A 557,732-nucleotide genomic window follows, 5' to 3' on the forward strand; every position below is an offset into this window, starting at 1 on the left:
AAAGAATGCTCTACGCCAAGAATTTGACATAGTGGGGTTAGAATGAGCATTCTCTCGTTTGATGTAAATGCACCGTAAGATATTACTTATTCCTGCATACATGTAGTTTATTGTTTATATATCTATACTAGCGGTCCGCCCCGGCTTCGCCCGTGGTACATATGAAAAATAGATGTTGGCCGATTCTCAGACTTACCCGATATGCACAGAAAATTTCATGAGAATCGGTCCACCCGTTTCGGAGGAGTATGCAGACTAACATTGTGACGCGAGAATTTTATATATAAGATTTTGGTTTAGCCTCTGAACATAATTTCTTATTTGTTGTATTGCAGAGTCTGGAAAAAGATCGGAATGTATAAAAACTTTAGCAATATTTATTCAGCAAAATTGGCTCAATGCCAAAACATTTGCTACAAGAGACATTGAAAATGTGGCTGTCGGAAAAATGCTGTTTTCTCATTTGAAAATTCTCTCTTAAAATAAACAATGATTTTGACATTGTTTCAGATTTTGGGGGTTCCGGGTGAATTAGTTTGCGATTAAAATAGTATTTTTTTTTTCGCTTCAAATCACAACAAAGAATATGCTACAAATTATAATGCATAGAATATAGTTAAATTATGTAACGTAATTGTAAAAATAATTCGTGTAAGATTGACAATGTAGGTAATTTTATTTACTTACAAAAAAAATTCATTTCCTTCTGCAGTTATTGCAACCAATCACAATTTTTCTTTGTACTTGGATTAAGTTAAATAATAATATTTATAATTAATACCAATACATCTAGATTAGGCTATTAATCATCTCAGTTAGTAACTTAGTTAATTATTTTTCCATAAAATTACTTTCTCGATTAAAAAATATACCTACCTAACTACTCCTATTTTAATTCTAAATCAATTCAAATAATCTTAATTCAATAAATCAAATCTGACATCTATATTAACAAACAATACAATATAAATTACGTAAAGACAAACAGATCACAAAAAATATCTATTGAATTTTATCTACCGTTTGTCATTTCTTATCTCAAATAATTTATTGAGGGGTTTCTGAAATAACTTTTTCTTTTTATATCTTATGATTTATTCTGTCTTGGAGTTCTTGAGTAAGCCTAAGCCCTAATTGCTATTTAAAGACATTTTAGGGGAAATAAACGTTTTATTGTCAGATTTAAATAAAATCAACCTCAATCATTTACATATTTATTCAATTAGACTTCTTCTAGATGCACTTTTGAAACGTCATAACATATTATTTTACCATTAACCACCGATTCGGAAAGCGGTATCTAGTAACTAGGTCATTTAATTAATAAATCAGTATTTCAGTTGCTATAAATAGAAAAAAATATAATAAAAAAGTAGATTATATAAAATAAGCAATACATACATAATACATATTATGTTACAACATATCAAATAACACATTACAAATACTATTCGATCTATAAAACAATTTTTATGTTATTTCATGAAATAGGTACTATGAACAACTTCTTATATAACATTATATATATAAGCAAGATATTGAAATACCTACATATATATTATTGATTACATGCCTCGTCTACAGAATATAATATTTTTAGATAATAATAATCATAGAGTATGTATTTTTTTTTATTCGGCCATAAGCGGCGAATCCACCACGGAACGTATAGCAAAGATTTTTCAAATAATAATTCTGTGCCTCCAGTGAATAAGGGAATAACTCAAAAACAGCACTTTTCAGGAGAGACAAAAAACTGTATATCAATACTAAATCTTTAGTAATTCAAAATTTTAAGCTTCTATGTGTAAGATATGATGTTAGACTATATTTTTACATAGGAACACATATTGTAACAACCCCATAAATATACTTTTTTCGTGTTTTTTTGTAGTTGTGGCCTTATGAACGAGTACTTCATGGAATAACTCAATGTATTCACATAATTTTTTTTTTACTCTTTGCAATATAACGACTTATGCCCTTATGCACTATGTTCATAATCGCACAACACGACTTATATTATTGCCAGTTTTGGTTTTATAGAAATGATGTGACTTATTATGCTTGAAATTTGTGTACTTTATGACTCAATTGAGGCATTTTAGTGGAAAAACTATGCACGTAGCTTGAAAAACGAATGAAATCAACGGGTTTTTTTTCGTTATTAGATAATAAAAACAAAGCAACATTTAGGTATTTATGCATTTAACCCTAGAAGTCCAATCTACGTAAATTTGACGTATGAACTCTTCTATATTTACCATCGAATCGCTGCAAAATCCAGAACCAACTTATTAGCCGTCGAGACCTAGCAGTACATAGTTGGCTCATCCAGGTAAATTCCGCCATTTGGTTGTAAAGAGGATGTTGTGCGTCATTTTGACGTATAATTGGGCTTTTCGTAACTTTTAAGATTGTTTCAAATTTTTATTTTGTGATTTATTTGAATAATTTTTTTCCAAGTCACGTTTCACATGATATCTATAGTATTATACTATAGATTGTGTATAAAATGGGATCCAGACAACTTTTATACTAGGACGAAAAACCTTCAATTTTAGTAAATGACGATTATTGTCCTCCGCTGGATTTGGACTTCAAGCAAGGGGATTGGGTGGCTGAAGATGTTGTCCGGAGTAAAACTGAATATGTTATGGGGTTTTGTTACCCATGTATAATGAAAGTCGTAGATTGTAAAATAAACGTTTAATCGATCTTTCAATAATACAGTACTATGTTGTTAATGCTATACAATGTTTCACCAGTCACCACAATGAGCCTAGTCTGTACAGGTTAGCAGGAGACAATCATTGAGTATTGGTATTAAATACGTATCAACTGCGTATTGCGTCGAATCAATTTAAAATTCGATCAAGTGCGTTCCGTTTCGTAAAATATATAGATAATAAAAGTGGCAACGCCACAATGTCATGGTAGTATACATTGAGGATACAAGCACTATAAAGAGATAAGAGAAGACCGAAAACCATATTCCTGTATGTTCAGTTAATACAGGAAAAGTTATAGGTGGTCAGTGGCGATTTTTTACGGCATGATATAGAATTTTAACAATGTCTATATCATGTAATATCAATACAATGTAGATAAATAAATAAAATACAATGAGCCGCAAAGATTTTATGCAAAATTAAGCACAGATTTGAAGGTGCCTTGGATGCAAATACGACTTGTGGCACGCACTTTGAAGAGACTCTACGTGACAATAGCCCAATTTTTTCAAAATATGTGGTACCAGAGTATCCATAAAATGTTTACGAAAATGCAGGACCAAAGAAGTATCGATATTGCGGATTTTTTTCCTATAAAAAAGGCAAATTACCAAAGCACAGTGGCTAAAACGCTATATGCGGAGAAAACAATATTCATAATTATTGTCAAGCCTGGTTATAAATACTTTTTTTTATGCGACTATTATAGACTATAATATTATTGTCTTGATTATTGTAGTTAGATAATTTAAAAAAAAAAAATTAAAAACGAGTTTTTTTTTTTAAACTTACCCAATTATTTAAGAAGAAAATATAAGTTTAACATTTTTGTTGGCTTTTTTTAGATGATTCAATTATCGTTCTGTATTTATATAAACAAAGAGTATAATATCATTAAATGCACTTAATGTGTTAACTGTATTTTTAATATCTATTGCAAAAAATAGTTAATTTCCATAGAAATATATTAGTATCCCAAGTTAACTGATAAATACCTTTTTTAAAAAATATAAAGATTTGTTGTTGGAGATTTATTGAAAAAAACGATTTAAAAATAATAAGGAATAGGTATGGTGTGTCGTTTCCGTGCAGTATTCAATTAATAGACCAATAGCAACACGGCATTAATGCCAAACTGTCTCATGTCGTCACTTGAACCAATGACACTAAAAGAGTTGTTCCTTTATGCTCATGTTAGAAAAATGACACAAATGCGTTTATACTAAAATAGTGTTAGGACTGATGGAACGAAATGAATTAAGTCTTTATTTAAAAAGTATAACTACACATACGTCTTTGTGTTCGTGGGTACTTTTGACTCGAGACGAATAGTTCCTTTGCGATTGCCTAAAATGATGGATAAGGTAACTTATACCGTTAATCACACCCTACTTATACCGTTTGGGTCATTCGAAAAAATGGGTTAGGACGCAGCTAGAGATATGACCTTTTGATATGTTGTGTATTTTGACGAGCTGAATCCAATGGTGCAATAAAAACCAAAGGGAATAACTCGTCTTACTCCCTTATTCACTGGAGGCACAGAATTATAAGTACGTATTAGCAATTTGAGAAAGAACTAGGTCCTAGGATATCATATGAGTCGCATGGTATTCATAATTCAACACCGGGATGAGATTCTTGACCGATGTACGAACTTTTAAAATTTAAACATAGATTATAGAAAATTAAAAGATAGATAGGTACCTACGTGATTATAGACCAAATCCGAAATTCACAATAAAATGCTATCAGGCCCAAGTAATCCAGTCTGTAGGTATTTATGCTCTACAAAAGGTGGCGTAGAAAATGTTTTGAAACGATATTGTTTAGGTATGAAAGGTTAATAAAAATCCAAGTTTTCGACCTTGACGGACCCAGGCGTTAGCCGCCATCTTGAATTAAAGGTGCTAAAATTAGGTATATTTTAAATAACTTCTCAATTGTTTACTAAATCACAAAAGTGTCTATGAGGGGTTCAAAGAAGACAAAATTACCTACATTTTTTGCATACATGATTATTCTGTAAGTCTTTAAGGTAAAAAGTTACAAGCGACGGAAATAATAATATTTACAGAAATCATATAATTTTAATTTTGTTTAAAAATTGTACAGCTATCATTTTTTAATTCTATTTGATGGCCCGGGCTGGTTAATGGTGGCTTCTTCATTATCGTCGCTGAAATTTTCTGTTTCATTGTCTGTATTTTTAGTTTCCAACCATGAAATTTCGTCGTCATGACCAGAAGAAATCGAAGACGCTGGAGCACGCTTTCTAGTAACTTTGTACAGAGGGGACATGGATAAGGAATCCTTAGTTATCAATAAAAAGTAAATTTAAACTTGCTTCTTTGCCGCCAACAAAGGACGCTGCATGGTATCATGCGTTTAGGACATATCACCAAGTCCAAAAATGGTATGGAATTGAAAAAAATCCAGAAGACTGGGGCTGGAGATATGACACCAATAGGCTCACTCCAATAACAACGACAGAGAAAGCAGCACCTCAGATGCTTTTAAGTGTAATTTCTTGCCACTGTAAAAAAGGATGCATCAAAGCATGAAGTTGCAGAAAAGCTGGATTAAAATGCTCTATTGTTTGTGGATTCTGTAGTGGTCAGCTGTGTGAAAATGCAGTAGAGATTCAGATAGATAACGAAGACTGTGATGACGACGAAATTTCATGGTTGGAAACTAAAAATACAGACAATGAAACAGAAAATTTCAGCGACGATAATGAAGAAGCCACCATTGACCGCCCGGGCCATCAAAAAGAATTAAAAAATGATAGCTGCACAATTTTTAAACAAAATTAAAATTATATGATTTCTGTAAATATTATTATTTCCGTCGCTTGTAACTTTTTACCTTAAAGACTTACAGAATAATCATGTATGCAAAAAATGTAGGTAATTTTGTCTTCTTTGAACCCCTCATAGACATTTTTGTGATTTAGTAAACAATTGAGAAGTTATTTAAAATATACCTAATTTTAGCACCTTTAATTCAAGATGGCGGCTAGCGCCTGGGTCCGTCAAGGTCGAAAACTTGGATTTTTATTAACCTTTCATACCTTAACAATATTGTTTCAAAACATTTTCTACGCCACCTTTTGTAGAGCAGAGGCTTTTACATTTCCCCACAGACTGGACTAAAGGACATCACATACTATTTCTTTTTTTTCATCTCTTTTCATATTAACTTTACCCACGTATTAGCAATTTGAGCACATACTAGGCTATCATGAATCGTATGGAGTTCAGACCGGGATGTCGCTACCTGGCCCATGCAGTAAACGAACATTTAAAATTTAAACGTATCAATAGATACGTGATTTTAAGCCCAATCGGAATTTCATAATATATGTGATATTATAATGCTTGTTTTGTTTAAGCAAGAACCACTATATTCTTTTGTTTCCTTTCTTTTCCTTTCTTCATATTAACTTAGGCCACGTATTAGCAATTTGAGAAAGTACTAGGCTATCATGAGTCGTATGGAGTTCAGACCGGGATGTCGCTACTTGACCTATATGTACTAACATTTGGGAAAGTTTCGCTAAAGGAGTCTTGAACTTTCGTTATTATAGAGTGTTCCGGTGTTCGTAGCAATCTTGATTGTGTTATTAATGTGAAAGTCTGTGTATTATGAAGGGATGAACAATTTTGAGTAAGTTGATTGATAGATAGTCTATCTTTGGATCAATCTAATACCTACATAGTTTAAAATTTAAGTTTGATCTAGATAACATTCTTTGGCGAGAAGTTGACTATCAAACGTCAAGTATTAAATAATATTATCTGCTCTTGATAAATAACAAACAAAAAAAATTTTTAGAATCTTAAAATGTTTGTTTGGCACATCCAATTAAGCTTAGAAATTATGAACTTTCACACACACACACAAACATAATTTTCCGCTCAGCAACACAGCAAGTAAATAAAATAATTATTTCCGTACCTCGTCAAAATTGATAATATAAAGTAATAACTAATAACTCTATTTTCATAATATTACCTTTACTACTACTAGCGTTAGCTTCTATTACGTATTCTGTGCTTTAACAATAATTCGATAAACCGAACTTTTCTTAATAAAGACAATCAAATAGTCAAAAAAATACAACATCAACTACACATTACCAAATATACCCCAAATTGGGAACCACGATTTAGCAAAGTCGGTTAAAAAGAAAGGGCCACAGAAGAACAATGTACGCTAGATCGGCGCCCGCGCAAACATCCTTATTACATAGTTATTGGTCCTTGACATTGGTGGTAGAGACAATTCAAATACTATTAACCTCTTTCTTTATAATTTCCACCTTGTTACTATACACATTCTTTAGAGTGAGTGTGATACAATATGTTCTAATATTATAAAACCAAAGAATGTATTTCATGACTTGTTTAATATTTCAGGAACTACTAATAAATACATTTTGTACTAGATACTATCTAGATAGTCCGTTTGTCAATTATAATGTAAAATGTTGCAAAGATCTGAAAAAAATATTGCTTTTGTGAAGAAAGCTATGTAGGTTCAATTATACAACTACTAGCGGTCCGCCCCGGCTTCGCCCGTGGTACATATGAAAAATAGATGTTGGCCGATTCTCAGACTTACCCGATATGCACAGAAAATTTCATGAGAATCGGTCCACCCTTTTCGGAGGAGTATGCAGACTAACATTGTGACACGAGAATTTTATATATAAGAAGAAGAAGATTAGACTGAAAAATAAAAAAAATCAATAATTTAACTAAGTAGGTAGGTACTAAATACGACAGAGACATTATATTATGATAATTCATATAAATCACTTAAAAACATGTTCTAATTTATCACGAGGAAAGCATATCTAAGAATCAAAAGTTCGACGACATGTATCATCCGCCAACCCGCACTTGGCCAGCGTGGTGGATTATGGCCTGTACCCTCACAGGAGGCCTGTGTCCCAGCAGTGGGAACATAATAATATATGAAGATTTCCCTCAGAAATAAATGTTTGTGAATTTTAAATGTAGATTCTTATGAGAATAGCCCAACAGCTATGAATTACGTATAAATAGTTAAATTACTATTTACGTCAAAACAGAACTACATATAAAATCAATTTGGCAGTTTCACCAACCACTAACTTTCGATTTAAAGGTTTTCTGAGATACCTAAACCTAACTCGAGAATAGAAACAAAGAGCAGTTGTAAACATCTGTGGACTGATTTTATTAAGGGTTAAAGACTTTGCAGATATTTAAAATATATTTAGATTGTTTTTAATGCGAAAGTGCGTGGTTGGATGTTTATTTCTCTATAGGATAAAACTATTCATATTCAGCCGTTCTGGCGTATTTGATAAACATATAAACAGATCGGAAACTAGGTGAAAGAAAAAATTACATAGAAAGAAGCAAATACATATTATGAGATATTTTTTTTTTTAATAAACATTTTTGGGTAGTCATTTCTTATTGTAAATTTTCAATGTAAAATCTAACAAAATAACTTTCTTAACTTTAATTAATAATTCGTTACGACATAATGAAATATCAGCCAATTTGTCACATTAATTTGAAGATTAATATTTACGTTATACAATGAAGCATCTTCATAATTAGCCGAAAAATAATATTCAAAATAAATAACCGTAACCGCTGAACTAATTTTGATAAATTACTTGTCAATCAATTCGCGTCACTTGAGCGTGAGACAGTCGAAAATAAAATAGCGTCAGTTACGTAAACAAAATTACGGTTTGAAATTAATAAAGCTATAAAAAAAAACAAATTGTATCGTACAAAAGTAGTAATTACCACTACCTACATAAATAAAGCAAATAAAAAATAAAAATGAACAGATAAAAAATGCTTCAGTCATTTCTTGGTCATTTCCAACTTAAAATTTATTGGACGGCAACATTGTAAATTGTTTCGTAATTTTCTTTATGGTTTTAATATTTTTTCGTTTTGAAACAATTTTTTCAGCATTATGTTGACTATAATAATCTTGATAATAATATTCGTATTCGTAGTACAATATTGATACCTGATACTGCCTGATACCCTTTGTAACCTAGAAAATATAATAAATAAAAACATTTATTTAAACATCTAGAAATTAATAAAATTAACAGACTTATAAACCGCACACAACCTGTCTAGCCTTACCATTACCGCGCCCTTGCCTCTCCGAAAAAAAAAACACAGGTGTCAAATTTAAGCGCGTAAAATCTAGATTGGCAAACGTCAACGAATAATTGCATTTCTTTATATTGCGCCGCTAAGAAGTCGTGACCAATTCGTTTGTGAGGTTTGAAATGGCATGACTGATATATTAATTTATTCGGTTTGCATTTTATATTACGTTATGTAAAAATAGTCTAGACGCTCGAGCTCGTAATGCTATGAAGACTTATTTTCCATTGGTCGGACGAATTCAATACCAGCAAAATATGTATTTATTTGATTATTTGAAAACGAAAATGTAGGTATGTTTAAGTGCAATGTCTAAACTAATTTTCTGCGTTATGTAGTATCTATAATATTATTGTAAAGTTACAATGATTAATATACAGGGTGTACCAAAAAGTAGTGATGAACGGAAGCTGAGAGGTAGAGGACCTAAAGGGCTATCCGAATCACCCCCATGTATGTTATGCGATTTTTCGTATTTTCGGAGTTATGACGTTTTTTTCAATTTTTCACCTATCGCCGAGTACGATGATATTTTCACTCATGCTGACGTCAATGATTGCGGAAGATGCTTGATTTTTTTTGTGTGCTAAGCTGAAAGATAGGCCAATTCAGTATGGTAACATTTACTATCGTTAGATCTTTGAATGGAATAAAAAAAAGAATTAAATGGCAAGAAAGATAAAATTACCCAGTATGTTCACCACTTCAAGGGCCCGTAAAAAAATAAAATCACGTAAAAAAAGTTTTCCGTTTGACTTTTAAAAACTTGCTCTATCTATCAGATAGCTACCCTGAAAATTTCATTTAATTATTCAGAAGGCTTCAATCGAAAAATTTAAATCTAAATGTGGTAAGTGCAAAAATTGAATTAACTTGATGATCATTAAAACCAATAAATAGGTGTTTAATTACCAGAAATTTTTAAAATAACCCCGCTGTTGCTCAATGCAAGTGCGACATCACCGTAAAAAGTTGTCTTTTGAATGTCTGAATGCCCTTTTATCATTTTTAATGGTTTCTTCTGCTACTATGAATTTCCGGGTTATTTCGTCCAAATTGTGGCAGTCTCTCGTCTTTGTAGTATCCCCAAGGAAAAAAATCAATAGGGTTTATGTCCGGGGACCGTGCAGGCCAGGCTAAAGGGCAAAGATACCCTGAAAGATGGATTGGTCGTTGCAGCCTGCGCATGCGCCGGTGATGCCTGCCTTAAAGCCTGGCCTCCACGGTCCCTCGACCTAAACCTCATTGATTTGTTTCAATGAGAATACTAAAAAGACCTCGGCTACTTGAGAAAATGTCACAATTTGGACGAAATAACCCGGAAATTTATAGTAGCAGAAGAAACCATTAAAAATGATAAAAGGGCATTCAGACATTCAAAAGACAACTTTTTACGGTGATGTCGCACTTGCATTGAGCAACAGCGGGGTTATTTTAAAAATTTCTGGTAATTAAACACCTATTTATTGGTTTTAATGATCATCAAGTTAATTCAATTTTTGCACTTACCACATTTAGATTTAAATTTTTCGATTGAAGCCTTCTGAATAATTAAATGAAATTTTCAGGGTAGCTATCTGATAGATAGAGCAAGTTTTTAAAAGTCAAACGGAAAACTTTTTTTATGTGATTTTATTTTTTTACGGGCCCTTGAAGTGGTGAACATACTGGGTAATTTTATCTTTCTTGCCATTTAATTCTTTTTTTTATTCCATTCAAAGATCTAACGATAGTAAATGTTACCATACTGAATTGGCCTATCTTTCAGCTTAGCACACAAAAAAAATCAAGCATCTTCCGCAATCATTGACGTCAGCATGAGTGAAAATATCATCGTACTCGGCGATAGGTGAAAAATTGAAAAAAACGTCATAACTCCGAAAATACGAAAAATCGCATAACATACATGGGGGTGATTCGGATAGCCCTTTAGGTCCTCTACCTCTCAGCTTCCGTTCATCACTACTTTTTGGTACACCCTGTATAAGTAGCTTATATAAATGTAACTTACACGAAAACTGATACTAATACATGTTAAAAAAAATTAATTAAGAAATACACAGTTTTTGTCTTCAACAAGACCGTTTAATAATTTGTCTTTAGATCCTTTCATATAAAAAATACATACAAAAAACCAAGTCCCTTGTCATCATGAAAAATGGGATAAACTCAATCTGCGCTCTACTAAGACATTTTTTATTCTACCGGGAATCGAAAAACTAACCTAAAACAAAGATAAAAACTATAGCGCATGTTAAATTAACAAATCACTATAAATAAGTGTTTGAAATCATCGGACACTGGTTAAATCTATGAACTGTATTTTATGTTCTACTTTTTGTAACTACAAGGGCGAATATTTAAAACTAAAGATAGGATGGAAGTGAAATATATTATGAAAACTTCACAGCTTACAAATGTATTAACTTAATCTAATCATATCTATGTTTAACATTTCGCCTAAACATAAGTTACACGAGTTTAATAGAGCTAAATAAAAACTTTAAAAGCCTGTAGTTATTCAATATCGAATACACTCTACCACTACATAGTATAGACTTTTGTATATTCTAATAATTGTACATATCTATACTAATATTATAAAGCTGAAGAGTTTGTTTGTTTGTTTGTTTGTTTATTTGTTTGTTTGTTTGTTTGAACGCGCTAATCTCGGGAACTACTGGTCCGATTAGAAAAATTCTTTCGGTGTTAGATAGCCCATTTATCGAGGAAGGTTATAGGCTATACATATATCATCGCGCTACGACCAACAGGGGTGGGGCCACGGGGGTGAAACCGCGCGGAGCAGCTAGTGTAGTTATATAATTGTTTTTTCTACTTTTTTGTATGATAAGACTGTTCTTTCAAGGTTCTTTCTAACTTTCTAAAAGTCCAACATCAATTTGTAACTAGCAACACTGGCTGCCAAAAAAAGTAAGATTGTGAAATTTATGGAAGCCCAGATTATATCAATTAGGGTTATCAAATTGCGGCACAAAAACTGAAATGCCTTGTCCGAAACTACTTTAACCCGTGTCCTTAAAGTGACGTTTGTTATCAATGCAGGATAATATCTGTACAGATTATATTTCTACAGAGACACCTTCAAATGCTAAAATGTTTTTTAAATCGATCGAGTATTTTTGTAGAAATCAATCTTTCCTCTTTATTTATAATTATAATTATTATAAGTATAGATACATATTCGAATAAAGAAGTCCTAAAAACTTAATTACAGTGCGAATAAATCAATTAGAATACAGTCGCTAATTTGACGTATGTCTAGACTATCTTCCTCACGTCCTACTCCAATAGCTTACTTCACAAAATAAATAGGCTATTATGTTCAGAACATGTATTCACCTAACTATTCACATGTTTATGAATGTCTAGTGTTAATGATTTGTCTTTGATCTACACTTCAATAACCCGTCATGTGTGAGTTGATTTTATTACGCCGTAAATCTTGCTTTTATTCTAATATTTGAGTTCAAAGAGGTGCTATATTTTGAAATGATCGTCTACGTACAAATACTGTTCAAGTACTGCTAAGTATTTTTTTTTTTCACTGAATAGTAAAATAAACTCTCTATGGTTTTATATTTCAAAATATCATGACTATTAATAATAACACCTAAAACTACTTGAATATATTTTACAGATACAAGTATTTCTACAACTCATGTGTTATTCTGGAACATAAGCTTAGCTACATCACTGCTAAGGATCATCAAAATCCGTTCAGCTGTTTTGGCGTGAATGACTAACAAACAAACGTTAGAGCTTATAGTACCTATAAGTAGGATACGATTATCCGACTTTACTAAAAAAGTATGTTATTTCTCAAAATAAATCCTCTGTGTGATCACTACTCTATACTAATAAAGTATTTATTTAAGTACCTTCTTGAAATTCTTCCTTTATCGCGAAAGCTCTGACCCGTCCTACATAAAACGATATTTTGCTTAACCGCGACTTTGTATAACTTTTAGATTAATCTCTATGCTGACAAAGGGTTTTTCAATATAATGGAATCTTCATAACGAGTTTTAGAATTATGTGTAAGTTATAGTAATTATTGAAATAATAATAATAAATCCAGAATAATATAAGTTTTCATATGCATGCATGCAGCATTTCATAATAGATATTACTAACTTACCGCCCGCGGCTTCGCCCGCGTTTTCAAAGAAAAACCGGCATAGTTTCCGTGGGATTTCCGAGATTAAACCTATCCTCCATGTTAATCCAAGTTATCCTCTATATGTGTGCTAAATTTCATTGTAATCGGTTCAGTAGTATTTGCGTGAAAGATTAACAACCATACATACACATGCACATACATCCATCCTCACAAACTTTCGCATTTATAATATTAAGTAGGATATAAGCCTTTATTTCACCAATTTATAGTCGATGTTTGTTCCGGTTTCCATTAACGTATTCCGGTAATATTCACTTAAAAATAGTCTTTACAATTTATTTATTAAGCTCATAAATAAAAAGATACCATGGACGAAGTCACGAGCTACAACATGTTTATATGTAATTGTATAAACATCCAAAATATTGTTAAAAATAAGTATTCCGCGTACCGTATGCTTCATAATTCTCAAAGAAAGGGCAATATCCATGTGCGGACAAATAATTTTTTTTGTAAAAACCAATAAACTTACGCTATGCACAATTCAATGCGTCGTTTATATCCTGTTAGTTAGGGGTATAATCCTGTGAGATGCTAAGCGAGGAGATTCTAAATCAGATTTCATTTATTCATTTATTCAGCAAAATAACACATAAAGTTACACATAAAGTTAATATCATAAACTTATTTGAACAATTATACAATAAAAATAGGAGGAACTCCGGTATCTGTGTTAGTAAAAACTGTGCTACAGACACCTGCGCCCACCCCTCAAATTAACTAGAAATGACTATGTTATTTCTAATATTAAAGATTAAAATTAAAATTACAGTATATTAGAATTTCATTACATTGGAGATAAAATTACATTACATTACAATAAACATGAGTGTGTAAGAGAGTATGTATGGGTGTGTGAATGTGTGTATACGTTTGTGTAGAATGTGTGTGTGTGTGTGTGTGTTTTTTTTATGATCTTTACAATAATAGAGCTTCAGTGTCCTCATATGATAGTTTTAATAGATATTTGATTTTAGATGGGGTAGAATAAGCTGAATGTGTAAGGTTTTACTTTATTTGAATATCGTAAGGTGAGTATAAAACTTGTGACACGGACAACAAAGATATATGTGATATAGATTAGGTATACATTACTTATAATTCTTATTACTTGTGTCGCTGTTCCATAATTGTAATTAGGTACTATTTGATGAAGTTGTCGTATTGGAAGTTAAGTGATATTTGACTGGATATTTGAACACGTAATGTATATTCATTGAGCTCTACGTATTTTTGATTTCGTTAGCTTAAAACCGAAGTGCTACAATTTTTATTTTTCATTTTGCCTCCACCTTAGAAACATTTAACTAGCATCGCTTGCAGTACGAAACGAGCTTTTCTTGGTGAAATTTTATTACGTTTAACATGAGCTTTTAAACGCTACTTCACGTACTTAGCATGTAAGCTTCAGCGAAGGCTAATAATATGTCTTTGTACAACGTTTTTAGGGGAAAATAAGGAAATATTTGCAACTTTGTTATTTATTTACATATTTCTTTACTAGCTTTCTTCCCGTGGCTTCGTTGCTCTACATTTGACGGTAAAACTATCTAAAACGATGTCCCACTACAAAATCCTAGGCCCTATTTTTCTTCATATCAATTTTAAGCATCAATAATTGATTTATCCATATATCTATTTACTACAAGTATATAATATTATTTCTATGTTCTTAAATTCATCTAAATTGATTCAGCGGTTTATGGGCGCACGGAAAATACAGGCTAACGGATTTTTTACAACTTTAGTTTTGATAACATTGAAAGATTATTGGCTCCTTTTTTGTCACAAAAAATAACGGAAAGCATGAACGGGTATAATAAAAAATAATAAAAAACCCGAAACAGATGTATTATAATTTAAAAAACTATTTGTTTCCAATACGTTATACGACATACTTTCCCCACTTTGTGTTACCAGATGTCAGTGTTAATTGCGTGAAAATTATTGGTTTTACCCAGTATTGCCAGCTTTTTGTTTTCTAGCAATAAAGAGTTGGATTTGTTAAAATAGAGATAATAAAACGAGGTTGTTATGTTCTCATAAATTGTAAGTGAGTCTCATAAATATAAAATAGTGTTGCTAAAGCATCACATAATGTAAAACATATAATACCTATATTGTTCGTTAATTTTAATATTGCAACAAGTCTTAAAAAAAATTGTATATCTATAATGGATAATAGATAATAAGTAGTAGTTTGAGTTTGAGTTAAAAATAATATTTTTTTATTTATGTTCGCAGGTCTACTTAAAATGAGGCTGAAAAATATGAATTCTTACAATAATAAAATCTTCGAGGCAACAGCCCCGTCCACAGACATGTATATATAAGTAGACAACGCAAGTACCGCGATCTGTATGAAAACCAAGCGTGTCATATTTTTTGTACTGACCTTGACGCGTTATGACGTCACGAGCGCTTTTTAGTGATGTTAATTTCATTTTACGCTAAATCGATTAGGCCGCCACTCGCGCGGCGATTCTAGTATCGTCCTATCCCATCGAAGTAAATCGAAAGAAATCAGATCAAACTAGATCTATGTCTAAGAGGTAGTCAAATAAATGAATCGTAATCGATTACTAAATCGATTCAAGACAGAAAAATGATAATTACCATAGACAGAGGGATGATAAAATAAAGTTATAAACCTTTTAATATTCTAACAAGTAAACTAATGTGTTTTAGCTTTTTCTTACATATGCCCATTGAGTTACCATGTACTACGTACTAGAGAGGCCATCGAAAGAAAGTAATGAAACTGTCAATCAATCAATCTTTATGTCCCGTTGCATCGATCCATTTTCCTTTTATGTTCGGGTTACTTGGAAAACTGAAAAAACAAACATAGTCTAAGCAATAAGGAGTTTTCTTAAAAAACTCCCAAGATGACACTTTAACTAATGGCGTCCATGTCATAATATTTATTTTTAGTACCTTTGTATTAAAATACTTAAAAGTTCTAGGTCAAGTCGTATTAAATGACAAAAAAAATCTATGCCTTTTTTTCTGAAAAATTGCTCCTTCAAATTATCATTTATCTGTTCGATTATAAAATCGATTAGAATCGAGAACTGTTGCATCAAATGAACATCACTAACCACAAAATTGGACAGAAAAATGAGAACAGAAAAATGAGAAGACGCTATTCATTGCTTGTTATCATACGACGCGATCTTTACCGTGCCAAGTAAAAGCCGCAATGTATTCCGAATCATTTCGTATGATTTGGTATCCGTGTTTGTCACGATCGTTTTCCACAGATATTCTTTATTTGATTTTAAAATAAATAGTGCATATTCTGATTAGAAAATTACTTACCGGTGGAAGGAAACATCTCTGCTAACTCGGCCACTCACAGCTGTGGAGTTTCTACAGTTTATAACGGCGTAATTCGGCATTTTACTTTATTCAGCTTCACGTCTTTCCTTGGCGAACTGCAAGCGCGGACTGAGTGTAGGCCAGCGTCAAGTAAGTTTCATAATCGTAGTTTGGACACGGGAAGTACATACACTCGCTTAGTCTATCTTGATATATGTCCGTGGCCCCGTCCGATAAATCTAAGTACATACCAAAATTTTAAATTTCCATAAAAATATAATTAAAAAAGTCGATAAATTTGAAACCTATCGTCATGCAAAAATATGTTTCTCACATGCGCTTCATTTAAAAAGTCGGTAAATATTGTTTTAAAGTAAAGACAATATAAAATAAGGGTGATAGTCCATTGAATAAAAAGTTCTAGAGTGCGTGAGTTAGTAACGTAAGATGTTTCTTCGGAAACATGTCAAGAGTCCCTAGGTAATAAACATACTAAAACCCCGGGCCACTAGGAGGAGCCCCGGAGTGGGGGGAGGGGGAAAATGGGTCCATTTTTTCATTTTTCGCTTAAATCTCAAAAACGGTACATGTTAGAGAAAAACTTTCAAGGAAAAGTTGAAAGGCCATAAAATTATCTACAAGTTGTACCTGAATCATTTTTTCCTATATCCTACCGTTTCTGAGTTATACGCAGTAAAACATGATTTTGGCTCAAACAATTTCCACATCAATCGATCAAAAAATATTTCTTTCTTCCAAAAAACTCAAAAGTGCAACTTGTGACCGGTACTGATAGATTGCTCTTAATTAGGTCTATAATTGGTAAAATAAACACATTCCTCCATGGAAGCCTTTAGGAGGAATCGATTGTCAAAATATTATATTATGGTAGTTTGAGTTACTGAACTTGATCTTTTTATTTTTTTCTTCCAAAAAACTCATAAGTGCAACTTGTGACCGGTACAGATAGATTGCTCATAATTGGGTCTATCATTGATAAAAATACCAGATTCCAACACGGAGGCGTTTACGGGGAATTGAATTTTATTAGGGTAGTTACGATACTTGAACTTTTTATTTTTTTTCTCCAAAAAAACTCAAAAGTGCAACTTGTGACCGATACTGATAGATTGCTCTTAATTAGGTCTATAATTAGTAAAATAAACACATTCCTCCATGGAAGCCTTTAGGAGGAATCGATTTTCAAAATACTATATTAGGGTAGTTTGAGTTACTGAACTTGATCTTTTTATTTTTTTCTTCCAAAAAACTCAAAAGTGCAACTTGTGACTGGTACTGTTAGATTGCTCTTAATTAGGTCTATAATTGGTAAAATAAACACATTCCTCCATGGAAGCCTTTAGGAGGAATCGATTGTCAAAATACTATATTAGGGTAGTTTGAGTTACTGAACTTGATCTTTTTATTTTTTTCTTCCAAAAAACTCAAAAGTGCAACTTGTGACCGGTACAGATAGATTGCTCATAATTAGGTCTATCATTGATAAAAATACTAGATTCCACCATGGAGGCGTTTACGGGGAATTGAATTTTATTAGGGTAGATACGATACTTGAACTTTTTATTTTTTTTCTTCCAAAAAAACTCAAAAGTGCAACTTGTGACCGGTACCGATAGATTGCTCATAATTAGGTCTATCATTGATAAAAAAACCAGATTCCACCATGGAGGCCTTTAGGAGGTATTGAATTTTATTAGGGTAGTTACGATACATGAACTTTTTAACTAACTACCCTAATAAAATTCAATTCCCCGTAAACGCCTCCATGGTGGAATCTGGTATTTTTATCAATGATAGACCTAATTATGAGCAATCTATCTGTACCGGTCACAAGTTGCACTTTTGAGCTTTTTGGAAGAAAAAAAATAAAAAGTTCATGTATCGTAACTACCCTGATAAAATTCAATTCCCCGTAAACGCCTCCGTGGTGGAATCTGGTATTTTTAGCAATGATAGACCTAATTTTGAGCAATCTATCTGTACCGGTCACAAGTTGCACTTTTGAGTTTTTTGGAAGAAAAAAATAAAAAGATCAAATTCAGTAACTCAAACTGCCCTAATATAATATTTTGACAATCGATTCCTCCTAAAGGCTTCCATGGAGGAATGTGTTTATTTTACCAATTATAGAACTAATTAAGAGCAATCTATCAGTACTGGTCACAAGTTGCACATTTGAGTTTTTTGGAAGAAAGAAATATTTTTTGATCGATTGATGTTGAAATTGTTTGAGCCAAAATCATGTTTTACTGCGTATAACTCAGAAACGGTAGGATATAGGAAAAAATGATTCAGGTACAACTTGTAGATAATTTTATGGCCTTTCAATTTTTCCTTGAAAGTTTTTCTCTAACATGTACCGTTTTTGAGATTTAAGCGAAAAATGAAAAAATGGACCCATTTCCCCCCTCCCCCCACTCCGGGGCTCCTCCTAGTGGCCCGGGGTTTTAGTATGTTTATTACCTAGGGACTCTTGACATGTTTCCGAAGAAACATCTTACGTTACTAACTCACGCACTCTAGACCCCCATTGGAGGGACTCATTCAATGGACTATGACTTGTCTTAAGACAGGTGGCAAACCCACCCCATTGTTTTGATATAAAACATTTAAATACCTTTCTTTCTTTCCCACAAAAATCATTCTAGCGGTAACTTCAACTACAATGAAATATACACCTTAAATTAAAGGCATAGAATATAAATTACCTTAACAGTGTAGTACCTCCGAAGTTTTCTAGCATACAATGCAATATAAACCTTAATTTTAAGGCGTAGAGCAGAAATTACCTTAACAGTGAAGTTTCGTGTAAGAAATTAGGAAAAATAATAAGAACTCCGTTACAATTGAGCGCATTCCTTACACCTGTTGTTACAAGGTCATTGTTGTACAAATATTCGCGTTTGACCTCTGAAATTTCTTTATTCAAACAATATAAAACAAAAGAGAGGAGAACAATTAATTACCTACCTATTCGGTTGGTTTTCCTGAAACTTTTTTTCTTTAGTCACAAGTGCGCTTGTGATTCTTCGTCTCTATGTATTGCACGACTCATAATGCTCATTTAATTATGAAATATAAAAAAAAAAATTGGATTTTCCAAATTTTTCAATTAATTATTAATGCCTATAAAGAATCTTGAAGAGTGTATATTCCGTATTGTAGTTAAAACACCTGAACTGATTTCGATGAATTTAGATAGATATCAGACTGCTGAGAATGCAATTTATTTTTTAATTTGGAAAATAATAGGTATGTTTGGAATAAGTTTGGTTAAACGCATTCATTTTCCGGGGACCATACCTAAGTGGAAAGAGCAACGCCGCGGTATTAGGCTAGTTAGTATAATTTGCAATTATGTAGATTAAATAATTGGCTTAGTATCTACTTACTAAATTTCATGGTGTGTCGTCTTTTCTAACTTAAGTACAAAGATACATACAAATTGCATTAGTTTAGACTTTAGAAGAAAAGGTCAAAGGTCGCTCAGAGAAGAGACAGAAGATAGAGATACAATCGGTAAAGAAAGAGATGCAATAGTTTTAGAACAAAAACGTTTCTTATCAAATTCGCTCCAGTTTTTACGCTTCAATCACTACATAGTATAAAACAAAGTCGATTTCCCTGTCCCTATGTCCCTATGTCCCTTTGTACGCTTAAATCTTTGAAACTACGCAACGGATTTTGATGCGGTTTTTTTTAATAGATAGAGTGATTCAAGAGGAAGGTTTATATGTATAATAACATCTAATAAATAGTGGAGAAGTACTGTTATTTTTGAGGTTTCTAATGTGATGTCGTAAAAAATTACATTATTTCCGCTTACATTGCAAACGCAAGCTGAAACCCTACGAGTTTTATCAAAATAATGTACTAAGTATTATACACATTGAAAAGGTCTACAGAAAAGTCCGCGATGGTATATGTCTATCTCTTATGGATAACCCACAATAACTTTTTTTTGCCATTTACTTTTTACGACAAATAATGGTTAATTTTTGAAGCGATTTTAACCAATACAGCATTAATCCATAACCAATAAAATACCTTGAATATATTGTTCATTTAATATAGATCTATGTGGCCCTTTACACCGTATGATTTAAGTGAATATTTTCGAAGATATTACAGATTTAAAAATTGCGGGACGTAGCGTTTGCGGCGGTACCGGCCGGCCGCCCGGCGCGGGTCGCTATGTTTTTATATACAACGTTCACAGTTTTTCTGTAGTGTATTTAGTATCAGCATTGCACCCGTGCGAAGCCGGGGCGGGTCGCTAGTAATTGATAAAACAGTAATCTAATAAAACTGCTTATTTCTAAACTGTAACAACAAGCGTTGGTGGTGTAATGGTCAGCATAGTTGCCTTCCAAGCAGTTGATCCGGGTTCGATTCCCGGCCAACGCACACTTTTGCTTTTTTTATTTTATCGGCATTCTAAACTTTAAACAAATAGTTCACAACGAACCCTTAAAAAAACCTTCGTCGTTCTACTTGATAAAATTTTTTAATATCAACTAGCGGTCCGCCCCGGCTTCGCCCGTGGTACATATTTACGTTTTCTCTACATATTAAGAACCATCGTACTTCAAGGAATATAATAAAAAAAGAATTATCGAAATCGGTTCAGCCGTTCTCAAATCTCAAGTTATGCGCTTACCAACACATTTTGGGATTCGTTTTTATATTATAGATTTAAACTTCAAGCAAAAGTAGGGCTAGTTAACAGTAAAGATGACTTAGCATTATCTTCACAAGAAACAATCTTCATATCATCATGTATTGCGATATGGGAATAACATCGTTCTAACTTCTAATTAACGCACTTACTCACTACTCTGTCCTAGCTAAAAATAAATATAAATGAAAAATATTTTTTATTTATAAAAAATAAAAAATATTTTTGCTACTCTAAATCGTCCATACAAATTAAATAATATGTTTATTCTGAATTATTTGTAACTGTACCTATTATTGTATAACAAATATTCATAATCATCGTAGTTTTAATTTAACTTTTACGGTATTCAATATTTAATTTCTTATTATTATTTCTTACATGTAAATCACTCATCATTATTTTTCTTAAACATTAGGATTTAGGATGCAAATGCAATTTTTATTTTATTTCCTTTTAAAGTTAAGTTGATTGATGTTCATAAATAAAAATCAAGTACAAAATATTACAGATAATATTTATTTATTTCTATCTTTTCAATTATAGAACAAACCTCTGATATAAAAACTATATATTTGCTAATTCAGAAAAAAATATTACTCCGTTAGTCGCACGTATAAACACGTACAACATGCGAACATTTGCTAATTAGGACACCAATAATTAATCAGCTCATATAAGATATCCCAGTGCGTCATCTAACAAAGAAGTGGAAGATATTCTATTTGCTGAAATTTTGTTAAGATTTATGAACTGTGAGTCATTTTCAGGGGATTTTTATTGCAGGAGGAAAGACATGTGCGAAAACAATGTTTGAACAGATGTCTTCAAACTGTAGCTTTGGCAGGTAAATAAATCTGGAAATAAAAAAAAATATCGTAAATTAATTTTGTCAATAATTAAGAATAGAAAGCGAAGCGCTTAGGTTAAGATATACCTAAATAAGTCTATGGCATTTTATTACTAAAGCTTTTCTCTTTTGTCGGTATATTTGGACACAACGTAATGTTTAATTTATACAATCTATACTAATATATGCTAATACTAGATTTCCGCCCGCGGCTTCGCCCGCGTTTTCAAAGGAAAACCCGCATAGTTCCCGTTCCCGTGGGATTTCCGGGATAAAACCTATCCTATGTGTTAATCCAAGTTACCCTCTATATGTGTGCTAAATTTCATTGTAATCGGTTCAGTAGTTTTTACGTGAAAGAGTAACAAACATCCATACATCCATACATCCATACATCCATACATCCAAACAAACTTTCGCCTTTATAATAGTATTAAGATTATGAAGCTGAAGAGTTTGTTTGCTTGTTTGTTTGAACGCGCTTATCTCGGGAACTACTGGTCCGATTTAAAAAATTCTTTCGGTGTTAGATAGCTCATTTATCGAGGAAGGCTATAGGCTATATAACATCTCGCTAAGACCAACAGGACTTGAGCCACGTGGGTGAAACCCCGGGTCGCAGCTAGTATATTATAGTCTAATGCGTAGTCTGTGTATTGTGTAATCAGGTGTAATCCTTAATCCCCGAAAATCGGCTGAATTGATTTCAATTTTACCAGTACCTTTAGTTTATAACCTGTAATAACATCGTATCTTATACAGTCAAAACCAGCGCAACCAACTAGTTACAAAACTCCTTACAATCGTGATATAATTGACACATTCCTCTTTAATATTCTACCAGAGTCCATTATTGTATGTCGGCAAAGTCATAACCGATTCTTACTAGCGATGACATACATTTCAATGGAATACCATAGATTTCATGTTTCGACGCTCCAAATACTTTTTTCTTGTTAATGTGATCGAAGTTTACGTGATGATTTTTTTTATTTGATGACTAACCAGTTTTTAGTAAGTTGTGCGTACATTAGCTGTCCGATTGCACGCATTTTACGGTTGAAGACACACATAGTTACAGAGTTTGCAAAAATAAGCCAATAAAGAAAGAAAACTGAAAAATAAAACTTTACATACCAAAGTATTGTCATATTTTTTTACGTACCTATGTAAAAACTAAAAAGTAAAATAAAATATTTTTATCTGAACCAATTAAAATAGCCTACGCGAATAAATCCACAACCAACAGCCAAACATTATATAATAAACGAAAAAAAATATAAATTTTGATTACAAAGCTTAAAAAAAAACAAATTTTAAAAATGTATACTGTGCCGGTGGTCCACAATTAACTTTCTCGTGAACGAAATAATTTAAATGTTCAAAAAGTGTGCATTCTCACAAATTGTGCTCGCTTCGGGGAGCTTTGAGTAGGGTGTTGTGAGCTTTTAGAATTTTAGGACTTTCTTACTTTAATAAAACTAGAATATTATTTACAATATTATAATATTACCTATACGTATTATTCTTAAAAGATGTTGTTAAACATACCTACGCGTATTGGTATTGCACGCCTCATAAGCGAAGCGTTGAGGTGGGTACTACTGTCACTTCGCGCAAAACATCTGATTTTTCAAACTTAAAATGTCTTTATGTATCATACATTGCACTTGTAAGATAATACATACACACACATATTAAGAAAAAACACTATTTTTAACGTTCATGATATTTTTGATGTCATTTTTGTTATTTAAACTAGTTAAAAAACAGTTTAAAAAAGTTCTGTCTTGGACGTCCGTGTGTCTGTATGTGCGGATCCTTTTTCTTGTTAACACGATAGCGACCGAAATACTTTACTAATCGAGTCTTTTTTTTTCTCTTACGCTTGAGTATGCTCAGGAATAGAACCCTTTCATTTTTCAGGGTCTGATTCGATGTGGTTTAATTGTTATTAAATAAACAAAAATAATAATTAATAAATATTTATTTAAAAAAAAATATGAGGCGTGCACTTTTGGATTTTCCAAATTATTTTTTCAATGCAATTTAATTTTATTGTGTGCAAGCTACGTTATTATTTGTATGCTGCGTTCCATAGTAATTTAAAGCTATAATATAATGATTTAACACAGGTGAACGAAAACAATTATTTTTTTTATTTTTTGTCCAGTTAAAATAGAAACCATAGTCACCATATCTGGGAGGGTAATTTGGCCTGGCACTTTTGACACGCGAACCGAATGTGTGGTCCCTATTCGAGATTTGGGGAAGTGTAACACGTGCTTTTTTGTTTCACGAGATAAAAGTCAAGCAGACAATATGGCGCCTAAACAAAAACGTATTGAGAAGTGCAATAATAATGACAAATAAAAAATACCTGTGATGAATATTAATCATAACTTTGTCAACTTCAAAATATAATGCAAGAAGTCAAAAAATGTTACAGTGTTGGTAATTTATACATCTCTCTTTAACATCTTATAAGTATGTATCATCTCAACCATGTAACAAATTATATTTCTATGTGTGTACAATAAAGAGTATTCATTTCATTTCATTTATACATCAAGAACTAAGAAATATTTATAGACAGATATTATTATGTATCGTGTACCTATCGGTTAGCAATGTAATAGCTTCCTAAATATCAAATCATACTAATTGAAGTGAAACTTCTTTATCGGGGTTGTTTTTCGTTACGCGCCATCTTTTTTTTATCCCTACCACGCGTGATTCGACGTATTTCTGTAAAGTTGGATATAGTAAATTATTTTTTGAAAAATAAAGTCATAAAGAAGTTTCACTTCTTACGTGTGTACACTAGTACACGCACACATTTTTTTTTATTATTATTTATTACCTATAATTAAAACAACAGCAAAAAACTACTTCTTCCTAATATACACTAAATTTGACAAACACATGACGTGTCCTTTAAATCAATGTCTAAAAGAAACCGCTGTAAAATCCTTAAAATTTTTAACACGTTCTATTTAAATGCCCATTCATACAATAAATCATTTATATGCATCCAACATAACAATTCAAACACGCTATTATATACCTTATTACAAACGTAAAAAGCTCAAAATAGCGTCCATTTAAACATAAAATACATACAATAAAGTAGGAAGTAGGAACGTGTAACTCAATACTAAATAAAGTTTCCTATAGATACCGAGAAATTTGTCTATTTGTTTTCTTTTTAAATTGATTTTCGGTGTCATGTGTGGAACTAATATTGATTAATTACTATGGAATGTGGTCATAAGTAGATATGTTATATTGGATTGAAACTTACTACATGACGTGACGGTATTTCCATGACGCGACCTTGTAATTTTACTCTCAACGCGCCTAAAGAAGTTTCACTTCAAGATAAAAGTAAAAAATCACCCGACACTTGTACACAACTAGGTAATATACCTAAAAATAAAAAATAATAAATCGGCGACGATTTTTGTATCTTTGAATCTTGCGAAAGAAGTTTCACTTCTGACACGTGTGCTCGGTAGACACGCTCATTTTTATTTTTATCGATCAACTATTGAGACGGGAAATCATTGTAATTCTCCATAGCAAAGCTCCATGTGATGTTAGTTTGATATTTTTATATAGGTACGCGACGTGAAATTTATGACCTTTAAAATCATGTTTGCTTGTATTTGTTTTATTCATAGACTACAAAGTTTATGGTTTACACTAGTACTCAGTCTAGAAAGTGTTTCTCAAACTTAACAAACACACCCCCATTGTGAATTTTACAGAAAACGGTATAAAATATAGTTAATGAAAGCGGATTAGGATTCCAATTCTTTCTTATACTTATACTGAAATGTTACACTGAAAAAATGGTTGTGTGCCGAGCAATAATAGTACCTATAGCATATTAATCTATAGGAAGTACATGTGTATACTGAATGTAAAGTGTATGTTTCAAATTATTTATAAACTTCCATAAAACAATGTATACACAGAAATAATTAAAGACGCGATATAATCAAATAAATTGAACCTGACTTAAAAGCTCTTCTAAGGTAGTAATTTTGATTGACTTTGGAAAGTTATTCTACTTTTTAAAAGATAATATAAGTTTGAGAACATCTGAACACTAACGAATACAGTATTCCAGTAAATGCAGTAAAAGGATTGCAAACAATGACACAACGTTTAACGTTCGAAGAAAAATGTTATAAAACATACGCGTATGAAACTTAGGAGTTATGAGCAACCTGTTAAGTTCCTGCGTATTTTCAATTCAAAACTAACAAAGTAGTTGTTTTATAAAAATTAAAACAAGCAAATATTTCAGGACTGCGCCGTGTATGATTAGGAGTAAATCGGTTGAGTGATTTTGCGAATGAACAACAAACATATTTAAAAAAAAGTTTAATTCGCATTTCAATAATTTCCTGTGAAGTGCGGGTAAACATATTATTATCTAAAAAAATTTATTTATTTGTTAGAACTTTAAATATAAATGGACAAGATTTTGAATGACTACCAAGTTCTTCTCTTTTAGCGACAGGAATCAATATAACCTTTAATTTGAACTATACACTATTGATTATACAATATACATAACATATTCTTTATTATTTTTACTTTTGGAGCTTTTTTAAAAAACCGATAAAGTATACAAAATAAAAACCGCGAACAATGTCTCGGTAGAAGTGTGAGGAACTATGTTATCGGTTCGGATTTACGCGGGATAGGGGAATCGTAGATAATAATATAGTGATGTGATTTCTTATCGATTTTTTTAAATATTGTGGATATTATCTTGGTTATTTCTTATTGTTGTATTCGTATGTACCTAGAGATTTATTGTTACATAAAAATGTAACTAAAACGTAATTTGTAAAAAAAATATATATGTTTTTAAATTAATGATCGCTAAATAAGTTGCTTAATATAACCAATAACCATGTACTATAATATACCAACTAGCAAAAAATTAATTTTCAGTATGCAAAATTAATAATGGTTTATTTTGTATTGTTATTAATTAATGCAGGACAAGGATCAAATACATAATAGCTTTGATTAAGTATAAAATCTAATCAATTAATTTCGACGTAAACCATTCATATTTATCTATCTGCGTAATATCGTATCTATCTAAAAGATTGACTGATAATAGTGAGATTTCTTTGTAATTGAATTAAATATACGTATGTATGGAAAAATTGGTGCATTCACATAAATTATAGAAATTTCTACCCACTTTAAGATTTAAGGAAATGAAAATTTGTCTTTCAAACACTTCAAAAAAACATTTGAACAGTAAACCGACATTTCAAAGCCAAATTCAAAACCTGATGATTCATATAAATTTTCGCATTTCTATCGAACAATTTCTTTCAATTACTGTTAAAAATTTTGATTTTATCGAAAAAGCACATCACTAGTAAAGTGTAAACGTCACAAGAATGTCCACACTTGTACGTGGGTATCGTTCTAAACACACAACATAACTTGCACCATTAAAAACACCGAGTTCCTATCAATTGCCAGACAGACAATATTTTAAGGTTCCCTGGGAAAATAATTAACTGTGAGAACGTTCTTTGCGAGGAAATATTCAGATATTATGCTGAAACATATATACATTTGAAAATAATAAGATGAAAAAGTAAGAAGATCTTTTATTTATATATTTATCGCTTGCCTCTATGAATATTGAATTGTATTAGATTCAACTATCTAGCTAAGTTTAAATTGTTCAGAGTTCCGCTTTCTGCTTATCACAACACGACGTTTTTCAGAGTTGATAACGCATGTTTAAATGCTCTCAAGCATCAAAAATTAAATAGTTTCCACTCCACAACATTGTTCATCAACTGTTGATCAACAAATGTTTACCATGAATACGAGGCTTCTACTTCTTCTCTTTCTTATATTTTGGCAATCCCCGATCCCAGTGAGGACGGATTCTGCCAATGTCAAGTTTTGGACGGATCATCAGAGAATTTTATCTATCGTAAGACTGATCCCGCATTTGAACTGCTCAATCTCTTCCGTGATTTTTCCTCAGCACAGAGTATCAAGTTGCTACATTATCACCGTAATCATTGAAATAGACGATCAATTTTGATCTGTGCGTACATTATACTTGACACTGGCAGAATCCGTCCCCATTGGGATCGGGAAGGCCATAAACAAAAGAAGATAATTTTATCTATTGTTTATTTTAGGTACTCTGTGCTAAGGAAAATCACGGATGAGATGATTTGCTTTACATTTACTTATAACCTTTTGACAATAACGGCTTGTTTTATAACTATGCAGTGGACAGGTACACTGAATTGCATGTATCATAAGATTGTATTCATTGCCAAATCATAATATGTGATCTACATAAACAATGAAGCACTATATTTGATCTTAATGATATCATTTTATTGTTTTTGATAGCACTTTTGAGAAACACTCACGCATTATTTACTATGAGTATGGTTTTCTCAAAGGTTATCCTTATAGTGACGAAATGTTTTATGTTTTCCTTATATTTCAAGAACCTTTTCATGGTCTATTTTCTATTAGGACAAACTCAACAAATTATTGTTTTGTCAAGTTGTCAAATTCTCAACGATCCTTGAAAAGTCCTTGAAAAAACAAAGTTTGAATTAAATGTGTCCGTTAAAAGTGGGTCAAAATCCAGTTTAAAGAAGTCGGTACTTATATACCCGTAAGTGAAACTAATAAAGACATTTTATAGTCAGATTATAAGGTCATAACTATATTTTCAGAACTCAGAACTTAAATATTAGATCAATTTCGATCTGGCATCTCAAGTGACAATATACTCACAATGTAAACAAAGTCAAACTTTAATATAAACATATAGTTTCATACCGTGTGTTTGTTTAGGCTCATGACAAATGGCTTGCCCGCTGTGTGTGACGTGCAGACAGAATGGAGTTCTTTAGAAAAAGTTCCGTATATTATACTAGCTGTTTCCCGCGATTTCACCCGCTTTGCTCCGCTCCTGTTGGTCTTAGCGTGTTGAATGTTGATATATTATAGCCTATAGTCTTTCTCAATAAATGAGCTATCTAACACCGAAAGAATTTTCAAATCGGACCAGTAGTTCCCGAGATTAGCGCATTCAAACAAACAAACAAACTCTTCAGCTTTATAATATTTAATATGGTATAGATTATGTATAGTCGTAAAATGTATCCTATATGAACCAGATATAGTACAAATTATATATATAATATATGTAATTTATTTCATAAATTTACACATACAATTTGAAATCTATTACATTACATTTTTGGCTATGGATATAGCTAGGGGGCTTTTGAGGGGGCTAGAGAGTGTCATAGACTACTTTTTACCGCGGTGATACACATAGCTAGTAATAAGTACATCGTTTATCTAGTTTATTTACTTATACATACATGCATATTGGCACTATATTAGTTAAAATTGTCGTATCTTTGATCTTAAAATAACTTTCTTTCTTCTGTTGACAAGTCTTTATAATTCAATACAACACTCATTTCATTACAATAGACATTATCATTATTATATAAAACTAGCGGTCCGCCCCGGCTTCGCCCGAAGTAAATATTTACGTTTTCTCTACATAAAAACCATCCTCGTACTTCAAGGAATATAATAAAAAAAGAATTATCGAAATCGGTTCAGCCGTTCTCGAGTTATGCGCTTACCAACACATTTTGCGATTCATTTTTATATATAAGAAGATTTGTCTATTTTAGATCAAATTTACAAGCGTTGGTGGTGTAATGGTCAGCATAGTTGCCTTCCAAGCAGTTGATCCGGGTTCGATTCCCGGCCAACGCATATTTTTTGTACACCCTATTTTTAATATTATCAAGTAACAGATAATTCTCTACATATATTACAAAGTTCCTTGTTATTCTTATTAAGCGGTATTATTTTGTTTGTTTGACGTTGACATACATTCTGGATCAGGAATTAGAAGCAGAACAGTTCTTTCTAAAAATATTCCAATTAGAATCACTTGACATATTATGTCAAATAAGAAACAACATAATATCAAACAAATTGAGGGTAGCATTACAATCATCTGACTTTAAAATTCCATACAAATAACTGTCCGATTTCATGTTTTACACATACACGCACATACTACACAGAATATGTAGTATGTACACATGTTACTGTGTGCATGAAGCATATTGACAAAACAAAATCCAACGTGTTTAACAATCATAAAATAAAATTATTGTGTCATCTCAATTTAAGCGGGATTTGGTGTGAGGGGCGAGGAGTATATTTACATCTCATATGTATAGAAGTGTGAAATAAATAATATTTAGTATTATTTGCTAGATTTACAAGGGCATTATTTAAAAGGAAGTCGAAGCGAAATTGTAAAGCTCCTAGCCAATATTATGCTACTGAAAATGTTATTTTTTCCATAACTATAGTGAAATGTTAATTTATTTATACTGAAGGGATTTAGGTAAAGCTTAGAAATGAATAATTGAAGTAGAGTATTTTTCGGGAAGGTCATAATCAAAAAAGAATAAGAAGAAGAGTATTTTTCTTTAGATACCTTCACTTTGGAATGTGGATAAAGTTCAACTAGAAACTATTTAATAGGCTATTTGACAAGGTTTTGAAAACTGTCTCAAATTATTAAGATACGTTTATAGAGCACACAAAACACATGTTTCTTAATTTTTTGTAGTTATTCATTGAGAAAATGGAAAATAAAAACATGATATTCAAATATGCCGCCAAAACACAATTTTGAAGAATATGGCGTCTCGCGACCATGGTGACGTCACAGCGGCGTAAACATCAACTTGCTCCTAGTACTTATTATTCGTTTTTGTTTTAATTATAGTATAATTAAGTTAATCTGTTTAAAAAACAGAAAATGAGTTCTTATAGGTGGTGTGTAGTTCCTGGATGCAGAAATACAACTATTAAAACCCCTGACGTACTATTTATATGTGCTCCAAAAGATATAAAAATGCGTAGAAAGTGGTTGCAGTTAGCTCGCAGAAATCCAAGTGATACCTATTAGATATTGTATCAATTAAAACAGTTTTTTTTTTGTGAAGTCCACTTCGATGTAAGGTATGGTGTTGAATACCTAGTAGGCAGTTTATTTTATTTGCAATACATAGTATAAATTGTCTCATTACTTACCTGCTTAAGGTAAGATAATGATATACATATAAATTGATGATGACGTGTTTGTATTGATATTGAAAATAATCAATACAAACACGTCAATCCTATAAACTGGATGGCTGAAATGAAAAACAAAGGGCATAACCTAAAAAATGTATACTTCATAATTATTGTGCAATTGTGATTCCTGTTTGTAGGTACATTTAACTAAAAAGGTACCTACCTAATGAATGACGATTGAAATATTAACTTACGTAGCTGTTTTCACATTTCTCAATTCAGGAGCGTAAAAATCTGGGTTGTTTTTAAAGAACATGCCAATAATTATAGCGTCCACTTAAAGGTAGCTTTCTACTGTCTGCTTTTTCGAAATAAGGTTCCATGACAAACAAAAATAACACATAAAGAACAAAACTGATTACAGACACCTTGAATCACAAGAAATAAGTTATACAAGAAACAAAACCAAAAGCGAAATTCAGCAACGACGTGAGTAAACGTTGGAATCACTTGTTATTTACGCCGCTGTGACGTCATGGCAGATGCAGCCAATCATGGATGTTTTCGGTCACGTGGTAATTTTAAAAAATATGATGTTTTTTCTCGACGATTTATAAATAAATAAGTTATTATTTATATCATTTATTAATTTAAATCGCTTCAAAAACCTTATATTTGTATGGATTACACAAAAAAGTAATTTATTTTTTATACTGTCAAATAGCCTATTATCTGTGGTAGAACACACCAAATAAAAATTTACATGAGTTACCGAAGCAACAGATTATGTACCTAATTTTACGTAAGAGTAAAAAGTGTGCGTTGGCCGGGAATCGAACCTGGATCAACTGCTTGGAAGGCAACTATGCTGACCATTACACCACCAACGCTTGCTCACCCAATCTTTAAGTAAGGTTTTATTCTGAAAATTTATATTTACACAGGTGCAAAACTATCAATGTAGAGACAATAGAGAACTCTTCTATTAAACTAGCTACAATTACAGAAGCGAACTTAACAAAAGCTGATAAATTTTAAAAGAATAGAAAAAAAATTCAATGCTATTGAACTAAATATTAAAGTAAGCTTACAAAAATTATATTTTCCTCATTTTGCAAAATATTTCATTGCTGCTCCACTCCTATTATGTAGTTAGTAACATGTTCTTTCTCGATAAATACACTATCCAACACAATAAAAATGTTTCAATTCAAATCAGTAGTTCTTGAGATGAGCTGATTCAATCAAACAAACACTTCAGAATATGAAGTATCGAATTCTCTTATGATAAAAAGGTACCTCATTCCCGTAATACATACTTATCACTCTGACATCCTGATTCGATAAATTGATGATTCAAAAATCATACATCATACTTGACCGAATATAAACGCGGGAAATGCAAAATGTTATATAATTTAAATCTTTAGTTTGGCGAGGAAATAGAACCTAAATTTCGTGCTGGTGTGAAATATACTTTATTTACAATGAGTAAGGTTGATTTTGCATTGGTTTTGTATAACAGGGGTCCCGAATATGGCCCACTTTCGCCAGCCATCCGTTTGAAATGGGAGCGATGATTATTTGTTTAATGCGATTTTCGGCAATAGACATGTTTGATGTACGTGCACTTGTTGTGTTAGGATTCATCTGAAGATAGATGTGAGGATAAATTTCGTAATTACAATTTTGGGTGTAATATACCAAAGAAAACTAATACGATAGCTAAGTTATTGTAGAATTCATAAGAACCGATGAGCGCTCTCATTTATTGGTTATTATATTACAGATTACTTAAGAAATAATATTATTAGGTTCTATTTATAATAATTTGTTTCATAAAATGTCAAATTAATGTAAAAAGTCTGAAAGACTTTTCTTAAAATCATAATAACATATTATTGTAGTGTTAATAAATCAAAACTGTCCTCTTCCAGTTCTCACAGCAAGATTTGCGAATTTGCTATTCTACATTTGGCGCCAATTTTAAGCGCTAAATTCAAAAACAAATAACAATCCTCTTTGGGATCATAATAATTTATTTTTTATAAAAAAAGTTAATTATTTTTTGCCAAAAGAAGTTCTCTCTAACTTAAGTTACCTTAAAAGTTAACATGCTACCGAAAATCAATTACAAATCGCAACCCTGCTGCCTTCAATCAATGAATTTGACATTGACAGGTGACACATCACGGGACCGCTGCCACCTCTGCGGCCAGTTATTGCATATCTGGAGGTCGTGGAATATAGGTCAACTCGACGTTGTGTTCATTATCTGTGCTGTTTTTTTTTAAACTGCGACGTCGCACGTTTTTAATCTGTCTCAGCCTCAGCTGTCAAAAAAGGATTCTGTGGCGGATTTGTCTTGAGAATTTGTGTTTCTGTTGCTTTGTTTCGTTTGTGTTTGTTTAAAAAGTTAAAATGATAAGAACGAGTATGTATCATTCGTTTTTGTTGATGTGCTGCTTATTATTTAAGTATCACGATGGTAATGAGATTTTTCTGGTAGATTTGACGTAAGACAACGCTGTAACTTTATATTTAGCATACTTACTTACATATAAGTAAGAATTTAAAATTAAATTAATACAACGGTTTTTAAATCTTAATTTCAAAAAGTATAAAATCTTTATGTACTTATATTTGTCAATCATTCCTATCCTATCACAATCTATGTGTGTGGTATGATTACATAAAATTTTAACACCGATATTATCCAAACATAGTGTCAATCACGTAATTTAAATACATACATATTTACATAATATTATGATGAGTTATTTGACAGTTAAGTGATTAGAGCTTTACGAGGATACTGGATTCGATTTCCTTGGAAATTGTAAACTGAGAGAAGAAAATTGAAAAATGTTAAGATATTTTCGGATTTTGCATTTTTTAAATACATTATATCGTAAATTCGCGAATTAAATGTAAAAATGTAGAGTATTTAGGTATGCCCACGCCTTCGTCGGTAGGTACCTATTCTATTATAGGTAATAAGGCTACTTTAAACTTATAATGATCCCAAGTAACAGTAGAAACTTAATGATAAAATTAATTTTGCCATGAAGACAGAATTTTAAGAATGCGGAAAGAGCGTTATAAGCAAAATATAGAATTATATTATGGCTACAATTAGTCACCCTACTTTACTCGTACAAAAGAATACAATAATAATCCTATGCACCTGGCTTACGCGTGCCTTTTTAAAACTTTTTATAGAAGCAGTAGAGGTTTTAACAATTTGTTCGTATTTTATTTATTTTTTAATTCTTTATTGTACTTAAAATCGGTTTTATGAAACAACGATAACTTAAATATACTATCATCACAGTAAATCGCGTCCTTATCCGATCTTATAGTACCTATTTTAGAAATCAGTAAATTTTTATTAATTTTTTTTTCTTACTTTCATATTCGCAAAACATAATATACGATATTCGTAAGGTCTGCATCACTAATATGCGTAGAACATATCACAGTTTCAATATTTTAATATGAAAACAACAAATAAAGAATGCCTCAACGAGATACAACAAAAAACAAATATTTACTACATACTTATTACTATTATAACAGTATACACTATACACGAAGTAACTATTCTCTAATCTGTGACTATACTTACACCTTAAATTATAATGCGATTTCAATTTTATTTTCGACTAAACAAATATTTATACCTAAAAAAAATCACTAATTTGACAACCCTATTCAAAGGACAGTTTAATCCGTACACCTGGCATCGCGTGCCCTTTATTTGTAGTTTTGAAGGAAACGCATTCTATAACTTGTTCAATATACATTGCTCGTTTATAACTGCAACATAATGCATAGTACCAGAAACTCCAAGCAAATGCAGCAATGGAAAGCAATGTATTCGTAAAAAACGTTCTAAATAGACAAGGCGTTAGTCTTTTAATGCGTTTAATCCCGCACGCGTTTATTCAGGACATATTATACCTTGTGAGGGTTAAAAATATTTATTTAAGATTACAATGTGGCCTTTAATTGTGTAGTTTTAATTGTGGGGAGTTATGTAGGGTTGTCTCTTTGGTAAAATAGCGGTGTTTTTTAATTGTTCGGAATTTGATATTAATAATAATTAAAAGGGCAATTTTAATCGCAACTTGATATCAAAAGTTGAGTGGTTGTTAGATTTTTAATTGAATACGTTTTTGTTTTTGTTATATTGTGTACATGTACAAAATGTACAAGTTTCTGATGTATAACGTGTCGAAAATTAATAAAGATCAGCCTTATCATTATCAAAATAAAATCAATGAAAACAAAAGTGTGCGTTGGCCGGGAATCGAACCCGGATCAACTGCTTGGAAGGCAACTATGCTGACCATTACACCACCAACGCTTGTTCTTTATAGATAAAATAAATTATTTCTTTATTTATGTGAAACCATTGCATAATATATTAGTACTTTAGTAGGTGGTTCATCAAAATACTCACAAGATAGATAGGTAGAGTCACGGCAAAATACTATTTTATGTGAAAAAAATTTAGTAATCGCTCTAAAGAGCGAACGCTGTCACGACAAATTAATAACCATTGATATTTAGATTTATTCATAACGATCTACTTTAAAATTAAATCCACACTCACTATAAAGCTTATTAGGTTAAAAAAATCCCATTTGAAAACCGTCAAATTTCAAAATAAATCATGCAAATTAATCACAAGTCTGTTGTTACAGGTGTACATATCTGTGTCGAACAAACACGACTGCTTTACGTCCAATACATTAAAATGTATTTATTTTCGCATGTATCGTTATTCATTAGTACAATTTCTCAGTGTTTTGATGAAAAATATTTTCATACTTGTCAGCTTGATTTATGTTCTGAAAGACTGCTTGTGAGGAATGCGCGGGGGTTTTTGGATAAATTTTAAGTCTTGTATAAGGATTTGGATTTTAATTTGTAAGGATTAATTTCACTAATTTGGTAGAGTTAGGAATTAGAAGTATCCGATTCGTCACGGGTATCTATTACATAATGATTCAATATAGCATGCGCTATCCAAATCGAATATCTAATCCAAAATCCTACTAATATTATAAATGCGAAAGTTTGTCAGGATGTGTGTGTATTTGTTACTCTTTGCGCAAATACTATTGAACCGATAACAATGAAATTTAGCACACATATAGAGGGTAACTTGGATTAACGCATAGGATAGGTTTTATCCCGGAAATCCCACGGGAACGGGAACTATGCGGGTTTTTCTTTCGCGGGCGGAAAGCTAGTCCAAAATAAAGCTGGAAAAGCTCCTTCCAATTCGACTGAAAATTAAAGAGCATAATAAAAAAGTATAACATGAAAAATACGGCACCCGTGCTAAATTAATTTTAAGTACATTTTAAATGAATGCAAATAATAATTCTTACATTTTTACGGTATCCTGATATTTTAACTACGTGTTCCGTAGGATTCTCTTTAGAAAACAAACCCATATCCGTGCCATCAAGCGCTTGAATTTTTCATATTCCAATTAAATTTTTTGATACTTATTCCTTTATAAGTTACAGTTACTTCCAATAAAATACTTGAGTAGATTGTACCAAGAAATTTGGATGAAAAAAAAACCGTTTGAGTCAAAATGCCGACGTTACCTGATGTTAATATCTTTCTTTGTTTACAAAATATAAAGTTACTAATTTACGTGTCAAGTGTCAAAGGAAATTCGAGAATGTTTTTGTTCTTTAAGTGCCCGGATTAAGTTTTCTTTATTCTTTGTAAAGATAAGCTGTTTAAATGCCGTGATTACGTTTTTGTTTGAATTGTGTTCATAAGCTTTTTTAAAAGTAGATATTATGTACATTTGATAATGTAAATCTATTACCTAGTCTTTAAAATAGTAGCTGTAGGTATAATAAAAATTGTAGGAGCAGGAAGAAATCGTTTATAATGTGAATAATATTAACGTATTTTATTTTGTGCAGTATAAAAATAAGCTTTAAAATTATGAAAAAGCATCTGTTGGTGTGAATAACCATTAAGAAAAATTATATGAAAAGCAAAAGTGTGCGTTGGCCGGGAATCGAACCCGGATCAACTGCTTGGAAGGCAACTATGCTGACCATTACACCACCAACGCTTGTTTCAGTACTGCTGAAAATGTTTACAATAGAAATACTGTTGTGCAAATACAGTAAATAAATAGTATACATATTATGAAAATTCAGGTAAGTAAATTTGATTTTTTTACAATATTAAACTTTCTCCTAAGCGACTTAACCGATTTTGATTAGCTTTCAATATTTTTATAGTAAGATAGGTACTAACATTACAATCTTATCAATACGTGAATTGATTTAGAGTATATCTATTAGAGATGGATGTTTATGTGTTATGGATATTCATTTTCAACGATCCTATTTATTATCCTGGACCCAGATTATTAAACGTAAAGCCGGGCTAAACAGCTAGTTCGATTTATAATTATTTTAATCAAAATTACAATTACAAGAGCACGCATGATGTCGAATCGTATTAAACACGAAAATTCTTATCAACATTTCTCAGTTTTAACAAGGCATGATATAATCTCGTACATGTTACAAATTGATTCATTCTAATATAACCTATATTAATTTATGAATAAGGATTGTTATCCTGTGAAATATTTTGTACGATTCTTCCATATAAGATGAAGGAGTAGAATGCAGTTCGTGATATCTGATTCCTATTGGACTGTAATCTTAAAGTACAGTCGGAAACATAAGTGTTAAATATTATTATTTAATAATAAAGAATTTTATTTAAACTGTCATTTTATTTCTCCTCTATTGCTTATTATCTTATCGTAATATGAGCTCTATAACGAGAGGTTCAAGATTCAGCTTCCGTAGAAACCAATTATTATAGTAAACATGTCGGGGTAAAACATGTTAGATAAAAAAAAATGGTTGCCTGTAAAGTCGGTTTTACGGGCGAAGATTTTACGTGACAACGTCTTTTTCTCAATCATAGTTGAGTGGGAGAGAGACGCAAGGCATTCGGCGGGCCTCTCTCTCGTTCGGTGACTCATCGTAACGTTACCGAGCGTTACACTTTTTCATAATAGACTACAAGCCCGCATAGGACAAAAATATGGGTCAAATGAACCACCAGGGGACATATCTAGAACGATAGCAGAGCAAAAAATAATAAGATTCATCACTATGCCGTCACTTGTAAGCTGTCCAACTGAGTGCAGATGAGAATTGAAAAGTACAGGTAGACTCGGTAAATTTTGGTCATATATTTTTGTACGGCATTCTTAACCATCGATAGATCCATTAAAAATAATAAGAAACCGCTCAGTGCCGTACAAAAATGGTGGTCCACCAAGTCGGAATTTTTATTTAATTTCCGAGAGTTACCGGGGGTAAATTTGGTCATTTGACCATGTACGGCATCTGTGTCATACTATTGCTATACTGCTTTTAATCCATTATTCCGCAACGCCGTACAAAAATCATGGGGACAAGGGGAAAAAATCGAGAGTTGTAATCCCCTCTCTTTCCCCACTCCAGGGGGTCATTTGACACAACACGAAATAAATTTATTTTTAAAGTATTTTATGCATAGATAATATTTTTTCATGTGCCGTACATTTTCGTTGGTTCAAAGGGGAAAAATCTGAAAAAGAAAAAAATCCATATAACGAAATGTTTGCTTTATATTTTTATAATAAAATATAAATATACATTAATATTAAGAAGCTCGAGGTGGTTAATTATCACCTTGGTAAGTCGGAGTCAGGTGGAATGGACTCCGTTAAATTGATGAACTAATAAAAAAGCTATGAACGAAAAGATGTGAATTATATGCAATCAGTCCATGAATACAGGTAAAGTCACAAGCAAATGCTAGTAATATATACATATTCAAAATGTACAAGTAAAGCGCTTTCAAATGATACCAAACACTGCATATTTATCTTAACTTAATTTTTTTACTCTGTATGTTTTGTCCGCTAGAGGGCGCCACATTAGATTTTGTGAAACCCCATATAGCCTTTAGCTAGCTGGTCGGTGGTTATCCAGTGAACAATTCAGACGCCTCTAATGATATGTCATTTGTCGAATTCTGATAAGTAGTTTAGAAGTTACGAGGGAATAGATGAACATACATACATGACATGTAAACAACCATAACCCTCCTTTTGCTTTGCCGTAGTTGGGTAAAAATATGTTAATGCCGTACTGTATCAAATGGCCATAAAGCACTCTTAAAATTGTAGCTTTCGTCGCTTTCATCAGCCTAAAAGATGTGGTCTGCACAAAAATGTACGGCATCGTTTTTTCCTAATTTATCTATGTTAATACTATTTAAAACAACGGATAAAGTGTAGAAAACTATTATATTTCATTAATATACGATGTTTAAACTTTAACAAAATTTCTGGTTTTGCATTTCTCTATAACTTTTTTTAGAACGGTTTCTTTTGAACGGCAATACTATACAACAATTGAATTTTACAATATCATGTTAAAAAGAAAGTTCCCGTACAGGGTCAAATGACCTTACAGCTCTTTATATCAAGAATTCGATGAAATTAAGATGATTATTGGTATACATTTAAAAGAACAATTATTTTTTGACGGCATTGCTTTTAATAGTACTTTTGAGTGCTAGATAATGTTTTGGAACCGAAGCCGTACTTAGTCAAATGACCCCCTGGAGTGGGGAAAGAGAGGGGATTGCATCTCTCGATTTTTTCCCCTTGTCCCCATGATTTTTGTACGGCGTTGCGGAATAATGGATTAAAAGCAGTATAGCAATAGTATGACACAGATGCCGTACATGGTCAAATGACCAAATTTACCCCCGGTAACTCTCGGAAATTAAATAAAAATTCCGACTTGGTGGACCACCATTTTTGTACGGCACTGAGCGGTTTCTTATTATTTTTAATGGATCTATCGATGGTTAAGAATGCCGTACAAAAATATATGACCAAAATTTACCGAGTCTACCTGTACTTTTCAATTCTCATCTGCACTCAGTTGGACAGCTTACAAGTGCCGGCATAGTGATGAATCTTATTATTTTTTGCTCTGCTATCGTTCTAGATATGTCCCCTGGTGGTTCATTTGACCCATATTTTTGTCCTATGCGGGCTTGTAGTCTATAAGTGACTCCCAGTCGCAACCTAATTTAAGACGTTGTCACGTCAAAATTCAAATTCAAATTACATTTATTTGCAAGAATGTAGTTACAAAAAAAGGTAACTAATCACCATAAGGATAAATAAATGTACTTATTACTAAATGCTAACAAGGAAGTTTCATCTATATGTGAAGGCATTCAGGTGAAAGGTTAAGTTATAAGTAGCATGATTTCAATTATAGATAGGATTTCAATTATAGATAGGTTTTTAAAAGTCTAGCAGTCACTTCTGTTATCAGTCCACAAAACTTTTCAATAGAATAATTGCTACCACAAACAAACAAAGACAGAGAAGCTATTAATTATAATTATAAATGTCTATGCGACTGTACAAAATAAGTTAATATTCATCCGTAAATAGCATGCTTTTCGCTTATCAACCCCATCATATCAATTAACCATCAGAACAATATAAACCCTATTTCCTATGAAATAAAGGCTACATTCCAATAACAGTGAGATCTTGTTAGCAATGATATACTACAACTCCGCCCTACGGTTTATCTTGTACAATGATTGTAAAGGAAATAAATGTCTTTATTATACCTTTGAAGGTTTTATTAATGTGTAAGATGTAGTCTAATCGATTAAACCCTTTAGTTTTTGCTCGGCTAACGGCGCGATAAAATAATTTTTAATTAATCATAATATTATAAACTAGCTGTTGCCCGCAGCTTCGCTTGCGTGGAAAAGATAAATTTTCATGGTATAAGTTTTCATCCCCTATTTTACCCCTTTAGGGGATGAATTTTCTAAAATCCTTTCTTAGGGGACGCCTACGTTATGACATCTACCTGCATGCCAAATTTCAGCCCGATACGTCCAGTGGTTTGGGCTGTGCGTTGATAGATCACTATATCAGTCACCTTTTATATACATACTTTTTTTTATACTTTTTTTTTTCTGTATATAGATTATGAATCCACAGAATGAAACAGTAATTATTTTTATGTCTGTATATTCCGGACCTTAAATTCTACTAATATTATAAATGCGAGGGTAGACATTTGTTATTCTTGCACGTAAAAACTACTGAACCGATTACAATGAAATTTGGTATGCTGAGGATCCAGAATAAGACATCTAGGCTACTTTTTCTCCCGGAACTATGCTGGTTTTTTCATTGAAAACGCGGGCGGAAATCTAGTACATAATACGTGCCAGGAGAATATTAATTTTAGAATTCAGTTTAATATAGAATGTATACCATATTTTTATTGGGAAAAAATATCCTTTGGGTGAACACGTTTTTTAATTAAACTTTGCAATTCGCGTGATTTATTTCAAAATTCAGAAAATTATTAATATTTAATAGGGCTATCTAGGTAAACGCATAAAAATACAATTTAACAAAAAGTATTTATTTAATAATCCTCATCTTCTTCAGACGTGGAAGACACAGTAGAAGACAGCGAATCTGTAGAATTATACGCCCAGGCTTCCACTTGGAAACGATATGTGGACTTGAAGGTCACCAGAGGGATAGCTACCTGTTAATAAATAGATATAATTAAAGTCTATGACACGAATAAAAAAATAAACTAATAACGCTACCAATTCTGCGTAATTCGGAACGTCGCGTCGCGGTCGGTTAAAATAATGTCATGTTAATTGTTAGTAAAAATACCACTTATTAAAATTTTAAAAATTTAAAATATATACTACTAATATATACTATTATTATATTTTAAAAGTTGAACTGTTTACAATTATTACCAGCTCATTTGCTCTGTGCAACCACAGTTGCAAATTGAATTAAGTATTTGGCAGTTCTAGCTGTAATATAATAAGTATAGGTAATTAGATTTATCTAATTACTGTCAAATACTTCATTCAATGATTGTTTCGTCAGTTGAATTGTGATTGAAATTATTTTACTATCAATGAGAAGTTACAAGTTATTTAGCCTTCTTGAAACAATAAGCAATTTTTATCGATGACTACTAAATCATTCTGCAAGGCGTAAACTTTTATATTGAGTTCGATCAACTGCTTGGCTATGTTAAAACTTAAAACTAGCCTGCGCTACTCATTTTCGTTTGAAAAGCTATTACTCGAAATGAAAAAAAAAAATGGTGTAAGTATATGCTACAAGTTAGCCGAATAGAAAAAGAGCATCAATGTAAATTATACAAAAATGTGATTATTAAAAAGAATTAAAACTATTATAATGATAGTATTATTTACCTTAACTTCTGTTGTATCTAACTGCCATACTCTTGGTTGACCGAGACGGTACGGCATCCCGACCTTCACGCAAATTATCATGGTGTCGTGAGCTGCGTTTATCTATGCAATATAAAATTTTATAATATACTAGAAAAATACACGAAAAATAACTTCGCTTATAATTATGAATTTACTTCAATAGGTAAATCAACGAAAGTAATTAAAAAATGCCACAGAAAATAGAATCAATAGTTCATCTTGTAACATAACCAGGTTGAACGTAAATTGTATTCTTTTTTGATAATGTATTATAGGCGACATGATTTTAAAATGTAAAATTGTGCCTTGCTTGCTAAAGTTTTGTTGAGAAATTAAAAAATAGAAATAATATGGATCATGAGGAAGAAATTGAACCCGCGACTTTTTGCACCCTGATAATATGGCAAAAACACACCTTAATAGAGGCGTGACAAAACCGAAAAAGTAGAAGAAATTCGTTTTTTCAAGCGTAAGCGGTAGTACGATTCTCCGGTATGGGTATTAGAGCGATAAGACGGGTTCGTTTTCCGCCTGGTGATCGATTTTTATCCATTATGTATATAAAAATTTCTCTGTTATACAGCATTTGAATGCTACATAGCTAGATATTCTTTATTAATTGTTTTTTTTTAATAACAGAGCAAGCAAGGATTGTTGTTAAATGGTCATTTCTCACCTCAAGATAATAATTCAAATACGTGTACGACGAGGGTTTAACTTGAAACACTTCGTGGTAGAATCTAAACAGATCGTCAGCTGAGTCGCCTCGGTCGTAGCAGCGCAGCCCGCCCATCCACCAGTGGCCGACCCACGTGTGTGCGATCAGGTCGTAGATTGAGGTACGAGGCATTACGTAACCTTGGTAATTAAATTGTTTGGTTGCAGGTTAGGTCTTGGTTTCAGTGCTTCAAGCGAGGCGAACACGAAGACGTAGTTGTTTGTAGATTGAGTGAGTTTGATTTGATTGTTTTAGTGAGGAGACCTTAAGGAGACTAAATACATGCTTTATTTTGTTCTAGTTGACATTATTATATATTATATGTTGTATTTTCTACTTAACTGACGAACAGACGTTGATTGAGGTGCGGGGCATTACATAACCTTGACAATGAAATTGTTTGGGATTGAGGTACGGGGCATTAAAAGATACCAAAGTAAAGTGGCGAACAATTTGACCAAATGTTTCAATTTTTCTAGCGAAGTCGAAGAACACGAAGACGTAGTTGCTAGGACAGCTATAAGGGATTGATTTGCAAAGTATTACGTTATAGGATTTTTTAATAACAGTACCATTAGCAATTTTTTGTACTTTTGGATCATTTCATATTAACAGCTGAATATAAAATGTGCAATTTGCAGCAGAGTCTATTTTAACCGGAACAATAAGAATATGATGAAATTGTATTACGTGCAGAATCTTCTACCTACGTAATATTAATATGATTTAAATTTTAAATTATCTTATGTTCATATCAGACTGTAAAATTTTATTTGTATTTTGTATGTTGTATGTTAATATATTTATCAGTCATTTTGTGAAAAATGAACAAATTTTATCACAAATATTATCAACTTACCAAAAGGATCATCCTTAGCGAAAGCACCGACAGCTTTTCCAGTAATAGCAGCAGTTATCCAGGGCACATATGGGTGTATGAGTGTGTGACGAGGTGGGGGTGGAGGTCGGCGGAGACGGAGAGGATCTGGGCATGGGGATCCACCTGGTGGAATATTAAGATAGAAAAATATACGAGTTTTGAGATCAACACCTTATAATAAAGAAGAATAAAAGCCTTGTTTGAAGGATATAAGATATGCTAGAGAATATACTGGATTTCTTGATATTACCTAGTATCATGTAGGAACACTGATGGTGATGTTTAAAATGGTTGTCTATGTGCAGTTAATTTGTGTTGTGACTTGTGACTGTTCATGAAATAAGATGCAAACCAAAAACAATTTTAAAGTTGTAGTTTTTGTTTCAGTATGGTAATTATTAAAAATAACAAATTCCTAATATATGAATCAGACACAATTATATCCAAATGTAAAATCACATCAAATTTATAAATTTGATGTGATTTATTTAATTTCTATCACAGATTGTAAAATAAATCATCCAAACATTACCATTGAGCCAAGAAGAAGATTTATTCTAAGTCTTCAAAAAAGCACTCTATTACATAGTTACTTACAATACCTTGAGATAAAGCGACAATGGACCAATGACCAGTATGCTCATGAACAAAACTCGGGGATCCAGAATGGAATCCACATCCAGTGGTACACGCCATGCGGTCTTTGCGTATTTGTGTTGAGTTCTGGGAAATTTTGATGGTATAAATACTCACTATATTACTATTTTGAAAGATAGAAAGCCAAATTACTTGAATTATGACAAAATGGAAAAAGCTTAAATTAAATGCTGCACAAAACAATTAAAATTTTCAGGCTTATCCGGTGACTGCGATTTGTCTTAACTAAAAAATTTTTAAGTTAAATAAAAGTGATCGAGATATACTTAAATACATTCTGCAGAAGTGGATATTTAGAATATAACAAATTGAAAACTTCACTCTTTTCATATCATATAAGACAAGAAACACATTCACACAGTCTTCTTCATCGTAAATTGTATTAAAATAAACATATGGCTACATCTTAAAACTGAAGAACTCCACTCAAAAAACCGGTAACTTTAAACATTCTGCATCATTCTTTTACATAAAAGCGACATTCGAATAATGTGGAAGTCTAAATATCATTAAAAATCTGTTAAAAACCTATGAATCAAAGAAACAGATTATGCGAACCCGCATCTATCATAATTCTATAGACGCCTTGACCAATAAAGCTACTCTTGAACCTTTTGCTGTATAGCGAAGTTACCTTGATAGACTTATATTTCACTGTAAGTAAAATATTATTTTAAAACACTACAAAATCTACTACTTTCCGATGAAATAGTATTAACATAGTCTCTTATGATAAAAATGTAACTAGACATTTAAGAATATTATTTCTAACGCTGCTGAAGATAATATCATTAAAAGTCGTGGTCAAACACTTCCCTAGCGACCTTTATATACCTACCTATATATTACTCTATGCTATCGACACATAAACAACTAATGACAAAATGTAATTATACAAAATACTTACAACCGGTTTAAATTGACTATCATACAGATAACATAGTTCCCTGGGCAGCAATCTTAAATTTGTTACTTCTTTTTCTTCTTCAATAAAGTCTCTTGGTACATCTGTAATGAAAATGATCTTTTAACAAACGAAATTTGAAAATACAGCTTCAATTCTAATTTTTTATCTACAAAACTCTACTATTGTATATTATGGCCATTTGGAATTTGGAAATCTTAATTTTCTGAATTGAAACTTCTTTAGGCACGTTGAGAGTATAATTTCAAGGTCGTGGTTCATGGAGTAAGACGACGATTTTTTGTATCTTTTAAGCTTGCCAAATAAGTTTCACTTCTGACTCGGGTGCTCGGCACACACGCTCCTTTTTACACGCTTTATATTAGCTTCACCTGTATGTTTGTAACCTGTGTTTGTAACCGACTTCTTTGGGCGCGATTTTGACCCACTTTAAACGGCCAGATTTCGTTCAAACTTTGTAGATTTATTGAGGACCGATGACAATACACTAATTTGATAAAATTTTCTATTTTTTAGTTCGGCTTTCTATAAAAAGCGTGTTTTTTAGTTTTTTAAACTATTATTATTAATTATGTCAACCCTTACAAATAATTAATAATAATATATGAAGGCTTAAGGATTATGACGATGAATATATAAATAGCAATTTAACAATTTCTAAACGATTACAATCGTATAGGTATAGACTTACCACTTGAAAAGTCAATATGAAGTATCTTTTCAGTGGTTTGCTTGCCGCTCTTGGTCACTATAAAGTTTTTGAAGGGAAGACACACTGGTACCATGTAATCTATAAGCATATTTTTTTGACATAATTTGTGTGTGAGGACAAAAAATGACACATCTTTTCTATACACTATTAATAAACCATACATTAGATACATACATTTTGTAAGTTTTCAGTAATTATTGTAATATGTATAATATACAGTTCGTCTATTGTTATCATTTATATTCCAAGTTTTGCTTTTTAACATCCCTACATATATCGCATCCACACAATCTCTATCATTTTCTAATACATCATTAACTAATCATGCTGACACGATTTAACACACCAAAATGTATACATTCAGAGTGCAGCAAAACATCAGTGATCAGCATCTTTATCATGTTCTTACCCATTTCCAAACTTTCCTCCTTAACTAAACATACTCACACAACTTAACAGGCGTCAGCAACTTCAGCAACCCATAATATTCTTCACTCCAAAATGCTTATACCCCGGGTGCAGTAATACATCAGCAATCGACATCGCTATCATTTTATTACCTTTCCTCCAACAAAAAGTACTTACAAGATTTAACAGGCGTCAACAACTTCAACAACGCTATACTATTCTTCACACCAAAGTGCTTATATTCGGGATGTAGTAATACATCAGCGATCGGCATCAGCAGGACCGCTGGTTCACACTCCTTCCCGGACGCAAGGTCTCGGAGTGAAGTCTTACATTCGAGTTCGTCTCTTTCATAGTCGCCGAAAACTACGTTGCCTCTGTGCGAATGTTTTTGTGATAATGAAAAATGTGTATATGCAGTTTGGAATAAGTATCGAGTTACATAATAATTAAGTACATATTAGATTAAAGTTATTTCAACTTATGGCAAAAAAATTGATCTCCATACTCCAACTTAAATAATTAAGTCTACAATGAAAATTTGCTAGAATTAAAAATGTACATATGTATAAGAATAAATGTCATTATGAGCAAAATTTCATTTTTTTGTACCTTTATAGATATTTTATGAATTATAATAATATGTTATGGATAAAAATGTATACCTATCGTTAAATAAATAAATGTTTGAGTTTAAATTTGTGTTTCATTGAATCCATGTCCTGTTCCCATATTATCATGCAATACATTGTACATAATTTTTCTTACGATCTATGTATTTTATTCTGCATGTTTGTTCGTGTGAACAACCAAAACAGGTGAACTTACAAAGCATATCCATCCGGTATCTGCGCAGCATCCACGGACGTTGACAGAACAAATTGTCGACTAATTAGAACCACTCTCGGTACTCTGAAGTAATGAGGAGTGCCGTTTTTAACTGGAAACAGACTTAATTGTAAGACAATGTAGGTGTGTGTAGTTTTAATTAAGAAATGAGGGTGTCAAACTAAATAATAATACTGGTACTGGTAAATAGAAAAAGGAAAATTCGTCCTGACTAAAACAATGATACCACAATGATACCACATTTTAATTCCTTAAAGTTAAAATATAATTTGTGCAATGCTTTATAAAAATAGGTATTTTTTTAAAGAAAAAATTCGATCACGAAGACGTGGGTTCGAATCCCGCCTTTAAATCCCGAAATTTATTAAATACATTCCTCTTCACTTTTTTATGAGGTAACGTTATAAATATATGCTTTCAGACTACCAAATATTAATAGTTACAACCATGTATTAAAAAAGGAATCAATAAAAATAACTCAATCATTTCTAGCCAAACAAACTGTGCATTTACATCAAACGAGCGAATGCTCATTCTAACCCCACTATGTCAAATTATTAAGCTATTACATAGCTTCTATCGCGGGCCTTGAGTGCGGGGACCGAATCGAGAAATTCCGTAACGAAAAACCTCACGCTCCCCACTCCGACGGGCGGAGGTGTGGCTTGAAAGCATAAATAAATAAATAAATAAATAAATAAATCATTTATTGCATAAAAACATGGTACATACAAAGATATTAAGATGAAAATTAAGGAACATTCATGTTTTTACTATAGTTACATAGCATACAATAATTATTATTAATTCACAAAATGAATGAGAATGATAAGTTAGTTACAATTTAATAAGACGAGTCAGGAGTATTGTCAGTTAAAATTAGTTTTATACATAAATCATAGTCATACAGTCAATCAAATATCAAAATCATTATTTTATATTATTTATACATTTTTCATATTATACAGAAATTCATTTAAGTTGTAAAAACAATTCTCTAACAAGTATTTAATTAATTTATTTTTAAATCCTGGAAGAGGAACCCCTTGCAGGTCTTTTGGAATTTTATTAAATATCTGAATACCTATGTAAGGAACATTTTTTTTGTACAAAGTTAATTTAGGCCTCGGTAAAAACAATTTGTTTGGATATCTTGTTAATTTTCCAATTTCTTTATTAAGTTTAAAATATTGAGGATTTTTTTTTTATGAAAATACAAATTTCTTTGATATATATACATGCAAGAGGCAGGATTCTCAAGTTTTTAAAAAGTTCCCTACAACTCACAGTAGGCCCAACATTACAAATAGCTCTTATGCACTTTTTTTGTAATTTAAATGCTCTGTCAAACTCAACCGAATTGCCCCAAATTATAATACCATATGACAAGACTGATGATACATAGCCGTAGTAGGCCGTTATCGCTGCTTCCCTTGATATCGTCTGTCTTAACCGCCTTATTACATAAACAAATCTATCAAGCTTCGTGCAGACCATATCAATATGCGACTTCCAGTTACAGTGTTTATCATAGATTACCCCAAGAAATTTAGCTGTTTCGACTTCTTGTATTATATGTTCTTTGTATTTTACTGTTAGGTTATGAGTTATTCCATTATACGGGCAGAACTGAATAAAATTTGTTTTTTGTAAATTTACTTGAAGATTATTGGATTGTAACCAATGTATTGTTTTTTGAAGTATATTGTTTATTTCTGTTTCGTATGTATTAACATTGGTACACTGCACAAAAATAGTCGTATCGTCCGCATACAAAACACATGGACAGTCGAGATACATTGGCAGGTCATTGATATACGTCAAAAATAAAAATGGACCTATTATACTGCCTTGAGGCACACCTCGTTCAATGTTTCTGTACTTAGAGCAGTAAGTGCGTTTCAAATTTCCATCAATTTTCGTAATTTCAGTGCATTGTTGTCTATCACTCAGGTACGAATCCATTAAGTCATATGCTTTTCCTCTTATACCATAATTATAAAGTTTATAGAGTAACTTGCTATGATTTACGTTGTCAAATGCCTTAGACATATCAAGCAATAGGGCATTAATGGGTATTTTGTCATTAAGACTGTCCATTATAAGTTTCGTCATATTAAAGCAAGCTAATGTCGTGGAACTACCGTTTCGAAATCCAAATTGCATATTTGAGAGAATTTTGTTTTTTTCAAAAAAGCTGTTTAACCTTTTAATTATAGCCTTTTCAAATATTTTAGCTATGATAGGTATCAGTGTTATGGGTCTATAGTTATTTAGATCTCGGGGATTATCTTTTTTAAACATTGGTTTTACTACCGAGTATTTCAACATAGTAGGATATATACCTGTTTCAAATGAAAGATTTATTAAGAATGAGATTGGATGGCTTATTATTTCAGCACATTTCTTTAAAATACCGGTTCTTAACCCATCATATCCAACGGCGTTTGTATTATTTAGTGACATAATTATCTTAGATATTTCACATGAGTCTGTGGGCGTTAAGTAAATTGAATTCATTATATTATTAGTATTATTGTTAAAAATCTGTTTATGAATATTAATGTCATCTTCTGGCTGTAAATTTATATTATTTATAAAATAATTATTGAATAATTCGCAAATGATATTTGGTTGGTCAGTTGTTAATGTGTTCGTTTCAATGACATTAATATCGTTTTTGTGTTCACACTCATTTATATTCTCTTTTATAAGATTCCACGCAGCTTTGCACTTGTTATTATGATTATGAATATATTTTAAATTATTGATTCGTTTTGAAGTGTGTATGCATTTTCTAAGTAGTTTTGTGTATTTTTTTAACTGTTTGTCATGATTTGATCTATTACTCCGCGATAGCATGTTAATTATGAATAATCTTCTTTTAGTCAGACATGATCTTCTAATTCCTTTAGTAAGCCAGCATTCCCTTTTGGATCTATTCTGTGATTTTATTTTAATAATTGGAAAACATAAGTCGTAAAATAACTTAAAAATACTATGGAATGCATTATATGCCTCATTAACATCTTGAGCATGTTCGTATGTTTCAGTGAATGAAAGCGATGCTACAGCTTGTAGAAATTTTCTAATATTATCTTTATTATAATCTCGTTTGAATTCAAAGAAGGGTATCGCTATCTTTGTCATTTTTGTTTGAAAAGTCAAGCTTTGTCCGGTTTCATGGTCAGAGAGTGAAAGTAAATGTGTTTGAGCATTTGCATTTCTGATATTACTAATTATTAGGTCCAAACAAGAAGATTTCCTTGTGGGAACGTTGATGTGAGATTGCAAGTTATAATTATTAAGTAGACTATTTATTTCACATACTATTTTACTTTGTTTAAGGAGATCTATATTCCAGTCACCGCATAGTACCAGTTTACTGTTATTTTTACTTTTCTTATAGAGAGTATTTAAGATAGAATCTAATTTATTAATAAATATGTAAGGATCGCTATTTGGAGTTCTATATATACAGATAATTACTAATTTTAACCGTTGAATTTCGATCCCACAACATTCAAAGACATCTACCGTAGCTATTTTGTGTAGCCAAGTAATTTCTTTAAATACTATATTATTATAAACTAATATACAAGAGCCACCCCTATTTTTTGTCCTTGAGTATGATGAAGCCATTTTGTAACCTGGAATTTTTAATATACTTTCACAACCTCTTTTTATAAATGTTTCCGTTAGGCAAATTATATCAATATTTACATTATGACGTAAATCAGTTATCGATGCATATATTTCTTCTGCTTTATTAATCGCACCAGCAATATTTTGGTGAAATATTGTAAATTTATGATCGAAAAAGCTTTTCCGTATTATTACTAATTGGCAGGTCTTTATGGTCATTTGATTCTTTCATATCAGTTAAATGTTCAGGTGAAGCACTGTGTACCATATTTTTTTTAATTATTTTAAAGTAGTACGTAATTTTGTTTTTATTATTATCAGTTGTTTTTATTTGATTTGGTTTTATGTGACACGGCTTTCTTAGTTGCATCGCTGTTTTAAAATTTAAGTAAATGTTTTTATAATCTTCGCTGTCTATATTAAAATTGATTATATTTGTCATTTCATGTATATATTCCCTTAAATTTCCGCATTCATTCCCTAATCTAAGAAAGGAGCAATTTTTAAAAAGTTTTACCAGACTCGATATGTGGTTGTTTAATAGAGTCGTGTTCAGGTAATCATTCCTGGATACTTGCAAGACGTAAGTTTTAACGTGATCTAGAATTTTTAAAGCATATCCGAGTTCAGTTAACAGAGCAAATGGATTACGATCATTGGCACCAGCGGCCAAAATGACTATATCATGTTCTTTTATTTCATATATTGTATTAGACATTTTAAGGCTTTCATTTGATAGTGCATAAGGCTTTACAAAAGATACTACGCTATAATTATCATTCCAATGTCCCTCCCTAGATTTTATAATTTTTGTTGATAAACCAATTATTTGTTGGTCCCCAAATATAAAAATTTTTGCTCTTCTATTTGTGTTAGGATAATTATTTTGTTGTGTTATTTTAGAGTTAATTCCTTTTTTTCCATTTTCGTCGTCACCTTTGTTGCTATGGCCTTCCGGTATATTTTTTCTTTCTGACGTTAATATTTGTGTTGAAGTTGTATTGTTATTGTTGTTTTTAATGTTATCTTCGTCTCCGTAACTTAGGGTTTTATTGCACTTACTTTCTGATAATGTTTTAATTGACACTCTTTTAGTATATTTTTTTAGAGAAGTTCTACTTCTTATAGTTTCAGATGAATTTTTAGGTGTATGTGTATTTGTAAAACTGAGTTTGTCAAATAAAGAAATTTTATTTTTATATTTTTCAACTTCTCTTTTAAGTTTTATATTTTCAAGATTTAGGTTTTCTACTTCTGTGTGAGCTGATAGTAGTTGCACACGCAGGTTTTCTATATCAAGTTTCAGGTTTTGTATTAATTCCGACTCCACATTTAGGTTAGGTAAGGATTTTAGACTATCGTCTGATTTGTCACTGAATGATAACATCTCCTCACTATCATACATGTTTTGTAGTGAATTAATATTTTCCAACGACCTGCTTTTGTTCTTTTTTCTGTATGTTATATTTTCAGTATCCATTGTAAGTATGTATTTAAATATTATGTATAAATATCTTTTTATTTTATTGTAATATATACACACATATTTATTATTTGTATTCGTTTTCAGCAAAGTTATAATTATCGAAAGTGCGTGTTGAGTTCAAGAGACTGTAATCTGTTCTTTATAGATAAATATATATATCTTTTCTGTTTGGGTATTAATTTATAATTATATATATTTATTTTTATAATTATTTGATTTTATTTCAATATTTCTTTATGACAACACTTATAATTATTAGTCGAGTCCTTGGTCGAGTCATAGATAATCTGTCTTTCACTTCAGATGTCACTTGTCAGTTGTCACAATTACTTGTCTCAGCGTCAAACGTTAATTTAAATATATAAATTCTTTTTATGAAATTGTTGTAATCTAGTTCTGTATGTGTAAATTTGTGAAAAATATCTTGCGGTATCGAAATTGTATTCCAGTATAAACAAAATAAGTTTGTCAGCGTAACATACACAAAGTTGTTTAAAGTTTATTTAAAGCACCGTTACCTCGTAGTTTAATATTCCGTTTGATCACTTAATTCACTGTAGTTTGTCTTGTCTTCATTTTCACAGTCGTATTTAGACTCAACGATGATGTTTATTAAATATTTTTAACTCGATTCACACTATTACTATTTTTAAAGATTTTTTGAAAATAGATCGAACCTCTTCTGATGAATGACAGTTGACAGAATATAAATATAGCATGCAATAGCTTTACCGCGGCAGTCCCCGAGTGCCACACGTCGTTTTTTTAGTGTAAACAGACGTAGAGCATCCATTCGTTGTTCTTAGCCAGTTCGAAAATATTCTATGCAATGTTCTATATTGAACAACATTGAATACGAGTTTTCGTTCACACTAAAAGACCACGAAAATTTCGTCGTGTTCTCGCTCGAAATGCTCTTGCTCTAGCTCTATGTTCGTTTGATGTAAATGCACCGGAAGATGCAAAAACAGAAAAAAAGAAAGATAACAAATACACTACCGAATATATTATACCCTGACCTACTTGTTAGAAATAAGGATAAGTACATAATTCCTATATTATATTGTCTTCTAATATAGTAATACCATGAATATACTGCAAAGCTCCAAGCCAAGTAAACTGCAGCTCGTCCAAAGGTCCCTCGTCTGCGTCATACGCGGGATCATCGTGGCAGTCAAAGAATTGACTGAAAACCGTTGCTGAAACTTTAGAAAAGGTATTTTTTTATATTCTTTAGTGTCTTCAAATAGTAGTTTAGAGGGACGATAGGAAAACTTCAAATCTATACTAATATTATAAAGCTGAAGAGTTTGTTAGTTTGTTTGAACGCGATAATCTCAGGAACTACTGGTCCGATTTGAAAAATTCTTTCGGTTTTAGATAGCCCATTTATCGAGGAAGCCTATAGGCGGATGAAATCGTGGGGCACAGCTAGTGTGTTATAAAACTTTTATTTCATACGATCTGTAGTCAAACAAAATAACAGAATCAACCCTTAGGGTGACAAATCAACATCGAGCTATGCTGCGCTGTACTGCGCTGTGCTGTGCTGTGTTTCTTAAGCTACGTTTTTTTAACAATTAAACGATGCTGCGCTGTACTGCGCTGTGCTGTGCTGTGTTTCTTAAGCTACGTTTTTTAACCTTCCTATACTCGCGCGTTGGTCTGTGAGACCGACGAAACACATTTTCGTAATTATTTTTATGCAGGTAAATCCTGTGAAGTCGAGTTCCTTGCTAGTTTCCGGATTTGGGGCTAACTTCATTTTAGTGCAGGTCGCGGCGTGGTCGGCAGAAGTTCACGTGTCATAGCATTTGGCGCCAATCGGTCCATGAGACCGATGCGAGTATAGGTGCAAGTTTTTGTGTAAGTATTAATATTATATATTTATATATATTTTGTACATTTATATATTTTTTAAGACTTTGAATACTTTATGAAGTATGTATAGTAAAATATATGTATGAATGTTGCTCTAAATTACATTTTGACCAATTTTTTAGGCCATACTTCATGTCAAAATGAACGATGATCAAATCAGATTGTTGCTGGAAGAATCAAGTTCTGTTTCTGCTATGAAGACGAAAATGACAGTGAGGTGGAAGACAACGTGGAGATACAAGAAGAGACATACGAAACCGAGCAAGACGATGACAATGAAGAGATATCTGAAGTTCCCGTGATTTTTACTTGGGAAAAGATGGACAGACAAGGCTCAAAACTAAGCCAAACATAGATAAATATGTGCTTTGATATGTTTATTATTACTTAGAAGTTTATTTTGTTTTGAAAAAGAAGTTCTGTTTTTAAAGTGAAACTTTTATTACATCGTCTCAAACTTTTTGGTCTGTGTAGCGCATGTCGCGTGTACCCGCGAACCGAGGGTTCTGTACAAATAAGTTTAAAATTATTAAAAAAAAATATATTATGTGATGTAACTAAAAATTTACGGTTTTCGTAATTTTTCCTTTACCTATGCTATAAGACGTTGCTTCGCACCCTGTAGGTTTTGATTCCCTTGCAAGTGTCGAAAATTTGCGGCATAAACGGCTGTATCGTTTGATTGCGTTGGCTTAGAAGTTTGATTTTTTCACAGCTTCAAGGGACTTGAGTAATTAATTGATATTGAAATTTCAGCTTCATACCTCCACGCGTTCCTGAGAAAAAGGGTCTTGACAGACGGACGGACGGACAGACGGACAACAAAGTGATCCTATAAGGGTTCCGTTTTTTCCTTTTGAGGTACGGAACCCTAAAAAAAAACTGCATCAAATCCGTTGCGTAGTTTCAAAGATTTAAGCGTACAAAGGGACATAGGGACATAGGGACAGAGAAAGCGACTTTGTTTTATACTATGTAGTGATAAGCTCGACACAGCGCAGCGTGGCAGAGCTCCATAAAAACATAGCACAGTTCGGCACAGCGCGGCTCAGCACGGCGGGTAGCGCGCCTCGCTCGAGACTGCTGCGTTTTTAAACAGAGCGTAGCCTCACACAGCGCAGCACAGCATGGTTTGTTTGTATCCTCATTAAAATATTAGACGAGCGAGTTGACCAAACACAGCACAGCGCAGTACAGCGCAGCATAGCTCGATGTTGATTTGTCACCCTTAGAATCAACCTGTCACATTTTTGTATTTCAATGTAACATTTATCTTTATTTATTACAAAAATTATGTATTTTCGCAATCCTCTACTCTACAAGAAAGCTTAAATAGTCACTATTACCATAATTACTATCCACTAAAATAAAAGAATTTAATTCTTAGTAGTATACCTACCTATTTTAGTGTTAAATGCAATTTATTAATATTTAATTAAAACATCACGTGATCGATTTTTTTCATGTAAATATTCTATCTATCAATATTTTCTACTAGGCATCACATAACACACTCTTCAAATAATGCCTACAACACAAAATAAGCTACTATGTAGAACTAATTAGTACTTACTCGCAAAGCCTACCACGATCTGAGTCCACATCTTACAATTAGACGGCTTACAGGAATGCACGGTTTGTGTATTGTGTCAATATTTATCTTGCGAATATTTTGTGGACAAACACACTTGTTTTAGTCTTTCGTGTAGATTTTTTTATATCAGTAAGAGAAGTTTGTAATAAAAAGCTGCCATTGCTACTAGCTATTGCACACTGAGAATATTTGATTCCACAAAAAATGTCTTGTTAATGAAAATTATTGGAGAGTACCTAAATTGATAATTAATTATTAGTGATTATAGAATGCATGGAATGTACTAATCCCAAATAAACAACAAGGCAGTAATTTCTAATGAAACAAATGAATAAAAATAATTATATAATTTATTTCTACTGCATGTTTTGCGCGAAGTGACAGTAGTACCCTCCTCAATGCTTCGCTTATGAGGCGTGCAATAATTATATTTATTTCTACTGCAAGATTGTAATTTTCACGTCTTTGAGTAGGTTTCTAGTTTTTTACTTCCTAAGCATAATTGAAAAGACACATAGCGTTTGTTGGCTAAGTAGGGCCTACTTTATCTAAGTAAGTATAGGACTAACAACGTATATTCGAACCACATAGGTATTCAAAGTATTCTTTAAAATATTAAACGAAAAACAACGTATGTAAAATATAAAAGAAATTCTACACATTCTGAATTACATTCATTGTATGTGATATTAAAAGAAAATACTAATTAATATTTTCATGTAACAGATATTAAAACTTTACATTCGTTATATTTCATGTGTATAATTGCTTGTCTATGTCTATTGTTATTCGTTCAATTTTATTTACTCTGTGCTATGAAAATGTGAGCGATTTCCATAGATTAAAAAACAACGATTACTCTATTGTTTTAATAATGAGGCCGGATAATTACGAGCATTCCGATTTACGCTTTAGAGTGGATTGATTTCAGAAATAATATAGTGTAATCAAAACAAATAAGAGTTTATAAAAGCCTTTTATTTCATACATTTGTGTGTATTGTTTAACGTTATACCTAATTTTGTGGTAAAACTAAGGGTAAAACATCTAATGGACCGTCGATATCTAGAACAATGAAGTTAAATTAACATTTTTTTCAATAAGTTTTTCTACTTTTAATATTTTTTATACAATGGGTTAGTAAACCATAACCACACACCCATAGAAGTAATAAAAAATATACCGGCCGAATTGATAACCTCCTTCATTTTTTTGAAGTCGGTTAAAAATAGAAAATGCTATTGAGAATATTATACTTTACTTCATACAACACAACTTAAAATACAAGAAATAACGTATTTGCTTAAATATGTCACAAGAATAATAGATCCCGTTATAAGCAATCAAATAACAGGATGCTAGTTATTGAAGGCAGTTCAAACTGTTTGTATGTTTGCACTCACGTCGTCGATCAAAATATCTTAGGGCGCCAAACTATAGGTGTGGTGGAGTTGATAACTTTGGATATGGCATTTGTATTTTTTTGGAATTTAACAAGTTTTTAATTATATTGAAACTAATATTAAATCGGCAAATATTGGATGTGGTATCACATTACGAATATTTTCCTACAAATACAGGTCAAGTTAACATATAAGAAAATATTGAAACGATTTGTTAGGTATTATTAGCATATGGTATAACCAAGGTTATCATGATATTACTGAGTCATAAACTAAAAATTAAAACTTTTTATTAATGTTAACTAATACCTACTCTATGAAGGAATCTCATTTTAAATATACCACAGATTCGGAAGTCCCCTTCTGCAGAGGAAAATCGGCAAGTAACTCAACTTTTTCTAACCGCCTTCCAAAAAAAAATTCTCAATTCTTCTTCAATCTGTTTTAAAAATATTATTTACTAGTAGTCCGCCCCGGCTTCGCCCGTGGTATATGTTTACATTTTCTCTACATAAAAACCATCCTCGTACTTCAAGGAATATAATATAAAAAGAATTATCGAAATCGGTTGAGCCGTTCTCGAGTTATGCGCTTACCAACACATTTTGCGATTCATTTTTATATATAAGACTAGCGGTCCGCCCCGGCTTCGCCCGTGGTACATATTTACGTTTTCTCTACATAAAAACCATCCTCGTACTTCAAGGAATATAATAAAAAAAGAATTATCGAAATCGGTTCAGCCGTTCTCGAGTTATGCGCTTACCAACACATTTTGCGATTCATTTTTATATATAAGACTAGCGGTCCGCCCCGGCTTCGCCCGTGGTACATAATATTTACGTTTTCTCTACATAAAAACCATCCTCGTACTTCAAGGAATATAATAAAAAAAGAATTATCGAAATCGGTTCAGCCGTTCTCGAGTTATGCGCTTACCAACACATTTTGCGATTCATTTTTATATATAAGAAGAAGATTATTCTTATGACTTACCAATATCAAAAGTCACATCACCTTCTTCCTATACATCGTCACAGAACTCTATTGTGACGCTGTCGGCATAGCAAAGTACGCAAATTACTGCCATCCTCTGGATTTTGCATTACAATGGTTATAATAATATATTTGAGACATGCATTTATGTCACATGGTACTGTATGAATTATGTATTAATGCTTAGCGAATTGAGTATTTGAATTAAATTTTTTTTTGTGATAAATGGAAAGATTATATATTAGTTTTATAACAAAACTGTTTTTATTTTTATTTTTTTTGCAATAATTCAAAAGTTATTTCAAAATAAAAATTAGTCTTTGAATCCAGTACCGAAGACACGCCGACAACTCCTGAAGCGTCACCCGAGCGCGTTGACGTCATAATGTTAGTTTTCACTCATTGCAGTTGATAGAAAATTAAATATAGTTTGAAAAACTAAACAGGATAAAAAGATAAATTCATGAAATTATTGTATTGTTACCGGGTTTTTATAAGTATACAAAATTTAAATTAAATCCGTCAGTTTATAGTGGGTCTAAATCGAATCGAAAGGAGAATTGGTTACATACAAACATATGTTTTAAGCTGATCCTGGCGATCCTTATCAGGATAAATTTATGATATTATTGTATTGTCATCGGACCTTGATAAGTGTTCAAAATTTGAACAAAATCCGTCGGTTTTAAGTGGGTCAAAATCGAGTCGAAACTTCGAAAGGAGTCGGTTACATACTTGTTACATACAAACATGCAGGTGAAGCTAATAAAAGCGTGTTAATAATAAATACAGTGTTTTGATCTATTTAATTTTGTTGTCATTATTAAATTACATATTAATTATATTAATTGTTAATTATATTATTTAAATTTATATTAAAAATGGCGAACCTCAAAAGTTATCGTTTTGTACCATTATGTACGAATACTACAAAGGCAACTCCTGACAAAAATCGGTGATCATAAATATATCAACATCAAGAATATTATTCGTAACTAACTAACTAATTCGGAACCAACTAACAAATCGTATGTAAACGCTATGTACTGCAGTTAATAATAGCTATAACATTATGACGTCACAACTGTGGTGACCAGTCATGGCGCGTTTTTAGTCACGTGATTCTAACTTAAATTTCATCAATTTTTAATTGCTTATAATTAACGGAAAATTTTTTTTTGTAAGTTATTTGCATTAAATATCAATATTATTAATAATAAAGTTTCAAAATACATAAAAAAAATCAATAATTTTTTTTTATTCAAATACTCAATTGGGTTAGGCACTGGTATAGTATTTTAAAATCTACTAGCTTTCCGCCCGCGGCTTCGCCCGCTTTGTCTAAAACCTAATAAATTATATACTAAAACCTTCCTCTTGAATCACTCTATCTATTACAAAAGACCGCATCAAAATCCGTTGCGTAGTTTTTAAGATTTAAGCATACATAGGGACATAGGGAAATAGGGACAGAAAAAGCGACTGTTTTATACTACTATGTAGTGAAGTAGGATAGGATTTCGATAAATCAATGTCGCTTCCCGCGTCAATCTGTGTAATTAGGACAGACTTATTACTTACTTAGATTTTTAAAACTACTAACACAGCGGATTTTTTTGATGCAGTTTTTTTAATTGATAGAGTGATTCAAGACCAAGGTTTTAGTAGATAGGTACATGAAAATGATTGCAGTAAAAGAATTAGCAAATTATAAAGGAACATTCTGCTTTGTTTTTCCAGGGCAAGCTTGTATTATATAAAATAACTAGCGACCCGCCCCGGCTTCGCACGGGTGCAATGCTGATACTAAATACACTACAGAAAAACTTTTAACGTTGTATATGTTATAGTCAAAGTCCGATACACAGTCTCTTCGCGGAAGGACTGGTTTATCCTAGGTTTGGCCAAAGCCATCAGGCAATCCCCGAAATACATTTCAATTTCGCCCTTTGCCTGACGTATTTTTAGTCAAACCCAGGAGCTCCTATCTTTTCAGTCAAACGTCGAAAGTAAATTATTCTGTTTCGGTTTTGGCCTAGTCAATCCTAGAAGCGACTGCAATTCTCGGTCAAACGTTGATCTTAACATGTTTAAACAGGTTCATAATGTCTCTCGCGGACCGCGGTGTTCTATAAAGATTAATTTTTCATTTTAATTACCTAAGAAATTATTAAAACAATTAACATTAATGCCTCACCATGTCAGAAAAATGATTAATTTGTCACTTTAATTAGGTACCTAAGAAATTATTAAAACAATTAACATTAAAGTTAATGCCTCACCATGTCAGAAAAATGATTAATTTTTCATTTTAATTACTTAAGAAATTATTAAAACAATAAACATCAAAATTTTAAAAATGTTATTTTTTTATACTTTATCTTATACAAACTAACCTCCGTATATTCCAAAGCATTTATTTATTTATTTTATACTTTATTGCACATCGTACAAAAGGCGGGCCTAATGCCACACGGCATTCTCTCAAAGCATCTCAAATATAAAAGTGAAAATCACGTAAGCTGACCAATCAGGTGTCAGAACTGGCAGAGTTAAGCAGTTCTTAAGATTTGAAAGCTGCTTAAATGATAAAATGCTTCCAAATATACGAAGATAAGACACTTCATACCTATATCGGAGTTTGACTCGTCAAACCCCGATTTAATAAAATTGTGTTTTGACGTTTGCCTGACCAAATTAGTCTCTCCCAGGTTTGACGAAAATTGTTTAGTCAAAGGCCGAAAATTTACATTTGTTTGGGCTTTGACTAAGGGCGTTTGTCCACTACAAGGAATTTTACGGTCCGGCATTCCGATTTTTTACGGTCCGGTATGGCACGCAATTAATCTAAATATGTACTAGCTTGTGCACTATACGTAATTTTACTGTCCGACATTTTAATTTTCCCTATTCCGGATGGTTTTTTGAGTTTACGAGTCGCTCTAGGTATAATTGTTTTCGAGTGCCCACTTGCTTGGATTTTACTCTTTTTATTGCATATGCCAATTGAAAGCAAGCTCTTGTTTTACTTTCTTTTACCTGGCAATGAGATTTGAGAAGTCAGTATTGTTATTTTATATACATTGACCTATAATTATTATCTAAGTAAGTGTTGGTAAGTTAAAGTTCAAGTGGGAATAGATTTAGCTCCTCGTTACCTACCGATTAAAATAAATAAGTGAAACACGCATTTTAAATCTCTTACGGAACTTTACTTTTTATTATAACGAAGTAATATAATATTTCACCTTCTATATTTTTACTCGTTTCTTGTAAAATGCGATAACAATCATTTATGATAGCATTATGCCGCCATACTTCCTTGAACTGTACCGCACTGATCCGAGTAAAGACGGACAGGTGCACAAGCAATTCATCGGTTTTTTCATGCCACACCGGACCGTAAAAAATCGGAATGCCGGACAGTAAAATTCCTTGTAGTGCACAAGCGCCCTTAGTCATTCAGTCTGACCTGAGGATTGACCAGTCCAACCTAGGAGCGCCGGAGCTTCGGAGTTTGCCTATAACATATATAAAAACATAGCGGCCCGGCCGGCCGGTACCGCTGCAAACGGTACGTCCCGCAATTTTTAAATCTGTAATATCTTCGAAAATATTCACTTAAATCATACGGTGTAATGGGCCATATAGATCTATATTAAATGAACATTGTATTCAAGGTATTTAATTGGTTATGGATTAATGCTGTATTGGTTTAAATCGCTTCGAAAATTAGCCATTATTTGACGTAAAAAGTAAATGACAAAAAAAGTTATTGTGGGTAATCCATAAGAGAATAGACATATGCCATCGCGGACTTTTCTGTAGACCTTTTCAATGTGTACAATACTTAGTACATTATTTTGATAAAACTCGTAGGGTTCAGCCTGCGTTTGCAATGTAAGCGGAAAAAATGTAATTATTTACGACATCACATTAGAAACCTCAAAAATAACAGTACTTCTCCACTATTTAATGGATATTATTATACATATAAACCTTCCTCTTGAATCACTCTATCTATTAAAAAAAACCGCATCAAAATCCGGTGTGTAGTTTCAAAGATTTAAGCGTACAAAGGGACATAGGGACATAGGGAAATAGGGACAGAGAATGCGACTTTGTTTTATACTATGTAGACGTGATTACTCCCTATCAAAAAGTAAAAAATACCAGACTTAGCAGGTATTTCTCGTCAACATTGTATTATAATAATTGTACCTTAATTTTTAAAAGAAAATCTCATTATTATTAGTAAATGCCATCCTCATGAAATTCCATTCCTTGTAAATTAATTTTCCTATATTAAATTTGTAAGAAGATTAATGTAAAGTACATTATACACTACCACAGTACACTACAGTATCAAAAAGTTAAACAATGGATAAATTTCTACCATTTTCTACTATAGCTTTGTCCTGCTCTTGCTCACATGAAACGTCAATCATAAAAACAAGACAGGTTATTGCAAACTAATCCATTGCATAGCGAATGGGTAACATAAGTAAGACCGTTACTGTTTAATTTGACTAAGATTACTGCCAATCATAAAACATTTAAAAGACGAGAATCTATCAATGTAGAGACAGTAAGGGCGGTTACTCACGTAACTGCTGCAATAAGGAGCCAAGGTCTAATTCTAAAATTGCCCCTGCTGCAGGTACCTACGTTGTCACCACCGTAGTTAGGTATCTATAGTGAATAGTCTATACCAGTTGCAGTTGAATAAAAATAAAATACTTATCTTCATTAATATGGAACGTTAATTTAAATTCCATATTTTATTGATTTATAAACAAAACAAAATATAAATAAAGAGAGGAACTATTACTTAAATGTACTTTTTTCTGTATTTCTTTAATCATATCGTCGTCGTGTCTGGGACGTCCACTGCTGGACAAAGGTCTCCCTATTGCTATGGATATAGGTAATATAAAAGATATTACATAATTCTTAGTAACTAAAAAGAAATTATTAATCCATTTCATCTTATTTAAATAAAGATAGGGGTCCATATCACACAGTTATTCAGAACAATTAGCTTTTACATATTTGTGCGTATTTACCATATATTTGAATTATTTAAAACCTTCATATATAAACGGTTTATCAGTGTTTTTGTTTAGTTTTTTACAAAATGTTCCCTTATATTGTGATTTTTGCTGGTGCTCTTTTACTTGGTAAATATATTTTAAAAGTTAATAATATGATACGTTGTAGTATCTATCGGACGTGTAATGTGTTGTATATTTAGTTGTTTAGCCGACATCAAGGTATACCACAGAAGTATACCTATTAAAATATAATTATTGATTTATGGTTTTATAGTGGACTTATATTCGGTAAACGTCCTCGCAGTTCATCATCATCATCATATCCTAAATACCTACGTATTCCAATATGATTTTTTTTTTTCGTAAAATTTAATCAATTTCTTGATACTTCTGGTAGCTTCTGGTTCGAATAGTTGTTGATTTTATACAAACATAAATTAATAAACTATTATACAATTTTTTATTTTATGAATTGATATAGATTTATTTTCATGGTGGGTCGGACCAGGAAAGTATACACAAGTCCCCTGTTTCGGACCAGGAAGGTCGGAAACAGGGGACTTGTGTATAAAAAACAATAAAAATACACATTAAAAAAAACTTTATGAACGATGGCACCCAAGAAGCTTATATCTAATACACTGGAAATTGCACTATGACCATTAACTTGTAAAATTATTTAATGGTCATAGTGCAATCTCCAGTGTATTAGATATAGGTATAAGCTTCTTGATGGCACCCATAAAAGCTTAAATAAGCTGTGGCACAGATGCCAACGTCCGCCTCCATACATTAAATGTTCTTTTTTTTATCTAAAATATTTATGTAAAGAATGACGTCATTATAATATGTAGTTCTATTCTTAATGAGAAATAGTAGCACTATTTCAACACCCCATCTTAAGTCAGGATGGCCGAGCGGTCTAAGGCGCTGCGTTCAGGTCGCAGTCCACTTCTGTGGGCGTGGGTTCGAATCCCACTTCTGACAAAAGTATTTTTGTTTTTTTTTTTCCAAAATAACAATATAATCATTTCCTTTTTATTAAACATATAATTATTTGTAAAACAATTAAAATTATCTTTTTTTTTCTTCGTTGTGATCTCTATTATTGAGATTAACGATGAAAAATATTATAAAGGTTATGCTTGTATGATAAGAGTGTGCTAATCTTATGATCCACTTGGATTGGGACCTTCTTTTTATGTTAGATAGTTCATTAATCGAGTACCTAAAGCATAATTATAACATCACGCTATGCCCAAAAGCAAGCAGGCAGCAGGAGCAGCAATGAAAAATGTAAAAAAATTGCTTTTCAGGGTAGCTGATCGCATTTTAAATCCATTAAAAGTCTATTAGTTAAACACATTTAATTAAATTACAGTATCAGCAGAACTATTCTCATCACAAGGCACCCGGGACGACTGGGAGCGGATAGTAGGGGGTAAGAAGGCCGCAAACGGTTCCGCACCCTACCAGGTGTCGCTACGCACGTGGGGCGTCCGCCATTTTTGCGGCGCGTCTGTCATCACGCCTAAAGTCATTTTGACAGCTGCGCATTGTGTTGACGGGTAGGTTTATAAGCTTAGTATAGCGCCCGGCAAACTTCTTAGCCAAAAAGTAGCGTGGTGGGGGAAGCTTGCGCATATAAAAATGTACTAATAACTAAAACTTGATACGCAAACTTCCCCCACCATGCTACTTTTTGGCCAAGAAGTTTTCCGGCCGCTATATTCATGGAAAACATTTTTAGGAATCGCTCAACATTATTCTGGAAACTTTGACTATTTATGAAATTTAAATAGATATTCTAGCAAGGCATTGGTGCAAATTGTATGTAAATTGTAGGTATATTAAGACAGACTGATGAAAAAATCTATCAATATTATCGTTGTAAATAATTCTCCGACGGAGATAAAAATAAAGCTTAAGTACTCATCCAATTTTTTTTTTGTGAAAATGATTCGCATATTCCTATACCGCAATATACAGAAACAACCAATAGCGAAACTTCATACAAACGCTCGAAATGGCTCACGCACACAAGCAAGGGTGTTTACATGAATACGTGTTTGTATAAACTTTCCCTACTGGTTGTACCTGTATATTGTGCCTCTACCTTACTGCAACTCAAAATTTATTTAAGCAATTATTATTTATCAGTAACTTCACTTATTAATTATCACTTATCAATTTTTTCCAGGCTAAGACCACAATACTTCAAAGCAATAGTTGGCACGAACCAACTCCGAGCAGGAGGTCAATCCTACACCATCCGTAAAGTGGTCAAACACGAAGATTACAATGACGACCTTATTATCAACGACATAGCGATCATTTTCACTGATCAAGAGATATTATTCAATGAAAGAGTGGATGCTGTGGAACTAAATGATGAACCTGTGGAGAAAGGAGAGGATTTACTACTGACTGGATGGGGTACTACTTCAGTAAGTATTTAATAAGGAAATAAATATGTCTATACTTTCAAGTTACAAAAATATTTTTACAGGAATATTAAAAACTCCTAAAAAACAATCAATGCGTTTTTTTACAAAATAGCTTTGTTGTTTGAAATGTTTTTATTTTGCAAGTACTTTTTTGCTTTTATATGTTGTAGGTAATATTGATTCTCTTTTAAGAACAGAAACGTTTAATGTAAAGTTCAATGCAACAAATAGCGGTAAAAAATATCTAAAAAAATTCACGTAAGTTGTAAGTAATTAAATAAACATTTTACCGATTTCAGTACCCAGGCCATCTACCCAACGACCTCATGCAGTTGGACCTAAAAGCAGTATCTTATGAGGACTGCAAGGAAGCCCATCTCAGCATCAACGCAGTGTTTGAAACACAAATCTGCGCTATGACGAAAGCTGGGGAAGGCGCTTGTCATGTAAGAAAAATAATAATTTGTCTCTTTTTTCCCAAATGAACCAGAATTACTAATCTAGATTGAAAAATCATGATTGAAAACGGCTAAAAATGTGTAATAATTACCTACCAAAAATTAATGCTATCGTACTGGATTAAAATTTCGGTTGTATTTTTTTTATTTATTTTATTTTATTTAAAAAAAAAAAATAATGTGTATCTAATAATTACCTACCAAAAATTAATACTATCGTACTGGATTAAAATTTCGGTTGTATTTTACCTGTGTTCTAATATTTCTCTTTATTTATGTTTTATATTTTTTTAAACATATTACATATTACACTAGCATTGTATTGTCTTGTGTTTGTATTATGTTAAATTTAACAAATTTTATACCTTCCTCGAGAACCGACCTTTGATAAAAATAGAAGGAAATTCGGTGTGGTAGTTTTTGAGATAATTCCAAACAGGCAGACGGATAGACTTTGTTGTAATGAATGACTTACTTTTTCTAATATTACAGGGTGACTCTGGCGGTCCTTTAGTAAGAGAAGGTCGGCAAGTTGGTATCGTATCCTGGGGCCTACCGTGTGCCAAGGGAAAACCAGATGTTTATACTAAGGTAACATTTTATTTTGTTTATTATTAACTACATAATTTTTATTTCATCTTAAATAATTAAAGTACTAAATAGTCATAGTAGAAGTAGTAGTAGCTGAAGTAGTATTATATCAACTTTTATACGAAACTAGCGGTCCGCCCCGGCTTCGCCCGTGGTACATATTTACGTTTTCTCTACATAAAAACCATCCTCGTACTTCAAGGAATATAATAAAAAAAGAATTATCGAAATCGGTTCAGCCGTTCTCGAGTTATGCGCTTACCAACACATTTTGCGATTCATTTTTATATATAAGACTAGCGGTCCGCCCCGGCTTCGCCCGTGGTACATATTTATGTTTTCTCTACATAAGAACCATCCCGGTACTTCAAGGAATATAATAAAAAAAGAATTATCGAAATCGGTCCACCCGTTCTCGAGTTATGCGCTTACCAACACATTTTGCGATTCATTTTTATATATAAGACTAGCGGTCCGCCCCGGCTTCGCCCGTGGTACATATTTATGTTTTCTCTACATAAGAACCATCCCGGTACTTCAAGGAATATAATAAAAAAAGAATTATCGAAATCGGTCCACCCGTTCTCGAGTTATGCGCTTACCAACACATTTTGCGATTCATTTTTATATATAAGAAGAAGATAGGAATGATAAATGTTTTCAAAAGATATCACATGGATCACACGAAATTTTTTATTATTTTTTTTTCTCAAGTTACCAAATACTTATAATCGATAATTACTGACTGACTATTAAGTATTAACATGGACTATAGAATATATTATGTATTAAGTAGAAATTAAATTCGCAAAATATGTTCACTAATCACTATGCCTTTATTAATTACCTACTTTATATATCATGTATTTTTATTTTATTTTAACAGGTCGAATCATACATGGATTGGATAGAAAAGACATTATTAGATGATGATGAAGATCATTGGATGTTCGTCCTTCGGAAGAGAAGAGGAAACAGACACTTTTGATTTTGCTCTTAAATACTATCAAGGCTGTTTATATTAAGTATAAAATAATATGTAATTATTTAAACGATATTATAGTATCTAGATATTATATTGTATATTATTATAATTAAAAAAAGAAATTGTAGGTTACTGTAACTCCCCAACAGATGGCGTTAATATGAAAAGTCCTATCGTGTTTTTTGATTGGTGAATATTGAGGAAATGTAAATCTATAGAAAATATTAGGCTCGGGTCAAACACAAGCGGCGCGGGCGCGGGCGTGCCATAAGCGCACCTCTTGAATCTGTTTTGCACCACGTCCTTCTTATACATTTTGTATGAAAGAATTTTGGACAGGCGTCGAGACGGCACGCCACGGTTGTGCCAAGGTTGCGCCAAGGTTGCGCCTTTCCAAAATTATTTCATACAAAATGCCAATAGCGCACCCGATGCACGCCGGCATGCAGCGCGCCCGCGGCGCGCCGCGCCGCTTGTATAATATGTCCCGCGCCTTAGAATTAATGACAACTTAAACATAGAATAAAATATATAAATATTATATAGAAAATAAAATGGATGCTCAGATTAAAAACGTGTTTTATTGAACTACATAAGTACCTATAATAATTGGGGGAAATTATCGAAAAATTTATTTCTGCAATACTTTACAGGTTTGTATTAAATAAGGAAATAAAACAATATTATAATAAAAACTCATATATTATAATTTATTACCAAAATCACACATTACCCTAATATCACAGAGATCAGTGATTATCAGAAAAGCTTGATCATTTTAGATGTTGAAAGAAGGTCTTCGCTTTAGTGTCTTAGTAACAGAGTACAGTTGGCAATGAAATTTATGAATTTATATTATACTATAAAATGGATTACCGAACATGTACATTTTAACCCCATGCATAAAAATAAAACAGCGTAAAAATAGTTCAGTCAATTCTTTCAACTCGCACATTATTAGTAGTTAGTGTAGTATTGATAATTAAATTTCTTTGCTGACTGTACTTCTTGAAAACTTGATTTTTATAACAGTGCTTAATTTCTTATCAAGCTTCAGATAATGATTGATCGTAACCTAAACACATACATTCACAAAATACAAAAGTATTGTAATAATTTGTTTCAGTCTCCATATTTGGCAGCTTCTAAAATACATTAGAATTTTATTGAAAAAAATAATTTCGCTACAACAATTTTTGAGTACCAGATAAACAAACATCTTGACTTTTATTTTTTATCTCTACCCATATTAACCTTAGGATTTACAGTATGGGCACAGTATTACAATATTTCCTAGTATGGGTCTTCAATTATTATTGAAACCAGTTTTTTACATATTTTTTCCCAACAAACTTTGAAATATATTTCTAAGTAACATAACATATTAAAAGCATGCAATCTAACAAGCAATAATACCACAAAAAAATTACTCTCTAATCACAAAAAATGTTTCCAAAAAGGTTTTTTTTTTCAAATTCATAGTAAATTTTATCGAGTTAGATAATTATTTTGATTTTATTGGTATTATTGCCAAGCCTTATTCTAATGTGCGATTCAATAATTTACAAATATAATAAATTGAATCACATTTTGTACAATTATCACAACGGTACTTAAACACTGGAAATAATATTTACTATGCAGTTATTTCAACTTTTAATAAAAAAAACATTTCGCATTTGTTATTGACCTGTCTATATATTATAAATATCATTTTTTCATTTTTTAACTCACGATGTTACAAGGGCATATAAAAACTCAAAAACAATGCTTATTATATAGATATCATGCTATAAGTTTATAGACTTTAGAACATTTAGACATTCTTTGAAATATTAAAAATATTGATATTGCCAATTCTTAGCTTCTTTTATGGAAAAAATTACGCGATATTGATATTTCGGGTTATTTCATTAAAAAGTTATTATTTTTACACACCCATCCACATTATAAAATAACCTATATCCTTAGACTTTTAGACATATAAAAATATAAAATTTTATCAGTTGAGCACTTTGCAAAAACAACTTTATATGTAATAAATTACTTCATTCAATCTTTGGAAGATCCAATCAATCGTTTATACATTTTACATAATATTATATATTTTCCATGAAATATTGTAAAAAGGTTATTGAATTGCAATTCAAATATGTACATAATATGAATCTGGCGGCTAACAAGTGCGAGGGAGATAGCATGCTATTATTCTCCAAAGTGCAAGAGAGATAGAAGAATCTTCAGATTCATTCATTTTTTTATTTTTAGCACATGTTATGGTTTAAAATTGAAATACTATATTTTACATCATTTCCAAAATATATATCGAAACGACCAAAATAACAATCCTCAATCGAATCCAGACATAATCGAAAAATTCTTGAACATTTTCACTTGAAATATAATTGGAAAAATCTAGTTTTTCTGATGAATTTTTATTATTTTCCGAAACAAAATCACTTTCATATTCTCGACTGAAAATACCGAATCGTAATAAATTATCTAAATTATAAATTTCTGCATTTACCTGCTTATGTTTTTGTATAAGTTGTTGTTCGAAATCAAAGTTGTTGATTGTTGTTTCTGTTGTTGTTAGGAAAGTTGGAAATGGAACGGCGTTCTTACTGAAGTTGCCAGTAATAGTGATTTTCTCGAAGTTCACGTTTGTTGAGTTATTTTCTGACCTGAAATAATAGGAAATTTAATGTCAAAATGCGATTTTTTATAAAAGTTTAATATAGCGTAGTGTAAATTGTAACATGACTGAAAAAAAGTAAGTATAGTCCTTAAAAAGAGCTAATAATTTTTATGTTGGAAAAATTACATTTATTTTGTAGTTAGTTAAAGACTTGAATCCTAAATTACTGATTTTGATCAATTGATTATTTTGCTTTAGAGGTACACCATACTAAAGACCTGACAGTCAAAAACAATCTGGATGAAATGTGAAAATACAGTGAAAAGCTATTCAATGAATTCTATAAAATTTAAAGCTATTTCTCAAAATTATTAGTACAAAAGTAATATAAGTATATAATAAACTTACTGTGCAAAACAAGATCGCTTATACAACCCCGCGCAAGCAACCAACCCACAACTCTGCGATCCCACTATGTGACCGCGTCCTATGTTGAATAAGCCGTTGTATGCTACTAAACCGTATGTTAAGTGGTTATATTTTGTATCTGAAAACAATAAAAAATATTTAATTTGATTAATTCATAGATTAATTATTGTTATGGTATGTTATGTAAATAGGTTTAAATTGAATGGCATAAAAAAATAATCGCGGTGATTGGCGCCAATTTAGCTGTCAATAATCGTGTCAATTTCTTTTTTTTCAATTATGTCAAAATTGTGTGACATTTTAAAAATAATACGCGGTTTTGGCGCCAATTTATCTGTCAAGAATCGTGTCAATTTTTTTTCTCAAGTTTTTCAATGAGTGAAGACTTTTTTCTAGCGTCAAGTTAAAACATCTCAAAGTTTGACACTTGATATTTCAATGTAAAAAAGTTAAGGTTTTTTTTTCATTACTACTCGTAACAAAAAAGTTATGAAGTTATGACTTATTAATTGGTTTTCTATTTAAATAGACTTAAGTCACGAAGTGAGAAAAAAAATTAGTTATCAATTGAAATTAACGTTTTTTTTTTTTAAGAAAATCAATTAATTTTTTAATACATATCCTTACCCTCAGTCTTCACATAGAACTGACAGCAGAATTGTCCATGGCACACGCTCTCTGTATACCCGTGGGTACTGCGGTCCAGGTCCAAGGGTCTGATGATGTACTGCCTCCAGTCTTCGGAGACTGTGTTTGAGGGGCTGGTTGTGATTTGAGGGTGGACTGGAATATATAGAAAATAGAGTAAGTGATGTAATAGTTTACGGTGTTTTTACTGCAATTTAAAAGGCGTAACTACCAATGCTTACATAATAATAAATAAATAAATAACAAATACGCCTTTTTAATTTTACAAAACATCTCTATAAAGCAGTAATATCTCCAATCTTATTTGAAGGTGTTTTTATCAGTAGGTAAATAAATATTAGATAATAAATTTTTAGGATTTTAATTCTGGAGATTGTTTTTCATAATTGATAATACATAGTTACATATAAGTATGTATTTGGATATTATTTTTATTCTGTAAAGTCAGTCAGCCAGACATGATTTTTTGAATAAATATCTTTATTGGATGAGGATTATTCAAATATCAAGGAAAACGGGAATATTATGCGTATTGTAACTTTAAATATTAAAACATAAAATACGTACCATTTCCAGCCTTTTCCAGTACGTTGACGATAATGTTGCCATATTTAGTACTCCTCCCAGTATTGCCATGAACACCACTGGTAGAAATTACATTAGCTTTAGTAATATATGCCCAAGATGGCGCAAAGTGTGGTGCTAAAATAAAAATAATATACATATGAATAATATTAGTATTTTTAGCCTGTAAGATATTTTAAAAGAGCAAAATTATTCATAAAATATATGATAGTAACGTCAGTCAAACGACAAAAAATATATATGATCCATTATTAGATATGATTAGATAGAATTAAAATTATATTTTTAGTAGCTATGAAGGCCTTGGAGTTTTTACTACTGTTTTAAAAATATATATTTAAAAATGCTAAAAACTAGAGGAAATTGAAAAACTTTAATCAGTCATCAAGAGTCAACTTACATTTATCTTACTTATCTCTTAAATACATTTTTTACTTAAGCTAGCTAGCTTATAGTTAATAACTATTAATTAATTCTGTGCATAAGCTTATTTTTATATTTTATAGGTAGTTACTATGCAAAAAATCTTTTAAGTTAGCAAAAATAATTTAATTACCAGATAGAAATTGATTCTCATGTCCCCAAACACCCAAAAGCACGTAATTCTTCAATGCCATATCTTTTACATTTTTTACAACGAGATCTTCTTCCATAATAACTTCGAATTTAACGCCAAAATCAGTGGAAAAAGTCGCTGTGTTTGAAAATGTAGTATTGCAATTTGCGTTGTTCAACGGTTTTCTATAACTGTAAAAAAAAAATAATCAAATATATATGTATAGATAATAAATCTGTAGAAGGGTCAATTCTGTACATTGAAAATATTGAAAAAATAAATAGCAGGGGGTGTTACTGGATCGATACCAAACCCAAATATGTGATTAAAAAAATTTTTGTCTGTCTGTATATTCAGGCATCACGTGAAAACTAACGGTTCGATTTCGATGAAACTTGGTATAATTATACCTTATTATCCTGGGCATAAAATGGGATACTTTCTATCCTGGAAAAATACGTAGAAAAAAATTAATCTTAATTTTTCTTAATTTTTCCGCACGGACGGAGTCGCGGGCGGAAGCTAGTCTATACTAATATTATAAAGCTGAAGACTTTGCTTGTTTGAACGCGCTAATCTCAGGAACTACTGGTCCGATTTGAAAAATTCTTTCGGTGTTAGATAGCCCATTCATCGAGGAAGGCTATAGGCTATATTATATCATCACGCTAAGACCAACAGGAGCGGAGCCACGCGGGTGAAACCGCGGAGCGCAGCTAGTATAGGCTAATAGCAAAAAGATTATAAGCTAAGCCGTTAATTAGAAATCTAGCTTTCTAGATAATAAATTGCTCTATAACCTAGTAGATGTCAACTAGATTCTTATAGAAAACTAACTGAACCATGCAACTTTGTCTTTTCTGTAAATTTATATTTTTTAAATATTTTCCATCGATGCTCCGTTTCCAAAGGTAATGACATGATATAAAAGCTAATAGACTATTTCACAGGATTTTTCAATTCGAACTTAGTTACTGAGATAAGTGTAAAAGCAAGTGTTTGTTTGTCTTTCTTTCACGTCGCAACGGAGCGATATTTTGGGCATGATTTTTGTGAAATTTCCTATAGTTATGCTAAGACAAGCAATAATATAGATTATAAATAATAATATACTACATATTATGTTATCTATGAAAATACTTACACAGAGACAACATCACCACGTCTATCAAAAACTAAATTGCTCCTAACCAAATCGTGTCCTTGTTGGCATTTTATTCTCTCATACACGTGCGTCACGACGTACATCCGAGCTGACTGCGCTGCATTTGATACTGTTTTCACTATCTGAAAGATCGATATTTAAATTTGTAACCACGCCCACGACATGTATATTTAATGTTACATGTGAAATATGAAACAGAAAACTCAAACTCAAACAATTATTTTTAAACCAGATTGTAGTATTTTGAATACGATACCTAGTACCGCCTACGTAAAAATGTTTTTTCCAGCGTTTAGGAAAGCAGTTTCTACCAAGATTCATTATGAAGTCGGTTAAAAATACATTTTTGTGTGTTTGATCTTAAAGGTCAGATGTAGGTTATTATGAAAGAAAAAAATAAAGAAATTGCGCGAAAACTTGGGAAATTTCCTGTACCTATATTATATTGTGTTCCTGTATAAAGTCTAACTTGGAATACGTTTCAAAAGATATTAAATCTTATTTCATATAAATTAAGGTTTAAATTAAAATCTCACCTCATCATAATTATTAACACAAGGCCCACATGACTCCAAGTCGGTTTTGGACAAAACTTCCTCTGGTAAAACCAATATGTCTGAACCCTGGAACAAAAAATAAAAATTAATGAGTTTTTAGAAACTATAGCGAAATATTTTTTAAACCGCCTTCAAATTGGCAAATAAATCATCAAATTCAGTTCACCCAGTCGAAAGTTCTGAGGTAACAAACTCACAAAAATGCAGTCAAAAGGCGTGCTTTTTATCATGCCTGTTGATAATAATGTAGAATCTATTTATTATACCCAAAAGAAGGTATCAAAAAAAAAATTTAAAATAAAGATACGTGTTGGTCGCCTATTTTTTATAGCGTTGATCTTTTATATTTATATTCATTGCAAATCATTGCAATAACACATGCACGATATCACTATAAAATATATTTTTATCAATGCACAAGTATTGCGTAATACAAGCGGATAAAACTTTTATATGCAGATAAAAAATATTGAAAATTTTACACAAATCGTTTTTAGCATGCTAATAAATTTTATTTTGTAATAATTGTGAGTTTTTTGTACTATTTCAAGTGTAAATTATATTTAAAAGCTTGGATAAGTAGTCAATAGTAGATATATTTAATCTATACTAATATTATAATACTGAAGAGTTTGTTGGTTTTAATGTTTGTTTGTTTGAACGCGTTAATCTCAGGAACTACTGGTCCGATTTGAAAAATACTTTCGGTGTTAGATAGCCCATTTATCGAGGAAGACTATATTATTATGTATATCATCACGCTAAGACCAACAGGAGCAGATCAGTGCGGGTAAAACCGCGGGGCACAGCTAGTAATTAAATAAGAGCAGATCCTAAATTACCTAGTATCTAAACATTTTTTATCTCTTTTTTATCGTGTTTATTTTCATCGAGAGCACAGAGCTTAGCAAAATTATTATTTTTCGCTAAAAATCGATTGTAGAAACAGATGTAAAATGCATCTGTCCCATACGCTAGGGTTGCCACCCGTTCCTTGTAATAAAATATTATTAAATTTCGCACTTTATACTTTATGACGAAAATAAAGTTTATAAAAATGCGATATTTCACATGGTTCGTAATGTTTCTCTTGCAAAATATGTATGATTTTAAAGGTAAAATAAATACTACCTACTGTCTGTTGTCATACAATAAACTTCTTCAATCTTTAGCCATTTTACAAGCATTTTACCGATATATTATAGTATTATGTACCATATAAATAAATAAAAAATATATCAAACTTACCGATTTAGCTGCTTCATGTATCAATGCCTCATAATGTTTTACATTAAAATGTTTTTTAGAATCCACTATGGCCGCTTTGTAGACATCCTGAAAATTAATTAAATTATTAATAACTTTTTTAACATTAAATTAAAAAATGTTGTGTGGTTTTATGAAACCACGGTAAAAGTGAAACTTAGGCACAAAATTATCGTATTTGTACGATAATTATCGTACGTCACGCTACACAGACCAAAAAGTTTGAGACGATGTAATAAAAGTTTCACTTTAAAAATTAAATACACAAAGGTAAACTAAAAATAGAAACTTATTTCATTCATAATTTAATTTTCAGTAATATATTTTTTGTTACCTATTTGTTACAACGCAACGTTACGGTGTGTTTGTCAATTACCTAGGTATTAGATATCTGTTATTAACAGATAATATTCATTTAATTAGGTTATTAGGATAGGAATGCTATCTATGCATTAGTTATTATATGCAATAATACATTTCGTAACAAAGAAATATGATGTAAACAACATAGCGTGAGATAAGGTCCTTTTGTATCATTATATTATTTGTTATTTCCGCATAAATATATAAGTATCTCCTAACCATTTACTAAATACCTACCTATAAGCAAATAAATTTTCTTAAGTACTTTGTTGGTATAAGAAACTACATAATATTAAACCGATTACGTCACAGGATTACTATCTATCCCGTTTCAATACCTAGGTACAATTCCTTGTTTGACAATGACTTATTACTTACTTATTCTTATATAAATCGTAAAATTATTTTCTATAAATTCGAAAAAAAAAATGTCTGGTTTTATGAAACCACGGTAAAAGTGAAACTTAGGCACAAAATTATCGTATTTGTACGATAATTATCGTACGGTTCGACCGTCACGCGACATGCGCTACACAGACCAAAAAGTTTGAGACGATGTAATAAAAGTTTCACTTTAAAAATTTTTACGTAATAGGTAACCTACTTACATAAATTGCATTATTGCATGAGCAACGACAATCAGATATCAAGATATTTCTTTAAATTCAAACAATCCAAAGACTATAAAAACTTATATATCATTGTAATAGAATAACATGCACATTTAATTAGATTTTAAAATTGACAACAAAAACAAAAAAAATAATGTCACAAAAAATATAGAACAACCGGCTAAAAAATTTAATCATAACAAATGCATTATGAAATTCGTTCGTTGACCCAATCACGCATTTCCCGCGTGACGTATTTTATCTCTGTCTAGCACATTTAAAAGTGTATAGATGTCTCTGTCCTTCGTTGGGGTGTCCCAGGTCCCTTAACCTTATTAGGGACGCTCATGAGATCACGTACGCACTACATTAAAATGACAATCTAAATACAGATCACAGATAATATAATATATACTAGTACCTAGGTACTATAGATAATCTATAGATTAATTCATATTTTAGTACAGTTTACATATCAAACGAAAGAACGAAATATTTGTTTTATATGTTTGTTTATACCTAGGTCCTAGACTATTTGGTTCCGATAATTTTAAGACTGAAGTAAAATGGGTCATGTTTTATTAACAAACCATGCAAGTGACTAATGTTAAAACAAACTGTATTTACAAACAAAAACCATTTTTGCAATGATGGCAAAAGTTATATATGACTAGCTTTCCACCCGCGGCATCGCCCGCGCAGTCAAAGAAAAACCCGCATAGTTCCCGTTCCCGTTGGATTTCCGGGATAAAACCTATTCTATGTCCCGGGGTAAAAAGTAGCTTATGACCTTTCTCGGGTATCAAAATATCTCTATACCAAATTTCATGCAAATTGGTTCAGTAGTTAAGGCGTGATTGAGTAACAGACAGACAGAGTTACGCATTTATAATATTAGTATGGATAGTGGAATAATATGAAAATAATATTATGTTTATTGTTCGCACTTAGCCGGTATCATTATTTATATTAAATTCATACATTTCATCTTTAGAATTTAGATAATTTCTTTGAAGGCAGTTAATTTAAATTATGTAGTTTTAAAGTGAAGTTATATTGAGTTGTTTATGGGACAGATAGGAATAGATCATGACGAATAAAAACAAATGGAAGTCATCATTTAATTTAGTCGAGAGTTAATTTCCTATTCAGATTATCTTGGATTTATACTTTATAGCAAATGCGGTCATAAGTTCTTACCCAACTATACAAAAAGGAGGGTTATTTTTATGCATGATAACAATATGTTCAGCAGTTCTATCAGTTCTATCAAATAAGAGAAAACAAATGGCTACATTTCTTCATACACTGTCAAAAATTTACGTCATGTAATATTACTATCTAAACATCTTTCATACCCTGTGTTCATACCCAATGCCATTTCTTAAATTTTTAGTCTATGACAAATGACGCAAAATGGCGCCCGCCAAAAATTTTGCTCTAACCAAGTTTTAAAAGTTATTCCTTTGCACTTTGCCGAATTACTTGAATTATTATTGCAATATCGTAACACACTCGATATACATAGGGCATATTTGATGAGTTTTATGCTTTTTTGCTTTAAAACAAATAAGACATGAACGTGACCTGTGACCATCGCGTTAAAGCGACTGAGTGCAGTGTGGCCGGTTGACCTATGTTGAGCGGAACATGTGATGTAGGCGGTGTCTCCTCTATACGTAGTTTATTACTACGCTTATTATAAGCTCAATTTAAACTTCTTATAAATACCCACTTTTAGTACTAGATAGTATCACAATAGTAATATATTACCATTATGTGATACCTATTAGTATTATAAAATCTGAGCTATGAGGTACTTACGTAGTTAGGTACGTATTTATTAATGTTATTAATCTGTGCTATTACCTAAATTCAGCCATTACGTAAGCTAAGTATTTAGTACCAAGATACAATAATACTTAGGTTTATTTAGGGCTTGTAGATTACGTATCCTAGATATTATTGACCGGTCAACGATATTTTCATAACAACCTACTGATATTAGAGATAAAACATACTACTGAAAAATAATCTTATAAGTATTAGGTAGGTAACTACTTACGCAGTGAAAAAATATTGTCGTAACTATCTATAATTTAAAAATATCATTGAATACCTATATTATTCTTAAAAATGTTCGTAAACTTTAAAGGAGATAGATAAAGTTATTTTAGACAAATAGGTACAAAAACAAATCTAGAATAAAAAAAAATATATAGTTAGTTAGTAAAATTAAAAAAAAAAATGTTTCACACGCACCATATTTAAAATTTAAATTTTAAAAGTCTCTTTCCTCTAAATATTTTCCTTAATTTAATACCTACGAATTAAACAACAATTTTCGCACCGCGTCAGCTATTCTCAAACTGTCCAAAAAATATTCAAAAAATTTTTTGCACAAATCGAAATGTTTTTTACAAAAAATTAACTTACCCCACTAAAAGCCGCTCCAAAACACAGCGCAAACACAACATACACACAAGAGAACATTTTTACAACAACCGACCGCTCCGGCGTCAGACGCACGTGTGACAACTGACAGCGCATAAAATAAAAGGTAAATACATGACTATGAATACAATAACAATCACTCCATACAAAATGCACTCGATAAATCAGCTTATCACATTATACACTGCTTGTTTTCAACGCGATGTCACCAACACTGTTAGGCTAGCCGCACACACAAAATAATATTGTCAATGCAAGATTGTCAAAAATCTTCATCAATATATGGTCCCCGCACACTACGCAATATTATTGGCAATTTTTCATGGTAAAATCTGACTCAGTCGTTCCGCAGCTAGATTACGTGCGCACGTATAACATAATGAATAGAAAGAAAAAAATCGTTGCATTGATTATTGCATTAATTTTACTATCTAAAAAAAGCAATCAAGAAAGAAACGATGGATTAAGGACTGGATGAGAAAAAAATTAATAATTTAATTTAATTTAATTAATTAAATTAAACAATAATTAAATTAATTATTAATTAATTCATTCAAAATTCAATTGAATTAAATCTTTAATTCTTTCCGAAAATTTGTTCGTATAAGAATTAATTTTCTTCTTTACGTCTTCTCTTCTCTCTTTTCTTATTTGGTTTGATTTAGGTATTTATAAATATCGAGCTTAGATATCGAGCAACTTATCAAGCGCATTATTTTTCGCGATATGATTTGCAGGATGTATTCCATAATTCTGGATAAGTTTCCCATGTTTTAATAAACACTGACAAATAGTGTTTTTCCGTGAGACTGCTATCATCAAAAATATTAACATTATTTTCGCTTTGGATACTGTTTTCGTCCTCCATTTTGAACAAAAAACACGAACGTCCGCCTGCCTTGAAATCTTTTTCTCAACTAAAATATTGCCGTGCGCCCGCACACGTCAATATTATTGTCAATACCCCTGCCTCCCCCCGATATTGACGTGACAAAATCTGAATTTCTGGATAATCCACAATAATATTGAACAATACCGCAATACAGGCCGCACACACACAATAATATTGACAATACGTACTTTATTGTCAATATTATTTTGTGTGTGCGGCTAGCCTTAGTACTAAACCAGCAATGTAATGTAAATATTTATTTGTGTCATTACTGGTCCCTTTTGATTGTGTCTACATGCGCGCGCATGCGTGATACGCCGTGCATCGTTCGTTGACTCATGAGCTAGGATCTTATAAAAGAAAAATGTTTTTGTTAAAAAAATCCTTTATTCATTCAGGATGAATAAGCTTTGATTGTAAAATTTATATTAGTATTCCAGATTGTAAAGTATGTCAGACAAACTTTAATAACAAACATAACTACGTATGTACATTGAAAAACGTAATTTTTTCTTGTTTTGAAATGCACAATATGCATTGTGTTGTACCCTTTATATTTGTGCCTTTATGTTCTGGGTTTATTGTAAGCAGACAGAAAAACAAAACCAGTGTTTTTCAACACATAAGCATAATAAAGGCACAATAATATAAGTCATGTTTCCGTATTTATAAATTTTGGCAAAGACTTGATAAAGTTTCCTTGAATATTATGATTAAGAGGATTATAATAAGTGTGTTTTGGCAAATCATTTGTTATTTTTAAGTGGAGTGCCGGCAGAAGTGAAAACTAGTTCTCTCCATCCGTCTTACGCTTTTTCGATCAGGTCACGTGTATGAGTGTAGTTATACCCATTACAGAAAAAGTGCTCAACGCCGCTAAAGAATTTTTCACTTCAAAAATGTGATTAGCATACAATGCAACATAATATTGCAAAAAAACTTTTCTAGATCGATTTAAAAATATTTCACAATAAGAAAATAAAATGCCCACTAGTCTATGATAAGAAAAAGTAAACAGCCTTTACTTTTTAATCCAACATCCTACTTTATGACAATGTTATCAAAAATTTAAACAAATGAAAATATAATAAAGTCAAATCTAGTGTTGTTTGACCTTTTTGCGACATAAATAGTAATCCAGATTAGTATTATCTTTATTACGAACTAGGTTTCCGCCCGCGGCTTCGCCCGCGCAGTCAAAGAAAAACCCGCATAGTTCCCGTTCCCGTGGGATTTCCGGGATTGCGTCATTTTCCCGGGATAAATGTAGCCTATGTCCTTTCTCGGGTATCAAAATATCTCCATACCAAATTTCATGAAAATTGGTTCAGTAGTTTAGGCGTGATTGAGTAACAGACGGACAGACAGAGTTACTTTCGCATTTATAATATTAGTAAGTACGGATTACAATACCTATAGATAATAAACCGCAATAAATTATTATCTGTTACCTGCTACCACATTTCATTCAGGATTAATTATATTAAAAACACGCTTCTAATGAAAACCTCTTGATAGAAGAAAGAATTTCTCGCCATTCGATAATTTTATGTTAAAATTCCATGCTGTTTTAACAAATGGGAAGTTAATATTTTTGACTTTTATTTACTTTTAATTTCTACACGATTTTCTTACACATAACATAAGTACTTACCTACATATTATACTGCTAGGTATTAGTTTAATCTATACGTAAGTAGGTAACACTGAACGTAGTTTTGAAGATGGTTAAATACAAGAAGAATCATTCAGATCATTTGCCACAAAGCTCTTTTTGTCTAAAAAAAGGAACCAATGGAAAGTAACTTTGAACTCGAATCAATATTGAGACCTAATTAATTTTTATCTTTATTTGCTATTTTATTAGATATACCTACATCACGCGGCATCTGCATGATTGTCTGCATGCTATTGATAGTGACTTTCTCTATAGGTACAATTATGGGTACAATGTATATTTTTGAAAAGCCGGTCAAGCGTGAGTCGGCTTCTGTCTCTTCAAGTCTTCAGACAGAAGAATTAAGAATGATTATGATTTATGCCTATGATTTATACAAAGACGTTGTTCAAAGAAAATAAGAATTTATTGAATTTTTCAAATTAAACTACTAGAGAAGATAGCGTTTCGATTAAAGCTTTGATAAAATATTTCGCGAAGTTAAAGTGGGTAGGTAAATAATAAATATACAATGTAAATCAGATACACTTCTAAAAGTATATTTTTATTATAACGTTTATAAAATACGCTATTACATAATAATAATGTCCATAATAATTTCTTCTAATCCTAGCTTAAAAAGATCAGTAGTCGTAGCAACAAATTTTCATAAAAATCGATATATTGGCCGAACACGATCAATCTTAAAAGATTACTAGCAAGGTCAAGATCACGTTTGAACACGTGAAATGCAAAGAAAAATTGATAGATATGTTATCAAATACTATCTGTAACAAACGTTAAATTTTCATTACACCGGAAATTTGACTGATATATACATTTATTAATGAGTTTCAAATGATTGCTAATAGGATTGAAAGATTGGGGGATAGTTGATACAGTTTGAGAACCGCGTGCTAAAATAAATGAAGCGGAAAAGTAACTTTTTTTAATGATCTGCAGATGAATATTTAGTCAGCATGGTGGATTATGGCCTGTACCCTCATAGGAGGCTCGTTTCCCAGCAGTGGGAACGTATATGGGATTATGATGATTACACCAAAGGCAATGTTATAAATGTGATAGTACCTATCTATGACGCTCTTTCGCTGTACCCAACGAACCGAATTTTGATGAAATTTTGTACAGACTAGCTTTTAAAGCTTATGTTCATTCATTCATTATTTTGACGGTTAGGGGAATAGAGAAGCTAGGTATATGGCTGATCAGCAAAATATATGTTATACGTAATTTTTCAAGAAAGACTTGTTAAAAATAAATACAATGCACTTTTAATGATAAACAAATATCTTTCATGTTTGTGGTTATCGCTAGTGTCACGATTTAAATAAATATAAACATTATTGGCAAGTTAATTCACATAAAAAATGGTTTTATTATAAATAAAAAAGTATTCCATTTTAACTGTTACCTTACCTTGGTTAAAAGAATATGTGCCTAAAATATCTTCAAACTTGACCTAATGGTGTTTGTCAGTATTTCATAACCACGCTAATTTTACATGTACCTACTTTCCATGATAATAAGATACGATCATCATCCTAGTATCTTATGATAAATAATAAAATTAATTTAATAATAATAATCATGAATTTCCTGCGTGCCTCGCGCGTGGTGATTACAATTTCTGATGACCGATAGGATAGGTCACAAATTATTTGCGCGTCGTCCATATTTTTACTTTATCTATCATTTTTAATTGCTATGGAAAAAAGTATAAGGATTATTTTTAAATTTAAGAATTTTCTTTCTCGACGATAATAATTTATTTGGCAGTTACCTATTTTAGTACCTAATTTTTTTATGTTAAATATTGTATTTATATATTATTTTTCTACACTTAATGATATTCAAGGACTGTGCATTAATTAATTATCTGTATATATTGCATATTGATATAAACCAAACCCTACTGCGTTCTGTCGAGCCGTTTTCGATATATTGAATTCAATGGTATTTGTTTTATTTAAAACATTCGTATGTACATCAGCGTTTGTAGAGAAAATTATGACGATTATTTTCTTATTCAGTGTACGTAAATAAATCGTTATCTAGAGAGATCAAGATGTTTTTGTATACGTCACGATAGTTTTATACAAATAAACACATTTTATAATAACATGATGATATATTTTTAATATGGTTTTTTATTATTACAGATATATAAAAAATACAAAATACTATAGGTACCAGATATTATTATATAAATTACTTGAATTAACAGGTACTATCTAGGGAAGCGCGTTCCATCTTAGACCACATCTCAGCTTAACCCCTTGACCACCGAGCGGCCCAATGAGACCGCGACACAATAGATTTTCTATTGTGTCTGTGATTCTGGGGGCTGAGGGAACAACATCAGGCGAGATTGTGGTCAAGCGCTTCCCTATTGCCAATAAAAAAAAAGAAAATACATTATACATACGATTTGTAAAAAAAGAGACATTAGGTATCTATTTATTATTGTAACAAAATTTGTATGTTTCCAGTTTCCCTATGTTATTTTTAAAACTACCTTCGCAACGGATTTTGACGCATTTTTAACAGACTTTAAAATAAATTGGTCCTCGAGGTTTTAGACGAATCGGGCGAAGCCGTGGTCTGAAAACTAGTATAAAAATATTTTCTTCACCACCCCCTGCGACCTCTTTATCTTGAGTTATCTTACGAAAACAATCTTATCAATTATAACTTAGCTAAGCCCTTGTGAAAACACCAATAATCACTTTGTTATTGTTTTTGACGTAATTCTTTAACATAACTATAAATGCGAGAATGTAGTAGAAATTATTATGAAAACAATTTCATTTTGTAAATGTACCTGTTACTGCACTCTTTTTAGAAATCTGAAAAGATTTTATGAAACTATTAAATTAGTTTCATAAGATTGACACCTTTTGACCACAGAGTTAGTCTGTGTATTACATAAATTAATTACATTGCCTACATACAATTGTATACCCTACGACGCAAAAAAAAAAATTCTTACCAAAATTATAGATACAGTACGATTCAAACTTAATGGCGGCTCGGAACATCGTACCTACGATCCGATGCGCAGAAAACAATTTTAGATATCAGCCAATCATACTAACATAAATTTTAATTTAATTAATTTGACTAACAAAATTTAATATGGACCTCTGTTTATGAAATAAATTATTAAGATATTGCATAGCTTTTATCTCAGATTTTGAGCGCGGCGACCGAATGTAAAAATTCCGTAACGAAAAAACCTAACTCTCCCACTTCAACCGGCACAGCGATGCGATGCTATGCAATAGCGCAACCGCGGCAGTCCTCGAGTGACACACGTATTTTTTATTTATTATTTATTTTATTGTATTATCTGTGGTAATGTTTACGTATTTGTCTCTTTCTCGGAGCAATTATCAAGCCTGGAGAAGTAACAATTAATAATTGAACAATATAGCACTAGTTTGGCTTTTTTGGCTTATGGCAAAATGTCATGCGAAAAAAGAGGACAGATATATGTCAGTTCGACAGTTTGAAATGACATGTGCCCATGTCAATTTGTTTCAGTGACCAGTCTGGTCACGGACGCATGGTGATTTTAATTATTATTTTTGAAGTGAAAAACGAGTGTTTTAGTTTAATTTGTTATTTTATGAAAAGACAATTGACTAAAGATAACATGGCTTGTGTTGCTTACGGCTGTAAAAGCCGTAGTAATGTGAAATCGGACGAAGATAGAAATTTGTCATTTCACAGGTTAGTGTTTTGATCAATTTTTTTGTTAATTGTATGATAAATAAGTTAATTTACCTTATTTTCTTAATCATCTATGTTTTATCTAACCGTAATCATTGAAATGAAATCATAATCAGCTTAGTTTTTATAAAAAATGCAAAATATAACTTCCATAGTGTTGTGCAATTATCGATACTTGAGTAGGAACGAAGTACTTCATTGATAATGACTGCTTTAGGTTAGGAGAAAAAAAAGGTATTTAAGTATGGATTTTATTGTTATTTGCAGGTTTCTGGCTTGAGAACAATTAAAAGATGTTTGAGTTAAAGCTATAGCACAGGAAAAATTGGAAGCCTTCAAAACATTCTCGGCCTTGTTCAAATCATTTCGAATCAGACGGGAAGAAAAGTAAAGTGATTTGCAGAGATGCTGTGCCACAAGTTTAAGGTGGCATCTATTTTAAATAATAAATATTGTAATTTGGTAATTAAGTATCGAAATAAAATGTTGTTAAAAAAATAAATGTTTATTTGTTTTATTTGAAGCAATTTATTTTAAACTTGTACCAATTTTTTCCTGTGGGAATGAGTTATTTTCCTGTGGTAAATTGTAGCTTATATGTTATTCTGATGTTTAAACTATATAATTGTAAAGTTCCATAAAAACTCATTCAGTAGTTTTTACGTGAAAGAGTATCAAAATATGTCCATTCTTATATATTTTTGCTTTTATAATATTAGTAGGATACGACTATTGATTTGTAAAAAGATCAACTAGGTGGAAGTCAGATTCGCGCACGAAGGGTTCCGTATAATTCTATGAATGAATCTATGAAAACAGGAAAAAATACGTACCTTTTTACGAAACCATAAAAACAACCTAAACCGAAATAACTACCTAATAATATTTTTTTATAAATACCACTACCATACAATGCAAGGCAGTCAATACGCATCGTAAATGAATAATTCCAAATTAAACGAATCTTAAAATTTGAAATTACCTATCCATAATTCAAAAAAAACGAATCTTAAATTATCTTCAAGCAATTTTATAACTTAATTTTTTTATTTATCGATATTTTAGTATTCGATAAAGTAAAGGCAAGCACTACCTTTTTAGAACAAAAAGTGGCTACATGTGGATTTGAATGCCAAGCAGATAACAGTGTGTTGTCTCTTTCTATCGCATTAATTAGGGTATTGAATAAAAGAGAGCCACTATATAAGAAACGTTCAATTAATTGTTACTTCTCCAGGCTTGTTATTTGCTCCGAGGTCTCTTTTGTCTGCATTAGTTTGACAGATAGCGCTTACCTATTATTTTCTTGTCTTAAATGGCCTTCAATTTCGTATGCAAATATCAAATTATCCTCGCAAATGTCGTACGAATGTTCGTCAAATTAAGAGGCGAGTGACGAAAAACAGCGTAATTGAAATCTGATGCATCTAACTGCACAAAATCAGTTGAAACTTAAAATCTGCGCAGTCAATACCGTAGCAAGCAAAAAGTGTATATATTATCGTATTATTATTCTTTACATTTTACAATAAAACTATCCAAATTCAATAGGGGATAAAAAACTTTTTAATTCAATTCCTTCACTGTAGTTAAAACTCCAGGAACAAATAAAATTTTCAAATATACAACAAATAAAAATCCGTTCAGTTTTCAAAAATTATATTTACACAGATAATTTCAACTAATCTAACATAACTAAATTATTTAATACCAATAAGATTTAGCGGGAACTTTGTCCTCTTTGATGCCCATAGACTCCATTATGTCCATTTCAAATGTACATAGTTTTGGCGCGAAAGTTATCTGAAAGTAAATAAAATAATTAAATAATAATAATATACACGGAAAACTGAAAATAGTAAAGATTTTACGATTACAACTAAAGAATACCGAATAAATATTGTTTTTTTTGCTCATTTTAAGAAAATACTAGTTCTTTTAATTATAAACGTCACGGCGAACCTTGATTCCTATGACAGTTCGTGTTAGTGATGATTTGTATGATGGGTCGTGTCGATACTCTACTATTTTATATAGCCAAAGAAGTGGTTTGCATTCAGCCACGTCGGTAAACATGTTTTTACAAATATTATAAACTGCATTTTTAACCATTGAGATAATATGAATATGGAGACGATACCGCCTACACCACTTATGTTCCACTCAACATACGTCATGTGGCGTAACTGCACTCAGTCGCTTGCTCGCTCATTGGCGCGAACGTCACGCTCATTTTTTATTTGTTTTAAAGTGAAACGCATCAAATATGCCTACGTGTGTGTTACGATATTGCACAAATAATACAAATAATACGGAAAAGTGCAAAGGAATAACTTTTCAATCAGTAAGTAACTAGATAATAATTTTTAAAACTTAGTTAGAACAAAATTTTTGGCGGGCGACATTTTGCGTCATTTGTCATAGATTAAAAATTTAAGATATGACATTGGGCATGAAATAAGTGTTGTTAGTAATATTTGCTGGCGTATATTTTTATAGTATAAAATAATAATTTTACATATTTAGAAAAGCATAGACTGGTTGTTAATTGAAAAAAGGTGAAATCATGAAATATGAAAATCAATTACTTAATCACCAATTTTTTTTTGTTAATTGATTTTAATCAATTTTAATTGATATTGTATAAGCTACTGACTTGAACGTATAATTGAATTATTATTTATTTATCTGCACTAATATTATAAAGAGGAAAAATTTGTTTGTTTGTTTGATTGTAATAAATAGGCTCATAAACTATTGGACCGATTTTGATGAAATTTGGCACAGACAATCTTTAGACCCTGAGAAAAAACATAGGCTACTTTTTATTGCGAAATATGTACCACGGGCGAAGCCGGGGCGGACCGCTAGTTCAGAGATTAATATTTTTTCTATTCAAGGTTTCCATGTCTGGGCCGTGAAGAAAGGGAAAAATGGGTAAAATTTGTCCAAAACAACCGCAGTGAAGAAACCTGGTTACCATCCGATAGAACTTGCGTCTGTTCATTGCATTTTCGCGATGAGGATAAATATACCACAAAAGCGGGAAGGCGTATTCCAAAGAAGTCTGCTGTTCCTTGTATTGATGTTAGTAAGTAATAATAATAAAATTTTACGGATTTGTATAACAAATAAAATATTTTTTTAGCCATCACTAACATTATTATTATTATATTTATTTTAGCCGAAGGTGTGCTACAATAGTACTGGAACAATACAAGCAATTTCTGAGCCGGGAACATGTTCTGAGGATGATGAACTAAATATAAATAAACACAATTTTTACACGGCTTTTATTTTTTTTCTAAAAAAGGTTCAATTTGTAAGGAATGAAACTTCCCATAGCCCTGACTGAACCTCCTCATCCTATATTATATGCCAGATATTGTTAGCCCCGCGTAGTAAAGTCAGTTTATATCTAAAATAAATATTAAGTAAGTACATACAAAGAAAATTTCAAGTCAACGTGCATGTAAGGAGTGGCACCCAATAAAATAGACAGAAAGAAACAAAGTGTCGCCTCTATAGCGGTGAGTCAGTGACATCGCATAATCTATGACTGTCTAGCCGTCATTCGCGCGCCCCGCGCCGCCATCTTGGCGCACAGATTTTGTTCGTGGTGTCTGCTCCATATTCATATTATCTCAATGTTTTTAACTCAAATTTTTATCGTCTATTATGCTGCTGTTGTATTAATTTAAGTTTTTTAGCATAGATTAAGTAGGTAAGCAAAACGAGTTATCCAAAAATTAAAAATGCACCTTATCCTTTTTTCGTTATTTTTAACCCGTTAAACACGTATTCGCTGGTGTATATTTTATCATAAAAATGGATGTCTCCATTTTAATGGTATGGTAAATGTTAAAAATATGTAATGACGTTTCAAAAGTGCTTCTAAGTTCTAGAAGAAGTCTAATTGAATAAAATATAAAAGTTTGAGTTTAAGTTGAGTTTAATTTGTCTGAAAATTTTTAGATAACATAGGTAAATGTATATTTTTCAAGTATAGTTTCACTATTTGGTTTTAAAAATATGCACTCATTCCATTATCGACATATTTTGTTTATCGATACTTTCCGCACTAGTCGATAAATACAAACGATGTAAGTTTTGCAGGACGTCAAAGTAAAGTCAGATTGAAATAATTTCTCGTAAACGTTAAGAATTGTTATAACTCCAACGGAATATCGTTGCAATGGAATAAAGCTACGTAAAAATAAATAAATGCGATTTTTTGACGCCTCCAATTCGTTTCTAATTCAATGGTAACGCCATAACAAGGTTGTATCTTGGGAATAACTGTCAGTGTCATAGGGATCATGTTTCGCCGTGTCGAGTATCTTAATATATATAAATCTCGTGTCACAATGTTTGTCCTCAATGGACTCCTAAACCACTTAACCGATTATGTATAATAAAATTCGCACATGTGCAGTTCGATCCAACTTGAGAGATAGGAATATAGGATAGTTTAAACATACCACGGGCGAAGCCGGGGCGGACCACTAGTAATACTTTGTATTTTTATGTCCAATAACAATTATCTATGGTTTATAATATTTACCTTGGCGGCCTCCGCAGCAACTGTATCCTTGTCTACATTCTCTATGTATAGATCTTTGCTTTTGTAGTCTACGGTTTCTTCCGCTGATTTTGGTATGGGTATTATTCTGCTACTTGATGTTGATACGCGGACCTGTTTAATTATAGTAAGTATAGTTAATTAAAAACAAAAAGAGTAAGAATAAGAAGGAATGTAAAAATTCCAAAATTTAATTATTTTAAAATTTAATTCATGTCTGGATTTTCACTAAACATAACATATATAGTAGAGCCATTTTAATAGGCAACATTTGACAGTTCAACAAAATTCAACAACGTAACCTAGTAACGACAACATAGAATAACATGATATTTCTTTCTGTTAGATCTGCACATTTGCTTAACTTTTTTCAATAACGATTACATATTTATAATAATAATGACCGATACAAGTAATTTTAAGATTTCATTTTACTGATGAACCATTCTACACATAATAAACAATTTCTGAATTGAAGAACTGACGTCGCTACAATTTTGTGTCAATAAACTTTTTTTCTTTTTAAATACCAGAGATGTTACTCTAAAAATCGAGATCTGACATCTAGAATCGAATGCATTGATTACTTGTGAACAAAAATCATCATAAATTAATAAATTCGATTTACAAATGTTTCAAATCCGTATCGATTAATTCACTTTTATCGATGTTTTTAAGCAGGTTACCTCTCTTCGAAGATAAAATTGATAGACGTCAAATGTTGCCTATTAAATTGGCTCGACTATAGTTTTCCACCACAAGTGTCTGTCTGTGATAAACTCAAAAACTACTGCACAATTTTTCAATCCGTTTATAAATATTTGAATTTTTTCACTAAAACTTCAAGAGCAATCTTGGTTATTTAAATAAATGGGTTTTTAACGTTTATTCGCTCAATCTAATAGTACATAAATTAAGAATATTTAATTACAGTAGAACGCTGATTAACGGAACCGCCAATAATCCGAATTGGTCCTTAAGCATTATAAAAAAAATTAAAACTCAAACAATTTTTATTGTTAAAACAAGTCTAAGGCCAGATATATTACATTTAGTTTTTTCCTGTTATATAATTGTATCTAGTATTGTAGAACTGAGTTTGTTAAACTTAAAAAGTTTGTTCTGTGTGTTTCTTTAAGTCTGATTATCCGAATTTTCGATTATCCCAATCGACCCTGGTCCCATTCTACTATAACAAATTGTTTATTTCTTAACACAATATTACCTTATCGCCTTCTTCCGTAAACCTCCATTCAATTTCTGTAGGTTTCAAGCTCTCTGGGTCGACAAGTTTAACTCCTGTGGTGACTAGCAATGGGGCTTCTGACTGTATCACTATGCCTGGGAAGTCTTTGTCTTTGCCCACCTAAAGGAATAAAAATTAATTGATTAAACTGTATAAATTATGCTGTGTGAATCCAAGATCAGCTGAACGGTTTTTAATGATTTTCATAAGTTGAAAGTTGTCTCCGTATAAATTAGGATGATTTAATTAGTTAAATTTAAAAAACTAAAGCAAAGCTAAGGCAATGACCTAGTTACTTATATAATACGACCCGCCCCGGCTTCGCACGGGTGCAATGCTGATACTAAATACACTACAGAAAAACTGTGAACGTTGTATATAAAAACATAGCGGCCCGCTCCGGCTTCGCACGGGTATAAAATAGATAGCCGGGCGGCCGGCCGGTGCCGCCGCAAACGCTACGTCCGGCAATTTTTAAATCTGTAATATCTTCGAAAATATTCACTTAAATCATACGGTGTAAAGGGCCATATAGATCTATATTAAATGAACAATGTATTCAAGGTATTTAATTGGTTAAGGATTAATGCTGTATTGGTTAAAATCGCATCGAAAATTAGCCATTATTTGTCGTAAAAAGTAAATGATAAAAAAAAGTTATTGTGGGTTATCCATAAGAGATAGACATATACCATCGCGGACTTTTCTGTAGACCTTTTCAATGTGTATAATACTTAGTACATTATTTTGATAAAACTCGTAGGGTTCAGCCTGCGTTTGCAATGTAAGCAGAAAAAATGTAATTTTTTACGACATCACATTAGAAACCTCAAAAATAACAGTACTTCTCCACTATTTAATGGATGTTATTATACATATAAACCTTCCTCTTGAATCACTCTATCTATTAAAAAAAACCGCATCAAAATCCGTTGCGTAGTTTCAAAGATTTAAGCATACAAAGGGACATAGGGACATAAGGACAGGGAAAGCAACTTTGTTTTATACTATGTAGTGATATACCATTTTTCAATCAAAAATTCTTCGATGGGCCCTAGAGGGAAAGTACTTGAAATACTTGATATTGCAAATTTTGCTATAACTATCCAGTATCCAGACCGGAACAAACATTCTGTTTTATCTTCAAATTTCGTGTTTCTTTCCTAAGAACTCTTAACTGAGTGAATCAATTTAGATGATACTTTTTTTCAAGCCACGAGTTATTCCTGTTTAAATTTTGTGTAATCCGCACAATATTAAGGCATTTTAGATTAATGTTATAAAATAATCATACTTACAACTCTCAAATGTGTGTTCAGCCCTTCCACAATGACCCAGTTCCTTTCCTGTATCACTTGCGATACAATACCTTGTTTCCCTTTGTCCTTTCCAACCATAATCTCAACTCTGTCGCCCCTGAAAAATATATATTAACATTGTAAGTTTTTTTTTTTTAACGTGATAACGTTTTTAAAATCGTTTTAGTCGGGTGACATGTTCAGAAACTTGTGTCACACCAAAACCTCACGAGTGCGATCGCAGGTATAACGAGAGAGAGACGGACCAATCTCCCGTCTCATCTCGAGCGCTGCCACCAATAACACGTTATCACGTAAACATCTCGATCGTAAACCTACTTTACAAACAACCAAAATTTTTTTTTTAATTTATTCATCATCGCAATCTATCACTTTGTTAGATAAGTATCCAATCTAATAATAAAAATGAACCACCAAATGTTGCTAAGCATGAAATTCGAGAACTACTTGACCAAATTGGTTAAAAAAATTAACATTTTTGTTAATCAGAACAATGTCTGATGTGATAGCTAGTAATTAATGAAATCTTATATTTTTTATCTGTACTTCATGCACATAAAATTCCTCACATAAAGGTCCAGACAAATTGCTGATAATATATTGAATTCTATAACATTCAGAAGCATACATAAATAATTTATAAAAAAACCACAAGATTAAATATGTTGACTATTCGTCATCCTACATACAAAGAATTTATTTTACATATTTTTACTTAAGTAGTTTGAATATACCGCTGTAAAGTGATCAATTAAATAAACAGTAGTAAAATAAGTGTACTTATTACGTACTTGAAGAAACTCCATTCTCCAACAGGCTCAACAAATACTTTCTTCCTCAGTGTTCCGCGCTCATTCTGACGCGCGAATTGTCCTGTCCACGGTCTATTTGTGGTAAAACGGAACTTCTTGCGGGCAACCTGAGCCGCGGTGTACTGCGGATAACCTTTCGGATTTTTCCAATACACCTGAAAATATACATAGAATTTTTAGGTTATGCGTTATAAAACAGACATTAATAATTAAAGTAAGACTGTACCTACCTGTTCAAAGCTCCGTTTCACATAAGATTCGGGAAGATTTGAATATTTCAAAGTCAAATCTCCCACTTTCTTGGACAAGAAATTAAATATTCGCATTGTTTTTGTATTTTCGTACCCACTTTTTCAATCGAATTTACAATTTTCCAATTGTCAAAGTCACAAATCACAATGAGATTCTCATTTGTCACACCGAAAATAATAACCAGATGCGTTCAACAGACCAAGTATTTATTTCAAATTTGTGGATGAAATCTATATTTACTTCAAAATGCTTCTTTAAAATTGTATATTGTTTTAAAACTTCATTCTTACGAACTACATTTGCAAGGCTTTTATATGGTGGCTAAGCTACGAGAGGTACATTATCAAAATAATAATAAGCATTGAAATCTTATTGAATGCTGTCAAACTATTGTCAAATCCATAGACAATACATATTAAACTGTCAAATCAATTAAAATTGACTGAGTGATTAATTACGACATCCAAAATTAATTAAACGAACACACCTGTATGGTATATTTTAGTCAGACTGAAGAAAGTTTAACATTTCATAAGTAAAAACCAATGTAAATTAATGAAAATCAAATCAAAAACGTTGTAAATAGCAAAACAAAATGCAACACTCATAAGTATCCATAGACAACTGACGTAAATCAGCTGTCCAACAAATTTAGTTGTTGTAGGTGGCAGCACAGCATCACGTGAATTTTCATGGCGGTGTTGTAGGGCTAGTCCCGTATCGTCTTGTGATTTCACCAAAAAATTGCTGTTTCGAATATTCAGTGATAAACAGCATTAAATTTTAAATTGCCGGTAAGTAATATGATATTTATTTACCCGTTACAGTGATTGTTAATGTGCTAAGATGCTTTTACGCGGTAGTATTAGTTGTCAAAAACCTAAGTATAGTGGTAGGGTGTATTGGGGTGGTTTGGGGTGTATTCTTGAGTAATACAAGTCTGGCGCCAGGACGTCTGACTGCAAAACGGGCGCCGTAAACCTGAACACGATATTGATTCACCCAAATTTAGGTTGTAACAACTTTACATCATTATGATGGTCATATTCATGAAGGATGGACTAATTATATCGATTTTTCAAGCTATTCGCTGTTTTAATAGTTTATCGCTAGTAAAAGCATCGCTGTGAAGGTTTCAGTGTGTGTTTTTCGTGTAGTTTTTCCAAGGTCAGATAATGAGTGGATATTTAATTTTCAGTGTTCAGGATGAGTGAATATTGGGTTATAAGTGCCCCAGGCGACAAAACCTGCCAACAGACATGGGATACCCTGAATAATGCCACAAAAGCTGGCAACCTCAGTGTCAACTACAAATTCCCAATCCCTGACCTCAAGGTATGTATTTATTTTGACTAATTAGCTTGAAAACTCTTAATTTTTGATGTATCATTTCATAAATGAAATTTGAAACATTATTTCAATATTAAAAGTTAAATAGGTACTAGTTAAAAGAAATCTACAAATAATTTTATATAAACATTCACAGGATTTATTTGATTAGTTACTGTGCTCATAACTCCATACTGTATTTTCCATTTACTAAATACTAATAAATAAAGTGAACACTTCTTATAAGAAGTGAACAAAATTTAATCATCTATAGCTAGAATATTTTTGTCTCTATTATCAATATATTAATAATTGTTCTAATTATATTTGAACTTAATAATATCAGTATGTTTTTAATTACAAGTCAGATAACATGCAACATAAAACACAAGATTTTTATTCTCTTAATCTTGATGGTTTCTTATTTGTACATCTTCAATGTATTATGCTATAATATGTAAACATTTTTTACATTTTTTAAATCTTCAACTTATGGTTTTGGAATCATGATTGTCAAATAATAATAAAAAAAATAGTCTATGGTTGAAAATTTACCATAGCTTTTTCAATTTCAAAAGCAGTAGAAGCCTTTTTTCAGAAACTAATAAATACTAATTTGTAAAATGAAAAAATAAATGGCCGTACTTTGGCAAAGGATCTGGATTCAAAACCCCCCTCATGATCAATTTTTTCTTATCTTTCAATTTATAAGCTTTTTAAATGTCTAAAACATCTTCCTTTTTCTAATTTACTTCAAGTCTTCTCTTCTTTAAGTCTATTTAGCTATAGTACTTACCATAAGTACACATGAATGTAAATAAGGAAATTAATTTTATGTTGTATGTCACTTAAATTATAAACGAATATTGTTACTAAATAGGTGGGGACTTTGGATCAGTTGGTGGGGTTGTCTGATGACCTCGGTAAACTAGACACCTTCGTCGAGGCTGTGACCAGGAAGGTGGCGCAGTATCTCGGAGAGGTGAGTACTATTATATTTTACTAGCTGTGTTCCGCGGTTTTACTCGCGGTGCTCCACTCCTGTTGGTCTTAGCGAGATGATATATATCCTATAGCCTTCCTCAATAAATGGGCTATCTAACACCGAAAGAATTTTTCCAATCTGACCAGTAGTTCCCGAGATTAGCGCGTTAAAACAAATAAACTCTTAAGCTTTATAATATTAGTATAGATTAAGGAAAATGGTAATGCATCTTATGTGTATTTTGGTGAAGAAGAAGCTTGCTTAGTTTTAAATGGAATGTGTGGTATTTATATATCAGCAAGTAATGCAGGAAGGTAGCTTGGTTTTAAACCAAGTTTAAACGAATAAAACATATTTCATCACAATTGCAAATAATATTAACGCAATTTTAATCCATCAGTCCCCGGAATCACAGACACAATAGATAATCTATTGTGTCGCACCCCGATCGGGGCGCTCGGTGGTCAATGGGTTAACGATATTTCTTAAAATTAACAATCTTTATAACATATAAAATTTTTGTACTATTTTTGTCCGATGTATTTTCAATATTCCTACATTTATCAACATTGCATACTTCTTTAATTTATTCAAAATATTTAAAATGTACACCAACAAAATTATTGAGTTCAATGCATGTTCAATGCCCATATTAGTCATTAATCATTATATTATATAGTATTTGAATATGGAATACCTCAATAGCAAAACTTTGGCTATTTGCCAAGATTTAAAATAAAGAAATAGAACAAAACAAAGCTTCTTTGGATCATAATATTTTAAACAATATAAGATTACTTACTCACTTTAGGTATTTGGTCAAATTTTAGTTTTTAGATATAATAGAATACCGAGATAACATACAAAATTTTTCAGTAGGTATTTTTGAAGTGAAACTTCTGTGCGTTGAGAGTAAAATTTCAAGGTCGCGTCATGGCAATATCGTCACGTCATGGAGTAAGGCGACGATTTTGGTATCTTCGAATCTTGCCAAAGAAGTTTCACTTTTGACACGTGTGCTCGGCACACACGCTCTTTTTTTATCTAATTATTCCATATATTTTTTCTCCTATTTAAATAATTTTCGATTTAATGCATTTGTATAGAGAAGCCAGTGTCATTCTTGTGAATAATGATATAATGTGCAAATGTTAATACTTTAAGATGGATTATCAGAGTGAATTTAGAATGCCTTACTTAATTACTTTTTACTGTTATGCTTATTGAGTAACCCCTTATTCAGAGTATTTAAAATGTACTTTTTGTTTAAAAATAAAATCATAGATAGATTCCTGAAAAAAATCTTCTAAGAAATATCTGTTTCATTTCTCACATAAAATTGAAAAAAAATAAACCTATATTATTGTACTCTAACTTAAATACGAAATAAACAATTTCAGGTACTTGAAGACCAACGTGATAAACTTCACGAGAACCTCATGGCAAACAACAGTAAGTCTATTTTTTGATCTTATACAATAACATATTTTTTTTTACATGGCACTAAACAGTATATTAACAGTCATTACGAACATAGATAGTTAAATATAGAGTTGTTTAGTGCCATTTTAAATTAAATTAGGCAGCACAAAGTGCTAACTTGAGAGTGTTTTGCATGTAAACAATTTTTCAATTTTAGAAAGAATTATTATAGCATGTGTGGGAGATTATTTTATAGATCTTAAAGCTATGTATAAAACGGGCAAGTGGCCGGCATGATTGAACTAATAAAAATATCAATGATCATTTAGTAGAAGATGAAAAAAGCACAGGATAGTGCGAAAGATTTTAGCATGTATCGCTCAATTTCGGTGGTCTTTACATTTCTTTTTTATTTTCCTTTATATTTTATTTTTATTAATTTATTTCATATTATTTGCATGTTTATTTTTCTTTTGTGCCGCCCTTATTAAGAGGGCGGTGTTTTATTATCTATTTTTTTGCAATTCCAAATTGCACTGTATATTTGTATTTATGTTTTATTTTTGTTTTTGTACATATGCATATTTTTTATTTACGTACCCTTTACACATTAACATTATCCCATTCAATTCGAATGAATTCGTTTCGCACTAATTTGTACCAAATTCTTTTAAAATGGATTTTTAATGTTCATTAAAAATTCATTAATGATCTTTAGTTGAAGCTAAGAATGCTGAGTGGTCAGTGTAAATATTTTAAGAGGTTCTTATACATGCGACTATTTTGAACCTTGCATCCTTTTGTATGTATTATACTGTACGACGTATAAGATTTGTTGCACCATGTTTAAATGTATGTTCTCTGCTTAAGTTGGTAGTATTTTGAGACTCGAATGCCACTGTTACGATACTGTTTTTTTACATTCATGTTGTTTACACAAAAATTTTCGTTTATCGCATTTTCATTACATCTTAGGCAAGTTGTAAAATATTTTACGATTATATGTGTTTAGGAATGTTTTATAGCGAGAATGCTAGTTCTGTAATTGCATTTCAGTGTCTGAAAAATGGAAAAAAGTATGCGGAAGTGAGTAATTACGTGTATTGTATGTATTCGGATGTAATATGTGAATTTAGAGCTTATTATTTATAAGTTTACTGCTTCTTTCGTTTGATATATAAAATACTATTATTTTAAATTACAAGTTAACAGACGTAGTCGTTTGCTACTTCGGGCTTATAGTTAAAACTATATGCTGGTAACTTGCTTTTAAATAACATTGTTTTATAATTACCTAGAGCGACTTACAGGAGCGAATATTATTTTAATAAACATTGAACTGTTTTTAAGGGCTTGGGTTAACTTATACGGATTTCGTGTAATCTTTATCTGATATTATAATCTTCTGTGTATTATAATCTTTGACATAATATAGAAGATACCGACTGTATGTAAAAATACATAAAATTTATATACTATTCTTCACATCGCAGAGTAGCGCTTAGATAAGAACTGTTCATTTTATCTGTCATAGTTCGTAGGATACTTTATTTTAGTTAGAATGGAAAATCTATGTAATAGTCGATTGTAACACAGTCAGTATTTGTGAAAACGTGTAATTATGCACCAAATTGTCGGTCATGCAATAATTTGTACCACAATTGATCGCAATCACTGCCTCGCAGACATTCATAGCTTAGTCATATCGAGCTTCCATATTGTTCATGCTTCGTGCTTCTTATTTTTATTATTACTTTTTTTTATTTATATTTTTTTATCTCTCTCCTTATTCCTTTACTAACGTCCCGTCAAATAACCGAAGCGTGAAAAGTAGGGAAAGAAAAAAATGTAGGGCACGCGCACAGGGACCACCAGAGTAGATAGCGTCGCGCGACGGTCTAGCGGCGCAAGATAACGATTGACCACGGTCGTATTTTGCAGAATCGGTAACGAACCGAACGCAAGATCGCAATGCGCTCGGGCAGTTTTATAATTTAACTAAAGCGAAAATAAAAGAGGCCGCCCGTCGCACGGCCCGTTTGCATACTATGCCGAACGCAGGCGTCGACTCGTACGGGGACCCGGGCGGGGGTACCCCCCCCACGCCGACGTCGCCGGTCTGCGACTCGGCGTTCTCGGAACAGCACGGCTGCTGGCCGTGTGAACAGCGCGCGCTGACCGACTCGCAGCCGTCCAGCGGCCGCAGCTCGCCGCGCTGGGACGACGACGACGACGACCGGCTGCACCGAGCCCAAGGTCACCCCCCCCTGCCACCCACCCTGCTTGATCGGCATTTGAGGCTTCGCGCGCTTTACATACACAATTTGTAATAGACAAGAAGCTTATATCTAATACACTGGAGATTTCAGTATGGACATTAACTTGTAACAAGAAAATATGACGTTGAATGACGCTTGTATGTTTTTTTATCCCCTTCACACCTAGGTAGGTGTGAAAGGTGACATACAGGCGTCATTCAAGGTCATATTTTCTTGTTACAAGTTAATGTTCATACTGAAATCTCCAGGTAATAGAGTTATGTCACGTGGTACATTCTATAAAGAAAGAACCACAAAATTGTTGACATACATGATACAACCAAATATGGCAATTTGATATAATTTTTAGTGTCACGTGATACAGTCTTTCTATTCAGAAAGAATGCCCTGTCACGTGGTACATTCTGTTTAGAACGAATACCACAAAATTTGGCTGTATATTTATGTAAAGTACAAAATATTGAAACATCAAACGCAATAAATAAAAGTACTGTTGCGAATGTTTATATACTGGGCGAAAGAATAACGTGCAATTTCAAAATTGATTCGTGAGTGATGAAAAGTCTCAAATACCCGTCAATTTTAATAATCCCGCTAGGCAGAGTAGGGCTAGATATGAATTCCATGTCCGCTACACACTGGCGCTGCCTGTACACTATAGGAACTGCGAGGTCGGTGATTGCGAAACTTAATCATTAATGTGTTTCACTAACAACAGGTGGCGCTAGTTACCTTGTTTCGGGAGCGCCATCCTGAATTGGAACGTATAACATTAATAATAACGTCGAATTTAGGGTGACGCTACGTTATAGATCAAGCTATGTTACCCAAATTCACGAGTTTGTATTTTTACGTATTGTAAGCATCTGTCGCTTGGCTAAATTCACGATTATACCTTATTTTTATAAATACAATATGTGTGTACTAAAATTGTGTTTGTTATATTTTATTGCGTTTTTTTCAGAACAATGAAAGTAAATAAATTATAATATATTTATTGTATTTATAAATTATTGAGGTATTGCGTAGTCAATATGTAATACGCTATAATAATGTAATCTATGTAATACCAATAAAATATCCTCCAACAGCTAAGAGTCATTGTTTCGCTTTTATATTGAGTTTGCTTTTATTTTGTGTTTAAATATTATATTAAAAACTCGACTCACGTTAGGTTTCTGACGTGTTTTATAATATTATTTACTGTATCTAGAAATAAACGGTTCTTACAAGCCTTGAAATGTGTTATCCATATGATCGGATGAAAAGGTATTCATCACTACTATATTTATGACATAATAATCTTACACCGGTTTAAATATTATGGTAAGAGTTAAGACGTTAAAAATCGTGCACGTGCACGTTTCTCCTATGATATAATACTCAAGTGTTTTAAGGTTTAAAATCCATTATATATTATATGTCTCACATTATATTAATTTAAACGGTTTGTGTTCATGATTTTGTCTCAATTTCAATTTGTTTTTTAGAGTTGCTCCTTAGTAATTCAGGGACATTCATACGGTTTTTTTTTCATAATGGGAATGAAAACGATCTCAAGCCATTTTCGATATTAATGTTCTTTTACCTTTTTACGCAAATCCTTATTAAGTATTTTTAGGGTAAAACTAGAGTGAATTTCCTTCGCAAATATATTTTTGCGATTTTTTTAAGTGAGTAATTAGGTACGGTATCTTAAGATGTGCAGTCTGTAACTTTTTTAACCAAAGATTTGGAAAGTTGTAGTTGATGAAACCCAAGTTCATTATTTAAACATTCTTATAATTAAGAATTAATTTATTCATTTATAAATGCGATAAATTCATGTATTTCCGAAAAATAGAAAATTCAACTTACGGCATTATCATCAAGGTCTTTAAATTTGCTTATTTCTATGAATACAATTTTAGGGAAAACGATCACGATGTAGGTATACATGTCCGTTATTTAAAATCAATAAGAAGTTTTACTATGTGTTCTGATGTTTTAAATGAAGTACTACATTACACATAATATTATACTATAAATATTATGAAAACACTTTTTTAAGGAACAATATTTTTCAGAAACATAAGTGTAGTTTTGCATGATGCATGGTTTTGCAACCAGCATGAATAATATTATCTCCTCTTGTGTCTTCCTAATATTTGACTTTGGGACCTTAAGTACCTATTTCATTTCTAATTATTTTTCTTGAGTTTCTACATAACTAGTTATGTTCGAAGTAAATAAATATTGAGTATTGAATTTATTATGTATTTATCTATTTATTAAGATTTGTACTGTATTTTTATAGTGGGAAACTAAACAAAATATTTATTCTCCTCTGGGAACAGGGCCACTACTTGATACAATGAAAAAAAATCATACCTACTGCAATAAACAAGTTACTTAATAAATTATATCATTTAATTTTTATTAGCTACCCACCTGAAACTTCTAAGCGTAAAGTTTCACAGAAAAAATAATAATAAGATTACTAGGTACTTCAAAGATTGACCCCTCATTTTCTTTTTAAAAAAGTGTCATTAATATGTTTGATGAATGATTTGCATGATTAGTAGTTTATTTGTCCTGTAGTTGAATGTTATAGGATGTTATTGCATGAATTTGGATGCATTCCGCTTGGTGATCACAATACTGGTTATGTTTTATGCATGATTTTTATTATCTGTTCTTTGTGAAAGCAAAGAGGGAAGATTTACGTTGAAAATATTGCTATGTCATTGTCACATTTGAATTAAATCGCCATCAATATGTGGAACTACACATTATTTCAGCTAATAGTGTTACCATTCAAATACAATATTTTCTGAAGATTAAACAGGAAAAACAAAAAGGCAGCAAGTTCGTCTAGACAATGTTTAGTAGTGTCATTGAAATTAAATATTTACATTTTTAAAATCACAGAAAGATATTCAATGTAATGTATTATGTTGCTTATTTTAGGGTCGAATGTCCTGTATCAAAATAGCAGTCCTATCATTGCATGTTGAGGTTTATGAAACACTTACAAAATTTTGAGGTTATCTTCCCTCTTTGTCTTGCCTTGGTACGATTCCTTGTGAGCATAGCGGAATGCACCCATTGTACCTTAATGAGTACGTACTTCCTTCGTCGTTTTATTGTGTTTCAGTTGGCTTCTATATTATTTTTTTGGTTTGTCCATTTTTGTTTCAGCACTTACCCAAACGAATTAAAATTTTAATTTAAGTTCAAATTTGGCGCGAGTTATGACGTTTTATTGTAAAGATGATAATGGTACAGATTAAAAAGGAATTTTTTTACATATATAAAATTTCTTGTTATTACTGTGATTAAGTTTTGTTATCGGAAAACAATTAATTAATGTACTACCATTATCAGTCGGTTACAATAAAAATATTACAAAGAACTATTTAAATCTGCTCTTTCCATAGACAAACTTTGTTAAGTCTTATCCATTGTATTAGAATCGATGTACTGCCATCTTAGACTGCCATTAATAATAATTTGAAAATGCATTTCTTATTTTGAAATATGTTTTATGTATAAAGTAGTTCCAAAAAGATAAAAGGAGTACATACTTGTATAAATATCCCAATATTATTTATTGTTCTATTTTGCAGAAATTTTAAGCATTCTTCCTTCTTGTATAATAGGCCCATTAAATTTTCTAACCCAAATATTTTTTCTTACTGTCCTATGGAATGAGCAATAATTATTGGTGAATTTAAATGTCAACCGTAATAACGATACAATACATTTATTATAATATTTATTGACTATTGTTCTGCATAAATATATTACTCTGTAAATCAAAACCTTGTTTTCAACTGTCGTATCGTTATTACCCACGATATCGTGTCATGCAGTCGTATGCAAATCGTATAACATAAAATTAATGTTTACAGGCGATCTGCCGACATATTTGACCCGTTTCCAATGGGATATGGCCAAGTATCCGATAAAACAGAGCCTGCGCAACATCGCCGATATTATCAGTAAACAGGTAATTTATTTATATAGTAAATAATGTAATCCCACTTCTTATTGTTAATTTTTTGAAGTGTATTATATTTTTTTCTTTGTTCTTATAGGTCGAAATTTGAATACAAGTCTAGACTAATTTTATTTTTATTATAATTTTCAGGTGGGTCAAATCGACGCGGATCTTAAGGTGAAATCATCCGCATACAACGCTCTTAAGGGAAACTTACAAAATCTGGAGAAGAAACAGACGTTAGTATGGTTTATTGTTTATATTTCAATTTGTTTTAATTATCAGGGTTTTGCGATACGATAGTTGTATGATGTATTCATATGAAAAACATTTAGGTTCTGCAAATGAGAGAAATGTTCAAAATTTTAGATTGTAAGTTAAGTCCTGCATGTTTTGCTATATTATATTTATTCTCATAGAAGAGTGACGCAGAACAGAAATTTATTTTATTTATATAATATAAAAAAGAGATGTAATCTTAGAAAGTGATGGTTCGATTCGAAGAATATTTCTGTGTTCGATAGTCCATTCAGCGAAGAAAGCTTTGCTTTATTTGTATGTTGTTATAAATAGTAGCTACAACCAATAGTGAGTGAACCATCAATGAAAACGTTATAAAATAGGAAATGTTTTTCTTTTAAGACAAAGGTACCTAAGTCGAGTAGTAAAAAATATATAAGCTTTTAATACAAATATATAACATTACAGAGGAAGCCTGCTAACTCGCAACTTGGCCGACCTCGTGAAGAAGGAACACTTCATTTTGGACAGCGAGTACCTGACCACCTTGCTTGTTATTGTGCCTAAGTGAGTTTTTTTACCGATTTAAATCCGGATTTGATGGTAAGATTCCCTGTTTTTAATATATTATTAGTGTCCGACCGAAACTGGTTTCCAGGCCGAAACCGAAACCGAAACCGAATGTTCGGCCGTGGCTTCAGTTTCGGCCGAAACCGAAACCGAAACCGAAACTCACGTGGTCAAGTATGAAATTTCTAAAAATACTGAACTTTGGTGCATTTTACCTATTATTTTGCCTTAATTAGGGCATGAAATGAAAACACAGTATATTAAATCTGTCGTAATAATTTATTTAATATAAAATAAAAAAATAATATTTTTAAAATATTAATAATAACAATTTTAATTTTTATTATTTTTTCAAATTAAATTCTCAGTAAAATCAGTCATCTAAATCAAATCAGTAATTGTTTCTGTTACTTTAAATACTAAGTTTAGGTATTTTGAGATCTTTCTCTTTATTAAAGAGTCTTTAATAACTTTGGATTGGTATTTGTACTTAGAAGAATAATCAGTCTCTTTTAGGTACCTCTTATATAAAAATAATAATTATTAATTACTATTACACCCAGTTCCAATCTCAAAAATTGTTTCCACCAGCGTGGGTCAACCAACGCTTTGACAGCGTCCGTCAAAGCGTTGCCGAGGAAAACGAAGTTAGACGAGCGTGAACGTGTGTGAACTAAGTTCACTGAACTTGTGAAATGAGTTTCGGTTTCGGCAAAAGTTTCGGCCGATTTTGGCCGAAACCGAAACTGTGGCCGAAACTTGATTTTTGGCCGAAACTCGGCCGAAACCGAAAGTTCGGTCGGACACTATATATTATGTTCTAAATTGAGCATATTGAGATATTTTTTGAATTTTTAGAAATTGGTTAGATTTTTTTTTTCAATATTTTTTTATTGTTTATCTCAAAATGTTTCAATTATAATAATTTTAAATGCAATACCGCTTAATTAATTACTTTATCGGACTAAATTCGAATTTAATTTTTAGCGACATATTTTACCTCCTCTCTTATATTCACTTGACTTATAATTAAACTTTACTATAATAACAAATGCTTAATAAAAAAAAAAATAAAAAAAAAAACTATTATGGCAGCGGTGGGATTCGAACCCACGCCTCCGAAGAGACTGGTGCCTTAAACCAGCGCCTTAGACCGCTCGGCCACGCTACCCGTGTGGGATAGCTGTAAAATTCGGGATAGCATTGTTTTCCTACTGTTATTTATTTATTTTAACCAAGAAGCTTATATCTAATACACTGGAGATTTCAGTATGAACATTAACTTGTTCAAGTTCAAGTTAATTACACCTAACTTGGCAAGTTGGTGTGAAAGTGATAAAAAACATACAGGCGTCATTCAAGGTCATATTTTCTTGTTACAAGTTAATGTTCATACTGAAATCTCCAGTGTATAAGATATAAGCTGCTTGATTTTAACGAGCAGAAGAATCGTTGTCATGGAGATAGTGACGTCATAATTACAATAAAAAATTAATTCCTTTTATGCACGGTAGGGGCGCTTTTCAAATTCCCATACAAATGCATTCTATTCTAAAACAGACTTTTCTAACAAATAAAATGAAATGTATTATATTATGCAATTTTACTGTGATAATTAGTTTATTGTGGTAAATGTTCTCGATACATTTTAAATTATCATTAGATTTAATTTAAAATTAACTGAGTATTTGTTAAGTAATAACAATTATGATTGTGATAATATTGCTTAATCTTGTTTTGTACTATTTTAAAATACCAATATTTATGATAATTAATCAAAATAATAATATACCTTCTCGGCCGTCGTTAAATAAGATATCTTAATATATATAAAACTCGTGTCACAATGTTTGTCCTCAATGGACTCCTAAACCACTTAACCGATTATAATAAAATTCGCACACCATGTGCAGTTCAATCTAACTTGAGAGATAGGATAGTTTAAACATGTACCACGGGCGAAGCCGGGGCGAACCACTAGTTATATTAATAAAATAATAATTTGAATACAACAGGTCGATGTTCAACGATTGGAACGCAAACTACGAGAAAATAACAAACATGATTGTTCCCCGCTCGTCTCAGCTGATACACCAGGACAATGATTATGGACTGTTCACCGTCACTTTGTTTAAGAAGGTAATTTATGATTGAAGTGAAACTTCTTTATCGGGGTTGGAAAAAAATTTAGTGTAACATTTTTTCGTTACGCGTGACATTTTTCCGTTACGCGCCATCTTTGATTCGACGTATTTCTGTAAAGTTGCATATAGTAAATTATTTTTTGAAAAATAAGGTCATAAAGAAGTTTCACTTCTTACGTGTGTACACTAGTACACGCACACATTTTTTTTATATTATAATATTATATTGATTCTATTAGTGAAAATGTATTACAATAATAAATGGTATACTCAATTATTTAACTTGAAAATAATTATTATTTCACCAATTTCCACTATAATTTCCATATTCACAGGTGGTAGAAGAATTCAAGCTGCACGCCCGCGAGCGTAAGTTCGTAGTGCGCGAGTTTAGTTACAACGAACAAGATTTAGCCGCTGGCAAGAACGAGATCACTAAACTCGTTACTGATAAGAAGAAGCAGTTTGTGAGTTTGTTTGTTCATTTATTAAATGCTAGGGAAAATCTAAATAAAATATGGTCTATGTTATTTTCTTATAATGTAGCATTGTATTAGTGACAAAAAAATAACATTAAAATCGATCAGGCAGATCGGTAAAATATATTGAATAGGCTCAAGAAGTATTCAATACAAACAAAGAGGCAAATAAATCTTTCTTCTTTATAATATTATTGAAAATTAGCCTCTTTATAATATTCGAAGTTAGTTGGTTAATTATGCATCATCCCTACTAATATTATAAATGCGAAAGTAACTCTGTCTGTCTGTCTGTTACGCTTTCCCGCTTAAACCTCTCAACCGATTTTGAAGAAATTTGGCACAGACAATCTTTAGACCCTGAGAAAGAACAAAGGCTAACTTTTATTGCGAAAAAACACCACGCGGGCGAAGCCGTGGGCGGAAGTTAGTATATTATAATATGTCGGAAACGGTCATTAGTACGACGATAAATGAAACGAAGTGCGAGCTCCGTGAGATGGCAACACCGTCACAATAATTATGTATACCGTTGAAATGATAATTATAAATCCGAGTTGTCTTCTATAAAACGTTCAATCAAATTACCACCTTATATAGTGGGAATAACGATTAAAGTCGCTCAATAATTGTAAACGCTCATTAGTAAAGTCTGTCTACTAAACTTATTAAAGACTTATTTTGTCTATTGAATACGCTTATTATAAAACTCTGCCTAACCGACGCATAGGTAGAGTTATTACTCGGACACTTTATGAATTGACAATGAGTATAAAAAATTAAAGTTAATTATTATAATATCAAGTACGTTTTTCGCTGTCCAGGGTCCGTTGGTGCGATGGTTGAAGGTGAATTTCTCTGAGTGCTTCTGCGCTTGGATACATGTGAAGGCTCTTCGCGTTTTCGTCGAGTCGGTGCTAAGGTTTGTTATTTATTTATTTATTTAAAATATTAATAAAAAATAACATGTAGAAAAATTAAGAAGAAAAAACACGTTGTTTTGTTTATGTTCCCGAGTTAAATATTAATAGAAGCGTTTTTCCCCCGAAGGGTAAAAAACGTATATTTAGGTTTCAGCCGAAAGGCTTGACCCACTGTGAGATAACCCTCTTGAACATCAGCGCCATCTAGTGTATTTAGCCGGAAACCGAGCTGTCATCGAGAGAGGTCGGTATTGGTGGTGGGGAGTCTGCGCCAAGGCAGGGCCAGTCGGCCATCTTGACTTCAGTACCGATGAATCGAAGCGAGGCGAAAGTCGGCAAGATATTTAGTGGTGGGTCAAGCCTTTCGGCTGAAACCTAAATATACGTTTTTTACCCTTCGGGGGAAAAACGCTTCTATTTAGGTGTTCGAGCCTTTAGGCTTGACCCACTGTGAGATGTTTCATATCTGCCGGCGCTGACTCCGCGTACTGTGACTAATGTATGTTATAAGATATTTTCTGTAGGAACTGTTCCTACATCGAGAGAGGATCGGGAAATAAAAGATATAAATTTTCAATAATCAACTTTTAATTACTTACATTAGAAAATATCTAAAATCACAGAATACATAATATGCTTGATTTCTAAATTGTTAGGAACGTGTCCGACACTGCATGATTTGTAGTAGTATTTCTTCTGTTACCCTCTACTTCCTTGAAGTAGTGTTTGAAGAAAGTTGTAGTGCTACGCCAATTACCTTTGCGTAACACTTCGTCAATATCGAGATTTTTATTGACCCAGTTGTCTGTAGCCACGGCCGATCTAAAGCTACCCGGAGAGCTTTTTATTTTAGCATCTTTTAGGACTATCCTTAGCCAGCCCGCTATTACAGATCTCGATGCTGCTTTCACTTTGCCCCGGGTGGTAATGAATAAGTTCGTTAGATTTGGGACCGCTTTCCTGCGCTGCTTTGATTTGGTAACCAGTAATGGTATCCAATAGCAGAGGTCAAAGATATTATTGTCGTTCTTTGATAGACACCAACCGGACTGGCGATAATATGTATTATCCGTTTTTGACCCGAAAGCGGGCCAGAAAACGATTTGATCCCTGGTAATCTGACAGTGATCCGCATCTATGTGAAGCAATGTTAGGTCGTGAACACGACGGCCTGTAGCAAGGAGTAATAGCGTTGCTACATGTTGAGATATTTGAAATAAGCTGGAACCATCGATTTTTGCTTGGGAAATCCAGTTTACGAGGTCAGCTACATTCCAAATACCAGAGGATCGTTTAGGTGGGCTCTTTAGTAGAATTGCCTTAATAGTTTTCTTCACCAGCGGATGGTCGCTAAGAGAAGCCGAATTGCAAGGGTTTGTGAAGGTAGCGACGGTTGACTTATGTACGAGGATGGTTCTCGGGGCTAACTTCTTCACGTTGTAGAGGTAAATTAAGTATCTAGCTAAATCACTGGGAGTCGGTGTTCTTGTTGACACATTATTTTCTAACGTCCAATTTAGCCACGTTCTCCAAGCGATTTGATAGGTTCTTAATGTTGAAGGTCTCCAGGCCGATTGTAACAAGGTGCGTTCCGACTCGCTCCATGTAGCTACCTCGTTGGACCAGCCCGTACTTTCCATACCTCCAAAGACAAGTTTTGAATGTTCCGGGGAGGCAGGTTGGTTCGAAGATCCCACAGATGTCCTTTCAGATTTTGAATTTTGTAAGGAGGGAGTACTGCTCTCTTTTTCACCTCGGCTCTCCAAAACGCTTTCTCCCATCTGGGTACCACTAAGAGGTAAAAGCCTTGGGACCTGTTCAGGTGTTGTAGCACCCGAGGAATTAGTGCTGGAGGTGGAAAGATCCAGGCCAATTTGTACCTCCATGGTCTGCTGAATGCGTCTGTGTATTCGCTTGTCGTGTCTCTGTGGTCTTCGCTGACATATCTCGGTACTACTGCAGAATGTTTGCTTGCAAAAAGGTCGATTTCTGGTTTGCCCATTTTTAGAAAAATTGACTTCTGCGCCGAGAGATCGAGATGCCATTCCTGAAGAGTTTTCAAGCGTGATAAGCTGTCCGCTATGCCGTTGTACCTGCCCGGGAGGTATTTCGGGATTATAGTGATTCTGTGTTGCTGTGCGAGATTTAGAATCTTTGAGGCGATGGTCAGAAGTTTTTGGGATTTCGTACCCCCTTGTCTTCTTATGTAGGAGATTGCCGTTCTGTTGTCGGATTGAAATAAGACTGTTTTCCCCGACGCTTCTTGTAAATTCCTTTGAAGAACTTCGAATAAGGTCCATAATTCTTTTTGATTGCAATGCCAGTGCTTTTGTGAGGTGGTCCAGAACCCTGAGAGTTTGTTGTCGTTTATTGTGGCTCCCCAGCCGACATCTGAGGCATCGGTAGCGATGAAGATTGACGTTGCGGCGATTTGAATATCTGAGGTTTCGCGAAGGTTGTGAAGCCACCAGCACAGTTCTTCTTTTACTTGATCTGGTAATCGTAACATCTTGTATCTTTGTGTGCTTGGGAGTGATTTTGATGCGATCTGGATGTACCTGCAACGGAGTAAACCTAGTGGTATTACATTTGCTGCGAAGTTTAATTTTCCAAGTAACTGCTTAGCACCCATCCAGGACCACTTATTTTCGCGTAGAATTTTAAGAATCGAGTCTGTGATGTTCGAAATCTTTGATAGAGGTAGTATTTTCTTGTTTAGTTTTGTGTCCCATATTATGCCTAAATATTCTATGCGTGTCTTTGGTTTCGGATCAGTCTTATTGGTATTAATGTGCCATCCCAGCTGTTTGAGAAAATCTATGGTCCAGATTGCTTGTTCGGCTAGTCTGTCAGCCTTTTGGTTCATAAGCAAGAAATCGTCCAAGTAGACAATTACCCTGATCCCTTTATCACGCAATAGTGACGCTACCCAGTTAGTAACCTTACTGAAAATTGAAGGAGCGCTAGATAACCCAAAAGGTAAGCAGTTCATATTGTATATTTTCCCATTAAAGGCGAGAGATAAGTATCTCCTGTGTGATTCCTGTACGGGGATGTGGTAATAAGCATTTGAGATGTCAATTTTTACTAAGTAGTCCCCCTGTTGTAGTAGTTGGGAAACTTTTGATAGGCTGATGAGTCTAAATTTGGGAGGATGAACGTAAAGGTTTAGGTGTCGTAAGTTAAAAATCAGTCTGTGAGAACCGTTAGGCTTTTTCCTGAGGAAAATTGGGGATAGGTAGCCACTGTCGTAAGTGTTAAGAGAGATAGCGCCCACGTCTAGTAGTTTCATGATTTGCGTAGACATGCTATCTGAAATTTTAGGTTCGTAAAATTTTATATTGATGCAAGAAAATTTTGTGTGCGGTGGTCTCTGTATGAACGGTATGCGGTAACCACTTATGACACTTAAGATTGTGTCTGGTGCTCCTAACGATTCCCACAGATCTGACTTAAGACTCAATTGGCCCGCGAGAAATACCTCTAAACTAGGGTTTCCTTGTGGATGCCTGAGCTGCCCTTCTGTTGGGACCCGCCGAGCCGAAGTCCTGTTTCGACCGATAGTCGCGAAAATTTCGTGGTGGCTGCTTTCTGCTTTTGTTGCTGGGGTTCTTTGGCTTTCTAGGGCCTGAAGTTTTTCTTCCGGTTTTGTAGCTTGGGCTGGTTTTCTTCGGAAAGAACTTATACGCCCCCTCTTGGTCTTTAATCACTTCGGATAATTTTTCCTCACCGAAGAGGTGAGTGTCCGATGGTGGGATGTCGTGCAGCATCTCGCTAAGGACTTTATTTGTAGGTTTATAGGTCTCTCGCCGCGCTTGAATAACCTCGGCTCTTCTTCCGCAAGTATACTGCAGTAGTCCGTCAGAGATCTTTTTGAAGTTGCCGTCTGAGCTGAGCATATGTTCGTGGATTTCTGCCCTGGTTTTAGGATCCATTTTCTGGCAGGCGTCTTGAAAAGCTTGCCTTTGCAATAATAACCCATACGTTATGGCGCCCAGGGTCAAATCGGCTTTTTCTAACTGACACGTCGAGCTCCAATTAGGCGTTATTGATGCCAAGTGGCTGTTGACTTTTAGGGCCGCGAAGACTGGTGTAGTGTGAAACATTTTTTGAACGTCGGCATACCGAACATTCTTCCAGCCGTCCTCATTCAGCCGTTGGCACCTTCGGCCCTGTTCGGCCAGGTTTGGGTCCGCCTTGGTCAGTTTTGCTTCGGCTTCGGTGGTGCTGGGAGAAAAGTCACAATCGGGGCCAACGGGGGATCCCTTGAGAGCGGCCAATTTTCTCTGAGCCACAGCGATTTGCGATGTTAACAGCGCTTCCTCTGCTGAAACGATCGGTTGAGCACTTGTCGGTAGTTGGTTCTCTTGTGGTAGAGCGTTTAGTGAGGGTGCTCCAAACTCTTCATCCGTAGTAGTGTCTGGTACGGATTCAAAAGACTCGTCTAGGTTTGATGCACCGTAGTCGCTTTTGGATGCAAAATTTGACACTTGAGACGCAACGTGTTCTATGGCCTGAGTTTGTTTGGCGAGCAGATCCATCATCTTTTCTAAGACCGAATGCGTCACCGGGCCTTGATTTGATTCCACAGATCGCTTTGGGGCAGGAGATTCGCGACGAGGCGTTTTAATGCTGTTGGAGCTGTTCGGTGACGTCGATGATCTTTTAAGGGTGTTGGAGGACGCTGCTTCCTCCCTGGCTGTCAGGCGTGACTTTAAGGCCTTAACTGTATCAAGAAAGGTTTCATAATCTGGGTGGACCCTTTCCATTATGTTAAAGGGGGCGTATAAAAGCGCCCTCCCCAGTGGCCATTCCAAGAGCTTCCTCTTTATGAGGCGGTATTTTTTCTCGGACAGAGAAGGGTCGTTCGGTTTGGCGCTATGCTCAACAACTTAGGGCTTAAAGTTACTAATGTTTGTACGCCTAACAGTTCATTTAAATATATAATCAAATCACTGGATCATTTCAGCTTTAATAAGAATAATATTGTAATTATATTATATGGGGATAGTTTAAATATAAATAATAAGGATATTGATGTAGGATTAAAAAAAATGTTAGATATTAGTAGTAAGACTAAATGTAAATTTATGTTGTGTACCTTGCCATACCTACCTGGTTTGACACAAGAACAAAATAGATTAATTCATAATATGAATTTAAAATTGTATAACCTAACAAATCATCATCGTGATGCATTTATTTACTTTGACATTAACTCATGTATTAAATCTTTTACTTTGACAAAGAATACAGTGTATCTGCCATATAGATATAAGCGTGAACTTGCTATGTTAATAGCATATAATATTAACCAGTCTGGTACATGTTCGGTATCAGACCATCGATCTACTATAATTTTATGTAGTAGTAATTTTATACATCAACCTAGATTAAGTGTAGACAGACAATCTAGCCCTAAGCTAGATTTAAACTAGTATATAAGACAACAGCTAAGCAGTCTTTTTCCATTGTGCATCAAAATATTCAAGGCTTGGCTAGCAAATTGTTAGAAATAGAATTGTTTCTGAATGATAACAATATTAAAATATTTTGTGTAACAGAACATTGGCTTAAACAATGTCAGTCGTTAGTAAATATTGAAAATTACAAATTAAAAAGTATATACTTTAGGACACAGGCTATTCACGGAGGTTCTGTTATTTTTGTACATGATAGTGTAAAATGTAAAGAACGAACTGACATTGTTAGTCTTTCTGTAGAACGGACCATTGAACTGTCCTGTGTGGAGCTGGAGCGTTATATTATTGTTTGCGTTTATAGACCCCCTTCCAGTGACTATAATATGTTTGAGACAGTCATGGAAGAAATATTAAAGCGTCTAAGCAGGAGTAAAAAAAAAAGTTATAGTATGTGGTGATTTTAATATTGATTTACTTTTACAAACACAAACGGCTACACGAATTGTTAATTTGTTTCAGTCATTTAATCTATATAAACTTTTTAACGAACCCACACGAATTACACCTACTTCTGCAACTTGTATTGATAATATATACTGTGACTGCATCTGTTTAGAGAAAAATATTCTCAATACATTGACTTCGGATCACTGTGGCCAGAAAGTAGTTTTTGAATGGGATTGCATACCTACATTTAAAAGGATTAATGTTAGGCCTATAACTAAAAAAGGCATTAATAAATTTAGGAATAATATTAATAAAAACCTGCCCCTACTAAATGATCAATCCTATCCTAATAGTCCTTGTGAAATGTTTAAAAATCTTTTTAATTTAGTACATAAAGAATTTGAAAAAATATTTAAAGTTAAATCTTTAAATATTACCAAGGATTTACCATTTAGTAAATGGGCGACAGCTAGTATACATAGGTGCAGGAACATTCTTTATGAATTATATGGTATGAAGCAATATAATAAAGACCCATCTTTTCTTAGTTATGTTAGAAATTACTCAAAAATTTTTAAAAAAGTTTGTTTCACTGCAAAGCGTTTGTATATCAAAGAAAAAATACGCGACTCTGATAATAAAGTTAAAACAGTTTGGTCAATTATTAATGGTGAAATGGGTAAAAGCAAATCAAGTAATACCATAAAACTTGTAAATAATGACAGGGTTATTGACAAAAGTGCTGATGTTGCGCTTGCTTTTGAAGAATTCTTCAGTAGTGTCCCTGCTACTATTACTAATAGTTTAAATTCGTCTTCAGCACTCGCAGAGACCTTTTTGAGGGACCATGTTGCGGAGTGCAGTACATTATTTGAATTACGACACGTAACTGCTAATGATATTGTTACTGCCTTTAAGACGCTTAATCTTAAAAATACTTGTGATCTTTGGGGAATGTCCGTAAATTTAGTTAATAATATAATAGAAAATATTGCGAAAAATTTAGCTTCCATATTTAATAAGTGTTGTGACTATGGTACATTTCCTAATTTACTAAAGCTTAGTAAAGTTATACCTTTATTTAAGAAGGGCGATCAAGAAGACTGTAACAATTATAGACCTATCTCTATTTTACCAACATTAAGTAAGGTATTCGAGAAGTTAATATTAAACCAATTGAGTAGTCATTTTGCAAATAATAATTTACTGCACACCAAACAGTTTGGTTTCACAAAGGGGCGCTCAACCACAGATGCTGGAGTTGCACTTCTAACACATATATATAAGGCATGGGAAAACTCAAAAAATGCTCTAGGGATATTTTGTGACCTCTCCAAGGCATTTGACTGCGTTGAACATTGTACTTTGTTACGTAAACTTAATCACTATGGAATTAAAGGAAAAGCCCAGAACCTCATAGCGTCATACCTGCATGATAGGATACAGACTGTAGTTGTTAATGGAGAACGTTCTAGCGGTGCGTCAATTAACATTGGTGTTCCACAGGGGTCAATTTTAGGTCCCTTCTTGTTCTTGGTATATATCAATGATCTTCCCTATTATTTGCAGGATAGGTGTGAAATAGTTCTGTTTGCAGATGATACCTCATTAATTTTTAATGTGGATAGGCATGACCCAAATGTTGACGAAGTGAACAGTGCTCTTTTACACATATCTGAATGGTTTACTGCCAATAATTTATTATTAAATGCCAAAAAAACCACTTGTGTTGAATTTTTACTTCCTAATGTAAAAAAGTTGAACAGAGATATTACCTTGAACGGGGAGGTATTGCATCCTACTGAGTCTACTGTATTTCTAGGGTTAACATTGGACGAGAAACTACAGTGGGGAGCCCATGTCAACACCGCTGCAGGTAAGCTCAGTTCTGCTGCATATGCAGTCCGAAAAATAAGGCATCTCACCGATGAAGATACGGCCAGATTGGTTTATTTCAGCTACTTTCATAGCATTATGTCCTATGGAATTCTACTGTGGGGCAGGGCTGCAGATATAGAAACTATATTTATCTTACAGAAAAGAGCCATTCGCTCTATATATAATTTACGTGCTCGGGACTCACTAAGAGATCATTTTAAGAATACTGGTATCCTTACTGTACCATCACAGTATATATTTAATAATATTTTGCATGTACACAAAAGCTCTGACTTACACACAAGAGTAGGAGATAGACACGATTATGGCACAAGGAACAAGAATAGAATTGAAATGCCATTTTTCCGATTAGCTAAAGTTAAAAATTCATTTATGGGTCAAGGTATACGCTTATACAATAGAATTCCTCATAATATTAAAGAGTTTAGTAGTACTAAATTTAAAACTTACATAAAAAATGTACTAGTTCAGAGAGCGTACTACAGTATTCAGGAATATATGGACGATAAAGACCCATGGAGGGTTGTCGCGTAAAAACCACAGGACAGTTCTTTGGCATATTATGTAGTTAGGTAACTAGATATAAGTTACATATTATGTAAATTTATTGACATTATTTAAAAGAGCAACTATGGAGTTTCTTGCCGATTCTTCTCCATAGATACTGCTTTCCGAATCGGTGGTAAATGTTAAAATACTATGTAATGACGATTCGAAAGTGCTACTAAATAGTAGTCTCATTGAATAAATGAATGTTTGAGTTTGAGTTTGAGTTTAGTACGCTCTACCCATTTCAGCTGTGGGTATCGCGAACCTTAACTTCGCTTCGATGCGCGACGATATTTTGTCCCCAAACAGGTCTGCGTATGATAAATCCCGGACGCCCCATTGCCTCCAACCTTCCGGATAATGGTTGTCTACTGTTTCGATGATCCTGGAGAAAAATCCCTCTTCGTCTCTTGGGACAGGCCTGAGACAGAGTTCCCCCATAGTTGTAGAGGCCATGGTCTGAAAATACAAGCAAAGAGTCACGTCAGCTGATTTTTGCTTCTTGCATCGTATTTGTAACGTTTGGGTCAGCAAGTAATGTGTTTGATACGACTCAGTTAGGGTTTGATGCGATCAGACGTATCGGCTGATACGCCCTAGTCGCATCACTCGATACGACCCGACGGATGACGTCGATTCGACTAGACGTCTCATCGATGCGTTTGGAAGTCTCGATTGATGCGACCCGGGCGTATGAGCCGATACGACCAACAATGGAAATTATTCCATGGTGACCTAGAAAAACTAGGTTCTTTGATAACTTTGTCGTTCGTTGCGAGACGACAGACGCTTCGTGAGAAGCGAATCGTAGGAAAGGGCTACGAGTGAAAAACATGTGCCGGGGCGACATGTTTGTATCTTACGTGAGTTATTTCCTTATCCAGCTAAGGAAACTCATGTAAACAAAAAAAAAAAAATATTAGCAATATTTGTGTAACTTACATTAATTTTAACTTCGATTTTAAAGAATATTATCTTCCTTTTATCCTGGCGACGACGCTGAGATTCAAAAGCGTACTGAAGTCAAGATGGCCGACTGGCCCTGCCTTGGCGCAGACTCCCCACCACCAATACCGACCTCTCTCGATGACAGCTCGGTTTCCGGCTAAATACACTAGATGGCGCTGATGTTCAAGAGGGTTATCTCACAGTGGGTCAAGCCTAAAGGCTCGAACACCTAAATGAGTAATAATTTTTAGCTTAAATAAGTAGTTTATTGCATTAAAAATTAAAAATTGTTAAAAAAAATGAAGACGCTTGCTTTGTTAAGCAAGTCACTAAAACTTGTATGCGTTCACTTGCGCAAGTTCCGCAAATTTTATTATCAGTGTACCTTTCATATGGCAAACAAAGCAAAGCATGATAATGAAATTCTCGAATATTTCATGAAGTGAGTAAACCTACGATACGATAACGCTAACTTAGTTTGTACGAACACGCGATCAAACATATTATAGAATTCGAAATGGTGTCCTAATTGGCAATCGCACGCCGTAGACACAACACACACATTTGAGTCGTCAAAAGTTTGTGTAGCGACGACAAGCCAATTTACGAGTTATTGAATTTCAAGTGTAGCACTAAGAAAGTTACACGGTAAGGGCGTTTGTCCACTACAAGGAATTTTACGGTCCGGCATTCCGATTTTTTACGGTCCGGTATGGCACGCAATTAATCTAAATACTAGCTTGTGCACTATACGTAATTTTACTGTCCGACATTTTACTTTTCCCTATTCCGGATGGTTTTTTGAGTTTACGAGTCGCTGTAGGTATAATTGTTTTCGAGTGCCCACTTGCTTGGATTTTACTCTTTTTATTGCATATGCCAATTGAAAGCAAGCTATTGTTTTACTTTCTTTTAGCTGGCAATGAGATTTGAGAAGTCGGTATTGTTATTTTATATACATTGACCAAGCATTGACCTATAATTATTATCTAAGTAAGTTCAAGTGGGAATAGCTTTAGCTCCTCGTCACCGATTAAAATAAATAAGTGAAACACGCATTTTAAATCTCTTACGGAACTTTACTTTTTATTATAACGAAGTAATATAATATTTCACCTTCTATATTTTTACTCGTTTCTTGTAAAATGCAAAAACAATCATTTATGATAGCATTATACCGCCATACTTCCTTGAACTGTACCGCACTGATCCGAGTAAAGACGGACAGGTGCACAAGCAATTCATCGGTTTTTTCATGCCACACCGGACCGTAAAAATCGGAATGCCGGACAGTAAAATTCCTTGTAGTGCACAAGCGCCCTAACTCGTATATAAACAGTTTGTGCAATATGTATGAACAGTCACGGGCTTGTCGGGACGCGGGTGGGTCGCATAGGTTGAATATTAATTACATATGAATATGTTTATGTAGTTATTGAAATATAACCTTTGCATAGTTATTTCTTTTTTCATTACACTCGCATATAACAAGCCCCGACATTTGTATTCATGCGAACTAAATTCGTAAGATTGTGCGATCAAAAATATATATGAAACTCGAATTGGTGTCCTAACTGACAATCGCATGCCGTAGTCGTGCGACACATGTTTGTAAATCTAGTCACACGAACTTAATTCGTACGATTTTGCGTATTTTACCAATTTTGATGGGATGGGAATTTTTTACTAGTGTGAACCGAACTATAATTGGTAAAACGTCATAAGTTTATGTCCATTTATATCAATTCGGATACTATTCTTTTGCGTTTCTGCTATTTGTTTCAACGCACTGTACCTTACCCGTTGCAAGCTGGTCCAATTCGCAAAAACATGCTCGACACAACATTCGAATCTTACTGTCTTGGTATTCTGCGGCTAAGTTATTATTCTGCAAAAAATGTTATTTTTTGTAGAAAATGAAATTTTTTTTGCAAGAAATGTTAATTTTTGTAGAAAAAATGTTGTTATTTGTAGATAAATTGTTGTTTTTTGTAGAAAAAATATATTTTTTGTAGCAAAATTGTATTTTTTCGGCTTTTTTTAATCAAATTTTTTTTTTATTATTATTGAACAGATACGGTCTGCCCGTGAACTTCCAAGCGGCCGTGCTTGTGCCGAGCCGCAAGAGCAGCAAGAAGCTGCGCGACGTGCTGCAGCAGCTCTACGCGCACCTCGACCACTCTGCACACCACGCCTCCAACACGCAGGACGTGAGTACACACCCACAGACAGACAGACAGACAGACATACAGACAGACACACATAACACAAGAAGCTGCGCGACGTGCTGCAGCAGCTCTACGCGCACCTCGACCACTCTGCACACCACGCCTCCAACACGCAGGACGTGAGTACACACCCACAGACAGACAGACAGACAGACAGACACACATAACACAAGAAGCTGCGCGACGTGCTGCAGCAGCTCTACGCGCACCTCGACCACTCTGCACACCACGCCTCCAACACGCAGGACGTGAGTACACACGGACATACAGACAGACAGACATAGCACAAGCTTAAGATCATAAAAAAATAAATACACAATCACATACGAAAACTAATTTCAAAACTACCCTCAAATGTGTTTTAACAAAATTCAGACAGACAGACACACATGGCACGAGCTTTTAGATCATAGAACTAGACACACAATCATATACGAAAACAAACATCAAACTACCCTCAAATATGTTTGACAAAATTCAGACAGAAAGACACACGTACCACTAGCTTTTAGATCATAAAACAACTCACGTACAAAATAAAAAGTAAAACTAACCTCGCCCGCGTTTAACTACCCGCGTTTTCAAAGAAAAACCCGCATGATTCCAATTCCTATGGGATTTCCGAGATGAAAAGTAGCCTGTGTCTTATTTCATTTTAATTGGTTCAGTAGTTTTTAGATGAAAGAATAACCGACATCCGTCCATTCTCACAAACTTTTGCATTTATAATATTAGTAGAACTTATATATAAACTAGCGGTCCACCCCAGCTTCGCCCGTGGTACCTACATGTTTAAACTATCCTATCTCTCAAATTGGATCGAAACTGCACATGGTGTGCGAATTTTATTATAATCGGTTAAGTGGTTTAGGAGTCCATTGAGGACAAACATTGTGACACGAGATTTATATATATTAAGATGTGTTGTACATGTTTTGTATTGTTCACAGAATGCTGAATTAGCCGGTCTCGGTTTCGGCCAATCGGAATACTTCCCGTACGTGTTCTATAAGATCAACGTCGACATGATTGAGAAATCCACTTCTTAAGCGGACATAGAATGGCTGTTATAGGTAAATCTATATTTATTTTCAATTATTTTTAGTAATATTTAAAAAAAATTGCCAGTCATAGATTGTAAAACATTTTTTTTTGTTTTTAACACAATTTGAGAGCTAAAAAAGCTTGACTTTATTATTAAGGCCCATTTTTCCTAATCAACATTCATTACTAAAAATATATATTTTTTTTTTAATGTCTCACATTTATTTGTACATGTTTTTTTTTATTCTACAAAGAGTTTAATCATTATTTTTTCCTTTTTTTACAGGTAATGTTACCAAGTTCTGTGCGTCTGACCGCGGTAGCCAGCAATAGTTGCAATATTGCATTGTACAATAATGAAATAATTAATTAATAAACACTATTAGAAAAATATCGGTTTCCCAATAAAAAAAAAATATTCCAATTATATTTTTCTATTAATCGCGCGTTTTGAAGCAGGTTGTTGCTATTTATATTTAAATTTTATTTATAATGTTGCCATTATATGCTATAAAGCTTCAGAAATATAATATAATGAAACGCAACAAATGTTTTTTTTTCAGTATTACGTTGCGTTTTTAGAGTAGATATATATATAACAACTGTTACTAAATTGTAAAATAATGTTCAATGAATTATATTGGTATGATAAATGCAAACTGTACATAAGAACATTCCTCATATAACTTGTGTAGTACATAATAAATATTATTCAAGTTACTGTTTTTTTATTGTTTTATTTGTTCATATAATAATATTATCTCCCAGAAATAAATTAATGACACCAAGCATGAACATAACAGGCGATCTACACAATGGGCAGAGTTGGCCCAACAAAATATCGTCGATGTTTGCCGCCATTTAGGCCCTCTACTGGCCGATTAAGGAAAGCTGGCATCTTCACAGTACTCACACATATGCAATTTTACTATACAGTATGCTCAAAAATAAATGCGACTCTAGTTTAATTATTGTCTGTTATTATTGTAGACTTGAATTGTAAAATGAGTGCGTTGTAGATAAATATAATTATGAAAGCTCTCATAATTTATAATATGTAAAATAACAATTTAAAAGTAACTCAATCGATGAACTTAATTATTTATTCTCATAATCAATTGTAATATTATAGTAATGATAATCATCCAATTATCAAATAATAATTAAATTTCATGTCATATTCAAAATAACGATATAAACAATACAAATAACATGTGCGCTCACTCACAAGAAACAATACAAGCGAAACCCTAGCACGTAAGAGATAAGGCTACATTACAATAAAAGCTGTATTGTTCAGCTATGTATGAAAATTTTAACTTACGGCGTTTACATTTTGTTTACAAAACTTATTAAAATGATTACATAATTAATAATTAACCTAGGTAAAGTTAAAAAATATTCTTATCCGCGTGCCGCGAAGTATCTCGTCGAATATAGTTAGTAGTAGATATACCTAACGTCTTTGTTTAAATTACATCACCCTGTATTTATAAACAAATGCAACATAAAAACAATAATTGTCCCCTTCACCCTCATAAGCTAGTCTGCGCGCGAGAGAGACAGACATACTTTTCATGATGCGTATGCACTATGACGTCTTCACAGACACTACACATGTGCAATGTTTAAATGTGTTGACTTTCCAGCTCTTCTTAATCGGCCAATACATATCGTGATTTACTACTTGCCCCAAGGCTGCCCATTGTGAAGAGGGCCCATGAATGGACATCTAAATTTATCGGTCTGTGTATGCAAGATACTTAGGGCATTAATGGTTTAATGCTCTAAGGCAAGATACTGTATAAATAGCATTCTTATAACCAGTTTCATATATTCTGTTTATCTCTGGAAGTTAAGACTTCCTTTACCCTATATATATTTGTATATGTGTATAATAATAAAAGTATGACATAAAATAGGAGGATATGAATAAGAATGTTCAATAAATTTAGACTTAAAAAATTTAAAGGATGCGGGTTCGAGTCCCGCCTCGTGATCGAATTTTTTCTATTCTTTATAAATTTAAATTTAAAGAAAAATAAAAGTAATTGGGATTTGCCCTTAAAACATAGATTTTTTGAGAGAGTTTTCTACAAATGACAAAAACTGAATATTTTGATATAGCTATAGAAGTAAATCAAACCAAATATTACCACACATGAAACTCTATTTTTAGGGATGTAACTTTGTAAAAATGAAAAGTTACCAAAGTTAAAATTATAGAAGTTTAAAATATAAATTATTTAAGTGACATTATTAACATAGTTCAACCCATAATCGATGATCAATGCACTCAAGTTAATCAGGTAGGCACGCCTTGTCTGATAATAGGACATTTTACACAGTCAAAAAATTGTTTAAGAATGTGAATGTTAGTAAACAATCCAAATAATATGCACTATGCAGCACAGAGTAAGTAAACTATGCAGTTTAACATGTGACTGTAAAATATACTTTTTGCATGTAAAAATTATTAATTAAAGGATCCCTATGTTTTTACATAGTTATCTAAATACATTTCTTCTGTATTGTCACTGAACTAAACGGCTGGACCAATTTTAATGAATTATTTTGTGAATTCGAGATTGGTCTAGATTTACTATTCGAACATGATCAAAAGCTACTAAATATAAATAGGAATGTGTAAAAAAGTGACAACTTTATTCAAAATACTTTAATAAACATTATAAATGCGATACAATAGTGAATAAACCAATTAATACTCATTAATAGCCTCAGTTTATACTTTATACTTCTTACTTCCATTCGTCATCATCGTCAGCTTGATTGTCTGGTTCTAACATTTTGGAAAGCGGCGAGTCTCCTTCCTCATTCATTCTATTGAATAAAGATGTTAATAACTTCTTATTCAAGTGGTCAGTTTGTGTTGTTTCTCGCACAGGCATCTCAGGTATCGCTTCTTGAGTATTTGTTGTTGTTTCCTCCTTTTCCGGCGTGTTTAATTTGACCATTTTTGCTATTTTACTGGATACTAATGATGGATATAATAACAATATAAATCGCTTGTTTGGAGGGTAATATAAAAAACTAAATGAATACAAATTCTTAACACAAATGAGTAATACTGTTAGAACCTCGTTAGAACAATTAAAATTCTACGAACGACAACAAAATAATAAAATCAAATGTTCAATCAGCTTGACTGTTGACGTTTGACAGTTGACAGAAGATTTTTTTAATATTTTTCGGCGCTATGATACTTGGTATTTGATTTTGAATAAAATTAATTTAGCAATACAAAGAGTGGACTGAAACTCAGTACCACCTGCTCCCTGTTTCCTTTTTTATGAATAAACAAGTTTAACTTAATGTTGATGACCATTAATTAACCTTTGAAAATTTATATAGATTTCGTTTTGTGAACGGCTTAATGATCTAAGGTGAACGGTTTATAGTTTCATATGCGGATGGTAGAATAGATTTTCTTCTAAAATGATAATAAGTCTAATTTTAAGTAATATTAATTAACACAAAGAAAATATAAATTGTTAAAAAATACTTATTGAAATACATTCATCTTAATTCCAACTAGTATTTTATAGTATTAATGAGGCATATTTCCCCTTTTTGAAATCTTAATTTAGAGAAGTGGTTGTATACTGTACACTGTATACAGGGGTTCTTGCAAGGCTAATGCTTATGTTTTATGAATCCATATTTTAATACATGTGCGTGTTGCTTATCATATTTTAGTAAAATAATTTATTTAATCAAATATTAATTAATTTATTAAATGAGACACCAAGTTGCCATATCTTAATTGGATAATAAACTGGCAAACCCAAAAACCGAACGTCATCGTTTACCATCCTTCCCACAGAGCAAGTAATATAGTAAGAGACGGCACTCAGTACTTCGATTTCGAGCTCACGCACACATATGCATGTATTACTTAGGTCAAATCTTATATACCAACCTATGAAAAGTTTACGTCAAACATGACCCACATTGCTGCCAACATTTAAAAGTTGTCGTTGCTAGTGATGTCTCTTTATGAGTGCTGGTATCGATAAAACTTCATATCGATATCGATAAAATTATCGATGCTGGGTAACAGCACTACTAATTATTCTCATCCATATTCAAATTAAGGGAAATTAAAAATAAAACACCAACAATGTAGATCAATAAGTTTATTATAATATTTATTATTTAATAACATTTTTATATAATATTAAAACACACTATTATCAGCAAAAATCTTGCAAAAATTGATAATTCCATTTGAATTTTACTGAATATCTTTATTTAGGCATGTAGGACTTAATTCGGCTTAAATATTATGTGAATACAACTAGATTCACATTTTATACTTTTCCTTGAAATATTTTGCGGGATTTCTATTAAATCTCGTTCTAAATTTCGATACCAATATATCGTTGCCGTTCGGATCGCCATATTGGAATTGTATATGAAGAAGCCGTTGTTTTCTTTGGACATAATAATATCTCCTCTCCAATTGATTCTACAGCCAGAACATGACGTATTAGAGACGTTTTCTCATAAATTGTTTTGTAATTATTATGTTTTATCTTCCATATAGAACAGTCATTGGGTACATATTGCAAATATTTTAGTCACAAATCACAATTATCTACACACAAAGATTTTAACATTGTTTACACAATATAAGACTTTTTCTTCTTTTTACACTTTTGGCAGAAATATTACAAATTAAATAGTTCAATGTACTGTACATTAACTGAGTAAATAACAAAATCTACGATATACGAAGAACAAATTTTGTTTAACAACCATCAAAACAATAAAATAAAACGCCATTTTGAATTCAAATTTCAAACAACAAATCAACATCAAGTCGTTGTCTATGCTTAAGTCTTAACCATTGACAAGAAATCGAAGAAAGAAAGAAATAATTTATTATTGTACTAGCTAAAAATTAAAATGTACAAAAATAAGGTTTAAAAAAAAGAAGAAATAATAATAAATAAAACTAAAATATTAAATCTTTTATTATATGATTACATCGGAGAGGCCAACATTAGAAATATTTTTATTTTTTCTAAATGTTGGCAGGCCAGACTTGACCTTAGGTCTTGGAAAAGTACAAAATAATTTGAACTCTATGTCAATTGAATGAAGTTTAAAATTGCTTGATAATGTAAGCCTAACCAAAACGATGTTCTAAGTGTCGACCCACTGATCCTTCCGACCAGCGACATTATCTTGGACTGGTGTTAAATTAATTATTTAGAAAATTTAAAAAGTTAGTAATAGTGCTAATTATTCATTGACATCTATTTTATCGTTATTATCATTTTACAGAACTTTGTAAAATATGTATTACATATCAACATTTTTAGCATCAAGTGCACAGCTCTTACATAACTTTGCTACCTAACCTGCATTTTTTATCATCTGATTTTGTTGTGTGTGATATTCCAGGGCAAAATGTTGGGCCGCTTAGCTCCGGGTGTCTGCACCCAGGTGACCATGGTGGTCAACCATCAGCAGAACCGTAATATGGCCACTTTGAAGTCGATTTCTCTACGTCTCAAGTCGGTAAAGAATATCCAAAAAATTACCCAGTCCATGAAGATGGTGTCGGCTGCCAAGTAAGTTCTTTATTCAAATAAGAAAAATAAAATCTATTCCATTTTCAAATGGAATGTCAAAATCGATTTTTGAAAGTTCGAATGTTTGAAAATTTATCAAATTGTTTTTTAATTTGCAAAATTGCTCAACTACTTTGAAAATACGCGATACTTTAAAATTTATTAAAGGTAATTATTTATGTCATTTTTCCAGGAAAAAATGTTTGGCATACCTTTTTTTAACGAGTTGGTATTTTGCATGAATATGTTAGTAATAACATGCTATAAAATAATTTGCTAAATTGATGATTTTGTTTATATATTATGTCATGAAAATTCCAGGAGTATTCTTTACTTATTAGTATGTAAATAACCAATTAATTAAAGAAAATATCCTTGTATCGAATGATAACCCTGACTAAGAAGTAAGGGAAACTAGGTATATATAATTAAAAATCACACTAACTTTAATCCATGCATAAACTTAAAGGCTTGTCAGGGGCCGTTATGGCCGACCCTAAGGACAAATTTTGCTTTTGCTCATTAACTTACAAATTTTCTTGTTGACTTCTAAGCTTCTAAGACTTAATTTAGTTACTGAACTGATCAATTAATTAATTTATCACATAGAGGAAGCCTTATAACTAAATTGAATAAAAAAAGAGTACAATTTATTGGTTGACCTTTATATGACTTAGATCTTGGTATATAATATAATAGATACACATTTCTATGTGATAACTTTAGTATGTACTTTAGTACTTTAGTATTTAGTATAAAATTAATAGTAAAATAAATGTACACTAATTATAAGTAAATATGAAATATCTAATATAGCTACCGCCTCCTTGGTACAGTGGTTGACGCATGAGCGTAGAACCGAGGGGTCCTGGGTTCGATTCCCGGTGGAGACGAAAAAAAAAAAAAACGTCTCGGTCTGGCAGGACACAGAAGGCTGATCACCTACTTGTCCCTAAAGAAAATCGATCAGTGAAACAGATGTTTAATGCATCTGCCCCTTACCCCACTTGGGGACATAGGACTTCACTTACTTAATATAGCTACATATTATATCACTTAAGGGGCCCATATTCACCAATTTTTGTGTTAAATATAGGTACACCCGTGCTGAGCGCGAGCTAAAAGCCGCCCGCCCATATGGTGAAGGTGCCGTCATGTTCTACGAGCGTGCAGAGGTAAATATATTACAATTTGTTGCAGACTAAAGTGCCGATTTTTCAATGCTTGGATAAAACTTATCCGTCCAATAAAGTATTACACGATAATATTAAAATGTCACGTAAACTGTCAAATACGGACAATTAGAATACGTTTTAAAGTGAAACTTTTATTACATCGTCTCAAACTTTTTGGTCTGTGTAGCGCATGTCGCGTGACGGTCGGCTGCCGAGTAGGTATAAAGCAGTGTTCGGAACCGTTCGAACAGTTTCACTTTTACCGTGGTTTCATAAAACCACACAACATTTTTTAAAATGGTAGTTTTATACATTATTTGACGAATAAATTTTATCCAAGCATTAAATAAAAAAAAGTAAAATAAATTTATCAAAATTCCTTATACAGGCTATTTTTAACGTTATTTGCATATGGAAATCTATATGTTCCTGTGATCTTAGTTCTAAATCCGAACACCCTGTAAACCCTTATATTGTGATTACAGATACTTACCAAACAAACAATTATAGCAGATGAAAAAGGACTTTTATCCCATTGGTATAAACATAATTAGGGTTCTTTTACATTTGCTTTATATTTTTATTTATTGATGTAAATAAATATTACAGGTTGCCCCACCTGAAGACGAGCCCAAGCAATTGTACATTGCTATGACTTCTGACAGAGGTAAATATTAATCAATCAATCAATCGAATCTGCTTTCTGAATTGTAATTGGTAAAACAATGTTATGACAATTCAAAACTGCTTCTGAAAGAAATCTAATTGAATAAATAAATGTTTGAGTTTGAATTCTGTACCAATAGCTATATCACTACATAGTATAAAACAAAGTCGCTTTCTCTGTCCCTATGTCCCTTTGTATGCTTAAATCTTTAAAACTAAACGGATTTTGATGCGGTTTTTTTAATAGATAAAGTGATTCAAGAGGAAGGTTTTAGTATATAATTTATTAGGTTTTAGACAAAGCGGGCGAAGCCGCGGGCGGTAAGCTAGTGATAGTATATATACATGGTTAGTTTTTATCAAATTCGTCATACAAAGTAATGTCGATGTTTCACATATGCCAGGTGTCCCGTGTCGGATAAGATTTTTTTTAAACAGTATATTATTTATTATATTGTACTTTAACATACTATAATTACAAAACACCGCATTGTTCGTAATATTGAAAAAAAAATTGGTTGTCTGTAAAGTCGGTTTACTGACGATAGTTGAACGTGACAACGTCCGATTGTGCTTCTTTGTCGCTCGTTCCGCGCTCTCGCTTGCACTTCAAGCATTACATGGAACGCCTCAGAGCGAGGTAACGCCGCATGAGTCATGTTTTTTTATGCGTGCAGGCGGCTCTATCGAATTATAAGACGTTGTCACGTCAAAAAATCCCAAATATACCTTATACAATTGTTAAGCTATTGCATAGCTTCTATCGCGGGCCTTGAGCGCGGGGACCGAATCGAAAAATTCCGTAACGAAAAAACCTCACGCTCCCCACTCCGACGGGCGCGGAGGTGTGGCTTGAAGGCATAGCATGCAATAGCTTTACCGCGGCAGGCCCCGAGTGACACACGTCTTTTTTACACGCTTTATATTAGCTTCACCTGTATGTTTGTTTGTAACCGACTTCTTTGGGCGCGATTTTGACCCACTTTAAACGGCCAGATTTCGTCCAAACTTTGACAATACACTAATTTGATAAAAATTTTCTATTTTTTAGTTCGGTTTTCTATAAAAAGCGTGTTTTTTAGTTTTTTTAAACTATTATTATTTTATATAATGTAATATATGTGTTTATATAACGTTAATAATTCCCAGGTCTCTGCGGTGCAGTCCACACGGGTGTGTCCAAGGTGATCCGCGGCAAGCTGAGCGAGCCTGGTGCGGAGAACATCAAAGTGATCTGTGTGGGAGATAAGTCGCGCAGCATCCTGCAGAGACTGTACGGGAAGCACATTATTAGTGTGGCTAATGAGGTACGGGAAAATTATTTGATATATTTGTATGAATTTTTGAAGTGAAAACTTCTTTAGCGGCGTTGGGTATAAAATCTTAAACTCGCGTCAGGACACGTGACCTGATCGAAAAAGCGTAAGAGCGTATACGCACTATGCGGGTAGCCGCATTGCGGGTAGCCGTCCGGCTGACCGCAAGCACAATTATGTACGTAATATTCATTTCTATGCGCACTGCGATGCGGCTACCGCAGACCGCACAGTGCGCATAGAAATGAATATTACGTACATAATTGTGATTGCGGTCAGCCGGACGGCTACCCGCATAGTGCGTTTACGCTCTAAGACGGATGGATATCAAACATGCTCAACGTTAATAATCAAGTTTTCACTTCTGCCGGCACTCCCGTAGTGCAACCCGTCTTTTTTCTTTATGGTATTCATTTCAATTTTAAGAAATAAATATTTATTTTTTTCTATAAGTATAACCTATTTATTGTATTTTAAGGTAAGTTTAAATCTTAGATTACAAAATAAAATACAGATGGAGCATGTCAATCTTTCATCGCCCTTGTCAAAGAAAATACGAAATCAAAAACGAATACGTTCCTCCGCTAGTGCTATAGCGATTCTAGTGTCATGCAATACGTCAAAAGGGGTTTGATATTTTAGTAAAAAAATGCTGTCTTGTGATATTAAAACGCTGTAAAACTTGTTCCCGAAAACAAACAAAAAGATAAAACATCGTTTTACAGATTTTCTGTAGATTATTTGGCTTATTTAATTTTGTATACAAATAATAATTTTACAAATACGAAGGAATTCAAAACTTCAACGTATGCTGCCAGTATTTTGAAAATGAATTTGCCATTTTTAGGGGTAAAATGGTTAAAAGATATTCGGGGTAGTGCTGTTGGATTTTTCGATCGTGAATGTGATTATTTGTATAGTGCAATAAAAGTTCATGGTCATTATTAGATTATTTTAAAAAGTATTATACATTTTTTTGTTACTTTTATAAAAAGCGTCGTTTTCGCTTGCGATTTAATTCATGTGAACACATGATGGATATGATGAAAATAAAATGTCCCGCATTCTCGACTAAAAACTACCGCTATTCGCATTCATATGTTTTGAAAAATAAAAACTTTTTTTAATGTAATTTATATAATAAATTTAATGTAATTTATTTAATAAATTTAATGTAATTTATTTAATAAAAATTGAATAAAATTATTTTGTCCATGTATAACTTTAGTAGATAGGTGATAAAATAATTTTTACAATATTATAAAATAATATCAAAAACCCGAATTTATATTAAAATAAAAATTAAAACATGACTGCTAATAATTTATGTAGCCTACGTCACTACCACCACAGCTACCTTCATAATTCAGATGATTGCAATGACACCTCATAAGTCACAACTCAAAATCGATCCAACAGTTTATACTGCAGGGCGTGTCAAAGAAATATTATACATACATACCTACACTCGAAAAACATAACCCTCTTTCTTCCGTAGTCGGGGAAAATTTTCAATATCTGGTAACATAACACCCATACAGAAGCACCGTGTACGTACAGTGCAACGGCGAAATGACAGCACACATAGCTTTATGGAAATGACGATAAATTATTCGGTTTAGTTCGGCAACGCTCCATCTGTCTTTTATTTTGTAATCTAAGGTTTAAATGTAGTGAGTATTCAACGTACTGGCTATGTTTCAAAAAAAAATAAAAAATAAATTATCTAAAAAGATCTGGGTTTAAAATTGTAAGTTTCAAAAACAAAACATAACATTTAAAAAAATTATTGTATTTCAGATCGGTCGCTTGCCCCCTACATTCAAGGATGCAGCGACCATCGCTAACGCTATCTTAACCTCGGGCTATGACTTTGGTTCCGGCAAGATTGTCTATAACAAGTTCAAGTCTGTGGTGTCCTACTCACAGTCTGACCTGCCACTGTTCAGCCTGAAGGCTGTTGAGGTATGTTTTTGATTAAAAATTAAATTTATTATGTATTATATATTATAACTAGGTTTCCGCCCGCGGCTTCGCCCGCGCAGTCAAAGAAAAACGCATTCCCGTGGGATATCCGGGATTGCGTCATTTTCCCGGGATAAAAAGTAGCTTATGTCCTTTCTCGGGTATCAATATATCTCCATACCAAATTTCATGAAAATTGGTTCAGTAGTTTAGGCGTGATTGAGTAACAGACAGACAGACAGAGTTACTTTCGCATTTATAATATTAGTATGGATTATAATAATTATGTAAGTGTCAATAAATCATACTGTTATATTCCACACTAGCTGTGCCCCAAGGTTTTACCCGCATTACTCCGCTCCTGTTGGTCTTAGCGTGATGATATATAGCCTATAACCTTCCTCGATAAATGGGCTATCTAACACCGAAAGAATTTTTCAAATCGGACCAGTACTTCCTGAGATTAGCGCGTTCAAACAAACAAACTCTTCAGCTTTATAATATTAGTATAGATTAAATAATATTAAAATGTGTTTGTTATATTCTGGCAAATTCAAATTAAATATTAATTATTAATGTATTACCTTAATAATTGAGTGTCATAATTATTAATCTAGGTAGATGACTCAATTTTTGAAACTGGCAACTGTTATTGCAATTTCAAAAATAATGGAATTACATTCAAGTTAATTTTTTTTTTCGGTATTGACCGATGTGATAAACCAATCTTACTAAGTTTATAAGAAATATAAAATAGCAATTAAAATGAAACAACAAATATTTTTCCAATTTTTTATTGTCAACAAAAACATATATTATAGTCTCTTATATAACTAATAAACCATACTCAAACTCAAACATTTATTTATTCAATTCTTCTTCTTTTAGAAGCCTTTTCGAATCGTCATTACATATCGGCTTCTAAGGGCCGATTTTTCAATGCTTGTTTAGTGTAGCTGTGTGTAGGGAGATGAAAATAAAGAATGCAGTCAATGGAAATTATATATTCTTCTAAATTACACAAAAATATACTATTTTAATTTATTAACTACAAGACGTGGGTCGGTGGCGCGAGCTATGGGACAACTGGGGGGCGACGCTATGTGAATGTGCGACGCGACCGAAAATCCTGCGTCAGCACAGCACCTACACTTGGATAAAACTTATTCGTCGAATAATGTATAAAACTACCATTTTAAAAAACGTATTCTAATTGCCCGTATTTGACAGTTTACGTGACATTTTAATATTATCGTGTAATACTTTATTGGACGGATAAGTTTTATCCAAGCGTTGAAAAATCGGCCCTTAGAAGCACTTTCGAATCGTCATTACATATTTCTAACATTTACCACCGATTCGGAAAGCAGTAAATACAGCATAAAACCTCTTTTAAATCTATTTTTAAATTTCAGACGGCTCCCAAACTCGCCACCTACGATTCGCTAGACTCTGACGTGATGCAATCCTACATGGAGTTCTCCCTCGCGTCCATGTTGTTCTACGCGATGAAGGAAGGCGCTTGTTCCGAACAATCCTCCCGAATGACGGCCATGGATAATGCTACTAAGAACGCGGGAGAAATGATCGAAAAACTCACCCTGACCTTCAACAGAACCCGCCAAGCTGTCATCACCAGAGAGCTCATCGAAATTATCTCTGGTGCCGCCGCCTTGGACTAAACGAAAAAAAAAATTAAAAAAAAAATTGGCGGGAAACTTTCTGTCAATGTCAAAATTTTTCCTGTCAATGTCAAAATTTGAATTGTTAATCGGAATAAATTATTAAACTTTTCGTCTAATTTGATCCCGTATTTACTGCCGTAGTTAATGCAATGCTGACATTCCCGAACGAAGTCGCTGGATACATGTAATCACACGCAATACATAACTGGCTTCAACATCTTATGTGTGTTTGGTGACGCTCGTTCTATTCCTTGTCGTACACAAAACTTTGTTAGGATTAAGTGGTGGTTAGCAATAAATAAGTATTTAGAAGATTTGCGTTTTATTTTATTCTTTGAATATCCTGTTCATAATGTACAAATAAGCCTTTTCTTACCTATCACAATATACTCCTGAATCGATTCAATGCTACTGAACAAAATTTGATTGAAATTAACGCTTTAGTTGGTTCATACTGAACCAAATTTGATGAAACAAGCAATTATACAAGTTGAGAATGTAAATGTGGCGTACATTACTTTAATGGCGACAGAAAACAAATTACAATTGGAAAATTACGTTAATTATTTTGAGTATTCGCAACGCGTGCGCATATAGCATGCATTTTGTGTTCAATGAAATTATTATAATATAATAACAGCTAATTCATTTAAAAAATGTAGGCAGAAAATAATACTAAGTGGGTACACCAATTTACCATATCTACCTATAAAAAAACTCACGCGTTAGATACGCCTTTCTTTTATGATCCAGTTAAAATTTAAATCCCAACAATAATAATATTATTGACCATACGTCACTAATCTATGGCTGCATTTTATTAGATTCAATAGTTTAAACCACACCTTCGTACAATGCAAGAAAAAGCTAACATTACTAATTATTGTTTTTTCTTGCATTACATTTTATTCATCTTAGACACCATGTTTCAAAGAAACTTTTACAGCATAGAACCTACATAATATGTACAAACGCTATCTAAAATAATCTAATAACATTGTTTGAATGCGGGTTCGATTCCCGAAGACAAAGTCCCGTATCCGTCAAAGCGGCGGAACTACGGTTTTATTCATCCATCGCGGCATTACTTCACAAAAGAAAAAAAAGGCCCAAAAGTGTTTCAAAGGTAAAGCATAATAGCGACAAATTACTACGAGTATAGCCCCCGCCGCTCCGGCCACTGCAGTCGACCGTCAACCAAAGGACCAAAGTATTAAATATTCTGTACCGAGGCTGCCATCTGAGGTGACCATCACCTACGATTTCTTAGTCTATTCAATAAAATTACAAGGAATCCGAAGTATCAAGAGATGTTGTTGATCGCGCACACAGTGGTCGTAAAGCGTGTTGTGAAAAGTGCGCCAATCTTTACATAGATATCTCTACAGAATCTGCGGGCTCACTAACACGGCAGATGCGGTTGAAAACCGCTTCGTTAGTTCGTAGCCAAACTAGTTATTTTTATGTATGAGTACAGTATTTTTGTCACCGAAAACAATGACTAGAAAATCTTTGTAAGCAGTTTTAGGTTTTTCGATACAACCGATCGCTCGTGATGAATACCTACGTCCTTAAAAATGTTAACGACATTGTGACGCTGATATTATCTGAATGGCTAGGTCATAGTTACCTAGGTGGTGGCAGACATTAATTGTCGATAGAATTAGGGTTGGGTAAGATTAAGCCCTTCCGTTCTTCATGAGATTAGTTCATATTATCGTGAAGCTTGACTTACGAAACTATTTTTCGTGATCATTTGGTTGCTTTGTTTGGTGATATGCGTGCATTTGAATAAATTTAGTTCCAATGAGGCATATAATTTGTGTAGCATTACCAGTGTGTTAAAATAAATTGTGTACGTAATCTCTGGTTATAATTAAAAATTAAGTACATTGTAGTTAGTTAGGTTCGTGGATGTCGAAGTTTGTGCACTTTTCATATTTCTGTGTTAAAATACATATTATACTCTAAGTAAAATACCAATTAGACTGTAATATTTCAATTTGAATTGAAATATCTGCTCGGTTGTTTGATATAAATCGTATCTTTCTGATTGTAAGGTCAATCAATATCATTTTTTCGCATTTTGTACTTACATGCTTTATTTTATTGTAGCTGTTCCACCCGGGTAGCATTTTTGTATGTTTTTCAAGGTACCCAAGAAAAGTATTCCAAGAAAACTAGCATAGATATTGCTGTAGGGTGTTCTATCATAGGGAATATTTATAAAATATTAAAGGGTGTAAATGGTACAAAGAAATAAAACACAAAATTCATCATAATTATTTATTCTAACATAATTATCGAATCAATAGCAGTCTTAATTTAAAAATTATTCTAAAACAAGTGATCACGTCACACAACAAATATTTGGATTTATAACGAAATAATATATAAAATTCAATTATATTATAAGTAAAGGTATAGATAATTACTAACACAACATTCGATCTTCAGAAACGGCACACTAACGCACACACGATTAGACAAAGTGAGATGGCATGATTCAACTATCGTGAGCGAAAGAGACAACTGACGTAAAATATGGCCAATTAGCCACAATTCGACGTATCTATACCTTTTTACTTATAATATCATTGATAATATTCGTAATTACTGCCTTGCTATAGCCCTTAGTGCTGTTAAATACATCAAAACCTTAGTCTATTAAAATCGTATGTTTAAAAAATACATATTATAAAAACTAAGTTTGCTAAATGTCAGAGTTTTATAGATATCAACTATATTATGATTGCAACATAGCATATTCTTTTTATTACATTAATATAATGATAATAAAACTATATGATTTTATTTATACCACACAATTTAAAATACGTCGGTCATGTTATAACCCAAGAACCTTTTTTGCATCTATTATTTTTTCTTTGTTTGTCACATTGTAAAAAAAAAATCATTTTTAAATGCTTTCCTTAAAGGACGTGTATTTATGTTTTTTTAACTAGTAGTAAGTTAACATTTTTAGTATGTTAACTTTTTTTTTGTTTTGGCTTAAAAACCAATTTTTAATTTTGACAACGGAACAAAATTTTACAATGCTTGCTTTTATTTATAAAATTAAGAGAAGAGATTTCTCGTGCTTTCTTGAAGAAAAAAAAGCACACACCTTTAAAATCTAATTTTGATAAAAAATCATGTCCTTTGGACATTATAAGCAATAACATTTCCTTTGCATCTATATCAATAGAACAATTATTTTGCTAATTATATTATAATTGTAAGTATTTTAGTCAAAGTAAAATAGATGGTCAAATGTGTATTTAGTAAAACATTATTTTTCGCTTGTAATTCAACTGATAAAAAAAAATGTGTGCGTGTACTAGTGTGCACACGTAAGAAGTGAAACTTCTTAATGACCTTATTTTTCAAAAAAATAATTTACTATATGCAACTTTACAGAAATACGTCGAATCACGCGTGGTACGGATAATAAAAAGATGGCGCGTAACGGAAAAATGGCACGCGTAACGAAAAAATGTTACACTAAATTTTTTCCAACCCCGATAAGGAAGTTTCACTTCAAAAGTGTATCTTTGAAATTATGAAACAAAAAGTATGAGATTTCCATGTCAATTGCATCGCTACTTAAACAGGAATACTAAGAAATCGATGGTACATTTTCATGAATCATGGAATATATGGCTGAAACAATTTGAAATATCTACAAAATGGAAAAAAATGATAGGTATGGAAAAAAAAGACGTGTGTCACTCGGGGACTGCCGCGGTAAAGCTATTGCATGCTATGCCTTCAAGCCACACCTCCGCGCCCGTCCCCGTGGGGAGCGTGAGGTTTTTTCGTTACGAAATATCTCGATTCGGTCCCCGCGCTCAAGGCCTGCGATAGAAGCTATGCAATAGCTTAATTATACAAGTTAAAATTGGAAAAATTCTAGTTTAAAAAAGACACATGCAAACAAGCTAAAATAACGTAAACAATATGAGATGTTTATATGAGTTTAGAAGTTTTATTTTGAAGATATCTTTGGTTTTGCGTTTCAACCATCTATTTTACAAAGCCAAACCATTTTCTCATTCCTTCGCGAACAAGACAAGTTCTAAGTTCCTTAGTAGTATCTTTAAATTAACACATAATTTAAAGTTACATATAATAATATATAGTGAATAGGCAGTAGTACTTCATATAATAGATTACATATAACATTATGAACTATATTTACAAACGCCGCCAGCGACATATACCAGCGTGGATAAACCTGAAATTAAAAAAAAAATGAATAAAATTCGTGTAAAAAATAATAGTTAAAAAAAAAATAAAAAACGCGCTTTTTATAGAAAACCGAACTAAAAAATAGAAAATTTTGTGATCAAATTAGTGTATTGTCATCGGTTCTCAATAAATCTACAAAGTTTGAACGAAATCTGGCCGTTAGTGGGTCAAAATCGCGCCCAAAGAAGTCGGTTACAAACATACAGGTGAAGCTAATATAAAGCGTGTAAAAAGAGCGTGCCCAGCACGTGTCAGAAGTGAAACTTCTTTGGCAAGATTCAAAGATGCCAAAATCGTCGCCTTACTCGATGACGTGACGGAATTGCCATGACGCGACTTTGAAATTTTACTCTCACGCGCCTAAAGATGTTTCACTTATTGTTTAAAAAGTAAATAGGATTTGTTAACTCTATAAAAATTTAGTAGTGCCACAGTCAACAGAATATAAACAGTACGGAAACTTTCTACAAAACGTTGGAAACCGCTCACTTACACAAACATGCACCTCGAGATTAATAAAGTAACAATATCATTGCTTCAATGATTATTAAGTATTTATTTTATCTCAATTACTATGTACACAGTAACAATATCATTGGTTCAACGATACACACTGTCATTATTAAATCTCAGTTACTTTACTGTTAGAACTCTATACTGTGGTTAGTGGCTCTGTATACATATATTGTGCAATATTTCTCTAAAATCTGGTTACTTATACACTTTGACACTAACTACTTACACTACTTATAACTGCTTGAACACTCACATCACTCTCACTCGTGTAGGGCCGCAAGTCTAGCGGGCGATCTCCAAACAGCGGACGAAGTTCGTTTCAGTCTAGATCTGTCTATATTTGGGAATATTTCCCGTAAATCCGGGGTGTGTTCCCGGACGGAGAATAGTTTGTCAATGTGACATACTGGTATGCGGTTTTGGTAAGAGAGGTGACGGTAGCGGGCCTGTAAATAAAGATAAATAAATAAATATTTAAATAAATATTTCGGGACAATTTTCACACACGGCACGATCTGATCCCATACTAAGCTTTCGCTTGTGTTATGGAAACCAGATGGCTGATAAACATACATATATAATTTTAAATAAATACTTATATAGATAATTAACATCCAGACACAGAGCAAACATCTATGTTCATCACACAAATATTTGCCCCGGGTGGGGATCGAACCCACGACCTCTGGCTTGGAAGGCAGGGCCACTACCAACCAAGCCAACCGGCCAGTCAAGATGGAAGTATTATTATTATTTTGTTATACGATAGTATAATGGAATGAATACAGAAAAAAGACGTGTGTCACTCGGGGACTGCCGCGGTAAAGCTATTGCATGCTATGCCTTCAAACCACACCTCCGTGTCCGTCGGAGTGGGGAGCGTGAGGTTTTTTCGTTACGGAATTTCTCGATTCGATCCCCGCGCTCAAGGCCCGCGATAGAAGCTATGCAATAGCTTAAAATATGTTTGGTTGAACATGAAATGCTTATTATGTTTAAAGAATGGGTAGGAATATAAAATGTTGATATAGTATAATATATTGTGTAGCTGAGCGGTAAGGCATCGCTACGGCACGGCGAAAAGCGCGGTTACCCAATCTCGTAAGTTTTTTCGATATTTCTTTTACTTTTCAAGCAAGAATTGTCTGCTCTTTATTGGTCTCAGCGTGATGATAAATGAACCTCGATAAATGAACATTCAAACAGTAAGTTTTAAAATCGGACGCGTGGTTCTTGAGATTAGCGCATTCAAACAAACAAACTCTTCAGTTTTATAATATTACAAGATCTCCCGCGATTTTAAAGAAAAAACCCACATAGGTCCCGTTCCTGTTCGATTTCCAAGATAACAAGTATTCTACTTCTTATACCTACATACAACATTTCATTGTAATCGGTTCAGTAGTATTTGCGGGAAAGAGTAACAAACATCCATCCACAATCACAAACTTTCGCATTTATAATATTAGGATTTTTAGGTAGGATTTTAGGTACAAAAACATTTTTTACACTAACCTTACTAGAAGACCACGTGGGCATTGGTCGTTCCACGGGATCGGCTTCTTCATCAGAGTTGAGGTATTGGAACCCGTCTTCCATATATACTGGTTCTATTGGCGGATACTTGCGCGGCGTTTTCATTGCACTTACTGAAAATTGTTGACAAAATCTTACTTAAAACTTTATTTTTGAAGTGAAAACTTCTTTAGCGGCGTTGAGCACTTTTTCTGTAATGGGTATAAAATCTTAAACTCGCGTCAGGACATGTGACCTGATCGAAAAAGCGTAAGACGGATGGATATCAAACATGCTCAACGTTAATAATCAAGTTTTCACTTCTGCCGGCACTCCCCCAGTGCAACCCGTCTTTTTTATGTAATTATTATACACTAGGTTTCCGCCCGCGGCTTCGCCCACGCAGTCAAAGAAAATCCCGCATAGTTCCCGTTCCCGTGGGATTTCCGGGATTGCGTCATTTTCCCGGGATAAAAAGTAGTCTATGTCCTTTCTCGGGTATCAAAATATCTCCATACCAAATATCATGAAAATTGGTTCAGTAGTTTAGGCGTGATCGAGTAACAGACAGACAGACAGAGTTACTTTCGCATTTAGGGATAGAAATGAATAGGGTTTACCTTGAGTTTCATATTATTCGTTAAATAGCTTATATTTAGTTTCAACTTTCAACTTAGTGAACACATTTTCATATTCAGGCATTTAGTATTAAATATTTAGGGCCGATTTTTCAATGCTTGGATAAAACTTATCCGTCCAATAAAGTGTTACACGATAATATGTATTAAAATGTCACGTAAACTGTCAAATACGGACAATAAGAATACGTTTTTAAAATGGTAGTTTTATACATTATTCGACGAATAAGTTTTATCCAAGCATTGAAAAATCGGCCCTTAGTCGAATTATCCTACTAATAAACGAATATGTTAAGTTAAATTATTCAAAAAATCCTTTCTAAATAACTCCTTACCTTCTTCCATTCTCTGTTTTAACTTCTGTTTCTCAATGAACTCCCTCTGTTTCCTTTCAATTTCCCGCTCCATTAACGCGTACTCCTTTTTCATTCTGCGATTAAAAAATACGACGGATCTTAATATATTAACTTTTATAAATAAAACTTTTACTTGAATACAAGGTGTTCTACAAAATATTTAATCATTTCCAATTATACAAGGTTCATTTTATAACAACTTTGCCACATGGTAAATAATCCGGTCAAGTTAGACATAAAAACAGTTGCCAAATAACAAGGGCCGATTTTTCAATGCTTGGATAAGACTTATCCGTCCAATAAAGTATTACACGATAATATTAAAATGTCACGTAAACTGTCAAATACGGGCAATTAGAATACGTTTTTAAAATGGTAGTTTTATACATTATTCGACGAATAAGTTTTATCCAAGCATTGAAAAATCGGCCCTTAAAATTATATAAAAGAAACATTTTAAATATATATAAACTCACTTGTCAGCCTCCTCCTGCTGCCTCTTCCTCTGCTCCCTCGCCCTCTGCTCCTCCTCCAATCTCTTCTGTCTCACCAACTCCTCCGCCTTCCGCCGCTCCTCCGTTTCTTGCACTTTGCGCGCGAGCTCTTGTTTTTTCTGCAAAAATGGCACATTTGAGATTCAACCGTAATATATACTATTGGCGATGCAAAGATTATCCGCACGCCTCTAGTGGCGAAATTTAGAAGCTGTCTAAGAACGACACTTTGACACTTTGTTTGTTTATTTGCATTTATTTTTTGAGGTTATGTTTAGATTATTCAGATGGATCACGATTATGAAACCTGTTGCTAATAAAAGCAGAAATACGAAATATTGTTGCGTTCCTCAATGTAGTACTTACGGAGATACGGGAATAAATAATAATAATACTCTTTTTTTCCAACCGAAATCACAATTCCACTTCGTAATAATTCTTCACCAAAACGCATTGGTTTTGTGTATCCTGCAGACGCATTAATTACATCGACTATTGACAACATAATTATTGTTTTAAACAACAAAATGCCACATAAATCTTATTTGTATTTAATATTTATGTTTTTCCCTGACGTTAACCGTTACGAAAACTGACAAAGTGTCGTTCTTAGACAGATTCACAATTTTGACACTAGAGGCGCTAGTGAGAATCTTTGCATCGCCAATACTCACATGAATCTCTCAAATGAGCTCTTATTTTATTTTAAATCGAAGCTCGTTGATTGTGAAATATTGTTGGTATTAAAACACATTTTTAAGATTTATGGCTTTATTTCCAGGTGCCATGGCTGTAAATAGGTAGGTGCGAATGTTGTGTTGGTAACCTATTTACACTTTTTTACTTCTAATATCACTAGCTTTTGCCCGCGGCTTCGCTCGCATTAAGAAGTATTAATATAAATTGGGTATAGTTTTATATTTTAACCACCTTGGGGGTAGAATTGTTAAAATTCTTTCTTGGCGGATGCCTTCGTCCAAACAGGTAGACCTGCATGCCAAATTTCAGGCCGATTTGTTCAGTGGTTTGGGCTGTGCGTTAATAGATCACTTTGTCAATCAGTCAGCCACTTAAGAGTTTTATATATGTACTAGCGGTCCGCCCCGGCTTCGCCCGTGGTACATGTTTACGTTTTCTCTACATAAGAACCATACTCGTACTTCAAGGAATATAAAATAAAAAAAGAATTATCGAAATCGGTTCAGCCGTTCTCGAGTTATGCGCTTACCAACACATTTTGCGATTCATTTTTATATATATTATAATCTCTTACCTTTTCTACCTCTTTCAGCTTCTCCAACTTGCCCATATCTACGTGCAACTGTTTCTCTTGTTTCTCTTTCGCAGCAGCGGCCAGTGCCAGTCTTCTATCTCTTTCTGCCGCTTCTCTCGCTGCTGCCGCGGCGGCCATCTTCTCTTCTCTCTTTCTGGAAGGGTAAAAATGTTATATGAATAGGGATTTATCGGGAAGTTAAGTTTCTACTTTTCATTTTCGTCATGACGCAATAAACAATACAAAATACCAAATTCTATAACGCGAATCATGTAAAAAGAACGCTGGATGAAAGTGATGGGGTGTGTTTTGGCATGTATCGAGTTTAGCACGAAAGTTATTTTCTGCTTATTTTAGTTTTGAAGTAGGCTCTCGAGTCGTGGCTTCGCAACTACATATTTGTTATTCTTATACCTACTCATAACACCAAATAGACCAATAAATCGCCAATGCGCAGCTTAACCGTCAGCGTTCTTTTTACATGACGCGACCTATACTCAGTGTTTAACTGCTATTACTGGTTAAGATAAATTTCAAAATTTATTATGTCAATATTAACACCAAATGGTAGCTTAAAATCACATTGACTTGCTTTTTATAACACAAACAATACTCATACAAAACTAAAGGTAAATATTTATTTCTTTGTCGCAGCTAAATAGTCTTAGTCAACAAAAATATTTCGCCTCTAGGCTTTTTATTATACTACGCTACCTAACAGCCAGACAAATGATAAAAACAAACACATTTAACTAGCCGCCTAGACAAGTCATTCAAAGCTTACAAATACATTAAAAATTCATTTTTATAGTTACATTCGAAATTAAATATACTTAAACAGCGAAGATATTATGTAATAATTTGGAAAATCCAAAAGTGCACGCCTCATAATTTTTTTTTAATAAATATTTATTAAATAAATTAAATAAAAATTTTTGTTTATTTAATAACAATTAAACCACATCGAATCAGACCCTGAAAAATGAAAGGGTTGTATTCCTGAGCATACTCAAGCGTAAGAGAAAAAAAAAGACTCGATTAGTAAAGTATTTCGGTCGCTATCGTGTTAACAAGAAAAAGGATCCGCACATACAGACACACGGACGTCCAAGACAGAACTTTTTTAAACTGTTTTTTAACTAGTTTAAATAACAAAAATGACATCAAAAATATCATGAACGTTAAAAATAGTGTTTTTTCTTAATATGTGTGTGTATGTATTATCTTACAAGTGCAATGTATGATACATAAAGACATTTAAAGTTTGAAAAATCAGATGTTTTGCGCGAAGTGACAGTAGTACCCACCTCAACGCTTCGCTTATGAGGCGTGCAAAACTTCTTAGCCAGACACATGTAAAATAAGCTAAAGCATTTAACTACCTGCCTAGACAAATCATTCAACAATACTATCTATACTAATATTATAAAGCTGAAGAGTTTGTTTGAACGCGCTAATCTCAGCAACTACTGGTCCGATTTGAAAAATTCTTTCGGTGTTAGATAGCCCATTTATCAAGGAAGGCTATAGGCTATATATCATCACGCTAAGATCAACAAGAGCGGAGCAATGCGGGTGAAACCGCGGAGCACAGCTAGTTTTTTTATTTTTTTTATTATTGGTCTACAAAACTGGTTACAAATGTTTGTGATTTATTCTATAAATTATGTACTATCATGCAGTTGATTTATAAGGTATCCAATTAAAATTTACAAATTTTAATTGGATACCTTATCTATGTAACAATAATATATATTTCATAGTTAACATATAAAATACACTAACTTCTTTTGCATCTCCCGTTTCGCCTCCAACATGGCCTCCTTTTTCCGTCTCGCGTCCTCCATCTTGTATTCCTCAATTTCCCGCGCTTTGTTAATACCGCTCAGTTTCGATGTCGAAGAATGTGCTTTATTTACACTTGATACCGTGTTTACACGCGGTTTTGACGCTGAAATCGATACCTGTGAAATTAAATATTAATTTTTTTAATATATGCATAATTACTTATTGTGAAGAAAGGCAAGGCATGTCAAAAACTAACACTTGGATAAAAAATGTTTGCGTGTACTAGTGTACACACGTAAGAAGTGAAACTTCTTTATGACCTTATTTTTCAAAAAATAATTTACTACATATATCCAACTTTACAGAATACGTCGAATCACGCGTGGTAGGGATAAAAAAAAAGATGGCGCGTAACGGAAAAATGTTACACAAAATATTTTTTTCAATCGATAAAAAAGTTTCACTTCAAAAAATAGGATGAAAATTCTATAGTGCTTCCAAAAGTCTAGTTTGATATATATAATAGATATTTGTGGAATTTTTATGCAACACCAATGGTGAAATAAAAATTTGGCACATCATAGAACAATTACTATCAAACTTGCACACATTACGCCTTTACATTACATAATTTACTACAGTAATATTTAGTATTTTACTCAAAACAAATTTTAGTAAGTACATTAGTCACACAACACCAAAAAACTGCCTTTTCACATTTTTACCCCTTTCACCCACAAAGCCAGGATTAGTAAGGTTAGTAAGGGCCGATTTTTCAATGCTTGGATAAAACTTATTCGTCGAATAGTGTATAAAAGTACCATTTTAAAAACGTATTCTAATTGCCTGTATTTGACAGTTTACGTGACATTTTAATATTATCGTGTAATACTTTATTGGACGGATAAGTTTTATCCAAGCATTGAAAAATCGGCCCAAAGAATAACTAACATATACCGGTATAGTGGATTTCCCGTTGAATATCATATTGTTCATTTTATTCAAGTTATCGGCTGATAAAATAACTTTGGACACTTTATCCGGGGGCGTTTGTGTGTCTGGCTCTTGTTGTACTTCCTGCTGTAAGAAAAAAATAATTATTTGATTTATTTATTTTGTATGTTTGTCTATCTTTAGTGTTTAAACCGCTGAACGCAAATAGATGTGATTTTACACATTGATTTAAAATCACGCTTCATCAAGTATTGTTCCATAGATTATTTTTATTTATTCATTTATTTGATTTGCCAACAGATGTACATCTTATATAATGACATAATTAGCACAATTAGCATGCATAGAAAGATGTAGATCCAATTACAGGCAAATACAACATGCGTTTTTGAGTTGTATCAAATTATAGCTTCTAATCGTAGTATAAATTCTAATCAAAAAAGTTATAGTTATTAACTAAATTGCATTACATTACAAAGATATTCATGTAGTTTTTTCAGATTTAATTTACGAAAGAATAACATACTATAATCATTTTTTTTATAATTACTTATTACTAATTTATTAATTACTAATTACTTATTACAAATATTTATAATCAGGAAATAAAATTATACTGCATTACTTCAACTAAGTAAAATTTAATTAAATATAAATATATACCTTTTTCATGGCTCGCGTTTTTGTCCTCGTCACTCTGGACGCCATCTCTTCGAATTTTTGTACTTTCTCTTTCACTGCTGAACTAAAATATAATCATATTTATTAATTACTAGGTTTCCGCCCGCGGCTTCGCCCGCGCAGTCAAAGAAAAACCCGCATAGTTCCCGTTCCCGTGGGAATTCCGGGATTGCGTCATTTTCCCGGGATAAAAAGTAGCCTATGTCCTTTCTCGGGTATCAAAATATCTCCATACCAAATTTCATGAAAATTGGTTCAGTAGTTTAGGCGTGATTGAGTAACAGACAGAGTTACTTTCGCATTTATAATATTAGTATGGATTTTCTCTTCTTTAAAAATGTGAATAACTATTACAATTCTTTCAAAGGACGGAATGATTTAAGGAACAGCGATAATATTGTGTTTCCTTGTTTTTTTTTTTAATGTTTTATGGACTTCTCTAAAGTTATGGTGAAATAAAATGCTATTAAAATCACTATCAAATTTCTTGTTTCACTTTTGTCAAGTTATCATCAACGTTGTTTAATTTTTTTTACTTTAAGGGCTGATTTTTCAATCCTTGGTTAAAATTGATTCGTCGAATAAAGTATAAAACTACCATTTTAAAAACGAATTCTAATTGCCCGTATTTGACAGTTTATGCGACATTTTAATATTATCGTGTAATACTTTAGTGGACGGATAAGTTTTAACCAAGCATTGAAAAATCGAATCTAAATGAAGATAATATAATGAATAAATCGCATTTTAAATCCGTCAAGTTTGTAAATTATAAAAATGTTTACGAATAAAATACGTATGATTATAAATATTATACATACGTAGGTTCTTGCACTTTAGGCGCTTGTTTGGACGGCGTTTTCATTTCAACGGATTCATCGTCCGTCAATAGTGAATTGTCATCTGTTAAATTCGTTTTTGACCCTGTAATATTAAAATAAAACATAAAATTAAAATAAATAATAAATAACTAGCGGTCCGCTTCGGCTTCGCCCGTGGTACATATTTCGCAATAAAAGGTAGCCTATGTTCTTTCTCAGGATCTAAAGATTATCTGTGCCAAATTTCATCAAAATCGGTCCAGTAGTTTATGCGTGAAAACCATACATACATACATACATACAAACCTTTCCTCTTTATAATATTAGTATAGATAGTATAGATAAACATAATATTAAAAAACATAAAAAAAAATTAAAACCATGAATTCTTACTGTTATTTGTGACATTGAAACAAAAATACTATTTATAAAAACATATTACCTTTGTCAATGACTACAGTAGAATCCATCACTTTTGGTTTATCCAGAACCACTGTTTGATTGCATGTTTCTAGAACTACTGTTTCATTCATATTTCTCTGTAAATATAAATATTTATTTATACATAAAATAAATTATCACAACAGTTAGATTTTTAGAGGACAATAATTGTAAGAGTCTAATTGTTTATTGTATTGAGAAATAAAAAAATGTGTGCGTGTACTAGTGTACACACGTAAGAAGTGAAACTTCTTTATGACCTTATTTTTCAAAAATAATTTACTATACGCAACTTTACAGAAATACGTCGAATCACGCGTGGTAGGGATAAGAAAAAGATGGCGCGTAACGGTAAAATGTCACGAGTAACGAAAAAATGTTACACCAAATTTTTTTCCAACCTCGATAAAGAAGTGTCACTCCAAAAATGTACAAAATAAAAATATTTTGTTTGCCCCGGCATGGCAAAAAATGTGGGTTCATCACGAAGCGGGATTCGAACCTGCGTCTTTCAACATCAAATTATTGCTCAATTTACAGGTTGCCCAGTAACCTATAGTGTGTTCCTAGGGCAGGCGGAAATTCGTACAATGACCTAACAGGGGTGTCCAACAATACGTGAATGCGTGTCGCTGTGCTTCCTAATCTGCACCTTATACAGACATGTAATAACAAGTTTGTTACCTCTGAACGACCGCGTCGTTCACCCCACCTTGTACCACGAGAACCCGTACGCTGCGTAAACGACATGTAAACGATAAATTAGTGTATGAAGAGCGATAGGTATCGTTTTATTTGATGATAACATAATACTTCGTGTCATTGTACGAATTTCCGCCTGCCCTAGAAACATATTATAGTTAGGGAAACATTGGCTTGTATAAATTGTTTTAGTAGCCTTTTTATATTTATATACTTTTACATGAATATTAATTGTATATTGTAATAAATTGTAATTGTAATTGTATTTAAGTATGTTTAATAAATAAATTTGAAATAAATTTACTAAACTCTAAACATACTCACATTATTTTTCGGACTGACCGATGCATTATACACCCCATTCGGCAAAACGACCGTTAATGTGTCCATAGTTTTAGATATAATTCGCGTTTTTTCCAAATCTTTAGCACTTTCAATCCCATTTTCATCCCCATTTTGAATCCCATTCTCTGTTATATTCCTACTTTCAATTAATACTGTTTTGTCGTTCACTTTGTTAGTTTTAACAATTTTCTGTAGTAACGGTGAAGAATATTCCGGTTGTGATATTCTTTCCTCCTTTATTATGACGGGTTGTTGAATTTCCACTTCGGTTGGTGGTATTTCAACTTGTTGAGGTGGTTCTTCGTCTTTTTTGCTAGAAAATATAATAATTTTGAGTTTTTCTGCTGAGAAAATTTTGTGTTGAATTGTAATTTATTAAACTTAACTTTTCCTGTAGGTTTCTTTTTTTGGAAATTATAATCTGTATTATTCCGTGGTATTTATTGTTTTAGTTGAATTGAGACAATACCTATTATGTGACCTTGAATATCTAATAATTTCAATTCAAATTCTTAATTAGCGATGTTAAAATTAACACAGTTTTAGTATAAATGACAATCAAATGATACAATACTCACTTTTTCTGCAATTTCCTCGTCCGTTTAGGTCGCGGTTTTTCCGCGGGTGATGCTGTAAGGAAATGTTTATGATATAAGTGAAAAAATTTTAATGCAGAAAATAACTTTACAATTTTTATTTCATCTTTTCGCTTGTTGCGCTTGTTACAAAACCAGATAGAAAATAGCATTGCAACTTCATACGAAATATCAACTAGATTATTTGGTTCAATCATTTTGTATTGCAATCAACAAGCACATGCATGCAGTACCTAGCCTGAAGGCCCGCTTCGTCATATCTCTTAAGTCAGTTTGTTACTTATCTTTACACAAGGCACACCAAAACATATTGTTGAGTTAACTGTGAAAATTGTAACATGTCGCAAAAAAGAAAACAAATCAATATCGAAGAAAAATCGCGTATTATTTCAAAGCTAGAGAAAGGATTTCCAAACAAAGACCTGGCAAAAGAATATATAGTGTATCACACTCGACAATTTTAACTGTTTGGAAAGAAAGGGAGAAAATTCAAATCCGGTTGATACAACTATCGGTTTTTACGACTCAATATGAGTAGTCCCTTCGATGTCATTATAACAGATTTTGACTGTAATTTTATATGATCATCTGGTAAGATGGGAAAGTTGTTTCTAATTAAACTTTATAAATTACATATTTTAACGACAAAAAATATAACAAACCAATGCCACTATCTTGCGTACTTCGACTATCTTTATCAGTATCGGTTGAAGTTTCTGGAGCCGCCTAGAAAAAAAAAATCATTTGGAAAAACAGAATAGAGAAAAATACATTAAATACAATTACATAATACACTTTCATTGTAATTAATCATCAAAAGCTGGATTTTTCTCTAGTGTGAAAGGAGCTGTATTTAAGTTAGAAATGGAATTTAACTAATTAACAAAAGTACCAAAATCAACTCAAAACTACTCAATCAATGTTGAAATATATTCTTTTACTGTTAAAAAGCTACTTCTTTATATACATTCGCTTTTTTTTAAACAGTTAATATCCTACTAATATTATAAATGCGAGTTTGTGAGTTTGTTTGAACAAATAAGATTACAATGAAATTTAACCCACATATAGAGGGTAACTTGGATTAACACATAGGATAGGATTTATCCCGGAAATCTCACGGGAACGGGAACTATGCGAGTTTTTCTTTAAAAACGCGGGCGGAAGGCTAGTAAAGGAGGATCTGATAAATTAAATCATAGCCTAAATAGTAACACTACCTTCTTCCCCCTGGTTCGTTTGGGTCTAGCTTCTGCTACTGCAACTGAATCTTCACTCTCCGTTTGTTTGGTCGCTCTGTTGCTCGCACGCGTAGATCTTGTTGATGCTACTGCAAAAATATTTTTATATTAATACTAGCTTACCGCCCGCGGCTGCATCCGCTTTGTCTAAAACCGAATAAATTATATATTCAAACCTTCCTCTTGAATCACTCTATCTATTAAAAAAACCACATCAAAATCCGTTGCATAGTTTTTGCAAAAATGGTTTTCGAATTTTTTAAAGTATGTTTCATCACTCTTATCAATTAAATTTGTTTAGTGGTCCCTAGAATAACTTGTTATTGTTCAAATAAAACCAAATTTAGTATTTTGTGACACTCACTTTCGAAGTTATTACAATTTTCATAAATTCACTATCCGAATTGATAGGTTTGCCATTATGAGGGGGGTGAGGTAGGGGACTGTAGAGGGGTTGAATTGTCGATAAAAATACCTGGAGAATAGCCCCTTCAAATATCGGTATGTCATGTCCGGACACACTGTATATAAATAATAAAACCATACCTGGTGCTGGTTGTGTGTCTGTCTGTTTCTTAGTGCGTGTGGTCCGTCTCCTTGTTGGTTCTTCATTGCTTGTATCATCCACTTTATCCTTCTGCGCTGCTTTACGTTGCTCTATGGACGACATATTCATTAGCTTTTAACCAGACGTGAATAAATAATAATTTAATATATTATTAAAGACAAAGACAAAAAGAGATGAGAGAGAGCTTCTAATTTTTGCATTGAAAAGTATTTTTATTTAAGAACTAGCTTTCCACCCGCGGCATTGCCCGCGCAGTCAAATAAAAACCCAGTTCCCGTTCCCGTGGGATTTCCGGGATAAAACATATCCTATATGTCCTTTCTCGGGTATCAAAATATCTCTATACCAAATTTCATGCAAATTGGTTCAGTAGTTAAGGCGTGATTAAGTAACAGACAGACAGACAGAGTTACTTTCGCATTTATAATATTAGTATGGATTAGTAATTTTTCATTATGAATGATTCTCAAGTTTCTCTAATTACTCTTGTGAACTCAAATAATAGCAAGTTATATTTATATTTTAAAATTGAATTGAACTGTATTTTTGCACTTAATACTTGCGAAAAAGAAAAATTAATACTAAAAGTTCATATTTAGGGCCGATTTTTCAATGCTTGGATAAAACTTATTCGTGGAATAATGTATAAAACAACCATTTTAAAAACGTATTCTAATTGCCCGTATTTGACAGTTTACGTGACATTTTATTATTATCCTGTAATACTTTATTGGACGGATAAGTTTTATCCCAGCATTGAAAAATCGGCCCTTAAAACAGTATTATTTTGTTTATCTAAAGCGAGTCATATCACATATTATGAGGTGGTTTTTAGACAATTAATGAGACATTCATTACATTTAAATACTCCAAGAAGAAAAGTTATTTCTTATAACATTATACTTACTAGGCACAGGCATAGAAGGCGGAGGCATAGCGATATCATCTTTATCCAATTCTTGTTTCACTTCAACATTCAATAGCGATTCCATTTCCATGGGCTCTGGTGCGATTGATACCTTTTCTTCTTTTACTGCAAGTTTATTTAATAAATCTTAATATATAAATCATATTAGTTTTATTTATACTAACTTACCACCCGCGGTTTCACCCGCTTTGTTTAAAACCTAATCACTACATAGTATAAAACAACGTCGTTTTCTCTATTCTATTATATATATAGTCTATTTCCCTATGTCCCTTTGTATGCTTAAATCTTTAAAACTTCGCAACGGGTTTTGATGCGCTTTTTTTTAATACATAGAGTGATTCAAGAGGAAGGTTTTAGTATATAATTTATTATGTTTTAGACAAAGCGGGCGAAGCCGCGGGCGGAAAGCTAGTAAATTATATACTAAAACCTTCCCCTTGAATCACTCTATCTTTTAAAAAAAAACCGCATCAAAATCCGTTGCGTTGATTTTCATGATAAATAATGTATCTATTTTAAATAATAATACAATTTTGGTTTATGTAGATAACTTATTATAAAACGAAAGTATAGTAGAAGAATACCCGTACAATGTACATATTTAAATGTTGTTTAGGTATCCCTTCACTTGCTTAAACCCTTAAAAATGTAAAATAACAATTAATTAATAAAAAAAAAAAACATACCCTGCACAGCAGGTATAATGGGTTCCGCATTTTCTTTGTCATCATCCTTGCGCCGACGGCCTTTCGTCTTCTCTAACGAATTCTCACGACGCAGCTTTTGAGTTAAGTTCACGTTCACCTATAAGTTTAATTAATTAATTATTTATTTATAATAAATAATAATAAATACATAATACAAAGTTCTCTTGCTCAATAAGCAACAATAACGGTCTGTAAATATTCATTTTAATTATATTATACTACTAGATTTCCGCCCGCGGCTTCGACCGCGTTTTCAAAGGAAAACCCGCATAGTTCCCGTTCCCGTGGGATTTCCGGGATAAAACCTATCCTATGTGTTCATCCAAGTTACCCTCTATATGTGTGCTAAATTTCATTGTAATTGGTTCAGTAGTATTTGCGTGAAAGAATAACAAACACACACACACATCCTCACAAACTTTCGCATTTATAATATTACTAGCGGTCCGCCCCGGCTTCGCCCGCGGTACATATTTACGTTTTCTCTACATAAGAACCATCCTCGTACTTCAAGGAATATAATAAAAAAAGAATTATCGAAATCGGTCCACCCGTTCTCGAGTTATGCTTACCAACACATTTTGCGATTCATTTTTATATATAAGATTAGTAGGATTTGTCCTCAAACCAACCGCTATCGTAAAATACTGTGAGTGTGAGAGTAATTAGTTACATTTGATACAAACCTACATACTTTTAATTCAAATCGCCACTACTACTGTTTTTCATAAACATTCACAACTTGTTATGTGAAACCTTATAACTTTATGTAGATAGATAAGTACAATAAATGTTAGTACAGTCAAAACCGTTTATGGCGACATCGTTTAGAACAATTAAATTGGTTAATATTTTCGGAGTATTATATCTGTAGAACGACCGGCTCAGCTGTATTGTAAACAATTTGAATAGGTAACTGTATCCACATCTGGCACGGTATAATAGTCAATGGCTATTATCGTAAAAGTAATCAAAGTTTAGGGTCTTTTGTAATTCTTAGAAACAAAGCACATGCATGCAGTACCTAGCCTGAAGGCCCGCTTCGTCATATCTCTTAAGTCAGTTTGTTACTTATCTTTTCACAAGGCACACCAAAACACATTGTTGAGTTAACTGTGAAAATTGTAACATGTCGCAAAAAAGAAAACAAATCAATATCGAAGAAAAATCGCGTATTATTTCAAAGCTACCTGGCAAAAGAATATATTGTATCACACTCGACAATTTTAACCGTTTGGAAAGAAAGGGAGAAAATTCAAATCCGGTTGTTACAACTATCGGTTTTACGACTCAATATGAGTAGTCCCTTCGATGTCATTATAACAGATTTTGACTGTATATCTAATTACATTAATTCTAAGTACTACAACAACATAATATATTATAATGGATTCTGAAACACATAAATCTGTTGTAAAATCATTGCAATTGTAAACAATTTTCTGTTAGCATGACTTAAATTCCAAAAAATATTGTTATAGTATATTATTTTTAATATCTTATAGTTAATTATTAGAGAAGGTATTAACTATTAATATTAACTCTCTTGCCAAATATTTATTAACTATCATTATAATTATTTAAAAAAAAAAACTACATAATGAGTAATGACACACATAATTACAGTAAAGGAGTATTGTGCTACCAAAATGTTAAAACTAATTTACAACCACATACAATCACTTTTAAAACGGAAAGTACCTCATCAGACACAATCTCCACACTATCATTTAATGTTTTCTGGAAATAAATTTATAATAATTAACCATACAGTATTTTGAGATGAAAAATAATATTTGGAATCATAATAAATATGAATTTACTTTAGAAAGAATGTTTTATTCACAATTTACTATGTCCCTATTTTTTACAACAGCTGTGCCCTGCAGTTTTACCCACATTGCTCCGCTCATGTTGTTCTTAGTGTGATGATATATAGCCTATAGACTTCCTCCATAAATGGGCTATCTAACACCCAAAAATTATTCAAATCAGTAGATTATTCCTGAGATTAGTGCATTCAAACAAACTCTTCAGCTTTATAATATTAGTATAGATAAGAAAGTGAGCATTTATAAATTCTTTTACATTCTTTTATAACAATAAAAACCATCTTACCTGTTTACTAATAATGGTCTGAGCTTTAACAGATGCATTTCTCTTTAGCCGTTTCTCTTGTTCAGGACTCGACATGCCATCTACTTCATGTTTACTGCGTTTTTTGGATCCTCTCTTACTACTAGCGCTTTCGGTAGAACTTCTATCGGAACTGGACTTTGAATTCGCTTTGTTTGTTTTTGGTTCATCTAAAAGTTATTATTTTCTATAGTTTATGTAATGTAACATGTATTTTGTATATTTTGATAAAAAGAAATGTTTAAAAGTATTGTAAGCTTGTAAAATTATAGTAAGGATTTTATTGTCATATTATTGTGATAATAAAAATATACTAATTGGTTGTAACTTAAGGACCATATCTACATTGAAATGTTTATAAATTTACCAACTTAACTTTAATGTTAGTGCAAATAAATAAATGATATATCTGTTTGAATATTCGAGATTAGTTTCCTCGTATTCAAGTTAACTGACATTGTTGAGTCAATTCGAACTACTTTACAATTTTGTTTAGTTCTTATGCTAATGTTTACAAAGTTATAACAAACTCAATATAGCTTTAAAGTTTAATTAATTACATACCTTCGTCCTCGTCGATGCTATTGAGGGTCGTCAAAATGGTTTTATCTTTGACAGATTTCTCTCGCGCTTTGGCCTTCCCATTTTGATACTCCTCTTCGAATTTTTGAAAAGACGCAAATGCTGCCTGGAACGTAATAACTCTTAGAAATATACTATTTCACAACACTGAACACGGATACATATGAATTTAAAACTACTAGAAACAAATTAAAGTATTTTAAAAACGCGGAATTTCGATATAGTCTGCCTCAATTTTATATTACACATAACACTTTTTATGTACCTTAAGATCATCGTTAAAACTCTTGACATAAGCCTTGGGTATTTCAGTGATTTTCGGTAATATCAACTCATTAAAAATGGACATAATTGGAAAAATAACACCACTCTCATAAACGTTTCATAAATTTGTCAAACGCTAAAACACTACACAATCGAAAACCGTTTGAAATTGAATCCAGGATACCAACATTCCGACACAAACAAAATGCAACATGGCGGCCCAATAAAAACGCGTTCAGTTTAGCAAGTTTAGTAAAGACAAGTTGTAAATTAAAGTTAGTTGTCTATGGTCTTAATGAATATGAATAATCTAAAATTGTATTGTTACCTTTTACCTTCTTTTTACTATAGGAAAATATATCACATTACACGGCTAGGATTTTTTATTTCCTGGTTTTGATCACAGATAGCGATTGCATTACGTAGTCTTGGCCGCGCTTTAAAATGACTAAAATTTAAATGTATAATAGAAAAAAAATTCTATTAATATAAAAATGTAGTACTTTATTTTCTTAAATAGCATATTGATCTGATTGATTTAAGGACATCTTAATTTTACGCGTAGGTATTCGGTAAAATCTTTTTCATGCATTTCAGGTACACAAAGTAACTTTGGGTTGCCGATTGACCCGTGCCTTGCCCGTGCCCATCAAACAACCATCAAAGCTTAAGCTTCGCATAAACTCTACAAGATGTCGCTTTTTCAAATATTGCACGACTGTGTATTAATTGAAATCGAAAAATTTATGATCTAATTTACGTTTATTTACCTATCATATAAAATATTATGTATTGTATGAAGAATATTAAATTCAGTTAAGTCAACGTATTTTCTGAATAACCAATCGCCTTTATATCATTTCTCAATATGTATTGTTCTCATTTCTCAATATTATAATATTAAATATGTAATCAATCTTACACACTTCTACAATGAATTGTATCGATAGTATCGTCGATAATAAAATTTGTTATATAAGTTTGTTTGAATTTCAACCATAATGCACACTGGAAATTGTTCAAGTGTTTTATTATTGCGCTTCCAGGACTAGAGCAATCTTGATTTTATGAAAGCTGAAATATACAACATCGGAATTAGATGAAAAAGATTTAGAAATATGGTTCCGTTATACGACATCTTGAGACTTAAGCTTGAAACATATTATGTTTATGATCCAAACACGGTTAGATTATTAGCAATATACCTACTGTAAGCTTTCTTATTTTAGGAGTTTTGAAGGAATGGGTTTGTAATGTTTGATATAGGTACCTATAATAATTTCGTATCATTGTATTAAAATAAATAAAAAATGTTATAACAGCAGAAAAATATAAAAAAAATATATTTGTATTCCATCAATGCCTTATTTAAAAGAAAAATAATTATCACCCGTTTATCATTATACAACTGTTTTGTATTGTATAGTGATTGTGTACTATAAGGGTGTCTTCCGTTATGCACTGCGACCACTGTAAGGTGTGACGTCAATTCAGTATACTGTGAAGCCGTTCCTTTATAGCCAGTTATACTGGTTACGATTTAAAACGGAACGCAATCCAGTATACTGTCAGCCGCATTTTTTGACGCAGCATTCAAATAAGTGTATTAAAGTTTTCTAGAACATAAAAATAAACTGTTTTGGAGTACTGTCCAATTAAAAATATTTTAATTAATATTAATTGTAAATTGAATTTAAAAATATAATAAAAGTAAGTACTTTTTCATAAAAAAGAATAAAAAAGAACTTTCAGCTCGTATTGAACATTTTCAACACAGTCTAATAAAGTTAATTTTTGCAATTCTTCCATTGTTTTATTTATTAATCCAAACTAATTACAGAACTTTAAAATTTTCTGATTATACTGTAGCTTTGTTTATAAGACGTTAGGCACTCGAGTGGTTTTGACTGATCATATTACTTGCTCTGTGGCAAAGAGTATAATGTAGGTCTGTGGACTGATCACGTGATCAAAGTACTGCGAGTACCTTACCTCGAAAACGCCAGTGCTCACAGTAGAATATGGCGGCGATTAATGACGTCATAAATTTCCCTAGGGTACTGCGGCAGTATACTGGCAGTCCATAACGGAACGAATTTTTCTACAGTGATAGCACTGTGCAGTGGTTGCAGTGCATATCGGAAGACACCCTTAACATTTTATTATGCTGTCTATACAATCTCTAATATTGATAATATCCAACAATTACACGACTCGACAAAAAAATTTTCGTTCTTTGTCCTAAAGTTTATACTATTATTTTCCAGTTAGTTATGCACAAAAACGAAAAGAAAATACCTTTTTTCGGTATAAAGTTTGCTTTTGTGATAGTTATAATAATAATACTCATTTTTCAATTTTTTCATAAATTTTAATTGATTTTAATATTTTTAAAAAGACCACGTGGTGAGAGTGGGGTGTTAACGTTTACACTGTGCCGCTAGATGGCACCCGAGTGATAAACAACCATCAGGTGTTATTTACAAGCCCAGAATAACTTAAAATGTCGTCACGAAAGTGCAAATACGATGCTGATGCATTTTGTTTTATATGTGGTCAATTTATTAAAGTTCGAGACGTGAAATATGAACTAAAGACATCTCATGTTCTCTGTGAAGCCTATGAAGCATATTTTGACTGTCCTGTACGGAATCAACATAAGCCATGGGCTCCACATGTTGCTTGTAGTTATTGTAAAAGGTGTTTGGAAGGTAAGGCAAATTACAAATTTTAAGGCCATGGGCTGCAGGATGTCATTAAAAGTACATATGCTGCATGCTCATTTGGATAAATTTAAAAACAATATGGGAGCCTATTCCGAAGAGCAAGGAGAACGTTTCCATCAGGACATCATAAATTTTGAACAACGCTATCAAGGCCAATTCAATGAAAACATGATGGGCGACTATATTTGGGGTTTATTGAGAGAAAGTAGCTATGAACATAAAAGAAAAATTAAAAGTGTGCACTTTTAAGTTATTTTCCCACTTTTCTGTAAGCTAATTTGATAGTAAAACTTAATAAAAATAATAAACATTTTTATTTCAATAGTTTTATTTTCAATCAAAAATTAAAATCCGAGATTTTTAAAAATTTCGTTCAATCAGTCTTCTAAGCACAAAAGCAAAGTTTTTCATGCCATATATTTTTTTCCGTCTAATTACGACCTAAACTACCAAATTTAATGCTTTGAAATCAAAGTCAAATTTCATGGTGACCCGTTGTTATACAGACAATAAATCCCCTGCATGACGTTTGCATGACATAGTAAAAAGTTTGTGATCTATTGCGACACAGTTCCAATTGCCATTGTTCCAGTGAAGTTTGGAACCATAGACAATTTAGTAATGTAAGCGAATCGTGCGAAGTCGCGCCAAAATAAAATGCAATAAAAAAGCTTTATAAAGCAGGGAATCCGTTCAAGGAACCGCGATGTACAGTTAGCGGGAGAATTTAATGTTTACTTGGTACGTACTGTTTTTATTATGTACTTATTTTTTAGGGGTAAATACTTTTTAACGCATTTTTTAAACAAAACAAAGACAGACTCTTTAATTTCTAATAGTTGCGTATAATCACAAGGAAATACTACTTAAATTTTTGTTATTATCACAGGTTATTATACACTGCACTTTCGATTTTATAGCTTTTTGTCGTTGTTATCATTAATTTTTTTTTAAAGTAATTTATAATGATAGCATGTGGATTACACAGGCCCGACTGAGCTTACTTTTTATCAATATAAAATTCTAAAAACAGATTTTTTTAGAATTACATAATATATTAAAATTAACAACATAATATTCATATCATCATGATAATCATAGCTTTAGTATGAACTAAGATAAGAATATCATAGCAATGTTTTCCCAAAAGCATTTTTCTTCATAACAGTACGCCGGCGACATAACGTCGCGTCCTATCGAGCGCCCTCCAATGTTGCCAAAACCACGCAATCTTTACTTTCATGTCCATATTTATACGAAGATATATGCAGAGCTATGAATAATGCAACACGGTACATCAAATTGTGATGGAATATACAAGTGTGGTATATTGGGGATGGTTTATTCTATTTGATAGTAAGTAGTGCTTTTTTGTCTTAACTTTCCTAATTATTAGCTATAACTTTCTTTATCATGCTTTAAGCTTATTAAGCTTTTTTATAATTCTATCTCACCAGTTTTGTTCAGAACTCGTAATAGGATGAAAATTTGATTATTTACGATCTTAATTAACTAATATTGAGAATCTATAGGATTGTACCTATGCTTGTTTCTTTGTTACAGATAATTTCAACAAACACTATAAAGGTCGAAGATTAACTGCGACCCAACAGACGTCATCCTGCCATCTGCATCGTATCGCTAACAGTGCATGTAAGTTCTTCTAATTTACTTTTACAAACTCCTCCACACGTGATCGAAATCGGTCTAGCCGTTCACGCGAGATAATTTTTAGGGCATAGGTACCCTATAAATATTTCAATTTGAGTTCCTATATTTAAAAGTTACTCTCGATAATAATTTGTGTTAGTGTGGCATTACCTTGTATCTAATCTGTGGCATTAGGTACAGACTCAAACTTAATGTAGGTACACAAAAATTATTAATAGTCATTTTTTTTTTAAATTATAACCTATTCGGAATATCGCTTATCTACCGGGAAGAATGACCAAGAACCTCGTTGTTTTTTTTTCTATAATACACTCGAAAAAACAAATTCACAATACGCATAGCAATCAATAATCATAGTCATAGACCTAAAGTGTAGGTAACCTTAATTCCAATAATAACCTACAATTACATTAACTCGTACATAATGTGTGCAATTTGCGATTAAAATTTTATCGTCGCATAAATATTAACTTCGTACTCAAGCCAAAATTGCACGTTCGTAAAATTAATTGCTTGGATCAAAGTGATAGTTATATTTACTTAGAATTCGGTGAGCATCGTAATTTACATAATATAAGAGGCGCAACCCGAATCTCCGACATACTCTTACTGTGCCACGCCAAATAGAATTTTTGGTGGTAATTATATGGAGTTGTTAAAGCATGCACTTTGTAAATAATAAAGAAAATCCATAAGTAAGTAATTATAATAAAAATACGAAAAAAAGGCAAAAGAGTCTAATTTGGAATCTTATTTAGTTTATTTGGGTACCATAGCTTTTTGTGAAAGCTCAATTGAGATAAATACTAGAATTTATCAGGATTTCTAGGTAATGTTAATAATATTGTCCGGTAAAAACTATTTGTTGCTGTGTCTTAATTTGATTTCTTGTGAAAAAGTCTAGTAAAGCAGAATTCTTTTATCTACAATTAGAAATAAGAATTCATAATATTCATTGTCGCTAGACTTTTATTATAATTGTCGTAATAAAATAAATGTTATTTGAATTCGAAGCCGAAATATTTTACACATTAAACCACAGCTACTATACGAAGTATCATACTTCTCCACGTATTTTTGTACTGTTTTAACATTGTTATTTTATTTGTGATAGATAATTAATTTACTTCATCCCGACCGCGACATTACTTTAACCATTATTCCAAAAATTGTTAATCGTTTTACACAAGGATAAATAATGACTCAGAAGTTATAAATACATATCTACTTATTTTCCATTCACATAAAAATTTCTCACAAGGGTGGTTTTAACAGCTCCATTGACGTTGTAGGCTGCGCTGCATTCGCAATGCACTGCACCATTAGATTTACAGCCAGCTGACTCAGCTTCACATACCGTGATATACAAGCGTTGTTTACATATAAATAAAATAAAAACCGTTTATTTTCAACGAAAATGAAGATGAAGTACTGCCAAGTTTTGAGGGTAGTTGCGGACTGTTAGTCAGTGTGAACACTAGTTGGATAAAGTGGAGAATTTGTTTAATGTTGTAATTTTTTTTTCTTTAAGGATGATATTATGAATAGACGAAACAAAAAGGTCTGTTTGGTATTTCACAGTCGCCTTCATACCTGTAAAGCGTAATATTTTATTAGTACATGGATTTTCTTAATATGTATTACTCGTTTATAAATTAATATGAACATTAAAAATAGGTAAATAATATGTATTGTTATTATGGATCGAATAAGTTGCTAGAACCCGTAGGTAACAAATTCAGGGCGCTTATAAATGTTGAAACAAAACAAGAATGAATTCTGGTTTGTGGATACGGCCACCTACTTTGTCACCTTTTCTCAGGATGTACCTAGTTTAGATTTGTGGTATATATTTCCTCATTCTTGCTACTAAAAAAGTTAAATTATCTGCATAGATAATAAATCTAAAACATACCTTTCCAAGACATTCAAGCTTGCGTCTTCTCTTTCATAAATGGCCATTCCCGATCCCAGTGCGGATCGTACATGGTAATACCAACCTTATAACCTGTGTATCACAATAATTTTGAATTTAGACTTTTGACGAATTCTGCCAATGACAAGTTTTGCATAATTGCGTCAATAGTTTATTATCTATGGTAACATAATGCTTTTTAATCTGTGAATTCAGTTCCAAATATAATTCTGTTCCAAACTCAATACGTTAGTGTTCTAAAATCAGTCGTAGCAATAAAATTTCATAAAACTTTACGAGTTAGCCGAGTTGTATATTTGTATCTAAACTATAAAAATGTTCGTAAAATTGTAGTGAGGCGATGCAGTCTGTTGAATTATTTATCTAGTTTATACTTTATATCTAGTGCTTGTTCAAACACGCATGATTTCTAGACATGATAATAAGGTGGTTGACATTATTTTTTATATTATTGTAAAAAGATTCGATTTGTGATACGGCATTATCGTTGAAGTGGATATTAAAGTACGTTAAAAGTATTGCGTTTGAAACTGTAAGTCTGTGCGTAGAAGAATTAATAGATGGTAAGTCCAAGAATATTTTTAAATTTATTTGAAGAGACGGCAGTGCGGCAGTTTTTAAAAATAACTGCACATTAACAATGTTCAAAACATGCTGACAAAATCGGCACAAATTCAGCCGCTGCGCTGATTATTAAAAATAACTTTCCGATAATGTCCTATAATATTTATTTATTTATTTATAAAATACTAGCTACTCGCCCGCGGCTTCGCCCGCTTAGTCTTAAATAATGTTACGTAGTTTTAAAGATTTAAGGGACATAAGGACAGAGAAAGCGACTTTGTTTAGTACTATGTAGTGATTAGGATTAGGATTATTGAATGAGTACGAATACGAAACATACCTCACAGTTTTAAAACAATAGACTTTCAAATTCACTTCGAATTAAAAACTAAAATCATAACCAACTATAATTCGGTAGAAATTCAACCTGACAAGGTTTCCTTCAAATGGTAACGTTTCGACACGTCCGAGCTGAATAAATTACTGGCACAATCGCCTTTGTGAAAATTGAAAAGCTATGTTAGCAGTTTGTCCTGGACGCAGGGTAGTGGCGAATTAGAAATGTATTGGTAGTGTTACGGGAGAAATAAAGTTGGTATAATCTGATTTGGACTGGTTGTTTTTTTACGGTAAAAATAATGTTCGTGTAATCGGCGATGATTTCGATAATAATCGAATTCAATGAAATGTGCGTGCGAATTTTTTTTATGTTTGCATCGGACCTTACATTTGCTATTGAGGTTTTATAATTATTTTACGAGATATATTTTCAGATATTTAATGTAATATTTATTTAAGTCTGTCTTATATCGGATATATTTTGAGCAGGACCCTGATTTTTGAACATGACTGCTATAATTTTGCATTACTAAATTATTGGACGTAATTGAACAGTAAGCTATTCGTATCAGTTAAAAAACTAACAGCATCTTAGAGAACGAATTAATTCATTGTGTTACCAACAATCAAACCCATCCTCCTTAATAATGTAAATGTTAGCTCTTCTATTTAATTAAAAATAGTAGACAAATCTTTAACACTTCAATAAGACGTTTCCACATTATCCAGTCCACATTTATATGACCACTACTGCAAACTTCGTACGCTTTCTTCACCTAAACAGAATTGTTCTCGAAATAATTCCCATCGATCCCGTGCAATATGTTACGTCGCATCTCAATCCCAGTAAATTGGCGACGGTAAGTTGTAGCACGCTCGCTTCCATCGTAGTGTTCATTTGTATTCGTGTGCAGTTTTCTTGTTATCACATATTCGGGTTGTTTTTTTTGGGTTTAATTTCTTGACGCGATGGTGGGTTTACGATAAGACGTAATATAGGTATGAAGAAAAAGTGCAGCTGTCCATTTTTATTTTGGGAAACTATACAGGCAGTATCTAGATCTAAGATATTTGCATACTTTAAACTTGGCTCGATTAAGAACTTCCTTCGGCTTGATCTATTAGGTAATAATTTTAAAATTATCCTTAATTATTTAAAATTACAATGCAAATCGTTGGAGACTAGAACTGCTAATATATTTTACAACCATAGAACTTCTTAAAAGTTTGATCAGGAATTACGTTATCGTCCATGAGCATAATCGCATGGCCATTTCTCAAAAGCGCAAAACGCGGGAAATTAAAAAAAAATATCAACAAAAAGTAGGAGCGGCTGAAATTGCACGGCAAACTATACTGTCTTTTACAGACATGTCCGTAACTCTTTCCATACAGAATAGTCACATAGTATTTCAAGTCAAGTAAATTGGTAGAGGTATATTGTGACACGTTCGGTCAATTCGATGTTCGCTGCCCTCATTTGTATTCGCTTCTAAGTTGTACTGCACTATATGCTTGTAGCACCTACTAATGTTGCTTTATTTATATCAGAGAAGACAAACCAGCTAGCTATTAATTATTTTAATAGGCAACTAACTAGCTAGGCAATACAATTTGAGCTTTTACAGCTAGGAAAATCAGTTTCAAGGGAAGGGATTAAGAAAAAGGGTACACAAGCTGTTAGAAAATAAATAGATACTGTTTCTTTCGATCTGAATAAGTATACCTAATGTTAGTGAACTTAGCAGATCATTTTTAGCAGATCAAAAAGAAAATGTGAGTTCTTATCGCGTGCAGTTGAGTTCTACAGTTCCTGATACTTTTTAGAAATAGTTCTGGCGTTTGTACCTTAAAAAACGACATTTGAAAAAATGATCTGCCAACTTCCCGTAGCAGATCATTTTTAGCAGATAAAAAAAAAATGTGAGTTCTTATCGCGTGCAGTTGAGTTCTACAGTTCCTGATACTTTTTAGAAATACTCTCGTAAAATGAAACACTAGAAAATTTATTTATGTCATATTTCATCACGCCGTAGCACCATGCCGTAGCATCATGCCGCTACGGCATGATGCTACGGCATGAAGCTACGGCATGATGCTACGGCATGATACTACGGCGTGATGCTACGGCATGATGCTACGGCATGGTGCTACGGCGTGATGAAATATGACATAAATAAATTTTCTAGTGTTTCATTTTACGAGAGTATTTCTAAAAAGTATCAGGAACTGTAGAACTCAACTGCACGCGATAAGAACTCACATTTTTTTTTGATCTGCTAAAAATGATCTGCTACGGGAAGTTGGCAGATTATTTTTTCAAATGTCGTTTTTTAAGGTAAAAACGCCAGAACTATTTCTAAAAAGTATCAGGAACTGTAGAACTCAACTGCACGCGATAAGAACTCACATTTTTTTTGATCTGCTAAAAATGATCTGCTACGGGAAGTTGGCAGATCATTTTTTCAAATGTCGTTTTTTAAGGTAAAAACGCCAGAACTATTTCTAAAAAGTATCAGGAACTGTAGAACTCAACTGCACGCGATAAGAACTCACATTTTTTTTTGATCTGCTAAAAATGATCTGCTAAGTTCACTAACATGTATACCTACACGTTTTCTAATTCAAATTTCGAACTAACGACAGTTACGGTTATACTTTTAATGTACTAAACTACAATATAAATAAAACCAAGTGCACATTAATTAATTCTCATACAGATAAGGGAAGCAGAAAATATAACGATAAAGCTTTGTAACCAGAGAGTGTTGACAACGCAGAAGCAGTGACATGCCGGACGTTGTTCTCACTAAATTATTACTGTTTCTACACTGTTTATTTATTCTATTTACCTATATTAGAGCATCCTTTATATACAGAAGAGATTGGAAAATGTTCGGGTATAATTAGATCAGATCGTGCCGTGTGTGAAAATTGTCCTGAAATAATTATTTAATAAATATGAAAAAGTACCTGGTAAAAATAATGGGTTCAGACATTGATGATGATATGTGATGACCTATAATGGATCAGGGATAAAAATTGTAACTCTCTTTTGTTTAGTTCAATATAAGTTGAACACTTTAATTTATTTACACTTAGTGCAGTGTACAAATTGTCATAAATTTACAAATAAGGCCATTATACCATTTTTAAGTACACGTATTATATAAGTAAAGTTTATAGCCAGCTCGTATTTACAGATACGTATATTTCTTACAGAATTAAAACCCCATATAATTCAATCCTTTCAGTAATAAACGCAAAGAAATAGAGTGCATCTAATGGTTTCTGCTCTGAAATGAAATTAACACATGCTATGTTTGCACCTAATGCGGATTAAAGATAGTATTCAGTTAAAAGGCGCTATATCTCGGTACCATGACGTCTTATAGCAGTGTGCGAAAGTGATGGCACTAGGATCTATATAGCGCTGTCATTTTTCCATACTGGAAATACTACTGCTTTAAGACTAGGTATGGAGTAGTTCATACATTTTAAAGTACAGTGCAGTGAAGCAAATGAGATTAGGCGAGTATCTTGTAGTTGTGACACGTACCATTTACAAGGCGTATATGAGTTTTATACGAGAACGGTCCAAGTAAATTGATGTTGTTTTTTCGAATTTTATGTATGCAAATGTGTTGTTATGTTACTGAGGGATAAGATTCTTGATTGATTTTCTAAAACGTAAACGAAGACTCATAAATTGCATGGAAGAGTTATAAAAGAGTAAATGCGGGTAGGTGAACAATATTTTATCGATCATAGACTAGACGTACAGCCATTTCAACGTTATGTATAATTATTATTTATTTTTTATAATCTACCAAATCAGCTACTTTTTGGTTTGGAAGTAACAGTGCTTAATAATTTTATATAGGTGTGTATCGCAACCGGTTGTAGATTTTTGATTATTTAAAGTTAGTTGATGTAGTAAAATGAGTGCGTTTTATATTGAAAATCTAAAATGCAGTTTCATCAAGAGAGGAGGTAACTACCAATCACTATCGTTAATTAATTTTCGTATTTGTTGGACGTTCAAAGAATCTATACTAGGCGATGCAAAAAGATAAACCTGATTCTGCAAGAGTAATTTTTCAACAAACTAGCAATACGAGAAAGTCGCCAAAATGTAGGATATTGCGAAATCTGACATGCGGTGATCTTATTAGATGATATGGCGAACGTAAATGTCTAGATGAAATATAGAGATCTTGTAAAAATATCGAAAATAATTGTATTTTATAGCTTACTGGATAGAGATTTATATCCTTACTTATTTATGTACTTTGTAGGTACATAAATAAAAAAAAAAACAAACAAAAATAGGATATATATACTGTATGGTAAAACAAAAGTAGGCTCTTCTTCTTTTAGAATTGAAAAGGGAAGTTGTTTGACACGTCAATTTGAAAGAGAAAGAAGAGGGAGTAAGAGAGTTGTCTCATCTGTTCTAGAATTGTTTGCGTTGAAGTTGGACCTTAAATACGGCCTTAATACCTTAAATACGGTATATAAGGTCATTTGCTACGTAAATATTACAAGTGTATGGATATTTTTGTTATAGAAATTTGACCTTTTGCTCAAAATTGAATACCACTGCACCCCATATTACGAATGTGTACAACTTAAAACATTTCAGTCATAATAACACGAAAATTACGAGAAACACTGAAATTAATTCCACAAAACGTAAACCCCAAAGGTACGGAGTGGATGGCAAACAGCACGTCTTCTTGGATATAATTAAATTGAATAGCCGAGTGCATTGAGGACGAAATTACCATACTAATACAATTATTTACATTGCTTGATAAAATTTAGCATCTATCGCGTAATGGAAACTTGGTTATGTTTCTAGTGATTCTGTATCTTGGGTGTTGTATATTTTAATGATCATGGTGTATTTATTTCATTTTAATACGAGATAATCTTCACTAGAAATAAAGATTATACATAGATTAAGAGATATTGTACAAGATTAATGAAATGCAACTAAGAATATACCCATAATTAATATTATAAACAATCAAACATAACTTTTAAGGATAGATAATGTGTGTAGTAATATATAGATAGGAAGTGTGTAAGTAGATATTATCTACTCGTGAGAAGAATAAAACAACTTCATTCAACACAAGTACCTACATTAACCGCCCAGATTCTTCACGGATGACTAAAGAAAGCATAACTAATTTTGCATGCATTGCATGGACATTTTTAGATTGAAAATTTTCACTTTTCTAACCAAAAATATTTCGAAGCTTTTATTCGTGAACAAAAACTGGCTGAATATCAACACTGGTAAAACTTACTGGCTAGTATTGCTGAGCCCTTTGACATTTCGTATTTATTTACTCACTAGCTGTGCCCCGTGACTTTACCCGCATTGCTTCGCTCTTATTGGTCTTAGCATGATAACAATATAACCGCCTTCCTTGATAAATGGACTGTAATCCAACAGTGATATCAATTTTGAAATCGGATACGTGGTTCCTGAAATTAGCACGTTCAAGCAAGCAAACAAAAAAACTTTTCAATATAGATATTAATAGATTACAAAGATAGCACAGATAGAAATCAAAACCTACCTAAATCCTGAATTAGTTTAACACGAAGTGTGCAATAGTGGTTTACGTAATTAGTATTCGCAATCATTTCCTACAATCTAAAATTCCTTTTAATTAAAGCAACAAAGGCGTTTGTGTAAGTATACGTGCGATTGATGTGTGAGAGATACGTTTATTACGTATACGTTGCGTAGGAAAGTGTACATATGTTTAGAGCTTTCTTATTTAGTATTCACATAAAAGAACCCGGTATGTTTTTAAAGGCTTAGATGGGACACCATGGGCGAATATTTTCACTTCCATAAAGCTAAATATAGGCTCTATAATGGCTCAACACATTTATATACATGACTAGCTGTGCTTCGCGGTTTCATCGGCATTTCTCCGCTCCTGTTGGTCTTAGCGTGATGATATTTCACGCCTATAGCCTTCCTCGATAAATGGGCTATCTAAAACCGAAAGAATTTTTCAAATCGGACCAGTAGTTCCTGAGATTAGGGCGTTCAAACAAACAATCTCTTCAGCTTTTTAATATTAGTATAGATGACGGGTACATCCAACAGGAGTGGAGCACTGCAGGTAAAATCGCAGGGCACAGGTAGTAATAATATAAGTAAAACTTCTTCATCTTTGTCCATCCATTTAATTAATCTATTTAGGTACACTCCCCAGTATCCATACTAATATTATAAATGCGAAAGTAACTCTGTCTGTCTGTCTGTTACTCAATCACTACTGAACCAATTTGCATGAAATTTGGTATGGAGATATTTTGATACCCGAGAAAGGACATAGGCTACCTTTTATTGCGAAATATGTACCACGGGCGAAGCCGGAGCGGACCTCTAGTATTATATAAGTCTACAGTTACCTATACTATAAATCTGGCTACTATCCCTAATTGTTTAACTACATTACAGATAGGATATAGCTCGTCCAATATTAGATGTATCAAGACATATGATAGCGAGCCGTTGTCGAGATAACAGCGTATATCTCGTTACATACTCAGACAAAGGTACGTTTGTATTCTAAAACAAGCAGTTGAGCTTTGCGTGTGGTACAAGTGTGGGGTATAGCGATTTTGTTATTTGCTTTAATATTATTATGGCATAAATCAAACAAGATCGTGTATATTATCATAAACTTGGTATTTCATAAAAAGCCTAAGACTAGACTATTATATTATAATCGACAGATATTAGTTACATCGTGACGTATGAACCTGACGGAATGTATGTAAAAGCGCTCATAAAATCAATGCTTGTTCTTATTTCTTACAACGTCTGTGGTAGGCCGTTGTATGTAGGTAGTTAATTTCAAATCTATCACTAAAATGAATGCAATCGTACGTAATAAGTAAATGATTTTTTCTATTCTTTCTATTTCTTCGATAATTGCAAAATTACGTAAATATTAGAGAATTACATTGATTAAAATCATGAGGAGTATATAAATACATGAAATCCAAACAGACAGGTGAAAATATCTATAAAATTTTGTATGGGTGTTATATTATTGACCGAAATAAGTTTTTCACTCGAACCAAACCACATTGTATATAGAGCTAGCTTTTCAGCATTCAGATCTATCCGCAAAGGCTTCGATTTACGTAAACCCACTGCATTTACATTCTATTACAGAAAACTTTTAATCTAATTAAGAACACTTCTTCTATTCATTATAAATGTACTTGTTTGGAAGTTTTTGGGAAGTTAATAACCATTTTAAGTTTTAAAGTGAAACTTTTATTACATCGTCTCAAAGTTTTTGGTCTGTGTAGCGCATGTCGCGTACGTATCGCGGCTGCCGAGTAGTTATCTACTCGGCAGCCGACCGTCACGCGATATGCGCTACACAAAGCAGTGTTCGGAACCGTTCGAACAGTTTCACTTTTACCGTGGTTTCATAAAACCACACAACATTTTTTTTAACTTTGAATGAATTTATATATATTTGATAGAAATTACTCACACCAATATCTTACCATTCTTTTTACGATAGTATGATTATTATTATGTTAGTAATGAACTAAGTAGTATTTTTAACTGAAGTATTTTTTTGGGGTTGTTATCTCAAAATTTCGACTGGGTGAACCGATTTTGATGATTCTTTTTTTTATTGAAAGCTAGTCCCTTCCAGTAGGTCCCAATTAAATTTTATCTAGTTCTGAAAATTTAAAAATGGTAAAGTGTTTTTTTTTAAATAATAATTTACCATGTGCAGCGGGTTTGATCTGTATTATTCTTACCTTACCTTGACTACGTATCATAATCTGTTCAGCCATTCTTGAGGTATACAATATACATGTGTAATGTAGATATTATGTAGATATAAATAAAACACCAAATCGTAACTTATTTATATATATTTTCGTATTTGAAAATTCTTGGTACAATTTACAGTTCTGGACTTAATAATAAAACTAAATTAATGATTCGGAAATTTATAAAGAATGTTCAGTAAACTTATAAGCTGTATTGAGATATGAATTATGCCTGTTTTTATTTTTTTTATACAACCTAATTCCCAATGTTTTTAACTCTGATTAAATATTGTATTATAAATGTAGGTAGTAAAAGTTTCACTTTAGTCAATCACATAACAACAATAAAGAACAGGAATATTTAGGTACTAGGTATTTCATTAAAAAAATAAAATTTTCACGCCAAAATAAAACCTATTTTAGGCAATCTATATTTCTACGCAGTAATTCACAGTTAGGTTAGAATTTCGCATCAAATCAATCCATTTTCCAATAAAAACGGGTATATTTCGATCATTTCTGACGTACGAGTAATCGAACGCAACTGTAATTTTCCCTACATAATAACATTTTTATTAAATAGGATTTGAAATTTTATCGCATATAGACATAAGGTTCATATTTCAATACAGCTAGTACCCTTTCACACGTGAAGCGATGGAAGTACGGTTAACAAATTAGGGTTTTATATTTTGGCAGTTATAAAGAGATATATTTAGGACAAGAGTGTACCGTCAGCAACAAAAGCCAATAACAGCTTATTATTATATATAATATATTAAATCAAAGTATGTAGATGCATACTTGGTTAAAATTTTGAATATTCATGGAATGAAAAACTATGTAGTTGACTTTATTGATGTTCGTTGCTGACGCTACTTACAACAGTTTACCCTCAAAGAGCTAACGAGTCGTATTCATTCAAATATTTAGAACAGATTTAGGTGGCATTGCCCTATGTTTTACATCGTACTATTAAGGATATATGATATGGGTTTTTGTCAAAATCATGCTATGCTTTTCATTTTAAAGCACTGAGTCTTCTTTCAACATATCAAAATTATCTTCCGAGCAGTTGTAGGTTAGTCTTTCAAGCAACTTTTAAAGCTCCAAGTATAATTTTAATTTGTTTTTGCTTATTTTAAAGAATCTGAGTTCAATTGTACCTTATTGCAATTTGATATTTAGATGCAAATATTAATATGTTTATAAAAAAATTGTTTTCAATCACACATACTATTTTTTATGTCATTTCTTCCAATATTTATGTCTCTATTTTTAACGGATGATTGTATTTTGACGATTTTCTCTATGACATAATTACGAGACTGTAAACTTAAGCGATATGATTAATAATTAAAGTTAATCGTTGGTAATAAATTTCGTATTTTTCATACATTCGTAATAATAATAATATTCCGTATGAAATTCTTTTTGAAAACAATACTTTAAATATTCGGTGTTTGAAAAAACATGGCAATAATAGTCAGTGTTTTTAAACCTTTTTCTTGACGTTAAAAATAAATAATTTAATGAAAATTGTTTACTTTAGCCCACCAACTTAGAAGCTTTTTCATAGCCTTATACGAGTACCTCATGGTCTCTCGGCCTTGGGCTTTAGAATTTCGATGCCCTTTTATAATTATTTTAATTGGTCATCTGCAAATTACCTTTTTTTTCATAAAATTTATGAAAACACAAACTTAGTAATACATATTTACAACAATTTTTGTTAAATTATTGTTTTGTTCAATACTTATTTTATTTTTAATTTAATTTAAATTACAAAAAAATGAAAGGTTGAAAAACACTGACGACCGAGTTGTCTATGATTAATGAATTCACTAGCTAAATGGACAGAAATCAAACGCCCATTCCTGGAACAGGTAAACAATTATTTACATACATAAGCGACTATATTGCTTTCTTCATTTAGTAGGTATACATTATTTTAATATACATTTCATAATTTTCTAATATAATCGCGTAGACTTGTTGTAATGTTTGGCTTATCGCGTAATTTATCAATATTGCAAATTGACTGTCTCATCATCTTATTAAAAATTTATACAAAATATTATAAACTATATTGGTATCCATCGTTTATTAAAAATAGTACGAAATTATTGTAGGTAATAAGTTAAAGTGAAATAAAACTGGTATTTATTGAAATTCCTATACGTAAGTTAACACAATAAAAATCTCGGTAAAAATCAATATATACCACAGTAAAACAAACATTACAATCATCCTACATAATTTCTAAAATTTAAATAGTTTTCTTCGAGCGCGCTCGACACACACTTTGCTAAATTGACAATATTTAATAGAACATCTCAACGCGACTGTATTTTTCAAACACGTCGCATACGATTTGGCAAATTTTCTAAATTTTCTATACATTTATTGCATATCTATATCTTTTGTGCAATTTATATTATTATAATACTAAGCGTAGCATAAGTGCTTATATTTACATACTAAATAGGTATATAGTACAAAACATTTTTTTTTGTCTAAATATTTTGTTTACTACTTATATTTTAATTAATCGAACTATATTTGGAACAATTTACATTTGAATATAGGATATTTCAAAAACCAGAGCATAATAGTTTGTTGCAATCTGAGTAACCAAGATAAAATATTAATATCGAAATCGGTTGAGTTGCCAGAAAGAAGAAACATTTCTGCATTTCTTCTTTATGGTAACGAGGCACTGGGCATAAAGAAAAAATAGCCACACTGCTCTTTGAAATATCTTATCTGTATTTTAAGAAATTTTAAAGCGTTCGCACAGAATTCCTTCAGCATACGTGCTTCACAACTAGAGCTACAAGGTATTTTGTGCTCACATCCATTATGGGGATCTTATTTAAACAAACAGTTCTCCCAGGCAGAATAAATATAAATACGTACCAACTAATCCTCAAAAACATTCACGGCAAACATACAATGATCTGTCAAATTTAATTGCAGTCAAGTGACAGATTAAAAAGGAATTCTACCGGGGAAAACTTTTTAAAAACTAATCCATTAATCAAACACTGGCCATAAACAATACTAGAGTAGTAAATAAATTATGCATGTACACCAAAGACAGTAGAGTAATTTGAACACAGGTAATAGCTTAAAAATAATGTTAAATTTTAGCTTATAATTTTATTAATTCCAAATAAAGCGCTTTCAGCACAAAGACTATTATGATATATCATAATGCCGCCTTTGGTGTGCAATACTCACCATAAACACACGTATGTTGGAAATTTAAAAACTATATCGAATACAATGAGCTCACATTTTGAATTTGGAATTACACAAATTGACAGTCTGTTCGCGGTATATAAAGTCAATCGTCGCATGTTTTGCAACAGTGCTCTTTGTAGCGTCTCACGGCGCACATGTTCATGGCCCGTACGTTTTCACAGTACCGGGACGTATCTTTGCATACCCCATCTGTTGATTAAATTAATAGCAAAGCTTTTAGAAACCATATAGCTCTTCTGTAGAAAAAATTAAAGTGAAATTAAATTACATGGCATGCATTGCTTCGTGGTTTTAAACTTGGATGGAAAGGAAGGAAGAATGGATTTAAAATATAAGCACATTATTAGGGATCGTAATTGATTGAAAGTATAAATAAAGTTACATAAAAAACACACAAATTGCTAAGTTTATTAATGTTGAACTGAATCATAAAATCTTTACTCATAATTTTGTATGTATTATAAACTAATCACTTCCCTTATCAATTATACACAGATGATTTTCTTACAATGGAACGGAAAATCGTCAATATGAAATCAAAATCACGTATATTAGTCTCTAATTAATAGTATATTTCAAATCACTACTTGGCAATTAATAGAACACATACCATTAATACAATTCGTTACACAGTTCCTGGTAACATCAGGTCTCTTAGAGTTACAGAGGGCCGCGGCTCTCTCCCTCTTAGCTCGTCTTCTTATGTCCGGGAACCGCCATACACATCGTAGCACCCGGTGCTGCCTGCCTTTTTGACCGCAGTCGCCTATACACTGGAAAATATGTTTTGTTAGTTGTCTTTTTAACACGCTTTATCTATACTTCACTACATAGTATAAAACAAAGTCGCTTTCCCTGTCCCTATGTCCCTATGTCCCTATATCCCTATGTCCCTTTGTACGCTTAAATCTTTGAAACTACGCAACGGATTTTGATGCGGTTTTTTTTAATAGATAGAGTGATTCAAGAGGAAGGTTTATATGTATAATAACATCCATTAAATAGTGGAGAAGTACTGTTATTTTTGAGGTTTCTAATGTGATGTCGTAAATAATTACATTTTTTCCGCTTATATTGCAAACGCAGGCTGAACCCTACGAGTTTTATCAAAATAATGTACTAAGTATTGTACACATTGAAAAGGTCTACAGAAAAGTCCGCGATGGTATATGTCTATCTCTTATGGATAACCCACAATAACTTTTTTTTGTCATTTACTTTTTACGACTTTTAACCAATACAGCATTAATTCTTAACCAATTAAATACCTTGAATACATTGTTCATTTAATATAGATCTATATGGCCCTTTACACCGTATGATTTAAGTGAATATTTTCGAAGATATTACAGATTTAAAAATTGCGGGACGTAGCGTTTGCGGCGGTACCGGCCGGCCGCCATTGCACCCGTGCGAAGCCGGGGCGGGTCGCTAGTAATATTATAAAGCTGTAGAGTTTGTTTGTTTGAACGCGCTAATCTCAGGAACTATTGGTCCGTTTGAAAAAAATCTTTCGGTGTTAGATAGCCCATTCATCGAGGAAGGCTATAAGTTATATATCATCACTCTAAGACCAACAGGAGCGGAGCAGTGCGGGTAAAACCACGGCACAGAGCTATAACTTCTATGTTACACCGAATTTTGACCGATTTTATTAAACGGAAACATTTAATTCAAACTTTGTACACTTGTTAAGGATCGGTTACAATGCAATAATTTCATGAGTAATGAGCTTGTTTTGTATGAAAATTATATTATTGGCTATTGCTAAAACTTAATAATTTAAAATAAGCTATAAATTTATAAGGATTAGAAAAAATTCGATCACTAGGCGGGACTCTATCTTAAAATAACCTTATAACTTTTAAACTAAGTATTTATTTGGAGTCTTATAAGCTTTTGTTTCTTTAAACAAAACGTATCCTAACAACAGATAATAACTACAGTCATTTATTATAATCTTACTAATGCGAAAGTCTTTGACTCCAACTAAAGATGAAACGAAATATTATTCTCATTGTAAAGAATTTCGCAACTACATTCGAGCGACGCAAGAATAAAATTGTTCAAATATTTTCATGATTTTATTCGACTTGACAATTCACAACACAATGGTACCGAATTATTCTCAGCATGGTCTGTTCAAAAGGTTAAATTAACATTCAGATATTGTAAGTCAAAGAGTATGAATCAATTGTGACTTTATGTTTCTAGAAATGAACTATTAATTCTGCAGTTGGTTGCCAACTTTTCGCTTTGGTTCATTTCTTTTAATGTTCTTGTTATTGGCAAGATGCGTTTTGTTATTTTGCATTTAATGAATCATTGTTTAAGGTAGTTATGTCGGTTAGTAGACGAAATTTGAAATAAAATAAAGCTTTGATTAACATCACAATAGCAGGAGTTAAAAAAAATTGTTTTTAAAGTATAAATTACGAAAACAACCATTCCAAATTTTCATGGACTAAATAAAACTATAAAATAAATAAATATACCTAATATTTGTATGTGTATATTTTCAACATTCAAAATGAAGACAGTTTATAAGTAAGTACGTTCCGTGTTAAGAAGAACCGCACACTGAAAATAGTTTCAACTTTACGCTTAAAAAGGTTATATTGATAAGGTTAAAAGAAACTATTTAAAGCATTAAACTCTAGCATGCTCACCTGGCCTTAAACTATCAACTTGTAAACTGCTTTCGATCAATAGGCTAAAAATATACTTTATATTGATAGTCTGAAATAACTGAACCTCTAAATAGATTGTATTTGCTCTATTTTCAGTAATGGCCGTCTCGACTCTAAATAATAATAAAATAGCTTTTGTCATTAAGATAATATGTATTACTAGCGGTCCGCCCCGGCTTCGCCCGTGGTACATATGAAAAATAGATGTTGGCCGATTCTCAGACTTACCCGATATGCACAGAAAATTTCATGAGAATCGGTCCACCCGTTTCGGAGGAGTATGCAGACTAACATTGTGACACGAGAATTTTATATATAAGATTATATAGCTTTCTGTTGGTGGAAGAATTTTTGAAATCAGCCCAGATAAATCAGTTTATAGTTATATTACTAGCCATTTGTCCCAGCTTCACTTGGCATCAAAATAAAATAAAATACCTATAGCCTATGTCACTCTAGAACAACGCATATTTCTGACATTTAAAAAATTGGTAGAATAGTTTTTACTTTACCAAGTGCTTACAAACTTATCAATTCTTTAATCTTTACAATATTTTTAAAGATATAAATAACTGTTTATTTGCTTAAATATATAAGTTTGAATAAACTTCAATTCCGAGAGACTAATTGGATAGATGGAAACATTTTCTAAAAATCCGCAAATAGCTTAAAAGTTTGTACGGTGATATTTTAATGTTTTCTATTTTTGTATGTGAATGAAAATACGTTTAGAAGCAAATTTCGTATGTAAAATTTTTATTTTTATACAAATAAGAAATTCTAAGAATATTGTAATTTTAAAAATGCATTATTAAAAAATCCCAATACTCTAGTCTGATAATAATTAATTTAAATTAATAGCATTTTAAAAACAACACACTCGAACCTTTTTATAAATTTTATTTATTTTTGACCACTCATAATTTCAAATGTTTAGAACGTAAAACGCCTAGTTAAAACAAATGCTAGTTTTTCTTTAGATTTCCCAACAGTCATTTTTTCATCAATAAGGCTTAAAAACCTTTTTTAAAACAATAAAATAACTTTGCAAAAACTTCAAGTTAGATCTAAGTTATCGACGCATGTGTCATTGACTTTGTAGAGTAGAATGCAACGAATGTAATGTCCTCTATTTGACATTCAATTTAATGAAACTTTTCTCTATTGTTAGTTTTATCGGCATTGAAATGTGTTTAATGGCTTTAAATTTTAAATGATTTGCTGAAACTTTTTGTATAATATAAAAATGAATCGCAAAATGTGTTGGTAAGCGCATAACTCGAGAACGGCTGAACCGATTTCGTTAATTCTTTTTTTATTATATTCCTTGAAGTACGAGGATGGTTCGGATGGAGAGAAAACGTCCCTCTGCAATGAATGCTTATTTTTTTGTCACAATTACCTTACTCCAGGGGCCCACGATCCAAACGGGTTTGCACTTCTGTTTTTCTTTGCGCGTCTTCTCAGGACGATGTGCGAAGGAACACGCTATTTCTGGTAGTAGAGTTCCGTTCTCGGCTACACATTCTACTCGACGACGTGTTATTGCTAAATAAACATAATAATTGCGATATTAATAATACTTTTAATGGCTAAAAATAATAAAAGATTGGTATTATTTGTTCCTTATGAAATAATTGACATTGTTGAACACAAGTTACTGTTTATTTATGACCTTATCTTGTTAAAAAAGGGGGTTTAATTACATACAATTTTTCACGAGAAAATAACCAAATAGTGTTTTAATGAAGAAAAATTTCAAAGAATAGTAGAAAAAACAATAAGGTCTGTTTTTAAACATAAATATTTTTTCTTTACTTTATAAATATACTTACCAATTCCTGTCGGTAAGCATCTAACAGGCGACCACGGGGTGGTACTCCAATTAGAGCAATTTTTTCCAACACACTCTCGGACTACAGTCGGCTGTGATGCTATCCTCTTGAGACATTCTTCTGTTTCTACTGTTGTTGTGTTGTTGTTCTTCTTGTGCTATGTTAGAAGGATAAAAATTTTGGATAGTTGATATACAATTTATAATTATTGTTTTAAGAAAACTACTTCATACTGTTCCAATAATTTTCGTAACTTTTTTGTTCAGATACGTATAAAATGTAACAACTTACACACTGCCACCAGACTTTGCCTACATTTTTGAACTATTTAGCTTATTAATATTACACCAAACTTTATAAACCTAACCTCTTCATACATAAATAAAGAATGCAAATTATGGATTATGCTGATACTTCACACTAATGGTAACCACCGATATTTGACACCAACTTTATCTCTGGTATTACAAATTAATCTATCACTAAACATCAAAAATACCTGACAAGCAGCCCCTCGGACTTCATGACCGGTCTGACCACACGCAGCATTGCAAGGAGACCAATCTGTAGTCATCCACACATACTCGTGAGCATCTGCTGGAGTAGTTCTAGAAAATAAACCATAATAAGTGTCATTATATTTTGTAGTGGTCGAAAACAAAATCGATGTTTAGAATTCATCTTTACATATCTATTTCCTGCTACTTTCAAATTATGTTTAGAGGCTAAATATAATATGTTTGTTGGATTCATTGCAATTTATGTTGGCTATTTAGTTTTATTTTCATGCAAGTTACGGCCTTGCCTTCATACGAAACCGCTGAATACGCCGTTCGCATGGGAATTGAATGTGGGTCCGATTTACCTGAGTTAGCATCCAAGTTTACGTCTTTATAATTATTAAAATGTATAAATTCATTTTTTAACTCCGGTCTGCATCGTGCAGACATGGGTGTAAAAGTCTCATTTTAGCTATTAAATGTAAATCTGAGTTTTCTTTTGGGGCCTCCGGCTGCGGGAAATGTAATTTTCACTTTCGTCTATCATTAGAATTGCATTTTTTTTATAAATGTATGCTAATACAATACTTACTCTTAAAAATACTTACTTTTCTATCGCTGTCGTGGACTCGACTAAATCTCCAGCGTCTGCTTTAGATTTACCATATCCTTCTTCAATTGTATTCCGATTATAGTCTTCATTCACTATTATTATATCAGAATCATCATCCATTGGGAAAACAATTTGCTTGTTCTCTAGATTAATCACTTCTGATTTAGGCGGTGTCCCATAGTTTTGATACATTATAACCGGATCAACCATTCTTTGTCCTCTCGAATTGCCCAACGTCTGAAAATTCCAGAACATCTGCACATATCAATTATAACTGCCCAATTATATAATGACTTAAATCTAGATTAATGATGGATGAATTTTGAGTCTTATTACTATAAGTAGAAGACACATTTTCAGCTGCAACCCGTGTTATTACGAACCACCGAATGAGTGATGTTCTGTACAGATTTAAAAGTAAACATGCCATAGTTAGTCCTAAAAACCATTGAGCCATGCTCTATTCTGGTAACTCCTCACCTGTATTTGCATTATAAGGTAATGTAGGCACGGCAATAGACGGGAGCCTCCATTTCTATTGGGTGGTAGCATCTGAGATGATATAGCACTCTCCTTAATCCAAAGCGGCGTGCGAAAATTGTTTATGGTTATTGCCAACGTTAAAAGCATACTATAGAATAGGGGAGACTAGTGGATTTATTATTACGCTCTTATTTATAAATCCTGCATTTATGTAAATAAGTTCGTTTCAAAGGATGGTTTTATAAAAATTATTTCTTATTTTCAATGTAATAAGCATACGAAAATGCGTTATTCATATTTTTATAAAGTTTAGTGAATCGAAGGTTACATTGGATCAAAAAATTGTGGTAATTTAGATTTTCCATGAATATAATATATGTCATTCCATGAATATATGTCATATTATGACATATGCCACAGAGGCATAAATTATCAAGACGAATTTTTAGTTAAACCAAAGTTAATTTTGTTGTATGTTTATGTATCGTTTAACAAATCCTTCTAGTTATTTTCACTGTTTAAGGAACAATGTGAACTTAAAGTTTTATCAATAGCTTAAATTAATCCGTTCCTCCACTTTACTATAATAAAATCAATACTAATTAAACTAATTAGTTGGTGCTTCTTCAGTTAATTCTCATTATCTCCTTTGGTAATAAAGACAATCCTATTTTATTGCCCAATACGAGTATCTAAGATATTAAACACTCCTTTTTAATTACAGTAATTAAGGAAGAGAGATAATTATTATGGGAAAAGATTATATGGGATTTTCCCTATTTTTAAATAGAAAAAGAGCCAAAGCACGTTGTGGTTTTAACAGCGTTTTTAATGTTTTAACGCAGTTGTCCTTTTAACCCGATTACGATAAGAGAAGTAAAGGTTTTCAAATACATTAATATTTTTTAGAAGTTACGTATAATATCATTCTTTACAAGTTATAATTATGTTAAGTATTGATCTAGCTGTTTCAAGCATTAATCGAACAAACAGAGGTAGACGAAAATAATACTAGGTTTTGTTTCTTTTATTACCGACTACTGTCTATTGTATTTTCATATTAAGCATTGAGCAAAAATACCTATTTTATTTTTATGTACTCTCCAACTGAACCCTCTCAACCAACTCAACCCAGCAGTGGGACAGCCATGGCTGATTAAAAAAAATGTGTGCGTGTACAATACAAACGTAAGAAGTGAAACTTCTTTATAACCTTATTTTTCAAAAAATAATTTACTATATGCAACTTGACAGAAATACGTCGAATCATGCGTGGTAGGGATAAGAACAAGATGGCGCGTAACGGAAAAATGTCACGCGTAACGAAAAAATGTTACACTAATTTTTTTTCCACCCCCGATAAAGAAGTTTCACTTCAATATATAAAAAAAAAAACTCTCCAACTCATAGTCTTTCCTATTATATTTGTGACGTAAATCAAGTTTTAACTACACGATGACACCAGAATTACATAGTAAAAACAGTATTCAAATTTAGCGAAGTTGAAGTAAACTTTTAGATGACCCATAATGATTAGTTATCTAGTAAGTTCTATCGTTAAAGTGGCAATAAAATTTATAGATGCTTTTATTACGCCTGTAAAGTTATTATTATTAGTCCGGGATACATCGCCCATTTTTGCAAGTGATTACTATCAAGCTAATTTTTCGTGAGTAGCTTTATTTTTTGATTTGACGGTTCTCAAATATTTATTACGCAATTTGTAGGACAATATGTCTGTTGAATTATATAAGTATTAAATAAGTGAACATAAAAAAATCAGCTGGTTACTAATCATTTATGATGACTTCGTTATCGATACACATTGGAAAGGGGGACTCTTTGATCAAACCATAGATTTTGTAGGACAAATATTTTTTCGAATAATTTAGATAATTATCTTGAGATTGAACAAAAAAAAAAACATTCAGTTAGTAATTAATATTTGAGAACCATCAAATCAAAATATTTTATCCTTGTTTCCTCTAGTAGCTACCACAATCGAGAGTTTCATACATGAAATTATTGGGCATCTCATCAAAATAAAGCTACTCACGAAAAATTAGCTTGATAGTAATCACTTGCAAAAATGGGCGATGTATCCCGGACTATATTGAATGTTATTGTACACTTGGGTGAGGAAGGACTTAAAGTTTGTTTTATTGTGCAGAAGTTTAATATTTGGGCTTTTTAAATTATGGGAGCTAGATTGGGTATTTTCTACTCAGTTAAGTTTGAGGATTTTAAATTATGCAGCTATTTTGATGGTTTTCTGTTGATTTAATTGGAATAGGTGTGGATGTTATTGCATATAGGTATATAGACGATTACTCAATATTTGTATGTAAATGGAATAATGGGATATTCAAATTTTAAGCATTTAATCTAGTACCTAGGTTGTTGGGTCGCAAAAATAAATGTTGAAGCGACTGTTTTAATTAACAATATTTTTATGAATATTGTCATCAATTTAACTTGGTACCATTTTATCCAGTATGTGTCTGTTTTGAGGGGCTTTTTGTGTTATAATGAGTTAAATAAGTAATGAATCACACAAAAGCTTCTTTAACACGACAAAGTCGTGGGAGTAAGCTTGTTGTTCCTCGGCCTTTGAAAATGTTTGTGTTCCTACTCTAATTGGAAATTAAATATTGTTTTTCGTTGCCATGGCAACAATAGAAATCGAATTATTAAACACATATTAAACAACTTTCTTAAGATTTGTTCGTTTGTTCCTTTTGTTCCGGTAAAGGTGTTTACGTGAATACCGTGTTTTGTATTTTTGATAAGAAAATCGCAATTAATTTATGGAATTAATGACCTAGAATATTTGAATGAGCCCGTATTTCATTAAATTGTCATCTATATTTTAATGATCCATTAGGTGATAAATATATTTATATTTAATATGTAAAATATTGTACTTATTGAAAGAACATTGTGTATAACAAATTCTATAAATACTAGATACAAGAATAAACTTTAATATTTTTTATACGGTAAAAGGCATTAACACAAAAACGCGAAACTTGTATCTTTGGTTGTTTATTAATCAAAAAGAGCTGGTCCGATTTTGATGAAATTTTTCATATACAACTAGACTTTTATGGCAATAATTTAAAGTATAATAATTACCTCATTCTCATCATAGATGTCTCTCGCTTGCGAGTTGAAGCTGGGTGCAGGTTTTGTACTCGTGGTCCCACTGCCGTATAAAGCGTCGCGGACTTTGTCCACTTTACCTGGTAAATGTGTTTTAAATGTATTTATTTATGTATGAGAAGACAATAAAAAAAATATAATAATATTTTGTGTTTTAAAATGTTCAGTTCGTTTGTCTGCTACAAAATATTAACGTTGGAGTTCAACATTTTGACACAATACTTACAGCACTCTCCAAATTATTTTTTTTTATTTTAATGAATGAATTTCTCATTTTCATGAATAAACTATTTACTATAGGTATGCTGTTATAACCTCTGTTCAGATTATACCTAATAAGTAGTTAATTCTAATATCTTTAGTAGTCAAGGTGATTATTTCAAAAGCTTCTTTTTTAATGTCTGTAATAGTTTTCTTTTTATTAAAATAATTTTGCTTTATATAATTAAACGTAAATTTAACAGTTTATTACCTTTCTGTTTACCCTTATAGTTCTTTTTCTGGTCACCAGGTCTCTGCTCGTGGGACTGATCATCCGATCTGCCTCCAATCATTGCTCTGTATCTGCCATCGGCTCTGTAAGAAAATAATTTATCTTTAAATAGGTATTCTACTGCTAAAACGCGGTTCACGAAGAATGTCTATTTACTTTGCTGGCCAAGTCAAAACACGATATAATTTATTGATAGTTTAGATTTGACTAGCTTTCCGCCCGCGGCTTCGCCCGCGTTTTCAAAGAAAAACCCGCATAGTTCCTGTTCCCGTGGGATTTCTCGGATAAAACCTAGCCTATGTAATTCATTAAGATTTTGCGTTAAATAATAAAAAACCGCCGATCCATCTTCAAATTGTCAGAACTAGACCTGTAGTGTTGTGTACAATTTAAATGACACGGGAGACACCTTTCTAATATAAAATGGAATCATCAAAATCGATTCACGCAGTCGAAAGTTCTGAGTCAACAATAAAATTAAGAGGAATTGAAAGTCAATTCAAAAAAGAACGTTAGAGAAAGGTTAGAGACTTTATATTTTTAGAACAAAACATTTATAACAATATAGTTTATTATTAACGCGCTGCAGAACAAAGCTGAATTTCCATGACATTTTCTAAGCCCTAGCGTGCTGTTTTCTCAGTTGCTTGTATAATAAAATTTTATAGCGGCCATCTTCCTTGATCGGTCACTTCTACACAACAGATTTTAATGCTTTAGTTGCTTCATATTTTAGTTAAATGGTTTTGTGAATTTGGTATTGCTGTGTTCGTTTAGAAGACTGTTATTGGTTAATAGAGTTATAGATAAGAGGAAAATAATCGAAGTTTATTCAATGAATAGCTAGAAAATTAGAAATGGTTCTTGTTTTACAGGAATTGAGGTCAACTTATATTTTACGGTATTTTTAGTCTATTAAAAAAATATTTAGAAATATATGTCATATATTACAATATATGTACAGATTACCTATGTATATAACCAACATTTTTCTTTCATTGCAGTTTCACTTACCGATCCTGTAACGGCGAAGACGGTTCATCCAAAGCCTTGTGTCTCTCGATCTCTTCACTAGATGGAAACTCTCCAGGTCTCGGCTTCACCAGCAAGGTCAGATTGGCGCTCGACCTTCCAGCCACGCAGGTATAGACGCCATGGTCACGTAGGGATAAAGATGTTATGCGGAGTGCTCCCTAGGGAATAATTAGGGATAAAGTTGATCAATTGTTATTAATATTTATTTATTTATTCATACTTTATTGCTGTGACATAACTTAAATAGGAACTTAATCTAATTATAAATTACAACAAATGGCGGTCTTATCGCTAAATAGCGATTTATTCCAGACAATCAGACGTACGGAAGGAAGTTAGTTTGAGGAGAGGAATAGGGCAGAGCATAAATATAATAACTAATAAGTAAATATTGTTTAATTATAGAGGACTTCGGTTAAGTAGAAGAATAAATTTATAGATAGGCTTCTTCGGATGTTTTAGTATGACGAAGTTTCGTATTTTTTTATCATCATTATGATACGCTACATGGAGTTCCGTGGAAAATACACATATATAATATGATCGCTACCAAAAAATAAATATTGATAATTTTTAATACTCGTATTTTCAGAGAAATAGAAACATTATTTATCTTACGCCGCGAAATGTGTTTATGTCAAGAAATCGTTTTCTATTTATATTAAGACACATGGTCATTTTCTCAGAACAAATCCAGGACGATCTTTTATACTGTAATAGAAATTCATTTGTGCGGAGTACAGAAAACTCTACATTTATTACTGTAGTAAGTTAATTAAGAAAATGCTCGTCTAGATATTAGCTATATTAATAACACGTAAAAGCAATTAAGGACCTAATTATGATCCCTTAGAGACACCTGCGCGCTCATCGCTAATATAAAAAGTAGCGTTAAGATATTTAATAATGTAAGTATTCTGTACAACCGTAAAAGAGTACTTGATAAATATTTTCCACTTGCTTTATTTTGAAATATTATACAAATCCTCGGAGCACTGTCGTAAAGTGGAGTCTACTTGTTCGAATGCTTTGTTTATTTATGAGATGAACAACTGCGTCCTGCTGTTTACTTTAAGGCAATAGTTGGCGAAAACAGAGAAACTAATTGTGTGAGTTGAATAAATTTAAATTCCGAAGTTTGCAATTTAATAAGGAAATTGTGTTGAATTAAAAATTTACTGCTCCTGGAGTGGAAACAGACTTAACAACTTGTAATGACTGTCTGTACCGAATTGTTCTATAGAGATTGGGTTACTAAAATATTTGCGACTGAAATAACTTTATAAATTGTCTCCAATTTGAATAATAACGAAGTTGCAGGTACAGAATTGAGACTGTTCTTTAGTTTAAAGGTTAAACGAAACGCTTTGAATAAACCGATTTGTATTCAAAAATTAACTTGCATGTTTTAATGTTAAGATGAATGTGATTACACAATACAAATCGTGTAAGTTATTCTATTTTACAGACAAATAATCAGCTAATGCTGAAACCTTACCTTTTTTGATATTTTATATTTCTTCGACTTAGAAATTATCTGACTATCCTTTGCCCATTGGATTTTCGTTCTATTGTACCCTTTCACTGGACATTTTATCTTCACTTGTGTGCCATAGAATATTGTTGCAGACCCGCCAACTTTTACAGTTACCTGTATAAATATTTTTTTCGGCTTTATTGAAATATTCTTATGAATATAATACACGTTGATTTCTATCAATAATATAAATACAATTCGACGTTTAAAATTTTACCTAAAAATAATTTAAATCAAAATGCGAAAAAAATGTTCTGGTAAACAAGTACATCGGTAAAATATTATCAATTTTCATTTTAGAAAACAAATTTCAATTTAGCTTTCGTTTAACAATATCAATTTAGGTTTCGCTTAACAGTCTCGAAATATTAAGTGTATCGAATACCTTTTTCTTCTTAGGATCATGTTGTATATACGATGAATTAGCCAGTGATATTTCTGGTGCAGACGTATCCAATAGACATGGTCTGCTGTTACAAGACTTGGTAGACGCTGGTCGTGGTGAATTGCATTGCGATGGCGGCCGTTCCACCACGTGGGATTGGGCCATCACTTGTTTACATATCACCTGTTGAGAATTAGGTATATTAGACTTGATGGATTAATCTTTATACGTACTTGAATAAAATAAAAATATGTGAAAGTATACGTGGTGAAAGTTATGTAAAGAATAACAATACAATGTAACATGTAATAAATAAGTTCCTGAAAAATAACATTATGATTATATTTTTTGATTAAGGCTATTAAAGCAGTTCTATATTTGAGGCGGTTTTTTTATATATTCTATGGAATAAGAAGGATTTAGTGGTTTTGGTGAAAGTTTGAAAATTTTCAACAACTCTAGACACCGAAACAAGATGCGTAGAACCAAATTCTATTCGCAGGTGTTTTCCAGGTCAATAAATTTAAATAGAATTCATTCCGTTAGCAAAAATACTGTCTTGAGTAGCCAATTAAGCCAAAGAGTCAATATTATTGATTCATTCTTGAACTAATAATTTTGGAAAATAGTAATAAGAACTTCGATTAACGAATGCATGCAGTCGTAGTAAATTTTTTCACCATAAATTTTATGAATTTGTGTTTTTGCATAAACAATATGTAAACACTACAAAGTTTAGTCGTGTACCTATATTTTATTCAGCATCTTTTAAAATTTTGATTTCTGGTATATTTGAAGTTTCTCATACTCAATTCGCAATTTTGTTTGAATATTTTTTATTAAAAAAACACTTTGAAACCACTCTATACATGACGTTATGTTTTATCGTCTGTTAATATCTACCAGGATCACATAACAATCAAGAAGTAGTACAGTGAAACCTGGTTAAGTGAGACTTCAAGGGACCTGCAATGTCATTTCACTTATAGAGGTATTCCACTTACCCAGTGTCTCAGATATACAGGTATAAATAAATATCTGTCTCATTTACAGAGGGTTCCATTATTAGAGGTGAGAATACAGGTTATTTCAGTTATACAGGTGCGATCATTAAATAAAATATGTATATGGTAGGGTACAATAAGAATGAGTAAATAAACAATGTTATCTCAGTTACAGAGGTTTATGCATATAAAATTTACTCGCTGTCTCAGTTATAGAGGTAACTATGATGATAAATCGAAAGAACAAATCCCAGATATAGAGGTTTACCTCGTCCCACTAACAGAAGTAATTCAGTGCCAAAGTGTTGGGACCTCAGCATGAGTTCCAGTTATGGAGGTTTCTCACTTATCCAGGTCCCACTTAACCAAGTTTCACTGTATTACAATACATGAGTACAATGTGGGGGTCTTCAAGCGAAGAGTGAATCGGTACCTACTAGGGAAGCGCGTACCATCTTAGACCGCATCTTAGCTTTCCATCAGGTTAGATTGTGGTCAAGCGCTTCCCTATCTAGAATAAAAAAAAAGACGTGTTTCACTCGGGGACTGCCGCGGTAAAGCTATTGCATGCTATGCCTTCAAGCCACACCTCCGCGCCCGTCGGAGTGGAGAGCGTGAGGTTTTTTTCGTTACGGAATTTCTGGATTCGGTCCCCGCGCTCAAGGCCTGCGATAGAATCTATGCAATAGCTTAAAAGAATAGTAATGAGAATCATACCTCTCTCTGCTTCACACCACCGCCACAAGTCTTAGAGCACTTGGACCAGTCCCCCGAGTGCCACCTCACGGGACAGTCGAGCACGTTGCAGTACTGCCGGTCCGGCGGGGGCGGCTGGGGGCACATGCTGTTTGGTACCACCACTGTGTTCGTACCTCCGCGTGTTACCTGCGGGATAATTGATAAGATCAACTTTATGGTTATCTGTAAGTGACTGTTATTGAAGTCTATACTTATAAAGCTGAAGAGTTTGTTTGAACGCGCTAATCTCAGGAATAACTGGTCCGATTTGAAAATTATTTCGGTGTTAGATAGCCCAATTATCGAGGGAGGCTGTAGGCTATATATCATCGGGCTAAGACCAACAGGAGCGGAAGCACGCGGGTTAAACAGCGGGGCGCAGCTAGTAGATTACATAGATACTAGCGGTCCGCCCCGGCTTCGCCCGTGGTACATATGAAAAATAAATGTTGGCCGATTCTCAGACTTACCCGATATGCACAGAAAATTTCATGAGAATCGGTCCACCCGTTTCGGAGGAGTATGCAGACTAACATTGTGACACGAGAATTTTATATATAAGATTAAGATGTTAATAAGCTCAAATGTAAAGTAAAATCTTGGACAAAAGTAGCAGAAAATTTGTAGGAAATCGTTATTAATTGATTTATAAATGTTTCCTTAGTATCCGGTACCTGGTTTATAGTAACTTTTATTTCATGTTTAAGTTATAATTTATCTACATCACAAGTTTCAATTAAACAAGTTCATATTCAATAGATTTGAATTTTGAAATGAAAGAGCTTATAAATAACAGTAGACTAAAAATATATGCAGTTAAGTCTATAATATTCTCGTACTGTTTCAATTCAAATTTCTATTCAATAAAAATAAATGAATAAAATATCTAAATACAGATTTGTAAAGATTCGAAATAGCTCGGCAATATAAACTAAATTTGATCTTTATTCCGAAAATGTTAAGTTTCATAATATATCTTGCTATAGTATACTTCATTGATAAATGTTGGTATAGAATTTCTAGGTCAGCATTTATAAATCAAGTTAGCTTTGGAATAGAATTTCAATTCCAAGTTGTCGAAATGTGGTACACGTTGGAATGATCACATTTCTACAAATTCAATTTATTTTTGTATTTTCTTTGTATTAAATAACAGATTTGGAATATGTTTCTTTTATGCATTTGCTTTCATATGCATTTCTTTTCTTTTTGAATAATTATAAACATTGAAAAGTCTATTAATATTATCGTTATAAGTAGGGCAATGGTTTTTTATTCTCTTCAGTAAAAGCAAGTTTTTAAATCGTTGGTAAATTATATTAAAATATTGTACGATTAATTTCAATCTTGCGTTTATAATTTTGAGTAAAGAACGATAGATAATTAAAAGGCTGGCATACATTTTCATTAAAATTTGTTAGAACCATGGTGCATAAGAGCCTATTTTTTCTATAATTTTACTTAAAGTCTATCAAAACAAACCTCATGTATGCACGTGACTTCTCTTGTTTGTATTCCAATACCACAGGACTTTGTGCATTGCGAGAATTCAGTGTAGTTCCATCTGTTGAATAAAATTTATGGATTATTTTATGTTTTAAATCTTCTTAGCTCTTAATAGGGCACGGGATCATTGTTTTTTACGAGAGAGATTCTAGGTGCAATTACTACCACGGAGAATAATACAAAAAAGGGTTTTCTTACGAAAATGGTGTTTTCTAAATTGTTTTGCAAATTAAATTAAGCGTATTTATGTAAAGAAATGGGTGATAAAAGTCAACGTTTTAAAAAAAATTTGTTGTTATATTCCAGCAGTGAATATTTTTAGAAAGCGAACGAATGTAAAGGTGAAAAATAAAAACTCCGTAGACGAGGTTCTAATTTCGCTCCACGCGTAATTAATGCAATATTTCGCACGGCAAAATTTTAAAGGAATGAGAATTATAACAGTGCTGCCAACATACTGGTGTTATTCAGTGTTATTTGAACGCAGCGTAATGTGGCATGAACGTGTTAAAGTATTTTTAGTCTCTCGCTTTTAGCGTTGATAATAAAAACAAAGTATGCACTCCTCTGTACTGAGCGGTGTTGATATAAAAGGAAATTCCTTTATGGCTTGTTGCTCAAAGGTTTTTTGGTTTGGTTGTTACGTGTGTTTTTAGTTTGTTGCTGTTCACAAATTTATTTTATATAGTAGCTTTACGGCCGCGTCTTCGCTCACTTTTTCTAAAACCTAACAAATTATAAGTATACTAAAGCCTTCCGCGAGAACCACGCCATCCATTGGTGAAAACAAAATGAATGCGATGATGCGATGCGGTATTTTTTTGAGTTTATTATGAACAAACACACATACAGACACGGCGGACAACTTTGTTTTATAAAATGAACTAGGTAATTTCTAATTTAAAAAGAAGAACGTCTCAAATATCTTTGTCAAGAAAATAATTTAATTTTTCGACAAGTTACAAGGTTGAGTTGAAATATTTAAGATAAATCGAATATAACAGCCGGATATTAAACATCCGAAGGAAATAATATGCGGCGGGGTGAAATTATATTTTCTTTTTACGATACAACATAAAAGCACAGATAATATAATACAGATAATACATAAAAGGGAAGACTTTCGGCTTTAATAACGTCGGTTGATGGAACCTTGTTGTCTATAAAGTTTTAAATTGATATTTAATTTATTATGAAACTAATTATTCCGTTTTTGTTCTTGAATTTTGGTTTTAATTTGTCTGTATATTGATGAGTTTATTACAGTGGTTGTGAGTTTCAGATTAGCCTAGAAATTTGTCTTTGGATACAGTATTAACCGACTGAAATAAAGGGGGAGATTCTATGTGCATCTGTTTGTATTTTTGAAGTGAAACTTTTTACGGCTTAAAATTTCAAGGTCGCATCATGGCGATACCGTCACGTCATGATGTAAGGCGACGATTTTGGTACCTTTGAATCTTGCCAAAAAAGTTTCACTTCTGACTTCTTTTACATTAATGTGACGCGTGCGAACATTTCTTTGAATTTCAATAAATTATTTCAAGAAATTTTCCAATTTATTCATAAGTAGATATTTATTGAAGTGCTTTATAAGTAATTGGAATATTAAAGAGCAATATTTAATATTGTAAGTCACTATATTTAATTAATTTAATGGAGTGGTATTTTCCATTTCTATTGGATACTTTTCTTTTAATAGTGTGTTTAATCGTAATTGAATTTTGTCTTTAAAGGTAAATTAATGTTTTTAAGTTCAGTCGAATGTATTTGGCAGCACCGCTTATATACACTTTCAGCCGTACAAATAAAAACTTGCTTATTCAAACCTTATGCAATGCATAGATATGATAAGAATAAATAAAGAATAAGGATGTCATAATTTCTTACAAATAAATTTGGAATAACATCGATGTAACTATGTTCACGCTATGCAATAGGCGCGAAGCGGCAACGTCGCAATTCATTCACAAAATTATGAAAAACATTGAAATTGTCTACGGTTAAGCCTTGGTGCTGTCATTCGCTGACGCTCGTTTGACTTCGTCGAATTTGTTGTGAAGTTTCATCATACGATGTTCTGTTTATTTATTTTTTAAATATTTATTGGAAATAATTTAAATATATCATTAAATATGCAAGCAAATGATAGATAACGCTATCCAATATCTGGAGAACAGAAGATAAACCCACCTTGAGATAGAGAGTTGCCAAATAACTGGTACTCAAAACATACAACTCCAGGCGGCAGGCTTAGAAGATTTATATTTTCAACGAAAGTGTATATTATTGTGATAAGTTTAGAAATAAGTTTTATGTATGTATGGTTTGGCGCATGTTGTAAATAAATAAATCATTATAAATATCAAAAGGGTTTTTCATAATTTCGTATATTTTGACATTTCATACAAAATTTTCCATTTCAATAGGTACGTAATGAAATTATTAATTTGCTCAACTTTTTCTACTTCTCGTATTACTCTTATTGCTATTATCTCAAATTTAGATTGAAAATTGCTTCTAAAACTTATACAGCCGTACAAATAAACGAGTTATAACATTTTATGCAAAGAATAAACTAAGAACAAGGAAAAATCATACAAATAAACACGAAATAAATGTAACCTAGTATAACTTCGTAATAAGTATTCATACTAATGCTATTCCGTCCTTATTACGGCTACCACCCTAGTATAAGTCTGACATAACCGAGTTATAACATATCTTTTAATACATTGTGCTGTGTTTTACAAGTTTTAGAAGCAATTTTCAATCTAAATTTGAGATAATAGCAATGAGAGTAATACGAGAAGTAGAAAAAGTTGAGCAAATTAATAATTTCATTACGTACCTATTGAAATGGAAAATTTTGTATGAAATGTCAAAATATACGAAATTATGAAAAACCCTTTTGATATTTATAATGATTTATTTATTTACAACATGCGCCAAACCATACATACATAAAACTTATTTCTAAACTTATCACAATAATATACACTTTATTTCGTTGAAAATATAAATCTTCTAAGCCTGGAGTTGTATGTTTTGAGTACCAGTTATTTGGCAACTCTCTATCTCAAGGTGGGTTTATCTTCTGTTCTCCGGATATTGGATAGGATTCTCTTTCATTTGCTTGCATATTTAATGATATATTTAAATTATTTCCAATAAATATTTAAAAAATAAATAAACAGAACATCGTATGATGAAACTTCACAACAAATTCGACGAAGTCAAACGAGCGTCAGCAAAATGACAGCACCAAGGCTTAACCGTAGACAATTTCAATGTTTTTCATAATTTTGTGAATGAATTGCGACGTTGCCGCTTTGCGCCTATTGCATAGCGTGAGCATAGTTACATCGACGTTATTCCATATTTATTTGTAAGAAATTATGACATCCTTATTCTTTATTTATTCTTATCATATCTATGCATTGCATAAGGTTTGAATAAGCAAGTTTTTATTTGTACGGCTGGTAAAACACAGCACAATGTACTAAAAGATATGTTACAACTCGGTTATGTCAGACTTATACTAGGGTGGTAGCCGTAATAAGGACGGAATAGCATTAGTATGAATACTTATTACGAAGTTATACTAGGTTACATTTATTTCGTGTTTATTTGTATGATTTTTCCTTATTCTTAGTTTATTCTTTGCACAAAATGTTATAACTCGTTTATTTGTACGGCTGTTTAAGTTTTCCAAACGTAGTGTTATAAGTAAAATCTAGTGTATTTATCAATCATCCAGGTGATGTATGTGTCACAGCCAATTAGTTAATTCAGCCGTTTAATTAAAAGCCTAGGCTTTTTATTAAAATTTTTATTAAATTACTTTAAAATTTACAAGATACAGTTAGATATAGTCAAGGTAGTTAATTAAACGCGGTTTAATCTATAGCCTAGACTTTCAATGAAACGGCTGATGTGAACTAACCTGGGAGGACAGGGATGGTCGTTGCATGTTCTGACTCTGTTCTCTGGTTTAGTGAGTGGATCGCACATGTAGGGTGACGCGTTCTTACCGTCTTCGTCTCTAACACATTGGATTATTAGTTCCTGTAACAAATGGTTATGTTAGATTATCCTGCTTCCTACTGTTATATTATAAATGCGAAAGTATGTGAGTATGGATGTATGTGTGTATGTTTGTTACTCTTAAACGCAAATACTAAGGTTGGGTCGCCTAAGATCAGATGTGACATAAGATCGGATGCATGGAATAACTTGCAAACTAGGTAATATTCTCTACTACTGCCAACACTACTAGATCCGCCATTTTGTTCTGCCCCTCTCTTCACTTTGCGGCCGGCCAGGCAAACTTCTTTGTCAAATTTTTTGAGGAATTTCCTGACCCAATCATTGATGCTCAATGTATGGACGTAAGTCCAGATGTTTTCCTAATGTGAACTTTATTATTAAACGCATAGAAGTGAAGATACTACATAGTCCGATCTTCGGCCGAACTGTTATTTTCTTCACTATGGTAAGTCGAAAAAAGTCTACTTTTTAGGCTTTTAATTTGCTTAGATAGATAGCATCTACGCAAACCAAAAAATTAGGGGTTAAACAATATTTTTTTGTCATCAATTTACAGTTGACCGCAACAGAAAAACGACATCGAATCATGAGAAATAAAATAAAAAATGCAGTACGTATAAAATTTTCGGCAAATGCGTCCGATCTAAGCCGACCCAACTATACTGAACCGACTACAATGAAATAAGTTAAATAAGTTAATTATTACAAAACAAGCGTTAACTAAAAGTCAGTAGAACTAAGTACAAGTGCGTAAGATTCATCAGTGAGTCCAATCTTTCAAGACATCCATTTTAAATTAATGAAACTACCCTTTAAAGTTTAAGGCAATAAAAAATAAAAACCTTGAGTCGCCACTTATAAAGAGATATAAATAGATCTCATTGTCTACCAGTCGTATGTAAAATAGCGTTTTAAAGGTAAATTCACCTCCAGGATTGACATTTACGTATCGCAGTTGAATATTTTATCTGTGCCCGTCGAAGCAAAGACATATTGATTTCCTTGTGGATTTCCTGATGTTGGTAATTTGACCTTTTTACTAGTTACAAATGTAAAAAGGTCGAATTACGTGTTAAGGGGATGTGAACGTTTAATCACTTTAAATGTTTTTTTTAACAAGTCGATTGAATTAGGAATTATAATTAAAAACGGCATAAAACATATTTCGATTGTTAGTTCTCAAGATAAAAAAATAAATAGATACCTAGGTATTTATCGACAATACGATAAATATTATAATTTATAAACTTAATATATAGCTATGTAATTTAAAATACATAAAGATTTCAATCTATTGAATATAGCTCACAATATAATGCTCCCTGTAAATCAGAAGCTCATATTATTCCCGTAACAATTTGATCGTCCAAATTAAATAATTAACAACAAATTTTAATAACTGAATGAATGAATTATCTGGTATATTCATTTATGTTTTTATTTATTTATAACTAGCAGTCCGCCCCAGCTTCGCCCGTGGTAGGTACATATTTACGTTTTCTCTACGTAATAACCATCCTCGTACTTCAAGGAATATAATAAAAAAAAAATTAACAAAATCGGTTCAGCCGTTCTCAAGTTATGCGCTTACCAACACATTTTGGGATTCATTTTTATATTATAAGATGTTATTGTTGAGTCTTCCTTTCTTTCTTTCAAACGCAAGAATTTTTCAAGAATAAGCCAATAAATACCTGAACACCACTTAAACAAGACGCGCTGCAGCTTGTGTATCCCTTCTCCTTCCAGGAATAGGATTTCCCGGGCGAACCCGGCGCCACTCTGATGTTACTCGATGTACCAAATATTAGAGACCTGTTGGAAAGACATATCTAATTATGTATAATGAACAGTCATTACTTTAGAAATAAGGTTTTTAACGGATTTTTAGCGCGATTTATTCTTTATATTATTATCTCACAAATCCATGCCATTACATATTTTATGTTATTTTATACTTTGTTTTTTTTTTTAGATATACAGAATAAAAATAGTAAGTTGTAATGATAAGATCTGCCATATTGGCTATTTTTCAAAATGATAAGATATTTATAATAAATAATCATTAATCATTATACGATATGTCTAGAAGCTATTTATATTTTAAAACTCTGGTATTAAAAACGAGAAATACTAATAATAAATGCACGCATATATAAGTTACTATTCTAACCTCAGAATATAAGCGTTATAAATATAACGATACTATAATTGAAAAACAAAAGAAGTAGGAATGTATAGATAATTAGATTTAAGCCGTATTATGTGTTATCGCTATAAAGTCGATATCGAATTTACCGCAATCTTATCTTAAAACGCATGACAGAATTAGTTTATGTTTAGCTCCAGATTCGACGTGAAAATGTCGCTCGACGTAAATATAAGTGAACCAGATGAATTCAACTGCATGGAACTGCATAGTGCTATCAAAAATGTTGCTGATGCCATGGATGTTAAGGAATTCAGTTATCATGTGGATTACTTGAATGGCAGTGGTTATATAGCTAATGTGTTTCGAGTAATTATAACAGAAAATGGCAGTGATAAGCGTGTCAGTGTTATAGTGAAAACACTTGTTAACACGGCGAGGAAGGAATTGTTTCGTGAATTACATAACCGAGAAGTGGAAGCGTATATTAATGTGATAGAAACGTTTAGAGAATTGCAAAAGGATATAATCGATGCGAAACGGCTTGTATTACCCGTTTGTATTTATTCCAGTACAGAAAAAGGGAATGAAGTTCTTATATTTGAAGATTTACTAGTGTCAGGATATGAAGTGAATGATACATTGGATAAAAACAATAAACTAGAATATTCACATGTTGAATTAATATTTTCTAATTTAGCTAAATTCCACGCTTTGTCACATGTTTTTGAGAAAAACAGGAGCGAGTTGTATAATGATATAACAAAGAACTTCCATGATTTACTATTTCAAGATAGCTTCTTAAACAAAAGCAAACTTAGAAATTATTTTCCCGAGTCTTTTGACATTTCTCTTAACGTTATTAATGATTTGGATGTTAAGAAGAAATTAGAAACAATTAAACCAAAGCTGTTACCGCTCTTCCGTATGTATGTTGAGCCAAGGAAAATGAACGTATTTTGCCATGGAGATTTTTGGATAAATAACATACTGTTTAAACGAAAGGTTCGTTAAATTTTAATATTCTAATTTTTCGTAAAACAAGCCAGCTGGAACTGCTAAACACTTATGTTAACGTGTACTATTGAAGAATTTTTGTCTTCTCTATATATTTTTGACTCTATATTGGTAAAATTATACAGTAATACATTGCACTAAACAGTGATTGTAACTAAAAATTGCCTCTAAAAAGACTTAAAAGTTAGCGACTCTCTTTTTAAGTTTGTAAAAACCTGTAGCTAATAGACAAGATGCAGCCTTCCGTTTAAAGTTCACATAGGTTTTTACTTTTGGAACTTTGTTTAGTCTGGATAAACCAGTGAAAATTTAGAGTAAAATTTACACTTGCTTGAATTTACTTTATTGAATGAATTTTTTGTTCCAGGGCGAGACAACCGAACTATGCTTTTTGGATTTCCAAACAATGAGATTTACCAATCCAGTCACCGATTTAATTTACTTCATATACTTATGTACAGATGCCCAATTCAGATCTGAATATTTTGATAAACTCATCGATGTTTACTATGACAGTTTTGAATCTTTCTTATCTCTCTATAATATAGAGGCGAATCTTATATATACAAGAGAAGAATTAGTTAAAGATGTAGAAGAAACAATGGTATTAGGTTTATTAATTGCATTAGTTGAATTGAGAGTCGTAGCCGTTCCCCAGGAAGGTGTTGCAAAGGAAAGTCAAACTGACTCAGATCAAGATCTCTCGAAGATAACGCAAGAAGATAATATCATGTTTATAGCAAGAATTAACGATGTTGTCACTGAATCTATAGGGAATGGTGTTCTTGATAAGCTTTTGAATGTAGCAGCAGCGATAGAATGAATAAAATATATTGGTCTGGAATTTATTTTATTTAAATTTATGAAATATCTAGTTAGTAAGACTAGTAGAAGACTAGTAAGACTAGATAGAAAGTTTAGATAATTCATGCTGCTTACTCTATTTGATAGAGTAAGCAGCATGAATTATCTAAACTTTTTAGTTACAATACCAACTGATAACTGACTGTTCTATTGATTAGTACAAAAAACTCTATTTGATAGAGAGATCTTGATCTGAGTCAAACTGACTCAGATCAAGATCTCTCGAAGATAACGCAAGAAGATAATATCATGTTTATAGCAAGAATTAACGATGTTGTCACTGAATCTATAGGGAATGGTGTTCTTGATAAGCTTTTGAATGTAGCAGCAGCGATAGAATGAATAAAATATATTGGTCTGGAATTTATTTTATTTAAATTTATGAAATATCTAGTTAGTAAGACTAGTAGAAGACTAGTAAGACTAGATAGAAAGTTTAGATAATTCATGCTGCTTACTCTATCAAATAGAGTAAGCAGCATGAATTATCTAAACTTTTTAGTTACAATACCAACTGATAACTGACTGTTCTATTGATTAGTACAAAAAAATGATATTTTATTATACTATATCCTGTTTACGAAACAATTCATATTATTCAATTACACAATTTATTGCAATTATAAACAGTGTAAATCTATCCTTCTCCTTTTCTGGTAATGAAATGATACAAATCTATGTCTGGTTCACAATTATGAAAAAAAATGTATATCTTATCATATTAGTACCTGTCTCCTCCATAAGACGGTGCACTGGAATCACCGAACGAAGTTCCATACGCCATCGAACAAGGCTCCATCACACATCTTTGAGTTTCTTCAGTGGGTTTAGGTCCCATGCACTTACTATCTGGTAGTTTAGCTATCGTTCTACTGAATTCTAGAAAGATCTTGCAATGCACTTCCTTTTTCCTCCAACCTTCACCGCATGTGACGCTACAAGGCCCCCAATCGTCATCTTTGATGTAGCTATAATGATACAGTTTGTTAGGAACGTGAATATTCTCTTGAAATGGATTGGTTGAAACATCAAGCTTGTATGAATAAAATTTTTGTTTTGCTACTGTAATAAAACGGGGCGTGATATGTAAGTACTCGTTTATGTTGATTTAAAATGACTAACATCTACTTCCATCTCTTTTATATCTTCGATGACTTAAATATCATTTGTTACTTGTATTAAAACGAATTATTTTTAGTTTCAAACTTGATGTTTAAAATATATTTAGTAAAAATACTATTGAATCGAAATGTTAGCTATTATCATTCACACGTTAACGCATGCAAGGTGTTGGGATTAACATACGTTTACAAATCTACCAATCAGATTTGGCTGGCATATGTAGAAGTATGTGCACCGATGTATGTCTGTATGTATAAACAATTGAACCTGCAAAACTTGAAATGTTAAGAGAAAAAATATCTAATCTAATCAAACATTGTGAAGAAAACTTTTCGTAAAACTTAGCCGTGTCAGTGTCGGTGCCAAATGTTTAGTATCTCGGAGTATTGGAAAAGTGTTTCGAAGCTAAAACAAAAAAAAGATAAACTTTAAGATGGTGTAGTATGTGCAAGGAATTACAAACTTTATTGTGCAGTGCATAGAGTAGAATAAAAGGAAAATCGTACAGTTGAAAGCAATGGTCCGTGATAGAATGAAGGGTCCTTGTAAAAATCGAAGATTAAGTACACGCGAAACTGACCAGTATAACAGAGGGAATAAAACGGAATTAGGTCGAGTTTTCTGTGTTAAGTGTTTTGGATTGTTAGTTACATTTCGTAGAACAATATATTAGATTGGATCTGATATTCTTAATAAAAATGTGAATTATTTCAGTTCAGAAATCGATTTTAACAAGCATATACTTTTCGTGGTTAATGTTGAAATCGATTAATGAAGCAGTTAAGCTAATATTAAAAGAAATCTAACAGCCATTGGAGTCGTGTAAAATGAGAGGGGGTAATGTCATTCCTTGTAAAAATGTGATGTAGTTCTGAATCGAAAAGTGAAATCGTCAAATACTGGAGCTGAAGGTACAATACCTTACATACAACCAGCCACACGCAAAGAATATTTTGAAATTGCTGAAAACAATAACAAAATACTCTAAGCTATCGCAGAAACACTGACAAACACTTCATAGGATTTAAAACATGCCATTTTGCTGTGATATTATTGTAATTGAAGGAATTTTGAGCGACCAAATTTTCTGTTCCAATTCCGTTCTGTTTTGACTACGTTATTATATTTACTACATGAATGTCTTTGGACGGAAACAAAACATTTCATTTTGGTTCAGTAGGTATGTACTTATTAAATTATATTTATAGACTCACTAGCGGTCCGCCCCGGCTTCGCCCGTGGTACATATGAAAAATAGATGTTGGCCGATTCTCAGACTTACCCGATATGCACAGAAAATTTCATGAGAATCGGTCCACCCGTTTCGGAGGAGTATGCAGACTAACATTGTGACACGAGAATTTTATATATAAGATAATAATATTAAGATGTTAATAGTAAAATTTATTTTATGCTAGAAAGTCCGCGGTTTCACTTAAAAACTACAGGGATAAAAGTAGCATAAAACAATCTACAATCTCTTTGCCTTTCAGCCAAATCAGCTCAGCAGTTGTTAGTGTGAAACAGCAACAAACTATGAACCATCTTTTAATTAAAATTGAATTCTGCGAAATACAGAAATCGGTTCATATTGCTTCATATTATATTGAAAAATACTTTTGTAACATTTCCCGAAAGAAGGAATTTTAATAAAATTTCATTAAGAGAGTCAAGACAAAACGCAAATATCTTCCTTTTAGCATCTCATCAAAATAGCATGTTATAGTCTGTCCACTATAAGAATTGCTTTTTGACAGCTCGACGGGTGATATCAGAAGTGATGTTCAAAAGATTATCGATTGTTGTACCATTTCAATTATAAATTCAAAATATTATCATAAATCGAATCAGGTACGTAAAAAATAATTACAACGTAAACGTACTAATAAGATATGTAATAATAAGACCACATATCTATGCATTGTATGTTAAAACTAAACTAAACTAATATTTTATTATTTATTGGTTTCTATCTTACAATTTGGTTGTCTTTACGTTTAAATTATATAACATAATAGAAGAGTTTTTCTGTATCGGATATATTTTATAGAGTATTTCTATCGATTATTTTAATCTATCGACCCATCATTGAATAATTCTGTGTAGGCATCACTAAGTTTTTTTTTTTTTTTTTTTTTTATGTTAGGATTAGGCAAGCATTTGACCATCGCTTCGCCTGATGGAAAGCGACAAGCGTGGTCTAGGATGGAGCATGTTTGCCTAATAAGTGTCTATTCACATTTCTCTTGAATAAATCCAGATTGTAGTTTCTGGGAAAAACGGAAGCCGGAAGATTGTTCCACTCCTTACTAGTACGCATAAGAAAAGAAGAAGCGAATCGCTTAGTGCGTATGGGTGGGATGTCGATGACATAAGGGTGGAGACCGGCCCGGCGTCGAGTCCCTCGATGATAAAAAGGAGAAGCTGGCAACAGGTTATGCAGTTCTTCAGCACATTCGCCGTGAAAGATTCTGTAAAAAACCGCCAAACTGGCTACGTTCCGACGATGTTCCAGACTATGCAGTTTGCATGTGGTTAAGGATTCATTTGCAATGAGTCTAATCGCTCGTTTTTCGATGGAGTCCAAAGCGTTGAGTTGATATTTAGCTGCACCTGCCCAAAGATGAGAGCAGTACTCCACACCGGAGCGAACCTGGGCTTTGTAAAGGTTTAAGAGCTGTTCCGGTGTGAAGAACTCCCTCACCTTAGAAAGTATTCCGAGCTTCTTAGCTGCAACTTGTACTTTGGACTCAATGAAGCTCTTGAAATTCAGGCTAGAAGAGAGTGTTAGGCCTAGAAGCTCCAGCTCATTGGATAAATTTAAGGACACATCCTGAAAACTGGGTGTTAGACCGAAACCAGTGCGCTTAGCTGTAAACAGACAAGCCTGTGTTTTTGAAGAGTTGAACCCGACTAAATTAGCTTCACCCCATTTAGAGACCGCTTTTAAAGTAAGATTCAACCGCTCAACCATAGCCTCTCTTTGCTCCACCAACACTTTATTGCCTGTCTGCGCTCCGGACGTATAACTGTCTACAACTGTGCTGTCATCCGCATACGCGTATATATTAGGACCTAACAAGTCGTTTATGTGAAGCAAAAACAAAGTTGCAGACAGAACCGACCCTTGTGGAACACCGGCGTTTAGTGGTAATTGATCCGACGAACAACCATCGATCACCACCCGAATAGAACGCTCATCCAAAAAGTCAGATATCCATTTGCACAGACCTGGACAAATCCCAAATGCTGGAAGCTTGTTGATAAGACCGCTGTGCCAGACCCTGTCAAATGCTTTGGAGATGTCGAGAGAAACCGCAACCGCTTCCCCAAGCTTCTCAACAGCAGATCCAAACATGTGGGTAAGGTGAACAAGAAGGTCCCCAGTAGACCTATGACGACGAAATCCGTATTGATGATCGCTGAGGAGATCGTTACCTTCCAGGTACCTCAGAAGCCTGTTATTTAGAATACGCTCCATTACCTTACACATTATGGAGGTGACAGAGATCGGCCGGTAGTTTCCCGGGTCACTGCGACTTCCTTTTTTCGGGATTGGTTGGACATTGGCTATTTTCCAAGACATAGGAACTTTACCAGTTTCGTACGATAGGCGGTACAGTCGTGTTAAGATCGGTGATAATTCAGGAGCACAATTCTTAAGCACCAGAGCAGGAATACCGTCTGGTCCACTTGCCTTATTCACATCTAGACTCCGGAGACATTTAATGACCTCTTTTTGAGTGATACGGAATTCAGGCATGCTTAAACCACAGTGAGGTAGAGAAGGAGGTACCTTATTGCCATCGTCCAGACGCGAATTGTTTGCAAAGAGATTTGCGAAGAGATCAGCTTTTTCTCTCGCACTATGGGCAAGTGCACCGTCAGGTTTTAAAAGTGGTGGTAGAGATGTTTTGCAGAAATTGGCTTCTACCGCTTTTGCTAGGGACCAAAAGGCTTTAGACCCAGAGGGGTAGGAAATAAGCTTGTCCCCAATTTGACTGATTCTATTAAGGCGAGTCCTTTTGAGCGTTAGTTTGAAGGACTTAGCGGCTTTGTTGAAGTTTCTCTTTTTTGTTGATATATCAGGATCTTTGCGTGCTCTAGCATCGGCCCAGGCTCGATATGCTTGGTGTTTAAGATATTCAGCTCGTCTACAATCGGCATTATACCATGGCTGTTCTTTGCCACCGGAAGATACGTCTGAGAATGGAATAAAATATTCCATAGCCTGCCGTATAACGTCTTCAATAGCACTAGCACAGTTCGTCGGATCATTAGATGAGAAACATATTCGCCGCCAAGGGTAAGAAGCGAAAAAATGACGCATTTCGTCCCAATCTGCTAAGGAATAACGCCAGATACGCCTAGTTTTCACAGTACTGGGTTCCGGTGGGGAATAGGTAGTTATAGCTTTTACAAGGCAGTGGTCTGAAGAGCCTAAAGGTGATGAAACACAGGTCGAATATCTTTCTGGGTCTGTGGTTAGCAAGAGATCCAGACAATTAGCCGTATGACCGTCAACGTCAGGTATCCGAGTTGCCTCTTTGACAAGTTGTGTAAGACCCAGAGACAGAGCGAGATTGTGAACTTCTTTGCCTGCGTGGTCGGTTTTCAAGTAGGGAAATAGCCAGTCCTGATGACTGGCATTAAAATCCCCTAAAAGAACTAATTGAGCAGATGGAAATTTCTGCTGAACTGAGTCAGCGGTCTGGCTAAGATATTGGAAGAGTCGGGTTGTGCCTTGATCAGGAGTGTGGGAGCGATAGACAACGGCGTATATTATTTTGTCAACACCGATATCAGCGAGAAGCCAAAGAACTGAGAAATCCTTATTGTCAAGGTGGCGAAGACGTTTATAACAGATCTTGTCAGAAATGTAGACACAGACACCGGCTTTTGCGTGAAAATTATGTTCAAGGACATACCCTGGATAATCAAGGTATGCCGTATCGGAAGGTGGTTTAATCTGCGTTTCAGTAAGAAACAGTAAATGTGGTCTTTCAGTCTCAAGGTGGTGGTGGACAGGGTTGAGATTTGAGTGCAATCCACGAATGTTAGTGTGGTGCACTTTAAACGGGAGGAAGTGCAACCGCTGTATAAACTTTCTTTTTCTTTTGGACCTTTTCATATTTTTAAATTTAGTGTGAAGTGTGAATAGACAGGGTAATTGGAAGTTGGTCGAGATTTAGTGAGTCGGTAGGTCGAAGCAAACATCAGAAGTATGCTGATGGGGGACTAGCTTGGAGACTGCGGGGACGCCCGTACCCCCCCAGTTATCGCCATCGGGTCCTCCCGTCCGGTCGCCAACCGGCACGATGGAGCAAAACTGGGATTTTTCGAAAGCGGCGGGGCAGCCTTTCGCAGGTGGCTCTCCTACTACTTGGGCCCCCTACAACTAACGGTCAGCCAGCGGTCAACCGTGCTACGGATCCCGCTACCCTCCAAAGCTAGGCACCCGGCACACTAATAATGCCACTTCATAAAACCGTAACTCACTAAACAACTAACCAGACCCAACCCCCGAAGTGGGCGGGACCTGTCCATGAAGTACGATAATTATTTGTATGACATTTTAACATAGACAATACAATTAAACATAGGCGTGAAGCTGTCAAAAAGCAAATAATATAATGGACAGAGTATAGTTTACTTATACTAAGGAGTCTCATTTTATTAAAAATACTTTAGCATATTATTCATGCATTATTATGGCCTTGAAGTATTATCTGCTTCCATATTAAACCTTGTTAAGACAGTAAATATCCCGTAAAATATGAGGCGCATAAATATTTTTCATTTCAGTAAATCGAGATGATAAAATTGAATACTTAATGTTAAACAACTTATGATTAAAACATGAAATACTGAAATGTGATAGCTGGATTAAATATGTTTGTAAAGAACTGTTAAATAGCCTTTATTAACACTCGTAATAAATTATTTGAATACGATATTAATGCACATGTTTGGCTGAAATGTGTTTCTACTTAATGGCAGTTCGTTTTTAATACTTGTATACTCTGTGATTTGCATGTTTCGGAAATATTTTGTTTGAAATTATGAAGTCTATTTTTGTGTAATAAGACATAGATATTAAATTAGTTAAATACCAGTGCAGTTTATATTTGTTAAAAACATAACAAGATTTGTACTAAAATCATTGAATCTATACTAAGATTATAAAGCTGAAGAGCTGTGGTAATCCTGTGTGAAGAGTTTGTTTGTTTGAACGCGCTAATCTCAGGAACTACTGGTCCGATTTGAAAAATTATTTCGGCGTTAGATAGCCCATTTATCGAGGAAGGCTATAGGCTATATATGATCACGCTAAGACCAACAGGAGCGGAGAAATGCGGGTGAAACCGCGCGGCACAGATAGTTGGTAAATAAATTGTATATGAAAATGCTCATCTACTGAAACAAGATATATTTTGTAATTTATGCATCGTATTGAATTCTATCTTATGGAACACTGTCTCCACAAAGCAAGGTCATTTTTTAAAGTATTCAGTTATAATTTCAATTAATCTACATTTCACATTAGGTAGGGTAGGTTTAAAACAGCACAATAGTGATTTTTTCGTCCTAATAAAGGTTTTTCACTCCACACGGTAACTCTGAAGACATTGTATTTTTTGTAATTTTAATATTGTCTGTATAAATCACAAGATTATAATATTAAGACTAGGGCTTTTTTCTTCTTTATCTATCCGTTCAAATAAGCCTGTTATTTATACGGAGAGAAGGATTTTTTAAACAATAAAATATTCTCCTATTCCTATTTATCAAGTGTGAATATTTCGTTGCAACTTTTTTCAGCTCATAACATGAAAACATAAAATAAATATATTAAATCATCTTGCATCATATAAATAGTAGAAGGAAAATATAAAATTTCAAAATAGTAAAAGTTTTACACACTTTGCTATCTTTAAGAACCTAATAAAACATAAACCTATATTTAAAACATAAATCCCGCAACCCTCAAAAAGCTATAATATCCTCAGCTATAAGTTTATACAATGTCTTCAGTGTTACTATAGCAACGAATAACAAAATGCTTACGTGGCTTCGACCGGCACGTCTGGATCTCCGATGAGCTGTTCAGCTTTGGCTTGCGGCGGCGGGTACGGCTGGATGAGCGGCTGTGTGTGGTACACCACGCCTGGGAGCAGGTCTTCTATGTCGTCCTAGAAGGGATATTAATTTGGTGATTATGTTTAGGTTCGATGGTCAATTCTTTTTGACGTGACAACGTCTTATAATTCGATAGAGCCGGCTGCACGCACGAAAAAACATGACTCATGCGGCGTTACCTCGCTCTGAGGCGATCCATGTAAGGCTTGAAGTGCAAGCGAGTGCGTGGAATGAGCGACAGAGAAGCACAATCGGACGTGGTAACGTTCAACTATCGTCAGTAAACCGACTTTACAGACAACCAATTTTTTTTTCGTAGCTTACAAATATGACTAGTTTGTAAAGATGCTAGGGTTCCAGTGGCAGTTGCTTGCGATTTTTTGCAAACAAATTATCACATTTGTTGTACTTGAATGTTTGGTGTGAAATAATGAGCTGTAGAAGTGTGTATAACAAACTGTAGAAATTAGTGTAGAAAGACGTAATGTGTTTTAAATTTACATCTTGTTAGGAAAATACTTTTTAGAAGTTCCACGCTGATACGTGTTGTTTTTCCTTGTCTCTATTAATATATTAAATCACTTAACAAGTCTTGAACTTCTATCTATACGTGAAGCTTCATTCTTCCGGAATGACACAGGAAATTTATTTATTACATATTTCTCATTTTTCAGTATCATTACACATTCGTATAGAGAAGTTTTAGTTATTATTACTACTACAAAAAGTAGTAGAGATTGTCTTATCTAAAAATGAACGCCCCTCCACTAAACTTAATTGTTTCAATGTGTGAGGACAAATAATTATTGAACCACTTTATATGTGTGCGCGCGTCGATTCTACTGCAAACTTTGACACTCGCGCACTGATTTGTCAACTAATCGGGCGATCAGTTCAGGTGCCTAGCATTGTATGGCGGGGAGAGCGCGCTATAATGTACGGAATGACAAGTCCGTTCTGTCGTGCATCGCGTCATTTATGCACTAGTTGGCCAACTGGTCCTGTCGTTCGGGCATGGACGGGACTGGAGGACTGAACGACCAATGAGGCAGACCAATTTGTGTGTATTGCGTCCATAGAAATCTAAATAACAAGACACTAGAAGTCGTAAGCGCGCGTGACCTTGTCGCCACTCAGGTGACTTTCACATCACCAGTGTGTTCGTTACAGTTCATTTGCTATGGAGACGTATGTGTGTAAACATGGTGTGTTTCAGCATTTCCCATTGCGGAAATTCTTCCACAAGTTGTAATTATACTAATAAAGGAATAATATTTCATCGGTAAATATTTTTTTTTAGAAATAATGCCGTTTTTCCTTAAAATTATAGAATACTAGCGGTCCGCCCCGGCTTCGCCCGAGGTACATAATATTTACGTTTTCTCTACATAAGAACCATCCTCGTACTTCAAGGAATATAATAAAAAAAGAATTATCGAAATCGGTTCAGCCGTTCTCGAGTTATGCGCTTACCAACACATTTTGCGATTCATTTTTATATATAAGATTTACAAGTATTACGAGTGTCACCATAGTAATCGAAATAACAATGAATGACACAGTTTCAACCTTATTGGAGCAAAAAGAAACAAAACGTCTCATATACTTAGGGATGTTATTCTAAAATAAACCGTAAATTCGTGCGTTAGGATACATATTAAAAAGCTTAATTTAATATTTAAGTTAGTTTTCACTAAAATCAAGTTGTCCAATAAAAGGCATAGTTTACTTGTGTGTATTGTTTAGCTATCGGTTTAAATGTGTTGATTTTGGCGACAGCGGTTTTCATAGGAATTATGACATTATAGCACTTCTATGTGTCTTGTTATTTAGATTTCTATGATTGCGTCTATACACGTACTTTGAATGTGAGCGTAAACACAGTGGAGGGGCGTTCATTTTTAGATTAGACAATCTCTAACTACGCAGGACTATTCTATTATATTAAAAATAGAAATAAAAATAGACAGCGTTTTATTTTTATTACTTTAATCATTTAACGACCATCATACCTCAGGATCTTCCGCTTCCCTATAAGCAGGACAGCTGATCCCCGTAGAACAAGCCCGGGATATCTCCGGACGTGTGTTCGGATCGCACACCCCTCCACCCGGTGTGCATTCTACACCTCTAACTTGAATGCCTTCGCCACAGGATACTGAGCACTATGAGATGGTAATAAAGGTTAGTTTTCCATGAGCATTGTCAATTTTGATTGTGGTTAAATTTAATATAGATATATCTCTCTCTCAGATATATCTGTTTTTATTTCAAACTAGCGGTCCGCCCCGGCTTCGCCCGTGGTACATGTTTACGTTTTCTCTACATAAAAACCATCCTCGTACTTCAAGGAATATAATAAAAAAAGAATTATCGAAATCGGTTCAGCCGTTCTCGAGTTATGCGCTTACCAACACATTTTGCGATTCATTTTTATATATAAGAGAAGAAGAAGAAGATATAGAATTTCTTTAGCTTGTAATAATACATCAAACGAGCGAATGCTCATTCTATCCCCACTATGTAAAATTATTTTAGTGTAAACAAGCGTAGAGCATTCATTCGTTGTTTTTAGTGCGTTTGAAAAGATTCTATGCAATGAATACTGAACAAAACTGAATACGAATTTTCGTTTACACTTAACGGTCACGAAAGAATGCTCTCGCTCTAGTTCTATGTTCGTTTGATGTAAATGCACCCTTAAACTCAATCATTTATTTATTCAATTAGACTTCTTTTAGAAGCACTTTCGAATCGTCATTACATATTTTTAACAATTACCACAGTTGAGTTAGAAAAACGTTTCTTCCTACTAGTGTTATATTCTTGAATTTCAATACACAGTAGGTAACAATCTAATAGTATAGTGATTAACGTTATTGTATTTTCTTCAACCACAAATAAAGCAAGAAAACATTTATGATTCTTAATTGTATTAAAAATCCGCTCTAATTTTGCTGTACACGCGAAAAAGCAATTGAATAAAATGAACGCTAGTTAGAAATATCATAGAAATTGCGTTCAGCATCTTGCAATCTATTGTATTTATTTACCAGAGTAATACAGATAATATGATAGCGTTTCGTTTTTAAGTACGGAGAAGGCAAATAGGATAGAAATGAAATAAATTATTCCACTTAAAATCAAAACTCAAACCTTTTGTACTGATTTTAAAATAGCCTACTAAGAAAAACACTTTTCAAAGAAATGCTGACCTATTGAACGGTTAACAATAAAAACTTTTAGCGTCTTGAAAATAATTACTTGAAAGAAATGCAGGCGCTATTGTTAAGTTTGCACAAAGACGCTTCTAGAATTACAACAACTTAGACGCTTTCAACAATACTTGTTGAAATATACATATGAAAGTTTTATTACTTGCACTTGCAAGCTGTACTGCCTTTGTTCTATGCGACTCTGAACTTAGGCAGCATTGGAAAAGCAATTGTAATAAAATTGCATAGATTTTAGTTTGCTTTGACAAGAACAGCAATTGTCCGCGACGGTTGGATACCTCCAAATAATTGTTGTAAACTTATTAGACCGGGAGATACTGACACAAAATTTCGAGTCATTTGTAACAGGATGGCGGTTCTACAGGGTTCTTAGTACGCAATGACAAAAAGAAAAATGATGGTGTGAACGCTGGTACCGGTGGGTTAGTCGCGTGGGCGTTAGTCGAACTCGTCGGAAAATAGCGAAAGTCAAACGATTTGTAACAGTATGGCACTTATTTTTCCGGTAAGTTTGAGGATCAACGAATATTAATACAAAATTTCAAAGATCTAGGTGTTGGAAATCTTCACTTATATAAATTAATAATAAATTTATTTTTCAAGTATGACAGCACTTTTTCCCCCTACTAGAAGTATGGCAAATATAATAATGGTCACATTTTATCAAATACTCTCCAAAAAGCCAAATGCAATACTGATACAAAAAGATAGGCGAAATAAAAAAAATTTGCAGATTTTCGGCGGTATGGCGACCATTTGGAATCGTCCGAAAAGTATGGCATGGCGATTTTCGTAAATGGCTGCACGACGATGGTTACCTGTGCAAAAGTTAGCTTGGTACAAATGGTTGAATAATTGTTTTTTTTAAATCAACACATTCGCGTCGGTATGGCGGGCTGTAAGTCATACCGGAAAAGTATGGCATGACACTACCGCCTACTTCTTTTTTATGGGCTATCGGTAAATTCTAAAATTTTTGTGTTACAAATCGTTTGACTTTCGCTATTTTTCCGACGAGTTCGCCTAACGCCCACGCGACTAACCCACCGGTACCAGCGTTCAGACCATCATTTTTCTTTTTGTCATTGCGTACTAAGACCCCTGTAGAACCGCCATCCTGTTACAAATGACTCGAAATTTTGTGTCAGTATCTCCCGGTCTATATCGGTTGTCTCAGGTTTGAGTTCACAACAAGATGTCTAGACTCAAGAATATAATATCTTTGTCTGATAATCCTTTTAACCGTTTTTCATATATGCAAAATGATCATCTACCGTTATTTTGTTTGCTTATTCATCCACTATTTGTAGTAATACAGGTAAATGTAAAAATATTCGTAGATGGAAGATCTGATAGGCAGTTTTACGTCCTTGTAAAGCATGAATCATTGTCCATCTATAGTTCATAGTCAAGTTCAGTAGTATAATATATATTATATATGTATATGATCAAAGTTTTACAAAACACCTACAATCGTGTTTTCTGTGTGATCAATACTTACATAAAACATGCCTTCTCGGTTCTCCTTCTATTAACCCCATAAAGTACAACACATACCTACTTTCTACTGCTGTCATATAATACCAGTTTTTTGCTTCTGTGACATTACCCATAAGGCTATAAAGAAATATTGAAATACTAGATTTCCGCCCGCGGCTTCGCCCGCGTTTTTAAAGGAAAACCCGCATAGTTCCCGTTTCCGTGGGATTTCCGGGATAAAACCTATCCTATGTGTTAATCCAAGTTACCCTCTATATGTGTGCTAAATTTCATTGTAATCGGTTCAGTAGTTTTTACGTGAAAGAGTAACAAACATCCATACATCCATACTTACAAACTTTCGCCTTTATAATATGTAGTACTAGATTTCCGCCCGCGGCTTCGCCCGCAATTTCAAAGGAAAACCCGCATAGTTCCCGTTCCTGTGGGATTTCCGGGATAAAACCTATCCTATGTGTTAATCCAAGTTACCCTCTATATGTGTGCTAAATTTCATTGTAATCGGTTCAGTAGTTTTTACGTGAAAGAGTAACAAACATCCATACATCCATACATCCATACATCCATACATCCATACAAACTTTCGCCTTTATAATAGTATTAAGATTAAGATTACTCAATATAATCTTACCCCAGACCATGGACCGGCCATCCAACTCGGACATTCCTGTTCATTACATGCTTGTGTGGACCTGGGAGCTGGAGAGACGCAGCCCGGCTCTGAACTCGATTCTGCAAACATTTAAACATTATATAAAAATAGCTTTTCACCCGCATGGTCAAAGGAAATCCCCATGGGAATGAAATGTTTCACCGCGGTTTAAGTAGCGTCTCTAGGCTGCGTACTCGAGCCATAAAAATCAAACCATAAAATCACTAAGAGCTAGCGCGCACAAGCAACGTTTGTCTTTTGTATGGGGAGTTGCGTCGCTACGTGCGCGCACTTTCATACTAGCCCATAGGTGGGAGAGACAAAATAGTTGCGGAGACAAAGTTGCTCTTGCGCGCTAGCTCTAACATTACGACATGAATCAACAAGAAACATACAAATACACTTCTGAATTTATACTACTAGCTGTTCTGCTAAAGTGTTATATAATCTGTGATATTAATAAAGAAGTTAGGATATAAATAACGATATCCATAGAAATAAATGCTAAATGTAACGACGTACTTTTCTGACTGAATTAAACATTTTTGATGTTTATGAAAATGTTGTAAATATGTTTTTTGTTAGTTAGAAGTGGTAACTAATGTTTTAAACTGTGCCAACGATGAACCGAAGCGTGAATGTTAAAAGTAAATTTATGAATGAGTACGAAGCCAGTAATTTACAAATTTAGTTTAGTTATTTGATACGGGAAATGTTTTACAACATTGCTTTAATTTATACCGCTTTTCAGGCAGCCAAAATACCTGGTGGGTATTTTCTTGTTAATGATAAACTGTTTAATTAATATACATTCCTATAATAAAAATAAAACATTCAAAATAGAAGGGAGGTAGTTTTATGGGCGCTTTCTGATTAGCCTATCTGTCAAGTGTCAGTTAACAACATAATTGCATGAACAAATGTCTAAAAACTATCAAAGACATTCAGCAAATCATAAAATTTGTTTCGAATTTAATTGGTCTTTCAATTCCCTAAGAGTAATTTTTGAAAATAAATACTGATTACTCCCCTGACTCTCTCACTTACACTGGATATTGGTGAAGCCATTAACTAAGAGAAGAAAACTGACAGCTGTATTATTTTAACTAAGAGAAAAAGAAGAAGTTAGTTCTCTCAGACTTTATTATTTTTATACTTGCGTTAACTAAACCATACCTGGATCATAAGTATCAGTCCGTGTAACGTTAGCCGATCTAGCGCAGAGCACTCGCCGGGTTCGAACCCCGCCCCCACAGGTCACGCTGCAAGTCGACCATTCACCAACGTACCACCTGTTATAAAACATAGGTTATTTAGTTTATATTATTAAAAATAATACAGATTCGATTATCGTCTTATGATTATTTTTTCTATTTTATTATTTATCATTACGCGTAACAATGTCTATAAATATGAAAGTTGAAACGTAACGTTACTATGTTATGATGTATCAGAAAAATAATAGCTATACCTACCTATGCTACAACTAAATTCGTACATAAATATTTAGTAAAGGATTCTCATTATGTATAAAGTAAGGTAATATACATAGAAAGGGATTTTTAATATGCATAGAGGCAAATTAACAATTTAGCTATTTTATTTGTATTATATTTTGATGTTTTTTTTGTAGTGACTAAGAATGCTCGTAAAATTTAAATGAAAGCATTTCAGTTCAATAATTTTTAACTAAATTACAACCTTTATTCAACTTTATGTTTTATGATTTCAGATCAAGTAAACTTACTTAAAAGGACACGGGTGCATGTTACACCGTACTACAGAAGACGATGGCTTGCTGGAACCATCACACAGCTGTTCTGGCGCATCCAACCCTGTTAGCCTGTCTCGACATACTGCTAGAGACATTTTGTAACCTGTGTAAAGAAAAAAAAATTAAGTTAAAAAAAGAGCGTGTGTGCCAAGCTCACGTGTCAGTAGTGAAACTTTGGCAAGATTCCAAGATACCAAAATCGTCGCCGTACTGTATGACGTGACAGTATTGCTATGACGCGACCTTGAAGGTTATATTTTCGTGTGTATGTATGACTTTGGCGCGCCCAACAGCCCAAACGGCTGGACCGACTTTGACTTGTGAGGTGTCATTGTAAACATCAGAATTGTAGTAGTGATATCCATACTAATATTATGAATGCGAAAGTAACTCGGTCTGTCTGTCTGTTACTCAATCACGCCTTAACTACTGAACCAATTTGCATGAAATTTGGTATAGAGATTATTTGATACCCGAGAAAGGACATAGGATAGGTTTTATCCCGGAAATCCTACGGGAACGGGTTTTTCTTTGAAAACGCGGGCGAAGCCGCGGGCGGAAAGCTAGTAGGCTATATAAATAAGCAGTCAGGTTTTTAAATTCGTTATAAGTTGTTGAACTAACCTGAATTTCTTCTATTTATATACATTTCTTTTATCAAGCTTATAATTCAAAAGATTAACCGTGAATATTATCATGTTGTGTAAATTTTGTTTCTCAGCATATACATATATGGTAACCCTTGCATATATATTTAATGTAATATTAGAGAAGGCAATGCCGCAGATAACACAGATAACAGTGGTGGTAATTACTAATCAGCAAAACTTAATATTAGGTACTAGTAGTGCCGCACGGTTTTACCCCCAGATAAAATCAAGTATTACTATAGCTCATGTGTTATACTGATGACTGTAAAGTTTCAAATCTGTCTAGTAGTTTTTTTTGTGAAAGATTGATAAGCATACATACATCTATCCTCACAAACTTTCGCATTTTTAATATTAGTAGGATGAGTGTGCTTAAGGTGTTTGCTCTTTTTTTTTTAAAGATTAGGATAAATAAAAAGACGTGTGTCACTCGGGGACTGCCGCGGTAAAGCTATTGCATGCTATGCCTTCAAGCCACACCTCCGCGCCCCGTGGGGAGCGTGAGGTTTTTTCGTTACGGAATTTCTGGATTCGGTCCCCGCGCTCAAGGCCTGCGATAGAAGCTATGCAACAGCTTAAAATACACTATCTCTTGTAAATTATATTATCACACCGAACAAAACGCCAAGTTATAGAAGACCTTTCATACGAAGTTTGGTATGAATTTAGTACCCAAGTATAAGATCACGTTTTTACTCAATTTTATCTATATAACTTTCTCTAGTTAAAATACAACAAAATTACTATAATATAAACCTCTTTAAAACAGACTAAATTATTCCAGATAGTTAAGTTTCACTACAAGAGAGAATGAAAACCTGCAGTGTTTAAACAGCTATTAGGAGGAGCTCTTGGAAACAAAATTACTGTACGAAGAATATACTGCACTGGAATGTTGAAATAAAAATAAATTATTATTTTTAATTTCTAGACCTCGTGTTTATGGAGTTTAAGATAATAATATATCTCTAACACTTAAGCGCGTCACACACGGTGAAGATACTACATATAATATTTTATCTTAAGATACGGTAATATTTATATTATAGTATCTTAAGGTATCCGGTATCAGCTTTCTGACCATCATTTTTCTTTTTGTCATTGCGTACTAAGACCCCTGTAGAAACGCCATCCTGTTACAAATGACCCACAAAATTTCGGGTCAGTTGTAACAGACACACAATATATTCATAATACGCTATAATATACTGATAGATAATTAAGATGTAGAAATTAATTCTTTTGGATAATAGGAACATTGAAGAAGAATAATTAATGTTTTCCGATATAAAGATAAGTCTGCTAGCAATAGTGAATTTATAATCAGTGTTAAACAATTTATTTAATAATTGCTACGTCCAGTTCAAATTTGCAGTTGCCACTTCCAGTTAATTTACATCTATGATAATGGACGAATAACTAGAAAAAGGTAAGTCTAAAAGATAAGTTTCAGAAAATAAAGTTATCATTCATAAAAGTTTAAACTACCTGGGAATAATTTATTCTTTTAAATTTTAGATTGTATTAATAAATATAGTATTTATATTTTATATTTTCCTGCTATTAATCCGATAATATTAAACGATTATTTTAAGGCTGTTTTTGCATTTTACTATCTCATAAAATATTGAACGCATACTATATACTGAACGTCGGGACAATAGTGAATACATACCGTTAAAAAATATCTAAATCTATACTAATCTATACTTCTATACTAATATTATAAAGCTGAAGAGTTTGTTTGAACGCGCTCATCTCAGGAACTACTGGTCCGATTTGAAAAATTCTTTCGGGGTTAGATAGCTCATTTATCGAGGAAGGCTATGTATATCATCACGCTAAGACCAACAGGAGGGGAGCAATGCGGGTGGAACCGCGGAGCGCAGCTAGTAACTACCATAAACAACAACAAAATCGAGATTCCAACAGAATTCTAACCCTCCTCAATAGTTAATGAAGCGTCACAGCCATGACGAATGAGGTCTGGTCAAAACAGCTTCGCGTTTTATAGCACTGATTAATGTTTCTAAGAAATTAATTTATGGCTTTACTAAGATACTATTGTGGTAACCGGTTTAAATTCTATTCGATCTAATTTCCGGGTGAGGAAACAATATTGGTTGTAATATTTCTATGATTGATTTGTTAGTTTGGTTATAAATAGACATGCATAAAAGCAATAGGTACTTCCGTAGTAATTTACAGATTTACTGACTGCTATTATGACTGCGGAAAAATCGCTGTTTCAAAGTTTCTAAACATAAATTCTAATACATACACATAAAAGAGATTCGCGTATAATAGATATATAATCGCTATTGTTGTAATAGTTGTTACTATATGTTCGTTTATATGTTAATCAATACAGCTAGATATACATGTATTTAAAATTTCGCATACGAATAGTTCATACAATTACAGATAGGTATCTATACATATCACAGTTTATCTGGCAAAGATAGAGTTTAGTCTAATACAATGATACTAGGCCAATATTTTTACAATCCCAAAGCAATTACATTACATACAAATATTGGATTCGTTCATCAAAATATGTTTCATCGGATACCGGAATCCATCAGCGAAATTAGTCAAAACCACGCCAACCGATTCTTATCCCCGCATTCATCTTTCACGGCATTTCCTAATTAGAAATGCGAATTTTGTGAGCATTTTGGTGTAGATTTTCGACTTTTGTCGTGTTCTCGATTTAAAATCGCATTAGGTTATGCTATCACGCCTTGCCGTAAAAGATATAACATCAAAGTATATTAAAAGTAAGTATTTGTATTCATTTCACTTTTTAATATCAATATGAACAGGAAAGATTATAATAAAATTATTATTGATGAATGTGATAATAAGATATACATAGGTAAGTATTTCATAATGAACTTTTGTTATAAAAGTCTCAATAGCAGAAATAACGAAACAGAAATTAAAATCGCTGTCGTTCTGTCAATACTATAAAAATGTCTTTGCGACTTTACAGTCGCGCGTCAGTCGCAAGTCGGTCCAGAACGCAATATTTCAAGAAACTGTTGCGTAACGGGGACAAAAGGAAATTTCCCAACTGATTTATCAACACAGCCATGGAGGAAGCGAATAAATAACGATCCTCTCACAATTAACAATGCTATTCGCAATTTAAATTACAATAATCTAATTAAATTTTAAAACCCTTTTTGCAATTGTTTGCTTTCACCTGATTGTATAAATGTTATCATGTTATTTCTTTGTATTTGTGTATTTATAATAATATTCCTATATGAATATTTATTTTAAAAATATATGAAATTACGTGTGTAAGCTATTATATTTATTAATTTTAACGCAGATTTTCGCTACATACTTATACAGATACAGATACAGATTACATTTATACATTTTTGAAGTGAAAACTTCTTTAGCGGCGTTGAGCACTTTTTCTGTAATGGGTATAAAATCTTAAACTCGCGTCAGGACACGTGACCTGATCGAAAAAGCGTAAGACGGATACCATTCCAAAATATCAAACATGCTCAACGTTAATAATCAAGTTTTCACTTCTGCCGGCACTCCCGGAGTGCAACCAGTCTTTTTAATTGGTATAGTATAATTGTTATAGATAATTGCAAAATAAACTAATATTATTAACTTTCATTATATAAATATGAAAATTAAAACAATATCAATAGTTTTAAAAATAGGTTACATGATTACATGTGACAGTATTTGGCCAAGTACGTCACGTTTCGACGAATTTTTTTGGATCTTAGACATAACGGATTTCCCTTTCCTTTTACAACTGAAGCAATTTTGATGTAAACAATGTCTAAAGCTCTATGTCTCGAACCTTCGATTCTCTGATAGAGGTACTTACCTTAATCACTAAACCTCTAATATACATTATCCATATATAATTCAGGACGATGCCTGAATAAACAGTAAGCAAACTATAATAAACAGTAAAGCTATCGTACGCTCCCATTATGCTATAATGATATTGATTATATCTTGCTTATCTCTATTGTGTTAGTAAATTACTGCTAATGCTTTGTATAGTCTAAATTATAATTAATGTCAAATATGAAAGAGTGTTATTAATAATTTAATTAAAACAAAGATACGTGTTCGATACGTATTATGTACGATAAGTGTTCTCTTGTATCCGATATTTTGAATAGAGTAAATTTTAATTTATTTTGCACTGTTGAAATTGAAAAAAAGTTTGTTTATTTTATGCTTACAGTATGTATTCGAAGATAATAAAATAAATATTTGTTTTACTGTACGCTGCAGTTTACTTTAAAACTTAAGAGTCGTAAAGTCGTGTGCCTGTTCTCTATAATATCATTTATGAGTTAAATCAAACTATTCTATATAGTTCTAAACTATCATAATATAATAAAAAACATCAAGTGCTACGAAATTTTAAACTCACTCACTGACCAACTCATTCACTCAGTGATCAACCTACCTCCACCACACGTAGCAGAACACAGCGACCCAGGTGTAGACAGCCAGTGATATCTCGGTCGGGAACAGGAGGAACCATCGCCGCCGCACACGCCACACTCGTCGACCCGACGTGTTGAGCCCACTCGGAGATCGCAACCCACTCGCTGTAAGAATACGTAAATCTCACTCACAGAGCAAAAAGTAAATAATTATCACTTATTGGCCATAAACCAACTCACTGTAAAACACACTTAGTCAACAATTGAAATTGTTTTTCAATGTGGGCTGGGTAAACATAGTTTTAATTAACCTAATGATTCCAATATATGTACATTGATTTTTATTATGTCACACAAAACAAATTAAACAAGTAAAATGGGAAGCTACAAATTCACAGAGACTGGATAAATAAATAACGAATTCGAATTTGTGTTAAATTGGCTATTTCCTTATGTAAAATGTATTATGTATGTGTAAAATGTTTGCTTATAGCAAAAAGACCAAATCCTTCCAAAATCATGTGTGTTTTTATGTGGTATAATTTTAAAATAATCTTGTTAATGTATATTTTTATCCATTTAAAAACCTCGACACACCCTTACGTAACAATGTGTTCATTAGTGCTACACTGCTACGGCGTAGCGAGTGCTCACCGCTGCTACGGATTTTATAATAGCTGGCAACTGTAGAGTGTAGATTTTAACGGGTATCAATGTTACCCTGTTTCGCTTTGATTATACATCCATATATTTAGTGTCTGTGAATTTCATTCCTGGAATTTTTAATTTCTAAAAATTTGCATAAAATAAGCTGCGCTCCGCGGTTTCACTCGCGTGGCTCCGCTTCTGTTGGTCGTAGCGTGATGATATATAGCTTATAGCCTTTCACGATAAATGGGCTATCCAAAACCAAAGAATTTTTCAAATCGGACCAGTAGTTCTTGAGAGCGCGTTAAAACAAACAAACAAACTCTTCAACTTTATAATATTAGTATAGATGTGTCGTAAATGTTAAACAATGAACTAAAAGTAGTTTATTAATGTAAATTAAGTATAAAACTCTCTATACTTATAAATTCGTTTTTATCAACTTTTATAATTAATTGTGAATTGCCTTGAATACCTATGTCAAGAGCGAAGGTCAAAACTTGGTCAAAACCCTTCACTTCCGAGGTTTGATATGAACTTGAACGATACTTAAGTATATTAACAAAATCCACTTCGAAATAAATTTACAATTTACAATAATTTATAATGCTTGGAAATATTATTTCGAGTTTAAATGTAAAATGATAAATATAGAAAAAAATACAAGAATCCGATCCGATAAACTTTCCTATCACGTCTTGTCGCTAAACAAACTCGAAGGTTATTAACAAAGTAACAAAATTATCGGGATCCTCGCAAAACCATAAAACTTTTAAAAGTTCCCTCAAAAATCTACAGGATCGTACAAAAATCTAACTTGCCACTTAAACGTTAAATGTACTCCAAAGGTCGTATTTTCTACGTGACGTCATTATTCGTAGGTAAAAAGGTTTTACTAGACGGTAACTTTGGCATTCACCCTGTATAACTTTTTCAAAGAAAAATATGATACATTTCAAACTTTACCTTTCGTAATTATTCAAGTTTCGATGGACATCATAAATTCACTGAGAATCTCTTAAAGTTTGGTTTTATGTCTGATGGTTTTATGAATTCTATAGTTATGATTTGAACAAGAAAGTACAGTTTTAAAAGTGGAACGTTCGAGTTAAAAAAAAGGACGTTCTTAATTTGACTGTATTTTTTTTCTTTACCTCGGACTCTTGCCTCATTTAAGTTTATGGCAATTTAGTTTATTGTTATAGAAGGAATATTAATTATTGAAAAATAATTATTTAAAATTAATAACCAGCTTAAAATATCTTCTTATATATAAAATTCTCGTGTCACAATGTTAGTCTGCATACTCCTCCGAAACGGGTGGACCGATTCTCATGAAATTTTCTGTGCATATCGGGTAAGTCTGAGAATCGGCCAACATCTATTTTTCATATGTACCACGGGCGAAGCCAGGGCGGACCGCTAGTTTAATATAAAAATATAAGAACTAAATTAATGAACTTATAACGTCAGTAGATTCCTTATTCAAGTTGGATAATATTCTAAACGATTATCATATTATGAAGTAAACGTAAGTTGCCCAATATAAGTTCTTAACTACTCACATATACTATTAAAGTAACTGTTATTGCTTTAATTATTGCAACTACACCGGTTTAAATGGATAAAATTATATTGTATTAATACACAGACGTAACAGTCGATTATAAATAAATTGTTATATTAACATTATTAATTTAATGTGATTTAATTTACAACTTTTAAATGTTAACTAATAAGAGATACTTTATATTTCTATTAAAAAAATCAAACAAAATTTTATTTATTTGTTGGAAGGCCAAGCCTAGGAATGATACCATACACAAGATGAACAGTTAAAAAGTCGGCAAGAATTAAATCTGTCCGTTTATAGTTAGTCAAAATCGAGTAGAGTCAGTTACATCCAAATTACAGGTAAAAATAAAACAAGCGTCTGTTAAAAAGGGCTTGAATTAATATTTTCATGTAACAAATATACACACGTGTTTAAACACACTTTAAACTCACTAATAAAGACATAAAACAATAATAAATACATAATGTTCCCACCACATTAGAATAATATAAAAGATAGTGGCACCAATGGCTTCAAACAACAATGATAAAGCCTTTTCAGACGGTTGTGCGGCTGAACAAAAAAAGATGGGAATTGAAACCTTGTGTCACAATGTCGGATGCGACATGACGTCATCAGGGAATGGGAACGCGAAATAATAAGGCCCGCTCGTGGTACAAAATGAAGGTTCGAGCGGAAAAATATTTTAATTACAAAATTGTTAATGCTGGTATGATTGATACTATAATAATTTTTATATACAGGGTATCGATACACTTCGAATCTACGAAAGAGGTTTCTTTATTAAGTAGGATTAGGTATAGGAATAGCTTAAAGGTTTGTTACAAATTATTAAATGTCTCAATTTATTATATTTAAAAGATCTTGTAGGAATTTTTATATTTTTTCAGAGTCAGTATGACGACGTTTATGATTTTATTTTTGTGAATTAAATAATCTCATTGATTATTTCATCAATACTATAACTCGCACATTTGATTACATTGCTACAGGTATATTGCGATTTAAGATACGTTTTACTATAAAAACAGCAATGTATTAAATCTCAATCTTTTATGTCTTAAACCGTAGTTATTCCACGCTTTGTCAGTCTATGGTTGCTCCCGTTTCTAAAATTAAAATATGCATTCATTTGTTGTTTTATTTACTAAATTATAGTTCACTTTGTACGTTTTATTGTAAACTGAGTAACGTGTGTTTGATGTACAATTAGTGTTTTATAGCAATTGGTTTCATATATTTAGGTTACTAGAATAACATGCGTTTCTGTTGCTTTTGAAGCTTAGTTACCTATTAGTAATTACTGCTAACTTTATTTGTAATATTAATTTATTATCATCGCAATGTAATTAAGCTAGTACCTTATATAGAAATTATAAAAAAAAATCTTATAACAACGAACTTAATGAGCAAGATTTCATTTTTTTTAGTTTCTGAAATAAGTATATCGTAACACAAATATTTGAATTCATATTAAGTATATAAAGAGGAAGGATTTAAAAAGTATTTTACCATTTGATAGCTAAATGTATTTCTACTATTCCTAGATAGTATTACCTACAATTAACAATATACTTCCCTAGATATCGATAGACTGTCTGTTAAACTCAACATCAGTCGAATAAAGAGCGTAGGTAAATAAGAGAACAATACAAATATATTGAAGCCATTATTGTCAAAAATTTTTAACACAAAGCCGACATGAAATAGACAAAAACGAAGCCAGTGCTTATAAAATTGCACTCAAAACATTTTAATATTTTTTTGGATTGATCCCGTATTGTGTACGTTTTAGTTTTGATTCGTATTGTCTTGAATTTTATATTTATTGGCTTAAAGGATTTGATGTTGGTATAACATATTTTAGCATGACAGCGTATTAACATCAGATTGATATATTAGGTAGATAATTGAAGCCTCTATTTAAATTTAAAAGTATCGTAATATTATAAACGTGCAAAAGAATTGATATTTTTACAATATAGCCACAGGTGAAATCATTGAGCTATTTATTACGGTGAAACTGTGCTTATACTTTGCTACAAGCAGTTTAGGCTTTTTTAAATAAATTATAAGCAGTACTTAAAAAAAGGAAGCAATCACAATGCCGTTAAAGTGTCAGTGATATTACATCATGGAAAACGAACCGAATTCAAAATGGAAAATTCACGAAATTAAATTATTTTTTCTTGATTTCTTATTAAGCAAGAATTCGCAAACTGTCTTGAACAGTGCAAAGTTGGTAATTATAATCAAATTTACCTCGTGTTGTTCTCTATGCAAATTATTTTAAACTGGAGTGTTGCCAAACTAAATTACCCACGGGGAATTTTTTAATTTTCCCCGACTTTTGAACTAACTCTGAATTATAAGAGATAGTAACTATTAAAGAGCTAAGTTTCTTAGCACAACTGTTATATGGTGAGAGAATCCAGTCAGGATGTTTTAATTATTCGCTGAGAATGAGTTTTAAAAATTACAGATTTTTCCGTGCATAAAGTTAAAATGTTTGTTTCATCGCATGTAAAATAATATCTTCTTTTTAAGGGACATGCTTTGAATGTGTGTTTAGTTAAAATAAAACTATAAAAATAATGTGTAAAATAATGTCTCTCCTTAATCAAAGATTTTAGTAAGTTATATTAAATTTAGAAAAATTGTTTTTTGAAGTAAAAACTTCTTTAGCGGCGTTGAGCACTTTTTCTGTAATGGGTATAAAATCTTAAACTCGCGTCAGGACACGTGACCTGATCGAAAAAGCGTAAGACGGATACCATTCCAAAATATCAAACATGCTGAACGTTAATAATCAAGTTTTCACTTCTGCCGGCACTCCCCCAGTGCAACCCGTCTTTTTCTTTATAAACACCTTAAGACTAAAAAACAAACATAATTCTTTCAACAGTCGGAACCTACTCTTTATGATCCACTGAAATAATGTTCAGTCTTGAAAACCCCAACCAAGGTATCTAAGTATTTTCCTTTTATTTTTAGTCTTATTCAACCACATACTAAATCTCACACCCTATTCCAATACCTTTTATCATTTGTCGAACGAAATAGTCGTAAATGTCCTAACTATTACATGAATTGCCCATTATTTAAGGGATGGCCAACAGAGAAACTTACTTAAATAATATAAAATTCATGAGATTCGTCCGTGGTGAAAGAAAACTGTCTACGTGGTTTATTTATTATTATTTTTGAGGTGAGTGAATTAGGTTATTTATTTTATAAAGCAAAGTAAAGTACGAGGAGACGTAGTTCTAAAATGTAACTAACAACCTTTCAGTGTCAATTTGACTCTGATAATAAATTCATAGTAAGTAAAATAGACCTACCTGTGGTATATTTTATGCTTAGAAAATTATTTGAATGAAACAATGAGGAAAAAATATTTCTTTAATAGGTTACCAAGGTATATATTAATTACCAAGGTAGGGTTTTACGAGCATTTTACAATACACTCCTCTAGACTAGAAATCGAACCTACAACCTCGATTTGAACTCCAACTACTGCGCCAATGTGGTAATTAATACATTTACCATAATATACCGAGAACACTTCAAAGACTTTAATTAAAATTACAATAATAAAATTACAATAAACTCTCCAAATTGTTAAACAACAACAAAGTATTAAATAATACCGCTCCATAGTCAATTGTGTGCTCGTCAAAATATTCAAATCTCTCTCAATTATAAGCAATTTTCAATCAAGAATAATGAATGGCAACCATGCTAGCCATTTGTATTGTTGAGAGCACTCCAGTTCGATATTTGAGCGGAATCATTACTGTTTTTGACGATTCTAAAGTGACACACGGTTTGTAGAATGGTTAGCAATATTAAATAATTATTGGATATTTGTGTGGAGTTTGTCGATTTGATTTGTTTGTAATATTGATTTGTTTAATTTGTTAGGTATTATGAGACTATATTTATACAACAAGAATCAACAGAGAACAAGAATCACATCGCAACAAGAATCGAAATGTAAGTAGGTAGTAGAAGTATGTAAGTATGTATATGAGCATGATTGTGTCACGTTCCTGGTAAATAATCGATTGGTGCGTAAATATTTATATTTATTGTTTGAATATTACATTTTATAACGATATTTTCTATCAAAATCGAATCTAAAAAGTCTTTATTCACTTTATTACAAACATGATAAGCATTATATTCCTCAACTTACGCAACATAAAACAGAAACTAAAGCGTAATAACTCGTCTTTCAATAAAAACTAATTGGACATGCTCTGCGTTTGCACAAATGACATTCAAAGTAATTCACCTGATTATTAACTCAGATTCACTTCAAAGAAGTCTCCAGTAAACACTCCCATTGACTGTTCGCTGTTCTAAGAAGCTGTGTGTATAGAAATTACTGTAAAGATCGCGCTATCAAAGGAATGAAAGCAAGATGATATTGCGAATAGAATTCAAAGTATGTATTTATTGAAAACGAGGATTAATTCTCCGTCATGATTTACATTTCTTGCATTAGCAATGGTCGCGTTTTTGTTTATATTAAATGTTTCTGTAAATGATAACCCACTTTTTGTGAGTCATTTCAAACGCGGTGCGAGCATGTTACTTATTATATTATGTATAAGCATAGGTATAAGTAAGTTTCAAGAGTAATATACCCACATAAATAAATGAAAATTCCGAACATTTATTTCAACTAGACTTTATTTACAAGCGCTTTTGTATCTACAAAATACGGAAAAATAACAATTTATCTACATTTTAAAATAACATAGACATTAGACAATAGACATCTTATAAAGTTATAACTGAATGGACCATATTTTAATACCTATAAAACATCAGTGTTATAATTTTATTCAAATTTCTATATAATACTGCTCAAGGAGGCATCATTTTGTAGGTATGTTTCTTTCTTCTATCGTTGTTTTCCCATTACAATGCAGATTTTCCAAATGCTTCATCGCGATACGTGCAGCGGAACGCAGGTGAGTCGTTACAAGAAAGTGATTTTCTATGGGCGTGTTGTTTTCCAAAAAAATCTATAAACGGTTGAAATAAAAGAGTAATTTTGGACGCTCTTTCGATTGTAGTACTTAATTTTATTTTTGAGTGATGAGTTAACTAGCCATTTAATTTAAGTAAAGAGTAAGCAATAACAATATTCTATTTTTTTAATATGTTGCGTGTTCACTTTTTACATTAAAGTAGGTATTTATTTGAATTATTTTAACAATAGTAATTTGTCACATAAATAACTAAACGATTAATAAGAGTAATCCTCTTACATTGGCAAAGAGGCCAGTAACTTTTATTCCCAGGTCAAATGACATAAATTTATTTGCAGTCTGCGTTTCAAATATATTTTATTTAAAACGAATTTACGTTACACAAACAAAGCATAAAACTATTCAAATGAAGGCGTACAACAACTCGAAAGATCTCAACTTTAGATCTCTTTAAGTTTTCTAACAAAAGTGATCGGACCCGTGTCAAAGGTAAATCTTTATTCGCTTTTGTTTTCCTTTACTAAACCCTGACATAACTTTTAAGATAATACAAGGGATTTTGAACATTTCATTCTATGTGATGTGTATATTATGTCATGTGATGTAGGCTAAAACATGTGGAAGTTTATATAAGAACTAGATACACATAATAATAACGTGTAATAATGAAAAACCTATACCTAAACCTATATCTTGTACTTAACTATACTGTGTTGCTGCTGATATGCGGTCGTGACGATAAATCCTATCCCTATTATGAATGATTATTGGATACAAAGTCTGAACTCTGAAACTGCGAGTATTGTTTAATTATTTTTGAATTTATTCCGTTGGTTCATTTATAAACCCATTTCGGTTTTTAGTAAATGATAAACGAGTAAAACAAATACGTTTTTAATACCTTTTACAGTCCGTATTTTATGCGACAAGGATTTTTTGTGAAAAGTTACATCAGAATTGGCTTTAACAACTATTTTTAGCATTAAATCTGTGTAAAACAGACCACATAGATAAATATTATTCTTTTCATTAAGAATATTTACTGAAAAATTCCACGCTCATCATTAAAAAGAAAATATGCGTAGGCGTGATCAATTTTATATGAACATAACGGGTTTGATAAAATATTCAAGGGCCATATCGGAAGTTATTCGAGAGGGTTGCGATGTTTATTTCCCGGGTGCTGGTAAACACTGCGTTTTGTCGTAAACAAGGGTAATTTTAGTGTATGGGCGTGTCCCAAATATTCCTAGCTCTTGAGGCGTAGTGTGGATTTAACGATTGCTATGTTGTGGTTATACGTTTGTTAAACTTGATGTGGTTTGTGATCTTGGGTGGAAGGTTTTTAGGTTGGATTCGCTTGTGTTCTTTCTTCTATGTATTGAAAAAAAATGGTTGTCTGTAAAGTCGGTTTACTGACGATAGTTGAACGTGACAACGGCCGATTGTGCTTCTTTATCGCTCGTTCCGCGCTCTCGCTTGCACTTCAAGCCTTACATGGAACGCCTCAGAGCGAGGTAACGCCGCATGAGTCAGGCTCTATCGAATTATAAGACGTTGTCACGTCAAAAATATTTCGATAATTTAACAGATATGGATACCGTAGAACCAAACGTGACACCATGATTCCAATATATTGGAAATTATTCAATATGGCTTATAACGCTGAATGTTAAAAATATAAGAATAATTGCCATAGAGAACAGCTTGCATTAATTCACAGCCTATTGCAAGAATTGAAATAGGTAATGGGATGACGAGGTAACGCAATCAGCACGCGAACGAAACCACGGTTGTTTCCAAATGTGGTTTTGCTTATTTTTAAAAATAGGTTAATATTTTCTTATCGATTTCATCCATATCTCTGAAACTTGGTTCATTAAAGAATTACACTCTATAGGTATTTTAATATATAATATTAACATAATACATATATAGGCTGGTTTCCATCATATCAAAATTTCCAATACCATGTTTTACCAACACAAGATTTTTTATTCATATTCCTTCATAGCGATTACCCATAGGCTCCACCTCGCTACATACCTGACATCTTCCATCAATGCACATATCCAAGCTCCCTGGTCTGCAGCGTGTCCCATCAGACACCCTGGGTGCCAGTACAGCCACCACGACGCGGTCTTCATCATCCAAGGTCACGGTCTGGAGATAAGAGAATATTAATAATAAATTCGCGTAAGTAATGATAGAATTAAACGTAAGACCTAATACGTGTTAAAACCGTTATGTTTTTAAGTAATATCTAATACTGTTACTGAAATATTAACATGAAAGTGAACAGATATAGAATAACGTAGAGAATTATGAAAGCACAATTAAAAAGCAAATTAAAAAGCTTAATATTTATCAGTGATATGTAGTACTATATAATGTTTCGTTCAATTAGGCCTGAGGCTTTTGATATTTAAAATATAAGCTTTATATAAATTACAAATGTTATGTCTTTTTATAATATAAACGAACGTTGTTTTTAATACGAATAAGTAATACCTATATTAATCAGAAACGTTACTAAGAATTACATTAAGATATTAAAGTTCATAGAAAAACTTGAAAGTAATTTATGAAATTTCATCTACAAAATTACATTAACCATCATAAAAAAAATTAAAGTACGGACTGTATGAAAAGGTTTTAAATATAAATTTCATTTTTAAATATCTGTTCAATGGAACCCAGCCAAGGCAGTTATAATCATGATTATTTATATTAAAATTTACCAGAGATGTACTACCTCGTTACTTCGAAATTTCTAGAAAGGGAATTTCGTTAAAATGTAAGAATAAATATTTGAATAGAAAGCGTCTCGTTAAGAAAGGTGCTTGTCTCGAATTTTATCTAATTAACTGAAACATAATCGAGTCAGATGTTGTCGTTTCATTTTTAACCTTGTTTGTGTCAATTAAGGTTCTTGTTTGCGTGACAAATTTATTGGTTATATACGAATTCTGCGACTTCTTGGCGTATGGCAAACTATTAGCTGTTTATTTGGATTTTGAAATTAGTGTTGGAAATGCTTAATAATTTACAACGATAATTTTAATGTTTAACAAACATAATTAATAGGAGCCTCACGCAAGGACAATTTTGTTTAATTTATAAATAGTAAGCGTTACGTAAATTGTGTCTATTCTGTATCTTAAAATACACATTAATTAATGTCGTATACACACCGATGCCTAGATAATTAAAACACCATTTAAATGAAGGATAGGCAATTTCAGAGCATTTGTGACGAAGTCGGTCATGAACGCTGCAATGCTGTTATTTGCCTGGTCAAAATAGCCATTTGAAATAACGGAAAACGCAGTAAAGACAAATTTTGGTTCATCATTAGAAACAAAATTTCAAATTCATCATCTATGCATATATTCCTATGGTGGAGTTAAAACACAACCCGCTACGAAATTTCTTGGATAGGATATTATAACACTTTTTAATTTACAAGTTATTTTTACGATATAATTATAATTTATTTCCAAAGAGAAGAATATAGATTATTTGCTTACCGGTTCAGGCTTCAAGCCAGAATGCTGCGGTGTGCCCCTGCACGTCAAAGCACACGGTTCTGCGTCATCTCTATGAGCTCGCCAGTGAAACAACTCGCCACCATATGGAGTGCTGTCGTGGGCACTGCACTGCTGTTCTCTCCAGATGTCCTCCTCAAGGAGGGATACGTTTGCGCGACAAGGCTGTGAAAGAATATAGAAGTATAGGACAAGGCTGTAAAATAAGTTAGGTATGATTTGGAAAGTAGGTGAGAAAAATAATTGTTGTTTATAATAATATGATGATTAGTTTAATTTCGAAAGTTTGTTAAGCTATTGCATAGCTTCTATCGCGGGCCTTGAGTGCGGGGACTGAATCCAGAAATTCCGTAACGAAAAAACCTCACGCTCCCCACTCCGACGGGCACGGAGGTGTGGCTTGAAGGCATAGCATGCCTTCACCGTTTTACCGCCGCAGTCCCCGAGTGCCACACGTCTTTTTTTTGGGTTAATCAAATGAAATAATATTGACTGTATAGATTTGACAAGTGTTTTAATTTTATCTGAGTGCAGTACAAAGTCTGTTTTGCAGATGAGGTTTAAACAAACTCATCTGCTAAATTATTAAGTAAGATAATACGTATATATAAGACTTTTCTTCAATATGTTTTATTTCCAATGCGATAAATTGATACTGACCGCTTTGTGAAAACAGAAGAATTAGAGAGAGAGCCAGGATATATAAATAATATCATAGTATATTTAAACAATATCCATCTCATTCCATTCAACAATCTCAAAGGCTTAATGTTGGTTGGTTAACTAATAGATTAAACCAGTAACACTTACTCGGCTTACGAATAAAACCCCGGTCTACTGAATTACATCAGGGATTAACTGGATCAAAACGCTTTGAAATCGAGAACCTGCTTTTTGGTCGTGTCAAACTGTGCCACATATTATGGAGTTCGAAGTTCCTGATTATGATGTAGATATGAAATAGATTTTTGTCAGTTTCACTCTCTTGGGGTTTACTATTTGTAAGTTAAGGCTATATAAAGGGCAGTATTGAAAAAAGGGTAAGTATCAGAAATATTACTAGTAGAAATGATGACATTTTTAATGATGTGAAAAATTTGCGAATTTCTAAAATAAAGTCATTCACAATTATGAGAAAGATAAAATACATAATATAATTTAATAAACACGAAGCTTCATATCTTAATAAATAAATAAGAGCAGTCACAATTCCGTCTGAATTCATTCTTCCGCGATGGGAGTAGCTACGTCACATTCGTCACAGTAAAGAGTATTGTTCAAAGTCCATTTGCATAGAGAAATCCAGAAATAAAATAGCGTAGCTCGTTGAAGAAACAAAGCATGCGCCAATCAGATTTAAAAGCGTCAGCAGTCAATAAAGTGGGGGCAAATAACATTTCTTATTGTCATTCATTCGGCGTTGGAGCCTCCCCGACCCCACTTCTCCCAAAAAGCAGGGGCTATATGACGCTGTTTTTTTGGTTATTTTATTAAATATTTAGGATATGTTTTGTTGAAAGTGTATTTTAAGGCGAACTGGTGTTGTATGGTTACGGGAATGCGCGTAAATAGCTGAACCGATTTTCCTATTTATTTATTTGTTGTATTTGTTCATAAAAGGATCCTGTGAAAGAAAAACTTATGATATATGCAACTAATGTAATAATAAGAAAATACGGAACTCTACAACTATTTAAAAACATAGCCCTAGATTTTTCTTGATTTAAAACATGAATATTTTATTCATCTTCAATAATATAATAATTATGCACATAATTATAATAATAAAGTATCGCCATATAGCCCTAGCTAAATAGCCTTCATCGTGCCTCACTAGGGAATTCTCACCGATTAAACTCAAAAGTAGCATATACTTTTTGTACTTTAAGAGCTTTATGCTGCGATTTGGCTTATTTTAATAACTGGCTCCTCGTTTTAATATTACACTCGGACTTTCTGGAATATTTTCAAGGACTATTTAATGTTAAATGACTCGACTTACATTACATGCAGTGAAGAGTATATTTTCAGAAAATATTATAATATTATTACATTGCTTCGTAACGCGCAAGAATAGAGTTTCTTTATGGTTCTTTTCTCATAGATAATGCAAATTAATATCAACTATACAGGGTGTCCCAAAAAGTAGTGATGAACGGAAGCTGGGAGGTAGAGGACCTAGAGGGCTATCCGAATCACCCCCATGTATGTTATGCGATTTTTCGTATTTTCGGAGTTATGACGTTTTTTTCGATTTTTCACCTATCGCCGAGTACGATGATATTTTCAGTCATGGTGACGTCAATTATTGCGGAAGATGTTTGATTTTTTTTGTGTGCTAAGCTGAAAGATAGGCCAATTCAGTATGGTAACATTAACTATCGTTAGATCTTTGAATGGAATAAAAAAAAGAATTAAATGCCAAGAAAGATAAAATTACCCAGTATGTTCACCACTTCAAGGGTCCGTAAAAAAATAAAATCACATAAAAAAAGTTTTCCATTTGGCTTTTAAAAACTTGCTCTATCTATCAGGTAGCTACCCTGAAAATTTCATTTTATTATTCAGAAGGCTTCAATCGAAAAATTGAAATCAAAATGTGGTAAGTGCAAAAATTGAATTAACATGATGATTAATAAAAACAATTTAAAACCAATAACAAGGTGTTTAATTACCAGAAATTTTTAAATGACCTCGCTGTTGCTCAGTGCAAGTGCGACATCACCGTAAAAAGTTATCTTTTAAATGTCTGAATACCCTTTTATCATTTTTAATGCTTTCTTCTGCTACTACGAATTTCCGGGTTATTTCTTCCAAATTGTGGCAGTCTCTCGTCTTTGTAGTATCCCCACGGAAAAAATCAATAGGGTTTATGTCCGGGGACCGTGGAGGCCAGGCTAAAGGGCAAAGATACCCTGAAAGATGGATTGGTCGTTGCAGCCTGCGCATGCGCCGGTGACGCCTGCCTTAAAGCCTGGCCTCCACGGTCCCTCGACCTAAACCCCATTGATTTGTTTCAATGGGGATACTAAAAAGACCTCGGCTACTTGAGAGAATGCCACAATTTGGACGAAATAACCCGGAAATTCATAGTAGCAGAAGAAACCATTAAAAATTATAAAAGGGCATTCCGACATTTAAAAGACAACTTTTTACGGTGATGTCGCACTTGCATTGAGCAACAGCGGCGTTATTTTAAAAATTTCTGGTAATTAAACACCTATTTATTGCTTTTAATTTGGTCTTAATGATCATCATGTTAATAAAATTTTTACACTTACCACATTTAGATTTCAATTTTTCGATTGAAGCCTTCTGAATAATAAAATGAAATTTTTAGGGTAGCTACCTGATAGATAGAGCAAGTTTTTAAAAGCCAAATGGAAAACTTTTTTTATGTGATTTAATTTTTTTATGGGCCCTTGAAGTTGTGAACATACTGAGTAATTTTATCTTTCTTGGCATTTAATTCTTTTTTTTATTCCATTCGAAGATCTAACGATAGTAAATGTTACCATACTGAATTGGCCTATCTTTCAGCTTAGCACACAAAAAAAATCAAGCATCTAGCGCAATAATTCACGTCACCATAAATAAAAATCTCATCGTACTCAACGATAGATGAAAAATTGAAAAAAATGTCATATCTCCGAAAATACGAAAAATCGCATAACATACATGGGGGTTATTCGGATAGCCCTCTAGGTCCTCTACCTCCCAGATTCCGTTCATCACTACTTTTTGGGACACCCTGTATAACTATACTAACATTAGCTGCCTTCAAAGCAGAGGTCGTGGGTTCGATTGTTTGCTCTGTGTCAGGGTTGTAATTATCTATATAAGTATTATTTAAAATTATATATGTATGTTTATCAGCCATCTGGTTTTCATAACACAAGCGAAAGCTTAGTATGGGATCAGATCGTGCCATGTATGAAAATTGTCCTGTCCTGAAATATTAGCTGAACCACGCAACTGTATCTGCTCAAAAAATTACAACTGTGCCCATTTTTACCGCGTTTTTCAAAGATATTGTATTGGATATGATATTGCCTATATAGCCTGTAATTTGCCAGCTTTAATAGCCAAACTAAAATCAATACAATGAACGAAAACTACGACACAGAGAATAATGGACCAATAGCGAAGTTGGCCACTTCAGGAATAATTTAATGTAAACTTCTAGTGCATAGGAAAATAGGCTTTGCTTCGTATAATTAGATGGCCTATTATAGCCCGCTCTAATAATTCAAATGAGAGTTATACTGTGTGATGAAAGTTTTTAACGTAGGTAGGCATAATATTTGCGCGTTTGTAGATTGAATTATGTATTTTATTGCATGTGTTAACGAGCAACAAATAACTTTAAAGTGTTTTCAATGACCCGAATGTAAAAGTTAATTGTAATGATTTCAGGATTCAATTTCTTTTTCTACATATTTTGGCCAATCCAGAATTCATAAAAAGTACTTGCGACCTAATTAAGCTCATTTTTGATGTCACAATGAAAAAAATAAATGAGTGAAATGACGAAAACAACTGAAGATAATAGTATCTGATAATAAAACACCGATTTATATAAGGAATCATTATTATTAATAGACATAAAAATATATAGACAGGTCAGAGGTAAAAATAATATAGTGTATAAAAATATTAAGCAACTAATAAATTTCTAATTGCAACCAAAGGTAATGAATCATGAATTTTATGAGAGCACTAACTTTTGTGCTTCAGCGAAACCAGACGTTAATAAATTTAGAAATATCGTGCCAATGTTTCTAATTAATATTGGCTTTGTTATTGGAGAGGATAAAGTATTTATAAGGACAATTTTTATTATTATTAACATTACTTTTAATAATGGATCATGAAGAACTTGATACTGTAGATTCGCGACTGTAGCCTTTGAAACCAGCCAAGGTTAATGTTTATGAATTTGTCATACAAACTTTATTAAGCTTTCTATGTAAATTATAGAGAAGAAGAATTATTTTTTTGATTTGAGTCGTGGGTGGCCTAGCGCTTAGTCTACGCTACGACAAAGCAAACGCGCTTTCAGTTCACCTTACGAATTTTTATGCTTTCTTTTCTTCTTCTACTAGCTGTGTCACGTGTATGCACTTGCACATGAATACGGGCAGAATCAATTATTTATATGGCTCATAATATTCTATCTGACCAGTACTATTTTCGTGAAACCGAGACAAGCATCCATGTCACGAACTTTCGCGTTAAAAATGTATTTGTAAGTGTTCTATGTATTATTTTCTTATTTAAATCCTTAATATGTAAAGCTTTTTATCCTGTTTCATTGTATCTCACCTGCATATTACATATCTTGTACCGCACGGGCTCCCCCCTACAGCCTACGGGGGAGGAACACGTCCGCAGCTGCCGAGACACTCCACCATCACAGGTCCTGGAGCAGAGTGACCATTCGCTCCATTGCGACCAGCCTGCTCGATCCTGGAAGGTTATAGGGAGTGAGTATGATGAAGGAGTTACTAGCATTCTAGTCAAAGGAAATTTACTTGGGATTGACATGTTTCATTGCGAAGAGTAGCCTATGATATTCGTTCCTTCTAATTATCTCCACAATAATACTACGAACATCGATCCGTTGCGATGTTAAAGAAGGACAAACAAACATACTTTCGCATTTTGAAGTCTTGTAGTTTGAGGTCTATTCTATAGTGCAAATGTTTAAAGTAACCATTTGGAAAGAAAGATGATTTAAACATTTTTAAAACTTGGGAGAGGCATACACATAATATATTGTATAATCCAATGCAGATTTTCCCTTTTGCGTTGAAGACTATTATATAATTTTCCATAAAAAAGAGACCTAAATAGCCTTATATAGGTGTAGGTAACAGCTCCATTTCTCTGTCATATTTGCCAGTTTATGAATACAAAAATTAAAATATGAATAAGCTGTTATTATAATTTCAGAACTTTTAATCACCAGCTAAATACTTTCCCAAATCGTTACCAAAACAATAAACAATAGAACGAAATATAACAAGAGCTTTCCGCTTACAAAATGTTGTACTTCACTCACCTAGATAAAATTATCTACATTGTCTGAAATCTGGGCTAATCTAGCGTTACTCAGGAGTTGGCTGGCTCCCAAAAGATACTGTTTATTATAAAATAACTTGTGAAAGAGCTTTAATTATGTAATGATTTTGATTTCCCTGATTATCCAAGTGTATTGGGTGTTTTGGGTTAAAGTACTGGTGTTTTTAAGTACTATCCAGACAATGCTCAATTAGTGTATTGAGAAGCTTCATTTATCTTTTTTATCCAATTTTTATTATATATTTTGATACTAGAGTTAATGTGCTTTCTATTTAGCATGTCATATCATTGCTGAAACATTTTTAGGTATACATTGTAGAACTCATTCATGGTTAACATATCTTTGGCAAGAAATTCTAATCAACATGTGTTGCTATAAATATATGACCATCACTATAAGCACTTTAATGGTACGCTTACTATAGCGGCCTTTTAAATACATTATTGAAAATGGTCACTATGTGAAATTATTAGGGACTAGCTGTTGCCCGCGACTTCGTCCGCGATTCGGTCGTTTTTCGTCATTCGTCGTTTAAAAAAAATACGTGACACTTTATTTTTGAATGTTCTTAATTGTCTCTTATAAAATTTAACTACATTAAAATTGAATACTCTGATAAGAAAATCTTAAAATCATCGAAAATCATAGACATCGAATATCTGAGGAAAACATGAATGAATGTGATTTAAATTCTACATTTCTTAGTAATTAAAATAATAATCTAAATTAAATGTAGATTAACAGTTTGAGCGCACCATTATAGAATATGTACCTAAGTAATAAATTACGTTAGTTTACATAGTAACTTTACTAAAAACACGATGACTTTCTTTCGCGCTCGGTACCACAAACTAAACATGTTTGTGGTACGTGGCCCGCGTCACTTTACCCCCCACGAGTTCCCCTCCGTTGCTATGCGAAAATACATTCGTCGCCATACTGTAGGAAAAATTGTAATACTGCGGCCTGGGCGTTATAACACGCTCAGGGAATTCCTGAGTGCTGATAGACTTCCGTCTATCGGAATTTATACCAATTTTATATTAATATCACCATCTTGAGGAAAAGCTTCTAATGTCGATTTAAAACGCATATATACGGATTAACCTGATGAATTAACATGTTCTAAAATTGTGAAATGAGTTCAGTTTTAAATTCGAGAAATATTGATTTCTTGTATTCGATTATTCGTCGTAGTCGAAAACAAAATATATTTAAAGAAACTTAGGTTGGCCTTCAGGCAAAAGGGATCCTATCAAATGATAAACTTGACCTTGTATCTTAAAAGTAAGAATGAAAGGAGCATCTGATAATTGTTGAGCACCAAAGGATCATTTAAAACGCAATACTATAAGAGCTAATATTGTCTAAGAACTGTTTAGATTGCACATGTTCCTCTAAAACTTAAAAGTAGTGATTTCAAAGGTTCCGGCGTATCTTCAAACGAAAGCCGACTCCTTACTCCACTTTAAAGCATTACAAAAAGAACATACTACGTTAATATCGCCTATACAGAAGATGATCTGTAATCAATTGTGAGGTTATAAGCAAACCCACTTTTATATTATTTTGTCGGACCACACCACCGAATTTGTAGATTGATCTTCTATGTTTACCTCTAAGTCATTAAGACTAAGTATGTCGAAATCTGTCTGCAATAAGACGGGCCTCTCGCTATTCGTCCGTTTAAAGAGACCAATAGTTTCAATTCTTAATCTTTCATTAAACAAACTTATTAATCGTTCTTGTCTCAAATAATGGTAATATTCGCGTCCCTACTCTAGTCATTGCTTATGCTCATGTTCATCTTCGAGAGATCGAATAATATTATGGTGCACCCTATTATTTGTCAAACGGTCTTCATATTGAGTAAAAGTTTCAGAATTCTCGAGATAAAATATGACGATCGTGATCAGCTGTGAGACGTAATTCCCTCTCAGTGAGGGTTTCGGTCTCACGGGATAGTACAATATGCCATTTGCGATCAGCTGTGAGACGTTATATATACCCTCAGTAAAGGTTTCGGTCTCACAGGATAGTACATGCCGTTCGCGGTCAGCTGTGAGCCGCAATTCTCGTTGTGAAGCGGTTTCAGGTTCGGCATAACACATGTTGTTTTCGGTCAATAGTAAGCCTCTTATCTCTAACGATCCTTGAGAACTCTTATTTCTCATTTTCTTAACTTTGCTCGAATTTCGATATATAAAGATTTTTTAGGTGGCACTGATGCGGGTGAATAAAAATTAAAACGGACTAAGAGTGTTATAATCTCAATCATCATCATCAATACATATAATAAAATTGTGGAAAAGTGATGTCTGTACAATTAAAATATGTAGAAAAAAATTAGCAGGTGTTATTATTATCGAGAAATCGAGAGAAACCATTTTTTTCTCTTAAAAGCTCCCCCCCCTCCCACTTCCCGAACTCCGATTGACCGTAATTTATTTTTCCTTACATTTTTATCATATCCTTTTCTAATGGGTTTCATCCTACTGCGATTTTTTTTTGTTTCAAAAATTATCTACCCTGGTGTATAGGTAAATTTTCCACATAAAATGTCCTTTAAATTATGTCGTATTATATTTTTAACCCCCGACGCAAAAAGACTGGTGTTATGTGTTTGACCGCTATGTATTTCTGTGTGTGTGTGTGTGTCTGTCTATGGCACCGTAGCTGGCTAACAGGTAAACCGAATTAGATGCGGTTTTTTTTGTTAGGCAGAATATTTTCCGACGCTGGTTCTTAGATAAAGTGTATCAAAATTGGTTCATCCACTTATTATACCTACATAGGGGTAAAAGTGGGAATGAAAAAAATGAAAGTTATAATTTATTTTTAAAGATCGTCGGGAAGTGTATGAAATTATTTATTCCTTTTTCTATACACTTTTCTTCGTCTAAACGGTTTAGTTACGTGCTCTCTCTCTCTTCAGCCTTTAGTTACGTGCGTGAGACAGGAAAGATCTAATTTGGATTTGTTTCTGGATTTGATAAAAACTGAGTATCGATTAAGCTGATCAGTGGCTACTGGCTACACCATAGATTATTAAAAACATCCGTTTAAGAAAGGAAGGAAATAGAATTTGCTCCTCTCCCCCCCCCTGGTTCCTAAAAAATAATATGACATAATTTAAAAGAAATTTTACGTAGAATTAGTTAGGCATTACTTTTTTGATTTTCGATATTATATACTAATCATAATTTTTAATTACAATATGTAGTAGCTATTTGGTATAGGTTAGGTATTTCATTTCTTGATTTTCTTTAATAATTTGGTACGTAAGTTTTTTAGCTCAGTTTAGTAAGAAATTTTAATAACAATTCTTTTAATTATTTATGGTAGTACAACAGTACAGTATGGTTGTACGTATTTACTCAATAATTGTATGTTAAGTAGTAATTCAGCATGGGCGTAGCCACGGTGGGGCTGGGTGGGGCGCTTACCCTGGCTTTGATCTGGTAGGTACTAATTGTGAAGGGGAGTGGGCGTGGGCGTGGGATTGGGACTGAACGTGGCATATGGCGTGGGAGTGCGAGTGGGCGCGGGAGTGGGAGCATGAAAATAAAAATGATTTTTTATTGTTGCCCCACCCTGAGCCCATGGTCATAGGTCCCATAGTCACTATTCCACGCGAACGAAGTCGCGGGGACAGCTAGTAGACAAATATAATCAGAAAGCTTTGAACTCCTAAGCTCAACCATAAAAGATAGACATTTATGATGTCGGGAGATATTTTTTATATAATATGGAGAACATTTCTTTCATACTTGATTTCTGTGTAGCTTTAACCATTAAGATACACGCATTAAGAACGCACACGCGACGAAAGCTTAAAAATGGAGTTGCTGCTCTGCTCACGAATATGAAAAATAATTGTACCAAGTTTCGTTTAAATCCGTCGAGTAGTTTTTGTTTCTATAACGGTTATACAGACAGACAGACGGACAAACATTTTTGACGTCGATGTCGATCTCTAATCACCTCGTGATAGTTATTTAGGAAATATATTTCATGTGCAGAATTGACCTCTACAGATTTAATATAAGTAGGTATACATATATTTAGATTCCAATTTCCATGTAACGTTAAATTCGACTATATAATAACTAACAGACAACGCAGGTTACTCTCGTTTCCGTAAGTTGAGGCGGCTACATATTCGGTCCTAATAACATGACTTTTTGTGAACGAAACGACAGCGCGGTTTAATTCGATGGCAACACCATCAGAAAAAAGGAAATATTTTTAACGTTGAAAAAATATTATGATTTACACTATTAATACTATTTTAACATTAACACAAAATATAAGACTGTGAGTGTGTAAAAATAAATCCAGCTAGTTTCACATCACACTTATGTTTATAATTAGGTATACGACATGAAAATATATTAATTACCAAGCAATAATCATACAGATAAATACTGAACAAAAGTATTAACAGTCAAAGTATATTTTTACTAACAACATGTAAATGATGAAGGAATAATAATTATCAACGAACTAACCTTTTTGTATTAGAGTCCCGCCTCGTGATCGAATTATTAAAACACGAAGATTTTTAAAAATGTAACCAATGAACACAATCAATTTTAGATTAACTGTAATGGTGTCTAGTTTGACTTAAAATAATATACATCTACCCTCACTTTTAAAAATGTAGTATATTCACACGAATTATATAAGCGCACCTTATAGGGAAGGGAAGATTTATTATGGGTTAAAGAGTTAAATAAATAAATAACATAATTATATTTAAATTATTAATTTTTAACATTGTGTTCAGTAGTGTTAACATGTAAATTGATTTGATTTTTACGAAATCTCATAGATGGCGCTGAATCAAATTTGTCTTTATAGTACTAAGATTCATTAAACAGTTTCTCTGCCCAAATTACGTAAATGACGTAGTTTTTATAGTGTAAAGCTAGATAATAGCATGGCTTACTCAAAAACAACATTTAAACATGAGTCTTTAGATTGTACGCTGTCGTAGTACACGGAATACGTAAGAAAAGTAAAGGTTCACAGCTCCTCCCCCGGAGGTGATAGCATGATAATATGTTTAAAAAAACCTCACATGACCTGTTAGTAATATTCATGCAAAATTTGAAGTCAATCTATGCAGTACTTTTCGAGATTAGCTCGGACAAACATACAGACAAACAGACAAACAGACAAACAGACAAACAGACAAACAGACAAAAATTCTAAAAACTATATTTTTGGCTTCTATATCGATTATAGATCATGGATTATGTATTCTTTTAAAAAAATATTCAATGTACAGTTTTGACTTTCCTACGATTTTATTATATGTATAGATCACCGCAAGTGCGTTAAAAGTTGTTTTATATATACTAATATTATAAAGAGGTAATAGTTGTTTTGATGTGAACAGAGGTCATAATAATTGGACTTTAGAAGATTTTAATAGAGCCTATCATATTGAGTAGATACATACTTGATTAGAAATAAGGTTGGTGTGAACATTTGAGACTCAATTAAGTCAAATAGGAAAGCTATTTCTATTGCTATTCATAGCTTTGCAAGATTTTCGTCAATTTCGTGTAAAAAGTAACAATATCATTTGTATCAATTTTAATCGAATCCTACGCCTGTATTTTCTGGAAAAATATAGCAACTTTATTTCCTTAATATGAACTAAGCATCAAAATTTCAGATATTTATATTTTGAACGATGTAAGATTTTTGTCACGTATTCGTTTTGCATGTTACTGACCAGAATAACAATTATTCTTACAAAATAAACTGTATTGTAAAGCATTTACAGCTTTATTGTTTTGTGTTAAGGTAACTTTTGGTTTGGAAACAAGTTGGGATATTATGTAGATGTGTAATGTATGGGCTGAAATATGGTTCAGGGATAGCATCTATTTATCGCCATTTAAGCGACTTTCTTGGGGCGAAATTATAATAGGTTTTCGTACATATTTTATTTTTATAATCCAGTTTATTGTAACATATTTCATATTAGTTTGTATGTTCCTAGTTGAGGCGATCGTCGTGTCTAATTTGTTTTTGTATTTATGTATTGTTTCGAAATAAACGATTTTTATTTTTAATTTTTTTATTTTTTATTTCATATTAATAGTGGACAATCGTTTTTAGCGCAGTAATAATTGTCTTGGAATCTATACTAATATTATAAAGCTGAAAAGTTTATTTGTTTGTACGCTCAGGAACTACTGGTCCAATTTGAAAAATTGTTTCAGTGTTACATAGCCCATTTATCGAGGAAGTCTATAGGCTATATATCATCACGCTAAGACAAACAGGAGCGGAGCCACGCGGGTGAAACCGCGGGGCGCAGCTAGTATTGCATAGAAGAGTGTCTGTATTTATTTGTATGCAGATTAAAAATGGTAATATACTATTGAAATTGTATCAACTTTGCTTATCAGAGATATTCTTCCTCTCTTACCGTTATCTTATTATCCGTCGAAGATGTTTCTAAAGTATATATTTAAATGAATTTTCCACGATCATTCAGCTTGACGTCTCAAAGTGATGTACGGAACAAAACAGTAATTTATAAGCCAGATTTATCTCAAACGTTACGGAATCTAAAACGCTTGATGCAATTTACATAAGCACACGGAGAATGGAAAAATCGAGAGAAATTAACTTCCAGTGTTGTGACTGATGTTTGGTTTGTATCGATTGAGTATGGTAAAATGTATCGTATTGTGGTTGTGTTGAGTTCAAATTTGTTTGTATTCAAATACATGGATTTGAGAATGTAGATACTATTTGGAATCGATTGTATTGGGTTCAACTACATTCAGTAATGTATAGTAATTGTGACGCAAATATGATTTTTATAAATTTTACAAGAACATTATAACATTTTTCATTATACTTTATTCGTACATATATTATATTAACATTCTGTGACACAAATAGACTTGAATATATTTTTATATTAATTTGGCGAGGACAGCATTTTCAAAAAGGAATAAGCGGAGTAAAGCAATGTAGATTTAACAAGTTTTTAATTAATTTCTATTAAAAAAAACTCATGCGGATTATACTTTAACATAACATGTCCAGTATGTTTCAATTACTTACAAAAATGTATCTGTAGAACTTTATCGACATTTTTACGTTTTTATCGATATTACATTTATCGACCCATAAACAACACTATCACTCGAGGGGAATGTTCAGTCTGATGTTATCCAATTACTGTGCTTTTCATTTTGCTTTATTATTTTTAAATGTCGTCTTTTCCGACTTTTGACTCGGAACTGTTGACTTGTTTTGTCATTCAGTTATTTAATCTTGTTGATGTTGTTTTGTTGGATTTTGTGTATTACAACATATTTTTAAATATTTACATAGCTTAGATAGGTATAACTTGTAGAAATTTATGAGAAACAACAGCAGATCTTATCAATTGTGTTCCACGATCTTACGTCTGTATGAATACGATTTACAATATTAAAGAAATTGGCTAAATTGGACTTCTTCCAGTGTTTTGAAGCGAGGCTAATTCTGCTCTTGATGTCAGGGACTCAGCGAATACAGTAGCCACAACTGTAGCTAAGAATTCCAAATAAAGATAGTTATGAATATAGAAACAATTATACTTTCTAAATAAATAAGTTGAATTAAATTTGATTGTTACTTATATTATTCAAATTTGTGTGTTTCCAAGCAGACAGTATTATACAAACTAATTTTTCACCAGCACCTGAGCGCTGTTACAGTAAAATATATTACAGTACCTTACAAATACAATGTAATTAGAATTTAAAACTCTTTAAACGGGCAATTAGTTGCACACTCCACAGAACTCAGTCAAAAACTGGGCGCTACGTTTCCGTCACTTAACCTCCTTGCTATTTCTATACAATGTACCTACATAACTACATATATTTTTGTACATTTCTACAGTAAAAATAGTAAACAATGTGTTTTACAGAAACTATGTTAGAATGCTTTCAATTTATTACCGAAAGGGGCATGTACACAATTTTATCACCTACCTTAATTACCGTGGTACATATTTACGTTCTCCGGGATAAAATATAGGCCAATACGGATTCGGAAGAATCCCTCTAAGTAATGGTAAAAGAAATTTTGAAATCGGTCCAGTAGTTTTTGAGCCTATTCAAAATACAAAGGTTTCCTCTTTATAATATTAGTATAGATGAAAAGGACAAAATCATAAATATACGACTCTACATTCCGTAGCACGTATTGCAATAAACTTATTCGGAAAATCTGCATTGCAATTCAAAAACAAAGTTATTTTTACGATCGAGATTCGGAGGGACTCTAAATACATACTATAATATAACCCATTGAGTAGTAATCCAAAGATATTTCTATGGTTACCGCAAGCTCATCGCGGTTTATAGGTTCATTATATTTATGATATTATTATAGTGTAGATGTAACAAAACATTTCATTATTGTCAAAAGGATAACAGCTAAATAGATAATTATTATAATCACGTTCTAAATGTTGTATTTTATACTTATAAAACAAAGCTTACAACTTAAGTTTGTATTTCTAAAGAAAATTTACTTTTCTTGTGACTATTTAGAACAATCGAATGAAGCTTTGAGTTTAGCTATCTCTAGTTGAGATAAGTACATAACTATATCTTTAAGATTCCTAAAAACACAATTTAAATCGGTTTTTCCATTTTAGACGTATTAAGGGTAACACACACAGTAAACTTGTAAACTGTACCAAAAATGAAACCATAAAAGTACATAAAGTTATATTAAATCATAGTTCCAGCATTCCCGTTAAAATTCTATCCACTGAATAAATTTTCACAGTCGAAAATCTCGGAGAAAGCGTTCCAAATACATTCATTTTTACATTTTTAAGTTCAACAAAAGCGGGCAACAATATAATGAATAGGTTGTAATTTTTGTTTGTGTATTTTTACTGTCGCCACGTTATGTTGGGTACGAGCACAGATGATAAAATACTGAAGGTACCTACGTACGTGGTTATGTCTTTGGTTCCAAATGCTTTCATATTTTTTACTGTTATGGCAACTCTTACAGGATATGAATACGATTTTTCTAACACGTAGGTGTAATAAATTATTACTAATTGGTATTGAATCTGTATTTTTGATTAAAGATTTAGAATTAAAAGGATCGATATGAGATTGTAGCTTTTGCAATTAGTTGAATTTTATTACCTTATTTTGGTTTTAGTGGCAATTATCAGGATATTATTATTGTTAAATTATTTTGTTCATCGGGAGCTTTTTGTTGAATTTTAGTATAATCTATACTAATATTATAAAGCTGAAAAGTTTGTTTGTTTGAACGCGATAATCTCAGGAACTACTAGTCCGATTTGAAAAATTCTTTCAGTGTTAGATAGCCCATTTATCGAGGAAGGCTATAAGATATATATCATGACGCTAAGACCAACAAGAGCGGAGTAATACTGGTAAAACCGCGGGGCACAGCTAGTTATAAATATAAACCCATTAACAAGAGCATAACAATAATTTTAATAAACCTTTTAAGAGCACAATACACAACGTTTTCTCTATATATATGTTTCCAGGCTTTTAAAAAATATGTTTCCTGAAATTTCCATATCATACTGCTTTCTGTTTGATGCGACACTCAAAGGTGTAATGGCGTCCTAATTAATATTTAATTAGAGCATTTAATTTGTAAGCTCGCTTCACATCATTCCATTGAAATTATGTAAGAGTACTTTTTAAAATATATAATAAGTTTTAAAATAGAAGAACTTGTTATCCGTCTCTAAATATGCAATAATATTAATAAACTAATCTGCTGTTTTCTTTTGAAGTTTATAAAATTCTGATTAATAAACATTAAATTTGTAAACTAATATGACATCGTTTTCTTCTCTTTGAATACTTAGTTTTCGAGAGTATACTTTTTATATCTTTTATTACTAAAGCAGCCCGTGGCTTCACTTGTTTAGCCGGGTAAACACTAAACAGTCTTTATCCTATTATAGAGTTTAAATTTAATGTTTGTATTCAATAGTAATAAAAATTCCTAAAACTTTCACATTTATACTATCTACGAATAAATAATTGATTCATGGCGCTTATATTATTTGCAGTATTAATAGAGAAATAGTATTAATTAACCAGTATAAACCTAAATTTGACCGCCTCCTTGGTACAGTGACCGTGAGCGTAAAACCAAGGGGTCCTGGGTTCGATTCCCGGTGGAGACGAATAAATAAAAATGTCTCGGTCTGGCAGGACACAGAAGGCTCACCTACTTGTCTCTAAACAAAATTGATCAGTGAAACAGATGGATGCATAATGCATCTGCCCCTTACCCCACTTGGGGACACGGAACTTCACTTTACTTTTTCATAAACCTAAATACAATAAATAATCTATACAAAATTAAACACTACTATAAATACACAAAAGAAAACCTTATTACCGTATTGACCATAAACGGCCGACGCAACATGTAACCGATTTCAGCCTGTACAAAAACTTCACCATTCCTCATATTTGTCCTACATTCCTTAACAACTGCTTTTATTTCCGCTAAAATGTATTGTTTCGAAGCTGAATGTTATTTTTATAAAAATTCTTATGAACGACGTTGCTTTACCGAGGATGAATAAGTCTTAAGGCGGGATCTTGTTTCTCTTTCGTTGTTTAATCATGGATGTAGAGACAAGATTTTTACTGTTTTATATTTTATATTATATTATTAATGTTGTCTCTTGTAAATAAGATGAAAATATAAGATAATGTGAGATATTTAGGTCGAATGTAGATATAATATTTATGAAAGATACAATTTTTTGTCTTGTTGTTGTGTTGATCTTTAATTTTCATGAAATTTGTATAATATAATCATTTTCTAATGTTTACGTTTTTGGATATGTAGAGTATGTAGTAGACATGTATGTAACTGTACTATATGCTGATAACGATGTGTGTTTATCTGTCTCTTTACGATAAACTCAAAAACTACTATACCGATTTAAATTCTGTTCTCCACTATCCATTCATCAGTGTATAATTTGCTAAGTATTAGTCAATGCGGGCAAACCCGCGGGCGGATCGCTAGTTAATTATAAAGCAAGTCATCCCTAAATGTAACGTCACAGTAAGTACCGAATGAAGATAAACAAGCCTCCACATTATCGCGACGCGCCAACCGGGGGTAAAAATAGACTGCGCTTAGTTTGAATTTACAATCAGTGTAGCCGGCAAAGGGTTTGTTGTGGTGCTGGTTATAAGCTGATAGCGGTTTTAAAGAGTCTATATATATTCGTATAAATGGTGTGTAGTAAATGCTTGGAAATCATACTTGTTAAAGATAAATCGTTTGAGTTCTAGTAATCCAGTGAATAGGGCCTATACCATGATATGTTCCGGAGAAGCTTTTAATCGTCTCTTGTTAATGAATAATATTATAAAGAAATGTCGAAGTATTTTTTTAGACAACCAGATTATCCCAACAGGCAACAAGCAAAAACGTTTGTTAAGCTGCCTTTGCTACTATTATAATATTTAATTTTGTTCCCCACTTAAATTTCGAGTAAGTACTCAAACTGCTGTCGCTTATGCCTTACACAGTCCCTCACAAACTCAAGTTACAGTGACATATGCAAATTTCAACGCCCATGCGCTACCGAGTTTAATTTATCAACCTCCCACTGTTTTTATTTGTTTAACGGCTTCAAATAGCACTTAATCAAGTCAAAGTTCAACAGGAATAAGTGATCAACGTATGTAAGTAATTTTGAAAGACTTTGACGTTGGGTTAATCTTAATATATATAAATCTCGTGTCACAATGTTTGTCCTCAATGGACTCCTAAGCCACTTAACCGATTATAATAAAATTCACACACCATGTGCAGTTCGATCCAACTTGAGAGATAGGATAGTTTAAACATGTAGGTACCACGGGCGAAGCCGGGGCGGACCGCTAGTAATAATATAGTAGCTCTAAGAGATGGTACAATGGTTTTGAGAGAAACATTTAGTAGTGAAAGTGATACAAATAAAGTCAAATCAAATGTTTTGAAGAACGATGTATAAAATTAAATTAAAGAGGAATAGAAAATAAAAACAACAAAAACAAATAAAAATAAAACGTTTATTTTGCCAAATAAATTATATCAAATATAACGACGAAACCGGCGGCTGTATTTCCTCAAGGGTAGGTTATTATGGCTTGAACCCTTATAGGAGGCTCGTGTCCTTGCAGTGGGAACGTATATGGGCTGATGATGATGTTGATGAACGGTACCTGCGCGTTAAAATGGCTTGAACCCTCGTAGGCTCCTGTATCGTTCAATAACATGCAACTGTATTTATATGCAATTATCTAGTAATTAAAATTATTCCGAACGTAACATAACCTTGCCAATCCCTTTTCTAATATTATAAATAAAAAAGTAGGTACCGTATGTTTGTTTGTCTTCCTTTCACGCCGGAGCGATTTTATAATATGATTTTTTTATCAGAGACAGTTAGTAGGGTAGAGATTGTAAAGATATATTTTTTACCGAGATGAAATATCGTATTCCCATAGCAAGTGTAATGGGAGTTGGGCGAGTAGAGGCAATCACGATAGTGTAGAGGGCCTAAATGTCTATGATCAGCCGTTATTATAGATGTTTATTCATAATCCCCGTAGTGGCGGCAAACATCGACGATCATTTGTTGGCCCAACACTCGATTGTGAAGAGCATAAAGCCGCTTTATTATAACAAATACTCACTTTTCCATGGTGTGTGGTGTTGTCGTGGTATGTGTCAGCCAATTCGGGGTCCTCAGTAGATATGTCGTGGCCATGTCGGTGTGCGCAGCGACCGGGTATCTGGAAGAGAATAGTTAGTTAGAGAGGTCGTTTAGGGGGTGTTATTTAAATGATTGATGAGGTTAAACACCGTGACCGATTTTACGATAAAATATAGGAACGTCACGGTTCATTTACATCAAACGAACATAGAGCTAGAGTTAGTGAAAGAGCATTCTTTCATGTTCTTTTAGTGTAAACGAAAACTCGTATTCAGTATTGTTCAGTGTTAGAACATTGCATAGAATCTTTTCGAACGCACTAAGAACAACGGAAGATTGCTCTACGCCTGTTTACCGTAAAAAAATTAACATAGTGGGGTTAGAATGAGCATTCGCTCGTTTGATGTAAATGCACCGCCACATAAATGCTATAAGTCATTAAAAATTAAAAAAAATATGAGTGTTAATTTTATTCTGTAGACTTAATTAATTTTAAAAAGCTTTTCATTTATGTGCTCAATGTTAAAAGCCATTCATTAATTTAAAAAACAGAGTATACTTTTTAATAATAAGACATTCTAAAAGGTCACATTTTGTTATTGTACAACGTAATAATACAAATAATTCATTTTGCACTTAATGTGGAAAATATACTTTCAAATAAATAGGTATGTTCAATTTTCAACACTTTAAATAGATCGATGCGAAATCTATTGATGAGAAATATCTGTAGTAAACCAAGTACAGGTATAAATAAACATAGTCCTTACAATATCGAGTAAACATTTAGCTAGCCACAAATAGCGGAGCCTAATGTACCCTATATAATGTACGAAAATTCATTGGTTCGGATAATGTTCTGTCCGCGGCCACTCTGAGTTCACTGATAAGATGATAAATTTGTTAGAAGTAAAGTAGCTTGGGTACTTAAAATTATCCTATAATTATTATATGGTAATTTTGTTAAGCTAATCATTTATTAAATTAAATTCTATTTAATCTGTGAGTAATATTTTTGTAAACTTCTGAGAAAATATAAGCCATTCTTACCCCAAATAAAGTAAATTAAATCCCAGAATTTAGTCATATTTTAGATATCTTTGGCATCATTGATCAGACGTATGACCTTACAATATCCCTGATATTATATGAATGTGTAAAAACGAAGGACGTATTTTTACTTTATTTTTAGAGTTGATTTTAAGAATATTTAATACAAATTTCTAATCAAAATCTTTGCAAACATCAGTAGTATGAGGTTATTAAAGTAGTAACGTATTAAAAGTTGTTAGCTCTAGGAAATTTAACTAGCCATGTAATATTAATGAACCAGTGCTTTCTGAGAACTTTCGTATGAGTGGACTTGCGGTACCCGATGTGGTTTCCTTAAGACGGGTCAGACTTCTATATAATATAGGCATATAGGTCTGGTAGATATAACGTTGGTTAGTAATAGTTATGTATAATGTATCTCCCTGGTACAGTGGTTAAGAGAAGAATCAGTTCTAGGGGTCCTAGGTTCGATACCCGGTGCAGATCACTTACTTGTCCTTAAAGAAAATCGAGCAGTGAAACACATGTATAGGTACATAATACATCTGTACCTACCGGTAATTTAAATGATTATGATTTTGTGTGTAATGTTTAACTGAAATGTGTGTAATAATGTACTGAACCGATTTTAAAAGAGATAAAGTACCTAATATTATTCGTGAGTGATATAATAGGCTATAGGTATTTTTGTTTTTATCCCGGGCGGGGTCGTGATGAGTAGATTGCTGTTTTTAAAAAGTTAAATATTAAATTACATACGTTGGTAAGTTATTAGTACGTGTATCCCCGTTTATCACCGTTCCCGCAAGAATTTCGGGAAATCCTTTCTTAGCGGATGCCTACGTCCTAACATCTGCCTGCATGCCAAATTTCAGCCCGATACGTCCAGTGGTTTGGGCTGTGCGTTGATAGATCTCTATATCAGTCACCTTTGAGTTTTATATACATTAATATATATATTAATACATTAATATATAGATTCACTAATTTTCTCTTTCAGTTCCGTTTACTGGAATATAATGAAGATTTAAATGAAAACTTGCCTTAGCATGGTTAGTTTAAACCACATTTAGTTCAGTATAAAAATCATAATTTATTATATCATTTATATTCAATAAATGACCCAGAACTATTTTTAAATGACCTGGAAAAATGTATCCCAGTTGACAAACTGGAAATCAACTCAAAAGCTTGTGCATTAATCAAACGAAACTGTATTTATCCAAACTTTTTCAGTAAATATTGAATTATCGAATTTGCATTTTCAGCCGTATTAAAAACGTATAATCACTTAAATTTCAATATTTGCGAAGAGCTCTCGATTACATACAGCTGTTCGTGAATACCTACAGATGTTCAAAAGCTGTTTTTTACCTTTCAAAGTAGCATTAAAATTTATTTATTATTAATACCCATGTTTCTCTTTCAGCTCGCTTGTTTATTCTGTGTTAATTAATGAATATAATCAGCTGCTAATGCATTTTTTAATTACATTTTCTTTATAATTTTGTATCATTTTAACTACTGTTTTCACTTGATTATTATAGATTATAGCAAATATTCTTTGACGTGACAACGTCTTATGTGTATAATTCGATAGAGCCGCCTGAACGCACGAAAAAACATGACTCATGCGGCGCTACCTCGCTCTGAGGCGTTCCAGACTTGAAGTGCAAGCGAGAGCGCGGAACGAGCGACAAAGAAGCACAATCGGACTTTGTCACGTTCAACTACCGTCAGTAAACCGACTTTACAGACAACCAATTTTTTTCAAGTACCTACAAAAGATATTAAGAGAGAGTATTTAGATTTGTATAAAGATTTGAAACGTTTTGTATCTTTTGACTTATTTTAGCGAACCTTGTACAGTGCCACAAACTTATCTGACCCGGTGGCAAAAACTGGAACTACGTGCCGCCATTTTGAAATGTCACATTTTCACCATTGAGATAATATTAATAATGGAGTAGACACCACGAACAAAATCTGTGCGCCAAGATGGCGGCGCGGGGCGCGCGAATGACGGCTAGACAGTCATAGATTATGCGATGTCACTGACTCACCGCTATAGAGGCGACACTTTGTTTCTTTCTGTCTATTTTATTGGGTGCCACTCCTTACATGCACGTTGACTTGAAATTTTCTTTGTACTTACTTAATATTTATTTTAGATATAAACTGACTTTACTACGCGGGGCTAACAATATCTGGCATATAATATAGGATGAGGAGGTTCAATCAGGGCTATGGGAAGTTTCATTCCTTACAAATTGAGCCTTTTTTAGAAAAAAAATAAAAGCCGTGTAAAAATTGTGTTTATTTATATTTAGTTCATCATCCTCAGAACATGTTCCCGGCTCAGAAATTGCTTGTATTGTTCCAGTACTATTGTAGCACACCTTCGGCTAAAATAAATATAATAATAATAATGTTAGTGATGGCTAAAATAATATTTTATTTGTTATACAAATCCGTAAAATTTTATTATTATTACTAACATCAATACAAGGAACAGCAGACTTCTTTAGAATACGCCTTCCCGCTTTTGTGGTATATTTATCCTCATCGCGAAAATGCAATGAACAGACGTAAGTTCTATCGGATGGTAACCAGGTTTCTTCACTGCGGTTGTTTTGGACAAATTTTACCCATTTTTCCCTTTCTTCACGGCCCAGACATGGAAACCTTGAATAGAAAAAATATTAATCTCTGAACTAGCGGTCCGCCCCGGCTTCGCCCGTGGTTCATATTTCGCAATAAAAAGTAGCCTATGTTTTTTCTCAGGGTCTAAAGATTGTCTGTGCCAAATTTCATCAAAATCGGTCCAATAGTTTATGAGCCTATTTATTACAATCAAACAAACAAACAAAGTTTTCCTCTTTATAATATTAGTGCAGATAAATAAATAATAATTCAATTATACGTTCAAGTCAGTAGCTTATACAATATCAATTAAAATTGATTAAAATCAATTAACAAAAAAAAAAATTGGTGATTAAGTAAGTAATTGATTTTCATATTTCATGATTTCACCTTTTTTCAATTAACAACCAGTCTATGCTTTTCTAAATATGTAAAATTATTATTTTATACTATAAAAATATACGCCAGCAAATATTACTAACAACACTTATTTCATGCCCAATGTCATATCTTAAATTTTTAATCTATGACAAATGACGCAAAATGTCGCCCGCCAAAAATTTTGTTCTAACCATTGAGATAATATTAATAATGGAGCAGACACCACGAACAAAATCTGTGCGCCAAGATGGCGGCGCGGGCCGCGCGAATGACGGCTAGACAGTCATAGATTATGCGATGTCACTGACTCACCGCTATAGAGGCGACACTTTGTTTCTTTCTGTCTATTTTATTGGGTGCCACTCCTTACATGCACGTTGACTTGAAATTTTCTTTGTACTTACTTAATATTTATTTCAGATATAAACTGACTTTACTACGCGGGGCTAACAATATCTGGCATATAATATAGGATGAGGAGGTTCAATATGGGCTATGGGAAGTTTCATTCCTTACAAATTGAGCCTTTTTTAGAAAAAAAATAAAAGCCGTGTAAAAATTGTGTTTATTTATATTTAGTTAATCATCCTCAGAACATGTTCCCGGCTCAGAAATTGCTTGTATTGTTCCAGTACTATTGTAGCACACCTTCGGCTAAAATAAATATAATAATAATAATGTTAGTGATGGCTAAAATAATATTTTATTTGTTATACAAATCCGTAAAATTTTATTATTATTACTAACATCAATACAAGGAACAGCAGACTTCTTTAGAATACGCCTTCCCGCTTTTGTGATATATTTATCCTCATCGCGAAAATGCAATGAACAGATGCTAGTTCTATCGGATGGTAACCAGGTTTCTTCACTGCGATTGTTTTGGACAAATTTTACCCATTTTTCCCTTTCTTCACGACCCAGACATGGAAACCTTGAATAGAAAAAATATTAATCTCTGAACTAGCGGTCCGCCCCGGCTTCGCCCGTGGTACATATTTCGCAATAAAAAGTAGCCTATGTTTTTTCTCAGGGTCTAAAGATTGTCTGTGCCAATTTCATCAAAATCGGTCCAATAGTTTATGAGCCTATTTATTACAATCAAACAAACAAACAAAATTTTTCCTCTTTATAATATTAGTGCAGATAAATAAATAATAATTCAATTATACGTTCAAGTCATTAGCTTATACAATATCAATTAAAATTGATTAAAATCAATTAACAAAAAAAAAATTGGTGATTAAGTAATTGATTTTCATATTTCATGATTTCACCTTTTTTAAATTAACAACCAGTCTATGCTTTTCTAAATATGTAAAATTATTATTTTATACTATAAAAATATACGCCAGCAAATATTACTTACAACACTTATTTCATGCCCAATGTCATATCTTAAATTTTTAATCTATGACAAATGACGCAAAATGTCGCCCGCCAAAAATTTTGTTCTAACTAAGTTTTAAAAATTATTATCTAATTACTTACTGATTGAAAAGTTATTCCTTTGCACTTTTCCGTATTATTTGTGCAATATCGTAACACACACGTAGGCATATTTGATGCGTTTCACTTTAAAACAAATAAAAAATGAGCGTGACGTTCGCGCCAATGAGCGAGCAAGCGACTGAGTGCAGTTACGCCACATGACGTATGTTGAGTGGAACATAAGTGGTGTAGGCGGTATCGACTCCATATTAATATTATCTCAATGATTTTCACAGACTTTTCATACGAAATATTTTGTTTATATAAAAGAAAGCGACATCAGTGACACCTGTCACCGGGTCAGATAAGTTTGTGGCACTATATTATTAATGTCGTGATTTTTTTTTTCTTTATTATCTTACTTCTCTAATCCCGGCTCAACTTAACGTTGCCATGGAAACACTATTAGCATAGCAACCGTTGTTATATCAATAATACCTAAATTCGTATTTTCAACTCTGCCAAATAAGGAAGAGCAAAAATGGTGATTCTTCTAGTAAAAAGAGGTGATGAAAACCAGTTTCTATATGAAACGAATGTAAATAATCAAGTTGATGATGTGGTTAAGGATATAGTTGCTATATTCAATGGAAGACTTAAAGTGAGCAGGATTTGCTATGAATTTGAAGAACTGTGGACGCACGGGACGTTTCTGCCAACTGAAATGCAAGGCTTGACTGATGAACAAGTAAGAAGAACGTAATAATACATGTACATATTTAGCTTTAAAAGATTCTGATGAATTGAGAACCTCCTCCTTTATTGAAGTCGGAAAAAAACTAAACAAACAATGCACACATCACATTTTCAACTAACTACTTAATAATTATCTATTTGTCCTAAATTCCTGTGCTTAAAACCTGTTGTCATAATATTATTTATATTGTTTAAAGTTTACTTTCATCCTATATTCCTTTAACCTTTCAAAACTAGTCTTATCTCTATTTTTTAACTGCTGAATTAACACGTTGTAGCAAAGCTGTAGAAAACAACTCTGTTTATAGCACAATTAGAAGGGAACGACCCATACCATCTGGCGCAGAATACATGCTCTCTGAGCCAGGCTGGTTATTAATAGTTATATTGCTTGTATACCTACTTCAATGAGCCTATATTTTAGTGACTGACCAGTGTACTACTTCGCTGGATGTCCAGTAATAATGGATCGATTTAAATTCGTAATAGAAGTTTCATTTATTTACCACAGTATTTAGGTGCATACATATTTGTATCAGACTTTTACGCTCTGTAGGACCAAATTTGTTAAAAGGCATCTCCTAATTTTCATACTATAAAAGGCATGGTGCAAAATTCCAAGTTTTATTATCGATAAATAATGAATTGCTTACTCTTTGCGAATCTGGTTTTAACATAGTTTTCTTTTTATATATTTAGATAAAAGAATTGAAACTGGAAGATCCTTGGGCAAAGCGTTGTGCTCCACAAGGTTATATAGAAGCGAAAGACGACATGGGTCGTCGATGTGGTCTCGCGCCTCCACCGAACCTTCAAGAGGTGCTGAAAAAGGCTGCCGAGTTTGCTAAGGAGACCATTAGTAAAAAGCATGTGAGTAAAGTTAAGATAAAATTTTTGAACATGTAATAATTTATACATAATATAAACTTAATATATAGCAAGCGTTTTCTTTTTTTTTTAACTAAAGACAAATAAAAAAACAATAGTCATTTCAAATACGTATTTGGTGTTTTAAAATCTACAAATTTTACTTACTACATTGTATAAAACAAAGTCCCTTTCTACCCTCTGTGATAATCTTTAAAATTACGCAACAGATTTTAGTAGCTTTTTCTAAAATAGATAGTGTTTTCGAAGAAGGCTTTAGTATATAATTTGTTAAGTTATAGACCAAGGATCGAAGCCGCGGAATGCTAGTTGCAAATAGCCTAATCAATAGTTTATACATATTAGGTATAAACCTACAACATTTTTCCTTATACAGGTGGATCTAAGAAAATGTATGACTCAAAAGAACGTAGCACGAGCGCTAGAAGAACTGCGTGGTGCTACTAAAATTGTCTTCCCTGCTGGTCTTCCGCCACATGATCCTGTGCGAATGGAACTGGATAATGTAGAGGATCTGACTGGAACCCAGGCGGCGAATGAAGTGATAGATCCAGCTAGGGCTTGTCTCTGGGCGTGCGGAAAGAAGTTGATCAGTGGGAATAAGCTGTGTGATCATTTGGGTAAGGATTTTTAAGCTATTGCATAGCTTCTATCGCGGGCCTTGAGTGTGGGGACCGAATCCAGAAATTTAGTAACGAAAAACCTCACGCTCCCTACTCCGACGCGCGCGGACGTGTGGCTTGAAGGCATAGCATGCAATAGCTTTACCGCGGCAGTCCCCGAGTGCCACACGTCTTTTTTGTAAATTTTATTGACAAATATGGCTCGATTTATACTGTCTTACCATAAAAAACTTTAGACAGGGTTTAACTTTAAGCACGAGTTCTCTTTAATCTGGTTTCATCGTATTTCACATAGACAACTAGATCCCTGGTTTAAAGTTAGACTGTGTTTAAATTGTTTTGTGTTTAAATATTATTGCAAATACTTGTAGTGCAGAAATCATCATTGTTTAATTTTTCATATCGTTTTTGTAACATTTTTTTTATCTGGCCCGGTTTAGTAAGTTACCTAGTTTGCTCATATTTGTATTATGTTTATTCTGTGTTCTTGTCATTTGTGAGAATATATTTTTGAAGTGAAACTTCTTTAGACGCGTTCAGAGTAAAATTACAAGGTCGCGTCATGGCAATACCGTCAAGTCATGGAGTAAGGCGAAGATTTTGGTACCTTTGAATCTTGCTAGAGAAGTTTCACTTCTGACACGTGTGCTTGGCATACCCGCTCTTTTTTAACATCAGCAACATCTTACAGGTAAGAACGATAAAACTAAAGTGACAGTGAAGCTATGCAGTTCTTCTGAAGGCGCTCCAGGCAGAGAGCCGGTTTTAACAGAAGATGAAAGAAAACAGCTGATGCTGCAAGCGTACAGGAAACAGGAGGAGTGGAAGAAGCTGGAGCAAGACGAAGATGATAGCTACCTGGACTCCAAGTGGGCTGATGGTCAGAACTTGAAGAGGCAGTTCCATGGATTGAATAATATTTCGTGGAAACCTGTTGCGAAGTAGATTCTATTCTGGTCGTATAGAGAAATGTCTTAAAAGTTAGAACGTGTGTGTATTTTCAATTTATTTCTATAGATAAAGATCTTTAATGTATCTGTGTTGTAAGTAGATAGATGAAATATTGAGATTCGTCTTTATTCATACTAAAGTAGTTATAGTTATCGTAAAACCCGGTTTTAGTTTATTTTTTCGTTATCATTGAATTAAATATTATATTCAATGGATTTGTTGAGTTTTATTTATTTCCCGATGAAAATTTACCTTTACTAAGGGCCGATTTTTCAATCGCGAGATAAATAGTCTAATAACTACCCCTCGAATAGATTTATTCAATTATTTATCTAACTCATAACGGCTCGCCTATTTTTCAATCGTGATTTATTTGATGAATAACTATCTGACCAAATATTTCCATATTGGCAGCTCTGCTCTCGGAGTGGCGAAACAAAAATATTAAATTAGGTTAGAGCGGGATAGAGTCAACTCTTGCAATTTGTCAACAACCGTCATTATGACTCACGTCAGGAGTGCATTTTAGTTTGTCTTGTATTGCTCTTGTCTTCTATGATTGTTGATTGTTGTTTTGATTCGAGTAAAGAGTTTGGTTAAATTTGTGTTTCAATTTATATATTTTACGATAGAAACGACATACTTAAAGGCAGCGTTCGGCAAATTTTCAATGGCATGGTCATCAGTACTATCAAAAATATCAATTTCAATATGATTTTAATTGATAATAATTATATAGAAAGAGGTTTCATTGTTGATAATTCTACGCTCTATGTTATGACATACGAAAATATCCCAAATTTGACGCGTCAGTTGTCAACTCAACCGCCTAACCGTCGAATAGCGCGCTATCTGGCCGTTGGAGCGGCAAATAGATTTATTCCTCAAATAACGTAGTTATTCGATAGATAAGTCCTATTCGTCTATTGAAAAATTGAATATTTTGTTAACTGAAGAATAAAGTCTATCTAGCTGTTTATCTGGGCATTGAAAAATCGGCCCTTAATTCCTTAAAACATTCCTATAATTTGGAATATTTAGGGCCGATTTTTCAATTCTTGGTTAAAATTTATCCGTCCAATAAATAAAGTATTACACGAACATATTAAAATGTAACCTGTAAACTGTCAAATACGGGCAAGTAGAATACATTTTTGAAATGGTAGTTAATACGTTATTCGAAGAATAAGTTTTAACCAAGCATTGTAAAATCGGCCCTTATACAACAAATATCATTTAAGAGCCAGCGCGCACGAGCAACTTTGTCTCCGCAACTATTTTGTCTCTCCCATCAATTTGTATGGGGAGTTGCGTCGCTACGTGCGCGCACTTTCATACTAGCCCATGGGTGGGAGAGACAAAATAGTTGCGGAGACAAAAAAGTTGCGGAGACAAAGTTGCTCGTGCGCGCACTGTCTAAATGTCAAAAATTCTATAAGGAAAATAAGTAAGTAGGTACCCGTAGTAGATGAGCTTTTAATTTAAGCTTCCTCAAGCAATACTAAGTACTGAGAGACCCTTTTAAATATAATATTGCCTCTTCCCAGAACTCAGAATCCTAGCAAATATAAACAAAGAACTTCACACTATAATTTTGTCGTCTAATATCTTTTCATATTGCACATTTATTATTTACTGAATAGCCCGGGAATGAATTACAATGTTACAACGATAAATTGTCGCCATTTTCACAATTTTAGGCGAAACTGCGGCATTATGTTAAAATTACAGGTGTTTTGTGAACTCGGTATGAACACAGCACATTTGAATTCTAAATTATAATGTAACTATGAATTTTGTACAGCACGATACTGGGAGATAATATTCCTTGTTTCGATTGTGTTTGTTCTGAGAATTTTGTACGGGAAACTACGGGAAGAAACAATCGAATAGTCGTGGTTTTTGCAACTCATAATGGCTATAAATATGCTGTATACTTGAAGCGTTTTTGAATATTAATTTGAAATACCGGTTGTATATATTTCCGATTTGATTTGTGATATTAACAGAGGAAAATAGAAGGAGAAAAAATGCATAACATTCGTCATTATCTTAGAGTGAAGAACACATCGTGGGCTCAATTTTTGATAAATTTTTGAGATTTGACACTCAAGTAACTGTAAATTATCAGAACAATTTTATTAGGTTTTTACTAAATTAACAGTTTTTAAGCGGATTTCGGTTGGTTTAATACTATAAATTGATATAATACAAACATAAAAGACATCTCTTTTTTATCAGAAACGCAAATTTAGCGCTTCTGCCTTTATAGACATGATACAAAGTATATGAGTAACGTTGGGTTAATAATATAATGAATAAATCGAGTTTTAAATCTTTATTTTTTAAGTATGTGTATGATAAATCTAAATGCAAGTTGATATAAACAGATTTGCACATCAATTATTATACGCGACATGTATGAAGTGTTGCGCGATTTAATCAAAACGTTTACCGGTCACAGACGTGATAAATTCAATTTAATTTCTACTGAAAACAAGCGGTTTATTCAATCATAATAAATTAGATTCGTATTTAATACTGAATATTTTGTAGAGGCTGCGTTTTGATTGGCAAATATAAGTTTTAACTGGTTTATAATGCGGGTTATTTTTGGTTACTTATAGGTTGGAATCATGGATCATAATAATGTTATATAAATATGTATGTAACTGTTTGGTTTGGGTACATTGTGTCACTCAAAGTTTATTTATGCCCTTTTGACGTCATAATTAATGAAGGATTTTCAGCTATTTTATTGTAACTACCTAACACACACATATTTATATTTATAAATAGCTGCCCTGACAGACTTAGATTTGCCCTATTGTCCCCTTTTCCTGTTTTCGCTCCGTCAGAACTCTCCTTGTGTCTTAACGTTAAAAAAATTAACGAATTGGTCGAGCCGTTCTTAAGTTTTGCTCTTAGTTACACATTTGGCGATTCATTTTATTATGTTATAGGTACCTAGAAGATAACTAATTTACATCTATTATTATTAATAGTATCACCATTTAAATGACTAAAGTTAAATTTTACATTATACAAACTTTTATTCCATAACACAAAATAAATTCAAATTCATAATTTTGTCGATAAACACGTACCATTATTTTACTCCCGCGCTTGCAAAATTCTCTATATATATTTTAATTTTAATGATAATTAATATTTATGTGTAATGCACTGCACCGTACACAATGAAATTACCAATTAACCCAGTTTTAACATTAATAATATTTTCATAAGCGACAAATTCACTTCATCATTATCGCAAAGCAATAGATTTCTAGATGTGATATAAAATATGCTATTATACTTAAAAGAGAGCAGATTTAGTTTTTTTTTGTTAGACTCAAAAACTACGAGCAACATTATTTTACTTTTAGAAAGGTACATTTTTTCAGAAATTTAAACGATACAAGAATTATTATACTAGCAGTGCTGGGCTTTCGAAAGAGCTACCGCGACCGAACCCGCGTGCCATATCAAGTAAGTATTTCTGTAGCTTTTGTATTATTCTGATGACCTATATTCCTGTAAAATTTCACCCAAACCCGTCCAGTAGACCGCGATAATATTAATAATATGATAATATACAGTTTACTATTCTTTTATTTTATCTAAAACTTCGGCTGTTCTAGAAATTTCTACATCCACAATTATATGACGTTTTCGTAATTACAATGCTCATTAGTGCTGATCCGTTCCGGGATCAGGGTGTATCCGGGTGTACCTGGGTACCCGGTTGCGGTTGATTACAGGTAATAACCGGTAATCCGGTGATTGATGTACCGGTTTATTAAATTTGGTGGATTTTTTGCGGTATTTTTTACAAATTTTTGAGATGTTACTTGCTTGTGTGTAACATCTGGATTAAATATGACTTCAATTACCTAGTGAACTCATGAATACTAAAGCTACTAATATTATAAATGCGAAAGTTTGTGTGAGGCTGGATGTATATATTGTGTATGCGTATGTTTGTTACTCTTTCACGCAAATACTACTGAAGCGATTACAATGAAATTTACCACATATATAGAGGGTAACTTAGATTAACACATAGGATAAGTTTTATTCTGGAAATGAAAAATGGAAACCAAGGGAACGGGAACTATGCGGGTTTTCTTTGAAAATGCGGGCGAAGCCGCGTGTGGAAAGCTAGTTTAACATAATCAAAGTAATGTAAATCGTATGTATGTGTAATTCGATCACATTATGTTTTTACGCCGCCCGATATCTCATATCGAACAATCAAAGTAATGGAATAGAGAGCACTTTTTTTTTTCGCAACAAAAGAGTTTGATAGTTAATGTTTTTATTAATTTCTTTTAACTATATTGTATATCTCTATTTCCCTACGCTTAAATCTTTAAAACTACGCAACGGATTCGAAGCCGCGAGCGGAATGTTACTAAGGAGAAATTGTTTATCATCTAATTTAAAATAAAATGTACCAACCATGTTAAGATGGATTTTAGCGAAGCCGCGAGCGGAAATCTACTATTCTTTATCATCAAACCTTAAATGAAATGTACCAACCATGTTAAGATTCTTGGCAAGATAGTATTAGGAACATAAATGGTTGAAAGCATTATATCCAAGAGCTTTAGGCTTGGAAACGCAACTATTTAGAGTTGGCACTTCGCCCGGTAACACTGCACTTTGTCCGTTTATTGAATAACATAAAAAGTAAAAAGGTAAGTTATGACCCAGTTAGGTTTTAAGTCAAGAGAGTATGCCGCAGAGAGAAATTATTGTTCAAGCAAGTTATTATTATAGAAATTGCCTATGATGAAGTAAAGATAGCCATCATTGGTTTATACATCTGCCTACGATTTACCTGTTTCAAAAAAGAGCCTACAAATCGCTAAAAGGTCAGTAACTTATCAACAATGCCCTAATATTGCGATTGCTTATGTGGTAATCAACTTACTCCAAGTGAATCGTCTACTGTTTTGCTTTAGGTTAGGCTTTTATTATAGGATAAAAAATATGTAATGATTAAGTTTACTTGTAAAGGCTAATAATTGTCGTCACTTCGTGTCGGCTTTTAATGTCACAAAATAAATTTCACACAAAACTTTTGCGATATAAAAAAAAGGTTTCAGTATGAAAATTTTATTCCAACCAATCCGGGGTTAAATTAATTTAAGAAGCATATAACTTTACAAATTAACTAACCAGCAAATATCTCATTATCATACTAAACGCGTTTCATACAACTGAAATTGAATAAAGCAGGTGGACCGCAAATTTGGCTCAACGAATAATTATATTTCACTAAGTAGTCACACGACTGTGAACGTGCCAACTCGTTGTGTGTGCTTTCACGGGATAGTTACTGGCGACAGCTGGATTAGGAAAGTTATCTTCCTTTGTTGGTAGCGTGTGTGAAGTTTAGGTTTTAGAATGTCTTCGTAGATTTGGATACAGTGGTGGTTTATCTTAACGAGGTTTAAAATTAGATGTAGAAATATATTTAATAATATTTAGAATAATGAATAAAACTAATAGAATGCATATTATGTATCTGATGTATACTATTAAAGTCTTCAATTTCTAAATGTATAATACTCGCGTATTAGAAATTACATTTAGAATCACACACTATAAAATACTAATATTATGCTTTTTAATATTTAATCTACTGCTGAAAATATAAGTAATTATAATAATGCTCATGAAAACTATATCACATATATTCCTTCTCAATCACTATAATTCCAAAACTTCATTCCAGTCGAAAAAAATATAGAACGCTCCCCGTCCACTCAAGATAGCCTGAAACTATCAGTACTTAGTTCAAACGAGGCACAATCTCAGTTATTACCCTCACGTGCAGTTTGCTGACAGGAGATTTTTCCTTTCCAAGATATTGATAATTTACTCTTGGCTTCACCAATCCAGACAATCGAGTAAGAGTAATGGAGTCGATTGAAGAGGAAATTCCATCAAGTGAATTAGATACATTAAAAGTTCCGCTGGTTGAGTCATTTTGTACTTGCGTTCGCGTGAGAGTACCAAAAAGAACTTGTTTATTTGATATGTTTCTTTGGAGTGATATACTCATGATCTTCGGTTAATTTTTGGCACTTATAAAATTTGTTAAAATATTTCAGGATGAGTTTTATATAGGTTCTACGCTGAAAGAGTATGGAACTATTGTGAAATAATTTGAGTGGTTTTTATCATGGAATTTAAGGAGGATGTTCTTCGTATGTTGTGTTGTTTTTTTAAAGTCCCTTGTCGCTTTGAAGAGCTTGATGAAAATTGGTTTTACCAGCTAAAGTGACTTTAGAAATGGCATATCTATATAAATATCAAATTAAATGTTTTTTATTAGTTAGTTAATATTTAAACGTAGTTTACTATCAATCATATCATAACATATTATTTCAAAGTGACGCTCTTACACAGATAACGTATTAAGATAAATACGTGTAACATGGAATTCACATAAAAAATAACTTCCTAAAACATCAATCAATCTATTCGTCCATAATTTAAAACCTCAATACATTACCCATTATGCCCTTTCAGGTCGAATGATAATGTATTTTTATGTTACATCAATATTCATAGATGTCAAATTTATGACGTCACATTACTCGTCAGCCATCTTGGTTTTAGGTGATGAATAAACCTCGTAATTTTCTTCGTGTAGGTGTGGCTTGACTTTGATTAATTTGATATCTTTGGTTCCATGTGTATTTATTTTACTGTCTTATGAAAATGTATGTTATAATAACGATCTGTCTTGTATTAAAAGTAGTCCGAATAAATATAATTTAAATAGGTCATTTATTTTACACAAGTAGAGAAATAATATAAACTCGAGTAGTTCTAGCAAAGAGTAATAAATTTATTCCTAATAAACGAGTAATCTTAATGACATTATTTTTATGAGAAAGAAACAGAAAATTAATACGAAGCAAGATAAAATTTCTTCGAATACATTAGTATCGATGAAGTTAATTCTAGAACATTCTAAGAGCTTCTGAGAATAATGGATGAGTTCTTGATTAGATGCTAGAAAAAATATTAAGATATATATTTAAAAATATTAAATTCTAATTCTAAATTCTTTGCTGGCTAAACCAAGGGGTTTCTAATTATAATTCTTCGCTGGCTAGGTTAGGATTTGTTGAGTCCTATATTTATATTAAATATTAAATGCCATATGAAACTATATTTGATAATTTACAGTTAAATACGTACATAAAAAAGGAAACTTAAAGAATATGTACAACGTAAGTATTTAATACCTAATTGAATTTATTACATGAACTACCATATTCTTTATCTATACCGTATCATAACCATATTATGTGATTAAGTTGGTACCATGTGGTTTCATTTAATAATCAATCAACAACAAAATAAGTAAATAAAATAATTTAATACTTGTTCTATAATATTCATACACAATTCCCAGTAATATTTCTCTCAAATAAAAGGATATTTCTACCAAAATAAAGAATAATAGTCACACTATTTCACAAGTGGCGTAAGCTCGTAGCAATTGTAGCGCGCGTAGCACTTACCGAACTACTTGCTACGAGTTAATGTAGACTGATCTGTTGTACGTAGCACTTTTAAGTGCTTACAGTCGAAAGGGGTATTCATAGGAAAAACGTACAAAATAACTGTTATAGCTGCTTTCGTACTTTCTAGAAAAATATTGATAATTGATGGATGTTTTTTTGCGTTAGCCTAGGCTTCTTAATGTTTTCAATCTTCAATATTTTTCAATGAATTATAATATGTTGTCTACATATATAATAAAGTTTCATCACTCTAGGTTTTAAGAAATTAAAAAAAACCAATCAAACATACTTAAACCTTAAACCGAACGACCATAATTATTTACCACGACCAACCAAAAATAACTTCAAAATGTGTATAAAATTGATCAATTTTCGTGGTGTCAGGAAAAAATATTAAAAGCCAGTTTTGTGTTCACAAAAATATAATTCGCAAACTATTGCTGATGCATTGCGGTCAGAAATGATTGCTATTCGTTATATAAAGTTATTTATTTCAACTGGCCGATAAAATATTTAGAGCAAACATCAATTGACAATGATGAAATAGAAAAACACGACCCACCATAAAATATAAAGGCTTAAAAAATGAATGCTTAAAATAACCCGGTCAATTTCAAAGGCGATTAAAATGGAGCGTAAGCCCGCCTAACTTATGAAAACATTTTTACAATTTCAGAGCTTTTTGCTTGATAAACATAAATAGCTTGAGAATGGCCAAATGTATAGTACTGGGGTTTATTCAACCCGGTCAGATGAGACAAAAGGTTTTTGCGGTGGATGGAGTTTTATAGAATTTGACAACTGCGTGGTTCGAGTGATTGTAACTGCAGTATTTCGATTCTTTAGTTGTTTAAATATTTTGTTGAAATTATGTGAAATTATTCAATATACACAAGTGACGATTTTAAATTAGTTCGTGTTGTATGCATCTATTAAGAAATATTCTTTGCTATGATATGATGGAATGAGTCAAATGTAAGAAAATAAAAATATGATATATCTCTTACTACCTCTTTTTATTGTGCATTTCGTAAAAAAAATTTAATAATGACTGAAATCAAATGCAAATAATCTAATTTAAAACAATATATTTAAAGTCATTGCGTTTGTGAAAACCGATCTATTTCTTAAAAATACTTAACGAATACTAAAAATTTCAAAGAACTATCACAGTGTCAAAGCAAAAATCTTTTGATAAAGCCAACAATAGAGATGATATGTTCAAGAATCAGTGTGAAATGAAAAGATTCCAGCCACCAGAGATATAATATCAGTTAAATGTAATTTATTACATACAATATGCCGTTAAAGACGTATATCTTTTGTGTGGACTTAACAAAGATTTCAAATCAGACGAACATAAAACGGCACAAAAGCAAGACAATAAAATGTAATCTTGCTGTGATTGAGCGTAGCGTTGTTGTGATAAAATATGTTCGTATGTATTATATGTCAAAAATAACAAATAATTCTAGAAATAGAAGGTTTAAATAAATTATTAAAAGGTAAATACAATCTTGGGTGCAATGAATAAAGACAGGCAAAAAACGAAAAAATTAAGTGACTCTGTCTGCACTTTGATATTCTAAATAGGTATGTAGTTGACACCGACCAATAAAAGGGACTGTGCCAATCTCTTATTCAGAACTTTGTTTATTAAATGTAAAGTCTGTTAAATTGGCAACAATTAACAACAGCCCGTCTCATATGAATTGCATTTATCATGATTCATGACCAACAAATCTATATAACAAAAATTCCTTTGTTGGTGAAAGCAAAATTGACAAGGGCTGAACCGATTTCGTTAATTCTTTTATTATATACTAGCGGTCCGCCCCGGCTTCACCCGTGGTACGTGTTTACGTTTTCTCTACATAAGAACCATCCTCGTACTTCAAGGAATATAATAAAAAAAGAATTATCGAAATCGGTTCAGCCGTTCTCGAGTTATGCGCTTACCAACACATTTTGCGATTCATTTTTATATATATAAGATATATTCTCGAGGTTTTCGCTTACCAACATACATTTTGCTATTCATTTTATTATATAGATGTGATACTGACATGAATTTAAACACGATAATACAATGCGAATAATGCGAGGTGATAAACATTGGTAATAAAACACGGCCACTCAATCGCTTGCGGCGTCATTTCATCAAATCGCCACACATTTGAGAGTTCCCAAGGGCTTGTTCCAAGATCCTATTATAAGTTTGTAAGACGGTATGGATATGCCGTTAAAATATTTAATACCGTCAGATTATAATCTATGTATACTGCATATGGCATATATTATACTATGGGAAATTACATAATATTATAAGTATTGTTGCCTTTAATAGATTCGAGTTTTTTGTTGTTGCTGTTGTTATACCGTTTTCTTTTTAAATTAGTTATTAATTTTTACCTAGCATACATATTGGTTTTATGATTCGTAAGATACCTACTGCTTACAATATAATGCCCTGTTTTTCGGTAGATTACATTTTTAAATTATTTCACGAAAACCACTGAAAGGATTTTGATGATACTTTACAGTGATATAGCTTATTTACCAGACTAACATAAATTATATAAAAATACTTGGGTACTTTCGCCTGCAAGTTAGTTCACGTATTAAAATTCGAAGCACAGCTAGTATCAAAATTCTTATGATAATCGTTATATACAGTCAACAATTTTCAAATTATTCAGTACACAAGTGTATGAAAATAATTATTGTATATTAATATTGACGAATAACGTTATTGTAATTAATTAACGATAAACGATTGTTCAATTTATTAAACAAAGGTTCTGAATATAATAATTATTTAATCGGCGTCAAATGTATTCACAGCAATTAAATTATGAAGGTAAAGTTTCATGAATGGAAAATATAATTATATATTACTAGCTTACTGCCCGCAGCTTCGTCCACTTTGTCTAAAACCTTCAGTATGTAGAGTGATAGTAGAGTGATTCAAGAGTATGATATATATCTAAAATTATATTTTAGTATATATCATACTCTTGAATCACTCTATCTATTTAAAAAAACTACATTAAAATCCGTTGCGTAGTTTTAAAGATTTAAGCATACGAAGACAGAGAAAGCGTCTTTTTTTTATACTACGTAGTGACTAAAAGTGAAAAGAATAAGTACCTAAATGATAACATATTTGTAGTGATGAATCTTAGGATAACTAACATACACTGCTGTATAATTAGCAACGCAATACAAAAAAAATCATAACTAAAAAGTTAAATTTTAAACTGTTAACTACAGATACATTTTACAGAACCAAGCATCCTAAAAACTTTATTGACAATATTTTTAGGTTATATCCTCTGAAAGTTAGATACGACAAAACTACACGGTTTGTATCGAATATTCCATACAAGGAATAAATAGTGAAAAATCAAAAGCATAAAAATACAACGCAATAAAACACTGATACTCCGTATCCCAATTTCAGTGAATCGGCCGTTTGGGTGTTAAGGACGGCGTTATGCCAAATTGAGTCATAAATAAATATTAATATGATCTAAGATCGTTTACGAGAATTTAGGTTTGGTATTCGCGACTTTATTACCGAGTTAGTAGTTTATGGTATCAAAGCGAGTTTACTTTTATATACGGAATATTAAAGTAAACGTGATTTGAATAATCCTACTAATATTAAAAATGCGAAAGTTTGTGATGATGGATGTATGACTATGTGAGTGTTTGTTACTCTTTCACGCAAATACTACGGAAGCGATTACAATGAAATTAAGCACACATATAGAGGGGTAACTTGGATTAATAAATAGAATAGGTTTTATCCCGGAAAACCCACGGGAACGGGATCTATGCGGGTTTTTCTTTGAAAAGGTAAGTAGTTAAGTCCATCTTTTGAATATAATATAACCTACGTACTTATGCAGTTTTGATAAATTACTACTTTTTAAGTTTTTAAACTGTGTGTGTGTTTAAAAACTACTTAAAAAGATTATGCTCATTCTTCCTTTTGACAGTATAAAAAAACTAATCTCGAATCTATTTATTGAAATTAACGTACAAAGATTTTGTTATGTAAAACTACCCTTTCCGTGTTTTTAATTGTTGCAATATGACGATAAAACAACGCTATTTCAATAAGTACAGTTAAATAAACGCTCAAGTTTATTGTATTAGCTAATTTTATTTAAACCCCAGTTTCGTAAACTCTTACAATAAAGTGCAACTGAAACTGCATTTACATTACGAATAGACAGCAATCCCGGTAACAGTCGGGAAATTTATAAAAACGCCCAAGTCCTTCTTAAATCAATTAATCCTTCGCAACTGAACGACACGCTTCTTACAAAGTTCCTAAGAGCCGTTCAAACTATCTACAGCTTCAGCTTATGAACTCGTAATACTATTTTCTATGGCGGTATTGTTTCGTCGTACAAAGGACTACTGTATTGTTGGTATAGCGTGTAATTTTTGTATGGGAAATTCGAATCAAATTTTCAGCGTTCAATAGGAGTATGGAATGTTTTTTTATTGAAATACAGGATCGATGTACAATTGTTATATGTTTTCTATGCAGGGGTCATTCTATTGTTGAATTTGAACTATTTTTCTTTGTATTTTAAAACGAGCTCTCCTTGTTTTAATTTTTATAGAGCACAAAATTCATCTTCTTAAATAGTATCTTGACTGGCAGCATAATACTGTGATTTTATTTCACTCTCTATTAATAGTAATAAAAAAAAAATGATTTACAGAATTGATATTTCCAACCAAATAAAAAAAAAATGCAAATAGTTATCACATTCCTACATACCACCGTCCCTGAACGTTTACCGTAATATGATGGGGTCAAGGAATCCCTGGACATCGCAATATCCTTTGCGCGTTGTAAATAACGAGTTCCGTAAATATTACATGGACACGAGGCAATCTACTTCGAACATTATATTAAGTGTTATTGCTTTTCGGTCGGTATGATTATGGGATATGGGTGGGTCAAGGGATGTCAAACTAATTTTAACTTGAATGTAGATGTGGTCGGGTTAATAATTTGAACGATGTTTGGTGCGAACTGTTGAAATATATTTTTGTTATAATGCATGAAAAATACATAACAGTACATAGGTAGTAGTAACATCTTATAATATACTAGCGGTGACATGTTTAAACTATCCTATCTCTCAAGTTGGATCGAACTGCACATGGTGTGCGAATTTTATTATAATCGGTTAAGTGGTTTAGGAGTCCATTGAGGACAAACATTGTGACACGAGATTTATATACATATTTATAAGATTAGGAAAAAAGTGCTAAGATCTGTAGGGCTGAAATTTGGATAAGCTATTGCTTATCTTATGATTAAAATTAAGAAAAATGAATACGATATGATAGGTAATTTTAATCAGCAATTGTTTAAATTTTAAAAAGATCTGTAGGTATGTGATGAATATAACATAATATGGGATATAATTAACAATTACCAACAATGTAATGTTTGGTATACTGAAAAATAAAAATCTCAAAGATCTTTTAAAAACATTCGAATGTATTTAGAAAATTCTTTTTTGTGGTCTATTTTAGCGTCACTTATTTTAGCCACGCGGATTATTGGTTACAGTCTAGCTATGTGTACTGACAAAACGAAAAATTGTCAGTTGAACCACAGGCCAGAAACGCAGTAATCTCGTGCTTCAGTCTATATAAATATTTACCCAACTCCGAAAACTGCGACTGAATTTTTCCCATTTTCACTTCTCACTTCGTAAACGATATGCCGCGCTAACTTTTAATTAACATCCGAACCGTATTTCCCTAAAAAATCCTCTTTTCATCGAATAAAACAACTACTGGTTAGAAGTCAGATGCAATACCTGTATGGATTGAACTTACTTCTGTTTAAATTGGGTTTTAAGTAATCATGTATCTTTTTTGTGATTTGTTGGAGCTCTATTACATGGTATAGGTATTGGAATATTTGTGGATACATTGAAGAATAGATAATTCAGATACAAACATCTGTTTTAAATATAAATATATTCAGGCCCGGATTCAGTATGATTAGTTTCTAAAATGTGAAATGAAATAAGCAATATTTACTATCACTTCTAAGTCTCGATAAATGCTATATAGTTTTTAGTTTCCATATAAATTATACTACTAAAACATCAACAGCAAGAAACTGTTATGCCTATTACAGTATAATTTTTGTTTCTGCTTTATTAGGGAAGGTTTGGAAGGATGAGTCGAATTTTGCAAATAATAAGTTTTCTATACACGTTATATGACCTTTTTATCCCTGTTAATAAGTATTAAAACTTTCCTTTTTTGGTTGAAAGCTCCGTTATAAAGTAGCAACACACACAAACCCACACAACCTCAAGCCGTTTAATTCATCAGTCACTTAAAACTGAAATTCTGACACAAAAGCAGTAAATAACTTGTCAACGTGATCAAAGACGTTATTCGCGGAGCAAATTAAAACATGAACAGAAGTAGCGATACAAAGGCTTTGGTAAAAGGCTGTAAGATTGAAAAGTAAATCAATGTTTAGTGAATTTTGTTTATAGAATAACATCTTTTTTCGCTTGACGATTGCTTGATTGTTCTCTTTGTTTCTTTCTCTGTGTCGTGTTCTGTGAGATTTCATCAATCAAATGAGGTTTTATATTTTTTATAGTATGCTAGATTACGAATATATCGATAACAGTTTATTTATTCCTATACCATACTGCGTTACATGTTTCATCTGTGTAGGGATTAGCTTATAGTAAAGGTAATTCAACATTGATTTATTTGAAAAGAATTAGAAAATGAAATTGCGTGTGTATATTCATATTTATCATATTCATGTATATTATTTTATCGACCAGTTAAGTTATAATATGACAATGAAGAATGTTACTAGGTATGCCAAATCCCTTGAAATTGTGTCTCAGTAAAGCCTGTATGTATACAAATACAATAGTTTTTGTCGTAGTCAAAAATACCAAGTAGTTTTGATTTTATACGCATTCAAAGTTTCGAAAAATATCGAGTCCCGCTAATAGTCACGTGACCGCTTGTGACGTCACGTCACAACGCACCGCCGCGGCCGCGCAGTCGGCAGCGCTGTAGTAGGTGTTATAGCTTGCGCAGTATTTTGATGGGTTTTCATCCGCGAATTTCGTTAATAGTCCAATAATAGTAATTACTAATTATTATTCGTTTAATAAAATAACAGTCATGCCAAAGTTTCATCTTTATTTAATGGTTTCTCAAAATCTATTCTATACATATAATAAATCTGTAGAAGGGTCAATTCTGTACATTGAAAATATTGAAAAAAATAAATAGCAGGGGGTGTTACTGGATCGATACCAAACCCAAATATGTGATTAAAAAAATTTTTGTCTGTCTGTCTGTCTGTCTGTCTGTATGTGAAGACATCACGTGAAAACTAACGGTTCGATTTCGATGAAACTTGGTATAATTATACCTTATTATCCTGGGCGTAAAATAGGATACTTTTTATCCTGGAAAAATACGTAGAAAAAAAACAATCTTAATTTTTCAGTTTTATCCATAGACGTTGTTCTGTAGAACCGCGAACACACGTTGGGTATTATTATAGGCATAGCCGTATTTGGGTCCAATAGATATTTATAAGATGTTATTGTCAGAGTTACTCAAAATGGAGAAATAAACCATCCACGCGAAGACCGACATCCGCGCGGACGGAGTCGCGGGCGGAAGCTAGTATTCTATACGATTGCGTTTTTGCACTGCTGATCTCTGAGGTTTATCTTGATTTTCCTGACATATTTTGAATTTGTGTGGAACTATACCCTGTTTTTGTTTAATTCTTCTCCCGACCAACTTATATTTTAGTACCTATAGTTCTCCATATCATTCTCAACTTAAAACAAGAAAAATTCTTACTAGCCATCTACCTATACTTAGCCCATACGAGCAGAGCAGAAGCACAATCTAGTATAGATTAAAACTTGTATAGAAAACAAAGGATAACGCAAAACAGCTGCAATGTTCTCAAAATATTATAATATGTAGTACTATGTAAGAACACGGAAAATTCGCATAAGTATACGAAAAATCGCTAGCGGACTGAGTGAGCCAGATTGAGCGTGTTGTGGTGTGACGTCACACCATCACCGGGCGTTTACAACTTGTTTTACTTCTAAATCGGAAACTAATTGACGTATCGAAGTAATTTTTTCACTAGTATTATTTATTTTTGACAGAGAATATGGATTGCTAATAATCAAAATTAGTGAACATTCTCCATTACAAATAATAAAATTTACCCATCACTTTCACAATCTTACGAACGGAATCAGATTGATAATTTTTATTATTTACTTACTATCTTTTCTCAATTGTACAAATACATTTTTCTTTGAAAATCTCAAAAAATTCGCCTCCAATCAAAGAGCATTCGTGAATTTTCATTTATCCATACCTACTATATTCTTTGATCGTTTTTCCTCTCGCAATCAAAAATCTGTTCGTTTTCACAATGCTTTTGAAAACTTTTGTACTTTTCTGTAAGGAGCGTGAATTCTTTAGCTGCGGTATGAATACTGCATTTCAATTGCAACCCAAATACTGTAGGATTTGGGTTTATTTTAATTTGAATAATTCATGAATATTACAGGTTAGAGATTAAAATATGGTACGCTTATGTAGCTAAAAGTTCGTAGCTACTTTGAATTAAATTATTGTTAATTTCCTATTTTCGTTTCATTTTTGCAATAATGCATAGATAGGTTCAAATTCCAAAATAATTCATAATTTGGGTTCATCGAAGTAGTAATATTTATGAAGTTTAATATACGTATTACATGAAATTGTGAGGGAAGACTATTGAGCAGTAGCTGTATAAATAAAAAGTATACGTTCATTAATAAATTATACAATCATATCGGAGTTCCTTTAATTATAGTAATTGTTCGTATTCATTACTGAATTATTGGTTGTTAATAATGTTCCCTTACAATTGAAACCAACAGATGAAAAACCGTGATAATTGTGCTATTTCGAGAATAGTTCAATTGAAATTATTTAATTACGAATTAATTTATCAAGAAACAATTAACATGGAATATATTAAAAGGAAAGCGTTATCGAATGCTATATGCACGTTTGGAAATTGATTAATTACGAATATATGACTTATTTATTTCATAGTTTTGTCGCTGTTTGACTGACCTGTTGGCTTAGTTGCTAGTGGCCCTGCCTTCCAAGCCAGAGGTCGTGGGTTCGATTCCCACCCAGGGTAAATATTTGTGTGATAAACATAGAGGTTTACTCTCTATCTGGGTGTTAATTATCCATATAATTATTTATTTAAATTATACATGTATGTTTATCAGCCATCTGGTTTCCATATAAAACATGCGAAAGCTTAGTATGGGATCAGATCGTGCCGTGTGTGTGAAAATTGTCCTGTTCTGAAATATATTATCTTTATTGAACCGATCCAAGACCAATCAGTGTCATAGATTATAGAATTTTAAATTAAATAGAAACAATACAAACGGTAATTTACAATAGCAGATTATGGATGCTTCATTTTAGTATAAAGCGAACAGCGCCAGGTTTTCACAGCAAAATTGTAACTTTAACAAGTCACACAACCGCATAAATTCTATATTAAACCATAATCATCTTTAACATACATATTTCCTATTCCCGTAATACGACGAAATGAATTCAAATCCCGAAATTACTACAAACGATGACAAAGTAAATTTCTCTCGAAATTGACGTATTTTGATTAGAACCATACTTAGATCCTCGAAGGACCTCCGTCAAGTTGACGAATATCTGACGGTTATAAGGAACCTTGTTAATCACGGGTCTGACGAGTCTGTTCAATTTTGTTACATAGTCATGTTTTCGTAACAAATGGTGATGATAATTGACATTCGATTTGGGAAAGTTGATTTGTTGTGATGTTGTTTTTAATGGTCTATTGGAAATGGGACACTGATGTTGTTTTTAATGATTTTATATAAAAATGATATCAAATAAGTACATGAATAGTTTTATTGAAAACTAGCGGTCCGCCCCGGCTTCGCCCGTGGTACATATTTACGTTTTCTCCACATAAAAACTATCCTCGTACTTCAAGGAATATAATAAAAAAAGTATTATCGAAATCGGTTAGGCCGTTCTTGAGTTATGCGCTTACCAACACATTTTGCGATTCATCATCACTACATAGTATAAAACAAAGTCGCTTTCCCTGTCCCTATGTCCCTTTGTACGCTTAAATCTTTGAAACTACGCAACGGATTTTGATGCGGTTTTTTTTAATAGATAGAGTGATTCAAGAGGAAGGTTTATCACTACATAGTATAAAACAAAGTCGCTTTCCCTGTCCCTATGTCCCTTTGTACGCTTAAATCTTTGAAACTACGCAACGGATTTTGATGCGGTTTTTTTTAATAGATAGAGTGATTCAAGAGGAAGGTTTATATGTATAATAACATCCATTAAATAGTGGAGAAGTACTGTTATTTTTGAGGTTTCTAATGTGATGTCGTAAAAAATTACATTTTTTTGAAAACGCAGGCTGAACCCTACGAGTTTTATCAAAATAATGTACTAAGTATTATACACATTGAAAAGGTCTACAGAAAAGTCCGCGATGGTATATGTCTATCTCTTATGGCTGACCCACAATAACTTTTTTTTGTCATTTACTTTTTACGACAAATAATGGCTAATTTTCGATGCGATTTTAACCAATACAGCATTAATCCTTAACCAATTAAATACCTTGAATACATTGTTCATTTAATATAGATCTATATGGCCCTTTACACCGTATGATTTAAGTGAATATTTTCGAAGATATTACAGATTTAAAAATTGCGGGACGTAGCGTTTGCGGCGGTACCGGCCGGCCACCCGGCTATATCTATTTTATACCCGTGCGAAGCCGAAGCGGGCCGCTATGTTTTTATATACAACGTTCACAGTTTTTCTGTAGTGTATTTAGTATCAGCATTGCACCCGTGCGAAGCCGGGGCGGGTCGCTAGTTTTTATATATAAGAAGATTAAAGATTGTAAATAGCTGTGTATTTGTATTTAGTTAATTTAGTGGTGCAATATTTTGCTCATTTTATATCGTGGTTAATTACTGTTGACGAAAATTAAACAATATGATGTTGAGGGGTTGTTGAAGTTTTAAAAATGTTAAGGTATAATAAATTATCTATGACGAGTATAATATTAATATCTATTTAACTTTAGGCACGTTGGGAGTAAAATTTCAAGGTCGCGTCATGGCAATACCGTCATGTCATGGAATTAGGCGATGATTTTAGTATTTTTCAATCTTGCTAAAGAAGTTTCACTTCTGACACGTGTGCTCGCCACACACGCTCTTTTTAATGGAAAATTAATTGTCTCTACAAAGTCTTTATCTCTATAATAAGATAGATCATACTAGCATTATATTAATTTACAATTAGCATAGAACGTAAAGTTAGGAACACAAGAGAATTCTCGAAATACTAATAACACTTGGCGGTACATTCTGAGTTAAGAGCACTTTAACAGTTGCATGTTAATTTCCGTATTCTGAGTTGGATTAAGATATAATAAATACGCAGTAATAATTTATTATGCAGAAGGAAGAAATTTTTTCCCCTTGTCTCCATGATTTTTGTACGGCGTTGCGGAATAATGGATTAAAAGCAGTATTGAAATAGTATGACACAGATGCCGTAAAAAATCCGCATCAAGTCCATTGCGTAGTTTTAAAGATTAAAACATACAAAGGGACATAGGGACAGAGAAAGCTACTTTGTTTTATACTATGAAGTGATTGACTACATAAATAAACTTTTCATTCGTTTTTTTTAAACATTTGAAATCTTAACGACATTGTGATTATATACCAGCTCATTACCCACGGCTTGATCACTCGCGTGCTTTTCATTTTGAACGTGTGCTTTTTTTTAACTATTATTTTTACTTTTTTTTTACTTACTTTAAAATTTATTACTATCACAACAAATTAATTTAATAAATAATAAACTTACAATTATCGTAAGAACCACCGCCAAAAAGATGAGACCCCGCAACATTTTGTCAAAATGTGTCCTCTGATGTCATATTACTGAGTTACGTCATTGTCCTGAAACAAAAGAAAAATAAATTAAACTTCCTGTGATCAAAATATTATCATTATTATTAATATCCAGTTTTTTTAAGTGAACCTTCTTTAGATGCGTTGAGAGTAAAATTTCAAGGTCATGGCAATACAGTCAAGTCATGGAGTAAGGCAACAATTTTGGTATCTTTGAATCTTGCTAAAGAAGTTTCACTTCTGACACGTGTGCTTGGCACTCACGCTCTATTTCTTCAGAAGCTTTCCTTACCGAGAACTGAATCCACAACCTCTCAGTTATAACATTACTTATAACCAATATACCAATGGGATTCAATGTCTTAATTATAAAATAACAGAGAAAGTATAATTTCCTTTTTCCTAATGTAATTAAGAGTTTAATGAACTGGATAATTAAAAGTATTTTAAACTGTTTTCAAACAAAAATCTACTTTATAATCTGAACAAGGCTTCTTTTATAAGCTTTTGTATTATATTGTATGTGCTATAAAGGACTATATTCATATGATTATAGTTTTTTCTAAGGCTTCTCTATCTACATATTTTAATGTTACTTATATAATATTATTATACTAGCCCGCGGCTTCGCCCGCTCTGTCTAAATCCTAATAAATTATTTATACTTCCTCTTTAATCACTCTGTCTATTAAAAAAACCGCATCAAAATCCGTTGCGTAGTTTTAAAAATACACTTTATACAACAAAATATCTTATTTATGAAGTGTGTTAGTTTCAAAGAGGTAGGTAGCTTCAAAGAGGGGGGTTACAGGGGAACGTTGTCGGTCGAATATTATGTGTTTAGATTATATTATTTAAAAAATATTAATGCTATGAACTAATTTACATAGTTAAATTTAATCATCGATATCTTCGTTAATAGCAGCTCGTTCCAGTTGGATAATAAATTCATAGAAAAAAATAAAATTTCTTAAAAATTATTCGAAAAAAAAGAGTCATCAACAATAAATCGAACATATCACCGAACAGAGTCACAGTTAACATTTTGATTCGAGGCCGTCTATCAAAAATTTCTAAATAAAATTCCATACACACGATGTTCGAACGTGACAGAAGCGAGAAACAATATGAAACGCTTCGATATGTAAAGCAAATAACATGTTCTCGACTGATTTATTGTCGCCCCTTGTTTAGTTTTACCATTTGGAAAACGTGTTCTAACGGTTTTTAGAATTTCGAATTTGCCTCTCGGACTATGGAGTTGGCTTTTTTGTGGGAGATTTTTAAAGGAATTCCTGAACCTGTGGGCTCTAGTTTTCCAATTATATTTAACGAATAATCCAAAATTAGTATAATAAATTGTATGGTAATTAAAGCAGTAGAAAAAATAGTTGCTATAATAGTTTTTTTTTTTTTTCATATGAAAGAAGGCAAACGAGCATGTGGATCGCCTGATGGTAAGCAATTCCACAGCCCATAGGCATCTACAGACGTGTCCGAGGATGTGTTGCCGACTTTTTAAGGTGGAGGTATATTCTCTTTTTAAATGCCTGTATTAATTATTGTAAAATAGCCCTGAAAATCTAAAAAATCTTCAATTAGGTAATTTTTATGTTTTTTTTTCTTGAGGGCGATTAAAAATAGTGTTATTTAATATATAATATTAATTAAGTATTCAATAGAAATATTATAATAATAATTCACGAATTTTTTTTTGGTGTTTGCAACTATGTATAGTAGGTACGAAAATTAATACACTCATAGCAAGAGAGAGTATATCTATTGCCTATTAAAATCAATGTCTATGACTAACACGGCCTTCGGAATATTGATGTACTATTCTGGGCTCAATAAAAACTTCTTCGAAAGCAGATACACAGTGTAAAGACATATAGCATTTCGTCACGCGATACAATCACGCTACGTTTGCCATTTACAGGCGTAATTTTCATGTATGAACGACTAGTTTCAGCCCGTAGCTTTGTTCGCATAAACATTTGTAATCTAGATTTCATAGTAATCTACATTTGACAAAAATCTACTGATATTATATATAGCTAGCGAGAGTAGCTCTATAAATAAATAAATATAAATAGATATTTCAGGACAATTTTCACACACGGCACGATCTGATCCCATACTAAGCTTTCGCTTGTATTATGGAAACCAGATGGCTGATATACATACATATATAATTTTAAATAAATACTTATATAGATTATCAACACCCGGACACAGAGCAAACATCTATGTTCATCACACAAATGTTTGCCCCGGGTGGGAATCTAACCCACGACCTCTGGCTTGGAAGCCCTGCCTTCCCCTGCCTTCGGCACTACCAAGCCAACCGGTCAAATAATTTAAATGTAGAAATAGAAAATAGCGTGTAATAAAACAAGTGTCAATTTTCATTCGTCTGTTAAAATGTGTTATTATTCAAAACTAGCTGTGCCCTTCGGTTTTACCCGCATTGCTCCGCTCTTGCTGGTCTTAGCGTAATGATATATAGCCTATAGCGTGTTGATAAATGGACTATCTAACACCGAAATAATTTTTCAAATCGAACCAATAGTTCCTGAGATTAGCGCGTTTAAACAAACAGACAAACTCTTCAGATTTATAATATTAGTATAGATTAATTGATGAGGGAAAAATTGTTTACAAACGCTCAGGCCTTGGTGTGTTGAGAAATACTCGTATAAAACCAGAAATAAGAAAACATTAGACCCGCCATTGTATTCGTCGTACAAAGCAGATTTACTGAATGTATTTTTCATCACGAGACGTGCTGTGAAATTCAGGTGAGAGTCGTCAGAATGTAACTCGAATAAGTTAATTTAAAATAATATGTAGGTATACATATTCTGACAATTCAACGGTGTTTCTATATGTATAAATTTTTGTATGTAAATAAAAAATAAATAAATAAAAATAAAAAATAAAAAAGCCTTTTATTTCCTTAATAAAATATGTTTTACATTTCAAGTGTTCTTAATGTTAGTTGATTTTTACAATGACAAAATTAAAGTAAATTATTCTAAGTTAAACAGCTAATAAATATGTTTCAGATTTCAAGTGTTATAAATAAATTTTTGTATGTAGGTATAAATAAATAAATGATTGAGATTGATATTTCAGTAAATAATACACTCAATTTTGGGTACATGTTAAATTGGTGGTATAGGTTAGGTTCCTAATAAAAGGGCTAAGGGCCTATTCCTAATAGAAGGCAATTCTTCCTTAAAGATTCCAACAAATATATTGAGAATCGTCTCTTTATGTAACTTCCATTACACTGAAATAGATCACCTGATAACTCATTAAGAAAATAAACTAGTAACAAATACGTTTTCCCTTAACTCCCGAGGGACGTTTGCTAATTAGAAGGGAAATTAGAAATGAACCTTTCTAAGTATTTGTTACGCAATTATTTCTTTAACAATGAATAACTGATGTAACCCATTTAGTTATAATTGACGTATGCTAATGATTAGGAAAGATTAATAATGATTCAGTTAAATATTATATGCTAAAATAAAAAATTTGAATTTTAAAAGCTAATTTTCGTATGTAGAGACATATAATGAGAAAGTGGAAAAGTTTGAATTAGCCTATGTCTGAAAGAAAAATGCGTCATTGAAATTACATTCAGCTTACGAAAGTTATGTAAGATTGAAACTATTGAAAATTGTACATTTTCCTGTTTTTTGTTAGAAAATAAAACATCATTCTACCACATTTTGAAGTGAAAAATTTAGTGTAACTTTTTTTCGTTACGCGTGACATTTTTCCGTTACGCGCCATCTTTTTCTTATCCCTGCCACGCGTGATTCGACGTATTTCTGTAAATGTGCATACATATTATAGTAAATTATTTTTTGAAAAATAAGGTCATAAAGAAGTTTCACTTCTTACGTGTGTTAGTACACGCTTTTTGAAGTGAAACTTCTTTATCGGGGTTGGAAAAAAATTTAGTGTAACATTTTTTCGTTACGCGTGACATTTTTCCGTTACGCGCCATCTTTTTCTTATCTCTACCACGCGTTATTCGACGTATTTCTGTAAAGTTGCATATAGTAAATTATTTTTTGAAAAATAAGGTCATAAAGAATTTTCACTTCTTACGTGTGTACACTAGTACACGCACACATTTTTTTTGTTTTTTATTAAACTACATGGTCTAAGATTAAATTGATAAAACGACCTTCACCAATCTGGTTAATAAATGAAAACTATGTTATATTATATTAAATAGATTACAAGTTGGTTCATAACAAAATTCAGTACAGTTATGATTGACTAGCTGTGCCCCGCTCAGCCTTCTTCGATAAATGGGCTATCTAACAATGAATTCGTCAAATCGGACCAGTAGTTCCTGAGATTAGCGCGTTCAAACAAACAAACAACCTCTTCAGCTTTTTGATATTAGCACAGATTTCTATGTCATGTCGTTTAGATTGTAGTGCATTTATCTATGACTAGCGGTCCGCCCCGGCTTCGCCCGTGGTACATGTTTACGTTTTCTCTACATAAAAACCATCCACGTACTTCAAGGAATATAATAAAAAAAGAATTATCGAAATCGGTTCAGCCGTTCTCGAGTTATGCGCTTACCAACACATTTTGCGATTCATTTTTATATATAAGAAGATAATACATAGGTATCACAAAATGGGAACAAACAAGTGTCAATCTAGATATCAGTAATAACCGGTATATAGTTATAATGGCAGATTTATGTTAATTTCGAGTGAGCTATTAAGCTAAGCTTATCAGGTGTTCAGTTACTAACTTGTTGATAACGTTTGTGGTAGTGATAAGGGAGTGATAATACTTATAGGGCTAGATTTATGCTTCGTGTGATTGCATCAGATTTCGCATATATTTCTATCCTTCTTTTCACTACTTGCCTATGTTCTTTTCGCGAAAAAAGTAATTTAAATTCTACTTCAGGATACCATCTATATAAATATCAAACTTCGTTTAAATATCTAAAACTTGGTTTGGATTTGGTATGGAAACGTAATTTCATTCATTTGTTTTGATTCTTTTACTCATTGTAATTTAGGATGTTCATCACATGTTTTTCTCATTGACAGGATCGAACCTACACCTTCTAACGGTAATCACAACGTTAATAACAGCTCTACCCATTGTACCAATGAGATCGCCAATAGGTATATCATACAGAACTGTATAATATTTTGCTTAAAATACCCCACAATATATTATTTTTATATAATTTTATATTTTACACGGGTGTAATTTTTTCTGTAAGATCTCCAAATAAATAAATAAATTATACAATGCAGAACATAATATCGTAAACTTAAATTTATATTACCACATGTGATTGTTAACAAAAATGTCCGTCTTGTATGTAAATAAGCTCGCTCAATCCGTTAAACAATTTCACGTGTGCAAATTTCATTTTCAATTTTTTTCACTGTTCACTGAAAAAAAAGACGAACAAAATAAATTATTTGCAAAAGAACAAAAAACAACGAAATTGGACCGCGCCACGAAACTCTTTGTGTAACGAACGAAATAATTAAACGAGCTGAGAATAAAGAAAAATAAAATTGAAACTTTTACATTTTACAGCGATACCTATAATGGGAGGCCGGTTTCGTATGGGATAGACAGGGACGCAAATAGTGATTGATCTTTTGGGAGAAAAAGAAAAAAATATTTTTAGGTTATTGAGGATAAAGGTTCACGAAAATTAATAAAAAAATTTAATGTTAAGGTTAAACAAATTAATTACTATGTACTGTCCTACGCCGCATGTCTATGTGTGCGCAAAACTTAAAAGCTGCTGAACCGATTTTCATTCTGTTTTCACCAATACATAGCTTAATTTTCGAGGGACGTTTCAGTTTTTATCAGTATTCAGTTTATTATCTATTTTCATTTTCAACACAAGCGAAGAAAAACTACTTCATAAAAAAGGTAAAATATCAAAATGTTATTCCTTTCGCACTATGAAAGTCCCATTTATGTGAAACACCCCGATCCGTTTCGATAGCAGATTGGAGATTTTAAATTCATTAGTTTAATTACTCTTCTTTCTTTTAACACAGATTTACATTTACATTTTAACGAGTGTTAAACAATACTTTTAATTAATATCAATATTAATTTTCTTTGTACTTTGATGTACTGAAAATGGTACATAGTTTTTTTTTTTATTTACAAGGAAAATTTTAATGAACATGTTTAACAGGAAATTGATGTTATAGTTAGTAGCTCATATTCATAAAGATTTCAATATTGGACGATAAATTACAGTGACGTTGTTTAATATAGGAGCTTATTAAATTAACAAATAAATTCATTTGGTCTCACAAATAAAAACGAAAAGGAAAATCTAAACACTTCAATTTAGGTTCAGATAAATTATGACATTATATTATGTTGACCTAATATGAAAAAAAAATAATAAAAATAGTTTAAAAAAAATATTAGACAAGGCTTCAGTTAGCTTATAAATTTCTTCCTATGCTACTTTGGAAATTATAAATATCTAATTTATTGTTATTTTAAATACACAATCATGCATTAAAACAGTAATTTATTGTAAAAACGACCGGACCATAAAACTAAACATTAAAACGCAACCGCATAATTCGAAACCATTGATGTTTATATGGTAATACCATTCCTATAACGTCACTACAACACATTAACAATATCAATCACAGCTACTCGATAACAGATGGCGCTGCACTTTGGCGCGAAGCCAGATGTTCAATTGGCCGCTTATCTATGGACAACGCGTTTGAATTGTTTATGGGTGTACAGCCTAATTTTAGGCTAAATTAAAAAGAGTGTGTGTGCCGAGCTCACGTGTCAGAAGTGAAACTTCTTTGGCAACATTCAAACCAATCTACGACGTGACGGTTTTCCATGACGCGACCTTGAAATTTTACTCTCAACGCGCCTAAAGAAGTTTTACATCAAAAAGTTTATTATTTTAGGTTATGGTTAGTTAAAAGAGCTTTTGTTTACAAACTCTAGGTTTTTATGACTTCACTTGGCCACTTATCTCTAGACTATATTATTATTTTACAGTATCTGTATATATAAGTTATACAGGGTGTCCCACTATTGGTATACTAAGCGCGAAGAGACTTGTAGTCCTGCATACACTGATCACGTAAAAAATACTTAAACAACAAAATTACGTCAAAAATTTTTTGCTAAATTTTTCCTGAAAATCCATGTTTTCTTCTCTAGCTTCGCGCAGCCGGCATATACCGCTTCGCTAATGTGAGCATTTTGTCTATGAAAACATAATCTTAAACGATAGCTCACGTGTGGGTGGCAAAGTTGGGCGGGTTGCTTGTTTTGGGTGTACACATAGAGTTTTAAGAAACAAAGAAAAATTCATCTATTTGAAAAAAATGGGTCTGCAATTTTATAAGTATTTTTTACGTACTCAGCGTTTGCAAAACTATAACCTCCTCTGAGCTTAGTATACCAACAGTGGGACACCCCTGTATAAAAAGGTGTTGTCATGAGTTGTTATTTGAAATGAAACGAATAGAGCGAACTCAGTCGTACATTTTCTAATATTTTTCTATGAATTAATTTTGATGTTTATTGTTGATGGTCATTAGTTCATAAATATTTGTCGCTGCACAGCCTAATTTTACATTTCATTAAAAAAGTACAATATTTTTTATTTAATTATTAAAATATTTATATAATTGGGGTTTTGCAATACACGTTCGTGTACCTTGTCTTTATGAATCAACTAGCTTCCGCCCACGACTTTGTACGTGCATCCTATTATTATAAAATCCTTTCTTAGCGGATGGATACGTCCTAACATCTACCTGCATGCCAAATTTCAGCCCGATACGTCCAGTGGTTTGGGCTGTGCGTTGATAGATCACTATATCAGTCACCTTTGAGTTTTATATATATATAGATTTTTTAATCACAAGTAACGGAATAATATAATGGATTAAACGGAGATTATCGAGGTGGAATTAATATTTAACTATTTTGTTATGCATACTGTATGTACCTAGATTTAGAAAATACAATTTTCAGAATTGTGTAATGTACTGTTTCCCTTAATGAATAACAGTAATATGTCCAAAACTATCGATGTTAAATCATGTGTTATCAAATGATCGACTTGGCAAACTCAAATTATAACTTTCAAAATTATACAATCCTCAAAAATAATATGACGCCATTAAAGACATAACAAATAAGAAATCAGTTCAATTTTACTAAAAGCTAACACCAGCTACAAATATTTAACGTGAAAATTGCAAAATTCCATATTCACGCAAACCCTTTATTATGATATAAACAAAATACGTATGAAACGACATAACCGCGGTAGTTTATTATGAATCCGTGACTTGGCAATCGCTGACAAGAAATTGGGTCGAGTACTTGCGTATGGGGAGAGCGGTGTTTAAGCACTTTCATGCTTATTTTTACAGAACCAAAAAGTAATAATAATATACGACATTTTTTGCTATATTTTAGTAGAAAGGCCATAGTCTCTTATAGTCTTTAATACCGGTCCATTAGCATCCTATTCCATAGCCCAGTTCATTTTGTTTCCTCATCTTACAATTATAGTCCTACATCTGCCGCGGACTGCCCAGGGCTGTATCTCTATGCAGGCAGGCTGCGGCTGGTGTCCTACAACACATTAAAGTTCTCTAAAGGGCCTATGCGTGTCCCCACGTAAGTCTTCCAAAGGACCGGGTACCTTCTCTATGATGGTATCCGAGTATTATGGAATTGATATACGATAGGTATATTTTATAAATTTTGGTGTGTTGTATTCTAATACTGAACAACATTGAATACGAGATTTCATTTACAATAAAAGATCGCGAAATAATGCTCTTGCTCTAGCTCTTGCTCTATGTTCGTTTTATAGCATTCAAATGCTTTTTAAATGAGAAATTTTTGAAGAATACATTCGCCTTACCGGTATGAAAGACGTGGCTTCAAATCCCGTCTTGTGATTGAATTTTATCTATTCCTTAAAAATTTCACATTTCTAAAATATAGTTTACTAGCTTCCCACGTGCAGCTTCGCCGGCTTTGTAGAAAACTTAACAAATTATATACTAAAACCTTCCTCTTGAATCACTCTATCTATTAAAAAAAATTCGTTGCATAGTTTTAAAGATGTAAGCATACATAGGAACGAAGTACGAACACAGCGATAACGACTTTGTTTTATACTATGTAGTGATTAGTGATTCTGTATCTAAATTAAATTGTAAAACTGACATGATTAAAAAGAGCAACTATGGAGTTTCTTGCCGATTCTTTTCCGTAAATACTGCTTTCCGAATCGGTGTTAAATGTTAAAAATATGTAATGACGTTTCAAAAGTGCGTCTAGAAGAAGTCTTTGAATAAATAAATGTTTGAAATGAAATGAAATGAAAAATACTTTATTGCACACTTAATACAGGATTATAAACTAACTGTTTGAGTTTGAGTTTGAGTTTGAATCTGCTGTATCTTACCATGATGTCTTATATCAGTAGATATTATTTCGAGAGTGGGAAAGTGATGGCGCTAGCTGACCTATCTCTGTCCTTTTTCCACATTGGAATTAATTTTGCTTTAAGATATCGTGGTTATTCTAGGTTGTCTAAACTTGTAACTTGTCTAATATGGAAGATAAAAACCCATGGAGGGTTGTCGCGTAAAAACCACAGGACAGTTCTTTGGCATATTATGATAATATATATGTACAGTTACTTACATATTTTGTAAAATTAAAATTGTAATACTGAAATGATTTAAAAGAGCAACTATGGAGTTTCTTGCCGATTCTTCTCCGTAGATACTGCTTTCCGAATCGGTGGTAAATGTTAAAAATATGTAATGACGTTTCAATAGTGCTTCTAGAAGAAGTGTTGTAGGGCGATAGACCCAGTGATGGGCTGCGTGGCTAGTGTTGGAGGGATTTGTTATAAAATTAAACTAAAATTGACACTAATTAATTTATTACTAAAATCACTGTTCTACTTGTTTGTTACAAAACACTGTTATACTTTTACTTGCTAATGTTTTACTGTTTACGATACCTAGTATTTGCTGACTAGGCTGTTCGGTGGTCATTGCACCGAACAAGTGTAATTGAATAAATAAATGTTTGAGTTTGAGTTTGAGTTTTAATCTTCTGTATCTTACCATGATGTCTTATATCAGTATTATTTCCAGTGTCAGAAAGTGATGGCGCTAGCTGACCTATCTCTGTCCTTTTTCCACATCCAATGGTAACACTATTTACTTAATTAATACGAGGTTGAAAGGTGAAACAATTGCAAAATAAAACACTACACGAGCTTACACTAGCTAGGGAATAGCTAGAATATTTTCCTATTGTTTTCAATGCGTAGGAGGCTTGTTAATGTTGAAGTTTCATTATAGTAAACAGATTTTAACGAGGTAACTAATAAATACAATTTTTTTAAATTCTAAGAGCGTTATTCTGAGATGAAAAGCAGTACCATAACCAAAGCATGCTTTTATAAAGTATTACTCACTAGCTTTCCGCTCGCGGCTTCGCCCGCTTTGTCTAAAACATAATAAATTATATAATAAAACCTTCCTCTTGAATCACTCTATCTATTAAAAAAACCGCATCAAAATCCGTTGCGTAGTTTTAAAGATTTAAGCATACATAGGGACATAGGGACACAGAAAGCGACTTTGTTTTATACTATGTATTGATTTACCATGTTTATAATATTCTTATGGGGGTAAGTAACACGGCTTGCGGCAGTGTTGATATATTTTTATTGGATTCTTTTAACTAACTATATTTCTTTATGTGTTATAAATAAATTAGTATAACTTGTACAATTTAATTAAAACAAACGCTATCGCTTATGCCATAATCCCAAAAATAAGTAGTCAGACGAACTCTGATTCTTCATCAATCATATATTCTACCTCATTATTTGCTCGCCGCCATCTTCCTTACCCAAATTGACGGCAACCGGGCCCCTTTATGTGTGACTAAAGATTTGTGGATGTTGCTTAGTGGCTATAAAAATCAAAGGATTTTTACATAACTAACTTCGTAAAAAACTGTTTTAAAGGCGTCTAATAATAGATATAAATGATACAGTTGGATAAAAATTAAGAAAAAATTTGCGAAAGACTGAAATAAAATCCGCTTTGAAATTATGCAAGGATTTTTTGTTGGCTACAAACTAGTGAAAAAAAGATGTACTAAAAATTATGAAGCATTTTTTGTATACCAAATTTTTTTCGGAAACAGTTATTAAATATCGATATGAATAATAATATAATTTGATAGCTAAAAATTAATGAACAAAATGATGAACGAAAAACTGGAATTAAAAATCGGCATTTAGGTATTTTTATTACAAAACATCTCTCACTCTATGATGACTTCATTCAACTTAAGTTAAAATCCATCAAGTCGTTTGTACAGTACACAAAGTGCCAAATCTATACTAATATTATAAAGCTGAAGAGTTTGTTTGTATGAACACGCTTATCTCAGAACGACTGGTCCGATTTGAAAAATTCTTTCGGTATTAGATAGGCCATTTATCGAGGTAGGCTATAGGCTATATATCATTACGCAAAGACCATCAGATGAAAACGCAGGGCGCAGCTAGTAAACTATACACAGACAAACAATATTATGTACACGTAATATAACCCATATCTCGTGAATTTAATAACAAATTGAATAACCCTTCTATTAGCTTTTAACACTTATATTATAGTTTCCATATAAATCAATATTCCACAAGGGAACTGTCTTTGTTAGCGGTAATGTAGCAAACGCCGCGGCTTTGCGGCTTGAGGTTTTTCCGTTCATATAGAAAGTAGCTTTGTGCCCGCGGAGTCGCTCGTTAATAATTTCAGTTTCATATGATTTACAGATTTTCAGTTTTATGAATTACTAGCGGTCCGCCCCGGCTTCGCCCGTGGTACCTACATATTTCGCAATAAAAGGTAGGCTATGTTCTTTCTCAGGGCAAATGATGAAATTTCAAATTTCATCAAAATGGGTTGAGAGGTTTAAGCGGAAAAGCGTAACGGATAGACAGACAGAGTTACTTTCGCATTTATAATATTAGTAGGGATTATTTAGCATAATTAGTCCTTTTAATAAAAAAGTGTGTGCGAAAATTAATATAATAAATAACATTTAACTTATATTTATTATTTTATTTACTCTCTTTTATCTTTATTTTCATTGCCACCCGTGTACCCATTTAATATTAATTTTTATCCTTTACCTTGGGCAGCCTGGAAGAGATCGCTGATAAGCGATAAGGTTGCCTTATGTGCTGTGAATGTTTCCTTTTCTTTTAATATTATAGATTGAAAAATTTGTAATGGTACATAAAACTGTTAAATAAATAAATATTTCAAGGTGTCCTGGAGAAAATTCAAGAGTGATATACATAACAATTACTGGACAATCACAATGACTATCATGAATCTAAATACAAATACGTCGCACAACTGCTAAAAATAACCGCTCCTTAACTTGTGTTTTACATTAATTCATTTTTCATTAAAAATTAGTTAGCTACAAGTATAAAATAAATATGTTAGATATTATTTAGACAGACTTACTTTGATCGTAACCTAACTTCTAAATAACAGCACCTTTAGACCGTAAAAGCTTTATACAAAAGTCGTGCCATAGAAGATGCCTTTATTCAAATTGGCTAAAAATCAAGTGTTACCCGTTACCCTTTGTCACTTTAACCAAAGGGCTCAGGTCACGTCGTGAGACGCTATTGTAAAGCCCATTGTTTGAAAGTCGGTTAACAAGAGCTATTGTAAGATAAATTACTAGATTGATTTAATTATTTTGAAATTGTCCACGATTAATGGTCTTGCTTGACGGGTGATTTGGGAGATGTGTATCGCTTTTGTTTATTTTTGGAGTTCATTTTTCAGTACTAATATAATTTAAGACTGTAAAAGAGCAACTACGGAGTTTCTTGCTAGTTCTTCTCGGTAGAAACTGCTTTCCGAATCGGTGGTAAGTGGTAAAACTATGTTATGACAAAAGTGCTTCTAGAAGAAGTGTAATTGAATGAATAAATGTTTTAGCTGTCATTTCTAAGCTTGACTTTATAGCGATTCTTTTCTTGCATGATTGTTGATTTAAAGGAGAAATTAATATTGTGTGAAAAGTTGGTGAATGATCCATGGTGTTATCGCTATGCATAGGCTGTAAAAATAATGTACCTAGTTAGCAAAATAATTAAAAGGTATTTCGGTTCATCCTACTACTATCATAAATGCAATAGTTTTTTTGAGAATGGATGGATGTTTGTCACTCTTTCACTCAAATACTGCTGAACCGATTACAGTGAAATTTGCTACCTAGGTAGGTAGCTGAAGACTCCGAATAAGACAAAGGCTTTTTATCCCGGAAATCCAATAGCAACGGGAACTATGCGGTTTTTAAAAAAAAACGCGGGCAAAGCAGTATAGTGTCGATCTCGCAGATAACTAGTTAAATCATCCATTTCATTAATTAACTAAGCATAACGACGTACTTTAATATGTCCATTTGTGTCACTGATATGGCACGAAGCTTGATCCTCAACTCCTTCAAACTATATCAATATAACCGTATAAGTTTAAACTCTTTACAACATATGATTTGGCAGGACTAAGGACTTGACTCGTTTGGCAGTCGCCCGGGTGCGCTCGGCCAAGTAAGTTTTAACGACTGTTATACAGATCTATGCTATTGGTTCAAATTGAGGGATTGCCTTGTTTGTGGATTTTTGTTTGAGGTTGTAGGGGATGTTGATTGATGTAGAGTTAAGAGTATATATTTTTATGCCATGGACTTGACTGAAATGAACATTGTATCTTGTGTATGTTAATCAAAGTGTACTTACATTAAAGAATAGAATATAATCATTTGAAACTTAAAAGCTTCGACATATAGTATGGAAAGGAAAAATTAACGAAACTGATTACTTATGTATAGTATTATATTATCTATGATACATTTTTAAAACTTATACCAATCCCCTTTTGTAGCCGTTGGAATACATTAAATAAAACTAAATTGCCCGACTCATTACATACGCATAATAAGTTTAATTGAGTTATTATTTAATCATTGACTCTAATTATTTCTTATTTATCCTTAAATACGTGATACATAAAATACTTAGGAATTAAATATAAACGAACTCTGTCGCTGAATAAGCACTACATGTTGACATCTATACGATCTATTCAAATGGAAAATATGTAAATTTTACTATCCCATATTTACGTAGGCCTTGCTCTAAAACACCACAATAAAATACGAAATTTGTTGACCTAATTAAATAGGTACGTTTTTTATTTAATTAAGAACATGTCGAATACAAACAAAACATAAGTATAACATAAATAAACGTTTAAATGTGAGGAGAAATTTGTGCGGAGGCGTTGAGACGGTATCGGCCCAAGAATCTACCAATTACGTGGGGAATAACGAGCCATAGAGCTAAGGGAGTATAGAGCGGCCCTTATTGAGAGATAAGTATACGATATATGCAACGGTTTATAGTAAGTGTGTATTGAATAGTAACATAAGAACGAAACGATTAACATATTTTCAGCGGTCTTTAACTAGTGGGTATGAATAGCAATAAAAAAGCTTAGATAGCTAAAAAACAAAGATTAAAGAGGAAAAAACAACTATAAAGATATAATTTTTTAAGCATTTGAATGTCATAAACCAAAATATCAAATTCAACTATAAAGATAGTTTTCTGCTATTTTGTTTAACGTATTCAATAAAAACTCCAACTTAATGTTTCTATATCATAATAATTAAAATCATATTAGTACAATATTTCAATCAATTAGTATTCCTTATACATACAGGCAGTAAACATTCCACTATAAATGAACTATAAATAGTAGTGTCCGACCGAAACTGGTTTCTAGGCCGAAACCGAAACCGAAACCGAATGTTCGGCCGTGGCTTCAGTTTCGGCCGAAACCGAAACCGAAACCGAAACTCACGTGGTCAAGTATGAAATTTCTAAAAATACTGAACTTTGGTGCATTTTACCTATTATTTTGCCTTAATTAGGGCATGAAATGAAAACACAGTATATTAAATTTGTTTAAAAAAATTTTTAAACAAATTTAATATACTGTGTTAATCATTTATTTAAAAAAATAATATTTTTAAAATATTAATAATAACAATTTTAATTTTTATTATTTTTTCAAATTAAGTTCTCAGTAAAATCAGTCATCTAAATCAACTCAGTAATTGTTACTGTTACTTTAAATACTAAGTTTTGGAATTTTGAGATCTTTCTCTTTATTTAAGAGTCTTTAATACTTTGGATTGGTATTTGTACTTAGAAGAATAATAAGTCTCTTTTAGGTACCTCTTATATAAAAATAATAATTATTAACTATTACACCCAGTTCCACTGTGCAGTTCCAATCTCAACATAGATAATCAAAAATTGTTTCCACCAGCGTAGGTCAACCAACGCTTTGACAGCGTCCGTCAAAGCGTAGGCGAGCGTGAACGTGTGTGAACTAAGTTCATTGAACTTGCAAAATAAGTTTCGGTTTCGGCAAAAGTTTCGGCCGATTTTGGCCGAAACCGAAACTGCAGCCGAAACTTGATTTTTGGCCGAAACTCGGCCGAAACCGAAACCGAAACCGAAAGTTCGGTCGGACACTAATAAATAGTAAGTAATCAATTGTTATGCTACTTCTATACTTTCGTAGCTCTACAGTCCATACATCAAACACACATACAATCAAAGCGACTAATTAAAATAGATGAGCCATTTACATACTTACAGTGATTTAGTGCGCCCTTTTGTATAACTAAAACTCATATATAACTGTATCCATGTTTCTTTCCTAGAAGCGGTATCGGTAAAAGTTTAAAGGTTTAAGAAAAATATACTTAGAGCGTTCAATCATTTTAAATTATTTAGTAATTGCTCCCTTAGTGCATTTTTTGGTACTTAGGTCCGGGTTCGATGCCTGGGGGGACTCAAAAATTCGCATGGTAAATAAATGAAAGATGGTTCAGAATTGTTTGTGTTTTTCATCCATCATTCTGGCATCAGTCTCAGCCGGATCAAACTGATGGACTGAACTGACGCCAGGTTGAGCGTGTAACCTATGAATTATTGTTTCAAATCAATACAAAACAACATAATTTTTTTTATGTTTTCAATCAAATATAATTAATTTGACAGAAAAAATAAATTAAATGTATTATTATTTATTTCATAAGTACATATAAAATGTAGATACGGGAATCATGCTCCAATTTAGTGCCACAGATAAAAAAGGAATAATTAAAATCCTTCATTTAAAAATAAAAAAGCAACAGATAACAAATAATATGTGGTGATATAATTGACAGCTCAATGATTGAGTCATGTGTTATACTAACTAGACCCTTTGTTAACATAATTATATTTTGTAAACAACGTATTGGTACGTTGCTTTTTATATTGTAAGGAATGATCTGTCAAATTATATTAATCTAGTTCTAGCCCGTGAATTTTTATTTGTAAATTATTGATACATGAAAATAAAAAAATCGTAATTTTTAAGTTTTGATACCGAAAATCGTGTAAAAATCAGCCCTGGCGTTACAGAGATAAACCAGAACGTAGTATCAAAAGTTAATAAATTTATTTATTTATGTTCTAAATCGATCCTTCAACCTAAATATCGATTTCATAAATAGCTCTTTTTAACGAGATAGTTCGAATTAAGTCGAGATATTTCTTAACGCAGGCAAAAAATACACATAAAACCTTTGGACCGTATGAAAAAAGCAAAAAATGTCCATGTAAACAGAAGAAACCGCAAACAACAGATACAATACCGAATATATTAAAATAAATTGAAACAGTAATACTAATCATAATATTTTCTCTTAACGATTTGGAATACATCACTGTAAGAGTTAACGAGAAAGGTTTACATTTTAAAGAACTCCTGTTGGACAAGTTGCGAATATTGAATTCGTTTTTATGTTTCTGTTTGTTCTTTTGTGTCGTGTGTATGATTTTTTTTGAAGATTTTTAATTTTCATCAAATGTAAAATTTGTATTTATAATTTAAACAGCTACGAGTAGAATAGAAATACCTACATGTCACTAAATATTCGCTGTCTGTCTCCATGTATGATGTATGTATCTTTTAAACTGCTTAACGGATTTTGATGCGATTGTTCTAATAGATAAAGTGTTTCTCGAGGAAGGCTTTAGCATATAATTAGTTAAAAACAAAGGGAGAAAGCTAGTAGTAGTAAAATCATAAGAAAGTAGTTAAGTACCTACCTACAATAAAACTATGTCTGTATAACTGTCTGTCTATGATGCAATGAATGAGGTAATCTATTAATGAATGAATGAGGTAATATAAATCTATTGTTGATAAAATATATACAACCAATGATAACATATTACGTATGCTAGCTTATCCATTTTTATATAAGCCTAAATATACCTATATGAGCGGTTTATTGTCAATCCTTTAAACCGATCGTATCTATAAATAAATAACGGTACAACTTCGTATCTAACAACTGACAACACATTATGATTAATCGCTAAGTATAATATCTACTTATTTTAGGCAGCAATTTCTATTATAATCGAAAGTATATCGTTAAAAATGAGATAAAATATCTGCTTCTATATGTAAGCAATTAAATTTATTGTAAAACGTACGTCCCATTGATCGAATTCCTTAGCGAAACAGGACCAATGTGGACCCGCCTTCTTAATGTTCGAATATAACCTATAATATTATATTTCAACTTTCATCCAGACATCCATACATTCAATAGTAACAATCATCAATCTTCACAAACTTCCCTGCTTATAAAAAAAGCGTGTGTGCTTGGCGCACGTGTCAGAAGTGCAACTTCTTTGGGAAGATTCAAAGATGCCAAAATCGTCGCCTTACTACATGACGTGACGGTATTGCCATGACGTGACCTTGAAGTTATACTCTCAACGCGCCTAAAGAAGTTTCAGTTCAATAGTACTAGTATTTACTTTAATATTGAGTTAATATGCCGCCATAAAGTATATACAGTAAATGCACAAAAAAAGGTAATGCACAACTATATATTTCTTTAATAAATAGAAAATACTTCACGATCACGCAAGACGAACAATAGCAAAATAGGTTTGAAACAGATGGTCGAGAAACGAAATGTTCCTATCGCGTGATACACGAACTTATATACAATTGTTCTGTGAACTTTTATATAATATATGATTGGATATAGGTTCGATTGTTAAGGTTTATTGGTGGCTAAGCGTGCAACTGTGAAAGAAATCGTAAACCAGAACGTCCAAGAATGTTTGATGACATGTGACATTTGCCTGCACTTGGCCAGCGTAGTCGATTTTATTGTGACTTTTTCCTGCACTTGGCTAACGAGGTGGATTATAAGATATCTGTCCACAGTTTGCCAGTGTGACATGTGTCATTTGCCCCCACTTGGCCAGCTTGGTGGATTATGAGTTATCTGCCCACACTTGGCCAGCGTGGTGGATTACGTGACATCTGCCCCCACTTGGCCAGCATGGTGGATTATGTGTCATCTGCCCATACTTGGCCAGCGTAGTTGTCGTCTGCCCGCACTTGGCTAGCGTGGTGGATTACGTGACATCTGCCCCCACTTGGCCAGCGTGGTGGATGATGGCCTCATAGGAGGCTCGTGTCCCAACAGAGGGAACGTATATAGGCTGATGAAAATGATGAAGTGTGTAAATAATGTTTCGTTTAAAATTCCAAACATTAAAGTTAAGTGAAAAGTCTAATCGTAAGGTGCATTATAATTATTATTAACGTCCTTAAAATTGTAATGTTCGAGCAACAACAGTTTCAAGGATGCACATCTCTTTCATTACGTACGGTTTATTGTGAAAATAATAAACTTAACAATTTTCCAGTTTATATGATTATACCTACCTTCTTCATATAAGTATCTATGACCTTAATATCATCTCATTAAATAAAGTAAATTCATTTCAACTCACAGATAAAAACAAAATCGCAAAAATGAAAGTCATATATTAAACACAAGTGTTAATGCAGGAATAATTTCCACCGTATAATTTTGCCATCATCGAATCTTCACACGTTCAACAAGCAATTTATATTTTTTTAACACCAATATGTTAGCACCCGCTGAGAGAGTTAAAAACCATATAATTTTACACGTCATTAACACGCCACTCTTTTTCTTATTCAAATGAGCTTACGGTCTATTTTTGTGTAAACAATTAAGTACCTGTCAGAGGCTATAGAATTTTACTCGTCAAAAACATGCATGGAATTATCTATTTTATGGCTCAATCTTTAAGGTGCATTATTCCATAAATGAAATACCACGATGCGCCACCCGCTGCGTCGTTTAATTTCTGTCGAGTCCTGTATGGAATTGTTTTTGATATTAAAACCTCTTTGTAATACCGCTTAAGGATGCAGAGCAATGAGTTGGTTCGTAATTTTTAATAACCTCTGACCTTAAAAGGAGATTATATCCTATAATTATACGTCGAAGTACTAGTAGTGTTATGATTTATACCTTAAATTAAATACGAGTAGATATAGGCATAACTTAAGCTTTTTGGGAATTTTTATTTAAAACTAATAAATTTCATCCACTATTTTATACTCTTACCGTTGGAATTTATGAAAGCCTCTCTTAGTAGATGCCTAAATCCACAAAGAAAGGATTTTTTGCAAACCAAATTTCACCCCGATCGTTGCAGTAGTTTGATAGATTAGTCAGTCATGAAAAATACTAAAAAAAAAACACCTCTGTATGATCTCCCTTTTCGAAGAATCCAGAAATGAAAACATACGACCAGAATGATTTATAACTTAGTTTTGCAAACATAACACAGCGGTACCGTACTCCATATAAAAGTAGCCATACAACCCTAGCAAGTAAAGCCGTATCCAGCATCTAGTCGCACATAAAAGCCATACTCTATGTAGTAGCAAATAAACACGATATAAAATGCAAAACATCGCGATTCAAAAGCGAAGCTAATATTTTGCGAGGTCACTCAACGTGGGCCTGAATGGGGTTTTTCGGTATTTCCCAGTTTCGTAAACATTTGCTGTACGCCCCAGTTATTATGCGTCTGTTTGACGATTTTTCAATTTTAAATACTAGTGTTTTTAGTTAAACTGACCTATTTGGTTTGGTAGGTAAGCGGCGATTTTATTTTGTTAAGTTACGTAAGTAATTACCAAGTGTTATAGACTTGGCTGATGGCTCTTTGCTCTATCTTTGAAAAAGTTGTATGCCTATTTATTTATTTATTTATGGAACACACAACAATAAATACACATTACATTATAATATAAGAAGACAATATTATCTAATTAATTGTATCTAATGTATTTATCAATTATAGGTGTACACAACATTCTCATTAATAACACTTATACAATTAAACATAACAATGCCTATGAAAAAAATCCAAACGAATCTATATTTTTAAAGGATATTTGGTACCAAATATTAGACAATACGACACACACACGTTTATAAATATGTTTTAAAAGGATTTTAAGCTATTGCATAGTCCCCGAGTGCCACACGTCTTTTTTCATTTTTCATTTTCATTTTCATTTTCATAACTATGTACCTACTGGGACCAAATTTTAATTGTATTTTAAGAAAATATTTGTATCATTATACTTGACTTTTAAATCTATTCTGAAAATGCACTCACCTAAAATTCTCATTAAATCCTATACATTTAATCTAACCTTAAAATTGGCTTATTTTACGACCTTCATTAAAACATAATTGCGTGTAAATTAAATTAATTTAGTTCATTATCATATAAAAGCCGTACACGCATAATCTATACCATCAAATCACTGACATTGTTGTATGTCAGTAATTCGAACGATTGTCGTACTATAGTATTATTGGATTTTGTCACGTTTGCGAAATAAAACGCTCGGTGGTTGTCAAAGTGTTTTATTTTTTATATTTATATTTTTATGCAATCTACTGATATTAACGACAGTTAAGATAAATGTCTTTTTAATAACCCAAATAACTTAAAATCTATATTTTAAGGGCCGATTTTTTAATCCCCAAGGATTAAAAAATCGGCCCTTAAAAAAACGGGTAAGTTTTATTTGGATAAAACTTACCCGTTCGATAAAGTATTACACGATAATATTAAAATGTCACGTAAACTGTCAAATACGGGCAATTAGAATACGTTTTTAAAATGGTAGTTTTATACGTTATTCGACGAATAAATTTTAACCAAGGATTGAAAAATCGGCCCTAAATGTAATAGTCTTGATTTTAATACATTTGTTCGGTAAGGTTAGGTTTTTAGCTATTTAGAGATAAATGTATCTTTTGCTCTATGTCTCTATATCGTCAAATTTAGTTATTAAGATGTAGTTAGGTATATTTTTACATTAAATTATACAATTTCATTATTATTGTGCAGAATCCTAGTACCTCATTGTAATTGTAATAAAACATAATATGTGGTACCTGTTCCAGAAATTTATCTAAACATATAAATTTATAAAGAATAGAAAAAATTCGATCACGAGGCGGGACGTATCCTTTCGCGCCATTCCGGGGCGGATGCCTGACCAATTCAGCAACTCGTGACCCGCCAGAGCAGTCGAATTTATTCTATTCTTTCAGTTTTATGTGTCTAAGAGACACACCGCGCTAATTATCTAAACATCCCAACATTTCAATACGATGGAATTGTTAACACACTATTACTATAAAAAATCTATACATAACGACATGCTACTGTTAGTTTTCAAATAAAAAGTCACACTTTGAGAACCATTACAAATAACAAACGTAATTAAAATCATAACAATACACATGACAAAATTCAGTATCCGCTAGCCATACGAGCGAACTCAACGACATAATGATTTTTTATATGTGCATTTTATTAATTATCTGTGGTGTTGAATCTTCAAAATCTGTTAAAGGTTTGTATTGTTTTTAATTGTTTTATCTGTAATTTGTTTGGAAAACAAGTCTTTGGAAGGCAATTTGTATGAGAGTGTAATATGATACTTTCTGCAGTGTATGCATGCATGCCTATCACTTAGTCGGAAGTATGTTGTTATGTAACAAGACTATTTTATGTTATGTTAATATCATAATGATTATATTAAACATAAACCCATTTGTGAATTTCCATACTTTATTGTATACTAGCTTTCCGCCTGCGGCTTCGCCCGCGTTTTCCGCATAGTTCCCGTTCCCGTGGGATTTCCTGGATAAAACCTAGCCTATGTTGCTCAGTGAAGATGCAGCTTTCTAATGGTGTAAGAATTTTTGAAATCGGTCCAGTAGTTTATGCGTGAAAACCATACATACATACATACATAATTATAAACCTTTCCTCTTTATAATATTAGTATAGAAGTATAGAAAAGCGCTTTTAAACAATTTCGTCTCTATACCTATGCTACGTAACTTTTTATGGTTAGCTTTAAACCAAGATATTTAAACTTTTACAAGTGTTAATAAAACGTCTAAAGTTATATCATAAAGTGAAACTTCTTTAGGCCCGTGGAGAGTAAAATTTCAAGGTCGCGTCATGGCAATACCGTCATGTTATGGAGTAAGGTGACGATTTTGGTATCTTTGAATCTTGCCAAAGTTTTACTTCTGACACGTGAGCTCGGCACCGGCACACTGCACGCTCTTTGTTTTATTTCAATCAATTTATTGTAAAAAAGCGTCAGGATTTATTGCCACCAGTGAACTATCTTGCAAAAAGAAAATGGCTAACAACATTCACTTATATCTAGACAAATTCCGTGCACAAACAACAACACACGTATAATTCAACAACACGAAAAACTACTAACAATCCTAAATAAATAAGGATATATTTGCTGGCGACAAATATATTTTAGTCACTGTCGTTGGACAATATTTACCCCTCAGTGTCGAGTGCTTATCAATTTTGGAAAGCATATAGGAGCTAAATTGCAAAATGTTTGAGATATTTTAGTATGAAATTTGTTCTAGCTTTTTGTTAGTTTATAGAGTATCATGAATGTGCAGAATTATGATACATTTTTAACCTCATAAAATGAGTACTTTTATGTGTGTCAGAATCACATGTTGCGTTATGTGTGTGTCAGTGTCATCTACTACTACTTCTACCGAAAAATTCATCATCTTTCTTTTCATAGAATTCAAAATAAACAGTATTTAGAAATAGCGAATTAGTAGTTCGATTGAGTCATAACCAAATTATGTCACTGTTCACATGATGTTTATGAATGGCAACATTAACCAACATTTTTGTTGATAAACAGATGTTACGCAAACAATAATTAGTTTTATTTTATTTATTTTCAGGACTCTATTGCCAAGACCCAGATACGAAAAAACTATATCCGGTAAACGCAACATGGCCTTCAGAATCGTTTTGTGGAAACTACACGTGCAAATTAAGAAAAATAAATCATACACAAACAGAATACATGCCTATAAAGAAAATAAATATAACAGATGATATCATAAGTGAGCTCAATGATATGAGTACAAGTCCTAGTCAAAAGAACTTTGTAAAAACGACTTTGCATGAAGACAAACGACCAATTTTTCAACCAAATTCTATTCAAAATAAAAACGATATCAAAGGAACTTCTAGAGCAGATGATAATGATGATAGATACCTAACTGAAGAGGAAATAAAAACTATCACAGACATACTACATACAGTAAAGAAAAGTGATTTAGAAGCTATAGTAGAAATATACAACTTGGCACAGGATATTTATAAAGATTCTGATGGAGGTACATCCGAAAAAAATAATCAAAAGAGCACTGAAGCAAATAAAGAAGTCGAGTCACATAAAAATAGTGATTATAAGTCATATTTTTATAAGCCTCTTCATCAAATTCACATGGACGAAAATTCAACTGGCAAGACAAAAAAAGTCACGCTACCACTTCCAACTGCAAATTATCGGCAACCGTTCACATATTTCACTCCACCCTTCACTGACAAAGATTTTGGAAAACTACCATATTATTATCCAATGTCACATTTTCATAGAACTGCATCAAATGCATATAGCAGACCATACACCACACCTGTGGTACCAACAACGCGATCCTGTACTAGAAAACCACCATCTAAATTGCTACAATTACCATGGTATGATCGGACAATAATTCGACCGTATGTAAAACCACAACGCCTGGCCTCTCCACGACCAATGCTGCTACCGTATCCATTCTCATACGTTCATAATTATAACTATAACACGTATCCTCCCAGTTATTACTATCACAATTACCCCTGGGCACAATTAAACGGTTACAATAAAAAAGGTTACTACCCATACTTTGGTTATGTAGCTAAAACACCCATAGTAGATATTGACCCTGAAAATAAAAAAGACAAAGAAAGCGTGGAAGATACAAAAGATATCAAATCAGAAGATGATTTACCGGAATGGCAGACTGAACCGTTATCTGCTAATGTATTAGAAGAAGTAAAAGCTAATGTGTTACAAAAATCTAAATTAATCAAACCATCGGGAAAGACTGTGAAGTTAGAGAGAGTTGGGAAAGTGATCAAAATTGATGAACTGACGAGAGAAAAGAGACATGTGATAACTGATACAACAGACAATGAAGAGTATGAAGCTTATCTTGCTAGTACGATGTAAGTAAGTTTGTATTCATTGTATTTAATAGCATTTATAACACACTATTATATTATTCATAATGAATTGGATAATAATCATGATTAAAAAGTGTTAATGCAATAATTATAATTGGTTCTATAATAATTTATAGATAGAGCAGTGGTGGCTCAGTGGTGAGACCTCGGACTTCGAATCGATAAGTCCGGGGTTCGAGACCGGGCGAGCGCGCAGGAAATAAATTGATTTTTCAATTTATCTGCGCATGTTGTAACATCACCACTGCTCGAACGGTGAAGGAAAACATCGTGAGGAAACCGACATGTCGAAGAATCAAAAGTTCGACGATATGTGTCATCCGCCAACCCGCACTTGGCCAGCGTGGTGGATTATGGCCTGTACCCTCATAGGAGGCCCGTGTCCCAGCAGTGGGAACATATATGGGCTGATGATGATGAATAATTTATACACAAAGTTGAAATTTAAAATAAATGGTATATCTAAATAATGTAATTATGTATCTATATAAACATGTTTTTAGAATGAACAATCACTTCAAGCATATAAAAGTTTAAAATCTGTTTAAATCCTTGAGTAAATTACAAAGAATATACCCCATATTATGACAAGCTCACAAAACGTTGGTTTGATCATTAGGGAATTATCTCAGTGAACTCAAGAGATCGCATTCTTTCAACTTTTTATAATGTGTTCCTTTTTTAATGCGACAAAGATGAACCCAGTTAAGGGTAGAAACATCTGTCAAGACAAAAGGTTGGATTCCGATCTTTTTTGCTGCTAATTTGTCACCTTTTTTAGGGAACCGAGTGATTCATTTTGGGGTTGTTTGGTTTTGACGTTTGAAAGGTGTAAATAATTACGTGTTTGTATTGAATTAGGAATTATAAATGAATGTAATAAACTTTGTAATGGTGAAATTAAATACATATTTGGATTCTTTGAGAGTGATTTCAGTGTATTATGAAAACGATTCAATCTATTCTTATTTTAAATTGTGTATTCTTACAACTTTAATGTAGGAGTTTTTGTACTATCTTTTAATAAATTTTCTGATAAATCCCGACCATGATTCACATGGACAAATAAACAGTTTATTTACCAGGCCAAAACACAATAATACTTCATAATTTTTACAAAATACAGCACAAACGCCATAATGTACTGTTGCATTAATGATTTTATTTCACCCAGCGGCGTAACTTTGTGCGACATTCACCAAAAAAGTTCCTTCGTTAAACTAGAAAAATCCTGTTGAAATTTAGATAGTTATTTGTCCGAAAAACTTTTAATTAATATGACGCGGTTTTTAACTTTGTCTCGTTAGTTACAAACAAGTTTTGCACATTAAGAAAATTTCAAATGTGGAGGAAGTTCTGGCTCTTTGAAGCCCATATTATTTTGCGTAAGCAAATTTTAAACGCAAATAGCTATAGCAGTATTTTTATAATTTTTAACTTAGTTTTTTTTTTAAATAGAAACTCATATTAGCTTCAATTTTTTGTTATTATAATTTTTAGATTACGAGATTGATATTTATTTTTTCTATTTTGAAGTATAATTATTATGTGTTCTATACTTAATATTATAAAGCTGAAGAGTTTGTTTGTTTGAACGTGCTAATCTCAGGATTATAATGGTCCGTTTTGAAAAATTATTTCAGTGTTAGATAGCCCATTTATCGAGGAAGGCTATTATAATATCATCACGCTAAGACCAACAGAAGCGGAGCAAAGCGGGTAAAACCGCGGGGCAAAGCTAGTAAATAATAATAGGTGAAATTGGTTGCATAATAATCTATCGTAATCTTATCCAAAGATAATAATTTCTACGATAGACACTTTAACATAAGAACGTGCTTAATATTCATGAATCATCTTTCTTGATTTGCTACAAAATTATCATACTAGAATTTGCATATACGCTGAATTATATTTCTCTTCAACATGTACATATTATTACTTGATTCATAAAATATGCAATTATTGCTTAAAAATGTAAAGTAGTAACTCGACTTAAATTAGTAACAAGTTGTTTTAATGATCACTATTTTGTTCTTTATAAAATAAACTATCTGTTGCCCGCAGCTACCATCTAGTACCATGTACCAGTATCATCTACCAGCATGTACCATCTTAGACCGCATCTAGCTTTCCATCAGGCGAGATTGTGGTCAAGCGCTTCCCTATCTAGAGTAAAAAAAAAAAAAAAGCTTCGCCTGCATGGAAAAGATATAAATTTTCACGGTACAAACTTTCATCCTATTCTATTTTACACCCTGGGGGGTAAAATTGATCAAAATCCTTTCTTAGCGGATGCCTATGTCCTAACATCTACCTGCTCGCCAAAATTCAGCCCGATCCGTTCAGTGGTTTGGGCTGTGCGTTGATAGATCACTATAGTCAGTCAGACAACCTTTGAATTTTATATATTTAGATAATATCCTTTTAAACTATATTTTACGATAGATATTTAAAATGTTTACTCCGATGTAAGTAAAGCTAACAATGCATAGTGGCTCTAAAAGCGATTAAATTTGCTTAATATTTGGATAAAATTTTCGCTTAGCGCCTTGCCTTTTAATTAAAGCGAAACAGCGCTTTACATCGGAGACAAAGTTTAAACGAAATGAGGGTAATCGTTTAATTTCTGGTTTATATACAATTTCTCTGCTGTTTATGTATCTAGTAATTAGGGAATATTCCTATTTACTATTTAAAAGTTACCAAAAATTTTGCGACTGATAATTTGTAACACTTTTGTTTATAATTGGAAATCTATTTATTATTTTATTAAAGTTGTTCTTATAGAGGCTCCTGTTATTCCTTTATTTTGTAAAAAACTTTTGTGAATAAATTGAGTAAAAAAAACTATAAAATAGTCCTTATTATTGTAAGAATAATAAAAAAATCGTTATTATCACATATTTTTGACCTATGAAAATTTGAACGCATTTAATATCTACCTATAGTGGGTCAGTATTTTGTGAAGTCCATAACTATATAGAAAACGTTTTGTACAAATATACCTACAAGAACATATAGACTACAGGCCCATGTTGTAAAAGTTATGTGTCATTTGAACCACCAAGTGACCTATCTAGAACGATATAGCATAAAATAATAATATTCAGCACTATGCCGTCACTTGTAAGCTGTCCACCTGAGTGCAGATGAGAATTCGAAAGTAGAGGTAGAGATTTTTCCCCTTTTTAATAGCACAACCACAGACTAATAATAATATACTACGTATACAAGCACAACCTTTTCAATCAATAAAATAAATTGTATCAATACTAAATATACACGTTTCATTTTACAGATGTCAACCAAGTACTGAACCAGGATTCTTCCGAGTCGGCAATCTTTCTGCACCGTTTCCTGCCTGTTGCCCCCAAAAAATCTGACAGTGACTAAAGTAATATAAAGTCGATATTTTTAGACTGGCAACATTTTTGCTATGAAGATCTGTAATTATTTTAAATGTGAAGAGAATTTTATGCTGTGGTGATAGCATAATTTTAATTTAGCCTTTTTTTGTGAATAACTTTAAATTTAAATTATGTTTATTTGCAAGAATGTAGTTACAAATAACAGATCTTTTGATTACAATATTATGTGGCGAAATTTAATCTCAGTCGTAATTTATTGCTTAACATTTTGTTAAAATTAATTAATTTAAGTATGAACATCGATCATTGACAGTTTCATTGAACAATTATATCAATGAATACCTATTTTTACTATGAATTCCTATTTATATTAATTCCTATAATTTTAAAATACTTCTGTTACAAATTGTATGAAAATTATATTATCTACGATCATTTGATTGTTATGGAACAATTTTCGTTCAAACTTTTTAATCAGCTTACTTAGTTTTATCGAATTTACCTTCTAATTATTTTTGAGTAAGATTTTAAAATAGCTCGTTAAAAATAAGGCTAGGTTGTGAAAAATCATTAAGTTTTAAATTTTTATTTTTATTTATTGTATTCTATGTTATGATGGCTACACAATCACTACATAGTATAAAACAAAGTCGCTTTCCCTGTCCCTATGTCCCTATGTCCCTTTGTACGCTTAAATCTTTGAAACTACGCAACGGATTTTGATGCGGTTTTTTTTAATAGATAGAGTGATTCAAGAGGAAGGTTTATATGTATAATAACATCCATTAAATAGTGGAGAAGTACTGTTATTTTTGAGGTTTCTAATGTGATGTCGTAAAAAATTACATTTTTTCCGCTTACATTGCAAACGCAGGCTGAACCCTACGAGTTTTATCAAAATAATGTACTAAGTATTATACACATTGAAAAGGTCTACAGAAAAGTCCGCGATGGTATATGTCTATCTCTTATGGATAACCCACAATAACTTTTTTTTGTCATTTACTTTTTACGACAAATAATGGCTAATTTTCGATGCGATTTTAACCAATACAGCAATAATCCTTAACCAATTAAATACCTTGAATACATTGTTCATTTAATATAGATCTATATGGCCCTTTACACCGTATGATTTAAGTGAATATTTTCGAAGATATTACAGATTTAAAAATTGCGGGACGTAGCGTTTGCGGCCGCGGCGGTACCGGCCGGCCGGGCCGCTATGTTTTTATATACAACGTTCACAGTTTTACCGTAGTGTTTTTAGTATCAGCATTGCACCCGTGCGAAGCCGGGGCGGGTCGCTAGTAATATATATGTCTAAATGAATTGATAAATACGGCAATTATTAATATGTAGTCTAAATAAAGGTTTATTTTGCGAATAAAATTGAACAGGTTAGGTTAGGAACCTTTACAGAGGCGGGAAGTGTCATGGGAGGTAAAACCGCGTAAAACTGCGCCAAACCACGGTAATTGAAAGTAACTGCGTGGAATGGAAAGTGAAATTCCGCTGAAGCGAGGTTTTAGACTTTCTTTACTATAAGCTAGGTAAATCTTGTGATTTGGTTGAGGATTTGATAGATTAATTGCAATATTTGAAAGTGTATGAAGAAAATTGTATATCTCGAAGGTTAAAAAAATTAACGTTTAATTTTTTAAATAATTTTATTTATTACTTATAATATCTCTAGTTTCGTTGTGTCTTATCGCAGTTACGCATATTTTAATAAATTCGAGTAGTACCTATCCGAATATTACTTAGATGGATAACTGAATATGTAATTGTAGTTAAACTATGGGTTATGTTAAACTGTAAGTGCATGCCATTCAAATTTTGACTTTGAAACAGTGTATAGTAGATTGATTTTTGTATGATCAATGATCATGTCTTGTAATATTACAAATTATTAAACAGAATGCGTTGCCATGGAAACCAGGAAGGTAAATTTTACATCAAGCGGATATACAGTGTGTACTTCAATATCTATACATAATATAATAAATCTGTAGAAGGGTCAATTCTGTACACTGAAAATATTGAAAAAATAAATAGCAGGGGGTGTTACTGGATCTGAATATGTGATTAAAAAAATTTTTGTCTGTCTGTCTGTCTGTCTGTCTGTATGTGAAGACATCACGTGAAAACTAACGGTTCGATTTCGATGAAACTTGGTATAATTATACCTTATTATCCTGGGCGTAAAATAGGATACTTTTTATCCTGGAAAAATACGTAGAAAAAAAACAATCTTAATTTTTCAGTTTTATCCATAGACGTTGTTCTGTAGAACCGCGAACACACGTTGGGTATTATTATAGTCCTAGCCGTATTTGGGTCCAATAGATATTTATAAGATGTTATTGTCAGAGTTACTCAAAATGGAGAAATAAACCATCCACGCGAAGACCCACATCCGCGCGGACGGAGTCGCGGGCGGAAGCTAGTTGTAAATAATTTTATAAGCTCAAGTGAAGTTATGCCTTATAATAATAAAGTATTTAATATTGACTTTAGTTATTCACATGTTGAGAATGAATGATTTATGTTTGTATGAGTATGTAAATAATTAGATAAATGTTGAATAAAGTTTTATTTTCAAAATGTTTGTTTTCAATCTCTCCCTTACCTTTGTACGTTTATCTACCATATAACAGATTCTTGTTAATTTATAGAAAATACGTGCTCTATAAAGAGCATAATAATTATTTCCTATGTTATTATTAAGACTTGTGTTTCTGTAATTATGCAGACTATGAATTTGTCTGGTATTTGCACAAAAAATGCAATGTACCTAATGTATCTATTTGAAATGATATGAATTTGATGTTTTCTGTCTAGGCCCTTTTATACTTCCAATATGAAAAAAAGATAAAAACAAAACTTAATTTTGGACTTTTAATTGTTTGATATCAACTTGTGGCAAACACTTCTCTCAATAGAAATAATAAGCGTCAATTAATTGAAGGCGCATAGTTGCAGTGTGGCTCGCCACAAACCAACGTGGTCTGATCTCAATATATCAAGCAGCTCCAGTGCTTTATTGTATTATAAACACTGATTGTATAGAGTAAAAGAATATATAAGAAGACTAGATTTCCGCCCGCGGCTTCGCCCGCGTTTTCAAAGGAAAACCCGCATAGTTCCCGTTCCCGTGGGATTTCCGCTATAAAACCTATCCTATGTGTTAATCCAAGTTACCCTCTTTATGTGTGCTAAATTTCATTGTAATCGGTTCAGTAGTTTTTACGTGAAAGAGTAACAAACATCCATACATCCATACATCCATACATCCATACTTACAAACTTTCGCCTTTATAATAGTATTAAGATAAAGGTTGATATGGGAAGAAAGGAGAGGTTAAAATAAAGGTACTTTTTAATATTAAAAGGTGCTTCATTCATTCAACAAAGGGATAAACGAATTTATGCAAAAAACAGGAAAAAGCAAATAAACATGAGCGCAAGAAAAGGGTTTCTTTATAATATTATCGTGTGATGTCGTATCAGTACTTTAACAGCAAGAGAACCAGGAACTATAATAAAAAGAGAGCACATATTTATCAGTATAGCGAATAAGTATCTACCTACACGTTCATTCCAATAATTAATTTTACAATAAAAATAGTACTAAGATAAAACATACATTGATTCAAAAGTGAAATCTTTCTTTTCAATGTAAAAGTACACGCTTCTGGATATCTTAAAGCGAATTCCAAGCAATGTTTAAGTTTAAGTTAAGCGAAAATAAATTTTCAACCAACATGTGTAAAAGCAAAAGTTTAAAACTTTTCGCGTTGAGAATAATTCCCTCCAAGCTGTCTAAACACGCTTCACCAATGTTAAACATTGTAAAACAAAAACAAGATTTTTGTCTGTCTCATTAAAAATACATTATAATTAGAACATACGTTTCGACATTCCGAAACTGGGAGTAAATTTATAATCAAAGGGGTTAATAAAAACGAACCTTTGTTAAAAATACATTAGTCAATCTTGAGGCCTCCAATTAAGCCCCGGCTTATGTGAGATAACCCTAATTCAAAATTGAACACAAAAATGTCAAGCGCCTCACAAAAAGGTTTACGTGGGTTCCGTGTGTTGTTTTAATTAGATTAAGTCTGGTAAAAAGTGAGTATGCTTATGGAAAGGATTTGAATACAATAATTGTTATGCAAATATAATAAGAAGAATATGTTAAAAGAATATGCAAACAATATTACCTATTTTTATTGGAAAGGCAAATAAATTAAATCCATATTATTTTATACGGCATTGTATACGACATTTTATACGAAACGTTTTTTCAATTTTTTTTTTATTGTAATTGTCAATTATTTTCATCAAAACATGCTTACCAAAAAATATTAAATCCTGTATAGGAAAGCATAACTGAATAAACAAATGTTTAACATTATAGAAGCTATCCAGAGCTTTCACTCGCGCAGTACACCTGGGTGTAAAGAATAAAAAAGACGTGTGTCACTCGGGGACTGCCGCGGTAAAGCTATTGCATGCTATGCCTTCAAACCACACCTCCGTGTCCGTCGGAGTGGGGAGCGTGAGGTTTTTCGTTACTAAATTTCTGGATTCGGTCCCCGCGCTCAAGGCCCGCGATAGAAGCTATGCAATAGCTTAAAAACCCTAATGCTTAACCAGGATATAATTTAAACTTTTGTCAAAGTACATTTTGCGTGATTATTTTTTGTGAATCCATACCAACTGACGAAATACATACTTTTACTTTATTCATACTTTCAATACCTGTAGATTGTTATAAAATTTAAACATTCCAATAAAACCTACGGAACCCTAAAAACATGTCCCAATAAATCAGATAGGGTGTGAGGCGCCCTCACATGCGGCAAAGATATGCGGTTTGACAATCCCTTTTTGTGCATTTTTTGTTTTCCAATAATTTATGTTGTGTGATAAAAATGAATTGAAATGTTGAATTATTGTGGTAGATTGAGGTTATTAATATTGGTATTGATTTATAAAGCTGAAGAGTTTGTTTGTTTGAACGCGCTAATCTCAGGAACTACTATCTAGTCCGATTTAAAAAATTATTTCGGTGTTAGATAGCCCATTAACCGTGGAATGCTATAGGTTATATATCATCACGCTAAGGCTCACAGGAGCGGAGCACTGCGGGTAAAACCACGGAGCACAGCTAGTTAAACTATAAAAGTAGGACATGGAATGACATAAATGATTTGGTGGGTATCTATTTTGAATTCTTGTCTTAGTGCATAATGTTGAAAATTAGCAGCCTTTTTAATATTGAATATTGAAGCTTCCCAAGAAACTCAGTACTAATGAAGACCCAAAATAAAATTAAAACTCCTGAATACACTTAATAGACGAAATAAAAATATTTACGCACGAGCAGGAATCGATCAAGAAGAAATTATCTTTGACATCTTTGAACACCTATAAAGCGTACATAAAATTTTAACACAAATAAAAATCCATTTAAAGAACACAACAAATCGTACAATAAAGACCTAACCAATGGAGCGAAAGACATAATGGAACAATTTCTTTTAAAAACCACCACTGCTTAGTTCACTTAAAAAGTCATTTTGTTCAACTTGTACCCGTGAATTATTGTGGGTGGAAACGAGATAGGAATACACGGAGATTACAAGTGTAACAAGGACGGGCGATAATATTTAAATTAAGTCCTCCCTTAATGTAGGACATTATTTTTTTATCGGTTAAGATATGTCGCCTTTGCGTAGAATTGTGGGTCCCGTACGCATAATGTTTTAGTAATTTGGTAGGGATTTTTGAGACAACGGTTTACCTTGATCGTTGTTTTAATTTATGTGGTTATGGTTAGGGAGCCAGGTGCAAATTTGGTTAACTATTTCCTCTCAAGAGATAATTCGTCAGACGCATGAGAGTATAGTATTATAAAGCCTCGTGAACGTCAGCTGGCGCTCGGTTGGGGGGGTGAGCGGTTGTAGCCTCCCACGCACATAGGAAAAAAAAATACATTCATTCATTCATTTCCTCTCAGCTAAAAATTTGTCAAATTGTCGCAACCCTTCCTCTTTTGCCGATTTCCGTCCTATCTCCATTTTACCATTTCTGTCCAAAGTCCTCGAAAAGTTAGTACATCACCAATTAAACACCTTTCTCAATAAAAATAACTTGCTGAATCCTCTCCAGTCCGGTTTTCGTCCAGGTCATGGTACGACTACTGCTCTCACTAAAGTCACTGATGACATTAGACTTGGCATGGACAACAAGCAGCTCACATTGCTTACGTTGCTGGATTTTAGTAACGCTTTCAGCTCTGTTGATTTCGATGTCCTTGTGAGTCTGCTTCGTTCCCTTAACATATCTCCAACTAGTATTGATTGGTTTCATAGTTATTTATATGGACGTCAGCAAAGGATTCACAGTGATGACGTATCCTCGTCATGGTGTGATATTCGAGCTGGAGTCCCTCAAGGTGGCGTTTTGTCTCCACTCCTTTTCGCCATTTTCATCAATTCTATCTCAAAATCCTTAACTTCTCTCTACCACATGTATGCCGACGACGTTCAAATCTATACCCAGTCAACCCTAGCTGAGTTGCCGAATGCCATCCTGTTATTTTATATCGACAATATCACTCATATACGAACTATTTAGTAGCGACATGTAGCAAGATGTGTGTTAGGTTTAGATATGTTCGGTTTTTAAAATTTAGTTCTTGTTCTTGTCTATCGATCAAGCGTTTTATTTTATTAGAGGTTATGGGCCCAGATTTTTTAGTTGAAAATGACGACGAATTATCTTGTTAGTGTGCCTAAATTGAAAGGACGTGAAAACTACAGCGAATGGGCTTTTGCGGCTGAGAATTTTCTGGTGCTGGAGGGATTGTCTGATTGCATCAAGTCGGAGACTGTACCAGCAGAAATAGGAGCAGCAGGTGACGCGAAAACCAGAGCTAAGCTGATCATGACAATAGATTCGTCGCTTTATGTGCATATAAAAAGTGTACAAACGACACATGAGCTGTGGAAGAAATTGAAGAACCTATTTGATGACTCAGGATTCACGAGAAGAATCAGTTTGCTGAGGAGTTTGATTTCAATACGACTCGAAAATAGTGCTTCAATGACTTCGTACGTGACACAAATCATTGAAACAAGCCAAAAATTAAGCGGTACGGGCTTTAATATCAATGATGAGTGGGTCGCATCGCTTTTGTTAGCGGGATTAACAGAAAAATATTCCCCTATGATAATGGCGATTGAGCATTGCGGCATACCATTGACATCAGACGCCATTAAAACAAAATTATTGGACATGGAAGAAAGTGGAAATGGCAAAGACAGTAGCGCTTCCAATTCCAGTGGAGCATTTGCGAGTTATAAGATGAAACGGAATGTTGGTAACACATCCAAACAATGAATAATGATCTGAGTTCAGTCCTTCAGTGGAGTAACCAATTCGGTTTGAAAGTTAATCCATCAAAAACGCAGGTCATCATTGTTGGTAGCCCATCGGTAATCGCGAAGGTTGACTGGGCTTCGCTTCCTCCGGTCAGTTTATGCGGTACTCTAATACCCTACAGTAAACAAGTCAAAGATCTTGGCATATACATCGATCAAACACTATCCTGGGATGTTCAATTGAATAATGTAAGTAGGAAATTGTTTGCTTCCGCAGGTGCTTTGCGGCGTCTACGGAATCTTCTGCCCATTCCAACAAAGTTAGCGCTTGCTCATTCCCTTCTTCTATCCCACCTCGACTACGCCGATGTCTCCTACCTTGACCTTTCTGAAGCCCAGTTGGATAGGCTTGAGAGACTCCAAAACTTCTGCATCCGATTTATATTTGGGTTAAGAAAATATGATCACGTTTCCGAATACCGAAAGAAGCTGCAATGGCTCCCTATCCGACTGCGGCGTAACTCCCATGTCCTTCATCTCCTGTACTGTGTGTTGTTTGATCCAAAAGCTCCAAGCTATCTTCGAGAGAAATTCAAATATGTAAACTCATTGCGCTCCTCCACTAATCTCTTGCTTTTTATGCCGGCCCATAATACTAAGTTCTTCCACAACTCATTTGCTGTTCGTGCAGTTCAATTGTGGAATTCTCTTCCCATAAATGTCAGACGAGCCCAAAACTTAAATTCTTTTAAAATTTTAGTAAAACATCATTTCATGTCTCTTTCTTAGTTCTAATTTAGCTGTCTCGTTAGTTATATAATTTTGTTACTTAAATTACTTAAACTAGATGTGTCCAGCTTATATTTATACCTATTCTATATGTACGTATAATTATGACATATACAGTATACCTATATTATAAATATATTAAACTATGTAATTATTTTATTCGATGTACTTTATCATGATATTTATTTATTTTTTATGAATTTTTTATTATATATATATATATTTATAATATATATTATATATATATTGTTTATATTTATATATATATTTTATTTTTTATTTATATATGTTTAGATAGTGTATTTAAATATAACGTATTATGTGTCTTAATAGAATATTTTATTTAGTTTTCCTTTTTCGCATTGCCTTGTTTTTGCTCACCCACTTTTTGCTTTTGTGTTCTTCCTATATTTTAAGGGTTGCCTGGCAGAGATCGCTGCCTAGCGATAAGGCCGCCTTTTGCTTGCTTTATATTATGTGTTGTGTGCTTTTGCATTTGTATTTATTTATAAGCAATAAAGAATTTTCATTTCATTCATTTCATTTCATTTCATTTCATTTCATTTCATTTCAATTGTAGCTAACCCAATATCTCAACTAAAAAAAATAGTCAGCTGGTTACAACATGGTGTATTATACGTCAGCTGGTGTCTCGAACATGAAAGTTAAATTTAAAGAAAAATTTATTTTCCGTTATTTCCTCTCAAACAAAAATTTACCTGATGATAGCTTATATGTAACTGTGGATAAATATATATATGTCAGCTGGCTGTATCTTGGTGGAAAAACCGTCAGCTGATACGGGAGGCTACAACCGCTCTTCCCCCCAACCGAGCTCCAGCTGACGTTCACGAGGCTTCATAATACTATACTTTGATGCATTTTACTAATTACCGCTTGAGAGGAACTTGGTCATAAAATCTGCTGCTGGCTCCCGGACCATTATCTGTTTTTGAAGCGATTTATTAGTTGTTATTTAAAAGTAACAAATTTGTAGTGTGGTAAATGGATATTATTTAAGTTGTTTAGGTATATTTATAAATAATTAAAAATGTATGTAATTTTGATTGTAATTTGAAAACTGTCGAGTTGTAACCTTCCTAAATACTATAGTAAAGGTTACAAATAAAAAAAATAGTTTAAACTATGAGTTGATAACAAAAACTTTCTTTAGTTTAAGGGGATTATTCTATATTCATGAATATATCTTTCTTCTTATATATAAAATTCTCGTGTCACAATGTTAGTCTGCATACTCCTCCGAAACGGGTGGACCGATTCTCATGAAATTTTCTGTGCATATCGGGTAAGTCTGAGAATCGGCCAACATCTATTTTTCATATGTACCACGGGCGAAGCCGGGGCGGGCCGCTAGTTATTAATATAATATTGGCATAACCCTAAAAGCCTATTAAATAAACTTATACGTTCTACTCTTAATAAAATACGATTGAATAAAGTTTCTAAGTCTCATTAGAGCCTTAATAAAATACTTATTTCTTTATAAAAGGATTGAAAAAGTTTAAAAGCTTTTCAATGTTTTAATCACAGCTTTCATTATGAAAATGTCCACGTACTTTTATAAATTATATTGAAATAAAAATTGTTATTTTTAAATGTGCGTAGGTTTGCGGTAGGATTAATGAAGGCATTTTAATTGACAATGTTGGTTGTATCTTTGAATAATATGGTAACGTCGTAGTCCGTTCAATTCCAAACAAGGCAAGTAATTTTTGCGTGTTAAAAAGTGTCTTACGACTTACTTTTAAGTGAGAACGGAGAATAGAAAGAAGTAGCCTTTGTGCTTAACTGCTTATCCAGTCTACAATATTATATTATATCTTTATGAAATTCATACGAATCCAATCAGCAACATACTTGCAATATACTTGAAATTTTCGCGATTATAATAGGTATTAAGTATGACAATGCAATGTCCACTGCAGACTTCGCAATATGTGTGGAAGCAAGTGAGAGTCGTTATAATAAACTAGCTGTGCCCGCGGTTTTACCTGCCTTGATCCTCTCCAATTGGTCTTAGCGTGACGATATGTCAATACATACCGAGGAAGGCTGTAACTACAATTAGTTACAGCCTTCCTCGATAAATGGAATATCTAACAGTGAAATATTTTTTTTCAAATCGGACCTGTGGTTTTTGTAATTACCACGTTCAAGCAAAAAACTCTTCAGATTTATAATATTAGTATAGATTCCAATTTCAATCCTTTGACGATCTTAATTATAATTATTTCCCAACATATATCGGCTATACAGTCGAGGGTAAAACAGAGTTTATCTTTGAAGCAGATTAAAACTGTAGGGTGTTTTGTTTATTTTTCACCTTTGATAACAACGGTTCAGAGTGCTTTTAGGGGTCCGTAATTAAATAACTTTTCGAGTGATACGTTTCGTTTATGTATGTGTTGTATGGAGATGGATTGTATGTCATATAAAAAGTAAATCAAATGTAGAATATACTGAAAATTGTGTGATGAAAAATACCAGTATTATTTTGACCCTGGTACTTTTTAAGTAAGCATTTGTTTTTTTTAAAGAGCATGTGTGCCGAGCACACGTGTCAGAAGTAAAACTTTCTTTGGAAAGATTCAAAGATATCAAAATCGTTGCCTTACTCCATGACGTAACGACATTGCCATGACGCAACCTTGAAATTTGACTCTCAATGCGTCTAAAGAATTTTCACTTAAAAAATTGCAATTCAAAAAGTATTATAATTTTTTATTTTCAGTTTTTTTAAACTTATTATTCACATAGGTAGGTATGAAGGTGTTTTATTGCTAAGTAAATGTTAGTCAAAATTAGTTGAACCGTCAAAGCGAAACACAAACTGCCACACATATTCGTGTATTGGTAAATTAATATTTAATTCAAATAACAACAGAACCCACTATTTAACACTTCACTTATAATATAGTATTTTACAAACAAATCCGATACGATTGTCCTTCTAAGAAGGAAACAGGTGTCATACTCTCGGGACCACCGAAAAGGGGTTTTGTTTGAACCAAGGTTTGAACATGTCCGTAATATTTGTATGCCAAGGAAGTACGTTGAGGTATTTAATTTTTTTAGCTTTTTTTGCTTTTGGTTACTATGATATTATGTTGTATAATGACGAGCTTATTTTTTTAAATTATCTTATTTATTGTGATATATATATACAGCTGATGCATTTCTATAAAAGACAAAGAGAAGTTTAAAAAATAAACACATTTCACATATTATCTTAATATATATATAAATCTCGTGTCACAATGTTTGTCCTCAATGGACTCCTAAACCACTTAACCGATTATAATAAAATTCGCACACCATGTGCAGTTTGATCCAACTTGAGAGATAGGTAGTTTAAAGGTACCACGGCCACGGGCGAAGCCGGGGCGGACCGCTAGATGTTTTATATTTTAAAGACGTCAAGTTTATGGAATTTCTGTGTTATTAGTGACATAAATATTATGTGCAATAGATTGCCACATTATTTTTAATAAACTTAACATAAAAATTATCTATATTATTACAATAATTTCAGTCAAGCGGAGTCTAGGCGAGCAGCTCATAAATGAAAATACCAAGATACTCGAAACACAACACATTCTTTAAAATCTACGATGTCTCTCTTTTATCAGAAATATGTCTCAATAACACATAGAAAGTGTTTCTAACTTAACATTCCGATTTCGTATGATTCATCATATAAAAATTCAGATAAGTTATGACAATATGGAATACGTAAGAGCTTCTATCTCCTTAATGGTTTGGGAATGAGATTGTTTTTAAGTTTAATGTAATATTATATCGAGATGAGTAAATATTATGGGTAAAAATAGGTGAAGGGCTTTCTCGATGACTTCACATTTTTATTACAGAGTCTTATTATCAGTTAACTATAAGTTTTAAAAAAATATCACGAACTAGTATTTGTAGTTACATTTTCCGTAAAAAACGAGCATTTTAATGATTTTATCTTAGTTATAGTTTCTTGTCTTCTCCATAGATACTGCTTTCCGAATCGGTGGTAAATGTTAAAAATAATATGTAATGACGAATAAATAAATGTTTGAGTTTGAGTTCGAGTTTAGCTCCGCCCGACTTCGAATGTGTTGAGCCTGAAAAAAATATAGCCTATATACATATATATATATATATATATATATATATATATTATAATATGTAGATTGTAGATCTCACAAAAAAAAAAATCAAATCTTTTCATTGCATTATGTTAGATATGTTACCGCCTTTAACTTTAAATTGCTTGGATTAATTCGAATGTAGGTATATGGTTTTAATTTGCATAAGTACGATAAATTAATTAAATAACGAACTCTAAAATACCTTCAGAATAAAATAACCATTTTAATTAAATTTAATCACCCTGTATATAAATCTTTTCGAACGATCTACTAATATAGTACCAATAAATTAGTGCTAAGATACAAGCGGGCCGATTTATTAACATTGGAACACTGTAAATCTAACTAATGTTTATTCAAAAGGAGCTAATTGCACTCGTTTAAGTTATATTGAATCTTATAATTACCAGGCGTTTGCATTGGTTCTGGGTGGTTTATACAGGGTGTTTTTTATGAATTTTTAATATTTTTTTGAACATTTATTTTGAAGAAGTGAATCAAGAAAGTGTTTATAGCTATATTTTTTATAGTTACTTACTGTAATGCTGTATGAGTATGAATAAATAAATATATAAATAAGTGTATTTCCGTACACCGTTAACGAGAACGAACGAACATAGAGCTAGAAATAGAGAAAGAGCATTATTTCGTGTTCTAATACCGATCAATACTGATGTTGTTCGACATTAGGTACATAGAATCTTTTCGAACGCACTGAACAGCCAAATAATGCTCAAGAATGCTCTACGCCTTTACACTATAATAATTTGATATAGTGGGGTTAGAATGAGCATTTGCTCGTTTGTTTGTAAATGCACTGTAATACTAACAGACCTAGTAGTATAATTAGTTAGTTCCCACCTGGATTCGAACCCAGGACCTAACCTTACCTACTACCATATTTAATGCTTATGCTTTAACCACTATACCATGGAGGCGTAAATTAATTACAATTAATCGAGTTACGAAGAGTCACTTTAAATTTAATTGTTACCATGGAAATATTATAGTGTCGGATGCAAGGTATCGTAGTTAAAATTAAATAAATTATCAAGCATATTTTACAAGTAAATGACATAAAATCCAGAGCAGATAACATAAACCAAATTTTATCTTATACTACCGGTCCACCCGGGCTTCGTCCGTGGTACATGTTTACTTTTACTTCATGCGAACCATCCTCGTAATTCAAGGAATATTATAAAAATAATTAACGAAATCGGTTCAGCCGTTCTCGAGTTATGCACTTACCAACACATTTTGCGATTCATTTTTATACTACAGATAAGCTTATACAACATAATATATTATATTTTAATATATTAATTAAAGCTTAGAAACTCATTAAAATCACACACATCAAAATTCAAAGCGACTAATTACCGTATAAAATTTGAGCAACTCAATACCTTACCTGAAGAATAAAGCTCCAAAATTCTTTCATACGAGCGAGTTAAAAATAATTCTCCATAATAGTAGTGGTATAGAGGGAAATGTAAGTGACCTGAAAACACGCTGCCACGAAACGCGCAAAGGAGTACCGTGGTCATTAGTAGGTTACTGTGGGGCTACGAAACATGAGGTTTGATTGTGAAAGTCTATCTGCATTACCTGCAGTATATATTTCTACAGTTTAGATCGGTGAAGAAAATAATTTGATTGTATCCGCGGTATCGTTTGTAAAAAGTACTAAGAATCTGACATAAGCTACGGTCCTTTAGTCTTTTTTATCACATAAAGGAGCTAATGAGATATTTTAATCGTTTAAACTGAAAACTGCTTGACGTAACATACAGATCAGTCGGTTATTCACTACGCACTGGCAAATAGGGAGGCTAAAAAAAAGGAAAGCTGAAATGCTTTTTAATATAATTTTTTAAGCAATTCTATACAATTTCACAAACTGTATTTGTATTTTATATCTATATCTAATATAATATAGGCGTTGGATAATGTATAAAAATAATAGTACTTATATTGTTTCTGATTCAAGATTATAATATATTATTATAATTATATCACATAGTTTTATTTTAGTTTTACATAGAGATCCTATACGTCAGAATAAATTCTAAACCTATGTCCGCTGTAAGTTAGTTTCATGGCCACACATGTTTCCCCATTACACACCAAGGTTGTTCGCGATTTTTCTTTTGAACAAGGTGCTTTCAGTCCGTAAAATCTTGTGTCACTATTTCTTGTCCATTTAAACATTTTGTTGTGGAATTTCTGCCAGTTTATATTGTTTTAGTTTGTTTATGAACTTTAAAGTCGTGTTTTTAAGCTTTTTTCTGCTACTTTCTTTTGATATTTATTACGTAGTGTGTACTACCACTTTGTTTATAAATACTGAGTGACCGTTTCACAGCTTCTGGATTGTTCTATCTTTGCTGTGGGTTAAATGATGGCTAAGGATGAAAATAAAAGTGTTAAACTGGCTATTAGTCGCTTTGTTAAGTAGAATATGGCCCTTAGTAGTATATCAGGAGGATCAATTCTAGATGGAATAAAAATAGAGAGCAATATTACGAAAACTTATTTTTTTTAATAACATAAATTTCCGTCTGTAAAATGATATCCCTCAGATAATAATTCATCAAGGAAAACGATAGGACTGTTAGGGTATACGGTTTACTTCTCCACCATTGTATTGTTTAAAAACATTAGAAATACAAAGTACAAAGAAACTTCCAAAGACAACTTTAAACATTCTATTTTGGCTTAGACAGTATCAAAATACACAAGAAAATAGAGCTGAATCTAGAAATAGAACTTTAGTACACAAACTTTACATTATTGTTTGCAATCACCGCCTAAAACGTAGATAAATCTACCAGCTTAATCGGTTTTAATGTTTGGAATTTAAGTATTATTCTCTTAATACTAGGAACTCAATGCTCTCTATATTGAATTAAAATTATCGAATTATAAGCGGATAAGATAAATCTATACTAATATTATAAAGCTGAAGAGTTTGTTTGTATGAACGCGCTAGTCTCAAGAACTACTGGTCCGATTTAAAAAATTCTTTCGGTGTTAGATAGCCCATTTATCGAGGAAGGATATATATAAGTATATATCATCTTACTATCATATTATACGCTAAGACTAACAGAAGCGGAGTGACGCGGGTGAAACTGCGCAGCGCAGCTTGTAACGTCATAAGAGTGGGTATAAAGCCTAATTACAATTATTCTATTAGATGCAACGTGCAAAAAATAAAATATATATCGAGGATACAATTTTCAATTTTCTACTAAAACTAAAAAAATATATATATGTATCACAATAACCTTAACTACTTAAATACGCCCTTAAATCAACGAGAAGACATTATAGATTAAAATGGAAGATGAAAAAGCTGAAATATCGTTATAATTTTTAATCTTTCTAGTATTATGTTTGTCTGGGAGCACTTAACATTAGAATTTTAAATATTGGACTCTGTAATTTCCTTGGGGAGCCAACTTTAATTATTCTAGTCTGGTTCAAGCATAGAATAAACAAGATGCTTTTGTTCAGTGGTTAGTTCAATAATTTTTTACTTAAATTTTAAATGATTTTTAGCGAAGTATTTTTACGAGTGTTATTTTGAGTATGTTTATTCTTTTTAACCCCTGTTGTAAACGAGGTTTCTATGTGCAGAGAATTTGTGTTTTTATTTTTAGCATTGTAGCTCTACATTTTAGCAATCGATTTAAATACCTACACTTATTTTAATTCAATATATTGTTAGGACATGGTTTATCACTAGGTTTGGTGGAAATTGAAGTATCAAGTCAGGTTGCATTGGAACCAGTGCTAGAATTACAGGCAAGATTAAATCACACCAAATCAAAATTTATTTCTTTGTTCATATATCGTAAAACAAATGGAGGGCGATCCAATTGCATTCACGAATCAATACCTATTTATTTTTATACAGACGAGCTGTTTGTTAGACTTATCTTCTGTACATCTACGTAATCTGCATTTCGCACTTCAAAATCACACCTTAACTTTTACATGTCACTGACCCTTCCACATTTACGTCACAAGATTCAAAATGGCCGCCATTGAAGTCTCCGGCGACTCAGTTTCTTGACTCTCGTAAAATATTCAACTACCCGTTAACCAGACTGCTTAAAGTCTGTTTATAAAATCATTACTACTCGCATTTGAGATCAGCCAATAAGAGTTTATTATTGAAGTATCTCCTTTAGGTAAGTTAATTGAGCGATTAGTATAAATAATAAAGCTTATTTTTGTAGTAAAATTTTATTATAATTTTCATAAATATGACATTATAAGAGCCTTTCAAATAGTAAATTGTTCGAATATAATGTGTTAATCTTAAAAGTAGGCACTTGAAAACTGTACAATTGTAGGTAAGTATATTTTATAATGGCCGTTGTACAAAATTCTTTAATTCATACAAAATTACTAAATACAATTTCATTTCGATTTTTGGCAAAATCTACTTACTGCTAGAAACTTAAATGAATCCATAGGAAACATAAGGCGTAAGTTTTTACCGAAGCGAAATTAATAAATTACGAGAATATATTTGCAGGTGGAAAGAAGTTCAAATAAAATTTTCTTAAATAACATCTGGTCAGTCCAATTTTCATACTCCGTAAAATTTTACGGTGACGTCATAAAAACTGTAACCTACAGTTCTCGATGCAGATTTTCCGATTTCACTTACTTCAAGTTGGGAAAACCGCTGAAGATCTGTAAACAAAAGAATTGAAACTTTAATAAAATATTATTTTATAGATATTTTTATATGAAATAGTGGTAATTTTACATAGTATGGAATATTACTGTACAAAGGTAGGTTGTATATTTTAATTTGCAGTTTACAATAGAGTTTTTTTTTTTTATCAAAAGCCATCAAAGCAATTCAATAAACTTTATCGCCAAAAGATCAATATATTCTTTAGAATAAATAGTGGAGTTCGAATATATAATATTATCACAAAAATTGAATTTACCTCATGAAATATAAAAATATATTCTTTAATCGCTCTACATTCACGTTTGACATGCTAGTATTAATAATTTATAAATTATTGGGCTTAAGCTTACCTACTTACATTATATACATTTTTCTTAAGTCTGAAAATAATGAGTCTGAAAATACATAGACTATTCAAGAGTATCATGCTTGATGCCCATTAAAAAATAACGTACATAATTTCTTAAATAATGTACATATTAAACCACCTTGCATCCAATATTAGATTATCCTTTATTATATTATTGACTACAAGTTGTTGTAAGCTGATAGATAAGCTTATTTGATCTTCTGTTTAGCCTATTTCGCAGAAGCTGTGAGACTAGCCATAAATATTACATAATAATCGTGATAATAAGAATATTATAACAATAATTCTACCACAGTTTATGTGAGAGGACCCCTTGTCTCTGCCAATCCAGCTCATTAGCATAGACCCTCGATCGGATATAATTTATAGTTGCCTTAACGAAATTAGTTATACAAATTACTTATTTATTAAAATCGGCAGCCCGCCCGCCGTTTTATTTAGCATTTAATTGGGTAGGAATGTATTGATTTTTGTATTTTTATGTTTAGAAAAGATTTGTTAATATTGTCATAATATATTTTTTTACGAAACAACAAATAACTTTGGACTTGTAGTTGATTTTGTAAGTCAGCCTGTGTGCTAATCGAGGCAGTCTATTTCTGTAGATATTCAATTCATTCTAGATCCGATTTTGTATGAAACAGAAATAAACATCAACCCACATATTATATCCTCAGAAACATTCATTGTTAAACTATTTGCTTTAGCATAGTTTTATTTTTATTAATACTACACTACTCACAATATAAAAATGAATCGCAAAATGTGTTGGTAAGCGCATAACTCGAAAACGGCTGAACCGATCTCGTTAATTCTTATTGGTATTGTCATGACGCGACCTTGAAATTTTACTCTCAACGCGCCTAAAGAAGTTTTACTACAAAAATCATATTGTATTACGTGCAGTTAGACGTCAACAATTCGAAGACTTGACCACAATTAGCGGCACAAACAAATGTTTTCCCCACAAGTGGCGCTATAAACGACGTTTCTGGTCTCTTAATGCCATCCGCACCCAAATAAATACTTTCCAAGCCGTAAGGACCACATTACAAATTAAACAGGCCGCGTATCACACCGGATACGGGGAATTGAATTTGCGAAGAAATGTAGTGGCTGTGAGTAGAAACTAGAAGTTAAGGAGATTGTTTATGGTGAGACCGTTGTATACAGTGTTTGAATAAGTTTCTTTAAATAAAAGCTTAGTTATTAAGTTCAATGCAATTTAATACACTTATTAATTGTTTATAAATTATAATATGCTTTGTTGCATAAATAATGTCAGCTTTTGTAGAAAATTATCATTCTTAGAATTATTCATTAGAAGTTGTACAAAATTTATGATTGAATCGAAATTTAAACCTTAGGAGGTTACTTATATTTAACTATAAAATATAAAATACAATAATACCTAATCTTTATTCAGTATAATTCGGTGTATTACGAGGCTGTGTCCAGAAAATATGTCCCTTTATTAATTTTGGTGAATATTTTTTCTCGAGTGCGTTGTCAAAATCACCAGACCCACATTTAAAGGGACCTATTAACAGTACCTTAGCCATATAATAAAATGTATGTTTTTATAATAAATTACTAGATCTGTTAATATTGTTACTTATTAAAAATAAAAATAGACGAAACTATGCGAGAGTTGATATGTCTGAAATTCGGAATATAACTAGTTAGAAAATATTTTGTGAGTAATGAGTATTAGACCGGACTCTCAGTGGAGTTTCGTTTGCAAAAATAGCGGACCTAAATCTGACTTCTGATATATATTGTATAGATCCCAGACATCCTATAGACAGATGTTGCCAACCAGTTTTGTGGTCCCCCTCTCCCCACAACGGTAATTAAATATGGCATACAAAGAAAAAAATAAAAATTTCCAAAACATGCCGCGTGGGGTATCAAATGAAAGAGCTTATTGAGTAGATCACGAATATATAGCATACTATAACATTTCTTACACTTTCTCTAAGATTTTTTAGAAAATTTACGAAAATGGTCCATTTTTGAGTTAACTTTAAACCACTATAGATTGAAAACTCATGAATATATTTTTTAAATTATTATTTTAAATAATTAACAATAGGCCATTGTTTACAATTCAATAGTTCGTACAGTGAAATAGTTGCATGGGGGAGTGGGGGGAGCATTCAAAGATGGCGAGTATATTTTCAAGTTTAGAAGAGGCTGATGAAGTTAAGAGGCTGATTCAAGAATGTTCTGCCATATTTTTCATTCTGTCAAACACAACGACAGTGCAGAGATAATTATTCTAAGCCCTGACACCGATATTTTTGTATTAGGCCGTTATTTCTGGCATAAACTTGAAAATATACTCGCCATCTTTGAATGCTTCCCCCACTCCCCCATGCAACTATTTCACTGTACAAACTATTGAATCGTCAACAATGGACTATTGTAAATTATTTAAAATAATAATTTAAAAAATATATTCATGAGTTTTCAATCTATAGTGGTTTAAAGTTAACTCAAAAATGGACCATTTTCGTAAATTTTCTAAAAAATCTTAGAGAAAGTGTAAGAAATGTTATAGTATGCTATATATTCGTGATCTACTCAATAAGCTCTTTCATTTGATACCCCACGCGGCATGTTTTGGAAATGTTTATTTTTTTCTTTGTATGCCATATTTAATTACCGGGGTGCAGGGAAGGGGACCACAAAACTGGTTGGCAACATCTGTTTATAGGATGTCTGGGATCTATACAATATATATCAGAAGTCAGATTTAGGTCCGCTATTTATGCAAACGAACATCTCCTTGGAGCCTGCTCTATATAGATATTTTAATATATCATTAGGACCTTCATGGTCCTTAATAAGGTTTTGAAATGAAGTTATTTATACTCAGTCATAGTTATTATACGTTTATTATATTATGTTAAAAGTAGATACATAATATAAGTATATACATCAGTATTGGAATAGGTATATTATGTTCAACCCTTTAAAATCAAATCTTACAAAGAAAAGAAACAACATTTCACAGCAACCTTTAAAAATCCAATTCTACTAATCTGAATGTATCTACCAATAAATAAGCAGAAAAACGTAAATAAATTTACCCTTACCAACCTGTCACGAAGTTGGCCGAACTCAGCCGAGTGACAAATACTAGGGTCAAACAGTTGACAGCTAGCGGCGGGAAAAAAGAAAGATGGCGGTTCAAAATGGCCGCTTAGGACGTGCGCAGCATGACTCTTGCTCTGTGTTTAATGCCCGACACTATGTTATGGTCGTTAGCTAAATTTATATACTTTATTGCTGAAAAGATTTGTTTTCTGTCGTGTTGATTGCGAAAAAATCGATTGGTTTCCATTTTTGGAGCTTTTATAGTTATAGCAAACAATAAAAATTTGAATAAAATAACGATTATAATAAAATATTTCCTTATACAGTTTATAGGGTATATTATTTGGTCAATAAAATCAATAATTTGGTAATAATTTCACAAAATGTTTTGCTACAAAGTCCGACATCTTCAAAATAAGCTAGTTTCATATAAATAGAAACTTAACTTCGCAACCTTAATCTTTCCCGACCTATAATTCCTATACGAAATCAGTTTTATTTGTACTACAAGAAATATAGAGAATATTTCGCTCCAATGGCCCTCAATGTCCTCACAGAACAATTTAATACGAACGTTTCATTGTTTATTTTTACGTCTCGAAACTTTCTTAATAAGACCCTCAGATGTGGCACACATCTATTCGTCATGATTTATTTTCGAGGTCAATGAATTTGGGGAAATAATTTCATTTTTCCACTCTATTTAGTTTCAGCTCCCGAGATTTTATTCTGTTGGTAACAAATTATAGGGCTGTATTTTTCAAACCTATTTCATTCCTCAATTAATATCTTAAAGCGTTTTCTGGCACCATTTCTTTCAAAATCAAAAAGCTTTATATAAAAATACATAATAAAAGTGTTGACATGAACTACACCAGTATTCTAGACTCTACAATGATATCTCTATTACCATATTTATATCCTTATGCATATACTTACTTTTTGTGCCCATTTTTATTTGGTATTTATTTTGCAAGAAATGTGGAAGATTTACAGATGTCATATACATAATTAATTGTTAAGCACAAATCGCCAATTTATTGGCATGCAAAAATTAACAATAGAATCTTAGATTGAGGATTGGTCTCCGCGCGCGCGCTACGACTAGATACCGCCGGCGTACTTGAGAAATGCGGCAACTAATAGTACGCCGAATTCGGCGTACCCAAGCCAGTCGTGTCACAAGCATTGTGTGGAGAGGGTGAACCGATATTGATTTTGTTGATTTTGAACAAAATCTGAAGTAAAATGCCTATTTGTGTCATAAAACTATTTAAAAATAATACAACAAAAAATAAGAAGACACTGGGATGACGTACCATCACTATGTATCATATTATTCGAAATTTCTCCTTTACTTCGAAAATTTTTTCTACGAAAATACGACGCCATTCAGTGTTGCCGTACTGCATATCCAAAAAAATACACGTTGTTAAGGAAATCTTTTAGCAATAATTTGAACTTTTTTTTTCAATACTATTACTAACACATGTATAAAAAGGATTATAACGATAATTTATTTCTGTTTTACCATATTTAACTGACTCATATAATATGTTATTTTTTTTATTTCCGCTTTTTTACTTTTAAACAACCTTTGTGACTATATTATAGTAGCGTCGCAAGTGGATTTGAGTCGCATGTTCATGGATTCGATTCCCGGCTTGAAAAATATTTTTCAAACTTCTTTCCAAGATGCCAGATTTCCCATTTATGAGGTAAAATTTATGTAGCTGGCAGCCCAATTCTTCACACACACTAGCGTCTTTACAAATTGCCTAACACACACTACAGAAATGAGTTGCCGCACTCACAGAGCTATTGTTTTTAGGTGGGGCGGTATCTAGTCGTAGCGCGCGCGCGGAGACCAATCCTTAATCTAAGAATAGAATGTCAATGCCATTAAATATCATTTTTACAATTAGGTATACGTCAATTAATACCAAATTAATTATAAAATATTTCATCCTTAGATTTCATTAAACAATTACAATAGAAATATTCAAATGTTTAACCACAGTTTAACTAGAAATAATTGCTTTACCAATCATCACAAATGACTTTAAATTTCGATATACACTGACATCGGTTCTATTCTCTGTGGACTCCATTTAACACAATTGTCTATGGCCAATGTAATCCGGGCTATTCCAATTTCATTTGACAGGCACTTGAGTTTAGTTTAGCACATATTATATAGGGTTTAGTTACTCTGTGCTATTTAACTGCGGCTTAAAGAAACGATTTGAAATAACGGCTGTTCGCAGCCTCTCGCTTGCACATTTGTGATAGTCCATTTGTTATCTCGCTCATGAGAAATATACTTTTTCTAATGGCCAGATTATGAGATTAATACTTGAACTTCTGATGATGAGATGTCCTTTAATACTCCCTATTATAGGACATCTCTTTCTTATTTAGGCATAAGAATAGGAAAGGCTGTTAGTGCAGTATAAAAACTTGAATCAGTTCATAATAACTTTTTATAAAAAGCTTAATTTTTATGGCAAACAACTTACGAAAAAACAAAATTGATGTTATCCTATTTTGTAACGTTGGTAAATTTCTCAAATTCAATTCAAATTATATTTATTTGCAAGAATGTAGTTACAAATTACAGATGTTTTGATTACAATATTATGTGACTAATACATTCTACCTATGTATTGGGTGTGCAAATATTAAAATAGAAAGCTTATAATTAGTCTAATTATTTAAGTACATATTTAAATTTACACACAATTCAAAATTACACGAACACACTACAATTTACACGATTATATCACACATTATATCTTGTTCATTTATACATAAATTTGCGTTAAAAGAAGTATGCCAAAGAGATCAACTAAGAATAAATTTCCAATTTTATGATAGCGTAATACCTATCTAGGACCATTCAGCAATCCATTGGCATAGCGTTAGAGCCGTCGCGTTCACAATAATTATATTCAACAATGCACCTTCCCGATGTTTATTCCAACCAATAACTTGCACAGACAATGCTCCAGAACAATTAAGTCAATAACTCAAATCGTCGATTCATTGCTTTGTATGAGGTAGCCATTTATCACGCAAACCGTGTAAAGTGCTGAACTAATATTGTAACGTGAATTGTGCTAAATTTTAAAGGTAAACGCCAGTTTATGAGGTGGTAGAGATGATATTATAAGATCTTGCTCTATTGATTGAAGGAATGCTCTAAAGCTATGATATATAAAAAAGCTAGATACGTTACCCGCTCTCTATTTTGGCAAGAAAAAACTCAGCTAAGTGCCCGAGTTTCACTTAGTCACGCACCATTCAGCGTCGTGGCTGGACGTTCTTTTTATATTTTAATCGGCAGTTGTTATTACGAAGTACATGAGTGAGACATGCATTATGTCTCGTGCGTGAGAGTGAAAGAGAGAACAACTGTATTGGTGAAAATGTGTTATAGGTACCTATGTATTAATTGCGCTGTTTTTTAGTGCAATGATGTTGGCGTATGCCGCGTCTACTAGTATAATAGAGTCATTGCTCTAAAGATTGTATTTTTGATATGTAATGGGTTACATTTAATGATAATTTTATGAAGAGAGCTATTTCTTGCTGCTATATCTTTTCATTATTCTGCTGTGAATTCACTCTATGCTATTTTTTCATATTATGTTAGGACATTAACTAAAATCAATCGGAATTCAGAATCCGGGATCTTCTATGTATATCAAAAACATGTTCAAAGGATACTTTGTAATGTACTGATCTTATAAACAATCAGTTTAATAATATGATATTAATTTTTACGTGCATGTTAAAACAATAGCTAACAGTTTATTCTAAGATATTTATTCTAAGACAGTTTATTCTAAGATATTTATTAAGTATCATTCATCTATATTATATTCATTTATACGCTGTTCTTAGTTAGACAAAAATATTATATTATTTCAGTCCTAAAATAACGTCTACGTTAGGCGCCAAATTCCAAGAATTCTGTTTCTGAATTCTTCTACCAAATATCAAGGAATATCATTAAACACAGTGACAGCGTTATCTAATTACGAAATTAATTCATTTATTCCATCGATAATTAGTATTCGGGGTTCGTTTGTAACATCTGGGGGCGTTTATTAATGTTATCCCGGAATCCGGGGGTCTTGGGCAAAATTCCGAATGCTGAAGGTACAATCCAATTTGTCGTATACCCTGGTTAATAGGATATTTGGTAATGACGGGAATTCTTGTTGGTGGATATTGTTTGATTTTCACTTTGATTTTAGTCTCGTGGTTTAGCAGTTTTTGTATGTGGTCGATCGATCAGGTTTACTCAATACTAGCTGTGCTCCGCGGTTTTACCCACATTGCTCCACTCCTGTTGGTCTTATCGTGATGATATATAGCCTATATAGCCTATAGCCGTCCTCGATAAATGGGCTTTCTAACACCGAAAGAATTTTTCAAATCGGACCAGTAGTTCCTGAGATTAGCGCGTTCAAACAAATAAACAAACAAACAAACTCTTCAGATTTATTATATTAGTATAGATTAGAACCAATTTTATTGATGTAAAAGTGTTGTAGGTGTAAAAGTAAATTGGGTTGATTATTCTAACAGTTTTAGAGATCAAACTAAAATTAAGCTTCTTGGTGACGGGAAAATTAGGGTCAGTAGGCTTTTAGATAAATCAAGAATTGAATAGAGAAATAATTTCTATTCGAGGCTTAATTCACAAAACATAGTTAAATTCAAATTCAAATTACTTCGCGTTTCAAATCAAATCTTGATAAGACAAACGAACATGTTACGCCGTTGACATTACAATATTTTTATGTTAAAATGTTCATAAAACGATAAAATTTTAAAAAGTTTTTATCACAGTAATAATAAAAAAACAGCCCCATAAAATAAAATAACAATCGCAAGTGAAAAGTATAATAAAATAGGGTTCAGAATAGCTTTTAAAATAGCATAAATATTTACTTTTTACTGAAATTTGGGGGTGATTTAGTTACTTATTCGTAAGGGTCTATAAAAACCATATTTTCACAAGTAAATATCAACATAATTAAGCGTAGAAATATGCATTAATTTCGATGGAACGATTTCTAAACTCAAAGTTTATTTAAGCGTTCTTATATTTGAAGAAGTCACCTACACGTTATATTGAAGAATGCAATTACTATTTACTAATTTTTATTATCTGTCCCATTTATAAAGTATTGTATTTTTTATTTGTCTATGAATAATACAAGTAATTTAATTTCGCAAATTATCAATCAAAAGCTTTAACAATAAATCTAAGTTTGAATTAAATAAAATAAAAAATTACGTCTACTTTATTCAGTACAAGCTTTCCGCCTAATAAAATACAATATACTAAAACCTTCTTCGATAAACACTCTACCTATAAAAAACCGCATCAAAATCCGTTGCGTAGTTTTAAAGATTCAAGCATACATAGACGGACAGATAGCGACAGCGATTTGCTTTAAAATATGTAGTACTTAATTAAACTGAAATTTTATATAATTATATTACTTTGAGCAATCAATTTTATAAAATCGCACGCCACTATAACTGTTTTACAATACATTTCATTAATTTATTTGAATCGGTCATATTGTTCACTAATTCAAGGACTTTTTAATTGATTTGGGTTAATGTGGTGGAGTGTGCAAATAATCATATTGTTAATATGGTCGTAATTCGGTTTAAATTAATTAGTTTACAAATAATACATTTGCTATAATTGTTCAATATATTATAACGGTGCATGTACATCAAACGAGCGAATGCTCATTCGAACCACACTATGTCAAATTCTTTTAGTGTAATAAATGTAATTCTTTCGTTGTTCTTTTTTTAGTGTAAACAGGCGTAGAGCATTCTTTCTTAGTGTGATCGAAAAGATCCTATGCTATGTTCTAATAATGAAAAACAATGAATAAGAATTTTCGTTTACACTAAAAGATCACGAAAGAATGCTCTTGCTCTCTATCTATAAATTATAAAATTTAGAGTATTTTTGACCAATACTTAAAAGTGTTTTACGGATTTTTGTGAAATGTTTTGTGTATTGTGTATCGGATTTTTGTGAATTGTTTCACAAGCTGAGCTCCGCGGTTTTATCCGCATTGCTCCGCTCCTATTGGTCTTAGCGTGATTATGTATAATAGCCTATAGCCTTACTCGATAAATGGACTATCTAACAGTTAAATAATTTTTCAAATCGGACCTTGGGTTCTTGATATTAGCGCGTTAAAGCAAACAAACAAACTCTTCAGCTTTATAATATTAGTTTATAATTAGCAAAACAAAATTGGCTACATCAGCTATTTGCGAGCGCATGAAAGGGCAATAGTGAGCCGCCCGCGCCGTGTTGACAATAGTTAGCAGTCGTCATAGCCGAAATCGGCAAGGAGTGATTATTATTAGTTTATATTTAAAACTCAATACATCCGCGTGTTTTTATTATGATTATTGTAGATATTTTGTACAAAAAGAAAGTACACTAGAACTACATCTTAAAATCGATTCAAGAATGTATCGGTTCATAAATTGAACTGAAGTATTTCAATGCGCTTTCGCAAAACGATGAATAAGCGATAATATAATAAACAGTTTGAACGAATTCTCTAACATTGAAGAGCATTAACTACTTAAACTGAATCTTGAAACTTAAGCACGTTTTTGACACCGCTTCGCTCACTTAACCTGAATGCTTAGGAAAATTATAGCGACCTCAATGAAAATATATTTATTTTATGTGAATAATAATTTATAATGGCTTCCGGCGATGAGTGTGACGGTAACATTGGTAAGATTTCTTTAATTATTGGCACTTTTATTAACCAAAAATAAAACATCTAACCTAATATTATAAAACTGAAGAGGTTGTTTGTTTGCTTGAACGCGCTAATCTCAGGAACCACTGGTCCGATTTGAAAATTATTTCACTGTTAGATAGTCCATTTATCGAGGAGGATAAGACCAATAGATGCTTCTATTGGTCTTATCCTCCTCGATAAATGGTTTTACCCGCAGTGATGTGCTCATCACTGCGGGTAAAACCGCGGGGCACAGCTAGTAACTAAAATAAAATTTAATATATTGTATGAACCTAAGTAAAAACGTTAATAGATAAGTGATGATTTGGTCTCCTAGGTCCTAATATTTTAGTTAAATACCTTCTATTGAATATTGAAGCACAGTGTAGGTACTGAAATACATTTATTATTATCAAACAACCATGATTATTCCAACTTCTGGCAATGCCAGAAGTTGCATGTAGGCGTCTATGCCAGACTGGCATAGACGCTTACACGCTAGAATCTAAAATAAACTAGTAAAATATAAAAAAAGAATATTAATAATTGTACTTCATAAAATTATATTTATAATATAAAAAGTAGCTTACGCATATCTCCAATAATAACATAATATATTAGGCCTTCAAAGCGTAAAACAAAAAGTTACCTAGTAAGCGGCTTAAAGCTTGTTAAAACTTAAACTTATATAAGGTTTATTTACTCAATAAATTATTATTCCGGGGAAGGTCGAGCCCATCTGGACCTTATTAATGAGTGAAAAGTTTCAATTGTTTTATTATGTTGTTCCTCTAGTACCTACGTGATTGATTTTATATTTATTTACATCCTGGAGTGGTTACCATCTTATTGCAGTAGGTATGGAATTCATTTCACAGTCACTTTTATATAAAATATTACTGCCTTAAAACTAAGGGGGCTGTTTCTTATCTATATACTATAATATTTTAAAACTGAAGAGTTTGTTCGTTTGTGTTTTTGAACACGCTAATCTTAGGAACTACTGGTCCGATTTGAAATTTTTTACGGTGTTAGACATTCAATTTATCGAGGAAGGGTATTGGCAATATATCATAACGTTAAGACCAACAGAAGCGGAGCCACGTGGGTGAAACCATGGAGCACAGCTAGTAAAATATGAAAAAAAAAACACATGAACAAAAAAAAAATATGTTTTATAAAAGTCAGTAAAATTAACTACAACTCTTCCATTAACAAAATCACAAAATTCTTCATCGATTTATAGATATTTGACGCAATACAGAATATCCCTAGATTTTGTTGATGTGTGTATTTATCATAGCAATACGTGGCAATACGTAGAGAAAATATTCTTAATTCCACACGAGCGACGAGAACAACACAATACGTATTTAATGTATAAATAAGTAAGATTGATAGACTCCAGTTATATTTAAACAAAAGAGCTTCCAAATTTTGACAATGTATTAATTAAAAGAAAAATTGTTGAAGATTAACGAATTTCTCGTATAGAAATGTTTAGGAAATGTAAATTATGCATATAACAATGGGGAGAATAAAAAAGTATTTAATTTAAAACATTAACACATTCTGTAGGATGTTTATCTATATTATTTCACGTTTTTTCGGTTTATATATTAACTAGCATTCCACCCGCGGCTCCAACCGCGTTTTAAAAGAAAAACTCGCATAGTTCCCGTTCCCGTGGGATTTTCAGGATAAAACCTATCCTATGTGTTAATCCAAGTTATTCTCTATATGTGTGCTAAATTCCATTGTAATCGGTTCAGTGGTATTTGCGTGAAAGAGTGACAAACATGCAGATACATACGTCCCTAAACTTTCGTATTTATAATATTAGTAGGATAGGATAGCATTATCTGTATAAATGTACATACAGTATTTATTAATTAAGTCCTTTTGTTAATTGTTTTCAATAAAATCGTAAAAGGAAAAACAAAAACGCTTAAGAAAGGGAAGAAAAGCAAATGCAATCCAGGTTAATTATGTAGATTAGTTTTTATTCGCTGATTCTAAAGAAATTTTTGTTGAGGTGAAATAACTTTATAAAAGACTAGATTTCCGCCCGCGGCTTCGCCCGCGTTTTCAAAGGAAAACCCGCATAGTTCCCGTTCCCGTGGGATTTCCGGGATAAAACCTATCCTATGTGTTAATCCAAGTTACCCTCTATATGTGTGCTAAATTTCATTGTAATCGGTTCAGTAGTTTTTACGTGAAAGAGTAACAAACATCCATACATCCATACATCTATACATCCTTACAAACTTTCGCCTTTATAATAGTATTAAGATTAAGATTAAGATTAAGATAATTAATTTTCTTCATTTAAAAGTAGTGGTAATCGTAAACTAGGTTAATGTCATGCAGAGTTAATGAATGTCTTGGTTGTATGTGCTGTCATGTCCCCCAATATGATAAAAAACAATTATTCTTTATCCATTTTATAAAATTTAAACTAAATCACCATCATCATCATCAGCCCATATACGCTCCTATACTGCTGGGACACGGGCCTCCTATGAGGGTAACGTCATAAAAAAAGAATTAAACTTATATATATGAAATTTTACAAACAAAGCCTCTAAATATTCATAGACCCCGAGTGCATTCGAATATGTGAAAGAAAATTATTTGGGAAGATAATGTTAATCACACAAAGACCTAATTCAAAAATCCATCAATCGAAAACCAATCTTAAACCCCCAAACCTAAGTGATATATTCCCTTGCAGATTCTATTACAATTAAGTCATAAGAGAAACGCACTCGGTAATGAGCTGATGAATAAAGTACTTTAACTAATAGAAAATAAAGTTTATTTTGGCTCAACATGCACCTAGGTCATAATGTCAAGACGAAGGCATGTGGGTCGCATACTGAACTAAGCCAAGTATTTAATTACTTATGCACTATCCGTTTTAATAGAGAAGATATTATATGAAAATGGTTGGGACATAAAAAAATCGCATAAGTAGGTACCTACTATGTATACAATATATATATATATATATATATATATATATATATATAATAATATATGTATACAAATATCCTACTAATATTATAAATGCGAAAGTTTGTGAGGATGTGTGTGTGTGTGTTTCTTACTCTTTCACGCAAATTCTACTGAACCGATTACAATGAAATTTAGCACACATATAGAGGGTAACTTGGATTAACACATAGGATAGATTTTATCCCGGAAATCCCACGGGAACGGGAACTATGCGGGTTTTCCTTTTAAAACGCTAGCGAAGCCGCAGTCTCAAATCTAGTTGAGTATAGTTTTAATAGTTTACTCAGAATTTTAATTTAAACAGCTATCTACGGTCTATCTTAGGTAATAGGTACATCGGTATTTTCTTTTGTTAGCAAGTCCTAGTCTTAAGTCCTGTGACTGATTTCATCTTATAATTCTTCAAAGATTCCGATTGTAAATTATTTCTTCCATCTGTTAAAATATTTCAAATGATATTTGTTGAATGATGATATTTTGTTCTTTTATTTTTACATTAACTTGGACAGTATAAAGAAAAAAGAGATTATAATTTTATAAAATGTCCTGTCTTCCGTATGTAAGTATTGCTACAGAATTATTATAATTGCTATATAATTATGTCGAAATTGCTACAGATAACTTAAACTTTAATTTTCCCACCTAAAAGTCATGTAAAACAATAAATGCGTGTGGTCCACATTATGCAACTTTTGTTATCAAGTAATTCCGCATAGCTTATCTTAATACGTTTGTAAGGATTTTTATTTCAAATTATCTTGAGACTTGACTTAAGCTAAATCCTCGGGATACATTTTATCATATATTGTAATGTCTGTAATCTCATTAAAAACGTTTTAAATTTCTTAGGATGTTTTCTTCTATTTGCATATAAGTAGGATACAATGTTAGAATACAACTGAAGAATATTATAGGTGATTTGTTAAAATAAGGGCTATATTATGCCGGATTAGACAAATTGTTAGGTTTTCCGCTCATGGCTTTGACCACAATTCACTACATCAAGTTTTGTTATTATGACTTGCAAAATCGTACTTAAATAAATAAATAAATTCTTTATTTGACAACACAAAATATACATGTACATTTGCAATTATGGGATAACTTACTGGACTATCGAATACTGCTCCCTGATTCCAAATGTCAGCATACAAACATTTATTAAAAATTGTTGAGCGGATCAAGACTGAAAACAGTAACAAAGAGAGTTGATTTTATACTTAACTAGCTTACCGCCCGCGGCTTCGCCAGCTTTGTCTAAAACCTAATAAATTATAATATACTAAAACCTTCCTCTTGAATCACTCTATCTATTAAAAACCGCATCAAAATCCGTTGCGTAGTTTTAAAGATTTAAGCATACATAGGGACATAGGGACGGAGAAAGCCACTTTGTTTTATACTATGAAGTGATATTTCTGTGAAGGATTGTCGAAGCTTATGTACAGGAACTAGCAGTCTTAACAATTTACAGTACTTATTTATTCGCATTTCGCATTGATTAAGAACACCAAAATATAATCTGTCACTTAAAATACGGGAATAATAATCCTATCCTATCCTACTAAAATTTTAATATTATAAATGCGAAAGTTTGTGAGGATGTGTGTGTGTGATTGTTACTCTTTCACGCAAATTCTACTGAACCGATTACAATGAAATTTAGCACACATATAGAGGGTAACTTGGATTAACACATAGACTTTATCCCGGAAGTCCCCCAGGAACGGGAACTATGCGGGTTTTCCTTTGAAAACGCGTGCGAAGCCGCGGGCAGAAATCTAGTATACATTAATAATAACGTGTCTATCTAAGTAAATAAATATATCATAATTCAGCCATCCCCGTTAACAATTTAACTCTCTACATGTTCTTGTAATAGCAAAAAAAATAACAAAGCGTGTTTATCACGGGAGTTCAATAAACAATTCTTTCAGCAAACAATAACAGGAAAATTAATTTTTTCCAGTAATCGCTTGGCCCTGTGTTTGACACGGAATTTATTATTCCACAGAAACAGTACAACGTTGTTCACAACGGATTTTCTATTGGCTTCGAAATTTCTATGAACAGTTTTAAATTTCGAATCGGCGTTCCCCGCGCTTTCTAATGCTTTTTTTTCATGTTTTTTTTTAACAAATCGATGGAAACTTATTCATGACTTTTGTAATTACCTAGTAAGACTAATTAATTTCCAAATCCCTGATCGTAATAAAATATGTGAAATTATATGGGATATAAAATATAATGAATAAATAGTTTATACAAACTAAAGTTACAATTAAGTAACTGCGTAATTAAAATTGACGGATCATATTCCGATGCAAGAAGTATTTCTTCAATTTGTAAACAGAAAGTTAAAATATATTATTTAAAAGAAGCTCAATACAGACAAAGCCGTAGTATAAACCACTACACGTCTTGTTACTTAGCGAGCAACCATACATGTAATGGTTATGACTTATGGCTATTTGCGGGGGGTTTAAGGCCATTCCACTTGATGGACATAATAAAATGTCCACATGCGTCAATCGTCCTTAACGTTATACATTAGGGACTGCTGCTTTTCTATATTATGTACTTTATAAGACGCTCCTTGTAGTATATGCATCTGTTTCTAATGACCCATGAAGATATAGGTACGAAGAACTTATAGAGTTCATGTGAAATAGATCGTCTTTTGTTATTTTTTTTTTCAGTTAATATCCTACTATTATTAAGATCGAGCGCCATTTTTGTTATGCTGCTGCATTATTAACACCACACCCCACCACACTACTGCCACACTGTGTCACCCGTAACATATATTTTTTAATGTATCTTAAACCTTCCCTGGACGAAATATTTCAAAACTAAAACGAGCTAAATCGGCCCAGCCGTTCTCGAGTTACAGCAAGAATAACAAACAGCAATTGATTTTTATATATATAGAGAAGAGATCTTCTGTAAATTGTATTTGCATCTCTGACTGTTCATCTCACTTCATTATCTTTATATACATTTCTCTTGCAAGAATCACCACATCACCACACCATATGCTAGAAACCAAAGTACCTATCCATACTAATATTATAAATGCGAAAGTAACTCTGTCTGTCTGTTACTCAATCACGCCTTAACTACTGAACCAATTTGGATGAAATTTGGTATAGAGATATTTTGATACCCGAGAAAGGACATAGGCCACTTTTTATTGCGAAATATATTATGTACAATAATATCAAGTAGTAGTTAATAATAATAATCAAATCTTTTTTATTTCTTACTAGCTTTCCGCCTGCGGCTTCGCCCGCGTTTTCAAAAAAAAACCCGCATAGTTCCCGTTCCCGTGGGATTTCCGGGATAAAACCTAGCCTATGTCACTCAGAAATGATGTAGCTTTCCAACAGTGAAAGAATTTTTCAAATCTGCCAAGTAGTTTCGGAGCCTATTCAATTCATACAAACAAACAAACAAACAAAAAATCAAACCTTTCCTCTTTATAATATTTGTATAGACTTCCGTTTTTGAAGTCGGTTGTTTTTAATGCAGTTATTTTTATTTATTACTTTTTAGTGTATTTTTCAACACGAATCAAACGAGCCCAAACTCGATAAAGTTGAGTCAATATATTACTGAGTTCCTATGGCCACCTTCCGATTCCATCATCAAATCAGCTTCATGTCATGATAATGTTTCATCGCTATCAAATTTACATACGTAGGTATACAAAATTTCAGCTCAATCGGTTACCGGGAAGTGAATCAAAGTTACTTGCTACATAACAATTTAGTCATCGAGTACAGACAAAAATGCTCATAAAATAAAAACTACTGGGCCTATCCGGAAAAAAAAATAATGGGACCAATTCGACACCATCCCGCATCGAACAAAAAAAGAATCACGTAAATCGGTTCAGAAACCTCGGAGTAATCGGTGTACATACATAAAAAAAAAAATATACCGGCCGAATTGATAACCGCATAAAATCGCATGGAGAGCTTAATTTTCATTAAAGGCTTTATTCGCACGGAAAGCTAAATTTTCACAAAAAAGCTCTAATCGCACGGAGAGCTTAATTTTCACAAAAAACTCTCATCGCATGGAGAGCTTAATTTTCATTAAAGGCTCTAATCGCTCGGAGCTTAATTTTCACAAAAAGCTCATATCGCACGGAAAGCTTAATTTGCACAAAAAGCTATAATCGCACGGAGAGCTTAATTTTCACAAAAAGCTCTAATCCCATGGAGAGCTTAATTTTCACAAAAAGCTCTATTCGCACGGAAAGCTTAATTTTCACAAAAAAGCTCTAATCGCACGGAAAGCTTATTTTCACAAAAAGCTCTAATTGCACGGAGAGCTTAATTTTCACAACAAGCTCTAATCGCATGGAGAGCTTAATTTTCACAAAAAACTCATCGCACGGAGAGCTTAATTTGCACAAAAAGCTCTCATCGCACGGAGAGCTTAATTTTTACAAAAAACTAATCGCACGGAAAGCTTAATTTTCACAAAAAACTAATCGCACGGAAAGCTTAATTTTCACAAAAAGCTCTAATCGCAAGGAGAGCTTAATTTTCACAAAAAGCTCTAAACGCATGGAGAGCTTAATTTTCACAAAAAGCTCTATTCGCACGGAAAGATAAATTTTCACAAAAAAGCTCTAATCGCACGGAAAACTTAATTTTCACAAAAAGCTCTAATCGCACGGAGAGTTTAATTTTCACAAAAACTCTAATTGCACGGAGAGCTTAATTTTCACAAAAAGCTCTAATCGCATGGAGAGCTTAATTTTCGCGAAAAGCTCTAATCGCACGGAGTCTTAATTTTCAAAAAAGCTATAATCGCAAGGAGAGCTTAATTTTGATTAAAAGCTCTAATCGAACGGAAAGCTTAATGTTCACAAAAAGCTCTAATCGCACGGAGAGCTTAATTTTCACAAAAAGCTCTAATCGCACAGAAAGCTTAATTTTCATAAAAAGCTCTAATCGCACGGAAAGCTTAATATTCACTAAAAACTAATCGCATGGAGAGCTTAATTTTCATTAAAGGCTCTAATCGCTCGGATCTTAATTTTCACAAAAAGCTCTAATCGCAAGTAGAGCTTTATTTTCACAAAAAGCTCTAATCGCATGGAGAGCTTAATTTTCACAAAAAGCCCATATCGCACGGAAAGCTTAATTTGCACAAAAAGCTATAATCGCACGGAGAGCTTAATTTTCACAAAAATTTCTAATCCCATGGAGAGCTTAATTTTCACAAAAAGCTCTATTCGCACGGAAAGCTTAATTTTCACAAAAAAGCTCTAATCGCACGGAGAGCTTAATTTTCACAAAAAGCTCTAATCGCACGGAGAGCTTAATTTTCGCGAAAAGCTCTAATCGCACAGAAAGATTAATTTTCATAAAAAGCTCTAATCGTACGGAAAGCTTAATATTCACTTAAAACTAATCGCATGGAGAGCTTAATTTTCATTAAAGGCTCTAATCGCTCGGAGCTTAATTTTCACAAAAAGCTCTAATCGCACGTAGAGCTTAATTTTCACAAAAAGCTCTAATCGCATGGAGAGCTTAATTTTCACATAAAGCTCTAATCGCACGGAGAGTTTAATTTTCACAAAAAGCTCTAATTGCACGGAGAGCTTCATTTTCACAAAAAGCTCTAATCGCATGGAGAGCTTAATTTTCGCGAAAAGCTCTAATCGCATGGAGAGCTTAATTTTCACAAAAAACTCATCGCACGGAGAGCTTAATTTGCACAAAAAGCTCTCATCGCACGGAGAGCTTAATTTATACAAAAAACTAATCGCACGGAAAGCTTAATTTTCACAAAAAACTAATCGCACGGAGAGCTTAATTTGTACAAAAAGCTCTAATCGCATGGAGAGCTTAATTTTCACAAAAAACTCATCGCACGGAGAGCTTAATTTGCACAAAAAGCTCTCATCGCACGGAGAGCTTAATTTTTACAAAAAACTAATCGCACGGAAAGCTTATTTTCACAAAAAGCTCTAATTGCACGGAGAGCTTAATTTTCACAAAAAGCTCTAATCGCATGGAAAGCTTAATTTTCACAAAAAACTCATCGCACGGAGAGCTTAATTTGCACAAAAAGCTCTCATCGCACGGAGAGCTTAATTTTTACAAAAAACTAATCGCACGGAAAGCTTAATTTTCACAAAAAACTAATCGCACGGAAAGCTTAATTTTCACAAAAAGCTCTAATCGCAAGGAGAGCTTAATTTTCACAAAAAGCTCTAAACGCATGGAGAGCTTAATTTTCACAAAAAGCTCTATTCGCACGGAAAGATAAATTTTCACCAAAAAGCTCTAATCGCACGGAGAACTTAATTTTCACAAAAAGCTCTAATCGCACGGAGAGTTTAATTTTCACAAAAAGCTCTAATTGCACGGAGAGCTTAATTTTCACAAAAAGCTCTAATCGCATGGAGAGCTTAATTTTCGCGAAAAGCTCTAATCGCACGGAGTCTTAATTTTCAAAAAAGCTATAATCGCACGGAGAGCTTAATTTTGATTAAAAGCTCTAATCGAATGGAAAGCTTAATGTTCACAAAAAGCTCTAATCGCACGGAGAGCTTAATTTTCACAAAAATCTCTAATCGCACGGAGAGCTTAATTTTCACAAGAAGCTCTAATCACACGGAGAGCTTAATTTTCATAAAAAGCTCTAATCGCACGGAAAGCTTAATATTCTCTAATAAAAATAACTACGTTAAAAACAACCGACTTCAAAAACGGAAAAGTAAGAAATAAAAATGATTTGATGACATTATTATTTACTACATATTATTTATTTATGTGCTATTTATTAAAAAGGTTTGATGTCGGTGCACGGGCTTAATACTAAGTGCTTTATGTTCGGCACCAACTTCAAACCTATTTAATAAATAGCACATCCATACTAATATTATAAATGCGAAAGTAACTCTGTCTGTCTGTCTGTTACTCAATCACGCCTTAACTACTGAACCAATTTGCATGAAATTTGGTATAGAGATATTTTGATACCCGAGAAAGGACATAGGCCACTTTTTATTGCGAAATATGTACCACGGGCGAAGCCGGGGCGGACCGCTAGTTTGTCATATAATATTTAGCAAACTGGCCGGCAATGGTGCTCTTAGCAGCTGTTACCATGGTAACATCACTGCAAGTAACATCTGCAAATTGCATACCATAGTTACCAATTTCTAAAGATAACTGAAACCTGCTGAAAATATCTGAGATTAGATCTGTACCAAGAGAAAATTGAAATAGAGCCTAACATTTTTAAAGGCGAAAAATTCTAATCAAACTTAACTTTGAATAGAGTAAAGTGTAAACTTATCCTTAACAAATTCCCTCCTTTTTAAATTCTTACGGTCTTACAAATAAATGTTACCCATTCGCTTTGCAATGTTATTGCAATAACCTGTCTTGTTTTTATGATTGACGTTTCATGTGAGCAAGAGCAGGACACAGCTATGGTAGAAAATGGTAGAAATTTATCCATTGTTTTACTTTTTATTAGTAAGGCCGTTATATTGTAGCTATCTAGATATTCGTGGACGCATAAAATTAAATCAATCAATTGACAACCCACAATAAAGTTATTTTTATTCCTCTTTATCATCACAAACGGACTAAGTTTATAACTAAGTTATAAATTAAGATGAATTTGTTATAGTTTGATCATGTGTATTGTGTAAATTTACGACACTAATCGCTTCTTTCAAATTTTAGTCTGTTTTACGAATTCCAGGACGCATAAAATTGAATCAAATTACAAAAACTTTATGATAACAAACGGACGGAGTTTCAAACTAAATTAAATAGGTATTAAGACATATTTTGTTATAGTTTGATCATACTAACAACCCACTCTTAGTTATATTGACGTAGGACTAAAGGAATAACCCTATAAATATACTTTAATATTACTATATTCTAGTACCTACATTTTCTCGACAAAGCGTCCTAAGCCTCCATTAATTTAATAAGGTCTAGATCAAATAACTGACGTCATAACCCCTAAAGTTATAACATAAGAGCGGCTCACACAGATTATTGGTAAAAATACTTGCGCTAAGATTGTGTGAAGTACGGTCGGAATATTAGGATGATTTTTTTCGTTTAGATGTCGAATTAACCTCATCTTTAAATATGGATCTAATATTTTCATATAAAACTTTGATGGAAATGGAGTGGTGCACAATTATTTATCTTTATTGTATTAAAAACAATTTGTGTTTAATGTTGGTTTATAAATGAAGTATAAAAATTACACGACACATACTGTTATTCACTAAGAAAACAACAGGGTACAGGATTTGATGGCTCTGTTCAGCAACTAACATAAATCTAAAAAAAACAAAAATCAAAATAACGAATGAAATATTGTTAGACGGTTTATCCCGCATTCATATAGGTACACATGCGAACGCTCTAGCCGTAAGGATATAGCTTCAAATTACGATGCCACCACGACATTATACGATAATGCCAAGATCACACTAACGTGTGCTGCATTACATTCACACATACTTTTTTTAACAAAAAAATGTAAGCGGTCACCTCTGGCAGATGTGAAACACCATAATATAATATACTACTGCATATAGACTATGTATCATCATATAGCGTGACGACGCGTCGCCTCTGCATGCGTCGCCACGCCAAAAATCGGTATTACGTACTCCTATAGATGTGTCATATCTAAAATTGTAAATGAAATAATAAAAAATATATTATTTTAATTCTTTTGTCATTGGTCCAATGTTGAAAAAATCACATTTATTATTTTCGTTCATTGAGTGCTTATTCTGCTAACCGTACCCGCTGGGCCAAGCAATCAGGCCGCGGATATAAAGGGATGGCGCGATCCTCGTAAACTGTCCCGTGCTCAGATTATACGAGATTTGTACTGAAAATGTTTCTCTTTTTTATTTATTTATCGCGTCAAGAGATTGCGCACGTCATTGCTTTGTTTTGATTCGGGATCATATCATTAACTTTTATGTGTGGTGAATAATCAAAAGCAGCTTTAATATAAAAAAAACTTGTAGTGCTTATTTCGTTTCATATATCGCTTGAAGCGCTCATATCCATTAGCATTGGTTATGAAAATGAATGGGAAATTTTGAGTTGGTTTGGTTAATTGAAGTGATGTATGTATGATTCTATAGATTCCTAGCTATGCCCGGTTGTTTTACCCGCAGTGCTCCGCTCCTGTTGGTCTTAGCGATGATATACTTACAGCCTATACGCCTTCCTCGATAAATGGGCTATCTAACACCGAAATAATTTTTCAAATCGGACCAGTCCTGAGATTAGCGCGTTCAAACAAACAAACTCTTCAGCTTTATTATATTTAAGTTAGATGATGTTGAAGATGAATATTAATTATTATAAGTATTTTGTTTGATGATATACACCCTAAATAATTACGAAGCCTTGCATTAAATGAACAATATGAAAACAACTCAGTATTTTTATTCGCAGAAATTGATACTTACATTGATTATAATATTATTACAATAGTGAATAGACCATTCATTGTTTCCACGGTGATATGATATGCTGATAATATAATAGTTAAAATTACTTATAGATTATATTAAAATGTACTGATATCAAAATACGAAATAAGCTCAATTTAAAAGGTATTTTATCAGGATAAGATTTAATAAAAAAATATTGAGAATTTGAAGTAATAATTCATGATACTAATTACAAGATAATATCTTTGATAATGTGACGGTCAAAAGCATGGTAAGAATATAATTCATTGGTGCTTTATTTACTAGTACAAGTTACAAGTTAAAGCGTTTTACGTTATCTATACTTTTTTATAATATTATAAAGCTGAAGAGTTTGTTTGTTTGAACGCGCTAATCTCAGGAACTACTGGTGCTAGATAGCCCATTTAACGAGGAAGGCTATCATCACGCTAAGACTAACAGGAGCAGAGCACTGCGGGTAAAACCACGGTGCACAGATTTTTATTATAACATGTATTAAAATTTAAATTTAAATTATGTATTAATGAAAGTTTCTTTATTATGTTAAATTTAAGGGACCGATTACTATTAATTATTTCACTATAATGAAGTGATTATGAAAAATAACATGACTTTAAAAGCGACACTGCGAATCGATGCTTTGTAGCAACTATTGAAGCATGTACTTTTATTTCGTTTTGATTATGTATAAAGAAATATTTTATAGCAATAATCTATACATATAATAAATCTGTAGAAGGGTCATTTCTGTACATTGAAAATATTGAAAAAATAAATAGCAGGGGGTGTTACTGGATCGATACCAAACCCAAATATGTGATTAAAAAAATTTTTGTCTGTCTGTCTGTCTGTCTGTCTGTCTGTATGTGAAGACATCACGTGAAAACTACCGGTTCGATTTCGATGGAACTTGGTATAATTATACCTTATTATCCTGGGCGTAAAATAGGATACTTTTTATCCTGGAAAAATACGTAGAAAAAAAATTAATCTTAATTTTTCAGTTTTATCCATAGACGTTGTTCTGTAGAACCGCGAACACGTTGCGTATTAGGTATAGGCCTAGCCGTATTTGGGTCCAATAGATATTTATAAGATGTCATTGTCAGAGTTTACTCAAAATGGAGAAATAAACCATCCACGCGAAGACCGACATCCGCGCGGACGGAGTCGCGGGCGGAAGCTAGTTCTAGAATATAAAATGTAAAAAATATAGGTAGGTATATATTACTATGATAGGAATTGCGCCGTGCGTAAAAGCTATATAACTATAAGAAGTTAATCAAGCAAAATTATTAAATAAATAATATATCTATATGTTATCAAAAATAATACGAAAATGCAATACTTATCATGTTCAAATAATAAAATATAATGACCTTAGAAGTGGCCTTAAGTCCAAAACGGAAAATGTCATCTAAATTCGATGCGAAATTGACAATGCCAAGCCCTTCATACCAGGGTTGCCATCTACAAGATATAAATAATAATATTTCCTTGATCTATATTATTTTGTTCTCAAAGTCTCAAAGGACCTGTAAGCTATCAATGCAGGAAGTTTGATTTACTAAATAATGTTATTATATTACAGTGCATTTACATCAAAACGCGCGAATGCTCAATTGCTCATTCTAACCTCACTGTGACAAATTATTTTAGTGTAAACAGGCGTAGAGCATTCTTTCAATGTGTTTATGCATTCGAAAAGATTCTATGCAAATTTCTAATACTGAACAACAGTGAATACGAGTTTTCGTTTACACTGATCACAAAAGAACGCTCTTGCTCTAACTATAGAGATATTTGTTCGTTTGATGTAAATGCACCGTTAGATGTATACAACCATCATTTTTATTTATTTATTTATTTATATTACATTAAAAGATAAAATAATTAACAATACTTCAGTTTGACAAAAGAACACAGTTTCAAATCTAACGATTTTCAATATTAAAAGTTTTTCTATATTTCAAAGTTGACAACCCTACGCCTCCCTTCAACCTAATTAATATTTCCGCATTATTCTCATTACCGTAAAGTATAAGGAAGATGGACATCCAATTTATTGATTTAAATACCGAGCTCCGATATTTCTATCAATAGCAAGGGAAAATACAATTATCATTGTTACGAAGAAGTTAGAAATGTGACTTTGTTTCTTTTGATATAGAGTCCAATATATTTTGCATTATCGAGTCTTCCGGAAAATGATGTAAGAAGATTTGAAGCGTATGTCCATCATAAATTTTGCTTTAAATAGGTACTGAATAAATAATTTATAATCTTTATGTACGTAGATATTATAGAATAAAAAAAACAAATGCCTGTTTCTGCAAAAGCCCTTATTTTCTCTAATTGGTCGAAGATTACTAATATGTTGATGATCTTCTTCAGTCTTTGCATTAATATAGTTCATCAAAATTATAGTTAGCAGTTTGATAAATTAATTATAAAATGACTTATACAGTGATTAAACAATAAACATGTTTTTCAATGTTAATATTATGATTTTTTTAAATTTTCTCACTTATTTAAATAAACCTTTTCAAATCAAATTAGATACTCGGTACCTACCTATTTAATAATTTTCTTTTTTTATTTTATGAGAAAAATAAAAATACCTAATTAAAAAATGTCCGCTAGTCACTCAAGGATTAGACCACATTTAAGTATAATTTACAATCTGTTTAAGAATCCGAACACGTTACTAAACAAACTAGTATTTAGGGTGTATTTCAAATTTAAATTATTTATTATCATCTCTTGTTAACTATCGGAGAAACGTGTTTTTCATTTTTGTCTTTATTTATAAGGATTAGGGTATCTAGTGTTATTTGTTTAGAATATTTATGGTTTCGATGCAAGGTGCAGTTTTTGTGAGATTGTTTTATTAAATAAAACAGCCTTTGATATCAAAATAAATTCGATATCTTCTTATTCGTAAAAAATAGTTTTGATATTTATTAGTAACTAGTGGTCCGCCCCGGCTTCGCCCGTGGTACATATTTAGTACCCTATGTCCTTCTCCTGGCTCTGAACTACCTTCCTGCCAATTTTCAGCTAAATCGGTTCAGCCGTTCTTGAGTTATAAGTGGAGTAACTAACACGACTTTCCTTTATATATATAGATAATTATTTTAATCCACATAAATATGAAATAATAAAGTTATTTTAACAACTAAATTGTTGTTCATAGCACAATTATTTATTATTTATATATTATTATAACGTTCACTCAAATCAGCCAAAAATAAGCCTCATACTTTATTCAAATAAATAACCGTGATCCAATACAATTATGACAATCCAAATAAAGATCGCTAGTTAGGTCACGTTCGCCAAGTTGTCTCAACAAACAAAAAGAAAAGGAATAAGCAATAAAATGCTGACGCTCCCTCAATCAAGACATTTCTGCTAACGGTACTCGAATTATTAGCTAAGGGAACGTTTATTTAAGAACCGTCACCCTTAAGCTACCTTTCTGTTAACTCAGAAAAAACAAGAGAAACAGAATGTAAACAACGTACCTTACAGACAATACAATGTATCTGTCTCTTTCACACAGTCCACATTGAATATGATAGAAAGAGACCGATATAAAACAAGGTGTGCGCTGTTACGTAATAAAAATACCGCTTGTCATAAAGAAAAATATAGCGATATTGTGGCCGGTAATTTTTTATCTGCAACGAATTTCTTGATCTGCTGAGTCCATTTATTTGTAAAACAAATAGCTTTTACTGTGATTTTAACGGAGGATTTCCGTTATTTTCCAAACCGTTTCGTTGTTTCTTATTTTGTAAATTTGTCACGGTTTTGTAGAATTATTTTAGAAAACTCGATTTTTCTCGAATAATAACTGGATAAGAGTAATATTTTTTGTTTCCAATACTGAGAAATAACACTTTGATTTAGTTATGAAACGAATATTCGATACATTTGCATCATGTGTTATTACAGAATTTTGGTGTAGTATGATTATGGACTGAATTTGTGTTACTCTAATACAAACAGATAGATGCAGGTCCATGCATAAGCATGAAGCAGAGATTCAATAATATATGAATTGGTTGAGAGAAAATTATTATTGTTTATAGAGAAAAGTTTTTAAGGAGAGAAAATATTCGAAGTAATCGTCCCAAAGGATAACTTAAATAATATAGTTTAACAAAACCTAAAAGCACGCTTAAACATATAAAATTATTTTATCGTCACCGATTTTTGGACGTGTAAGTGTAGTTTAAGAGTCGGTTACATACAAACATTCTGAAGATTGTATAAGCGTGTTTAAAAAAAATAGTCAAAAAACTTTGAATAAACACAGCAGCTAGTTAAACATAATGATGGAGTAAAAAGCTTGGAGTCAGCTCCACATTAATAGAGCATAATGGGTATAAAACACCGTTTACTATCGCAGTAATGTAAGTATGGCCGTGATTACATTCAACCGAAATTACTGCCGCTCTTCCGGTCATCATTTGGTGGTACAAGGTATGAGAAACTAGAGATATCATATGTTATACGTTTTCGAATTTATATCGTCTTCTCGATGGAACATCTGTTAAGCAGGCTACTCACACACCTGTCGCAGGGGCAATACCGGTTGCAAGGCAGCAATTAAATATACACATTACAATCAAGCCCCCCTAGTCAAGTGGCTTTTTGTTAGCGTAGCGTTCAATAGAATAGACTACGAATGTATGAGATTGACGTACGCTGTAGATAAACGTATCTACAGGTTACGTCAATCTCATACATTCGTAGTCTATTCTATTGAACGCTACGCTAACAGAAAGCCACTTGACTGGGGGGAAGGAGCCAATTAAGGGTGAAATTCCAATATTGCCCTTGCAGCAGTACGTGAGTAGCCGGCTTTAAAAAAATAAAATAAAAAATGACATGACACAATGAATATATAGCTGCTTATCAATTAAATATGTTATTATAATATATTGTTTCGTGTTTGTTTCCTTTTATTATTCCGTCTACAACCCTATCTTATTTTACAGATACCAAAAAGACAGATGCAGTACATTATATTCTATCACTATATTTATTTCACCATTGAATTACTAGAACAACTAGCAACAGAAAAATAATATAAAATCGCTTCCGCCTATACCTTATTCGGTATAATTTGATACCTCTTAGTAGATTGAATGTTATTACCGCGATTCCACCGCACCTCGAGCATTTACCTACTGGCTGAAAGGGTGTTAGTAGTTACCGACTTTACAGAAAAATTCCAGAATCTTCTCGATATTTCTAGAAATACAGCGCTTAAGCGCTGACATTTTTCGTGTTATTTCCTTGTTGCGGTAAGCGACGAAATTTTCCGTGTTGTTTGTCAATAAACAGCTTTTATTTTATTTGTATTAAAGCAACTTTTGTACTACTGCTATGAGTATTAATGTTGAACATGTAAGAAATATTTTTTATTTACTCGTGTCATTAACATAAACGACGTCAAATAATTATAAATTAATTAGGTAGGTACTGTTGAAAATAACAACTTAACTATTCTTACTTCATAGTATTTAATCACATAACAATAAAAGATTAAATTGTAATTTGATTATCAATTTTTGCACGCCTCATAAGCGAAGCGTTGAGGTGGGTACTACTGTCGCTTCGCGCAAAACATCTGATTTTTCAAACTTAAAATGTCTTTATGTATCATACATTGCACTTGTAAGATAATACATACACACACATATTAAGAAAAAACACTATTTTTAACATTCATGATATTTTTGATGTCATTTTTGTTATTTAAACTAGTTAAAAAACAGTTTAAAAAAGTTCTGTCTTGGACGTCCGTGTGTCTGTATGTGCGGAGGATTTTCTTGTTAACACGATAGCGACCGAAATACTTTACTAATCGAGTCTTTTTTTTTCTCTTACGCTTGAGTATGCTCAGGAATAGAACCCTTTCATTTTTCAGGGTCTGATTCGATGTGGTTTAATTGTTATTAAGGTTGATGTTCCGACCGTCCCTCCATACATTTTTGATTACCTCTAAACACTTAACACAGACACTATTTCTTTAAAACTAATCATTTTATCACTTCTCTATAATGAAATGTGTGCGCGTTCGACCTTTTTAATCAATAATTTACAATATTTACTTAGAAAAACAACAGTAAAATACCGGAAAAATTTGACACTTCTACAGTAGTGTGCGTGACTTTTGCCAAGCGAAACACGACATAAAGCACGACATCTAGCGCATAGACTATATACTTATTACAGATCTAGCGCGTCGATGTCTAAACGAAAGGCGATGTTTAGACATTGACGCGCTAGATGTCGTGCATTCGCGTTCGTTATCTTATGCATAATGAGCATAATTCTAATAAATCAAAGTTCTGTGTAAAAATTGAGTAATTTCATTTCCAATCGTTCAAAGAAAATAACAATAAAATAAAATAAAACTAATGACCTTAGAAACTATGTTTTTTTTTATTTATTACTCATTATTGTTCGTCCGTCGTAGGTCTGTAAACTGTATTGTACACTGAAGGTAAATGGTACTGTAGGTACTTTAGTTCGGCGTCGTCGCTCGTCGGCTTGATATAAAATTACATTCTTGATTTCATTGACACCCGCTATGATTTGCGCGCGGAATTTCTTGTGTTGTGAATTTATTTTTGTATGCTATGCATTTTAATTGATTCAAATTGCAATGTTTCTCTAGTATGCATTTGAGACTATATTGTAAATTGTAATAATTGATCGTGGGTATAGTAATTAATTATTCTAATAACGCAATTAGTAATATATGTATTTTCGGTGGGATTCAAAACAAAAAATTGGCCCGTGATTTTTATGAAATTTCACCACATTGCAAATCACATCAATCATAGTTCATACACATGTATGACGAAAGTGATTAGTATTGTGGCTAACATTGACTCATCAGTTCATCACTGAAACCAGTGATAAATCAGTACCTATATCATATTGTGTTTGAATATTTTTAAACAATGATATAAGTATACAATTATTATAAATCGGTAAACTATCAAAGTAATCACAAACTTGCAAACATTGGTAAAATGTCCAGTAGTTTATGAGCCTATTCATTACAATCAAACAAACAAACAAAGTTTTCCTCTTTATAATATTAGTGTAGACAAACACTATGAATACGATCACGAATGCAAATTCGGGGATTTTCTAATTATTGCTAAATAATAATTGAATTCGTTTTGAAATACTCTATAATTTTTAGTGTATAAATAGACATTTATAATGTGGTGCTCATTTTTTTTGTACTGCTAACGCTATTGTAGGTACCTATTTTCGTTGTTTTATTTCAAGTGAACACGGCCATACAATTTTGTCACGAGCCGCCTATGATTGTAGGTACTTTTGTTAGGCTCCTTCGTCGTCCGCGTCGGCTCGAAAGTTCTTGATTTCATTGTCACGCGCTATGATTTGCGCGCGGATTTTCTTGTGTTGTGAATTTATTTTTGTATTATTATTATTTTTTATTTTTTTTTTTATTTTATTGATTCAAATAAAATATTTCACTAGTATGCATTTGAGACTATATTGTATTATGTATAATTTATCGTAGGTATAGTTATTCTTATAACGCAGTTATATTTTCGGTGGGACAATTTGACCCGTGATTTTTCTGAAATATCACCACGTTGCAAATCACATCAATCATACACACGTATGACGAAAGTATAGTGGCTATAATTGACTCATCAGTTCATCACTGAAACCAGTGATAAATCAGTACATATATCATATTTTATTGTGTTTGAATATTTTTTAAACAACGATATATACAATATTATTATAAATCGGTAAACTACCAAAGTACTTCCGAATTTTCAGACAGACAAACAAGTAGTTTGAACACGCAGTTTTCTCATACTAGTAGCAAAAATCAAAACCATAATATTATGTTTCCCTACTATATTTTACTAAAAGTCGAGTGCGTCGAAATCGTAAATAATAATATGTTTTTCACCTTCCTGGTTATTTTCCCATAGTAAATAGTGTTTTAGGTTTGTTGTTGTAGGTAGGAATAATAATAATTATTCTTACATGTTGGTTATGAAATGTATATTGAAATAATTTACTTTTACAAATCATTAGTGATATGAGTTTTGAGTGAAAATGCTTGGATCAGCATAATATTATATGGTACTTCAAATACATGTTTTGATAAAAAAAAACAATAGTGTAATAAAATAAAACTGCGTTTTATTGTAATCAATGTTGACAATTTTAAATTCCAAAATTATTGATCAATAAAATAGTTTACACCAACAAATATAACTTTTATTTTTATAACAATCGTTCATAATATAAACCGTAGCAGGTGGCGTTTTGAAGTTCTGTCTACTCATACAGAAAAATGGAAAACTTGTTTTTTTTGTAAACAATTTATTACTCATGTTGTTTGGCAACTCGAAGCGTGGTCGTCCGTCGTAGGTACTTTTGTTCGGCGTCGCGTCGTCGTCCGCGTCGGCTTGATATAAAACATTCTTGATTTCATTGACACGCGCTATGATTTGCGCGCGGAATTTCTTGTGTTGTGAATTTATTTTTGTATGCTATGCATTTTAATTGAATCAAATTGCAATATTTCTCTAGTATGCATTTGAGACTATATTGTAATAATTGATCGTGGGTAGGTATAGTAATTAATTATTCTAATAACGCAATTATATTTTCGGTGGGATTCAAAACAAAAAATTGGCCCGTGATTTTTATGAAATTTCACCACATTGCAAATTATATATTATACAATTACAATTACAATTATTATAAATCGGTAAACTATCAAAGTAATTACAAACTTGCAAAATATGCTTTTCCGAATTTTCAGACAGACACACAATTTTATTAGTTTGTTTTAGCAAAGTAGGTACCTATACCTATACGCTTACGTCGCGCGTCGCGTCGTCGAAAACGGTGCGCCCAGAAACAAACATACCTAATTCAGTTACAATCCTTTTTTTGTTCCGTAATTTATTGTATTTATTCTAATACGATTTTTTTTATTCGTCGGCCAGTTCTACTAGGTATAAAAAGATAAAATTGAAATATAATTATTGTAGCGACAGCCATATTATGTTACTATGTTTTCGTAAATATGTTTTTCACCTTCCTGGTTATTTTCACATAATCTTATCTTATATATAAAAATGAATCGCAAAATGTGTTGGTAAGCGCATAACTCGAGAACGGCTGAACCGATTTCGATCATTCTTTTTTTATTATATTCCTTGAAGTACGAGGATGGTTTTTATGTAGAGAAAACGTAAATATTATGTACCACGGGCGAAGCCGGGGCGGACCGCTAGTCTTATATATAAAAATGAATCGCAAAATGTGTTGGTAAGCGCATAACTCGAGAACGGCTGAACCGATTTCGATAATTCTTTTTTTATTATATTCCTTGAAGTACGAGGATGGTTTTTATGTAGAGAAAACGTAAACATGTACCACGGGCGAAGCCGGGGCGGACCGCTAGTATATATATATAAATGAATCGCAAAATGTGTTGGTAAGCGCATAACTCGAGAACGGCTGAACCGATTTCGATAATTCTTTTTTTATTATATTCCTTGAAGTACGAGGATGGTTCTTATGTAGAGAAAACGTAAACATGTACCACGGGCGAAGCCGGGGCGGACCGCTAGTCTTATATATAAAAATGAATCGCAAAATGTGTTGGTAAGCGCATAACTCGAGAACGGCTGAACCGATTTCGATAATTCTTTTTTTATTATATCCCTTGAAGTACGAGGATGGTTCTTATAGCTAGAGAGCTAGTTAGTTTAGTTTTAGTGCAGTGGCAGTGTAAATGTTGTTGTTGAGGTTATGTAAATTTAACACTTTAGTTAACTACCAAGATATAAAGAAATGAGGATAGGACACAATAACTATTGGTTGAGGTATTTATAAACTCATAATATACTTTTAAAAAAATCACGTTTTAATAAATTTCTAGAATTAAATTAGAACAGCTGATTCAAAATAGCCTAAAAAATCTTAATAATAATAATTACGCTTCACAGCAAGAAGAAATGTACCATATGTACCCGCACAAAGTCGATATTGTGTTGCCTACCGTTCGACTCAATGGCTAGGGTTGTAACTACCTTTAATAATTATTACCAAACTAATAAACCGAGTGATGCGAAATAACCATAATTCTTTTAGAGTTTGATAAAATGATCAGGCAGGTATTTTCTTTAATCCTCTGAATTCTCGGTTACTAAATTGTATCGTTGAAATTATTCTTAATCGCGTAAATTTAATAAATAATCATATGGAAAACACTTTTCATTTGTTTTTTTACTTTCACGCCCAACTACTATACAATAATTACGTTGTTTCGGTATTTTGACGAGAAAACGCAGGAAACATCCGTTGTATCATTTTAGATAGATTGTATATTTTGTATCTGTAGAATTGAAATCAAAGCTATGTATATGTTGTCTCCATTCTTTTCTTATCGGATTGTTGATCCCAATGCGAATGCGTCACTTAAATTTTATAAAAGACAATTAAGAACATCAAAAATAAAGTGATACGTAAATATTTCACAGTGCAATATATTATGTAATTAATAATAATTATATATTTATGAAAAAATAATTACATCAGATTTAATAATAGCAATTGTTTTGAATGTACATAATATGAATAAATGATTACATCATAATAGTAATAATCACAATTGTTTTATTTCCCATTTGTTGCAACCCTAGCATATTTTCATGTAGCAGCAGAAGTACCTACACTGGCGGCGCGGCGGCATCGTGCGACATCAAAGGCATTGCCTTACTAGGTAAGTTTATAATGACTCATTTCTTTTATTATATGTATAATTTACGTTTTACTTTTACAGAATCCGATTCAATGGATTATGAAGACGAGTCACACAACGCCATACGATAGTGATGATGAATGAACATTTCAATAAATGCATGCGTGTTTTTTTATGTTGTTTTGTAATTGTTAATTGTTTCTTAAATAAAGAAATAAACTAAATATTTAAATGATGATTTGTTATTTGCAACACAACTTTATATTTGAGATTCTTTAGTTCTTTACAAATGTATATTTAGTTTTGTATCATCAAATTTATAAATTTTATTCCATAGTTTTCAAAATTAAATGTAAATGACCATAAAAACATTAATAAAGTAAATCATTGATGTAAGGTCAGGGAACGTAATACATATATACATCTGACCATGTAGAAGCTAAGTCTTGTTGACTGCTGAAGTCTGTAAAGTTTTGTTGTCTGCTGAAGTCTGTACGCAATGAAAATGTCTGCCGTTTCGAAAATAAGTTTTTAAGACCCTAATAAATAAAATATATGAATGGCAGATCTGGTCAAATACTTTCAAAATTGTATTTTTTTCAGCACTTTCATAAGTGTCTGCCAGAATGTTATCCGCGTGATAATGGTCTGCCATTGTTATTTTCCGATAGTAATAATAATCTATTTTCAAATATCAAAATGGCAGACGTGGTCAAATCAAAAGGTTTCAAAGTTCGCCAAAAATTTCCACCTGTCTTACCTAAGCGCGCGCCCCGTCCACCACTCTGGGCTTAGTGACTCCTCATCTCATGTATAGTAGGTATAGGGGAATCAACACACAAAAATCCAGGTCTGGTCAAATACATACAGGTAGCTTTGCGCTAGCTCTCTAGCTATTACTTCTTATGGAGAGAAAACGTAAACATGTACCACGGGCGAAGCCGGGGCGGACCGCTAGTAAATAATAAAATAATAAATAGTGTATTAGATTTGTTATTGTATCTTGTATACCTACGAATAATTATTCTTACGTCTTGTTGGGAAATGTTCAAATACCTACCTATTGAAATAATTTACTGTTACAAATCATTAGTGTTATTAGTTTTGAGTGAATAGGCATGGATCAGAAATTCAGAATATAATATGCTACTAACTACTCAAATACATACATGTTTACACAACAAACACCACTGACCTCTATAACTATAAGTTATAGAGGTCAGTGACCGTCAGTGACAAACACTATGGATACCTACGCTCGCGAATGCAAATTCGGTGATTTACTAATTATTGATACCTAGTCATTGAATTCGTTTTGAAATAGCCTGTACTTTGTAATTTTTAGTGTTATAGACATTTATAAAATGTGGTGCTCATTTTTTTGTAATAAATCATCCCGAACGCTATTGTATTTTCGTTGTTTTATTTCAAGTGAACACCTATACAATTTTGTCACGAGCCGCCTCTGGCCTCTGGGTGAAATAAACAAGTCAAATGATTTTTGTTCTAATTGTATTTTGGTAGTAGTTTGTTTAGAATTTACATTACCATTGTTTAATTTTTATTTTGTATTTGCAGTAAAATAAAAAGATGAAAAACTTCATTAGGTATATTGTACGACACCTCACTCTGAATCGCGCTAGCGAAATTTTTTCGTTACAGAGCACATATACAACTTTCGGACAATCTTCATTGAGGCCGGCCGGCAAATCGAGTATGTCGAGAAACTTCACTTATTCGATGGAGGTATTCTACCTTCCTTCCTCTACAGTTGTGGGACCCCGACGTGCATTGAACACGCAGCTTTCTGATACTAGTAGCTAAAATCAAAACCACAGATATGTCTGTGATCAAAACCATAATAATATTTTTACCTATTATTTTACTAAAAGTCGAGTGCATCGAAATCGTAAATATGTTTTTCACCTTCCTGGTTTTTTTTCCATAGTAAATAGTGTTTTTGATTTGTTGTTGTATGAATAATTATTCTTACTTGTTGGTTATGAAATGTATTTTGAAATAATTTACTTTTACAAATCATTAGTGATATTAGTTTTGAGTGAAAGTGCTTGGATCAGCATAATATCATATTTGCTACTTCAAATACATGTTTTGATAAAAAAAAAAACAATAGTGTAATGTAGGTAATAAAATAAAACTGCGTTTTATTGTAGGTAATCAATTTTGACATTATTTATTTCCCAAAATTACAATAAAATAGTTTACGCCAACAAATATAACTTTTATTTTTATAACAATCCTACTTCCTACTAATGCGAAAGTTCATACATGTTTCAAAAGAAAAACTTTTACTTTTACTATTATTTCAATTTATCCGGTTTAATTAAGACTTAATATTGATACATATGATCATTATAAATACAAATAGGAATTAACAATATAACGAATACGTGGCACAACTAAAATTTTACCGATACCACCCGTGGTCATTCTCCTTTGTGGGTCATTTGTAACAGGATGGCGGTTCTACAGCGAAAAAAGAAAAATGATGGTCAGAACGCTGATACCGGATACCTTAAGATACTGTAATATAAAATATTACTAGATTAGATAAAATATGGTATAAGTAAAATATGGTATAGGTAGTATCTTCACCGTGTGTGACGCGCTTTACATTCACGCCATCTAGAGTTAAATCTTTATCATTTTTGTATACGTCTGTGTGTGTAAACGACCCTGTATGTAATGACAGATGTTAAAACGCATAATTTTACCGAATTGGGTGGATTTTAAGGCAATGATATAACATATTTCAATAAAATATAATATTCAGTAACCGCCATGACTATTCCTAGGTTTGATGACTATTCCAATTACGCAAAAACTCAAATAAACTAGAAATGTAGAATTCAGCGCCATCTAGCGGGATATTGGCTGGGAACAGATCGTTGCAATCACCTTAAATAAACAAAAATAATAATTAATAAATAATTATTAAAAAAAAAATTATGAGGCGTGCACTTTTGGATTTTCCAAACTATTTGTTAGAATATAAATTATGATTTTAGTGGTGAAATAACACACTAAATTATATTATCCATTGTCTGCTACGCTGGAATCGCTAGACGCTAGAATCAAAATGGTAGAATTTTAATAAAAATAATCTCAGTTTATCCACGTTAATCTTCAATTTGTATTTCATTAGATGAGAAATAAATCAAATTGTCAAGCAAATAAAGTCTATTTTTGATTATACTCGAGACGCAATAAACCAATGCTTCGAATACTCGAAGACACAGCAATATTGATATCAGGTGGAATTAAATAACTTGCGGCCGACGGATATTGAAAATACCATTAAAATATTGAACTTTTATATAATACCCAACCAACAAATCGTTGCTCTATAGAAGGGATAAGAACGTTTCAGAGGTGCTAACTGGTAGTTCTATAAGGGTGATAAGAACGTTGTATAAACCCCAAAGTGGCGCATTTATAAAGCCATTTGATGGTATTGTGTTGCTGTAGCAGCAACTCAGATGCCAACTGGACCTATAGAAGAGTACACTTATAGAATCGCGATGCTGTTATAGAGCGAAGTAGTGATATAAAAGGAACCGCGATGCTGTTACAGCGCGAAGTTGTGTTTTAAGAGTAACCGCAAATCTTTTGTAGCACGAAGTTGCGATGTACAAGTCACTGCGACGCTATAATTATAATACAAAATGGTAAATCGTGTACCAATTGATAATACGAGTAAATGACTATAGGAACCATCATCGTAGTGTCGAGTATTAATTTTTGTTACACTGTTAATTATGTTAGATACATAAACTGACTTGTGAATGAAATTTTACTGATAGATTATATGCATAATTACGCTGTTTTTTTCATGCCCCCCTCGAATTATTCAGTTTTAAGTAATTAAAAAACTAATTTTACACCAAATTGCTTTATAGGATGCCAAATAGCAACTCCGTGGCTATTATACGTCCGCAAACGAACGTAGTTTTGACAACTGTCATGCCTTATACTGGATTAAATTAGTAGGGTTCCCTGATGTAAATAGAAAACCCATAACATGTTTTATTTTGTATTTTCTAGTGTAAATTCCGATTTTTAGATTCCGATCCCGAAGTGTCAAGCAAAACACTAGTGTCTGAATGGTCTGCTTCTGAATTATCACAAACCACATGATGGCTGTTAACTTGGTTTTGTTCATAGGATGTAACAGATTCTACGGAATCATTGTCCGTATTCGAAGCCTCACCTTGAATTTGTCTGGTGTCAATCGTTACTGAAGCTGCGATTTTTTTTAAATTCATTCAATCCATGATTATTAAATAGAACCCTTCAATTATTTACGAGACGGTGCTGACAATATGGCAGGTTTTTGTTGTTTTAAAGTGAAAGAAACTCTCTTATAGGCCGTATATCTCTCGTAAGTGTCGCATTTTACTACATTAATACGCCGTTTTTGTTACATAACAGAGTTATTAACTCTTTTATACAGTAAATCAGTCCTATAACTCTGACCACTCAGTTATTAAACCACTGCGTTATAATGGGCAGAAAAACACTAATATAATTCAATTAGGTTACAAAGAAGTGATATAAAACTCGGATATATCACCTAATTGCTCTATTATGGAGTTTCAGCAACCATGAATATTCACAGTGCTATAATAGTAATAAGGAAAACCATTACAACACTAAATTGTCCTATTGTAGATTTTTTTACGCCTCTATAGGCATGGGACTATAAAGGTTACCCTAGAATCGTTTATTGCACTAATTTGCTGTAAAAAAGAGACCACCAGCGCTGTTATGTGATAATATCGTCCTGTTATTGCTGTACCAAAATCTGGATAAGAGCTGCTCTATAAACGCCGTATAAAATAGTGATATAAACGTTTACATCACCTTGTTATGGGAAAAATTTGCCTTGTATGATTATAGAGCAAAATCATCTCATTAAACGCTATTATACAACAAGCTTGTCACCGCGACACTGTTATACGTCATTTAAAAAGCTTTTTAGTGATGTAAGTTATTGTTATAGGACATCTTTGCTGGTTGGGTATTGTTCGATATTATCAATTTCCTCTTGTTCGAAGGATAAATATGGTAATTGCAAAGTTTTTTTAAGCTATTGCATAGCTTCTATCGCGGGCCTTGAGCGCGGGGACCGAATCCAGAAATTCCGTAACGAAAAAACCTCACGCTCCCCACTCCGACGGGCACGGAGGTGTGACTTAAAGGCATAGCATGCAATAGCTTTACCGCGGTAGTCCCCGAGTGCCACACGTCTTTTTTTAATTGTTTACTCTGACTCTTCTGTAAATTCTGTAATATAAACAGATTTTATTACCTAAGAAAAAACTGACGCGTTCGAAACAATAATAATTAAAGTTAACCCACTAAGGGCTGATTTTTCAATCCTTGGTTAAAACTTATTCGTCGAATAATGTATAAAACTACCATTTTAAAAACGTATTCTAATTGCCCGTATTTGACAGTTTACGTGACTTTTTAATATTATCGTGTAATACTTTATTGGACGGATAAGTTTTATCCAAGCATTGAAAAATCGGCCCATATATGTGCATATTATCTTCCTAGAATGCTATCAATATGAATAGGGCTTAAATAATTCTAGTTCTAGCAATATCTATAACCAGAACTTCCTTGTGTATAAAATTAATTCATAAAGCACTTACAAACCATATTTGACCACAAAGTTTGCCCTATTTCTGTTTTCATTGCACGGACACAGGTCTCCTATGAGGGTTTAGGCAATAATTCACTTCAATCGAAATACAGGTTGGCAGATGTCTCATGTCGTCAAACTTTTTGGTGATTGGATGTGTTAGTTTTCTCTAGATGTTTTCAAATATTATGTTTTCCTTCACCGATTGAAATTGGGAGGATAGTGTGAAGTAATATTTAATTTTTATCTGACTGCGGCAGGAGGGTTATGTTTTTCGATTGTATATATCTTATATATAAATTTCTCGTGTCACAATGTTAGTCTGCATACTCCTCCGAAACGGGTGGACCGATTCTCATGAAATTTTCTGTGCATATCGGGTAAGTCTGAGAATCGGCCAACATCTATTTTTCATATGTACCACGGGCGAAGCCGGGGCGATCCGCTAGTTATGTATATTATTAGTAGCGTCGGAGTTTTGCAGTGAAATTTCTTTAGGCATGTTAAAATTTCAAGGTCTCGTCATGGCAATACCGTCACCTCATGGAGTAAGGCAAGGTATCTTTGAATTTTGTCAAAGAAGTTTCACTTCTGAATCATAAAAACATCTTTTAGTCCATTTAATAACTGATTGAAATCGCATCAAATCTCACAATAAATTACTTAAGCATAATTGAACAGATCGGATGTAATTAATTAAATAAAATATTTAAATCGAGATAGATATCACACATACAGTTCTACTATGTGTTTAAAACACCCACTGATTGTGCCGGCCATTGATAAATGCAACTGATACCGTAGGGCGGAAAGTAGTAGGAGCTAAGCTAAAGTTAAAAGCTTAGCCAAGTTAGCTAAGCTAAGCTAAGCTAACTGGATATATATTAAAAACAAAATATTTAAAAAAGGATTTATAAGTGAGCTGAATTCATGTTCATAGTATTTAAGTAAAAGTGACTCTTCCACAGAAGAAAAATCATTGTGAGAAGGGATAGCTTATAAATTTTTGAAAAGAGTTTATTTTTTAAAATCATCAAATTCTTGGCTAAAGTGATACTTGCATAGTATAGAATTGTTATAATATTCAGGTATATATCTTGTATCAACGGACGGATAAATGTCTCTTGTAACACAGGACATTTCCTAGCATAGGAGACATTGTTCAAATATTGCAATTAATTGTACCTACAGCTACGGTTTATGTTTTACTTATATGTAAGTTATCCTATAATTGCATGTACATGTATATTTTTGTTGTCAAATAAAGAATTTATTATTATTATTAATTATGTGTTTACCAATAATATCAATAATATACATAATGTATATGTATAATGTATGTGTAAAATTAAGTGCGTCTTAAAATATCAGCCTTTGTGTAATCTCTGTTTCAAAAACTGAAAGTTATTCTTAATCATACTATTATTAAAACCAGATTATTCCTGTCCTTAAACGATTTTAGCCTGCAGATCTAATTCGTTGAGCATATTTTTTATGTACTTAGTTTAGGCTAACTCTACTGGACTTTATACAAAGTTCAAGCAATAATACATTCTGCAACAATATTTTTAGGTGATATTGCAGAATATATTATTGCAACACAATAAATATCACTTTAAATAATTAGTACATCTTTAATCTTTAACCAGTATAGCATAGCCTCGCTCCCACTGGGTACGTAGCCTTATCGCGTGAGGAAGATAGCATCACTCCCACACAATCTGATAAGCGATGCAAAGGCCTCGTAAGCTAATCAATCCTATACTATGCACGAAGATTCTTTGTTAGTTTAACTTTAGAATGTAGTTTACATTTGTATCGATTTTAGTATGAAATAGGTAATAAGTTGAATTAATTAAACTGTTAATTTTGTTTAAATTGTTAATTTATTTGCTTTCATGTATCATTAGTTTGATATTGGACTGCCAACATGTAAAATTGTATCAATATTGGCGATGATATACCTACTAACGACAGAGCACGAATTGAATGAATTCTAAAATATTGTATTGTTTGTTAAGGACTACTTATCTTCTTCTTCTTATATATAAAAATGAATCGCAAAATGTGTTGGTAAGCGCATAACTCGAGAACGGCTGAACCGATTTCGATAATTCTTTTTTTATTATATTCCTTGAAGTACGAGGATGGTTTTTATGTAGAGAAAACGTAAACATGTACCACGGGCGAAGCCGGGGCGGACCGCTAGTTAAATATAAATATACATATTAGATAATTGAAAATAAACTGCATTTGATGTAGTAGGACACAGCAAGCTAATATCCTTCACTAGCTTTCCGCCCGCGGCTTCGCCCACTAAAACATAATAAATTATATACTAAAACCTTCCTCTTGAATCACTCTATCTAATAAACCGCATCAAAATCCGTTGCGTAGGTTTAAAGATTTACACATACATAGGGACATAGGGACAGAGAAAGCGAATTTGTTTTATACTATGTAGTTATATTATAGCGTTTAGCGTTTGAAGCGATATGATTGGTTCTTTACAAACACATCCCTCGCTGCGCATCTTCGCACATCTCTGGTGGAAAAGCACCTTTATCAAACGCATACTTATGTGCTATACAATATTATACATGTTTGGAAACCCGCCTATCTCATAATAACCTAATGGACGTCGTTCTTTTTCTTCTTTTATCAAGTTTATTCCAAATGAATGACAAATGAAGGAAAATTCATGCAAAAGCTTATCGAAAACAATAATTCATTAAACTAAATCCAAGTAGGGAAACTCAATCCATCATGGCAGACATTCTTTATCTTTTTACTCAGGAATTATGAGGTAACGACAAATTTTAGGTCATGAACTTTATAGATTACACGAAAATGTACTCTTTTCTGGCTATTAATAAGGACGTTTATTGATTAATATACATTTTGTAATTAAATATGGAGTTAGGATTAAAATATTATAATGTAAAGAAGATTAACAAATAGAATACAAACAAGTTGTATAAAATATCATAGAATATAAAGTCAATAATGTGTGAAAATAAAGTGCAACTAAAAAAATATATGTATTTTTATTTTCCTTATGACTTTCGTCACGAAAACTATAGTAAGGAAAAAGGCAGCTCTTACATTCTTTTTCTCATAATTTTAATTCGAGTATCTTTATATAATTACCACCAAAGCCTTACTTCAAAATATTAACCAAATTATATTCTTGACCTGATATCTCGGTTTTATGAAATAACGCGAAATGAAAGACATTCCTTTCGTGGATTTAAAACTTTAAAATCCAAACTTTACATAACACTAGATTCTTTGCGATTTCCACCGCGGAGGCATTCATAAATTTCACTACAATTTTCTTAATATAGTTCGCCATCCATCCCCCGTACTATGATCTCATAGCAGTATTCCAATGTGAAAAAATTACAGTGCTAAATCACTTTTCGTCCATCAAATCATCATCACCCCATAATTAATATTCCCACTGCAATACTGGCCTCCTATGAGGCCTTGTTGACGCTGGCCAAGTGCGGATTGGCGGATGTCACATATCGTCGAATTTTGGATTTTTCGATATGTCGGTTTCTTCACGATGTTTTCCTTCACCGTTCGAGCAGTGGTGATGTTAAAACATGCGCAGATAAATTGAATAATCAATTTATTAATTACTAGCTGTGCCCCGTGGTTTTACCCGCATTGCTCTGGTCCTGTTGGTCTTAGGGTGATGATATAAAGCCTATAGCGTTCCTCGATAAATGGACTATCTAACACCGAAAGAATTTTTCAAATCGGACCAATAGTTCCTGAGATTAGCGCGTTAAAACGAACAAACTCTTCAGCTTTATAATATTAGTATAGATTTCCTGTACGCCGATGTCCTCACCACTGAGCCACCACTGCTTCTAAAATACACTGGAAATAATACTGCTTTAAAACGTGGTACGGGGGCAGGTCAGCTAGGCTAGGCTATCCTGATTGCACTAAATCTAACTGTAGCTGCATTTCTAGACGTTATTTTGAAACGGCTTTTGGCACGAATCTCTATAATATATTTACTTTTGTCTAAGGTCTGTTACATTATGTCTTTTCTGGTGAAATATGAAATCATTTTTCTTGGACTGCAAGCCTTTTGTTATTGTTAAGCAAGATAGCTATTTAACAACTACAAGTTCTTATTTCACTTGTAATAATCTAAAACGATATAAGACGAAGTAGAGTTCTTAAAGTTTAACGATATATAACAGCTTGTTATAAAGGTTTTGGACACTTCAAATGATAATAATATGTACTATATACCTACATAACAATTTAAGCTGCCGCTGCATTTTTTTCTTGTGTCGATAAAACGGACTGTATCTATGTGTTTTTCGGTAACCTTTTCTTACCAATTAGATTTTCATTCCCATTGACTATTTACCTGTAACAATGAAAAATATTATGAATTATTTTTGGTTAAACTATACACATTTTCTTTATTGGAAAATCATTGTAATCTAAAAATATATCCTAATGTAAGGTAATTGCATTATTACGAAGAAAGAAGAAACACCAAGTTTATTTTCTTCATTTAATTTGACGAATTAATTTTATGTTTTCAAATAAAAACTAAAAGCAAACAAATTCACTGAAAACCCATAAAGCTACACACGGTTGTATTTAGCGTCATAAATTTATGGAAATCGAACCGATGACCCATAAATACCGAAGCAACCAACTATGCGATATGCATATATGTATTTATACATACGGCATGCGATGTTTGTACAACTGTTATTGCATTCCGTGGTATAATTATATACTAGTTGCGACTTGTGACTATCACTGCTATGTATGACTGAGCGGTTGGCTTGGTTGGTAGTGGCCCTAACTTCCAAGCCAGAGGTCGTGGATTCGATTCCCACCTGGGGCAAATATTTGTGTGATGAACATAGATGTTTGCTCTGTGTCTGGGTGTTAATTATCTATATAAGTATTTATTTAAAATTATATATATGTATGTTTATCAGCCATTTGGTTTCCATAATACAAGCGAAAGCTTAGTATGGGATCAGATCGTGCCGTGTGTGAAAATTGTTATTTTAACGTATATTTAGTTGTATGTGCCTTATAATAAAATATAATTAATAGATGAATTTTTCATAATGCCCGCGCTTTAGTACAGCGCACGAACTTATTAGGGTGAAATAGAAGCATATTCTTGAAGTCTGATCAGTTATTTCGATCGTCTGTAATAACAAGATAGAAATTAGAAACAGAGACATTGAACTCTTTGCGTGGATATTATTTAAAAAATCCGCTTTTGAACATGGTCCATGACATAAACAAAACATTGACAGTTGCGCAAACTATTTCAATCATAAATTTTCATCCTCTCCTTCACTTTAGTTGAAAAATTCATTTTTATATATGTACCTAATAGAAGATTATACCTAATCACCACTCTTTAATAAAAATCGTAAAGAGCTTTCGCTCTACAATTGCCCAAAAATATCATTAGCACATAAATAATTGTTCCAAACCACAGTTCCAAACTAAAACATCCTGTTCACTACAGGTGTTTTTTTTTAATAAAGAACAAATCGAATCACTTCTCGTAATAATTTTAATTAAAATAAAACAGGAAAATGCATTTCTAAATTATGTGACAAAGGAAAGAGGAAGCAATATTAATTATATTTAGGCCATTATTTTTCTTTGATATCAATTCATATCTTTATTGTATAACACAATTACTATTGTTTATAACAGAAATTTAAGCATAATGTTTCAAAAAAGCTTAACGCGGACATTATTCAAAAACTCGAAGATTTATGTCTCTATAAATTTATTATATGATTAATATAACAATAATTTCACATAATTCAATTATATTCAATAAATATTCAATATCAAATACAATTTAAAAATATAAAAACCAAAATGGCGCTAAAACTGCAAACTGCTCTAATATAACCCGGCAAAAATAAACAGCACCTAAGCTTACCATATTATACTAGCATGCGGAGTTCACCGCAAATATTTTCATTATAACACGTACACGCAACGCTCTAAACGAAATTACTTTATGGGCTGAAAGTAATTTTGTAAACTCATTTTTATATTTTAAGAGAGCAAGTCACTTTACTGTAAGGGGAAAAATCCTTTATTATATTATAGCTTTTATATGCAATTTGTTGTGAATCTTGCCTTCATATTTGTTGTTTGAGAGGTATTTGTGTAGCTGATTATAGTTCTAAAACTAATGCCGTGGGTAAGTATAGTAACACAATTAAAAGTGGTATATTATAATGTTGTTCCGCAATGTGTGTTTAATTTATTATCTGCCATTACAATTTCAATAGTTTGGACTTTAGTTTATAAGCAGTTAATTAAGAATGTGTATAATTGGTAGGAAAGAAAGCTCTATTACTAGAGCTTATTTTCATTGTAAACATTATCATTATAAAAATTTCATTGTGAGCGCATGGACGTATAAAAAAAGACGGACGGTATATCGCCTAAACATTGAGTGAAGCCTAGTAATGGCGGCGAAACATCCATGTGTGTGTGCCATGTTGCCATGGCAACAGCTGTGTTGATGACAATGGCGGCTGTATTTTTTTCTATAAATTTTGCCGTAATAATTTTGTCATTAAAACATAAAAGAAATAACTTGCTTCCCTGTGGAATGTAATCCCTTGTGTTTTGTTATTTAAAATTGTACTGTTGCGACACCATTTAACCACGCAAGACGGCATTTTAAATATTTTTTGTGAAACAGTGACGCAGTTAATCAGTCGGTAGTTCACGACGTAATGGCGGCCGACTAGCTTACTATGGTGAGAGTGTGTGCGTGTTTATTGTCTTTACACGATCGCTAGCTTACTATGGTGGCTTCACGTTGTTTGTTCGTAATACGGCGTCCGTCTTTTTTTATACGTCCATGTGTGAGCGGTTCAGTAGTATTTGCGTGTAGTTTATCTACTTACGTAAACTCTAAAAAAATCATAATAATAAATCGCCTCTACTATTTATACTTGTCATATTAATAATTACATATATCTTTATCTAAATGTTATGACTGACCGGTTGGCTTGGTTGGTAGTGGCCGCCTTCCAAGCTAGAGGTCGTGGGTTCGATTTCCACCCGGGGCAAATATTTGTGTGATGAACGTGATGTTGAAGATGTTTGCTCTGTGTCTGGGTGTTAATTATCTATATAAGTATGTATTTAAAATTATATATCTTCTTATATATAAAAATGAATCGCAAAATGTGTTGGTAAGCGCATAACTCGAGAACGGCTGAACCGATTTCGATAATTCTTTTTTTATTATATTTCTTGAAGTACGAGGATGGTTCTTATGTAGAGAAAACGTAAACATGTGCCACGGGCGAAGCCGGGGCGGACCGCTCCTGGTTCTGGTTTCCATAACACAAGCGAAAGCTTATATAGCTTATATACATATAGTATGGGATCAGATCGTGCCGTGTGAAAATTGTCCTTAAATATTTATGTAGTTCGTTACCATTAATTATGACGATAAATATCTTCGAGACACTTGAAAAAACTCCAAGTAGGCTAAACTGCTAAGCCAATCCTACAGAAATGGCTTGTTGAACTCGCTCCAAGAACTGTACAGTTATTCCGTTATTTATTCCGGACCTTTATTTATTTGGGACTTGTTTACGATCTGGGACGATCTCTATAATTTTTTGGTACATTTATATATACATGTTGTTTCTAGCTTGAGGAAAATGTAGCGGAAGTCTGGTGGAATAATTTTGTAAGAAACTTTTGGTGCTCTATAGTGAGGTTTTTTTTACACGCTTTATATTAGCTTCACCTGTATGTTTGTATGTTTGTAACCGACTTCTTTGGGCGCGATTTTGACCCACTTTAAACGGCCAGATTTCGTTCAAACTTTGTAGATTTATTGAGGACCGATGACAATACAGTAATTTGATACAATTTTCTATTTTTTAGTTCGGTTTTCTATAAAATGCGTGTTTTTTTAGTTTTTTTAAACTATTATTATTTCGTATTTGTTTGAAATGGAACAATAATTCTATTACGTACTTAAGCAGTTAAATTCTGATTGATTTATGTAATGAATAATGATTTATCCAGCCCTTCTACTTTTAAATCATATTGACCAGTAAGTAATAAAAATTATGAAGGTTAAAAAAAATATAAAATAAAAATTCTGAGTAATGTATAATGAGGATGTGTTATTTCTTCGGTATTTTAGATTATTATTCAAGACAATAATACAACAATTCGTACCAGTTATGTTGTCTACCTTAATGATCAAAAAAAGGTGATAGAATTTACGATGGACGTAAGTGAAAAGAATATTTAACATATATTATAACAGAGTAGCTTTTTACGTATATCCGAATTCCGAGTAGAAGTTGTTCCAATATCGGAATAAAATGAACGTTTTAGGTGATGCGAATATGTTTTTTTTTAATAAAAGATTGTTCGTTTATCGAGAAATAGATAAATTAATAAATCTAATGCTTGCTGTAAGAGATGTCTAACGAAAGAGTTTGATTATAGGCATATTTATACATATACCAAATATTAAAAAGCGTAAAGTATGTTTATTCAACGCAAAGAAAATCCCGTGCAATACAAACCTTCATAAGCATATTTCACAACCTTAAACTTACAAGGAAGTGATAAAATAAGCTGGAATTCACATTACACTCCGAACGATGGGCTAACGAACTTTTCGGTTGCAAACGGGCGTTTGAAATGCTACGTTTATTTTAATTCGAAATAAAGACTTGAAAAGACCTTGCTTCGTAGTATAGTTTCATAGAAAATTAATCAATGAGAGTGTATTTACTACCTAGTGTGTAGTGTGAAGGTTGTATAATATTTGAGAAGTATTTATTAATAATTGTTATAACCAAGAATAACAAATGAAGTACATAACAAACCTTGACAGATAATTTATAGTATTTCAATATATCAAACAGTGCAATTGATCGTTAAAAATAGATTCATATTATGTGAAATAGTCAAAAGACGGATGAACTCAGACTGAAAATGTACAATATTCCTTCGAAAGCGATTTGTATAAATTAATGCATTTATTTCACATATTTTCACATTCATATAAAACGCGTGCAAACCGCTCGACTGCAACAACTGATTTAACGAGACCTCGATATTTGTAAATGAGCTAAGCTGTGGAACGTCAAATGTTTGCTATCGATAGAAAGAATGTTTGTATGTTTGTTCACTTATCAAACGCGTAACACTAACGCTTTATATATTGTACTTACTTTTTTCCCAGTTATTATTTTTATAATTCCCTAGGATTTACTTTTATATGTTTATTAGGTAGTAGGTAGTAACAGAAGAAATCCTGTTAAAAATGAATAATTTATTAATTAGTGCTGTAGACCGAATTTCAACTCAAATGAGATTGATCAACTGCACAAGAGTGTCGGAAAGATTATAATATTAGGAATCTCATAGTACCGGTAGTGATACACACGTGGCATGATAATTATGATCGTCGCAATTCGTATAAACTAGTGAAAAAGAAGTAACTTCCTTCTTTTTTTTTTTTTTTTACTCTAGATAGGGAAGCGCTTGACCGCAATCTCGCCTGATGGAAAGCTAAGATGCGGTCTAAGATGGTACGCGCTTCCCTAGTAGGTACCGGTTCACTCTTCGCTTGAAGACCCCCTTCTCTATTATAAATGCGTAAGTTTGAAAAAATGTTACTCTCAAATTTTTATGATACTTGTCAGTGATATAGCTTACATTATACATACCTACCAGAATAAGACATGAGTGACAAAAATATTATTTCTGCCCCCTGGTAAGTCCGCAGGGCACAGCTTGTATAAAAAAATTGGCCTCATTTAATACATATCAGCAGTCACATTAACGTTAAACAAGTCCAGACATCTGCATCACAATCCGCAGAACATGAGTTATCAAATAACGAAGCAAATACCCCAAATCCCAAGTAAACAGGGCCGGTACAATTTACATAAAAAGACAAACATTGTATTGGAAAGAACAAAGGAACGACATCAATGAAAATAAGCTGAATATTTTTGCGATAATATTGGATGCCGTGTCTTGATATTTGTATTATGATTGGTGGATTGACGAAAGATTGTACATTCCTTTGGTCTGTAAATTTTTTCTGAAAGAGAACAAAGCGTTTTGATTATTATATGAATTATATATATTGAATCCTGCTACATATAGGTTAATGCAAGATACAGCTTCATTTAACACAAGTTTAAACTTTTAAATCTTCTTACGGGTCCATATACAAAACTTATCGTTTAATATCAGTAACATAAAAGCATTCTCCTTCAATACTTAGTAATAACACAAAAAATCCTTTTACAAAGCCGGTTTAACGAATTAAGCGCACTCATAAATAAAACCCAACAAATCCAACGCGGCCAAATAGAATGGGTCGTTTACCCTTGCTATAATAAACTCATAAAACTAGCGCCAAGATTACCTCTCTATTTGGCTAGCTTATCTTTGCCCGCAAACTGCCAAAGATTAAACAAGAGACCCATTACGTCACTTTGTTTGCTGACCCGTTTTATGTTACCTCAGTGAGTGCTTATTGTGGCTTTTATTAAAGATATTTACGATGTGATTGTGCGCAAAAATGTGTTGTTTAATGTTAGAAACTAAAATGCTGCAGTTTATTACGCTATTACTGGACTAATCAGGCGTAACGTGCTGCTAAAATAACGTTTAAAATAGTTACAATTTTATATAGTAAGGATTTTATTTCGTAAAATTCACTAGGGAGTTCCCTTTCGTTTACGTTTGGGAAACTTGAAATTATCGAATAAAGTTAGCCAGTTTCATTTACTAATTTTATACTTTAATCTCAATTCTTGCCTACTTATTGATAAGTTTCTAATAAGTTTACATTTTCCATAATTATCTATAAAAATCTTGTAGTTACAATATTTAAAATGGTGTATCTACAATAATAATCTATGACTGAGAGACATTCCGTCGCCGTGTCAAATTAAACAAATCCCGGAGTTATGACAATATTTGTGTTTGTGGAGACGAACCACTGAACTATAGTTAGATATTCATTTTGTTTATTGTAAAATGAATTGAATTATGCGAAATCGATGTTGTTGTGAGTGCTAAAATAATACCTACCTATACATAGACATAAGTAGGAAAACGAAAATATAAATAAACTGGTTTTCCACCCGTGACTTCGCTCGCTTTGTAGAAAAGTTAACAAATTTTATTCTTATAATATAGAACCATCCTATCTACTAAAACAAACATCAAAATCTGTTGCGTAATTTTTAAAATAGTTACGACACACAGATGGTGGAAATTGACTTTGTTTTATACGATTTTAGTTATGACTAGCTGTTACCCGCGACTTCGTCCGCGATTAGGTCGTTTTTCGTCATTCGTCGTTTAAAAAAAATACGTGACACTTTATTTTTGAATGTTCTTAATTATTGTCTCTTATAAAATTTAACTACTTACATTAAAATTGAACACTCTGATTAGAAAATCTTAAAATCTGAAGAAAACATGAATGAATGTGATTTAAATTCTACATTACTTAGTATCAAAATATAATAATCTAAATTAAATGTAGATTAACAGTTTGAGCACACCATTATAGAATATGTACTTAAGTATTAAATTACGTTAGTTAACATAGTAACTTTACTAAAAACACGATGACTTTCTTTCGCGCTCGGTACCACAAACTAAGCATGTTTGTGGTAAGTGGCCCGCGTGACGCGTCACTTGACCCCCCGCGAGTTCCCCTCCGTTGCTATGCGAAAATACATTCGTTGCTCTATTTTAGGAAAAATTTGTAATACTGTGGCCTGGGCGTTATAACACGTCCAGGGAGTTCCTGAGTGCCGATATCACCATCTTGAGGAAAAGCTTCTAATGTCGATTTAAAACTGCATACATACGAATTAACCTGTTCTAAAATTGTGAAATGAGTTCAGTTTTAAATTTGAGAAATATTGATTTCTTGTAATCCACTATTCGTTGTAGTCGAATACAAAATATAGGGTAAAAGTGGGATAGATGCCGCACCGGGATAGATGCCTCATTTTCAAAAAACCTCACTTCCCAGAGTCGTGACTACGAATTAATGATTTAAATAGGAGCTCCTATCACCCCGTACCTCGGGTACGCATGAGCTGTTGTTTGGTGAAGACGTGTTTCGCTAGTGCGTGTTGTAATATCCGCGGCGAACTTCACGAACACGTTAAAATTTAAAAAGGTTGATATTTGCCTTTGCATAACTTTATAAGCATTTCACTATATTTCTTATTATGTCTATACACTGGTTCATTAATTACAAATCTAAGTGAAAATAGTGGCTCTTTTGTTTTTATTCAATAAAAAAAATACTGGGGCAGCTATCCTTATCAAAAAGTATAGTTGCCCCTTTTTTTTCGAGGGATAGATGCCCTTAGGGGCCTCTAAGGGCATCTATCCCTCAATACATATCTATACCACTCTGCAGGCATCTATCCTCAAAAAAGGTGTTCTACAAAAATTTTTATTACACATTATCTATAAATGATAGGATAAAAAATATATATAGTAATTCAAAACAGATAATTAACCTAGCTATATTCATACAAAGTGTTCGTATAAGATTCATGTTTTTAAAATTGAGGCTATTTCAAAAAGTGGGGCATCTATCCCACTTTTACCCTATTTAAACAAACTTAGGTTGGCCTACAGGCAAAAGGGATCCTATCAAATGGTAAACTTGACCTTGTATCTTAAAAGTAAGCATGAACGGACCTTCTGATAATTATTGAGCACCAAAGGATCATTTGAAACGCGCTACTATAAGAGCGAATATTGTCTAATAACAGTTTACATTGCACAGTATGTTCCTCTAAAAGTAGTGATTTCAAAGGTTCCGGTGTATCTTCAAATGAAAGCCGACTCCTTACTACACTTTAAAGCATTACAAAAAGAACATACTACGCCTTTACAGAAGATGATCTGTAATCAATTATGAGGTTATAAGCAAACCCACTTTTATATTTGTCAGACCACACCACCGAATTCGTAGATTGTTTACCTCAAGTCATTAAGACTATGACGAAATCTGTCTGCAGTAAGACGGACCTCTCGCTATTCGTCCGTTTCCAGAGACCGAATAGTTTCAATTCTTAATCTTTCATTAAACAAACTTATTAATCGTTCTTGTCTCATATAATTGTAATATTCGCGTCCATACTCTAGTCATTGCTTAAACTCATGTTCATCTTCAAGAGATCGAATAATATTATGATGCACCCTATCATTTGTCAAACGGTCTTCATATTGAGTAAAGTTTCAGATTCTCGAGATAAAATATGACTGTCGTGATCAGTAGTGAGACGTAATTTCCTCTCAGTGAGGGTTTCGGTCTCACGGGATAGTACAATATGCCGTTTGCGATCAGCTGTGAGACGTCATACCCTCTCAGTGAAGGTTTCGGTCTCACGGGATAGTAGGGGAGACCGGATTTGGTTGTCTCACGGGTTGGTTGTCACAGCGGTCTTAACACAAAACTGAACTATCGAATAAGTCTGTTGAACAGCGTGGCAAGAGCGATACAGTGACAACGCTGTCCCCACTTCGCGTCAGACCGCCCCGATCTGCCGTGAGGGCCTCACACGTGTTTATTGTTTTCGCACAGATTTTTTATGATATGAGGACCGAATATGCTCCTCATAACATCACTTTTTGTGAACGAAACGACAGCGCGGTTTAATTTAATGCCAACACCATTAGAAAAAAGGATTCTTATTAATTGTGAAAAAATATCATGATTTACACTATTAGCACTCTTTTAACATAAAATATAAGTCTGTGAGTGTGTAAAAATAAATCCAGCTAATTACACATCAAACTTATGTTTATAATTAGGTATACGACATGAAAATATATTAATTACCAAGCAATAATAATACAGATAAGCAGTGGTGGCTCAGTGGTGAGACCTCGGACTTCGAATCGATAAGTCCGGGGTTCGAGACCAGGCGAGCGCGCAGGAAATAAATTGATTTTTCAATTTATCTGCGCATGTTGTAACATCACCACTGCTCGAACGGTGAAGGAAAACATCGTGAGGAAACCGACATGTCGAAGAATTAAAAAGTTCGATGACATGTGTCATCTGCCAACACGCACTTGGCCAGCGTGGTGGATTAAGGCCTGTACCCTCATAGGAGGCCCGTGTCCCAGCTGCAGCAGTGGGAACGTATATGGGCTGATGATGATGAATAATACAATATAAATACTGAACATAAGTAGGTATAATATATATTAAGTAGTATTAGTTAAAATATACTTTGACTGTTAGTCAAAGTTTATTTTTACTAACAACATGTAAATGAAGAAGAAATAATAATTACCAACGAACTAACATTTTCTATAATACTTAACACGGCACATTTTTCAAATTATCTTGCTCAACCCTGCTCAAAAATTTGAGGGTTTTGTTGGAACTTTAATATGTCAAAACTATGATATAGGTATCTAAACTACGATACAACTTGCTTGCGGAAATGCTCATTACAATTGTGAATCTAAAGAATAACTAACAACATACTATTCAATTTTATTGAGCTGATGAATATCTTTTGCCTGGAAGAAATCACCGTCGCCTAATAAATATACTGTGTTTTCTTATAAAACCGTTACATAATTTATTTTATCTACTTAAATAATGAAAATGATATTATATTTATAAAATATAAAACATATTATGTAAAATGATTAAAAATAAATAAATGAAGCGACTACGATTCAAAGAAAACATCTTTTTCAGTTTTAAAATGCTCTTAGCAATCCTGGATCATGAACTGTATATACTATATCTACTGTTCTCTGATCCCAGTACGGTCGGTACCTCGATAGCCATAACGATAAATATTATAATCAGATAACCGCAAAGTCAAAATAAAAACATTACTTGTACAGTTGTGAGTGCAAAATTTACGTTTCATTTGGAATAACATTTTTTTCGGTACTAAAACGTAGTCGTTTGATATGTGGTTGGCTGCCCCTCCTCTCCTTCCTGAAAAATATCCTCCAAAATTTCCCGAGATACTTCCAATGATTGAACCATTGGACGTTGGACATTAACTTCAGTCAAAAATTGACGAAGCGGATGATTACTAATTTCCACTTAATCCTCGCTGCTACTATCTTTACCATCAAATCATCAATTTTCAAGTGGTGTTGTAAAAATATCAGCAGAAATCGTCTTCCAAAGGCGATATAATTTTATGAGCATTGAATCTGTAAATAACAAAATCAAAAGTTAACTGTAAATCTATAAAAAAAGGTACTTACAAATAAAATTTCATCAAAAACTACTGTTCCCAATGCACCTCAAAATAATAAAAGAATTCATCATTTTATTATTTCATTCTAAAAGTGTAATAAAATACCTACCAACAAAAAACATGAATTGCTATCATTATAAAAAATAAATACCTATAAGTAACAACTTACTTTTTGTGGGAACGCATGATGGTGAAAATTCACAAAACACGAAGATTGCATTTGATATTTTTGGTTTTATGGCATTCAATTGCTTTATAAATATCACTACATAGTATAAAAAAGTCGCTTTCTCTGTCCCTATGTCCCTTTGTATGCTTAAATCTTTAAAACTTCGCAACGGATTTTGATGCGGTTTTTTTAATAGATAGACTGATTCAAGAGGAAGGTTTTAGTATATTATAATTTATTAGGTTTTAGACAAAGCGGACGAACCCGCGGGCGGTAAGCTAGTAAATTTATAAAATACGAAGATTTTTAAAATTGTAACTAATGAACGCAATCAATATTAGATTAATTAATGGTGTCTAGTAAACATCTACCCTCACTTTAAAAAAATGTAGTATATTTATTATTTACACGAAATATACCTTATAGGGAAGGGAAGATATGGGCTAAAGAGTTAAATAAATAACATAATTATATTTAAATTATTAATTTCCAACTGTGTATTCAGTAGTGTTAACATCTAAATTGATTTGATTTTTACGAAATCTCATAGATGGCGCTGTTACAAAATTAACATTATACAACTTACATTCTTTAAACTATGTTTCTCTTCCCAAGTTACTTAAATGGCATAATTTTTATAGTGTCAATCTAGATATTGTCAAACAACATTTATATATGCGTCATTTGATTATTAATTTCCAATAGTTAACGTGTTTTTGATTTTTCTAACACTTCATAGATGGCGCTGTTTCAAATTTGTCTTTATACTGCTAAGATTCATTTAACTGTTTCTCTGCCCAAATTACGTAAATGACATAGTTTTTATTTTGTAAAGCTAGATAATAGCATGACTTACTCGAAACCAACATTTAAACATGAGTCTTTAGATTGTACGCTGTCGTAGTACACGGAATATGTAAGAAAAATAAAGGCTCACAGCTCCTCCCCCGAAGGTGATATCATGATAATATGTTTAAACTATCCTCACCCGACCTCTTAGGAATATTCATGCAAAATTTTAAGTAAATCTATGCAGTACTTTTCGAGATTAGCTCGGTCAAACATACAGACAAACAGACAAACAGACAAACAGACAAACAGACAAACAGACAAACAGACAAAAATTCTAAAAACTATATTTTTGGCTTCTATATCGATTATAGATCATGGATTATGTATTCTTTTAAAAAAATATTCAATGTACAGTTTTGACTTTCCTACGATTTTATTATATGTATAGATAATAATAATAATTTTCACAGTTTATACTTTGATTTAATTTAATTTTAGTAGCGTAAGAGTATTATTTATAGGTGTAAACAATGTGTTACAAAATCAGCTTATAATAAAGGTTTCGCTCAGTTATAATTATTGCAAATAAGCTCATCTATATGTAATTAGTTGTTCGAAGTTATGGTATTCTGTATGCAAAAATCTCTAATATAAAACAGTAGTACAAGGAGTGAAGTAAGTACATAACCATTTATTTAATTGAAATTGAATTGCGTTATAGTATTGCATTAAAAAAAACAATTCAATTTTAATGTGTATGTTATTAATCATGCATATGCGAAGATATGGTCAATTGAAACACATATACAAACAAAAGAAACCAAAGAATAAAATCTAAAAGTCAAATAAATGTTCAGTGAATTATTTATAAGGATCCATGAATTGTGACCGGCGATTACCTGAAAGATTTGTGGTGTAACTTCACTAGAACTGCCTCTTTGAGGAAATCTGACGTTAATAACTTCGTGGATATTTATGGAGGCGATTCTGATGGTAACATATTCTATTTGAAATGTGGTGCGAGTAATTTTCGTTTGTGTTTGTTAGCCAATTATATTATCGAAAGGTTTAATTTAAAGATATAATTTTAAACATTCTAATTAATTTATTTATTCAACAGCATGAGTGTGTGTTTACAAAAGGTTTAGAACTTTCCTTGTATGTTAAAAAATTACGTGTGTTAGGGAATTTACCTCTTCTTTATTTTTAGATTTATTTATTTATTTATTTTATTTATTTTATTTAAAAAACATCACATGTCATTACAGATATTGCTTGCTGATTATAATACAGTGTTTAAAGAGGTGGTTTGTAAGGAGATGGAGAAAGGATTTATTTATTTCAGAACCGGTACATAAAAGCATATCTTCTTATATATAAAAATGAATCGCAAAATGTGTTGGTAAGCGCATAACTCGAGAACGGCTGAACCGATTTCGATAATTCTTTTTTTATTATATTCCTTGAAGTACGAGGATGGTTCTTATGTAGAGCAAACGTAAACATGTACCACGGGCGAAGCCGGGGCGGACCGCTAGTTATCAATAATTGTGAGAATGAGACTACTGAAAGGCGGGCGGCTGGATATTAAAACTAAATTTTAGTTTCAGCATTATGGAGCTACGTAGGCGCTAAAATATTAAAATAATTGACTAATTCTACAAGATAGTAGATATATTATGTATATATACCTAACTAATAGTGTATTAATATTTTATCACGCAACTATCAATGATGGTACTCATTTCACAGAAACTTAATTTAAGGCATATATTTTAAGGTAACTTGTAGGTAGCTAAAGGTACATATTAATAGTGTAGCTTAATTATGAGTTTTACTTGTGATAAAAAAGCAGATTATTCTCTATTATTCTACCTTTAACATAGAGCTAGCTTGTATGGTGTTTAGCAAGTCAGGATTAGTGCACTAACAAACTCTATATAATCTTGCCAAATAAACACACGTTGGACGAAAACAATTATTTCTTTCTCTTATACTTAAACGGGAAAAACTTATCTCATATAATTACACGAAGCGATGGAGCACATGTAATAAGCGAAGGCATTAACTATAAATGTAACACTCCACAGTATTACATTACTCAATTATGTCACACGCTTTCCCTAATTAGTACAAGATGTAACAGATAGTTGCGTAAAATATATTAAGGGCTTTTCTATAGGGTCTCTACAGAGCGAGGCAATTGCTGAGCGAAGCAGCTTGGTGTATGTAGACCCGCTTTATTATTTACTAGCTGTGCCTCGCGGTTTTAGCCGCGTTGCTCCGCTCTTGTTGATCTTAGCGTGATGATATAAAGCCTATAGCCTTCCTTGATAAATGGGCTATCTTACACCGAAAGAATTTTTCAAATCGGACTAGTAGTTCTTAAGATTAGCGCGTTCAAACAAACAAACAAACTCTTCAACTTTATAATATTAGTATAGATACTTAAATAGACGACCAACTTTATAAATTCTTTTACCAGAAGAAATTTACGTGATTCCTGGGTTGTAGAGGCTGGTATTTTGGATTTATTATCATATTCAGCTTATTTATATGCACATATTTCATTTGTTCGATCGTTATATACATTGAAGGTTCTGGAAAAGATGCAAATATTTATTTATTTATTCATAATATTGAATTAATTATATTCTCTAGTTAATATATCGGGCATTAATATCATTATTTATTATACAGTTTTCCCCTATTGTGTATCAAATCTAGCTTTGCATGCTTTGCAATACAAAGCTCAGTATTCAGTATTTAACTCGCAGGAATTTAACTCCGAACGCCTAATCGAGATCTAACAACACCAATCTACAATACTGCAAATTAAGTAAATTGTTCTAGTTTTAACACTTTGTGGGAACATTTGAGGAAAGGCATTACAAGACAGGATGAATAGGAACTATTAGTATCGATTAAGAAATTATACCTATAACTATCTATAGGACAATGAAATTTAAACTAAATAAATAAAAAGAGCGTGTGTGAAGAGCACATGTGTCAGAAGTGAAACTTCTTTGGCAAGATTCAAAGATATCAAAATCGTCGCTTTACTCCATGACGTGACGGACGTGTTCAACGCGCCTAAAAAAGTTTCACTTCAAACATGAAAAAAATAATGTTAAGTTTAAGTGTAATAATATAATGAAATGTCTTACCTACTATAAAACAGAATTTAAACTACACTTGTGTCAGTTAGTAACATACTACTTAAGTAAATATTAGCTCTATATTCTTTGAAATGTATTTATCTATGAAATTGAAATTTTCCTAGAGTATACATACGTCTGACCACCTTTTCAATTATTGAGGTTTTTCTCTTCTCTTTCTAAGTACTTTAAAAATTATATAAAAATAATAGAAAAAAATATAATCATCTTCGTAATTCAGTGTAAGGTCGTTATCCTGAATGGGGAACGGAGAATTCCCGTAATAGCCGGTAATAATGTGAAAATCCGGCGTAATACCTGCAAATGACTGTAACACGGGGGGGTAGTTAGAGAAACATATTTTTTTAATATTTAAGAATGAGTTGAGTAATTTGTGTGGCCTATATTATTTTGTGTTACTTATAATATTTTATTAAATTTTTGTAAAAGTTGTCCTTGAATTTAAATCTAAGTATAAAATGCAATTGAATTCATTGCAATCATTTTACCAATAATGCCAGAAGAAATAAGCCATAAAATATAAAGAAATCAAACCACGTTACGGGTAACCATATGTTTTACTGGGGATATCATTTAATTAATAAATGTATGTAGGTATAAGTTAGCGAAAGCATAAATATTATCTAAATTTTATTTCATTTCATCCAATAGCCTTTCTTCGATTTTCCTCGCGGACAAGACTAATTAAAAACTACATATTTCAAGCATAAACTACATCATCAGTGTCATCGAAATCAGTTCAGCAGTTTTACCGTGATTGAGTAACAAACTCGCAAATTATCGCATTTATAATATAGATATTTAATTTCCGTTTTCGTTTCCAAATTCCACATAAAATGTATGTCAAGAAAAGCCAAATAATTGTAGATAGGTACGTAAGACAAGAAGCCATGTTAGTTTAACAGAGCAAACCTCTTCAACGCGTAAGTATCCACTAAACACGGATTTTTATGGTACAATACTTTTGTGTGATTGCACAAGATCATGTTTATGTAACGTGGTAAATGAAGTAAATTTTTGCTTTGGTTCAATAGCTTTTTAAATACGCTTTTTATAATATCACTTATTTTCCGAGGTAAGGCTAGTATAGTAGATAAAAAGTAGGCAATATGATTGTGGGTAATGCTTATAATATCAAAAATCAGTCTAGAAATTTTTTTATATAGCGTTTGCATAAAAGTGCAACAAATCTTCTTCATAAACTTATTTACATAATTAGTAGGATTTACTACATGCAACTATGTATTGTAAACCCATTTAAGTGTAGTAACATAACACACACGAACACACACGCACACATACACATACATACTCAAAATATAATAGCAATTTACAACTTTTATAAAAAAGCCACTCTCTCTCACCATTGAAATATCGCCCTCAAGCATAGAATATATCAACTACTACCTCAAGGTCCAACTTATTATCTACGAATAAAATAATTTCTTATCAATTTATCCCGTCACATCCCAATCCCTTGTTACAAAGGTCTTACCTATTATAATCCGGTCACAATTCAAACTCCAAGATACTATTGGAGAATTCTACGAAAACACGTAATAAAATTAATGTCTAACTCGGGAAATTAAGCCAAGGTCCCCGAACGATCGTGTTTGCTATGTCTGAGACAAATCAATTGAAATCAAACTTATTTGCGAAGCTTGGACAACAAAGATATGATATTACTTAAACAATTTATTTTTACAGAATATAATTTTAATAATGTAGAGAACATACATTACATACTCTTGTATATTGTTATTGAACCGACTCTATCCCTTTGAAAATATATTAACATGTAAAAGAATTATATACATACTTATATTTTAAATCTTTGGGGTCTATGTGAATGGACCCTAAGATGTAAAATAAATTTAACGAAATTTGGACATTTAGACAGAGAAATGGTATTTCAAATTCAAATCTAATCTCAAGAATTTAATTCATCAACTTCTTCAAGAAGTGCTTTGTTATCGTACTACGTAGAGACTGGCACCCTAATCTTTTCTGTCAAAATTATGAAAAACTGTTTTCTAAATCTGTCCCGAAAATTGTGAAATCAAGATTTTGCCTCCTCTAGTATTGGAATCATCATCAAACCCATCTCCTAAAGAAAACTCTCGTTTATTTTTCCCAAATCAAAAATATTACTCAACTCTTGTATTTATAGATCGACATAACGAACTATTACAACAATTACAGGCTATTATTAAACACTCCCACGTTACGTAAACTCCATAGTGAAGCTAGTAGCTAACTTTTAGGTGCAAACTTGTGTTTCCAATTACCTTATACATGCTTAAGTAGCTAACAACTTACATAATTATAGATGACAATCGAGTTACTATAGTTTTAGTTGAGTTAGCTTCTGCAGACTCGGAAGTCAGGCGGTAAGTGGCTTTTTGCTCTGTGCTGTATTAATTTTAGAGGCAAGTAATAGTGAATAGAAACAGAAAATGTTAACAAAAATTACTAATAGTCTACATAAACTAGTAGAAATATAATGTAATCCGACTTATATGAATATAAATCGAATTTATATCATATTTCTTATTATTACGATATGTATTTTTAACGAGGCGTTGATTTATTTTATAGATCATACACTTCTCTTAACTGAAGAAGAAATAGAACGTTCCTAATCCAATTCAGCAACATCCGTGAAGGGAAAAGAATAATAATGCAAACACACACACATAAAAAACGTTGTAAATATACTTTTAGAAAATATAATAATATATATATATATCGTAATATTTAATCATACTCCTTTACCTTAAAGTCAATTAAAGCTAATAATATACATATTATTTAGAATTTAAACCGTTTCCAAAATTTGACATCACTCCTGGCTGTATGATCGAAAACCTTTGCCTTACAATCTATACTTATAATAAATCTGTAGAGAGGCCAATTCTGTACATGAAATATATTAAAAAAAAAAACTATGAAGGGGTGATAAGGGATCGCTACTGATGCCAAAAATGCAATCAGTAAAATTTTTGTCTGTCTGTCTGTCTGTCTGTCTGTCTGTCTGTCTGTATATTCGTTATAGAAACAAAAACTACCCGACGGATTTTAACCAAATTTGGCACAATTATTCTTCATACTCCTGGGCAGGTTATAGTAAAAGAATCATGTAAATCGGTGTAGAAACACCAAAGTTATACATGAAATACGCTATAAGTCATCGCGCGTGAATACAGAATCATGCCATAAGGATTATTTTTGTGTATCAGTTGCCGCGTTCGACGCGCTTCGCGGCGGGAGCTATAAAAAGGCGGCGGGTCTGCACCCGTTTCGCGTTGTCATGGCATCACGTGTGAACGGCTGAACCGATTTCGATAATTCTTTTCTATTATATTCCTTGAAGTACGAGGATGGTTTTTATGTAGAGAAAACGTAAATATGTACCACGGGCGAAGCCGGGGCGGACCGCTAGTTTAAAATAAATTCTACGGAATTTGGACCCACAGCATTATACATAATATAATATAATATACGATAAATTTAAAAAGTACGTCTTATATAAACGTGATATATGGTCACCATATAATAGAGCGCAGTTGGCGTTTCGCGCGGATTTTGACAGATAAGGGATTTACCAAAACCTATGACTGATGTCCCTTGTTTAAGCTGATTGGTCCATTTTATAAGAGAGAGCGTAAATATTATAAAATACATTTATTTATTACACTGATAGCATGTAATTAATTCTTTGGAATATATCAGCATAGCTCTCAAAATATGGTTTTGGATTACGTTATATGCTATATACGCTGTGGCCACTGTTATATTGAAAAAGTTGTATTAATAGATAAAATAATATTGTTAAAATATAAAAATATATGGGTATATCTATTAATGCAATTTGCCTATCGCTATAAAAATAGTATAATTGAAGAAGCATCCGAAATTAACAACAATATTTAAATTTTAAGTTTTCTACGAAAAACGAGAGAATGAGAGAAAATATTCGTTACTTTTATAACAATATATTTACAATTTAAAACAGATCATTTTCGATCAAAATCATATTATATGAGACTTTCGGTTTTCTCTCCCTCTTATAACTTGTACCACACAAAAACACGTCAGCTTAGGGTATTTCAAGGGAAGCTCACGTCTAAGACACGAAAGTGACTCCATATTACCGGATTTAACACGTCCGAACGAAATTATAGCGTACCTTTGTTTTCTAAGCCTTTTTAAAAACATTATTATAACTCAAATTACGTGAGATAGTATCATGTTTGGATTATCTTGGGAAATTAGTTGAGCATTTTTCGTGATGAAAAATGAAATTTATATTTTATTGCAAAATTGCATAAATTATGTAATATTAAATTTTCGTAATATTACGAAAATATACTTTGGATATTTTGGTATTTGATGCAGTGATGCGTGCGCATGAACATTTTTTATTATTCATTTTTTTGAAGTGAAAACTTCTTTAGCGGCGTTGGGTATAAAATCTTAAACTCGCGTCAGGACACGTGGCCTGATCGAAAAAGCGTAAGACGGATGTTTTTTTTTTGCCCTTATAATTTAATGCGTAAGACGGATACCATTCCAAAATATCAAACATGCTGAACGTTAATAATCAAGTTTTCACTTCTGCCGGCACTACCGGAGTGCAACCCGTCTTTTTTTTAAACTCTATAGAGAGTGCGGTCCGTGGTAGAGCTATAAAGTTGTTATTGAACAGCATTTCTGTACACTAAAGACCGTTGTTCTTGTGATATTTTGCGTTAACCAGCTGCACTAAACGTAGAGATTTTAAGGGAATTGATAGAGATAAACAGACTCCTATCATCTATAATTCTATAGGTTACGTAATATAGTTTCTAGTAACTGTATCGAATGCAAACCCGTTCATATTGTCTATGTAATTATTGCCAAAACTTCGTTTTTTTTTCTTTTACATTATTTTCTTTTCCTTACTTGCGTGACTATTTCAAACTCAAACAAACTCAAACATTCATTTATTCAATTAGACTACTATTTAGTAGCACTTTCGAATCGTCATTACATAAGTATTTTTAACATTTACCACCGATTCGGAAAGCAGTATCTACGGAGAAGAATCGGCAAGAAACTCCATAGTTGCTCTTTTAAATCATGTCAATATTACATAATATGTAACTTAGGGTAAAAGTGGGATAGATGCCGCACTAGGATAGATGCCCCATTTTCAAAAAACGTCACTTCCCAGAGTCCTGACTACGAATTAATGATTTAAATAGGAGCTCCTATCACCCCGCACCTCGTGTACGCATGAGCTGTTGTTTGGTGAAGACGTGTTTCGCTAGTGCGTGTTATAATATCGGCGGCGAACTTCACGAACACGTTAAAATTTAAAAAGGTTGATATTTGCCTTTGCATAACTTTATAAGTATTAATAAATTTCACTATATTTCTTATTATGTCTATACACTGGTTCATTAAGTACAAATCTAAGTGAAAATAGTGGCTCTTTTGTTTTTATTTAATAAAAAAACTACTGGGGCAGCTATCCTTATCAAAAAGGATAGTTGCCCCTTTTTTTTCGAGGGATAGATGCCCTTAGGGGCATCTAAGGGCATCTATCCCTCAATACATATGTACATGTTAGTATCGATAATCACAGGTACTGTTTATATTTTTACCTGATTGCGTCAGAGGTTTTCTCTATGTTAACCGATTTTACTCGTTTAATTTGCTTTTTTTTTTGTTATGTTTACTTACTTATTAATGATCTGCCCTTATACTGATTGTAGGAGAACCACGCCACGAAAATACAAAAGAAAAGAAGGAGTGCGAGCGCAAGTATATTCTTGGACAACAGAACAACTATGTGAACTTGACATTTGCTGGTTTATCATATTAATTTTATTAGATTTCGCGTTTATAGAGTATGTCAGGCATCTATCCCACTCTGCAGGCATCTATCCTCCTTAGTATTTTCATGGTGGGGCAACTATCCAACTAGGTAGGCATCTATCCTCAAAAAAGGTGTTCTACAAAAATATTTATTACACATTATCTATAAATGATAGGATTAAAAATATATATAGTAATTCAAAACAGATAATTAACCTAGCTATATTCATACAAAGTGTTCGTATAAGATTCATGTTTTTTAAATTATGAGGCTATTTCAAAAAGCGGGGCATCTATCCCACTTTTACCCTATATCTAACTACATAATAATATATCATAATTTATTTATTTATTTATTATTATTATTATAATTAAAACGGTATTGCACCAATTACATTAATTATAAAAAATTACATAAATTATATTACAAAAAATAAAATAAAATGAAATCAAATTACAAATTACATATAAAAAGAAAAACAATAAATTAATATATAATGAATTAATACAATGAGTGGTTTCTGTTCCCAACACCAGCAATAAATATGATAAATTGATTGCTAGTATTGAAAACAAAAACCATTCAAAAACTTTTCAGAAAAGCTCAAGCACGCCGACAACAACGAGCCCCATCCATCCGCGAACAGATCGCATTCGGGGTTGTTATTGAGGAGAGCATTGAGCGCAGTGAGAGCGCGTGGAATTGGTGATAAGGCTCGGGCTGTAGTGTGAGCCGGCGGTATAGCAAAGAGCACATGCTTGCGCGCTCGACAGTAATTATCAGGCACAAATAATTTACACACCTCATCACTCAAATCAATAGCGTCAATTTTGCCACGCAGAATCTTGCAGACAAAGGCTAATTGATTGTATTTCCTACGTGTCTCCAATGAGTTGTACCCAAGACAGCCTAGCAAAAACATTGTCGGATATAAATAGGGATAGTACCCAAATTGATGCTTGAACAGGAACCGAAGGAAAGCCTTTTGGATTTTTTCGAGCATCAGGGTATATTTTCCCTCGTGTGTGTTCCATACACAAGAACTAGCCTCCAACTTGCTGCGGACCAGGGCTCCATATACAAGCCCTATGGCGCGTCCTGTTCGATAATATGCCAAAGAACTGTCCTGTGGTTTTTACGCGATAACCCTCCATGGGTCTTTATCGTCTATATATTCCTGAATACTGTAGTACGCTCTCTGAACTAGTACATTTTTTATATAAGTTTTAAATTTAGAACTACTATACTCTTTAATATTGTGAGGAATTCTATTATATAAGCGTATACCTTGACCCATAAATGAATTTTTAACTTTAGCTAATCGGAAAAATGGCATTTCAATTCTATTCCTGTTCCTTGTGCCATAATCGTGTCTATCTCCTACTCTTGTGTGCAAGTCGGAGCTTTTGTGTACATGCAAAATATTATTAAATATATACTGTGATGGTACAGTAAGGATACCAGTATTCTTAAAATGATCTCTTAGTGAGTCCCGAGCACGTAAATTATATATAGCAGCAGCCTTGCCCCACAGTAGAATTCCATAGGACATAATGCTATGAAAGTAGCTGAAATAAACCAATCTAGCTGTATCTTCATCGGTGAGATGCCTTATTTTTCGGACTGCATATGCAGCTGAACTGAGCTTACCTGCAGCGGTGTTGACATGGGCTCCCCACTGTAGTTTCTCGTCCAATGTTAACCCTAGAAATACAGTAGACTCAGTAGGATGCAATACCTCCCCGTTCAAGGTAATATCTCTGTTCAACTTTTTTACATTAGGAAGTAAAAATTCAACACAAGTGGTTTTTTTGGCATTTAATAATAAATTATTGGCAGTAAACCATTTAGATATGTGTAAAAGAGCACTGTTCACTTCGTCAACATTTGGGTCATGCCTATCCACATTAAAAATTAATGAGGTATCATCTGCAAACAGAACTATTTCACACCTATCCTGCAAATAAAAGGGAAGATCATTGATATATACCAAGAACAAGAAGGGACCTAAAATTGACCCCTGTGGAACACCAATGTTAATTGACGCACCGCTAGAACGTTCTCCATTAACAACTACAGTCTGTATCCTATCATGCAGGTATGACGCTATGAGGTTCTGGGCTTTTCCTTTAATTCCATAGTGATTAAGTTTACGTAACAAAGTACAATGTTCAACGCAGTCAAATGCCTTGGAGAGGTCACAAAATATCCCCAGAGCATTTTTTGAGTTTTCCCATGCTTTATATATATGTGTTAGAAGTGCAACTCCAGCATCTGTGGTTGAGCGCCCCTTTGTGAAACCAAACTGTTTGGTGTGCAGTAAATTATTAGATGCAAAATGACTACTCAATTGGTTTAAAATTAACTTCTCGAATACCTTACTTAATGTTGGTAAAATAGAGATAGGTCTATAATTGTTACAGTCTTCTTGATCGCCCTTCTTAAATAGAGGTACAACTTTACTAAGCTTTAGTAAATTAGGAAATGTACCATAGTCACAACACTTATTAAATATGAAAGCTAAATTTTTCGCAATATTTTCTATTATATTATTAACTAGATTTACGGACATTCCCCAAAGATCACAAGTATTTTTTAGATTAAGCGTCTTAAAGGCAGTAACAATATCACTAGCAGTTACGTGTCGTAATTCAAATATTGTACTACACCCCGCAACATGGTCCCTCAAAAAGGTTTCTGCAAGTGCTGAAGACGAATTTAAACTATTAGTAATAGTAGCAGGGACACTACTGAAGAATTCTTCAAAAGCAAGAGCAACATCAGCACTTTTGTCAATAACCCTGTCATTATTTACAAGTTTTATGGTATTACTTGATTTGCTTTTACCCATTTCACCATTAATAATTGACCAAACTGTTTTAACTTTATTATCAGAGTCGCGTATTTTTTCTTTGATATATAAACGCTTTGCAGTAAAACAAACTTTTTTAAAATTTTTTGAGTAATTTCTAACATAACTAAGAAAAGATGGGTCTTTATTATATTGCTTCATACCATATAATTCATAAAGAATGTTCCTGCACCTATGTATACTAGCTGTCGCCCATTTACTAAATGGTAAATCCTTGGTAATATTTAAAGATTTAACTTTAAATATTTTTTCAAATTCATTATGTACTAAATTAAAAAGATTATTAAACATTTCACAAGGACTATTAGGAAAGGATTGATCATTTAGTACGGGCAGGTTTTTATTAATATTATTCCTAAATTTATTAATGCCTTTTTTAGTTATAGGCCTAACATTAATCCTTTTAAATGTAGGTATGCAATCCCATTCAAAAACTACTTTCTGGCTATTACATATTACATGGCAGAAGTTCATGCGGTTAACTCTCTGTTGTCATAATTCCCCAAAGAACGATTCTCTTTCATTGTATAGTACAAACTTCTAATGACTTTGTTCTTAGTGACTTCTGTAGGATTCTATATAGGTATGTGATTTATATAAATTATTTACACACAGAAATGGCGAAATAAATCAAATGTTTGTTCGCATGTATGTATAATTCCCAAATAATAATATTTTAATTGAGAACAGTTATGATTTCATAAATATTATAAAAGTGATTGAATTATGAATTCTGAAAGATTATATTAGATTTAATTCGAAAGATACCTTGCTAAAGTCTAGTTCCTAATGCAAACTATTAACTGTCTCTCTTACGAATTTTATCCAATTCCAGACTTTCCCAAAACAAACTATTTTAAACATACCTACATAATAGTCTACAACCTTCCTATTTATAAAACTCATAAAAGAAGTATAAGTAGAGGAAAAGCCCGTTAAAAGATATTACAATTTCGCGCGATTAAAGACTCATTATACCGGCATTCCTGTAATTAGAGGGATGAGAGGCTAAATACCTCACTCGAGTGTGTCTGAGTGACATCGGGGGAGCTGTGCAAATGTTTACAATTACCTCAATAGTTTGTAGTTTGATATTTTGTTATTGTATGTGCGTATTCTGAGTTTAGAAACACTATTTATCAACATAATTATTGTATCATTTTGTTCTTATTCTTTATTACTAGCTGTGCCCCGCGGTTTCACCCGCATTGCTCCGCTCTTGTTGGTCTTAGGGTGATAATATAGAGACTATAACCTTCCTCGATAAATGGGCTATCTAACACCGAAAGAATTTTTCAAATCGGACCAGTAGTTCCTAAGATTAGCGCGTTCAAACAAATAAACTCTTAAGCTTTAAAATATTAGTATAGATGTGAAATAAAGTGTATTAAATAACTAAATACTCTATAAATAGGTATGTATTATGTTTTAATAATAAAATAAATTTATTTATTTTATTATTATATAAGATATATAGATATAAGATATCGTAAACCATATTATGTGCAAGAATTAAAATTATAACGAACAATTTTGCTACAAAAGTGCATTCAAATTCAGTATTCTAGTTGTAGGTCGATGAACCTGTACATTGAAAAATGTAAAATTATCAAAGACACATTAAATTTTTAATTACAAGAAATGCTCATTTATCCGTAATTAATTGAAACTCATTGACAACATACACTTTCACTCTAAATGACCACATAGTAAGTCTATCCTCTTTGATCCCTCTGGATAAATATAACCCAATATATATGTTAACTTATTCAGAATTTTATTAGACGTTATGTTCCCGCGACTACCGAAATCATGGCGCCTTAGTAAATATTTAAAGAGAGTTTGTATAGCTATAACACAATATGTAGATATTCTGTTTCTTGTTACTTGTCACAATCGAACAGACTTTTTGGTTTATTTCTAAAAAAATGAAAATGAAAATTCAAAAAGGTTAGGTTAGGTAATTAGGTTACGTCCCCCCCATCAGTTCCAAGCCTTGTCGTGGCCGGGGGGGCTCAGTAGCTCGGAGTACACTGTGTACTCTGGGTGAAGCTAATTGGACGCGGAGGGGCTGAACGGCCGGTCTGTCGTCTGACGACTCGATTGGCTCGACGGCCAGGGATCCATATAGCTGGCTGGCTGGCTTGAAGGCCGGCTGGCCGGGCTGGCTGGAACCGGCTGGTCACACCGGCTGCCTCGCAGGCTGGCTGAAACCGGCTGCTCCACCGGTTGGCTGGCCGGCTGCCTTGGGCGGCGGCTGGCTGGCTTGCTGTCACCGGCTGGTTGTCCGGCTGGCTGGCTGGCTGGCTGGATGGCCGGCTAGCTAGCTAGGGTCCTCCGGGGGGCCAGGTTTGGCTCAGGTGCCGTTGCGGTACGGCGATGGATGGCGGCCAGCGGTCGCGGCCTGGCGATTTGGCTGGGAAAAAATGAGGTTGGAAGGTCGATCGGGGCTCGTTTGGGACTCGTTCCGACTGACTGGCAGGGGGCCGCGCTTTTGCGGCGGCGGATGGCGGCCAGAGGCCGCGCGTGTTGTGTTGACTACCAACAAAGCAGGGGGCGGGATCCCGACACGTCACTTTGGTGACATGCGGTGACTCCTGTAGGTGGGTGTGGGGCGGCGGCTGTCCTGCGACAGCCGTCTGCCAACTCGTAATCCGGTCCGTGGGGCCGGACCGAGGGCCGCCATCTCTGGTGTGAGGTGGGGGCTGCGAGGGAAACCTCTATAAAAGTGCGCCGGAGGGTCCTTCGACGCGTGAAACACGTTTCGTAGGGCCTTTCGGCGCGCGCCCTCCGGCCGGTCGGTGCTGGGGTCGGGGGTTTGGGGAACGCCGATGATGGAACGGGGAACAATCCATCGTCGGCGAGTGGGTGGCGTGAGCTCGTGTTCCAGCTTGCGCCGCCTCGTGGTGGGTAATTTGGTGGAGGGCCTGGAAAGAGGCAATTCGCGGAGGGCCTGGAAACGGGCAACTGCTGGGCGGGACATGCGGAAGATTGCGATAGTGTCCCCGCATCCCGTCTAAAGCAGCGCGTTGGTACACAGTGGGGTTTTAGTCGGTAGGAATCCGACATAACCCACGGCTCCTTCCCCGGGAGCCGTGGGTATCTTAGGTAAGATTTCCCCACTTAAAAAAAAAAAAAAAAAAAAAAAAAAAAAAAAAAAAAAAAAAAAAAAAAGGTAATTAGGTTACGTCAGCTAACCTTTCTACCTATTAAATTAACTCAACAATAACTTTCCTAAAAATCAATTTCAAACTTAAAATTTCCTTGTCCCGTAACATAAGCCGTTGTTTGCAAAGTTATTAAGACAAGGTAAAAATACAGCCATTTAGCCGGCCATCGATCATGGAGTGTCGCGTCTAGCTGACAGGCTTAAGAGAAATGGGTGAAATTAACAACACTTGTTTCGTAAACTTTCGACCCTTATTAATTTGACTTTTGAGAATTTCATTTAGCGTTGGTCGTGTAAGCTTGCATGTTGAATTTGTAGAGCAAAAATGCTTTTTGTAGGATTAGAGATTCGTTTAATTGTAAGTCTTATTTGAGATAGAAATGAGTCTATTAAGATAAATAGCATAGAGCAAATATACGAGTAGAAGACATGATACATCCATGGGTATTCTAAAGACTTTAAATTAGTTTTAAGCTGCTGATTACTTCTACTTTAATATTTAAAGATTTAAAGCATTATTAATTTCGTGGTTTCAGATTAACTTCCGTCGTCGATCTTTGGTATGAAATTAGATGAAATGAATTGAGATTAAAAACGTAAAGTTAAATAAAGACCATTAAAAAATAAATGCATTTAATTTTAAACTAACGTTTCACAGCCCTAGAGTTACCTGCAAGGTGCATTAAAATAGTAACAACAGGTTCACAGAACTAGTGATTGTCACGGCGAGCAATAGAAAATAGTTGGGATATCCTCGCAAGCCCAATAAGTCTTCTCTAAACAAACAATGCTAAGTCCCCTTCAATAGGGCTGTCACTGCTTTTAATTAACTGGTTTTTTGTATAGGTTTTTCTTATAACTTCATATTATTAAGTACGTATTTTTGTAAGGGTAGATTCATGAGACTTTTCTTCAAAGACAAAATATATGTTCAATATAAATAAAGCAATTTTGCAGTTTAATGTGTCTATATTATCTACAAATTATTGCTAATATTAGAAATCCTTATCTAACAACGTCCACCGGTCGATTATGAAACCACCGATCCAATTTTGACATTTGATACAAAAATAAACCTTGAGAAAGGACACAATATTCTACTTTTATCACAAAATAAACTGGAAGGAATTTAAATAAGCCATGAAAATATACATGGTGTACTGCTGTAGCACGATATCGTAGCATTAACGTAGCGTGATGCATAATCATACAATCGTCATACAAAATTGACAAATACTACAAGAATATGACGCAGTTTACCAAAGCTACTAACAGTTGACATCTACCTTCTACAAAGCAAATGTAAAGACGAAGAGTAGGCCTACGCCATGCAAGCCGACGTATTTATATCTCGTCTTTGACAGCCCTACCACTCCCGTTAGTGGTTACCGTGGAAGTTTGTAATAGTGTTTGACAAAGCTTACTTCATCCCTAGACACTGCAGCTAAACACACAGCTAAATGAAAACTTGCCAAATTAGTTGACTGTACTGGCTAATTCTAAACATTGTAGGACTTTACGGGATCTTATTAGTTTTAGCATTTGTTGTTGTTGAAAAGAGTACATTTTTAGAATAACATTATGTACGTACACGCTACGGTCTACCCACCAGGTATACCTGCTGACGATAGCACTGTTGTGGAGAGATACGCATCCAGCGCGCGAGCCAGTGCTGAAAAAAAATACCTGCGCAGGTCAACTTATTATAGACTAGCGGTCCACCCCGGCTTCGCCCGTGGTACATATTTCGCAATAAAAGGTAGCCTATGTTCTTTCTCAGGGTCTAAAGATTATCTGTGCCAAATTTCATCAAAATCGGTCCAGTAGTTTATGCGTGAAAACCATACATACATACATACATACAAACCTTTCCTCTTTATAATATTAGTATAGATAGGCTCAGAAAACTGCACAGGTCTATTCCTACCCATGTTCCGGTCTACCTGTGGAAGTATAGGTGAACCTGTCAGGTGTAATAACACATAATACGATAACACTATTTCTAAATTGCGCTATTGATATATATATTATAGACAGCATAACTTCTTGCATCAACCCTGAATTAAAGACCAGACAAGGCCAGTTTAAACTGGTTAATACCAACTATTATTAATTATTATTAGTCGTTTTAATACGGGTGGGGTGTTATGCTACCCACTATACTAATATCATCTAAAACGTTTCAATTCATTGGTAGATAAACTAGCAAAAACATTATTAGGATCTATAATGATTGTTTAAGTTAAACAGTCTATTCACTCAATAGATATTACATAAAATAAGTAGGAATGTATTTCATTCAGAACAAACCCCATAAACAGACAAGGAAATAAATTTATCTCCAGAATTTCCGATTTTAGTAACCTTTATAAATAAATCTCTTTCTTCCATCAAAGTTTGTTACAGATTGTTTATAATCCCGTCCAATCAATTGAAAACAAAGAATAGGCGAAAATGTTTTCACAATACTCCATTCGTTTCTTATTCAGGATATGAACCCCGATCTACGACAAAACCGATCAAATGCTAATCTCTTGGGACGTGAGATGAAAGCTGATATTTTAATCAATAGATAGAACATAGAATGCATGGAAACGACAAGCGCTTTAATATTTTATTGTTTTGGTACATTGCGTATGAATTATGAAATATAGAAGTGGTGATATTTTGTTTAAAAACCTTGATTAAATTGAATAAATTGATTAATGTGCTATAACTACGACGTATACGCAATAAAATTGTAAGTAATAGAAAAATAAAAATTCGACATGAAATATAAGTAGAACTATTTAATCTAAAATTTCAAAGTTAACCGATATTATGGACGACAAATTTTTCACCTCACATTTTCACCTTTGACCTTATAAATGAAATCTAATATTCACATCTAGAATTAATATCGATAGCTAAAATAGAACTGTTAGTAAGATAAAACCCAGAAATACTTTCTGAGAAAGGACTTTATATCATTTAGGTACACAGATTTTCGATAAAAAATGTTTTACATTAAAAATTATTTCCAAAATAAAGTTTCAAATCTTTTCAAATAGAAATTGACATCGACATTCAAAGGTTGTGACCTCCATAATGTAAATTATAATAAGACAAAGTGAATAGATATTATAGTGAGAAAACAAGTCTATATTATGACCAGACCGCCCGCTAATGTTTTGATGAATAAAATAGTTAATTTAATTATCTTCATAATTACATGTTTATTTTATGTTTCACTGCAGGATATAATTGGTGGTTGTAATGTTTATTAGAAGTTTTGCGTTGGCGACTTTTCATTGGAATTTTACGCTTTAGATGTTTATTGTTTACAAGGCGAAGGAAAATAATTATGAGGAAAATATATTTTTGCGACGATTTGTTAAACTTATATATTAATACTAGCTTTCCGCCCACGGCTTCACCCGCGTGTTCAAAGAAAATCGGTTCAGTATTATTTGCGTGAAAGAGTAACAAACATACATACATCCATCCTCACAAACTTTCGCATTTATATTATTAGTAGGAAAATAGGATAGGATGTTATTCATAATTCATAATCGAGAAGGGACACCTAAAAACAATCTTTCAAATTTTTCAAGCAATTGAGATCGTATGAAAAAGTTTTTCAAGCCAAGTCAATATTATAGTTTTCCGAAACAAAACAAGTGGATTTATCTGTTTTCAAAGATTCTTTTCCCCTGTGTGTCTATGTTTGGGTAAATCAGTAATGCTTAAATATTTATCGGTATTGTCCCGGGGGAAGCCGGCGTCTTAGAGATGTGTTCCTTCAATCATTTGTTTTATTTACAATGTCTAGAATAAATGGTTATAAAAATACTGTTTTATTACATATCTATAGAACGTAAGTAAAAAATGTGACAGTATCAAAATCATTAGTTAAAAAGTATGTTTCATAAATTTTAAAATAACACATTGTGTGATAACAAATTAATGAGAATTCTACGATTAATTTTAACAGATAAATGCAACTGCATATTGCACATTATTTTGTTATGTTATCGTATTACATTACTACCTCTAACTAGAAAGATAGCTCTTGATATTGTTATAAGAAATCGTAGACAACCTTATATCGAGTTAAAAGGACAAAGAAAAATGTATCAAGTAAATTCTCATCTATTACCAAATTATCCAACTAAAACAAACAACACAAAGATGACTAATTAAAAAAACAAGCATAAAACAATTTAAACAATTAATCTTGATTTATTCACCAAACAACCGCATCGACCAATCACAATCGAGGATCACCCGCTGCGATTGACCAATAAAACCACAGCATTCGTTCTAACTATGTAATCGTAAATTTGTTATCGGTTCAAATTATACGCTCTTTGACCTGGATTTTACTATTTTATGTTATTTTGGTAACAATTGAAATCACGAATATTTTATTAATTAAAATTGTTATTTTATTGCGTAGACAAAGTAATATGAAACATGTTTTTTTTAATGTATTTCACCTCCGTGGTAATCATTGTAAAATTATAATATGTACCCTTACTATTGTATACAAGACCACTTATAGTTTGAGATGTAATATTACCGACTTGTTTAACATTTTTCAAATAGCAGTAATGTAAGTTACCAACTCAATGAAGAAGACGAAACTCTACTACTAACAGTTGGTAACAATTTACAATCCACGATCTCGGAAACTACAACGACGAGCCTTTGGTAATATTTTCGTACTTGTGAAATAAATATATAAAAAAACGAAGGTCTTTAACGTAAAGGGTAAATCTCATACACGTACATTTTCTTTTCATTCATAAATCGACTGAATCTGAAGTCTAAAAGTGAAATCGCGGGCAAAAAGCTAGTCTATCATTTACCATGTGAAAGTAATAAATTTCCGTTTCGTGTCGAAAATTCTTGTCAGCAAAATGTGTTTTTAAATAAAAAATATCAACATTTATGAAACAATAAATTATTTATCGTTATAAAAAGGTCGATTCCGTCATGGTAGCTAATAACTTAATATATTTTGAAATATAACCTCAGCCCGCGGCTTTCTACACATTAATCATACATATTTATGTATGATATGCAAACACATTGATTAACATCGTAAAGTATTAGTGAACGAGTTAAAATTGAATTTATGATGTTTTTATGTTTGGAAATTAAAGACAAGGAAATTATGAATAAATCATGTCATAAATCACCTACCAACTCACCTACGCTATCTACTTTTAATTTGTAATGATTAGCGTAAAATCAGAAACCAGAAACATATTTAAGTATACTATACCATGTTAAATACAAAAAGTTAGAATATACCTATCATCATCATCATCAGCCCTTTTATGTTCCCACTGCTGGGACACGGGCCTCCTATGAGGGTACAGGCCATCATCCACCACGCTGGCCAAGTGCGGGCAGATGTCACATGTGGTCGAACTTTTGATTCTTCGACATGTAGGCTTCCTCACGATGTTTTCCTTCACCGTTCACGACAAATATAACTATATTGCATAATTATAGGATTTTTATTTATTTCACACTTTAATACAGTACACAGAGGAAACTTTACCTACTACTTACAAAAAGAAAGAATACAACTTATTTAGACATAGACATAGATACACATTTGGCGATCTTATCAATTATAAGTGATCTCTTCCAGGCATCAGTTTAGTTTTGTAAAATGGGCCCCACTTACATTGAATTTCCAACTATACAATCTTGCAATGTACTACTTCATAATAATAATTATCAAGTATTGGGATCAATGTACTAGGTACTGAATAATTATAGTAAACAAATATATTTTCAATCAACGATAAACACCAAATCAATAGTTACCTACGCGAAAATTGATTTTCATCAAGCATTATCATATACTAGCTGCTCCCCGCGTTTTCACCCGCGTAGCTCCACTCCTGTCGGTCTTAGCGATGTTATATAGCCTATAGCCTTCCTCGATAAATGAGCTATCTAACACCGAAAGAATTTTTCAAATCAGACCAGTAGTTCCTGAGATTAGCGCGTTCAAATAAACAAATTCTTCAGCTTTATAATATTATATATGTATTAGTATAGATTTTGTAAATACAGATTACATAGGAATTTCCATTAAATTGTTCCATTAAAACAAGCAATCAAATTATTTCTTAGAAAATGTAATATGAAAAAGGAAACGGCGTCATTTTATCAAATGAAGATTTCTTAGATTTAGTAAGAGGCATAATCATCTTATTTTCTATTGAAGACTTTAATAGGTAATACAAACAAAATTACTTAAAGGGTATCGAGTTTCTTAGCATAATGTGAGCTGTTGAAGCGTGATAAGGTAACAGACAGACAGTCATTTATAAATGAGGAAAATTAAAGATTTTCCATGAAAACTGAAATTATACGACTCTACCTAATTTAATTATTCAGTCTTATTTTGAAAATATCAACAGGAAATTGTTTTAAAAAGCAATAATGATCTTTAAAATACCAATAATAAATTGTAATGAATATTTTTGAACTAAGTTAAGTTTACGATATAAGCCGGAATTTACCAAACATAACTATTTTGATTATAACTTTGAATTTATCATACCAGTAAAGTATTGAAGCTATCCTACTAATATTATAAATGCGAAAGTTTGTGAGGATGTGTGCGTGTGTTTTGTTACTCTTTCGCGCAAATTTTAACGAATCAATTACAATGAAATGCACACAACTTAGATTAACACATAGGATAGGTTTTATCCCGGAAATCCCACGGGAACGGGAACTATGCGGGTGTTCTTTTGAAAACGCAGGTAAAGCCGCGGTTGGAAATCTAGTATTATATATAGACGACATAACATCAGGCAAAAATAACATAAGCATATTTTAAAGAACCCATATTCTTCTAATACAAAACTAACCACTGCGCCTGTAAGGTCGTTAAACTAAGTTTTAATTAAGCCGATATTGTAAAAGGACAAAGGGATATTGATTAAAGTTCGTATAGTGAGCCTTTTAGAACCCTCTACGTATTATTAGTAGAACTATTATACTAGTAATAGAAAATATGTAACCATGGGAATGAACGCTTTTTAGTTATGAGTTGATTTTTAAATGTTTTTCAGCCTACATTTTAACACTGTATGGAATACGGCTTCTCATAGAGTTTAGGCTTACGTTGTAACATATGTACGGTGCGTTGGAAAATTTTATTGTTTTTCGTTTCCTTATTATTTTCTTTACAGAGTTTTAAGCAGAAGCAATATAGACAATTTTCAGATATATTAAAAAAATTGCGCGGTTGGTTCAGTTTTTAATACTCGATAGAAACTGAACATTGCATTTTATGTAGTGTTGATATTAATAAACCGTGAAGATCTTACGCATGAGTCTAATTAAAAGGTAATCCTATCCTACTAATATTATAAATGCGAAAGTTTGTGAGGATGTGTGTGTGTTTGATACTCTTTCACGCAAATACTACTGAACCGATTACAATGAAATTTAGCACACATATAAAGAGTAACTTGGATTGACACATAGGGTAGGTTTTATCCCGGAAATCCCACGGGAACTATGCGGGTTATTCTTTGAAATCGCGTGCGATGCCGCGGGCGGAAAGCTAGTTTTTTATATAAGTAAAACCTTGTAAATCTTTATGAAACGTTTTTAATAGTAATCTCGAAGAGTAATCTTTTATTTTGACTCTACATTAAGATTTACGAAAGTTTCATTATGCCAAGCATTTTCTTTCCTAAGTATTTGATTAACCATAGACCATATAAAGCCTAAGTCCAATTAGATATTTAAACAATTTGTCAACAAGTCTGATCAATCGTGGCCCAAAGGAATCGAGTAATTAACTTAGTGAGCCCCTCGAGATATAGATAATAGAGCAATGTGTTACTGCGACTAATAGGTGTGAAGATGGTGTGAAGTGATCTGGAACATTCTTTGTTTTACTGGTATCTGCAAACCTGAGAATAATATTATTAAAGAAAAGCTTTCCGCCCGCGCTTTCAAACCTCCCTTGATGCTCTATTCTTCGATGAAAACAGAATGAAAACGGGTACAACAGTTTTTTAGGTTAAAGGCGAAAAGACAGACAGATAGACTCGGCGACAAACTTCATAATAATAATAATATATGACGAAGATTTTATTGAAAACAAAATATACATACGGGACGATTGTGAACAATTATTACCAATTACAAAAAAAAAACAAATAAATTTAAATAAATTAGCTGAATTTGGAGTAACGTTAGATTACAATGTGAGTAAGCACAAAAGCTTACGTTTATTTTATTAAAGCTCTTGTTTTATATTTATAACATACTAGAGGTCCGCCCCGGCTTCGCCCGTGGTACATATTTCGCAATAAAAGGTAGCCTATGTCCTTTCTCGGGTATCAAAATATCTCCATACCAAATTTCATGCAAATTGGTTCAGTGGTTTAGGCGTGATTGAGTAACAGACAGACAGACAGAGTTACTTTCGCATTTATAATATTAGTATGGATTAGCTATCTTTCCTTGTGCGACCTTCACTTTATCACGATTTGGCAATTCATCATTTTCAATCCGCGTATATATTTAAAAATTAAAATAATATGTAACTTTTTAACTCGTACCTAGTATTTTCTTTTTTCCCTCTTTTTATGGAAATCCCACTTTATTGAAATGACACTCATAAACGATTTTTGTTTGCCAGTCAAATCTTACCACAGTAGTTATTGCTTACCAACATGCAATCCTACTGATATTTAACCCCTCAACAGAGAAAAATCTTCCCCTCCATTTATATAAAACTAGAGGTCCGCCCCGGCTTCGCCCGTGGTACATATAAAGGTAGCCTATGTCCTTTCTCGGGTATCAAAATATCTACATACCAAATTTCATGCAAATTGGTTCAGTAGTTTAGGCGTGATTGAGTAACAGACAAACAGACAGAGTTACTTTCGCATTTATAATATTAGTATGGATTCCATACCCATACTACATAAAACATCGTTTATTTAAACACGTATCTCCCGGGCTGACGCAAACATGCGTAGGGGATAGCTACAAAATCACGTCACTTTATGTCCAAACTTTTACAATTAGACGTATTTCGTCTAGTGAAATAAATTAGGGACTTTTGAAAGCAATTTAATTGGTTTTTAGATAAATAAAAGCCTTGATTTCGTAAAAATAACATAAACTAATTTGATTTCCTTATTAATTAAAAAACTTGATTTTTGTACAATATTCCCAACTTTAGAATTTCAGGTTTACATTGTGCGTTGATGTAATGATATTATAGCTTTTGTTTACTAACATGAGAGCGTAAAATATGTAGGTAAGTAAAAACATGTTTCGAAGATATTTATTATAAAATTTCGGGTTCATGTATCGTTTATAAATTCGAGTGGGTACATTATTACGTAAATATATTATATGTACTTTACAATCAAACTAGTTCATAACAAACATTCAATAGATTTTACGATCGAGGACAAAAAACCACGCGTAAAAAACAGATAATCATAAACAATTGGTAACGAATACAGATTTTACTATCTATAAATTATTTGTCGGCTGCCTACTCCAATTTCACGGAAGCTTATAAAACCTCACCGAAAAATATGGCCTTAATAAAAAAATATGACACCGCGTCTGCGCTCAATCAAATTATAATAATTAATCGACGTCTAAATAATTCGTGTATCGATATAATCGACTATCAATCAACCGAATCGTTCCGATATCGAATTTAAATCGATTAATTTGCATAAAGTGCGCGTTAAAATTTTATTTGGATTTTTTGAATATTTTATCGTACAGGTGGTTTAGATGAATGCACACATTGACAATTTCGTAACGTATTTGCATGTGTGCGTTTAGTGTAAACTGTAATGCAATATTGTAGTATGTAGGATGTTATCTATGTGTGTGTGTGTAATGCGTCTATATGTGTGGGTGTAATGAAACCCGTTAAGCTAGGCACTTTAAAACTTTAAGAGCTTTGTCGCTTGTGTTATTCGATAGTTTTCTAATACAGTTGACGTTGCACTAATTACATAATAGGTCAATAGTCTATCTCTAGTGACTAGCGTTAAAACTATTTACTCACTAACTTTTTATAAAAGGTTAATGAATGTAATAACATTATAAATAAGAGCTTTTATGTGGTGGTTGCCTTTTTGCTCTCACCGTAAGAAATGGTATACCATTTATACTAATAGACACTAATTCCGAATTTAACAAATTCATTTGCGATTCTGGTTGAATTTTTGAGGTTTCTTGGCTACATATTTTGCTCAGGGTATATTATTTTCTGCGTAGATGCCCTCTTTGAGTGGAATTCAATCTATAATTTTTTAAACACATTTTGAAACTATAATAATTACATTTCTTAGTCTCGTATTATAATATTTATCAATTGTCTTACTACAAAGTTTACATAGCTTCGTCCTAATGTATGAAGTAGCGGGGAGTATTTATACAAGCCCTTTGTCGTAAATATGAACCGTAATAAATTCAAAACGTCCGCCACTAAACTATTTAACATTTCTATGTTTCTATAATGTTGTCTATTTAAAATAAAACGGATTATTATGTAAATACATAACCTACATATGTTAACCGCTTCGGCAATTATCGTTCAAATGCTAATTTAATGTTAGTGGGAAAACAAAAATTGTGAATCCGATATATCAAAATGTCGAGCTACCGTCTCGCTTATGTTTATAGAAGTGGAAAGGGAGGGCGATAGTTTGGTCAATACTCAATATGCGCGGTTTTGAAACGTCCCCTAAAAATAATTACATACAATGCGACGACTCAGTCGCTACTTTTATATAAGCAAGGTAAGAACGTTATAAATTTAAAACATATTTAAAAACCCTTCGTATCTACATATAGGTAAAATATACGATCGAGTGTGAATAAAAATAAAATGATAAATATATACATAGGTATATACCTATTTACATCTACCTCACATAGTCTTTAAGCACGTTTTTCATAGAATACAATGAATAGTTTCCATGTTACTGGTAAACCAAATGCCAAATATTTTTGGTTAGTCTCTACCTCTGATCAAAATCTGAACCTGTCAATTCTACCCAAGTCACAAACACAGTGCACTTTATAAAGAAAGCAATCACACAATAGTGTGTACCAGTATAATATTTAAATACGTTGTCAATCAGCTCAAATTATCTATCCACATTTATAAATCGTAGATAAACAATCTAAACAGCATAAAATTATATTTATTACAGAATTTTCTCCAACACTTTCGAATGACCATTTCCTCGTAAAACCTATTAATATAACTCTTTTATAATGCAAATAACGGAATAAAGATTCAAAATTAATTTCACCAGTTAACCCGTAACCTTTGGATTATCTTCGTTTTTATAAATCCAGTTTTTTATTGATTTTAAAAACCAACATTTTGTAAACACTTTCTTATATATATTATATTGTGTCGATTTTTCTTCATAAACTTAAGCTTTTTATGTAGTCATAGTGAAGTATTGAGCTAGATTTCATAGAGTATCTAATGATTATTTATGTATTTGTCACTTAATAACTCAATAACCGATCTATGGATTTGGAATATACTTACGACCTAGGTGTTTAGTCAAATAAGTATGAACTTTTTAAGTGATTAATACTCATAAAACCAAAATATACACGCTATAAAATATAATTTCTTATTATGTCGACTCTTACATGCATTGTATTGAAAAGAAACATACATTTGATAAATCTTTATTATAAAATGAAAACAATATTGTATCAACCAAGTATTTAACATATATTTTCCAAACATATTATAGATATACTAGCGGCCCGCCCCGGCTTCACCCGTGGTACATATGAAAAATAGATGTTGGCCGATTCTCAGACTTACCCGATATGCACAGAAAATTTCATGAGAATCGGTCCACCCGTTTCGGAGGAGTATGCAGACTAACATTGTGACACGAGAATTTTATATATAAGATTATTTACATAGATGATGGTTTCAAATTCAATATTGAAATCAAGTTCCTACGATTGAGATTTTAATAAAGTTTAATTTTAATTTAATAAATTAGGTGCTGGAAATTTCTTTTTCCTCTTTTAAAAATGTTATTAGATATTTATCACGTTTCTGTGAAGGTGTACTCTGAACAAAAAATAAAAACTCTTCAGTCCGGTTTCCGCCCACACGACGATTATATAAAAAATACTTTAATAAAATAAAGAATTCGTTGAGTTTAATATTACATTCTTCTTTGAAATAAAAATTTTACTAATTTTTATTTGAATAAATAAATTGTTTTATATTTATAACTACATCACTTGCGAACTTACGCTTGTTACCTTTTACCGTGGTTGCCTAGAAGAGATAACTAATAAGTGATAAGGCAGCCAAATAAGTAGTACTCTGCTCTTATATGTATTAGTTCTAAGGTTGTTTATACAACTTTATTAGAGTGTATAAACAACCTTAGAACTAATACATATAAATAAATAAATCACGCAAAACCATCTAAACGAATTTGCATTTTTATTCACACTTCATTTACAGAATTACACTACTGTAAACTAAGTTACACACAGTTAATTTTTAATTAAAACTTTACACTTCGCATGTGTAACTTCCCTTCAAATGCGAGAATAATAAAAAACAAACACAAATAACTCTGCAACAAAAAAAACAATTGGAATGAAAAATAAACATGTCCACTGAACTTGGGATGAAAGTAGAGACATACAGCAAGTGAAATTGGATTTTAACTATTTTATTTATACTATGTACCTATTTGTTTATCATCTTGACACTACATACACATAAAAAGCTTTCAAAAAAAGCTTCGCTTTCTCTCTATGTAAATCTTTAAATCTACGCAAATGAATAACCGCATCATTTTTAATATATAGAGTGAGTGATTCTATAATTTATTGTGTTGTAGGTATACAAAGCACGCGAAGCTGTGGATGGTAAGCTAGTATGTAATAATAATATAGAGAAAAGGTTTTTGGATTTTTTGTTTGTCATTGGTAGATACAAGCAACAACAACTTAACGATTCTTGAAAAACATTTTCTTCAGTAAACAGATTTATCATTTGGAGTAGCATATGACTTTCTACACAACGTATATATCTGTCAACTGTGCTTTCTATTTCCTTTTAAGGGCCGATTTTTCAATGCTTGGTTAAAACTTATCCGTCCTATAAAGTATTACACGATAATATTAAAATGTAACGTAAACTGTCAAATACGGGCAATCAGTATACGTTTTTAAAATGGTAGTTTTATACATTATTTGACGAATACGTTTTATCCAAGCATTGAAAAATCGGCCCTAAATCATACAAGGCAGAATAAATAACATACTATTAGACGAATATGCAAAAAAATAATATTATGCTCTGTTGCGCATTAAATCTACTACGCAATAAGTTAATATTATATAGCTGAAGAGTTTGTTCGTTTGTTTTTTTTTTTTTGTTAGTTGGAACGTGCTTATCTCAGGAACAACTGGTCTTATTTGAAAAATTATTTCGGTGTTAGATAGCCCATTTATCGAGGAAGGCTATAGGCTATATATCATCACGCTAAGACCAACAGGAGCGGAACATTACGGGTAAAACCGCAGGTCACAGCTATTTGAATATATAACGCCGACAAAGTCGCATACCTACGGTCTAAGCTAGTTAATTAAGTTTATGACCAAAAAGAACAATGTCTAATGACTGTAATACCTTTAAAAACATTATGAAGTCGAAAGAGCTTTGTTTAACACAAGTTTTCATTTCAAAAGATAAACTTCACTATCTTATCTTTACATTTTAAATGACCGTCGTAGATTCGAAGGTTTGTTAGCGAGAACATTCATTTACATTATTTTTATAGATTTGTTACATTGTGTGGTGGCGATTCTTGTAGTTTTATCAATAAAATGTTTATATATTTATTACGGTGCATTTAGACCAAGCGAACACAGAGCTAGAGCAAGAGTCGACGCGGTGCTGGTCTCCACCCCTATGTCATCGACATTCCACCTACCTATACGCACTAAGCGTTACGCTTCTTCCTTTCTCGTGCGTACCAGTAGGGAATGGAACAATCTTCCGGCCTGCGTGTTTCCTGATAATTACAATCTGGACTTATTCAAAAGAAAAGTGAATAGGCATCTATTAGGTCAGCATGCTCCATCCTAGACCATGCTTATCGCTTTCCATCAGGCGAAGCGATGGTCAAATGCTTGCCTAATCTCTAATAAAAAAAAAAAAAAAAAAAAAAAAGAGCATTTTTTCGTGATCTTTTAGTGTAAACGAAAACTCGTATTCAGTGTTGTTCAGTATAAGAACATTGCATAGAATCTTTTCGAACACACTAACAATAATGAAAGAATGCTCTACGCCTGTTTACACTAAAATAATTTGACCTATTCGGGTTAGTATGTGCAGCATTCGCTTGTTTGAGTTAAACGGACCGTTCGAAGAACTGACTTCAATACAATAATTATAATATATGAAAGGTTTGAGGTAAGATAAATAATAAATAAATATAGGCAATATTACTGAGTAAAACTGTAGAATTCATTTCTTCGAAGCAAAGAAAGAACGAAACAGCAATCAAATATTATAATTAAATAAGTACATTTTTAAACTCACACAAACCAAGACAAGACGCTTACAAAGTTATGGAAACATCTTTTTTGTATCTTCGTTAAAATTTAATCAACCTTTAATATCTTGAAACTATCCTAAACTCATATAACCAAAGTTTTTCTACAATTTCATTGTATACGCTTTATTTTTCATTACTATAAAATTCTGGAAATTTCCCCGACATACAAAGGAATATTAAAATAAGATGAGGCACTTTTAATCTCGCAAGTTCAAAGTTTCGGGTTTAATGTATCCATCTTGCGTCACTTAAAAAGATTAGACTGAAGTCCTTATATGAAGCTATACTATAATAAGGGCTGATTTTTCAATCCTTGGTTAATACATATTCGTCGAATAACGTATGACACTACCATTTCAAAAATGTATTCTTTGCCCGTCTTTGACAGTTTACGGGTGACATTTTAATATTATCGTGTAATACTTTATTGGGCGGAAAAGTTTTATCCGTGGATTGAAAAATCGGCCCTAAATTAATTAAATTATTCCTATTGTCAACTATTAACTATTCTTTTATCTCTATATCTCTAAAATCTGTTAAATTGCTACTAAATATAGGTAGAAATAACTTGAAAATAAGGCTCCTAAATGTTACAATTCAATTTTAATTTCGGCAAGATTACCCTTCGTAAAGAGATATGAATTTATTCAAATTGCTAACACTAAATTATTCTTAGGGATGTTTATAAAGTTAGTAAAATATAAATATCTTGCTTCGTAGCAAGTTGCTTGTGTCTTGCTTGTGTAGCAAGAAAAACCTAAATTCCTAATTTTAAGTGCTTTTGAATTGTAAACTTAAAATAAAAAAAAGCTAATTAAAATAAAACTAAGCATTAAAAATAAAACTAAGGACGATATCCTTTCATAGCTTTTATATCTTTCAATAGCCATGCCTATTATCAGACCACAGCCTATACAAGTCACACAGCGTAGTAAAAGTCATTTCTTATCTACAAAGTCACGGCCTGTCTCAATATTGGACAAAGGATCCCGAGACGTTTCCACTAAAATATTTTAACTTTTACGACTAGCTATTTGACCGCAGGTTTACTTGCCGTTTAATTTTTTTTTCTCGTTAATGGCTGTTTTAACTCGCTTTTATTTGGTAGAGCTATAACTTAATATTATGAAACATATTTTAATTGCTAACTAAATATGAAATATTTAAGTAGCTTAATTTGGCAACATTTATTATACTTAAGTAGATCATATTGGAAATTAAGGATTTTAAACGCGATTTATTCATTGTATTATTATCCCGACGCACACCTTTTGGGATAATAATATAATGAATGAATCGCGTTTAAAATCCGATAAAATCCTTAATTTCTAAATGTATAATAGTCGCGTAAAATCAAACAAGTAGATCATATTTTGCTAATACAATAATACGGTATCGAGCTGATCATGAAGATCGAAGATTAAAATTAAACTCTAGAGGCCTATTAATAAACACATCGAATATTATAATTGTATAACACAACTTTATAATATTTAGGACCGATTTTTCAATGCTTGGATAAAACTTATCCGTCCAATAAAGTATTACACGATAATATTAAAATGTCACGTAAACTGTCAAATACGGACAATTAGAATACGTTTTTAAAATGGTAGTTTTATACATTATTCGACAAATAAGTTTTATCCAAGCATTGAAAAATCGGCCCTTAATCTATTAGATTCCTCCGGGAGACACGATGTAATAACTGAAAACAGGTGACTGAGATAGGTGTAGAGCTGTACAGAAAACATAATTTCTGTTTCTTAAATTTATTATTTTTAACTAATGAATGAAGTCTAGCTACAACTGGAGAGTCTCGTTGAAGTTAAACATATATAAAATATATTGAAATTACCTGATTGTGCGAATAGTAAAAGACGTTCGTAGCGTAAAATTTGGCACTATCCTACTACTATTATAAAGGCGAAAGTTTGTAAGTATGGATGTAAGGATGTTTGTTACTCTTTCATGCAAATACTTCTGAACCGATTACAATGAATTTTAGCACACATATAGACGGTAACTTGGATTAACACATAGGATAGGTTTTATTCCGGATATCCCACGGGAACTATGCGGGTTTCCCTTTGAAAACGCGGGCGAAGCCGCGGGCGGAAATCTAGTATATTATATATTTTTATGTCTATTATATTTATGTTTGGTATATTATGTACAATAAAGAATAAATAAATAAATAAATAAATAAATATTTATTGGTTATTTCTATTACATCTAATATGCATATAAATTAAAGTGTTTAATTACAAATTTGTTAGCGATACAGATTACATTCTTTTCAAAAAATTGTTACAAAAGCTTCAGTAGCAATTGAGCTTTTTCACAGAAATATTTTCTAATATTTAAGGCATTTATCTCATCAACCGATTTATTGTTTACTTGTTAAAGTGGAAAATATCTAAGTTTCATGGTTTCTTTGTATTTAATCATAATCAAGAACAATAGGTCAATCAAATTCCTTTCCTAGTTGCTAAGCAAAATTTGATTTGGAACTGTATCACCATTTTTTTGAAAAGTTAAGTTTATGTTATTTTTAATCTGGTAGATAAAAATATACGATCTGATAACTATATTTATTTATGTTTTATTGTAAATACATACAAGTACATACAAACTTAGACAATAATTTAATACAATAATTACACACAGGCACATATGTATTATGTACGAAAGGCGGCCTTATTGCTTAGTAGCAATCTCTTCCAGGCAAACAATGTATGCAGTAAATACTCATTACAGAAATCCAATAAACATCAAGCTAAATAACAACGTGAAGGGGAAACAATTTTTTCAATTCGTACATGGAAATTTTTGTATCGCAAAAGGGAAGTTGGCGTATTTTCAACTCGCGAAACTTTTGCAATAAATGTCCGTTGATGTGGAGCGTCTGTTACGTCATCAGTGACAGCGATATATTTTTGTCTTTATATTGTGTTTTATGTTTATTTTTTACATTTGTGAAAACTAGACTGCTAAAAACTACCTACATAGTATAAAAAGAGCGTGTGTGAGGAGCACAAGTGTCAGAGGTGAAACTTCTTTGGCAAGTTTCAAAGAATTTTGAATCTTGAATCGTCGCCTTACTCCATGACGTGACGGTATTGCTATTAAGCGACCTTGACATTTTATTCTTAACGCACCTAAAAAAGACCCTGTCGCTGTCTATCCGTCCTTATTTATGCTTAAATTTTTAAGACTAAGCAACAGATTTTGATGAGGCTTTTATTAATAGATACTTGAGGAAGGTTTTAGTATATAATTTGTGAAATTTTCTCCAAAGCGAGCGAAGCCACGCGCGGTGACATAGTTATATCTACATATTACAAATGCGAAAGTATATATATGTTTGTTCGATTTCACGTCTCAATTTTAGTAATTTTACTTTACAAATAAAAATGGGAAACTAATGGGTAAAAAATTTATTCAACTTGCTACATTATTACATAAATATATAAGCTTATTTTCTCGCTATCGCCATGGCCCCACATTATTTTCACATCAGCCTACGAGCGATGATCAACACGCTTTGAAGAATGGCCTTTATTTGTATTTCGGGATAAAATAAACGCTTCATGGCGGTTATTTTTTGAGTGAAAAGAGCAAAACTAATAGGGTAAGTCCGGGGTAGTTGGCCATAGTTTTTTCTAAGCTCTATCAGAAATGAAATACTCTTGTTTTTGTGATTGTTTTTATTTATTCTTAAACTTTAAAGATTCAACTATGTTATTCTAAACATAAAAGTAATAATTTCTAATCTGATCACCTTATTAATTTAAGTTTTTTAAAAATCACAATTGGCCATCTCTCCCGAGGTGTCCGGGCGTGATGGCCATGGCACTAGAGGTAAGATGGCCATAACTCAATTATAGGCTTTCGATTACTTTTTAGTCCCATTTTGTAGTTTTAAGTGATCGTTTTAACAAGCACGTGTCCCGGACGACTGTTTAGCTGTAATCCAGATTCATCCATATTAAAGAGGCAGTTAGGAGATAATATCTCACTGTCTTGGATAAGGACGCATTCAAGTAGTTGAAATTATGCATTTACTTCTTATTTAACTGTTTGGCTAATTCGTAAACTATTTATCTCACGTCATCCATCGTTAAAGCAAGGCCTTTAGCTTGCATTGTTTTGATAGAAGTAACAAATTTATTTTCGTTTTCTTATCCAAATGAAGTAGGTCCCATTGGTCCTTTCTTGACATTATTTTTGAAGTGAAACTTCTTAAAGCACGTTGAGAGTAAAATTTCAAGGTCGCATCACGATAATACCGTCATGTAATAGAGTAAGGCGATGATTTTGGTATCTTTGAATCTTGCCAAAGAAGTTTCACTCGTGACACGTGTGCTCGGCTCACACGCTCTTTTTATTTTTATTCTTCATTCTAATGTTTTTCTAGGTATTTGGTACTGGAGCCCTGCCGCGCGTGCGGATAAGCTTCATTAGAGCATTAATAGCTTTTTTACGATTCTTCCGACCTCTCACAACCACTGCCTTTCTCTTGTATTTACTAGGCATCTAAAACAAATATAAAAATAAATCAATTATTTGTACAAATGATGTTTTGTCACTATGGCCATCATATACCGACTAGAATTGGCCATCTGTCCTTATATTCCGGAAGAGATGGCCACATCAAAAACTAAAACAAGTAATGACATGAAACAAATAATTTTGAGGTTAAAACGTAACACTGTTCGTATACTTTACAACAAATACAAATATCACCATTATTTTAAGAAACAAACACCACAGTTGTGAAAAACAGTTGACATCTAAAAAATATTCATGTTATTCGAATAAAAAAACAAAGGATTTACTTACTTTTTCTTTGTTTTTCGCTTAAGAGCCCCTTGTACTGAAAGTTTAGGCATTTTAGGCACTGAGATGGCTCGCGCCCGCGTTGCGCAGGAGCCGGCGCGGCATGAACTCCGGTGACCTATGAAGGCGGGCGATTATGCCACAGTATAAATAAATCAGTAGTTCGATTTTATTTGCTATCGTAGGAATGTTGTTGATAAATAAATTTACTACTTATCCTATACCATTAAACGAGCAATATTTGCATATTTATATATTTGTTTGTATATATACAGTGTGGAAATTTTCGATGTGCCCTGAATGGAAAGTACTTGAAATACTAGGGATAGCAAATTTTTCTGAAAGGAAACATTCCTTTTTCAAATTTTATTTTATTATTCAAATCGATAGAAACAATATAAAAGATAATTTATTGTTAATTTCTCGTAAAAATTTTTTGGTCTATTTTATACATACATTTAAAGTTTAAAATGAAACTCTCGTTCTGGATACATTAATTTATTTTCTTCTGAAAATATTGGTAATAATAATTAAAAGTAAAACAAATAAAAAAGGCAAAATAATAATTGAATATAAGTATGTAATAAGTAAGTTAGTGTATTCAACCAACTTAAAAAAGTGTGACTATTTTACAACAATTTGAATAATAATCAATTAATGATTTGTATTATTGTATACAATATCGAAGCTTTTTAAGAAATGTATTTGTCATTCTCATTGAATACAGATCAACCAACATCATAATAGTCTTTCTACTAGTACTTCAAAACTTTGCCGCTATTCCTATTCAATAACCCATAAAAAAGAGGATCTCAGGCAAGGTAATTTTTAAAACATAATTTTAAATCACTACATAGTATAAAACAAAGTCGCTTTCACTGTCCCTATGTCCCTTTGTACGCTTAAATCTTTGAAACTACGCAACGGATTTTGATGCGGTTTTAATAGTTCTTTCGATTCCCGGTCGAAGAAAATGAATTTTTGAAAATCTTTGAATGCAGTTCTATTTCTTTTTAAAAATAAAGGATATTTGCTATCTCCAGTATTTCTAGTACTTTCACCCAGGGCCCATCGAAAATTTCCACACTGTATTTACAAACAAATATATTAATATGCAAATATTGTTCGTTTAATAGTATAGAATAAGAAGTTAATTTATATTTACAACAATAATCCTAGGATAACTAACAAAATCAAACTACTGATTTATTTATACCGTGACATGCTCGCCGTTTTACTCGCCGCTCGGTTCTAATACGCGAGCGGCGACTGCAACGTGGTCGGGAGCAAAACTAGCACAGGTCCTCCTTCGATGACGTCCGGCTGGACTCTGGCGGCACTGACGTGGTGCGCGCGAGTCGCATTTTACGTATTATATTTTATATAGAAAAAAATAAGGGCTAAATTAAAAATCTATCCAAAAATTTCCCTGTAAAACCTGATTAGTAAATGAAATGTCAAATTTTCATAAACATAGCGTTCCCCTAATTCTCATAAAACTGATTATGCTTTTAAAATCGATGTTACTTCTGATTTTTTTTTGATCGAGTCAAATGTTTAATATTGTGTTTTTATCCAAAAAAGTCACTAGATCAAACGTTTATCTGTGCTATATATTTTTTTAGGATTTTAAATATGATGATTTCTATCCAAAAACCATGATTTAGAAACATACATTTCGGAGCAGGGCCCCTTAATTTTTTGGCGTACGTTTGCCCTCACACACTACGCGCAGCGAACTATGCGTTAAATAGTGACATCTTGTGAATGAATCCCTGAAATATTTCGATAGGCCATCTCTCCTGTATGGCCATCTACCCCGGAATTACCCTAATATTGGTGTATTTAATGAATAAGGTGGATAAAGGGCTACAATAAGTAACATAAATAGGTTTTGTTGGTTATTTCAACATAAATGGTTTCATATTCAAATTCCATTCTAACCTAAATAATTAGAATACTGGCCGTTTCATTAGATTTAAAACTTCTCGAGCTCAACCTTTATAAAAGTAGATACAATTCGTTACTTACTGTGAATTTATATATAAAGATTATAGAGTACAGACACACAAAATGATTATGATATGTAGAATAATATTATACTGTTATATACAATAATTAATATATATTATAATATTATACTACCAGAATGTAAGTAACTACCATAATTAATACATTACAATTCCAATGAATTTCACCATCTCTCCCTAACCAAACATTTAACCCTACCTAATAATAACCGACTTAATTATTTCCTCTTTAATAACATTTCATAAATCATACAGAAAAATCTTAAATCGTATATAATTTAAGAGTTTCCATACTATATGGTAATGCAACAATACCATTGAGTTTTAGCATGCAACTTTGCATGAAAAGAAAAAATAATAATGTATGGCTAATTGTAAAATACACGCTCGTAAATTAAAATATTTCTTGGATATTAACATTTTTCAAATGCTATAATATTTCAAACGCTGTATGAAATATGCTGTTAGTCAATCATGCAAATAACTGGACTGAAAAACCAATACGTATAGTGTGATAACAATTTTGAAACTTGTTTTCATAGGTAAGTAATAGAGATTGGGCTATACATTATTATATTTAGCTTCCATAGTATTTCTTGTTATTACAATGACAAATAAATTGGTGTAACAAAAGATATGAAGAATATGATATGACTGACCGGTTGGCTTGGTTGGCCAGTGGCCAGTGGCACTGCCTTCCAAGCCAGAGGTCGTGGGTTCGATTCCCACCCGTTGCAAATATTTGTGTGATGAACATAGATGTTTGCTCTGTGTCTGGGTGTAAATTATCTATATAAGTATTTATTTAAAAATTATGTATATATGTATGTTTATCAGCCATCTGGTTTCCATAACACAAGCGAAAGCTTAGTATGGGATCAGATTGTGCCGTGCGTGAAAATTGTACTGAAATATTTATTTTATTTATTTATATGTATGTAGGTATAAAGAAGAATATGTATATAGGATTTAGATAATATATTTTGCGAGTAATTTTACTATTTAGATAGGTATGCAAAATTTTTCAGCTCACAACTAAACATTATTTCGCAATCACAAGTATTAAATATAGAAATTTCTGTAAAATTAGGAGCATAACACAAATAAAAGCTATTAATTGTTCATTTATACATAACAAAATTGGTTTTATTTTCGTTTGTTTTATTCCACAGAGTATCTAGCCAAGGATCTTATTTCCCAGTCAACAAAAGCAACTTCTTATCGTAAAAAAGTAAAAACCAATAACTTACTAGAAACTAGAGTGACGAGCTCACAAAATCTGAATTTATGAAGAAAACTTTTCCAATAACCGGTAATCGAAGATGATCGTATGTAGGTCAAATGCCGACCATTGGATGCCTGTGGCTTTGTTCCAAAGATATTATAGCAATAACAATCTTCACGCACGCAGCGTTTTCCATTTGGAATTCTAGACCTTTCTAGAACAATTTCCTTGCCCTATTTAAACAATTGAAGTTTTATTTTCATAGCGTTTGTTGTTTTTATTAATTAAACTAACTATAAGTAAACGTCGTTCTGTTACTTTCTCATAATCAAATTCAAATAGTCCATAAAAAACTGTCCTGTAAAATCCTGAATTACCATATCAAAAAGGTTGAATATAACCGTAAAATTCCGTAGTCAGCACATCACTATACATCATGTCGATATTATAACATCAATCACAATCCCTAATCCAGTGAAATAAAAACTACATTTCTCTATCACATATCAATGCTTTGTTCCTACAATCAATTTATCGACAAGCTTTTTCTATCGCCATCAAACACGTAGCGTATCAACCCTTATAAAATAAAGGACTCACGCGTTCCAAAACGTCCTAAGTGAATAAAAGGTAATCAAAATAGAACCATATTCAATTGTCATAGAGGCACAAATACCCTACGTGATAGAATAAATTTAAGTCGGGATTTTATTAAGAAAATTAAGGATATCTAAAGAGTCTTGAAAGGTGCGCTCGGCCTATTGATTTTCACTTCTCACAATTTTATTGCATGCCTACGTTTTTCAACTCGAGTACAGTTTAAGCATCATTTAGTGAGCTAAGCATACCGTCCATTGCATGATTTGAATTTTGCCACTTATGGCCTGTGGATAAGGTTCATTTTGGTGTACAGTTCTGCTGATAAATAAACGTATTGTTGAGCGGAACGTGATTTTGTTGAGATAGAAGCGAAAAGGTTTTCTGAAGAAGAGGTATGATCTTGATATCCTATGAGGATCTTCATTTTAATGTTCCAGCTGTGAAAATTTTGCGTGGATAACAAAAAATAGCCACTTTGGTTTATAGAATGGAAAATCCAATAGATACATATGGGAGTAAACTAAATTTTCTCGTATTTTCCTACACTTTCTGAAATTTTATGTATTGTATCAATCTCTCTCAGCGATATTGTAAGACTTACTTCTTACTCTTCCACTATTTAACTTCCATTTTATAGTTATTATTGTCATTTCTCTAAAATTTAAAAAATACCTATAGCTAAATTCTAAAAACAATCACATTTTATTAACAAAACATGTAATATATTTAAAGCTAACTTGCACGTTTGCAACATTGTAATTAAATCTATAGAGTGCACTCGTTTCAAGGGGTTGGATTACATCATGCCACGCAGCTTCTTTTCAGCAACAATGTATGGAAAATATAAAAAAAAAATGTTTTTAACGAGATACTAGAGACATCATAGGGGTAAAGTTCATTGAGATTAAGATTCAGACGGGGATGCGAGCTCATAATAGAAAATATGCCGTAGAAAATTGTTGGCTGTATTCTGGAATTTTTTTATGTGTTCTAAAAAAACAAATTTCAATTGCCTGCTCTAACTTTTTCTATATTCTATTATTCTTCTTACCAATGTCTAACATGACCAGAGTCTTTCTGATTTTTTTAACAAAAATACAAAAACAATCATTAGACTTTTCCTTCTATAAAATCAATATCCATAACAACTTTATATTGTTATGGACACTTATGGGTGTTGATTTTTTGAACAAGATTGATATAGACAGTATAATTTATTAAATTCTCATAAAGCTCTTTAAAAGTAACTTCTAATATGAAACCTACACATTTCCGCAATTTAAAACACTAAAACATTTCGCTAACATGTCAGCTATTATAATATCTGTGGCTCGGGCAAGGTCAATAGCACTACAATTAAAACTGCCCCTTAAACTATAATGGTACGATTTTAGCTTTTAACATTAACTTGTTTGAGCGTATTTTATTCTACAACTACGCTGAAAGCTATACTAATAAGTTATAGACTACAGGCTCATGTTGAAAAAATTACGGCATCTGTGTCATACTATTTCTATACTGATTTTAATCCATTATTCCGCAACGCCGTACAAAAATCATGCTTACTAGTGACGGCATAGTGCTGAATCTTATTATTTTATGCTCTTATATCGTTCTAGATAGGTCACCTGGTGGTTCAAATGACCCATAAATTTTTCAACATGGGCCTGTAGTCTATTAGGAAGTATGTCCGTTTTCATGTCACAATTTGATCAGTCGTATAACATACATTTTGGACATTATTTGCTTCATCTGTATGTTTGTATGTAACCGAGTTCTTTGGACTCGATTTAGACTTTTAAAGGACAGATTTCATTCAAATTATCAAGGATCGAGACATTACAATAATTTCACGAGTTTATTCAATTAAACCGTGTTTTTTTAACTATTTATATGTATTTATTATTATTCACTTGGTACTATTTCTTTAGGTAAATGAATCTATGCAATACATATTTAACTAGTTTCAGCTCTCGTATGTGCTTGTTTGAAACTAACATAAAGATGACTTCCGATATTAATTGCTATCCCTTTGAATCAAGTTAAACAAACGCACATCTTTATAATTACTACTCTGTATCAATAACTCTAGAAATAACAATCTTATTAACGCTCAAATAGGGTTGAAATTTCCTTAACTATTATTGTATACCTACTTAAACCATAACGCGGAAATTCATAACAATCCCTGAAGTGTAGTAAAATGTGAACTATGTCAAAAGCGCGGGTTGACGAATCTTTAATTCAAAGGTAAGGATGATATTATAATATTATTTATGGCTATATATTACCCGTGGCGCTGCGTGGTATTAGATTATCGAAGTTGTTAAATTTGAAGGTGCGTAGATTTTATGAAGTGAAACTTCTTTAGACGCGTTGAGAGTAAAATTTAAAGGTCGTGTCATGGCAATACCGTCACGTCATGGAGTAAGGCGACGATTTTGGTTTTGGATCTTGCCAAAGAAGTTTCACTTCTGACACGTGTACTCGGCGAACACTCTTTTTATAAAGAAATATAGAAAGAAGTTGCTTGGCTTTTTAACAAAGAAATACCTATATCATTCCTATTCCTATGCTGTAATCCCCTGGAGTAAAAGTCAAGCAAATAAATGTCAATACATTAGGATATATTTTATGGGGTCCCTTGTCCTAGTAGGAAATGCGAAGGTTGCATTTCTCTCTTCATTGATAGATTTTCTTTAGGGAAAGGTGATCTCTCACCACAAGTGTAAAAAGCTATATTTTGTTCCCGCTTTACTATTTCGTTATTTTCATTTTTAGCTCTATATTTTTAAAATATTAGAAATTGTAAAAGGTACATTTTGCCAGCACTACAAACAAATATAGGTACCTAACATAATAGTACCCAATTACTCCGGCTTTGCTTACCTTAACAGGGATAAAAAGGAGCCGCTACTTATCCAGTCTATCATCTAGGTATCTGTCAGACTACAGTGATGCCAAAAGTGGTTTTGACTGACGATGAGATTTGATTGTACCATATAATTTTTTTATGCATTTTTTGTGAACCTTAACTATATATCTACCTATAGGATGCTTATCATAATCTATACTTAATATTATAAAGAGGAAAGGTTTGTATGTATGTATGTATGTATGGTTTTCACGCATAAACTACTGGACCGATTTCAAAAATTCTTTCACCATTAGAAAGCAGCATCTTCACTGAGCAACATAGGCTATATTGCATTTTCAAAAAAATTGGAGATCCTTACCAAAAAATGCAATAATGTAACCCAAGGTGTAAAAAATTTCTTAATAAAAATTCTGTCATCGCGTGAGCTGCGGAATCTATTCCTTGAAGTACAAGGATGGTTCTTATGAAAAAAAAACGTAAACATGTAGGTACCACGGGCGAAGCCGGGGCGGACCGCTAGTATATTTATAATCGTAAGTGTCGATATAATCGATACTTTCACAATCGCCCGGCTTTGCTTACCTAAGCAGGGATAAAAATGGAGTCTACTAATCCAGATTATTAACTATATGTCATAATAATACTATAGATTAATCCTACTGATGCGAATTAAATTAGAAATGATATATTATTAACCGCTAAGCTTTTGGAAACTGAATCAAAATAATTATTCGCTTGTGTCAGTCTACATTTAATTGTTAATGAAGCAATTCATTAAAATACTATTAAGGTTAGATATGATTGGATAACGAACATACATATAAAACTGCATAATAATATCTGTGATAATATATTCTGATATATCACGCTAAAACTGCTGAACCATTTTCATGAAATTTGCATACACATAGATGTTACCTTGGATTAACAAAAAGGATAGTTTTTATCCCGAAAATCCCACGGGAAAGGGTACTATGCGGATTTTCCTTTGACTACGCGGACGAAGCTGCGGGCGAAAAGCTTGTAACAAATAATTATTTATATATATATTTTAACAACGTAGAAATAAGTGAAGACGGTTTATCATTTAACAATAAATAAATTCATTAATATACAAGAAATATGAAGAAGGAACACTCCAAAAGTTTGAAAAGCAAGATTGTTTAAAGTGCTTTACAAACAAGCACAAACCTTCGCATTTATCAGTATTACAAGCTTTTTATTAACTTGCAATGTATGTATGTTCGGGTGAAATCTAGCAACTCAATTCAGAAGTACAAATTAAAACTCTTTAAACTCAAATCTTGCAACTCAATTTTTGAGCACATGTCCTTATACGATTGAGCTGAAATATTGTATACACATTGAGTTTGAATGCCGATGCCTACTTAACCGTGTGACGTCATTCTAAATCCAAGATGGCGGACCAATTATTTTTATTGCACTCCTGTGATAAAGTTATCGAATAATACAGTTTGCTAAGAATAAATCAAAGTATTATGTGATGTTGTTCCAAACCAATGGAAATAATACAATATGAAACTAAGATAAAAGCTTATTTTTAAAAGGTTTTTCCTTAAATTGATTTTATATTTCAATTGCAATAAATATTTAGTAGCGGAATAAAGTTCGCAAATTGCTTTGCGTCCCGCACAAGGATTGAAACTAGTCATACATAAAACATTTACCTATCTACCCTTCTTCAAATATTTATATGGTTGAATATTATTTTTTCCACCAAATTATGGTATTTGAGATGATTTATACCTATATTGACATAGTTTTATACATAAACTACTGTTCTATAATACGTATTTTTTTCACAATATGAACCATTTATCCTGACTTCTTAATACATAATATTCTAAGAAATAATACAGACGAAGCAATATTTACAACCCTTGTTTTTGTTTTAGAATTATTAGCGCTCGGCGCTCTAACTACTAACTGTTTTACTTGTTTTATAAGTCTTACTAATTTTGGTATATTGGCTTCAGATAATACATACATAGTTTATAATATTTGTTTTCATATAAGAATCTTTCGAGATTTATTCAATTTATAGTAAAAACCGTTACAAATTCGATTTGGTAGTTTTGAAATTTATCACGTTTAAACAAACACATTGTTGGACTTGTTTCATAATATTATGTAGATATTTGACAATAAAATATTTAATTATCGCCATAATAACGACTCATAAAAACCATACTATTAGCCTTCTAGAATTAATTATATAACTGTGTCGACGTCCAAACTATTTGTTTATAGAACTGAAACCATAAAGTTTTTGTTTATGATTTTAATTAGCTATCCAACAGATTAAAACTTTTTAGTCGTTTTATGAATGAAATTTTGTAATCATAATATGTGTAGATATAACTATGATAATGGTGTAGAATGTTGATGATGTTTATTTTTAGTGTTCCGTACCCAAAGGGTAAAACGGGACCCTATTACTTAACCTCCTAAAAAAATATTAAGGGGGTCCCCATAGTACGGAATCCTTCGTGCGCGAGTCCGACTCGCACTTGGCCGGTTTATTGTTATTATGGTCAAGAAATTTCGTGTACCTAATAAGTTATTAATTGTCTCTATGTTATAAGATAGAAGTGTAAATTACAATAAAAGAGAAATTATGTATTCACACCTACACAAGGTATGTTTGTTGATCATTTTCGAACGAAGGGCTTCACTGATTAAAAAGAAATTTAGCATACCGGTAGACTAAAAATGTAAACATATTTTCTTTGATTACCTTGATTTTACACGATTCTTTTGAAGGCCCTTTTGACCATCACTACATAGTACCTACAATACTTTCTCTGTCCCTTTGTATGCTTAAATCTTTAAAACTACGCGTGACAGCAACGCAAAAGATTTCGATGCGGATTTTTTAATAGTGATTTGAGATGAAGGCATTAGTACCTATATAATTAATTATTTGGTTTTAGACACAGCGGACGAAGCCGGGCGGTAAGCTAGTTAATTCTAAAACATAAAACATACCAGTGTACATTAATAATATAATACTATCCTAAGATAAAAACATCTAAACAAACCTTACAAGTTATTCAATATTGTAACATGAAAAAGAAATGAGAAGGCAATTTGTATTTTATCCGTTTGGGAAAAACACTCCCTGTGATATACTTGAGAATCATTGGAGCGAATCTACTGTATCCATGAATATATTTTTGTTTTTACGTTAATATAGTATTATAGATTGTTTGTTATTCTATCCTATTAGTGTTATAAATGAATGTTTTTAAGGATGTTAGTCTTTTACGAAAGAACTACTGGACGGATTTAGATGATACTTTGTAGTAATATAGTATTATAATCTATACTTACATTTATAAGTTATTTTTAATATTATAAAGCTGAAGACTTTGTTTGTTTGAACGCGCTAATTTCAGGAACTACTGGTCCGGTTTGAAAAATTATTTCGCTGTTAGATAGCCCATTTATCGAGGAAAGCTATAGGCTATATATATCATCACGCTAAGACCAACAGGAGCGGAACAATGTGGGTAAAACCGCGGGGCACAGCTAGTAATAATATGTAAAATTCCATAAATGCCTACGTGAGTTACGCAGTTTAAATCACGATTTGACTGGCTTATTATTATTGGGGTATTTTGTAAAATGAGTGTACCGTATCTTAATTATAATTCTTGCCCTTTGATATAAGTTAAAATGTGTTAATAATCCTATGAACAAGTTTTATTTATAGATTTCTAATGATATGGTATTATGATTAGAAATGGGAATCACGTTATTTTGTTTAAGTATTTATGTGGTGAAGGTATGAGTTTAATTTTGTTTCGCTCGTATGAACTACGTACGTAATTAGTCAAATGATTAAGAAGACATTCTATTTTTAGGCTCTACGTGATCGGTTGAAAAGTTTAGAGCTATAGAAGGTGTGAACGTATTTTGAATGAATAATGTTTTTAATTGAAAAAGAAAAACTTTAGTATAGACCAACAAAGAAAAATTGTCACAAGTACAAAAAAAATGTGTGCGTGTACTAGTGTACACACGTAAGAAGTGAAACTTCTTTTTAACCTTATTTTTCAAAAAAATAATTTATTATATGCAACTTTACAGAAGTACGTCGAATCAAAGATGGCGCGTAACGGAAAAATGTCACGCGTAACGGAAAAATGTTACACTAAATTTTTTTTCCAACCCCGATAAAGAAGTTTCACTTCAATAACCGAAGCATTAAAAAGTGATACATTTATTTTCAACCGTATTTCACGTTTGTAAATAAAAACTATTGTTAAAAACCAGTACGCAAACCTTCTCAAAACAGAAAATGAACATGAAAATCACGGTGACGCGTATCCCACGGCACAATCTAAGGAAAGTGAATTTTGATATTTACTCTAGCAAAAACGCCGAACCGTACCTACCCTTTACATGATGACTAAGTTATTTTTCTGTAGCGCTCTAGTTGTAGCGGGAAATAGTTTTTAGTTTTTACAAAATTTATGTTACTAACATTTTACTTTTAATTTGACTTTGTTACAACTGTGGTGTTAAATAAACTTTTATTATTTTTTCTTGTGTGTGTTTTTTTAAGGCATGAATACAATTTTATTATAGTAATATGATATAATAACCTATCATATCAGATTGAAATAAGATATGAACTAGTCTTTGAAATCTCCTTAAAAAAATGTATTTATATCTTCATTGTAGAGCCTCAAATGTTTTAATTAATGACCAATGAAAAACTTAGTAAATAATAATTTATTACGTATATTTTACCTTTTACACCCAGAAATACATTAGAAAAGTAAAAAGTACAGGACCAAAGTCTTAATATTCAGAAATACACAAGAAATGTATACGAAATATAAAATGTGCAGAAATTATACGGTAAGTAAGTATAGGGCCAGAATTCAGAAATAAACTTCAAAGCGTTTTAAACGGATATATTTAAACCAAAAATCGCTACAAGCTCGGCCGCTATAAACGCACTTTAGTAAACAAGCGGTCGATTAAAGTACAATTGGGGTAAAAACCTCAAAGGGATCCCTTTGGCGCCAAATGACACGAAATTACATGTTATAATGGACTCCGTATGCTATTTAAGAATTGATTAACAGTTTATTATTTATTAATGGACGCTGCTTTTCATTAATGCGATATTTTATAATTTATATGAAAATGGTTTTCTTTATTTATTTCAGTGGTACTGTTTTAATTAAAAGCTGTTAGTAGTTTTTTAACCATCGAGAGTACAAAAATATAATATATCAGGTTTCATTTTTTCATTCATATACATATTATATATTATTGTATACGCGCATGCATATAATGGATGGTCTTTTACACACTGATAAATCCTTACTAAAATCTTTTACAAATAATAAATATTAAATAAATAAATAAATAAATAAATAAAACACATTTATTGTCAGAATCACATAAAGATACACATATACTTACAACACATAGAACTTACCAACATGTATTTAGTTCCGAGGTCCGGTACAGTCGAGTGGTTAACACGTCACGGCAGAAGTGAAACCTTGGCAAGTTACAACTTGACTAAGGCGTCCTTTCTGCAGCGGGATGTTAAAGACTTCCTTCGCCGATGCTACATTATATTGAACAGAAACTGTACTACTAAATAGAAGTAAATAGATGTTTTATATTATTGTAGTTTTGATGAAGCTGAAGAGTTTGTTTGCTTGCTTAAACGCACTCATCTTAAGAACCAAGAGTTCAAATTGATTAATTATTTCACTGTTAGATAGTCCATTTATCGAGGATAGCTATAGTCTTGTATATATATCATCACATTAATACAAATAGGAGCGGAGCAATGCAGGTAAAGCCAAAGGGCACAGCTAGTAATAATACTTAAACGTAATATTAAACTCACAGATTAAACTTATTACTCAATTATCAAAGCCATTTAAAACCGTGTTGTCTCGATCAAACTGAAGTACTTAGTTTTTTTAGATTTAAAAATTAAATATTAACGAAAGTTATAATCTTTTCTCTTCAGAAACCTGTAGAACATTCTAGAATGATTTCTTATATGCAGGATTTGTTATGTGTTGTGTTCTTAAGAATAAGTTTATGTCCACAGTTTTAGATATTATTAAAATGAATGATATATTTTCTATATTACCTTCGGATCTGCTGTCTTTAAATCCACACCTGAAATAAAAGATAATAATTAAATTTACTTTTATTTTCACACAATTATTTTACGACATAGTTTCAGTGTCAAAAGCTTATTGTCGACAGTGCATTTACATCAAACGAGCGAATGTTCATTCTAACCCCAGTATGTCAAATTATATTAGTGTAAACAGGCGTATAGCATTCTTATGTTGTTCAGTGTTCTTAGTGCGTTCGTAATTATAGCAATGTTTTAATCTGAACAACACTGAATACGAGTTTTCGTTTACACTAAAAGATCACGAAATAACGCTCTTGCTCTAGCTAGAGCAAGAGCATAGAGCATAGAACTCTAGCTCTTTGTTCGCTCTACCAAACGAACATAGAGCTAGAGCTCTGTTCGTTTGATGTAAATGCATAAAAGTTTCATCGATTTGTGACAGAATTGCTCTAGCTAGAGCAAGAACATAGAGCGAACATAGCACTCTAGCTCTATGTTTGCTCTATCAAACGACATAGAGCTCTGTTCGTTTGATATAAATGCACTGAAATGTCATCGATTTGAAACATAAATATCGACTAAAATACTGTTTCTGGTTGATTTAAAGTATTTCTATTTCGTAAACGGCAATTTCACAAAATTGGAGGCCGAGCCACACCGGATATTGTTTCAAGAGGTATTGCTGAACGATAAAGCCCTTCCGTTTTTAAATTGGAATGCACTTTTGAGGTTATTTTTTTAAACGATTTTTTTATTTGCAAATCATCGTTGTTGTAAAATCTTTTGAATTATGTTTTTTTATTTTATTTTACTTAGCTTTTTTTACTGACAAGTCAGAGTTCGTGGATTCGATTCCCACCCAGGGCAAATATTTGTGCGACGAAAGCTTAGTATGATCAGATCGTGCCGTGAGTGAAAAATGTTCTGAAATATTTATTTATATTTACTTATTGCTAAAATAAATCTGTTTCAGGCATTCTGATGGCAAGGAAATGCAATATTAAAAAAATAGAGCTGATACCTACTTCAAATAAGAGAGCTTCTTATATAATGTTTTCTTCACATACAAACCCTCCAGACAGATACATATACACACAAATAAAAGTTATAAATTATAATCCTAATTTACTTAATAAACATTAAAATTATCGATCGTACAAACATTGTACGAAAACTGATCCACCAAGTATCATTCCTAATTTCATACCTTGCACACAAAGATAATCCTAAAAGCTAATATCGCATTAGAACTAATTTCCCGTAAACCACTTCAAACTTTCATATTAGCTCCTGAGATCATACGGTGTGAAAGCGAGTTTCCAAATTGAAATTTAGCCAAACACAATTCAATATCGTTAAAACTACTATTAATTTTAAAGTTCCATATTGATCCTAAGTTCTTAAGGTCCATTATTAAAGTTTTACTTCTTTAGAACTGAAACGGCCATTATTAATCGCTACCGATTCCTACGACTTGAACCACATGCTGGAAGTTTGAAATTAAACCTTGAATGCGGTGGGACAAAGTTTATTTTTGAAAAATTTGCTATTGAAACCTCAAATTTAAGTTTTCCTTGCAAGTGCAGGTTTGAGTTATAGCAAATATGTAAATTATAGGTACCGATTGAAATAGATACTTTCCAAAGATTTTTAGATATTTCTTAGTCTGTTCATAATAATATGTTTTTAGTAGAGTTAGGGCCGATTTTTCAATACTTGGATAAAACTTATCCGTCCAATAAAGTATTACACGATAATATTAAAATGTCACGTAAACTGTCAAATGCGGGCAATTAGAATACGTTTTTAAAATGGTAGTTTTATACATTATTCGACGAATATCTAAGTTTTATCCAAGCATTGAAAAATCGGCCCTTAGTGGTTTAATATAACTATCAATAGTTGCTACAGTTCACAATCTTACAAGCGTGATACCTACTCAGAAAAAACATTGACATTTTTATATCATGCCATTTATAAACCCTATTTGTGTTAATTACTTTAAGCAAAACGTATTCATTATTATTGACAAGATCTACGTGAAAGCGTCAAATTCTTAAATTCATCAAATTCTTCTCCATAGATACCGCTTTCCGAATCGGTGGTAAATGTTAAAAATATGTAATGACGATTTAATAGTGCTTCTAGAAGAAGTCTAATTGAATAAATACATGTTTGAGTTTGAAATATACCATACAATCAAAAAATCTTTAATACGCCCATACCTATATGTATAGCGGGATTAACTACGGGATCTTTTAAACAGTCTTCCATTTATGATTAAGCAATCGATGCAGTAGCTATAACAAGTCAAAAACAGCAGTCAGCTTTACGGGCTGTGTCATTTACTATTTTACGACATCATTAAACACTATTTATAGTTAATTAGGAGTTAAACTTCGCGGCTAAACCGCGATTCGGAAGGTTTGAAGTTAGGTGATAAAAAATTTAATGTCTCACTTCGAAATTATTGTTTAGTCATTATTGTACAGTTAACTTTAATGATATTTTAAAATCCTTGTTAACGTTTTTACTAGCAACTTTGGTTGTTTATAGAAGTATAAAACCATAACCAGTGTAGTATGAGCTCTATGGTGTATGGAAATCCATACGTAGTAATGATCAAGCAGTAGCTACAACATTATTTCTTTATCTAATCATTATAACAGGCTTTTTCTAAGTAACACTTATATTTATATTACTTTTGTAACAATTATTCAGCAAAATAAACGCTATTTTGTATTTAATGAGGCAGAAACGATTTATAAAACCAATACCCAGTTTATTTATTTAGAGTGTAATAATATATTTAAAAGGTCATTTTTTATGGTACACATGTATCCCTTATATTCACGATTTCGTTATTTTAACATAAATCGCAATAACAAGTAAACAAGCACGAAATTTAGACCATTTTCACTACTGGCTGAAAATGTCCCTAACAGCCAGTTAAAGTGTCAAATTGCACTTTTGACGTAAATTTTCATATTTTATTTCTAGTTTAACAAACAGAGAATGCAAAAAAATATAAACATAAAATACTACATTGTTATACTATTCAACATGCACACAATAAACTACAATGTACTCTAACATGGAATATGAGAAGCTCAACCCACTCAGTCGACGTCAGACGCAGCTAAGCAGCTGTCAAACCAACTCAGAATGTGATGAGATCCTAAATATTAAACTTTACACGCCTGTAATGTTCACTACATATTTATGAAGGATTTTTCTTGGGTTGTCATATTTTTTTAACTTTGTATGTGAAATCAAGCGGGTTTCCCACAGATTTTTCTACAGTTGTTCTTAGTTTCTTTTTTTTCCTTTTATATTCCAGTTATGGCGATTCAAAATTACTTCTAGAAGAAGTCTTATTGAATAAATAAATGTTTGAGTTTTATTAATATTGTATGTTTTTAATTTTTTCAGATAATCATCTATCGACTATTAAAAAACATCAGAATATTTCATAAATTTTGACTGTTACAATATTAATATTTCACGAAATTTTTCACATAAAATCTGTATAAAATATTAGAAAATTCATCAAATACCAGACCAAACCTGTATTATAACGAGATAGAGCAACAAAAAATATAACAATATTGATTTCATATTATGAGACTATAAATTTACAATATCCATATGTAAATGATAGTCAGTACACTAACTGTCTAATTTACACCCTATAATCATGTCTTTGACTTACTAACTACGCATTACCATCAATTATAAACCAATATAGTCCGATTAAACCAATCAAATCTGAACCTTACAATTAAATAATAAAGTCTACTATTAAATAAATTGGTACACAATTGCCTATTTCACCTTCACAAAGCCTAAAGTTAAAGCTCATAAAATTTACCATATCTGTACATGCGATCTACAGCTGTAGTATTGTTAAGGATTCTCGTCCAAAATGGTGTTTAATTCAAGAATTCTTTTAACTGAAACAGGTCTCCAATTAGGCGCGAAACTGTAACTGAAATGACGATGGAAAAAAACAAAAGCCAGTGAACGAGTCTGATTTGCAGTAATGGGTTTCGTGACGTGCGTAAAAACATTTACTTTTTCGAAATACGTGTAGATTTGTAGAAGCGATGTAGAGTCTTTTTATATGTAAATTACCTGAAATACACTTTTAATAATAATGGTTTGATGCATGTAATGTATGTATCACTTATATATAATAAATAATCAATAAATATTTCAGGAAAATTTTCACACACGGCACAATCTGATCCCATACTAAGCTTTCGCTTGTGTTATGGAAACCATCTGGTTTCCATAACACAAGCGAAAGCCATCTGGCTGATAAACATACATATTATATAATTTTTAATATAGATAATTAACACCCAGACACAGAGCAAATATCTATGTTCATTACACAAATATTTGCCCCGGGTGGGAATCGAACCCACGACCTCTGTCTTGGAAGGCAGGGCCACTACCAACCAAGCCAACCGGTCAGTCATATACCAAGATAAATATTATGTTCAACGTACTGGTTCTAATTAAAGTCTGATTGGTGTTTTGTATGTAGAAAATGCGATTTTGATCTGTTAATTAAATTAAATTTATAAGATAATACTTTACGAAATACACATTTTGTTTTTACAATCTATTGTATACGAAAATAAGAAACAGTTTTAACTTTCACTCTTAAAACACATAGTATAAATAAACCATTTCAATACTAATTAAACTGCTGGAGCGTCATTTAAAATCAAGTCAAGTCGCAATCTAACAGTGATTTATGAAAATTAATTTAACAAAAAAGGGAATTCCGAAAGTATTAGCCGAGCTTGTGACAAAGGCGAAATAATGAAATTACTTGAAAATTAAAGTGATTCAATCACGCTTGGAATTTGAATTGGCAACTGCGATCATGTTGGAGCCCTTGGATGGTAATAACAAGATGTTTTACGTCGAAAATTTATAGAGGACCCGTTTAAATTAATTTTGTAACAAACAAGGGTTTATTTTATAATAGAGTCGCAAAGTTAATGTGTGAGTACATGTTGTGACACATGTTAAAATTTTAATCAAATTTTCGGAAAAATATTATTATAAGTTTAAGCAAATTAAAAAAAAAGTTCAAATTGCTAAATTTACCCACCAATAATGTGCGAGGATGTGTAGCGAGGAATATATTTGCAAAAACCGCTACCGCTTCATAGTTTGAAGTTTGAGGTGATACTATCTATCGGTTAATTAAGTTTGTAAAATTTGTCTCTATCGGAATAAGTTTCCATACACAATGATTAGCAATTTATTATTAGATGGTGAAATCGGACACAAAACAGACGTTTCGACCGCACGGAGATTCATGTTTTTTTCTTCATAAACTACCAATTTGATTTTTTTTTATTTATCGATTTATTTAATTAAAGAGTTTGTTTAGCGATGTTTGGGAACCGAAACACGATTGACAAAATTTGCCTCGATAGAAAAACGTTGTGAAGTTGCCTAAAAATTAAACGGACAATCAATTTTATTTGGACAATAGTGAAGTAATATCAATGAAACTTTACCCACGTGGGCACCATTAAATTCTTGAGAGACGTATGGGAGTAGATTTTTCAATTAAAATATCAGTAATTAAAAAAAAAATATTTTTTAAATTATGAGCAAAAAATTGCGCGTGGGTTTGGTCGCTTCCACCGTTCTGCCTCCAGTCAGTTCTGCATCAAAGTGTAGTGAGTGTAGTCAGTCGACGCCAAAGCAAGAGGTGCACAAACACGATTGTATTTCACGTTAATAAATATACTCAGTACATCATAAACATTTTTTAAATCTTATGTAAAAGTCTTAATTACAGAAAGCATTATATAGACCATTAAATACAGATTCTAAAAAGCAAAAGTAGCAAAGTCCACTTAATTAAACAAAATTTAATAACACATATTCCATTCAATAATAACGGAATATTAAAATAAAGGGTCGCGTACTAATGAAAGGGTATTTTCTGCGTACATAATAAATTCACTTTATCGTGGCTTCGATTAATAAAATATTACGGGCTTTGGCCTATATTCGCTATTATTAGTTTAACAAGGGATTAACGCTGATGAAGTTAAATTTTAAACTAAGTTTATGTGCTTACCGTTTCGGAATATATGAGGTGTTTTTTGATGTGAATTTTATTGACTTTGTCAGGCTTGAGGTAAGGATAGACGGTATTGTTTACAAATATAAGTATGTTAAATTAATAGTTTTTCATTTAAGTTTATATGATTATAAATACTGTAGTTTTAAGTGGTTATAGGCAGAGTTAAAGAACTAAGTTTGCAAAGAGTGTTATAGAGTTTTATAAAAACTAATAAATAATTATCTATTATTTAGTCATCCATTTTTTGTAATGTTCAATTTAATATGTTTAACGCGGTTTGACGTACAAATATCTTCTATTAACAGTTATTATAGAGACAAATCAAAAATTCCGCAAAAATTATCCCCAAAATATCAAATTTCTACGTCCATAGCGCATTGCCTATCAGTCAATCATCTCGCTATTTTGTATTCATAGACTAGTGACCCGCCCCGACCTCTTTCAGGTAATTACGTGCTTTTATCCCCATTTCAACATGAATTACCAAAAATTATACTTCACGAAATAATGAACCATTTAGTTAATAAATAAGTAGTCAGCTTATATTCTTCTTAAAATAATATAAAACCAACTCAATGTTGCAAAATCGGCGCACATTTTAGTAAAAATAATGAAATATTTTTATCACAGTACAAACCGGGCGAAGCTGGGTAATAAGTATCTTATAGATTTTATATTCTTACCCAAAATGAAACCATTGCGACCTCCATAAACGCAAACCCATTAAACCGAAGAGGGTTATAAAAACCTATAAATCAAAATATTCATTACATCGTCTAGCAAACATGAAAGGTATTTATTATTCACAGTATGAATTTGCAGTGCCTCATTTTATCCTGAATACTTATAACTGGAGGAATTTCTGTGAGGCTCCATTTGAAATATGATGTTAATCCTCGTTTTATCCTTTCAACATTTTGGGGTTAAAAAGTATTACAGCGCGAGCTGGGCCGGACTCGAGTGCGGTAAGGCCCCAGTTTTTGAAGTGAAACTTCTCTAGGCACGTTGAGAGTAAAATTTCGAGGTCACGTCATGCTAATACCGTCACGTGACACGTCATTGAGTAAGGCGACGATTTTGGTATCTCTTCTGACGCGTGTGCTCTGCACACACGCTCTTTTTTCAATAAGGAAACTACGAAGGTATTCCTAATGATTGACTTTGAGATATTAAGAATAAATACAGATAACAACTAATATAGCTTAAATAAAAATACCTATTATTTTCAGATGATACGAAAATAATGATATAGGAAAACGTAATACTTATTTTGGGCAAATATTTTCCTTATTCCTTATTGTAAACAAATCATTTCACAATTTTACCGTCATCCATCTGTATTTGCACCTGCTTTTACGACAGATGTTAGAAATGACAGGTAATTAATAAATGTAATTTAAATGTAAAGCGTATTAAGAAAAGTAATAAATATTAAGGAGGATTACACAATGTAAACAGTAATTATTTCTTCTTACGTACGTCTATTCATCCTTGTATTAATTTATTATCCACATAGCTGAAAGTAAAATAGTGCCAAAAATATATGCGAGGTTTGTAGTAACCAATGAATGAGCTTTACTACACTAGCCTATCTTCTGTAAAACCTTAACATTGCAAATTACATTTGAGAACGTAGGGCCCCAAATCTACACAAGATAGAGGCCCCGCCAGCTCCCTTCCTCGAAATGTAATAAAATAGAATTTTCAAACCCTTCGTAGTTATTAACTGGAATTCTTACTCAGAACATCGTGGCCACCGCGATTGTCCCTGGACTTAAAATTAATTCTCAAATACATTATTTTCAAGGGATTCGCGAAATTGTCTGGAACCAAAAAGGATTTATATAAGCTTGATAACAGCCGATTTTCATTTATCTGTGGCACTTTTATAGACTTGGCTCATGCGATTGATTCTAATAAGGTTAGTTTGTCGTACCCGTTTTGGATTGGAACATTGGACTATTTTCAACTTGCATTCCAAGAACGATCGATGCGCTGCAGGGTATTTATAACAACAAAAGATAGGTGTAAATATATTATTAATAAACAAAAAATTAGAAATGTGTCTGATATGGAAAATGGTACTGAAAATGAACATACTCACTTAACTTAAATCAATATCTTTTGCGTCAATAATAATAACATTTGTAAGGAATTATGTCAGTAAGGAAGTCTAAACAAATAGCGCGTTAACAAACTAAGTAAAATCCCTTGAAAAATTTCATAGCAACCTTCTAGAACCTTCCCATGTTGGACCAAACCCCTTGACGATATTAAACACTCGTTTTAGCATAATACTGTATCTAAATTATTATCTTTCGGCCTAATGTACCGTGCCCGGATCTCGACTTAGCATAAAGTTATTGAATATATTTTTATCTCCCTAATTCAATGTTCGGTAGAGAATTAACTGCTTGGGCCTAGGTTAATTTTAATATAAATTATAAGGTTAACGTATTAAAATGTATCACTACATAAAAATCAAAAGTCGCTTTCTCTGTCCCTATGTCCCTTATATTATATGCTTAAATCTTTAAAACTACGCAACGGATTTTGATGCGTTTTTTTTTAATAGATAGAGTGATTCAAGAGGAAGGGTTAGTATATAATTTATTATGTTTTAGACAAAGCGGGCGAAGCCGCGGGCGGAAAGCTAGTTATATTATAAAATATCAAAAGATAGAGCTCGTAGTGCCTTGATATGTATACTAGCTGTACATTGTGGCTTCCCGTTTTTCATTGTTTTTCTGCTCCTATTTGTCATAGCGTGATGTTATAACCTATATAATTATAGCCTTCCTCGATATCATGTTTTCTCCAATGCAAAAATAACTTACCAATTCGTACCATTAGCGCATTCAAACATTTTGCATTCATGTTAAATTTTGTGACAGTTCTAATTATTATTAAATGGTAGTCATGAAAAGCTATCTGTGTGACCAAGCTTTAAGTGGTCAGGATAACGAAATTATATGAAAATCTTTATAGAAAACTTTTGTAAATTCAGTATTTTTTGAATATTTTTACGAAATTGGACAGGAACTATTCTAGTGTAGTTTAGTGTTGACATTTTATTGCATACAACCTTAAAGAGAACGTAAAGCTGTCCTTTCTACACTTGGTTCGAATAAATAAAGGCACCATTTTATAAAAAGAAAGATTAAAATACATTTATTTGTACTGATAACATATGACTACAGTTATTATAACAAGAAAATAAATAAAATTAACTAATTTATCAGCTTCTGTCTAAGGATCAAATCTCTACTCGATAGGTACCTGAATATAAATTAAGCTATGTTATAATCTAATATATAAGTCCGGTTTTCCTTCCTGACGCTAAAACTCCAGAACGCACGAACCGATTTTCACGGTTTTGCATTCGTTGGAAAGGTCTCGGGCTCCGTGAGGTTTATAGCAAAGAAAAGGTGTCTCTGGTAGCGAAACGGAGTTCGCCGGGGTTGCTAGTGTAGAAAAATTTTTACCTGTGGGGAGAGTTTGGTTGCAATCTGTGCATCTGTTGAAGTGTGATTAAGTAACAAACTAATTGATTAAAATTTTATCATGTATGGATAACATAGATCGCTCAGTTCACATCATCATCAGCCCGTATACATTCCATCTGCTAAGATATGGGCCTCCTATGAGTCATAGTTTCTCCTCTACAGCTTAATTATTACTTCAAAAAGAGAGGACCTGTTCCACCGCGTATTTTTAATGTATGTATAGGTACTTATGTTCATTTCCCGCCAACTATAGACCGATTTTTTATTAAACGAATCAAATCATTGGTAGGTATTAAGCATTTTTAATGGAATCTCTTTTATTGCGTAAATGACTAGTAATAAATCAACACCAAACAAATATAATATATTTCTGCGAATAGCACCTTTAATGGGACATTTATTTTTTAATCAGCCAATATTTTGTTCACCACAGACTATATTTTAACGAAATATTCGTAATAAATTCATAGTGGACCGCCCTGAATTTTAATGATAACATTAATTTTATCAAAGAAACATCATTTAAACATGTTAATATCGTATGAATTTTTATTGACTCGATGACTAAAATTGTTTGGCCAATTCGAGCTGCTTTTTGTTAATAAATTAGACCTTATGGGCAATAAAATAGAGTTTATTATCCATTTAATTCTATTTATGATTCGCAAATTAATTTAATAGCCGGGAGTTGATGAAATCGAAACGTTATCTTTGATATTGCTTGAAGAATCAGTGTTAAATGATGTTAATTCATGCAAATTTCTATCGATAATGGAATTTAATTTACTTTTAAATCTTTCTTCAGAAATAATAAATAAGCTTCATACGGGTTAAATTATTATTTTTAAGTACCTAATGTATCATGTATACCGACGTTTATTTTAGATTCACTTACAAAAAAAGCGATAAGAATTTAATTTATTTGTTATTCAATAAACAATAGTACTCTACGCGTATTTTAAACAAAATTTATGTATTTTTAGAATAAACTGTATCTAGTTTTAAACTCAGAAGTCAAATATACCTACGCATACATCGACAAACTCTCAAATAAAAAAAACTGAAGCCACAAGAAGATGCGGAGCTTTTGGCTAAGAACATAATGTTTAAATAAAAAGTGTGTATGAATGTGTGAAATAATGATCATAATTTGAATTCGCAATTAACTTCATTCACACATAATAATGATTGGCTATTAAATGAAGAATTACCTCCAATTATAATACGAGTTTTAAGCCAAATTGGACATTTTCAATTTATATTTCAATGACGAAATAGCGTTGTGAATTATTATTATTTTATTTCTTCTACAGATACTAATATTGTGGAAGCTGGAATTTTTCAAATTGGACCAGTAGTTCCTGAGATTAGCGCGTTCAAACAAACAAACAAACAATTAAACTCTTAAGCTTTATAAAATTAGTTTAGATTATTTAATTATAATAATGCCTGCGATAACATAATATTATGAGATACTTTAAATTTTAAACTCTATCTACTTCTTATTAATAAAACATCGTTATTTTAATACACTGTCCGTTGTCATATAACTTAACTTTTCTACCTAAAATATATCAATTAACATGTACAACATAAATATGTACACTTTAATTACAACAAAACAAACATACAAACAGCCTACGGACATTTACACATTAAAACAAAATCAGAATATACGACTGTGATTATCTCATTGCAATATTTATTACACGTATACTTGATGCATTGTTAATTATTATTTCTAGAAGGTTCGGAATTTCATTTGCTAGAGGCAACGACGTCATAAAGGCTATATCGTACATAATGTTAAATTGATATGTTTTGTTGGCATGATTCGGCATTTATAAGGGCGTTTTCTATAAAATATATTATTTTATATAATATACTTATAAAATAATTAAGCATGGAATAAATAATTATTCGTTTATTGTGGTGATTTTAGATTAAGCAACGATAAGACATTATAAATAATTTGTTAACATTGTCGTAAGTTCAACAAATAAACATTAGAAATTTAGAATAACAAAATGGTGCTCTTGTTCATATACCTAATTTTTTTTGAAGATATTGTTCCAAAGCTTTATTATAAACAAGCCTATATTATCATTTACGAATATCGAATAATTAAGTTTTCTTAAAGAGTTGGTGAAAGAATGTTCACTATCAGCCTAGTAGTTCAAAAGCTTAATTGCTACAATAAAACAACTCATCTCTTTATAATATTAGCCATTTATAAGCCTAATAGTGCAAAACCTTATTGGGTACAAAAACCTTATCTTTATAATATTTGTAGCTATACTTATAATCCTCATAAAATGACTACCGTGAAACCGTTCAAAACATCTACAAACTCGAGACTTTCAAACAAATGAAAAGCAATATAAGATATAGCGAATCGGACATCGATTTCAGCTTGTTACAGTTTCGGTGGCAAGTGTCCAACTCAGACAAGTGAGTGCTGAGTCGCCGCTCCTAAGTGCAGCTAAATGGAACCATCTAGACGTTCAGATTTTCACTGTGTATAATTTTTATGAGGTTGAGTTTGTCGTAAGATTTGCGTGTGCCGATTTTGTTGTTGGGAGTTTGTAGGAATCTGTATTGATATTTAACGTCTTATTTAAAGGGTGTTATTAAGTATGATTTTATAAATCATGTTACCGTACGAAATCCCCATCGATACTATGTAACATAGACTATTTTTTTTCCAGGTCAATCCGAGCAACGCCGGAACAAGCGGCTAGTAGCTGACGTACCAAGTGCATGGCCATTGGAATAATGATCTTATCAGTTCAATAATAAGATGTTGTATTTAAAAAACTACCGAGATTAATAGAATATGAAAAAAAAACTGTTTAATGTTTGTCCTTTAATCTATCGTTACATGATATTATAATGTAAACCATAGCCTTCCTAAATATCCAATACAAAGCAAGAAAGAAATCAAATAGAACCAGTAGTTCCAGAGATTATCGTTATCAAACAAATAGTTTGAATTGTCAATAAAATAACATACAAAATATGTATTCCGTAACGCCTTTTCCAATTGATTTCTAAACGAACAATCGCGTCACATTACTATGTAGTATATGCTAATGTTATTTTGTTTGTTTAATTGTTTCTGCTCACGCGACGGACTGCTCAATTATCATTTCACTGACTGAACAAATCGTTTTGTACGAGCGTGTAGATATTTGTTTTGATACCAATAGTTAATATGATAAAGTTTCATGTCCCGTTTCGGCAGATACATTTTTTTTGTATAAAATTTTTTAACTAACGTAAAAAAAATCTATGACACTTAAACATATAGTTAAATATACGAAAGGACACGAATTAAACACTAGAATGCTGTTATCATAAATACATTCATAAAATTAATGATATTATAATAATAAGATCACGATAAAAAGCTACTAAGAAGTATCTGTAAATAATTAAATCAGAGAAGATATATCTATACATAATAAAAATCAATAATCGAAGACCTATAAAAATGTCACTCAAAAAGTAGAAACAATTTTCAAACTCGCTTCATAACTAATCTTAAAATACAAATTAATCACACACAATTCTTGTATCCCACACACTCATTAGAATGACAGACGGTATTCCTCAATTGTAAATTAGTTTGGAGACAGTTATCGCTAATCCAATACAAACATTTGATTGCTGTAGAATTTAATTAACCGACTTTAAACAATAGACACACTATTGCCATAGTATAAAGAGAATAAGTAAGTTATTACGGTTAGAAAATCAAACGAAGGTACATCGCGTTTGTATGAGCGCTTGGCTGCACCCCCCGTTCATGTACTTTACGTACTTCATGTACTGTACGCAAGCTTGACGCAAGCACACAACGCCGCTCGGTTCCTTCTCATGGACCGTTCTCTTGAGGGCCGCGCCATTACTATGAGCGGTCGGTGTTTGTTTATACAATTATTTAAAATATTAACGTGACAAGTGACAACCCTGCATGCACCTCGCGAGTTTACGTACCGTGCGCTCCTAAACGCCGGGAGTCGGCCTACTTGTTCTCTATATACTATGGTAATGCATACACTCCTTGTGGTATGTGGAATACCTTTGCTTAGCTTCTTAATCCGTAATTAATTAGCTTTCGTCTCTGTCGCTCACGAATGATTTTGTGTAAGAGGGAATGCGACAAAGCGGATAAAGAGTGCTTATGGAGTCTTCTTCTTATGAGTAGGATTTCAAAGACACATTTATTAAGTACCTACCTATAGAGATTTTTAATAACTAACGCTTGATTAGTTCAGACAAAAATCAAGTAAAAATATAGCTAAAGTATTTCAAGAAAAATGTAGCTTTCCACTGATGAAAAATGTTGTGTGGTTTTATGAAACCACGGTAAAAGTGAAACTGTTCGAACAGTTCCGAACACTGCTTTGTGTAGCGCATGTCGCGTGACGGTCGACTGCCAAGTAGGTATACCTACTCGGCAGCCAACCGTCACGCGACATGCGCTACACAGACCAAAAAGTTTGAGACGATGTAATAAAAGTTTCACTTTAATAAAACCCAAAATCGGTTCAGTAGTTCCAAAGATGAGCAAAAAGCACAAAAAGCTTTACCTACCCTTCATGATATCAGTATAGTAAAAAGTTTATTAAGTAATAATATGAAAACGAATTTACTATGAACACAATTTGATATAAATTTCTTAATATTGCACCTTTGCAGAAGGTTTACTGCGTTTTATTAATTTTCAAGCTTATAACACAAAATAGAGCTCTCTCTTCTATTTATAAGCTTATTAGCACTCTATTTTGTTCTAATCATAACATTTCAGTTATTATATTATTAAATAGTTGTCATATTAAACAATAATAGGGAATTAATAGTGATTTAGTATTAATAATACTGAGATAGAAGTCTAAAATGGGTTAAGGCTACTTCTTAACGCGTTAAATCATCTCATTCCCATAGAAATATCATTTTTGAGAAATAATTATGAAAACTGTTAGTAGATAAACAGACACTTTTTTAATATAATTTATTATACTATGGAAACTATAAATAAACGTACAACAAATACTATGCACCTACCTGAGATTACTATTGTTTATAACAACCATATCACACAACATTATTTGCAAAACTCATCAAAATACAAGCAGAAATAAACCTTATTGTAAGGCATTTCCCAATTTTCACAATTTACGATTAGTCCGGGATCCATCGCCCATTTTTGCAAGTGATTACTATCAAGCTAATTTTTCGTGAGTAGCTTTATTTTGATGAGATGCCCAATAATTTCATGTACGAAACTCTCGATTGTGGTAGCTAACAGAGGAAACAAGGATAAAATATTTTGATTTGATGGTTCTCAAATATTAATTTCTAACTGAATGTATTTTTTTTGTTCAATCTCAAGATAATTATCTAAATTATTCGAAAAAATATTTGTCCTACAAAATCTATGGTTTGATCAAAGAGTCCCCCTTTCCAATGTGTATCGATAACGAAGTCATCATAAATGATTACTAACCAGCAGATTTTTTTATTTTCACTTATTTAATACCTATATAATTCAACAGACATATTGTCCTACAAATTGCGTAATAAATATTTTAGAACCGTCAAATCAAAAATTTTTATCCTTGTTACCTCTGTAAGCTACCACAATCGAGAGTTTCGTACATGAAATTATTGGGCATCTCATCAAAATAAAGCTACTCACGAAAAATTAGCTTGATAGTAATCACTTGCAAAAATGGGCGATGGATCCCGGACTAGATACATTGCCCTTCTAATGGCGCCATCTAGTCTAGCCATATGAATCGTTCGATACTGATACAATCAATGGATTAGGAAGGGTTCGGACATTCTTTAACCAGCCAAAAAAGATCTTGCCTTCATATAGCTGAGCTAAAATAACATAAACGAAGCAAAGCAGTCATTATCGATCTATGTAAAGGTACACAGATTACATAAAAGAACTTATTGTGTATTTTTTGAAGTTATAGCACGGAATACTTAATAGTAGCTAACGCTAGTTATGGATATTTTATATAAACTAAACTCAATAGATTAAAACAATGATGACTGACCGGTTGGCTTGGTTGGTAGTGGCCCTGCCTTCCAAGCCAGAGGTCGTGGGTTCGATTCCCACCCGGGGCAAATATTTTGTTATAGATGTTTGCTCTGTATCTGGGTGTTACATAATATCTATATCAGTATTTATTTAAAATTATATATTATGTATGTTTATCAGCCATCTGGTTTCCATAACACAAGTGAAAGCTTAGTATGGGATCAGATCGTGCCGTGTGTGAAAATTGTCCTGAAAAAAAAAAATAAAGACATAGAGAATAATTTGTTTAAATAAAACTGGATTGTGACCACTCTTTGTATTTGCTCATAAATACAATACAATACAAAATTCTTTATTTAACAGACACATATAGAAGTTCACAAATTAAAAGTTAAAAGTTTGAACAAATGTTCTCGCAGATATAAAATCATAACGAACTTCTAGAATACGGAAACGTAATAAAGCAATAAGAATTTTAATACACAAATAACGCGTATTATCAAACATATTGTAAACACAAACAACAAAGAACACGAAATTTAATCAATTCCAATTAATCTCGCTGAATATTTAATAAACCGTTCGACATTAATTGTTGTTTGCGTGATTTTACTTTTCATTCACTAATTTTATAAGTTTATGGGGTTGTCTGTCATAAACGGCTAAATCACACAACCGATTTGGATAAAATTTGGTACAGATATAGTTTGAATTGATTTGATTTGACAAATAAATGATTTTATTTGAGTTGAGTCCTGAGAAACCACATAGGTTAGATTTTATATCGGAAATCGCATGCGGGTTTTTCTTTGACAAATGACAACGCAGGCAAAGCCGCGGGCGGAAAGCTAAGATGATAAATTTAAATTATAAACAAACAATCAATTTACTTTATAATATTAGTGTATACAAGGGCATTATTAAAATGCAACAAAAACGAGATGTAGAGTCGTTAAAAATAAGTACCTAATTATAAAAGTGTTTGATTACAACTTGTAATGTTTTCGAGCAAAAATCTATCTTGAACTTTTAAACTGTTTTTCATAAATAAGCAATTTTGATTCTTATTCTTATTCTATAAGCATTATTCGTAAATACAGTAAAAAGAAGCTTTAAGCTACTGAGATTTAATTAAAATTATTTTCAAAGAATCGAAAAAACAACATTTATAATATAACCAATATAACCAAATATTATAATATCACCAATCACTACACTAAAGTGCTTTAATTCATTATTTCTCCCAAAACCGTATGTACGCTTTATCCCTACTTCAACCAAAATGAAGGTATTTTTAATATCAACAAAGTTTTTATTTCATCCCGGAAAGTTCTCAAGATCAATCGGTGAGCCCCTAAATTTGCTTCCGAGGCGAGGTTATGTACTCTTATAATTTTTTAATATTTTCCTCGAAGTACTCCTTACCGTATATTTTATTACCGTAATATCTATACTAATATTATTAAGCTAAAGCTGAAGAGTTTGTTTGTTTGAACGCGCTAATCTCGGGAACTACTGGTCCAAATTGAAAATTTCTTTCGGTGTTAGATAGCCCATTTATCGAGGAAGGTCATCTCGCTAAGACCAACAGGAGCGGAGCACTGCGGGTAAAACCGCGGAGCGCAGCTAGTAATAAATAAAGTAGCATAAACGGTGGCGTTGCTTGGTAGTTAGAAAAACCGGTACCGGTTAGTGATGAGGGTGTTTTGGCAGGACAAAGTTAGATAATATAATTAGTGATATCATAAATGAATGAATTATCATCATCTGCGCTTCGACTTCCACCTAATTTCAACTCTTATTTGATTATCCACAATCCGCATGCATGCATATACAAAAATGCGTGCTTTCTTTCATCATTGTCATAGTCCGATGGAAGACCGCCACGACCAGAGAGATCACGCCCAGGACCAAAAGCAACACACGGTACACTCTCCAAAGCACAGGAGCGTTCCATCACTGCCAACTTCCTAACAGCATACTATTGAGATTTCGAATCACAATTCAAAACTTCGGCCAGAGATTCTTTCCGTGGTAAATGTTTACCCCAAGAAGCGCTATACTACTATGCATTTCAATTAAAAATAGGAGAGACAAGAGACTTATTATTTGTAAAATACAAGTTCATTATCAATCAGAGTTTATATCTCTTACATAAAATTAATATACCTATGAACCTTCTCTTCTGGAATAAAAACTACTTACCTTTGGAATAGCTGTGCCCGGACGACTGTTTCATTATTTATTTACTTTGTTATGTTATTCTCATGTAATAAGCTTTAAGTCTTTAAATGAAAATAAATCATTCTTTAAACCTAACCTTATTGCTTAACTTAAATAAGCAATTGATTTGAATTAACAGCCATGACGAACATATACAGGTGCTAGACTCTCCTATTCTTAGTTAAATCATGAGGTAAAAATATACCTATTATACATATATGTAATTTAAAAGTTAGAAGTTACTTAAATATTTTAAATGCTTCCACCAAACCTAGGTCACTAAACTTCAGCCATTAACATAGAAATATCATAGTTTTCATAGTGCGAAGTTTCTCAAAATATTATTGTTCCTTTCCTTATAAAAGCAAAACTTATTGTTTTATTACCGAACTTTAGGAACGAAATACGTACCCGCTGCATAATTACTTAAATACAATTATTAACTAAAACTGTTTACTTAGTTCCTTGATATGTCCAATAAATAAATTAAGAACTCTACATATACAAAAAGTATCTACTAATTATAAATAATGAATAAATTTCTTTATTTCAGAAGAATTAACAGTCCCATAATTTACAAGTTATGTATATTATAATTATAATACGAAAAAACAATGAACAGAAATAGCCATTAATTAAATTACAACTAGCTTTCGCCCGCGGCTACACCCGCGTTGTGTTTTGATAAAAGGTAGCCTATGTTCTTTCACAGGGTCTAAAGATTGTCCGTGCCAAATTTCTTCAAAATCTGTTGAGAGGTTTAAGTCTGAAAGCGTAACAGACAGACAGACACAGTTACTTTCCCATTTATTATATTAAATAATTGAAATCCAAGCTTTATATGGATAAACGTTAAAGTTACTTTCGCATTTATAATATTAGTATGGACTAATATTATAAATGCGAAAGTAACTCTGTCTGTCTGTCTGTTACTCAATCACGCCTAAACTACTGAACCAATTTGCATGTAATTTGGTATGGAGATATTTTGATACCCGAGAAAGGACATAGGCTACCTTATATTGCGAAATATGTACCACGGGCGAAGCCGGGGCGGACCTCTAGTATAAAATATTAGTAATCACTAATCATTATGTCAGCCAACTAATGTAGAGACATTTTGTAGAGCTTTTTTATCTTTTATAAAATGAAGTATACTTGCTTTATGTGTTAAATGCATAATGCCTGTATAGAATATCTGATAAACTTACCCTTTGAAAGTCTGAAAAGCTCTTAGTCTCAATAGCATACCTAAGTCGCTTGGATAATTTAATAACGCCTGATTTCCTTATCCTACATCAAAGATCCTTAATATATAGCTTAGATTGGCAAGTCCATTAGAAGGTAAAATAGGTCACAAGCCAGATGTTTAGTTAAAAGTATTTAGGTCTAGATTTCACGCTGCCTAGGCACTTTCCTTCAATGAGTTTAAATTACAGCTTGAAGCGAATTTACCGTCATTAAAGTGGGAATTAGAATATGTTGCGGGAATTTTTAATTAAGCGTAAATTTGGTTTTATTTTGTTAACGCAGTAAACGTAGGTTTAATTAAAAATAATAAAATGAATATGTAGAGCCATAATACAAAAGTTTAGTTACAGAAATACAATTAATTATTTTATTTTTACTATACTTAACTTTGCGCCTTGAAAATTTCAGCCTTTGCTACTAAATTTTATTAAAAAGAATGAGCGGAATAACTTAACTATTACTTAATAAACTATTCTCAAATATTTATTACCTAAAAAATTTTTGTCAACCAATATTTTAACAACACCAAATTTAAAATCGCTCTATTTTCTAAAAGCAATATTTTAAACAAATTTTCATTTGGCTCTATTTTTAAATTAAGTTCTCCAACTCACCTTGCGTCTCCAATCACACACAAAAAAACCGTCAATCACAACACACACAACACAACACAGAACGTAAACTTAACTATTACGTACGCGGCGTACAGATACCACAAACACGTTCGTGCGGCACGACAGTACAACACTGAATGCCGTTTGCGCATGAACCTTACCTACCAAAGGACGTACGTCGCAATGCGTTAAAACATTTAAAAGTAGCCTTACGCGCACGTTGCCTTCACTTGCCGAATTAATTTGTTTTTCGCACTCGTAAACCTTAATTGATTCACACAATAATGTTTTTGAGTATGGAGAGTTTGTGTCACGTATTTTTTCGGTTTGATAAGTTTAATTGTGCTGGTGCTTTTCATGATGAATAAGACTCTACAATTTTTTTTAGAATAGGGATTTTAATAGAGTTTTTATGGTGCTTAAAATTAATTAAGAATGCATTTAGCGTTATTTTCTTTTGCTGATAGTTTTATTCGTGAAAATAAAACGATTTATTGATATTTAAAAGACACATAATGTTTATGTGTTGTTGTAAAGTTTGTGTCACGTATTTTTTTGGGTTTTGATAAATTTCACGGTCTGTTTGTTATATTTAGAGCTTTTCACTACTGACGAACTCTACAATAATTGTTGTTTAGATAGATAGGATGGGGAATATTATAAGTGGAGCTTTTTGTGTTATTAAATGTAAATGTTATTGCGAAAAATGTTCTTACACTTTGATCTTTGGCTGATCGTTTTATTCGTGAAAAAAAAATGTTTTATTACTTTTCCAAAAAAGCACATATTCAATACTAGGTTTCCGCCCGCGGCTTCGCCCGCGCAGTCAAAGAAAAACCCGCATAGTTCCCGTTCCCGTGGAATTTCCGGGATTGCGTCATTTTCCCGGGATAAAAAGTAGCCTATGTTCTTTCTCGGGTATCAAAATATCTCCATACCAAATTTCATGAAAATTGGTTCAGTAGTTTAGGCGTGATTGAGTAACAGACAGACAGACAGAGTTACTTTCGCATTTATAATATTAGTATGGATTTAAAGCCTTTATTATGTAATCTATAATATTATAAACATGAGTTTAATAATAAATAGAGCTCTCTCCAAACCCGCGTTAAATCTTTACACTTAACTCTACCTTTTCTTTTTACTCCTATTAGGGCCGATTTTTCAATGCTTGGATAAAACTTATTCGTCGAATAATGTATAAAACTACCATTTTAAAAACGTATTCTAATTGCCCGTATTTGACAGTTTACGTGACATTTTAATATTATCGTGTTTAAATACTTTATTGGACGGATAAGTTTTATCCAAGCATTGAAAAATCGGCTCTTAATAATATTGTTATTGAATAATTTCTGCAGAATAGGTACTTTTCATTATGAATCGTGTCATTTGTATATTTTAATTACCAAATTATAATACACTAGCCGTTGCGTCCGGGTGGACCTGGAATAAAAAAAATATTTACGTATAATCATTCAGGTGGTAAAATAATTTATAAATCCATGTTTATTTTGAAAATTCAGTTTCAAAGTCTCTATCTCTACCGAGGCTTATAATTTACTACCTTTCCGCCCGCGGCTTCGCCCGCGTTTTCAGAGAAAACCCCGCATAGTTCCCTTTCCCGTGGGATTTCCGGGATAAAACCTATCCTATCTCTCAAGTTGGATCCAACTGCACATGGTGTGCGAATTTTATTATAATCGGTTAAGTGGTTTAGGAGTCCATTGAGGACAAACATTGTGACACGAGATTTTTATATATTAAGATTAGTTTACGACCAGGCAACCTACACATACGTTTACTCATGTTACTATAAAAATTAGTATAGTAGTTTTGAAGGATATTTTGTACAAACAAACAAAACATTTCCCTACATTATAAGAGCATGCATTTATATGAGCGATACAAAAATACGTGCATTGATTGGATATAAAATTGAGCTACAGCTATTCATATCCAAAGATTTAAATGCAACAACCATTAATGTATATAGGTATATGTATAAATATTCAAGGACACTACAATACTACGTTTCTACTAGAAACTTGACAAACGTATTTCAATTCTATTGTACCGGTATATATCGCATCACTACATAGTATAAAACAAAGTCGCTTCTATCCCTATGTCCCTATGTATGCTTAAATATTTAAAGCTACGAAACGGATTTTGATGCGGTTTTTTTTTAATAGATTGAGTGATTCAAGAGAAAGGTTTTTGTTTATAATTTATTAGGTTTTAAAGAAAGCGGGCAAAACCGCGGGCGGAAAGCTACTTTATATATAAAATACAATTTTCATTTTTAAAAATGCAGTTTTATTAACTGCTTCGTTAACTGCATAACATTCATAATATTTTCTTAGGTGCAAATATATTATTACATAATCAATATAACTATAATCATACTCTTACCTTGGGCAGTCTGGAAGAGATCGCTAGTAAGCGATAAGGCCGCCTTTGTACCTACCATATTAATCCTCTTTGTATAATTGTAAATATTACTTGGTGTGGTATATTAAATTGTTAAATAAATAAATAAAAATAGATACCATAATGTTTTCTCGATCTGAATCCGCCCGGGTCGTCTAGGTTCAAAAGTAGCAAATATATCTTACGTCTCTCAGGAATAATACAGCTTTCTAAGAAGTAAGAATTTTCTAAATCAGTTAAGTAGTTTTTTATCGATTACAAATTTACGGAAATTAATCTTTTCTCTTTATTAGTATAGGTAGAGATGAAGAGCGGTTTTGTTATTTCATAGTTTTATGTGTCTCTATTTTGTAAATAACTATAGCAATTTGAAGTGAAACTTCTTTAGGCGCATTGAGAGTAAAATTTCAAGGTCGCGTCATGGCAATACCGTCACGTCATAAAGTAAGGCGACGATTTTGGTATCCTTGAATCTAAAGAAGTTTCACTTCTGACACGTGTGCTCGGCACACACGCTCTTTTTTAATTATAAGACTTTCAATTGGATTATTTATTTTAATTGATTCAAGTTCATCACTAACAAGCAAATCAAATCATTACTGTATGTTATATACTTATTTATTATTACATATATTACTATACTAGCTTTCCGCCTGCGGCTTCGCCCGCGTTTTCAAAAAAAAACCCGCATAGTTCCCGTTCCCGTGGGATTTCCGGGATAAAACCTAGCCTATGTCACTCAGAAATGATGTAGCTTTCCAACAGTGAAAGAATTTTTCAAATCTGCCAAGTAGTTTCGGAGCCTATTCAATTCATACAAACAAACAAACAAACAAAAAATCAAACCTTTCCTCTTTATAATATTTGTATAGATGTATAGATGTATAGATATGGAATGAAGATGATTTTATAAACGGACCATGTCGCAGGCCATAACATTGCATAAACGATAATAAAATGCGTTGTTTACGCGATAAAAGAGTAAAATATTCAATCGGGGTCGAGTCTTTTGCAATAAATAATTGATAAACACTTAATATGTACTTGAAGTGTAAATCTCTTGATTATGAAGTGTGAATCGATGCATATTTTAATTAAAATGTAAATATACTAGTTAGAAGACCTGGTAGGTGTTGTAGTTAATGATCCTTCTTATTGCGAATGCGTGTATGAGTTTGGTTTCTAAACAAACAAACAAAAATACTTTATTGTGCACCAATAAATAAAAATTACAAAAGTAAATATATAAAATAAATGTGTGAATGTGTTTCTATGTCCGGAAAAGTTAATTATATTTGTAGTTGCATTATTACAAAGTATGAACGATGTTAGGTCTTAATGTCAGTATAATTTGCTGTATGTAGTTTTAAAAATACAATCAGGGAAACAACATTTTAAAAACTATTCCAATTTAAGTTAAAAAAATAAGTTATTTAATTTTAAATGTGTACTCATAGTTAATCATCTTATTATTTGGTTTTTAATCACCTTTTTGAATTAATAAATATTTTACAGACATATTTCTTTTGAATCGTGGTGTATATAACGTAAATATACGCTATGTATTAGGAATATCAGTGTTTCTTATAGAACGTTGTTTAATTTATTATAGTGAAAATCTTGTTCTAGGAAATATCTTTATTAAAAGATACCCTTATAATAAACTTTGCATACTTAAAGGCTTATTGTGCTCCATTTTATTAATATTTGCATCTATTCGGGGACAATGCCAGACTTCCTTGAAAGTCTGTCTTGAGTCTAGACGGTCTATGAGTCACGCTTATCAATTACAGTTTTATCTATACAAATCTATAGTAATACTAGCGGTCCGCCCCGGCTTCACCCGTGGTACATATGAAAAATAGATGTTGGCCGATTCTCAGACTTACCCGATATGCACAGAAAATTTCATGAGAATCGGTCCACCCGTTTCGGAGGAGTATGCAGACTAACATTGTGACACGAGAATTTTATATATAAGATTATAAAGCTGAAGAGTTTTTTTGTTTGTTTGAACGCACTAATCTCAGGAACTACTGGTCCGATTGCATCCGTCCGATAAATTTTACGGTGTTAGTTAGCCCATTAATCATCACGCTAAGACCATGAGGAGCTGAGCACTGCGGGTAAAACCGCGGGGCGCAGCATCGTCATAACATTATGTAGCAGTTGTTACATAATGTTATGACGATGTTTATGTTCAGTGATAATAGACACACAAAAAATAAAATTTTTTTGCACTGTGGTAGAATCAGCGCCTCGAAATCTATAAGTTTTGGAACGAAGTTCCTTATCGCGCGTTATGAAAGGGGGCTAGATGGAAAAAATTCTTACGAAAAGTTGTCACGACACTTTTTGCTAGAGTTGTAAGCCGTGTAGCGTGTGCGTGGTTCTCTGTTCTTCGTTCGTACTTCGTTCTCTGTACTTCGTTCCATCCGGATGTCCCTTGACATCGCTCAAGTGTTTTTTTTAATAAATGCTTATCAATTGTAGTGTATTTTATCAATATAAATTGACAAATTGTTACATAATATTATGATTTTGTATATGTTCATGAAATGCACACATACGTACGGTACGCAAATGTTTTTGCACTGTGGTAGAAATGGCGCCTGAGAATGTACTAACGACGTTTAAGGATTTTAAAATAAAACCAGCAAAGAAATACAAATAATTTATTTATTAACAATTAATAATCTATCTATATGTATAAAACTCAAAGGTGACTGATATAGTGATCTATCAACGCACAGCCCAAACCACTGGACGTATCGGGCTGAAATTTGGCATGCAGGTAGATGTTAGGACGTAGGCATCCGCTAAGAAAGGATTCTCGAAATTCTTGCGGGAACGGGGAAAAACGGGGATGCACGTACAAAGTCGTGGGCGGAAGCTAGTACATAATAATAGTGTAATCTGTGTTCGCAATTTGCAGTAAAATCTGCATTTATTAGGTAAGTAGGTACGTAATATGTACTCCATGACAGTTTTATTAATATTCTGACTGCGTACTATATAAAGCTGTAATTCTTTAGCATAGTAATAAAACGATCATCAGATCTACTCCAATAAAACGAGCGATTTCAAAAGATACACGCATTTTCCAACAAAGTCGTAATTCAAGCTTTTACCATATATGTACCTATAGATTCCTAAAAGCCACAATAACACGTCTTGTAGGCATAAAGGGAACAAATCAAGGCAAGACTGCCATAAGGCGACAAACATCTTTATAAGCCTTCACTCAGCTTCACGGGGCCAATTTAATTTACATAAAATAAACCTCTGGTAAAGTGACGTTCCCACACTGCTTAGGTTTACCCACTGTGCTATGGAATAACTATTTATTTATTTAACACTATTGTACAATGAACCAGGTACATAAAATAACAATTTAAAATAAACAAAAGCACAAAGGGCGGCCTTATCACTATGCAGTGATTACGTTATTTATGACGTAGATGCGTATTTATTTTCTTGTTTTACAGAATAAGGATATACTTAGCTAAACTTCAGTCTACACATGTTACAGTTAAAAGTATATGTTACAGTGATAAGACATTTTCGATACAACGCGTTTTGCCTAATTAGAACTAATTTTAACTAAATGCCTTTGTTATCCATATTTATACATTTACATTTGTTATACTTTACATATTGTAGTTTTACACAATGAAGAAATAATTAAAATTCAACATACAAAGAAGTGTTATAGTTAAAACACATTTTCGTTACTTCGCCTTTTCCATAGTAAGAACTATATGTATCTAAATGTCGTTGAAAAAACTAGTTCTAATTAAGAAAAACACGATTTAACAGAAAAGATCTTTTAACGGTAACATAATATAATATACTAGCGGTCCGCCCCGGCTTGTGGCTTGTGGCTTATGGCCCGTGGTAAATATTTCGCAATAAAAGGTAGCCTATGTTCTTTCTCATGGTCTAAAGATTATCTGTGCCAAATTTCATCAAAATCGGTCCAGTAGTTTATGCGTGAAAACCATACATACATACAAACCTTTCATCTTTATAATATTAGTATAGATATAATGGAAACGTAAAAAGAAATACAAATCAGATGAAAACAGAAAAAAAATGTGTTAATAGTTGTGGAAAAAGTGTCGTTTGACAAGAATCTTCAAGTGCTGACAGTTTAAGCCTTCCTAATGTTAATAGAAAGTTCGTAGAACCTCAAAGCTTGTGCGAAGGAAGAATTTTCGCTCGTGTACCGTGTTTTTCGAAGAATCTGGAATCATAAGATAATGTTATTAAGAGCTATGAGGTTATTGTAATAGTCTAAAAAAGCTAGAAAGAAAATCACAGTCATGTGCATGTGACATGTCCTATTTTAAGATAATTCACCTCTATAACACAAAAATCTGATTTTACATTATGCTATTTAAAATCATATTTGTATTACTCATCAGAGTATCACTTCCCTGAAAATTTTATGGCAATAATGAACTATATACTAATATTATAAATGCGAAAGTTTGTGAGGATGGATGATATGTCTATGTGTATGTATGTTTGTTACTCTTTCACGCAAATACTACTGAACCGATTACAATGAAATTTAGCAGAAATATAGAGCGTAACTTGGATTAATACATAGGATAGGTTTTATCCCGGAAATCCCACGGTAACGGGAACTATGCGGGTTTTTTCTTTGAAAACGCGGTCGAAGCAGCGGGCGGAAAGCTAGTATTATATATTTCAATGATCACTACAGAATACAATAAATATCATTGTATTATTACCTCTTAATGGAATTAAATTTAGTTCAGAAGAAATTTAATCTACTCTCTCTAGTTACCTATTCAAGCATTTTTAATTTAATTAATTTTACGAAACATTAAACAAAAACTGCTTTTACAAATATTTTAGATATTTGTTAAAGAGAAACGTGGCTTTATGAAAAATGATATCAAATTAGAGCCTTGACATTATCATCTGTAACTTTTTTATTTATTACATTTTTAATATTACGCCTCGGTTCACATATTTCTAATATCAGATAAGTACTAAACTTATAATATGATCATAAGATACAGGAAAATAACAAATAAAGCATGTTGGATAATATATTTATTGTATGGAGCTCTATTGTTGTTTATTACCAGCTAATATTAGCACAGTATAAATATTATTATATTAGCTTAACCGGTACTTTAGTAATATTCCTATATTTAGATACTTATATATTTTAACTCTTACAAGAATCCTATCATACTATACTATACTATAATGCGAAAGTTTGTGAAGATGGATGTATGTTTGTTACTCTTTCACCCAAATACTACTGAACCGATTACAATGAAATTTAGCACACATATAGAGGGTGACTTGGATTAACACGAAGGATAGGTTTCATCCCGGAAATCCCATGGGAACGGGAACTATGCGGGTTTTTCTTTGAAAACGCGGACGAAGCCGCGGGCTGAGAGCTTGTACAAAATATATTAAACTGATATAATATTTGGCAAATGAGTATTTTGTGAAATCCAAATATTTATTATTTCCGACTTCATTCCAAATATTATGTCCACTGGACCCTAAATATTAAAAAATAATGTCACTAAGAATAATGTAACATTCCCAAAAGAAAAAATGATTAAAGTATAAAATGTTGAAGTTTAGGAATAATTTATAAAAATTACTAATTTTACTTCTAGACTTGTTTTGAAACTGTTTTTATACATATAAATTGACTTATTTAAGACATTGAATAAAGAACGATACCGTAAATAAGCATTATAGCCTTTATTACATAGTAGCCGATTTTGGAAACTTTGTCAATCTTATAAAAAACAAAAACATAAACTAATCACTACATAGTATAAAAGAAAGTCACTTTCTCTGTCCCTATGTATGCTTAAATCTTTAAAACTACGCAACGGATTTTGATGCGGTTTTTTTAATAGATAGAGTGATTCAAGGAAGGAAGGTTTTAGTATATTTTAATTTATTATGTTTTAGACAAAGCGGGCGAAGCCGCGGGCGGAAAGCTAGTAGATAGATAATACAGATAACGATTTGTTAATGAATGACATTACTATTTTTCCATACCACAGATAACACAATATGTACCACAGACTATCAAACTACATATACTCACTATACAATAATAGCGTGTGTGCTGAGCACACGTGTCAAGATTTGGCAAGATTCAAAGATACTCGCGCCTATACAAGTTTCTCTTCAAAAATGTTACCTACAACATTTCGAAACGCGCAGTGTGTAAACATTTAAATGTTGTGTATTATGACTATATTTTACCGCCTCGTCTTTTACGCTGACAGACTGACAGACATGTCGTTATTTCAAATTATTGGTGCATAGGTTAATGGGTGAACCAGTTGAATAGACGTTCGGAAACGTTTAACTGGTTTTTGAACGGATTTCAATCGGTTTGTTAGTAATTTCTTTAACTTATATTAATTGTAGAAATACGGTACGGTAACTTGCGTGTGTTCTTGTTTTGGGTTAGAATATATTATCTATTTGTCAATTTACAATACTGCTAATATAGATCTGGTATCTGGGCACATTTTATCATAATTAAGCATATTTCACCTAATTAATAGTACCTACGATACGAGTATTCCTATTATTCATACACATATTCATTACAGTATTCAAAACAATACTTGTATTGTAGTAAAATTAATATGGCCTCAAAAAATAATGTTCCCTCTATCAGTAAATTAAAATGAGGTTAATAAATAAATAAATAAATATTTCAGGACAATTTTCACACACGGCACGATCTGATCCCATACTAAGCTTTCGCTTGTGTTATGGAAACCAGATGGCTGATAAACATACATATATAATTTTAAATAAATACTTATATATAGATATTATTATGTAACACCCAGACACAGAGCAAACATCTATGTTCATCACACAAATATTTGCCCCGGGTGGGAATCGAACCCACGACCTGTGGCTTGGAAGGCAGGGCCACTACCAACCAAGCCAACCGGTCAGTCAAATAAATAATAATAATAACTTGTAACCAAAAGGCGAATCGGATTTAAATTATAAATGTAACCTACATAATATATGTCTATTTACTTCCTTTCATTTCTAATTTCCCATTCGTCTATCACTCGCTTCTCATTAAGTAATCCATAAATAAATCATCCAATTAAAGATTTCCATCCAAATTGCTAATATACAGAAACTGGAGTATTTCCGGATTGTTATAATTAATATAATTAACTATAAATCTCTTTGAATTAATAATTTTGTTCATGATTTTGATGCTCAAGCTAAATTGTATCAAGACATCTCTTATTGTATGGTTTTTGACTAAAAATAATAATCAGAGAGTCAATAAATTGAAACAAAGTATTATTAAAAAAACATGATTACCCAAGCCTCATGATCAAATCCTACTTAATAATATTATTAATGCGAAAGTTTGTGAGTATGGATGGATGGATGTTTGTTACTCTTTCATGTAAATACTACTGAACCGATTACAATTAAAATTTGGTAGGTATGTAGGTAGCTGAAGACCCAGAATAAGACATAGGCTACTTTTATACCGGAAATCCCATAGGAACGGGAACTATGCGGATTTTTCTTTGAAAACGCGGGCGAAGCAGCGGGCGGAAATATACTGTTGAATAAAATAAATTTAATACAAAATAAGGACACCCTGTATTATCATTTTAATAGTATCGTATCATTAGGTACAACTGCAGAACAATTTAATACGGTAATCGATACCATGTCCTTTAACTGCCTATAAACTTTTACAGCTTTTATGAAAGTTATCTGTGTTATATACAGGGTGTTCAAATTGTTATTTGGAAGTAGAATTATTCAACAATTTTGATTATGATGAGTGCAAAACGTAAAAGAGATTTTGTCTAAAATAAAATTACCTTTTCTTTTCTAAAAGATTTTTACTTTTGTACTTACTTACATCTTATTTCATTTTCTGGTTTTGGATAAAAAAATAATTTTAATATCTATTTATTATAGTAATAAAAGCAAATATTAATAGAAGACCGCCAAAAATAGTTTTGCAACAGATTCCTATTTAACTAATTATTTTAAATCAATTACTAATATCTTTATAATCACCCTGTATAAGGCCAAGAGGACACAGTGACCATAAAATAGTCCAGTAATGAAATTGGATCGGTCAGGTTTTTCATCTTACCATCTCTCTGTCGGCCCGACGCTGGTGTGGTTTAATGTATAAGCGGCCAGCGATTACGATTAAAAATGTTAATTAATATTTTACTCGGTCTATAATTATATTTAATTTAATTATCGTTAAAGAATATTTTGTTTGTATATATAATTCCTGTGATTTTTAACTGACTTGTTAAAGAAGAAGGTACGTTTTTGCTGTTTTCACCGATTATTCCGTCAACTGTTGAGCGATTACGAATTAATAAATGTATTTCATTGTTATGGATATTCAACATAAAAAACGAAAACAAAAACTGAGCACAGCAAAAAAGTGCTTTTGAAACATACGCTAAAAGTTAACATTTTGAAAAATATATAATTTTGGTATTAAGCATCGATTTCGTAGTATCTCTCTATTACATTCCCCAAAAACATTTTATTCCCATTAATATACCTTCAAACTACTCATAAAATGTATACAACAATAAAAGGTATTCAAAACACTCATAAAATAAACCGCTATTTCCTACAGTTTGCACCACACCCCAAAAGTGGCCCTAGCGGCCGGCGCTAGGGTACTTTACTTAAAATTTAACTCAATTTTAACATAAATATTTACATATTGATGCGTTTTATGGCCATGCGTCGCTGAGATTTGAGAAACGGGATCACGAATCAAGTTCATTGAATTTATTTTTTTATAAACGAAACCCATTAGATAGACATGAATGACATTTATTTTGTGTATAGAATAACTATATAATATAATATAGGAAGTTGAAATTTTATTGAAGTTTTTTTTACTATGACTGTGGTATTGAACTTAGCTTGCATACACATAAAAATATAACTACCTTATAATAAAAATATAATTTAAAATACATATTAACAAATAATAATTGATAATAACTACATATTTGGATAATTATAAAACAATCGCAAAAAATAAGTACCTAGGTGTATGTAAACCATGCATTTAATTGTGACACAAAATATGCATTTTTTAAATAAATAAAACATCATCTCCAACGAAAATTTTGTAGAATACATAATATGGTTTCACAAACACCTGGTTTTTGAAAATCAACATCTTTATAGAGTCAGTATTGTTTTTTTTTCTTTGCAATACAAAGTTATACTTCTACCACTAAATAACGAAGCAGTTGACACGTCCTTGTATTAAAAATGGAAACCGCAGAATTCAAAAGTACAATCGAGGATTGAGGTCTAAGCGCACTTGAGGATCATCCGCTTGATATTTCGATAAAGGATACTTGCGCACTGTTGTTTGGAATTTTTATTTATTTGTATACAAAATTGATTTAAGTTGGAACTAGAAAAATGTATAGCTTGGGGAAAGGTTTTTAAAGGTAAGGATGATGAAATGATTTTATGACAGTATGATGAATATGTATAATGTATATGGATGTACAAATTGCTGAGAACTCAGTATTTTTAGTATTGTTTGTTAATTTTCTAAACTAAATGATTTTTTCATAATCTTCAACACATATTATATGATTGTAAGATTGCACTTTGCATATTGTTCACATCTGTTTACCAGTAATCCAAGTGAACTAATAAATTACAGAATGGAGCAACATCTTCTATACGTTCTACTCGTATTTTTCTGAACAAATAAATGTTCGCAACACTTTAATTCAAATACTATCCAACCGATTTAAAATTTATTTAATAGTTACATCTAAGAATACAAGTTTGTATTCATATATCTTTTATCTACAGTAAGTACATGTATGCCACAATTTTAATATACTTCTATGTTTAAAATAGAAAGGATCACCACAGTGCGCACACGCCCTACGGTTTTTTGAGAGGCCACTTGACACGGCATTTGTGATTGTCTCGTACTGCGAAACTCGGATAGTAAGATTATTCGGATACGGATTGTAGCCGTGCTGTTTCATAACCTTGTATAGTATATATTTGTGGTTTTATGAAATACAGTCGTGTAGTTTTACTTTAATAAATAAAATATGGTGCTCATTGCATATATTATTTTATGGAAACAGCATTACAATCGCTATACGCATATGTATATAATAAACTGTTTTCTGATAAATCATAATCAAAATTACACTTCTTCATATAAAGTTTTACTTGTAGTGGCTACCTTTTATTGTATATCTTTTTATAAGCTTAGTTGCTTCATTCGTATCATCTATGGAGATAAGTATCCTTATTTTTAACCTATCGCATTATATTTTTAATCTATTCATTTACGATTATTCTAATATGTTTTCCGTTACGACGTTAAAGACGACCAAACACATACACTTAAACTTGAAAATAACAAGTACCGTTAGCAAAAAAATCTTAAAAACAGGATAGTACAAAACGCTTAAACAATATCCAAATGTCAATTAATGAAGAACCGAGTTAGGAAAACGTAATCAAACTGTCCTAAAACTCATCTAGATTAATAAAAGCAAGTCTGACGTAAACTTGTTAACTTGTCTAATTACTGAAAGGGAATTAGTTCCTAGTATTAATGTATCGATTTAGCCCTTAAAGACGTTTAAGATTAGAATAAAGTTATTAATGAATTCGTGGATATTCCTCGCATACAATAAAAATCGTTTCCGCTTTTTTAGGTTAAGTATTTTATCATAAATTGTTGCGAGAATATGATGATGAAAATTAAATAGTAAAACCTACGATGATGGATATTGACTTATGACTTTATAGGACATAAATTCTCTATGCATTTTTATATCATCATCATCATCATTACCAGCCTTTGTTTGTCCAGTGCTGGACGAAGGCCTCTTCTAATGCACGCCACTGAGCCCGGTCGACGGCCCTCTACCGCCAATTGTGGCCAGCAACCCTGCGGACGTCGTCACTCATATATGTATATGCATTTTTTTATGTATGCTGTCATATCTGTATGGACCATACAATATACAGACGAATGAACAGAATACCTCTGTTCGTCTGCTTTATTATAAATAAATGTTTATTATTAAGTCAAGGTAGATTTGTATTTTCTTTCCATTGTATAAGTAATTTTTTAAGTGTTCATTAATAAAGGGAAACTGAATATTCACGTACATGAACGTATGATTCGAATTATAATATAATCTTAACAAAAATATATAGCCATTTTTATGATAATCATAATTATTATTATAATCCGATTACTCAATAAATTTCAAATACGTCCTCGGTACAAGATAATAATACGTTGCAAACGCTTCCCAACACGATTCCCATATAAGATATTTTGACACTCCATAAAGGAGGTTCTAATGAAAAGGGATAATAAAAAGGATATAATAGAATATGAATATTTAAACAGCAAGTACTTTCTATTGTGGAGTGACGCGAACGCCGCGACCGCGTAATCCGTGCCACGTTTCATTCTTTAACTTTTTACGTACAAAATTAATTCCCTCTTCAATGTACGGTCAGCATAAAAATGTAATAAGTAATTTAATTAGCAATAATTAGTTTGATTTTATTAGAGTCATAGTTCATCAGTGGTTACTTGTTGATAATTTCTGGAAATCATTGAAAATAAAATTTAGTTTTAATTGATAACAATTGATAACAATATTTTAGTTAAAGTTCTCTTGAAAAGTAACAGTACAAATTGTGAAGGTAAATGACCTCTATTTTATATAAATAATACAGTACCGACTTGAAAATGTTTATACATATTTGAATTAAAGAAATTCACTCTATGTGATAACTGATTACAAATTAGGATTATACCTATCATAATACGCCTTTATATATAATAGAAATAGTAATAGAAACCTTTCTACTGAGATTTTTTAACTACAAAATATACATTAGGTATACACTACTAAACTCAGCTTGTTAACAAAATATTATTTTTTTATGTAATCAATGATCGAAAAATAAAATTACCATTTTTGCTGACCGTACATTGTGTAGGATTAAAGCGGATAGCTTTAATTGTTCGGAACACTGACAGGAGCAGGCTTAGCCGAAAAAATGTACTATGATCGTCTCTATAGAAGAACGGGGAAGGAAATTGTTATATTTTATTTTATATTTTCATAATAACAGCTTAGCAGATAAATTAGTATTATAATATGTTCATTTTAAAATGTATTTGTTGCACAATTGAATATAAATCGCATTTTTAAGCTGTAATGTTTTTAGTTTATACATACAACTGATAAAATCGAATACAACAAAACTAAAACATAATATAAAGGTTCTTAATTAAATTACAAAATAAATCACAGCTGTTGTTTATGCATATTACTAATAAACAACAGTAGTCACTAATTGCTTTGAATGTTTCTTAAATTAAAATTGTATAAATAGTATCAATTCTTAAAATATAATTAATTATCCCGTATATTATATTACTAGCTTTCCGCCCGCGGCTCCACCCGCGTTTTCAAAGAAAAACCCGCATAGCTCCCGTTCCCTTGGGATTTCCGGGATAAAACCTATCCTATGTGTTAATCCAATTTACCTTCTATATGTGTGCCAAATTTCATTGTAATCGGTTCTGTAGTATTTGCGTGAAAGAGTAACAAATACACACACATCCTCACAAACTTTCGCATTTATAATATTAGTAGGAGTAGGATAGGAAGGATATATACAAGTTATCACAATGATACAAAACCTATTTAAAATAGTCTCATTAGAGTCAAACCTTGATCGATCAACCCGTAATTTCCTTATTAATTTTTAATAAAGAATCAATTTAACCGAAAATTTCACGATAAATGACCGTTATTATCTTAATTGAACCTTACCTTCGAAATCACATTATCTTATAATATTGTAATCGGCTAAGGTAATCGGTTAAAAATCGTTGGAGAAAATTTTCTTCGACATTAGATCTTATTCATATTGACAAAGAATTTAATTTGGATTGTAGAGCTGCGTTGGATAATACAAAAACGTAAATAATTTCTTAGATAATTAATAATTAAAGGAAAGGTATCCTGATTCCTGTTCTATTTCATAGAAATACATTAAAGAAAAAAAACTGCAAACATTTTTTTTTCTATTTTATTCCATAGACAAATTAAAAAAGCAACATTGTCAGTCTTTTTGGTAGTTCATAGTTCGATTTAAGTCTTTCATCAATCCAAAACTGAACTTTTTAAACTAACAATTTATAAGTATATCGATAATACCTCTATACTCTATAAATATCATAATCCAATGTGTACACACAAGCATGATATTTCCCATACTTGAGCGTATTGAGGCCAAATATTTACAATAAGAAGATAATCGGATTATTTCATCATATTTAAAATTTTAAGCTCATTACCTTCAAATTAAATTTTATGGGTTATTGCACGCCTCATAAGCGAAGCGTTGAGGTGGGTACTACTGTCGCTTCGCGCAAAACATCTGATTTTTCAAACTTAAAATGTCTTTATGTATCATACATTGCACTTGTAAGATAATACATACACACACATATTAAGAAAAAACACTATTTTTAACGTTCATGATATTTTTGATGTCATTTTTGTTATTTAAACTAGTTAAAAAAACAGTTTAAAAAAGTTCTGTCTTGGACGTCCGTGTGTCTGTATGTGCGGATCCTTTTTCTTGTTAACACGATAGCGACCGAAATACTTTACTAATCGAATCTTTTTTTTTCTCTTACGCTTGAGTATGCTCAGGAATAGAACCCTTTCATTTTTCAGGGTCTGATTCGATGTGGTTTAATTGTTATTAAATAAACAAAAAAAAACTCGGCTGTTTTTTTTTTTTTTTTTTTTTTGAAGTGAATTTTTATATTTTTATTGAAATTGATTCCAGAAGATTACTGGGAACTTTAAAAATTCATTTTGTTACTTTTATTAGTAGGTACGATCCTTATAAGTATTTTAGTGTATTCAACCAACTTAAAAAAGTGTGACTATTTTACAACAATTTGAATATGAATTGTATTATTGTATACAATATCGAAGCTTTTTAAGAAATGTATAAAATACTTTTTTAAGAATTATTATCATACATAATATTATGTTACCGGCAATATATTAAAACCGGCATTGTATGCAATTCTTAGTAAATGTATGTTATTCCGAGAAACAGTCGGAATGAAATAAATTAAATTCGTCACATTACCTACTTATATCTTTAAATCTGAACTTTTCCTAAGTAGCAAACACATTTGCAAATGTGGGTGGTTTTTGGGGTAGCTATTAACCAATATGAGGTCAAAACTAAAATCCAAGATGGCGCCGACGAAAATTTGAAATCTTTTCGTCATGGGTGTCATTTTCATGGTTTTTGGGGTAGCTATTAACGAATATGAGGTCAAAACTATAATCCAAGATGGCGCTGATGAAAATTTGACTTTTTTTCGTGATGGGTGTCATTTTCATGGTTTTTGGGGTAGCTATTAACGAATATGAGGTCAAAACTAAAATCCAAGATGGCGCCGACAAAAAATTTACATCTTTTCGTCATGGGTGTCATTTTCATGGTTTTTGGGGTAGCTATTAAACAATATGAGGTCAAAATTAAAATTCAAGATGGCGCCGACGAAAATTTTACACATTTTCGTCATGGGTGTCATTTTTATGGTTATTGGGGTAGCTATTAACCAATATGAGGTCAAAACTAAAATCCAAGATGGCGCCGACGAAAATTTTACATATTTTCGTCATGGGTGTCATTTTCATGGTTATTGGGGTATCTATTAACCAATATGAGGTCAAAACTAAAATTCAATATGGCGCCGACGAAAATTTTACATCTTTTTTCTCTTACGCTTGAGTATGCTCAGGAATAGAACCCTTTCATTTTTCAGGGTCTGATTCGATGTGGTTTAATTGTTATTAAATAAACAAAAATAATAATTAATAAATAATTATTAAAAAAAAATTATGAGGCGTGCACTTTTGGATTTTCCAAACTATTTAATATTTTGTGTCTGATTTAGTTTTTATGTGGGTGTATCTATTTTAATCCATATTCGAACCGCATAAATATATTGACATGTCAACTGAAATAGACGTTCAAAGAACATTTTCATTTTGCTGACTTATTTATTTTTGGAGTCGATTCCATTACAAATGAATGACTTTGACTACGATTTTATAGACTGAGTACTTACCTGCAGTAAAATTATGATTGATAAACCATTTTTTTTTTCTGTTGAAAACATATTATTTAATGTTATAAATTATTTTGATAACATAAAATAATAGCTCTGGTCATACAAAAAGGCTTTATTTTTAAATAATGTACTCATATTATGTACCCGGCTACTCGTGGGTTCATCGACTATTACAATATACAGACACGGATAAAGCTCGTTATTTATCCATAGGTCCTACATATTATAAATGACTGACCAGTTGTCTTAGTTGGTAGTGGCCCTGCCAATTGCCATCCAAGCCAGAGGTCGTGGGTTCGATTCCCACACGGGGCAAATATATTTTGTGTGATGAACATAGATGTTTGCTCGGTGTCTGGGTGTTAATTATCTATATTAGTATTTATTTAAAATTATATATTTATCAGCCATCTGGTTTCCATAACACAAGCGAAAGCTTAGTATGGGATCAGATCGTGCCGTGTGTGAAAATTGTCCTGATATTATAAATGCAAAAATAGTTTCTTATCAATTTTTTTCGAATCATATTGGTATAAATTATTATTATATATTTATTCTCTATCTGAAGTCACATATTATTGCTCTTTATACGATGCGCATTGACACAGAAAAACTAATATTTTTGTACAGGCGTTCTTTTCTATAAAAGGTAGAGACTTGGGTAGAGATGGCTTTTAACCATAAGGCGACTATTTGTACACTATTTGTATTTTTATTTCTTTTGTGTACAGTCAATAATAAAGAAAATCATTAATTTCTTTATTTCTGCCGCATGGATGAAAAGTATTTGATTTAATTATTCATTCAAAGGTTCAGCTTCGTTAATCTTTAATAACAATCTCTCTATCAAAGGCTACCTACAGTCAAAAATTTTTATTACAATTAAAAAATAAAAACAAAGTTCCAAAAACAGCAAGCACATTTCTAAATAAATGATCTGATGAGCACATTTCTGAATAATGATCGCGACCGAAAATACAGATTAATCGATACAAAATGTCATTACCGAAATAGTGTTGGTAAAAATAAGAGCTCTATTCCGCATCTGCACTACCTGTCTTACGTGAGAACTGTCACCTGACGCGACCTATATTTTATTTATGAGTTCAGATCCAACCCTGGGTGTAGGGATGTGCGGTGCGACGATAAATTTTAAATTATTGTTGGAAAGGGGCATGTTTTAATAAATTTCAACATAAATTCTTTTCAGACTAGCTTCGCGTGACATAAAAGTATAAAAAAGAACTTGATAAATTTATCCTATATATATTTGAACTTAATTAATTTCATTAACATCGAAACAACTGATTTTAGGTTAAAATTACAATCATGCATAAATCCTCGCACACTTTCATATCTTATTATTTCTAAGAGGATATTATATAAAACACTGTTTACAAATAAAGTTGAAAAAATCCTAACGATTTTATATACCTAATATACCTAGACAAAATATCCATAAGAATATGGTCTATATTCTATACAATATAAATTTGCTAAACTACTTATACTCAAATCGAATTAAATTTTTAATCGTTTTATCGATAACTTTACCACATCACTAGCAAACACCTCTTAATGCTGAAGCGAGAACAACATAACTCCGCCTCTGCCATTATTATATATGCATCACTAGATCTCAAGACGGACTGAAACTTAAAACTTGATAACTGAAGAAATATTCACAATAAAACTATTTGCACTATTGTGAATTGTCTGTTTCATTTGTTTTGCTTTTATTCATATGTATTTTGTAGGCTTTATTCAGACAAATGTTGAGAATATTAACTACTGAATATATTATAGTAGGTAACTATTTCTTTTTTATTTATTGTTTGGTACCACAAATCTGATCATAAATACCTATATACCTAAGTTGGTCACCTATTTGTTTGATACAGGGATATAATAATTAATAGCTTAGCCTTAAATTATAAAGAATTTACCTTATGCTGCTCGACTTGCACTGACTTTAAAAACAAGCAAAGCCGTAGGCGTTTATAACCTATTTAACTAGTCTTCAGCCCATGATATTATTATCTAGAAGAATTGTGATACAATGAGCAAACTAAGACCTCATATTTATAGAAAGGTCACTGTGACTGGATATCTAGAGCATTGTATGTCCTTGGAATTAATTTATCCAATCAATATATTGTAATATAAACTATGTAAATAGAAATTATAATATCTTGTGTTCCCTTACGGGTATGCCGTACAAAATATATACATATCCGTAATCCGATGCCTTTTACATCTGTTCCAATAATTTAGGTAGTTATTTTGCAAATTTGCTCCGTAACGGAATATGCTGTAAAAAGTATGCCGTAAAAGGTTAGGTATTTTATAAACTGCATCATAATATCTGTATTATAAGAAAAAAAACAAGAGGCCGGGTTAAATATTAGTTTGAATGTAGTAAGAATGTACTGCGATTCTACATAGCTACCTAATTGATGTAGGTAGTTGATAACAAATCGCAGCAAGTCAACGACAATTAGCAAAGTGAAGGTAGTTGGGTCGAACGTCGTATAAACAACGTCCGAACCCCTAGGCACGATTCGTACGAATGCGCCACGAGTCAAAGGAACGCGGCATTTTATAGTATTCGACAGCTAGCATGTTTTGACAGGGAATAGTGACAACTATTCATCCACTAAAATATGAAATCAAAAGTTACGTACAGTATAGTAACTTACGTACTTAAGTCTTTACTCACATCTTAGCTGAACAGCAGGCGAGATTACAATTTAAAAAAATTAAACAAGATAACAGCTCTAATAAGTAGAGCATACATTTAACGTAAACGTTATATTTAATCTTTTTATTTATAAATTAATAAATATTTTATCGACATTTTTTACACACTGCACGATTTGATCCCATACCTTAGATAATATGATCCTATACAGATTTTTCGCTTATGTTAAAATAAAATAAATAAAATAAAGCTTTTATTAATTCCTTTACTTATATCTAATTACAAATTTTGTTGTAAGTGTGGTTAGTATTAACATTATTCTTATTTCTCTATAACAATTCTATTTTTTAAATATTAAATTAAGTGTTAGTTAATTAGTCTTTCTAATTGTAATAGTATGTAATTCTTATATATAAAAATGAATCGCAAAATGTGTTGGTAAGCGCATAACTCGAGAACGGCTGAACCGATTTCGATAATTCTTTTTTTATTATATTCCTTGAAGTACGATGATGGTTTTTATGTAGAGAAAACGTAAATATGTACCACGGGCGAAGCCGGGGCGGACCGCTAGTTAAATATAATAAGGACCGCTTTTTGCGGTAAAAGCCTCCTCCAATTTCTTCCACTCATCCCTGTTCTTAGCTAATCTAGTCCAAAGGGCACCTGCATGATTTTTGATATCGTCACTCCATCGTGTGATTGGTCTTCCCCTCTTACGCTTTTTATAAAAAGGTGTCCAATTTATTACCGAATGTGACCATCTGTCATCTCTCAATCTGCACAGTTGACCTGCCCATTTCCACTTCAATTTACATACATATCTTACTGCATCTTGAGCTTTCGTTCTTTTTCTTATATCACTATTTCGTATTCTATCCTTAAGTTTAATATTCAAAAAGCTTCGTTCCATGCCTCGTTGGCAGATGCTAATTCTGTTTAAATGCTTTTTTGCAAGGGGCCATGTTTGACATGCATTATGACATACTTTGCTTATGTTATGGAAACCAAATTACTGATAAACATCAAACATTTCAATAAATACGTATATAGATAATTAACATCCAGACACAGAAACGTCGATGTTCATCAGACAAATATTAAAATATTTGCCCTTGGTGGGAATCGAACCCACGGCCTCTGCCTTCGAAGGCTGGGTCGTTATGGTCGTTACCAACTAAGTCAACCGGTCAGTTCTATAAAGTATCGTTTAAATATCACTAATCAACAATATCAATTCTTCCGAAAATCCTGCCCACACTATCATAGCATCAATTTATCGATTTTGCTCGAATGTTAAAATAGGCCCGGATGAATGACCGACGCTCTGCAGGTAATGAATTATAAAGAGACTCTGTTCTGGTGTAATTAAGAGGCCATGCAGGAAGGGAATACGAAACGAACTGAATTAAATATGCCTGCGAATGAGACAAGCCTTGTTTTGTTACACGCATGCGTAATTTTGGTTTTTTAATCTTCATTTGAATTTACATGTCTGTATAAAAGGTTTGTTTTATTTTTGGGATATATGTTTTTTTTCTATAATTGGCAAACAGGACCCTATTACTGAGACTTCACATTCTGTCTGTCTGTTCGTCTGTAACAAGGTTGTATCTCGTAAACTATGATTATAAGACCAATTTTTTATAGAAATGATGTATTTTTGTTGTTTCTAAATATTTTTAGTAGTTGCTCTTTTCCTTATTTGTACGGAACTCTTAGTGTAGTCGAATTCGCACTTGTCCTGAAAAAAAATGATATAAAATATAAATATATTTAAATATATCTAACATCCAAATCCGATCTCAATGTAACCGACCGAAACTTAATCCAGTCATAACTGTAACTTAGCATTTGTGTACCAACCCGCACTTGGCCTGTGTGATGGATTGATGACTTAACCCTCATAATCTAAATGGCCCTGTTGTTATATAATGGTTGATGATGATGATGATGCAGTAGGTAAACTAAAGTATTTAATACCAGTCAAAGATAAATAACTGATAGCAAATAGCCGTTTATGAATCACTTTCTGATAAATATTAAACCCACTGCACAATCCTCAATCATTTATTGATCAATTAAAATTTATTTGAATAATTATAAAATCCTGAAATTTCTAAAATTATCAAAATTATATTCAAGTTGTTATGGCTTATGTTATAAATGCAAATATGCTTCCTCGTTCATGTTATAAATGTAAAAGTAACTGTGTAAAAGTATTATATTTAAAAAAAAAGACGGGTTGCACTCCGGGAGTGCCGGCAGAAGTGAAAACTTGATTATTAACGTTCAGCATGTTTGATATTTTGGAATGGTATCCGTCTTACGCATGGAATATAAGGGCTAAAAAAAAAACCATCCGTCTTACGCTTTTTCGATCAGGCCACGTGTCCTGACGCGAGTTTAAGATTTTATACCCAACGCCGCTAAAGAAGTTTTCACTTCAAAAAAACAACCAGTTGTAAATAACCAAATCTAAAATTTTATATTGGGTGGGGTTGGGAAAACGAAGAATATGAAGAATAAGGTATAGGTTCAAGATTATTCGTAGTTATTAATATACTGACCATACTGACCTTTAATATAGAGCAATCTTATGTTGTCCTTCGACTTTCGAGTGTGCTGTGTGAGTGATAATATCGTAATACTGTTTCTGTTTCGATTCACATTATTGTTGATATTAAAATATATTTTAGTTATATCAATTCATTGTTTCTATTATAATTATCATCCAAATATAAATTAATATTATAAAGAAAAATATTTTATTGTTTTTATGTTTGATACGATTTTACCCAAAAACTACTCGACCGATTTTATATATTTAAGATAATGCAGACTAAATTTATGTTTAATTACACCAGAATTTCATAACAAATACTATTTTAATCCCTTTAAGGAAGTCTCCACTTCACTGCTATTTTATGAAACTTAAAATTGTCAAGCGCATTTATTAAGGCGCTTTTCACCATCCGATATTATATCGTGTCGTATCGGGTTATGCAGATTAAAGATTTGCATCTACGACAAACTATAATAACAAATACTTACCCGTTATAATTAGCTCTACATTTCAATAATTTCATGTTGGCAGATAGAAATCGCTGCCTTTTGTTTTATAGACTTATGCTCTTTTGGTAGTGTTTTTTTTTATTTTGGTGATAAAAGATACCTATTTATTTTCTTACTTACATAGCACATTAACTACCTGAATATTGCCATCTACTAAAATGTCGTGATGTAAATACTTATTATTAACGTTTGCAATAAATTGCCATTAAAATCTAAGAGCGTATACGCACTATGCGGGTAACCGCATTGCGGGTAGCCGTCCGGCTGACCGCAAGCACAATTATGTACGTAATATTCATTTCTATGCGCACTGTGCGGTCTGCGGTAGCCGCATCGCAGTGCGCATAGAAATGAATATTACGTACATAATTGTGCTTGCGGTCAGCCGGACGGCTACCCGCAATGCGGGTACCCGCATAGTGCGTATACGCTCTAACACAAATATGTAAATAAATATCGTATCGTACACAATAATATTCCCAAAGATGGAACAATTCACTACTCCAATGATATTGTGATTTTACAAAAGAGGGTTGAACAATAGCATTGATATTTCTAGATCCACTTAGAAATATTGAAATATTGATGGAATTTGTAAAATGGAAATTCTCGCTCATTAAACCGTTTTCCATTATGATTGCTTTACGTCGAGATGGAGTTAAAAATATGAACGTAAAATGTACGTTCAGGATTTACGAATTGCAAATTACCACAGATTATAAAAATAAAGAATTCAATTATGCTCTTAGAAGCCTTTCTATGAACTGATATTTATTTTAAATGTGTTGTAAATTATGCCGATTCATGATAATTGCAGTTATGATTGTCTTATCACGCTAAAACTGCGATAATATATTTTATAAACAAGATGTTATTTTATGAATGTATACGCGAGTATATGGCAAGGAATTCAAAAATAAAATAATATTAAAAAATGTTGTGTGGTTTTATGAAACCACGGTAAAAGTGAAACTTAGGCACAAAATTATCGTATTTGTACGATAGTTATCGTACGGTTCCGAACACTGCTTTATACCTACTCGGCAGCCGACCGTCACGTGACATGCGCTACACAGACCAAAAAGTTTGAGACGATGTAATAAAAGTTTCATTTTAAAATGTGTTTATTGCTCTTCATAAATCGAATACACAAGCATTACACATTTCTTACATATAAAATTATTACATACATCAGACGCATAGGCTGCGTTTCTGCTATTGCAGTTCAATATTTGATAGCATACGCTGTATATAAGACACTATTTACAATAATTATAACAATTAAATACTAATTTTACAGATTTAAAAGGCACTACATAATTATATAAATGTTCGATACCTTGTGATTTAGAATGAATAAAACAACACACGAATCTCATGTAACGTCTTTATTCCCAAACAATAAAACTACGAACCATACTTCCATAGTTAACATCACTTAGCAAAAAGCCAAGTCACCCGAACTCCAACTTACGTAATTAATCATTCAGCAGCTACTGACGTTACATCAAAACGTCGCACGTGATAAGTTGCTTCGTGCAAACCGAGCCTTATTCGATGGCACAGACTATAGATTACATCGATGCCAGAGACTATAGATCTGAAAATACACACGTATTTTATGATTTTATATTACTGATTATATCACGACTCGACAAAAAAATTTTCGTTCTTTGTCCTAAAGTTTATACTATTATTTTCCAGTTAGTTATGTACAAAAACGAAAAGAACATACCTTTTTTCGGTATAAAGTTTGCTTTTGTGATAGTTATAATAATAATACTCGTTTTTCAATTTTTTCGTAAATTTTAATTGATTTTAATATTTTTAAAAAGACCGCGCGGTGAGAGTGGGGTATTAAAGTTTACACTGTGCCGCTAGATGGCACCCGAGTGATAAACAACCATCAGGTGTTATTTACAAGCCCAGAATAACTTAAAATGTCGTCACGAAAGTGCAAATACGATGCTGATGCATTTTGTTTTATATGTGGTCAATTTATTAAAGTTCGAGACGTGAAATACGAACTAAAGACATCTCACGTTCTCTGTGAAGCCTATGAAGCATATTTTGACTGTCCTGTACGGAATCAAGATAAGCCATGGGCTCCACATGTTGCTTGTAGTTATTGTAAAAGGTGTTTGGAAGGTAAGCAATTTTTATTTAATTAAGCGATGAATCCAAAATAATAGACATATTAATTTTTATTTTTATATTTTTAGGTTGGTATCGAGGTGGGAAAAGGTCTATGAAATTTGCAATACCAAGGATTTGGCGAGAACCAAAAGACCATATTACTGACTGCTACTTTTGTATGGTGAATCCGAGTAAAAGACGTAGAGGTAAAAATGCAAAACCTATTGAATATCCTGACCTCGAATCTTCTTCTGCTCCAATTGCTCACGACCCGACACGACCAGTACCTGAGCCACCAAAAAAATTATCGCAGAAAAGCTCATCTTTTAGTTCTTATAAAAGTAATTCCGATAAGGAGTTTTTGCCTACACCTGAACAACCAAAACACTATCTCATTACTTCAGAAGATTTTAACGATCTAATTAGAGATTTAAATTTGCCAAAAAATAAAGTAGAGCTTCTAGGCTCTCGGTTAAAACAGTGGAATTTGCTTGATGATGTTAAGATCACGGATCAGCGGACTAGGCATGAAATGTTTGCAACGTTTTTCACGAAGGAAGATGGACTTTGTTTTTGTAATGACATTAAAGGTATGTTTGAAGCAATTGGCATACCCTGTGTCCCTAGCGAATGGCGTTTATTCATTGACAGCTCTACAAAGAGTTTAAAAGCAGTTCTATTGCACAACGGAAATAAATTTCCGTCTCTTCCAATTGCTCACTCAGTACATCTTAAAGAAAATTATGAAAGTGTCAAAATTTTGCTTGAATCTGTAAAGTATCGTGAGTATAACTGGGAGCTGATTGGAGATTTTAAAATGGTGGGATTTTTAATGGGGCTACAGGGTGGATATACTAAGTATCCGTGTTATTTGTGCTTGTGGGATAGCAGAGCGGATTCTAAACACTATATTCAACGGTCATGGCCTGTAAGAACAGAATTGTGTGTCGGAAAACAGAGCGTCAAATTTGAGCCGATTGTTGAAGCGGAAAAACTGTTAATGCCGCCTTTGCATATTAAGTTAGGGTTGATGAAACAATTTGTTAAAAAACTGGATGAAACTTCAGAAGCTTTTGGATACTTAAAAAAATTTTTTCCAAAGTTATCGGAAGCAAAGGTTAAAGCTGGGGTTTTTGTTGGTCCGCAAATAAGACAGATTTTCGCCGATGAAAAATTTCCAACGTTGCTGAATCGTACTCAAAAAGCAAGTTGGAACAGTTTTAAAGCAGTAGTTTCTGGATTTTTAGGAAATAATAAAGCTGAAAACTACGAAAAGTTGGTTGAGGATATGCTTACAAATTTTAAGGCCATGGGCTGCAGGATGTCATTAAAAGTACATATGCTGCATGCTCATTTGGATAAATTTAAAAACAATATGGGAGCCTATTCCGAAGAGCAAGGAGAACGTTTCCATCAGGACATCATGAATTTTGAACAACGCTATCAAGGCCAATACAATGAAAACATGATGGGCGACTATATTTGGGGTTTATTGAGAGAAAGTAGCTATGAACATAAAAGAAAAAGTAGAAGTGTGCACTTTTAAGTTATTTTCCACTTTTCTGTAAGCTAATTTGATAGTGAAACTTAATAAAAATAATAAACATTTTTATTTCAATAGTTTTATTTTCAATCAAAAATTAAAATCCGAGATTTTTAAAAATTTCGTTCAATCAGTCTTCTAAGCACAAAAGCAAAGTTTTTCATGCCATATATTTTTTTTCCGTCTAATTACGACCTAAACTACCGAAATTTAATGCTTTGCAACCAAGTCAAATTTCATGGTGACCCGTTGTTATGTATGTATGTATATTATAGTATGTATGGGAGTGGTTATTAGCCTGTTTAAAAAACTAAATTTTTGATGCCATAAATTTGTTATTTTAAGTTTGATTTTAAGAGAAACGGGATATGAAACCGTAAAAAAGGATAAGTTGCTTGAAAACCGAGTGTATTATTTAATTCCACAGACCACAGATTACATATTCGATGCCAGAGTCTATAGAATACTGAATATAGTATGCGAATGAATAGTAACAAATTAAAAAGGGGGGTGAATTTTAGATGCCACAGACAATAGATTCTCACTCTACACTCGATGTCAGAGACTATAGAATTGTGGTCATGACACAGGCTTCATAAGTAAGCAGTTGTTTTCATAATATAATATATAACAATAATAATTCTTATTCTATGAATATCTTTATAAAAAATATAATTAATTACCAAGTGGGCATTATGAAAACAAAACGTGAGTGTCAACATTAGCACAGGCAATTTATTTTGAATCACGCGAACGAAATGCCGGTGCCCTCGCAATCTTTAGTGTGAAAGCAGAATCTGATCTAAGGAAGCCGCGAGTTCTTGCATTAATTTGCACAGAGTAGATGTACAACAGAGGCTGAAATAGATTTATTTTTATTTTTATTATTTCGTGTTAGAGAAATGGGCGATTTGTTCGACTTATGATGTTGAATTTAATATTACATTATTTAATATTTTGTTCAACAACATTACGGTTAAAGACATTTATTTCTCAAGAGATTAAATTTAAACACTTATAGAGAAGTTATTTATTACAATCATGTTATCTCGCTTAGCGTAAAAAAAAATACGGCTAAATTTGTTCATTAAAGACTTCAAAAGTAAATTATATTATTATGGCATAACAAATAGATACTAAAATGATTTGAATCAATCGTATAGATACCCTATTACAAGTATACAAAATTCCCAAACATACCAGAACTTTCAAAACACGCTGTAATTGGTGAATACTCCTTTAGATACAATTATTTTAACGAGGATTCTCCCAATTAATGCGACGCCTTTCATACATCCGATATTCCAATGGAAATACCCATTCATTTATATTTCAAGAGGTGCACGCTCATATGGATTTGTCTATTCAATTGTCGATTCTAACCCTTTGTTGTTGCGGTTAAACTTTTTCATTTGTTCGCGTTCGTACATTGTTGCAACTTGAATATGCTGCTCTATCTGTACTATATAAATTTGCTTTTTATACATAAATTCCCAAAAATATAAAAAGACGTGTGGCACTCGGGGACAGCCTTACCTTAAAGGCCGGCAACACACTCGCCATACACCTGGTATTGTGGGTGCAAGTGGGCGACGATGTTCACTTAACATCAGGTGACCCGTCTGCTCGTTTGCCTGCTATTAACATTTAAAAAAAAAACTGCCGCGGTAAAGCTATTGCATGCCTTAGCAGCATGCCTTCAAGCCACACCTCCGTGTCCGTCGGAGTGGGAAGCGTGAGGTTTTTTCGTTACGGAATTTCTGGATTCGGTCCCCGTGCTCAAGGCCTGCGATAGAAGCTATGCAATAGCTTAAAAATATACAAATCTATGTTTTAGGGACGTGAAGTTTTGACGTTGTGTCATACCATATTATATTTGCTTAACTTGTTTGTATCTACAATCTACATGTAAGCGTTTAATGTGGTAGCCAAAGAATAGCGTAGTTTCAACAAAATTTTGACCGCAAAGATGATTTATTTCAATAGCCATAACGACATAAACACGCCCTTTTTAAAAGTATTTAAATACGACCAAAAAACACAATATATTATTCCTGTAACTATTTGTTGCTATGTCAATTTTACTGTGGTAATTCTGGTATAACTTCAGCTTACAGACAAACAATGCATGCAAATCGTATAACCTTTAAGGCAAGGATACTTCAAGCTAACTATTCGGACGAAGCCGATATTTGTCAAAGGAAAGTGTTAGCGAAAGCCAGGAATAGTCAAATACTTGATTATATTCATTGCGAACCAATTCCAAATATCTGCCATATATTTATGGATGTGACGTGCTTTGATTTAGAATTGTATAGGCCTGTATGGAAGCTTTTGTGGAAATTATATTCGATAAATTGGCCTTTTCAATTTAATTATTAGTGGCGTTATTTTCGTAGCACCTGCGTAGCGCGTTTAGCAATTGTCGTAAATTTGGTTACTTGGGCGATATCGTTATTGGTTTTAGCTCTTTTTCTTCTTACATTTTTTGTATATATTTTTATACAAATGTCTTCGCTATCTAAATGTAGTAGCAACTATATTTTAGTGAAAATATGATCAATTTCAAAAATTTATTGTAATACATAACTTTAAGGACTACAAAGAATCCTGCATTTTCTTTAAAATGAATACTCTCGAAGACAGACGTACTCTTTCAGATATTATGTTTCTTTATGATCTCCTAATAAGAATAAGATCCTAAGATCGCTAGGTGGCGCTAAAGGCACTAGTTGACTTTTATCTTAGCTCCGTAAAAAACTATATTTAAAAATATTTTAACTGTATATACGCAAGTAAATAGTGTGTCTGAATACGTACCAACATACAGCCAACTGATGAAGAATAAATAAACACCACCTCATAAAGCAGTTGCAAGATCAAAACTTCGATCAGCTGTTCAACCGCTTCACTACAGAACTCGGTGCAAACTCAATAATCCATCAAGAAAACTACGAATTTACAAATAACTGTGAGTAATACCAATATAATTGCTATTGTAAACCACAAAGAAACAGAAATCTTACAATAAGAAAGGAAAATAATTTTTTATATTGGTAAAGTACCGACGGTAAACATTCAAACGATCTAACGATCTTCGTGACATATTGTAAACAAACTGCATTACCGACGACACCAATATTCTAATTAATTTACCGACCTAACAAGGCTATCTTTGAAAGCGCCATCTAGGTAACTAGACAAGAATTACTGTATAATCGATCAAGGTCAAACAAATACAAGGAACAGTGTATGACCGATAGAGGGCGGTAAATTAAATTAATTCATTAAAATGTCAGACTCTGAAACCATAAGCGTTTTATTGAATTCCTTGCGCTTGCAAATACAACAAGATATAAATACTAGTCTAAAACAAGCAGAGGATAATATAACAAAAACAATCAACGCAAACTTAGACACCAAGCTTGAAAACTTAGTCCAAAATATAGATAAGATACAGAAAAAACAAGAGGAGCATGAAAAGTTGATAGAAAATATTGATAGAAAATTAAGACAAAACAATCTCATATTTTTTGGAATATCAGAAGAAGAAAAAAGCTATTCGGAACTGGAAGACATATTGCTACAAATTATAAACTTTAAGTTAGAGTTGGATTGCGAAAAGCGTGATTTTCAGTTTGTTGGGAGAATAGGAAGGAAAAATACAAAGGCGAGACCCATCCGATTAACACTTACGACTTATGGGAAAAAACTAGCAATCCTACAGCGCCGATCAGCCCTAAACGGATCAGGTTCTTATATAAAAGAGGATTTTTCACGTAAAGTTTTAGAAGCTCGAAAGGAATTAATACCCCAATTAAAAGAACAAAGAGAGAAGGGTAATAAAGCCATTTTAAAATACGATCGCTTGATCGTAAAAGAAAGTTCGAACTCTAACCAGAAACGAGCCCTCTCTGCTAGCCCTCCAGAACACTCAAACTCCAACTCTACACTAACAGGGACGGTCGACCGCAATCAAACAAAAAAGAAATCTAAATTTACACTTTCACCAAGCACCGTTCTAAACAAAAATAAAACTACTACGAACATAAGATCGACACCCTCCACATCCATGTCATCTTACATAAAGCGGACCCCACAACCAAGAAAAAGCCCAGTACTTAATCAAAGCAGCCTAGAATAGCAACTAATCGAAACGCCAAATACCACCGCGAATACCATCGAGCGACTCAATTATACACAAAACAATAACAATAACAAAAACCAACTTATAATAAAAAAAGATAAAACTCTCCCAACCCGGCCGGTCCCCGTGGGAGATAATGACCACAACCCTCCAAATAAATACATACAGATAGAGAAAAAAATTAATAAACGTTTAACACAACTTAAAATAGCAACTTATAACGTCAATGTCGACATACGATCGCTTACTGGAACTAGAAGAAGCAATAAAGGAAATAAATTACGATATAATAGGTATTTCAGAAGTGAGGCGACTTGGAAATAAAATAGAAGAATACGATAACCTTATACTCTGCCACATAGGACGCACACCCGGTAAATACGGAGTAGGCTTCATTATAAAAAAGCTACATAAAAACAACATAGAGAGTTTCATTGGATTAACAGATCGTGTAGCAACTTTAAACTTAAATTTTCAAGGATTCAAGCTATCCATAATACAAGTTTACGCACCGACTGACAACGCTACCGAGGAAGAGATAGAGGAATTTTACCAAACCATTGACAGGGCAATACCAGCAACATATAGTACTTTTATATTAATGGGTGACTTTAACGCGAAAGTCGGTGCTCGCCAAGAAGGAGAATATCACACAGTGCAGAAACATGGTTATGGTGTAAGAAACGACAGAGGGCAGAGACTCGTGGACTATGCTCGTGAACATAATCTAACCATCATCAACACGTGTTTCAAGAAAAACCATAATCGGAGATGGACTTGGCGATCTCCGAATGGGCAACACAAAAACGAGATCGACTATATTCTATCCAACCAAAGGAAATATTTTCAAAATTTTGAAGTCATGAACATTAACTATCCGTCAGACCATAGGCTAATAAGAGCATCAGTTAATATTTCTAAACAAATGAAAAGCAGAGCCAATTTCACAAACAAGTCTGTAACCCAACTAACGAACAAAGAAGAAATAACCAGATATAATGAAAACCTAGAGAAAATGCTACTCTACCCAACTACAAACTGGCAGAATACCTCAGTACAAAACTATTACGACAAGATAAAAGACGCTATCATCCAGAGCTTGAAAAAAGTTAGAAAAGATAGAAGAGAATCTCATAAACAACACAGAATACTAACAGATCGCACAGCTTTTTTACTAAAAAGAAGAAAAGACTTACAAAGAACAAAAAATAAAACTAGATCAATGAAAAACAAACTCTCGGCTCTCTACAAAATAACAAATAAATACATAAAAAGGGACTACGCCACACATAGACAAAATACAATAGAAAAGCACTTAAAACACACAGGAAGTACAAAGAAGGCATTTAAGGATCTCAAAACAAGCATGACTTGGATAGAAGGACTTGAGAAACTAGATAGAACTGTGTACAAACGAACTGACATTATAAATGTAGCCACAGACTTCTACAGGAAACTATACAGCGATAATAAACAAAATACAATATCAAGATCCACCAATGTAACTGAAAGTAATGTGAAGCCAATCTATGAAATGGAAGTCATCGAAGCAATAAAAAGTTTGAAATTAGAAAAAAGCCCTGGTTCCGATAACATCACAAATGAATTACTCAAAATATCACACAATATACTAGCAGTACCATTAACAAAGCTATTTAACCTAATTTTACAAACTTCTGAAACACCCTCTCAATGGTCAGAATCAAATATCGTTCTTCTTTACAAAAAAGGCGACCCTAAGGATATTGGTAACTATAGACCAATAAGCTTGTTACCTAGCCTCTACAAACTCTTTTCATCCATTATTAATAAAAGAATCAGTACTACACTGGAATTAAAACAGCCGACAGTACAAGCTGGTTTCAGGAAAGGATTCTCTACAGCTGACCATATCCACACAATTGAACTAATAATAGAAAAGTACCAAGAACAACAAAGGCCACTATACATAGCTTTTATTGACTACCGCAAGGCATTTGATATGGTAACACACACAAGTATATGGGAAAGCTTAAAACAGCAAGGAGTAGAAGACGTATATATAAAGGTCATCCAAAGCATATATACTAATAACAAGGGTAGAATAAAGCTAGAAACTCTCGGACCTAGCTTTCCTATAAAGAGAGGCGTCAGACAGGGCGACCCGCTATCTCCAAAAATATTTATAGCCATCCTGGAAGAGATCATCAGCAAGTTAGACTGGAGCAGGTCGGGATTATACATAAAGGGTGACTATCTGAATCACTTAAGATTTGCAGACGACATAGTATTGTTTTCCGAAACTGGCTCTCAGCTACAGCGCATGATCGAATCAATGCATCTAGCTAGTATTAAAGTGGGATTGGAGATGAATCTTACCAAGACCATGATAATGACAAACAGCAGGAGAAGACCAATAACAATAAATGAAATGCCACTGGACTATACCGATAAATACATATACCTAGGGAAGAGAATAAGTTTTGATAGGAAAAACAACGAATCGGAAGTTGAGAGAAGAGTACAACAGACTTGGAATAAATATTGGAGCATGAAAGAAATTTTTAAAAGTAACCTTCCTACATTCTTAAAAACGAAAGTTATGAACTCAAGCCTTCTACCATGTTTGACGTACGGATGCCAGACCTGGAAGTTCACCTCGAACCTAAAAAAGAAAGTCACAACATGTCAACGAGGACTAGAGCGAAGTATGCTTAATATAAAGAAAATAGACAAAGTACGACATACAAAAATAAGGTCAATAACCAAAGCCACCAACGCCTTAAACTATGCACAAAAACTCAAGTGGAAATGGGCTGGACATGTTGCGAGGCTTGAGGACGAGAGATGGACCACGAAAGTAACTTTTTGGAAAGGCCCGATAGGTAAAAGGAATAGAGGAAGACCAGTGACTCGTTGGGAAGACGAGATCATACGGACTGCCGGTCCAAACTGGAAAATGATTGCACAAGATAGAGAAACTTGGGCATCTTTGGAGGAGGCCTTTACCCAATATGGGGTTTCTACAAGCACAATGAAAATATAAGTGTATAAATATGTACATATTTATGTAACTACATAACTATAATTATAATACATAATTACATAATTATTTAACATAAAGTAAAAATTGTATTTAAATAACAAATGAACGGCTATACTTACTACATAATATAATACAACAAAACTTACCTTTTTAAATGTAACTAAGAACTAAATGTAACTAGGTATATCATAGATTAAAAAAAATGTTTTGAATAATTGAAACTTGTAAAAATGCTTAAGTAGAAAATAAAAGGCTTTTTATTTTATTTTATTTTTATTATGATCTCCTAAACAACAAACTAGACTGCCCCCAATTAACAGAAAATATATATTTTAACACCCCTCTAACTCGAACACGTAATACTCCTTTATTCTTTATACCACGTTCAAAAAACCAATATATGAAGAACTCACTCTTTAATCGCCTGCCTTCGATATACAATCAAAAATTTTCTACTCTTGACATGTTTAACAGCCCTCGCAATCGTTTTAAAACCAATGTAATTAAAATATTATCTAACGTACCTAACACATTTTAATCATGCACACACACACATATATACACACAAACACACCCAAACGCACGCACGCACTCACCCACACACACTACTCACCACTCTTTAATAAGTTACTGTTTTAAATATTGTAATTGATAATAATTGTAAAACTCGTAATTGGCGTATTGTATCATAGATATAAGTAGAGTAAGTCAAACTGTAAGCTGTGTAGTTTTCAAAATAAATAAATAAATAAATAAATAAATAAATAAATAAATACAACCTTTTACCATCGGAAACCATTCCTATCAAATGTAATAATGATCAGTTGATATTTGAGGTCTCCCATGAAACAACTAGGTAACTAGTATTATTAGTAACGATACAAAAATAGTATAATTTTAATAATTAACACTAACTACTTTCATAAGGACCAAAAGTATTAATATCAAATGCAGATAATAATCACCCAGAGACACCGCTCTCTATAATTAGCTTACTCTGTACCAGCTTTTACATTTTAAAGTGAATAGGTAGGAACGCTTTGTGTTGTAAAACGAGGTTTCGTTGTGAATGAACTTGCCGCAATGTTTTATATTACATTATTTATGCAATTCACTCGATCATAATATATCTAAGCTTTTCAGTTCTTTTTAATGTTTTGGAACGTTTGAAACACGGGAGCGTTAATTTATTAGTGTCTAAAGTTGGCAGTTTCTTCATGTGTAACTGTTAATTTTTATAATTTTTATGTGAATTATAAAAAAATAAAAAAAAAAACGTGTGGCACTCGGGGACTGCCGCGGTAAAGCTATTGCATGCTATGCCTTCAAGCCACACCTCCGCGCCCGTCCCCGTGGGGAGCGTGAGGTTTTTCGTTACTAAATTTCTGGATTCGGTCCCCGCGCTCAAGGCCCGCGATAGAAGCTATGCAATACCTTAAAATGTCTATAAGATTGTTATATAGCGGTTGTTAGTTATTATTGATTGTTATTTCTTATTTTCATATTACATTTAATACTTTTATGTTAATATGATTCCACGATTCCATTATCATTTCAATGATAAGAATAAATAAATAAATTCCCAATATAAACATTCAATGAGATGTTTAGGCAGAAAAATATTCCATACAATTTTTAAAAAAGTCCGTACTTCAAATATAAACGAGAGAATAAATGTTTCTATGTTTCTGTTTGTACTTTTTACACGTGAACTGGATGTGGGAGCATTTAGAAAAGGAAAAACTATTCAGATTGAAAGAAGGTTACTGGCTCTAAAAGTAGCTATAACAACAGTATGAAGTAGTTGCACTAATCTATACTAATATTAATACTAGCTGAGAAGTTTGTGTGTTTGTTTGAACGCGCTAATCTCAGAAAATACTGGACCGATTTGAAAAATTATTTCGGTGTTAGATAGACCATTTATAGTGTAAGGCTATAGGCTCTATATCATCACGCTAAGACCAACATTAGTGGAGCACTGCGGGTAAAACCGCAGGGCACGGCTAGTAAGCTATATAAATAAACAATAAATTTCCGATACTTCATACATAAAATTACGTATCTATTATAACAGGATAATTTTATGCAAGTTATATGCGTTCTCACGTGATATGTTACGCCGTATATTCAAAGTTAATTAGTTAGGGCTGATTATAATAATATGTAGCCATGGTACGAGTAATTATTGTGTAGCACGTCTACGGCTACGCACCGCGATGCTACGGTGGCTACGAACACTCATTATTTATACGAAATTGTTAACAAGGAAGGTGTTGTTTTAATAACGTGTTAATTAATAATATAGCTAAATGTATGTTAATACATCAATTGAAACGGTTAAGTAAAATATCTTGATCGTCATTTCCAAGAATAAAAAGTTCGAAGATAGAATAAGATTGCGTCCTTGCTGTGGTAAAAAACATGGGGTATGATGACGATAAGTAAACATGTTGATCTTTATAATATATAGTTTCATATGGCTAGCTGATTTTTTTATGACACAGTAAGAAAAGGCAAGTTTTCCACCTGATGTTAACGCGCCGTCCATATTATTAACTAGCTTTGCCCCGCGGTTTTATCTGCATTGCTCCGCTCCTATTGGTCTTAGCGTCATAATATATAGCCTTCCTTGACAAATGGGCTATCTAACGTTCCTGAGATTACCGTGTTCAAGCAAACGCCAACAAACTTTTTAGCTTTATACTATTTGTATAGATTGCGATTTGATTAACTTAAGCTTATTTTTCGTTGCACTTGTGTCATTAAAAACGGCTTATAAATTAATCCATTACCTTTTCAATTATGGATGTGTATTAATAATTATTATGAGTAAGAGCTATGCATAAAATATAACGTTTAAAATAGGTGCTTTTAATTTATTATAATACCATTAACCGAACGTGAATATATAATTAAATTTAGCAACGACTTATAAAAAGTTTAAGGATTTATAGAAAATATTCTAAAATTAATGTAAGAAAAGTTCTTATATCGATTACTTTTTATTAGCTGACGCTCGTGTAGTTAATGCCAATATATTTATACCGAAAATTCCTAATTAAGACTGTGAACTATCTATCCATAAAGGTCACTTTATTATAGACGAAGCTTTTTCAGATAGCCTAAACAAAAAACAGTCAAACAAATACTATGAAAATATATATTTTGACATGTCAGGTAGAAAAATAAATAGATTTGTTGAAATTTCGCGAGCTTTCGGCGTTGAGAGTAAAGTTTCAAGGTCGCGTCATGGCAATACCGTCACGTCATGAAGTAAGGCGACGATTTTGGTATATTTGAATATTACGAAAGAAGTTTCACTTCTGACACGTGTGCTCGACACACACGTTCCTTTTGATATTCTTGAATATTATTATAATACATTTATAGATCACCTTGGCAGGGGTCAATTTAAATTATGCCTTATCGATAAACTTGAACCTGATTGTCCTGAATAATTAATCACTTATCGTACTAAACTTAAATAGCCGATAACTCTGGCCAGTACTATCGAGAATTATTTAATACCCTACGTGACGGACGGTCGACGTCGATTTTGATAGAGATGTGAAGTTTGATATCGATAAATTTAATATAAAATTATTTTTTACCAAATATCAAGTCAGGAATGAAAATAAACAATTTATGCTAATTGTAAAAATGTAGAACACTCTATTATTAGATGTGAATATTTACTTGAGGATTTATAAAACAAATAAGGTATTCTTATAAGGCGTCTAGAACTGACTTTTATATCCAGTAATTGAAATTGTTTTGTATTATAATGCTGCATAAAATTATGGCATATGTGTATTAAAAAACGTGTTCAATTTAAAAATATGAAGTAGAAATTGTAAAGTTTTTCGAAGCAATGTATACGACGATATTATGATTTCATCATTTATATTTTTTTCTCTAAATAAATCACTAGTGTTGTTCCACTTTATCGATATGTCGTGGTCATATCGTAGATTTGATCATTTCATGATATGAGTGGCCATTTCACGAAATGGTCGCATATCGTGAAATGGCCAATTTAGTTTGGCCACATCATGATGTGGTTTGGGCAGATCAATGATAAGAAATCGTTTCACGATATGGCCAATTAACGCACGGTTTTTTCATGAAATGATCAAAATTATTTGATCATATCGTAAAATAGTTACATTAATCGTTGGTAGAGGCGCTGCAAGCTCTGTGTTTATGTGATAAGATGGCGGCCGCTGGCGAAAATTAAATTATTCGCAGTTAAAAACTTCATAATTCGTTTAATAACAATATTATGAAGAAAGTCATAGCAAAGAATTTACGACGAAGAGGTACGAGTACTATGGAAAATGTGGATATCTTATATGTATTTAAGAAAAAATGCGACTTAAATAAAATAATTTAAGAAACTACTACTATATTATTATAATTGTTTGTTTTTTAAAAAGCGATCCGCTTCTGGCACTCGCCGGCCGCTGCCGCGGCACGCTCGCTTTGCTCGCTCGGCTCGTGCGTTGTTTATCAAAGTCTAACCTAACCTAACCTAACTGTTTTCTATTGCAAAAACGATTCGCTTCTGGCATTCGCCGGCCGCTGCCGCGGCACTAACTTTAATGACATTAAACAAGTTTTTAGAATATAGTTATTCTGATTTTTTTTTAATATTTTATGGACTCTTTATATTTTATACGATCTGGCCAAATGTGGATGACCAAATCGTGAAACGTTGACGATTTAACGATCTGATCAAACTATGTTGGCCATTTCACGATATGCGACCATTTCGTGAAATGGCCACTCATATCATGAAATGATCAAATCTACGATATGACCACGACAGATATACCATCTCAAGTATTGTTCATAAAGTTTGGCTTGAATAACAGAGGCGAGTCAGCATTATGACGTCATCACTCTACTCAATTCAACCACAGAATATATAATGTGATATTCTAATGTTCCATACACTTTTGTTATACAGAATTTATTATTAGCCAATTCATTTTATGAAAATCTTATTCGTATAATTTGTTAGTTAGTTTCATTTAGTATTTAATCTAAGTAGATTATTGTTTTCAGTTTAGCATATTTGAAAAGAAAAATGGCAGAAGAAATTAATAAATCCAAATTCGAACACCTAAATAGTCGTCATTCATAATGCCCGTAAAACTCTAACTGAAACTCACAAGTTATTTATACCGTGTATACTGACTAAAACATGTATATTATAAAAAACATAATAACAAATTCTTGTACTTTTGGAATTTATTATGCACCACCTGCACCGTCCACCATCCTCAGAATTGTTCCTTGTCGTTTGGCTTGTCTGGCAGAGATCATGTCAGCAATAAGGCCGCGCTCTGTATGTAATTTTGTAAAATTAAAAATATATTATTAAGTTGTTTTTAAATTGTTTCCTATATGGTGTACACTGTACAATTAAGAATTTTTCATTACTTCATTCATTCATATATTTTCTATAGTAATACATGTTTACCCAAACACCAAGAATACATTATTTACCCGCTACTGCCAAACCGTTACATACATCACGGTGATAAACCACAAACAACATAAACATGCCACTCCACAATTACTGTAAAGACAAACAAATTGAATAAAGCAAATCTCCTCGAATCGAATCGCAACCAATAGATAATATACTTGAGTATCGGTTTATACAGTCGCTTTGAGCTTACGAATATTATGTTACGGCCATTTGCAATCAAACAGACATGATACACTATTGCTAATAGTTTTGATTAATATAAGGAATTCAGTTACACTAATCTCAATTTGGAATCTGTTCCATTTGTATGTGGATTGTGTTTGTTAGAGGCTATTTATAACCCTCGACGCAAAAAGATTTGCGTCGAGGTTATGTTGACCGCTATGTGTGTGTGTCTGTCTGTGGCACTGTAGCTCGCAAACGCGTTATCCGAGTTGCATGGAAGGAATAAGTTCACTTTTCTTAAAATTGTGATTGCAGGTTGGGGTAAGCCTTTAAACGATGGAAATAATATTATGACGGACATTTTTTCTATTTTTCCTTACTTGATCTTCTTGTTATATCTAGAGGAATCGAATCTTGGTTCTTTTAAATGTAGAGCTAAACAATAAACCAAAGTTACAATCGATATATTCACATAATTTATACTATTTATTCCAAAAGTGAATAAATTTTACTTTTTAAATTTAATTTAATGGTAACAATTCACAAATTAACAAACACAAGGAATTTAAAACTAGACGATCCTCAAAACACCGCGTTTCCCTTCATCACCTGCAACAAAGGCATAGCAACGAAATAACAACATAATTTATTCATTCGCTACATTGTCTCAGCTAATTGCCTCACCTTACTACGACACGGAGCTCTCGAGATTATTAATAAATAAATAAGACGAGCTTTTAGAATATTTGAGTTTCATCAATACTAACTGGTGAAGGGAATATGCATGTTAGAAACAAAATGGAAGACTGACAAGTTTGTTTTCTTATAGAAATAAAGAATAATGCAATTTTACTTGAAATAAGTTCAATAAGCGTTCTTTTCTGATATATTTAGTCGTAATTTTAAGCCTAGACATGGTTGCGAAATAATATTGCTAAATTTAACAATATTCAAAGCCCTTAATAAGGAAGAGGTGAAGAACATAATAAATAGAAAATAATTATATTGAAATGTGTATTTTAGTAAATTATATAAAAAATTCCACTTACGAAGAAAGCTACTTAAGAAAACAGCTAACACAATACATCATAAAATTACAAACCATTACATATTGAATTAGCCTCGTAATTATACATTCTTAGGTAATGTTTAATATGTAACATTACAGTGCGCACAATAAACCAATTTAACGATGTTAATATGGCTGATGTTCGAATATGAAAAGATAATGCCCAATTAATGGAGCGTTCGTTAAGGACGCTGTCACAAATCTGCGTTACTCAAATTTAGGTATCTAACGACGTAACTTTGTTCGCGGCAATATCACGCTCACGTAAACATAGCGCATTCCATTTTATAGACCATCTTCATACTTGATATTATTTTTAATTTTTGATATTATGTATTTTTATTGAAATTGATTCCAGAAGATTACTAGGAACTTTAAAAATTCATTTTGTTACTTTTATTAGTAGGTACGATCCTAATAAGTATGTTTGTATATTCAAACAACTTAAAAAAGTGTGACTATTTTACATCATTATTTCATTGAATAATAATCTATGAATTGTATACAATATCAAAGCTTTTTAAGAAATGTAGAATTATTATCATACATAATTATGATGTTACCGGCACTGTATTAAATCCGGCATTGTATACAATTCTTAGTAAATGTATGTTATTCCGAAAAATAGTCGGAATGAAATAAATTATAGGTATTCGTCACATAACACATTACCTAGGATACTCATCTGAACTTTTCCTACGTAGCAAACACATTTGCAAGTGTGGGTAGTTTTTGGGGTAGCTATTAACCAATATGAGGTCAAAACTAAAATCCAAGATGGACGCCGACGACGTCGCCGACGAAAATTTTACATCTTTTCGTCATGGGTGTCATTTTCAAGGTTTTGGAGTAGCTCTTAACAAATATGAGGTCAAAACTAAAATCCAAGATGGCGCCGACGAAAATTTGACTTTTTTCGTGATGGGTGTCATTTTCATGGTTTTTGGGGTAGCTATTAACGAATATGAGGTTAAAACCAAAATCCAAGATGGCGCCGACGAAAATTTGACTTTTTTCGTGATGGGTGTCATTTTCATGGTTTTTGGGGTAGCTATTAACGAATATGAGGTTAAAACCAAAATCCAAGATGGCGCCGACGAAAATTTGACATCTTTTCGTCATAGGTGTAATTTTCTTAATAATAAAGAAGTAAACTAAAATAAAATAACAGATTTTCGTCGGCGCCATCTTGGATTTTATTTTTGACCTCATATTGGTTAATAGCTACCCCAAAAACCATGAAAATGACACCCATGACGAAAAGATGTCAAATTTTCACCGGCGCCATCTTGGATTTTAGTTCTGACCTCATATTGCGTAATATCCACCCCAAAAATCATGAAAATGACACCCATCACGGAAAGATGTAAAATTTTCGTCGGCGCCATCTTGGATTTTATTTTTGACCTCATATTGGTTAATAGCTACCCCAAAAACCATGAAAATGACACCCATGACGAAAAGATGTAAAATTTTCGTCGGCGCCATCTTGGATTTTAGTTTTGACCTCATATTAGTTAATAGCTACCCCAAAAACCATGAAAATGACACCCATGACGAAAAGATGTTAAATTTTCACCGGCGCCATCTTGGATTTTAGTTCTGACCTCATATTGCGTAATATCCACCCCAAAAACCATGAAAATGACACCCATCACGGAAAGATGTAAAATTTTCGTCGGCGCCATCTTGGATTTTATTTTTGACCTCATATTGGTTAATAGCTACCCCAAAAACCATGAAAATGACACCCATGACGAAAAGATGTAAAATTTTCGTCGGCGCCATCTTGGATTTTAGTTTTGACCTCATATTAGTTAATAGCTACCCCAAAAACCATGAAAATGACACCCATGATGAAAAGATGTAAAATTTTCGTCGGCGCCATCTTGGATTTTATTTTTGACCTCATATTGGTTAATAGCTACCCCAAAAACCATGAAAATGACACCCATGACGAAAAGATGTAAAATTTTCGTCGGCGCCATCTTGGATTTTAGTTTTGACCTCATATTAGTTAATAGCTACCCCAAAAACCATGAAAATGACACCCATGATGAAAAGATGTAAAATTTTCGTCGGCGCCATCTTGGATTTTATTTTTGACCTCATATTGGTTAATAGCTACCCCAAAAACCATGAAAATGACACCCATGACGAAAAGATGGCAAATTTTCGTCGGCGCCATTTTGGATTTAAGTTTTGTCAAATTGCTTTACCCCACCAATCCGTTCAACAACCCATAAAAAAAGAGGATCTCAGTCAACATAATTTTTAAAACATAATTTTAAATTACAAATAACTGGAATATGAAACTTATACAGTTTACTCTTATAAAGTATCAAATATTTCAAATCACGAAAACGACAGTATACGCACAATAATCTTTTTCTAATTCGTTTTTATTTTTGGGACGAGGAGCGATACACCCGTCCTTCCAAGAGCGCTTCTGAGCGCGGTCTGACGACCCGCGAGAGCAAAATGTATGAAGAAATCGACAAGTATTTTTAATTTAGCTTATAATTGAATTAAAATTTTGATTTAGATACAAAAAAATTATCACAATCTATAAAGGACTATATATCCCTCAATAATTTATAGGTAAGAAGATAGATTAGGCTTTTAATTTTCTTAAAAGTGTACCGGTTTAGACCCCATTTTTTTGCATTTTATGCGATCATTGTGCTGGGAAAATCGTATTTCAGTGACAATTTTGTATGACGTCGTACAATTTTTATAAGATGATCGTAGAACTGAATATATTATCTTTAAATTAAGATATTACTTTGTTCTCACGTGTAAGTGCTTTGAGTTAAAAATGTACCGTAAAATAGCGGTTTTTGTTAAAAAACTGTTATAGCACCCTTAAGCCGATTAAGTATCGCGTTTAACTGCGCCCCATTTTCACCTAAACAAATATGAAAAACACGAACGTTCTCGGAAAATGTTAGTAGCATTTCCTTGTTACATTTTACGCTACCAAATTTTGTATCAGGCTTTATTTTCCCCATAAAGCTCTGCATAATATTATTATCAACATTGTAAGCGATTGAAATTTTAAAATTTTTAGCGAGGTTGCTATCGAATTTTCTAGATTAAAAATGGAAATAAAAAGGTATGGAGATAACAACTTTGCGAACACTATACTACTCTGTATATTAAACATACATATTTAAAATCTAGATATTTTAAAAATTATTGCACTTTAATTATGACGAATTTAAAGAAAACCCATCTTTAATTTGTTACGATTACAAACTACTACTAGCTACTCCTAAGCTCTAACCAAACAGTGATAATATAGTCCTAATCCAATTTAATTCGAATCTAACGAACAATAAATCCATTCAGCCCTTCTTGAGTTGGTGTAACTCACAATTTGCTTTAATAAATATAGAAGATAATATGATAACAACGCTATATTTTCACTTCATTCGAGCAAGAAAGTACACCACTAGAGACAAGTAGTCCCAAGTTTAATCAATACACTTCGTTCAATTTTTCTTGAACATATTTTAACATCATCTGCTGTTCCATATAAAAATGTCAACGTCGTATTATATCTATAATTATTTAGACCTAATTTAGCAGAGACGGTCACGGGAAAACCCGCCTTAAGTCAAAGGAAAATGGCTTATATCTTCGTAACAAAATTGAGCCGACTGTCGGCAATAAATTTCATACAAAGTCGTTGTACGCAAGCGTACTTCCGTAGAATAAATAATATAGATGTGACAACTTGGTTTGATTAATTGCCTTTATAATATAGAATAGAGGTTTTTCTTTGCCACTTAGGTAGCACCTAAGATTCACGAAGCCTTTTATCGTATTGTACGTAATGTTGGGTCTTTTTAAGACCCTTATTTTTATGTCTTCTTACCATATAGAGTTAAGTAGATATCCCATTAAACGAACAATAGTGGGTATTGTTTATATTTACAAAAAATCGTACATAAATATCGTATACACGTTGAGACAATAAATCTAATACGAAATCTGCGAATTGCAACTGGTATATGAAAATAGAGCTTGCATTGCAAACTGCTCAAACACACCGCTTCGGCATTCGACCGCGTGACCGGTACTACGCTCCCTCCGACACGCAACCTGCGTATTAAGGCAGATTTTTTCGAAGCTTCCATTCGCAGCTGCCACTCCCTGTATCGATAGTATTTAAGATCTATGTTAATCCCTCTACCAGGACACAGACACGTCGTTATAATTTGTAACAAACAAACAAAAAACTATTAACTTAAATTATACCACATCTGTTCAAATAATCTATGTCCATCGGCTCCATGCGGGCGGCGGTTTCGCTTGAACAAGACATTTTGCGGCGTTTAATGCACAAGTTTGTGCTCTACACAATTGTATTGGTTATGTACTTTGCTAACTTTTAGCTTGCTATTACTGACATAGTAATAGGCTATACGGAAATTGCTGTGCGATATGATAGTGCCTGGTTATTGAGAAAATTTTAACGAAGTAAAGTCTTTCATTTAAGTATTTATTTTTTGTAAATCGTACTTCACGGTTATCGTGGAAATTTAACCATTTATACTACTTACTTACTTATACTTTTCACACAAGAGCTTATATACGAGCATTTAAGAATAATAATTAAGAATAGTATGAAAAATAAGCTTTTTCATAAGCGTATGTGAATACGAGTATGGTTCAGTGGGTGTAAAAGCTTCTTGTTATTTTTTACCGGTTTTGGGTTAACACAGGAATAGGTAATCCCAAAAAGTATATATAAATAAATAGATTAATTATGTAATCTTTAGCAACAAAATAATAATCAGAGCACAGATGAAACATGGTTTGGAAATTTGAAATCCTGAATGTATTCGCACAAAGAATGTTAACAAAAACAAAGACAATTCTCTTATTTTGTATACGATTCGTTCTGATAATATAATGTTTATTAGAATGATAATAATATGTCGCATGTAATTTCTTCGAAAACATGTCCATTTCGATACCTAAGTTACAAACCTTTTTAGAAGATTCTCTTTTAGTTATTGAAACACGAAAATATCATTAGTTAACGTTTTAATGCAATAACGTAAAATTTTAAATATAAACATACCTTACTAACGATATTGAATTTTATCTTTTCCTTATAAAATTCTAGCACATAACCTACTTTTAAGGCATATTCCAGAGTAAAAGCACGTTCGAAAATCGTCAATCAGAGACCGACCTAATTACTCGGCGTACGATGAAAAACAACTTCACCGATAACCTATCTATTGGGGATTACAAATAATTTTATAACACACGATATTATTTATTTTATAAACATTCTACTAGAGTAATGAGGAACGTGTTTGTTTTCTTTTTTATATCACAAAAAGCTCTAATATATAATTATTTCGCCAATAAAAGCTGGCTGCTATGGATTTTGTTATTTTCTCTGGTCTACTAGGATAGAGCCGCAAGGAAGGGATTTTGAGTAGGTTTGTGAGTTTATTGTAATGCTCCGCGGTTTTACCCGCAGTTCTCCGCTCTTGTTGGTCTTAGCGAGATGATATATAGCCTTAAAGCCTTCCTCGATAAATGGACTATCTAACACCGAAAAAATTTTTAAAATCGGACCAGTAGTTCCCGAGATAAGCGCGTTCAAACAAACAAACAAATCAAACAACAAACTCTTTAGCTTTATAATATTGGTATAGATGTAAATCAATGTACATCTTTCAATCAGTTTAATGAAATCGTGAAAGACACATCACACAAATAATTTTCCAATAGTTTACATTTCAATGCATTGTAAATTGTAAATATTCCAATTAATAATTATTATCATATTTGTGTTTGCATTGCTCTGATTTGCTAAGTGCTAAATTTTAATAATATCGTTAAGATGTTTAATTTTTTAAATATGTAAAAAGAAATGTTTTAACGAAACATCGATTCCTTTTTTTCCAGCCCAAATAGAACGATATTTTATCGTATCCTGTAAACAAGATCGTGTAATCTTAGGAGAATTGCCTGCGGAGGAAAAATAAATTAGCAGCGACCATTCATAGGTTGTCTCTGCTTAGTAATCACTTATGTTATTGCTACGCTCGCTTACTTAAGTACGGTATACTACCAAATACGTTTCAAAATGTATTTTTATTTATTTTAGTGTACATAAAATAACTATATAACTAATATATGTATGTGTAACTTACTATCAAATATAGTAATGTTGTGCAATACGCAAAAATGTGTACCTAGTTATGTCAATAATCAATTTTCATGTTCAAATTAGAAATCCGAAATAGAAAAATAATTTATTACTCTATACCAGCGTTTGGATTATTTTTAGGTGTTATTAGATATTTCTACTTTAAAGAATTAAATTGATCGAGTTTTTACCACGATCTGTTAACAAGGACGAAACAATAATTTAAAACCTAAAGTTGCGATATTCTATAGTCTATACTCTTTACTATTCGAATGAAATAAAGAGAAATATTTCACCCTTTTTTTATTATACATAGCAAGTCTCTTCAACTGTGGCATTGAATGTTTATTACTTTATTTAACCCTCCAATAAGCTCTTTATTCAAAGCCAAATTAAAACTCAGTTTAAAATTACGTTATTTCAAATCAGTCTCCGTACAGCCAATTAGCTGAATCTGATTGGTCTATGTGTCAATGTCTTGCACTTAGAATATAAACAGTTCAAACGAAATCGAACTCTAAATTAAAACACTAGGGTTGATTTTCATTTGGCAAGCTGAGAAGAACTCATTAAAACGCGGCACACGCAGAATTAGTCAGGCTCGATCGATAGTTTTGCAAACATTTTTATGAAACTGTAGTTATAACATTGTATTGGAGTTTTAATTAATGATGAATCATTTGTGTTTATGTATACAAAGTTGTAATGTAATGAATGTTTGTTTTAAGAGATGAAGTGACTGAATTTAAATATTGTGATCATGTTACACTTACGTAAAGACTACTTCAAATCTTATGACTAGCGTGAAAATTACCAAAATAAAACATGTGAAATGTATTTACTGTAAAATATATACTTTTAGGCTATAGCCTTACTTCCTCAGTAGAGAAGTAGGTACCATTTTAACTGACTATAAAAATGAATAAATTTTGCAATCCAAATTCGACTCTATATAAATAAATAAATATTTCAGGACAATTTTCACACACGGCACGATCTGATCTCATACTAAGCTTTCGCTTGTGTTATGGAAACCAGATGGCTGATAAATATGTACATTTAATATTAAATAAATACTTATATATAGATAATTAATACCCAGACACAGAGCAAACATTTATGTTCATCCCACAAATATTTGCCCCGGATGGGAATCGAACCCAATACTAGTGGCTTGGAAGGCAGGGACTACCAACCAAGCCAACCAACCGGCCAGTCATATAAATATTAAGTATTAAGTAGGTCCAATAAAATGTAAACTAGAATAGATGCGTATGTTTTTGTTTAATCCAAAATTCGTAACCCGTAATTGGCCGGACAAGCCGCCACGGTAAGGTAAAGTTTTCACCTGATATCGACAGGCAGGGTTAGTACTACTAAAGCTTTGGACTCACTTCTTATAACTATAAAATGTAATGTATTAAACTTTTTTCTTATTTTAACAATATCGTAACGTTCATTTGTAGAGACTAATTAATAAAATTATACTATTTCGTTACTTACTTAGAATTAACTTTACATTTAATAAGATAATTCTTTTGTCTAGATTCTGCCCTATTTGTTTAAAATCATTTACTTATATATGGTATTTTAGTAGAATACTGTTTTTAACCTGTGTCTGTTTATCCCAATGATTAATTATTACCAGAAAATGCTTTTACCGATTTGATGGTATTTTCATAAGAATAGTAAACGTGAAACTATATACCATAATATCATCACTACATAGTATAAAACAAAGTCGCTTTCCCTGTCCCTATGTCCCTATGTCCCTATGTCCCTTTGTACGCTTAAATCTTTGAAACTACGCAACGGATTTTGATGCGGTTTTTTTTAATAGATAGAGTGATTCAAGAGGAAGGTTTATATGTATAATAAGATCCATTAAGTAGTGGAGAAGTACTGTTATTTTTGAGGTTTCTAATGTGATGTCGTAAAAAATTACATTTATTCCGCTTACATTGCAAACGCAGGCTGAACCCTACGAGTTTTATCAAAATAATGTACTAAGTATTATACACATTGAAAAGGTCTACAGAAAAGTCCGCGATGGACTATGTCTATCTCTTATGGATAACCCACAATACCTTTTTTTTGTCATTTACTTTTTACGACAAATAATGGCTAATTTTCGAAGCGATTTTAACCAATACAGCATTAATCCTTAAGCAATTAAATACCATGGATACATTGTTCATTTAATATAGATCTATATGGCCCTTTACACCGTATGATTTAAGTGAATATTTTCGAAGATATTACAGATTTAAAAATTGCAGGACGTAGCGTTTGCGGCCGCCCGGCTATGTATTTTATACCCGTGCGAATTGCGATGCCGGAGCGGGCCGCTATATTTTTATTCCTATACAACGTTCACAATTTTTCTGTAGTGTATTTAGTATCAGCATTGCACCCGTGCGAAGCCGGGGCGGGTCGCTAGTTCTAAACTAAATGAATAATGCGCTAGTAACCAAATATTCCAAAATGCCTCAAGTTCAAAGCCTTAGTAGCGTAAATCGATCCCGAATAGGAAATTTCTGGCGGAAGCGGGTTGACGGGCCGTTGCTTTATTATTTATGCTGAGCTGATCTCGCCCATAAATTATAACAATTTATCTATTTACACTAGATATTTGACGGTACCTTTGGTATTTGCTTTGTGCGCTGATTTATTGCGGGTAGTATTAAACTATTGTGACGACGGTTTAGGGTAATTTTTATAAGACAATTTTTATTTAATCGATAATGATATTGACATAGAGAAATTATAAATAATTTTCTTAGTGAATTAATATTTTAAATTATTCTGTCACAAATGAATGGATTAAACATAGTGAAGCTGAAAAGCTTATTTGTTTAAACGCACTAATCTCAGGAACTACTGGACCGATTTCAATCATTTTTTCACCGTTAGATCGGACAACTAATATTACATTTATCACACTTCATATTCATATAATTACTGCTTTATTATTATTTTTTATAGCAAGTGTATCAAAAAATCAATAATAAATTATTCACTCACATATAAACAGGAAAAAATAGCTCACTTATCTTGTTAAATTAGATCACAATAATACGTTTATAACAATTTAAAAAGCCATTTTTACCAATCCAATTGCAAATAAAGAATCAATTAATCAAATCTATTTACACACTCCTTGATTCTTTTAATTAACCTTTTGAAACATTTTATCGAATGTACTCATAGACGGGTTACTTATAAAAAATAGAATCAACCTTTTTGAAATAACCGAAGGGTAATATCGTTAAAGGGTGCTTCATTGACCTGTTTATCTAGGTCATCAAGTACCCTTTAATGAATGTTATATTTTCTTGAAATTTTCATTACATTCTCTTTTATTTAACGCACTCGTGCGTTCTTGGAAGAAGAACTAATCGTTGGAATCTGGGAAATAGATTTATGTATCAACTAGATTTCCACCCGCGGTTTCGCCTACATAGTATAAAATTATGTGCTAAAACCTTTGTCGAGAACCACGCTATCCATTGGTGAAAACAGAATGAAAATCGCCGCAGCAGTTTTTGATTAAAGTCTTATTTTACCCTTGGGTTACGGAACCCTAATAAAATGGTATCTAAAAAAAATAACGTATTCCCCACAGTTTTCTTCGTCAAACTGCGGCAGTTAAACAACTTCTGACCAGCCAGAACTCAAGAACTTTTTCAAGACGTTAACAAAGGCGCAGAACAGTGACCAAAGCTTTCGAAGCTTCTAGAAGCTTCTGGAAGTTTCTAGAAGTTTCTCGAAGATTCGAACAAAACCATACACGTCCCTTTACCAACAATCAAACTTCGCATACAAGTTTAATGAATGCATTTACGGCAGGGGCTAGTTAGCTCGACCGATGATGCAATTAGGCCACCTAATTACGTATTGTTGTTTGTCGTTTTCAATGGAACTGGATTGAATTATTTCTTTGATTAAGATGTAGATTTTCTATGTGACTTACTTACTATGTGATTATGAGCTCGTTTATGTAAATATATGATTTTAAATAGATTCATAGGATATTGTTTGTAGAAGTTTTATGCGTAATTTGGTGTAGTCATGCGAAAGTTTGTGAGGATGGTTGTATCAAGAGTAACAAACATACACGTATACGTATGTTTGTTACTCTTTTACGCAAATACTACTGAACTGATTACAATGAAATTTAGCACACATATGGAGCGTAACTTGGATTAACACATAGGATAGGTTTTATCCCAGAAATTCCACCGGAACACGAACTATGCGGATTTTTCTTTGAAAACGCGGGCGAAGCCGGGGGCGGAAAGCTAGTGTCTAATAATACTTTTTAAGAGGCAATTTATAGACACTTCTATCCTTAAATTAATGAACATAATAAACAGTCTATACTCTATAATATTCAAATATTCATACTACAATACAAAACAAAGGAAAAAACCCGACAGATTTGAATATGTTCTGTATTAAAATTTTCAACGAATTCACCCAAATAAATCTGTTATGCCTATGCATCGCTGAATACCGTTATTACAATTACTTCTAATATTCTTTTATCTACAATTTTATTCAAATTTAACAATAGACTATAATACTACAAATAGTTATTTTAGTAACCTTTAAAAAATATGATATTCGCTTTCAATATAATCAATTTATTATCTACTAGCTAACCCCGTGGTTTTACTCGCATTGCTCCGCTCCTTTAGTTCATAGCGTGTAATATATAGCCTACAGACTTCCTTAATAAATGGGCTATCTAACACTGAAAGAATTTTTCAAATCGGACCAGTAGTTCCTGAGATTAGCGCCTTCAAGCAAACAAACAAACTCTTCGGCTTTATAATACTAGAATAATATAATATTTCAGTTTCTCTGTTTTTTTTCCAAGAAATTTAGAAAGTACATGTGCGACTTATTACACCGTCCCGCATTGTTTCACTACACGTTACGTTAATTATTTTAATATATTATAAAAATAAAAATAAAAATAAAATAAAATAAAAAAGCCTTTATTTCTCTATTCACAATATAATCTTACATGCTAAACAATAAGGTAACATTAACTTATTTTAATATATTTACACTATAGTTGGACTTATAAATATAAAATGAGTTATACAATAATAGATTTAGTGATTGTAATATATATTAATATAATCATTAGAGAACCCCTTTAAGTAAGGGTGAAGGCCTCCTCCACACTGTTCCAGTGGTCTCTATTTTGCGCTTGTGCCATCCATTTTTCGCCAGTTATTTTTGTTATGTCGTCCGCCCAGCGATATAGGGGTCTGCCGTGCTTTCTCTTGCCTTTCGGATAGCCAGAATGAAGGACGACCGTTGGACTATACGCCTTACATCTTGGCCTGGTCCGAAAGGCAATATATTATAATCACTTGTAAACATGTCACTATTACTATTAGCTACACACAATTTATATAACAATATTATTAGACACATCAATCGCGTTTTATAAACTACTCTGTAATTCCCTTAAATTCGTCAAAGCAAATTTTCAATTAACAAAACGCCTAATCCCTATTATCATCAGTTTACGTATTCCATCACTTTAATGTCAAATTGGCAGTCACGAAGTCTATGTCTTTCTAAACCACTAGGATGGGGTTAATTAACGAGAGAGATAGTCTTATCTGAATTACGTAAGTTTGAGAGGGAGGTTACAAGATAGGATGTCAATCGGAGCCTCGATAGTGCAATCCTGTAAATCCTGTAATTGTTGCAATATTTCAAATTGGCATTCAATTAATTGGGCTTGAATTTATCGTCTTGGTTGTCCTTATTTCTTGATAGAGTTTGACAAAATCAAACAAATAAACAATCCGGTATTTATAATATTTTTATAAATGTAAAAATAAATTAAAATAATGTTATTTTAATTTTGGTGTTTTCATTGCCTCTTTCTTTAGTTTATAACTAGCTGTTGCCCGCGACTTCGTCCGCGATTCGGTCGTTTTTCGTCATTCGTCGTTTAAAAAAAATACGTGACACTTTATTTTTGAATGTTCTTAATTGTCTCTTATAAAATTTAACTACATTAAAATTGAATACTCTGATAAGAAAATCTTAAAATCATCGAAAATCATAGACATCGAATATCTGAGGAAAACATGAATGAATGTGATTTAAATTCTACATTTCTTAGTAATTAAAATAATAATCTAAATTAAATGTAGATTAACAGTTTGAGCGCACCATTATAGAATATGTACCTAAGTAATAAATTACGTTAGTTTACATAGTAACTTTACTAAAAACACGATGACTTTCTTTCGCGCTTGGTACCACAAACTAAACATGTTTGTGGTACGTGGCCCGCGTCACTTTACCCCCCACGAGTTCCCCTCCGTTGCTATGCGAAAATACATTCGTCGCCCTACTGTAGGAAAAATTGTAATACTGCGGCCTGGGCGTTATAACACGCTCAGGGAATTCCTGAGTGCTGATAGACTTCCGTTTCCGTTCCGTTCCAGCCTTTTAAGACGTCCACTGCAGGACATAGGCCTCCCCCAAAGATTTCCATAACGACCGATCACCAGCGGCCTGACTCCAGCGGCTCCCCGCCACTTTGATCAGGTCGTCTGTCCACCTCGTTGAAGGCCGTCCCACACTGCGACGTCCTGTACGTGGTCGCCATTCGAGAACCTTTTTGCCCCAACGGCCATCGGTTCTGCGGGCTATATGCCCGGCCCAACGCCACTTCAACGTACTAATACGGTGGGCTATGTCGGTGACTTTAGTTCTTTTGCGGATCTCCTCATTTCTGATTCGATCACGCAAAGAAACCCCGAGCATAGCCCTTTCCATAGCTCGTTGAGCGACGCGGAGCTTGTGCACAATACCCGCGGTTAGGGACCACGTCTCAGATCCGTATGTCAACACTGGTAACACACACTGCTCGAAGACTTTCGTCTTCAGGCACTGAGGGATTTTGGACGAAAAGATGTTGCGTAGTTTCCCGAACGCTGCCCAGCCGAGTCGGATTCGACGATTGACCTCTTTCCCGAAATTGGACTTACCTAATTGGACGGTTTGTCCCAGGTAAACGTATTCGTCAACAATTTCGAGAATAGAGTTTCCAACTGATACCGGAGTGGGCACAACATGGACATTTGACATGATTTTCGTCTTGTCCATGTTCATGCTAAGGCCCACTTGTTGTGAAACTCTGTAGAGGTCACCGAGCATTGTATTGAGGTCTTCCAGGGATTCTGCCATGACCACGATATCATCCGCAAATCGAAGGTGAGTGATGTACTCGCCATTAACATTGATGCCAAATCCTTGCCAATCCAGGAGCTTGAAGACGTCTTCCAAAGCAGCGGTAAACAGTTTCGGAGAAATTACATCTCCTTGTCTGACCCCGCGCTGCAGAGGAATTGCCTTTGTGCAATGCTCCTGAACCCGGACTGACATAGTGGCGTTTTCATACAAGCTTCTCAACACTTCGATATACCGATAGTCAATGCGGCAACGCTGAAGAGACCTCAATACGGCCCAAGTCTCGATCGAATCAAAGGCTTTTTCATAGTCCACAAACGCCAAGCATAATGGCAGATTATACTCCTCCGTCTTCTGTATAATCTGCCGCAGCGTATGAATGTGGTCCATGGTGCTAAAGCCTCTTCGGAAACCGGCTTGTTCGGGAGGCTGGAAGTCATCAAGCCTGCGTTCGAGACGATTCGTGATGACTCTCGAGAACAGCTTATAAACATGGCTCAGCAGTGATATTGGCCTGTAGTTCTTCAACAGGGTTTTGTCTCCCTTTTTGAAGAAGAGGACAACCATACTGCTGCTCCACGCTTTTGGCGCAGTGCCCTCGAGTAAGGTGGAAGTGAATAACCTCTGTAGCATTCTGAGGATTGGTTTGCCACCCGCTCTCAGTAGCTCAGAGGTGATTCCATCCTCACCCGGCGCCTTGTTGTTCTTAAGCTGTTTGAGAGCCATCCTAATCTCGTACAGGCTGATGTCCGGGATATCTTCGGTGTAATGTCGGGTTAGTCGGGCTCTAGGATCTTTCGCCGGACTTGCAACAGGCTTAGCAACGGAGGTGTAAAGATGTCCATAAAACTTCTCAACCTCTCCTAGTAGCTCTGGTTGAGACGACACCACTTTACCACTATCCGTCTTCAGCTTAGTCAGCCGGCTTTGCCCAATAGATTCATCTCTTGCGAACACTTTTGTGCCTTTATTCCGCTGTATCGCCTCTTCAATATTTTTCGTATTGAAGAGGCGGATGTCGTGTCGCAAGGACTTTGTAATCCGTCTATTGAGCTGCCTATATGACTTCGCATCATCGGAAGTATGTAGTAGCAAGGAGCGTCGTTCTTCCAGGAGCTTGAGGGTATGGGCGGAAAGTTTTTGGGACCTATTTCGACGGGGTGTCTTGCAGTGATGCAACCCTACCGTACGAATCGTTTCGATAAGCCTGTTGTTCAGATCGTCCACAGATACGTCATCGCCTAGGCAAGCAAAGCGATTTTGGAGCTCGAGTTGAAAGCTTTCGGGGTTCTGGATTTGGGTGCGGAACGGTCGAAGAGTTGACCTCATCAAGCGAGACCTTTCCAGTTTCACATTTATATTCAATGTGCCTCTTACCATTCGGTGATCACTACCGGTTTTTATCCTATTAATCACAGAAACATCATTGAATATATGTCTCCTTGTTGTCATGATGAAGTCAATCTCATTCCTCGTTTTACCGTCAGGGCTTATCCAGGTCCACTTTCTGTGCGGAGATTTCTGGAAGAAGGAATTCATCATGAAGAGTCCTTCCTTCTCCAAAAATTCAGCGAGCCTCTGGCCCCTCGGGTTGCGCTGCCCAAATCCAAATTGCCCCACTCTCAACTCGTCATCGCCTCTCTTGCCCAGTTTCGCGTTGAAATCCCCCATCACAACATTGAAATGTGTTTTCGAGGTGTGTAAGGCTCTACTGATGTCCTCATACATTACCTCCACATCTTCATCTGAGTGTGCCGAGGTCGGCGCGTAGACCTGGATGACCTTCAAAGAATATCTATCAGATATTTTGAGGACCAGGTACGCTACCCTGCTCGACACACTTTCGATGGCTATGATGTTGTTAATGAGGGGTCTGCGAACGATAAACCCTATTCCACCTTGGGACTGTTGGTCGCCCTCCCGGTAGAAGAATAAATTACCGGATGTCAACGTTATCGTGTCCTCCCCCTGTCTTCGGACTTCTGATAACCCTATGACATCCCAGCGTAACTTACTCAATTCTTCTTCCAGCTCAACAATCTTTTCGTCCGTCCTCAACGTGCGTGCGTTGTATGTTACCAGGGCCAGGGGTCGTCGGGAGTGGTAGCCGGATCGCTTCCGGTGATTCTTAGCACCCCTTGCCCCGCCGTTACCATGGCCGCTACCGTAGCCAGGAATAGCGGAGCTGCCGGGTACTAGGGGCCTGGTTGTTGTTGCACTATTCATTGTATTTTTATGTGTATCTATTTGGGGGGAAAGAATGCCAATACTCGCCACGCTTGGCAGGCGGGTTGGCGAGCGCAGTTGATGGTGGGGGAGATCATGCATAACGCTGCTGCCCGTTTGCATGTAGTTAACCCTTAGTCGCCTCTTACGACACCCACGGGTAGAGATGGGGTAGTGCTATTCTAGGCCGGCACCACACGGCACAACTCTTTCCGACTTTCTTTTCTTTAAGACTTCCGTCTATCGGCATTTATACCAATTTTATATTAATATCACCATCTTGAGGAAAAGCTTCTAATGTCGATTTAAAACGCATATATACGGATTAACCTGATGAATTAACATGTTCTAAAATTGTGAAATGAGTTCAGTTTTAAATTCGAGAAATATTGATTTCTTGTATTCGATTATTCGTCGTAGTCGAATACAAAATATATTTAAAGAAACTTAGGTTGGCCTTCAGGCAAAAGGGATCCTATCAAATGATAAACTTGACCTTGTATCTTGAAAGTAAGAATGAAAGGAGCATCTAATAATTGTTGAGCACCAAAGGATCATTTAAAACGCAATACTATAAGAGCTAATATTGTCTAAGAACTGTTTAGATTGCACATGTTCCTCTAAAACTTAAAAGTAGTGATTTCAAAGGTTCCGTCGTATCTTCAAACGAAAGCCGACTCCTTACTCCACTTTAAAGCATTACAAAAAGAACATACTACGTTAATATCGCCTATACAGAAGATGATCTGTAATCAATTGTGAGGTTATAAGCAAACCCACTTTTATATTATTTTGTCGGACCACACCACCGAATTTGTAGATTGATCTTCTATGTTTACCTCTAAGTCATTAAGACTATGTCGAAATCTGTCTGCAATAAGACGGGCCTCTCGCTATTCGTCCGTTTAAAGAGACCAATAGTTTCAATTCTTAATCTTTCATTAAACAAACTTATTAATCGTTCTTGTCTCAAATAATGGTAATATTCGCGTCCCTACTCTAGTCATTGCTTATGCTCATGTTCATCTTCGAGAGATCGAATAATATTATGGTGCACCCTATTATTTGTCAAACGGTCTTCATATTGAGTAAAAGTTTCAGAATTCTCGAGATAAAATATGACGATCGTGATCAGCTGTGAGACGTAATTCCCTCTCAGTGAGGGTTTCATTCTCACGGGATAGTACAATATGCCATTTGCGATCAGCTGTGAGACGTTATATATACCCTCAGTGAAGGTTTCGGTCTCACAGGATAGTACATGCCGTTCGCGGTCAGCTGTGAGCCGCAATTCTCGTTGTGAAGCGGTTTCAGGTTCGGCATAACACATGTTGTTTTCGGTCAATAGTAAGCCTCTTATCTCTAACGATCCTTGAGAACTTTTATTTCTCATTTTCTTAACTTTGCTCGAATTTCGATATATAAAGATTTTTTAGGTGGCACTGATGCGGGTGAATAAAAATTAAAACGGACTAAGAGTGTTATAATCTCAATCATCATCATCAAAACATATAATAAAATTGTGGAAAAGTGATGTCTGTACAATTAAAATATGTAGAAAAAAATTAGCAGGTGTTATTATTATCGAGAAATCGAGAGAAACCATTTTTTTCTCTTAAAAGCCCCTCCCACTTCCCGAACTCCGATTGACCGTAATTTATTTTTCCTTACATTTTTATCATATCCTTTTCTAATGGGTTTCACCCTACTGCGATTTTTTTTTGTTTCAAAAATTATCTACCCTGGTGTATAGGTAAATTTTCCACATAAAATGTCCTTTAAATTATGTCGTATTATATTTTTAACCCCCGACGCAAAAAGACTGGTGTTATGTGTTTGACCGCTATGTATTTCTGTGTGTGTGTGTGTCTGTCTATGGCACCGTAGCTGGCTAACAGGTAAACCGAATTAGATGCGGTTTTTTTTGTTAGGCAGAATATTTTCCGACGCTGGTTCTTAGATAAAGTGTATCAAAATTGGTTCATCCACTTATTATACCTACATAGGGGTAAAAGTGGGAATGAAAAAAATGAAAGTTATAATTTATTTTTAAAGATCGTCGGGAAGTTTATGAAATTATTTATTCCTTTTTCTATACACTTTTCTTCGTCTAAACGGTTTAGTTACGTGCTCTCTCTCTCTTCAGCCTTTAGTTACGTGCGTGAGACAGGAAAGATCTAATTTGGATTTGTTTCTGGATTTGATAAAAACTGAGTATCGATTAAGCTGATCAGTGGCTACTGGCTACACCATAGATTATTAAAAACATCCGTTTAAGAAAGGAAGGAAATAGAATTTGCTCCTCTCCCCCCCCCCCTGGTTCCTAAAAAATAATATGACATAATTTAAAAGAAATTTTACGTAGAATTAGTTAGGCATTTCTTTTTTGATTTTCGATATTATATACTAATCATAATTTTTAATTACAATATGTAGTAACTATTTGGTATAGGTTAGGCATTTCATTTCTTGATTTTCTTTAATAATTTGGTACGTAAGTTTTTTAGCTCAGTTTAGTAAGAAATTTTAATAACAATTCTTTTAATTATTTATGGTAGTACAACAGTACAGTATGGTAGTACGTATTTACTCAATAATTGTATGTTAAGTAGTAATTCAGCATGGGCGTAGCCACGGTGGGGCTGGGTGGGGCGCTTACCCTGGCTTTGATCTGGTAGATACTAATTGTGAAGGGGAGTGGGCGTGGGCGTGGGATTGGGACTGAACGTGGCATATGGCGTGGGAGTGCGAGTGGGCGCGGGAGTGGGAGCATGAAAATAAAAATGATTTTTTATTGTTACCCCACCCTGAGCCCATGGTCATAAGGTCCCATAGTCACTATTCCACGCGAACGAAGTCGCGGGGACAGCTAGTAGACAAATATAATCAGAAAGCTTTGAACTCCTAAGCTCAACCATAAAAGATAGACATTTATGATGTCGGGAGATATTTTTTATATAATATGGAGAACATTTCTTTCATACTTGATTTCTGTGTAGCTTTAACCATTAAGATACACGCATTAAGAACGCACACGCGACGAAAGCTTAAAAATGGAGTTGCTGCTCTGCTCACGAATATGAAAAATAATTGTACCAAGTTTCGTTTAAATCCGTCGAGTAGTTTTTGTTTCTATAACGGTTATACAGACAGACAGACGGACAAACATTTTTGACGTCGATGTCGATCTCTAATCACCTCGTGATAGTTATTTAGGAAATATATTTCATGTGCAGAATTGACCTCTACAGATTTAATATAAGTAGGTATACATATGTTTAGATTCCAATTTCCATGTAACGTTAAATTCGACTATATAATAACTAACAGACAACGCAGGTTACTCTCGTTTCCGTAAGTTGAGGCGGCTACATATTCGGTCCTAATAACATGACTTTTTGTGAACGAAACGACAGCGCGGTTTAATTCGATGGCAACACCATCAGAAAAAAGGAAATATTTTTAACTTTGAAAAAATATTATGATTTACACTATTAATACTATTTTAACATTAACACAAAATATAAGACTGTGAGTGTGTAAAAATAAATCCAGCTAGTTTCACATCACACTTATGTTTATAATTAGGTATACGACATGAAAATATATTAATTACCAAGCAATAATCATACAGATAAATACTGAACAAAAGTATTAACAGTCAAAGTATATTTTTACTAACAACATGTAAATGATGAAGGAATAATAATTATCAACGAACTAACCTTTTTGTATTAGAGTCCCGCCTCGTGATCGAATTATTAAAACACGAAGATTTTTAAAAATGTAACCAATGAACACAATCAATATTAGATTAACTGTAATGGTGTCTCGTTTGACTTAAAATAATATACATCTACCCTCACTTTTAAAAATGTAGTATATTCACACGAATTATATAAGCGCACCTTATAGGGAAGGGAAGATTTATTATGGGTTAAAGAGTTAAATAAATAAATAACATAATTATATTTAAATTATTAATTTTTAACATTGTGTTCAGTAGTGTTAACATGTAAATTGATTTGATTTTTACGAAATCTCATAGATGGCGCTGTTTCAAATTTGTCTTTATAGTACTAAGATTCATTAAACAGTTTCTCTGCCCAAATTACGTAAATGACGTAGTTTTTATAGTGTAAAGCTAGATAATAGCATGGCTTACTCAAAAACAACATTTAAACATGAGTCTTTAGATTGTACGCTGTCGTAGTTCACGGAATACGTAAGAAAAGTAAAGGTTCACAGCTCCTCTCCCGGAGGTGATAGCATGATAATATGTTTAAAAAAACCTCACACGACCTGTTAGTAATATTCATGCAAAATTTGAAGTCAATCTATGCAGTACTTTTCGAGATTAGCTCGGACAAACATACAGACAAACAGACAAACAGACAAACAGACAAACAGACAAAAATTCTAAAAACTATATTTTTGGCTTCTATATCGATTATAGATCATGGATTATGTATTCTTTTAAAAAAATATTCAATGTACAGTTTTGACTTTCCTACGATTTTATTATATGTATAGATTCCTATTAATTCAAACTTTTCAAACAATTCTTTACAATTATAGATTTTTATTATGTTTAAAAAAGAATATGTTATGGAATCTGATATTAGAAAACCAAAAAAGATAGATTTTCATACTTCGGTAATATTCTCAACAGCGAAATTTAAAAAACACAGCGCGTGTCTAAATACGAATTGACGTCTACATAAGATAGATAAAGCAGAAACAACATACAATCCAACTGTAAAACATAATATTCACTTTCAAATCAATCTCAACTAAGTGCGGTGGTTCGTCTGGTGTTTTAACGTAAAAAATATTCCTTTTGAGTTTTCTCTGAGGAAATGTCAAGAGAGGGTCTGTGAGGAAAATAAAACGGGTAATATTAGCATAGTATAAAGAAAGGAGTATGTTATCTTCGAACAAAGGTACATCGCGCCGTTTGTATGTAGCGCATGGCCGCGCCCCCCGTTAATATACACACGCACGCACACAACGCCGCTCGGTTCCTACTCATTAGGGTTGTTGAGGATTCCTCTTCCGCTTCCTCATAATGAGGAAGTTCCGCAATATTTTGGGTTCCTCTACCGTTACCGCATCCTCAAAAATGAAAATAAAAAAATCCTCTTCCGCTATCGCTTCCTCAAAATTTAGAGGAAATTTATGAGGATGCTGATCCGATCGGGCTGCGAATTTACAAAGCCTATTTAAACTATGTATTTGAGTTACGAGTCGGACTCTACTAACGAACAAGAGTAGAGTCTTACCGCCATATTTATATCTGCGCCTAACACTTATCTCTAAACATAATAATATAACATTTTCTCTCATACTCAGAAGAAACATATTTTACCAAATAATATTTGTCAAAAGTGATTTTAAATTAAAAAACAAACAAGTTGTTTATGCTTACATAATAATATCTAAGTACCAGTTAGTTTTTTTTTGTGGAAATCGCCTAATGTCGCTTCTGGCACTGATATAGATTAGGTTTTTTCGAGTAATATGCATAAACAAAAGCTCATCTGAGTCCGGCTCGTGACTCAAATAGTATAGTACTTACAGACTTCGTAAATTCGCGATTGGGTGAGCTAACCTCCCCTAACCTTAAACATCAATATGTAGAGACAGGAGAATGGCTTTTGTTTTAATTTTAAAAGTTTTTGTTTTTTAATTTTGATTATAATTTCCTATCATCCTCATCCTCATCCGCTTCCTCATCCGCATCCTCTTCCTCAAAAAAATATCCTCTTCCTCATCCGCATCCTCTAAATTTGTGTGTGAAAATTCCTCTTCCTCCTCCTCTTCCTCATAATCACTTCCTCAACAACCCAACTACTCATGGACCGGTCTCGTGAGGGCCGCGCCATTGCTGTGAGCGGTCGGTGTTTGTTTATACAATTACTAGCTTACCGCCCGCGGCTTCGCCCGCTTTGTCTAAAACCTAATAAATTATATACTAAAACTTTCCTCTTGAATCACTCTATCTATTAAAAAAAACCGCATCAAAATCCGTTGCGTGGTTTTAAAGATTTAAGCATATAAAGGGACATAGGGACAGAGAAAGCGACTTTGTTTTCTAATATGCTATGTAGTGATTAAAAGTATTAATGTGACAAGTAACAACCCTGCGCCTCGAGAGTTTAGGTACCGTGCGCTCCATAACACTGGGAGTTGGCCTACTTCTTTCTTTTTACTATGATATTAGTGAGCTTTGTACAGCTCGCCTGTTCTGTTACATTATGCGTCATTGAAATGTTCTCGAGTAAAAATGCCCGCAGGTATGAATGAAATAAAATATATTTGTAAGAGACTTGCTCACAGCATTGTCTACGTTTGACTTACGTTTTGACCCTTGTGTATTTTTACTATTGGAAATACAGTGAAGCTTTCTAAGGAAGTTACTATCCCTCTGGGTGGTCTGTTTTCGTATTAGATTTCAAATTGTGATGCTGTTTAGGTTTGGAATAACTTGAAAATATCGATTGTTTAAAAGAATATTACGTCTTATTCGGTTGTTTCCGTTTGCATAAATTGTCTGGTGTATCTTTGAGATTATTTTAGAACATTTATCAAGGATATTTTCCTATATTTTGTAACTCCTGTAACTTTTTGTAACGAAATCGGTAAAATGTGTTATATTCATACTAGTTACTGATTAATGGTCAACACTTAGGTAGGAAAGGCTTATATTAATGCGATAACTGAATATAATAATGTATCAGAATATATTAAATTTAAACCTAGATTTAATTAGTAGCACGAGCACGGATTATGCGAGGTGATCGATTTATAACTAACTGCATAATTACAGATAATTAATATAACGAGATGAATCCTTTTGTATTTTCCTGGAACAAAAAGATTTTTATAAAACATAAAGATATTCCATTACACTTACTTTTAATACAGACACTATTCCCAGAATCACGTTGAGATAAAATATAAAACACTGAACAAAAACTAATTGTTTCCATACCTGTCATTATATTCCGCCATTTTGTAGCGACAAGATGGCAGTTGACAGTGCCGCAAAATTCAACAAATGAAACGATTCAATATTTATTTAATAAATATTCTAGACGGCGGCAATCAGACAGCCCGGGGCGACCGCGACGCGCCCGCGAACAAGGAAAATGTAGATGTGTTTAGTCTATTTTCAGTTCTACTAATATTATAAATGTGAAAGTATCTATCAGTATGTAACCTGTCTATCACTTTTTTATGCCACTGAAACGGAACCTTAAATATTTTATAAATTAAATTTGTGTAGAATTTTGTGCTATGAGTTGACCTAGGAAAAGGACATACTCGTAGGAAGCTCGTAGGCTATAATATATAAGTGACTTTTGTGACATGTATCTATCACAAAAACACAACTCTAAATGAATTTATGAAATAGAAAATTTCCTCTATATTTACACCTTTTCTCTATATTTCGTAAAAACAGCATTTGCATAATTATACATATTATATTCTGAATTTAACCTGTAACTTTTACCTATGTGTATTATTAATAGCTACATCAGTTTAATGACACCAAATAATACTTTCATAAGTTATTCTTTTAGAAAATACTAAAAGTGTAACTGCCACATCTTAGAATTCCTATCTCCGCAACAAATTGACAATCTTCCATATTAAAGCGCGTATATTTATCACATACCGTATCCTATAAATGTTTTTCGCTCCGGGGCAAGGGACTCAGTCAAATTAGTACAGAGCAGAGCGCTCGACGAATCAACCGTTAGCTTTTGAAGTCTCCCTTCGTACGGGCCTTTTGCCAAATTTGCACGAAGCGTATTTTTATATCTCTCTGCATTAAGTTGCTCTTTATGTAAATAGTTTGGAGATTGCGCATTTTGTAGTCTTTAGGATGTGTTTTTTTGCTTACGACTATGGATTTGTCTGATTTTTCCTGCTGTGTAATGTCTTTGGTTTACAGTGGACTTATTCTATCGTGGCTACCCAGGTTTCCCATTGTATTATGTATTGTTAATTTTTTTTTACGCCATAATATTATTATTGTTACATCCATACTATTAATATTATAAATGCGAAAGTAACTCTGTCTGTCTGTCTGTTACTCAATCACGCCTTAACTACTGAACCAATTTGCATGAAATTTGGTATAGAGATATTTTGATACCCGAGAAAGGACATAGGATAGGTTTTATCCCGGAAATCCTACGGGAACGGGTTTTTCTTTGAAAACGCGGGCGAAGCCGCGGGCGGAAAGCTAGTATTATATAAACTTCAATATTGTAATTTAAACGCAAAACAATACTTTATTTGCATTAGCTTTCCATCTTCTAAATTATGTTTTGACTTTAAATTTACATAATAATCGAATGTGTATCATAGTTTCAACATTAATAATGCATTATTTATTTTGAAAAGAAGTCATCCAGAACAACAATTTCTATTTCAATAGACAACAACAAAACTAGGACAACAACAACGTCAAGGACGAACGTCAAAGCTGAACAAATAAGGAACAGAAGATTGTCAAAGACATGATGATACTTCAGAACTCCCATACACCGAGGTTATACAACTTTGCCAGTAATAAGTAGAACTGAATAAATGGATGGCTAACCCAATTGTGAAGATAAAATTCCCGACGTACTCCCAATAAGTAAAGCCGATGACAAATGTTCAACCATATCTCAGAACAAGCAAAGTATAACTCCTCGTTCGGAAACTTAACGAATGAAACGAATATGTGTAAGAATTTTTAGCAATTTGTTAGCGCGGAAGAGTTGAGTATAAGAGCCTAGCTGTTTAGAAATTTCATTTTTTCATAAAAGTTTAAATTATTACGCTAAAATTTAAATATAATAAAGGTACTACCTACATTTTAAGCTCTCAATGAAAAGTCCCGAGACTGATGTATAACTTATGAAGAAATGCTCTTTACAAGTTTACAGCATGATAGTATGCACACCTATAAGATTTAGCTTTTTTATCAGCCTTATTAACAATTATTAATAATATGCAATTGAAAATAGCGTTATTACTAGCATTATTACGCAATAGTAACGTTAAGTTTACGAAAAATCTTACATGCGAGACGATTTTTAACATCTTGAAGAAAAGAGAATCTAATAAGATTTATGCTACCATCTCCTAGCCTACATGTTGAAGCTTCAAAACCCAATGGGCGGACTTGTTTCGACCCGAGAGAGTCGGATGTTTTCTGATAAATGCGACTTTATGCTCCGTTTCCAACACATTTCTTAGGTAGCGGCATTTCAGGCAATTTCGTTGATACATTGCTTTAACATTTTTATTACTTTACATAACTCTACCTAATGACTGTTTGGTAAGATTGTCTGTTATATATTATGGATGTGTTGTTTGTGAATTGTTTTATAGAGAGCAAATGTATCATTGGGAAAGTGATAATATTAAATGAGAAATCTATTTGCATATTTAGATTTTACACCGAGTTGATTGATTTTTTTTGTGGAATGAACTGAATATCATATTATAGCATACTTTCAGCAAGTACCAATTATATTTTTGGTTGAATAGACTATATTGAGTGTTAAGTAATAAATATCGCTGAACTCAATAATTTATTCACTCAATAATTTCGCTAATTATCTAAAAGATAGGAAACAGTACGTACAGTTAGGAAATTATAAATCATATATGTATTACACGAGATCGGGTATAAGTCAAGGCTCGAATTTAGGGCCAACCCAGTTTTTAATTTTAGTAAACGATTTGCCAAATGTAGTCAGCACCGCTAGATGTCTGATGTTTGCTGATGACCTCAAGTTATACTTGACAGTTAATAACTTTACTGATCACCAAATGCTTCAAAATGATATAAATTCTGTTGCCCGGTGGGGTGTAGAAAATAGTTTGCTTTTTAACACTGAAAAGTGCAAAATGATGACCTTTTCGCGCTCCCTAGTGCAACAAAACTTCAATTATAAACTAAATAATTTAAATTTACAGCGTGTTTCAAATATTAAAGATCTAGGTGTCACCTTTACAACTCGCTTAGATTTTAAAGAGCATATAATAAACTTGTGTAACAAATCCCTAAAAACGCTTGGATTTATAATCCGTACTAGTCATAATTTTGATAATATAAAATGTGCCATCTCTCTTTATATCGCATATGTACGAAGCAGCCTCGAGTATAATTGTACTATATGGGACCCCTACGAACATAAATATATTTTAATGCTCGAAAAAGTCCAAAAAAAATTTTGCAGATTTATTTATAAAAAGATGTACGGATACTATCCATACCTTTATCCCTCCTTATTTGTTTACGGCATGACAGGCTTTATGTCACTGGAGTCACGACGCAAATATTATATGTTAATACATATGTACCAACTGTTACACGGGGGCGTGGACAACCCAGACGCTCTAGAGCAGATCTGTCTAAACGTCCCGCCTAAGATCATGTACAGCGTGGCGGGTCCTCAGGACGTGGGCCTGCGACGCCTTCGCGATTTGTTCACCGTCCAGTCGGGAGGGCGAACGAAGAGTGGTGGGAATGCTCCCCTTATACGAGGAATAAAGCTGCTCAATGACATGCTAGCTCACAGCGATGAAAGCGATATATTTTGTATAAGTTTTTATAAATTTAAAAATATAATATTGTTATTCCTTAGTTATAAAATATGATGTAATTTTAGTAAGTAACTGCCTTGTAATGTTTTGGGTATACATACCTGTAAATTACTTGTGTTGAAAAATAAATAAATAAATAAATAATAAATAAATAAATAATATAATTTACTACATACTCTGGCAAAATTTAATAACTAGGTACATTCCACAGGGTTTTATCAAGATTAAAAATACGTATTTAACCAAGTATTGTGACACTTAAAATTGAAGCAAAAATCCAGAATATCGGTCGCAAATAAACATTTTATCTATGCCACAACGTTTCAGCCTATAAAACGTCGCACACGTGTGTTTTTCTATATTGATGCGTCAATCTGCAATCCTGCTTTATCCATTGTTTGTATACAATTGTGGCAAACAGAACAGACTGTGAGTTTTCCGTAATACATCCCACTATTATATATTTTATCTTAGTAAATTAGTAAATATAATACTTTTATAAAATGTACCCTTATAGCCCTTCACTGCCAAAGTATCCTACTAATATTATAAATGCGAAAGTTTGTGAGGATGGATGTTTATTACTTTTTCACGCAAATACTACTGAACCGATTACAATGAAATTTGATATGTAGGTAGCAGAAGACCCAGAATAAGACATAAGCTACTTTTAATCCCGAAAATCCCACAGGATCGGGAACTAAGCAGGTTTTTCTTTTAAAACGCGGGTAAAGCCGCGGTCGGAAATCTAGTGCATTAATATTTCAAATCATTCTGTCAAAGTTGTTAACTCCTTCACAAGTAGTATAAATAAGAGGAAAAGCAATTTAAACCCTGCCTACTAAACCACACGTTCTTTCAGCGCATTTCTAGTTAGACCTTTCATCCGATAAAGGAAAATGTAAACCACATTTTAGGAAGCCATTCAGCTTCCACGTGTTAGTTTCTATAAAACAAAAACACGTAATCAAAACTACATACGTTTTCACGATAAACGTATTTCGCAATCGCCTTTGTGATCGCACTTGCACTGTTTTGTTCCGCATTTTGTTTTTGCGAGAGAATTCAATCGCACGGTGCCCTCTTTAACCGGTTTTCCGTGAATTTTTAACCTGTTCCGTCCGGTTTTTAGGGTTCCGTACCGAAAAGGTAAAACGGGACCCTATTACTGAGACTTCGTTGTCTGTCTGTCTGTCTGTCTCCAGGTTGTATCTCATAAGCCGAAGATAGCTAGAAAGCTGAAATTATAAAAATATATATTAAGGACCCACCCATAGTACGGAACCCTTCGTGCGCGAGTCCGACTCGCACTTGGCCGGTTTTTCCTGTCACGTAATGCGGGCTGGCTTAATGAATTCCTGACCAACAAAGAGGTCATCCCGGCTCTTTATAATGTGAATTTTTGAAGATATACACGCAAGGTCTCGTACGTGTAGGAACGTTTTGTGTTTCTTCGCTGATTCTTATTATTGTCTGTAAAGTATGTAAAAGTTTTACTTACCTTGTAAAATGTATGTGCATTTACAAGAGTCTACAAAATAAGGCTAATATCGTCCGAGTCATTTTTTTTAATAATTAAGAAATTATCGTATTAAATAAATCAAAAAGTCTTATGATTTGAACAATCAACATTTATTCTTAGTTATGACCTTAAATGTTGAAAAAAATTGTACCCGGTGACCGTGCAAATGCCTACGGAACGTCGTAGCTCGTAGCTTCGTAGCATAAATCTACGCACACCTAATAATATTATTATAAGTGTCGATCAGTCATATTAAAATGATTGATAACTAATTTGAACAAGAATTTTTTTAATATGTACATGAGTACATGTTCATATTTCTAAAGCAATATAACTTTATAGTAAAAGTCGGCACTTTTTTCTGTATGAAAAAAAAAATATTTCTTGTAACTATTGTTAACTAGGTAATCTATCCAACATATGAAAGCTTTAGATATAAGGTATATAAATTGAATATTATTCATATAGGTATTGCTAACACCTACAAGTGTGTAAGTATATATTATTATTTTCTCAAAAAAAATCATCACGTTTAAAGATCGTAAGAACTTACTGCTCGTGTAAAGTTTTAGAACATTTACAAGCTTTACCAACTTTACATGTTCAACTTTAAATGTGAATGAATGAATATTGTGCATATAATCTAACCATAGATAAAAAATGAATGCACAATTTTGTTCGAATTTGAATCTCCTTCAAGCAATTTAAAGCATTTAAAATGTAAGTGAATTTAACCAATCTTAACCACGGTCCCGGTCGCTGTAAAATGTTAGATCTGGATTAATATCATAAATAAACCATATTTAACTCGCTTAAGTTTTCGTTGGATCAATGCGTTCATAACGAGACTATGGAATCTTTAGTGCAATATCGCTAAATAGAATGCACTTTACAGAGAAGCGGACTGATCAGTCCAAGTTTGGTTCAGACGCGTTCTGCATACTAGTGTGGAATATTGATGACTGGCGGTTATTCTGAAAACGATGTTATTATTGTGCGATATAATGATTATGTTGCTTTGTTTTTTGTTTTTCTTTGACTTAGTGTGAGAAGAGGAGATTACTATAACATACTTTTCGACTAATTAAAAGTGCATTCTTTACAAATACCCCAAACTCATGTTTACAAAACTAACGAAATAACGACCATGATTGAAATGGTAGTTCATTTCAATCATGGTCGTTATTTCGTATCGTAAAAAAGACCTTAAAGTTTGCGATGTTTTTAATAATAATAACAATATGTATTTGGAAAGTTCTAATAATTCTCGTACCTAAACCGTAAATGATTTTTCAGACAAAACTATGAAATAGTGTGTCTTATTCACATACAAACAGACGAAATAACAACTGCAAATCTTTTACTATACAGTTATATTAAAAATAATATAATATCGTTCAGAATAAACCCCCGTCTATGTTTGCACAATGCACAGATTTCACTATTCTCTATTGAATTTTAACTATAGAGGTGCGCGCTGGAGCCGGCCCAGGCACTGATTTACAGCCAGCAAAAATGTTAGACTACATGTGTTTTTCATACTCGTTGTTTGACCTGGGTTTACTTTATGATGATATTTTTTTCAGCTAAAATTTTTTCCTAAACAGGATAGTGTTCCACATAATACTTACTTCATTTTAAAACATGTCTAATTTCATTCTAATGTGTTCTTAATCTTAAGGTTTTAATAAATAATAATAATATGACAGAAAGTAGAATCTAAAAACTATAAAAAAAATTATTACCTTGATAAAAAGTCATTGGTTACCTATTAGTAGATTTGTTTAGTAAGCAATTTAATTCCTTAATGAGTTTTGAAGACTCCCATAATTCTAGGGGTTTGGCATTAGTCATAAGGTGATTCATTTCTTGAAATCGCTAATGGAAGGTTCCCAGAAGGGAAATATAGGCAATAATTAAAGTGTTTTTCTACTAATTTAACTGGTGAGTCAGCGAAAAATAAGACGAGTTCTCTCACAGAAATATCGTTTTAGCATAATCGTAGACCCAGCCTAACGCGAATAATAATTTATACTATATTATATATATATTTTTAATATCTATACTAATATTATAAAGAGGAAAGGTTTGTATGTATGTATGTATGGTTTTCACGCATAAACTACTGGACCGATTTTGATGAAATTTGGCACAGATAATCTTTAGACCCTGAGAAAGAACATAGAAAGAACATACCCTTTTATTGCGAAATATGTACCACAGGCGAAGCCGGGGCGGACCGCTAGTTATATTATAAAGCTGAATAGTTTGTTTGTTTGAACGCGCTAAGCTCACTACTAGTCCAATTTGAAAAATTATTTCAGTGTTATATAATCCATTTATAAAGGATATAGGATATATCATCACGCTAAGACCAACAGAAGCAAAGCGATGCGGGCAAAACCGCGGGGCACAGTTACATAAACATGTTGAAAATACAAGCTAAACTCGAAACCAAATGTAATTAGCAATTAAGTATTTCGGTCGGGTTTAGTTGAAAATTTACGCGGTCTTGTCACTTGGCTATTCGGTTCGTAACTCGATTATTTACGTCCGAAACGAGTTGGATTTAATCGATATAAATATCGTTATCCAATTGTACGTTAACTAGCCTGAGGCCGTTTGTCCGTCATTCAAATGTAATTCGATTACAATCTGTGTAAACATTCGGCAATTTGTTAACAATTTTGATGTGTTTTAAAGCTTATATCTTGTTTGTAAGCTATTTTAGTTCGTATGAGTTCAATCTGTAATTTTAAATACTTAAATATTAAAATTGTGTAGCTATAATCATTCACTATTTACTTAATTTTGTCATTGTTTTAGAATATTAGTTTGTATATTGTAATTGAAACATGTATGATTTGTAATTGCATTCTAGCAAATAAATATAATTTGAATTTGAACCATTCTTGCAGATGTTTAACTTATATTCATGTTCATGTTCAATCTTATTAAAAACATAGGTATCTTGTTCTCCCGTTTAAAATAACAACAATACGTTTACTAGGTCTAACATTAACCAATCTTGAAATAATTACGTGTACATAATATGCATTCGATCCTTTTACACTGATCGTTATTCTTAAGAGGAAAGTTTTAATCAGCTGTTCCCAGACTGAGGCATTTTTATTAGTTTCCACTGAGGAGCAAACAACACAACTTTTCTTTCTATCGTTAATTTATCAAACATTTGTATCAAGTCAAGTGTGAAAAGACTTAAATTATTTTATAACTAGCGCCATGAATTTTACTTTATATTCGATTTAATCCCTTATTTTACTGTAAATTATTTTTAAAAACAAAACATAATATTATATACACACTTTCATAGTTTATACCAAGCAATTTTTTGCAAGTTTGCGCACTTGCAAAATTAACGCATTTGCAAAATTGTTTATAAACTCTCAAACTCAAACATTTATTTATTCAATTAGACTTCTTTTAGAAGCACTTTAGAATCGTCATAAGTGATGACATATTTTTTATATTTACCACCGATTCGGAAAGCAGTATCTACGGAGAAGAACCGGCAAGAAACTCCATAGTTGCTCTTTTAAAATCATGTCAATATAACTAATTACATAATACATATATCATAATATGCCAATATCTTTTGCCTGTTACATTATAACTACAAAAGCAATGTCCCAAAAACCCGCTACGAACTTCTATATTTCAATATACCTCGCAAAACTGAATCAAAATTGAACAATATTCTCCGAACGACATTGACAATCAATTAGTGTCACTTGTTCCATGGAAGTTAATAAGGTAACATAATAACTCTTGCTAACTATTCGTAGGTAATCTGTAGTCTTGATGGTGTGTCAATATGTCATACAGAAGCAAATTGCTGTCTGTATCAGGTTCGATGTTACCTATACTGTAAGTTATTCGAAGCACGTGTATCTATGAGACCAATGATCTTATATGTACGAGTAACTAGCGGTCCGCCCCGGCTTCGCCCGTGATACATGTTTTCGTTTTCTCTCCATAAGGATCATCCTCGTACTTCAAGGAATATTATAAAAAAGAATGAACGTAATCAGATCAGCTGTTTTCGAGATTTGCGCTAGCAACATATTTGGAAAATTATTTTTATTAGGTATATAGATAATTAACATTGTTAAAAATTAAAATTAAAATAAAATGGCATGATTATGAGCGCTAATAATAATCTAACTACACCCTTTACATAAAATATCATTATAATACCCACCCAATAATAAATGTATCGAAGCATTATCTGAATGTCTGTAAAGCTATATTCATGTAATAGTTAACCCTTAAATTGATGGAAATGTTTTTTTAGATTAGCAACAAAATTTCGATCTTATACTATACATACTTTGTTTGTACAATTAGGTACTAAGCTTTATAAGTAATTCGATCAGCAATATAAATATTTATTTAAGAGATATAGGGAGCCTACTCCCACTGGAAGCTTATACCAATCGTGTCATGTTATGATATCATATTTATTTAATTGAGTGATCCAGATACAGAAATAGATTAGATGCCTTTGAAATCAAAACATAATAAACTATTTTTACTTAATCCATGTGAGTTTTATTTTGGAGGAAGGAGAGAATTGTAGGTGCAGAGAACGGGTGGTTAGCTAGAAATTTTATAATTATGTACTTGTTAATATAATAATTGTTATAGCATATAATAATTATTTTATCTTAAAACAAACACAACTTATTTGTATTAAGGTGCATTTAGATCAACAAACATAGAGCTAGAGCAAGAGCATTCTTCGTGATCTTTTAGTGTAAACGAAAACTAATATTCTGTGTTGTTCAGTATTAAACATTGCATTACGCCTGTTTACACTAAAATAATTTGACATATAGGGGTTAATGGGATGTTAGAGGGACATTTGGGTCTAAATGCACCGTAAGATACAAAATAATTGTAACTATATAATTTACTAGCTGTTGCCCGCGACTTCGTCCGCGATTCGGTCGTTTTTCGTCATTCGTCGTTTAAAAAAAATACGTGACACTTTATTTTTGAATGTTCTTAATTGTCTCTTATAAAATTTAACTACATTAAAATTGAATACTCTGATAAGAAAATCTTAAAATCATCGAAAATCATAGACATCGAATATCTGAGGAAAACATGAATGAATGTGATTTAAATTCTACATTTCTTAGTAATTAAAATAATAATCTAAATTAAATGTAGATTAACAGTTTGAGCGCACCATTATAGAATATGTAGCTAAGTAATAAATTACGTTAGTTTACATAGTAACTTTACTAAAAACACGATGACTTTCTTTCGCGCTCGGTACCACAAACTAAGCATGTTTGTGGTACGTGGCCCGCGTCACTTTACCCCCCACGAGTTCCCCTCCGTTGCTATGCGAAAATACATTCGTCGCCCTACTGTAGGAAAAATTGTAATACTGTGGCCTGGGCGTTATAACACGCTCAGGGAATTCCTGAGTGCTGATAGACTTCCGTCTATCGGCATTTATACCAATTTTATATTAATATCACCATCTTGAGGAAAAGCTTCTAATGTCGATTTAAAACGCATATATACGGATTAACCTGATGAATTAACATGTTCTAAAATTGTGAAATGAGTTCAGTTTTAAATTCGAGAAATATTGATTTCTTGTATTCGATTATTCGTCGTAGTCGAATACAAAATATATTTAAAGAAACTTAGGTTGGCCTTCAGGCAAAAGGGATCCTATCAAATGATAAACTTGACCTTGTATCTTAAAAGTAAGAATGAAAGGAGCATCTGATAATTGTTGAGCACCAAAGGATCATTTAAAACGCAATACTATGAGCTAATATTGTCTAAGAACTGTTTAGATTGCACATGTTCCTCTAAAACTTAAAAGTAGTGATTTCAAAGGTTCCGGTGTATCTTCAAACGAAAGCCGACTCCTTACTCCACTTTAAAGCATTACAAAAAGAACATACTACGTTAATATCGCCTATACAGAAGATGATCTGTAGGTAATCAATTGTGAGGTTATAAGCAAACCCACTTTTATATTTGTCGGACCACACCACCGAATTTGTAGATTGATCTTCTATGTTTACCTCTAAGTCATTAAGACTATGTCGAAATCTGTCTGCAGTAAGACGGGCCTCTCGCTATTCGTCCGTTTCAAGAGACCAATAGTTTCAATTCTTAATCTTTCATTAAACAAACTTATTAATCGTTCTTGTCTCAAATAATGGTAATATTCGCGTCCCTACTCTAGTCATTGCTTATGCTCATGTTCATCTTCGAGAGATCGAATAATATTATGGTGCACCATATTATTTGTCAAACGGTCTTCATATTGAGTAAAAGTTTCAGATTCTCGAGATAAAATATGACGATCGTGATCAGCTGTGAGACGTAATTCCCTCTCAGTGAGGGTTTCGGTCTCACGGGATAGTACAATATGCCATTTGCGATCAGCTGTGAGACGTTATACCCTCTCAGTGAAGGTTTCGGTCTCACAGGATAGTACATGCCGTTCGCGGTCAGCTGTGAGCCGCAATTCTCGTTGTGAAGCGGTTTCAGGTTCGGCATAACACATGTTGTTTTCGGTCAATAGTAAGCCTCTTATCTCTAACGATCCTTGAGAACTCTTATTTCTCATTTTCTTAACTTTGCTCGAATTTCGATATAAAGATTTTTTAGGTGGCACTGATGCGGGTGAATAAAAATTAAGTTAAAGCCTGATTCCCACGACATGTTTGCTTCACAAATCCGACCGCGCCACACCACACCACATGCCATGGGAATCGGCGCGCTTGTCGCTCGCCAGTGCTTGCCATACGCACACATGCCGTGGGAACGCTCAGTTCAAATCGCGACGGATGGCGACAAGCGCTTGTCGTCTGCCAATGCTTGTGAAGCAATACATATAATAAAATTGTGGAAAAGTGATGTCTGTACAATTAAAATATGTAGAAAAAAATTAGCAGGTGTTATTATTATCGAGAAATCGAGAGAAACCATTTTTTTCTCTTAAAAGCTCCCCCCCCCCTCCCACTTCCCGAACTCCGATTGACCGTAATTTATTTTTCCTTACATTTTTATCATATCCTTTTCTAATGGGTTTCATCCTACTGCGATTTTTTTTTGTTTCAAAAATTATCTACCCTGGTGTATAGGTAAATTTTCCACATAAAATGTCCTTTAAATTATGTCGTATTATATTTTTAACCCCCGACGCAAAAAGACTGGTGTTATGTGTTTGACCGCTATGTATTTCTGTGTGTGTGTGTGTGTGTGTCTGTCTATGGCACCGTAGCTGGCTAACAGGTAAACCGAATTAGATGCGGTTTTTTTTGTTAGGCAGAATATTTTCCGACGCTGGTTCTTAGATAAAGTGTATCAAAATTGGTTCATCCACTTATTATACCTACATATAAAAAGTGGGAATGAAAAAAATGAAAGTTATAATTTATTTTTAAAGATCGTCGGGAAGTTTATGAAATTATTTATTCCTTTTTCTATACACTTTTCTTCGTCTAAACGGTTTAGTTACGTGCTCTCTCTCTCTTCAGCCTTTAGTTACGTGCGTGAGACAGGAAAGATCTAATTTGGATTTGTTGCTGTATTTGATTAAGCTGATCAGTGGCTACACCATAGATTATTAAAAACATCCGTTTAAGAAAGGAAGGAAATAGAATTTGCTCCTCTCCCCCCCCTGGTTCCTAAAAAATAATATGACATAATTTAAAAGAAATTTTACGTAGAATTAGTTAGGCATTTCTTTTTTGATTTTCGATATTATATACTAATCATAATTTTTAATTACATTATGTAGTAACTATTTGGTATAGGTTAGGCATTTCATTTCTTGATTTTCTTTAATAATTTGGTACGTAAGTTTTTTAGCTCAGTTTAGTAAGAAATTTTAATAACAATTCTTTTAATTATTTATGGTAAAGTCCGGTCGCGGAGCAGGAAGAATTTCGTACATTAACCTGTTATTACCTGTCACTGTCACTCCCTTGTAAAAATAATGTGTCTTGCTCGCACAGGTGCAATGACCGCCGTCCTTAGGGATTGTAAACCTTTAACCTGAGAGCGTAAGGTTTGTGTTTGATTGATTGGTGTCAGGTGTTCAATTATGATTTTGTGAATTCAAAATTTATAAGAATAAACCTCAAACTCTTTATGTCCAATCAAAATCCGCCTAAGTCGAAATCGCGTGTTAGAATAACGTATTTCTGTAATATTGTACCTACATAGTAAATTATTTTTTGAAAAATAAGGTCATAAAAAAGTTTCACTTCTTATGTGTGTACACGCACACTTTTTTTTATATAATATATTGTTGTTATTGAAAAAGTTAAAATGTAACTAACTAATAAGTATTGTAAATGAATAGAGGACATTTATTTAATAAATTAGTAAAAAACATTTTCTCCTCCAAATATTTCATGTAAACTGCACTTCATTCAAAAATGTTTATGACCACTGTCAGTAGGTAAAGAGGTCATTGTACGAAATTCTTTCTGCTTCGTGACCGGACTTTAGTACGTATTTACTCAATAATTGTATCTTAAGTAGTAATTCAGCATGGGCGTAGCCACGGTGGGGCTGGGTGGGGCGCTTACCTTGGCTTTGATCTCGTAGGTACTAATTGTGAAGGGGAGTGGGCGTGGGCGTGGGATTGGGACTGAACGTGGCATATGGCGTGGGAGTGCGAGTGGGCGCGGGAGTGGGAGCATGAAAATAAAAATGATTTTTTATTGTTGCCCCACCCTGAGCCCATGGTCATAGGTCCCATAGTCACTATTCCACGCGAAAGAAGTCGCGGGGACAGCTAGTAGACAAATATAATCAGGAAGCTTTGAACTCCTAAGCTCAACCATAAAAGATAGACATTTATGATGTCGGGAGATATTTTTTATATAATATGGAGAACATTTCTTTCATACTTGATTTCTGTGTAGCTTTAACCATTAAGATACACGCATTAAGAACGCACACGCGACGAAAGCTTAAAAATGGAGTTGCTGCTCTGCTCACGAATATGAAAAATAATAGTTATTTAGGAAATATATTTCATGTGCAGAATTGACCTCTACAGATTTAATATAAGTAGGTATACATATATTTAGATTCCAATTTCCATGTAACGTTAAATTCGACTATACAATAACTAACAGACAACGCAGGTTACTCTCGTTTCCGTAAGTTGAGGCGGCTACATATTCGGTCCTAATAACATGAATTTTTGTGAACGAAACGACAGCGCGGTTTAATTCGATGGCAACACCATCAGAAAAAAGGAAATATTTTTAACTTTGAAAAAATATTATGATTTACACTATTATTAATACTATTTTAACATTAACACAAAATATAAGACTGTGAGTGTGTAAAAATAAATCCAGCTAGTTTCACATCACACTTATGTTTATAATTAGGTATACGACATGAAAATATATTAATTACCAAGCAATAATCATACAGATAAATACTGAACAAAAGTATTAACAGTCAAAGTATATTATTACTAACAACATGTAAATGATGAAGGAATAATAATTATCAACGAACTAACCTTTTTGTATTAGAGTCCCGCCTCGTGATCGAATTATTAAAACACGAAGATTTTTAAAAATGTAACCAATGAACACAATCAATATTAGATTAACTGTAATGGTGTCAAGTTTGACTTAAAATAATATACATCTACCCTCACTTTTAAAAATGTAGTATATTCACACGAATTATAAGCGCACCTTATAGGGAAGGGAAGATTTATTATGGGTTAAAGAGTTAAATAAATAAATAACATAATTATATTTAAATTATTAATTTTTAACATTGTGTTCAGTAGTGTTAACATGTAAATTGATTTGATTTTTACGAAATCTCATAGATGGCGCTGAATCAAATTTGTCTTTATAGTACTAAGATTCATTAAACAGTTTCTCTGCCCAAATTACGTAAATGACGTAGTTTTTATAGTGTAAAGCTAGATAATAGCATGGCTTACTCAAAAACAACATTTAAACATGAGTCTTTAGATTGTACGCTGTCGTAGTACACGGAATACGTAAGAAAAGTAAAGGTTCACAGCTCCTCCCCCGGAGGTGATAGCATGATAATATGTTTAAAAAAACCTCACTCGACCTGTTAGTAATATTCATGCAAAATTTGAAGTCAATCTATGCAGTACTTTTCGAGATTAGCTCGGACAAACATACAGACAAACAGACAAACAGACAAACAGACAAACAGACAAAAATTCTAAAAACTATATTTTTGGCTTCTATATCGATTATAGATCATGGAATATGTATTCTTTTAAAAAAATATTCAATGTACAGTTTTGACTTTCCTACGATTTTATTATATGTATAGATTGATAGTACAATCATTTTAATCATTATGTGGTTTAGGATAAGAAAAGCTTAAAAAATGTACATACTAAAGTTACAATCATACCTCTGTAAATTATCACATAAGTATTAATATTACTGGTATATTCTATAAATCATAATTATGTGTTATAAACCTATATATAACTATAAATCAATTCCATTGCACACACAATAATATTGATTTACAAGCCCAGAAAACAATTACGTTTGTTCAATAACTTCAATAGGAAAAACAATCTTGGAACCGTTTTAAAAATCTTCACACGAGCGCTTTCAAACATACAAAGAGTTATTTTCCCTTTGTTTTTCTCAATATACGCTAAAATAAAGCGACTGAACGTAATTTTCCCGCTAAATAGAGAGTAACGGTTCATAACACTTCAGGAACCTTTGGAAATATGAAGAAATAGGATTTCGCATACTAAATGTAGGACAAGTACAGTTTGTTATGAATATTGCAAACTAATGTTAAGAACGGGTAATATAGTGACGATGCGAGCCATATTTTTCGGATATCTTACCTTGCCAACTAATTGCGTACTAAAAATAATATGATTGTATAATATGTGGTATGCATAATAATTATGTCATGTGGTTTTGAATCGACAAAAAAGAAGGATGAGCTTTTCAATTCGACTGTCTTTTTTGGGTTTGTAACGTTAAAACGTTCGCCTAGGTGACTGATTTTGATTATTCTTTTTTGTGTTTTGGAAATTTTCTCTAGTTTTGAACATTTGAAAGCGGTTTAGTTTTTGTTAAAAAATAATTATACCCACCACAAGATTTAGCAACTTACCTTCTTCTTTTTACGTTTACGTGATATTATAAGATATCAAAATGTCCGTGTTTATGTGCATGTGTGTAATTACAAAAAAAAAAAACGAATGCAACGAATTGTGAGTCTACTATGTATATATTAAGTATATCAGGAACTATAGTTATTATTTCTTAAAAACTTCCTGCTGTAAAATATTTCATTAAACAGAAGCAAAATTCACTAAACTTACAGAGTAAAAACCTGGTAGTAAATAAAATAGCGACATACATGCTTGCTGTATTGTTCACAGTAAAATAATTACTCCGTAAAATGAAAACCAAGACTCAAACAACGTCTTAGCCCGCGAGCAAAGTCGTTACTTTGCTAAACTATTATTACAATTCCATTCATATAGTAACTTGTTTCATATCGTACTTTATGTGTTTATATAGTCGAAATTATTAAAGATATTATTACTTTATAGCTACCTCATCTTAATATATAATATATATAAATCTCGTGTCACAATGTTTGTCCTCAATGGACTCCTAAACCACTTAACCGATTATAATAAAATTCGCACACCATGTGCAGTTCGATCCAACTTGAGAGATAGGATAGTTTAAACATGTAGGTACCACGGGCGAAGCCGGGGCGGACCACTAGTAATTGTATATAAATACAAATAATACATTGATTTGAATGCTCTTGTGGGCCTTCTTCACAATGGGCAGCGTTGGACGAGCAGAGACAATCACGATAGTGTAGAGTGCCTATGTCTATGATCGGCCGTCAACGTAGATGTTATTCATAAGCGTCGTAATGGCGGCAACCATAGATCAGCCAACTAACAAACAACAAATTGTTGGACCAACGCTACACAATGTGAACAGGGCCCATTAAAGTTTTTCTTACAGTAATGGTGATTTTAATATATCGTCAATGATATACAGTGTAGATGCAAGAGATACAATACATTAAAAACATAGGGAACCTCATTAAGTGTTAGAATTGAATCTTGTAATTTTTATTTATAGAGATAGAGAAAAATAAGGAACACTAACACGTAGCTGAAGGAATTAATGGTACAGACGAGAGCAAATAAAGCCTGTCATGTACATCTGTAATTGGCGTATATTTGGGCGAAATTATCTTCAAAGAAATACCTAGCCAATTCGTGCAAACGATAACACGTACATACGTGAGTAATGAGTGAGAAAATAATAAATCTTATTGCCACGTCACACCGAACGAATATTGATGAGTTGTACCGACAGCAAAAACGATAAATCAAGGTTTAGTAAGCGTTTATTTTTATTACCTTGCGTTTGGTTTTGGGCGGATTTTGTGCATGTAATCTATTATTAGTGGAACCCAACCCTGCTTTAGTGTAGTAATTACAGTAAGATATAAAACATACTGTGAGTTATCTGGGACTGTAATGGAATCTTGAAAAAAAAACTGAAAATATTAATTATGCGTAGAGCTCACTCAACAAAATAAGTTATATTAAACATAATTTACAATTTAGTATCAAAATTTTTATTTTTATCGTACTGTATGAAATATATAGGATCCATGTGAAATGTATAGCTATGCACTCAACTTAGACAAAACGAAAGTTGAATCGAAATTCCATATTTTGGAAAGACCTCTTCGGAACGTCTACTCAACTAGCAAATCCTAATATTATAAAGCACACACAAACATATACAAATGTCCTTTTTTACATTTATACAATTAATTTAAATCTAAATCTATATAAAAAATATTTAATCAACGAGCATAAAATTAAAACAGCTTTTTATGTGCACCATACATGATATAACGTAGATTTTTGCGACCCTGATTAGTGTGTCACCGTGACACACGGCTCACCTGATCCGTACGAATTTGAGAGTTCCGTGTGTATAACCACAGATTATATTATAATACTATACCAGGCAATTATAAAATAAAAAGGTGAAGATAGGTTACCAACACAACATTCGATCATCAAAAACACTAACGCACACACGGATTAGACGTTAAAGTGATTTGGGATCATGTACGTATCGGGAGCGAAAAAGTTGTTTAAATTGAACTAAATTGTGGCTACTTAGTCACATTTCAAGGTACCATTTTGAGAGCGCTAATAACCTATCTAGTATCTACCCATTTTAAGTGAGAATATAATTGATTAAGGAATTACTTAACGGAAATCTGTAGTCTCTGTGTAATTCTAATCTGTATTTAAGGAAGGCGAAGGTGTTGTTATTTTGTAGAAATAAATGACATTGAAAATTGAATTATTTGCATATGCGTAAAGGTTTAATTTAGATAAAAAATTGTATTTTTGCTTTATTTTAATAAAAAAAAGCCAATTCATCGCTTATTTATTTATTTACTACGGTTAATAGAAACATTCAGGGTATCTACAACTACATAGTAATTACTAATTATTAAGATTTATGTCTTTCTGTTCTTATCTGCGAAATTGATGCCCTCTGTTGGACATGCGTGAGGCAGGCGCATTTCATATATGTTTCACCGATCGATTTTCCTTATGGGCAATGTAAGCTATCTATTCATATATTGTTGTTACAATCTCATACTAAATTCTCATATTACTGCGATAGTTTATTTTGTTTTGTTAAATTATATTACATGCTGCCCCCCTAGTCAAGTGGCTTTCTGTTAGCGTAGCGTTCAATAGAATAGACTACGAATGTATGAGATTGACGTAAGCTGTAGATAAACGTATCTATACTCTATAGCTTACGTCAATCTCATACATTCGTAGTCTATTCTATAGAACGCAACGCTAACAGAAAGCCACTTGACTAGGAGGGCTGGTCAATTGCGCTACGTAGGTTCTTCAAGATTCCTAGTACTGCCTCGTAAACTAGCTAGCCACCCGCAGCATTGCTCGTAATCAAAAGTTATTTCCGTGGGATCTATATCCCAACGCGGTAAAACCTTATGTCACTCTCTAGTCTCCCTAACTATGTCGAGATAGTAAAATTATGTCATCTAATCACTCTGTTGCAACGTGTTGTGAAAGAAAGGCAAACAAAGACACTTTCGCATTTACTATACGAGTATAAAAAAGATTTTTAAAGCAATATGGCGATAACTTATTTATTTATTTTATTTATTTATTTGTCTTTGGGAAACAAACAATACAGTGTTTCTTAAAATTAAAAAATTAAATACTATACATATATCAGCAAAGTTTCCACTGAAATTTACATTCTTAAAATATAAAAACACATTCAGTCACAAACAGTAAACATTAACAATATAAGTTCGTCAAATAACAATTTTATTTTGCCAATTTTAATCCCCCGTTAAACCGACACGGTCAGCTATCAATAAATATTTCCTAAAATGAAATGAACTAGAAACGTTAATTATTAACAGCTGCAAAATGGAACCGTGCGAAATAAGCGGCTTAACAAACTTTGTAATTTTAATGATATTATCGAATATTAACAGTAATATGAATATTTGTAGTGATAACTTCTATGTTGGTATATGTTATAGTCAAATCCCGCAACACAATCTCTTCACGGAAGGACTGGTTTATCTTAGGTTTGGCAAAAGCCATCGGGCAATCCACGAAATACATTTTAATTTCGCCCATTGACTGAAGTACTTTTATTTTTTAGTAAAAGGCCGAAATATTACATTTATTTGGGCTTTGATAAAATATGTCAGACCTGAGGATTGACAAGTCCAACCTACGAGTGCCCGAGCTTCGGGGTTTGACTATAACATACGTAAAGCTTGATTTCAAACTAATATTTGATTTCGGGAACTGTGTATATTCAACGTTATAAGCGTGTTGTTATTTCTAGGTTAGGGATTAATTAACTTGATTGTGAATAGCAAATAGTAATGTATAGATAGTATCCTATATGTAATTTCCTTTAGTGGATATTCTATCTATGATATATATTTGTCAGTAAATTCGTAGATTCTGGTCCTGATGAAATTTATTAAGAAATAAGCACCTTTCTGTCTATTGAGGGTGCAAAAATATATCTTTACTTTGTCGCTATGTTCATTGAAGTAGAAAAGGCAAGTTAACAATATACACACGCAAGGCAAGTTAAACATAATAGATATCCAAAAATGTTTATTAAGTAATAAAAAATATTAAATATTATTCAGTATTCAGCTAAATTCTGGCCTGAAACAACATGTTTGCTACGAACCTTACAAACAAGCTGAAACTAAAAACTGTAAAAAAATTCACTGTAAATTTAGAATTCTCTAATCTACAAACAAAAAACAACTGAACCAACAGAGTGATTAAAAAAGGGTAACTTATTTAATCGTTAACGTAAACAAATTATGAATTAGCATAGACACAACTCGAGAGTGAAGCGAAGAAACAAAGCCCCAAAGAAATTAAATCTCGATTTGAATAAGAACAGCGGGGCTTACGGAGTTTGAGCAATAAATTAATTTAGCATTGAATGGAATACCATTGTGCTTTCACCGGTTCGCCAATCGATTTTCGAATTATTCGAAATTCGAATCGCACGAAATTTTGGCGGGAATTTTAATTAAACGTCAAAGTTTGTCTTTGAACAATATGTCATACGTTATTTGGTCGTTCTTTTTTCATTTTTATAACTTTACAGGCAGACACGATTCGACAATATGTTTGTTTTTAAAATAAATTGAGATGAAAATAAACATGCTACGAATTGATTAAATAAATTTAGAAAAGATGTTATCAGTGCGTTTTCAACAAAAAAAAAACATATCAAAACTAAAAGAATGGCAAAGTCACTGATTTGACAGAATTTTCACTCATATAAACTTATTTTATGTATCATTGTCGAATGGAGTTGATAAAATCTGAGTAGAGCTTCTACAAAAAATTCAAATAAAACGTGGACGAAGAAACAGTCCGCCAGTCATTAATTAAATTGTCTATTGTGCAGACTCAGTACTATTGTAACCAAAGACATTACAAGAAACCTTCATCCTTGGCCTTTGTTTCGAAATCTTGCTTATTTTAAGATAATACTTGCAAATATTGACTTCGACTGAATAAAATCAAGACTATTCCACGTTGGAAATCAGACGAAATATTATCTTGTCCGAACAACCACGCCTCGGAAATAAAATGGTTACGTGAAACAGACACATAAAAATGTCTGCCCCAATTCGCGTAAAACCAGATATTTTATTAGAAATACTAAATAAAGCTATTTATCCATTGCTATTGTGGTGCTCTTAAATGGTTCCTTACGTAGAAAGACGGGATGACAGTTGTAGTCCATGTAAGGTTGTATTCAGACTTGTCGAAAGGTACAGATAGCAAAAAAAACAACAACTTATAACTATTCGTTTAAGGCATTTGGAACGCGTGTTGGAATGGAATGAAAAGAGTCTACAGTTAATATAAGCTCCTTTGTTCGAATAATTTTTATATTCCAAATTTAAACATAAAAAAAAAAACATTTTTCTTCTTTATTATTCTACGTTGATTGATAAAGATAGATTATGTTAATTTAAATACCTTTATACATTAAGACAAAAAATGAAAACTGAATTTACAAACAGTCAGTTTGTATTTGCATAAATTTTCTCGATAATGTTAATAAACCATTTTTAATTAATTATTTACTCCCTTGTCACTGCAGTAACAACTTAAAGAACAACTTTTCAAAGCCATAATGATATTTATAGTTTATTATTACTCAATAAAACTGATAACTAAAATAAAAACGCGACCATAATAAATGTACCACTATTAAAATTGATTGCAGCGAAATTCCCTATCATCCCAATAGAATCGGGGTCAATAGTCATTATTTTCACAATAAATCATTTCTGCAGACCGTACACAGTATAGAAAAGTGCATTCAGCGGAGATATAGGACCGCTCAATAAGCGTATGCCAGCGAAATCATAATACTGGCGGAGGCGACTGCGGAGTTCACAAGTTATAAGCTGAAGCGATTTTATCATTTTAGCAAACTTTAATAAGTTCTTATAATGAAGCTTGTTTTAAAAGCAGAAGCATTTGTAGGTGTATTTGTATATTTGTAGTGTATAGTATAGTAGGTGTAAAATAAATGTTATGTACTGATAAAATTATGACAAGTATTTAAAACGATCGTTTGCAATGACTTTTATTGCACGATGCAGTGTTTCAATAAAAGTTGCAGTTTTTTTTTACGTTAATGTTGTAAATGTGATCTATTATTTATTTATAGAACCTATATATCCTTTAATAGTTTCCTTATAAGAGTCTTCTTTTTATTTATGATTAAATAGATCATTTCCTATAATAGTCTCCTTGTTAGAGCATGGATTTACAATTTTTAGTGCCATATACACATATCGAAGCTATGGTTTATACTTAACGTAAATTTAAAAAGAGTAACTAATCAGATATTCAGATATTGGATAATAAAAGTGTTTGCATCACTATTCAAACTCAAACTCAAACATTCATTTATTCAATTAGACTTCTTCTTGAAGCCCTTTTGAATCGACATTACATATTTTTAACATTTACCACCGATTCGAGAAGCATAGTATCTATTATTAAGAGCTTCACCTTAATTTGCTTAAATTAATTCGTATAATCTCATCACTTGACGTCCATAAGCTGAGCGATTCCCGACCAATATAATGCGCAAGGATGCTATTTGCATTGGAACGATCACCTCCACTCAATACATATATGTTTGGAAACTTAGCCCATTACGCTTATAGAACTGGTGAATGAAACCGCCTTTTATGTCCGTCTATCAGTTCAAAGATAACTCAAATGGCTATAAAGGAAGATTTAGAAACCTATACTTTCTTATAAGCTTTCTAGCTATAAGACATCGTTAAAAATAAAAAATAAAAACTATAAAACATGATTTCAATCGAGTTTTTGGCCAAGAGCTTCACTTGTCAATAATAAAAATTAGATGATTTTATTTATGTAATTATTGTATTGTCACCGATCATTGATAAGTGTAGTAAGTTTGAATTAAATCTGCCCCTGTATAGTGGGGCAAAATAGAGTCGGTTGGCTACATACAAACACACACGTGAAGCTTATATTATATCGTATTAAAAATAGTGGCAGGTTAACGCATATAATATTTTTACTTGGAAATAGGATATCTACGAAATTACAGACAAATACGTGTTTGTAAGGAAACAAACATTACCTACAATTTCATATCTTTGTAAATATAAAACTAGTAGGAATCAAATGCTTGTCTGTTGACAACAATTGCTGGTAAATTAGTTGCTGGAAGCCCTACTATTAATAGGTTTAAAAACTACGAAGGACTGTACTTAGAGTTTATTTTATCTTAAAAGAATCCATACTAATATTATAATTTATGCGAAAGTAACTCTGTCTGTCTGTCTGTTACTCAATCACGCCTAAACTACTGAACCAATTTGCATGAAATTTGGTATGGAGATATTTTGATACCCGAGAAAGGAGATAGGCTACCAAAAAAATAAAATATTAACTACTTTTTTATTCGTATTTTCATTGTGTATTGAAATTCTGTATAGAAATATGTTTAGAAATTTATTTTATATTATGTCAGGTACACTCAACCTTTCAATTTTCTACATTTTTGCTTAGTAATTGATTTTGTTTTAACCGAAACTGGATATCCTCTTAGCTATTTCGACGTGCCTTTTAGTGATGTGCAAATATTAACTCTTGTCGATACTCAAATAATTGTATTAATAGTGTAGCGCGTAGTGTAAATATGAAAAAACGTAATAAACTTTGATAAAAACACGTATATCGCTGGATTATAAGGGTATAATTTTTCATAGACCACATTATCACATAGGTTGCAAATATATAAGGATCATGATGTTAATAAGATCTGAACTTTTGATACTATAGGTATCGATATTATATATTATACTAAAATATGTTAATTAGAACTGATACTAACATCGAAATATTATATATTATATTATATTATATATTACTAGCGGTCCGCCCCGGCTTCGCCCGTGGTACATATGAAAAATAGATGTTGGCCGATTCTCAGACTTACCCGATATGCACAGAAAATTTCATGAGAATCGGTCCACCCGTTTCGGAGGAGTATGCAGACTAACATTGTGACACGAGAATTTTATATATATGATATTGAAAGAATAATGTTTTCATTATAGCTAGTTCCAATTTACGTGTCATCACAAAAGAAACCTTATTCATAGTATTGGATATTATAAATTTGAAACTTACAAGTTGTTTTTATTGACGTTTTTGGTTCCCTTAAAATAACTGAGACAAAACTTTAGAGAGTTAAAGTGTCTATATTTCTTTTATCACAAATAAAACCTTTCCTTTCACTGGAAGGCATTTCTGAAAATAAATATGTTATTTCACATTAAAATTTAAAACTTTTAAATATTTTTATCGATATTGCGTAGCTGCACATCACTAGCCGAGAGTATTAACTCAACTTGAAGCCACAGCGATGAAGGATAGCGTTGACTACTCCATTTGCATAATTTCATCTTTTTTGTTTTTCCATTTTGTTGAAACTTTTAAAAATTCCCCGTTAAATTTATCATTCATTTTAAAACCGCTGTCTTTTTTACAATATATTAAGAGCGGAATATTATAGGAATTTAAATGCGTATGGCTCCATATTTATTTTTATACGCATATATTTTTTAAAGCTATAAAAAATAACTTTTACGCCGATGTTAAATAAACGAAACGTAAAATCCGATTATTTTAATAATTGATATAAATTACAATATTTTATATAAAAATGCATGTCACCATATTATTTTATATTATTGTAAAGCTCCGTTTCCATTGCTCATATATTTTTAAGTTTATAAACTGAAAGAGAGATGAGGGATTATTATTATCGATACGGTACTATTTTTTTTTCTTTTTATTTTTAAATCCGAGTTCGATTTTCTAGAATATGTATGTTTTTTTTTAACATAAATGTATATATTAATATTGAAGAGTCACTCAAAATTTCCTCCGATTTTTTGTCATGAAAGGCATTAGAAATCATAATATGATAAAAAAGGTGATTGTTCATGGAAACTTAAAATATTGTATTCCATTTAAAAGAGTGAAAATCTTAATAAATGTTGCATACAAGCTAATGAAAGCGCGTATAAAAATAAAAATTCACCTTTGTATTTGTCTGTACTATAAAAAGAGTTCTCACACGAGAAATACAAGAACAACTCCGACTATATTCCTTAAAACACAAAGTTGCTTTTCAATTTCAAACATTCGAACACAGGTACATTATAAATTCTAAGCTAGAACATACTTTCTTATAAATCTGAAACTTAGCGCACTGAATACAAAACCCGTGATGTGATTGAAGAATTGAGTTTAAATACATTTGTTATTCTCTTGCACGTGTGTTTTCCCAGTGAGAATTGCAAGTTTTGAATACTAGTTGGTGCCCGCGACTTTATGTGTTTTTACGCCAAAGTTTAAGTGGATTCCTGACTTCATATTTATGCATGTTTCTCTTAGTACCAATCATTCTAACTTGTATGTTTAAAATAAATTTTTTATTGTCCTATTTAAACACACTGATCTTAAAACTTAATGATTAAACTTACTCTCGTTTTAAACGTACTAACCTAATCTTCTTTGACTAAGAAACCAATACAATCAAATATGCATTTTTAAAATGAATATAACTTACAAGGGCAGATTATTATAAAATTTTGAAACAAAAATATTTTGTAGACGGCAGCGCACTCACCCGCGTGAATAACAATCAAATTTTCAATTTTACACGACAAACATTAAATCTATTGATATGTGGTTTCAATATATTATGAGGTATCTATCTTCAAAACTATATCAATACACAAGCTTTTTACACACAATAAAATGACAATATTGCTAGGCAAGTTCGTTCACGTATCAATTTGTACACAATTGTAAGCTCTAGAAAGTTCCACGAAGTTTTATTTCGAAAATTTTTAAATTAAGTTTCTATGCTGGGAATAATACAATGATACCAACATGGATACAATAAATATCATGGATTTTTATAGAGAGATTATTTTTGCACGCTTTTGTTCGCTAATTCATATTGTATCACTGTTTAATCTAAAAGCTGTATAACTAAATACATATATACTTCTGTATAAACTAAAATATTTATTCATTTGCACGTATTTGACGTAGCCTGTAGGAAAAATCGCTAATAATATGGATAAGACTGTCTGTTAAGTAGCTTATTAATAAATATCTGTGCCCCGCGTTTTTACCCGCAGTGCTCCGATCCTATTGGTCTTAGCGTAATTATATTATATAATTATAGCCTTCCTTCGAGCCATCCAGCCTTCCTGCCAGCCTTTCTCGATAAATGGACTATCTAACACCGAAATAATTTTTCAAATAGGACCAGCACTTCCTGAGATTAGTGCGTTCAAACAAACAAACAGTTCAGCTTTATAATATTAGTATAGCTAAGTTTAAATAAAATAATGTTACGGATCACGGAACTCTTATGTAAATAATAAAGGATATTGTAATTATGGTTACTGTATTGGAAAGTAAAAGAGTATTTCTATTTTCTTAGAACATAACGTGAAGCCTTTAAATATTGAAATCAATGAAATGCGGTGGTAACAAGTGAGCGTTTGTGAAATAATTCAAATGGCATGAAAGCACAAGTTTTGTATAACAAGGTGGAGGAGTGCTTCCCGGCCAACTGTAGCGATCGGTAACGAAGCTAACTGGAATAGGGTTGCCATTTGCGAGTTTAAATTGTTTATTTCACAAAGGGGCTATTCCTTACTTTAAAAATTGTCAAAATTCCCCTTCCAAAAATTAAAGACGGTTTTAGTTTAGAGAAGTTAGAGTTATGCATACAGTATATACTACTTAAATTATTGATTAAGTACATTTGAATCTTTTAATATTAATTTAAAGTAAAATATATTAGTCAGAAAATACCCAGAAGAAAAGACGATATAATGTGCGTAATATTTTTAATTAAAAAAGAAGGAGGTTCTCAATTTGCTTTTTGGGTTTGCTACAGTTGAATTGATTTTCATGATTTTAAACTAGGGAATCTAGCCTCCAAGCTGAAGCCTACACTAGCCAATTTGAAGGCGGTATTAATTGTTTTTTGTTGAAATAGATATCGTTAAAATTTTATATTCACGGCATACATCGTATTTTTAAATTAACTTCAGCATTGAAATACAACAATACAAGATTAATTCACTGTTGTAAAGTAAAAATGTACAACAATATATCAGTGGCAGCCCTGAGTCATTAGCGGTTGAAAGCTTCCGATAGTTCAGGCTAATGACATTCTACAAGAAATACTTTTCACTGTTTCACCCTTTCCGTGCGTTACAGTTAAAAATGTGTATTTTTTTAAGAAAAAATAGTATATCTTCTGCTTGAAATATACGTTAATACAAGGCGTTCGAAAGACGTTTATAGGTAAGTATATAAGGTTAATGAACCTGATTTAATTAATGTCTAAAGATATACATATAAAAAAAGGTATGCGTGTACTAGAGTACACACGTAAGAAGTGAAACTTCTTTATGACCTTAAAAATGTCACGAGTATGGCGTAACGCAAAAATGTCACGCGTATGGCGTAAGGCGCGGGTCAAACACAAGCGGCGCGGGCGCGGGCGTGCCATAAGCGCACCTCTTGAATCTGTTTTGCACCACGTCCTTCTTATACATTTTGTATGAAAGAATTTTGGAAAGGCGACGAGGCGGCACGCCACGGTTGCGCCGCGGGCGTACCGCAGGCGCGCTTCCCCCATCGCATCCAAATAGAGGTCAATTCACGGGCATACACAATCAAAAACAAATCGGGTGGTAGGAGACGGTAGCCTGTCAGTCAAAAATGTGTTCTCTCTGTGTGGAATTATATAGAGCTGCTATTACATACCCTTCTTCGTTTTGTTTTTAAAGGTGAATTGAATTAATCGATGAAATTATTTACACAGGTGATGGCAGTAGGGAAAGTGAAAATTAAGAAGAGCATAATGAAAGTTCCCATGTATTTACAATGTCAGAAATAAAGATAATCCTGATTTTGATTGTGTTTTTTATTTATTTGTAATTGTAATAATATTGTGGAATGATCAGTACTGTAAATACTTTTGAACTGAGATTTTAATGATAAGATTTATATGGTTTAAATGTAAACCTGTGTTTGAAAACCATATTTTATCTATACTAATATTATAAAGAGGAAAGGTTTGTATGTATGTATGTATGTATGTATGTATGGTTTTCACGCATAAACTAGGTACTGGACCGATTTTGATGAAATTTGGCACAGATAATCTTTAGACCCTGAGAAAGAACATAGGCTACCTTTTATTGCGAAATATGTACCACGGGCGAAGCCGGGGCGGACCGCTAGTACAATATAAATTTTGTGTTATTTTAACCTTCTTTTCTTCCATCATTACACCAGTACTACTTTAAAATTACTTTAAAAGTACTATAAAATTTTCCAAGTAAATTCCAACATTTCCAACAAAGATATATTTGCAATCGTGGGGTTATCCTCGCTATTTACTTACAAGGAATTATCAAAACAAAATCGTTACTTTCAAATTAATGTTAATCTCTTTTAGCACAAAAAACATAATTTTACTAAATTATGCATGAAGAAAATGCATTTAACCACTCTATATAAATATCATTTTCGGACGCCAACAGCGCGCCCGATGCGCGCCGACAGCGCGCCCGAGGCGCGCCGGCAGCGCGCCGCGCCGCTTGTATAATATGTCCCGCGCCTAACGCAAAAATGTCACGCGTACGGCGTAACGCAAAAATGTCACGCGTACGGCGTAACGCAAAAATGTTACACTAAATTTTTGTCCAACCCCGATAAAGAAGTTTCACTTCAAAAATATTCAATAACAATGCGATTAATTTTTTGTTTGATTCAGAATATAAATTGAACTGTTTAATGTGTCGCAGTTCTGAAAATATTGCATTGAATTAGAAATATTATATTAGAGAGCCTATTTGCTTATTTGATATCAATTAATTTGACGACTGACGTCTATAATTATTATGATGAAAATGAAAACCATAATCTCTTAAAATATATTAATATTATTAATAATAATTGGTCAAGGCCAAGAAAGAAGGGTATACATTAACGAAAGACTCACAAGGGATAGAAGACTGTTGTTTCGTGAAGCGCGTAAATCAGCCATTACCCACTCATTCAAATATTGCTGGATCAAAAACGGAACTATTTATTTTCGAAAATATACTGGGAGCCCTGCAATTCCAATTCAATCCTATGATGACCTCCATCGGATCTGCCCTCCCAAGTCAGACTAAAAATATAAATTTGAATAATAAGATAATTAAAAGTAAAAATTTATTATTTACAGTTTTACTAGATCTAAATTTTTATTGTTTTTTATTGTATAGATACTTTTGTCTCAATATTTATAATGCCGATGAAGATATAAATCGGAGCTTGTTTACTGTACTGAGCTTTTGTTGGTTGATTATTGAATCTGTTCTAAGCTTAAAATTTTACACTTTATTTACACTTCCTTGGTTATGTGAATATGCTATATTTGTTGTTGTTATTTGTACACTGTTGCTTGTCAAGCCCTGTATTAGTTTTAATTGTTTCGTGGTGTTTATGGGTTTTAAATGGTTAGTGGTCTTGAATCTGTCTCTGTTTGCATCACACTTTGGAACTATCTCATTCTTAGTTTTTTATTGTCTCTCTATGGTTTGCTGGAACTTTATTCTCTTTTCAAATTCATCTAACTATAAAAAACATAATAATGATTGACTTACGAGTTATACAGGACATAGATAGTTCCAATAATAAAATATGTCAAATTAAAGATTCACCAGAATTCTGCACAGATATTCTTTCTCATTCTGACCTCAATGTTATTGCAACCAACATAAGAAGTCTTAATAAGAATTTTGACAGCTTTTTAATAACTATGGCTCGTACCAAAATTGAATTTGACGTTATAATTCTAACCGAGTGCTGGCTGACTCCTCATTCTATCATCAACCAAATGTATAACTACAACTCGTTCCACACGTCAAAGCATAGTAATAGAGCCAGCGGAATAGTGATCTACGTAAAAAATAATTTAACAGCAATAGCAAAGGAACTCGAAATTACCGATTGTGTAAACCTATACATTGAAATAGCTGATTTCTTTTCAATCCTTGCGGTTTACAGATCACCCTCTTTAAATCCAAACCTTTTCCTTCAATCTTTATCTCAAACCTTACGTTATCAAAAAAACTTTCCTTGTCACATCTTCACCGGAGACATAAATATAGATATACTCCCCACATCACAAACACAAGATACTTCTTCTGAATATCTTTGTATCATGGCTGAACTAGGTTATGAAAGTGATATCAACGTCCCCACTCACAATAAAACATGTCTCGACCATATATTCACTAAAACTCAACTCGATAAAATTCCAATAGTTTGTAAATCAGATGTAACCGACCACGATCTTGTTATGCTGGGGATTAGTAACAGTAAACATAAAATCTCGAACTCGAAACGCATTCATAAAAAAATAAATATAGACGCAGTGAAGCAGGATCTTCTTCTGGTGGATTGGAGTCAGGTCCTTAATTGCAATTCAGCATCAGTTGCAGCCGAAACTTTCATGACGAATATTACCGACATCATAGGAAAACACTCTAGTATGAACATAATCAGCCGTTCTAAAAACACTCTAAAGCCTTGGATGACTCCAGGTTTAATCCGATGTGGTAGGCACAAAGACAAATTACATTCCGAATTGCGAAAGGACCCTGAAAACCCGATAAAAAAGCGAATTTTCTCACGCTACAGAAACTTTTACATCTCTCTCTTGCGACGTCTCAAAGATGAATTCGACAGCAAAACACTTTCTGAAAATAAAAATAACCCCCGACCTTACTGGGAAGCCATAAAACGCATAGCACATTTAAATAGCTCAAAAACTTGTTCCTCTGGCCTTTTAAATATCAAGACCGATCCTCTTGAATCGGTAAACATTTGCAACAATTATTTCTCAAATATCGGTCAAAATCTTGCTACGTCAAAGTTAAATCAATTGAATACCACAGAAGAATCTCTTGCTTCAAACTTCATTCCATCGAATTCTCCGGTTGACTCGTTCTTTTTGAATCCTACGGACGAAAAAGAAGTCCTGGACATCATTAATGGTCTTTGTAGAAATAGCGCACCAGGATACGACAATATAAATAATGATTTTATACAAAAGATAGCGAGCTGCATATTGTTACCCTTGACATCAATCATTAATCTCAGCATGTCATCAGGTGTTTTCCCGGAGGTATGGAAATCTTCGATTATTACCCCGATACATAAATCTGGTCCCGCTTCTGAACCCAGTAATTTTAGACCAATCTCTCTACTTCCCAGTTTTTCCAAAATTTTGGAAAGATGCGTAAACAAAAGATTGGTCTCTTTTCTGGAATCACATAACCTCCTAGCTGGGCATCAGTATGGCTTCCGGAAAGGAAAGTCTACTGAAAATGCCGTCTCTGAGTTAGTGAACACAATAAGCTCTTCCCTAGACAGCGGGCAGGTATGTGTCGGAGTATTTCTTGATCTCAGTAAGGCCTTCGACACCGTTTCAGTTCCAATCTTGATTAGGAAATTAGAAGGTGTCGGTATAAGAGGATGTGCACTGGATTGGTTCAGAAGCTACCTTCAGGGAAGAACGCAGCGTGTGAGAATTAACTCGTACGTTAGTTTGCCAGATCGCGTCACGTTTGGTGTTCCCCAAGGAAGCATTCTCGGACCGATCCTCTTTCTAATATATTTAAACGATCTCATTTCTCTCCCTCCTACCGATGCAAATATTATATGTTATGCAGATGATACTGCGATTTTATTTCATGGCCCGAGCTGGGCTGAAGTTTTTCATAAAAGCCAAAAAGGTATGTCCCAAATTATGTTGTGGCTTAATAATAATCTCCTCTCCCTCAATGCTACCAAGACGAAATTTCTATGCTTTCATAAAACCAGGGCATCAGCTCCTAAATCTCTCCCAAAGTTTTTCATTCACATGTGCGGTAAATCTACTCACCACGATAGCATTGGCAGCAGCTGTAATTGTGATCAAATTACCAGGTCAGATTCTATAAAATACCTTGGTGTTATACTGGACGAAAAACTCACCTTTAATGAGCATATTAACGCTATGTCAACTCGAACAAGACACCTGATATATGTAATGAAAACTCTCAGAACCAAAGTTGATAAGCACCAACTTATGACCATATATAAGGTATTATGCCAATCATTAATAACCTACTGCATTTCTGTATGGGGAGCTGCCTCAGCCTCGGTTATTATCAAACTAGAGAGAGCTCACCGTTCCATTTTAAAAGTTATGCTGCGAAAGCCCCCATTCTATCCCACAGTGTCTCTCTACAGGGATGCTAATGTCTTAAATGTTAGAGGACTTTATATTTTACATGCAATCATCTCAATGCACAAAAAACTCTTAAAATCTAATTTTTACACAAATAATTCGAAACGGCTATTAAGAGCTCCAACCCCATTGACCAAATGTTTCTTTTCCAAACGTTTTCAAAATTTTATGTTCCCATTCTTGTATAACAAATTCAGTAAACTTATTAACTTCCGGCAATACACATTACTCAATATTAAATCTAAATTGATAAGCATTCTAGTGTCCAAAGACTATAAGCAGACAGAACAGATCCTAAGAATACTTTAACTGTACAATTGTATAAATAAGCATATAACTTTTATTATTATTACTATGTATTACTTTAAGTGCCCATACCGTACTGATGTTCAAAGTTGCATTGTACTATACGTGTTGGACCCTATGTGAACCTCCATTTTTATTGTATAATCGTTTTATGGCCCCGCGAGACAGGCTTTGCCTAGTGCGGGGTCCGCTGTCATAATCTGTATATACTTTAATAACCTTCTTTTGGCAAATAAATATAATTTTATTTTATTTTTTTTATTATATAAAAAACTGGCTTTCTTTTAAACTTATCATCATATAAATAAAAGTAAACGCCATATTATAAAACAAATGTTATTTACAATTCCTGGAATGATAAATAAACAATTTTATTTACAAAAATATCATTCAGTTAAATATGAACTGTGTAACACATTACTTGTTTACAAATACATGAATTGAAAATGTACTTTTAAAATATCATTAAAATTTTACTAATATTATTATTTATTAGTGGTGAAAATGCAATTAACTATGAATAATATGTAATAATGAGAATGCTAATATTAATTTGTGTAATATTGGAAAAGCTGTTTGGAGGTAAGTTTAAATATATTTTTGACCGTCTACTTGTCTGACCATCAAGTTACATTGTTACTTTTTTTATTACTACTAGCGGTCCGCCCCGGCTTCGCCTGTGGTACTTGTATACTTTTTCTCTCCATAAGAACCATCTTCGTACTTCAAGGAATATTATAAATATAAATAATAATAATAGTTTAAAAAAAACTAAAAAACACGCTTTTCATAGAAAACCGAACTAAAAAATAGAAAATTTTATCAAATTAGTGTATTGTCATCGGTCCTCAATAAATCTACAAAGTTTGAACGAAATCTGGCCGTTTAAAGTGGGTCAAAATCGCGCCCAAAGAAGTCGGTTACAAACAAACAAACATACAGGTGAAGCTAATAAAAAGCGTGTAAAAAGAATTAACGAAATCGGTTCAGCCGTTCTCGAGTTTTGCGATACATACATAGCGATTCATTTTTATTATACCTACATACATATATTTCGTTGGCAGGATCATAGTTACAATTACATTTTTTCTCATACGTTCACCATTATTATACGGTCTTCTTTAAAGAGATTTAATATGTTAATCTTCCTTATAATGATTGAATTGGTCGGATAAGAATAAATCCTCTAAGTGTAACTCATATTATTTTACAGACAGCATTACCACACAGAATGTAACTTCAAACAGTAAACTAAAAGCGACTTGCGGTATCGATAATTCACCAATATCAATCGTGTATGAGGGATACGCTAAAATAGAGACATACCCGTGGCTCGGCACATTGTATTATCCGTTAAGTATGGTTTTCATTAATCTATACAAATTACTAATATCATAGAGAACTAGTGATCGTCTGTTTCAACTTTTAGGCAACCTGATCTCACGAACTTTGAATGAACTGTGAATTTCTGAGAAAATCGGTCATCATTTATCCTGATACCATTATTAGATAGACCTTAGATGCTATGAATAGATAAATACTCTACATTTTGTTCGTGTAAGCATATATTATTGTATATAGCATAGTACCATATAATATTATATTATTGTACTTATTTATTTATTTATTTATGGTCAGCCAACAGTTATTACATCAGTACAAGCATACAAAAAAAGATTACAAAATAACTTACATAAATGTAATAACTACTTAAAGGCTAACACCACATACATATTATGATAATAACTACAACGATTAATTCGAAAAAAATAAGTTAAAAAGAAAACAGTGACTTAGGTATATGATCATAATATTATAGTGATCTCTTAATTTTGATATGATAAATTGATATAAATTGAATTTATACGATAAATATTGATTAATGTAATCAATATTTCATTCGCCGCTATTTCGATAACTATAATATTAAATTAATATTAACGCGTAACTAAATTCAAGTATTCAATTAATCTAAGTTATTAATTATAAACATATTCTAAAGAGAACTAATATTACGCTCGTCTAATCTATCCTAACAATACTTGTACCTTTGGGAAAATTAATGAGGTAATTTCTCTTTAAACTAGGTTATAGTAAATATTTACGGATAAGTAATTTATATGTTTTATAAATATAGTATTTGTTTATGTTTTATAAGTAGAGGGTCTACTTGTTTTCATTTATTTGGATAATGCACGATTTGGATTAAAAGATTACCACTAAACAATAGGCAAAAGAGCATGCGACACTGAAAAATAACGGATGCAATTTGTAAAAAATCGTTTAAACTTATCTATGTATAGTCTATACAATACAATTTTGACATAAAATAAATTTTATCACTCCATAGTATAAAACAAAGTCGCTTTCTCTGTCCCAAGGGACATACCCTTTGTATGCTTAAATCTTTAAAACTACATAACGGATTTTGATGCATTTTTTTAATAGATAGAGTGATTCAAGAGAAAGGTTTTAGCACAGACTAATAATAATATACTACGTATACAAGTTTTAGTATATAATTTATTAGGTTTTAGACAAAGCGAGCGAAGCCGCGGGCGGTAAGCTAGTCATATAATAATATGGAAAATTTGCCCTATCTAAAATCGTTTGAAACTATGTTTTACTAAAATCCCTGTTACAACTATGGATTCATGGATGACTAATGAATGGCTGGTAAACTAAGTCATAACGAATGCGATGATAAACGAATCCATACTATAGTCTGTCCACTATCTCGACGGGTGATACCAGAAGTGATGTTCAAAAGATTATCGATTGTGATACCATTTCAATTATAAATTAAAAATATTATCATAAATCGAATCAGGTACGTAAATACTAACTACAACGTAAACGTACTAATAAGATATGTAATAATAAGACCACATATCTATGCAGTGTATGTTAAAACTAAACTAAACTAATATTTTATTATTTATTGGTTTCTATCTTACAATTTGGTTGTCTTTACGTTTAAATTATATAACATAATAGAAGAGTTATTCTGCATCGGATATATTTTACAGAGTATTTCTATCGATTATTATAATCTATCGACCCATCATTGAATAATTCTGTGTAGACATCACTAAGTGGGCGGGACCTGTCCATGAAGAACGATAATTATTTGTATGACATTTTAACATAGACAATACAATCCTTCATAGGCGTGAAGCTGTCAAAAAGCAAATAATATAATGGACAGAGTATAATATTATAAATGCGAAAGTAACTCTGTCTGTCTGTCTGTTACTCAATCACGCCTAAACTACTGAACCAATTTGCATGAAATTTGGTATGGAGATATTTTGATACCCGAGAACTATTGTGCTACCTTTTATTGCGAAATATGTACCACGGGCAAAGCCGGGGCGGACCTCTAGTTGAAAATAAATAACTTCGTGGATCATAATTCAAAACAAATGCAAACATCCTCAATCAACACAAGTGACAAATTGATGACAATTGCTGTGTTAAATGTTATAAACTATGTTTTCTTATAGTTTATTAATAAATTCGGCATCGTGAATCCAATCAACAATTTTAAACTTAAACTTATACTACATACCTACCTACAAATGATACAGGCATTCATTATCCACTACAATAAGTATTATTACACATTCTTACGTATAATAACTGCTGTAGTGGCTAAAAATTAAGAAATGATTAGTTCCTGCAAAAGATGAGTATACTTATTCAAAACGATTGCTTCTACTTTATAATCATGCCCTTACAACACCTATCTATAAAAAAACATATCTAACAATCTCTTCATTCGCATAGGATATCAACTTTTTAAATCATAACCCTATTATAAAAGCCTATATAACTAAGTTGTACGAAAAATAGCCCAATCAACACCTACACAAACACTTTTGAAGCGTCAATTCGCAGGTGACAAATGGCTGACGACGTCGGTGGTGCTTGTGTCAAAACAAATTGCGATCGGCGACGCGTTGGACGTCGACAAAGTGCCCAAGATCGATTTCAGGTGTTGTCTTCAGTAATTTGAACTTGTTTTGCATGTATTGTTAGTGCGTAACTGTAGTGTTTAATGCTGTGGGAATAAGAATCGTTTTTCCTAAGAACTGTAATTGTAGCTTTTACTCTCTTACGAAATGATTCAAAATTTTCAACTTACTAATCCTCTTATTATTAGCTATTATTAAAAATTAAACTCGTAACGCAGGTACTCTACGTTTTAAATTTTTATGAGAGTGATATACTGTTTAATTAGTACCAGCACAATCTATGTTAATGGATACAACATTATTTGTTTAATTATTTATCACGTAATTAATTACAAAAGGCCGGCCACACATCATGAAATCTGATCAGAAAAAAGATCGTGTGCAACAGTGCAACCGAGTTTAAACTGACCTTAACAAAACAGAAAAAGTTGTTGTTTTTGAAAAGGAGAATAAAATTCAAAAGAGTAAAGTTAGGAAAAAAAAAACTCGCTTTTAAAATTAATTCTCCAATTTTACCAGGTCCAAATCGAGAGTTGTCATTGGTACGAACTGTAGTGGACCAGCTGTTCGCGTAAAGGATTATTCCTTCCATCCAGACTACCCTAAAACCACCCTCAGTGCTATAGCCTTGATACAATTGGAAAATGATCCACTCATGATAGGTATAGTCAATAATTTATTTCACTGTTTGTTTTCCGATTATTTTCCTTAATTTTCTGTTGTGAAATATAATTTTTATACATAACATTTTCTTTATTCAGATGGGTAGGTATAATAAATAATCTATTTCTCTGTTTATGTGTTGTGTTTTGCCATTATTTTCTCGATTTTCTTATGTGAATGTTATTTTTTAAGAAAATGTATTTATTGTGTCGTATAAAAATAAAAGGGACCTTTATTCTTCTAACTTCTAGGAAGGCTTGACGAACATCACTATGTCTTATTACCACTTATATACCTACAATACAATATAATATAAATTGTATAGTCAGAAGACACGTGTAGAGAACATTTTTATTATGTTTTCTATCACTTTAAAGTGAGTTGTAACTTTGTCGTGTTTCAATTTACTTCTACTTCTTTGATCTTAGGGTGCTTATAAGTTTGTTGCGTTGCTGTGATGAAATTAATCAAACTTGTGAGTTAAGAGAACAATATTCTATACTTTTATATTTATATTATTTTACCTAAAAGTTTTCAATCACTTAACTTGTACAGTTAATTAAGTAAAAAAAACCTCTTTATGTGATAAAAGCGATGTTCTTCGATTCTCTGACCTACAAAATATCAAAGAAAATTTCATGAGAATCGGCCCAGCCATTTTGGAGTAGTTTTAACTTCAAATACCTCATCACGAGATTTTGATGTACTTATTAGATTCATTATATAATTAGTTGCAGTTCCTAAAGCTTACTAAAACACAACCGCGTTGCGCGCGAAAACTTTCCAATTTATATTCCACGAAACGAATAATTAACCAGCCGTGGTGCATATGAAAATCGCTGAAATAGAGTGTAAAGCCGACAATATTAATGTACATAATATGGTGTTTAATGCAAATTATGCGTTTAATTCGCAGGATTTCGGCCAATATGCGCACCGCCCACTGCATTAAATAATGCACAGTTCTACAGCATGACACTTTCAAATGGTAATTTCGCACCTAATTTTGTATACGGCACTATCGTGTAATATATCATGGGAGGGAGCTTTGTGAAGCCTTTGCTTGATCATATTTACCATAGTTTGCAAAGTTTGCAGTTTGCACCCTATACTGGGTACTAATGGATCAGAAATCTAGAAACTTCTTTATGGTCTACGAACATTTGAAATTGAATCTCTTTTACGCTTAATAGAACTTCGATATATACCTTTAAATTCAAAATATGAAAACTTAAAACATAATGTAACAGTAGGTACATGACTCAGTAAATAATTTATTAATATATTTTTTCATTGTCTAGATTGTCATATATCCACTATACGGTTACAAAAAATGGCGTATGTCGACTATCAGACATGCAAGGAATTTTATCGACGAACTGAGGTAATATTTATGAAGTTATATTTATTAGTACCGAACTTTTTGGAGACCTATTTGTAAAATTTAAAACGTTAACACATTAGACAGACCGTAACTATTAAAGAAAATTAAGCTTTTGTTTTTAGCCCACAATTGTGGAATAATAAATAGGTCTAGAAAGAGCATCAATATTGGAAATAAAATACTATTAAATTATCATTGTTACATTTACCATAAAGCTCATAACGTCATTGTACACAAACAGCTTTAATATTGCCTATATACATTGTACATAACAAGTTAGTACAGATAGCGCAAAAATAGCAATATTTTAGCGTTATTATATAAAATAGCGACATACTTTATCTCCTGATGCATGGTACACAGGAGACATCATTTATTCTACTCTTTCTTTCATATTCATAAAATGTAGAATTTTACTGAAACATATTTCCATTTTAAACCAGATGGGTTTATGAATGGATTATGAATTTACACCAAATGCTTTTAAAAGAAATGACCCGAGGACGTGTGTGGATTTAACCTTACTCACGATGTAATGTCAAAAAACCTCTCCGTTTGAGTTTTATTTGGGTAACAAACGAGACAATAATTCCTTATAAAGTGTAGCTGTTATATTGTTTATTTATGACTTGTGGTTTTTGTATTGAAATCCTACTAATAATAATAATTATCTGACTTCAAAAAAAGGAGGAGGTACTCAGTTCGGCCGGTATATTTTTTATAATTAAAATTTTTTTTTTTTTTGGTATAATTTATATTTATTACAAAATTATCCCTATTTTGTAAGTATTGAACAGCATTCAATGTTGCAAGAAGACAGTTCTTGCATTTAACTTAATTTGTAAGAAAGTAAATTAGACTTAAGAAGAAATGGGAATTCCTTTTCGAAGGTAATTGACCAGATGCTTCACAGGAAAACAATTCGATATATTATGTTACCAAAGATAAAATGGGGACAAACGTGTGAAACGCAATTGAATCCTAAAATGTTTTTGAACAAATATCTTTAAGTAAAGACAGTGCAGCAGTGGCTCAGTGGCGAGGACCTCGGACTTCAAATCGACAAATCGGGGGTTCGAAACCAGGCGAGTGTGCAGGAAATAAATTTTCAAATTTATCTGCGCATGTTTATTATAATTAATATCATGACTGCTTCAGCGGTGAAGGAAAACATCTTGAGGAAACCGGCCGCGGCATGTCGAAGAATCGATGTTCGACGACGTGTGATAACCAACTGGCACTTGCCCAGCGTGGTGGATTACGGCCTGATCCCTTCGGGAGGCCCGTGTCTCAGCAGTGGGAACATAATGGGCTGATGATGATGATGATGATGATATAATTAAGAAACATCACACTCATCACAGATAATATAATACTATACTAGTAACATATACATTTCATCGTCTCCTTTTACATCATTAAATTGTACACAATATTGTAGCAATGTATCAAATGATAAACAACAAGTTTGTTGTTTGCTTCCTAATTGTTTGTCATGGTCGGCATTTGTGATTTACTACTACTATAGATCATCATACGAAAACGAACTTGAAACTTGTCTCGTAATTGAGCATATAATATCTATACATTGTTATAAGACTCTCCTAATTAATATACTTAGTTAAATACGCTTTCCTGAATCAAAGTTACATGAAGTACTAAGTACCTTATAGTTTAATTGTAAATCAATACGGTGACAATTTTTAGTAATAAAAGCATATGACATTATACAAAAAGGACATTTCAATTATTGAGCCATCTTTTAACGGCCTTTTTAACGCGCTAAATATAGCTATTGAACGCGCTTTTATTGTTATTAGCTATGGCTTCATCTGTATGTTTGTAAGTTGTAACCGACTCCTTTAGACTCGATTTTGCTCCTCTTCAAACGGATATATTATTATTTAACTAAAACTATGTACACTTATCAAGGACCGGTGACAATACAATAATTTCATGAGTTTACCTTATTTAAGCGTGTTTTTACTGTATTTATATTATTTTCACTTTCACAGTTGGACATTGAGTCAATATGGCCTCCATACGTTATCTGTGCCAAAGCTTTGGCGGGAAAAAGTTGTGTGTGGCGTAGCGGCACTGTTTTGACGCTACGGCAGGATAATAGGTGGAGTCTGGTATGTTTTAAAATTCTGAATTACATATGTATTTAAAACGATGACTATTTTTAAATAAGTTATATTTACATTAAGAAAGTCTGTATAGCGATAGGTAAAAACATAGATTAAAAAGAACGTCATTCCTTTGTAAATTTATATTGCTTATGTAGAGCTTTTTATTTATTATAATATAAAATATTAATTACCTACGTATCAAACGTATTCGATATTCATAAGTTCTAACTTAGAAAGAGTGATTATAAATAACAAACATAACATAACCAACACAATTTCAAAGCAAGTAATAACACAGGCATATAAAGTACAGAAATTCAAGGCTTCTATTAATACGGGTAATGTACGAACAATTTATAATTATTAATACATATAATATAACTAACTATATAACATAAATATAATTTATTGGTACAGTACCCGTACAAATAGTCACATCCGAAATTCAAATAGGTGCTACTTTTTCACAAGAATAATTTTAAATCACAGTTCACACGAAAAATGACTATATTAAAACGAAATCTTCACAGGTAGGTGTTGGAGTAGCTGGTCCAGGCTGCAATGCACCAGCTCGCTTCATAGAATACAACCAATACAGACCCTGGGTGAGGAACAGCGTCCTCAGGATCGGCAGACCGACTGTCACCAGGATTGATGATAACCAGATTATAATGCGGCGTAGTTAGTTTATTAATTTAACTTTTCTGAAAAATTTAACATAGAAAAAGCTGCAATATACTTACTTAAACGACAGTATAAATTTTTGGGCGGCCTTATTAGGTACCTACCTATATATTGATAGAGTTAGAACAGATTACTACATACCTAGTATAAAACAAAGTCGCTTTCCATTGTATATCTGTCTGTCCATATTAATGTTTAGATCTTTAAAACTACGCAGCGATCTATATGCGCTGTTTTCATAGAAATATAAATTCAAGAGGAAGCTTTTAAAATATAATGTATTAAGTTTTATGAAAAGCGAGCGAAACCACGGGCTGAAAGCTAGGAAAATGACAAAAAGCAGGACTGAACATGAACATTGTATCATGTGTTTTTCGATATAAAGTACATAAGCTTTCTTAAAGTAATTTGTATAGGTAATTATTAATAAATATTATAGCAGAATTTTCCCGTAGCCCTGATCCTTTATAATTAACAAATAATTGTTAATATTCAGAGTCTAGACGATGTTACTTAACTATTAGTTATCCTTTGATATTATTTGATTAAATTTGCGCAAAACCTTTTAACATTATCACAAAATATGTACATTAATGTACAATATAATAATCTAAAACGATACTCGAGTCTCGAATTGATTTGTTTATTATTTTCTTTACTCTCAATCTATTAACTTCTACGTACGTTTTCATCATCTTTTATTATATATATATTTTTCAGGTCTTGCAAGAATACAGAGATTCGGCCCGTGCGATCCGGAGGAAATTAAAGCTGAACTTTACACAGACCATACAAGAATCGAACACTTTCCAAACGCGAAAAAGCATAAGGCGAGTTATAATGTAAGTAATGTGAACGTCTCGAAAAAATAATATTTTTGTAGCATCATATTGTCTTCTAATAAATTTGTTTTGCATATTTTCTACTGCTTTCAAAGGAAAGGAGGAGGTTCTTTATTTGGCTGTATTTTCTTTATGTTTGTTACCGCGGAACTTTCGACTGGATTAACCGATTTTGATGATTCTATTCTTTAATTTGAAAGCTGGTGTCATTTTGTACAGTTTTAATAATTTGAGATTTGTTAAAAAATAATTATTAACACAATTGTATGACGTTAACATTAATATTTTTTTCAGTTCACAATATTCGCCAACTTCGAGTACTCCTGCATCGTGTTCCAAGTATTCCACTACAAAAAATGGGCGGTAGAAAAACCAAAAATATACCTCCATAAATGGTGTCTATCTCCCAAACCCCTCTGCTATGGAATGCATTTTCTTCAAATAGACTTCTATGTCGATATATTCTTTAAAGAGTCAATAACATACAGAGTCATGGTATATGGACAAGAAATAAAATTCCTAGATATCAAAAGAGCTACAGCATATTTTAATACTAAAAGAAAATATCCGATAGTGCCGTATGTTCAAATGGGTATAAATACTACAGGGCTTTGATCTTTTGAAGGATAAATTACGTATTATGAATTTTCTCTTTGTTTTTGAAGTTGACCAATAAAATATTAACTATGTAGATATTTGTTTGATATTTACATTCACACCACATCCTTTCTTTAGTTTCCTTTTATATAGGTAGTAGAAATTTGGTAGGAATTTACAATTGTATGTAACTTAGAACAATATAAGCGTAAGATAACTTCTGCATGTGTGCATGCTGTGCAAATTAAGTACAATCAATTTAAACTGTTCACATGTATATTGTCTACTAGTTTTCTTAATATGGATAAAGAATATATTTATAATAATACCAACTAATGAGTCTTATTATGTTTTCCCCACAATTAATTAGCATTATAGAGACTAGAGCAGCCCCCCTATGCAAGTGGCTTTCTGTTAGCGTAGCGTTCAATAGAATAGACTACGAATGTATGAGATTGACGTAAGCTGTAGATACGTCTTACGTCAATCTCATACATTCGTAGTCTATTCTATTGAACGCTACGCTAACAGAAAGCCACTTGCATAGGGGGGCTGGATTTTTGCGCCAACCCTTAAATTTAAAAAACTTAAATTAGTTTCAATTCTACTAGACATTATTATTTTCAATAGGCAATTTAATTCATTCACAAACGGTTTATATTTTTTCATTACTTCATTTAATTTTCTGTCACGCCTCGTTTTACGGTAAATCATAAAATCAACGTTCATTAGGACCGTTTGCTTTTTGATGTTTACTGCCAAATGTAATGAAGTTTGTTGATCATCTGTATACATATATCGTATTTACATTAAAATGAGTCTTTCTCGCTAAAGCCATTAACAAAGACAAGTCAGTACCTATCATTTTTTCATTTATAAATGCATCAAATATAAAAAAATTATCGTACCTACGTGTAAATTTAAACTCCATTGTTTTTATCTTTCGATTTTCGTAATAACATCCAATTCTAAGTTCAAAAATTACTTTTTAAAACATTTTATTCGTTTTACCTACTTACTGGCAACTTCTTTTTTAAACTCAAGGGTTGGCCAAAGTTTGAGGCGGGAACGCTATTTGCATAATTTCTCGACCGCTGTCGTGAGCGGTCAACTGTGTTACATAATTTAATGAGTAAAACTTGTACATTGAAAGTTTTGTAAATAATTAGCTGAAATTATTAGTGCTTTGCATTCACTTATTACCTAAGTATCGTTCGATTTGCTTTAACTCCAGTCTTCGGAAGAAAAATAAACTTATTTCATAATTACCAAGTGCTAGGTTGAGGCATGTTGTTTCAGATCAATGTTTCAGATAATTATTTTTGTATTGTGATACTGGACATGTTTTATTCTGATTACTATTGAAACTAAAAAAATGATCTCAACATGTTCAATACAATGAAGAATATGAAAATATATCTCAAATTATATCTAATAGTTGCGTAGATACAAAATTAATTTTCCAATTATGAATGAAATTTTCAATTACGCCACTACACAATTACAAAAATATGCATCGGCCATCGTGCGATTGTCCATAATTTTATAACAAGATAAGATTTGGGAAGTAATGTATGAAAAATTACCGCCAATATTCTAAAAAGCGGGAAATATAAGAGCATTTTTCCATCGAAAATTTTACCTAGGTTGCTGGAAAAAGTACATTTTAACTAAACTTATAAAATACTCTAAAGTCTAACGGACTGGCTTTGTCACTTAAGCTATTCTACTTAATTTAGTGAGGTGAAGGTGAGAAGGTTTATATATCGATAATTCTTATTACGTGTATAAATAGCATATAAAATACTACGTATTATTTTTATAACAAAACAAGAAAAAATCTGCAAAAAATACTTGGTAAAAATCCCGAGACCCAAAATTTATAGGTTCAAAATATTTTAATATCACATTACTTAAAAAGATAAAAATCTACCTAAAGCATAATAATAACACCCCAGATAACACATTTTCCTTATAGTTAGGTACTTTATGTTTCCGTAGACAATAGGCATGGATGCTAAAATTAACGTACCTACCTCGTAAGTCTAATCAGGAAAATATAACCTTAATAATTTGCAAACATTGTTATTAAAAATAAAAGTTCAACTCTCAAACAATTCCCGTCAAAGATAATCTTATCGTTTGACCTAAAAAGGACACTTAACACTTGTAATGGAAACAAGACAACTTCAACAACTATCAACCATTTAATACAGAAACTTCCAACTTGCGACTTTGCTCAAGTAACGTCAGTTACAAGGTTTAATCACAGTACGCGACGCGACTTTAACAATCTCTTAGTGATAATAGTATTATAAATATTGATATAAAAAGGGTGGAAGTAATAGGTATTCTTCATGGAAAATTTGATAAGACTAAAATTATCAATTCGTCAACTACCTATGTTATTAAAAGAAAGTCGAACTAGTTACACCACTTACAAGTCATGGACGACTGAACGAATTTAGATGATTTTTGCTGTTGGATTTGTCTCCGCCTGGATAACGATGATATTTAAAAAAATGAGAAAAAATTGAAAATGAGTCGAGGCGAGAAGGTATAATTTGTACCTTTGGTAAATGTGTGTTGTTTCTATCAACACGTCGGTCGATAATAATATATCGATATGCACATCACTATCCAGTGAATTCGCCGTAGGACGAGGACGTTTCCAATAGATTAGTTCGATCGCACCAGATAATTCCGTGAACCTCTTTAGAGCTTTCAACAAATAATTAACATCTATTTCTTTAAATGCCTTAAGTATATTGTTCATTGAATAGAGAAATGTTCCATTCTTAGTAGGTACTCGTTACGTTAATTAATTATACACGTTATTTTCATGTGTTTATACTGTTTGTGTAAGGAGTTTTTAATTACTTCTATGACTTCTAACAAAGACGTTGCTAGAAATACAAAAACAACTGTGTTGCAAAATCACATGAAATAATTATGAAATTGCGTCGAGTAGTAAGTACGGTATGTTTTACGTCATGGATAAAAAGACAGGTAGGTAGAGTTTTTTACTAATAATATAATAACAAAACTTTTAGCTTGCCTTTGCGCTGCTCTATTATTTTAGCATTACAGGTTTTAGAAAATAATCCGATATAAAATAGTACCAACTAAATCTGTAGGCGAATTCATTGCAACAAACTTTATCAACAGAATAACCAACTGCTCGGGAAGTAACGATGTGGTTTAGATATATTGAAATAGGTACTAAAATCTAAATAATTCTAAAATCTGAATAAAGTTTCGTAAATCGTCGTATTATTAAAAAGGAACAATATAAAATACAAATTATGAAATGAATATAAGTACATAGTTTACGGAAATTATAGGATAATGTAACTACTATCTATGATTTAATTATTTTTATTTATTTTTTTTTATTTTTTACTTATAAATATCTACCGATCTACTGATAAACTTTTTTACACAGATAAAGATCACAGTAAAGATTCTTAAAGCATACAGCCAAATAGAACTAGAATTAAAACTCCATAACTATTTATCATTCACATTGCGTAGTGTATTGGCGCCAAATTGGACTAGGAATAATGGTGAGATATGAGCGCACAGATAAGCTAGACTTAACCGATTTAACCAGCCTGCATTCAACGAACGGTATTAACGCGTTGTGATTAAATTGACGGATTTATGGCAACATTATTTGTTAAGAGCTTTATTTAAATAAACATTATAATTATCTTTGAATATTTTGCATTAAAACTGGGAATAAATATGAAATCAACTTTTCGGGAATCGTTTTTCGTTATGGTAGCATATGGGTTTAACATCCTTTAACAAATAAAACGAAAAACTATAGGACTAAGTTACCTAAATTTAAAAGAGATAATATTGTAGAGTTTCATTAGGGTTTCAACAAGAATTCTGATTAAAATTAAACATTTGTACTTGTCAAAACCTCAATAAATACAGATTCAATAACACTATAGACCAATTACGGCAAGAGCGTCTCAGAACTTGTATCACCCGTGTTAATTATATAAATTAGCGTATAGTGTATAGACCAAGCTCTTGATAGCAACAAGCGAATTAATTCCGTACAAAGCAATAGGCCGGTGCGGGTATTGTTCGAGCGTGCTATTGTCGCGTGAACCAGTCTTGTAGAGACGGATTGTCTATTGCCATAATAGGTGTCTTTTAGGGCCCCTTTGCTTAACATTTCTTGACACTGAAGGACAATGATGTACATAAATTGTTTAGAATAATAATTTTGAGGAAAGGTTATGGCAACGATTTCAATTATTTCGCAGTGATAATCGCTAGAAATTTACAGGAAATTCATGTAGGTATCCAACACGTCAAAAACCTATATAACATAATATTAGGTACCTACAACTTAACGTAAACGAAAGAGAAACACTCTTTCGCATCAGTTATCGAATACTTTCAAAGATACCAACAAAAAAATCCCTCTGTAGGTAATATTTAATCGAAATCCTAGGCATTTAACTATTAATCGCAAACCCTCTCGAGACCTTAATCCAGCCCTGTCCAACACAGGCCATTGTACGCAATTACTAGACCTAAACACGTTCAATGTTTTGGGCTAGATTTAATTGAGATAGGTGCATAATGTGGTTATTATTTTCCGCTTTCAGAGGCAGTTTCAGTTATAATGCTACGAAGTGTTGGAACAACTTGCCTCCACCCTTACGTAACCTTCGTTGCATTAATAACTTCAAAAATAAAGTTGCTGCTTTTATTTTAAAAAAACAACCGTAACCTACTGTAGAATGTAGCATCTCTCTTTTGTGACTATTTATCTGTATGTATGTTTATTAATTTTTTCATTTTCGTTATTATTTATTACTATTTTCTTAATGTTCTAGTATATATGTACATTCCTATGCCTTCTTTTTATATGTATAATATTTATAACGTGTAATATTGTTTATTTTATTAATATAATTTCTATCCCTCTATACTTCGGTCTGTAGCTGTACTTCAAACATTGGGGGCCACTGAAAATCAGTGCTGTGCTGTTGAAGGCACAGCTTAATACTGAGTTGGTCCCCTTTTTGCTAAAGGTCTGCCACACTTTTGTCCTTTTCTGTGTTTTTTGTATTCCTTGTTCTTTTCATTATATCTGTTGTTGGCTTTTGGCGAAATAAATTATTCTTATTCTTATTCTTATTGCACGCCTCATAAGCGAAGCGTTGAGGTGGGTACTACTGTCGCTTCGCGCAAAACATCTGATTTTTCAAACTTAAAATGTCTTTATGTATCATACATTGCACTTGTAAGATAATACATACACACACATATTAAGAAAAAACACTATTTTTAACGTTCATGATATTTTTGATGTCATTTTTATTATTTAAACTAGTTAAAAAACAGTTTAAAAAAGTTCTGTCTTGGACGTCCGTGTGTCTGTATGTGCGGATCCTTTTTCTTGTTAACACGATAGCGACCGAAATACTTTACTAATCGAGTCTTTTTTTTTCTCTTACGCTTGAGTATGCTCAGGAATAGAACCCTTTCATTTTTCAGGGTCTGATTCGATGTGGTTTAATTGTTATTAAATAAACAAAAATAATAATTAAAAATATTTATTAAAAAAAAATTATGAGGCGTGCACTTTTGGATTTTCCAAATTATTCTTATTCTATTCTTATTATACTACAGATTCATTCTGCTTCACCTGCTTCCAATGATAATGTCCTACTAATATTATAAATGCGAAAGTTTGTGAGGATGTGTGTGTGTTTGTTACTCTTTCACGCAAATTATACTGAACCGATTACAATGAAATTTAGCACACATATACCTAGAGGGTAGCTTGGAATTTGGATTAACACATAGGATAGGTTTTATCCCGGAAATTCCACGGGATGGGTAGATAATAATTATACGATGGTCAATTAGTATTGTGAAGTGATTACAGTAAAATGGCGCAACTGATTTTGATGAATTTAAGTTTGTAGAGATAATATTTTATTGTTTATGTATATATCAAAGAGTATATGTAATAATATTAATCATCCATTCCCTATGTTACCCACATTCGGTTCTAATAATATTATCAGCGTTTAGTTTTGGGACGAGTAAATATTTGAAAATAATCCTTGCTTTATTTCCGTTACAGGAATGAACAATTGAAAATATTCTCAATGATGAAAATCCAAAAAATAAGACTTGATAAATAAAAGAAATAATATAATAACATAACTATAAGAGCATAACTGAATAACCTAAAATCATAAATATTATGTCCTAGCTCTATAACAATTTCTATCCCTCACGTTGTACGATTAACATCTCAGCTGCTAAAGTTACACCATTATTTCTTCAGTTTCACCAAGTTGTAATACTCAGTGAAATCACGATGCGATCAAATTAAATCTTCCTATCGCCTCGGTGCCTCTGAGTTAAAATATTCATTCGACAGGCCGCACACTGTACGTGGCACGCAGCCAATTTAAGATGAATAATTTAAAGCTCCGAATTTCGAAGTTCACTCAAAGTCGAAACGGTCATTTACAATTTAGTAGCATTATAGACATATCCGAATCCTCGGATATATTGTCTATAATGCTCGGGGTATCAAGCTCCTGAAGGTGTAAATAAATTTTTGACAAGAAAATGTATGACAAGTATGACAAGAAATGACCGTTAAGGTATTCAATCATTATTTACACTTAGGTACTGACGAAGTTACGACACTTGGTTGGAACTAGTTAACAATTCTTACCGCCCGCGGCTTCACGCCCATGGTGACCAGGTAAAAAGAAGAAAAAAAGTAACTTAGGTATATGCTAGGTAATCTATC

At 32.6% G+C, this 557,732-nt stretch overlaps 12 protein-coding genes, 3 long non-coding RNA genes and 7 other non-coding genes across 23 annotated transcripts; 12 read left to right on the top strand and 10 right to left on the bottom strand.

The window, feature by feature from the left end:
* The first annotated feature begins 20,807 nt into the window (after positions 1–20,807).
* TRNAG-UCC (transfer RNA glycine (anticodon UCC)) lies at positions 20,808–20,879 on the top strand. Its single transcript has one exon. It is a non-coding gene; the product is annotated as a tRNA-Gly (tRNA).
* Positions 20,880–29,749: 8,870 nt separating this feature from the next.
* TRNAG-UCC (transfer RNA glycine (anticodon UCC)) lies at positions 29,750–29,821 on the top strand. Its single transcript has one exon. It is a non-coding gene; the product is annotated as a tRNA-Gly (tRNA).
* Positions 29,822–31,965: 2,144 nt separating this feature from the next.
* TRNAG-UCC (transfer RNA glycine (anticodon UCC)) lies at positions 31,966–32,037 on the bottom strand. Its single transcript has one exon. It is a non-coding gene; the product is annotated as a tRNA-Gly (tRNA).
* A 3,407-nt stretch (positions 32,038–35,444) lies between these two features.
* On the bottom strand, positions 35,445–35,516 carry TRNAG-UCC (transfer RNA glycine (anticodon UCC)). The gene has a single exon. It is a non-coding gene; the product is annotated as a tRNA-Gly (tRNA).
* Positions 35,517–37,187: 1,671 nt separating this feature from the next.
* On the bottom strand, positions 37,188–37,259 carry TRNAG-UCC (transfer RNA glycine (anticodon UCC)). The gene has a single exon. It is a non-coding gene; the product is annotated as a tRNA-Gly (tRNA).
* A 4,423-nt stretch (positions 37,260–41,682) lies between these two features.
* On the bottom strand, positions 41,683–47,617 carry LOC149478267 (prostasin-like). Its single transcript, XM_089709174.1, has 9 exons — positions 47,595–47,617; positions 47,004–47,203; positions 46,398–46,496; positions 45,689–45,789; positions 44,727–44,847; positions 44,104–44,247; positions 43,203–43,384; positions 42,506–42,607; positions 41,683–41,808 (listed from the first exon to the last, which is right to left on the bottom strand). The coding sequence occupies exons 1-9, from the start codon at positions 47,615–47,617 to the stop codon at positions 41,683–41,685; spliced, it is 1,098 nt and encodes a 365-aa protein (XP_089565300.1).
* A 16,160-nt stretch (positions 47,618–63,777) lies between these two features.
* LOC149478268 (chymotrypsin-1-like) lies at positions 63,778–68,402 on the top strand. Its single transcript, XM_089709559.1, has 6 exons — positions 63,778–63,860; positions 65,116–65,302; positions 65,935–66,181; positions 66,481–66,627; positions 67,132–67,230; positions 68,117–68,402. The coding sequence occupies exons 1-6, from the start codon at positions 63,818–63,820 to the stop codon at positions 68,216–68,218; spliced, it is 825 nt and encodes a 274-aa protein (XP_089565685.1). The 5' UTR covers positions 63,778–63,817; the 3' UTR covers positions 68,219–68,402.
* TRNAL-CAG (transfer RNA leucine (anticodon CAG)) lies at positions 64,638–64,721 on the top strand. Its single transcript has one exon. It is a non-coding gene; the product is annotated as a tRNA-Leu (tRNA).
* A 514-nt stretch (positions 68,403–68,916) lies between the features above and the next one.
* On the bottom strand, positions 68,917–79,579 carry LOC149478270 (vanin-like protein 1). Its single transcript, XM_089709193.1, has 9 exons — positions 79,470–79,579; positions 76,042–76,128; positions 74,773–74,859; positions 74,216–74,358; positions 73,072–73,262; positions 72,498–72,632; positions 71,910–72,065; positions 71,262–71,400; positions 68,917–70,899 (listed from the first exon to the last, which is right to left on the bottom strand). Exons 1-9 carry the CDS (start codon positions 79,524–79,526, stop codon positions 70,518–70,520), a joined length of 1,377 nt encoding a protein of 458 aa, XP_089565319.1. The 5' UTR covers positions 79,527–79,579; the 3' UTR covers positions 68,917–70,517.
* A 5,930-nt stretch (positions 79,580–85,509) lies between these two features.
* Positions 85,510–86,291, top strand: LOC149478271 (uncharacterized). Its single transcript, XR_016317425.1, has 2 exons — positions 85,510–85,789; positions 86,057–86,291. It is a non-coding gene; the product is annotated as an uncharacterized LOC149478271 (long non-coding RNA).
* Positions 86,292–87,431: 1,140 nt separating this feature from the next.
* mRpL24 (mitochondrial ribosomal protein L24) lies at positions 87,432–94,140 on the bottom strand. The gene is made up of 6 exons (XM_089709595.1): positions 93,979–94,140; positions 93,728–93,903; positions 92,916–93,033; positions 91,597–91,737; positions 90,354–90,485; positions 87,432–87,592 (listed from the first exon to the last, which is right to left on the bottom strand). Exons 1-6 carry the CDS (start codon positions 94,072–94,074, stop codon positions 87,494–87,496), a joined length of 762 nt encoding a protein of 253 aa, XP_089565721.1. The 5' UTR covers positions 94,075–94,140; the 3' UTR covers positions 87,432–87,493.
* A 500-nt stretch (positions 94,141–94,640) lies between these two features.
* On the top strand, positions 94,641–121,616 carry Vha44 (V-type proton ATPase subunit Vha44). Its single transcript, XM_089709594.1, has 13 exons — positions 94,641–94,794; positions 95,199–95,335; positions 96,210–96,311; positions 97,715–97,766; positions 103,909–104,006; positions 104,148–104,236; positions 104,706–104,804; positions 106,823–106,946; positions 107,287–107,418; positions 108,255–108,352; positions 119,694–119,829; positions 120,798–120,920; positions 121,178–121,616. The coding sequence occupies exons 2-12, from the start codon at positions 95,207–95,209 to the stop codon at positions 120,894–120,896; spliced, it is 1,158 nt and encodes a 385-aa protein (XP_089565720.1). The 5' UTR covers positions 94,641–94,794; positions 95,199–95,206; the 3' UTR covers positions 120,897–120,920; positions 121,178–121,616.
* On the bottom strand, positions 105,897–105,978 carry TRNAL-AAG (transfer RNA leucine (anticodon AAG)). Its single transcript has one exon. It is a non-coding gene; the product is annotated as a tRNA-Leu (tRNA).
* Positions 121,617–124,669: 3,053 nt separating the features above from the next.
* Positions 124,670–133,610, top strand: ATPsyngamma (ATP synthase, gamma subunit). The gene is made up of 8 exons (XM_089709557.1): positions 124,670–124,722; positions 126,079–126,142; positions 126,322–126,491; positions 127,588–127,666; positions 128,276–128,333; positions 129,482–129,639; positions 131,449–131,613; positions 133,029–133,610. The coding sequence occupies exons 3-8, from the start codon at positions 126,328–126,330 to the stop codon at positions 133,293–133,295; spliced, it is 891 nt and encodes a 296-aa protein (XP_089565683.1). The 5' UTR covers positions 124,670–124,722; positions 126,079–126,142; positions 126,322–126,327; the 3' UTR covers positions 133,296–133,610.
* Positions 133,611–135,588: 1,978 nt separating this feature from the next.
* Incenp (Inner centromere protein) lies at positions 135,589–155,268 on the bottom strand. Of its 2 annotated transcripts, XM_089709480.1 has the most exons (22): positions 155,100–155,268; positions 154,817–154,940; positions 154,235–154,422; positions 153,818–153,856; positions 152,096–152,213; positions 151,386–151,511; positions 150,457–150,567; positions 149,890–149,999; positions 149,332–149,395; positions 148,652–148,703; positions 148,053–148,386; positions 147,028–147,124; positions 146,586–146,688; positions 145,747–145,828; positions 145,087–145,209; positions 144,127–144,305; positions 142,342–142,495; positions 141,051–141,187; positions 140,554–140,648; positions 139,581–139,714; positions 138,319–138,511; positions 135,589–137,535 (listed from the first exon to the last, which is right to left on the bottom strand). In XM_089709480.1, the coding sequence occupies exons 1-21, from the start codon at positions 155,181–155,183 to the stop codon at positions 138,326–138,328; spliced, it is 2,640 nt and encodes an 879-aa protein (XP_089565606.1). In that variant the 5' UTR covers positions 155,184–155,268; the 3' UTR covers positions 135,589–137,535; positions 138,319–138,325. The 2 variants fall into 2 exon arrangements, with proteins under 2 accessions (XP_089565606.1, XP_089565607.1); XM_089709481.1 differs by lacking the exon at positions 153,818–153,856 and having other exon boundaries at positions 155,100–155,267.
* A 3,109-nt stretch (positions 155,269–158,377) lies between these two features.
* On the top strand, positions 158,378–159,471 carry LOC149478277 (uncharacterized). Its single transcript, XR_016317403.1, has 3 exons — positions 158,378–158,565; positions 158,993–159,180; positions 159,388–159,471. It is a non-coding gene; the product is annotated as an uncharacterized LOC149478277 (long non-coding RNA).
* An 11,172-nt stretch (positions 159,472–170,643) lies between these two features.
* Positions 170,644–444,094, bottom strand: LOC149478278 (protein madd-4-like). The gene is made up of 31 exons (XM_089709471.1): positions 443,963–444,094; positions 424,196–424,224; positions 321,167–321,192; positions 275,965–276,059; positions 247,627–247,725; positions 234,118–234,261; positions 228,775–228,957; positions 227,291–227,407; positions 218,038–218,182; positions 212,899–213,028; positions 212,328–212,443; positions 211,131–211,231; positions 207,776–207,928; positions 205,692–205,816; positions 198,230–198,469; positions 195,166–195,286; positions 193,368–193,489; positions 189,398–189,479; positions 187,895–188,062; positions 186,174–186,356; positions 185,750–185,902; positions 184,231–184,409; positions 183,196–183,299; positions 182,697–182,803; positions 179,559–179,651; positions 179,074–179,333; positions 178,465–178,573; positions 177,966–178,122; positions 177,533–177,678; positions 174,051–174,213; positions 170,644–173,629 (listed from the first exon to the last, which is right to left on the bottom strand). The coding sequence occupies exons 4-31, from the start codon at positions 276,007–276,009 to the stop codon at positions 173,523–173,525; spliced, it is 3,852 nt and encodes a 1,283-aa protein (XP_089565597.1). The 5' UTR covers positions 276,010–276,059; positions 321,167–321,192; positions 424,196–424,224; positions 443,963–444,094; the 3' UTR covers positions 170,644–173,522.
* LOC149478279 (uncharacterized) lies at positions 195,795–197,466 on the top strand. Its single transcript, XM_089709527.1, has 2 exons — positions 195,795–196,625; positions 197,005–197,466. Exons 1-2 carry the CDS (start codon positions 195,807–195,809, stop codon positions 197,458–197,460), a joined length of 1,275 nt encoding a protein of 424 aa, XP_089565653.1. The 5' UTR covers positions 195,795–195,806; the 3' UTR covers positions 197,461–197,466.
* LOC149478280 (uncharacterized) lies at positions 251,008–251,436 on the bottom strand. Its single transcript, XR_016317401.1, has 2 exons — positions 251,198–251,436; positions 251,008–251,104 (listed from the first exon to the last, which is right to left on the bottom strand). It is a non-coding gene; the product is annotated as an uncharacterized LOC149478280 (long non-coding RNA).
* On the top strand, positions 253,696–256,366 carry LOC149478281 (cilia- and flagella-associated protein 298-A). Its single transcript, XM_089709608.1, has 4 exons — positions 253,696–253,902; positions 254,610–254,780; positions 255,175–255,418; positions 256,113–256,366. Exons 1-4 carry the CDS (start codon positions 253,696–253,698, stop codon positions 256,364–256,366), a joined length of 876 nt encoding a protein of 291 aa, XP_089565734.1.
* LOC149478282 (uncharacterized) lies at positions 297,935–304,220 on the top strand. Its single transcript, XM_089709391.1, has 3 exons — positions 297,935–298,042; positions 299,433–300,750; positions 304,070–304,220. The coding sequence occupies exons 1-3, from the start codon at positions 297,979–297,981 to the stop codon at positions 304,152–304,154; spliced, it is 1,467 nt and encodes a 488-aa protein (XP_089565517.1). The 5' UTR covers positions 297,935–297,978; the 3' UTR covers positions 304,155–304,220.
* Positions 310,917–311,552, top strand: LOC149478283 (uncharacterized). Its single transcript, XM_089709175.1, has one exon. The coding sequence runs from the start codon at positions 310,917–310,919 to the stop codon at positions 311,550–311,552; it is 636 nt and encodes a 211-aa protein (XP_089565301.1).
* Positions 444,095–557,732: the final 113,638 nt, after the last annotated feature.

The sequence above is a fragment of the Colias philodice genome, chromosome 22 (genome assembly GCF_061535455.1).
Source record: "Colias philodice isolate Cphi_HAF_F1 chromosome 22, ilColPhil1 Martin Lab GWU primary, whole genome shotgun sequence".
NCBI classification, from domain to species: domain Eukaryota; kingdom Metazoa; phylum Arthropoda; class Insecta; order Lepidoptera; family Pieridae; genus Colias; species Colias philodice.

Excerpts from the sequence above, each read along its gene's own strand:
- Vha44 (XM_089709594.1), top strand. The coding sequence starts at position 95,207 with ATGAGTGAATATTGGGTTATAAGTGCCCCAGGCGACAAAACCTGCCAA. Across the intron at positions 95,336-96,209 it reads TCCCAATCCCTGACCTCAAG|GTGGGGACTTTGGATCAGTT; the intron begins GTATGTATTTAT and ends GTTACTAAATAG. Across the intron at positions 96,312-97,714 it reads TGGCGCAGTATCTCGGAGAG|GTACTTGAAGACCAACGTGA; the intron begins GTGAGTACTATT and ends AAACAATTTCAG.
- LOC149478267 (XM_089709174.1), bottom strand. The coding sequence starts at position 47,617 with ATGCAGAATAAAATACATAGATC. Across the intron at positions 45,790-46,397 it reads TCATATTGACTTTTCAAGTG|ATGTACCAAGAGACTTTATT; the intron begins GTAAGTCTATAC and ends TTTTCATTACAG. Across the intron at positions 44,248-44,726 it reads CATTGTCGCTTTATCTCAAG|GTGGATCCCCATGCCCAGAT; the intron begins GTATTGTAAGTA and ends ATATTCCACCAG.
- Incenp (XM_089709480.1), bottom strand. The coding sequence starts at position 155,183 with ATGTCCATTTTTAATGAGTTGATATTACCGAAAATCACTGAAATACCC. Across the intron at positions 154,423-154,816 it reads TAGCATCGACGAGGACGAAG|ATGAACCAAAAACAAACAAA; the intron begins GTATGTAATTAA and ends AATAACTTTTAG. Across the intron at positions 153,857-154,234 it reads AGACCATTATTAGTAAACAG|AAAACATTAAATGATAGTGT; the intron begins GTAAGATGGTTT and ends ATTTATTTCCAG.
- LOC149478281 (XM_089709608.1), top strand. The coding sequence starts at position 253,696 with ATGGTGATTCTTCTAGTAAAAAGAGGTGATGAAAACCAGTTTCTATAT. Across the intron at positions 254,781-255,174 it reads AGACCATTAGTAAAAAGCAT|GTGGATCTAAGAAAATGTAT; the intron begins GTGAGTAAAGTT and ends TTCCTTATACAG. Across the intron at positions 255,419-256,112 it reads TAAGCTGTGTGATCATTTGG|GTAAGAACGATAAAACTAAA; the intron begins GTAAGGATTTTT and ends AACATCTTACAG.
- LOC149478270 (XM_089709193.1), bottom strand. The coding sequence starts at position 79,526 with ATGTTCTCTTGTGTGTATGTTGTGTTTGCGCTGTGTTTTGGAGCGGCT. Across the intron at positions 74,359-74,772 it reads GTGTTAATAATTATGATGAG|ATAGTGAAAACAGTATCAAA; the intron begins GTGAGATTTTAA and ends TCGATCTTTCAG. Across the intron at positions 72,633-73,071 it reads TGAGAATCAATTTCTATCTG|CACCACACTTTGCGCCATCT; the intron begins GTAATTAAATTA and ends TTTTTATTTTAG.
- mRpL24 (XM_089709595.1), bottom strand. The coding sequence starts at position 94,074 with ATGCGAATATTTAATTTCTTGTCCAAGAAAGTGGGAGATTTGACTTTG. Across the intron at positions 90,486-91,596 it reads TTACGGAAGAAGGCGATAAG|GTCCGCGTATCAACATCAAG; the intron begins GTAATATTGTGT and ends ATAATTAAACAG. Across the intron at positions 87,593-90,353 it reads TTGCTGCGGAGGCCGCCAAG|ATAACTTTCGCGCCAAAACT; the intron begins GTAAATATTATA and ends ATTTACTTTCAG.
- LOC149478278 (XM_089709471.1), bottom strand. The coding sequence starts at position 276,009 with ATGTTGCGGGGTCTCATCTTTTTGGCGGTGGTTCTTACGATAATT. Across the intron at positions 211,232-212,327 it reads GACTGATACTTATGATCCAG|AATCGAGTTCAGAGCCGGGC; the intron begins GTATGGTTTAGT and ends AAATGTTTGCAG. Across the intron at positions 185,903-186,173 it reads ATGATCCTAAGAAGAAAAAG|GTAACTGTAAAAGTTGGCGG; the intron begins GTATTCGATACA and ends ATATTTATACAG.
- LOC149478282 (XM_089709391.1), top strand. The coding sequence starts at position 297,979 with ATGATTTTTTATATGTGCATTTTATTAATTATCTGTGGTGTTGAATCT. Across the intron at positions 298,043-299,432 it reads ATCTTCAAAATCTGTTAAAG|GACTCTATTGCCAAGACCCA; the intron begins GTTTGTATTGTT and ends ATTTATTTTCAG. Across the intron at positions 300,751-304,069 it reads GCTTATCTTGCTAGTACGAT|ATGTCAACCAAGTACTGAAC; the intron begins GTAAGTAAGTTT and ends TTCATTTTACAG.
- LOC149478283 (XM_089709175.1), top strand. The coding sequence starts at position 310,917 with ATGACGACGAATTATCTTGTTAGTGTGCCTAAATTGAAAGGACGTGAA.
- LOC149478279 (XM_089709527.1), top strand. The coding sequence starts at position 195,807 with ATGTTTAGCTCCAGATTCGACGTGAAAATGTCGCTCGACGTAAATATA. Across the intron at positions 196,626-197,004 it reads ACATACTGTTTAAACGAAAG|GGCGAGACAACCGAACTATG; the intron begins GTTCGTTAAATT and ends TTTTTGTTCCAG.
- ATPsyngamma (XM_089709557.1), top strand. The coding sequence starts at position 126,328 with ATGTTGGGCCGCTTAGCTCCGGGTGTCTGCACCCAGGTGACCATGGTG. Across the intron at positions 127,667-128,275 it reads TGTTCTACGAGCGTGCAGAG|GTTGCCCCACCTGAAGACGA; the intron begins GTAAATATATTA and ends TAAATATTACAG. Across the intron at positions 128,334-129,481 it reads TGCTATGACTTCTGACAGAG|GTCTCTGCGGTGCAGTCCAC; the intron begins GTAAATATTAAT and ends AATAATTCCCAG.
- LOC149478268 (XM_089709559.1), top strand. The coding sequence starts at position 63,818 with ATGTTCCCTTATATTGTGATTTTTGCTGGTGCTCTTTTACTTG. Across the intron at positions 66,628-67,131 it reads CTGGGGAAGGCGCTTGTCAT|GGTGACTCTGGCGGTCCTTT; the intron begins GTAAGAAAAATA and ends CTAATATTACAG. Across the intron at positions 67,231-68,116 it reads AACCAGATGTTTATACTAAG|GTCGAATCATACATGGATTG; the intron begins GTAACATTTTAT and ends TTATTTTAACAG.